Consider the following 576,716-nt stretch of genomic DNA (forward strand, 5'->3'; position numbering starts at 1 on the left):
CCAGACGACAAGACCCCCCTCTCGTCCTCACTTATTTGGCCCAAAGGAAAGCAGAGCAAGACGTTTAGCACCAGCCTGGCTGCAGGAGTTGCCGGAAAGAGGCATACAAAGCACCATCCAACCTACTTAGGGACTTAGGGTCTACTGCTCAGCCTTTTCCTCTCCTGAAGATGTCCCACAAGGCAGCAGGTACGGATTTTTCCTTGAGTATAGTTGCAAGGCAGTTGAGGTTTAGGATCAGAGTTTCCCCCCTACAGCATGTGCAGAAACCGCCTTCTTGACTATTAGACCTGTTTTTGGTCCTGTCCGCTCAATCTACCAGATCCTGTCTTTGCATGCAGGGGAAGTCCCTAACTCACCAAGGATTTGAGACCCACTGGCTATCCTCACCTGGTAGGCCTAGCTGGCCAGTCGAAGCCGTTTCCACAATGCCATGAGCTGACAGCTTGTTGAAGCCAAAGGTGAGGGCTGAGTGAAGGATGGGGGACCAAAGGTGGACAAACGAGCCCAGAAGGCATGTCCCCCACCAGGGGTACTACCCCTCCCTTGACACCCCAAACATCTCAACATAATTATCCATAATTACCCAGAAAGGGCACATTTCTCCATTGCCTTCCGAAACAGATGGTTTCTGTTATGTACTGAGTTGTATAGGATCCAAAAGGCAGCAGTCTGATTTGTCCTAGAACAATAGGATCCAGAATGCAGCAGTCTAATTGGTCCACAGGAGCCACCCAATCCAGCTCCAGGTGGAAGGGAATCCGCAACCTGATTGGCCTACAAGAGAATCCCGGAATTAGCCAATCACGAGGGGCCCATTGTGTAAATAATGTATATAAGGCAGACATTCTGGGGGAACTTCCATTCCTCCTCACCACCATGAGCTGAATAAAGAGCATGAAATCCACTATTGACTCCGAGTATATTTCAGTTTCCAACACAGGCAGTGGAGAAGAAAGTTTGAGGTTAAGGCAACAGATAAGTTGCAAGAGATTGTAACAACCTTGCTGAGTGTGTGTGTTTTAATACATCTTTGTGGATTGGTTGGTTGGTTGGTTGGTTGATTGATTGATTGATTGATTGATTGGTTGGTTATTTCTTTGGGTAGCCTTGGGCAAGATAAAGCTATTAACAAATGTAATTATTATTAATGATAATCCTTATGTTGTGGATAAGGTAGGTGGAGGAGCCTCAAGAGAGGCTTGTGATAAATCTTGCACTTTAATTCAGCATTATTTTCAAAGATGGTTACGCACTTTCATTTGTTGTTGGTTTTTTAACTGAATAAACTTCTTTGAGGTGGTGGTGGTTGTTTTTACAATCAAGCGGTGTGTAAAATGTTTATTAAATAAATAATCAGACGCCTACATAAATCACGTATCATTGCACATGGAGGTGAGTGACACTGAAAGGAAGTAACACAGAAAGCAGTGTTGCCCCATCTACGTCCACACAGATACATTGTGCTCTTGAGATGGAGATCTCATACATATTGGTTGGCAGGCATAATATGTATTGTTTTCTGCACACAGTTTTTCCAGTGTACCAGATTTGCACAAAAGTCAGTAGAGTGGTTGGACCTGCTGAAGTGTCCTCCTGCTCAAGGATGCTGAGGCAAGTCCTGTGACTACTTTTTCCTTCCTTTCAGACAGGCACCAAGCGGTATGGCCAGCTCGCCACTGATAAGAGTCTGTGCAACAGGGACTAGAAAGGGCCCATTACTTTACTGTACAACAAGTATCTATAGATGAAGTCCAACTCGCTCAGCAGATTTGTAGCTATCCTGTTGTCGTGGCCCTGATTGTCATTGTAGAGTCAACAGTGCTTACTTGTACAAGAAGTGCTCCGCTACACGCATTATTGAGCAAAAGCAAAGGCACAAACTGACAATTAAACTAGACGGCAACAGGAGTAATCACTTGGGAGAGGAGCTATACAAGGGCGTGCAGCTAACCTGGAGAGGGTCTCTATAGCAACAACAGTTTATTGAAAAGGAAGCTGCAAGGAAGGCAACATACTGAAAATTACATCATTCTACTGGGAAAGGAAAGCTATAATTTTGTTTTGGGCAATTTGAAATAAATAGCTTCCTGTTATTGGGCACAGTGGCGGCATCCTCTATTGAATCAGACCAAATCACAACTCAAGGGCAACAAAGGGTCAGCAGTATTTGTGCAGTGTGGCACCTGTCTTTTAAAAAAAACACACAAGAGTTGTCTTCTGTACAGTACAAGGAGAGGGATGTTACTTGTACAGAATGGATTGATTATAGACATTTATTTAAAGAAGAAGAAGAAGAAGAAGAAGAAGAAGAAGAAGAGGAGGAGGAGGAGGAGTTTGGATTTGATATCCCGCCTTTCACTCCCTTTAAGGAGTCTCAAAGCGGCTAACAATCTCCTTTCCCTTCCTCCCCCACAACAAACACTCTGTGAGGTGAGTGGGGCTGAGAGAAGTGTGACTGGCCCAAGGTCACCCAGCAGCTGCATGTGGAGGAGCGGAGACTCAAACCCGGTTCCCCAGATTACGAGACTACCGCTCTTAACCACTACACCACGCCGGCTCTCAAAGAAGAAGAAGAAGGAACGGGTTGTGGAAATTCTGGGTGTATAGAATTGTCTTCACAGAGTTGAAGGGAAGCTCATTTGCTCTGGCACAATATGCATCTGGCTTTCCGTGAATTATTTCTACACAACAATTTATCACACCCACCCGCCATTTAAAATGAATTTGCAGGGCAATCCTACAGTCTCTGTACACTTGCAGCTTAGGCCTATACAACAGAAAGATGATTCTACGTTCTCCCAGCAGTTGTCAGGGTTGTTTTTGGTGTTTCCTTAAAAAAAAAACCACACACACTAGAAGGGCTAACCATTTGGCTTCTGTGCCTTAAGTGACAAAATGTATCACCCCAGAATACATGTTAATTATTGCATGTGGAATTAATTACGGTATATTAATTTACAAAGACCTGAACAACTTTTGTCCAGGGTTCCTTAGGAACCACTTAAACCCTTACATCCCGATTTGATCACCGAGAGCATCTACAGGAGTATCCCTGGCCTCAGGTCTGCAGGCTCCAGAGAGCTGCAGAGCTGGCAGATTCGGCCTCCATGGAGTGCGCCACTCACAGCCTCCTGCCCCTGTCTTCTGAAACCATCACTGCACACCTGCCATGCATCCATCCCCAGAAATGCAGCAGAGCATGCAGAAGATGGCATTTTCTGTTTGGCCCCAGCAGCAAAAACGTCCAGGGCCAGCCTTGCTCCCTTGAATTGGCAATGCTCATTTGGTGTAATTCACTTATCTGAGTCTTTCTGTGCATGTTTTATGATGGAGGAGACTTCAAAGTATGCTGCTAGGTGGAATTCTGATTACCGTAAATACTCTATCCAGCTAATGGTTCATCTCCCATCCCTTAACCACAAATTCATGCCATAAACTTTCAAGCAAATGCTAAAAACCAAGGGTATAGTTCAGGCCCCTTGTCTGTATTTCTGTAGTCTCAGGAAATACCATAGCTCTGAGATATCTCCAGCTTCAAAGTCAGTAACAATACAGAAGGTAGTAGTGGTTAGTTTATTTAAAGGAATGCATCTCAGTAAAGAGTAGGGAAGAAGGAGAAATTCTATTCAGTTTGCACTTAAAGGAGAATCTACCCAATTTACATAGGAATTGAAACACAGCCATCCTTTTCAATTTGCACTTCTCTGGAATTTTACAGTGCAGTTCACCAAGGTAGGAAACACCCAGGTGTTTACCTGGGTTAAGTGTGCATGCATTAGTAAAAATAACATGCATGTTATTTTTACTAATGCATGCATAGTATTAGGCGGAAATGCTTTGCAAAAAATGATGTTTATATTAGGCCAAATTGCATGTTGTTGTTTAGTCGTTTAGTCGTGCCCGACTCTTCGTGACCCCATGGACCAGAGCATGCCAGGCATTCCTGTCTTCCACTGCCTCCTGCAGTTTGGTCAAAATCATGTTCGTAGCTTCGAGAACACTGTCCAACCATCTCGTCCTCTGTCATCCCCTTCTACTTGTGCCCTCCATCTTTCCCAACATCAGGGTCTTTTCCAGGGAGTCTTCTCTTCTCATGAGGTGGCCAAAGTATTGGAGCCTCAGCTTTATGATCTGTCCTTTCAGTGAGCACTCAGGGCTGATTTCCTTAAGAATGCATACAAATGTATATATTTAGTGTCTGGGGAAACCGAGCCAGATGGGCAGGGTATTAAATATTATTGTTGTTGTTGTTGTTGTTGTTGTTACTACTACTACTGAAATTGGCACTAAAAGGCTGGTGAATTTTCATTAGATTTTTTAAAATATGTAAACTGCTGTTGAAATGTTAAGAACTGAACTTAATATTGGCAAAATTGGATACGGAGAGAAACTAAATTGAACAAATTCATACATCCCCAACTGAGAGTGCTTACTTGTTTTTTATACAAGTTTTATACCACCTGGCTTTCTGCAGCCCCATGCATGCAGCAAAAACTAGATTTGTTGAACCTCTACACTAAACTGACAGTACAGTACATACTCTGATTTTTCGCATTTCTTCCAAAACTATTGCTTTGAAAAATACCAGGCAACAGGCAGTAGTAACCCAGATACAACTGGATCTTGTGCAGTTAACTTATATGCCAAAGCATTTTTCTCCCTTTTCTGTAATCAATCCCATGTACCTTTACAGGTACAAGGTCAAAACAACTGTATCGAAGGCCAAAACAAATAAATATAGAATGTTTAGAACAAGACCTAACAGCCATATTACCCAGTTCATAGAAAGCTAAACTTCTAATCTCAGACACTTTCTCTTTGATACCTCTTTTAAACCATCCACTGTGCTATAATAAATATAAATTTGAACAATTTAAAGACTGGGAGAAACAAGGACTTTATTCCTTTAAATATATTTTCTCTGGACGTAATCCCATATCAAATGCTGAAATGAAGGGAAAGCTAGGTTCCACTAGACATTCATGGTTACAAATACAACATTTTATTTCTATAAAAAGAGGTGACTAGACACTAGAGCATTTACATGTATTGAGAATTTAATTTCTCAAAGATCATTTACAGATAAAGAATTGTTATCAGAACTTTATAGCATATTATTATTAGAAATGAGAGGCTCCCTGTCTTGAATAAACCTTGGAACGTGACTTAAACATAACTATTGATCCAGCAAAATGAGGTGAAGTGTGGGAGAGGGTGCCCTTTCATTCAGTATTGACCAGGTTGAGGGATAACTTGTTTAAGCTGATCCACAGTTTGTATCTGACTCCCTACACTCTTAGCAAAATCACAGAAACCACCAGTTATCTATCCTGTAGACGGTACGGGGAGACAGGTATCTTCTATCCTATGTGGTGGACCTGCCCAGTGGTCCAGGATTTCTGGGCAATGATATTTCACAAAGCTGGTATAATAACAAGCCAAATAATAAAACCTAACCCCTTGATAGCACTCCTGTGTGTACATGAAGGGGACCTACTGACTATTTTGTGGCAGCAAGAATCATAATTGTGAAGCCTTGAGCAATGGCAAGCTTGAAAATGATTAATAACTGGTACAGCCAGGCCCTAATGGAAAAACTGACAAAACAGACTAGAAAAATAACAAATAGAAGTAGTATAGACACATTCAATGAACACTGGTGTAGGTTTTATTTCATATTTGTCCCAGCTATAACATGCCTGAAGTCAACCCTCAACATGCAGAAGATTTCGGAGGGATCCCTTGAGGTGACTTGTATACGGTAGTTATAAACTTATGTATACCATGCTTGGTACAGTGGTACCTCGGGTTACATATGCTTCAGGTTACATATGCTTCAGGTTACAGACTCCGCTAAGCCAGAAATAGTACCTCGGGTTAAGAACTTTGCTTCAGGATGAGAACAGAAATCGTGCTCCAACAGCACAGCAGCAGCAGGAGGCCCCATTAGCTAAAGTGGTGCTTCAGGTTAAGAACAGTTTCAGGTTAAGTACGGACCTCTGGAACGAATTAAGTACTTAACCCAAGGTACCACTGTACTTTATTTTTATTATTCTATATGATTGGGCCAACTATATGTGTAATTGATATTGATATGAATAGTATGATTGTTTTGTATTGAATTGTTGTATGACTATGTAATGATATTACATTAATGGTTCCTCGTGGGGAAAAGTGACAGGTGGCGTGCTGCAGGGTTCTGTCCTGGGCCTGTTGTTGTACAATGTCTTGGGTGAAGGGATTGAGGGAATACTCGTCAAATTTGCAGACGACACCAAACTGGGAGGGGTGGCTAATGCTGCAGAAGACAGAAGCAGAATTCAAAACGACCTTAATAGATTGGAGCACTGGGTGCAAGCTAACAAAATGAATTTCAAATAGGGACAAATGTAAGGTTCTACGCTTAGGAAGAACCAGATGCACAAATATAGGATGGGGGGCTCCTGGCTTACTAGCAGTACATGTGAAAAGGATCTAGGGGTCCTGGTGGACGACAAATTTAACACCAGTCAACAGTGTGGTGCAGCAGCAAAAAAAAGCTAGTGCTATTCTAGGCTGCATCAACAGAAGTAAAGTGTCCAGATCAAAGGAAGTAATAGTACCACTCTATTCTGTCTTAGTCAGACTTGGAATACTGTGTCCAGTTCTGGGCAGTTCTGGGCACCAAAATTAAAGAAGGATGCTGAGAAACTGGAACATTTGCAGAGGAGGGCGACCAAAATGATCAAGGGTCAGGAAACCAAGCCTTACGAGGAGCTCTTGAAGGAGCTGGGTATGTTTAGCCTGGAAAAGAGGAGACTGAGAGGAGATATGAAAGCCATCTTCAGATATCTTACAGGCTGTCACATGGAGGAGGGAGCATGCTTGTTTTCTCCTGCTCTGGAGGGCAGGATTCGAACCAATGGCTTCAAGTTGCAAGAAAAGAGTTTCCAACTAAACATTTGGAAAAACTTTCTGACAGTAAGATCTATTCAGCAGTGCAACAGACTCCCACAAGCGGTGTTGGACTCTCCTTCCTTGGAGGTTTTTAAGCAGAGTTTGGATGGCCATCTGTCATGGATGCTTTAGCTGAGATTCATGCATTGCAGGGGGTTGGACTAGATGACCCTTGGTGTCCCTTCAACTCTAAGATTCTATGATTTAAAAAATATGATTGTAATGTGATTGTCATTGTCCATTTCATCAACTGCTCTATCCATTTTTTATACATCTAGTCCAGCAGACCAGCTGGGCTCCAAATTGGGATCAGAGTTCTCTGTCCATTATGGCTGTTATGAAGGACATCTGGCAATACCCAGGGGATCCATCAGCATCTATCCCAAGGCAGCTGCTCCTCTCATGTATTCAAGCTCAGGCCTGCTTCTGGACATCCCTGATCTGCAATTCCCACTCTTATTTAATTTATTCCACCCAATAGGTTTTGCTCCTGTACCTTTCCCAATTTAAACAGTCAGTTCTCGCTCTCTCTTCCTCCATTTCTAAAAATTGCTACCAGCCTGACTCAGCCCCCTGAGAGCATCCCTCAGTGTGCACAGGGAATCACATTAATGTTTTATTTTTAAATGATGAGAAAATGATTAATTTGGTGTCCCATGGGATTTCCTGCATATGGATGCTACGTTTGCATAAGGCTTCTTTTTTCTTGCCCTAACAGCAGAATTAGACATAAATTAGTCTCTGTGCTGGTGTAATCTGTGATAAACTGTATTACCATATTCAGGTTTATACACAGTCACCTGCACAGTGTACAAAATGATGCTTACTCCCCTTCCCAATGACTTTTATGGCTTGTCATTTGACATATTAGGATTTCTTCATGCATTACAATTTGAAGATTTCAGGGCTGGTTCTGCTACCTTCGTTTGCGTACATACAAAAATATACTGTAAAATGCTGTATAAAGCAAAAAAGTAAAATCATAGTTGGGCTACACTAGATATAATCCTCAGAGCACACTGTGTTGTGGTCAAGCACAGTGAATTAACTAAGTTTCCTTAAGCATAATAATAATAATAATTCATTATTTATACCCTGCCCATCTGGCTGGGTTTCCCCAGCCACTCTGGGCGGCTTCCAACAAAACACTAAAATACAATAACCTATTAAACATTAAAAGCTTCCCTAAACAGGGCTGCCTTCAGATGTCTTCTAAAAGTTTGGTAGTTATTTTTCTCTTTGACATCTCTTTGACATCTGGTGGGAGGGCGTTCCACAGGGCAGGTGCCACTACCGAGAAGGCCCTCTACCTGGTTCCCTGTAACTTGGCTTCTCACAGCAAGGGAACCGCCAGAAGGCCCTCGGCGCTGGACCTCAGTGTCCGGGCAGAACAATGGAGGTCGAGACGCTCCTTCAGGTATACTTGACCGAGGCCATTTAGGGCTTTAAAGGTCAGCAACACTTCCACTCTCATTCCCTTTCTTCTCTTGGCCTAGGAAAAAAACCTGCTGTAGACCTGTGCTAAGGGCTCTTTCCAGAATCCTGCTTTCAGTACTATCTGCACCTGCAAATGTTTTGGAGTACAATCACTGAATGTCCCATAAATTCCTCCTGAAATCCTGTAACTTTGAACATCACAAATGGTCTGATTTATTTATTGTCCTGATTTTGTTGTGCAAGAGTCCGGAAAGCAACATTGGAGAAGCATTGCAGAGCTGCTACTAAAATGAAATGATATGTGGACAGTCTAATACAAATATACAAATTAATGCATTATAATTGCATTGATAATACGTTGCAGAATATACCCACAAAAATGACACTAACACAAAAAACAGTCAGGAGAGGCCAGGTTATTAAAACTAGATATGTTACTGATATCATGTGAAGCCTGAATTCAATAATCAAGGTATATCATCAGACAATACACACAGCAGAAGGGGAGGGGGGAATCCCATGTAAAAATATGTGTGTGTGTGTGTTTTCTCCTGCGGGTGAGAGAGACCCACTGTATGCAGCTGTCACACTGTTTCCTCATATAGCATAGTGGAGGCGTTGCCAATGTGAGGCTCTCCAGTTGTGGACTACAGCTTCCATCATCCCTACCCATTGACTATGCTGGCCAGGGCTAGTGGGAACTGGAGTCCATCAGCATCCTAAGGGCAACATATTGGCTGCCGTTGCCTGAACTGGGAATTTCCAGGTTCAGTTCTTACTTTTGCTATGAACTCATTAGGCAAGTCACTCTGCCCCAGCCTTCCTACCTGCATTATAGTGTGTGTGTGTGTGTGTGTGTGCGCGCGCGCATGTGTGTTGAGTGTGTGATCAACTTGATCTATGTTACAGGACTGCCCTTTTTGTGTATTTTATGTATTTTCAGGAATAATATCATTAGAGCACTGTTGTAAGGATTACACCAAGATAATATACGCAAAACACTTTAAATGCTCTACAATGTTCTGTGAACCACCCTGAGGTCTTATGATGAAGAGCAGTGTATAAATGAATGAATGAATGTTATATACATGCTAGCTATCATCATCAACATTTTCTTTCTACACAGAAGTGTTTTCTGTGCAGCAAGTTCATCACATTTGCAGTGGTCCATAGGATTTATGCCTTTTTGTTCCTGCAAGTTAACTACTGCATATATGAACTGTCCACCACACACAAGGTAAAAAAAAATATCCAAGCCTTAGCCAATGTCATTTTGTTGAAAGGAAGTACATTTTCCTGCACGCCTTCCCTTTTGCAAGAGGCTCATTTGGTCTGTTCTATGCAGTAGTGTGATTTGTGCTTATTTCATGAATCTTAAGAAAAGACTGAATTAGACCGATCCTGGTACATGTCTATCTTTGCCAGCAAACATGTGATGAAGATCCTGATCTCCCTAGGCATATCTCTCTCTCTCTCTCTCCATCCACGCACCCGCGCGTGCGTCCATGATCCCATTTGTGCTTTCCTCATTCTTCCCTGCCTCTTCCTAGCCATCAGCCTCGAGTGCCTAACCCACATCCATCCCTTTAATAGCAAAGGTGGTGCTGGGAGGCGGAGGAAGAGAGACGGGGTGGGGCGCGCGAGGGAGACGCTTGATGCCTCTGCCTAAGAAAAGGGAAGCGGGGGAAATGCATTCCGGGGCCCTGGGTCCAAAAGATCTCCTTGTGCAAGCCCGCTGCTGCCTGTTCTTCCCAGTCTTGCAACCTTAGGGTCCTCTTGGAACAGCTCTCTTATTCTTATTATCATCACTCCTACTAGGGATTTTGTAATCCAGGAAAGGTGGCGCCGGGCAGCCGGCTGAGTGGCACCAGGGTTCAGTGTGCCAAGAAGATTTGGGGGGCAGAAGGTTGAGGCCCCCGGCGCCTGTGCGCTTTGGGGAGGACCTGGCGAGGGGCGGGCCAGCGCGCTCAGGATGTGCCCAGCGCCGGCCAATGCCGAAGCCGGTGTAAGACCTACGAAGCCCGGCGGCGGCGGCGGCAGCCGGGAAGGATCCTGCGCGCAGTGGGAGTGGCACAGGCGCCGTGTCTGTGGCTGAGCTACATCTTGGGGGCGGTGTGGGGTGTGGGTAGGCGCTTTCCTCCTCTCTCCTCTCTTGGATGCTGTGTGGTCCTTTCGGTGGGAGATGCTTTGTTGGCTCAAAGAAGAAGAGATGTCGCATCAGGAGCTGAGCCAGCGGCTGGCTACGGTCATCACCCATGTGGGTAAGGAAAGCATCTCTTCCTCTCTCTCTGCCTGCTTTTTTCTTCGATCTCTCCATTATTATTATTATTATTATTATTATTATTATTATTTCTGTGGATGTGTTGGGATCTCCTCCCTGCAGGGCTGCGATGGTGCCATGCTGCTCACTCACAAAGGCTAGGAAGCGTTGGTGTGTCAGTGTTACACCTGGGGAGGGTGCGAGTGTGGCATCCTGGTACATCTGTGCATTGCCCAGAGGGAAGGCGGGGTGGTGCCTCCTCGTGCATCTTCTGTGCCTTGAGCTATCAAATATGGTCGGTGCCTTTCGCCAATTAGCCGGATACCTTTAACGTACAGCTCTGCCTGGCTAATTGTTGCAACTGATGCACTTAAGCGAGCCTGGTGTGATCTGTGTGGTTTTGGTTTGTAACTAAAGGTTCTGGAGGTTACCTTTCGTGCTAAATGTGGCTTCGTCCTACTGAGCTAAATTTGCAGAATGTGTGCAAAGGTTGCACATGCATGAATAATTATTGCAGATGAATTCTAGAAGGCGAAGCCATTTGGGAGCGGGGGGGGGGGGTGGTTGTTAAATGCAGCACGTCCGCGAGCGTCGTCTTGTCAAGCTGAAAAACTGCAACCGGTTGAAACGTTCAGAAGCGAAGCGCAGGTGCTCCCTCTCTCCCAGCCATCTGTGCCGCTTCAGCGGTTCTGGAATAAGGAAGCCGGAGGGTAGCCCCAGCCTTGAATTCTAGATGGATCATTTTCCTGCTCCCTCTTTTTCCCCCTGAATGAGGTTACCGCATGCACATCATCTTCTACAGCTCAGTAATGCCGTCGGCTCATTGGAAAGGGAGCCATGACGCCATGCTTGGCACATTTGACAAGAGAATGCAAAGGAAGAGATGTTCCACCCACAAGAGCCCATTTCGGATTAGAAGATGCAATGTGTTGTATGGCATGCCCATGTCATATAGAAGAAAACACAGCTTTTGCATCTATCGCTGGTTACCCATCTGTGGGCAAGAGGCAGGTGTGGTGTGTCAGAGTAGGACCTGAGAGACCAGGGTTCGAGTCCTCACTCGACTGGAGGGTGACCTTGGCCCACCTCTCAGTTTAACCTACCTCACAGGGATGCTCTGAGGATAGGGTGGAAAGGGCCATATACTCCGCCTTGAGCTTCTTGGAGAAAGGATGAGATATAAATGCAATATCAATTTAAATAAAAAAGTTGCTTTCCATGGGACCCTCCTCCTCTTCCTCCTCTTCCTCACCTTGGCTGCAGCTGTCAATTCAGCTGCTTCTCCTTTTGGACCACCTCCCAGAGGGAGAGGCAATGGATGTTGAAAACTGCTGCTCTTCCTCCATGTTCCTTTCACTGCTCATTTACTTGGAGAGGGAATGTGAGCAGGCAGCAGTGGTGCCAGGAGACTCCAGGGTTAAGCAGTGGAGTTGAATCCTTGAATCTTGGTGGGTTCTCAGCAGTGCCAACCCTCTGATGCCAGCCTTGCTCTGAGCAGGTATCTTCCTACCCCTTTCATTGATTTGCCTCTTTGTTTGCAAAGTCCTCAATGTTGTTAGGGCTTGTGCAAATTACTAAAAAGAAAAGCAGGCCCTGCCCAGAGATCTACAGTCTAATTACTCTTTTTACTAGTAGCTGATGGTGATGATTTCTGCTAGAAAGCAAAGGCACTGATTGGTAGTAGTTCTGTTTGTACAGGGCACTCGAGAAATAAAGGGTAATCTTATTAAATAAAAAATTAAAGGGTCTAGCCACACAAAGCCATTTGTGGAGTGGGTGGGTGTCCAAGCAGTACTTATTTTATATGAGGCTGTTTATCCAAAAATGATGATTATTACTTTTTTATTTATGTATTTCTACAAATTGGTATTCAAAGCAGCTTACAAAAGAAAGTACATCCAAAACATATGTACATTATACCATGCCTGTCCTCTGCCTCTCAGCCTAACCTCTCATGGGTTTTTGTTGTGTGTGGATGAATTGTAGTGATAGAGGACCTTGAGTTCCTTGAGGGAAAAGGTAGGATAAAATTGCAATTAAAATGAATAAAAATGCATTTAATACAAAAACTAAAATAAACCAAATACTTTTAAAAATGGCAACATTTAATACACACACACACACATGTATACAATCACTAAGCAGAACTACTGTATAAAATTGCATGGGATCGGGAGCTCATCTTGGGCAGAAATAAAATTTACCTCTAGTAACCAATGCTTTTGGATGGCAATAATGTCAAAGGGCTGGTTGTTGCAGAAATGCAGGGTCCACCAATTTACATCTCCATCCTGTAGCATTCAAAGAGAGGATACAAATAGGAGTCATCCCGCAGACCTAGTCAGTCATTTATTGAACCAATTGGTTGGAAGCAGTTAAACAAAGGGACATCTCCACAGATTCTCTCCCTGTCCATTTTATCTTAACTCCAAAACCCACATCTAGCTTCCTTTATAGGGCAAGTCTCAAGAACCTTATTTGGTTTTGAACTCTCTTGGGAAGATCCTTTCATTTTCCTTTGAGGACATAGCAATTTTCTTTTAGAATTATTTTGTACCTGCAGCAGGGGTAGTAGTAGCCGGTCCTGCCATAAGCACTCAAGAAGTCCTAATGGGAATGCTATTTGGGAAAGTCAGTGGGGTATACCTCCTCTCTCCTCACTCCAGTACTTGTGTGTGTGTTTGAGACCCACCAGTTTCAGCAGAACTAGACTCCTTCCTAAACAAGATGGAATAGATTATAGAGGACCTTGCAGTGTTTGAAGCACAGATAGTTATCTGCAAATGCATGGCCAACCTGTCTTTCAGATACAGTGGTCAAAATAAAAAAATTCCTTCCAGTAGCACCTTAAAGACCAACTAAGTTAGTTCTTGGTATGAGCTTTCGTGTGCATGCACACTTCTTCAGATACACTGAAACAGAAGTTGCCAGATCCTTCAGATCCCAGGACATTCTATACAAGATCTCAAAGTAGCTGTTTTACTACAAAGGAATTTCAGAAATAGACTGGAAAGAGAAGCTGCTGAATTGCAACTCATTACCAAACTTAAAACCATGGAGAGACCTGGTTTGAACAAAGACATTGGATTCTTATCTCATTATACATGACTAAGCCATTTCTCACCTTCTCACCCCTTGCCTTTTCCTGTAAGACCTATTACAGTCGTTAAGAGTCGTCAACAGGCTCATCTCAGCTATCTGCCAATCTCCCATTCCCACCACCCTTCTGAGTAATACCCCTCCCCACCTTCTCACTATATAGAAGGATCTGGCAACTTCTGTTTCAGTGTATCTGAAGAAGTGTGCATGCACACGAAAGCTCATACCAAGAACTAACTTAGTTGGTCTTTAAGGTGCTACTGGAAGGAATTTTTTTATTTTGACTATGGCAGACCAACACGGCTACCTATCTGTAACTAGATACAGTGGTGTTCATCCTTGAGCCACAAGGGATACACTGGCAGTGGGAGTTCACATAAATATAATGTAGTAATCACAAGATAACTGCAGCCTTGAGTGATATTTTTTAGTGGAGGTAGTCACATGTGTGCCTTGAGAGGTGGGGTTATTTGAGAAATGTGAATTTTGATTATATGCATACGTCATAACTGCATTTACATTACAGATGCAAAGGGAGGAATAGAAGTTTGAGAATGGGGGTGATGTCAAAGTTTGGGCAGCACTCCAAACTTGTTCAGCCAGGCTGTTGTGGCTTTTGTTAGCCTCCTCCATGAGCAGCAAGAGGTTATTTGTGTGGTGATTCCTTTCCATGTCTTTGCAAACCATGTCAGCACCACTGTTAACCTGGGACCTGTGGCACATTCAGGCACCTCTCTTTAATGCACTGCCTGCAGTTAAAGCTTGGCCTAATTATGTTAAATTAGGTTGCTTAGCTCTTTAAAAAAAAAAAAACTAAGCTAGAATCACCATGGAAGCAATTTTAATAGCTCCCAGTTCCATTTAAAGGGTTGTATGTAGTAAATTTGTCTTTGAACTTTGCCCACTCTGTCCTAGACATGCCTTACGTGTGATCTGTATATGCTGTGGGTTTTATTCTCTTGTTTCCAGATGATTTGCTATGGACAGCTTACATTTCACCACATCTGGATGTCGTTTGGCATGTCTCTTTCATTGGCTTTTAAAAATCAAAAAGTGGGCACAGAAGATGAAAGCAATTCATGGACTGCTGGTTGCATTACAGAATTCCTTTAAACAGGAGCTATCAGCTGGCTAAAGAATGAAAGAAAATCATCTGCAAATGGCTAATTTATTGACTAACTTAATTGGCTTTCGAAAGTGGCTTAACTTTAGGCTAATAAAAGCGAGCCAGGAAGGGCTGGGTGATGGGCTCTGCAGGGTGGTGAATGCTTCCCTCTGTGAGGGAGCCTTCCCAGACCTGCTGAAAGAGGCGGTCATTAAACCACTTCTTAAAAAAACATCTTTAGACCCAGCCAGTATGGCCAACTATCGCCCAGTCTCAAAACTTCCATTGTTGGGCAAGGTGATTGAGCGGGTGGTTGCTGCACGCCTGGAGGATGCGGACCATTTGGATCCCTTCCAATCGGGATTCAGGCCTCATCATGGGACTGAAACTGCCTTGGTCGCGCTGGTTGATGATCTCCAGTGGGCTAAGGACAAAGGTGAGAGCTGTTTCCTAGTTCTGCTGGATCTCTCAGCAGCCTTTGATACAATCGACCATAACATCCTTCTGGACCGTCTAGAGGGGTTGGGAGCTGGAGGCACTGTTATACAGTGGTTCCGCTCCTTCCTCCTGGGCCGTGTTCAGAAAGTGGTGGTGGGGGATGAGTGTTCAGACCCCTGGGCCCTCACTTGTGGGGTGCCTCAGGGTTCCGTCCTCTCCCCCATGCTTTTTAACATCTACATGAAGCCGCTGGGAGAGATCATCAGGAGGTTTGGGCTGGGTGTCCATTAATATGCAGATGATACCCAGCTCTACCTCTCTTTCAAATCAGAACCAGCAAAGGCGGTGAAGGTCCTGTGTGAGTGCCTGGAGGCAGTTGGAGGATGGATGGCGGCTAATGGATTGAGGTTGAATCATGACAAGACAGAAGTACTGTTCTTGGGGGACAGGGGGTGGGCAGGTGTGGAGGACTCCCTGATCCTGAATGGGGTAACTGGGCCCCTGAAGGACCAGGTGTGCAGCCTGGGAGTCATTTTGGACTCACAGCTGTCCATGGAGGTGCAGGTCAATTCTGTATCCAGGGCAGCTGTCTACCAGCTCCACCTGGTACGCAGGCTGAGACCCTCCCTGCCCGGGGACTGTCTCGCCAGAGTGGTGCACGCTCTAGTTATCTCCCACTTGGACTACTGCAATGCACTCTATGTGGGGCTACCTTTGAAGGTGACCCAGAAACTACAACTAATCCAGAATGCGGCAGCTAGACTGGTGACTGGGGGCGGCCGCCAAGACCACATAACACCGGTCTTGAAAGACCTACATTGGCTCCCAGTATGCTTCCGAGCACAATTCAATGTGCTGGTGTTGACCTTTAAAGCCCTAAATGGCCTCGGCCCAGTATACCTGAAGGAGCATCTCCACCCCCATCGTTCTGCCCGGATGCTGAGGTCCAGCGCCGAGGGCCTTCTGGCGGTTCCCTCATTGCGAGAAGCAAAGCTACAGGGAACCAGGCAGAGGGCCTTCTCGGTAGTGGCGCCCACCCTGTGGAACGCCCTCCGACCAGATGTCAAAGCGATAAACAACTACCTGACATTCAGAAGACATCTTAAGGCAGCCCTGTTCAGGGAAGTTTTTAATGTGTGACATTTTAATGTATTTTTAATCTTTGTTGGAAGCTGCCCATTACCTGATTTGTTTCCCCATGCCTGCAACCCCCCAAACTCCTGTGCAATGAAGCTATTGTCTGCACACACAAAACTGATGCCTAAAATGTGCAACCCTCAGCATCACTATTATGTTTCCAGATCAGATGAAAGGTAGCTTGAGGGAAAACACATCAGACAGCAGCATCTCTCAAGAAAAGACATGAAATGTATGGATTATAGAATCATAGAGTATGAAGGGTCATCTAGTCCAACCCCCTGCAATGCAGGAATCTCAACTAAATCAGGCTATAATATATTCAAAATACACAAGGAAGGGCAAAAGCTTGCACAGCTTTATGCCCAGTCATCAGGTGTTCCACTTTGCTTTTCAGTCTCTTGGCCACAGCAGATCTCTGAGGAATTAAGCCAGGCCTGGAAATAGTTGCCAGAGCAGACAGATGTTAAGTTGTGGGTGAACATATCAGACGACACAGCAGTTCTTCAAACAGCTCTTGTTTATTCACAGGCCAGAACTGAACTGAACTGAAGGGTTCAGCCAGCCTGCTTAAATAGAGGTCCACTACAACACAACTGTAACAACTTTCTGTAACTATCCAATCACTGAACTTCACTTTCAATCCCTTATTTGCATATGTGGACCTGAGTGAAAACTATCTATAGTATCCCCCTGCTGGCCCAGGGTGAGAACCTCAGTACATAACACACACCATGACTTTAAAGCACATAGCTTCCTCCCCAAAAAAGAATTGTGGGAACTACAGATTGCCCCTCACAGATAAAGGCAATAACGCCCTTAACAAACTACAGTTCCCAGGATTCTCTGGGGGAATTAGCTAATCAGATGCTGATGGAAAGCCCACAAGCAATATATGAGCACACAGTAGCCGATGTGAGATGCAGTCTGCCTTTCCCGCACAACCTATCCCACATTATTATCTATCAGCCACTAAAGTATTATTATTATCAGAAGGTCAGCGGTTCGAATCCCCGCGACGAGGTGAGCTCCCGTTGCTCGGTCCCTGCTTCTGCCAACCTAGCAGTTCGAAAGCATGTCAAAGTACAAGTAGATAAATAGGTACCGCTCCAGCGGGAAGGTAAACGGTGTTTCCGTGCGCTGCTCTGGTTTGCCAGAAGCGGCTTAGTCATGCTGGCCACATGACCCGGAAGCTGTATGTCGGCTCCCTCGGCCAATAAAGCGAGATGAGCGCCACAACCCCAGAGTCGGCCACGACTGGACCTAATGGTCAGGGGTCCCTTTATCTTTTTAGACAGTGAAAAGGCTGGGCCCATTTGCACTGCTGAGGCACTGCTTTTCTAATACAAGCTACTGTACAAGCAAAATCGAAATAGTGGTTCCAGACAACAATTAATATAGCCTCAAATTATCCAGCAATCCTCACCACTGACTTTTATACAGTGTTTACTCAGAGGTATATTATCATCATCATCATCATCATCATCATCATCATAGAAAGAGAGGAGTGCTGTTTGCAAGTGGACTAAACAGGATAAAAGGGTCTAACAACCTATATTCCCAACTCTCTACTGTTGCTTGACTTTTGTGAGTTTAAACTCTGCTACTGTGGTCTCTGTTGCTGGAGAATGAGTTCTGATCCACATTTTGAATCCAGGCAGCTTTTGTTATCCCCCCCCCCACATGGGTCATAGGAATACATATTTTCCTGCGACTTTAATTATAAGCTTCTTCCTTAGGCTTGTAAATGCATGGGGTTTGCAACTGCCTGCACTTATCTATAAAATCAACAGTTTATTTTTGTGATTTTTAAAAACACACATGAGTTATTGCCCTAGCGTGAACACTTTGCGTGGGGCAGTAGGCATGGAATAGCCCATTCTCGCACCCATCACAACTTAAATCATTGGATAGTGCACACTGGTGTTTTTCAATGTTATTGTTGTTGTTTAGTCGTGTCCGACTCTTTGTGACCCCATGGACCAGAGCACGCCAGGCACTCCTGTCTTCCACTGCCTCCCGCAGTTGGGTCAGACTCATGTTTGTAGCTTCGAGAACACTGTCCAACCATCTCGTCCTCTGTCGTCCCCTTCTCCTTGTGCCCTCCATCTTTCCCAACATCAGGGTCTTTTCCAGGGAGTCTTCTCTTCTCATGAGGTGGCCAAAGTATTGGAGCCTCAGCTTCAGGATCTGTCCTTCCAGTGAGCACTCAGGGCTGATTTCTTTAAGAATGGATAGATTTGTTCTTCTTGCAGTCCATGGGACTCTCAAGAGTCTCCTCCAGCACCATAATTCAAAAGCATCAATTCTTCAGTGATCAGCCTTCCTGATGGTCCAGCTCTCACTTCCACACATCACTACTGGGAAAACCAAGGCTTTAACTATACGGACCTTTGTTGGCAAGGTGATGTCTCTACTTTTTTTGTTTGTTTGTTTTTCAATAGACTTCCCCAAGTTGATGCCCAATGGGTATCTTACACTACATCTTCCATCAGCCACAGGCAGTATGGCTATTGGAGAAGACTGGTTTACAGGTTGTGCAAAACGCAATGTGAAAAGGTACACATCTTACGCAAAATTGGAAGGGACCTATTTTGTAAAGTCTCCTTATTTATTTTTTCTTTGTCTGGACCAGTCGCCTGTGTTTTAAATAGTATATCCTAGCGATATACTCCAGCCCAAATGACACAGTCAGCCATGAATCATGTTATAGCTGAATCAGCACCAGCTTATTAGAGGTCAGGAAAAAGAGCACCTTTTATGGTGGCTGATGTGATGTGTTTGAAAGGCAATTTCAGTGCAGCGGCAAGCACTATTTTACAAGAGCATATTTCATAAGGTGTGTTGCAGTCTCTGCTTCCCCCTCCCAGCAATTCCATAATTGCTTGAAACCAATTAATCCACAAAACTGTGATGGCCATCAGATCAGAGATGGAGCGGCTTCATTCCTGTCCTGTGTGGTACATACTCAGTGAAGGCATAAGTGATCTGTGTTAAGTAATTCTGAGTGTGTACTCTTCCTGGAGAATGTTAGAACGTTCATTTAAATAACCAGCATTGTCTAATCTCTCTGCAAACATGATGAATGTTTAGCAATTCACCTAGAAGCATTCTTGACCTGCTCTGCTCCAAGAAAGCAGTTCTTCTGCTCTCAATTAATCTGTGGAACTCATTGTCACAGGATGTTTTCTTTTCTGAGTAGGAGGATGGTGTGCTTTGGCTGCTCAGGTTTACGGCTCTGTGACTTTACAACCAATTCCACCCACCTTTGCACTGAAAACGAGAGTTCGAAAAGCGACTGGACTCAGCTATGTTAGTAAAGAAACAGTGATTTGAATATGCTATAAGACTCCCTGGAAAAGACCCTGATGTTGGGAAAGATGGAGGGCACAAGGAGAAGGGGACGACAGAGGACGAGATGGTTGGATAGTGTTCTCGAAGCCACCAGCATGAGTTTGACCAAACTGCAGGAGGCAGTGGAAGACAGAAGTGCCTGGCGCGCTCTGGTCCATGGGGTCACGAAGAGTCGGACACGACTAAACGACTAAACAACAACAACAAATAAGCATGCAACACCAGATGATGATAGAGAGCAGGACATTTTAAAAGACGATTTTCCATGGAGATTTCCCCCCTTTTGTTAAAACGATCTAATTTCTGACTTATATACAGCGGGTTTTTTCCTGTGTTTAGATCTGCCTTCTGCCAAACGTGGGAAAGTTCTGAACATTGATATGCAATGTTCTCAAGTCTTTGTCACAGGATAATTCCTGTTTTGTAATGAGACAAAGGTAGTAGGAAAACAAACAATAACTACAATGGCATCATAAAACTCTTAGCTCTGAGAATAGATCAAAAGTAAGGGTGGATCTACATATGATGGTACCTTGATTTGCATAGGTTTTGGATTACAAACACTTCAAAGCTGGAAGTGCGTGTCATGGTTTGCAACCTTTTTTGGTATTACAACCCATTTTTTTTTGGATTACGAACAAATTTTTTTTGGAAGCCCCATTGGCGAAAGCGCGCCTTGGGTTACAACCTGTTTTGGTTTACAAACAGATCTCTGGAACGGATTATGGTTGTAAACCAAGGTACCACTGTACACTTTTTGAGATCTACATCTTTTTACCTTTCAGGGCAGCAGGGGATATTTTTTAGCTCAGTGGCCACATTGCCTTCTTAGCAGGCTTCTGGGGACCACATGCCAGTGCTGGGTGTTATGTACTGAAGTTCTCACCCTAGGCCAGCAGGGGGACACTGTAGATAGTTTTCACTCAGGTCCACTTATGCAAATAAGGAATTGAAAGTGACGTTCATTGATTGGATAGTTACAGGAAATTGTTACTGTTGCGTTGTAGTGGAGCTCTATATAAGCAGGCTGGCTGAACCCTTCAGTTCAGTTCTGTTCTGGTGTGTGAATAAACAAGAGCTGTTTGAAGAATCGCTGTATCGTCTGATCTGTTCACCCACAACTTAACACTGGGCATGGCCAGAGTCAGAAGTGGCCAGAGCAAGGAATGGAAATTTTACCTTGGTACAGTAGGGTAGTGTCTACGCACTCTTCTCTTTCCTCCATCTAGGAAAACAAGAGTCGTTATCAGAATTCTAAGACACAGTAAGGTTTTATATATATATATACCCACTCAAGAATGGTGTGAACCAAAGCTAGTGAGAGGTGTGGCCTCATAAGAAGGTGTGGCCTGACTGGGAAATATCAAGGCCCAAATTGAGAGACCCGGAGGACTGCCGTACCCCTGTGGTAGGAAGAAAATCAGATGAGTATTTTGAATAGACCAATGGCTACAAAAGGAGAGCATTAGCCTTCCTCCCCTTCCACAACCCTCCACTCAAGCTATGCATACCCCATACTTTCAAAGCACATTCAAAGCACATATCATAGAGCGATGGAGTTGGCAGGTACCCAAACCGCCTGCAATCACTGCTAATTATTTCCCTCAAAGAATTCTGGGCACCGCAGTTTACACTGCACAGAGTTATAATTCCCAGCAATCCTTAACAACAAACGACAGTGGCCATAACTCTTCCTAGGTGGAGGATTTTGCAAGGCGTACAACTCCAAGCAACAGGCAAAATGACAAACCTGGCAGGCAAGCAAGGATCACACTCTAGGCATCTAGAGCATGGAGGAACATCTGTGAACAACTTTACTCCTTCTCAGTACGCATATAGCATTGTTAAAAATATCAAGGGTTTTTTTCCTCCTTGCCAGCATTCAGGAGAAATTGCTCACTTCATTTATTGGTGTTAATCACCCCCTTTTTATTTATATATCTCTTTGATGAATGGGTGGGAGTGAAGCTATTATTAAGGAAAAGCCAAGGCGGCTCCTTTTTGCATAAATGGGAAGAGCAAAATAACAGCATCGCTTGCAATTAATGCCTGGTGCTGTTTTCTACATTCATTTGCCCTTGGATGGTTGCACTTCAGCTTGTGTCCTTGGTTTCTTTTTATTAATGCTGGTCTTTCCAAGACTTTGCAGTGAGAAGAGAAGAATCTCCATTTGTGGCCATTAAGTGGGGATGGGCAAGTTTGTCAGTAAACGTACCAAAGTTGTTGTTGTTGTTGTTGTTTAGTCGTGTCCGACTCTTCGTGACCCCCTGGACCAGAGCACGCCAGGCACTCCTGTCTTCCACTGCCTCCTGCAGTTTGGTCAAACTCATGCTTTGAGAACACTGTCCAACCATCTGGTCCTCTGTCGTCCCCTTCTCCTTGTGCCCTCAATCTTTCCCAACATCAGGGTCTTTTCCAGGGAGTCTTCTCTTCTCATTGAGGTGGCCAAAGTATTGGAGCCTCAGCTTCACGATCTGTCCTTCCAGTGAGCATTCATTTCAGTGGGTTGGCTCCAAGCAGGGCTAGCTCTGGATACAGCATGTAGAATTTTTTTTGTATTTATACTTTGTGCATAAATCTTACTAAAATATTCACAAAAATAGTTGGAAGACTGATAGCTGGGTGGGGAGGAGTCAGGTTAATGACTTTACAGACGTTAGCCAATAGGTGCCCATCACAGCTGGCTTTTTCAGTGCATGATGCTGAAAACCTTGTATTCTGCACAGATTCTTTTTTCTGGGTTCATCTCAGGGCAGAAAAATGTGTGTGTGTTTGCAGCTTCTTGAGTGATAGCTTTGTTAGCTTGATGAAGCAAAAACAAAAACAAGGTCTACCAAATTTCTCACGTCATAAGCTTTGTTGTTCATGTGTTTGCACAGCAGTGACAGCACTATAAACAACTCTTCAATTCTCTTTCTATGTCACGTTTGTTGCTTGAAAGCTGCAGACTGTGCCTGAAAACTGGCTTTGTTTGCGATCCTTAATAGTCTTGTTTCATACAGCACTGTCGTTCCTTGCTGTGCCCCAGACAGCACAGCAAACAGAGTTCAAGCCAAGTTGCACCCTGTCACGCCTTTCCGCCTTTCCTCGATTAGCAGCTGTGCTTTACATTATCAATGTGAGCCTAAGCATTTTATTAATTGTGCTGCATTTGTGCACTGGCGGATGTGCTCAGGTCAGCTTGCATATTGTTCTATGCATCTGTGGTTTCCTCTTTTAGCCCTTAATCGGGGCCCTGTACTGTCGGCTCCAAGAGCAGCACCGAATTAAAGCTGGTGTTGAAGAGTAAACAATGATCTCAGTTAAGCCAGTTAAGTCACCCAGGAGCAGTGACTCACCACAGCAATGGATGTTGAGTCACCACCCATCCCATCCATGCTTATTTCTCAGGAGACAAGGGCACTTGTTGCAGAAGTGGGAGCTGGGTACCACTTTCCCCCTTTAACAGGCCCCAACACCTGTGCCTTCAACCGGCAGCCTGCTCTGTAGAAATCAACCTGGTGAACCTTTCCACAGCATACAAAGGAAATCACAGGAAAATCTTCGCTCACTTGATTTGGGCATTTGCTGTTTTAAAAGCACAGGGGCCGAGTCAGTAACAAAGACCAAAAAAAGAAAGAAAAAGGCAGGGGGAGAGAAAATAAGTGGTAATCCTACAAGAAGTAAGAACAGCTTAAGTGCTTCGTTTGCTTTGTCCTCGTTATGATAATTAGTTGCAGTGCCTCTGTGCCTTCCTAGAGGCAGGAAGACCAGGCAGGAGTGCTGCTGTCGAGGTTTTAATAGGAAGGAGTCAAGGAGATTTCAAGGACGGGGAGGGAAAATTAACAGCAAGGTTCCACCAGCGTCTTGTTCTTTTGGACACCTTCATGATTAAATTGCTCTTAACTGGAGGTATGGGTGCTACTAATGATTGCGCTCAAAATGCGATGAGCATTTGTTGTGGTTGCTCTAATAATAACTGGAGAGAGATGTGCTACTGCAGAAGAGACATCTGTGGTCTGAACCATACAGTGGTGGAAACTGACCCCCTCTCTAAATTGTGCATGTATTTATTCAATACATGTGAACCTTGGGGGATTCCCCAGAGAGGCTGTTTCAGTGCTTTCAGTCTCTTCAGGGCTCAGATAATACATCTGGCCCTCTAGATGTTTTTGGACTCCAACTCCCATCAGTCAGTCATCAGGGAATCTGGGAGTTGTAGTCCAGCAACATCTATAAGGCCATGGGAGACAATTTGCCCCCATCCCAAACACCTTCCTTCCCTGACCGCTTCATTCCAACCCCATCTAGGGTCCTTGAGCCATGCTTGCAAGAGAAACGGGGATTAATACGTACAAAGAGATTCCTCTGATTCTCAGGTGTGATTTGTCAAACCGAATAGCGCAGGATTTAATCTCCTACCTGACCAAATCACTTGGATGTTCCTTGCGTTACTGTGGCATCAGAAGGCTCAAACCCAGGGCTTTCCAAGTGCTGATCTGGGTTTTTGAAACCTTCTGACAAAGCCTTCCTTGGAACCGAGGGTGAGTTGTGTGGAGCAGGCAGTTGCCAAGGGAAACGGTACGCATCTGGGCTGCTTCTGCTGCTACTGCTGCCTACTACAACCGGGCTGCATGATTTTCCCATTTGCTGGGGGCGATGATGAGACCTTCGCAGCTACCCCTGCGTGCTGCAGCTATTTTTCTGGCAGAGAGAGAGGATGCACAAGACCTCTGGCGCGAATGTGGAAGAAGCCGCGGCAACAGCTTCCAGCTTGGGTAAGCTCTCCTTTGCCTTGCTGCATTGGGGGTACTGCAGGCAAAATGGAAAGGGGATCAGGACAGATCTAAGAAGATGAGAAGCATGGGTGCTTGCTGGGTTGGCGTTGGAGGTCAGCACTGAGGACCATACCCATTGCTGACCCTTCCAGAGACCCCCTTTGCCATGCTCCTCTTCCTCCTCCTCCTCCTCTTCCTTGCTGTTCTGGCTTGTTCACCTGCCTTCTGCAAGCAGAGGCGAGAGCAAGAAAAAGGAGCAGCTGCCTTCGCTCGCCTTGTCTTGTCTCCTTCTGGGCAGGGGGAGACAGCGGCAAGCAGGTGGCCCCAGTCAGGAAAGGGGCCCGCCGATGACAGCTTGCCCAAGGACCCCACAAAATCTGGAGCCAGCTCTGCCTGCATGTTTCCCACAACTGCCCTGTGAAAGTGCAAAAAATTGATAAGAGGCACAGAGCAGAATATCCTGGGTGTCTTCAGCTTTGATGGCTTGCTTGTTTCTCAGAGTTTATAGCTCTTAAGGATTCAGAGTTAGGCATCTTCTGGAACACCTCTCCCAGTAATAACTTACCTGGACCCTTAGATCATCATCTGGGGGGCTTCTCTGAGGGAGTCTTGGAGGAGGAGGACAAAGAAGAAGGCCTTTTCAGTTTGTGGCTCCCTGTCTGTAGAACACACTGTCCAGTGAGGGCTGCCTGGTGTGTTTGCCAACGTCTTTTCAGCGCCAGGTAAAATCCTACCTCTTTCCCCTGGTTGCTGATGGACTGTGGTGATGTTGTTCATTGTTAGCTGTGCATTTTGCTATTGGTTTGGGGGATAGCGTTGTGGATTTTTATGAATTGCACATGAATTCCATTTTTCCTTTGCTTAGGCAAAGATCTTAGATCTTCTTTTGAATAAGAAGCAGCTAACAAGCGATATTACGAATTATATCTTAATATCTAGGCAGTGGCCATCTCTGCCGGTGTAATAGTATATTAATAGTATGGAAAAATAGGCATGGTCATAGAGGGGTGAAGTAGTTGTCTAGTTCTTCAACTCAACATAGCTTTCTGATCCTCTCTCCATTATTAGGATCAGTAGGCTCAATTTATGCAAATTAAGAAAAACATGCAAATATTGCCAGCTTGCCTGAGCCATGCAAGCTTCACATTTCTTGGTACAGGATTTCGGAGCTCAGCTGAGGTTTTAAAGAGGGTGAGGTGAGATGGATGGGGGGGGGCATTATTATTTTTTTAACCTAAGGGGGAAAGGAAGCTAAGCAGGGCTTAGCAAACAGAAAGCAGGCACAAAACCTTTCCTTGGTTTCAGTATCAATAACTAAGAAGCTTTTCCGGCTGAAAATCTGAGAGAGGGGAAGATGGAATCTGAATTAACATCCACTGGGACTGTAATAACTTCAGCCGGGGAGTGGGGTGGGGGGATGTGGCTATTTCAAATATACCAAACCTTGATTGAGCAGAAGATAGTAAAAGAACTACCGTATTTTTCGGACTATTGGACGCACCGGTCCATAGGACGCACCTAGATTTGGGGGGGGGGGAATAAAGGCAAAAAAAATTTATCCCCCCCCCCCGCCAGGCGCGGGGCTGGGGCGGGGAAGCCCGAGCTTCCCCCTCCCCCAGAACGGGACCCAGAGCCATGCCGAAGCTGCACGCAGCTTTGGCATCGCTCTGGGAGCTTGCGGGGCTGGGGGAGGAGGAAGCCTTCCGCCAGCCTCCAAACCATGTCGGGAGACAGCGGGATGGCGCGCTGCGCCTCTCCCGCTGTCCCCCGAGTTTGCGGGGCTGGGCCAGCCTTCTAACCAAGTCGGGGGACAGCGGGAAGGGCGCGCTGCGCCCCTGCCGCTGTCTCCCGAGTTTGCGGGGCTGGCGACGGGGAGGAGCAGGCTTCTCCCCCCGCCAGCCTTCTAGCCAAGTCGGGGGACAGCGGGAAAGGCGCGCTGCGCCTCTCCCGCTGTCTCCCGAGTTTGCGGGGCTGGCGACGGGGAGGAGCAGGCTCCCCCCCCAGCCTTCTAACCAAGTCGAGGACAGCGGGAAGGGCGCGCTGCGCCTCTCCCGCTGTCCCCCGAGCTTGTGGGGCTGGCGGTGGGGCTCTCCTGAAGCCTGGAGGTTGTGGGGCTGGTGGGGGGGGGAGAAGCAGGCTTGCTTCTCCCACCCCCAGCCTCCAGATCAGGTCGGGGAATAGCGGGATGGCGGAGCGCTGCCATCCCGCTATTCCCCGACCTGATCTGGAGGTTGTGGGGATGGTGGGGGGGAGAAGCAGGCTTGCTTCTCCCACTCCCAGCCTCCAGATCAGGTCGGGGAATAGCGGGATGGCGGAGCACTGCCATCCCGCTATTCCCCGACCTGATCTGGAGGTTGTGGGGATGGTGGGGGGGGGGAGAAGCAGGCTTGCTTCTCCCACCCCCAGCCTCCAGATCAGGTCGGGGAATAGCGGGGTGGCGGCTCTGCGCCTCCCCGCTGTCCCCAGCTTTTGGGTGCAGGCTGCTGCCCGCAAGCCTTGCGAGCCCGCGGGACATCCCGCCGGGCTTGCAAGACTTGGGATAGCTTCCTGAAGCCTGGAGAGCGAGAGGGGTCGGTGCGCACGGACCCCTCTCGCTCTCCAGGCTTCAGCAAAAGCCTGCATTCGCACCATAGGACGCACACACATTTCCCCTTCATTTTTGGAGGGGAAAAAGTGCGTCCTATAGTGCGAAAAATACGGTAATTCCCAAAAAAAGATGGGGAAAGGGATGCTAGAGATAGAAATCTGGACATATTTTTTCTCTCTGATCGGCCAGTATTGCCTCCTAGTATTAACTTAAAATTATTTTAAGGTATTACATTGTTGGTATCTGACAAATTCTAGAGATGACTTAGTGTTACACGTGTGGTTTGTTTCTCCCAAACAAGCCCTGAGCTTGTAAGCTAGGAACAAACTCTGGTTTCCACTCATCGTTTGTTTGGAGACAGGCAAACCATAGTCTCTGATTCACAGTAACTCTAAGCTACAGTTTGGTAGGTTTCCTCTCTGCTCAGTAAATCATGGAATGATGTGTGTCTTTTAGGGTGAGGGATGGAGAGGGGAACAGAATGGAGGGCATGCCTGACAGGGACCCTGAAGACTCCACACTGCAACACTTTGCTGCTGTTCCAAATTACAATATCTATTTCTGTCCTTAGAATCCAGGTCTTTAAGCTTGTTGCTGACAGCTCACTACCTATTTCATAACATTAATGTTGCTTAAAATACACTTAACAACGTGTTGGCTCTGAAGTCAGCCTCTTAATGGGATTACTCTGGCTCCATTTACTGCTGCTCCTGGCCGATCAAAAACCTCCCTCCTATAACAACGGAGGAGGACTGTAAATATTTTCTTCCTGCACTTTTGAAGTTGAGACCTGCTACACTTCTTAATGCCACTGAAGCTTTACATGTCTGAAGGGAATCAATACTGGTGTTGCGACACAGGAGCTGTCAGCAAAGCACCGGAGTTATATATAAGAGCTGTCCTATTGATCTGTTATAAGGTGGAGAGAGAAAAAAGCTAGGAAAAAAATGACTTCGTTCCCTGTCTGTCATTGCAAGCTCACAAACTAATGACAGATTGCTCTGCAAGCTTGAGAAACTGGTCAGGTTTTAACCAATCTTTCCCACTATTTCATAATTTGCTTTGTGTTCCAGACACTTTCATCCAAAGTGCTATAAATTGGAAAGGGGATAAATAAGATAAGCTTTTCACGAAACAAGTTCTACAGAATTATTCCTTGTAGGATAAGCTTTGGTACTCCTTCGAGCCAGAACTTCTTGCATGAGATCAAGTACATCACCGCTGGCAGCTACGAAGTGCAATGTAACTTTTGCAAAAGATAAACTCGTAAATTCAAACCCTAATTATTTGTACTTTGGAAGGGCAAAATGTAGAGTGACTCCTGTGTCAGTCAGTTTAGTCAATATTGAGATAAGTGAGCTGTTGGCGTTACTTGGTATATTGTGTTCCCAGCTAATAATCTAAAGCTGTTCAAATCCCCGCAACGGGGTGAGCTCCCGTTGCTCGGTGCCTGCTCCTGCCAACCTAGCAGTTCGAAAGCACGTCAAGTGCAAGTAGATAAATAGGTACCGCTCTGGTGGGAAGGTAAACGGCGTTTCCGTGCGCTGCTCTGGTTCGCCAGAAGCAGCTTAGTCATGTTGGCCACATGACTCAGAAGCTGTATGCCGGCTCCCTCGGCCAATAAAGCGAGATGAGCGCCGCAACTCCAGAGTCAGCCATGACTGGACCTAATGGTCAGGGGTCCCTTTACCTTTACCTTTACCATGGCTTCTCATTTGGGGCCATAGAAAAGAAAAGCATATTTTATGCCAGATGATGAACTTTTGCCAAGGGTCCACCACCCCATTTTTTTACAATGCAACAGTAATGTAAAATTGCAGTTTTGAATGGGACTCTCTTTTACAAGGCTCATTATAGCTGCCTTCCTCTGCATCGTTTTGTATGGTGCTCTGCTTTGCATGAACCCAAATCGCAGTCCTGGGGGTTTGTCAGATGCTGTCAAATCCCATTACGGATTGCCTACAGATTCTTCATCCTTTAACAGAAAGTTCAGTTGCATCATGAACAGGGCGGCAAAAGAGGCCAGGGCACCTTTTGTAGAAGGTGGAATTTAAGCAGGCATGGTATGCATGGCAAGTCTGGATGAATTTCTGTCATCAGATTTTATGTTGTTAGCTGTCCTGGGCAGGATATAAACGGAAGAGATAGACAGATAAATAAGCAATTCAGTGGAGCTGAGTCCCAAGTATAATGTGCAATAGGGTTGCAACTTAACAACTTGTGCATATTTACATGGCAGTAAGAACATCTCGTCCAGCGTCCTGTTTTCACAGTGACCAGCCAGTTGCCTGTGGGAACCTGCAAGCAGGACTGGAGCAGAAGAGACCGCTCTCCTCTTCCATCAGATGGTATTCAGAAGCAGACTGAAAGTGCCACTGAACTTAAAATGTCATCAGATGCAAAGTTCAATAGCACTCCTAGTACAGTGGTACCTCGGGTTAAGAACTTAATTCGTTCTGGAGGTCTGTTCTTAACCTGAAACTGTTCTTAACCTGAAGCACCACTTTAGCTAATGGGGCATCCCGGTGCTGCTGTGCCGCTGCTGCACGATTTCTGTGCAAAGTTCTTAACCCGAGGTGCTATTTCTGGGTTAGCCGAGTTTGTAACCTGAAGCGTCTGTAACCCGAGGTACCACTGCAGTACATAGCTGTCAAGGTTTTCCTTTTTTTAAGGGAAATTCCCTTATTCCGAATAGGATTCCTCGCAAGAAAAGGGAAAATGTTGACAGCTATGCTGTAGTGGCTCTTCAGTCTGATAATTAATGGTGATGACGAAAAAAGAAAAGAAAAGAAAAATGCCCATCTTGACAGTGACAAAATCTCATTAAGCAAATCAGGCTAATGCTATTTTGGACACTGACATATGGTGTTAAATCAGAAGACAGTGCAGTAAAAGTCAATGCCAGCAGCTTTTGCTGGATGGATTCAACACAGGCACAACCCTCTTGTCAGCTGAGATGCCCAGCGACAGGGGTAGCACTGCTTAGTGAGCTGGGGGGGGGGTCTGTGGCAGAGAGAAGTCCAGAATCAGAGGCAGAGGCTGAAGCAGGGGGGTGGGAAGAGGGAGGCCAAGAGGCAGAGATGAGTCACGGGGTCTCCCCCTTCTACTGCAACAAGCTCCCCTCCCGCCTGGTCTCCCAGAAACAGAAGAGGCTTGAAAAAGGTGGATGAGAGGTTGACTTGATGCAGGCACAGTCTCCAGTTGCTTGGGAAAACCCTGGAGAGGAGGGGACTTAGATGGCTATGGGGAGGCGGGGACTTTTAGCCTCAGCAACTGACACATGGGGCAAGACCTACCAGGGATGAGCTGCTTTGCTCATTAGGCCTGACACTCTGCCAAGTCTGTGCAGATAGTTAATAAAGAGTTGACTTTTAACTCTTGCTAATAAAGAGTTAACTCCAACTTACATGGTGTGATTTACTGCCAGCTCACTCCTGACACTAAATAACCAGGAAAAGGTCTGTCAACATGCCAGGTGTGTGGTCTCAATGATGTGGTCTCTCATTCTCTGCACACCTGGGGGGGGGGATCCATGTCTGTAAAAGTGTCATCATCTGTCTAGGGTGGATGGGAAGCTTTCCCCCACAGGAATGAATGGCAGGGATGGGTCACTAAACTCTCTCCTTTGGCAACCCCAACAAGTCAAGCATCCTCCTATTTGCATAGCCCCACCTCTTCATCTACATATCCCCCTCCTGTTTTTCGGCTCCGGCACACTGGCCTGCTTTGTATAGATGCAGGTGTTCTTCCTCATATTATTGGAGGCTTATTGTCGTATGTGGCCAGAACAGAACGCAACGCCAAGACAAACACTGTAATGTCCTTGCGTGAAGAGCACAAGCTTTATGATGCATCATCAAGCAAGAGCGGGGTGGAGAGAAGATGTTCCAGGTAGAAATGATGCAAGGTCAGAGTCAATGGTCTCCTTTTTTGAGATGCACAGCGGTATTTGCATAGGCTCATTCTGAACTTAGCTGCAAGCCATAGCGATCAATGGATGATAAGGAGACCATGCTAGGAAGGAGCTGTACTCCAGGTTGCCACTCCCACACAGCCATCCCCTTCCGTCAATATGAAAGTACATGGATTTGATATTTAAAACAAATGAGAGGAAGTAAGTGCAGTCAATAAGCCTATCAAGGCCTTGGCCAATGGCATCGGGGAGATTTCTGCACGTTGAAACGACCTTGAATGAACTTAAGCTGGATAAGTCATCTGCAGGGATTGAAAGCTGGCATGAGTAAGAGCTGACGACTGTCAGGGAAGCATGGTAAGGGGGCGGGTGTCTGATAGCCAGTTTCGCGCTGGCTTGTTCAATGGCTTCTTGGTGTAACAGATGTAGGAAGCATGTGTGTGAAAACCCTCCTTTCTCCACCGTCCGGATAACAGAAGGAGAAATGCAGTCCTACTACAATTTCCTCCGGGAGTGCGCAAAACTGGAGAAAATGGCTTGTGCAGGTATGTTGATGCCTCTTTACTATAGGAACTCAAACAGCTTTGTTGAGATGTAAACACCAGAGAGTTCTGTGAGATTTATTCCGTAGTAAAAGCGCTCAGTTATGCCGTCTTTAGAAGGGAGGAGTGCTGTTGTATGATCCAAGTCCCTATTGATTTTGTGGCTGCATTTTATTGCATTTTAAATTATTTTCCTGTGGATTTTGAACTTCTGCTGCCCCTGAAGGCTGGTGGATAATATTTGGAAATGTCATGTGTGGTTTTGGGTAAATTTACTCAGAAGTAAGACTCACTGAGTTCATTGGGACTCCCTAGGAATTATGTTCAGGATTAAGGAGTGTTTGATATTAAGGGGTCTGGGCTTGAATGCCCACATCAAGGATAGACATTCGTAGTACAGCCTAGAGCAAGATATTCTCTCCAAGCCTCAGTCCTCCATTTGTAAAACTGAACTAAGAGTGGCCTGCCTTTCTGAGCTGTGAAGCCTATCATCATAATTGTTGTAAAGCACAGTGCAGAGATGAAAACGTCTCTCTCCCCCTCTTCTTATTAACATTTTATTATTGCTCTTTGTTATTGTATATTGCCATTGTGGCTTCTAAGCAGCTGACATGTATCAAGTCAACTGCAAAATAGAGACATGCAATAAAACAACTCCATCATAACATTTTTTAAAAAATGTCCGCAACTGAAATTGCGCAGTAAAACAATCCCATTGAAACAGCGCAACAGTTAACACAGCCATTTAAACAGGAGGTTCGGGTCTGGAGATAAGAGGATCTCCTTCAAGACCTGGTGGAATGCCAGTTTTGACACACAAGCTCCTTTCCATCGTTCTGTCACATGTGACTGTAACCAAGAAACAGAATTCAGGGTGGGGCCCAGCAATTAGAAGCTTGCTTGATTCCCTGTGACTTTGATCGCTGGAGTCACCAGGGCTAGGGAGCACGTTTAGCTTAGTATATCTATATTCCAAACCTCACCTCTCTTTGAATAGCCAAGATTCACTCCAAAGGACTGCTTGATAACATTCTGGCAACAAGGGCAAAGCCTGCCTTCTCTTTGACACTAGATCGCCCAGTTTTCACCGAAAGGGATTTTACTACTGAGACTGGGTTCGGCATTGCTCTGGGAGATAGGTGGGAACAGGTAAAACACCTTGAAGGCTTAGGCTTGCACACACCACCACCTCACTGTAACAGGTGGGGTCCAGAAAACAAGGTCAAGCAGATGAAATTGGGCAACAATCATAAACATAATCCAGGGTAGCAGCAGTAAAGAGGAGCCCAGGGGTAAGCAGGCAAGGCAGTGAAATTGTGTTGGTCCAGAAGCTGAATGCCACACATTGTTCCACCCAAGGCGGATATTGCTTGGCCTCCCAGACAACGCCCAATACCATTTCCAGTAGTGATGTATGGAAGTGAGAGCTGGACCATAAAGAAGGCTGATCGCCGAAGAATTGATGCTTTTTAATTATGGTGCTGGAGGAGACTCTTGAGAGTCCCATGGACTGCAAGAAGATCAAACGTCTCCATTCTTAAGGAAATCAGCCCTGAGTGCTCACTGGAAGGACAGATCGTGAAGCTGAGGCTCCAATACTTTGGCCACCTCATGAGAAGAGAAGACTCCCTGGAAAAGACCCTGATGTTGGAAAAGATGGAGGGCACAAGGAGAAGGGGACGACAGAGGACGAGATGGTTGGATGGTGTTCTTGAAGCTACCAGCATGAGTTTGATCAAACTGCCGGAGGCATTGGAGGACAGGAGTGCCTGGCGTGCTCTGGTCCATGGGGTCACGAAGAGTTGGACACGACTAAACAACTAAACAACAACAACAAAATATACTCTCAGAACCTTCCTCTTAAGGAGCACATTCATTGTACTATTGTCACCCCCTGCTAAAAATCTTTTTTTTAAAAATTTTTTTGATTTTCCAATAAAAAAACATCCAATTAATATAACCCATCATAATACTCCAATTAAAATAAAAAGACCAAATTATAGTCCAGATTATAATTATTAAATTTTCGGAGCTCCCCACGGTCTGGTTCTCTGGTTCTCCACATCTCAGTCCTGCCTCTCCTCGTTGTTTCCATGTTTTCCACATCTCGATTTTGATGCTTTACAATTCTCTGTCCCTGTCAAACATAATATACTTTCATCCGTCAAATACAGCTTTATTAGTATATATTTTTCCAACTGTCTTTTTATCAGCGCAGCTTCCTCTGGCTCCATTCCAATCCAGGATGTTGTCCAAATCTGTTAACTTCAAAAATCTTTTTGTTAATGTATGCTTACCTTTGAGAAATAATTAGATCCCCCCCCAAGCAGTAAAGAGATTGTTCTAAGTAGAAAAAGTATTGTCATAGATTGTGGGGGTGTAGGATTTTGATTAATTGGGATATAGATAAAAATACAAGCTGCTGAACTGTGCCAGGCAAGGAATCCCTGGGCTGGCTTATGCAAACCAACCTGGCCAGGCTAGTGAAGAACAAAGCCAAAATACATTGATAGCCCATCTTAGAGGAATCCGTTGGCCTGAGTAGACAGATATTGCCAAGGTGGTGGGGTATGTGTTTGAAGTGGCAGGAAAATGTGTGTTTTTTAGCAAGATGTTCTGGGAAGAAGGTGGAGAAGAAAGAATGGGATCCATCTTGGGCAGGTTGGCTGAAGGCTGGATGGGAGAGAGATGCCTTGGACTCCAGGGCTGCACTGCTGTGGGGAACAAGCCCCTCTTGAAATGACCATGCTGTAAGATCTGGACTCCCTCCATGCAGACTGTGGGTGTAAATAGGTGAATAAACCACATTTCTTAAAGCTACGACAATCTCTGCTGTGACTCAATTATCCAAAGCAGTGGTTCCCAGTTAGGGGTCCGGGGACCCCTGGGAGTCCACGGAACACACCCAGGGGGTCCGTGGCACCATCCCCTGCCAGGGACTCACTTATCTTGTTAATTACACAGAGAAAGCTACAGTGATGATACATGGCTCACCCAGCCTCTGCTCGTGACCAGGACCTGCTTGCTGGCAGGGGAAAACCTTGTGAAAGAGTTGCTGGATGGCAAGTGAGCTGGGATCGGGCTAAAACCCCAGACAGTTTCTTGAGGCTCTTGCAATTGGAGGGGGCAGAGAGAGAGAGCACGAGAGAGTGCAAATGGCTTGCTCCACAGGGTGGATTCACATGCTTATCATTTTTAAAATGTCTGTTTTGTTGTCTGTATTTTAGTATATCTAAAATCCTTTGCTTATTAGGGCCCCACATTTTCTTCAGAAAATTGCTTTGCACGGGTAACTACCATAGAATTATCAAAATTTTCAGAAGTAGGGGGTCCGTGGCTTGGCTTTTGAAAAATAAGGGATCCTCAGTAATTAACTAAATGGGAACCACTGCTCCAAAGGAATACACACCCTGGGTGAGTGCCTGGGACCCACTGAAATCTTGCTACCATTCAGTAGGGAGTGGGAGTGGCACCCAACTTTTGTAACATTATCATCATCATCATATTTTATTATTTACCTTCTATGCAAGTGTCTCAAGGCAATGTACAATCTGCAAAATCCAGGAAAAACATGGAGAAGGCCCGGCACATATATAGTGGTACCTCGAGTTGCGTTCCGATCTAGTTACGGAATTTCAGCTTACGAACCCGACCAGCCCGGAAGTGTTTTTACTTCCTGGTTCACCATGTGCGCATGCGCAGAAGCGATCTGCACTCTTTGCGCATGTGCAACAGCGATCTGCGTGCTTCGCACATGCGTGGAAGAGGCGCTCTAGTTGCGGACTTTTTGGGGTGCAAATTGCACCCTGAAACGGATTAAGTCCACAGCTAGAGGTACCACTGTATTTAAAATAAAATACAAAACAGAGACCTACTCATCCTGGTGGAGGTGTCTTCAATTGCAGCAATAAATAAATGTTAATTCAGGGAGCGTATGCGCCTATAGGAAGTCTTAAGCCTTGCACCAGGATGCTTTAAAGTACATGGGATATCCCTTAAGCCCTTTTGAGAGGATGCCCCCTGTGTCAAACCGCTTGCTAAGCCCAAATCCAGGGATTGTCCCTTGGAAGGGAGCACCGGCACTCTGCAGCCAGTGCATCCCTGCTGGAAGAAGAGAGGAAAGAGCGAGAGGCCAGCCCTCCCCACGCGAACAGCCTGCTTCCTCCGCCTCACCACCAGCGACACTCCAGCCAGCCAGCCAGACAAAACAAGGCAGGACCTGCCAGAGGCTGTGTGAGAAAAAGGCTGTCTAGAGGCACTTTTTAAAAACTGCTCTGTTTGTTTGGTTTTCTTAAATGGACCTTTTGCACTGAAGCGATGGTGGCGGCTTGGAAAAAACAGCAGGGAAGAGAGCTGGACCTCTTCAAGCTAACAGGTTGGCTTTTCGTGTGGCGGCGGGTGGGTGTGCACAAAATAAATAATGCCATTTGCAGCACCGAACTTTTAAAAGGCACTGCTGCATTGTGTAGTCTCTGCATGTTGCAGAGGGCAGGTTTTTTTTAAAAAATATATATATAAAGATATATTTCAGAAGCTGCTTGAAAACGCAATCCAGCCCTGCTGTTCGTCCCCTCCTTCTCCATCTCTCTCTCCCCACTGGTTCTGCTACAACTAACAACTTCCTTTATTTCTAGAGAATGCTTTATGGGGAACGATTGAGGTCATCCCAGCATGTTTGAGCCCTGAGAGGACACAATCCTACCTTTGCCATGCAGCCTGTTTCCGAGTGGGTGGGTGGGCTTTTAGGGGATTGATGGGCATAGATTGTGCTGTTTGCTTTGAATGACTTCATTGCCAGTGTAATAGGATCAAAGCAATGGGCATTGCTGTTTGGGGTTGCTTCCTGGCTTCTCAGAATGGACCGAACCCACTTAGTCCCTGTAAAGTTTTTGTAGTGGCAGAGAGAATCAGTTGAATGAGTGGAAGACCTGTGGCATCTCACCCTGTACGGAGCAGTGATCCTGATCAGATTTAAGCAGCAGTAAGTTCCATTTGAACTCCATGGGATTTAACTACAGAGTCTGAACCCACACATGGGATCAGGGTTTAATAACGTCCACAGTGTTAAGTGTAGCTGATAATAAGTCACAGATATGTCAGATCAGACCACTGGAGACTTCTATAGATTATTGTGAAATGAATTTTTCAATGGGAACATTGCCAAGGATTTTCTTTGTTCCTAGGTTTCAGGAAACTCCACATCCCTTCTATGCAAATGCAGAACAATTTGCAATTTTCTTTTATAAATATTTTGCAGCTCAGGCTATGATTCTGTATAAATAAAAAAATCATTTTAACAGAATAGAGGAGGAAAACTGCTGCGAGAAGAGTGTCATATCCTCTATTTCAACAAGGGAATTCTTGGAGGTTGTCCGGCAGCATTCTTGCACTGCAACAGTTGTCTGCAAGATGGTAAATTAATTTGTTCCCTTTCCCTCTCAGCAATGTGAAATAGTTCAGAACAGAATTATTATGGTTTTTACTTAAGGTAGGCAGGCAGGCAGGCAGATGCTGTGTTTTAATGCAGCCAATGGCAATATTGGAGTTTGTTCTCTTGCACAATCTTGCCCATGCAAAATATATATTTTCCCCCCAGTATGAAACATGGACTATCTCTCCATGTCTTTTGCGAGGCTGATGGCATTCATCTTTTCAAATGTGCTCTCATTTCAGTTCCAGCAGATAATGAATAGAGGCAGCGAGTTGGATACTACACATAGAGAAATATTCAGTATGCTCACAATGTGCGCTTTACGTATGCATCTCTTGTTGTGATGTATTTTGGGGGCTGCTTCATTATAAGGAACAGACGTACAGCTAGGGCATGGAGGGGAGGAATATGAGACTTATCTAGATAAGTCTGAGAAAGCTGTCAGTTCAAAAGTTATGATGAAGGCACTGTTCTCCCTAATTAGATTTGTGTGATTGCTTTGCAATATAGCAAACATTCAACCCTTCTCAAATAACATGAAAACACAAAATTTCCACTCATGTAAAAGAAAGAAAAAGAAGGAAAGAGAAAGAAAGAAAGAAAGAAAGAAAGAAAGAAAGAAAGAGAAAGATTTGAACCCTTATCTCAAATGCACTTACTTTCCACAGGCAGGGAGTAATTGACATACATGTTACCATGTGATTCTCCGCTTGCATTCTGAAATTGTGCACTCACAAGTGGCCTGTACCATGTGCTTTTCTCTGTGGATATCAGCACTCCATCAGTGTTTTATGCAGTGATGATGGCTGACTTCCTAACAGGGCTGGCCTATCCATGACATGAGGTTGACTGAGGCAGCCACCTCTGGTGGCAGAATCAAAGGGGTGCAAACCCCTCCCTAGCGCTAGAGAACTGAGGAGAAGTGACTGTGCCAATTTCCAGGTTCTGGCGAGTTCTGCAAACTGCTGACCTGGAGGCACCCACAAACGTTGTGAGATCAAGGTGCTAATGCTGTTGTCCTTCAAGGTTTCATGTTCTCAATGGGTCTCCTGGAGTTAAAGGAAACATAGGGAAATGGATGCAAGTCATCTCTAACGCACATGCATGTAAGTGTTTGCAGATGGAAGCTGAGGGGCCATGCAGTGCACAGCCTGTCATGTTAAAGCATTGCAGCTGCCAATGTATTTTTTGTACTATGGTCTAAACCGCTGAGCCTTGGGCTTGCCGATCACAAGGTTGGCGGTTCGAATCCCCGCAACAGGGTGAGCTCCTGTTGTTCAGTCCCAGCTCCTGCCAACCAAGCAGTTTGAAAGCACATCAAAGTGCAAGTAGATAAATAGGTACCACTCCGGTGGGAAGGTAAACGGCATTTCCATGCGCTGCTCTGGTTTCGCCAGAAGCGGCTTAGTCATGTTGGCCACATGACCAGGAAAAAATGTCTGCGGACAAATGTCAGCTCCCTCGGCCAGTAAAGCGAGATGAGCGCCACAACCCCAGAGTTGTTTGCGACTGGACTTAACTGTCAGGGGTCCTTTACCTTCATAATGTTATAGTAGGTCAGTTGTGTTTTTCTAGTTAGCATAAAAGGTAAAGGTAAAGGACCCCTGACAGTTAAGTCCAGTCGCAGACGACTCTGGGGTTGCAGTGTTCATCTTACTTTACAGGCCAAGGGAGCTCATGTTTGTCCGCAGACAGTTTTTCCGGGTCATGTGGCCAGCATGACTAAGCCGCTTCTGGCGCAACGGAACACTGAAACCAGAGCAGCGCACGGAAACGCCGCTTACCTTCCTGCCAGAGTGGTATCAATTTATCTACTTGCACTTTTGGGCGTGCTTTTGAACTGCTAGGTTGGCAGGAGCTGGGACTGAGCAACGGGAGCTCACTCCATCGCAGGGATTTGAACCGCTGACCTTCTGATCGGCAAGCCCAAGAGGCTCAGTGGTTAAGACCACAGCGCCACCCGCATCCTCTAGTTAGCATAACTTCAACCAAAACAACAAGAATCCTCTTGAGTTTTGAATGGGAGAAAGACAGGACTGTTGAAGGATAAATTCAGTATATAGGAGGCAGAGTAGAGCCTTTAGCAATATGAAGCACCTGGATATTTAATGAGGTAATATTGTATTGCAATTGTGGTATTTCACACATGTGTAAAATACTGAAGCACATGAAATTGGAATTGAAAATTTTATGTAAAATTGCTAAACATACATACATGAAAAAATGAGGGGAAGCATCACCTGCAATCCTAAATAAACTTGCCAGGGAGTAAGCCCCATTGAACTTAATGGGACTTACTCCTGAGGAAATCTATGTAGGCTTGCATAGTATTCCTGCTTTTCGTAGAAAATGAATTTTCTAATACACATGAACTCAGTCATTGGAAAACTCTCTCACCGGTTAGATTCGGAAAAAGTGACCAGAGCAGTTTTCTTCCCACAAAAGTATGAGCTAAGCTGAAACCGATTCAGCAGCTGGCATGGATTAGTAAAGCAAACCCTGAGCAGAACAGAGGGACAGCAGCAAATGAAGCCATATCTGTACGGCCAGCACCATAACCCAGCAAGGCTGGGCATTAGCCAGGACCCTGTGGTGGGCAAAGGGCCCACCCTGCTGATAACAATATATTCTTAGTTTGTGCCAGGAGCACATGAGAAGTTCAGAGGTCAATGTAAGACTCCTTCCCTACCCCAAATAACCCGCATGTCCCAAAGGGATTGGAAGGGGGCGTGCTTAATCTCTAACTTTGTGCGGGATATTCTCTTCAGTACTGTGGAGCACATCTGGATCTTAGTGAGATTCATGGGAGTCTGAGGGGACATTTCTGCTCCCTCCAGCACTCACACACACCCTGTATTGATTTATCAATCATATAATATGACTTCTGCTTTAATGGTGAGGTCTAATTTATTTTTTAGTTGTTGCTTTGTTGAAAGTGTTGTATAGATTGTAATTGTTTCACTGATGAGTTTTAAATTATTCTATTTGATTTATGCTGCGTTTGCATAGCTGTCAACGTTTCCCTTTTTTAAAGGGAAATTCCCTTGTTCCGAATAGGATTCCTCGCAAGAAAAGGGAAAAGTTGACAGCTATGTGCGTTTGTGGTGTTCTGTCATGTTATAATTACTTATTGTTTGGAAGTTGCTTTGGGATTCATTTGAATGAAAAGCGGCATAGAAATACAACCAACCAACCAATCCCGTGTTCTACCAAATTGACCTGTGAGGCTGTTTTCCCTAAAGCACGTGACAATCACAAATGACCAGATCTTTCTGTTATGTACTGAAGTTCTCACTGTGGGCCAGCAGGAGGATACTGTAGATAGTTTTCACTCAGGTCCGCATATGCAAATAAGGAATTGACAGTGACGTTCAGTGATTGGATAGTTACAGAAAGTTGTTACTGTTGCTTTGTAGTTGAGCTCTATATAAGCAGGTTGGCTGAACCCTTCAGCCCAGTTCTGTTCTGGCCTGTGAATAAACAAGAGCTGTCTGAAGAATCGCTGTGTTGTCTGATGTGTTCACCCACAACTTAACACTTTCCTTGCAGCAAAGAGCTTTGACAGCCCTTTGCTGAGCATAGGACAGGCAAAGCCCCTTGAGCTGTGGTCCCCAAGCACCCAAAATCCAGCTGGCTGCCAGATGCTGGGGAAATGCTGGGGAAGGGACTTTGGCAAGTGGATGAAGCCACTTGCTAATCAGTCAATCTGCTGATGCCATAATGATGTCATGTGATTGACAGGAGGATTGTCCCACCCACCTGTCAAAGTTCTCCTGCTGGGTTCCCACCCCGCAGTAATCTCTTTGCGATACCGCCATTACCCTTTGGAAGGCTGACATACAACAGGCACCTCTTTCATAATGTTGTATGCCACCCCAACCTCCAAGCCGTGTGAGATTCCAAAGGTGATTTCCCAGGGCTTGTGTTTTCCTTAGAATGAGAGACAGCAGAGACTGTGGTGTCTTTAGGATATATGGTTTATTTACACACACACACACACACACACACACACACAACCTGATCCCACGATGGAGGGCTGTACAGTATTAACACTCTCAGAGGGTCTTGCTTCCCCCATAGCCATAGCCTTGTATTGAAACAGAAATCAAGCATCACTCTGTCTCTCTGGCTTCCCAGCCTACTGCTTCCAGCTGCTAGCTGCTAGCTCACAAGACCCAACTCTCCTTTCCCCTCTCTGGCCTTTGTATTTCTAACTACCACCCATTTGCTGTCTGGCACAGATCCACTTCCTTCATTTCCTTAATGGCCTAGGCTATCACCCCAGGAGGAAGCCAGCCTTGTTATTCCAGAAATCCTTTCTTATATTTTAACACTTGCTGGATCCAGGGTCTCAGCATAACAGCCTTATCCCCCCCCCCCCCGCCGCCTTTTATGTGCTGGCATCCGTCTGTTTTGGGAGACAATGGAGGAGTACGTCTTTGGGGGTGAGGTGAAGCTGTTGGAAGGTTGCAGTCCGATCCATAGCAGTACTTTGAAATGAGTAATTCTCAGATTACTCATATTTCTGCAGTAGGCTCAGTAACAGCAATACCAATGAAAGCCTTTGTCTTGTTTGAGTATTCATCATACACAGATAGAGAGCAAACAGTATACTAAATCCTGCTAAAAGCTGTGGTTGGAATAATTACCCTCCTTTTCTTACTCCCTCTTCCCTACACTGCAAGGCTGGCTCAACCATTGGGCAGAGTGAGGCAGTCACTTTGGGCAGCTGGTTTGGGGTATCATGAAAGGGCAGCCTGCTCTTAGTTGTTTTAATTCATCATTATTGTGCTTTTACTCCCAGTGAGAGAGGCTTGTGGGATTTTCTGCCTCAGATGCCAAAATAGCTAGACCAGTCTTGGATGTGTCTATATGTCTTGGTAGGGAGTCATCGCTCACTATTCTGCAAATATCTTCTTGGCCGGCCGTATCACACAGACGGAATAGAAGCCGAAGCTCTGTGTTAGGAGGATGATCAGCTGAAACACTGATCCAGATTCAGCCTTACAGGCAGAGGATTTTCCTTGTGATTAAATGCAAAAAACCCACCCCCAACAGCCCTATCATTAGATACGGCTTCTGCCCGTGTATGCTAACTGGGTCACGGTTTTCTCCATCCGCCTGTCCCCACGCGGAGCTTTGCAGAATAAGCTGTGCTCATAACCTCTCCTCCCCTTGCAAGAGCAGCATTCGGATTCCCTGCTACCATCATGCAGATCTCGTGTCCAAGGCTGGGCAAGCTAAGCAGAAATAGCAATTACCATCAGCATCCCCCGGGCAGCTCCTGCGTCCTTTATTTTAACACCTCTGCAGTGCTTCTTTCACCACGACTTGGCCTTCAGAGGAAGAGTCACTGAGCCATGGTAATCTGCCTGCTGCAATTTGTGACTTGTTTCCACTAGAGCAAAGGGGGGCGGGTTGGGGGGGGGTCTGCCACTGACTGTACTTGTAGGGCAGAGATGGGGACATAGAAAGCCTGGGGCCAAGATGTGGCCCTCCAGGTCTTTCCATTTGGTCCTTGGGAATCTCCCCAAACTGTACCAACTCCCTGGGCTACATCCTTCTCTGGACCTTCTTTGCACTGTAAGAAGGTTAGAAGAAACTGCTGGATCAGGCCAATGGCCCATCCAGCCTAGCATAATAATAACAACAACAACAACAACAACAACAACAACAACAACAACAACAATTTATTATTTCTACCCCGCCCATCTGGCTGGGCTTCCCCAGCCACTCTGGGCGGCTTCTAAAAAAATTTAAAATACTCTAATACATCAAACATTAAAAGTTTCCCTAAAGAGGGCTGCCTTCAGATGTCTTCTAAAAGTCTGGTAGTTGTTGTTCTCTTTGACATCTGGTGGGAGGGCGTTCCACAGGGAGGGCACCACTACCGAGAAGGCCCTCTGCCTGATTCCCTGTAACTTGGCTTCTCGCAGTGAGGGAACCGCCAGAAGGCCCTCGGTGCTGGACCTCAGTGTCTGGGTAGAACGATGGGGGTGGAGACGCTCCTTCAGGTATACAGGACCGAGGCCGTTTAGGGCTTTAAAGGTCAGCACCAACACTTTGAATTGGGCTCGGAAACGTACTGGGAGCCAATGTAGGTCTTTTAAGACCGGTGTTATGTGGTCTCGGCGGCCGCTCCCAGTCACCAGTCTAGCTGCCGCATTCTGGATTAGTTGTAGTTTCCGGGTCACCTTCAAAGGTAGCCCCACGTAGAGCACATTGCAATAGTCCAAGCGAGCATGCACTAGAGCATGCACCACTCTGGCGAGACACTCCGCAGGCAGGTAGGGTCTCAGCCTGCATACCAGGTGGAGCTGGTAGATAGCCGCCCTGGACACAGAATTGACCTGTGCCTCCATGGACAGCTGTGAGTCCAAAATGACTCCCAGGCTGCGCACCTGGTTCTTCAGGGGCACAGTTACCCCATTCAGGACCAGGGAATCCTCCACACCTGCCGGCCTTCTGTCCCCCAAGAACAGTACTCATTCTCACACTGATCAACCACATGCCTGTGGGAAACCCAAGAAGATTTCCCCCTCCTGTGGTTTCCATCAACTGGCACTCAGAAGCATCGCTGTCTCCCATTTGTGGAGTCAGAGCGCATGGCTACTAGCCGCCCTTTAGTGTTTTTGCCTGGGGAGAGTGCTGTTGCACTTAGGTCATAGAATCAGAATCATAGAATTGTAGAGTTGGAAGGAACCCCAAAGGGTGATCTAGTCCAACCTCCTGCAGCGGAGGTCCCATAGGCATCAGGTTGGCCCTTGTGAGCAAGACATTTTGGCGCCTGAAGTGAACCACAAAATAGCACCCTCCCATCCCACCGCCAGGGAGGATGAGGTGAGTGAAGATCTACATCAGGAACCAAGAGGGAATAAATATCTACATTGGGAACAAAGGCGGGGGAATCAAATCAACCTTACCGGGTGGCTGACCTGGAAATCAAAGGCTGGCACAGGAGAATTGGGGCCCACTCTGAATCTGGAGCAGCAGGAACAGTAGGCAGGGAAGAAATAAGTCTGGAGGTCCTGCAGGATTGCCCAGTGGCATCTCTCAGCAACCAGTGACCCAGACTTGAGGAAGAGCAGTGGACCATGGATTTCTATAGCAGACACTGGGTGCCTGTTTTGGGAGCTACCTAATTCCAAGGACAATTCAAGGACCAGAGTTTTGGGTTCATATTCATGTGGCCAAATGCTTGCTGAATCAAGCTCACCATGCCCTCCTAATGCATCTCAGTCAAAATGTCTTGGAGGCCTATCCAAACCCAAGGAACTGCTCTCAAGTGGCTTCCAACGTCCACGGAGAGCCTCAACACAGACAAACGCATGATTCTGTGCTGCAAACCATTCCTCTCGCCGGCTCCTTGGGAATGAGTCACATAATCAGATTATTCCTGTTGATCTTATTAACAAGTTCATTGATCTGTTGTGTGTTTATTCTGAGTCAGTTAACTCTTCTTCTACTTGATTGTAATGACTAAGCTTAAGAGACCAGGCAAAAGATCCGTAACAGGGGTGTAGCACCATTTCCCGGCGCCTGGGCAGCTGTGCACACATATGGCAGGTGGTGGCAGAGGGTCTCATTCAGCCCAGGCTGGGAGAGGGCGCAGAGGGTGCTCTTCACCCCCCGCTCCCCAGCCCTCACCACCAACGGGCGGGTGCTTGCAAACCAGGTGGGGCACAGAGGGCGCATGCCAGAGATCTCTGCGGGTGATGCCTGGTTCACACACACCCCAGATTGTGCACCCAGGGCATCGCCCGCCCTGCCCTACCACGCTACGCCACTGATCCATGATTAGGAATATTTCGCCTCATTCACTTACCAGGGCAAGGATACTCCCATCAGTTGCCAGTGACATCATCGCTCCTGCTTTGAGCTTTTCTCCCACTGCATTACTTCTCCACCACACAACAGCTGGGCACTGTGGACAGCCAACGCATGCACTCATGTGCACACAGTGCACACAGCTACCAATAGGGAGAACGGGTTGCAGTGAAGCACAGAAAGGGAGCATAGGAAGTGGGTGATGAACCATCAGCCCATAGCTAGGCTGAGTCTCGTTCAGAACAAAGATGTCTCAGTGTTCTGCTGTGGCTCAGCTGGTCTTTAATTAAGCAATAAGGCATTGCCCTGTCAATTGGCTGCACACAGTTCGGTCTTTCTCTCCAGCTGGTCATCTTTCTGGCAGTCATTTGGAGGCCATTAACATATAAATGAGTTTGGTTATGTTGAGGAGCAGGAGGGGGCAGCAGGACAAGATGATATTCGCTGTCGTTCACTTGACTGGAGTTGCAGTGACCACATGTCCTGCTTCACAGAGGACAGTCGTCTGTTTGAAGGGCTGTTCAGTCTGAGTCTCATTTAGAAAGCTAAGAAGGGGCTTTGAAGATGCCCATCACCGGATAGTACCTAGATAGTAAGACTGAGCAGGCACACAGGTCATGTGGTCACAGCCTTCCCTACTATTTTGAGATCATTGTATTTTTATTTACATTATACTTTGCATTTCTAAATTTGCATCTGTACACAACTATACATCGGTACTTGGTTGACAGCTGGAAGAGAATGCAAGACTAGATGGGCTTTTGGTTTTATCCAGCACGTTTCTTATTATTTTTTGAAAAAATTACCATGGGCATATTCCATGGGAATCTCTTCTGCCCTCTTTTTTTGCTGACACTTTTCCCTTTTTCGGCTATGTGTATGTGGCCACCATAGTTGCAGCTTCTGCTCCTTGTACAGTGCTTGGGCTGCCCTACTGCCCTCAGGTGGCAGGTGCTGGGGAGCAGCAATGGCACACACACACACACATATGCACAGAGGCTGTTTTTCCTGAGCCCCCAGCCATTCCCCTCTGTTGGATGATAGAGCCTGCTGCATTCAGGTGTGGTGGAGGAGACATAAAGCAGCAAGCACATAGAGCTGAAGGAGGAAGTTGGAAGAGCGGCTCTCTTTCCCACTTCCTCTTTCGGTTCTTTGTGCTTTTCAAGGCTCAGATTAATTCTGCCATATTTGACTTTTACCTGGATTCCTTGGGAAAGTGAAGGGTGTTCACACATGTGCTCTCTCTCTTTCTGTTTCTGAGGGAGATGGAGGAAGGGGGACCAGAGAGGGTGTCGCCCACAGCACCTGCTCAGAAATCCAGATACGCTCACAGGCCTAAAATGGTCGGTGACCCCTTAGTTTATCAAAATGACCCTTGAGATCCCTTGAATAAATGCCTTCCATTGTCACTGAATTAACCTTCTTCCTCTTCCACTTCCAGCGTCTTCTTCAGAATTGGAAAAAAAAAAAACGATGGAAGGGGGAAATGAGTCTGTGCAAAATAAATTAAACGATAGCGTGCTTAACTTCATTTTAAGAAGGCAATTGGGAAGCTCAGCTGTATAACTCTTTGCTCCGGGGGATTAGATAGTTATCACTTATGCTTCTGAACTGGACAGAAGAGTACTATCAGCCAGATGGGACATGGTAATTGCTTCTTCCTTTTTCTTTAGTAGAAGCAACATTTTTTCCAGTGCCATAGCAAAGCAAGCATGCTAAAAGGTGCTTCACTTCATCTCTGCAAACCTGGTTTTGCAACTGAGCATGCGCTTTACAGGGAGCTACAGCTAATCTTTCACATGGGTTTTATTCAAGGCTGGAATCAGTATCTGGTACCATATGAGGAATAAATACATTCACCGATTTAAAAACAGCTCTCATTTGTGCAGCACGTTTCTTAGGTGCACATTTACAAGTTCTACAAATACACACCTTTGAAAAATATAAGACAGTATACAACTTGTCTCTCTGTTTATTCCATTTATGTTGCATCTCGAGGTTGATGAGAGATGTTGATCAGGGAGGTGTGTCTGAAGACGAAGGAACTTATATGCATTAGTGTCTAAGTGGTTATATTATGTATTTTTTGTAACTTTTGTTGTTTTAGTTGCACACTGCTTTGAGATATCTGTGTATATTTAGTGGTATAGAAAAACAGCCTAAATAAATATAGTAAAATAAATATTGCAGCTAGCATTCCAGTTTCCTTTCCATTTTTCTACTTGATGGTTATTTATGATGTCTTTTGTTTGTTTTTTAAGTTGTTGCTGTTTATCAGTTTTGTGCCTTTCACTGATGTAGCTGCTTCGAGCATCTTCTGGCAATACTCTGTGACCCCAAACACAATATCATAAATCACAGTTCCCGGCTCGCAACTCAGGCTAATTTTACTCTGCTGCTGCTTAAATGCACAGTCAGCAGCTTCCCTGAGCCCTTAATTCCACTGAGTAACTTTTCCATATTAATAAAACACACTATTGTGTATGTATGTGTGTGGCTGGCCTTGATATGTCACTCTTGACGGATTGCATTGAAACACTTAAGCTGTGACAACCCCCACATCGTCCCTCCCCTCCCTTGTATTAATTCTTGCACACATTATGATAATCCAGCATGCAGAAGGCGATTTGCTCGCTAAATGACCCAGATTTTCTCCGCGGTCGTATGGTGAGTGGGATAGTAGGACAAAGTAAGGACCTCCTGAACCCTTACATCCCAGCTTAATTGTTGAAATCATCTGGTGAAGCGCTGATAGTTGCCCCCCACGTTACGGAGGCCTGACCAACCTTAGCTAGAAGTCGGATGTTTGGTGTCACCAGCCCTGTGCTATGAAATACTCTTCCGGCCGAGATTAGACAGGCAGACTCTCTCTATTAACTTTCGGGTGTCTCTTAAGGATCTTTTTGATGCCCACAGGTCATCGGGGGGGGGGGGGGAATTGTCATCGCACCACTCCTTGGTGTGTGGAGTACCTCAGGGTGCGATACTCTCCCCGATGCTTTTCAACATCTTTATGCGCCCCCTCGCCCAGCTTGTTCGGAGTTTTGGGCTGGGTTGCCATCAGTATGCCGATGACACCCAACTCTATCTGTTGATGGATGGCCATCCTGACTCAGCCCCAGACACACTGACCAGATGTTTGGAAGCTGTGGCTGGATGGTTACGTGGGAGCCGGTTGAAGCTAAATCCTTCGAAGACAGAGGTCCTGTGGCTGGGACGGGGTGATATGGGATTGGGGGGGCAACTCCCATCTCTTGCGGGGGCGCAATTAGTGCCAGCACTGTCCGTTAAGAGTTTGGGTGTAATCTTCGACACCTCCCTTTCCATGGAGGCGCAGATTACAGCTATAACAAAGGCGGCATTTTTTCATCTCCGCCAAGCAAAGCAGTTGGCTCCTTACCTCTCTCGCCCGGACCTAGCCACTGTGATCCACGCGACGGTCACCTCCAGACTGGATTATTGTAACTCGCTCTACGTGGGGCTGCCCTTGAGACTGACCCAGAAACTCCAGCGGGTGCAGAATGCTGCAGCGAAACTCCTTACGAGGTCTTCGCTGCGAGATCACATTCACCCGGTGCTACACCAGCTGCACTGGCTCCCGGTGGAGTACAGGATCAGGTTTAAGGTGCTGGTTTTAACCTTTAAAGCCCTATACGGCCTAGGACCCTCGTACCTACGGGACTGCCTCTCTTGGTATGCCCCACAGAGAAACTTACGGTCTTCAAATAAAAACATCTTGAAGGTCCCAGGCCACAGAGAAGTTAGGCTGGCCTCAACTAGAGCCAGGGCTTTTTCAGCTGTGGCTCCGATCTGGTGGAACACTCTGTCACAAGAGACCAGGGCCCTGCGGGACTTGACATCTTTCCGCAGGGCCTGCAAGACAGAGCTGTTCCACCAGGCCTTTGGCCAGGGCACAGCCTGACTCCCTCCCTCGGCAATCTTCGCGGAGCTCTGGCCCAATGGTTGCCAGTGGCCTGAATTAATTAATTTTATAATGAATGATTTTAGAATGTTGTTTATGCTATACTTTTATACTGTTTTGTTGTTGTTAGCCGCCCTGAGCCCGGCTTCGGCTGGGGAGGGCGGGATATAAATAAAATTTATTATTATTATTATCTAGTCCAACCCTCTGCAGTGCAGGAGTGGCAGTGAAAGATTCCCTGAGGAATTTGCCAGGCGAACGGTGAGATCAGGGATGAATGAGTGTGCGAAGGATGGGGAGAGCAGGATGGGAAAGGCACCGTCAGGAGTCATGACACGCGTCAGCCTGACAAAGTGGGCAGATTACGGAACAGGGCTCTTTACCTGGCAGGCTCCAGTCCCCTAACCCCCACCTGAGAGCCCACCAGCACTGCCCCACATACCTGTTCGGCCTCTTGTCCTGGAAAGAAAAGAGCAGCGATTGGGAGAAAAGGAGCAGCAACAGCTATGACTTCAGTTTGGGGCTGCAGTTAGGAAGGCAGGAAGCTGCTCTATAAATGAGTCATATTCCTGGTCTATCTAGCTCAGTATTTGTTATGTACTGAAGTTCTCACCCTGGGCCAGCAGGGGGATACTGCAGATAGTTATGCAAATGAAGGATCGAAAGTGACATTCAGTGATTGGATAGTTTTAGAAAGTTGTTACAGTAACAAGGTACTGGAGCTCTATATAAGCAGGCTGACTGAGCCCTTCAGTTCAGTTCTGTTCTGGCCTCTGAATAAAGAAGAGCTGTTTGAAGAATCACTGTGTCGTCTGATATGTTCACCCACAACTTAACAGTATTGTCTACACAGACTGGCAGAGGCGCCAAAAGGTTTCGGACTGGGGATTTCTCCTAGCCCTACCTGGAAAGGCCGGGGATCGAACCTGAGGCATTCAGCATGCAAATTAGATGCTCTGCCACTGAGCCATGGCACCTTCCTCTATGCTGGATGTGTGAGAGAGAGAGGATGAGAGAGGGTGCTTTCAGTTTCTCAGTCTGTCTGGGTCTTCCTCTTCTCTCTGTATGTGTGTGATGGAGAGAGAAGGGGGTTGCATTGCCCACAGGCTCAGTTCCTTGAGAGAGTGCTTGTCTGCTGTGCTCAGTTCTGTCGCCACATTATTTGCTAGCTCGTTTTCTTATTTGAGAGATTTCTGTCCCATCCTTCAGGTAGAACCTTTCAGAGCAGCCAGCAAGGTAGAGTGCCTAGGGGTCTTCTTTTACAGGGAGCAACCCTGTAATTTGAAGGGCTGCCCGATTTAAGTCTGCTTTAAAGAGAGAGCAAGCAGCAATGTGTTATATTTCTGTTTAAATCATTCCACTTAAGAATTATTTCCAAACTTGCATCTGTGTGTATAAATTAGCACAACCAAATTTTATGTAGATTTGTGTCCTTTTTGTGGGGCCGCAATTCCTCTTTTTGGGCAATGTGCAAATCCCCTCCACCCCCACCCCCCCATAACAGGGTTAAGCATGGCAGCAAGATATACCATTAAGGCACCAAAAATGTTACTACGCATTGTTGTTGTTGTTTAGTCGTTTAGTCGTGTCCAACTCTTCGTGACCCCATGGACCAGAGCACGCCAGGCACTCCTGTCTTCCACTGCCTCCAGCAGTTTGGTCAAACTCATGTTCGTAGCTTCGAGAAGACTGTCCAACCATCTCGTCCTCTGTCGTCCCCTTCTCCTTGTGCCCTCCATCTTTCCCAACATCAGGGTCTTTTCCAGGGAGTCTTCTCTTCTCATGAGGTGGCCAAAGTATTGGAGTCTCAGCTTCAGGATCTGTCCTTCCAGTGAGCACTCAGGGCTGATTTCCTTAAGAATGGAGAGGTTTGATCTTCTTGCAGTCCATGGGACTCTCAAGAGTCTCCTCCAGCACCATAATTCAAAAGCATCAATTCTTTGGCAATCAGCCTTCTTGATGGTCCAGCTCTCACTTCCATACATCACTACTGGGAAAACCATAGCTTTTACTATACGGACCTTTGTTGGCAGGTCTACTTTGTTGGCCTACTAAGCGTTAGGAGACAACAAAGATGCAGGCAAATGAAAGATCTTCAGTTGGTGCCCAAAATATATCAGTCGTTATGCCCGTCAAGCCTCCCTGGGATGTTTGGGGTGCCACAACTGAAAAGGCTTTGGCACCCACTTTTCTTCTGAAGGGATCTTATTTTTTTAGTTTATTTTTTTAGTTATTGCTTTGCTAGCAGTGTTTTATAGATTGCGGTTGTTTCAGTGAAGACTACTCTGTATGATTTATGCTATATTTGTGATGTTCTATCACGTTCTATCATGCTATTGTTATTTATTGTTATGGTTTGGCATTCATTTGACTGAAACGCGGCATAGGAGTATAATAAATCAAATCTTCAATGCTCAGGCAGGTACATAATGCATGTGTGTAACATAACGTATATATATACCTTGCCCATCTGGGGAGCTCCGTGCTCTCATGCGGGTCACGGAAGACAAACGCCCCGGGTTTGGGCTGCAACATGTTGGAGGGTATGGATTTGTTTTCTGTTTTCTGACTGTGAAACAGCCATCGGCTGGATTGTGTTGTGGTTTGTCAGGAGCGGATATCTTGTCTGGTACTGATGTCGCTGATATTGCTTGGCGACAGTAATCTGCTTGTAAGCGCATGCAATTCTCGTACACCTAAGATGAACATAACATTTTCCCCGTTAGCTCTCCCCTTAGATGTGGAAAGGGCCTCACCCAGGGACCAGCATTTTTTTATTCCAAGAGCTGGCAACTCTAACTACTTCATCTTTTATCCTTTTCCTACAAAATTCCTTTGGTTAGGAGAGGAAAGCCTTCAATACCAGGGACTAGTCTATTTTTAGAAGCAACCTCATATGAAATATACGTACAGGAGAGTGGGGAGGGGGAACCCAAGCAAAACCACTCCCATTCCTCCAGCAAGCCTGTTAAGTGTTAGTAATAAAATTTCTCTTTCTTTCTTTCTTTCTTTCTTTCTTTCTTTCTTTCTTTCCATCAGGCAGATTCTCAGGCAACAGGCATGCAACTGGAATGGCCTTTGAGGCCATTACCATTTAAAAAATATAGCTTAAAGTCATTTCTTGTACTTTATGCCGTGTGTGTGTGTGTGTGTGTGTGTGTGTGTGTATTCACAATGCCTCCCACTTCCTCCTAGGTCGTGTACTCACTATATCTTTAAAGCACACTCAAAACACATCCTTACCCTCAAAGAATTCTGGGCACTGTAGTTTTCCCTGAGCAGAGCTGCAATACCTAGCATCCCTGAACAAAAATACAGTCCCCAAAATTCTGTGAGGGAAATAATGTGTTTCAAGTTACCGGTACTTTAAAGGTGTAGCGTGTGCACAGCCCCAGTGCCAATTACTGAGAGCATAAGCTGATGATTTTGTTTTATTTTTATTTTATTTTGGGGTGGAGGTGGGACATTGGTATAAACCCAAAATAAGCATGCAGGGCAGGTGTACACTCCTTCTCCTGGATTAATCAGGCTTGGGGAGAAGTTGAGCTTTCACCTCCATCAACTGTTGGCATCTCTATTGGCGAGGACTGTACCAGATTTTCAGAAGCCTGGCTGCAGTGGAAAAAGCAGAGAGGAGAGAAGAATTTGTTGGGATCATTGTGTGCTCTGCAACTTTTGAAGAATGAAGTGCTTGTTACTCAGATGGGGGGCAGGCCTGCTTTACCAGTATTTTGCTCAAAAATAGGCAGTGCTGTTTCAAAGGACTGAAAAGGGGCTTTATCTCACGCCTGGACTTAATATAGTCCATGAAGCTCATCGCCCTCAGCTACACTGCGATCAGCACTGGCAAAGGCTCAGTTTATGAAGAGCCCGTTTCTGCAAAACACAAGAGGACAAATGCTGAAAGCAATCAGCCTGGAGATGGGACTCTTCTGTCGATGGCACGCCACAAGTGTCTGTGCCGTCAAGAGTCATATGACCAAATGAAAGCCTATGGTCAAGTCGAAAAGGTATCTTTCTTTGCGTTGCTGTGGAGATCTGCAAGAGAGCTTCTTCCCAGTTAACTGACTGGAGGTTTCCCTCATTTCCACCACTCCCACTCACTCACTCTCGCTCTGTTTTTTGCGCAGATGAAATCATGCAACAGGAGATCAGGCCTCTCGTTGCTGTGGATATCATAGAACAGCTTCACCGGCAGTTTGCTATCCTGTCAGGTAAGGGTTGGGATTCATTTGTTTTATAGCTCTTGGTAGAACACACCCCTTTAATTGCCCGTTGACAGGAGAAGCTCTGTCGCAGCTGCTAGGTAGGGGCAGGGGCAAAATTGGGTTTGGTTTGCATTTCAATGCAAACCTACCTAATTCTGTACTTCCTGAAACAGCATTCAAATTCAGTTTGTCATAGGTGACCGGGATACATGAGCCGAAACACAGATATCAGTTGATGTTCAAGTGCCTCTGAATTTCATAATGCAGTTCCCCAACCCAAAAAATGTACCCAGAACAGCATATGTTTGGGGGTAAGCAGGTGTAAAAACCCACGCTGGTGAAAATAAAATAGAACAATGCATTATATTGGGGAAATTGCTTGTAAAAATATGTATATTCGGCAGAATTGCATTAATATGTGCATACTAGAAGAGAAGGACCCTAAAATGTTGATGAATTTTTGTGAGGCCCTTGTTTTAAAATATTATAAATTGATGCAATAATGTGGGTGGGGGAGGGAGGTTAATGGTTTGGTTTGTTATTGTTTTTATTATGTATCTGAGATCTACAGACGAAGGGCAGTAAAATAATAATAAATAATAATAATAATAATAATAATAATAATAATAATAATAATAATGCAGAAATGTGAAAAACTGTCCCTACAACCAAAGCCCTGGGTCTCTTGAGCCTCATACCCTAAAATTTAAGGAAAGGGCCTGGGAGGTCTGGAATGGGGAGAAGAACCCAGGTTTCCGCTGAGCAGGTGAGTTGTTGCTTCTTCTTCTTCTGTTTAACAGAAGAATTAGAGGTGAGGATGAGTTGCAGTGAGTGTGGTGTAAATGTGCCTCAACCTTTCCTCATAAGGCTCAGTTTCCAGACCCTTGATCATCTTGGTTGCCCTCCTCTGCTTACATCCCAGCCGGTCCATATCCTTCAGAAACTGTGGTGCCCAGAATTAATGTATTATTATATTAATATTTAAATGTATGTATGTATGTTTCTAATGTACATAAAGCCTCTGTGAAAAAGATGTATAGCTGGAAGTTAGAGTGAAGCTGTTGCTAAAGCCTTGGTAGATTTTATTGTTTTTATGCCAGGAGAAAAGGGGAATGGCAACCCACCCTCTTCCCATTTCAACATCTTGTAATAACAGCCTGGAATTATGTGCAGATGAGTCCAGTGTGCAGTCTGCACCTATGCGACTGATCCCATTATGCACACCAGGAGCTTCTGAGACAAACTGTCACCAAAGATATTAGAGGGGATTTCATTTCCTTGGCTAGCTTTCTTTCCTTTGTCTTGGAAGTCGGCTTAGTGCCCTGTTTTCCCCTTCAACGGAAAAAGGGAAAGCCATAGGAGTGTGGTGGAGTCTCCTTCTTTGGAGGTCTTTAAGCAGAGGCTTGACAACCATATGTCAGGAGTGCTCTGATGGTGTTTCCTGCTTGGCAGGGGGTTGGACTCGATGGCCCTTGTGGTCTCTTCCAACTCTATGATTCTATGATTCTATGAGTCTATATATATATATATATAGCCGGGATGAATGGATCTAGAGCTCGCTCTATCTGCTAAAACCCAGAACTGGAATGCCCAGAGCTCAAAAGCCTAAAAACCATGTTTACGCAAAGGATTTCCACATTTTAGCCCAAATCTGAAAGTGCAGGAAGCAGTGGTGGAATCAGAAAGGAAGGGACCAAGATGCATGTCCTTTCTTCTGTTCTGATGTACTCTTCTTGATGGTATACTCTTCCCTCACTTGAGAAGCAGTCAGTTCCAGGGGCAGCTGTAGAGGCTCAGCTTCCTTGTGAAAAAAGAATCCCAGAGACTTGGGACCGTGTCAGCAATATCTGCTTGCAGACCGGGCAAGTGCGAAGAAGTATGCCGACACACACACAAGCAGTGTTGGTCCTAGGTGTAAGCACACTGGAATATCCCTGCCAGGTTGTACCAAAAGCCTGTCTAGTCGAGCATCCTCTTTCCCATAGTGGTTAGCTGAATGCCCCTGGGAAGGCCACAAACAGGGCACCAGCGCAATAGCCATTCCCAGCACCTGGCATTGAGAGGCATGCTGCCACTAATCCTGGACTTCGTATTTGGCCATCATATCTAATAGAGCAATAGCACTGTAGAGTTGGTCATCCAGTCCAGCTCCCTGTAATGCAGGAATCACAGTTAAAGAATCCCTGGTGAATGGCCATCCAATCTCTGTTTGAAAACCTCCAATGAAGGAGAATCTACGGCCTTCCGAGAGAGTCTGTATTTTTGTTTCCTCTTCTGTTTGGAATGTTTCATACTTTTCTATTACTGAAAAGAGTCTGTTCCCTTGGAGCAACAGAAAGTAAGGGCCATAGTATTAATATTAATATTAATATTAGTATTAATAATATTACTATTACTATAATTTCTCAAAGGACCTGTTGATGGCATTTTACCATTGTACTGTTGAGAGTGTATTAACTTATGGTCTGTGTGTGTGGTTGGGGAGCTGCACGGTCAGGGGAAAAAACAATGCTGTCCAGGGTTGTAAAGACTGGATCAAATCTATGCTTCCAGGTGCCATAAGAAAGCTGCAGGATAGTGCTCACCCCGGAAATGATCTCTTTCAGCTTCTGCCTTCTGGAAGAAGGTACAGGGTTATAAAGACTCGGACTAGCCGCCAGAGAAACAGTTTCTATTCAAATGCAATCTTGGTTTTAAACGCAGTGTAAGGTAGTCTCTATGGAAGTATACTGTATTTAATTATGGGGTATCAGAGTTTTTAGGGGGCTAACCAGGCTGGGATAGCTGGGATAGCAGGCTAGTTGGTTTCTGAATGTCTGATGTAGATTTTTTCAATTTCATTGTTCTGTATGGGACAACGACAATAAAATTATCGTATCGTATCGTATCAACATTTGTATACCACCCTATACCTGCAGGTCTCAGGGTGGTTACAATATGAAAACACAAAATACACAATAAAAATAAAAAGAAGAACAACCCAATAATCACCCCACTCCTCAACACATTTTAAAAGGGCCTTGGATGTCAATCAGCCAAACGCCTGGTTAAAGAGGAACATTTTTGTGTGGTTCCTGAAGGTGTACAGCATTGTTTGTATGCAAGAGTGATTTGTGGGCATTGATAGCCTTATTCTCTTCAGAATTTGTCTGATCCTCCTGTAAAACCATCTAAGTTGCTGTGCCTCACTAATCTTGTGGGGGCAGTTTCAATAGTTTAGCTATGCACTGTGTGAAGAAGCCCCTACCTCCTTTAGCCTTCTGGCTCACCTGAGTTCCAGGGAGTGGGCAACTTTACTGTCCATGAATTTCTGAATGAGTCGTGAGACACAATGCTTATGGGTATAATTCATTTTGCCAGAGATTCCAGACCATTCCTCTTTTGCAGTTTCAGAGGAAAGGTGTCCCTTTTTTCATTTTAAGGCAGCGGTGGGGAACCTCAGGCCTGCAGACATAACTAGTGCCCGCCACACCTCCCTATTTCATCTGTAAGGCTGTTATAGCTAAGCCATGACAGCTTCCCCTTCCCCTGACATAATATATTTGCCAAATTGGAGTTTGCAGGCACCAGCAATCAGCTGATTGGCAGCACCTTCAAAGTCCCTTGCACAGCATTTTGCAAGCATGGACAAACAGCTGGTTTTTTGTACTTGTGTAGCCCTGTGGATGGTGCTTTGCAAGCCCCGGTGATCAGCAGATTGTCTGGGCTTGCAAAGCACCGTCCGCAGAGCTATAGAAGTCCTGCATTGGGGCACATGGTTTTAAACTGTGGAGACAAAAACAGGTTACCTGTCAGACTTGGCCTGTGAGCTCTGGTAAGGGAGATTAATTATCCTGATCCTCAGCCCTGGTGAAAGGGATCTGTACCTTTTATACATTTTACCCCCATAGCCATAACTCCCCTGGAATGTCCTTTTTAGTAAAATACATGGGAATCACTACTATAAGTAATCTACTGTTGATATTTGATATTTGAGCAGAGGAAATCAAATCCGTTTTTGTTTTTTTAAAGTGCATTATGCCTTTAGGAATCTAGAAAACAAAAGATGTAGACGACTGCAGGTTTCTGGCCGTTGAGAAATCTGCAGGAATTTGCATAATCTGAGCACAATAAGCACTGCAGCAAAGCTCGTTTTAATTCATTTCCCCCTAAGACAGGCAGAGAGAGACAAATGAGAGAAGATTGAGGTTTGACAGCTGCGTGATCTGCTTCCTCCATCAGCTATCGTTGATGGACATCTTTTGTTAACTGGCTAGATGCAGAGAGCGATCTGAGAAGCTGCTTTGCTAAATGGGTCAATTAAGCTCCGGGCCTTGGTCCTGGGTGCAAATGCCAGTTCAGCCTAGGTGATGGCTAAACTGTTTTGGCCAGCATGCCAAAGATAAATTCTGAAGTCTGAGCTGAGGTAATGCCACTGTGGAGCGGGCAAAAGACTCAGGCTTTGCCTGCATTGGTGACCCATGTAAAAAGGTAAAGGACCCCTGGATGGTTAAGTCCAGTCAAAGGCGACTATGGAGTTGCAACGCTCACCTCGCTTTCAGGAAGATGGAGCCAGTGTTTGTCCACAGACAGCTTTCTGGGTCATGTGGCCAGCATGACTAAACCGCTTCTGGCGCAATGGGACACTGTGACGGAAGCCAGAGCGCACGGAAACACCGTTTACCTTCCCACCACAGCGGTACCTATTCATCTACTTGCACTGGCATGCTTTTGAACTGCTAGGTTGGCAGGACAGAGCAATGGGAGCTCACCCTGTCACAGGGATTCGAACTGCTGACCTTCTGATTGGCAAGCCCAAGAGGCTCAGTGGTTTAGACCACAGCGTCACCCGTGTCCATATATATATGTCTGTGACCATGTAAGGGCTTATCCACTCTTACTATTTGACCCACTCTTTCCAGGCACAGGTCTGTGGTTTAAAGCTCCATGTCCAAGCATGTTTGGGGGTTATTTTTTGCCCCAGAGCCTTCCCTGAGAAAACCTGCTGTGACCCATCTCTGCCTCTTGGCCATCTTCCCCTCCAGCCTTGGAGTCTGAATTGCTCTCTGCCACAGCCTCTCTCCTGCTCACTAAGCCCTGGTACATCTTCAGATTCTGACACCTTCTCCTCCCAGTCCTTCTCCCTCTTCTCCCCATCACTTGCTGGGCTCCGAGCCTTCTTCCCTGGGGAGTTCCCCACCAGGTACCTCCCACCACTCCTTGGCCCCCAGCCATGACAACAAGGGCCCTAGGTAACTCAGAAGCTCAGCTTCTGCAGAATTTTTTCCTGTGTGCTAATCAAGAGATTAATATGTATGTGTTTGTAACAGTAAGAATGCTTTGTGAGAGAAAGTTAAGAAGAGCAGCAACAATAACTGTTGTTGTTGACATTGTTATTTTTCTCTCACCCTGAGGGGCCCATGGCAACAAACAACTAAACAGTGAAAGTAATACAATATTTTAAAAAATATTTTGAAATGGAGGAATCAAGTATATATTTGCGTGGCTCTTTCTAAACTGAACAGTTACAGGCGAGTAAGAGCAGCAAAACAAAGATGAAATTGATTTTTGGTAGAACACAAACCCTTTACTGGATTTTGGCAGAGCGTAGCTCTTGCTTCTGTCAATGTGCACATTTATTTAGGTTATTATAATGTTAAATTTATTGGGCTGTGTCCAGCATTAGCCATGTCAAGTCCATTGGAAATAGTGGTCATGGCCAACTTGGTGCCACTAATTTCAAGGGATCTGCTCTTGAGTACAATTTTGCATTTAGAACATTCCTTTTTAGTGTTATATAAAGGCACCTCTCTGCTTTGTAATTATCAAGGTGTGCGTGAATAACACAAGTATGATCCATTCCTGATCTTTTGCATTTCCCATTCCCCTCCCCCGGCCACAATATTACCTGTCTTCTCCACAAGGTGTCACTGATTCCCCTGCCTCTGAAGGTTTTTTGGCACCAAAGCCATTTCGCTGCCATATGTCTGCTCCACATATTACAATCTTCCCCATGTGAAAACACTCTCCTGCAAGAAATAGTGTCAAACCATTGTGCAGATGTGGGGTCTGCGCATTCATGTGTTTAACTGCAGGCACGCACGGCTATGCACGGCTAAGAAACTATGGCCAGTCATGCTTCCTCAGGGCATATGCTAAGTGTAAATATGTGAAATCTTCACATGGGGAGTATTAAGTAGTGGGTTGACATAGCAGCCGGCACAGCGATTTCTTCAAGTAGCTCTTTTATTAAGATAAGCTGGAATAGAACTGACTGCGAACAGCTCAGCCGGCCTGTATTTATAGGCAGCCGGCTGTCAACATTGTAACCACAACAGCTCAGAGTTCCCGCCTAAACTAACTGCTGCGGACCTGAGTGAAAACTACCTACAGACCTGAGTGAAAACTATATACAGTATCCCCCTGTTGGCCCAGGGTGAACTACACTACATAACACCCCTCCCCACCGAGATAAGGCGTTAGTTACAATCGTAATGGTTTCCTTATATACAGCACTACGCGTAATGGTTCAATTAGGCACAAAAGCATATCGGTTACATTTCTCATACTTAGACCAACAGTGATACCTGTCCAACAACGTAGTCCTTTAAATGAGTTGGGCGCTTGGAAACTCTGCCAGACCGCCGGGGACTGGTAGCCAAGTCCGGAGGGCCACACAGTTCTCGCTGAGGCTGTGGTGCGACCCTAGGTGGCGTTGGAACCAACTCCCCTGGATCCGCTGCTGTGGGTGGAGCCTCCGCAAGTGGAGTGGTCTGAGTCTGTTCTGAGACGGCTTGGTTCGGCTCCACGCTGGCAGTTTGCGAGGGAGGTGTAGGTGGGGCCTCGCCATCTGTACGTGTCTCTTCTGGAGCCGCAAGCGCAGTTGGGGGCACCTCGGTAGTGTCTAAGTCGCCAACCCTGCGCCTAAGCTGGTCTATGTGCCGTCGCCACAAACGTCCGTCTTCGAGTGCCACCTGGTACGAGCGAGGTCCAGTGACTCCCACTACTGTGGCTGGCACCCAAGGAATGTCCCCCACATAGTTCCGGGCAAAGACCTGGTTTCCTGGGACAAATGACCGTGGTGCGTTGGCACAGCCTGGGGGTTCAGCCACGGCAAAGTCTGGGTGTAGCCGGTCGAGCGGTGACCTGAGGCGGCGGCCCATAAGCAGTTCAGCAGGACTCCTCCCTGTGGCCGCATGAGGAGTGATGTGCTACACGAACAAGTATTCGGCGACCCGCTCATGCCAGTCTCCCCGGTCCAGGTGCGCCAGTGCCTCTTTTGTCGAGCGCACCATTCTTTCCGCTTGCCCGTTGCTGGATGGATGAAAAGGTGCCGTTAGGGCATGGCGGATGCCCAGTCCCAAAAGATACCGCTCAAACATGCCTGACGTGAACTGCGGTCCGTTGTCAGAGACAAGGACATCAGGACACCCATGCGTTGCAAACAGGCCTCGCAGCACCCGGATGACAGCTTCGGTAGTGGTGGAGGGCATCAGGGCGACCTCCAGCCATTTGGAATAGGCGTCCACCACTACCATAAAGGTCCGGCCGTGAAAGGGGCCAGCCAGATCAATGTGCACCCTCGACCAGGGTGTCTTTGGCGTCTCCCAGGTGTGTCCCTTAGCTGCCGGTGGTGCAGGCCTCGACTCTTGGCACGCTTGACAGGCGGATACCCAGGCAGTGATGGCATCGTCCATATTAGGCCACCAGACGTAACACCGAGCCAACGCCTTCATTTTGACAATTCCCGGGTGGCCAACGTGCAGAGCCTCCAGGACGCGCTGACGGAGTCCCTGGGGAATCACGACGCGGTCTCCCCACAGCAGACAGCCGCGATGAGCTGAGAGTTCATGTTGTCTGGTTGCGAAGGGCTGGAACTCCGATGCAAAAGGCCCTTGTGGCCACCCCCTCCACACCCAGTTGAGCACCCGGCTGATGGTGCGATCCTGGGCAGACGCGGAGGCCACAGTGGCAGCCGATACAGGCGCTGCCGGAAGATCCTCAATCAGGAGGAGCGATGAAGCTGGAGCCGGGTCTTCCACAAATGCTGGAAGAGGGCAACGGCTGAGGGCGTCGGCATGGCCCATCGATTTCCCCGGGCGATGGATGAGCCGGTAATGGTAGGCAGCCAGGAAAACAGTCCATCGCAGCATGCGTGGTGAGAGGACCGGTGGAGTTGGACGATCACCGGCGAGGAGGCCCAGGAGTGGCTTGTGGTCAGTGATGAGGTCAAAAGTCCTGCCATAGAGGTATTCATGGAACCTCTTCACTCCAGCCACAAGTGCCAATGCCTCCTTGTCGAGCTGGCTGTAATTCCGTTCCGTCGGAGATAGTGTCCTGGAAAAGTAGGCGAGCGGTGCTTCTCTTCCATCTGGGAAACGGTGACTAAGGACAGCACCGATGCCAAAAGGTGAGGCGTCGCAGGCAAGGACCAGCGGCCTGGATTCACTGTACTGTACCAGCACACTGTCTGAAGAAAGGAGAGCCTTGACCGCGTTGAAGGCCGCCGTCTCTCGATGACCCCAGGCCCAAGGCGTCTTACTGCTAAGGAGTCGGTGAAGAGGCTCAGCCACAGTGGCTTTGTGGGGCAGGAACATGTTATAAAAGTTCAGCAGCCCCAGGAATGCCTGCAACTCCGTTTTGTCCTTTGGGGTGGGGGCCTGCTGGATAGCGCGGATCTTGGATGTGGTTGGATGAAGGCCGGAGGCATCGATAAGATAGCCCAGGAACTCTACCTGTGGAACGGCAATCAGGCACTTCTCCCTCTTTACCTTGAGCCCGGCCTCCTGGAACCTGGTCAGCACGGCACGGAGGCGCTCGAACAGCTGCTGGTGTGATTCTGCAGACACCAAGACGTCATCAAAATATGGTACCACGCCCGGAAGCCCTTGCAGGAGACGCTCCATAAGGCTTTGGAAGATGCCAGGAGCCACACTCACCCCGAACTGCAACCGGCGGCAACGGAATGCCCCCCGGTGGGTGACGATCGTCTGGGCTTCAGCAGTGGCATCATCGACTGGCAGTTGTTGATAGGCTTGGGCAAGGTCCAGCTTAGCGAAGACCTTACCCTCACCCAGGGAGTGCAGCAGGTGTTGGACAACAGGAACCGGATAAGCGTGCTGCTGAAGTGCCTTGTTGATTGTGCACTTGTAGTCAGCGCAGATTCTCACCGACCCATCTGGCTTGACAGGCGTGACGATGGGGGTTTCCCACTTTGCGTGGTCAACGGGCTCCAAAACTCCTTGGGCGATCAGTTTGTCCAGTTGTTCGTCCACCTTAGCCTTGAGAGCAAAGGGAACCCGGCGTGGCTTAAGCTTGATGGGGGCGACTTGTGGATCAAGGCTAAAGGAGATGGGCGTACCAGTATATTGTCCCAAGGTGCCGTCAAAAACCTCGGCAAAGTCTTTGACCAGACCCTCAGTCTCTGCGTTAGAGATGCAGTTGATGCCGGTGACTTCCAGGCCGAGGGCATCAAACCAGTCTAGCCCTAGGAGGCTTGGCCGCTGACCTTCGACCACCACCAACCGGAGCAGGCCCGAAAAATCCTTGAAGGCGATCCGGAACCGGCCAACGCCTACCATGGGAATGTCGTTTCCCTGGTAGTCTCTCAGGTGTATGCGGTGAGAGTCGAGTTGCCTTTTGGATACTCTGGGTACCAGTCTTTTGATGGTGCTCCATGACACGACGGACAGGGCAGACCCGGTGTCGATCTCCATGTCACATGGAGCTCCTTCAATGAGCACCGTGACGTTCAGCTTGCGTCGCGTAGGCGAGTCGGTTTGGCCAATCGTGGTTCCAGACGGGCAGCGGCAGTTGGTGAGAGCGAAACAACTTTCCTTGGCAGACTGGAGTGAAGACTTGAACTTGCGAGTCGATGAAGGGGGGGTGTCAGACGGAGCCGATCGGCAGACCTTAGCGATGTGGCCCCTTCTGGAACACCTCCTACAGATGGCGTCTCTGAATCGACACTTGGCACGGGAATGGTCGCCTCCGCAGCCAGCACATTCCGGTTGGCCCTTGGACTTCTGTTGGAGCTTCCTGCGCTCCCGCTTTGTCTGGTGCACGTCATCGTCTTCACTGGAGGATGCCTCATCACTGCTGGCCTCTTCATGATGCACCGGAACTGGCCCCCTAGCAAGACGCGGGCTGCTGGACTTGCGGATCTCCTGGGCGGAGCGTTCAGCAGCTTCTGAGGCCACAGCCTCCTCAATGGCTTTCTGTAGCGTGAGGTCTGGCTTGGCTAGGAGACGCCGTTGCAGATGGATGTCCCGGACCCCGCAGACGATTTGATCCATCAGGGCATCGTCTAAGTCTCGGAACTCACAGTGCATTGCAGCCTGTCGCAGGGCGGTGGCGTAGTTGTTGATTGACTCCCCCTCTGCCTGGTTCCGGTGGTAGAACGCATGGCGGGCAGCAATCTTGGACGGCCTTGGTGCGTAGTGGTTGCGGAGCTTCTCTTGGATCGTGTCCCATGGTGTTGCCTGGACTGCTTCAGGCGCAACCAATGCTCGGGCCGTCTCAAACACCTCAGGCCCACAGAGGCTGAGGAATAGGCCCCGCTTCCGATCCACTGATACTGCTGTCAGCTCGTTGGCTTGGAGGTAGCAGTCGAACCGAGCGAGGTAGGAGTCCCATGACTCAGAGGCTGGCGCAAACGGCGGTAGAGGCACAAATGAAGCCATGATTCCGATGCCGGCGTGAAGGGCGATGGATGGAACACAGTGCTCTAGCCAGAACAGTCAGCTCTGAATTGGTTCTGCCCAGTGATTTCGCTCAGTGATTTCGCTCTGTGATTTCGCTCTGTGATTTAGCTCAGTTCAGAGGCTGGCCGCATCTGGGCTGTGCTCTGATGTCCATCCAATCCCATCCTCGTCACCAGTATTAAGTAGTGGGTTGACATAGCAGCCGGCACAGCGATTTCTTTAAGTAGCTCTTTTATTAAGATAAGCTGGAATAGAACTGACTGCGAACAGCTCAGCCGGCCTGTATTTATAGGCAGCCGGCTGTCAACATTGTAACCACAACAGCTCAGAGTTCCCGCCTAAACTAACTGCCGCGGACCTGAGTGAAAACTACCTACAGACCTGAGTGAAAACTATATACAGTATCCCCCTGTTGGCCCAGGGTGAACTACACTACATAACAGGGAGCATGTTCAAATGTACTGTATGATCCGATTTGAAGTCAGATCATCTTTGGCTGTTTTGTTGTTGTTTAGTCGTTTAGTCTGTAGCTTCTTGTCCCACATAGAGATTTCTCAGGAGACAGATGAGGTGATCAGGCACTCCCATTTCTGTAAGAACTTGCCATAGTTTACTGTGGTCGACACAGTCAAAGGCTTTTGCATAGTCAATGAAGCAGAAGTAGATGTCTTTCTGGAACTCTCTAGCTTTCTCCATAATCCAGCGCATGTTTGCAATTTGGTCTCTGGTTCCTCTGCCTCTTCTAAATCCAGCTTGCACTTCTGGGAGTTCTCGGTCCACATACTGCTTGAGCCTTCCTTCTAGAATTTTAAGCATAACCTTGCTAGTGTGTGAAATGAGTGAAATTGTGTGGTAGTTGGAGCATTCTTTGGCACTGCCCTTCTTTGGGATTGGGATGTAGACTGATCTTCTCCAGTCCTCTGGCCACTGCTGAGTTTTCCAAACTTGCTGGCATATTGAGTGTAGCACCTTAACAGCATCATCATTTAAAATTTTAAATAGTTCAGCTGGAATACCATCACTTCCACTGGCCTTGTTATTTGCAGTGCTTTCTAAGGCCCATTTGACTTCACTCTCCAGGATGTCTGGCTCAAGGTCAGCAACCACACTACCTGGGGTGTACGAGACATCCATATCTTTCTGGTATAATTCCTCTGTGTATTCTTGCCACCTCTTCTTGATGTCTTCTGCTTCTGTTAGGTCCCTACCACTTTTGTCCTTTATTATGGTAATCTTTGTACGAAATGTTCCTTTCATATTTCCGATTTTCTTGAACAGATCTCTGGTTCTTCCCATTCTGTTGTTTTCCTCTATTTCTTTGCATTGCTTTGGCTGTCAAATACAGGCAGAATTGGGGTGGGTGTTTCCTGTATTTGCATTTTTCATTTATGTCTATAGGTAGATGCATGGAATTTATATACCAGCTTAAGTGCCATGGCTTCCCTCCGCAAACCCTGGTAACTGTAGCTTGATAAGGAAACTGATCACTAGGGATGCAGGAGAAATTCAGTGTGTTTCGCATTCTGCGCCAACAAATGCCTCTACAGTCATACCTCGGGTTACAGACACTTCAGGTTGCGTTTTCCCGGGTTGTGGACCGCCGAAACCCGGAAGTACCAGAACGGGTTACTTCCAGGTTTCAGCGGTCACACATGCGCAGACACGCTAAATCACGCTTTGTGCATGCACAGACGTGCCGAATCGCAACCCGCGCTTGTGCAGACGCGATGCTGCGGGTTGCAAACATGCATCCCGCACGGATCACGTTCGCAACCCAAGCGTCCACTGTATACAAACAGAAACCTGATAGTTGTTACCCCGTCCCTTATAAAAATTGCTTTAGAAATGAGACATTTTGGAGTGGAGAAGTAGCAGGCGGGGCTTAATACTCCCCCCTCCCCCCAAAAAAATCCTCTACTCCAAATTGCCCCCCTCCAAAAATGGCTTTTGCTGAAGAATAGGAATGGGCTGTCAAGGTTCAGTTAAATGAGTTTCCATGTAAGGTGGGGGGGTGACTTCATGGGGATTCATTTTGTACAGGTGGCTGGGAGCGGGGGCGGGGAAGGGGTACAGAAAGAGATAGAAAAGGGATTAGGAGGGAGGGATTAGGAGAGAGTGGGGTGCTAAGAAATTTTTTGGCTCCAGCCTTGCCCACTGCCATTATCTGGCTCCTGGTAGATTATTTCTAAGGGAATGTGGCCCTTGACAGAAATAAAAGTTGTTCCAACGGTGAGGTGTGTATACGGTCATGATCCCTGTTCCCAGCTGAAACAGAACCTTAGTAGTGCACTTGACTGCATTTGCTTTCGTTGGTCTCTTACCATGCTTGCCCTCATCTCCTTCCCTGTAAGCATTTAGATTATACGTTCCTCAGGCAGGATAATTCACCCCAGGAGCAAATTTCCAGGGCACTGCAGTCGATTCATAAATAATAATCAGAAGAGTTATTGGCTAGTGGGAAAAGTTGATGTATGTTGTTTTTGTTTTGTGAATGACACCAATTTGATGAAACGCTGTTGGCAGGGGAGAATTGACCGCTGTGATCTGTATTTAGCCCACCGAGGTCCCCTCTCTCTTGCAGGAGGAAGAGGGAAAGATGGTGCACCCATCATCACCTTCCCCGAGTACGCAGGTTTCAGCGAGATCCCTGATGAAGATTTTCTGAACGTCGTGACGTATTTGACTAGCATCCCCAGGTAAGTCACCTTCTTGCACCTCCCATTTTGGCGTATTTCCCCTCTGACACCCAAAACCCACACAGCCTAGGGCAGGGGTCAGCAACCTTTTTCAGCCGTGGGCCGGTCCACCGTCCCTCAGACCATGGGGTAGGCCAGACGATATGTTGAAGGAAAAAAATGAACAAATTCCTATGCCCCACAAATAACCCAGAGGTGCATTCTAAATAAAAGGACACATTCTCCTCATGTAAAAGCATGCTGATTCCTGGACCATCCATGGGCCAGATTGAGAAGGTGATTGGGCCGCATCCAGCCCACTGGCCTTAGGTTGCCTACCCCTGGCCTAGGGTGCTGGCCTAGGAACTGGGAGACTAGGGCTCACATCCCCACGATGTTCACTGGGTGGCCGTTGGCCAGTCTCTGCCTCTCAGCCTAGCCCACCTCACAGGGCTGTTGTGAGGATACAAACGTATGCCCCCTGAACATGAGCTCCTTGGAGGAAAAGTGGGGTTTAAATATAAGACTAAATAAATGAAATAAAAGTAATTTTCATATGTGATTCCCCTTTGGGGAGCTTGGTTTATAGTGAGTAAAAAAACAACAACTATTGGGGTGACGTCTGCCTATATCTTTTGTGAGAGGAGAATTGTGTAATTGAACAAATGTCAGATTGAATATGGCATTTGTGTATAAATATATCCCCGTATACATATTTGGCAATGGAGTTGAGGAAGATAACCACCCAAGGAGCTTCATTTGAGGAAGAAGTGTTGTTGATGAGCTTTGCCTATAGCGTTTATAAAATCAAAATTCGGAAGAGGCTGAGTTTGTTGCTGGTGAATGTGGGAGCCGCCTGTGCAATTTCTGTGTTTACGTATTTGATAACACACTTTGGAGCTACGTTAACGGTTTCTGCAACTTTACCTGCTGTGGAGCTTTGGTGTGTTGTGCAATTTAATTTGCCCTGTAAGTGTAGCTGCGTGTTAATGCATGCAAGACGCGAGGCTGTCACCAAAAAATGTGTCTCCATGTTGAGTTATCCCTGGCAAATGTGTAGAATCACCTCATAGAATTGGAAGGGACCACGAGGGTCATCTAGTCCAGCCCCCTGACATGCAAGAATCTTTCACCCCACATGGGGCTCAAACCCACAAACCTGAATTTACCGTATTTTTCGCCCTATAGGACGCACTTTTTCCCCTCCAAAAATGAAGGGGAAATGTGGGTGCATCCTATGGGGCGAATGCAGGCTTTCACTGAAGCCTGGAGAGCGAGAGGGGTTGGTGCGCACCGACCCCTCTCGCTCTCCAGGATTCAGGAGAGCCCCAGCGCCAGCCCCACAAGGTCGGGGGACGGAGGGAGGCGGAACGCCGCCATCCCGCTGTCTCCCTAAGTGGTTTGGAGGCTGAGGGCGGGGAGAAGAGCGCTTCTCCCCGCTGCCTGCCCCACAAGCGCCTGGGGGGGGGAATAAATTTTTTTCCCTTTATTTCCCCCCAAAAAAACTTGATGCGTCCTATGGGCCAGTGCGTCCTATGGGGCGAAAAATACGGTAGGTCTCATGCTCTACCAACTGAGCTATCCCTGCTTTTGAGAGCTGGTATAGTGTAGTGGTTAGAGTGTGGGACTAGGACCTGGGAGACCAGGGTTCAAATCCTGACACAGATATGAAGCTCACTGGGTGACCTTAGGTGAGTCCCTGCCTCTTAGCCTAACCTATGTCACAGGGTTGATGCGGTGATTAAATGAGATGGGGAAGAGCCACGTACACCACCTCAAGCTCTTTGGAGGAAAAGGCGGGAAATAAATGAAACAAACAAATCATTACTTTGGTCTTTCCTTCCCTCCATCATCTTCATTATTAGCTTTTCATATGCCACTTTTCCAAATTAAATAAGTTGGAGTTCTTGTTATTAAATACACCAAGAAAAAAGCACTGACTATTGATTTGTGAGTAGGGACCACTCCCACTATTGAAACTTCCACTGGCCTGAGTTCTTGGTGTACTTTTCCAAATTATGCTCAAAGCATCTCAGAAGAACAGTAAACAAATAGGTGCAACAGAAACAACCATTCATAATATCATATTTAAATCCACATTTGGAAGCTAAAAAAAATGATTAAAAGTTTCCCCAAACTTCATGGGCTGCTGCTGGCAATGGCAGGAAAACTCAGTTTGAGCCCAGATGAGTAAGGGGGCTTTATGGCAGGGGCTTAATTTGGAAAAGAGTCGTTGAGATGTCACAGACAGGTCAGTGGCAGCAGGGCTTTTTCTTAATGTACTGTATTGAATTTCCCCCAGAAAGGGTAAATTGGATTAAACCAGGAAATAATATGGGCTGGCATGTTGATATAAACAATGTCATGTGGATGCTAGAAGAAACTTCCATGTGTGAGAAGCACCCATACCATAATAAGCACCCATCTGAAAGCAGCTGAGATAGGACAGAAAATTCGACATAGGATACTCTTTTCAGTGACAGCTCTGTGTCATGGGTAAGGTGCAGTTTTATATATATGTATCTTGACAGCTGTATGGATACATCACTAGCTCTTGGATTTGATTTTTTAAATACTGGTATCCTGACGTAACAGGAGTGTGTGGTTCGGCTTCGTGTGAAATTCTGCTAAGAGTCTCTATATAGTGAATAATGCCTGAGAGGTTTTAATGTGTTGACCACATTTTTAGTAGCTTGCACTGCAAGGGATACCCACATGACCTGAAGGTGCTGCTGTGCAATGCCAGGTCAATGATTCATAAGACCACTGCCATCCATGACTTGATCATGGATGGAGGACTTGACCTGGCATGTGTAACAGAGACTTGGTTGGATGAAGCAGATGGGCCTGTTCTTGCCGCTGCTTGTCCACCAGGTTTCTCTTACGCACAGCAACCCAGGCCTTGTGGGCGGGGAGGGGGGGTTGCAGTGATTTTTAGGAAGTCATTAGTTTGCACCAGGCGTCCTATTGGGAAGACCCAGTTTTCTGAGTGCATGTTCTGGAAGTTGGGCAATAGGGGCAGTACAGGATTCCTTTTGGTGTACCGACCTCCCCGCTGCACCAAGGATTCCCTGCCCGAGCTGCTTCAGGTCGTGGCGGATGTTCTCCTGGAGACACCTAGCTTGGTCGTCCTAGGGGATTTTAACATCCATGCCGACACGACCTTACAAGGGGCCGCTCGGGACTTCGTGGAAAGCATGGCCTCCATGGGGCTGTCCCTGAATAAGTCTGGCCCAACCCATAGCCGTGGACATGCCTTGGACCTGGTGTTTACCTCTATGGATGTTGGTGATCTGACACTAAGTAAAAGCGAAACGAAAGAAGTGCCATGGTCAGATCACTTCCTGGTGCAACTGGACTTCTCTGCGACCCATCCCCTCTGCAGGGAGGTGGGACCAATTCGGATGGTCCGCCCCCGCCACTTAATGGATCCAAATGGTTTCCAGAGAGTGGTAGGGGATGCTTTATCCCATGTTGATGGCCTTTCAGCTGATTCCCTGGTGGCCCGCTGGAATGTGGAGTTAACCAGGGCTATTGACTGTTTGGCTCCGAAGCGCCCTCTCCGACTGCATGGAGCCCAGACAGCCCCGTGGTTTTCCACGGATCTGAGGGCAATGAAACAATCGTTGAGACGGCTAGAGCGCCGGTGGCGGATAACTCATTCCGAATCTGACCGGACACAGGTTAGAGCTCAACGTCGAGCCTACCAAGTGGCGATAGCGACGGCGAAGAAGAATTTCTTCACCGCCTCTATTGCATCTGCAGAAAACAGCAGCAGGAGACTTTTTGAGGTGGTTCACAATTTAGCGGAACCACCTGCAACATCGGGGCCCAGTACGGGCCACATGTTCTCCTGCAATGATTTTGCAAAGTTTTTTGCAGATAAAATCGCTCAGATTCGGGAAGAAGTAGACTCCACCGTGGGAGCAGGGCCGGGGCGGGAGAGTGCTAGAGTTCTGTCTAGTCAAGTTGAGTGGGATCAATTCCAATCTGTTACCTCCGAGGTTGTGGACAGGCTGCTTGGACGAGTGAAACCAACCACCTGTCTCCTGGATCCTTGCCCATCTTGGCTTATAAAAGCTAGCCGGGAAGGACTGGGCAATGGGCTTCGTGGGGTGGTGAATGCTTCCCTCCGTGAGGGAGCCTTCCCAGACCCGCTGAAAGAGGCGGTTATTAAACCGCTTCTTAAAAAACCATCTTTAGATGCGGCCACGATGGCCAACTATCGCCCAGTCTCAAATCTTCCATTCCTGGGCAAGGTGATTGAGCGAGCGGTTGCCGAACAACTCCAGGCACGCCTGGAAGAAGCGGACCATTTGGATCCCTTCCAGTCGGGATTCAGGCCTCATCATGGGACTGAAACTGCCTTGGTCGCACTGGTTGATGATCTCCGGCGGGCTAGGGACAAAGGTGAGAGCTGTTTCCTAGTTCTGCTGGATCTCTCAGCGGCGTTTGATACCATCGACCATAGCATCCTTCTGGACCGTCTTGAGGGGCTGGGAGCTGGGGGCACTGTTATACAGTGGTTCCGCTCCTTCCTCCTGGGCCGTGTTCAGAAAGTGGTGGTGGGGGATGAGTGTTCAGACCCCTGGGCTCTCACTTGTGGGGTGCCTCAGGGTTCTGTCCTCTCCCCCATGCTTTTCAACATTTACATGCGGCCGCTGGGAGAGATCATCAGGAGGTTTGGGCTGGGTGTTCATCAGTATGCGGATGATACCCAGCTCTACCTCTCTTTTAAATCAGAACCAGTGAAGGCGGTGAAGGTCCTGTGTGAGTGCCTGGAGGCGGTTGGAGGATGGATGGCGGCTAACAGATTGAGGTTGAATCCTGACAAGACAGAAGTACTGTTTTTGGGGGACAGGAGGCGGGCAGGTGTGGAGGATTCCCTGGTCCTGAATGGGGTAACTGTGCCCCTGAAGGACCAGGTGCGCAGCCTGGGAGTCATTTTGGACTCACAGCTGTCCATGGAGGCACAGGTCAAATCTGTGTCCAGGGCAGCTGTTTACCAGCTCCATCTGGTACGGAGGCTGAGACCCTATCTGCCTGCGGACTGTCTCGCCAGAGTGGTGCATGCTCTGGTTATCTCCCGCTTGGACTACTTCAATGCACTCTACGTGGGGCTACCTTTGAAGGTGACTCGGAAGCTACAACTAATCCAGAATGCGGCAGCTAGACTGGTGACTGGGAGCGGCCGCCGAGACCATATAACACCGGTCTTGAAAGACCTGCATTGGCTCCCAGTACGTTTCCGAGCACAATTCAAAGTGTTGGTGCTGACCTTTAAAGCCCTAAACGGCCTCGGTCCAGTATACCTGAAGGAGCGTCTCCACCCCCATCATTCTGCCCGGACGCTGAGGTCCAGCGCCGAGGGCCTTCTGGCGGTTCCCTCATTGCAAGAAGCAAAGCTACAGGGAACCAGGCAGAGGGCCTTCTCGGTAGTGGCGCCCGCCCTGTGGAACGCCCTTCCAGCAGATGTCAAAGCGATAAACAACTACCTGACATTCAGGAGACATCTTAAGGCAGCCCTGTTCAGGGAAGTTTTTAACGTGTGATATTTTATTGTATTTTTGGTTTTTATGGAAGCCGCCCAGAGTGGCTGGGGAGGCCCAGCCAGATGGGTGGGGTATAAATAATAAATTATTATTATTATTATTATTATTATTATTATTATTATTATTATTATTATTATTGCACTGCTTCCATTTCCATTGTGGTTGGCAGATTGCCCACAGGCCGGCCTTACCATTAGACAGAGGGAGGTGGCTGCCTCAGGCGGCAGCTGCTGGATTGGTTTTGGAGGACAGAGCTGTGTGTAGGGGCCTGTCCTGTGCCTCCTAAAAAAGCTTGAGTCCTCGAGATATGGTGGAGGATAATGTAAGATTCAACTTCTGATCTGGTTGGGTTTTGTAGGGCAGCTGCCTCATACAGCAAAATGTCTTGACACAGCTCCGCTGGTTACAATTGTACATTTCCTCTGTGCCACATAGCTCCACTGGCAGAGCAAGAGGGGGACTGGGGGAGCGCATTGCCCCTGGCACCACGATCCCAGTGGGGTGCCATCGTGGCCCCCCCACACGCTGGGCTCCACACCATAGGACACGCACCACACCACTGCGGGCGGCGTGACCCCCCCAGGACATGCGCCAGTCATGCCCCCGCCTGCTCTCCGCCCCCGGTGCCGGAGCATGAAGCTCCACCACTGCATAGCTCAGTACCAAAAAAAGGATGGTTAGATGTCATCATGACATCACCACAGAAGGGAATTCCTGGGCCACCATATTTAATAGGATCTACTATTTATTCTGGAAAGTAGTTTGTCTCTTCACTATTCATTTGGACACTTCTTTAAGATATTATAACCAAATTTTGCATGATGGTTCCTGAGATCATCAACGAGCAGGATTTTATCTATGTTTGGATCCAATTGGATGCCCGGTTTGGGCAAAGGGTAGTTCTCTCTGCAGGCGTTGGGGGGATTTGCCTGACAGGTGGTGCAGCATGGCCCTGCTTGGCTCCAGTGGGGTGGGGTATCACTTCAGTGGCAGCAGCGGCAAGGACTGGGCTGGCAAGGCAGGCTCTATTCACCCTCTGTGACCTGCCTAGCGTGCCCTGGGCACTAGCAAACAATGCTACGCCACTGCCTAAGAGTCAAGAAGCAGGCGAGTGAGAGGTGGAGGAATTATTTCCCTGCCCATAGCTTTTCTTGCTCCAAATAACCCCATCAAAAGATTTGGTTTTTTTCTGCTGCAGGGTTAAATGCTCACACGTTTGATTTTGTTTTGAGCACTATGGTGGGAAAAAGTTGCTGGGGTCTGAAGAAGAGAAACATGAGAGCAGGGAATTTTGTTAGGCATCCCTTTCCCTCCCCTTTGCTTCTCCACTCTAAATGACTTCCCGGGGCACAAGCCATTGGTAGTCCTAGCCTGCCCAGACAACAAGACCCCCATCTTGGCCTCACTGATGTGGTCCAAAGGAAAGCAGAGTGATATGTTTGGCACCAGTTTGGCTGCAGGAGTTGCTGGAAGGGGGCGTAGAAGGCACCATCCAACCGTCTTAGGGTGGTTTACAGTATAAATATCAAAAAGAACCTAGTAGGCCCACAGGATATTGTGACATTCACTGCACTGTGGCTTTGAAGCATGCACAACAGTGACATTGATCAGATGGCTATATATACTTTAAAGAAGAGGCATAACCCCAAATGAGAGGGGGAGGGGTGTTCTAATGTGCATGGCTAGGGAAGGAGATATAGGGCTAGGACCAAAACCAGAGAGATGGGTAGAATTCTGCTTCTACCCCAGCTGGTGCCTTTATCATCCAGCTGTACCAATCTTCTCCAGTGTTTCTGTTGGGGATCGTCTTTAGCAGTGGCATAGCGTGGGTTGTCAGCACCCGGGGCAAGGCAAGTAATTTGCGCCCCCTAACCCTAACCCCCAGATGTTGCGCCCGGTGCGGCCGGCCCCCCCCTGCACCCCCCATGCTACGCCACTGGTCTTTAGTTCAGGGGAAATGCCTCCAGTTGCTAAATTAACTCCAAGTAGATGGGTTCCCCCCCCAATTAAATATTGCCCTCTCCTGGGGCCACCAAGCAATGTCATAGCTTTCTGCCCTGCTCAGTGGGCAGCTCTGACACATTTCAGCATGTGAGCACAATGTTGATCGGGACACAAAATCCAGTGTACGTAGGCCTGTGAGTAGTGGAATCTGTCTTACAGAGAAAGAACCCCAGGAAACAACCTGCAGTTTGGTCCTACATGTGTCAGATTTCACATGTGTACATCTTTTTCCAATGTTATACCGCCCCTTCATAGGTAGCTGCCAGCTTCGCAGGCATGGCAGCTGCATCGGGGGGGGGGGCAATGAGGAACGGGGTGGGGGGCATGGCTTCACACCTCTCCCCCCAGAGAGGGGAGAAGCTGGGGGTGAGGTTTATCTGAAACATTTCCAGGCTTTTTCCTCCCCACCAGCCCGAAGCATGTAGGTGATGGCGAATGGTTCACAGCGCTGCTGGTTGGGGAATCTGCAGCAAAGCAGCCCGAGCAATCGGATGAAATATTCATGTATTGTGCAAGCGGCTAACCTGATGCTGGGGCGGAAGAGGGGAAAGGGGGGAAAGGAAAGAAGGAAGGAAGGAGGAGGGGAAGTCACTTGCCTCTTCCTGCAAACACAGCTCCCGGTCTGGTTTGCTCACGCTGCTGCTGCTGCTGCCTACCTAGCCTGCTTGTTAATCATGAGCTCAGAGCGTGCCACGGAGCTTTTGCTGCAATACCATTGCTTGGAACGGGGCTGGCCCTGTGTAACCCCATATACCTGCTCTGGATATTTTGCAGTCTGGAGGCTGCCAGCATCGGGTTCATCATCATCATCGACAGACGGCGGGACAAATGGAGCGCAGTAAAGGCGTCCCTCACACGAATAGCAGTAAGTGCCTGGAATCCTTTATTTTCATTGCTGTTTTGCCTCCCGCAGATTGCAACTGCTACCCAGTTGTTTGCTGTTTACCTAGGCTGCGCTCCCTTGGTTGCTCGTGCGGCTGCATCTCCTTCGCTGCCCTACAGATTTCTGCCAACCTTGCATGCTGAGAAGCAGCGGAGAGTGCCAAGGCAGGACAGGCACATCTTGCCCTGTTTTCCTGCTGAATGAGAACGAGATCGTTCCAGCCCTGGGAAGAGAAAAGGGCTTGGCTATTTCTATAGCGTTCTGCTGCATGCAAGCTGCTTTACAGTCCTAATCTCATTAAGTGTAGTGGTCCAGGGGGTCAGGTGAGGGAGCCTCCTAGGTCAAGCCCTAGCTTAGGTGATTTGAGATGGCGGTGGAGCAGGGGCTTATGCAAGCATCTCTCTCTCTCTCTCTCTCTCTCTCTCTCTCTCTCTCTCTCTCTCTCTCTCTCCTCTCTCTCTCTCCCTCTCTCTCTCTCTCTCTCTCTCTCTCTCCTTCTGCTCTCTCTCCCCCACCTTCCCTCACACTTGCACCAGTACCTAGAGAACGGAGCTAAACACACTGGTTTATGAGCTTATTTGAAGGGTTTCGAACCTTGCTTTTCAGCTGAAAAAAGGCTCCCAGAGCAGAACAGCAATAATCAGGCTTTGCACAACACAGGAGGGTCACAGGAGGTCTAGCTCAGGCATCCCCAAACTCTGCCCTCCAGATGTTTTGGGACTACAACTCCCATCATCCCTAGCTCAAAGGACCAGTGGTCAGGGATGATGGGAATTGTAGTCCCGAAACATCTGGAGGGCCGAGTTTGGGGGTGCCTGAGCTAGCTGCATGTATACATAGACAATTCTATTAGTGTGCCGCCTTTCAACAGTTCAAACCATGCTCAAGGGGGCTCACAACATGGAAGGAATACACAATTGCAACATAACAAAAGTAGTGATAAATAAGGCGTGACAGAGGAGACATATGGAGTTCTTGCCCCTCCTCACGTCATTTTCCTAATCGAGAATCGCAGATGGGAAAAGCAGATTAGGAAGGGCAATTTCAATAGGGAAAATTTCATAGAAAGGGAATGGAAAGGGACCCTGAGGAATATGCAGCCGTCACTTAGGAGGATTGAAGCTGCAGCCTTAGCATAATCAGCACCAAGCAATAACCAAGCTCTAACCAATTGAACTATCGAATCAAATTTTATTATTTCGGTCACAGACCAGTTCCAGCCCACATACAATATCAAGGAAGTCATAAAACACGATAGGGATACATTTGAATTTGCAATTAGGTATAACAGGAACAATAGGGACGCGGGTGGCGCTGTGGGTAAAACCTCAGCGCCTAGGACTTGCCAATCTCATGGTCGGCGGTTCGAATCCCCGCAGCGGGGTGAGCTCCCGTCGTTCGGTCCCAGCTCCTGCCCACCTAGCAGTTCAAAAGCACCCCTAAGTGCAAGTAGATAAATAGGTACCGCTTTATAGCGGGAAGGTAAACGGCGTTTCCGTGTGCTGCGCTGGCTCGCCAGAGCAGCTTCGTCACGCTGGCCACGTGACCCAGAAGTGTCTGCGGACAGCGCTGGCTCCCGGCCTCTAGAGTGAGATGAGCGCACAACCCTAGAGTCTGTCAAGACTGGCCCGTACGGGCAGGTGTACCTTTACCTTTATAACAGGAACAATACAAATATTGTTTAGTCGTGTCTGACTCTTCGTGACCCCATGGACCAGAGCACGCCAGGCATTCCTGTCTTCCACTGACTCCCGCAATTTGGTCAGACTCATGATACAGATATAGCAACATAATACAGATATAGCAACAGTTAAAAAATATATAAATTAAAACTTAGTCACTAACATATGACCTAAAATTATCATTCAAGGCCTTAATCATTATGATAGCACAGCTATTGAACTATCCTGTATGTGTCCTGTGGGGATAGGTTCTGTCTTAGGTTCTGGCCCAATACAAATTTGGAGCTCGCTACAGCTTTTTTGTTGCTGTTTAGTTATTCAGTCGTGTCCGACTCTTCGGGCCAGAGCACGCCAGGCACTCCTGTCTTCCACTGCCTCCCGCAGTTTGGTCAGACTCATGTTTGTAGCTTCAAGAACACTGTCCAACCATCTCATCCTCTGTCGTCCCCTTCTCCTTGTACAGCTTTATTAAAGTAAAAGCAAAGAGAGCCATGGGTAGGCATAATGTTGGGCTCCCATGTTGCATTGTCCGTGGGACTCTAGCTGCCTCATTTTCCATTGCATTCTGCTGCGTGTGCAAACCAGACTTCAAGCATTAATGGTACAAGAGCAGAGGCAGAAATACAGAAATACAGCGAGGAGACCAGGGGAGAATTAGTTGTGGGATCCCAGAGCAGGTAATCTTCATAAAAGGGGAGGGGGAGGGAAGGAAGTGGAATAAAAGATCAGGCTAAGTTCAAATTGAAAGCCAGGCAGAATAGCTCTGTCTTACAGGCCCTGCGGAAGGAAGTTAAATTCTGCAGGGCCCTGGTCTTCTGGGACAGAGCATTTCACCAGGTCGGAGCCATCACTGAAAAGGCGCTGGCCCTGGTGGAGGATAATCTGACTTCCTTAGGGCCCGGGACCTCTAAACTATGATTATTCATGGACCTTAAGGTCCTCTGCGGGGCATACCAGGATATATTGGACTATTATTATTTATGTTTGCCGCTATTCAAATTTCTTAATTGTTTTACTCATAAATGTCGCTCAAATTGACTTACGTAACACAGTAGAAATACTAAAGCCTATTACAATAAATGCAATAAATAAAAATGTAAAAAAACAAGCAAGCACATCTATGCAAATAAAAGAGGGCTCTAGCAGATCCTGCGCCACCAAAAGAGGCCACAAAATCTTTTTTAAAAACCTTCAAATTAAGAAATTTGAGAACAGAGAACAGAGAAAAAGGAAGCTTTTTCCTGGTGTGTAAAACTAGAGGGTGCCAGGCAAGCCTCCCTGGGAAAAGCATTCCACAAATGAGGGGCCACCACTGAAAAGGTCCATTCTTCTGTTTCCATCCTCCAGGCCTCCCATGGAAGGGCCTCAAATGATGGTCACAAGCTCTTGGTCAGTTCATATGAGGAGATGCAGTCTTTGAGAGCTATAACACAATCTGGAAAGTGGCTGGGACCATCTAACCAGCCAGAATAGCAGTCTGGTGGCCATCTATACCTGGGGAAATGGTACAGCTATTCCATTCCATGGGGTTCCATCTGAGCTACAGAAAAGCAAACCAAGTGGAAGCTGAACAGAGGAAACATGAGAGGGAGATGTCCTATTAAAAATGAGGGAGCCAAATGTGTCTACTCTAAAGGAAATGCCCAGTGTGGAAGCAGCCTCAATCACTGACATGGATGGAATAAGGGGTAGGGGTGGTTCCTCAACGCCTTATATCTTGGGTCTCACCATTGACAAATCTGCTTTGACAGTTTTTCTGGATGGTTTTCTGGATTTTATATTCTGATACAAGCTGTCCTCTTCTGGACATCTGATTTGGTACAAATGCAGTGGATGGGCAGGCAAGAGCCCTCTTAAAATTCAGCTAAAAATGTGCATCCAGAACGCCATTTGGAAAGATGGTTCTATGCATAACGCTTATGGTTCTGTGTACTATTGATACAAACCGCTCTGGTTTTTTTAAAATGAATAGCAGCACATAAATATATTTGTATACATAATTAAAGACAGGGCAAAAAAGTGAGATATGAATATTTAAATTAATTAGTACATGAAACAATGCTGTAATTAAGACATATATAAACCAATAATTAAATCGGGAATGGGGAAGTTTAGTTTTTCCTATGGGGGTGAGCGGTGGGTGGAGCCAGAACAAAAATAGGAAGTACCATTGGCACTTCTAGTTTAGTATTGTCTACGCACTAACTGGCAGTGGCTCTCCTTGGTTTCAGGCAGAGAGTCTTTCCTACCGGGGCATAGCATGCGGGGGAGGCTACTAGCACGGTGGCCCTTGGTGCATTTTCCTGGGGGGGGGGGTACTGCTCATGCTGCCCTGCCAGCCCTGTGTTGCTTTGCAAGGCTGGCATCAGCCTTGCAAAGTGGCTCAGGGATGGCAGCACTACAGCAGCATCGGTGGCAAGAGCTGGGCTAACGTGGCAGGCTCCATTCAACTTCCACGTTCTGCCTCCCGGGTGCCAGTAAACCATGCTACACCACTGCTTTCCTACTTGGAGAGTCACTGAAGATTGAACCTGGGACATTCTTCATGCAGATAATAATAATAATAATAATAATAATAATAATAATAATAATAATAATAATAATAATAATATATTATTTATACTCTTCCCATCTGGCTGGCTTTCCCCAGCCACTTTGGGCGGCTTCCAACAAAATCTTAAAATACAGTAGTCTATTAAACGTTAAAGCTTCCCTAAACAGGGCTGCCTTCAGATGTCTTCTAAAAGTCTGGTAGTTGTTTTTCTCTTTGACATCTGGTGGGAGGGCATTCCACAGGGTGGGTACCACTACCGAGAAGGCCCTGTGCCTGGTTCCCTGTAACTTGGCTTCTTGCAGCGAGGGAACTGCCAGAAGGCCCTCAGCACTGGACCTCAGTGTCCGGGCAGAACGATGGGGGTGGAGATGCTCCTTCAGGTATACTGGACCGAGGCCATTTAGGGCTTTAAAGGTCAGCACCAACACTTTGAATTGTGCTTGGAAACGTACTGGGATCCAACGTAGGTCTTTCAAGACCGGTGTTATGTGATCTTGGAGGCTGCTCCCAGTCACCAGTCTAGCTGCCGCATTCTGGATTAGTTGTAGATTCCGGGTCACCTTCAAAGGTGCCCCACATAGAGTGCATTGCAGTAGTCCAAGTGAGAGATTACTAGAGCATGCACCACTCTGGCGAGACAGTCTGCTGGCAGGTAGGGTCTCAGCCTGTAGATGCTCTGCCACTGAGCTTACAGCATTGCAAGATTGCATGGCTCTTTTCCTCTCTGTGCTACTCCATCTTTTTGACTCTTGCACACACACCCCAGTATAGGAAGCGACTCCTCGAGGGGTGGTCTGGAGAGCGAGAGTTGGCCTGGGGGTTGATCATGCTGAGAACTGCATAACGCTAGGGCTCCTCCTCCCAGAATTCAATGAATAAAATAATTTCATACGGGGTTGTGATTTTGCCTGGGTTTCCAAAAGGGATTCTATAAAGAGATGCCCCAGAGAGCTCACAGACCTTCCATAGCAAAGTGGCTTCAGATGGATCTTGTCCCCAATTCATGTCCTCCTCGGCAGTTTCTATCCTCTTCACCACCTCACACTTCCATGCCTCTTCCAGGGCGCATTTCCAGGGAACCTGCAGTTGGTCTTCGTCCTGCGGCCGTCCCGTTTCATCCAAAGGGCAATCGCTGACATTGGCATCAAACTGTATCGCGATGACTTTAAAATGAAGGTACCGGTAAGCACTTCTCTTCCTTGCTGTCTTCTGCATCTTCTCTTTCTTAACTGTCAGCAGGATCCCTCTCTCTCCTCCTCTTCCCCCTGGAAATTGCAGCTTTGAGAGCGACATCATCCAGGGAACAGAGACAGGCTCCTGCGACGCTTATGCTTTGATCACGAAGCAAAGGGTTTGGTTGTTTGTTCCTCAGCTGCACTGAGGAGAGGGCTGCAAAGAACCCAGGTGCAGAATGACGTGACAGAATGAGGCAGTATAATTCTGGATTGTAGGAGGTGCTGTAATCTTCTCTTTCATGTCTAGTTTTTCCGCCTATTTTTCAACCTAACACAACTCACAGGTTGTTGTGGTGGCAAAGTGAAGTAGCCTCCATGGATGCCTCTCTGAGTAACTTAGAACAGGGGTGAGAAATGTAATAAACACAGAGTTTTCCTTCACTCCAGGTAAATTATGCAAAGAATGCAATTCATGTATTTCCGATTGTGGCGATCACACAGGGTCCCCGGACGTTTCACCGTCTATTGATCCCTGTGCCACCACTTTATTTCTCGCTGCCACCACCCAGGCCCTACCTGGTACAATACTGAGCCCAGTCAGGGTTAAATTGGAACATAAATTCTGTTTATCTATTGTAGTTTAACAAGCGTGTGGTTTCATAAACGGTATCGGTCAATTACAATCATGGGGTGCCTATCCAGACCTATAACCTCCGCTACCTGCTCTCACTCACTAAACCACCTCTCAGATATTTACTTGTCTTCCTAGCCCCTAACTGTTCCTGACTCAGCTTATTTTGCTACACTAACTCAACCTACCCACAAACTCTATCCCAATTCACTCCCACTCCAACCAACCACCCAACTCCCAACGAACTCCTCTTCGCCCCTCCTAGAGCTGGTTTTATAGTCCCTCTGACTCCACCCCCTGGGTTCTGATTGGGTAACTTGTTTAACTATTTCACCTCCAGCACTCTCATATGTTAACATCACACCGATATGCTTGCTCAGGTTTGATTCTGGACCAAATATTTTAACGTTTGCCAGATTTGGCCATTGTTGCAAGGCATGGTCAGATAGCAAAAGAAGAAGTAGGAGTAAAGGTGGAGGAGGAAAAATGAAGAGGATGAGCAACATGACATGGGGGATGTCAGGCGTGTGGTCAATAGAAAATCACCCAGGCAGCTGCTTACCCTGTGTATATTCAGATGCATACACTGAGCTCCATCAGTTGAATTAAGGAGTTTCGCATGTGTATCAGAGCTTCAAAGATCTGCCCACGAAGTTTAATAACATAATGCTAAATTGACAGAAAATAAAGGGATGCCACAAAACTGGGGTTAATGCACGGTGCTGCTAATGGTCTTTGTTTTGTTGGTGCAGATCATCATGTTAAATTCGGTTTCCGACCTACATGGTTACATCGACAAAAGTCAGCTTACCCGGGAGCTAGGGGGAACCTTGGAATATGGACACAGTCAGTGGATACATCATCGGACTGTAAGTTACACCTGTTTGGTTCCTCCATCTCTGATGGCTAAAAATGTAAATATGCAAATAGTTTTGTAAATGGTAAGGACTTGTTCCGGGTCCCCACACTCCTCATTTTTATTAAAGAAAGTGGTAGGTAAGTGAGTTGTAGCAGGTTATGAAACAAATAGTAACAAACTTGGGTCATCTTTATTGGGCTGACAAAAGTCAGACAATTTGTCTAAAATAAAATAAAATCCAGTTTTTGCTTTCCTTCTCTAAGAAACATATGTCTCTTTAATTGGGGCCATAGCCAACATTTTCAAAAAGTCATCTGCAGATGATTATTATGTTATTGTTAGAAATAACTTATACCAAAAATACAATTTCCATACACACTTTAAATTTGTTTGGAAGGTATTTAAAACTGCTCGATAACTCTTAAATGTCACATTTCATCAAAAATATCCTACAACTGGAAATGATTTTAGCTCTTTAAATGCAACTTTATTAAATTTAGGCAAGATATACATACATACATCATCATTTTATTTGTATTTCACCTTACCATAGTTAAAAGTATGCTCAAGGTGGCTTACAACGTGAAAAAATTACGTAACTACAAACATAACAAAAATTGTCATAAACAATCAATAAAACACGTCAGAAAGTGCACAATCAAGTCAACGATTTCCACATTAAATCAAAATAAGAACTAAAAATAAAGATACAAAAAACAGCAACAAGCCCTCTAAACAATCCCCCAGTTCAAGGGTCTGTTCAGCAGCCTCAGGTTTTGTACGTATTCAGTTGAATTTAGCAAGGTGATTCCTTTATTTATTTGTCACCTGACACTAGTAGGGTATCAAGGCAATATGCCTTAATCTAGGGCAACCTTCCCATTGGATCAAGAGAAAAGGAGATGTCAAGATGCATATATCTTTGATAGAATATTTTGTTCTGTCCTTTGTCATGGCAGCTGAATTTGATCAAAGATTCGTGACCTCTAAAAATAACATCTGAGCACTTTATTTAAGTAATCACGTTTATTTTCAAATTCTTCTGAAAGTACCCTTTTAATTCTGTCTTTACCCTGATGTGCACAAAATAAATTTCAGGGCTAAATTAGGCATGATAGGAGCAGTTCCCTTGGTTTGCTATCTGCTGCATTCAGCTTTAAAGCAGGGGATACTGGGGTCTAATTTTAACACGAAAAGGGTGCATGGATGCAGGGAACTGAACCTCTCCTACCTTCCTTTCCTGCGCTCTGCCGCTTCAGGCAGTTTTCTCCAACACTGTCTCACTTCTGGCACAGGAGCCAGTTCATTTAAGGAATCTCTAAGATGGTCAGATAGGACGCGGGTGGCGCTGTGGGTAAAACCTCAGCGCCTAGGACTTGCCGATCGTATGGTCGGCGGTTCGAATCCCCGCGGCGGGGTGCGCTCCCGTTGCTCGGTCCCAGCGCCTGCCAAGAATTCATTCAACTTGTGTTTATTATTGCATGTTAGCCGCCCTGAGCCCGGCCTTGGCTGGGGAAGGCGGGGTATAAATAAAAATAATTATTAATTATTATTATTATTATTAAAATCCTTCCAGGCCATTGAGAATTTCGCCATGACTGTGAAAACAATAGCGCAGATGTTGCAGACTTTTGGAACGGACTTGGCGGAGACGGAACTTCCCAACGATGTACAGTGTACGGAGGAGCTCCTGTCTTCGCACACAGAGCAGCACAACAAGCTGAAGGTGAGCATGCGCAGAGTTCCAGTGCCGGGAGAAAGGGGGCGTTCAGCGCATAAGGCCTGCCATTTCTGCACACCCCTCCAGTTCATCCTTAGATTTCTGGGATGGAGGTCAGGTCCAAAGGCTGGAGATAGAGATAGGTGAATCAGCTGCATCACTTTTGTGTGTGCTCGTTCCTAAGTCCGTTCTGTCTCATCACCACATTAATCTGCAAATTTAAAAACACACACATGGAAGTTCATATTTAAATAAAGCATTTTCTCACAAAATAAAATTCCTCTCAAAACAGCACATTTCCAGTTACAGGTAGATAGCCGTGTTGGTCTGACGTAGTCGAAACAAAATAAAGAAATAAAAAAATTCCTTCCTTAGAGACCAACTAAGTTTGTTCTTGGTATGAGCTTTCGTGTACATGCACACTTCTTCAGATACACTGAAACAGAAGTCACCAGACCTTTATATATAGTGAGAGGGTGGGGAGGGGTATTACTCAGAAGGGTGGTGGGAATGGGTGATTGGCTGATAGGTGTGGTAAGCCTGTTGACGACTGTTAACGACTGCAATTGGTCTTACAGGAAAAAGCACATTTCCAAATATTCAAGTCTTTCTTTATTGAATTTCTATCCCGTGCTTCCTCCCCAAGAAGCCAAGGGGGCCAAACTGATGCACAATTTAAAAACAAAAACAAGCAAAAAAAATCAGTATAAAAGAAGTAAAACATTATAAAAGCAATTACAATTGAAACACTCCTCCCAGATTGAACCTGGGACCTTTTGTATGTGGTATGTAATTCAGCATTCAGTTCTCCAGTAATCTTTTGCTTTCTTGGATGGCCTCGCAGAAGCTTCTTAAAGTGTTTCCGGATAATTATTGCACCCACTCACTGTTGCTCTTTTTAGCATTGTTAAAAATAATGCAATTAGTCAGTGCCGACACTTCGATCTAAAAACAACTTTTTCCCTTGTAGTGTCCTGTAAGGGAAGGGAGAATGGATGTATAGTCCTTGCATTAGGCTACACCATTGTTTGCCAACCTGGTGCCCTACAAGTACAACTCCCATCACCACATAAAGTCCTGCTGGCAGGGCAGGGCAAGAGTTGGATTGTGACCTAAAATGCATATTATTCATTGACTTAAATGCTCTTGCAAGTTTACTCAAAACACTTACACCAGTGTGAGATGGTAGATTTGCCTGCCTCAGGCATCTCACATGGACCCCTTGATCATATAGTCAGCTTATGGCTATTAATACAGTGTTACAGTCAGTGATGTTTTCTTTTAAGTAGGGAATAATTAGGCTGTCAGACTCAGAACAAAGTATTAATGTCATTAGTAGCTGGACTATGGCCCAGCCCAGGGGACCCAACTGATGCCAGAGAGATGGTGACAGCGGTGGGAACAAGCTGTGATGCACCAGGAAGCGAACCCCGCTTGGCTGCAGCCACCTACTGCCATTCTAATTCAAATCCCTTTCCCCAAAGCGAGGAATGTTGCAGTGAGCTGAGCCAGTCAAATGCTACCTTTGGGGAGATGGGGCCAATGAGGGCACTTTCCAGGTCAGGGAGAGCCAATAGCTGGTTTGGGTGGGTGGATCTTAATAAGGGACACCTAAGGAACATTTTTGAGGGATGCGGGTGGCGCTGTGGGTTAAACCACAGAGCCTAGGACTTGCTGATCAGAAGGTCGGCGGTTCGAATCCCCGTGACGGGGTGAGCTCCCGTTGCTCAGTCCCAGCTCCTGCCAACCTAGCAGTTTGAAAGCACATTAAAATGCAAGTAGATAAATAGGTACCGCTCCGGTGGGAAGGTAAACGGTGTTTACGTGCACTGCTCTGGTGTGCCAGAAGTGGCTTAGTCATGCTGGCCACATGACCTGGAAACTGTACGCCGGCTCCCTCGGCCAATAAAGTGAGATGAGCGCCGCAACCCCAGAGTCGGTCACGACTGGACCTAATGGTCAGGGGTCCCTTTACTTTTACCTTTAAGGAACATTTTGACCTGTGTTCTCAGTGACTTATTAGAAAGGGCAGCAGTCTACAGATCTGGTAGGCCTTAGGTCTAGCCCTAGCAGCTCCTGGTGATATTATGGGATATTCTGATGAAATGAGGACATTTCTTCTTTCCCCCGCCTCTCTCAACAGGATGAGCTGAAACTTGCGGTGAAACAAGGGGCCACGCTGCTGACTTGCATCAGAGAACCCGTCACCCGAAGTGCCACCAGCAAACTGAGCCCAGACGAGCTTGAAAACGTGGCAACCGTGGAAAGGTCGGAGAAGAGCTCAGCTTCTAGCCAGCTTTCTGATTAACCAATTGATTGATCATTATATTTGCATGCTGCCTTCCAAAGATGAAACCGTGCTCAAGGCGGCTTGCAACCATGCAGAAAATTACAAATGGAACATAAGTAGTCATAAACAATAAAAGCATCAAAACGTACACAGCCAAACTGAACCCTTTCCACATAAGTCATAAGATGATAAAATAAAGGTACAAACAATTAATATCAATAACAGCAACAACCCCCTCCTAAACAACCCCCCAGCCCAAGAGTCCGTTCAGCAGCCTCAGCTTTTGTAGCTGGAGTCAGTCCGGGCTCTGGCTTCCTAGGCCAGGTGAAAAAGGCCTGCAAAGCAGGGAGCAAGCCTTCAAGGACTCACAGCCAAGATGGTCTCTGGCATCTTCATTAACCTCAGCTTTTGTAGCTGGAGTCAGTCAGGGCCAGTCAGTCAGGGCTTCACCCTCCCAGGCCAGGTGGGGAAAGGCCTGCAAGGCAGAGAGCAGGTCTTCCAGAATTTCACAGCCAAGATGGTCTCCTTGAGACAGAGTGAATTTGTCTTCAATTTCAGTTTGCACTGTCGACAAGTCTGCATGTGTTGTTTCTTAGAGAACAGAAGAAGAGCCTGCCAGTGTCCTACCTATAGCATCCTGTCCTCACAGTGGCCAAACAGATGCCCGTGGGAAACCAGCAAGAGAAAGGCATGCCGTTTGTAGTTGGCCCTCTAGTTCCGTCATGTCCACACTGCCTGACAGTGTCTCTCCACGGTTTCAGACAAGGGTCTCTCCTATCTAAACTTGCATATTGCTGAAGATTGAACCTGGAAACTTCTGCATGCAAAGCAGATGTCCAACCTCTGAGCTACTGCTGCTCCCTCATCTGGTTCTGCTTGGTCTCATTGCTCTGAATTCGAGGGAAGCATTTGCCTACCCAAATCAAATGCCGTTCTCTAATTGCCTCAACAGGTTGCTAGCTCAGCTGGACGAAACAGAGAGAGCCTTTGATCAGTTCTGGTCCAAACACCACCTAAAACTTGAACAGTGCTTGCAGCTCCGACACTTTGAGCAGGATTTCAGAGAGGTATTTTTGATTTATCCCGCACAGTTTTTAGAATGGCTCTCCCTCGCCCCTTTCCCCCCTCCTAGTGAAATATCTGTTGAGGGTGATAAGCATTAATTAATACCACAATAAGGTATAAAAATGCAGCCTCCTTACAAGTGCTATACATAATGTTCATAACTGAGTTTGGACAGTTCTTTGGAAAGGAAGGTATATTCAGAGTCCCTTGAGCTGAAAGAAATTTTTCCTAAACATTTGCTGTTGGCCCAAGCAGTGGGTTCACCAGTCAGGTTTAGCATACTGTTGTGTGGCGAGTCTTGGTTCCAGTTAATATGTGCCTTGTATGAAATTCACAGACAAAGACACATGGAATCATGGGATTATAGAGCTGGAAGGGACCACAAGTGTCATCTAGTCCAACCCCCTGCAATGCAGGAATCTTTTGCCTAACATGGGGCTCGAACCCATGACCCCATGGGACATATGTCAAACAATTCACATTACATTGTGGAGGCATAATGCATAGGCAGTGACCCAGATTGTTTATCTCTGCCGCAGTCAGCTGTCTCAGCAGCAAGCCTGGATTTACTCTGCATTTGGAGAAATTTGTAAACTGCTTTGAGGTTTTCTAAAATCAAGTGGTATATAAATTTTGTGAAATAAATAAAAATAAATGTAGAGCTCTGCTCTCTCAAATACCTGCCTAGCTGTTAATATTTTGATGTTATGTTTAATGGTGCTGTTTTAGCATACCCAGATGCTATTTTAATAATTTGGAATTCTGTTTTATCACAATTGTGTTCTTTCATTTTTATTTGCTAACTGAGCCCATAACATGGTTCTTTGCGAGACCATATGGTTATTGTACAGGAAAGCCACCTTCCAAGGGTATATACTTTATTTTATTTTATTTTTAGTTATTAAATTTATATACCACCTTTCATCTGAGGATCACAGCGTGATTTACAGTATAAAACACAAAAATACATAACATAATAACAAACAAAACAGTAATACCCCCCCTCCAGTTTAAAAGGTCTTAGATTGTTTAATCAGCCAAAGGCCTGTTTATAAAGGAATGTTTCTGCCTGGCACCTAATGATATGTAATGAAGGCGCCAGGTGAGCCTCCCTGGGGAAAGCATTCCACAAATGGGGAGCCACCACAGAAAAGGCCCCACAGTTGCCACTCCCCAGACCTCATGAAGAAGGGTCTCAGATGATGATTGCACATACCATATGATGATCCTATATACATCCATCCTAAAATGTGGGGTAGAAACGTTTTGTATTGCTTTAAAATGTTTATTTTATACATTACATAGATAGATTTGTGCCATTTGCGGTATGGAAATTGAAGGAACAGGCAAATACATAGTAAACGATTAGCAGAAGAAGTGTCCTATTCCTATGGCCATTTCTAAATGGCCTTGATTATGACCATGTAACAGCCAGGACAGTGGCGTAGCGTGGGGGGTGCAGGGGGGGCCGGCCGCACCGGGCGCAACATCTGGGGGTTAGGGTTAGGGGGCGCAAATCCACGGGTTAGGGGGCGCAAATTACTTGCCTTGCCCCGGGTGCTGACAACCCACGCTACGCCAATGAGCAAGGAAGCTTGTTAATTTGTTCCATCTGTGTTGTTTTTTTGCAAATATTCTTCTATAGGTCAAACTGGCCCTGGACAACCTGATGGAAGTGCAGGCAGGTCTCACAGATATTGGAGACAGTGTCTCCCGCGTGGAGAACATTCTGAAGGAGCGGAAGCAATTAGAAGAGAGAGGACAGGTTTGCCTCCTTTAATTTTGTTTTATAGACCTTATAAAAGCAAAGCAAGCTACAGACCTTATAAGAGCGTATCACGGATATCAGAAACTGTTTGTTTACTTTAGCGTTGTAAAAGTACGGGGCACATTGCAGAGTTTCTCAAGCGAAAAAGAAAAAAAAAGGATAGGCCCCTGGCACAAAGCACTTACAGTCAGAAACTACAGAGGGGAGGTGTGAGAGGAAGAGACAGGGCAGCAAAGGCTGGTGGCGAGGAAATGCAGCTAGACTTACCGCATTTTTCGCTCCATAGGGCGCACCGGACCATAAGGTGCACCTAGTTTTTAGGGGGGGAAATCAAGAAAAAAAATCTTATCCCCCCCCCAGCCCCAAAGAGCAGCGGAGAGGCTTCTGGGGCTGTCAGGGGAAGCCAGGGTTCACTGTCTTGGCTCCAGCCGGGAGGGGCTACGTGCGGCTTTGGCAGAAGCCAAGGCAGTGAGCGGGATCCATCCTGCTCGCTGCCTTGGCTTCCTTTTTAGCCCGAGCTTCCCCCAATCCCAGCCCCCAGAACAGGAGCTTGCGGGGCTGACGGGGGAAGCCCGGGTCTCCCCCCCCCCCAGTCCCAGGGACCACACATTTGCTCCATAAGACGCACAGACATTTCCCCTTAGTTTTTAAGAGGAAAAAAGTGTGTCCTATGGAGCGAAAAATACGGTAGTTGCAGGACCAGCATCGAGAGCTAGAAAAGTTGGGCACCTGTCGAGAGCCTATACGCCAGTAGGGGGAGCACAGACAAAGAGGCCTTCCTCATCATTCATGGAGGAGAGGACTGTTGATGGCTGCTAGCCATGATGGCTTGGCTCTGCCTCCACAGCTGGAGGCAGCAATGCTTCTCTGAATACCAGCTGCTGGAAGCCACAGGAAGCGACGAGAGTGCTCTTGTCCTGTTTTGAGGGTTTCCCACAAGCATCTAGTTGGCCATACTGAGAACAGGGTGCAAGACTAGATGTGCCCCTGGCCCTTCTTCTGTTATCATTGAGAGTTGCTCGCCTGGAGGTGGTTGGAGGATGGATGGTGGCTAACAGTCCTGTCTTTGGGGGACAGGAGGTGGGCAGGTGTGGAGGACGCCCTGGTCCTGAATAGGGTAGCTGTGCCCCTGAAGAACCAGGTGCGCAGCCTGGGAGTCATTTTGGACTGACAATTTTCCATGGAGGTGCAGGTCAATTCTGTGTCCAGGGCAGCTGTCTACCAGCTCCATCTGGTACGCAGGCTAAGACCCTACCTGCCTGCAGACTGTCTCGCCAGAGTGGTTATCTCCCACTTGGACTACTGCCTTTGTGTCCACTTCACCTGAACCTTATATCATAATATCTTAAACCTTTAAAAATGCTTTTCATGTTACATTTTTCTTTTCACAGGAGCCATTGGAAAAAGCCCAGTCCTTAGCGCTCCATGGAGACCAGCTGATCCAAAACAACCATTATGCAATTGACTCCATTAGACCAAAGTGTGTTGAACTCAGGCGCATCTGCGATGATTTTGCCAACGAGACCAAGAAAAAATATGATATTTTAGGGAAGTCGCTGGAATTGCACAAACAATTAGATAAGGTAAGAAGTGTGGAACTAGCAGACACAAGGGCAGGGAATGTTGATTTTTCATAGTATTTAACTGAAGATGAACAGATTAACCTGACGGCAGCATGGAACAGGCAAGTGATGCACACCAAAGAGGCAGCCACACAAACAGGAAACACAAACCCACTATGGGAAACCAGCGTGTTTCACGACTTTCCTGGGAGAGAACCATTTCTTTGTGAAATCAGTGGCTTCCTGTTGAAGGCTTCTCTGTACTTTAGCATTCTGGCTGGGAGTTTTTGAAATATGGAATGCAGGCGTCATATTATGCAGGTGTACTTTGAGTGGGGGAAAGGATTGGTGCCTGTGGCGTTTGCCCTCCTAGGTGTGTGACATCATACTGGGTTCATAGGGAAAGGGTTAACTAATTGTAAAATGATTAACCAATGGGAACCTGGGGGCAGTTAACTGTGTATAAGGTTTAAGCACAGAGGGGTTTTTTTTGGGGGGGGGGAGTTATAGTTAGGGTGGAGAAGACAGATAAGGCTGTGGGTTGGGCTAGTCTGGTGTGAGAGAATTTGTTAAGAGGAGTCAGTCAAACAGTTGAGATAATCAGTCAGAAGGTATTAGGAAGGTATAGGCCGGTAAAGAAAAAGTACTGACAGGAATATTATCGGAGAAACCATAAACTTGTTAATGTTTGTAAAATAAACTTGGGGGTTTTTTTGTTCACTTTTAACAACTGCCTGGACTCAGTGTTTTACCAGAGAGTAACTGGTTGGTGGCAGCGGGGAAGCGAGCACAGTGGTGGCACAGGGATCAATAGACCGTTAAACGTCTGGGGACCCTGTGTGATCGCCACAGTGCCCATCGCCTATCATACCCATTGCACTTCTCAATGAAGCCTCAGGCCACCAAGCATTTTGTTTCCATGCCTACCTACCCCCCTCCACCATTATTATGGGATACTTCTTCTCAGTGCTCTTTTTCTAGAAAAAGAGGTGGCGGAACTCACCTTGAACGCCTCTCTTGTTCTCTTATAATGGGAATGGCGCCCATCTGAGTGGTGCCAGAACTGAGTTCTGGTGATCTCCAGCTGAAAAAAAAAGCCTTGCGTGTACTCTTAAATTTTTTTATACCAAGAGTCACTGGTTGTGTACACACCGTACATTTAAAGCAATCCCTTCCCCCCAAAAAAGAATCCAGGGAATTGTAATTTGTTAAGGGTGCTGGGAATTGTAGCTCTGAGTAAACTACAGTTCCCATGAGTCTTTGGGGAGCAGTGCTTTAGATGTATGGTTTGTATGCAGCCATTGTGTAGAACCAGTGAGTTGGCCCAACATGTAGGTCCTTCTGAGGAATAATGTGTGGAATCTGCAACACAGCAATGGTGTCGGATTGCCTCCCTGCTGCTCATGTGGGGTAGCCAAAGAGGACAAAGCTCCTGCACATTTAGTAGTTGCATTGAAGGTATGCACTTATTAAAGGTACAAGAGCTCTCTCCCCTTTTTTCACTGGGCTGCTCTTTGCCCAGACTAGAAAGACTGAAGACTCCTTAACATTAGACGTTTTTAACAGCACACTTTTTCCTCCTTTCAAGGCAAGCCAATGGTGTGAAGCTGGGATCTACCTCTTAGCTTCCCAAGCTGTAGACAAGTGTCAGTCGCAAGAGGGAGCTGAAACGGCACTTTGTGACATCGAGAGATTCCTGGAAACTGCCAAGGACCACCAGCTGTTGACAGCAAAGGAGTTCTACAATCAGTTTGATACGATTCTGACGCCAGAGATCAAGGTAAGGGCACTGGAAGAGCCTGGCTGCTGGATCAGACCAAAGGCCTTTCTGCTTAGGCCAGTATTCTGTTTCCCAGAGTGGCCAGCTAGATGCCTCTGGGAAGCCTGCAAGATGGACGTGAGGGCAACAGCACTTTCCCCCCTTGTGATTCTGGCATTCAGAGTCATAGGCTGCCTCCGGCCTGCCAGTATTTTGCAAGAGGGATTCAAGCACATTCCGGAAATTTAGGTTTCCCCCATTAAAGTGGGTTAAAGCTCTCTGGTGCAAGAAAGTCGGAATAGCGAGGGACTGCAGGGGTTCCAGTGTTTATCCAGGTTTGGTTTTCTTGGAGTAAAGGTCAATGTAGACTAAGGAGTCTTTAGGATTATTTACAAACCTGTGCAACCTGAGCATATGATGGAGGGGTTCACAGTCTAAACACCTCAACAGATCCTTCTTCCCCACTTGCTTTCCAGGGGAGCTGCAAGTCTAGCAAAGAGCAGACCAATAACTATCCATCTCTCACACACAACTCCCACATGCCCAATTCCCCTTGGCATATTGTTCTGCGTCCTAGAAGAGGTGAGAAAAGGCTCATCCATTTGTGTATATAGCCACAGAGCAGACTGTCTGTGCATATGGTAAACAGTAGTTCTTAACTGGCCAGCCAAAGCCATCAGTTTCACAGAGGAACTGGTTTGGTTGCTTTTGTCTTACAGTTTCAAAGCAGGCCTGGAAGGGGTTCAGGGTGTCATCCAGATTGACACACACACACCCTCCCCCAAACCCATAACAATACTCTGCACCTGTCTTCTTCCACCAGAGCAATGCCCAAAGAGTTCTACAAAAGCTGGAAGATGTGCAAGAAATGTTTGACAAGAGGCAAGTGAGCCTGAAGAAGCTGGCAGCCAAGCAGACCCGCCCAGTGCAGCCCGTTGCCCCACATCCCGAGTCGTCACCAAAGCGAGCGTCACCCAAAAGCATTCGGCCAGCCACATTAGGTAAGGCACTGGAAAGATTTAGCCAGGGCTCCCCTCTTAGCATGGCACGACAAAGGGTGGGAAAGAGCCCTGTTGGAAAAAGTTACCTGTGAATTAAGAGTTGCAAGAGAACCAAACAAAAGAAACCAATTCTTTGGAAGATGGTGTGGTTTTATTGAGTATGTAAAGGATGACTCGCACCATTTGAACCCGCACCCAGCGTTCAGAAGTCTGTGGTTGGTTTGATGAAATACATATGATGATCCTCCCTCTCCCTACACGCTGTCTCTCTATACCAGGGGTCTGCAACCCGCGGCTCCGGAGCCGCATGTGGCTCTTTTACACCTTTGCCGCGGCTCCGGGGCGGATACTAGCGAGGGGAGGAGGCGCATTGTGCGCCCCGACACTCCCCACTGTGGCGGGCACTGTACTGGCTGTGACGTTGCATGGGGGCAGTGTGTGCGTTAGTCACACACCGTCCCGATGTCACCTTCCCACGCCTGTAAGGGGCATGTACACTGGTCACTGCATTGAAAGGGGGCATGTACACTGGTCACTGTTTTGAAGGGGAGTGAAGAACACACACACACACGAAAAGGTAACTTGTTAATTTAACGTTTATTTCTATGAGAAGGAGTAATTCTGAGGGGTCAAACAAAGAAATAAGAAAAAGGGACAAAAAAGTTATTTTTAGAATGACGAGTTTTGTGGCTCCCAGTTTTTTTTTCTTCGGAAACAGGTCCAAGTGACTCTTTTTGTCTTAAAGGTTGCAGACCCCTGCTCTATACCAATGTGTAAACTCAAAACATGACTTTCCATTTTCTGTTTGTTAAGTAATGTTTAAATATGTGCCGAACAGTCCCTTTCCCCCGCTCCAATCCTGACCACTCCTTTGTTTATTGCTTATTTTTGTACTGCACATTTTTTAAACAAAATGCCTGATTAAGATTTGTACGATTATCCCAAATCTTTGCATTTTCTTAAAACCAATAAAAAATGCTTTTAATAATGTTAATAATAACAATAGACATTAGGTATGGCACAGAATGGGATGTTAAGTGAGCCTTCTGTCCAAGGCTTGAAAGACATGCCTGCTGGCATTTATAACTGATTGATTCCGCCTTTCTCCCGAGTATAGGACCCAAGGCGGCTCGCAGCATAAATTAAAATGGACAGAGCCAAAGTACACATTACAAATTTATATTTGTTGTATGTACTTTGGCTCTGTCCACTTTAATTTATGCTGCGAGCCGTCTTGGGTCCCTACACTCGGGAGAAAGGCAGAATCAATCAAGCCATTTAAAATCATAAGGGGAGGAAAAGTATAGCACCCACCCTCAGGAAACCCTACCAGAACAGCCAGTTAGTGGCCAAAGACCTGTTGGAACAAAGAAGTATTTGCCTGCTGGGGAAAGGATTGTAAAGGAGGAGCTGGCATAACCTGCAGCAACCTTGTTGATGGAGTGTGAGTCTAGATAGAATGGATCCATGCACCGATATGCTGAGGCCATCTTCTGCGCACCCAGTTTGCCCTTCGGCTACATTTACGATGCATGTGGAAGCAATGTCACAACTCCTTTAGCACGCCACAAACACCGCGCCTGTGTGCTCAAGTGCATATCCACAGATTTGTGTAGTTCAGCTGCACCAATCAGCTCCCGGAAGCTGACATAGCAGCTTCGTTTTGAAGGGAAACGCAGCTGGAGTCCGTCCAGTCCTTCTAAGCATAATAAAACCCGAAGCGAGTCATATCCCATGTCCAAATATCCGGCTGCCTGTTGGATCCATCATGGCATCCCACATTGTTGGTGGTGTGCGAAAAGGAAAGAAAATCGCTTAATGAAAAGCGTCTGGAGCAAAGATGAAAGTAGAGCGAGCCAGGGGGAGATTAGCTGACTCAGGAAATGCTACAGATGTGAATTCCATCGCTGTCTCTTGGGGAAGCCACTAGCTTCTTACAACCTTGAATGTTTATTTTAAAAATAGAAGTGAGGGAAAGACCTTCTCTTTCTTTTTTGGCTCCCTCTGTATAGGGAAGTTGTAACATATGTCAAAGTTAGGACGGGAGATTGAAACCCTGATCACCAAGGTTTCCTCTTACTCAGGGATGCTTTTATAGTATTAGTGGCCTCACTGGAGATTCCTCTCAAAATCAATAAAAAGAACAAAGCCCCTATCATTCCTGCCTCCAGGAATAGCTGAATTAGCTATTACAGTATAGTTTGTTTATATACTACTTTTTAGCCCAGAGGTTCCCAAAGGGTTGAACAGCATTAATATGTATTTGCCAAAATAAATATACAATAAAAGTACAATATATAAAATACGTCAATCAAAATAATATAAGACAGTGGCTGCATTTTCTGTGGTCAACATCATGAATGGCATTATTATGCTAAGTGCCTAACAGAATACAGTCTATACAGCTGCAGTGTTGTGAGTTTTGGTGGAGTTGTCAGGCACTGGCAGAATAATGTGAATGTTCCTTATTGGCTGTGAATGATCTCTAATACACTGGAAATCGAACTCCCCTTTCCTGTCTAAGCAGTAAAAACAGAGATTCACTGAGCCCTCAGAACATGGTTAGTGCCCTGGGATTGGCCCGGTTCAAAGCACTACTGCTCAAACCTTATTTCCATAAACCTTATAACAAATGTTTACAAGAAGTTGGTATGATCATTGCCTCATTGCAGGCTAATGCTGAGAGAAAGAGCAGCTTTCCTACGGCCATGCAATGAGCTCAGTGAGATATGAACCCATAGAGATTTGGGGGTCTGGTTCTTGGCCACACGACACCATCACTTTCCATTAAGCTGTGCAGATCTGCCAGTCTCATTAAGAGTCCTCATCCTATTGTTGCCTATTCCCGGCAGCAAGTTCTGGGGTTCTCATATGCATCTTAGTTGGCCCCCGTTGAGAACTGAGAGCTGCACTTAGATGGACCTTTGGCCTGACCCACTAGGCTTCTCTTATGATCTCAACTTCTGCAAACTTGGAGATTCGCTATGCTGGCCTTCTTCAACCTGGTGCCCTTCAGATGCTTTGGCTAACGAGTCCCATCACCCCCAGCCAGCATTGGAAGGTACCAGGTTGGTGGTGAAGGCTGCTTATGCAATCATGCTTATCCACCTGGTAATCAGCTAGCAAATGTTACAGCTACCCAATCTCCGACCTAAGAAGTGCAACACCATGTCCACATGATGGTCAGTGGCTACCTTTCCAACAAGATTTACCATATTTTTCGCTCTATAGGACGCACCGGACAATAGGAGGCACCTTGTTTTAGAGGGGGGAGAACAAGAAGAAAAAAATCTCCCCCCTCTGCCCAGCACCCCTTCAGCGAAGCAGCAGGAGGCGCTGCACAGAGAGGGGGAGAATTTTCCCCTCGTTTTCCCCCTCTAAAACAAGGTGCCGTTCAAGGTGCGTTCAGCCGCCTTCAGGCTGCTACCTTGGAAGCCTGGAGAGCGAGAGGAGTCGGTGTGCACTGACCCCTCTCGCTCTCCAGGCTTCAGGTTCCTTTCAACCTGCTCTTTGGGGCTGGCGGGGGGGAAGCCCACCACCAGCCCCAAAGAGCAGGTCGGGGAGCAGCGGAAAGGCGCGCAGCGGAGAGGCTCCTGCTATAGCCGTGCGTCACCTTTCCAGCCGGGAGAGGGTCGCGGGGCTATGGCTTCTTCGCTCCATAGGACGCACACACATTTCCCCTTCATTTTTGAAGGGGGAAAAGTGCGTCCTATAGAGTGAAAAATACGGTAGTCTGCAGCCCTATTCAGGGTTTTTTGTTGTTGTATTTAATGTATCAACCTGTGAAGGTAGTCCATCTAGGAGGAAAACTCTGACCCTAAGTTCCCACTGCCTTTTGTGGCATTTTGTGAAAGGAAATTTCATTAGTGCAAGCAGTTTCTGAGCTCTGGGCGCAGTAGTGCACCTAAGATTTCAGATTAAAACTGCAGAGTGGAAGGAAAGGAGGACTTTTTTTCTGCCTCCCCACTTCTGGCTACTCTCTGAAGACTGAAGAAAAGACCCTCTTAAGAATATTAGGGGGTGGGCAGGAAAAGGACTAGACCATGTGAAAAATGAACTTAATATTTTAGCTGCAGTTCATTTGTTTTCAGCTTTGTATTCTTGTTATAAAAAAGCGTGCCTAGGCATTCCATTGTTGCGCCCATAGCGTAGGTTTAAGCTGTCATTTAGCTCCTAGCTTTCATATCTCAGTTTCTAACACTGCTTGTGGGATAACTTCGGGAGAAGAAAAGACTAAGGAATAAACCAGGCATAAGCAAACTCCGGCCCTCCAGATGTTTGGGACTACAATTCCCATCATCCCTAGCTAACGGGACCAGTGGTCAAGGATGATGGGAAATGTAGTCCCAAACATCTGGAGGGCCGGAGTTTGCCTGTGCCTGGAATAAACCCTACACAAATCCAGAGTGGAGTCCTTAAGATGGTTGGATGAAGCTTTGTACGCCTCATTCTGGCAACTCCTGCAACCAAGCTGGTGCGAAATGTATTGCTCTGCATTCCTTTGGACCTCAGCAGTAAGGCCAAGGTCTTGTCTGGGCAGCCCAGGACCTCCATACACACTGCCCAGGCTTGCAGTTTGACGTCACACCCAAAGGCGCACTCCATTTTCTCTCAAGACAGATGGGTGCCAACAACAACCTATGTATCACAATGGTCATAGTCCAGGAGGAACCAACATGGAACCCCCAGAGATGTTGTTGAACTACAGCTCCTATCATCATCTTTTACCCATTGATCGTGCTGGTTGGGGATGATGGACATTGTAGTTGTACAACATATGAAGGATACCATGATAGCTACTCCTGCAATAATCAGATGTTTCAGATAAAAGAATACATATTCCATGCTGTCATGTTGGCACAGGTACAGGGAGGGGGAAACTGGAATGGAAGGGTGGGTGATTCACATGTGTGCTCTCAGTAGCAGGGTGCAAGGACGCACCTGAGTAAGGGAAAGGCGCCATATAAAAACCAAAATGTTCATATTACTTTGATGGGCAACCTTGAGGAAGGCAAACTGGTTTCTTTCTCACCAGCATTACTGGCTGTGAAGGAGGTTTTAATTAAGGGCAACTAGGACCTGTTCTCTCTCTCTCTCTCTCTCTCTCTCTCTCTCCTTCCTTCATTCCTTCTATGAACATCTTTTATGCTGCCATAAAAGGTTTGCACATTTGAGCTCAAAATGCAAAACCTAAACATTATAAATTGCTCTTCCATTCATCAAACCCTTCACTTCTAAGGCAGGGCAGTTTCTTCCAACTCCATCTGCAGACCTCTTCACTGTATTCCACCATAACCCATCCCCTAAGGGCTTCCCTGTTTTCAAGGGACAAGTGAAAGGAAGAGTGAACATGAACTCAGTTTTGTGCGCAAATGGGCTCAGATCCAAGTCAAACACTATATAGCTGTGTCCTCTCACCCCTTATCTGTTCAGGAATAACAATAGCTGGTTCATTTTTCTACTCTCATAGTAACTATGTTGTTTCATCCACATGCGGAACAGTTATTTCCCATGTTGTTTCTCTGTGGGTAATTTCAACCCTCCCTGCATCTCATTAATGAGAATGAGCCTCTCATACTTGGTTGGATTGAATACATGGGTGAAACAATATTTATTTAATGTGTTCCAAAATTACAGCAGCTTCTAAAAAGCTCCATTCTCACCAGCTGGGATGAATGACTGTTCAAATGGCAATATAAAATACAATGTAAGAAATAAAAGCAGCAATTAAATGCAATTAAAAATCAATAGTAATATTTAATCCTGCCCTGCCAGGGACCACCCAAATGAAGTTCACAGACTGCAGATTACAAACCCCTGCTCTGAAGTGACCCAACACTACGGTCTTGGTTTCATGGGGGGGGGGGATTTTCTGGTAGTGCTGCATTTTCTGATACTATATGGGGCTTTTTGTCTTATTTCAGCTGCCAACAGGAAATCAGTAGAAATTTCTAGTCCTCCCAAATCCATCTCTGAAGCAGACTTGTCGAAAAAGAAAAGTGTAAAGAAGATGAAAGGTGGAATTAAGGTAGGAAGGTAGTTTTTTTACTTTGGGTACGGTCTCCAAACGAGAAAAACCAAGCTACCACCACTATTTTTTGCTTAGTGCCTAGCTTTTTGATAAAAAGATTCATGGCAGAGTCTTAAACTCTGAAAATGTCCTAAGCTGCTTCCATCTCTCCTTGCCCCCATTCTGAGCATTAAAAGATTTTAATTTAAGGGGGCAATTTTTCAATATCACTGTCTCACAGTAAACAAAGAGGCAATTCACACTTAGACCCATAAATTATGAGAGTCTCCTGCTTTGTTTATCAGCTTCATTGTTCTAATCCACATGTTTCCTATCTGTGGCTTCTTCCACAGACTGTTGCTATTTTGCGAGTGGAATTCAGTTGACAAGGTCAATTCTAAAAGGTCGTTAAAAGTGTCTCCCAAGTGCCCTAAAATGGCACATGGTGCTCCTGCTGCTCTGCTCCACACAACAGCTGATGAGCGGGAAGTGCTCACTGCTTCCCTGATCTGCTTCCCTTGTTTGCAAGCTGCTTGAGGCAAGGGAACAGCAGCAAAAAACACAGTCTCTCTGGCTCAAAATAGGACGTGGGAAGGGAGCGGGAACAGGTGAAGAAAGAAAACCTTAGAAAGCAGGAAGTCCGCAGAAATAAATTCCAGGTGGAAAATGAAGAAAAGCTCTCAAACAAGTAACTGTAGAAATTAAAATTCCAAATCCAAGAAGAAAGTTTCTAAGATCTGTTAAAAAAACAACACTGAATTTATTCAGCACTTAGAATTGGGTCATTTAGCAGCCTATGGGAAGATGGTGACAGGTTTAACCACGTCTTTTTAGGCTATAATAAAAACTGCAACAGGGAAGGGGCCATAGCTCAGCCATAGAAAAAAACACTGACCAAGATCAATCTAGTGCAGAAAGGATCAAGAAACAGGTGGTGACTCTCCTCAAGATCCCAAAGAGCCACTGAGAGTTGTCAGAACAGGAACCAACAGTGTGACTTCATATAAAACCTCCTATGAGCTTACAGATACTAGAAATCCTTTCCACTAGAATTCTTCAGCACGAAAATCATTGTACACACAGCAACAAAAGTGTATTATCAGCATACATATGACTTCTTATTGATCTACATCATGAATAGGACATGCTACTAAGCAGGAATTTTGTAGCATGTGTGTCTCCAAGATACTGGCTGTTCTGGAGACAGACCACACTAACAAGCCACTACTGACAGCTATCTGGCTGCTATTATTATAGAGCAAAGTATTGTAGATGAAAAGAAGCCTTTAGTCAGACATCTCTGCTTTGTGTTCATTTTCCAGATTGAAGTAATGCATGAAGCAAGTCAGGGAGGTTCCAGCAGAGTCTTAGTGATGAGTGAAAGTGAAGAAAATCTTTCCACCAGGAGGAGGTAAGGATGAAACCAATTTCTACCAGAAGAAATAATTGGTTTAAAGAAAATACTTTTTTTTGCATCACAACCCATGTTTTGCTGATATACTGCATTTATATGCCACCTTTCTGCAAAGGCCCCCAAACAGGTGATTTACAATACAACAGAGTTATAACTTAGACCTGCTCTGCCAGCAGACATTTACGACCTTTTAATGAGTATTCACAAACTTTCTTAATGCCTTGAATAACAAGCTTCTGCGCTCAAAATAGGGTAACACTGTCCACCGTTTTCTAGAGTTAAGGCAGGGAGTTGAAAGCACCTGTAGAAGGAGCAAATGAAATGGACTGTATGCACTAGCTACATTTGCTTGTAATGGTAAACCATGGCTCGGTGCTACGTAGATGAGCCTGAACAAATTCCTGCAGAGTGGTGTTTTGCTCGTCTTCCCTCATCCTCTCTTGGGAGAGTTAAGTTTCACTTTTACTTAGCATGTAAGAAAATAGTAAAATAATAAAATCTGTCATAAACAAATATGAAATGGTTTTTCAAATGACGTTCCTCTGGTATTTGTGACATTTAGTATTGCACAAAGCACACTGCAAAAACTGATAATCCTCTTGCATGCAAGTAAGGGTGGGAGAGGTTTAATTTTGAAGTTTAACACATCTAGATTTGGTAAATTCTACACATTATTAGTAAAAAACATCTCTTTGCCTTTGCACAGCAGACTGGTAGTTTACACTGTAAAGGCGGTTAATGGTTAATTCCATTTGAGAGATGGAAACCAGATCTTTCTCCCACTACCATTCTGGAGTGCAATTTCCTAAACCAGGAAGTAAGATAATCTCTCACTAAAGGTCACATTTCTGCAACAGGACCAAGTGAAAGGGCCCAGACATTGTTTTGATATACACTTTCCAGTCTGCTGCAAAGTGTATATCCTGATACGTGAAGACTTCAGGGATGTGCACAATTCAGTGGAAGATTGGAACTTGACAGGGGGAAAGCAAGCCTTTAAATAGATTGAGTTACTCTACCTATGCCTTTAAACCAGCTTAACTTAAACTGTGTTCCCAACTTGTTGATTATGCTGAATGGCCTTAGGATCCCATCATTGCCATACCCCTTTTCAGGGCTTATGCTGGTTTAAAACAGGGGTCAGCAACCTAAGGCCCATGGGCCAGAAGCGGCCCACGGAGGTCGTTTGACCGGCCCACAAGCTGCCCCCGAACCGAGTTGCCCACTCACACACTGCGCTAAACTGGCGTGGCGCGGGGACTCGCTTCCGTGGCGCCAGAAGTCGCGTCTGCGCAGACACAGATGCTGAAAATCACGTCTGCACAGAGATAGATGCTGAAAATTGTGGGCACGCACGCGATCCGGCCCACGGAGGGATCTCCGTAGGACTGTTCTGGCCCAGGCAAGATAAACCTTGCCGACCCCTGGTTTAAAACGCTAGCTAATCTGGGACATACCCTAGCCTATCTTCTGCTAAACCAGGTTGTTGGAGTTGCCATAAGATGGTGACCTTCCAGGTGGGCCAGAGATCCGCTGGCTCCCAATTCTGCTCATCCCAGCAGATGGAGCCTTAAGATTGTATCCTCAGTGACTTCAGATATCAAAGTAGAACACATTTACAAAATAACACAAAATTGTTTATTGAAAACAAGTATTTTACAAAATGTGATACAGAGAAAAAGTGTCACGAATAAATAGTCATTTCTGTAATAAAAAAAAATCATATCAAATAGCTGCAAACCAAACAAGTAATTGCTTTAAATAAACACTTTTGTGCAACAGTGTCAAAACTAGTACCCGAAGTTACCATTCAGGCTGAAGCAATTTTACCTGTGAAGTGGAAAAATAAAAGTCTAACAACCTTGCGTCTGGAGCACTGGCAAACTCAAGAATTTCCAGTTTCAAATATATAAAGACAATCAATGTTCAGAACCCAGAAGGATAAGAAAATGTCGAGCTCTCTTTTCCTGGAAAGAGTGCCTTCATAACTTCTTTAAATTGTTAAACATTCTTCTGCAAGCTAAAGTAGTACGAAACCATCTCCATGTCCCTTTAAAGCTAGCTAATAAATACTTTTAAAAGCAGAACATACCTGCTGTAAAACACAAAACACATACAGCACTTCCAACAGTCAACATAAGTTTTAGGTGCTAGCTATACATTAGGCCTTAAATCTTGTGGTCACTTGAGCATTGCGGTCACTGGACTCGCACTTCAGACAAAGCAAAGGCCTGCTAACAAGACCCAAATTCTTAAGCATATTTCGACTGTTATTGGATGGCATTAAGCTAGCTGTCAATGGGATGTCTGTTTGAAACTGGTTATAGCAATATAGAAATTAAACACCAATAAAAATCCATGTTCCATTAGCCCTACATTGTATGCAATTTTGATTTTAAAGCAAAGCCAGTAGCCTGGGGGAACAGGGCAATGAGGAGAGACGGCCAAGATTCCCCCCTCCCCAAACTATGCAAACCCTTTTGCCTAGAACCTTATGCGGCATGGTAGGTGCAAGCAAATAAATTCAGTTCCAACCCACCCTGTAAAACAGCACTGGGAAACCTGTGCCCCTCCAGATGTTGTTGAACTACAACTTTCATCAGCTGTGTTCCAACTGGCATGGCCAATGGTTAGGGATGATGGGAGTTGTAGTCCCATATCTGGAGAGTCAGAGGTTCCCCATCCCTGCTGTAAAACAGGACAGCATACAACTAAGAAACAGCTTCCACTCCCTCTTCTTTCCCCATGTCCCCCAAATTTGCTCCAGAAGTTTGAGGGAACTCTTACAACATATTTAGGGGGCAGAGAGGAGAGGGAGGGGGAGTCCATTTCTGCGGGCAAAAGTTCTTGCACTAGCAGAACTTACGCATTTTCTATTTCGGATTCATAGATTGATTGCAAAGTCCCTTAAAACATGAATTGGTAGGGAATTTATTCATGTAAGTAGCTAACATGGATTGGTGTGTTTTACACCTTTCTGAACTTTAGAAGCCACTCTTGTGCTGTGTAATCCTACACTTTCAGATAAAACAGTGTCTCCTGCTGATTAAGTTTAACAGAAGTGAACAGGATGAAAATATATTTGCAGTGAAGACCAACTGGGAGGCGAAGAATAATTAAGTGTGATTTTTTTTTTGTTCAGTGCTTCGGTTGCAAGATTTTACATTTTTTTAAGTTGTTTTACAAAATTTTGAAATAGAGATGAAGTTTTTCAGGATTCATTTGAACCAGTGCTTGAAGCCAGCATGAGCACCACTTGTATAGGATCAAGGTTTGTAAAGTTAGGACTGAATTATCACTGTGATGGACTGTGATGTAGTGGTAATAGGCACAGTGCCATTGGATTGATAAGACATACAATCAACATGTGATTGTGCATTGGAGTGGGGGAGAAAACATTATTTAACTAGTACATCAATACTTTCATCATTGCATTTATCTGAGCTGCCTACTTTACCTGCTCTTTCCAAATCGTATTATAAACAGAAGATGTACATGGTTTTCAAATAATCTGATTTCCAAATTCAATTCCATATGGTAATTACAGCTAGTTTAGAATTGGAAGTGTAAACATACAGTTTTCAGTAATATCTAGCCAGTTCTTTAAGTCTCTTGGACAAATACACTCTAACATATGGGAGCAAATGGTTCAATAGAGCCAAGAAAACTTTGTTGAAGCCATTAGATTAGTGTGGGATATAGGCAAACATTCACATTTAAAGTTTTCACATAATATTTTATGTTCATTTTTCATGTGTCAAGGGAGAAAAGAGCTGGAGATTTCAGATTTTTGGCTCAACAAGTCTATTCAAGTATTAGGAAAATGCAGCAACACAGGGATATGTGTCCTGATAGACTAATCTGCAAAGAAGCATAACATTAACCATTCTACAATATATTTTACCCAAAACTCCAGAGGAAATGTTTTTCACTTTTGGATCCGTAGCCTGCTTCCAAAGGTAGCGAAGGTCTTCTACATGTCCATGAGAAGTCATCATTTTGTTGTAAATGCATGGGTGATATGGAGCCTTCCCTTCCCCAGAAAAAAAGGGATGGTGTTGTGGTTCAATTCCCATTTTGTTGGCACAGAGACCCATGAAAACATCATCGATGTAAAGGCTTGAATTAAGAGTCTGCGAGGCTGCATATACTTTAGCTGCTACGTCACTCGATATTACATACGCAGCTCCTGCTGTGTAATCCGGATACGCAGGCCAGGGATACATTTCATAGGGAACGTAGTATTTGCTTTTCTTGTCTCTTACGGGAGGTGCTCCACGATGGACACGCCCAATCCAAAAATTCTGAACACCAACTTGTGCTAGATTTTGGAGGTATGCAACAAGATTTGGCATGTGGATGAAAATGTCATCATCTGCTGACATAACAAACTTGGCGTGAGGACAGAACTTATTTACCCAGCTAAACTGCATGAGTAATTTGTGGGTAAGGTTGTAGAAAGTATCTAAGAAGTCTCCTTGAATCAGGTCGCCGTAAAACTTGTCTTCTGTTTGAAGCCTCATTTGCATATAGTCTCTGTCTGTAAGGTTTCTTGGCTGCCCCAACACAAACAGGGTCTTTATGTTGGCCTGAAGATAGTAACGGACGTACCTTTCATTACCCCATGTTTTCCGAATAGAGTCTCTCCGGTGACGGTTCTCAGGTGAAGACTTCACAAGCAGCAGCAGCAGCACATCTTGCTTTTGACATTTCTCCTTGTGGTTGATCAAGTATTGACAGCCTGCTACCCTATCCAAGTCCTTACTGATAGATAAGCTTTCATTCACAAAATCATAGCTATTTATGAGGTATCTATAAGAGTAAGACTTCATGTGGCTCACAATACTATTGTCAAGTGGTCCCCAAAAAACCATGAGAGACAGCACAAAACAAGTGGCAAATAGCTGTACAAATTGGCATTTTCTTACTCTTCTATGATTAATGTACATTCTGATGCACTCTTCTTATGTCCAACTACAGTTAAGGATCTTTATTTTTAAACAGAGTTCTTGTTTTCGCAAAAGAGTTCACAGTCTCTCCTTCAGGGGAAGTGTTCATCGTAGATGAATATTTATTTTGGACAGCAGCCTTAATAAAATCCTCATACGCCAACTTTTATAAGTCATCTTGCTTCAAAAGTTGTTTTGCTGGAATGGAAGGTGTGAAGTAGAGTCTGGACAACAGCACCTGCTGAATATAGTCTTTGCTCTGCTGCATTTTTAGCTGATCGAAGAATTACCTTGCATTTGTTCTCTTACGGCTTAAGACATCTGCAAAATATAGGAAAGAAAATACTTTAGCCAAATCTTATTACATTTTAAATCACAGTTATAATCCTATAGAAGACCCCTAAAAATACAAAAACACAACAGGTGAAGGATAATTACTCAAATTTTGGACTTATTTGTATCAAACAGACACTTCCACTTCCCCATGCATGGCTGGATTCCATGCCATTCCAGAAACCAGGGGTGGGGAACTTGTGGTCATCCAAATGTTGCTAGACTACAACTTACATCATACTTGACCGCTGGCCATGCTGGCTGGGGTTGATGGAAATTGGGGAGTCAAACATCAGACTGCTGCAGTCATAAGTTCTTGACTATCTGATATGCAGCAATCAAGTACACAGAATTTCATCGCACTACAGAACATTTATATTGAAGTTCAATGGTTCACTTCAGACAAATTCTCATTAATTCTTAATAGTTCTCCATGGCAAGTCAATTATTATCCCAATATTGCAGATAGGGGGAGCAGAACTAGCAGCTTGCCCAAGCTTATTCATTCTTTGCTAATTTACAAGACCAGTTTACACCACTTTCACGAAAAAGACATGTAGTATCCTTTTAAAATGATATTCTGACAATGTTGAGACAATGAAAAACGAGGTATTCCAGGTATGTACATTTCTTTGCCAGTATTCAGCCTTACATGGTGTTTTGAGTGTAGGGCTCGGCGATACCAGCTTTTTAACATCACCAGCCAAACATCGCAATCTGGCAATATACCAAATTTCTCCCTCTGCGCAGTATGAGGGCAGAGTGGGATGGCGGTTTCACCAGCGATATACAGCTGAGTGAAGCCAACATCGCTGTCTGCTCCTCATTCCAGTCCTGGGTGATAAAATATTGATGTATCATCCAGGCCTATTTGAGTGTATGTGTAATTTTAAGGGAAACCTGACAGCATGATGGAAAAATGCAAGTAGTATTTCTCTACCCGTGGACATATTAACAGGCACTCTAGAAATTAAAATATCCATGTGTCAGGTACTCTGCTATCCTATTCAGCATGCACCCATAAAAGCTTCTTCAGTACAGGACTTAAATCTGAGGAGGGGGCGGGAAGATGGCCTCAAGCAGATGTTTACAAGGAAAAGAAAGGAATAGCATCTTTCATAAGGCTGCATAAAAAAAATCTTCAATTGTCCCAATGTAATTCTACAGCGGTTGAGTCATTAAAACAAGATTTAGTAGATCCAGAACTTGCAGAAACCAGCAGAAGTACTTAGGTTTCTGGTCACGAAGCATTAAAAATGGCCTTGTACTGAGAAAGAACGTGGTTTTTGTTTGTGCCATAGTTTGCTGTTTAATTACAAACAACGTCTGTATGTTTGGATGCAATGGAGGTCATAAATGGAGCTAAACACCTGTGCTGTCTTCAGCCGGCCCTCTGCTCCCCAAAATCAGACGCCCTGTGCTTCAACAGGGGGCAACTGTCCCCCCAACTGTGACCTCCTAGGAAAATTCATCCCTTCCCAGGCCTATTAGGATCAAAATCTGTTGTGTGGAGTCCCAAATGGGTTGTCTAAAATGAATTTATCTGAAGGCAGCAGGGCTGTTAACCTGTGTGGGCAGGGATGCTTTTATTAATTTTTCCTCTTGGTTTTAATGTACTTATGTGTGTTGGGGGACGGGGTTGGGGGTTCTGTCTGTCTGGTTGCTTTGGGCTGTCTTGCGCAAGATTAACTAATTAAAAAACAGAATACCTAAAAGCAGAAAGCTCCGTGTGGTAAGCAAGGAACTCTTTCTTTGCGCAGGGTGTAGCTGTAAGATACTATTTGAAGCCAATGGCTAGCAGGAGATTTGGTTGTTTAAAAGGCACATATAAAAGCCAGCCTTCTGTGTGAGGACTGGGGACAGTGGCCTCAGGGGCGAAGAGGTGACAGCAATGCCCCCGTCTCTCCTAAATTTCCCTCAGGCTGCCTGAGGAGAGACGCACTTCAGTGAGGAGGGCTAGGCGGCCATGACGCTTTCTGAGGAGAAACAGTGGCCTGCCTGCTTCCATAAACAGTCCAAGGGGGGGAGGAGAAAGAAACGTGAAATTTGAATCTCAGGCCTTTCTTCCATCTCCACTGCACGCGCTAGCTCTTCAAAAAAAGCAGCATTTGTTCAGACACAGGAAGCATGTTCATAGCCACCACCGCTCACAAAAACAAGAGCCTTTTATTACCACACCTGAAGGTAATCACAAGGCAGGCAGACAAGCGTTTTCTTCACTCATTCTCCACAATGCAAGATCTGATCTCTATCACTACCCAGTTTTTCCCCCAATGAAGCGTAAAGCACTGTGCTGTGACGATTTGAAAAATAAAATCTATAAAGCACCATGCTAACTTTATTGCTAATCACCCTATCAGACTAGTCGCTACGTCACAAGGCCAGAAATTTAATAAAGCAGTCGCCTCTGAAATAGCAGTTTCACTATAATCTGTTTGCTAGGGTCCAGTTAAAGCTACTTTTGGTCTCCATTTGGGTCCATGAGAGGCCCTAACTACCATTTCAGATACAGATAGGTAGCCGTGTTGGTCTGCCATAGTCAAAATAAAAAAATTCCTTCCAGTAGCACCTTAAAGACCAACTAAGTTAGTTCTTGGTATGAGCTTTCGTATCTGAAGAAGTGTGCATGCACACGAAAGCTCATACCAAGAACTAACTTAGTTGGTCTTTAAGGTGCTACTGGAAGGAATTTTTTTATTTTACCATTTCAGAGTGAGTGTGCCTGTGTGTGAGATAGGCAAGATAGACAGGGGACTCTATTCCTCTGCCCTCTCAGTGTTTTAAACCACTTTGACTTTGAATATATCTCATGATCAGGACTCCGATCCCCCTGCCCAAAAAACCACAAAAGCCCCTTAACAAATATGAAAGCAGAAGTCATGCAAAACAGCATTGTACGAGTGTAACCACTGCCCCTTCAGTGATGCTCATGACTACCAACTGAAACAACCTGCAAGTCACTGACCGCACTGTGGCTTGGTAATGTGGTGAAGCAGGAATCCACACCTGTATTACTCTTCCCCAAAACCTGAGGCAATGTGAAAGAGCCCTTTGTGACAGGAGAAAGAAAACTAGAAAGAAATACAGGGGGAAAGCCTGTCTTCCTATAAGCCAAAGCTGCAGAACTCTCAGCCTCATGGTGGCTAGAAACACAATTTTGAATTTAAAAGCAATGCACAGCAACTACTGTATTTTGCATTAGAGTGCATATTCCATGTACAAACAGGGCAGGCTTAAAGCCAGGCATCTTTGGTTTCCAACTTTCTCTCTTTTTTTTGCCATGCCCCACCTAAGCATCTCTAAAATCCCCGTGACACATAATACTTAGTATTCAAAAAGTGAACTCCTGTTCACGTGGAGGAAGCCTAAAAGGCCATTAACTTGGTCTAACTCATTCACGAATTGCCCCCCTGTTGGGTGTGTGCCCAACGTTGGGAACCACAACTCTAGGCTAAATTAAAGAGTTCAGCTTGGTCTCCTCTCACAAGTAACTCACAAATTCCTGTAGTTGTTTGGAACGTTATCTGTGAAGTAGTTTAATTAAACCGTGGGTGGCCAACCCATAACAGACAAGCATTATATTCTAAATAATATTCATCACAGCTGTTATTTAACCATTCCTCAGTAGAGGTTTAGCAAGAAAGGGAATTGCTTGCAGAACTTGCAACAGCCTAAATGCCTTATAATTTCAGATTTATGGTAAGAGGAGTACAGGATCTTTGTCTCGGTTCAAAGAAATTCAGGCATCATGTGAGATGCAGCTGGCCTGAAGCAGTCTTGAGGTGCTCCAGCTGAACACAACCAGCACATGGTATTTACCCTCCTAGCGGAAAGGGAACCGCTTGGTGTTTTTTTCCTGGTAGATGGCCTGTGCTATGATTAACAACTTGGACAGACGTAGCCAAGGTTTGCAGCTTGTGGTGTGCAACAGGAGGGAGAAAAGCTGCAGAAGCAGTTTTTTTAAACACAGTTGAAATCAGCACTTTCCGCAGCACGAGTCAAGCTCTATTATTTTGGTTACATAAAATTACACAAACAAATGAAACACCCAGCAACTGCCTAGACAAGGCTCGTTTTAGCCTGCATGCTAAAAAAATAAATGCTAGAAAGCAGTCCTAAGTTATTGGGGGGCTGGGGTGGAAAGAGAAGCAACATTATTTTGCCCGATCTATCTGGATTGCCAGGGTAACTCTCTTCTTATCCCAGTTGCTAATTAATTAAACAAGTTCATCATCCACCCAATTTTTTCTGCCAACAAACCCCTTGCAGCTAACAGATTGAGATTGAATCCTGACAAGACAGAAGTACTGTTTCTGGGGGACAGGAGGCGGGCAGGTGTGGAGGATTCCCTGGTCCTGAATGGGGTAACTGTGCCCCTGAAGGACCAGGTGTGCAGCCTGGGAGTCATTTTGGACTCACAGCTGTCTATGGAGGCACAGGTCAAATCTGTGTCCAGGGCAGCTGTGTACCAGCTCCATCTGGTATGCAGGCTGAGACCCTATCTGCCTGTGGACTGCCTCGCCAGAGTGGTGCATGCTCTGGTTATCTCCCGCTTGGACTACTGCAACGCGCTCTACGTGGGGCTACCTTTGAAGGTGACCCAGAAACTACAACTAATCCAGAACGCAGCAGCCAGACTGGTGACTGGGAGCGGCCGCCGAGACCATATAACACCGGTCTTGAAAGACCTACATTGGCTCCCAGTACGTTTCTGAGCACAATTCAAAGTGTTGGTGCTGACCTTTAAAGCCCTAAACGGCCTTGGTCCAGTATACCTGAAGGAGGGTCTCCACCCCCATTGTTCTACCTGGACACTGAGGTCCAGCTCTGAGGGCCTTCTGGCGGTTCCCTCACTGTGAGAAGCCAAGTTACAGGGAACCAGGCAGAGGGCCTTCTCGGTAGTGGCGCCCTCCCTGTGGAACGCCCTCCCACCAGATGTCAAAGAGAACAACAACTACCAGACTTTTAGAAGACATCTGAAGGCAGCCCTCTTTAGGGAAGCTTTTAATGCTTGATGTATCACAGTATTTTAATATTCTTTTGGAAGCCGCCCAGAGTGGCTGGGGAAACCCAGCCAGATGGGCGGGGTATAAATAATAAATTATTATTATTATTATTATTATTATTATTATTATTATTATTATTATTGCAATTTTCAGAAGATTTAGGGGAATGTTGTGGGCTAGGGAGTATATTCAGTTCTTGTGGGGCACTGGCCAAGCCTTCAGGGCCTCAGATCTAGCACATCTCAGAACACTGTTTGAAAACCACTGTCAGGTTCCCTTCTTAACACAGCGCAGGCAAGTACCACTTATTTCAGCTGCATGCTACTGTTGTGGTATACTTCTACTCAAGCACTCATGGTTTTTACATCCTTCCCCAAAATGGCGCATCTCCACACTACAAGTCATGCTGATGACTAGTGCCAGCAAAGTAGGACATTAATAAGCACAAAATCCATTGTGATTTTACTCCTCATGCCCAATAACAATGCATCTTGGAAGGCCCAAATAATCCCAACACTGGGATCCCAGCAGCTCTCCAAATAACTCGTGATGGTATACCTAGGATTCTCCCATATTTATACTCGCAATGCAACAGGGGAGATTGGGCTGGAAGATAAGCTTTCTGACCATGAAACTTGTTGAGCGTAACTAAACGTGCATGGAGGGTTTGGGGGAACCAGGAGGCAGAGAAGGAAATGGAGAGGCGTGATGACAAAAGGTTTGCTCAGATTTTCTTCTGGCAATAAGTAAATAGTCTTTTTTTAAAATGTAAGAACTGCCCTACTAGATCAGACTAAAGATCTTACCTAATCCAGGATTCTCCCTCTAGGCACTCAAGGCAGCTTGCCCATTTATCCCCAGGAGAGGTATAAACGATTATACTTGCATCAATTCAAAACAAAGTTAGAAATGCTGGTACTTTTTAATCTCCACCATTCCTCCAAGGATGACACGAGTAGCAAACAGAGGGCTCTAATATTTAAAGTGTTCAGAATGCCATCCTAGTGGCATTTATTGGAGAACGCTCTTTTTCTTGCAGGAGTTGTATAAGCTGTTCTTTAAATAGAGAGAAAGAATAGTGAAAATGCTTAAATCAGAAATATGAAAGTTCTACAGGAATGCACATTCACTATTTCTTGTTAAAATATTTTCAGTGCTTACACTTAAGCGCATACTTTATTGCCAAAAACAAAGATTTTTTTCTCCCAGGTGTTCGGATTCCAGTTATAATTAAAGGGCTTTTTAATTAAATATGTACACACGCCCAGTTTCTAGTCCATTACAAACATCCCTTTGGTACAAGTTGTACTTCAATCACAAAAAAATACACCCTCTGATCAAAAGTACAATATTTCATTAAATATCGGGCTGAGCTTTGTAGCCTTTGCAAATGCACTGTGTCATGCAAGAGTTACACAAGTGTCAGGGCATGGAAAGCTTCTGTATGTAACAATTTCTGAAGCCTCTCTCAGACAGCGTGCCTTGCATCCAGGTGGATTAATGGAATAGTAATGTAATGACACATGAAAGAAACCATGAGAAAACTGTCAAGGTAGAAGTGGTTTTTAAAGTCTTTTAAAGCTTAAGTGTAGAAAGCCCAAAAGGCACACAATGTGCAATTCCAGGAAGCAATTACGATTTGAAAAGGCTTCACTTCCTCCCTTGCACTCCCTATAACCTTTAAAACTATCAGTTTTCATCCTCACACCCTTGACTGATGCATTTTTGTGCCCTCGATATGCAACCTTTTATACATCTTGGGGAATGGAATATTACCCACCCCCTATTTGACCTTTCTGGATGCTTCTCCCAATTTGCCCAAGCAGTCACCTACTGACTGTGTAACTGCGTACCTGAGTGGGGTTACCATGCAAGCTGGTTTGCATATTACTCTTGTATTAAAATGTGCAATGCAAGACTGGAAGCTAGACTTTGCCCCAGAGCGCAATCTGAAGGCAAATGAGGCAACCACCTTGCTAATGGTAAGCAGGTCCGAGTCTGGTCAGTGCCTGGATGGGAGACTGCCTGGATTACCACATGTGGTGTCTTGGGTTCCACAACAGAAGAAAGCCTGGATATAAATTTAAGAAATTAACCAATTCATGCTGAATGGTTTAACACAGAAAACTAGATTCCATAGTGTTTTATCTGACACCTTCACTTCAAAAGTGTCTTCAGACGAAAAAGGTTGCAATATACCGTATTTTTCGCTCTATAACACGCACCCAACCATAACACGCACGTAGTTTTTAGAGGAGGAAAATCCGTACGCATGCCACCCATAGGCATTCCCTCCATAACACGCACAGACATTTCCCCTTACTTTCTAGGAGGAAAAAAGTGAGTGTTATGGTGCAAAAAATACGGTAATTTATAGTTTTCAGGTTTCTAATGTCAGCAACCCCATCCCAGGGTCGTCTGTGTGTCTCACACACATTAGTTAAGCAAAAGACACCTCCCCATTCTGCTAGGGTAAGCAGCAGAAAGTATATATCCCCTCTATATACACTACACCGTTTGTACATGGATAGGATAGCATAGAAATGTGCTAACAGAAACAGGATGTGCACATGCATCTGGCTCCCCATAAAACCACTCAGCACACTGTGGTTTTCAGGCGGCTTCCAGCCTGTCACTGGTTGTTAAAAAAAGAATCATTTTATTTTACTCATTTATGAAATTTATTCCCTGGTTCAAAGGTGGGCTTCAAGTGAAACAGTTCCAAACGGAACAGGTTGGTACAGATTCAGCTAAAGGGGTGCGTCCCACAAAACAAAACACCTTAACTTTCAAAAGGCCAGGGTGAAGAGGTGCATTTCAGCATATGGTGAAAGCTGTGCAATGCAAAGATTCCTGCACCGAAGGGGGTTAGACTAGATGACCCTCTGGTTCCCTTCCAACTCTACAATTCCATGAAAATGCTAGATGCCCTCCACAATTGGGGGGTGAGGGGCACAAGGAAAGCCCCCTATGCAGACCTTAACCTCTGTGAAAATGGACAGGGAAAGTATTTCAGATATTTTGGACCTAAGTCATTTATTCAATTACCCTAGGTTTTTTTATACAGTGGTGCCTCGCAAGACGAAATTAATTCGTTCCGCAAGTCTCTTCGTCTTGCGGTTTTTTCGTCTTGCGATGCACGTTTTCCCATAGGAATGCATTGAAAATCAATTAATGCGTTCCTAGGGAAACCGCCTTCGGACCAGGTCCGGGGACAGTCTGCCCCCGGACCTCTTCTGAAGGCTGGGGGGGGGGGACAAGGGCTTTTCTTCCCACCCCCAGCATTTTAAAAAACCCTGGGACAGCGGAGGACTTCTCCGCTGTCCGGGGCGATCTTAAAATGCTGGCGGGCGGCATTTTAAAATCGCCCCGGACAGCGGAGGACTTCTCCGCTGTCCGGGGCGATTTAAAAGCCCCTGGGAAGGCAGGCAGGGGGGACAAAGACTTTCGCCCCCTGCCCGCCTTCAGAAGGTGTTCCCGCCCCCCGCCCCACTTCGGAACAGCTTTCCGAAGTGGGGCGGATGGGGCAGCTGTTCCCGCCCCCCCTCGCCCCTTCGGAACAGCGTTCCGAAGTGGGGCGGATGGGGCAGCTGTTCCCGCCCGCCCTCCCCCCTTCGGAGCAGCGTTCCGAAGTGGGGCGGATGGGGCAGCTGTTCCCGCCCCCCCTCCCCACTTCGGAACAGCGTTCCGAAGTGGGGCGGATGGGGCAGCTGTTCCCGCCCCCCTCCCCCCTTCGGAACAGCGTTCCAAAGTGGGGCGGGTGGGGCAGCTGTTCCCGCCCCCCCGCCCCCCTTCGGAACAGCTTTCCGAAGTGGGGCGGCGGCGGCAGGTGTCCCCACCCCCCCGCCCCACTTCGGAACAGCTTTCCGAAGTGGGGCGGCTGGGGCTGGTGTCCCCACCCCCCGCCCCACTTCGGAACAGCTTTCCGAAGTGGGGCGGCGGCGGCAGGTGTCCCCACCCCCCCGCCCCACTTCGGAACAGCTTTCCGAAGTGGGGCGGCTGGGGCAGGTGTCCCCACCCCCCCGCCCCACTTCAGAACAGCTTTCCGAAGTGGGGCGGCTGGGGCTGGTGTCCCCACCCCCCCGCCCCAATTCGGAACAGCTTTCCGAAGTGGGGCGGCTGGGGCAGGTGTCCCCACCCCCCCTTCGGAACAGCATTTTAAAATCTCCCCGTGTCCCGGGAAGATTTTAAAATGCTGGGGGTCGGGCTGCCGACCCCCAGCATTTTAAAACCTTCCCGGGACACGGGGAGATTTTAAAATGCTGGGGGTCGGCAGCGCTTCACTCCCGACCCCCAGCATTTTAAAACCTTCCCGGGACACGGGGAGATTTTAAAATGCTGGGGGTCGGCAGCTAACACTTCGCTCCCGACCCCCAGCATTTTAAAACATTCCCGGGACAGGGGGAGATTTTAAAATGCTGGGGGTCGGCAGCTAACGCTTCGCTCCCGACCCCCAGCATTTTAAAATCTCCCCGGGACAGAGACTTCTCTGCTGTCCCTTGGAGATTTTAAAATTCTGGGGGTCGGCAGCGAACGCTTCGCTCCCGACCCCCAGCATTTTAAGATCGCCCGGGGCAGGCGGGGGAAAGGCAGGCGGGGGGTGGGAGCAAAGACTTTTGCCCCCCGCCGGCCTTCAGAAGAGGTCCTCTTCTGAAGGCCGGCTGTGGGCGAAAGTCTTTGCTCCCGACCGCCAGCATTTCCCTATGGGCTTTCGTCTTGCGATGCAAGCCCATAGGGAAATTCGTCTTGCGAAGCGCCTCCAAAACAGAAAACCCTTTTGTCTTGCGGGTTTTCCGTCTTGCGAGGCATTCGTCTTGCGGGGTACCACTGTATATGCACACAGGATAAGAACAGAAAGAGCTGTCTTACATTGAATCAAGACCATCTGTCCTGCTAGTGCAGTATTGTCTACAGGGCTTCAGGCCACAGCAGATAATTCAGTTAAGATGTTGACCCTGTGTGCGTCAGTGTGAAAAAGGGCAAAATCCATGCTAGGGATCATTAGGATTTCTTATGCTGGGACCACACTCGGAATCCTGTGTGCCGTTCTAACTGTTTCACTACAAAAACGATACTGCAGACCTGGAAAAGGTTTAGAAAAGGGCAATCAAAATGATTGCTGTGGTCTGTAGCAACTCTTATGAGGAAAGGTTACAGTATTTGTGCCTTTTTCCATTTAGAGAAAAAGCAAGTGTTTAGCGAGGTATAAAATTACGCATGGTGTGCAAAAAAGCAGACAGAAAATATAATAATAATAATAGTAGTAAATAATTATAATGATAATAATAATAATGATGATAATAATAATAATAATAATAATAATAATAATAATAATAATAATAATAATAATAATAATAATTTATTATTTATACACCACCCATCTGGCTGGGTTTCCCCAGCCACTCTGGGCAGCTTCCAACAAAAGATTAAAAATACATTAAAACATCATTCATTAAAAACTTCTGTAAACAGGGCTGACTTCAGATGTCTTCTAAACCTCAGAGAGTTGTTTATTTCCTTGCCATCTGATGGGAGGACGTTTCACAGGCCGGGTGCCACCACCGAGAAGGCCCTCGGAGCTGGACCTCAGTGTCCGGGTTGAACGATGGGGGTGGAGACGCTCCTTCAGATATACTGGGCCAAGGCCATTTAGGGCTTTAAAGGTCAGCACCAACACTTTGAATTGTGCTCAGAAACGTACTGGGAGCCAATGTAGGTCTTTCAAGATCGGTGTTATGTGGTCTTGGCGGCCGCTCCCAGTCACCAGTCTAGCTGCCGCATTCTGGATTAATTGCAGTTTCCGAGTCACCTTCAAAGGTAGCCTCACACAGAGCACGTTGCAGTAGTCCCAAGCGGGAGATAACCAGAGCATGCACCACTCTGGTGAGACAGTTCATGGGCAGGTAGGGTCTCAGCCTGCATACCTGATGGAGCTGGTAGACAGCTGCCCTGGACACCAAAAAGTTTTCCTCCCTCTCCCCTAACACTAGAATTCAGGGCCATCTAGCGAAGCTGAATGTTGGAAGACTCAGGACTTCACAAGTGGAGAGAGAGCTGTTGCACTCAGTTCCTGCTTGGAGGCTTCCCATGGGCACCTGGCTTGGCCACTGTGAGAACAGGATGCTACTCTAGATGGAATGCTGGCTTAATCCAGAGCAAGCTCTGCCAATGTCCTTAACCTAGGGCGTCAAATTTTGTGGTGCCTTTTACCCAAGTGAAATAGCTTTCTCAAATCAATACACACACCCCCAAACAGTATGGATTATTCCATTTACCAAGATCAGTTATCACTGAGCCCTGGCTCGCTCTGTCCCCCTACCATGTTTAAGCGCAAAGCTTTAAGAGTACAGGCATACAACCCACAACAAAGGACCTTACAGGGTCAGAAATGGTTTCCTCAAGGCACAGAAAACCTATTTAGCCATCTATAGAAGCATTACTCAACCAGTCCTAGCTTCACTCCTCAGTACTTATTTTTACATGAGCATGTGATGGTCACAGGAAAAAGTTAGTCAGTGTTAACACCCATTATTACATACCAAGCTGCTCGCATAAACCCACTGCTGTGTGCGGAGCTCAGCTTTTACAGCACATTGAAACTTGCAAGCCCTCAACATCTTGGTCCCTTCAGATTATATTGATCCGGCCTTCACCTAGCTTGTGTCTTCTGGCCTACAGAGTACTTCACTGGTGCCTTAGCTCAGAACAAACTGCCTGTGGAAAACAGCAGATTCACACTCACCCTGGACATCAAATGAAGCTCAATGATACCAGCCAGTTACAGGCCTTGGGTCCCCCCTCCCCCCCCACCAGGGGCATTAAATGAAGGCTGCTGGCCAGACTTTTTCTTAGGACTACAGCTTTGGAACAAAAAGCACACGCGGCCAGTTAATTGACAAACAAAGCATGCTATGCGCCTCCCATAGCTCAGTTTTAGAGCTTTGCAAGCAGGGATGAAACACAGCACCTCCAGTTAGAAGGATCAGTTAGGTGTCAAGAAAGAGACAATATTGAACCACTAACGTCTCACATCAAACGAAACTGATCTGTAAAAAACACAACCTGGAAAAAGAGACAATGCACGTACAGTGGTACCTCTGGTTGCAAACGGGACCCGTTCCAGAGGCCCGTTCGCAACCTGAAAAGAACGCAACCCGCATCTGTGCGGGTCGCAATTTGCCGCTTCTGCGCATGATGTCATTTTGTGCGTCTGCACATGCACGAGTGGCAAAACCCGGAAGTAACCCTTTCCGGTACTTCCGGGCTGCAGCGGGACGCAACTTGAAGCAAATGTAACATGAGGTATGGCTGTACAAAAGTAAACTAAGAAATCTTTAATTAATAAAAAAAATCAAAAAAATAAATAAAGCCAATATTGGATGGAGCCAATAGCACATCTTGTCTGGCATCCTGTTCCATGGGTCTCCAAAAGCATTATTACTTCAAGCTGTGGAGGCAGAGCTTGGTAGACATGGTAGCCAACAGTCTTTGAGTGCCCTCTCCTCCATGAATTTGTCTAATCCTCTTTAAAGCCATTCAGGTTGGTGACTGCCTCTTGGGCGAAGGAGTTCCATAGTTTAACCATGCTCTGAATGGAGAAGTGCTTTCATGGACCTGTCCTGAATCATCCCAACATTCAGCTGCAACCCAAGAGTTGTTGCCAGTAGATACTACTGGACTGGTTGGACCAACAGACTGACTCAATGCAAAGCCTGAAAAACAAAACTACATTACAGTCAAACTTACACTAGGTAGCATTACTTGGCAAATAGCTTTTAGGTGTTTTAAAAACTCAAGACTGTTTAAAAACTTAGGTGTTTTAAAAACTCCAGAGCACACTATAGTGTATAGGCGCACAACTTGATATCTGGAGCTACTTGTACAACAATAGGCTTACTTTCGCTTGTGTCATTTGCTGCACTTAGAGCACGCATTCGTTTTTGTAAAGGTCATTCACTTATCCAGTTTGTAACTAGAACAGTTATCTAGGCCAGGAGAGGAGAATGGAGAATCTCTTAGTGCCTCAGGTTTCTCCCTGTTCCATAGCTCAGACAGACACAAGACTGAGTTCTCTGTAAATTGAAAATTTGGAGGATGGATTTGCGTGCCTTGCTGACCAAAGCAGAAGCAGACCTGCGAGTCTCTGTGGAGGCTGCAATTAAGAGACTGGTAACATTTGCGTATCACAGCAAGCCATGGTTAGTGGGCTGCCATGAATACACAGATTCCTTCAATCCTCCCTGCTAGCAAGAATGATCACCCAGCAACAATCCCTGGTTTACCTGTTATGTCCAAGCCAGGAATTGTGACCCGTTTCATTCAAACACACTGTCATTCCGATGAACAATTGGTAAGCCAAGAACAAACCTTGGCTTTAGGTCATGGTTTATTTAGAGTGAAGCATCATCTCTCCCCCCCCCCCCATTTGGACACAGGATCCAAGGATTGGGGTTTGTTGCATCTGCTTACAAGCAGGGAGGAGTCAGGTGTGAGCAATCTGTGCATTCTTAGTAAGCCATAAAACATGGCTTACCATGACATGCAAAAAGCAGCCAGCATGTAGGATGCAATGTCAGATAGCCATGCCAATATGAAGAATCCTCCAAAGACTGTTTCACACATGAGTTTCATCATATGCAGCAGTGTGTTCATGAGTAGGGAAGAGCAGGCTGGAATTATGTAGAAATTGTTGTGTGACCCGGCCTACAGGAAATATGCACACTGAAAACGATTGAACTGTAGATGCAGCATACCAAGCTGGCTTTAAGACAAGCCACCCAACAATTACTTAAGAGGCCTTTTTAGTTTGCAAACCTGTCCCAAAAGGGAATTCAGCCCAATTCCATTTGATAACAGAAAGTTGCCCAGCAACCAAGGTCAATTTTCATTGATTCATTTTCTAAGATTGTGGGGTGGGGAGCCTGATTATCCGTAGCTTTGGAATGCAAGGAACAGTTAATTATACCAAAAGTTTTCAATCCACAAAACAAGTGGCAGCTACCAATTACATAACTAGATAGTTCCTGATGCACCCAGCTCCATGCTGTTCATAACCCAATGTCAAGCATACAGTGCACCTTGAGACTTGCTTTCTTTTCCTTTCCAATACAGGCAGAAGAAAAAATATAATTACACACCACCCCAATCTCCACGAGCAGTGCGAGATTCCAGGGGTTGCAGGCATGCTTCCCAGGATTTGTGTTCCCTTTGGGGACAATGTGGCACTACAGAGACTATGGTTTCATATGGTTTTATTTACACATATATGCAACCTGCACCTGGGTGGAGGGATTGCGGAGCATTCACATCCTAAGAGGGTCTGGCTTCCCCCTTAACGGCAGCATTAAATCCAAAGGACAGCAAAAAGCCATCCTCTGTGTCTCTTAGTTCCAGCCTGTCATCCCACTAGTACCCAGTAAAGAAGGGCCCCGGGGCCCCAGTCACCCTTGCCTGGCAGTCTTGCCCTATGTTGATTTATTGTTGAACCCACACCCATCTGGCTGGGTTTCCCAAGCCACTCTGGGCGGCTCCCAACAGAATTAAAAGCATAGTAAAACATCAAACATTAAAAACTTCCCTAAACAGGGCTGCCTTCAGATGTCTTGTAAAAGTCAGAGAGTTGTTTATTTCCTTGACATCTGATGGGAGGGCGTTCCACAGGGCAGGTGCCACTACCAAGAAGGCCCTCTGCCTGCTTCCCTGTAGCTTCACTTCTCGCAGGGAGGGAACCATCTGAAGACCCTCAGAGCTGGACCTCAGTGTCTGGGCTGGTGGTTTCCTTGATGGACCATCACCTACTTTGTCCTCCACTAATGGCCCATCCACCTGACTCTGCCGAGGTGGCTTGGCTTCTCAGCATAACTAAATCCAGGGCTTTCCCAAAGTTTAATCAAACCTTGATTAATTTGAACTTTTACTAAATCCAGGAATTATGGGGTTACCCAACCAATTCATAGCAGTACCTTTCATCTCTATGATGGGGATTTCCTGCAAGGAAAGTCTGCAATCTCTCTTCCATGCCAATGCTCCTTACAGAGATGCAAAGTCCATCCCTTGCCACCCCATTAGGAGTGCACACTTTGCTTCCTCTTAACAGCTGCATGCAAGGAGGTCACTGCTAGACTCATGAAATCTATAATGATCTACAGCCTAGGAACAAATACTTAAAATCAAGGCGGCACATCCGTGGCCATGCAAGGACTGGATTCCAGATCGACTAAGCCAGGGATGAGGAACATGTGGTCCTCCAGATACTATTGGATTCCAGTTCATATCAGCCCCGAGCAGCATGGCCAATGATCAAGGAAGGATGAGAGCTGCAGTCTAGCAGCAGCTAGAGAGCCACAGGTTCCCACTCTGTGTTAAATGCAGTTGTTTAGCCAGTATCTTTTGTACTGGGAATGCAGAAGCATCTCCCAGGTTCCCTTTATCTTACTCAATAAGCAAGAGAGCTTCTTATTACCACACCACACCAAATCTCTTAATGAAGCTACAACGTAGGAGGATAGAGCAGAGAGATAATGGTATACGGGAAACATGTTTTGAAGGAGTAACTACATGGGACTCTTATCAAGACAAGATGTTCCCACTGCTATTATGCTTAAGCCAAAGCAAAGCTACACATAGACTTAAACTGATGCAACAGCTATTCTCTTCCCCAGAAAACTCATGGGAAATGTAGTTATGCAAGGGGAGAGGACTAATCTCAGCCGCGCCACCTCACCATACCATAATTCGAAGATTTTTTTGTGGGAATACCATGATAATTAAGTTGATATGAACATAGATGTGCTTTTAGTCAAGATAGCACAGTACTAAGCAGAACACACACACAAAGACTCACCCAAATAATCAGAATACAGTAATCTTTAATGCTATCAGCACCAATGAAATAAAGGGAGGATTGGAGATGGTGGGGGCAGGTGTCTGCAAAACAACAACATGAAGGCAGCCTCCATCTATGGGGTTATCTCTAACAATAAATGTTCCAAGACTGCACCTTTACATTTGACAAGTACCCAACACTGCAGCTGACACACAATATAATAGGAACTGTGTAGACCACGTACTTACAGCATTTTAGACAAAAGATCAGCGACCTTCACATTTTTTCCACGTTCTGCTCTCCCCTCAACCTTTGAGCTCTTTAACCATTCACGCTCACATCACTCAGTCGGCTAATTTAGTGAAAGATACATAAAGGAAGTTTAAGAGCAGGAAACACTGGTGGAGGGGAGGTGTCTGCGTCTGCCATAAACAGATGGCTACTATAGGAAATGAACTAATTTTGCAAGCAGTTATTACCACAAGCCCTAAGCTCTATATCCAACACCGTACAACAAAAGTCTTTAGCCGCGTTCTTAATAAAAGCAGCTGCTTAAATGTACACATTAGCTTGTTTCTTCTTACCAATAGCTGAGGCTAATTTTGTTGGCATGAGAAATATACAATGCTGAGAAACACAGAACTTTACTATGTTTTCATATGTGCTGTAAGCCGCCCAGAATGGCTGGGGAAACTCAGACAGACAGGCAGGGTACGTATAAAAAATTAACGCCACATGCAGAACATCTTTAGAACCCATCATATCCCATCAAATGCAGGGCAGCACAACAATATTTATCTTAGTCATCTCTTGAGTGATTTTTACTATACAGCTGTAACAACTGGGAATGGAAGCAACAGTGACTTAATAAAGAGACCTAACGAGAATTGGATTTGAATTCACATTTTGCCTTCTAAATACAGTGTCTACCCATTCATGGTACAGAGGCTGGATGTTGCCATAAACTGCTTTGTTACAACCTGTTCCAAGTATAATGCAAGTTATTTTGCACTTCTGCTATCATATCAGCATATATATCCCTGCTTATCACCACCTCAGGGAATTATTTGCACATATTCCATTTTGTATATACAATAAATACCCTTGCCTTTAGCAGTGTTAAGAATAGAGGTGGTTTTCTTAAACCACCATCCAGCAACAACTCTCCTAGCAAGGGGTCTTTCCCAGCCCTACCAGGCAATCCCTGGCATTGAACCGGGAACTTTATTTGCAAAACATGTACTCTACCAGAGAACTACAGCTCTTCCCTCTCATGCAGCCTTCTACAACTTGGTGCCCGCCCACCCACTGGTCATAGAACTGTAGTTGGAAAGCACCCAAGCGTTGTCTAGTCCACCCCCCTGCAATTCACGAATCTCAACACATCAAGTTTTTAAAAAATCATGTATTCTTATTTATTAAATTTGCATGCCACTCTATACCCGCAGGTCTCAGGGCAGTTACAACATATAAACCACAATACAAAAACACAAAATACATAATAAAAACAAAAATGAAGGCACGGTTTGAAACCATACCGGAGCCTGCTTAGCTTTGCAAATGTTGAGACTGCAGCTCCCATCAGTCCCAACCACAATAGCCAATGGTCAGGAGTGATGGGAGTTGTAGTCCAACATTATGGAGAGGACCAGTTTGAGGAAGGCTGCTGCAATGGTATAAACGCTGCCAGTGGTTCTCAAAGCCCAATGTCACCCTCTCCTTGGAGAGCCTCAGAGATATTCCTGGGCTTGCTCTACTGATGCCTTCACAGGCATGGAATGCAGAGGAACCACTCGCTTCCACCACCACTCCAGGAAGCTCTTCATGTTGTTCCACAAGCTGACTGTCAATAAATCAGCAAAGTACCTTTTTTTTTTTTAGCATAAACTTCCCTATGGGCCCTCAACCATATTAACACACACTATGGAAATTTTTGTTCTCAGGATGGGCACAAAATCATATTCCGAGTCATTGGCCTCCATTAGCAACAGGAGTGAGGGGAGGGAAGAGGCTTAATGGGTGTGTGTTTTTACAACTTGAGAAATGCCCGTGAAAACAAAAAAGAAAAGAAAAGAAAAGAAAAGGGCCTCTAGTAAATTCAGATTGACAAAGTTAGCAGAGGCTTACCAGCACTCAAAATGTTTTCCCCACCCCTCTCCTCACAGGTCCCGTAATTCACTCGCAAACAACAAATTGTAGACTTTCATGTACACTCCAGCCAATTAACTTTTCAATTACAGGTGTGGAAAACAGCAAAAAATAACAATAATAATGAAAGTAACAAATACCCAGCTGTATACTCCAGCCAATTAACTTTTCAATTACAGGTATGGGAGATAGCAAAGAGAAGTGAAAGAAAAAAAAGCCCTTAATTGAAACATCTCTTGTGTAAACAGCCTAAAGCAGAGCTAGGCAGGGCCTCGTCCCTTCTTCTCATCAGCTGCTACAACTAAAGGACAGGTGTTACCTACACTCCCCTAATTGCAAAGCTAAGTTAGAAGGATGGTTACCCATTTTTAGTCTGCAAGCCCTGAAGGAGCGTCTCCACCCCCATCGTTCAGCCTGGACACTGAGATCCAGCGCCGAGGGCCTTCTCGGTAGTGGCGCCCACCCTGTGGAACACCCTCCCTTCAGATGTGAAGGAAATAAGTAGCTATCCTATCTTTAAAAGACATCTGAAGGCAGCCTTGTTTAGGGAAGTTTTTAATATTTAACGCTGTATTGTTTTTAATACTTGATTGGGAGCTGCCCAGAGTGGCTGGGGAAACTCAGCCAGATGGGCAGGGTATACCATAAATAATAAATTATTATTATTATTATTAGCAGACAGACTGCAACCTGGCACCCTCCGGATGTATTGGGCTGCAGCTCCTATCAACCCCAAGCCGGTGGGAGTAGTAGGTTAGCATCCACCTGTCTCAGGAACCAATGAAGAGTGCACCTTTGGGGATGAAGTCGAAATGTTGGAAGGAATTGCAGTGTTGTTGCTCTTTAAAAAAACCGGCTTGGAGAGCCCCAAGGTGGGAGTGGATGTGCTACAGTAACCTCTTCATATGTTGCTGCAGAACATACAGGCTTCCTAGATCCTCTCTCAAGAGAGTCATAGAATTGTAGAGTTGGAAGAGACCATGGAGATAATACAGTCCAACCCCCTGCAATGCAGGAATTTCTCGCCCAAGGCGGGGCTCGAACCTCCGACTAAGATTAAAAGTCTCTGTGCAATTTAAAAGATTACAAGAGGGGGGAGGGTCATGCGATCCATTTGGGATCCCACCTGCAGGGGACAGCAGAGGCTGCCAAAGGAACCAGCAAATTCCATCCACCGTGCAAAGCAAAGGAGCAACTCCTCCTCCCAAACCAAACAAGACACTACTATGGAAACTCCACAGGTCGTCTTAAAAGACCAGCGATTTCTTTTTCTTTTTTTAATGGCGCTGTATGGGACTCTGGCTTACAAAAGCAGATGCCACAATGGACTCTGTTGCTTTCTCTCCAGTGCCCCAGGACTCTTGTCGATTTTGCTGCAAAGGATTAAAACTGTTACTGTGGGAACTCTCTTGTTTCTTTGCTCCCACTCCCATCCCACCTCCCCCCCAAAAATAAAATGCTAAACGAGGAAGGGGCGAAATCCCCCGCCCTGCCCTCTTAGTTGGGGGCGTGGGAGAAACTAGCCCGCTCCGGGTAGCTTGCAAAGCATAATAGCCCCAACGACGCAGAAATGAGAATGCGTCGGATTGCCTAAGCAAGGAAGCTTGAAAGCGCACTCGCCTTCCCATTACCGTAAGTGTTGGCGGGTAGGGAAAAAAAGCAAGATTTGCACAACAGGCAATTCAAATGAAAAGCAGAGGGCAGGGGGAGGGCCTTCTGCGGAGACCCGGCTGTGCAAAAGAGTTTCTTACTAACCCCCCATGCGGGGGGGGGGGGATCGGTCTCGTTCCCTAAGGCTGGAGGAAGAAGGAGGAGGCGGCGCCTCTCTTTGCCTTTGGGGTCGACGTTGCAATTTTCGCCAGAAGCCACAGGCAGCTAGATCGGCTCGTTTTTTGCCGGGAGGGAACACCCGCAACCACACAAAGCCGGGAGCGACTGGCGCGAGAATGTGCAAAACGAGGTGAAAGATCAGTCGTGGGTAGAGGTAAAAGTCCCTGCAGTTGCATTTAAGAGTTTTTTTGCGGGAGGTCTCTTCCTTTTCAAAACGGGAAGAGTAAGAGGAATGGCGATTGCAAAAGCAAACCCAGAAAGGCACTCGATTCAGCTGCGAATAACTCTTCCCGGAGCGAGCGAGTCAATTACCACACCTACTTTCGGGAATTTAAAAGTTAATGGTCCCGCGCATCCAAAGGAGAAGGGAGCCCAAACGAGGCCATAAAAGGGACCCTCTTTTTTCAAAGGCGTGAAAGGGGGAAAATCCTAGACAATAGGCTGGCCTCGTGAACTATTTGCAGCGTTTCAAGCTCCGTTAATAGTCACCCTTTCCGAAAAATTCATGGGGTGGGGCGGAGCGCAGGAACGTGCTCGGAAGTTTCGAAACAAAACTTTATATGAAGTTCCTATCGTGTTTTCCTGCTGCGATGTGAAAAACCCAGAAAAAAATTCCGATCAAGTTGCTGCCTTTTACGAAGGATCTCGGCAAAAGCTCCCCAGCCCCAGCCCATCTCCCGAAACGAAAAGCATTCTGTCCACACACAGTATTTTCAAAAATCGGATATGTAATTAATTGAATGGCTTACCCTCGCAAAGGCAGGAGAAAGCACCCGGCTGCCAAGGGGACGCTCCTTCGGCCTCTCTTTGGGAGCCCCAAAGCAAAGGCGCGCCTGCGAAGGACCACGCGCGGAGAGAGAGGAACCCCGGGGAAAACCCCGCATTCACGCTCCTCCTTCCTCCCGGCCGGGCGCGCCACTGAGATCCATTCGCTCCTGGGCAGGATTAGGCGAGCTCTGGGGAGGAAGCGGATTGGCCAGAATCACTTTGTAAAAGCGGAGGCAGTTCCCCCGCTTTATACAATTCGCATTCCGCCCTCTTGGAAACCGGCAGCCCTGGGCTGTGGACGCCTGGCTCAGGAGTCAGCCTCCCCGACTGGCACTTGCCTCCCCGAAAATGCGCCCCAGGACTTCACCCTCTCCAGCTGGATCTGTTTGCCCCGGACGCTGCTTGTCTCCTCGTTTTCTCACGCTGAGATAATCACCTGCCTTTGGGGAATGGCTTAGCTCGTTTTTGTTTTAAAGATGCTCGAGAAGTTAAATCTCAGAAGAGAATTAATTTGCAGTGTCTGTGCACGCCCAGGAACCGATACCAGGGCATGATTTGCAATTTCTCCCTCTGCAGTTGCTGAGGCACATTCTTAGCTGTTGGTCAACCTGTGTTATGTTTTTCTCTAGTATCTTTAACCGAGCAAGCACAACGTCTCCAACTCTTAATAAGTGGCAGTAAACTGAATGCAGGCAGCTGATTGTTCCAGAGACGTTTATTTCTGGGGAATATTCTAGGGACATTTATTTCTGGCATGTAGCTCACCTCAGATGCTCCCCATGCAAAAAGTCCCCAGATTCAATCCCTGGCATCTCCAGGTAGGGCTGGTTGAAGAAGAGTTTGGATTTGATATCACGCTTTATCACTATCCGAAGGAGTCTCAAAGCGGCTAACATTCTCCTTTCCCTTCCTCCCCCACAACAAACACTCTGTGAGGTGAGTGGGGCTGAGAGACTTCAAAGAAGTGTGACTAGCCCAAGGTCACCCAGCAGCTGCATGTGGAGGAGCAGGCAATCGAACCCGGTTCCCCAGAATACAAGTCTACCGCTCTTAACCACTACACCACACTGGCTCTTAGTGAGACTACTCTCTAAATCCCTCTTGAGACCTGCTGCCAGCCAGTGTAAGCAGTACTGAGCTAGATAGCCCTGTGCTCTTTTCGACAGCACAGATGCTAAAATTGGATAGCCCAGTGCTCTGACTTAGGTTGTGTACATGATGCCACCTTAAAACAAAGCCTGATCTTTCTTTTAGCCAGTGTAGATCAAAGCTGGAAAACGGTATTTAATAAGAAATGACAATATATGGATTGTCATCCCAGTGGTGGGATTGCACTGGATGCAGCTTAAGCACAGGTGGTTTCCTGTGTTTGAGTAGAACTTTTTGAGTGGCCTTCCAAATGTTGTTGGACTACAACTCCCATCCACCCACGGCTGGGAAGATGGAGGATTTCAACAGCATCCAGAGGGCTACAGGAAGGTGTGTACTGTTGGGAAAAGGTCGGTGATCTTTGCTTTGAGGCTGAGGTGTAACAAGTGCATCCCTAAATTCCGGTTCAGGCAGTTAAAAAATGATGGCCGATTTGATGTGGAGTTTGTCTTCCCAACTGGCAATTATAAACCCACACACACCTTTAGTTTGGGTTTATGTTGGCATACAAGTGTACAACCAATATACAGTGGCGTAGCGTGGGGGTGCGGGGGGGGGCTGGCTGCACCGGGCGCAACATCTGGGGGTTAGGGTTAGGGGGCGCAAATCCACGGGTTAGGGGGCGCAAATTACTTGCCTTGCCCCGGGTGCTGACAACCCACGCTACGCCACTGCCAATATAGCAATCAGTGTGCTATATATAAGTACTAAAACAATTTTGATAATGAGGAAATCGTTCAAAGCCCAATTAACAGTTTCATTTGTCATCCTCTTGCTAGTAGGTTTGTACCATTGTCCCACTCCAGGTATGTAGCACACAAACAAGGTCCACATTTGCATAGGTTCATCCTTAATAGGCTGACAATCACCGACATCATTTTCTATTGATGGTTAACTTGCATTCTGCCATTGTTTCGCCTTTTCCAGTCCCTTAGTCCTTCTGTCTCTTCTGCTTCTTTCAGTCTTGTCCTGGCTTTTCCTTCCCTCACACTCAGGCACTCAGCAGGCCACTTTTCTGGTTAGTTTTTCTCTCTGTGTGTCCTTCCTTCCTCTCCAGTTTAGCATGCCACAGGCTCTCTTTCTACTCAACTCCTGTTTTCCATCTCTCTGTAGTACCTATGTAGGGCACCTGGTGCTGTTAGGCTATATAGAACAGCGGGAGGGATTGTGGCGCCAAGGCCCATCTGAAAGTGGGTTGAGGTCCAGATGGAGAAACGCTGGCCTGGGACATAATGGAATTGCATCTTTTCCCTACCACGCACAAACCAGCACAAATAATAATCTGTTTTCCACAGGTGAGTGTGGGAAATTTTGCAGGCAGTTGTATTTGGTATGCTACTGCAAACAAGGATCTATAATCCCAAAAATAGCCATAGAAGATGAATGAAACGGGATTGTTCTCACCAGCTCCTGAAGTCAAGCATAAGGAAATGTTCCCAAAAGTTCCAGAAGCGGGCAGAATATTTACCAGCAATGACAAACCTAGACAGCATCTTAAAAAGCAGAGACATCACCTTGCCAACAAAGGTCTGTATAGTTAGAGCCATGGATTTCCCAGTAGTGATGTATGGAAGTGAGAGCTGGACCATAAAGAAGGCTGATCGCCGAAGAATTTATGGTTTTGAATTATGGTGCTGGAGGAGACTCTTGAGAGTCCCATGGACTGCAAGAAGATCAAACCTTTTTGGGAAAAGAGAGGACCCAAATAATTACCGCCCAGTCAGTCTGACATCAATACCAGGGAAGATTCTGGAGCAGATCATTAAACAAACAGTCTGTGAGCACCTAGAAAGGAATGCTGTGATCACAAATAGTCAGCATGGATTTCTGAAAAATAAGTCATGTCAGACTAAGCTGATCTCGTTTTTTGACAGAATTACAAGCCTAGTAGATGAAGGGAACGCAGTGGATGTAGCCTACCTTGATTTCAGCAAGGCATTTGACAAGGTGCCCCATGATATTCTTGTAAAGAAGCTGGTAAAATGCGGTCTTGACTATGCTACCACTCAGTGGATTTGTAACTGGCTGACTGACTGAACCCAAAGGGTGCTCATCAATGGTTCCTCTTCATCCTGAAGAAGAGTGACTAGTGGGGTGCCACAGGGTTCTGTCTTATTCAACATCTTTATCAACGACTTGGATGATGGACTCAAGGGCATCCTGATCAAATTTGCAGATGACACCAAACTGGGAGGGGTGGCTAACACCCCAGAGGACAGGATCACACTTCAAAACGACCTTGACAGATTAGAGAACTGGGCCAAAACAAACAAGATGAATTTTAACAGGGAGAAATGTAAAGTATTGCACTTGGGCAAAAAAAATGAGAGGCAGAAATACAAGATGGGTGACACATGGCTTGGGAGCAGTACATGTGAAAAGGGTCTAGGAGTCTTGGTTGACCACAAACTTGACATGAGCCAACAGTGTGATGTGGCAGCTAAAAAAGCCAATGCAATTCTGGGCTGCATCAATAGGAGTATAGCATCTAGATCAAGGGAAGTAATAGTGCCACTGTATTCTGCTCTGATCAGACCTCACCTGGAGTACTGTGTCCAGTTCTGGGCACCACAGTTCAAGAAGGACACTGACAAACTGGAACGTGTCCAGAGGAGGGCAACCAAAATGGTCAAAGGCCTGGAAACGATGCCTTATGAGGAACGGCTAAGGGAGCTGGGCATGTTTAGCCTGAAGAAGAGGAGGTTAAGGGGTGATATGATAGCCATGTTCAAATATATAAAAGGATGTCACATAGAGGAGGGAGAAAGGTTGTTTTCTGCTGCTCCAGAGAAGCGGACACGGAGCAATGGATCCAAACTACAAGAAAGAAGATTCCACCTAAACATTAGGAAGAACTTCCTGACAGTAAGAGCTGTTTGACAGTGGAATTTGCTGCCAAGGAGTGTGGTGGAGTCTCCTACTTTGGAGGTCTTTAAGCAGAGGCTTGACAACCATATGTCAGGAGTGCTCTGATGGTGTTTTCTGCTTGGCAGGGGGTTGGACTCGATGGCCCTTGTGGTCTCTTCCAACTCTATGATTCTATGATTCTATTCTATGATTCTAAACCTATCCATTCTTAAGGAAATCAGCCCTGAGTGCTCACTGGAAGGACAGATCGTGAAGCTGAGGCTCCAATACTTTGGCCACCTCATGAGAAGAGAAGACTCCCTGGAAAAGACCCTGATGTTGGGAAAGATGGGGGGCACAAGGAGAAGGGGACGACAGAGGACGAGATGGTTGGACAGTGTTCTCGAAGCTACAAACATGAGCCTGACCAAACTGCGGGAGGCAGTGGAAGACAGGAGTGCCTGGTGTGCTCTGGTCCATGGGGTCACGAAGAGTCGGACACGACTAAACGACTAAACAACAACAACTGACAGAATGGTTTGTCAACAGTCACAACAGAAAAGCTTTACAGTACTCCCCTTTCTAAATTAGGCTGTTGAGATGAAAAAAGGTTGGGAGGAGGAGATCTGAAGGGGATTTTGGTGTGACATTATTGTAAGCTCGGCTCTGATACTGATTCCTTGGCTGAGAATGTGCTGAGAGGGAACCTGTCCTTTAATTTGGTGTGCTCTTCCTTGCACTCCCCCCCACAAACCCATATTTTGCACCTGGCTCCAGTTAGTGAATCTTGAGGTTCTAGCCTGAGAGCTACAGGTCAGGGCATTTTGTTCTGAAATTAGCAAATACCATATTTGCCGAGTACCCCTAATGTAAAAGATGCAATCTTTGCCAGTTCTGGGCTACAGATATTCAAGATACCCATAGTGGCCATTCAGAACAGCAGTAACTGATGATGACACATTTAATTGGCTTTGCTGATGACATTAAAAAAATTAAAAATCCAGCTATCAACTAAGATAATTGTGTGTCTGATGAAGTGGACTGTACTCCACCCTTAGAGGTTTTTTTTAAAAACATACCACAATACTCTTTACTGTAGTGGACTTTCTTGATTCTGTATTTAGGACACTGCAGCTCTTTGTCCAGTCTCCCTTACCTCTTTCAATATCTCTCCTCACAGTTTTATCTGCTCAGACTTCCTCTTCTGTGCAGCTATTAAAAGTCCAGGAACCCAGCGCTTTTTTGCATACGGCCTCATTGACTGTGGGCACATCACTCTAAGTGACACTGCCAACTGACTGCATGGGACGAAAATGGATTACTTATCATATCCCTGCCAACTCTATGAGTCTATAAAGCAAACCTTCAGGTTTGGGGGTGGGCGGTGGATGGGGAAGAGATTTAGGGAAGGGCTGCATGCAAAAGGTCCCCGGTTCGATCCCTGGTGTCTCCAGGTAAAGCTGGAAATCATTCCTGCCTGAAACCTTGGTGGGTTGCTGCAAGTCAGTGTTGACAATTCTGAGCTAGTTGGACTAACTAGGTAAAAGGTAAAGGGACCATTAGGTCCAGTCGTGGCCGACTCTGGGGTTGCAGCGCTCATCTCGCTTTATTGGCCGAGGGAGCCGACGTACAGCTTCCAGGTCATGTGGCCAGCATGACTAAGCCGCTTCTGGCGAACCACAGCAGCGCATGGACACAATGTTTACCTATTTATCTACTTGCACTTTACCTTCTTGCCGGAGCGGTACCTATTTATCTACTTGCACTTTGATGTGCTTTCGAACTGCTAGGTTGGCAGGAGCAGGGACCGAGCAACGGGAGCTCACCCCATTGCGGGGATTCGAACCGCTGACCTTCTGATCGGCAAGTCCTAGGCTCTGTGGTTTAACCCACAGCGCCACCCACGTCCCTAACTAGGTATAAGGCTCCTCTAAAACTAGGGTCTGGTGTCTGAATGGTGCAGAAAGGCTTTTGAAAGTGCTCCCATTTAGAGGAGTGAGGCATTTGCAAGAATTTAACTACAATGGTATCTCCGGTTACGAACTTAATCCATTCTGGAGGTCCGTTCTTAAGCCGAAACTGTTCTTAACATGAGGTGCACTTTCGCTAATGGGGCCTCTTACTGCTGCCGTGTGACTTCCGCTCGCGTCCCGGGGCAAAGTTTGCAACAAGGAGCATCTACTTCCAGGTTAGCGGAGCTTGTTACCTGAAGCATTCGTAAGGAGGACAGTACATAACACGAGGTTCCACTGTAGTCCACTCCTTCTAAAGAGCAGGTGAAGCTCTTCATAGCAGGAGATGAGCATTATCCCCCTCCAAAAGTCTGCAGATGAAGCAGCTTTTAATGCTGACTGGGACTCTTTGGGCTCAGTTGGACTTGCATCCGAGTAGACCTGCAGAGGCTTGAGTTGCCCATAGGACAAACCTCAGGATTAATGAACCAATTACATTTCTATCCCACCAATTTCTCCAAGGAGTTCAGAACTGGTGTACATCCTTCTCCCCTTCCCCATTTTCTCCTCCTTGTCAGGTAGTAAGGTTAAGGTCACCCAAGGTCATGCAGTGAGCTTCATGACTGAGTGAGGATTTGAACCCTGGTAATCCGAGTCCTGCTCCAACACTCTAGCCACTACACCATGCTGGCTTTCCCCTGTAGATCAGCGCATGCACATCCTCGTTGTGATATGTGTAGAAGGACAACATTAAACTCTACTAACTTCAGCATTTGCAAACGCTACCAACTAAATTTGACCAAGCCCTCTCAAATATTTGCAAAGTAATATATTTGCATTTGGGTGTTGCTCAGTTTTGAAACCCAAATCCGTTTGCAAACTGACCCAGACTGATTTCCCTGCTTAGGGGATTTAAGGGTCAATACGTAACTCAGTTTGGGCTTTAAATACTGAGTTTCTCCTCCACAAAACTATTTTTGTTATTTTTGTGGTCAAGAGGAATGAATACCCAGACACTCTGAATCTTAAAGATGCAAATATAAGGCTGGTAGCCTTGTTATTGAAACCTACCATCAGCGTCATTTTGATGTTCCTGAAAATCTGAATAAGAGCCAATGGCCTTTATGCAACCCTGAGATTGCAGGTGCTCAATTTGGTTGCAAAAGGACAACCAGGGGATGGGGAGTACCCACCCCACAATTCCCATAGCCTCATCTTAAGAGTTTACACTTTTTCTGTGATTCTGAATGCTTGATCCTTATAAAGAACCCTGCAAGATACGTGAGTTTTATTAGTCCCATATTACAGATGAACTAAGGCCATTGAGTCAGCAGTGCACCTCTACAGCTGAAGTGAGATTTCAACCAACAACTTCCAGATAGGTTAGCCTGTTGGAAAAGGGAGAGGAATCCTGCACTACTAAAAAGGGGGATTTTAGCAGATGCACAGACTACACCAGCTGGAATTATCTTTGCTACACAACTCTTAAAAGAGCAGCAGCCTTGTCCTCTCTTGTATCTGCCCACCCTGCGATCACTTCCCCACTGCCTGTTTTGTTAAGCATTCATCCTGATTTGCTTGCACAAACCTTCACTGGAGGTTTTAAAACAGAGGTTGGATGGCCACCTGCCATGGATGCTTTAGTTGCAGTTCCTGAATTGCAGGGGGTTGGACTGGATGACCGTCGGGGGTCCCTTCCAACTCTATGATTTCATGATCTATTAACTGAGAATTTGTTCTGATTTGCTTGCAGGGAGGTTAGACAGAACTTCATCAAGCATTATCCCACATTTTTGCATTTCTTCCTCATTTTTGTAATCTCTAAAAGTATGCTTGGGGTGGGTGTTATTGCAAAGCAGCACCAATTCAGCTTTAACTCTGCAACCTGGATTTTGGGGTGTATGATTGAATGATGCCCAAAAGTACTTACAGACTAGAAATGACTTGTGCTTCCTTGCCCCTGCATTACAGCAGTCAGCCTCAGATTCTTAGTTAATTTCCACAGAAACTGTGTGGAAATTGCCTGTGTAATTGCCAACATTCGAACCATTTACACTAGAAAAGCCTCAGAGGTTTCACTGAGTGTACTCTGTCACACTTCATTTTGGGAAAGGGAAATTATATAGGTACCCCTTGCCTGAAATAAAACAATAGAAACAAAGAGAAACAGGATATGGAGAATGTTGCTGTGCCGTGTTCTTCTTCTGAGTCATTGATCATAATGTTACTGTCAACCCAGACGTCAAGAGTGGAAATTGCTAAATTTAGTGTGGGACCAGTTCCTGAAATCAAGATATCTTGTGACATCATCATTTACAGCTCAGAAGCTTATGGTTGGAACAGGCTGCAGTTGCAAACCACACTTTCCCAATCTGTCAGCTGTTAACTTGAAGAATCCCTCTCTGCTTTATTTTTAATTCATTTTTGATTTGTATGCTGCCTTAGAATATTGCTAGGCACACGGCAATTTACACGCTACTCAGAAAGAACAAAATGTGCAACAGAGATCACACATCCTGTCACAATCCAATCAAATGTGAATGTCTTAATGAAAAATGAGACTTTAAAATAAGCAACTTACATCAAATTAAGTAATTCAATAACTCGGTTAGAATATAATATTGTGCAATAATATTAACGGTCAAAATGCCAGCAAATAATAATTAAACAGAAATTCACTTTCAGCAATGACAACAAATCATTACTGCACCATGATCCGTAAAAATAACGGCAACGTCACAATTCATAAAATACCACAATACATAAAAGACCATGCAGAAATTTACAGCTCTTCCCTCTTCCTGTCTTTCCTGGATGGGGGTGGAGGAAAACACCATTTTGTGGTTCACTTCAGGTGCCAAAATGTCTTGGGTACAAATGTACACACACTGTTCTTGTTTCACACTAGGCTGTTATCTGCAGAAGATGACTGGCCCAACCCACTGGCTCTGCCCTCATCTTCATTCCTCAACACTCTCTTGTTGAACTTTCACCTGCCTTCCCCAGAAAAGACTTGCACGCCTTGCCAGATCCTGCTTCCTTCTACTGCTCACAGTATTTTAAAAATCCCATCTTCAGGCACCCAGTTCCCACAGGAGGGGCCTCACTGTCCATGAACCTTGACTTGTAACCGAAACATTATCTCCCTCGGAAGGTGATGGACTCTCCTTCCTTGGAGGTTTTTAAGCAGAGGTCGGATGGTCATCTGTCCTGGATGCTTTAGTTGCAGTTCTTGCATGGCAGGGCTTGGGACTTGATGACCTTTGTGGATACCTTCCAACTCTATGATTCGATGATCTATTAACTGAGTATTCATTCTGATTTGCTTGCAGGCAGGTTAGACAGAACTTCATCAAGCATTATCCCACATTTTTGCATTTCTTCTTCATTTTCGTAAACACTGAAATTATGCTTGGGGGTGGGTGTTACTGCAAAGCAGCACCAATTCAGCTTTAACTGTGTAACCTGGAATTTCGGGTGTATGACTGAATCATACCCAAAAGTACTTACAGACTAGAAATGCCTTGTGCATCCTTGCCCCTGCTTAGCCCCTATGTTACAGCAGTCAGCCTCAGATTCTTTGTCAATTTCCACAGAATCTTCTGCCTGTGTAATTGCCAACATTCAAACCATTTACGCTAGAAAAGCCTCCCAACTCTCCAATTCAATAATAATAAAATTTATTATTTCTACCCCGCCCATCTGGCTGGGTTTCCCCAGCCACTCTAGGCAGCTTCCAAGAAAAGATTAAAAATACATTAAAACGTTAGTCATTAAAAACTTCCCTAAGCAGGGCTGCCTTCAGATGTCTTCTAAAGGTCAGATAGTTGTTTATTTCTTTGACATCTTATGGGAGCGCATTCCACAGGGTGGGCGCTGTTAGGATCGTCCTACTCGCATGTAGGACCCTGGTAGAGACACATGCCCGACTGGCACGTTCTCTCCCTCTTGATCAGTCGTTCTAGAGCTTTAAAAGCTTTCTCCAGCCCGAACATCACAGCAACTGATACCAAGAGCCATCAGCACACTTACGGATCCTGCAGAGTATTAGCGGTTTGCGTAACAGAACTCAGTAGCACAGCATTTTGGCTGATCTACTTTATTTACATATCATACACTCGGAGCGTTCTGACATAGCTCCTTCCTCTTTCTCATCAGACAGCAAAGAGAAAGAACAAAAGACAGCAAAGAGAAAGAACAAAGGACGATAGTCCCACTTCACGGAACACAGTAACATAAATATCCTGTCTCCGTCACTTCCCACACTGTGGAATGAAAACATACACCTTCATGTGATAGACAACAATCCCATGACTGCAAAGAATCCTAACAGGCGCCACTCCCGATAAAAAGGTGAATCAGTTCCTGCACCACCCTGCTGCACTTACAGGCTAGTATGCACTGGGATTGGCTTTCGGGTGGATGTATGTGCCCATATCAGATACTTATTTACAAACACATGCTGCTTTCATTTTTAGGTGTATACTTAAAACATTAAGGAACATGGGTGGAGCTGTGGGTTAAACCACAGAGCCTAGGACTTGCCGATCAGAAGGTTGGCGGTTCAAATCCCTACGACGGGGTGAGCTCCCGTTGCTCAGTCTCTGCTCCTGCCAACCTAGCAGTTCGAAAGCACATCAAAGTGCAAGTAGATAAATAGGTACCGCTCCGGCAAGAAGGTAAACGGTGTTTCCGTGTGCTGCTCTGGTTCGCCAGAAGCGGCTTAGTCATGCTGTCCACATGACCCAGAAGCTGTATGCCGGCTCCCTCGGCCAATAAAGCGAGATGAGCGCCGCAACCCCAGAGTCGGTCACGACTGGACCTAACGGTCAGGGGTCCCTTTACCTTTACCTTTACCTAAAACATTATCATGTGAAGTGTCCCACATACACAAAGCCTCAAATTGTTTCTTCTTTAACCAAGGGAGCTTTGCAATGGAAAAATCTGAGAATCTGATGTAGTCAGTAGTACTCACAATAAGTAGATGCATGTTTGTTTTCTTGGGCATTTTCTTGAACCCTCCTTTGATACAGCAGGGCGGATCCTTTGCTGTATCTGTGGAATGCAGCTTTGCAAAGATAGTTTTTTTGTGAGGCTGTCGGACGAATCTGTTTGTTTGTGGGGGCTGCAGCAAGAGGCATTTGCCCCTTTGCCAGATACCCTTGGAATGTTTGTCTGCAAAGAAAACAGAAGGACCCAGAGTCATTGATCCTCTGATTTAGCCAATTGTGCATGGTATCAATAGCATGCTTACTGAACTTGAGAGCAAATCCTTCTACACATGGGGCACACTTAGCTGAGAGTTAAGCTACACTGGATATAGTGGGGCTTTCTTAGGGGTAAAGATCCGTAGGACTGGGCTGGATGTCTGATTGTTTCCAATAATCTGGATCCCAGGCACATGATCGCATAACTCAGGTGGAGTCGAACACTACCGATGTTATTATGTGAACATATAAATACTCCCAACACCAGTGATATATTGATCAACAGGTTTGTTTTTTTTAAACAACAGGAATTAAGTATATTAACCTCTTAGTCTCGCCTTTCCTCAATCTTTAGACCGAGCATCCGCCCTGATTTGTCTGAGGGGAGGTTATATGAGGTCGGCTGTTGATTGAGCATTCATTCTTATAAGGCCAAGTCAACCAGCTGTTATCCTATAATAATTTATAATAATAATAATTTATCACACACACACCCAATCTGGCTGTGCCTCCCCAGCCACTCTAGGCGGCTTCCAGCAAAATATTAAAATACAATAATTCATCAAATATTAAAAGCTTCCCTAAAGAGGGCTGCCTTCAGATCCTACATTTTCCAGTGCATTTTCTCAACACTTTCTGTACCGGGGGAAAAAGAAAGAGTGTGATTTTTAAAATGTGTTTGTTGCACTTTAATTGTGCAACCTGAATTTGCCATTGTGGAATTTAATCCCACCCAAAAAACAGTGAAAGTTGGGCAGGGGGGAGAGTACTGAAATAAGTGAAGACTGTAAGACGTCCAAAGGACAGGCTCCAGGAGCAAAAACAAACTGCCCACTCACAGTAATCTTAACCTTTGCACAGTTGCTTTCGGATATTCGGATATTCTGTTACACAAACTCCAAAAATATAACATGAGCTATACCTCAAGGAAAGCTTTGGAGCTGTTTATTTTTTTAAAAAAAGAAAAAGTGGAAGTTGGTTTTAGTGTTTGTGCCAGGGTTAAAGAGCCAGCTTTTTAAAAGAGTTACAAAACTTTTTGGAGATGGAGCCAAGACAGGTCCACAGGGAGGAGACAGAGGCAGAGCTTAATGAAGATGCTCAGCCAAGAGCAGGTTGTTCAAATTTCCCCCGAGGGTTTGGAGCCAGCACAGAAACAGATGGTTTGAAGGTGGAGCCTACGGAACTTGATGAAACACAGACAGAGAATGTTAGCTGTGGGGTGTGTTGTTCATAAGAGTAGCAGAGTAACTGAACAACAAAGGGAAAGCCCTGGCTCTTAATCCTCGTTGCCGTTGTTGCTGCTTTCAGTGAGGATTATGAACAATGGAATATATAGCACCATCTATGTCCGTCTTATCCAAAGACATGGGTGCAAATCCCTGCCCCAAAGCGTTTACAATCTAAAATCCAGTACAGTACAAGGTAGCCGAGGGAGATGAAGGCAGCGGAAAGACGAGGGTTGTATTCAAAGCAGCACTAGCAGAGTTACGCGGAAACTTCTGTTTTCTTCTCCCCTCTATCCTCCCCAACTTATCCAGAGGATCCCCAAACTTCCAGGGCTGGTTTTGAGGGTAGGTGGGGGCCTGCAGGGTTGAAGAGGGGGGAAAGTTCCATTCCACAAATCCACATACCTTGTACTGGCAGAATGGGAGTGCCAGAGACATTTTTTTCAACTATGTGTACTTAGGTTTATTTATGGCAGGTGACTGAAACCAAAGGATTGTACGAAAGGCTTTGAATATATATATATATATAGGGGGGTTAGAAATAAAACTTGAAAGCAGATGTTCTGGAAGGGTGTTCTGGGAAAAGCAGCAGCAAGGGACCGATGGCAGATTTGTTTAAGGGCTTAGTGTTAAATACCACAGAGCTCTGTTTTCCAAATATTGCTTTCTCAAAGTCAAACACTTGTGTCTCTTAATTGAAACTTTGCTATGATTGTAACTCAAATACTGCATAAGTTTCCCCTGCTGGAAAACAAGGCTCTGTAACAAAAGATTCGTGTATGGTTCTGTTCGTTTAAGCCGTCTGCTGGCAGGTGCCCTATCCCACCCTTATTTTATTTATTTCTATTGATTATTACATTTATATCCCATTTCTTTCTCCAAGGAGCTTAGGGTGGCGTACAAATTTCTCCCCCTCTCCTTCTTATCCTCCCAAGAACCCTGTGAGGTGGGTTAAGCAGAGAGATAGTGATAGGTCTCCCAGGGGGCTTCATGGCCAGTGGGGATTTGACCCCTAGCCCAGCACTAACCACTACGCCACACTGCCTCTCTTGGCAAACCTCCCCTACTGACCACATCCACTGGTTCTCTCAATTACCCATGCCATCATTTACCCCACCACGCAGCAACTTGCTAAAAGAAGCACCAGAGTTTGCCTACATTTCCATCAGGCTCAAAATAGAAAATCAACTTTCATGCAAAGCAGGCACGCATTGTTGAGTGTAGAAACACATTACGCAAAGCGCAATTTTTTTTCCTTTAGTCTGTCGCAAAGAGCTGTGACCCTGTTCATCCCACAGCGAGTGGCTGGAACTTTGATTGTCCTCCTTGCCAGTACTGCCCCTTGGACTTCAGGGTTGCTATTTACGTTGCCTCTGCCTGTGAAAACAACAACTAACTAAAGATGCTGTTGACTAACCCCGAGTTTTTCATGTGTTTGGGGCATTCGCGTCTTGTTTCCCTGGGGACTCCATATCAACCAGGTCTCTCTCCCCCCCCCCCATAGAGTCACAATAAAGTGTCAACTCAACAGGCTCGTAGTTTGATTTACAGAAGACACACAACAGCATTTACAGTTCTTAAGTGATGAAACGAGAGCTGGCAGCAGGCTCCAACGTGCTTAGGAAGTAGCCAAGATGATCCCAGAATAAATCTACAATACAATTTAATATTGTAGGGCACTTGTGTACGCACTGCATGATAATGCACAACCAGTCCTGGCGCCTTTTTTGAGGTGCTGCAGACACAACGTCATCCCCCCTGTTGTCCCCATTTATATAGAGAATTGGCTTATAAACATAGGCGGGTTGCGTGGAAATATTAACATTTGGACTCATATTTTTGACACACTAGAAGTTATTGTGATTTATTTCCTTTCTTGCTGTTGTTGTTTAGTCATTTAGTCGTGTCCGACTCTTCGTGACTGTGGGAAACACGTGACCCCATGGACCACAGCATGCCAGGCACTCCTGTCTTCCACTGCCTCCCGCAGTTTGGTCAGACTCATGTTTGTAGCTTCGAGAACACTATCCAACTATCTTGTCCTCTGCCATCCCCTTCTCCTTGTGCCCTCAATCTTTCCCAACATCAGGGTCTTTTCCAGGGAGCCTCAGCTTCACGATCTGTCCTTCCAGTGAGCACTCAGGGCTGATTTCCTTAAGAATGGATGCGTTTGATCTTCTTGCAGTCCATGGGACTCTCAAGAGTCTCCTCCAGGACCATAATTCAAAAGCATCAATTCTTCGGCTATCAGTCTTCTTTATGGTCCAGCTCTCACTTCCATACATCACTACCGGGAAAACCATGGTTTTAACTATACGGACCTTTGTTGGCAAGGTGATGTCTCTGCTTTTTAAGACGCTGTCTAGGTTTGCCATCGCCTTTCTCCCAAGGAGCAGGCATCTTTTAATTTCGTGACTGCTGTCACCATCTGCAGTGATCACGGAGCTGTCACGGAGCTGTCACCATCTGCAGTGATCACGGATCTGTCACTGCCTCCATTTCTTCCCCTTCTATTTGCCAGGAGGTGATGGGCCCAGTGGCCATGATCTTCGTTTTTTTGATGTTGAGCTTCAGACCATATTCTTTCTTATTTTAAGCTTCAGACCATTTCCTTTCTTATTTTGGTAATATCTTATTATATTTTATGTTATTAAACTTTATTAATAAATTCTAAATTCATAAATTAAATTTATTAAAGTTTCAAAAGTTTCACATATACACTCCTATACATAATAAGTTTTTCTTTTGCTTTGTCGACTTCCCACCCCGTTTTCCAAGGTGGTTTTTTTTATTTCTCCCCCTTTGCTGCACCCTATTTTCTATCTCTTATACCATATCAACAATACAATAATCTCTAATTCCTTCTGTTGCTTATCGTTCAATTCCTGCTCAACCAGTTCATCATCCTATAGTATTAGTTTAAGTAGTCTGCAAAAGGCTTCCATTCTTCCACAAAACAATCATCATTAGGTTCTCTTATTTTAGCTGTTAATTTTGCCAATTTTGCATAGTCCATATCTTTACTTACGGTTTATTTCCTTTCCGAATGGCTTCCCACGAGACATCGCAAAGTGGTTTACAATAGGATAACATATTAAACAGTTACATATGTAAAAGGAGGGTCTCCACCCCCATCGTTCAGTTCCTAGGTCCTTCTGGCCATTCACTCCCTGCAAGAAGAGAAGTTACAGGGAACCAGGCAGAGGGCCTCGGTAGTGGCACCTGCCCTGTGGAACGCCCTCCCTTCAGATGTCAAGGAGATAAACAACTATCTGACTTTTAGAAGACATCTGAAGACAGTCCTGTTTAGGGAAGGTTTCAATGTTTGATGTCATATCATGTTTTTAATATTCTATTGTGCGCACACACACACACAGAATCATAGAGTTGGAAGAGATCTTGAGGGTCATTAGTCCAAACCCCCTGCAATTCAGGAACCTTGACATGCCATCTCCCATCCACTTTGAAACCATACCGGGTCCTGCTTAGCTTTAGCAAATGTGCTGGCAGTTATATCGCTGCACCAGTTTAAAAACAACAACATAATGACTTTAGCAGGCTTGTGGCAAGAGGCACACGGTAACAAAGCTCCTGAAAATGCAGTAGAGAAGGTGACTGTCCGATATGTCAGAGACATTTTAATTCATTCAGCCTTAATCACTCCAGTATGTATTTAGAAGAAGAAGAGTTTGGATTTGATATCCCGCTTTATCACTACCCGAAGGAGTCTCAAAGCAGCTAACATTCTCCTTTCCCTCCCTCCCCCACAACAAACACTCTATGAGGTGAGTGGGGTTGAGAGACTTCAAAGAAGTGTGACTGGCGCAAGGTCACCCAGCAGCTGCATGTGGAGGAGCGGGGAAGCAAACCCGGTTCCCCAGATTACGAGTCTATCGCTCTTAACCACTACACCACACTGGCTCTTACTTTTACTTTTATAAGGAAGAAAGCACAACCAATAGGGCTGCCATAGAAAGGCTAGGGGGGCGTTGTTCTGTTTTCTGCAGTGGCACCTCGGGTTAAGAACTTAATTCGTTCCGGAGGTCCGTTCTTAACCTGAAACTGTTCTTAACCTGAGGTACCACTTTAGCTAATGGGGCCTCCCGCTGCCGCCGCCGCGCGATTTCTGTTCTCATCTTGAAGCAAAGTTCTTAACCCGAGGTAATATTTCTGTGTTAGCAGGGTCTGTAACCTGAAGCATCTGTAACCCGAAGTACCACTGTACAGGATTGCCTTCAGACGGCTTGGGGGTCAGATAACTCCATACCCTCCAACATTTCTCCAATGAAAATAGGGACATCCTAAGGAAAAGTGGGACATTCCGGGATCAAATCAGAAAGCGGGATGGCTTCTCCAAATCAGGGACATCCCTGGAAAATAGGGACACCTGGAGGGTCGGCATTGCATGTGTGTTGCGTGCATGATGTCACTCATGTGCAATGCGGCCAGGATGTCACGGGTGTGCACTGCACACTGGGCCCCCTCCTGGAGGGGCCTTCCTTCCTTCATTCCTCCCTCCCTCCCAGAAAACATCTCCATCACCCGGCCCCCTTTACCCAGCATGCAGTGAGTTGCTGGCATTGATCCAGCCAACCAGCTGTGGCACAGCTAGGGGGCAGGAAGCACTGGGCAGCCTGTGGCACTGAAGCTCACCTGAAAGTGTCCGAAGGTCCACCAGTGGATCTTGTCCCATTGTTCAAGTAGCACTGGTTTATACTGGCTCTCCAGGGTTTCTATCAGGGGTCTTTCCCAGCCCTAGCTAGAGATGCTAGAGTTTGACCCTGTGACCTTTTGCATGTAAAACATGGTCTGTACCACGGATAGGGCCTTGTGCACACTTGGGTTTGTTGCAGAGGGAGTCTTATTTCCACTCTTCCAGAGTCTTATCGTTGCTGTTCAGGGAAGATCTGCTACATTCTTTTCTCCTTCATTCCAGCCTCTGAAGCATCACCAAGCAAACTTGTGTTAAGGCTTGAGAAATGTTTGCATGGAGAATTAGTCCGATGCCTCCCCATTGCTTAAACATGAGTCAGCAGTGCTTGCTGCTACTGTTCATATGGACAGGACTTGGAGTTTAGGGCTTGGCAAATTTGGCAGAAAGGGATATTTCCTCATATTTTCTCTGCGTCTCTCTCTCTCTCTCTCTCTCTCTCTCTCTCTCTCTCTCTCTCTGTGTGTGTGTGTGTGTATTTACTCATCCATTTTCATATACTTCCTCCTCCCACACCACAACTTCTCCCTTTTCATTCCCTCATACAAACCCGCCCAGGTTTTGAGGTCTTCAGGAGAGGCACTTCTCTCAGTCCTGCCACCCTCACATGGGTGGTGTTATGTATCCAGTGGTCTGTGTTTGCCTGAGCTTGAGTCTGGACTAAGGATTCTGAGCTCCTATGTTCTGATTCGATACATGATGCCCAATCACAGAACATTTCAGGATTTGGACCTCTGCCATTGGCCCTTGAACTGGTCGTGATTCGCAGCTTGGGAGTTTTAGACAGCCAATCACGTTGGGAGTGGGAGTGGCCCAGACTTTCAGGAACGTATATAAGCAGTTGCTTTGCCCGTTTCCCAGTTACGCAGTTCAATAAAGGTTCTTGCTGTTATCATTGTGTCTTGCCTCGTGGGAACCCACCTACCCTTCAGGTGGGGACACGGAACTCCCTGCCTGGAGAAGTTAGACTGGCTTCTTCCTTGTAGTTCTTTCACCAGTGAAGACCTTGTTACAACAGGCTTTGGGGGACCAACTGCTTTTAACGAAAGAACAGGCGCCATGCTGTTCTTATTGTAATTATTTGTATGTTTTAAACAGATTTTATATACAGTTGTACCTTGGCTCCTGAATGATCAAAACCTGGAAGTGAGTGTTCCGGTTTTTGAACGATTTTCAGAAGCCGAACATCCAGCATGGCTTCCGATTGGCTGCAGGATGCTCCTGCAGCCAATCGGAAGCCATGCTTTGGTTTCTGAATGTTTTGGAAGTCAAACGGACTTCCGGAACAGATTCTGTTTGACTCTCAAGGTACGACTGTATGTTGTAATACTATTAATGTTTAATTGTTTTTTAACGATAGCCTTTTCTATGTTTTTAGTGATTCTTGTTTTTTGTTTGGTCTGTAAGTCACCTTGAGTTCCATCAAGGGCAAAGGCAGGGTATAAATAAATATATCATCATCATCATCATCATCATCATCATGCAGTTCACGTTGGGGCTTCATAAAGAAACAGGAACTCCACCTTACTTGCTAACTGTCCATACCTCCTGAGACCCCCCCCCAGGTATAGAGCGGTATGTATAAACAAACAAACAAACAAACAAACAAACAAACAAACAAATAAATAGAATCATAGAATCATAGAATCATAGAATCATAGAGTTGGAAGAGACCACAAGGGCCATCGAGTCCAACCCCCTGCCAAGCAGGAAACACCATCAGAGCACTCCTGACATATGGTTGTCAAGCCTCTGCTTAAAGACCTCCAAAGTAGGAGACTCCACCACACTCCTTGGCAGCAAATTCCACTGTCGAACAGCTCTTACTGTCAGGAAAATCTTCCTAATGTTTAGGTGGAATCTTCTTTCTTGTAGTTTGGATCCATTGCTCCGTGTCCGCTTCTCTGGAGCAGCAGAAAACAACCTTTCTCCCTCCTCTATGTGGCATCCTTTTATATATTTGAACATGGCTATCATATCACCCCTTAACCTCCTCTTCTCCAGGCTAAACATGCCCATCTCCCTTAGCCGTTCCTCATAAGGCATCGTTTCCAGGCCTTTGACCATTTTGGTTGCCCTCCTCTGGACATGTTCCAGTTTGTCAGTGTCCTTCTTGAACTGTGGTGCCCAGAACTGGACACAGTACTCCAGGTGAGGTCTGACCAGAGCAGAATACAGTGGCACTATTACTTCCCTTGATCTAGATGCTATACTCCTATTGATGCAGCCCAGAATTTCATTGGCTTTTTTAGCTGCCGCGTTGGTAAATACTGTTAATCTGTCACTGATGCTTTAGCTGAGATTTCTGCATTGCAGGGGGTTGGATTAGATGACCCTGAGGGTCCCTTCCAACTCTTAAGATTCTATGATTCTATGAAATGTGATTTATAAGAAAAACCCTCCTGGATGTTCCTCCTCTCCTCCTTGCCTCCAGTTCATGAATGGAGCGGTGAGCTTGCTGAGCTTGACCAACCCCCCTCTTCCCTCTGAGCGGGGACCTGTTCTGCTCATGCGGTGCAATTCCGGCATTCTGAGCCCATACCGTTCCCTAGCGTGGAACAGAACAGGGCAGCTGTTGTGCACAAAGAGGTCCACGTTTGCGCAGGAGGTCCAGAGAGCTTTGGGCTATGAGTGGTGTTGCTCCTGCATAATGAATCAGATGCAATTCTGTGCTCATGTTACGCCTGCATGAATGAGCTGCAATTTCCACAGTCTGTGTCACTTGCAGAATTTATTTCTATGCCTGGGATGCCAAAGTGCGCTTGTGTTTCTTGGACAGCAGAACCGCCCCCCTCCAAAAAAAACAACAACAACCAAAAGGCAAATTTGCTTGGGCAATTTGCTGAGATCATAGTTCCCTCAATACAGGCAGTGAGGTCATCTGCAGCAAGGAGCAGATCTCTCCCTCCCCACCCCCCACCCCGGAGTGGCCCCAGTGCAGTAAAATAACCTCCTTTGAAACGTAACATGAGGTATGACTGTACAAAAGTAAACTAAGAAATCTTTAATTTAAAAAAAGAAAGAAAAAGAAATAGAGCCAATATTGGATCAAGCCAATAGCACGTCTTGTCCAGCATCCTGTTCTCACGGTGCCTAACATATGCCTGTGGAAACCTGCAAGCAGGACTCAAACACAACACCACTCTCCCCCTCCAATGGTCTCCAAAAGCATTATTACTTCAAACTGTGGAGGCAGAGCTTGGTAGACATGGTAGCCAACAGCCTGAGTGCCCTCTCCTCCATGAATTTTTTAAAAAAGATTTAAAATTAATTTCCAATAAAAAAGAATTTTTAGTCATACATTTTCAGTACAATCACAAATACATATTTTTGACTTCCATCAGTTCATCCGTGAATCCTCCGTATTCTCGTCTTTATACTGCAAGTTCAAAATTTGTCATTGTCTTTTATCTTAAAATGCACCTACTCCCCTTCTTCCCTTTTTTACAATGTTTCTATACATATTTATTCACAAAGCTTCCTGTAAACCCACAAACGTTATTTGTTCATCACATATGCTTTTCATATAATCCACAAATTTACTCCAGTCCTCAGTGAACTTGTGATCTCGTTGGTTTCGGACTTTCCCTGTTAATTTATCTAGTTCTGCGTAGTCTGTTAATTTCATTCTCCACTCTTCTATAGATGGTAGTTCCTCCTGTTTCCATTTTTGGGCCAGTAGTATCCTTGCTGCCGTCACTGCATATAGAAATAATTTCTGATCTTTTCTATTTATTTCATTTCCAACCATTCCTAACAAAAAAGCTTCTGGTTTTTTAGCAAATGTATATTTCAACATCTTTTTCAACTCATTATATGTCTGTTCCCAGAATACTTTAACCTTATTACACTCCCACCACATATGATAAAACGTTCCTTCTTTTTCTTTACATTTCCAACATTTATTACTTACTTTATACATTTTTGCTAGTTTTACTGGAGTGATAGACCATCTATAAACCATCTTCATCACATTTTCTTTCAGTGCAGTACAGGCTGTAAATTTTATCCTTTCATTCCATAATTTATTCCACTCATCAAATTGTATATTATACTCAAAATCCCTGGCCCATTGAATCCTTACTGATTTTACCTCTTCATCTTTAGTATGCCATTCTAGCAACAATTTATACATTTTTGACTGGTTTTTAATTTCATTACTCACTATTTCTTTTTGAAACTTTGACTCTTTTTCCAAAAAGCCTCTCTCTTTTAACTCTTTTTTAAACATTTCATTAATCTGATAGTAATGCAACCAATCATTAACATATTCCTTGACTTCCTCATATGGTTTTAACTTCCATTTTCACTCTTCTTTAATAATCAAATCCCCGTAAGTTATCCACCCCCCTTTCATGTTAATTTTTTTCACACTCATAACTTCTAGAGGTGATAACCAATGGGGTATTTTTGCTTCTAATAGGTTTTTATCCCATACTTCTATCAGAGATCTTCGAAAAATGTGGCTTGCAAAACCTTTATGAACTTTTTTCTTATTATACCATAAATAAGCGTGCCATCCAAATCTATTATCAAATCCTTCCAAGTCCAACAATTCCGTATTTTCTAATTTCACCCACTCCTTTAACCAACAGAGGCAAGATGCTTCGTAATATAATTTCAAGTCTGGCAGGGCGAAGCCTCCTCTTTCTTTCGCATCTGTCAACAATTTAAATTTTATTCTAGGCTTCTTGCCCTGCCAGATATATCTTGAAATTATTTTTTGCCAATCCTTAAATATAGTTGCCCCTTTTATAACCGGAATTGTCTAGAATAAAAATAACATTTTCGGCAAAACACTCATCTTTATTGTTGACATTCTTCCTCAGAATGATAATTTCATCCTTCCCCACACCTCTAGATCTCTTTTAATTCCATTCCACATTGGTATATAATTATTTTGAAATAAATCAATATTTTTGAGGGTCACCCAAATTCCCAAGTATTTAATTTTTTTCACCACTTCAATCTCAGTCTGTTGTTGCATTATTTCTATCATATCTTGATCCATATTTTTAACAATCGTTTTCGTTTTCTTTCTATTCAAAATAAAACCTGCCATTTTACCAAACTGTTCTATTTCCTCTAATACTTTTTTGGTACTTTTTAACGGTTCCTCCACTGTTAAAACCAAATCATCAGCAAATGCTTTAACTTTGTATTCATTTCAACCAACTGTAACTCCCTTAATTTTTTCATTTTTCCTTACTGATCTTAGGAGAACCTCCAGTACCATGATGAAAAGTAACGGTGACAGAGGACAACCCTGTCTTGTGCCTTTAGCTATTTTAATCTTTTCTGTTAGTACATGATTTACTATCAACTTTGCTGTTTGTTCTGGATATATCACTTTGATACCATTGAAAATCCCTTGACCTAAGTCCGTCATCTCTAAATTCTTCAACATAAATTCCCAAGATATATTATCAAAGGCCTTTTCAGCGTCCACAAATATTAGCATAGCTTGTTTATCATTCCTGGCAGTTAGATATTCCACAATGTCTATTATATTTCTTATATTATCTTTCATCTGTCTGCCAGGTAGAAAACCCGCTTGATCTTTATGAATATAGTCTTGCAATGTTTTTTCCAACCTTTGCTGATTTGTGAGCCACCTGGAGATTTTCGGAGAGGTGGGAGCAAGAGGGGGAAACGCTCCAAGTCATAAACAACTTTTGCAGTCACCTTTTGTCCCCGCAAGCAGTGTTGACAGTGGTAATCAGCGGGTGAACAGGATCTCCTTTACAAGGAGCGTTGGGTTACACTCATTGCTCATCGCATTCAGGACAGAGGAAAAGTTCCACACACACACCCCAGCTGCGTGCCTAGCAAATGGGATGACGTGATGGCAGATGTGTTCTCAGGTGTCCCTCGGCCCTGGACATCCATTCTGCATTAATACACAGGCCTGCTTAGATGACGAGACCCCTTCTCCCCGATGGGCAGTTGGAGGGAAGCACCCTTTGAAATACTTCCCTGTGATTCTGCATGCTTTCATGTTGCTGTGGGGAGATCCTGTGAGTCAGAAGCGGAGCATGGAATGGGGGCTGTTTACAATACAACATTTCTATAGCACCACACCGTTTAAAAAATTCTGCGAAAGGTTGCACTTTTGCTTTGGAAGATCAGGTTCAGCAAGATTGGTAACCAGATTGGCTGGTGATGACGTTTGTCTTCTACCTTGATTTGTGTCGCAGTACAAATAAAGTCAGGGTCTAACCTACCTGTTATGTTAATGGTGTGATTTAGCAATCCAATTTTTTTTTAATACCAACCATGCTGGCGTGATTGGGGAGAAATTGTTCTTGCCAATTCAGAGTAGAGATGTAAGGTTTAAGGTTTCCTTTTCCGGCATGACAATTAGCATTAAAAAAGAGGGGGGAATCCCATTAGCCCCAATAGCAACTTTCCCCCCAAATGTTAATTGTCACATGGCAGGGCGGTTTTCAAGAAGGTGGAAAGCTTAAAAGCTTCAAGTTGTGTTTGTAGGGCCAATGATAATACAGTAGTACCTCAGGTTACATACGCTTCAGGTTACATACGCTTCAGGTTATACACTCTGCTAACCCAGAAATAGTGCTTCAGGTTAAGAACTTTGCTTCAGGATGAGAACAGAAATTGTGCTCCGGCAGCGGGGCGGCAGCAGGAGGCACCATTAGCTAAAGTGGTGCTTCAGGTTAAGAACAGTTTCAGGTTAAGTACGGACCTCTGGTACAAATTAAGTACTTAACCTGAGGTACCACTGTACACTCTTCAGAGACTCTTTAACTTTGGTTCCTTTTCTGCTTGGCACGGGTTGGAGAAAAGCAACTACCAGACTTTTAGAAGACATCTGAAGGCAGCCCTGTTTAGGGAAGCTTTTAATGTTTAATAGGTTATTGTATTTTAATATTCTGTTGGAAGCCGCCCAGAGTGACTGGGGAAACCCAGCCAGATGGGCAGGGTATAAATAATAAATTATTATTACAGATGACACTTGGGGTCCCTCCAAACTCTACATTTCTATTATTTTACTCCAATGCTTTCCGTTAGCAGGAACAAAAGTGCACCCTAATAGCAAAATAAATAAACGAATGGATTTCTCACTACCTTAAGAATATATATATGTTTTGAGATCCTCCTGGTTTTCAGAAAGAAAAGCAGCTCCAACCAACACACTAGCCCAAAACAGCTGGAGGACATGAGGCTGGGGAAGCCTGTGGGGTAGAAAAAGCTTTGGTTGTGTGCACGCCATTCATTTAAAACACGTTTAAAGCAATCCCCCCCAAATAATCATGGGAATTATAGTGTATCCTTCTCAGAACTACAGTTCCCAGCACCCTTAAGAAACTACAGTTCCCAGGATTCTTTTGCAAGTGTTTTAAATGTGTAATGCGCGGACAATTAACTTCCCATAAAACAAGCTTCCTTGCCTTTCTCTGTCAAACGTTAAGTTTCACCATATGCGAAGCAAGATCCAGTTATACTGGCTTTGGCAGGCCTAATTAGGGACTTGAAGCTGAAAAACCATATCATTATTATTTGTGGTATACCTGCCGGCTCACGCATATCTCGTGTGCCTATAAACAGTCAGATTAGCTCTAATTAAGAAATGCCGCAGTTCCTTTGAGCTTCCCTGTCAAGCGCATGTTGCCAAAACAGCAGTGCTGGGGTGGTTGGACAGTCATGGTTGTTGGATGAATGAGGAGGTTTCATAAAGAGCTTGGAGAAGAAAGAGAGCCAAAACAGACTTCTGACGACTATGAGCTTTTTTGGTGTGTGTTGTTTGGGTCAAATGTGTCCCCCCTGCCCAAACGCTCAGAGAAAAACAACCACACACCATTGCTGTAAGTGAGGGATAGCAGAGCAAGATGATGTTTGCGGAAGTGCACTTGGTTGGAATCGCAGTGGTCACATGGCTTCCTTTACAAGTCCTCTCTGAAGATGTAATAAGGGAGAGCAACAGGGCCTTTGAAATGGCCCATCAACAGCACCTGAATAAGCAGGCTGAGCATGAAGAAAAAGCTCACCTGGACACAACCTTCCTCCTCATAAGTCATTCATCCAAGAATCCAGGTCCCATAGGTAATGGTAAAGGGCCCCTGACCATTAGGTCCAATCATGGCCGACTCTGGGGTTGCGGCGCTCATCTCGCTTTATTGGCCAAGGGAGCCGGCATACAGCTTCCGGGTCATGTGGCCAGCATGACTAAGCCGCTTCTGGCGAACCAGAGCAGCACACAGAAACACCGTTTACCTTCCTGCCAGAGTGGTACCTATTTATCTACTTGAACTTTGACGTGCTTTCGAACTGCTAGGTTGGCAGGAGCAGGGACTGAGCAACGGGAGCTCACTCCGTCGCGGGGATTCGAACCGCTGACCACCTGATCGGCAAGTCCTAGGCTCTGTGGTTTAACCCACAGTGCCATCCGCGTCCCATGCTTTCCCCATAATAAGGACTGGTGGCGTGAGCTGTTCATTGAGGGCCGGAGAGCCCCTGCACTGTTGCCGCACAGGCAAAACCTCATCTCAAGAGCAGGCAGAAGCAACATTTGGGGAAAGGGAAATAGAGAACGCAGTTGCACACTCATTTCAAAACATGCCCACCCATGTGCACAAACAACATGGACCATAGCTTTCACTTTAGATCATTTTATCGCAAACCACTATGTACAGAAGCATGCTGTGAAACCACCCCACCCCCACCAGCTCCTGTGCAAGGGCAACGTGTTTGTACACACACAAGTAATGCCAGATAGCTATATTTAGGCAAATTTGAGTACAAAGTCAACATCCACAGCTCTATCCCTGCAGCAAGACAATAAAATGTTGCAATCGTTCGGTTGTGTTCTCTGATTTATCTCTTAAACAACAACAACCACCCAGCCTTTTGTTTTGCTGAGCAAGGGTTACTAAGAAACCAGGTGGCAAATGATGGGTTTTGTGCACCCTGGTTGTTATCAGCATTAGGCTATAAGGATGAGACACCATGGCATGTTAATCACATGCAGTTCCTCCCTGCTCAAACAACAGCTGCTCGGCATGTTCCTACAAGAGACTTCACCACCATTTCCCAATCTATTCCTGCTCTCCCACTTTGCAGCTACTTTTGAACCCACTGGGCTTTCTAGAAGCCCAGCACCCTGGTGCTTTCTGGCTGAGAGTCAGCCTGCTATTGCTGCTCACATTTACTGTGCCACTGAATGCCACTCCTAGAATCATATATAGAGTTGGAAGGGACCACAAGGGTTTTTGAATTCTGAATTTTTTGTTATTCACGTTTTATACTGTATTAATCCATATCTGCATAATCTTGTCTAAATGAAAAAGATTTAAGCAGGTGCTAAACAGAATAGACACAGCAAACTATGGCAAGTTCTTTAAAAAATGGGAGTGCCTGATCACCTCATCTGTCTCCTGAGAAATCTCTATGTGGGGCAAGAAGCTAGAGTTAGAACTGGATACGGAACAACTGATTGGTTCAAAATTGGGAAAGGAGTACGACAAGGATGTATATTGTCTCCCTACTTATTTAACTTACATGCAGAATTCATAATGCGAAAGGCTGGGCTGGATGAATCCCAAACCGGAATTAAGATTGCCAGAAGAAATATCAACAACCTCAGATATGCAGATGACACAACCTTGATGGCAGAAAGTGAGGAGGAATTAAAGAACCTTTTAATGAGGGTGAAAGAGGAGAGTGCAAAATATGGTCTGAAGCTCAGCATCAAAAAAACGAAGATCATGGCCACTGGTCCCATCACCTCCTGGCAAGTAGAAGGGGAAGAAATGGAGGCAGTGAGAGATTTTACTTTCTTGGGCTCCATGATCACTGCAGATGGTGACAGCAGCCACGAAATTAAAAGACGCCTGCTTCTTGGGAGGAAAGCAATGACAAACCTAGACAGCATCTTAAAAAGCAGAGACATCGCCTTGCCAACAAAGGTCCGTATAGTTAAAGCTACGGTTTTCCCAGTAGTGATGTATGGAAGTGAGAGCTGGACCATAAAGAAGGCTGATTGCCAAAGAATTGATGCTTTTGAATTATGGTGCTGGAGGAGACTCTTGAGAGTCTCATGGACTGCAAGAAGATCAAACCTATCCATTCTGAAGGAAATCAGCCCTGAGTGCTCACTGGAAGGACAGATCCTGAAGCTGAGGTTCCAATACTTTGGCCACCTCATGAGAAGAGAAGACTCCCTGGAAAAGACCCTGATGTTGGGAAAGATTGAGGGCACGAGGAGAAGGGGACGACAGAGGACGAGATGGTTGGACAGTGTTCTTGTAGCAACCAGCATGAGTTTGACCAAACTGCGGGAGGCAGTGGAAGACAGGAGTGCCTGGCGTGCTCTGGTCCATGGGGTCACGAAGAGTCGGAAACGACTAAACAACAAACAGAATAGAGCGATGAGCTTGCCTGATATCAAGAGGCAAGGAGTTTCAAAGTGTAGGTGCTGCGACACACACACAAAAAGATTTCTTACAAATGAGGAACAAGTATTAGGTGGCACCTCTTAAGTGCCGGTTCTGCTAATCAAAGCAGTTGAGTGGGAACACCTTGAACTGGTAGCAAACTGGTAGCAAATTAGCAACCAGTGCAGGTCTCTGAGCACAGGTATTGTATGTTGGCAGGATCTCACTGCTGTCAGTAATTGTGCTGCAGCATCCTGCGCTAATCCAACTCAATGCTCCTCCGTAAAAGGAAAGTGGGTCTCCAGGGCCCCAAACTCTCCTGCCCTTTTAACTTTGTCAGTTCTGCCTCCCTGCCTGTTCCCAGAACGTATTCTCCAACACTGCACAGACACTTGTGTGCTTGGGACACACATTCCAGAGGGGTAGCTGTTATTAGCCTTGTTACAACAAACAGAAGGATTGCTACGCCTTAAAGACAAACATATACATTCTCTCTTCTTATTCTTCTCTTGGTAGCAGCTTCCTTGGAATCAGAGCCTAATAGAAAAATAAAATTGTAGAGTTGAGAGGGATCTCAGGGGTCATGTAGCCCAACCCCCGCACTGCAGGAATCTCAACTAAAGCACCCATGACAGTTGGCCATCCATCTTCTGCTTGGAAACCTCCAAGGAAGGAGAGCCCACCACCTCTCGTGGAAGTCTGTTCCACTGCCAAACAGCTCAGAAAGTTCTTCCTGGTGTTTTAGTTGGAATCTCCTTTCTTGCAACTTGAATCCGAGTTGGGTCTTACCCTCCAGAGCAGGAGAAAAAGAGATTGCTCCATGTGACAGCCCTTAAGATATCTGAAGATGGCTGTCGTATCTCCTCTCAGTCTCCTCTTTCCCAGGCTAAACATACCCAGCTCCTTCAACTATTCCTCATCAGGCTTGGTTTAAAGACCCTTTAACATCTTGGCTGCACACACATTCCAGCTTGTTGTCTTTTTTTTAATTTCTTTTTATTGAGTTCTTTACAGCAAAAAACATAAAAGTATTAAGAAACAAGACAAAAAAGAATACAAACAAAAAAGAAAAAGAACCGAAGACAACACATATAGCAAAAAAAACAAACAGATCAACTCTAGAACACTAATTGACTTCCCTCCATCTCGGCTTGAGCTATACACACACCATACCTCTCTGCAGTTTTATTTAGCCAAATCTGTACGTCGCAAGTTTTATGTTTCACCTACTGCGATTTTAATATTTCCTAGATTTGCTTCAATGTATGTTACAAATTTGTTCCAGTCATTAATAAACTTTCTACTTTTTTGATGCCTGATTTTCTGTGTCATCTTTGCTAATTCTATATACTCAAATAATTTAATTTGCCATTCTCTGATGGTTGGGATATTAGGGGTTTTCCAGTTTTGCGCTAGCAATATCCTGGCGGCGACTGTTGCGTACTGAAATAATATTTGATCTTCTTTTTTAATCTCTCCAATCATTCCCAAGAGAAAAGCTTCGGGTTTTTTGGGAAAGGTGTATTTCAATATTTTTTTTAATTCATTGTAAATAAGTCCCCAAAACCTTTTCACCTCTTCACAGGTCCACCACACGTGGTGAAAATTACCCTCTTTGGTTTTGCATTTCCAGCATGTTTTGTCTCCTGTCTTGTACATTTTTTCCAATTTCACGGGTGTGATGTACCATCGATACATCATCTTTTCCATATTTTCTCGGAGTCCAACACATGCTGTTCCAGCTTGTTGTCAATATCCTTCTTAAATTGTGGTGGCCGGAATAGGAAACAGTACTCCAGGTGTGGTCTGACCAAAGTAGAATAGAGTGTACTATGACTTCCCTTGATTTGTACAATTTACTTCTGTTAATGCAGCCTAGAATAGCACTAGCTTTTTTTGCTGCTGCACCACATTGTTGACTCATGCTCTGAGTATAGAAACAGCTGAAACCACAAGTCTTTCCCTCCAGCTGCTTCCTTCTTGTAGTTTCCAGCCCTTTAGCAGGTTTCCGTAGCACCGCCTCCAGTTTCCTGTGCATCAATGAAGTGATTATCCCCAATACTAAGTAATATTGTCTCTCTCCCCACCAGGACTTAGTTTGAAGCTCTCCTGATCAGGTTCATGAGATTCTGAGGAAGCACATTCTTCCCAACTGTTGTGAGGTGCAACCCATCTATCCCCAAAGCCCTTCCTCAAAGAAGTAGAGACCATGGTCCCAGAAGCCAAAACTTTTATCACAATGGCACCTGTGCAGCCAGTGGTTTTACTTCCAGTATTTTCCTCTCTGTCCTGCGTCATGACCTTCAACAGGAAGGAGTGGTGAAAAAGGCCCTTCAGCTTCCTACCCAGAGTCTCTTAGTCCCTAAGACTAGATCAGATGCAAGATAAAGTATTGCCGAGGAAGTGAGCTCTTGGCAACAAAACCCCAAGACTATCATTGCCTCGCATCTTTGCAGCCTCTCCACCCCCTTATCAAAGATCGCTGCCTGCACCCATTTCCGCCCCTTGCTGCAAGCGCCTCTCCATTCATTTGCTCTGCAAACATCTCCCTGCATAGGCTTTTGAGGCAGGGCGTGCGAATAAACAATTTACCCAAACAGTTTGCTTATTTAAAAGAGCACACAAACATCGGTGTTCAAACAGAATGTCTAATCCCACAAGCCCTGTTCCCACATTCCCTTTGTACACCACCATCTCCTGACCCCAATGTCTGTGGGCCTAACCAGTTCCACCCCTCTGACCTTGGTGCATTCAGAGAAGGTCTGAAGCAGGAACTGGCCATACATGTATCGGACCCACCTCCATGTGAATCTGGAGCCCAAAGGCTCCACTATGAGGGCCAAATCCTACTTCTGGTCTATGCTGGGAGGTCAGAGGGGCAAGAGCCAGCTGGCTGTGCAAACATCTGGACACTAGGAAATGCAGCCCCTACAACTCCCTCAACGCATTAGCTTTATTATTATTATTATTGCATGGAGGGAATGCCTGCAAATGGGTGAAGCAGTGCACTGACATGAGGACGAGAATCGTGTCCACACCCTGGAGATTTAACAGGGCCGTTTTACAGTTCAGCCTAAAAGTGTCAGACCAACCAGCCTCCTCTTCCACAGCTCTTCCTTTAAACACACCTCTCCCTACCTCTAACCCACACTCCCCTTCTTTCATCCCCAACCCCCCTCTTGATCCTCCATAGCACCACAGATCCCACCTTTAACCCCAGCCACTTCCATCTGTCCCCTCCCCAATTCCTCCTCCTCTCTGGCTTCCCCACCCTCACTGGAGGCTTAAAACTGCCATGCTTAAAACCTCCCTCTCTCCGATATTGCCACTCATTCCGCCTTGACTCCCAGCCAGTTCCACCTGCCCCTCCCCAGTTCCTTCTCTTTTCCTCCCTGCCCACCAGAAGACTAAAACTGTTATATTTACCTGCCCTTGCTCACTTTCCTCCCCACCTCCCAGCATCACACTGTTTTTACAAGAGCAACCTTTCCCTTTCCCTGCCCCTGCCTTTATAACCTTGGGAAACAGCCAATGAAAACAGACTGATGAGGCATTGCAAATTTATTATACAGTAAGATAAATCATTTATGTGACAAAGTAGAGAGCCAGTCCAAGAAACAGAAAGCAGAATTGTTTATATTAAATTGTAGTGGTGTGTACCTGTCGCCAAATCATATCATATTGAAAACGATCACACGCACACATGCAGTTAAGTTAAACGTTGCTTATTTGTGGCACTTGTTAATGTTTCTTTGTTGTGAAGAGCGGTGTTGGGAGTCCTGGAAGTAATAATTAGTGCTGACAATGAATGGGGGTCCAGCTACTCATATAAAAAAATGTTTTAAGAAGGCAAACCCAAAATCCAGGCAAAACAGGGACAAAACTGAACAATGATTTGCCTGGGCCAGGTACAATCAGGACTGCAGAGGGAGATGACTGATGACATTTACCACCCCAAACCTTTTGTCCTTGATTCCCTATAATCCACAGGAGGTCTGGAGGGTTGCAACATGAGAACAGGCCATTTCAGTGGTGGTTCCCCACTTGTGGAATGCTCTCCTCAGGGAGACTCACCTGGCACCATCATTACATAAATTTAGATGTTTGTTTTCCACCAGGCCATTGGCTTTTAATTATCTGCGACCTCCTTCAGTGAGTGGGATTTTTTAATCCTGCTTTAAAGGGGGGGGGGGAGAACCTGTTTTAGATTTTTCTATGTTTTGCTTTATGCTGGTTTTAATGTATGCTCTTTAGTTATTGTTGTAAGATGCTTTGTGTTACATTGGTATTTTTTTTTTTAAGAAAAGGACCAATAAGTTTAATATAGATCAATTCATTGGATGTGGCATGGCAGAACAGGATCTAGAATTTATATCCCAATGTGAAAAGGGATCCTCTCTTTTCTTTGGCTACCCTACTTCCAAATCTGGAGTACTTTGCATCAACAGTGTGGTGTAGTGGTTAGTGTGTTGGACTGAGATTCGAGCTACCCATGGAGTGACTTTGGGCCACTCACTGACTCATAACCTCACCACTCAGGGTTGTTGTGAGGATAAAATGGAGAAGAGGCTTGGGTTCCTTGAAGTGGGAGGGGAAAGGCAGGATATCTGAGGCTTTGGGCTTGCCGATCACAAGGTCGGCGGTTCGAATCCCTACAACGGGGTGAGCTCCTGTTGCTCAGTCCCTACTCCTGCCAACCTAGCAGTTCGAAAGCATGCCAGTGCAAGTAGATAAATAGGTACTACTGTGGCGGGAAGGTAAGCGGCGTTTCCATGCGCTCTGGCTTCCATCATGGTGTTCTTTTATGCCAGAAGTGGTTTAGTCATGCTGGTCACATGACCCGGAAAGCTGTCTGTGGACAAATGCTGGCTCCCTTGGCCTGAAAGCGAAGTGAGCGAAGGAACACCATAGTCACTTTTGACTGGACTTAACCGTCCAGGGGTCCTTTACCTTTACGTTGTTGTTGTTGTTGTTGTTCAGTCGTTTAGTCGTGTCCGACTCTTTGTGACCCCATGGACCAGAGCACGCCAGGCACCCCTGTCTTCCACTGCCTCCCACAGTTTGGTCTGACTCATGTTTGTCGCTTCAAGAACACTGTCCAACCATCTCGTCCTCTGTTGTCCCCTTCTCCTTGTGTACCTTTACCTATAATGTTTTAAAAATACTGTGCAATGCTCAGCCTTGAATTTAAATTTATTACTTCACCTTCTGCAAAGCAACATGTATTTTAAAAGCACGGTTTAGCAGCAGAAACTACTATAAGTCTCTCTCTCTCTCATCTTTCTCTTTTCTTTAGCCATATAATAAATGAACTGATAGAAACAGAACGGGTTTATGCAGAGGAACTTCAAAGCATAATAGAGGTAAGTTGAGTATTTGCGGAAACTGAGGGTGAAGACTGATGGGAGGGAGCTTTCACATACCCTCCAACATTTCTCCGATGAAAATAGGGATGTACTATTCGATAATAGTAATAACAATATACTGTTATTACAGATTGGATTATTATAGATTGTGGGTGTGATGCTTTGCTCAGATTCATGGTTGAGCTTTATATGCAAACCATTGCTTTTCTTAATTGACAAAACAGCAGCAACTACAGCACCCTAACCTATATTTTTACCCTTTTGTTCTCACCATGTAACTCTTTCCCCCCTCTTATCTTAAACAGGGCTATGTATCTGAAATGGACAATCCTGATTTAATTCACTTGATCCCGACGGCGGTGTCAAACAAGAAAGAAGTTCTTTTTGGAAACCTCTCAGAGATTTATGAATTCCACAACAGGTTTGCACACTTCCTGACATGCTGTTCTGTTGGGACCACACATGGGTGCTTTAAAACAGCAGCCCACATGGACGCAGTGCCTTTTGTCTGCAGCCTTTGATATGTGATAATTTTGCCTTGCAAACAATCATCTTCCAGCACCAGTCCCCAGGGCTAACTTCTGATCATCCTTGGCTGAAGCTATAGACCATGGGTAGGCAAACTAAGGCCCGGGGGCCGGATCCGGCCCAATCGCCTTCTAAACCCGGCCCATGGACAGTCCGGGAATCAGCATGTTTTTACATGAGTAGAATGTGTCCTTTTATTTAAAGTGCATCTCTGGGTTATTTGTGGGGCCTGCCTGGTGTTTTTACATGAGCAGAATGTCTGTTTTTATTTAAAATGCACCTCTGGGTTATTTGTGGGGCATAGGAATTCGTTCATTTTTTGTTTCAGTCCGGCACCCTGCAAGGTCTGAGGGACAGTGGACCGGCCCCCAGCTGACCCCTGCTATAGACCAACCTGGCGCTCTCTGGATGTTTGAAACTACAATTCCCATCAGTTGTAGCCAGCAGGAGGGAGAGTAGCAGGATGGCCCCCAAACATGATGTGGAAGCCTTTACAGTATACACAATTGCCTTCTGGTAGATATTTCCCACCAGGCCTGGATCCAGATGGGGGTTTGACACACAAATGCAGAATGACATAACTTCTCCTCATGCCCCTTTTGCTTTTATCTCCATTCCAGAATCTTCCTCAAAGAGCTGGAAAACTGCATTGAAAACCCAGAGCTTCTCGGTCGGTGTTTTTTAAAAAGAGTAAGTGAATGTCAGCTGCTTGGTTAATCTGGTCTGTGAGGCAGGCGTGTGAATTAGGCTTCGGCAGCATTTGGTCACTCAGCAGACAGTGTCCATTAGCCAGATTGTCAGGGCTGGCACAAGTAATTATTTAAGTTATTGTTATTTAGTGATAGTATTCCGCAGGGCCTGTAAGACAGAGTTGTTCCGCCTGGCCTTTGGCTTGGAGCCAATTTGATTCCCTCCCCGTCTTTCTTTTTCCTTTTTCCTTTCTCCTCCTGTGATGAGGCTGCATTTTAATATTTTAATGTTTCAGTATTTTAATTGTTGTATTTTAATCTTGTTTTTAAGTTGTATTCATTCAACTTGTTTTTATTATTGCTTGTTAGCCGCCCTGAGCCTGGCCTTGGCTGGGGAGGGCGGGGTATAAATAAAAAATTATTATTATTAGTAAGGGTGGGCCCAGATGTTCTGAGGGGCCACTGGCTGCCCACCCATCCAGGACATCAACTGGATGCATGGGTGGCCGGCACCGTTGTTGCACCAGGACTTCGCTGTCCACCTGTCACCAGCACAGAGTACATCCTTCCAGGCAGGCCCCTGGAGCCCAGCGTTTCAAAAGGCAGCGTGAAAGCCCTGCCAGAGGTGTAGGAAAGTCAGGTGGTACCCAGTGCAGAAAATTTATTGCCCCCCCCCACATTGATTTTTTTTTTTGCCTGCAAAATTGGTTTTACATTATTTCATATTTTCTTACAAAGGAATAATTATAAGTAGTAATAATAATAAACTTTTGTTTATATCCAGCCCTCCCTGGCCGAAGTCGGGCTCAGGGAGGCTAACATCAGATACATAACATTGGTATAAAACCAAACAATAATTAAATTACCTCCTAAAAACATGTCAAAATCAAACTGAAGTCTAATTAGATGGCTTTCGGCAGGGTTAGGGTTGGGAACAATAAATGCTCCACTGAATTGAAATTTCAGCCTTCGTGACAGGAAAACGGCCAAGTAAAGAGGAGGGTCAAGATATTAACTGATATGCATGAAATTTCATATACAGCTATATAATCCCTAGTTTAGTAAGGTAAGACCTTTGGAGCAGGCATTTTCTAAAAAAGAAAGTTTTTTATGAACTGCCCTAGTAGGGCAGTAATTGTTCCTTGATAATTTGTCACCCCCCCCCACCCATGATGGAACCTGGGGTGGACCGCCCCCCCTTCCTACACCCCTGAGCCCCACACTGCTTTTTTTGTTGCTCCTACTGCATATGTTGGAGGGATTGTCTCTAATGCAGAACACTGATTGGCAGTAACATAGAAGCCTAGAATTGTCGAGTTGGAAGGGGCTCTGAGGGTCATCCAGTCCACCCCTGCAAGCATAACATGGCCAGGGCTTTGGTACACTGTATGCTTTAACACAGATGACACCAGTGCATTCCTTTTTCTGTGTGGAAAGCGTTATATGTTGACAATGTCTCTTGTTGCACTGGGCTGCAAGAAAGGTCTGTGGTCAGCTGTGTGACCTGCGTTTCGATTTCTGTTCTCAGTTCTTATGTTGAGGGGTCCCACTGCTTACACAAAAGCAGCATCAGACAATGTATAAATAGGACTCGCAGACTGTCTGTCTGGACTTCATATGCAATGTGCTAAAAGACAATCCTCACTTTTGCAGGGAGAAATTTGAGCATAGATGCATTTGTCATCTTGCATCTCCATAAAGGCTGTTTTGCACCATAAATGATTTAACCTAGCTTGTGAAATAAATACACTGAGGGACGGTTATCTGATCTCCACCACTCCAGCCTTCCACTCCCTGCACTGATCATGATCCTTTCATTTTATTGCAGCTTGATATAAACAGGTAGCTGGTGAAGCTTCTCCCACGATTCATCTTTCAGCCGGAAAAAGTTCCCCCACTTACATTCTTGTGTCAGGCAGCTGTTGAAATTACAGAGCCAGTTTTTAAAAATGCAAGTTGTCCAATATTAGGAATAAGTTTCATTTGTTGTTGTTTAGTCGTTTAGTCATGCCCGACTCTTAGTGACCCCCTGGACCAGAGCACGCCAGGCACTCCTGTCTTCCACTGCCTCCCGCAGTTTGGTCAAACTCATAGCTTCAAGAACACTGTCCTGCCATCTCGTCCTCTGTCGTCCCCTTCTCCTTGTGCCCTCCATCTTTCCCAACATCAGGGTCTTTTCTAGGGAGTCTTCTCTTCTCATGAGGTGGCCAAAGTATTGGAGTCTCAGCTTCAGGATCTGTCCTTCCAGTGAGCACTCAGGGCTGATTTCCTTCAGAATGGAGAGGTTTGATCTTCTTGCAGTCCATGGGACTCTCAAGAGTCTCCTCCAGCACCATAATTCAAAAGCATCAATTCTTCTGCGATCAGCCTTCTTTATGGTCCAGCTCTCGCTTCCGTACATCACTACTGGGAAAACCATAGCTTTAACTATATGGACCTTTGTTGGCAAGGCAATGTCTCTGCTTTTTAAGATGCTGTCTAGGTTTGTCATTGCTTTCCTCCCAAGAAGCAGGCGTCTTTTAATTTCGTGGCTGCTGTCACCATCTGCAGTGATCATGGAACCCAAGAAAGTAAAATCTCTCACTGCCTCCTTTACAGTGGCGTAGCGTGGGGGGTGCAGGGGGGCCCGGCTGCACCGGGTGCAACATCTGGGGGGGCGCAACATCACGGGTTAGGGGGCGCAACATCACGGGTTAGGGGGCGCAAATTACTTGCCTTGCCCCGGGTGCTGACAACCCACGCTACGCCACTGCTCCTTTATAAGTTCCATGGAACAGGATTATTGCTACATTGTTAGGTATGGTTCCAGTAATTACTACTGGTAGCAACTGCAGGAAACTGGGGGTGCCATATTGTAGCTGAGGGGAACCTTCTCGCCTTCCAAATGTTGCTGAACTGCAACTCCCACAATCCTTGGTCCTTGTCCTACTTGCTGGGGCTGATGGGAGTTTTAGTTCAGCAAATATCTGGCAGGCCAAACGTTCCCCACCTGCCATATTGCTGGTTTTAGGAGCAGGGCCAAGAGGGTTAAGGAGGGGAGGGAAAGGAGGGGAGAGGCCACGAGCCCCCAGAAACCTGGAGCCTGCCAGACATGTTTGGATAGCTCAGTTGGTCGAGCATGAGACTCTTTATCTCAGGGTTGTGGGTTCAAGTCCCACGTTGGGCAAAAGATTCCTGCATTGCAAGGGCTTGGACAAATGACCCTTCTAGTCCCTTCCAACTGTGATTCTATGACCACAAGAAGGATGGGGGGGGGTGATGAGAATAGCACCCTCTTTGTGCTAGTCCCAAGTATCAGGCAGTCTGCTGGCTTTCGCAGATCCAGAGGCTATTCCTTAGGCCTAGAACAACCTGCTCTTCCCACAGTGGTGGCACCCCATCTGTGCCGTTCCATCGTCAGAGAGAGGCCTGCCTGGCACCAACACTGTTTTCCTTTCAGTGCCAGGCAAAGGCATTTTTATTCTCCCATACTTTTCAACATATTTTAACGGTGCAGCCCTATCTATCTATCTATCTATCTATCTATCTATCTATCTATCTGGAAGTAAGACTCAATGAGTTCAATGGGACTTACTGTATCAGGTATGTGAGCATAAGATTGCATCCTCAATGTGTTTTTATTGTTTTGATATGCCACTTTTTAAGTGCGGGGTTTGTTTTGATTTTGTAAACCTCCACAGAAGTGTGGACATGATTTATTTTAAATTTTAAATGCATAAACAATTTGTTAAGTCCAAGGAGCAGACCATTCTGCTCTCCCCCAACTCTGATAAGTTGGCAACCGTATGGAATGATTTATCTCCTTATCATGTAGTCTGGATTCATTTATCTCCTTTTCTCTTTCTTTCTTTCTTTCTTTCTTTCTTTCTTTCTTTCTCTCTCTCTCTCTCTCTCTCTCTCTCTCTCTCTCTCTGTGTGTGTGTGTGAGAGAGAGAGAGAGGGAGAGATTTCTGAAAGACAAACCTTCCTTCCTTTTGTGCACAAACGGCAAAAAATAAATGCAGAGAATTGCCTGCAACTGTTGTTTCATTGAAGTGAGACAGTTCCAGTGTATTCCTGCTCATTCAGCAGAATATTGACATCCATCCTGCTGTGGATTTCCCCGTTCAACGTAGCCAGAGACAAGTGCTTTGCTAGAGACAGAGAAAGGAACAGCATGGGAGGGCTGGACAAAGGCTTGCTCAGACTGGGAACTCCCTCACTGCAAAACCATGTTGTCTAGGAAGAACAGCTTGCTTTTAAAAATAGGGCTCTGCTATCTTTAACTATATTGTGTCTATTTGTGCAGATGGAGACAAACCCTTTTATGATAGCGCAGGGGTGGGCAACCTCCGGCCTAGGGGGCTAATTAAGCCTGCCAGACCTCCCAGTTTCGGCTGAGGTAGACACTGCTGGGCCAAAGGGGGTTTGCAGGCACCTGCAAAACCCGTCTCCAGGGCTTGCCTGAAGCGTTAAGCATGCTCCCACAAAACAGGACACAGTGATAACAGCAAGAACTTTTATTGAACGAGCAGAACTGGACAACAGGGGCAAAGCAACTGCTTATATACATTTCCCAAGGCCTGGGCCACTCCCACTCTCAACGTGATTGGCTGTCTAAACTCCCAAGCTGCGAATCAGCCCAAATCCTGAAACATTCTGTGATTTGATATCATGTATTGAATCAGAACACAGGGGTTCAGATCCTTGGTCCAGACTCAAGCTTAGGCAAGCACAGTCCACTGGATACAGAGCAGTGCCTTTGCCCCTGACATCATTTTGACATCAGGTGCTGCATCAGGAAGATTTCGGGCATCACATGGCAGGACAGAGTTTCAAACAAAGCCCACCTTCCCAGCATGTTGATACTCCTGTCTCAGCGACGTCTACGCTGGCTTGGTCATGTGCACAGAACGGAAGATGGCAGGATCCCCAAGGATGTGCTCTATGTGGAGTAGGTTTTAGGCCTGTTGGCAGACCAAACCCGCATTACAAAGATGTCTGCATACACGACGTGAAGGCTGGCAGCATCAACCCTGCCATGTGGAAATCCCTTGCAGACGACTGCAGTGCCTGGAGACAGACAGTCAAGTCATGTATCCACAGCAGTGACCAGAGGAGGAAGGACCACTGGGAGGAGCACAGAGAGAAGAAACGCCATGCTGCATCTCTAACAGTGAAACCAGACGCCTTCATCTACCCCAGCTTCAAGAAAACATCTCTCTCCCTTATCATCCCCTGCAGCCACAGCAGGCGCTGTAATTCTCCAATGGTTTGACGTCACCCCCAAAGGGGCACTCCTCCATTGTCTCCTAAGACAGACGGATGCCAACAACAGATTGACATCAGTGTCAAACGTGATGCACAGGGTAGAGCAGACAAGGATCTGACGCGCTGGCTGAATCTAGCTCCCCATCCCTGTGATAGGGATGTTTTAACATGCTTATGGTTTTAGCAGTTCTTGTTTTTATCTGTGAGTTGCCTTGAATCCTGTCGGGCGAAAAGGTGTGGTATAAACAAACAAACAAACAAACAAACATTATTATTAGATTTTTACGATTGCATTTTTACTTTCGTTGTGAATCGCTTTGGGACTTTTTGCAGTGGGAATTAATATATAAATACAGTCATACCTCGGGTTACAGATGCTTCAGGTTGCGTTTTTTCAGGTTATGGACGCTCCGAAACCCGGAAGTACCGGAACGGGTTAGTTCCGGGTTTCGGAGGTTGAGCACGCGCAGAATCGCTAAATCGCACTTTGCGCATGCGCAGAAGCACCAAATCGCAACCCGCGCATGCGCAGACACACCACTGCGGGTTGTGAACGCTGCAGGTTGCAAACGTGCATCCCGCATGGATCACCTTTGCAACCCGAGCGTACACTGTACAGTGGTACGTCAGGTTAAGAACTTAATTCGTTCTGGAGGTCCGTTCTTAACCTGAGACTGTTCTTAACCTGAGCTACCACTTTAGCTAATGGGGCCTCCCACTGCCGCCGCACGATTTCTGTTCTCATCCTGAAGCAAAGTTCTTAACCCGAGGTACTATTTCTGGGTTAGCGGAGTCTGTAACCTGAAGCATCTGTAACCTGAAGCGTCTGTAACCCGAAGCGTCTGTAACCCGAGGTACCACTGTAGAGCTAAACCCAAACCTTATAATCATCTCCAAACCCCAAAACTTATAATCACCTCCAAGCTAAATGCCTGCTCAATCCTTTTACCTAGGGAAGGTTTCCTAGCCCTGGGTAGAGCTTCTTCCTGGTCCCATACTCACTTGGATTGTGTATGTACGTAAGTAAGTAAGTACATGTGGTGTTAACATGCACCTCATCTTTCTGAGTGGTGATAAGCTTCAGGGGGGCAGTGCTGGACATGGCTGGCTTAGAAGGTCTGTTGCTCAGTGAGTAGAGCATTTGTGTGGCACGCAGAAGATCCTTGGTCCAATCCGCAGCATCTTCAAGTAGGGTGGGAGAGACTCGCTGGCTGAAATCCTGGAGAGCCACTACCAATCCGTGTAGACCAGGGCTTTCCAAACTGGGGTCCAAAAGCTTCATTCAGTTGTTCCGTGGCATGTCTGTAATAATACAATTAAAAACCATACAGCATCTAGCACAGGGCATTGCAATGGCTGCAACAGGCAGAAAAATCATTTAGTGGCTCTCCAAGACTTCAGCCGTTTTCACGTGGTCCATGATGGGGGGAGAGGGATAGTTTGGGAACCACAGTGGTGAGGGCAAAACTGATCTAGATGGACTCAGTAGAAGACTGAGACTTCTTCCTGAAGGCCTTGTTCCAACAGGCTTTGGGGAATTGTCTGCTTTTAAGGAAATGGCTGCTTTAATTATAGCTATCTGTTTGCTTTTAATAGATTTTATCTATGGATATAGTTTTAATTCTGTCACTGTTTAAGTTTTTTAATAAATGATCCTCCCCATGTGTTTAGCAGTTCTTCTTTTTATCTGTAATCCACCCTGAGTTGTGAAGCACCCTGTGATCTTTGAATGAAGGGCAATATACAAATTAAACAAACAATCAGAGTTTCGTCAGGGAAAAAGTCAGAATATAAGTACATAAATAAAATAAAACAGTTCCCCATGTTCCTTCAGAAGGAGGAAACTGGAGACTTACTGGCATTTTGTAATGCTTGTCTTTACTTAAAAACAGGTTGAGCAGATCGTGTAACTTTTCCGGTGTCTGATCTCTTATCAGATCAACCAGCACCCGAAGATGTTTACAGGACCCAAATCTCTGTGTCTTTTCTCAGTCTCTATCAAAGCTGCAGCCTCTTGTTCCTCTTGCAGATACCTGGTTCTCCACATCCCTGCAAGGAAGAGGTGTTAGGGTGGCCAGGTGAAAAAGAGGGCTTGCCCCCTGTGCTTTTAACTGGGCAGAGGGCCTTCTTGGTGGTGGCGCCCATCCTGTGGAACGCCCTCCCATCAGATGTCAAGGAAATAAACGACTATCTGACTTCTAGATAACATCTGAAGGCAGCCCTGTTTAGGGAAGTTTTTAATGTTTGAAGTTTTATTCTGTTTTTAATGTTCTGTTGAAAGCTGCCCAGAGTGGCTGGGGAAACCCAGCCAGATGGGCGGGGTAGAAATAATAAAATTTTATTTTATTATTTTTGTGTAAAAAAATGAGTTTCATCTGGTGCAGCTGGGCACAACAAGTTCTACACTACCTGCCCTCCTTTCTGGTCCCTGCCATGTGGAGGGTGGATGAGAAAAATCATGTCCATTTTCCAAAATGGACCCCATCTTCTAAAACATTTTCAGCGTATTTGCGGACCATTTGCCTGTCATTTCCCCAACAAGTGAGATACTTGCTAGCTAGTAATCTTCAGTAATCCTATGGGCTCCATTAATCCTCTTTTGTGTGTATTAATATAACAAAGATGTTTGTTTGTTTGTTTGTTTTTAATCAAATGAATGCCGGTTGGGGGGGAAGCAGCATGTTTTTATGGTGCTGTTTTATTGGGGTCTTTACTTTCAGAGATTTTAAATATTAAGTGGTTTACAAATACATACAAATTAAATAAATACATACAACCATAGCTGTCAACCTTCCCTTTTTTGGCGGGAAATTCCCTTATTCCAGCGCCGTTTCCCGCTGCTTCCCACTGGTATCCCGGATTGTTAGATATCCCATAGACTGTCCCTGGGACAGGTGAGGCTGCTGATCCCTTATTTTCAAATCTGAAAGTTGACAGCTATTCATACAACTGATAACATGGCAAATAAAACAGGCCGTGCATACATTTTCAGCAAATACTAGACATATCCCTGTTCATTAAAGACTCAGGGAATTAAAAGGTCGTAACTAACCTAAACATTGACAATGAAGGAACTAGATGTGGGGAGAACAGACACTGTTTCCTGAAAAGGCTCTTTCCTCGGTCGACTGCCTGAGATCTTCAGATGAAGGGTGGTATACAAATTTATTAAATAATAAAAATAAACAATAATAGCCATGACACAAGCGTAGTGCTGGGGGTACATTTTACAGAGTCCCAGAGATTCCAAGGGGCCCAGCTCAGGATTCAATCATATTACTATGAGGAAAGAAACTGAGTCTACATTGTTGACCGTGCTTGACTATATTTACGGAAACTTATTTCCATGTAATCTGCTTTACAGATCTTGTTATATTTGCTGGAGTCAACCAGGAGTATTAGAGCAGAACAAGCAATGTTCTTTACATTGCTTGTCCCAAGCTGAAGACTCAGAGAATATGCCTGGGCGGTTTGAGATATACAGATTTGTGCTTTTCCTATGTGACATCATCTCTCAATGCCGCCAGCTCCAGCGTTCTTTGCACAGAGCCAGGAGAATCAGTCGAAGTGAGGGATAGGGCATCATAACAACCCAGGCAGACATTCCAGGGATGGAGCTTGTAGGATCTGCAGAACCCAAATATAAATCAGTAGATGTCTGTTTCAGAAACAAGCCAACGCTTCTTCAGAGAATTTTCCATGTGATATCTTGCACCTGAGAAAGAAATAAAAAACCTACTTCTGGAAAAGGAAATGAGCTATCTTCACTGGTGTTATTTATACATAAATAAACCCTGCGACTAACATACAAGGAAGTGTGCATAGCTCTATGGGGCAAGGATATTTTTTCCGTCGTGTGTACCTGCAAGAGAAATTAACATCAGGGAGATAATTCATGATTTTGCTAGAAAGAGCACCAGAAAAGCAAAGCTTTAAAGTTGATTATTTATCAAATGTTTGTACCTGCATTGGTCCAATAGCATTAAAAAAATAAAAAATGACAGGGCCATGCCTTTATTAGGACCAACTAAAAAGGTTGCAAAATAAATAGCAAGCTTGGTAGGGGCTTCTCTAAGCTGCTCCATAAGCAATAAGTGCCTTTGTGTTTCAGTCTAAAAAGCAGTTTGAAGGGAATTAGCACATTGATTTTATTCAATTGTATTTATCCGAGGGGACGTGGGTGGCACTGTGGTGTAAACCACTGAGCCTAGGACTTGCCAATCAGAAGGTTGGCGGTTTGAATCCCCGTGACGGGGTGAGCTCCCGTTGCTCAGTCCCAGCTCCTGCCAACCTAGCAGTTCGAAAGCACGTCAAAAGTGCAAGTAGATAAATAGGTACCACTCCGGTGGGAAGGTAAACAGCGTTTCCGTGCGCTGCTCTGGTTTCGCCAGAAGCGGCTTAGTCACGCTGGCCACATGACCCGGAAAAAGTGTCTGCGGACAAACGTCGGCTCCCTCAGCCAGTAAAGTGAGATGAGCGCCGCAACCGCAGAGTCGTTCGTGACTGGACTTGACTGTCAGGGGTCCTTTACCTTTACCATTTATCCAAGGAATGCATGCATTGCCTTCTGCTAATTTATTTATCTAGTTATTAAAAGTTGCACCCCACCCTTTCTCCAGGTAATCTCAAGGGTGCCAGTAGTAGATATGAAAAGGATCTTGGGGTCTTAATGGGCCACTACTTAATATGAGTCCACTGTGTGATAAAGCAGTAAAAAGAAAGAGAAAGAAAGAAAGAAAGAAAGAAAGAAAGAAAGAAAGAAAGAAAGAAAGAAAGAAAGAAGCTCAAGCTATTCTAGGCTGCATCAACAGAAGTATAATGTCCAGGGAAGTAATAGTAACTTTATTCTGCCTTGGTCAGACCGCACCAGGAAGGAGTACTATGTCCAGTTCTGGGCAGCACAATTTAAGAAGCACATGGACAAGCTGAAATGTGTGCAGAGAAGGGCGACCAGGAAGATCAAGGGTCTGGAAACCAAGCCTGATGAGGAACGGTCGAAGGAGCTGGGTATGTTTAGCCTGGAAAAGAGGAGACAGGGAGAAAATTTGATATGGAAGATGGAGCAAGCTTGTTTTCTCCTGCTCCGTAGGGCAGGACTCGAACCAATAGCTTCAGTTTAGAAGAAAGGAGATTCCGGCAAAACGTAAGGAAGAACTTTCTGACAGTAAGAGCCGTGTGACAGTGGAATAGTCTCCCTCGGGTGACTCTCCTTCCTTGGAGGTTTTGAAGCAGAGGTTGGATGGCTATCTGTCATGGATGCTTTAGTTGAGATTCATTGATTGCAGGGGGTTGGACTAGATGACCCTCGGAGCCCTTCTATGATTTTATCTGCAGAGGAACCAAACTCTCAGAAAAAACAAATCTAGCTGGAGACTTGCAAGCATCAGATCACAGATCACAGATCACAGACATGATCTGGTTCGCATTGCCTTTTGTGTTTGTGGAGCTCCTTGGTTTTATTTTCCTCGTTGCTTTGGTTACTTTTGTGGTCTGTCAGGCATGGAGAACACGATGAGTTATTTAGATTCCCGAAACAAATTTACTGTTTATTTTGCATTAAACCAGACCATTAATTTTGATGCGCTGTGTATTTAAAAGTCCTGTGCGCTGTCTTCGCCCAGCGAGCAGAAACTGTGCAGCTATTTTTCTCCACGGAGGGGAAAGAAAAATTAGGGTGTTGGGTTTGGGTTTTTTGTTGTGTTTTTTTTTTTAAAAAAAGCCGTTAACGTGGTCCCTCATAAATTGGGCCTCTTGCAGAGGCAATGAGAATTGCTCATTTGTGAAATCCTTGCAGTTCCTGTGAGGAATAGCCTTTTTTTGTTTCTGACCATCTTCTCTGAAGCATTAAAGCATTCCTGATTTAATGGCGAGGCTGAGGCACGGAGACACGGTCTGCGCCAGCCTTCGGCCACAATTCAAGCTTTGTTTCCAGGGAGTGAAGAGGGGCCTGGTGCTCATCCCAAAATGTAATTCTCTTGGATTCTCGCGCTCTCCCTGACACAGCACAAAAAATCCAAGCTGAGGGAGACATGTCCGCTCTTGAAAGATTCTTCTTTTCTTGAGGCAGTAGCTGGAAGAAAAGAGGAGGCTGGGTTCTGTCTATATGGTTCCTTTCCCAGAGTGTTTGTTGCTGCTTCTAACCAAGGTGGCCTTCTGTCTACTTTGGCACAGATAGTTCCCCATCTGTGGCTGTCTGTAATTTCAGACAGAAAATGAGCACCTCATTTTATCCTGAAGCATTCCCAGGGCTTTCTAGGTGTTCTTAAAGTTGGGCCGTACCTTGGTGTGATTCCGCCCTTTGCTGTGATGCAAAGTTTAAATATCCATCCTTTTGGTAGTATTATCGGACGAGCGCTTTTTAGCCATTTTCTCCTTTTTTTTTACTTACTTTTTCATGTGGTTTGGTTTTTAACTGCGTTGTATTTTATGGTACTGTAAGGACTCAACTACATTAGTCAAGAAACAGCTTTTTGAATGTTTTGTAAACATGCAATGCCGGGTGGCGCCAGAGAGCAAAAAATAAAATAAAATTCTAAGCTATTTTCCATAGCATTTTTTTCTTTTGTTATAGAATCATAGAATCATAGAATCATAGAGTTGGAAGAGACCACAAGGGCCATCGAGTCCAACCCCCTGCCAAGCAGGAAACACCATCAGAGCACTCCTGACATATGGTTGTCAAGCCTCTGCTTAAAGACCTCCAAAGTAGGAGACTCCACCACACTCCTTGGCAGCAAATTCCACTGTCGAACAGCTCTTACTGTCAGGAAGTTCTTCCGAATGTTTAGGTGGAATCTTCTTTCTTGTAGTTTGAATCCATTGCTCCGTGTCCGCTTCTCTGGAGCAGCAGAAAACAACCTTTCTCCCTCCTCTATGTGACATCCTTTTATATATTTGAACATGGCTATCATATCACCCCTTAACCTCCTCTTCTCCAGGCTAAACATGCCCAGCTCCCTTAGCCGTTCATCATAAGGCATCGTTTCCAGGCCTTTGACCATTTTGGTTGCCCTCCTCTGGACACGTTCCAGTTTGTCAGTGTCCTTCTTGAACTGTGGTGCCCAGAACTGGACACAGTACTCCAGGTGAGGTCTGACCAGAGCAGAATAAAGTGGCACTATTACTTCCCTTGATCTAGATGCTATACTCCTATTGATGCAGCCCAGAATTGCATTGGCTTTTTTAGCTGCCGCGTCACACTGTTGGCTCATGTCAAGTTTGTGGTCAACCAAGACTCCTAGATCCTTTTCACATGTACTGCTCTCAAGCCAGGTGTCCCCCATCTTGTATTTGTGCCTCTCATTTTTTTTGCCCAAGTGCAATACTTTACATTTCTCCCTGTTAAAATTCATCTTGTTTGTTTTGGCCCAGTTCTCTAATCTGTCAAGGTCGTTTTGAAGTGTGATCCTGTCCTCTGGGGTGTTAGCCACCGCTCCCAGTTTGGTGTCATCTGCAAATTTGATCAGGATGCCCTTGAGTCCATCATCCAAGTCGTTGATAAAGATGTTGAATAAGACCGGGCCCAAGACAGAACCCTGTGGCACCCCACTAGTCACTCTTCTCCAGGATGAAGAGGAACCATTGATGAGCACTCTTTGGGATCGGTCAGTCAGCCAGTTACAAATCCACTGAGTGGTAGCATAGTCAAGACCGCATTTTACCAGTTTCTTTACAAGAATATCCTGGGGCACCTTGTCAAATGCCTTGCTGAAATCAAGGTAGGCTACATCCACTGCGTTCCCTTCATCTACCAGGCTTGTAATTCTGTCAAAAAACGAGATCAGGTTAGTCTGACATGACTTATTTTTCAGAAATCCATGCTGACTATTGGTGATCACAGCATTCCTTTCTAGGTGCGCACAGACTGCTTGCTTAATGATCTGCTCCAGAATCTTCCCTGGTATTGATGTCAGGCTGACTGGGCGGTAATTATTTGGGTCCTCTCTTTTCCCCTTTTTGAAAATAGGGACAACATTTGCCCTCCTCCAGTCTGCCGGGACTTCACCTGTTCTCCAGGAATTCTCAAAGATGACTGCCAGTGGTTCTGAGATCACATCTGCCAATTCTTTTAATACTCTTGGATGCAGTTCATCTGGCCCTGGAGACTTGAATACATCTAAACTGGCCAAGTATTCTTGTACTATCTCCTTAGTTATTCTGGGCTGTGTTTCCTTTGCTGAATCATTTGCTCCAAATTCTTCAGGTCGGGCATTGTTTTCCTTATCGGAGAAGACTGAGGCAAAGAAGGCATTGAGAAGTTCAGCCCTTTCTGTGTCCCCTGTTTGCATTTCACCATCTTCTCCTCTGAGTGACCCCACTGTTTCTTTGTTCTTCCTTTTGCTACGAACATACCCATAGAAGCCTTTTTTGTTGCTTTTAACCTCTCTAGCAAGCCTGAGTTCATTCTGTGCTTTAGCTTTTCTGACTTTGTGTCTACACGTGCTGGCTATTTGTTTGAATTCCTCTTTGGTGGTTTCCCCCCTTTTCCATTTTTTGTACACATCCTTTTTTAATCTTAACTCAGTTAAAAGTTCTTGAGATAGCCACCCTGGCTTCTTTAGGCACCTTCCATGTTTCCGTCTCATTGGTATTGCCTGATGTTGTGCTTTTAGTATCTCCCTCTTAACAAACTCCCAGCCATCATGAACTCCCTTTCCTTTTAGTATTACTGTCCATGGGATCCCACCCAGCACTTCCCTAAGTTTTATGAAGTCAGCTTTCTTAAAGTCAAGAAATTGAGTCCTAGTATGCTTGGCTGCTCCTTTCCGCTGTATAGTAAACTTCAGAAGAGCATGATCACTCGCGCCTAATGATCCTTCCACTTCTACCCCACTAACCAGATCATCAACATTGGTTAGGACCAGATCTAAAATGGCTGTTCCTCTTGTTGCTTCTCCCACTTTCTGGACAATGAAGTTGTCTGCAAGGCCAGTGAGGAATCTGTTTGACCTTATGCTCTTGGCTGAGTTTGACATCCAACAAATATCCGGGTAATTGAAGTCCCCCATTACTACTATCTCCCTTCCTTTTGCATGCTTGGCCATCTGTTCCAGGAAGGCATCATCTATGTCCTCCGTTTGGTTTGGGGATCTATAGTAAACTCCCACAATGAGGTCCCTGTTATTCTTCTCTCCCTTAATTTTGACCCAAATGCTCTCACTTTGGCTTTGAGGTTCTGAATCTTGGATCTCTTCACAGGTATACACATCCCTGACATATAACGCCACTCCTCCTCCTTTCTTGTCTGGTCTGTTTCTCTGAAATAGATTGTATCCCCCCATTATTACATTCCAATCATGGGACTTATCCCACCAGGTTTCAGTGATGCCTATTATGTCATATTTAGTTTGCTGTACCAAGAGTTCAAGCTCATCTTGTTTATTTCCCATGCTTTGCGCATTAGTGTACAGACATTGAAGTCCATTAATCATTCCCCCGTGTCTCTTATTTAAGGATTTTTTCCTCCCACCACTAGGTCTGCGTGCTGTTTGCTCCATTTGGTCTATGACATTTGGATGATCATCTTCATCAATTGATAGGCTCCTACCTTCAGGAGCACTGTCTCCCTCCCCCACATTAGTCAGTTTAAAGCCCTCCTGATGAGGTTTCTGAGATTTTTGGCAAAAACATTTCTCCCAACCGTTGTGAGGTGCAGCCCATCGCTTGCCAGAAGTCCATCTTCAAGAAACTGCAGTCCGTGATCTAAGAATCCAAACCGTTCCTGTTTACACCATCTGCGAAGCCAGCTGTTCACTTCCACTATTTTTCCCTCTCTCCCTGGGCCACGTCGTTCAACTGGGAGGAGAGATGAGATGACAATTTGTGCATTTAGTTGCTTCAATTTCCTGCCGAGAGCCTCGTAGTCTCTTTTGATCTTCTGGAGGCTATTGCTTGCAGTGTCATTGGTTCCCACATGAACCAAGAGGAAGGGGTATTTGTCAGTGGGTTTTATGATTCCTTGCAGTCGTTCAGTTACATCTTGGATCTTAGCCCCGGGGAGACAGCACACTTCCCGAGACATCTTGTCAGGCCCACAAATCACTGCTTCTGTTCCCCTCAGTAGGGAATCCCCTATCACCACTACACGCCTCCTCTTAGGTTTGGTCGGGGTTCTTCCATGAGCTGTCCGTTCCAAGGTCGCCTGCACATTCCCTGAGGACTGACTATAACAATTTAATTTCTGAATTATTTATAGTTTTTTTCCCTCTGTGTGTAGATCCACCCTAAGTCACTTTGAGAGATTCCTTGTGTAAAGATTTTTAAATCAAATTTTTAAAATTCGAATTAAACTAAAAGAGAATTTAAAAAACAGTATATCCAACAGAAAAAACTATAGAAAAGAATACATTAATAAAAATCCTCATATGATTCTCATAAAACACAAAATTATAAATATGTCTATGTAGCACTCAGGCACCATTTTGTCTTAATATTCACACAAATGATTTTGTTGTTGTTGTTGATGATGATGATAGAATGATAGAATTATTATTTCATAGCGGCTGTTGGAGTAGGACCCCTCTCCCATGTTCCAGCAGCCTGTGGAGGCCAGAACAAAAACGACTGTCTTCATCACAGCGGCCGTTTCCTTTTGAGACCACATCCACACCACATGGCTAAAGTACTTCTATTTCTGCTTAACAGTCATGTCTTCCCCACTACGAATCCTGGGAACTGTAGCTTGTTAAGGATGCTTAGAGTTGTTAGGAGACCCCTATTTCCTGCACATAGATGTGATTTTCAGAGTTCCCAAGGAACAAGGATCGACTGTTAAACCCCTCTGGGTTTTGTTCTCTGTGAGGGGAATAGGGGTTTCCTAACAACTCTATACAGTGGTACCTCGGGTTACAGACACGTCAGGTTACAGACGCTTCAGGTTACAGACTCCGCTAACCTAGAAATACAGTGGTGCCTCGCAAGACGAAATTAATCCGTTCCGCGAGCCTCTTCGTCTAGCGGTTTTTTCGTCTTGCGAAGCAACCCTATTAGCGGCTTAGCGGATTAGCGCTATTAGCGGTTTAGCGGCTATTAAAGGCTTAGCGGCTATTAAAGGCTTAGCGGATTAGCGGTTAAAAGGCTATTAGCGGCTATTAAAGGCTTAGCGGATTAGCGGCTAAAAGGCTATTAGCGGCTTAGCGGCTTAGAAAAAGGGGGGGGAGCGGAAAAAAATCGGAACACTTGCAAGACGTTTTCGTCTTGCAAAGCAAGCCCATAGGGAAAATCGTCTTGCGAAGCAGCTCAAAAACGGAAAACCCTTTTGTCTAGCGGGATTTCCGTCTTACGAGGCATTCGTCTTGCGGGGCACCACTGTAGTACCTTGGGTTAAAAACTTTGCTTCAGGATGAGAACAGAAATCGTGCTCCGGCGGCGCGGCGGCAGCAGGAGGCCCCATTAGCTAAAGTGGTGCTTCAGGTTAAGAACAGTTTCAGGTTAAGAACGGACCTCCAGAACGAATAAAGTTCTTAACCTGAGGTACCACTGTAGCGCCAATGGCAAACTCTAGTTCCCATTTTGGCCGAAGAAATGACTGCTATAGTGGTGCTTTAAATGTGTCCTGCAAATGCAGGCTGATTAAGAATTATTTTGGGTGAACATGCCGGGAACATCACCACAAACCTGTTTGGTGTAGTTTGGAAAGTGGCATCTAGGCTAGCCAAGATTTCCCTTCAAGCAGGCTCTGAAATTGTGATATGAATGTGGTTCAGATCTGAATTAAGGGGAACCCTTAGCCGTGGTTAACACTGGACTTTATAAAGAGAGCTGAGGTCGGGGGAGAAGACATTATTCTGCTGGAGGGGCTGTGCAGAGGAAGCGTATATTCATCAGCCTGGTTTCCTATTTGTTAACCATGCTTAGAAGGCAGGCAGAAGTATGACACACGTTGGATACAACGTTTAAGTACAGAAACGCACAGAGAAACGCAAGAAAACTTGGATGCAATTATCTAAGACGCATGTCGAAAAAGAAACACAAAAGAATTAAATGATACAGACTTCCAACAGATTTATAGTCGTCAAAAAACCGAGCTGAAGAAGGCGTGTACTCTGAAACAGGGCCCTGTCCTGGTTACCACTACTGAGTCGTACATCTGATTCACACTCCAGATACTCCTTTTTGGCCCTATTTGATCCTTTATTCTTTATTCTTTATTCTGATTTTATATAATGTGGACTCTTTTTGACTGCTATTGAGACTTGTATAAAACAATTGTTGTGCTATATCACTGTATATTTGAAACTACATTATTTCTGTACTTAAACGTTGTATCCAAACTTACCATTACTTTAAAACTATCGTACTTACACGTTGTGTTTAAATTTACTACTAGCTTCAAACTGTTATTCTTAGCAGAATACACACGTTTTTCATTTCAACTCTTGAGTAGGAATTATTCCTTATATTGAAACTTTTGGCCAGAGTTCTTGATATATCCTTTTCAGTACACCCTCATTCCTTGCAGATTTCATTTGAAATATGAAGTGGTATACAAATCACCTAAATTAATAAATAATTTGGGAAAGAAGATGTTCGGTTGCTTATTTTTTGTTGTTTAACATTTGCTTTCTTTTTGATTCAGAAAGAAGATCTCCAAATATACGAGAAATATTGTCAAAACAAGCCACGGTCGGAAGCTCTCTGGAGACAATGTGGAGACAGCCTCTTCTTTCAGGTAGGGATTATTATTTAAATTTACTAGATGCTGCTTCTTGTTGCAGGCAACTCAGAGAGGCTTACAAACAACCATCCACCCACTAAAACCAAGAAGAAGAAAAATACATTAAAAGCACACACACAGGCAGTTAGATCCAGGCAGTCAAGCTCGCAAAGGCTTCTCCTATTTCTGTATTCATTAAGCTCATACTCTTGAACCAAGCGCTTATAAACCCTACAGAGGGAAAGAACTGCTGAGCGGGTTCATCTGTCCTTCCTAAGCTCACACTTTCCCTTTTCTCTTATGGAGGCTGCTGCCAAACGACATCTTTATTGATTTGTTTGCACAAAGTTTGCAAAGAGATTATATGACGTCTGCTGTTTATTGAGCATTCATTCTGATTTGTTTGCAAGCTTGCAGCAATAACTTGTTATCCCACACTTTTAAGTGCACTTTCCTGATCGCAAAAAGGTCTCCCCTTTTCTTTTTGGAAAGCAAGTTTCTTGCACAAGAGTGCTGAATCTAACTTAATAACACACCCTAAATGTGCTGGTTTGGGTTAAATCCCAGTTGCAAAATAGCCACAGTCTGGAAGAGGCCTGCGTGAAAGATGTCATCTCATCCTTGTTTGCTTCTTTGAACCTCTGTCCTTCCTACATAGGGACATACTTGGTTCCACAAGGCTTCTCAGGTCTCAGAAGGAATGTATAGACCCCCAAAGTGCACACACCTCAAAACACATTATTTGTCAGGGACTGTGCTGAAGAGGGCTGCACTGAGGAAGAAGGATGGGAGCCTCCCCCTCCCCCTGCTCCTGAATCTTCCCAGGAGCAGGAGGACACTATAGATTTGGAACAGTGGTTTGCAGAGGGGCCTAGTTCCGAAGGCAGAAGCTGGGAAATACTGGATGGGGAACAGCTAGCAAAAGAAACACTAGAAGAGAGAGAGATAATAATAATAATAATAATAATAATAATAATAATAATAATAATAATAATTGATGTCTTTTAAAGATAGGATAGCTGCTTATTTCCTTCACATCTGAAGGGAGGACATTCCACAGGGCGGGCGCCACTACCAAGAAGGCCCTCTGTCTGGTTCCCTGTAATGGAACTTCTAGCAATGAGGGAACTGTCAGAAGGCCCTTGGCGCTGGACCTCAGCGTCCAGGCTGAACGATGGGGGTGGAGATGCTCCTTCAGGAATACAGGACCGAGGCCGTTTAGGGCTTTAAAGGTCAGCACCAACACTTTGAATTGTGCTCAGAAACGTACTGGGAGCCAATGCAGATATCTCAGGACCGGTGTTATGTGGTCCCAGCAGCCACTCCCAGTCACCAGTCTAGCTGCCGCATTCTGGATTAATTGCAGTTTCCAGGTCACCTTCAAAGGTAGCCCCACGTAGAGCGCATTGCAGTAGTCCAAGCGGGAGATAACTAGAGCATGCATCACTCTGGTTAACAGATTCACAGTCTCTGTACAGCATTCACCCCCCTTCTCCAAAGGCACAGAGAGCTCAGAAAGTGTTAGAAGAGAAAGCGCAGAGGGTACAAGCTCAGATTACAAGACCTAGAAGTGACGTAGTTTAATAGGGACGGAGGAGGGAAGGACCACCATTTCTAGGAGATGTGTTCTTTGTTCTCTCGCTGTGATTATTAAAGATTATAAGTGGTAAGACGTTTCTTTCATTTGATCTTCTTATCTACTGCCATGGGGGTGGGGGGAAAGAAGTTGATTCCCCAAAGCTTAACAGTATTCCTTTTTTCCTCTCCCCCACCCTATATTTTCCACATAGGAATGATTTGTTTTCTACGACCATATGTCCCAGAAGTCCCAGAGTTATAAAGCCAGATATAAAAGCTATAAACAAAGCCATGTTTATCTTAAATGTCCAATGGAGGTTTAAGGAAAGCCCAACTTCTAGACTCCGACCTCCCTCATCCCTTACAGGATAGCCACCCTCTTTTGGAAAAGTATTTAGTAGATGGTGACTGCCCTTTTAACTTTTGTAGATGGTGACCCAGAGGGTTGATCCTTAGATGGCGAAGACATTGTTCAAAAAGGATAGTGTTGTAAAGGCAGTCCTTTTGATATCTGGAGCTGTTATCACGTTCCTTAGATACAGAGAGGTGGTACTTTTAGCTTGGGCTATTTATTCACTCTTCATCAACCTTACATTGTCACTGGAATAAGCCTTCCAGATGATAGTGGTCACCCAGTTCCTATCAGCCTTAGCCAATACAGCCAAAGGTTGTGCACAAAGAGAGTTATCCAGTTTTTTGGAGAAGGAAACAGAAAATCCACTCCAATTTTAGTGCAAGGATGGGGAGCCTTGCAGATTTTGCTAGAATACAGCTCTGCTCATTGGTGATGACCATTAGCCATTGTAGCAGGAACCCCCCCACCCCAATCATTCTGTTTGCACAAACTTCACACACACTCACACTCACACACTACATACGCCACATTTCTGTTATAAATTCATAGAAAATCAACCATACATCGGATTTGCACTGTTCCATTTTTTACTCCATGTGACAAAGACTATCAAAGGATCAAAGGGGGGTGCTTGGTTTCTGGTCAGCCATAATCTCTTCAGCATACCAGCACATCCACAGGAGCCCTGCCCAGTTGCTATGTCAACCCTGATAATCCCAGACAGAAGACAATCAAAATCACAAAGAACAGTGGATTCACCACGGGCTGAAACAAAGGACAATGATCAGATCTTCCCTCTGGGGGCAGGAAACTGCAAACTCCCCATTGTCACCTGGAAAGTACTCATGGGGAGGGGGAAAGGAGGAACCAGCCAGGTGACAGGACACTCAGGTTACCACCACAACTCCTCCCTCAACCCCTCCTTTCTGTAATGAATGCATGATGTCAACCCTTTCTGTAACGTATGCATGATGTCAACCCCTCCTTTCTGTAATGTATGCATGATGTTTCTGGGGGTGGGCTTGACCTAGAGGAGGGGAATTTCAAAAGTTTTTATAAGGTCTTGCGGCCCATTGTTCTGGGTCTTTCCTCTCTCCTGCAAGTGAGGGGAACACCCTGATGCATCAGTTCAATAAAGGCCAAGCCTACAGGCTGCTGTTTTGCTCCAAGTTATCCTGGTTGGTGTCTTTGTTTTGTCCAAGGGAGCCCTCAGATTTTTCCGTTAACAGTTGGCGACCGCGACTCAGGGACACTTGGTTCTCCTGTAAAGGTGAGAGGGGAGATAGAAGGGATCGGGCGCCACTGGGCAACCTTAGCCCAGGGATCCTTCTTCCTCTCCCTGCCTTTTCTTTGCGGGCGGTAATCAATCGTCACCAAAAGCTCAACCAGGGGAGCAAAGGCAAGGTCAAGCCGGCTAAAAAGAAAAGGATCCTGAGATTTGCGGGGGACATCTTCGAACGTGAGTATGGTTTGAAGTCAAATACATTGGGAGGGGGGTGGAAAAGTAACGTCCCCACGACAGCCAGACTTTCCTTCTTTCATTTCTGACGGTATCCTTCGGAGTCGGCCGGGTACGTTCTCTCTCTCTCTCTCTCCTTTTTTCCCCCGATTCTCCCCCTCGGAGGGTGGCCAGGGAAATCGCGGAACTTTTCTGTCTGACGTTATCTCTCGGGGTCGTCTAGGAACGTCAAATCCTTTCCCTTTCTCTTCCCCAATTCCTTACGCGGAATGTGACCGGGGAAATTGTGGTACTATTACTGTTTTCCGATGTTCCCCCTCGGGGTCGTCCAGGAACGTCTTAATCTCTCTCTCCTTTTCTCCCCCGTTTTCCGTCTTGGAATTGAGTCCGGGAAAGCGTGGCTCCTTTACTGTTTCTCTGACGTCTTCCCTCGGAGGCGTCCCTACAATTTGTTTTCTCGACCCCCGATCTGGCACTGCACTGCACAGGCGTCCAGTAGGGAGCCCGAACTTAGTCCAAAAGGCTAGGCAGGAGGCTGTTGTGGAGGGTAGAAGGTAGAAGTTTTCGGGCCAGGTGTCCCGAGGTAGAAGTTTTCGGGCCAGGTGTCCCGTGGTAGAAGTTTTCGGGCCAGGTGTCCCGAGGTAGAAGTTTTCGGGCCAGGTGTCCCGAGGTAGAAGTTTTCGGGCCAGGTGTCCCGAGGTAGAAGTTTTCGGGCCAGGTGTCCCGTGGTAGAAGTTTTCGGGCCAGGTGTCCCGAGGTAGAAGTTTTCAGGCCAGGTGTCCCGTGGATGAAGTTTAAGTTCATGTATAAGATTTATTGAAATGAGTTTGTAGCTTGAAGATAAGTAGGAATTGTGTTAGTCAATGGTACTTTGAGTACTGAAAGGATCTTCTATCTGTCCCCCCTTTCTTTCCCATTGCCTTTCCTCCCTTGTGTGTGTGTTTCCACTCTTTCTGTCTTTAGCGTACTTCGTTAACGAAAAAAGCCCAATAATAACATATGAGAGAATGGGAGCTCGCTAAACACCCTAGCTGGACTCCTCCTGGCAACAAAGCTTCCATGAAGCCTTTTTGCCCCAGAGAGGACTCTAATATGCCCCTCCAGCTTGTCATTTCCAATTAGAGAAAAATAGAAATAAAATAAAGGGGCAAAAATGGTTAAGTTTGTGTTGTTAAACTGTAGCCTAGAGCTGGAACATGAAACTGTAAACTTAATGGTGCTCAGAAGGCAGTAGATATAATAACAGCCCAGCATTAGAGATCTTAGTTTCTCTTAAAAAAAAAAAAGAAGAAGAATAAAATTAAAAAAAATGAATAAGAGATGTACTCAAAGATTTAGAAATATTTCAAGGGTTTGTATTTACATTGGCCTTGGCATCCACAGACTGTTCTTAAATGCACATAGTTTTAAACTGCAAGCTTGCTTCAAAATTTTAAATCTAAGAAAGCCATGTTGCGCCTTATCAATCTTAAAACAAAACAAAATGGAGAATGGAGTGTGCAAATGTTTGTTATTTGAGAGAGGCTCTAAAAGAGAGTTTCCCTCCCAAGTGGTGAAATCCTGTATACGTGCTACTTGTGTTCTGAAAGGGGGATTACCCCACCTCTTTCTTCTAGTTTTAAGTGAGGAGGGTGATTCTAAGTCTAATGGCAAATGATGTTTGTTGTAACTTTTGAGTTTGTGAGAAGGTGAAGTTAACCTAATGTTTCTGCTGCAAAAGCCTAGTTGAGCACAACTGCTCTCTCAAACTAAAATGCAGTGTATGTATTTCATTAAGCGTATGCCTATAAAAGTATGGTGTTCATTCTAAGAAAAAAAATATTTGAGTCCAGTTTTAACTTTGATTTGGTTGGACAGAAGAGTTATTGTAAGGCTCCTGATATCAGTCTCTATAAGGCTTCATGGCCTCTTTTGTTTGAAAATGCCCCCCCTCCCCCTTGTTTCACCCTGCCTATTTCAGTTGGTTTCTCCCTTCTTACTTCTGTGCTAGGTAAATTTACTCCCGAGTAAGCTTCCTTTAAAGGAAACTGCAAAGGGGGGAGGGGGCAACACTTGTGTATTCCCTTTAAAAAAAATCAAATCTAGGGCTGCTTTAACTGTGCTTTATAAGAGATCCTCTCCCTATCTTACGAAAACTGTTCACTTCTTCCTTAAATATCATTTCAAACTCACTCAAACTATCTCAAGATCTGCAAAAAGGGTTCTGTGTAAAGTTATGTACTTTTATTTTCCTCTTCCTTAGTACATGATATGAGCATAGATGTTTCCTTTCCCAGCTGGAAATCTGTACTTAAATGGTGTATGCCTCTTTGGTAGTACAAATCTTGCTGCGAAATCTTGCTGTGAACCCTATATTTTGGAGGGTTGGACTAGATGACCCCAGGGTCCCTTTCAACTCTCCCAATTTGTGGCTGTGTGGAAGACCATGTGTCTGCAAGCATTGGAGGGTAATTCTTAAATTCTGGTGTGGTAATGGAGTTGAAATTCAGCCTAGCTTTGCTTTTTAGTTTTAAAAGGTGCGAGATGAAGCCATGATGTTTTGAAGCACAACTGGTAACATCAAGCATTTGGGTGATTACAGTGTTTATCATTTTGTCTACTATTAAAAAATCAGACCTCAAAGTCAGCTCAATACATAGACGCCTTGACCATCCATCCTGTAAATAAAGGGCAGTAGAATTTGTCTGCAAATGGTAAGGCTGAAATGGCTGAGAATGTTAAAAAAAAAAAAAAATCCTATGAATTCTAACTCTGGCCATTTTTACTCATAAATAAGAGAGCGGTTGATTGTTCCGCGAATGGCCAGAAGGATATTAGCCCTTTCCTGTACATAAAGGAAGCAGTCTCTTGCTTGGGCTGAAATTGCTAGTTTTGGTGAATACTTAAATTGCTGAGTTCCTCTTTTTCGTTTAAAATCAAACCCTGTTTTCAAAATCTACTCCTTGCCCTTCCCTTCCCTTATTCAAATGGTAATTTAGCCAAAGGATGCAACATTTTCAATAGTATAAAAGGTTTGCTGAGACATGAACTCTGCACATGCACAGAGGCTAGATCAGCTAAAGAAGAGAGGGAGAGGAAGGGGGGAACTGTAAGGGGGGAGAGGAGGTTTCTTCCAAATGTAAAAGAAAACTCGGAACCATTGAGGAACCATTGAGGGAAATCACCCTTAATCTGTCTTTGCTCCAGGGGCTATTTAAGACAAAAGGCTAAAAAAACAAACAAAAAAAAAACAAAAAAAACTAGCCCATCAAAAAGTCAAGAGCTTTCCAGGTTCCAAATCTTAACATGCCAAATTCTTTTCACAGGTAAATATCAAAGCATTCCCCCCCTCAATGGGAATTTTAGGAACAGCATTTCCTGACAGACTTCTCACATGAAATAATTTTCCCTTTTAACAGGATATGTGAACCCCGATAACAAAGTGTTTGTCCCTTTTTCCTCCCACAGCAACTTTCTTTCTGTTCTGTGAAACAAGTCTGAATCCCTGCTACAGTTTGACTTCCATCTCTTTGTGGCTTTGACACTTTTTTTTAAAGTTACAAATAATCTGTTTTCATTTATTTAATCTGTCTCTCCATGATGTCTATGAAGTTAATCGAAGCACAACCAAACATTGTTTGTGGAATGGTATTTGTTTACCTTTTTGCCTGAGCATTTCTTATTAATTCTGTCATCTTGGCTAGTGCAAGGTACTTGCACAACTTTAAATTGCCATTCATTTTTTTTCCTTGGTATTAAGTCATTTTCCAGTATTGTCCTATAGCCGATGTTGTCACTTCAAGAAACACTCTTTTATTTTCATTGTTACTTCAGATTTCTTAAAATTGTGTGTCTTAGCATTTATTTATTTTTCGTTCCTCATAAGTCATTGTGTGTGTTTCATTATTATTTTAACCTTGTATTTTTTACAGTTCTCTTTCTCTCCAAAGTGAAGGAAAGCAAACGAACTTGGCAGATAATAACAGTAGTTATAGGAAAATGTGATAATAATATTGGAATGAATGAAACGCTTAATGTGCTAAGATTTTTTATTATTTGCAGCTTCCCATGAAAACTGGAGGACATCCTTCTTGTCTAACTGTGTTTTTAAGTCGCCCCAAAACCCTGCCCCTTACAGGATATCACTTCTACAGATGTGCAATGATGAAAAGCAGCAACAACCCAACCCCTTCGCCATCACAAGACCTGCAACGCCAGAGTTTTCAAAGTGCCCACAGCTATCTCTTTCAAAGGATATAGACTGATGGGGAGTGGGCCTGACAAAGGGGGGTGGAGTTGACTTGCAAGGACATCTTTTCACTTGAACCTCAAGCCTCTGTGCTCCAGGATTCAAAAGATACATGCGTAAAAGATCACAATTGTGTCAAGATATGCAACTGATATTTAATTAGTTTGTTTTGTATTAAGTGTTATTATGTAGGAATGTTGAAATGTGTCTGACAGTGTGTTACTTCCACAAGGGGGGTATTTTTGTGTGTAATTTTTATGTTTAATGTCTTATTGCTTGCACACCAATTCTCATGCATTTTATACTTTCTGATAGCTCACACTATTGTGTAGTCCAATGTTTAGATAACCACATTTCATTGTCCCACCTGGCACTCTGCCAACTTTCCCTATCCATTTTAAAATGTGCAAAAACTTGCTTTACCAAGGAGAAGCTTATAAGATACATGAAGGTGCACATGCTTTGGTTTAGCAGGAATGATCCCTTATAGAGTTAAATTGACTTATTTGGACAAAGTGCCCTTTTAAGAACGGTTTTCCTTTACAGACTGGTTTGAAAGGTTGAGAACCATGGGCACATAAATTCAAATTGGACTCAGTTTGAATTGGGCAAGTGTATCCAGGCTGCAATTAGCTTTTTGGTCCTTAAAGTGCAAGTGATCTGCGAGACCAGAGCCTGTAATAATAATAAGAAATCCCATGGATTTTGGCCAAGGCGAAGACATTTCTCTCAGGACGTGTCCGAAACCTGTGCCAGCTGTGGTGGGTGCCAGGCTACATGATGAATATGAAAGCCCTAAGTGGATTCACCAGGGATTGCCACTACTGCGACACCATGCCGATGTGAGACCACAGAAGAGCTACCTTGACACCTGAGAACACACAAATGGCGGGGGGGAAGCAAACTGCACTTTTCAGTCATTAGTGGACCTTCCTGCCTAAATGTAAAGCATAGATCACTATTGAGAAAATATTTCTTCCAAGGTGCTAGAATACCACAAGTAACTGAGCAGTGCACTGTTACACCATTATATTTCCATGCAAATATCCTTAAAGTAGCATGATATCCAAGTCCCTTTCAGGTTCACATGGACACACACATCTGGGACGGAGAATACCAGGTTATTATTTACCACCTTAAATTGTGCGGAGAAAAGGATTGCAAAGTAGCCACCTTTGCAATCTTATCTCCGAAGGGGGGAACTGTAGCAGGAACCCCCCCACCCCAATCATTCTGTTTGCACAAACTTCACACACACTCACACTCACACACTACATACGCCACATTTCTGTTATAAATTCATAGAAAATCAACCATACATCGGATTTGCACTGTTCCATTTTTTACTCCATGTGACAAAGACTATCAAAGGATCAAAGGGGGGTGCTTGGTTTCTGGTCAGCCATAATCTCTTCAGCATACCAGCACATCCACAGGAGCCCTGCCCAGTTGCTATGTCAACCCTGATAATCCCAGACAGAAGACAATCAAAATCACAAAGAACAGTGGATTCACCACGGGCTGAAACAAAGGACAATGATCAGATCTTCCCTCTGGGGGCAGGAAACTGCAAACTCCCCATTGTCACCTGGAAAGTACTCATGGGGAGGGGGAAAGGAGGAACCAGCCAGGTGACAGGACACTCAGGTTACCACCACAACTCCTCCCTCAACCCCTCCTTTCTGTAATGAATGCATGATGTCAACCCTTTCTGTAACGTATGCATGATGTCAACCCCTCCTTTCTGTAATGTATGCATGATGTTTCTGGGGGTGGGCTTGACCTAGAGGAGGGGAATTTCAAAAGTTTTTATAAGGTCTTGCGGCCCATTGTTCTGGGTCTTTCCTCTCTCCTGCAAGTGAGGGGAACACCCTGATGCATCAGTTCAATAAAGGCCAAGCCTACAGGCTGCTGTTTTGCTCCAAGTTATCCTGGTTGGTGTCTTTGTTTTGTCCAAGGGAGCCCTCAGATTTTTCCGTTAACACCATGTTGGCTAGGACTCATGAGAGTTGGATGCTGTTACCGGAAAAATCCGAGGGCTCCCTTGGACAAAAACAAAGACACCAACCAGGATAACTTGGAGCAAAACAGCAGCCTGTAGGCTTGGCCTTTATTAAACTGTTGCAACAGGGTGTTCCCCTCACTCGCAGGAGAGAGGAAAGACCCAGAAAGATGGTGTGCAAGACCTTATAAAAACTTTTGAAATTCCCATCCTCTAGGTCAAGCCCACCCCCAGAAACATCATGCATACATTACAGAAAGGAGGGGTTGAGGGAGGAGTTGTGGTGGTAACCTGAGTGTCCTGTCACCTGGCTGGTTCTTCCTTTCCCCCTGCCCATGAGTCACTTCCAGGAGACAAAGGGGAGTTTGCAGTTTCCTGCCCCCAGAGGGAAGATCTGATCATTGTCCTTTGTTTCAGTCCATGCTGAATCCACTCCCATATGCAAGTTCTTTGTGATCCTGATTGTCTTCTGTCTGGGACATAGGCGCCGACTCCATGGGGCTTGAGGGGGCCCGAGCCCCCTCAAAAATTCGTTTGGGGGGGCTCAGCCCCCCCAATAATCTCGGGCGGCGGTGGGCGCGTCCGCGGCTTTTATAGGGCGCCCGGCGCGCACCAGCTCGATAACGGGCACCGGCGCGGCGGGGGGCGCCGGGCCGGGGGAGGGGGGCGGCCGGCCTGTCTCCTTGGCAACCCCATTGAGCAGCGCCGACTCCCCCGGGAGGGCCATCCCCCCGCGCCGCCGATCGCCAACACCGCCGACGCTGTGGCTGCCCGAGCCCGAGCCAGAGCCTGAGCCCGAGCCCAAGCCAGCCAGTCAGTCAGGAAGGAAGGAAGGAAGGAAGGAAGGAGAAATGAGGAGGGAGACGAGGGAGGAAAATTGCGCGCAGGGTGAAGAAAGGAGAAGGGCGAACGAGACGAGCTTCCAACCCAAAAAAGGGCTGGAAGACTGGGAGGATGCAGGATCGGGAAAGAAAGCGACGCCTTCCCCGCCCGCGACGTCGCCCGCTTGTCATTGGCAGCGCAGCGGGCACCCAGAGGGGCTGGGCACCGGCGCAGGGCTGCTCCGCAGCCGCGGAGGACAGCTGCGCGGCTAGCAAGGTGTGCCGCGTAGAGCGCGGCCCTTGTGTGGCCCGGTGGCCAGGCAAGCTCGGGCGGGGACCCCCATGCGAATCTAAGACGGGAGAAGAGGGCAGAGCAAAGGGGGTCCCTTCCCCAACCTCCGGCTCTGAGACTTCCCTGAGCCCCAGAAAAGCGAAAGGATTTTCTCTTCTTTTTTTTTAATAAATATTTTATTAAGTTTTCAAATACAAAGTTAGAAACATACACTGAAGAAAAAAGTAAAAGAACAAGAAAAAGAAAAAAAGAAAAAGAAGAAAAGAAAACCAACCATTCAACACATTTTTTATATAACTAACTGGACTTCCTCGCATCTCCCTTACCCTGCATTCTTTATAATAAAGATATCAGCAAATTATTACCTTGTTTCGTACCTTATTTTGTACTTTTCAAATACTATACCTCTAAATTTAACATACTTTTCATCAGTTACTTATATCTTAAATTAAACATAGTATTACCTTAGATTTTGACCTTTTCTTACTTAAAATATAATTTCCTGTTTCCCAAATCTAATTGCTGAAGCTATAGTTTCCGAATCGTGTAAATTTTTAACATTCATACAACTTATATTGTTTTTGTAAATAGTCCTTAAATTTTTTCCAGTCCTCTTCCGTTGTTTCTTCTCCCAAATCTCGGATTCTGCCAGTCATTTCAGCCAGTTCCATGTAGTCCATCAATTGCGTCTGCCACTCTTTCAGTGTGGGCAAATCTTGTGTCTTCCAATATTTTGCGATAAGTATTCTTGCTGCTGTAGTTGCATACATAAAGAAAGTTCTATCCTTCTTTAACACTTTCTGGCCAACAATGCCCAAGAGGAAGGCCTCTGGTTTCTTGGGAAAGGTATACTTAAATACCTTTTTTAACTCATTATAGATCATTTCCCAGAAGGTCTTCACTTTTGGACAAGTCCACCAGAGGTGAAAGAATGTCCCTTCAGCCTCCTTACATTTCCAACATTTATTATCAGACAGGTGATATATTTTTCAAGCTTGACTGGGGTCATGTACCACCTATAAATCATTTTCATAATATTTTCCTTCAAGGCATTACATGCCGTGAATTTCATTCCGGTGGTCCATAACCTTTCCCAGTCCTCAAACATGATGTTATACCCAATATCCTGAGCCCATTTTATCATGGCTGATTTGACTGTCTCATCCTGAGTGATTTTCTCTTCAACCTGCCCTCCATCCTCTTGCAGAAAACTCTTTGCCTGCCCTGCCCGTATCTCGTTTTTGCTTTTTAATTCCACACACGCACCCTTCGGACTTCGTGGCAATCGGGCGCGCGGGTGCGTTTCCTAAGAGAGTGAGGACCCCCACCTCCTCCCCACCTGCTCCCTCGCCAGCCAGCCAGCCGCGCGCCCTAGCCGGAGAGCCCCGGCCGTCCCCGTCGCGCAATCGGCTGGATCTCCCTTCAGCAGGCCGTGCTCACAACTCGGCCCAGGGACCCCCAGCAGCGGATCTCCGGCTCAGCTGAAGAATCCGGCAACAAGCTCCCTCCTCCCCAATCGCTCCGCCGAAATACGCTCCAAAACCCCCCAGATAGGCCGCCGGCCGCCAAGTCTAGTGGCGCCCTGAGCGAGGGTCTCTCCCCAACACCGCCACCTCGAACTGCGTTCTCCCGGCTACCCGAGCGAACCAGCGGCAGGACCCCCCAATATTTTTTATAAGTCGGCGCCCCTGGTCTGGGATCATCAGGGTTGACATAGCAACTGGGCAGGGCTCCTGTGGATGTGCTGGTATGCTGAAGGGATTATGGCTGACCAGAACCAAGCCACCCCCCTTTGATAGTCCTTGTCATATGGAGTAAAATAAAAATGGAACAGTGCAAATCCGATGTATGGTTGATTTTCTATGAATTTATAACAGAAATGTGGCGTATGTAGTGTGTGAGTGTGTGTGTGAAGTTTGTACAAACAGAATGATTGGGGTGGGGTTCCTGCTACAATGCCACGGCGACTGGAAGGCCACAGGTTTTCCATCCCTGTTCTAGTGAATGATCTGAGGAGGACATCCATTTTTATTATGGCACCACCTATCTCTATAGGGCCAAACTCTGTTGAAGCCTAAAATGAGAATACGAACCCTTAGAAATAAGGGACATGATGTTTTCTGAATTGATCACGTTCTTTTCACAGGGTATCCACTAGCTCCTGATCTTTAAAATAGGCCATGGGCCTCTTCTCCATGTTCCCACCACCCTGATAATGGGTTCTGTGATAATGGATTCTGCGTCCCTGTGGAACGCCCTCCTGTCAGATGTCAAAGAAATTAACAACTATATGACATTTAGAAGACATCTGAAGGCAGCCCTGTTTAGGGAAGTTTTTAATGACTTATGTTTTAATGTATTTTTAATCTTTTGTTGGAAACCGCCCAGAGTGGCTGGGGAAACCCAGCCAGATGGGCTGGGTATAAATAATAAATTATTGTTATTATATTCTCTCAGTGGGTTCTGCTGGAATCATGAAAAACAGCGTAAATGAATCAGAGATCTTAACTAATCTGGGATAAATGATGAGGAACTTTGGAATAAGCCATTCTTGCTGTTAACCATGAGACGCTCTAAGCATCAGTCTTGGGACAGACAAGCATAGTCCTTACAGCCTGTGAAACAGGCATTTGGACACTGTTCCTAAAAGGGAATGATTGTCCTAATGGGCCCTTTAAGATATATTTACAAGATTCTAGTGTTGGCTAATGTAAATCTAGTTCCTAATTATGCTTCAAAGACACGGGGACATAATTTGAATTGTATTATTGCAAGCTGCATGAAACCTTATTTTGAAAGCTACCAAAGGACATCTGTGTTTGTGAACAGGAAAAGATGTTTACCTCATAAAAACAACAAGCTTCTCACTTATAGAAGCCATTAAACTGTAGTTCAGTCCTGACCGTTGTGTTTAGGGCTGCCATACGTTTAGGTTTTCCCAGAGCCGTCCGGGTATCGGGCAGCCATTTTGAGTCCGGGTGGATTTTCGGCAAATTGGCAAAACAACAAGAACAATCTGGCATCATTTCATCCCCACCTTTTGCTTTGTCTTTTCCAGGAGTGCCAGCGGAAACTGGACCAAAAACTCTCACTTGACGCTTATCTCTTGAAGCCAGTCCAGAGAATTACCAAGTACCAGCTGCTGTTGAAGGTATGTCTTCGGCTTGTCTTCAGGTACTCTGCAGCCAGCCCACAGAATCCTATGACTGCTCAACCTTGAAGGGGAGGGGAAAGCTGGTGTTAGATAATGGTACCCGAGAACACTGTGCAGTTCTGCGTGGGATTTTATGATGGACTTAGCACTGGTCACGCTTGCAGGTTTTGTGCATGATGTTGCCCTCGTCAAAATGCTCTTCTGTATTATTTCCCTTTTTAATTTGGATTTACTGCAGATTTGGAACACCTTAAGCATTGCGACCCCACAACTGAGGATTAGCATGTAGATTGTGTAGAAAGGCCTGGGATTTAGAATCATAGAATCATAGAATCATAGAGTTGGAAGAGACCACAAGGGCCATCGAGTCCAACCCCCTGCCAAGCAGGAAACACCATCAGAGCACTCCTGGCATATGGTTGTCAAGCCTCTGCTTAAAGACCTCCAAAGTAGGAGACTCCACCACACTCCTTGGCAGCAAATTCCACTGTCGAACAGCTCTTACTGTCAGGAAGTTCTTCCTAATGTTTAGGTGGAATCTTCTTTCTTGTAGTTTGGATCCATTGCTCCGTGTCCGCTTCTCTGGAGCAGCAGAAAACAACCTTTCTCCCTCCTCTATGTGACATCCTTTTATATATTTGAACATGGCTATCATATCACCCCTTAACCTCCTCTTCTCCAGGCTAAACATGCCCAGCTCCCTTAGCCGTTCCTCATAAGGCATCGTTTCCAGGCCTTTGACCATTTTGGTTGCCCTCCTCTGGACACGTTCCAGTTTGGTGTGTGTGAAAAAGGACTCGTGGCTTTAGAGCAAGAACCCCCAACCTTCGGCCCTCCAGATGTTTTGGACTACAATTCCCATCATTCCTGACCACTGGTCCTGTTAGCTAGGGATCATGGGAGTTGTAGGCCAAAACATCTGGAGGGCCGCAGGTTGGGGGTGCCTGCTTTAGAGGCTGAGCCGAAAGCACTTGCTGAGTAGCTAAAACCACCACTTTTCTTTCTAGCAATGCTATGTCACAGGTTATCGCTGCTTCTTCTAACAGACTGGTCCTTGCTGACCTTGGGTGGGTGCAAATACTTCCAGGACAGCTATGCCATGTTTGTTGTGAGATAGGGCTGCCCCACGCCTGGAATTTCCTGGACATAACCAGGATTTGTCCGTCGAAATTCGTCAACGTCAAAAATCGTTGAAAATGTCCGGGAAAATCTCAACAACTTTGCCAAAAAGTTGCCAATAAGCAGAGCCCTGGGTAGTGGATCTGGGGGTCTGCAGTACTTAGCTAATTGGAAACCACTGCTTTAAACCCTTGTTCATGGCCTCATCCTGACTCTGTATTCTCTTCCTCCTTTTCTCTATGGCAGTAAGCTTGCTTGCTCCTGCCTACAGAATTGCAGCAAGGTGAAGCCTTGGTCTCTGATGGCCGAGCTACAGATTACCTAGGGATGCAGTGAATTGTCTTCAAATACTGTACTTTTATCTTTCTTTTTTAAAACAAACTTCTTTTTTGGGCTTTATAAACAGGGATCGTAGAATGAGAAATGATACAAATAAATAGACCACATCTTCTTGTGCCATTTGTCTATCACAAAAACAACAAATTTGCACTACCGTATTTTTCGCTCTATAACACGCACCTGACCATAACACGCACGTAGTTTTTAAAGGAGGAAAACAAGAAAAAAATATTCTAAATGAAACAGTAGATGTATGATTTTTGTGGTTCATGCTGTGGCCACAGACATGTGATCTGATGGTGAGTTTGGGGTGACCCAGTGCAAAAATCCTGAGGATCCATGTGGATCCGTGCTTTGTAACCACGTTTTAAGTGGGGAGGGAAGGAAAAGCACTCAAGGGATAAGGAGCACGCGTGGGGTGGGTGGAGAAGCAGCTTTTCTGCGAGCTGAGCAGGGAGGGAAAGAGCACTGTTGCTTTAAAGGTATACTTAAGGTATTTGCCCTGTGCCTGGGGTTTTTTCCATTTAACAGTTTGCAGCCTTTTTCTTCGCTCCTTGTTTTGAGGCAGAATAGATTTGAGCAAGTGAGGAGGACTTGGATTGCAGGGGATTTGCTATTAGCTGTGTAAAAGCTCTCCTCCTTGCAGCCTTCTACTTTGTTTGTACAGGTGGCTACTGGTATCAGGTTCAGTTTGAGTGATAAGCAGCCACCAGCAGCAATACAATGGAGCACAAAAAGCAGTAGGGGCACTAGGACCCAGACAATGCTCAAATCTATCCTGCCTGAAAACAGCTGAGAAGCGGGGGGGGGGGGATAGCCTTTTCTTTTACTTCCTGGTTTTCACTGCGCTCGTGGCTCAGAGCTCCAGGTTGGTTTTGGGTTTTTTTTGCTGCTGGTTGCTTAAACTTTATCCTTCCTGATCCAAGCCCTCCTGTCCCTCTGCAGCCTCATTGCTCCATTTAGAGAGCGCTGGGACCTTTGCTAGCTGAGGCTGCAGCAGCTGTTACCGGCTACTTTAAAAGCGCCTGCTGGCTTTGAACTGCCTGCCTTCTCCCGGCTTGCTATGGCTCCCGTCTGTCCCTCCTTGCGTGTAAGCGGCTGCTGCCCGCTTTGCTGCCATGGCTCTCCTTCCCTCCCTCCTCCTCAGCTCCTCCCCCTCCTCCTGGCTGTAAAGCAAGCAAAGCTAGAGCCGTTCAAAGCCCTGCAAGCGGCTCCGCTTTGCTTGACTGACGGCAGCCATGGCTCCGGTCGAGTGCATTCGCTCCGTAACACGCACAGGCATTTTCCCTTACTTTCTAGGAGCAAAAAACTGCGTGTTATGGAGCGAAAATTACGGTAATCTCTACAACATATGGTTCATTATTTGTGGTCATTGCACAAGTTCTTGGTTCGTGGAGTGGTTTAAATAAAAACAATAACAGTAACAAAGGGGAAACAGAACAGAGTTAACATTCAACATTGCATAGCTAAAACACTTAATCAGGAGTCCTTGCGGTTGTGCTTACATTAAGTATGAGTAAATACTTTTATCTTTTTTAAACAAAGGATTGCTGCTGTGGGAGACGTATCTGTTTGAGCACAGGAATGGCAGTGGGGTTGGGGTATCTTTAGCCATTTCTCTTGGTTCTTCAGCATATACAGAGAGAGAGAGAAAATCAAATTTTCAACAAAAGCATTTGAAACTTTTATTTCCTGCCATCTGTTTGGGAACTAATGTTTGCTCACTAGAATATACAACTGAATCTGAATTTGATTAGTATGCTCAGTAGTGATAAGGAAACCTTCTGCCAATTCATCCCCCACTACTATCTTTTCCCTGTTTATCTATCACAGGGGGCAGCAAGGTTTATCTTGCCTGGGCCAGATCAGTCCCGTGGAGATCCCTCCGTGGGCCGGATCGTGTGAGAGAGAGAGAGCCTGCTTTTTTTGGCACCTGTGTCTGCGTTTAGCTCAGCGCGCAAGCAGGCGACTCAGTTCAGGGGTGGCTCGTGGGCCAGTCAAACGACCTCCGTGGGCTACTTCCAGCCCATGGGCCTAAGGTTGCTGACCCCTGATCTATCACAACACCTTTTTATCTTTGTTTTAACTGAGATCTTGTATCTTTTGTTCGGTGGCTTTTGTATACCTGCAAAGCAAATTATTTAAAAATGGAAAAGAAGAACCAGACATATGCACCCAAACTGCTTTTCTACCCATAAGGAAAAAGAGGAGGAAGCTTTCGTCTTTTCTTTCTTTCTTTGTTTGGGAGTGCATTTTTCATTATTTTGTATATATTAGTACTGTTAATTGTTTTAATTTTTTTTATGATGTATTTTGTGTTTTGTGAAACTTTGTGTTTTGAACTGCCCCAAGAGCTATGGGCGTAGGGTAGTATACAAATGAGTAAAATAAATCGTTTCAGCTCATACTACCTTCTAGTTCACCTCCTGAGTGTGAAAGATGTATTTAAGTTAGTCAGAATAATAGAATCGTAGAATTGGAAGGGACCCTGAGGACAATCTAGTCCAACCCCCTGCTGTGCAGGAATAAAATAGTTTTAGTACTATTGTGCTACACTAACCAGGCAAGCAGAGTCCCTGCTTATTTGCTAGCAGCGTGTTTGATATAAATATATATATTGGTTGTTATGGTGTTCTTTGTTTCATTTCCCCGAAGGCCATTTGTGCCTCTGTAGTGAAGCATGCATTGCAAATACCTTTCCTACTTAGGGGTATTGTGGTGCTTATAATATCCCATAGAGCAGCAAGCAGTGGGAAATGTGAGCAAACATAGACTTACTGAGCTGATGAAGGATGAGGCGCAAATGTCTTTGTCTTCTCACCTGGCAACCAGCAAATGTGGGCTTTTCGTAAACAGGTGAGCACCAGGGTCAGAAAAGGGAGTGGCCTGAACACCAACTTAAAGTGGCATAATAAATAATAGTTTGCTCTCTTGCCCTCGTTGGTGAAATGATGTCTTTTGCAGATATGAGCAGACAGAGGCATTTACAGCAATTTACAGGGGGTGCAGCAATTTCATGAGATTATAAGAAGGGTGGTGCTGGATCTGACTAAGTCTCCCTTTCTGGGGCTTCAGATGCAGCGCTAGCTGTGCCCATTCATCAGACGAGGGTTGGGTCTGTATCCTCAGTAATTTTTCTTGGAATATAATGTCAAGATGGCAGAAGATGTCCCTGACCCAAGTGGTCATTTATTTTAGCGTGCATATACCCTCTTGATTGTACCGGCTTGCTAAATGGCAAGGAGAATCTTAGCACTCATCTGCACCCCTGGATTTCTGATCCAGTGCAGAAACACGAGATTTTCCTCGCCGTTCAAGCTGGAAAATCAAACTTGACAAGCGGCTATACTAAGGTAAATTCCACTTCAGCGAGTGGTTGCTTTGAATGCACTCAACCTTCTGCCACAAATCTGTGCCTAAAGATGTTTCTGTGACGGGAAATGTTAAAGAGGTCCCCTCGGGCATAATCAGTCTGTCTTTTGTATCCATTTCAAAAACAGGAAATGTTGAAATGCAGCAAGAATTCAGAAGGCACAGCTGAACTGGAGGAAGCTCTAGCCACCGTGATTGATATCATCAAGTCGGCGAATGACTCCATGCATCAGATAGCAATTACAGGTTATGAGGTGTGTCTTTTAGCCAACGTAGAGTATCCTATAGATCAACGGCTTTCAAACCCTACTGTTCTTTGCAACCTTGTTGGTTTCCTCCATGGCAAGATAAATCTCTAGGGCCCCAGATCAGAGCTGCCTAACCTTTGACTCCAGACCCCAGATGTTGCTAGACTACAGCTGGTAGCATCCATGACTATTGATCAGACTATTGATCAGGCCCCTGGCAGTGCGATCCCAGTGGGGTGCCATCGTGGCTGCCCCCTGCCCCCAGGCGGCATGCCCCGCCCTAGGACGCTGGCAAGGCCCCTGTGGGCGGCACGCCAAGCCCCTGGGATGCGCACTAGCCCTGCCCCCACCTGTTCTTTGCCCCCCCCCCCTGGTGCTGAAGCATGAAGCTCCGCCACTGGTCGGAGGGCCACAACATCTGGAGGGCCAACTCTACCCTACCCTAAATAAGCTTGGAACAGGATATCTGAAATGCCACCTCGTCTCATACAAACTTTCATACCCTCTTAGGGCTTCATTAAATGCTCAGCATCCCAGCAACTTTGAGGATCAGGTGGGTGGATATACAGAACATGCCTTTTCTGTTGTCTCATCCAGACCTTGGCATTATTGTTTCAGGGTGCTTGCCTGCTTGCCTTCCAGAGGGCGCAAACATGAGAACGAGCCTTTTCTACAGGGGCTCCCCGTTTGTGGAATGCCCTCCTCCAGGAGGTTCGGCTGGCGCTTTCATTATACACCTTTAGGCACCAGCCAAACAGTTCCTCTTTAACCAGGCCTTTGGCTGCTCAACATCCTCCACCCCTTTTAAATGTGCTTGTGCGAGAGGGTTATAGGAGGGGGTTATTGATTTGTTTGTTGCTCTTATTTTTATCATGTATTTGGTGTTTTCATGTTGAATATTAGTGTTGTGAACTGCCCTGAGATTTTTGGATGAGGGTCAGTATACAAATTTTATAAATAATAACATAATAATAAAATAAATTAAAAAATTGTCCAGTAGCACCTTAGAGACCAACTAAGTTTGTTCTGGGTACAAGCTTTTGTGTGCATGCACTTTTTAATAATAATAAAATATTAAGGTATTTCCATTTTAAATAGCACAATTTGATTAAGCCAATCGTTTAATTTTAAGTCATTTGTATGATAGCTCTTTTACTTCTTTGGAAAGCAGACCCCCATCATTATTAAAAAGCTGCTGCCCTTTTGCTTTTTAACCTTTCCACCCAGTACAAGGCCAACCCAACTCAGTATGTTCTTCAAGCTATGCAGTATAAATTCCATGTTTGTAGGCAGTTGCCTAAGTGCCCCAGGTACTTTGATGTCAGCAGTGTGTCAAATCAACTCAACATTCCACTTATGCTGGCTGACAAAACAGGAAGTGATTTCCGTCAGAGGGATTATGACCCGGGGGATAATTAGAAAGTGGAACCTTTTTTCTTGGTGGTGGGGGTGTGCAGGGGTGGAGGAAGGGGTGTGTGGTGGGGACAGACCGCCCTGGGTGTCTTCGCTGAGGGGGGTGACATTTGGCAGTTGTGGGTGGGCAACACGCTGAATGTCCACCATCGGCGGCTCGTTACACCCCCGGCTGCAAAGCGCGTGCGCCACTCTGTGCACCCAAGCAGCTATCCCATGCCTGGGAGGGCACCCTCTGTGCCCCGCCCCTGCCCCCCTCGGGATCACGCCTGCCCTGGGCAGCTCGGGCATATGCTCTGCCACTGGGTGTGTGGAGTTTGAATATAAACAACAAAGACTCATCGGGCACCTCAGAAGCTAACAGATGTATTAAGGCATATGTTTTCATGGACTATAGCTATTTAGTCAACTGACTTATGGGTTAGCATCTTCCTTCGTACAATTCTTCCCTCTTTCAATAGGGAGATGTGCACGAGCTTGGGAAACTGCTCCTGCAAGGCTCCTTCAACGTTTGGACGGACCACAAGAAAGGTCACAGCAAAGTGAAAGATTTAGCCAGGTTCAAGCCCATGCAAAGGCACCTCTTTCTCTATGCAAAGATCCTGCTGTTCTGCAAGAAGCGCGAAGAGAATACCGATGGCCACGAGAAGTCTCCTTCGTACAGCTTCAAAAATTCTCTAAAGGTAAGTGGTTTGTCGTGGTTGAAAGCGGTGTGGAAATCTGCAAGCCACCAACTGTTTTAAAGCGCACATCTGGAATACCACTGGGATATCGGAAGCTGCGTTCTACCTTGGTTATTCTAATGGCATCACTGGCACTGATCAGCAGCAGCTCTTAAGGGTTTCAGACAGGGGTTAATTCCAGGGACTGCGGGGAGACAGCAGAGTTGAACCTGCAAAGTTCTGCATGCGAAACAGATGCACTACCACTGAGCCTACCAATATGGCCTGGAATAAACTTGTGCCTGCCTGCTGCCTGTAGAGAGCTGTAGATGGGAGGAATACTGTTATGTACTGAGCTTGGGTCCTAGAACAATAGGCAGGTAGGATCCTAGAATGCAACAACCGATTGGACTGCAGGAGCAGCCCAATCAGGCTCCAGTAGGGAAGCAGAATCAGCCAATCACACGAGACCTATTGTGTAAATAATGTATATAAAGCCAGTGGTTTGGGGGGGAAACTCATTCACTGTTCTGACGAGCTGCAATAAAGAGCATGAAATCACTACACGACTCTGAGTATATTTCAAATACCCTCATATTTTTTGGAGGAGGGTACTGGAGACTTGTTCCCCCACTTACATTCTTGTGTTAGGCAGCTGTTGAAAGAGCAGAGCCAGTTTTGAAAAATGCAAGTTGTCCAATATTAGGAAGTATTTTCATTTGTAGTTGTTTAGTCGTTTAGTCGTGTCCGACTCTTCGTGACCCCATGGACCAGAGCACGCCAGGCACTCCTGTCTTCCACTGCCTCCCGCAGTTTGGTCAAACCCATGCTGGTAGCTTCGAGAACACTGTCCAACCATCTCGTCCTCTGTCGTCCCCTTCTCCTTGTGCCCTCCATCTTTCCCAACATCAGGGTGTTTTCCAGGGAGTCTTCTCTTCTCATGAGGTGGCCAAAGTATTGGAGCCTCAGCTTCAGGATCTGTCCTTCCAGTGAGCACTCAGGGCTGATTTCCTTCAGAATGGATAGGTTTGATCTTCTTGCAGTCCATGCAGTCAAGAGTCTCCTCCAGCACCATAATTTGAAAGCCTCAATTCTTTGGCGATCAGCCTTCTTTATGGTCCAGCTCTCACTTCCATACATCACTACTGGGAAAACCATAGCTTTAACTATACGGACCTTTGTTGGCAAGGTGATGTCTCTGCTTTTTAAGATGATGTCTAGGTTTGTCATTGATGAGCCCCTTATCCTAAAAAGGGATGCCCCTAGGTTGCAACCTAATACCTCTGGGTCCCGAGAGGGCTTCTTCAGGAGGGGATGTACTACGTCTCCTTCAAAGCAGTTGGAACCATTCCCTCTCAGAATGCAGCAGTCATCCCTCCAGCCAACCTCCCTCTTCGAGATTATGCAAGCCAAGATGTGCAGGGGTTGGCAAGGTCTGTGGTCAGCTGAACCCTGCAAATATTCTGCCCGCATCAGCAGGCTATACGAGAACTCAAACTGATCCCACAAGATGTAACTAAACAGAACTCTAGGGATAGTGCCAGGATTTGCGTTAACTGCAGTGTCATTCATGCCAACCAAAGTGAAACTTTCTTTGCCCCGGGGCAAAAGAAAAGTCCTCATACATGGCACTTTAAATCATGGATGTGAGTCTAGAAATGCTGCACAAAAAAGTCTCTGGCAATAGGGCACACAGCTTGTGGGTGGGTGTGCAGGGCAAGTTGCCTGGCATAGACAGCTCTGTCCTTGAACACCTTGCCGTTCCTTTCTGCCGCCCAGCATCTTCCACCTGAGGCAGCTTTCTCACTCTGCCAAACAGTAGGACCGGCCCAGGGAGGGTCATTAGAGCCTTTGAGCTCCAGGGCTACTGAAGCCATACCTCTTTATACACGGGTGGCGCTATGGACTAAACCACAGAGCCTAGGGCTTGCCAATCAGAAGGCAGGCGGTTTGAATCCCTGCAACGGGGTGAGCTCACATTGCTCGGTCCCTGCTCCTGCCCACCTAGCAGTTCAAAAGCACGTCAAAGTGCAAATAGATAAATAGGTACCTTCCAGCGGGAAGGTAAACGGCGTTTCTGTGCGCTGCTCTGGTTTGCCAGAAGTAGCTTAGTCATGCTGGCCACATGACCCGGAAGCTGTACGCCGGCTCCCTTGGCCAATAAATTGAGATGAGTGCCACAACCCCAGAGTCATCCGCGACTGGACCTAACGGTCAGGGGTCCCTTTACCTTTTTACATCTTTAGGAACCACCCTTTTTATGATTATAAAGTGTTTAAAACTGTTTTTAATGTTGTGTTTTAATTGCTGTAACCCACCCCAAGAGCTTAGATTGAAGGGCAGGTAATACAATCAGTTAAAACAATAGCAACGGTGACAACTAAATTTGTCTTGCAAACTCTACATAGTCAAGGAGGATAATTCTGCATCTTTCTTGTTTTAGAACTGAGTTTAGCATTGTGCTTCCACGCTTGCCTTTGGGTTGCTGTTTTGTTTTTTTATCAGAGTGAGGGAAACTGTACAACTTCTGCCTTCACATCGAAGGAGAAGAGGGATTGTACACTGTAAACAAAGGAAGCAGCAATTTCAGCTTTGTTTTCACTGGTGCTTGTAGCATTTCAGCGTCACTTCTTGTGTAAGACTTTCGGTAATACAGCAGGCTCTGCCTGCTTTTGAAGTATTTTCTTGGCCCCAGGAGAAAAAATCCAGTTTCGTAAACAGTCTGACCTGCTAAGCTAAGATTTGAGGCATGATCCACCATGCACTTGCCTGTGATCAGACCTTTTGTAGATCCCCATCGTTCAACCCGGACACTGAGGTCCAGCGCCGAGGGCCTTCTGGCAGTTCCCTCACAGCGAGATGCGAGGTTACAGGAAACCAGGCAGAGGGCCTTCTCGGTAATGGCTCCCGCCCTGTGGAACGCCCTCCCATCAGATGTCAAAGAAATAAACAACTATCTGACATTTAGAAGACATCTGAAGGCAGCCCTGTTTAGGGAAGTTTTTAATGACGGATGTTTTAATGTATTTTTAATCTTTTGTTGGAAGCCGCCCAGAGTGGCTGGGAAAACCCAGCCAGATGGGTGGGGTATAAATAATAAATTATTATATCATGTTGATGATTATTTAGATTTATATACCACCTTTATCTTCCAAGGAGATCAAGATGGCGCACATGGTTCTCTTCCTCCCCATTTCATCCTCACAACAGTTTATATATAAACTGAGGCAATGATTCACAGTCTCTGTGTGAGTAGGCTTGGTTATCGTGGAGTCGAAAGGCCAGGCACGTTCATAGAACTGTAGAGCTGGAAGGGACCACAAGGTCCCGTCTAGTCCAGTCCCCTACAATGCAGGAATCGCTTTGCCCAACCCATGACCCTGAGATTAGAGCCTCCTGCTCTACCAGCTGAGCTATCCTATTTGCGCTCTTACCTTGCCTTTTTATCTTGTGAACTGCCCTCAGATCTTGTGATGAAGGGCAGTACAGTGCTACCTCGGGGTGCGAACGGGATCCGTTCCGGAGCCCCGTTCGCATCCTGAACAGAACGTAAGATGCGACAGTGCGTCTGCACGTGCGCGAGTCGCATTTCTCCGCTTTCGCGCATGACGCCGTTTTGACCGTGAGCGGCGAAACCTGGAAGTAACGTGCTCCGTTACATCCAGGTCGCCGTGGAGCGCAACCTGAAAATATTTATCCTGAAGCATATTTATCCCGAGGTATGACTGTATATAAATCTTAACAACAACAACAACAACAACAACAACAACAACAACAACAACAACAACAACAACAAATGCATGTTGTACTGGTTTCATGTGCTCTGTTATATGAACTAAAAAGGAAAAATTCCTTCCAGTAGCACCTGCACACTTCTTCAGATACACATCTGTGTATCTGAAGAAGTGTGCATGCACACGAAAGCTCATACCAAGAACTAACTTAGTTGGTCTTTAAGGTGCTACTGGAAGGAATTTTTTTATTTTGACTATGGCAGACCAACATGGCTACCTAACTGTAACTGAAACTAAAAAGGGTTAGGGAAGGCGATATCATTCTATACTGTGGAGGCAAAATATTGTGTTCTACATTCAACGTTCTCTTTTCAACAGATGAGCACAGTTGGTATTACTGAAAATGTCAAAGGCGATAACAAGAAATTTGAGATCTGGTACAATGGCAGAGAAGAAGTCTATATTATTCAGGTACTGTAAGCCATGCTTTTTCTGATCTCCCCCTGCCTTTCCTCTAATCTACTCCGAGATATTATTAATTCCACCGGTGTGATAGTTGGGCAGGTGTGGAGATGACAGAGGGAAAGAGAACCTGATGGGAGTCACACATGGCTCCCAAGACATAAGACATGTCTCAAAAGAGCATGAGCCGAGCTGTTGCTAGCTAAGATCTCCACAGCTGCAAATTCACTAGACAGTGTTAAGTAAGACACTATTCACTTAGGGTTAAATGGCACACTCCGTCCCCACCATATGCCTTTTAATTCATTTACTTATTTATTATTGCCTTTATATCCCACCTGTCCTCCAAGGAGCTAAAGGTGGTGAACAAAGCTCTCCTTATCATCACAACAACCTGCGAGGAAGCTAGGCCAGACTGAGAGACAGTTGCTGTCCCAGGATACCTCAGGGAACTTCAAGGCTGTGGACTCTTGTCTCCTAGGGCTCAGTCCAGCTTCCCCCTCACAAATTCTCCCTGCTCCACACACCAGTTGCCTTGCTCCTAGCTGTCTGTGATGGAACATGCTCATTTACCTCATGCTTCAGGTAGGCTTTAAAAAAAAAAAAAACATTCCCCAGGTGTCCAAATATTCATCCAGCCGGATTTTCATCCAGCACATTTTCTTTTTTTAAAAAACAGCAACACACAATATTCTCCTTCCTCACTGAAACACTGCTCCGAGCCAAAAGAGGGGTGGGGTTAGCTTCACCACCGAACCTTTTGCCTACAGAAATCATTTTTTGAGGACGGATGTCATCAACAGAAAGGGAAGGAATCGTATATCTGTGGGTGCAGATTTCCTGGTGGAGGAATACTCTCATGATCTGAAGGACGGCATATGGCAGCGCAGATGAATTCGCATGAACTATTCAAGGCTATTCAAGGTGACTGCCTGGATCACTTGTGATTTACATCTGTCCTTTTATTCTCCCCTAGGCTGCTTCCGTGGAGCTGAAGAACACCTGGGTTTCTGAGATTAGAAAGGTCCTGACAGGACAACTGGAAGCTTGCAGAGGTAGGGCACTGCGGAGAGAATGGTTTGATATGTGTGCGTCACAGCTGTATTCCCCATCCTTCCCTTTTCCGAGGGCTTAATATTTCCCAAACTGTGTGTCACAATTGTTCATGCAATGAACAATAAATTAATTATATTTTTATAGGTCCTTTTGAGCTCACAGATCCACCCACTGCTGTGCCTGCCCACTGTGTCTCTGTATGAGTCACTGTTCTGACCTTGCCTTCACCTAATCTGGCTCCTTGGGGAGGTTTGTTTTGCTGCAGCTCTGCCTCGATCAGCTCGTTTAATCTCTCCTGAATTTCCATCAATCTCAACCCATAGTTTTGCCTGGTGGGGCTGATGGGAGTTGTAGTCCGAAATGTCTGGAGGGCACCAAAGTTGGCGCAGGCTGGGTTAAAGCTGTGTGCTGGATGCTTCCTAGGAACGACACAGCTCTGACACTTGCTGTTGACATTATTGACACCTTCTGCATTTATACCATCATGAGTGTGCACACACTATGCATTTGAATCCTATGGCCTCCCCCTAAGAATCCTGGGAACTGTAGTAAACCCCCCAGGATTCTTTGGGAGAAGCAATAATGCTTCTCACATATGGTGTGTTTGGCATTACTGAAAATGTCAAAGGCGATAACAAGAAATTTGAGATCTGGTACAATGGCAGAGAAGAAGTCTATATTATTCAGATACTGTAAGCCATGCTTTTTCTGATCTCCACCTGCCTTTCCTCTAATCTACTCCCAGATATTATTAATTCCACTGGTTGGTCCTCAGCTATCAAAAGAGGAGGAAACATTGGCATTGTGGAAGGGGCTGTAAGTCGGGCTTTCTTGCAGAGCATCCCAGCTGTGCTTTGCTCCTGAGAAACCATTTTACAGTGGGTGGGAGGGGAAGCATGTGAGGACAAAGTGATTCCTGTCCCTCTCTTCTTGCGACAAATCACTCAACTGACATTGAGCCAGGTGACGTTGGAGGATACCTCTGCCAGATACAACTCATATGCCTGGAAGAGAGCATCCCTGTCCTTCAGGTACACCCGTCTTCTTTGTCACTGGATTTCCATCCAGGGTGTAACATTTGAATCCTGCCTATGCACATAAAATCCGGTACACAGAGATCTAGGCCACACAGTCATGAATGGAATCCAGCAATTGGCCACATGATCTGGGCCTACGCGTATTGTGTTGTACATGCGTAGGTAATATGAACTGTAACCTGCATTCGGCGTCTGAAGAATCCACAGGTAAGACAGGCATGTTCACAGATGAAAAAAGGAAGAGCTTATTCGCACATCGCATATTAAAACTATGTGATTCACACCATTCTGGTAGCCGCCAGGAAAGGGTGGCTTTAAAAGTGGGTTAGACAGATTCACGGTCATCAGCGGGACTCACCGTGATGGCTGTGCCTTTGCTGTAATTGTTGCATGTCGTATTCTCTAATGCAAACGAAGATATGTCTCAGTGCAACCATGTTAAGCGGTTTGAAGATGAAAGTGAATAAAAACAATGTTCCCAAAAACTTCAAACCTGCAGGCAAACAGGAAGGGGGGATTAAAAATACATTAAAGCATCGGTCATTAAAAACTTCCCTAAGCAGGGCTGCCTTCAGATGTCTTCTAAAAGTCAGGTAGTTGTTTATTTCCTTGACATCTGATGGGAGGGCAGACACTGCTACTGAGAAGGCCGTCTGGCTGGTTCCCTGTAACTTGGCTTCTCGCAGTGAGGGAACTGCCAGAAGGCCCTCGGCGCTGGACCTCAGTGTCCAGGCTGAACAATGGGGGAGGAGACGCTCCTTCAGGTATACTGGACCGAGGCTGTTTAAGGCTTTAAGGGTCAGCACCAACACTTTGAATTGTGCTTGGAAACGTACTGGGAGCCAGTGTAGGTCTTTCAAGACCGGTGTTATGTGGTCTCGGCGGCCGCTCCCAGTCACCAGTCTAGCTGCCGCATTCTGGATTAGTTGTAGTTTCCGGGTCACCTTCAAAGGTAGCCCCACGTAGAGCGCATTGCAGCAGTCCAAGCAAGAGATAACCAGAGCATGCACCACTCTAGCAAGATAGTCCAGCAAAATGCTTTTCATTTGGCAGATGGAGGGCACAGTCCCCTGCCCTTCTGCACCCACCACCTGAGGCACGTGGCCCAATGAGGTTCATGATTCATCCGGCCCTGTTAGCTCAAGAACCTGGGCATGGTGTTCATATCTGCCTGGTTCACACATACTACTAAAACTGTGGGCTATTGTTAAGTGTGAACCCTGCCCAATAGCTTAACTCTGGTTTCTTTACTCTCTGGTGATCTGAAGCTATGGGCTGTTTCTGGCTTAGAAACCTTGGTTTGTTTTAACCACGGCCTGATGTTGCATGTGAACACAGCACCCTTCATTAACCATGGTTTGCTTGGTCACCTGGCCATGAAGTCAGACCGGCTGGAAGACAAACTTTGGAAAGCTATGCTATGATTGGTTTGATTGCCTGTTGGGCAACTCATAGTTAACTTGTAGTATGTGTGATCTAGGTCACCCTCTTTATCCTTGTGCACAACAAATCACATAGGGCGGCACTTAATAATATTTTTTATTATTTATACCCTGCCCATCTGGTTGGTTTCCCCCAGTCACTCTGGGCGGCTTCCAGCACATATAAAATCATAGGAAAGCACATTTAAAACTTCCCATTACAGGGCTGCCTTCAGATGTCTTCTAAAAGTTGTGTATTTCCTCATCTCTTTGACATCTGATGGGAGGGCGTTCCACAGGGAGGGTACCACTCAGAGTGAACTTATTAAAATTAATAGACCTAACTTAGTCATGGTCATTAATTTCAGTGGGTCTATGCTGAGTAAAACTTCGTTGAAAACTGCACAAATCCAACCTTTCCTTGTTTTCTTTAACAGAGGCAAGCCAACTACACCAAAGAATCACCGAGAGTGTGTACCATGCACCCATGAATTCATTCAGCTCCTCCAGGTAATTGCTATCTAGGATGCTATTTTATAGTTCAGTGGTACCTTGGGTTACATACACTTCAGGTTACATACGCTTCAGGTTACAGACTCCGCTAACCCAGAAATAGTACCTCGGGTTAAGAACTTTGCTTCAGGATGAGAAAAGAAATCGTGTTCTAGCGGCGTGGCAGCAGAAGGCCCCATTAGCTAAAGTGGTGCTTCAGGTTAAGAACAGTTTCAGGTTAAGAACGGACCTCCAGAACGAATTAAGTACTTAACCCGAGGTACCACTGTATGCTGTTTCATTTTTGAAAGCACATGGGAGCCATACAATCCAGCTTCACTGCAGAGCATACCAGATATACATACATACATAATCTTAGGGTGGCGCTGTGGTCTAAACCAGTGTTTCCCAACCTTTTTTGGGCAAAGGCACACTTGTTTCATGAAAAAAATCTCGCGGCACACCACCATTAGAAAATGTTTAAAAAATTAACTCTGTGCCTATATTGACTATATATAAAGTAACTCTCTTTAATAGGAATCAAATAAACACAAAGAAAGTATTTTATAATTACTTTATTATGAAATAGTAAGTTGCAGAATTTATTCAGCACGCAGAAAATGGCCTTTTGGGGGGTGAATGTGGATGAAGCAGGAAGAGAACTTAAAAAAAAGGCATGCATGAAATCTAGCCCCAAACACACACACACACACTTTCCCCAAAGTGGTTGATGACGCAGGATATTTCCACATGCTTCTAAAATGCACATTAAATAAAACGAGAGAGAGAAGTGCACGCATTCACCTGCCAGCCTCGGAGCTGTGGAATGCAGCGACATGAAGCAATCTGTGTCCTTCCAGGCGCCAGCTCAGACCTGCCGTGCTGTTTCGTTCCCCCGGCGTCGCTGCCTTCATCCAGCCGGATGCCTCTCCTGCCCAAGGGACGTGTCAGCAGCCACCCGGCGTGGGGTAGAGGCAGGACGGCCCCACTTCCTGCTGCCCACAAGGCTTTGGGGTGAGAAACGCGGAGGGGCAGGAGAGTGGAGGTTGCCTTAATTGGAAAAAGCAGGGAGGTAGGCTGGTGTGCCGTGGGAGGGAGGCGGGCGAGTCGGGCGGCGAGCACACGCGGGGCGGCGAGCGAGCTCCCTCCCACATCCCATCGCCGCTGCTTCGGCCGGCCTACTGGGCTGTCGCAGGCGGAAGGCCTGCGCATGTGCGAGGTTTTCGCACCTTCCTCCAGTAGGCCGGCCGAAGTGAGCGGCGATGGGATGTGGGAGGGAGCTCGCTCGCCGCCCCGCGTGTGCTCGCCGCCGCCGCACCGCCTCTCGCTGCCCGACTCGCCCGCCTCCCTCCCACGGCACACCAGTCAACGTCTCGCGGCACACTAGTGTGCCGCGGAACACCGGTTGGGAAACACTGGTCTAAACCACCGAGCCTAGGGTTTGTCGATCAGAAGGTCGGCGGTTCGAATCCCCGTGACGGGGTGAGCTCCCATTGTTCAGTCCCTGCTCCTGCCAACCTAGCAGTTTGAAAGCACATCAAAGTTCAAGTAGATAATTAGGTACCGCTCCGGCGGGAAGGTAAATGGCGTTTCCGTGCGCTGCTCTGGTTTCGCCAGAAGCTGCTTAGTCATGCTGGACACATGACCCGGAAAAACTGTCTGCGGACAAACGTCACCTCCCTCGGCCAGTAAAGCGAAATGAGTGCCACAACCCCAGAGTCGTTCGCGACTGGACTTAACGGTCAAGGGTCCTTTACCTTTACATGCCACCTTTCCACAGTTCAAACCATGCTCCAGGCTGCTTACAACATGGGCGAGGAGGTTTATTGGTTTGTTGTTGTTTATATTATGTATTTTGTGGTTTTATATTGTATTTTAATGTTTTGGACCACCCAGAGATCTACAGATGAAGGGCCGTATACCAATTTAATAACAAATACATAAATATATAAATGCATAAATAAAAAAATACGGAACTGCAATGTGACAAAAAGTCATGCCGTAATAATAATAATATAAATAAATAAATAAATAAATAGTACACAAACTGAACAATTTTCACATAAATCACAAGAGCTGAAATACAGATACAAAAAACCACCAGCAGCAGCAGCCGCAACTCTCTCCGCAACAACACCCAAACAAAAGCATCTTTAGCAGCAGCCTCAGGTTTTGTAGGTGGAGTCAGTCCTTCCTCCCGAGCCAAGTGGAACAAGACCTGCAAGGCAAGGGATAGTTCTTCCAGGACTCACAGCCAAGACTACAGGAGAATAGCACCTTGGGTGGGGCCGCTTTGCATCTCAAATTGCTTCACACCTAGAGGCTCATGGAATATACTGAAAACCAGGAAGCCTGATTAAATTGATTAGCAACCTGGTGTGCTGTGGGAGCCTGTTGCCACCTCCTCGTCCTGCTTGCTCAATCCCATCTGCCCACTATTGCTAAACTGTTCCTCACACAGTGCAGGAACCTTTCCTCTGGTGCCTCTGGTGTTCCCTGCTTATTGCTCGATATATTCTGGAGTCGTTGCCTGATTCCTCCCTTCTTTGCTCATGTACAGTGGTACCTTGGTTTACGAACTTAATCCGTTCCGGAAGTCCGTTCTTAAACCAAAGCGTTCTTAAACCAAGCTCTGCTTTCCCATAGCAGCGAGGGATTCTATTTACAAATGGAACACACTCAACAGGAAGCGGAACATGTTCTGCTTCCAAGGCAAACCTACTTCCAGGTTTGCAGCGTTCTTAATCCAAGTTGTTCATAAACCAAGCTGTTCTTAAACCAAGGTACCACTGTATCTGCTCGGGGCTCTTTCAGAACGCCACCTATCTCAGCCTCCACTCGCTGCCCCTTTCCCCAGTAGTCACTTCTGTTAGATCCCAGTTAGTGGCTGTGCTGGAGCAGGTGGAGGGCAAGCTGCGTGCCCGTGTCCAGCACTCTGCGTGCGCGACCTGCCTGCCAACCTGGCCTCGGGCGATGAGCTGCAGCACCTGGGAGCTCCGCGGGGACAGGCCGATGGAGCAGCTGCTGCTTGTCAACAATGCCGGTGAGCGGGTGGTGATCCCACGATGTCTTGACTGGTTGTTTAAGGCCGGCCTGATCAAGCGTTGCTTCCTCTGGTTAGCCCCGCTGAAACTCAAGTTATTTCCAGACCCTGGAACCGATGGAGGACTGGTTATTCCTCCTGGCAAACTGCCTGGTGCGCGCTGGATAACCAATCCTTCCTCGCTTCCAGAATCTGGGTAACCAAAAGTCCCTTCGTGTGTGGTCGCCATCTGTTGTAAATAAAAATATGCCCTTTTCCCTTATGGGGTATCCAAGAGCCCATATAGAGTCCTTACATAGGTTCCCTATTGGTAGGAGAAAATAACAGAGGCCAACCAGAGAATATTGAGAAGCAAAGCAGCTAGTAAGCTTGATCTTTATTGATCTGTTGCAACAGGGTGCTCCCCTCACACGCAGGAGGATGGAGGAGGACCCAGAACAATGCTGTGCAATGGCTTTATAAAGACTTTTGAAATTCCCGTTCTCTAGATCAAGACCACCCCCAGAAACATTATGCATACATCACAGAAGGGGTGTAACCTAAGACCACCCCTCAGATACATCCCCCTACATCACAGAAATTTAAATGTTGTTTTTCTCCTGTCCCAGTTTATCTCCTGTCTGGCAAGTTACTTGATTGGATTGCCTGGGGAGCCTGGCCATTCTTTTGTAGTGGTAAAATACTTATTTCCTGGGCCAGGTCACAGGCTCACACCTTATTCAAACAGACATATCCTTGAGACAATGGGGAGGCTTTTCCAGGTTAACCTTGCAGAGATAGGATTTGGTCAGTTTAGGAATCAAAATGGTTCCAGGATGGTCTTCCTGTGTTGATCTATGTATGTGCAGTTATGAACATTACTATATATCTAAGACCATAAAATTCCTATTACAGTGCCAAGACGTGCTCCTGAGCGCGTGCAGAGTGCGTTCCTCCTCCAGGTCCAGAGGCAGCTGAGGGACCAGCTTGCAGAGCAGCTTCCTGCAGGGGCTGCTCTGCATCCTTGGAAAGGCCAGATCTCCCCGGAAAGGGCTAAGGCAGGGCTTTAGGAGGATATAACACTAGGGACATAAGCCACACATTAATAAATCTTTCTCCCAAGATCTGACAAAAGCTGCATCCTACAGATTTCTCTCCCTCCCCCCCCCCTTTCCCACCCACTTCTCCCTTTAATAGCTAAAACTTGGCATCTGCTATTTATAGTTATTTTTGCCCCAGTGCATCAGCTTGAAGCTGCCAGGTACTTAAATTCACTGTGTGCGTTTGTAAATTTATTTGGAAAGATAAAGTGTAATCAGTGGATGGTGGGATTTGGGGGGGAGGGGGTGATGGGATTTCTTTTCTTTCTTCCGGGAAAGAGATTTATTTGAACCAGGAGAAAGCCAGACGCCAGATTGTATTCTCCTCCCCTCCTCACACTTCCAAAATTGTAATTTTGATGGGTTCATTCTCTTTTGACCCCCCCCTTTCCCTCCCCAGTTGCTCTGATATAAGACCACTGTGCATTTTAAAGAATCCATATTTTTTATATCCTGATTATATTTTAGGTAAATCATATAGAGATTTATTTTGTATATAATTGTTTACAGATCTCTTTTTTACATTGAGACGTGTATTAATTATATAGATGAATATAAATTATATAGATAAATTCCATGCACGTGGGCACCCAGGGAGCATATGACCAACTAGGTGCAGTAGTAATAAGCTCATATACAATCCTGACACACCACCTCAGAAATGTACGGGTCTGAAGAGGTGTTTAAATGTACGCCATTCCTCTGAAATCATGCTCTTTGGGACCATATGATGTCTGGCACCAGTCATTTTATTGCTGCCATAAATTCTAACTGGGTAACATCTCTTCAGGGAAAGTGTCCTCGGGTTAGCAAGTTGGAAGAGCAATAAAGTATAATGAGAAGTAATCCCAGTTTGCTTGGACTTTGAATATATATTTATTTTGGCGTTGGTGTTTGCAAAGAAACTGAGGCAGGGAATCATAGAATCATAGAATCATAGAGTTGGAATAGACCACAAGGGCCATCGAGTCCAACCCCCTGCCAAGCAGGAAACACCATCAGAGCACTCCTGACATATGGTTGTCAAGCCTCTGACTCCTAGATCCTTTTCACATGTACTGCTCTCAAGCCAGGTGTCACCCATCTTGTATTTGTGCCTCTCATTTTTTTGCCCAAGTGCAATACTTTACATTTCTCCCTGTTAAAATTCATCTTGTTTGTTTTGGCCCAGTTCTCTAATCTGTCAAGGTCGTTTTGAAGTGTGATCCTGTCCTCTGGGGTGTTAGCCACCCCTCCCAGTTTGGTGTCATCTGCAAATTTGATCAGGATGCCCTTGAGTCCATCATCCAAGTCGTTGATAAAGATGTTGAATAAGACAGAACCCTGTGGCACCCCACTAGTCACTCTTCTCTAGGATGAAGAGGAACCATTGATGAGCACCCTTTGGGTTCGGTCAGTCAGCCAGTTACAAATCCACTGAGTGGTAGCATAGTCAAGACAGCATTTTACCAGCTTCTTTACAAGAATATCATGGGGCACCTTGTCAAATGCCTTGCTGAAATCAAGGTAGGCTACATCCACTGCGTTCCCTTCATCTACCAGGCTTGTAATTCTGTCAAAAAACGAGATCAGGTTAGTCTGACATGACTTATTTTTCAGAAATCCATGCTGACTATTGGTGATCACAGCATTCCTTTCTAGGTGCTCAAAGACTGTTTGCTTAATGATCTGCTCCAGAATCTTCTCTGGTATTGATGTTAGACTGACTGGGCGGTAATTATTTGGGTCCTCTCTTTCCCCCTTTTTGAAAATAGGGACAACATTTGCCCTCCTCCAGTCTGCCAGGAAATAGCATGTAAATAAACAGTCGGTCGAGGTGGCTCAGAGGCAATGGGTGGGACCAAAGACCAAAGTGGCCAAGGCAACCCCCACAGGGGGTTGGACTAGATGACCCCTGGGATCCCTTCCTTATTCAATGTCAAGCTGAATAACTGAGAAAGGGATTATGTGCTTGCACACAAAAAGGTCCCAGATCCAAACCTGGCATCTCATCCAGATAAGACTGGGTATACCCAGAACAAACTTAGTTGGTCTCTAAGGTGCCATTGGACAATTTTTGAATTTATTTTGAGTGCATCAGACCAACATGGGTACCTACCTGAATCTAGATAAGGCTGGGTAAGACTTCTGTCTGAAACCCTAGGCAGCCACTGTTGGTCAGTGTGCACACACTAGATGGACCACATCCATACGAGTTTGCAACCCACATTCCCATGCAGTTCGTGTGATCCACATTGTACATGGATCAGGCAGACCTGTGAGCCACAGGTGTAGTTCTCCCTGCAACGTCTGCTTTGCCCCTTAGTTACCTCTGGTGACTAACTGCAGAAAAGAGCAGGAAATTTTGCAGCAAGACACTTTCCCTTCCTACCTACCATTCCAGAGAGCAGCTATTGTGCTGGTGAGAGCAAGGTTTATGCAGCCTCTATGCAAACGAATTGGCCGTGAGTGAGCCAAACTGCCTGTGTGAGCAGTTCAGTAGTGGGGGTATTTTCCTTTGACTCCAAAGCAGTAACTGCTGTTGATTTGCGCATCCTGCACTCTGCTGAGAGCACCGCTGGCATTTGAGCCCTGCAGTTTGTAAAGCAGTATAATGGATGCATGTTCTAGAAGGCTGGCTGTGTTTCTGTTATCTCTGCACTATATGTTTAAATTATTTTAAACATTCATTCCCTTTCACGAGAGAATCATGCAGCCTGTAGTTCCCAGAGGGAGGCAATAGAGATGGGCAAATATGCCAATTTCAGTTTCTCTTGTTTCTCCAGATTTAAGTTCAGTTTGGCACATCAGTTAGCAATCGAGTTGCCATATTTCAAAAAGTAAAATTCCTGACACCCGCAAAGTTGTTGAGCTTTTTAAAGGAAACCTAACCCTAACAGCTTTTTGAGCTGTTTCCGCTGCTTTTCCCATCCGGTTTTTCCCTGCCGTACATTGGCATTTCCCCTGACATTTTGCTGATTCGACATATGGCAAACCTACTTAACAACTTAAAAAAAACAATTCTCATGAAAAATTGTCAGCATTTTCATGCATGTATCTCCTTGACTTCACATTTTTGCAAGCAATCTCCCTTATTTAATGCATTTGGGCATGTCATTTTCATTTATATGTGCATTTTTAAAGTCACACTTTCCTCTAATATATGCTTTTTTTGTACACATTATTGGTTGGATAAGTTTTGCATTGCGAGATTTGGAGAGGTGCAAATTTCAAAGGATAGCTTCATTCCAGTTTGTGTAATGTATCAAAAAAATGGGACTTAGGGAAGTTTGCATTAAAATCTGAACCAAACCTAAATTTCTTCCCCATCCGCTAGTGCAATCTGCTAATTTTGTGAATGGTTTCTTATCTAGTTGTTTGGTCCACAGATGACTGAGCCTGGCATGCTGCGCTTATTTATATTACCATGCTCATTATATGCCCAGCAAATTATCTTCCATCTCTCATTGTACATTTTTTTTATTTTTATTTTTTAAAAATGATATTTATTGAGAATTTTAAAGTTACAAAGAAAAAAGAAAGAAAAGACAAGAGAAGGAGAAAAAGAGAGAAAGAAGTAGATAAACATAACAATTAAACAATACAGATCAAAAAAACCAAAGTAAAAAAAATAATAATAACAAAACACACAATGCATCTAAATCAAAAAACAAAAATAAACAAATAATTAAAAAACAAGTCTAATATTCCCAAATCCTTAACTTTCATTAACTTATTTCAATGACCTCCTCACACCTCCCTTTTTTGTATTCTAGTTATTAATTATCTCAGCAAATCCTTTCCATCTTTCACAATATTCTGTCATTAAATTACCTTAATCTATTTTAACCTTATCTTACCCTAAAAAACCCTAAAAACTTAAATCTTATATATATCAAATTCTTTTAACCATAACATATTCTTACATAATTCTTTTTTGACATTTCTGCTAAAGCCAAATAATTTCATTCCAACATTTTTGTAATACTCATTAATTTTACGATACTTTTCTAAATAAATTTTTAAAACTTTCTTCCAATCTTCATCCCTCGTCTCTTCTTCTTGGTCTTGGGTTTTGTCAGTCCTTTCTCGTCCATCTAATCCATCTACCTAGTGCTCTTATGTCCGAGGCTCTTAAGTCTTTTCCATGCAGGTCTTCTTCTTGTTTATACCTGCCCTCTACTTTGTCTTTTGTTGATCTTTTTCTTATTTTCTTTCCTTTCTCATTGTGGGGTAGGTCTCGGGAGGACTCCAATCCAAAAATATCTCCATCTCTCCTCAGCAAATCAGCCCATTCCCCACATTCCCATTCCCCACAGTCAACACTGTAGTCCAGAAAGTATTTAAAAGCATGTTTCAAAGTCTTTCCAAAATTAAGAGCCCTCACAACTCCAGACCCCCCCCCCCCGGTCCACTCCAGATTCAAACTTCAAAAACAGCGGCTTATACTCCTGCAAGGCCTCGGATCTCTTCATTTGTGTTATTTGAGGTTCAACAGCAACCTCCTCCATTTTCTTTTGCACTTGCCCTATCAAAACAAATTCCTGGACTGGTTCCTGAATGGTTTCTATATGGGTATTCACCCTTTGTCCAAAGTGTTTAACTGCAACAGTCATCAAATCCATCTTCTCATGCATCTGCTCCAGCAAAGCACTTATCTTGCAAAAAGCAAGCACCAAGACTTCTTGTAAACACATTCCCCCCCCCCCCAAGGTTAGAGTCTGGTCTCACGATCCTAATCATACAGCTGTAAGGTCCCCAGATCAGCTCCGGCAACAAATTAACAAGCTCCCTCTAGAGGAGACAATTTCTATTTGTATCCATCTTTTGAAAGCAGGACCAACAACAACAAAAAAAAACTTTCACTTTTCAAATACTTTGTTTCTTTTGATTGCAAGAAGCAACATTGGAATCAATTTGTTTCTCTCTTCTTTTTTAACTATCTGTCAAAAGACGTTCCATTCACAGTCGATGAACTTCCCCATAAATTTCTGTCTCTGACACCCCGTTCCCAGGTTTGAGACGGTGGAAAATTTATCTTTCTTTACTCTCTCTCCTGCAGGCTTAAACAGTCAAAAATCCCCCTCTTTTCTCCTGCTTCCAAGAGGGGTTTTGGTGATGATGAATGGAGTTTAGAACTTTATATACGACTTTCCAGACTTTAGCTTACAAAGTTTTTGCTTCAATCTATTTACAAAAAAACGGGAGGCAGACTTCCTGTTTAGAACCTTCCCGTTTCGGTGCCAAATTAAAATATTTCTTAATCCAATTTTCCGTTCTACTCATGGGTACTTGTTTAGAGTCCAATTGTCCACAGGAAAAAGTCAGCGCTCTCCGGCAACGGCTGTGCGGCTTCACTCCGTAAAAGTAGCGGTTGATTCAAAACACCGCGCCACTCACCCCACGTCGCTTCGGACCCCCGAAAAAGGGTTTCCCTGCGAGTAGGGGAGGTGCTCCTGGTGTCAGCCAAATCCCACGTTCCCAGGCTTCCTCCACCTGGGATTTTTAAAGGTTCTCCGCCTTCGCCGCCGCGGCAGGACCCGATTTTCATGGAGCGGGTTCCTCTCACTCAGAGGAACTCCGCCATTGCTGATGGCGCTGACCGGAAGTCTCCTCTCATTGTACATTTTTACAGTCCAAAGCTCACTCTGACAGGAAGGTTTTTAACTGGGGTGACATATTCATGGTGAGATGGGGAAACTCTGCAACAAGAGGACCATTTCTGATGGTGCCACGAGGGCTGGGCTTTAGGGCAGAGAACCCGGGCTCCTCTCTTTAGGGCAGGAGGGCTCTTTAGGGTTTAGGGCAGAGGACCTGGGCAGGAGGGCCCCCAGATGTAACAGGGCATGTTGAAGCAAGTGGAATAACAGATACACAACGCTCTGGAAAGGACCCTCCCTATAAGAGCATGAAGTCCAAAGTCTAGAAATCGCCTCAATGCACCATTGCACATTGATGCCCTTTTAGTACCTATTTTAACAACGCTTGTTGCATTTCTTTTGTCTCTAAAGGTACGGCAGGAAATCCATGAGTTTGTGCGAGAACAAATCTGAGCTCTCAAGCCTGGAAATGTCCAACAACCGGGACAGGAACATCAGCCCCAACGCCAGACAAAAAAGAGGTAGGCAGTGCAGAGACGGAAGAACTCTAAGGCAGAAGCCTAGAGGAGATGGTGCGCATGCCGTTTCCCTCTGCAAATTTCTCCTTTCCCACACCAGCAGTTTGACAAGAGGGCAGGAATTTGGGCTTCAAAGTGACCTGCATGAACTGCCTTCTGGTCTTGATCCACACTTTGCAGGCACAACACACGCAGGGGTTTCTGGAAACACCTTTGAATGACAACACAGGGCTCGCCCTCACTTCTGCTTGTCCCATGCCTAGAAGGCACGGGTTCAAGTGGTTTTCCACTTGACCCGCTCCTTTCCCAGGGGAAACCCACTCTTTGGTGCTAAATCAGAGCAAGCATCAATCCAAAGGAAACTTGAATTGCCGATTGCTCTTGGGGGAAGGGGGAAGCTGCAGGACACGAAGTGTGAATCAGCCCTTACCGAACTTGCCTTGGCTGTTATCCAAAGTGCTGGGCCACTTCACACAAGAATGGACAGGACATCCTTTCATCTCTTATCACTTGATTGCATGATGCTTGGGACTTCTATCACTTGGAACATCAAGTGATGAGTGCAAAACCAAGTGATGGCTTGGGCACATAGTGCTGGACTTTCATGTCACATTGTATGCAGGCAGGCTTTCCCACTCAAGGCGCTTTTTAACTGGAGTTGCTGAGGATCAAACCTGTGGCCTTTTGTGCTCTGCTACTGAGCTAAAGCTACTCCCTGAATGGTTACGATTTTGACACAGGGGCCATACAAAGCTTTGACAGCAAGTCAGTCGACTGACGCTCTGTATTATCTCAACCACTATTGTCTCCCCTGACTAGCAGTGGTTCCTCAGGACCTCAGATAGAGGACTTCTGAAGCTAGTTGAGCGTCCTTTTAGCTGGAGGTGCCAAGGGAGCAGAATCTGAATTCAACTGGCAGCTCATTTGCATGGTGGAAAGTTTATATCAGGAAAACATTTCTCTAGTTTACAGCAACTTGTTTTGCAAACGCTGTTATGTGGGGAGAGGGCACAAGGCAAACCACTCACCGTGTGGTCGTGTGAATTCTTCATTCATTCTCCAGTGAAAAACATATACTGAAATTCCATTCATCTGAAGCATTCTGTAGATTTGGAGAGCAAGCGTGCTGTTACCTTAGGATTTTTCAAAATATGAGGCTACACATTATGCATTTAGTAAGCTAGCAGTTTCAGCCGTTTGAGGTTTGGTCAGTCTTGCCAAGTAGCAGAATTCCAGACAATTTGAATAGCAGGAGAGCTGCTCCACAGTGTTAACGTTATTTTTCAAACCACCCATCCAATAGTTTGGTGCACCCTCTGCTGGCTGAATTGGGATTTAATTTCATGTTCATGTCAGGGATCCTCAGTCATTTTGTGGCTGAAATTCCGCAAAAAGTCGTGAAAAGCTTGAACCTAGTTCACAGGTGTGTCATAAGGAAAAGCAATATGTTTCTTTAAAAAGGGGGGGGGTAAATTAGTGTGCAAACGATGGCACTCTGGCATGAGCTAACCTAGATGACTCATCTCTTGAAGAAAAACAAGGAGGGGCCATGGCGTTTTGGTTATAGTTGCTTTATGCCTCCCCAAGATAGTATTGCCAGGCAGTGCTGACTCCAGGATGTGGGGGGGGGGGCTTGGGGAAGACACCTTCAATGGACCCCACTTTTGCCCCTGGAATGCAGAACCTGTGACCCTTCCATCTCTCATCAGCCCCAGCCAGGATGAAAGCCAGAGTTCAACATCTGGGTGATGGGGGGAAGAGCACAGGTTCCTCATTCCTGTTCTGTCCCTTCATTGCCGGTGTTGTCTGTTGATGCTGCTCCTGTGCCTTGTGGTTGACCCTGCTGCTGGCAATGCCATTTCAGATTTCAAGGTAGAAAGCATTTCTGGGGGAGAGGAGAGTTAAAGATTAAATTTCACGGGGATCCCCACTACGACCCAGAAAACCCTGTGTCTCAAATGTATGAGCAAGTCAGGTTAGGCAGGACGGATCCTTGATCTTCTTTTGCCAGCAGTCAAAGGCAACCAGCCTCCCAATGGGAGCCAGCTAATGGAACACCCACCAGATGTCAAAGAGAAGAAAAACTACCAGACTTTTAGAAGACATCTGAAGGCAGCCCTGTTTAGGGAAGCTTTTCATGTTTAACAGACCACTGTGTTTTAATATTTGTTGGAAGCCGCCCAGAGTGGCTAGGGAAACCCAGCCAGATGGGTGGGGTATAAATAATAAATTATTATTATTATTATTATTATTATTATTATTATTATTATTATTATTATTATTATTATTATTAACACTCCTGCAGGCCCCACGGCCTCCTCCGGCACTGGAACAGCCACGCAGCATTCCTGGGAAGGGGTCCTGGTGTTCTGGGACTCACAGCTGCTGTCTTGTGAGCACCCGGTATACCAGAGTAAAAGCAGCGCAGACGGAGATGAGGTATCTGGGCATACCTACTTTATTTCTACTAATTACAGATTAAAGAACATAACAAACACGTGTGAGAGGAGCAGCCCTCGTACAGACATCCCATCTCGTCGCAAGACAGAGCAGAAAGAAAAAGTACAATAGTACCAGAGACAGAGGTCCCACAGATTGGCTTCCTTTCTCACGGAACAGAAAATAAACAAGAATCTGGTGATCCTTGCAATGGGAGGAGTGCAATGCTAACACCAGCGTGGTGTAGTGGTTAAGAGCAGTGGACTCCTAATCTGGTGAACCGTGTTCGCTTCCCCGCTCCTCCAAATGCAACTGCTGGGTGACATTGGGCTAGTCAGACTTCTCTGAAGTCTCTCAGCCCCACTCACCTCACAGAGTATTTGTTCTGGGGGAGGAAGGGAAAGGAGATTGTTAGCCGCTTAGAGACTCCTTAAGGGGAGTGAAAGGCGGGATATCAAGTCCAAACTCTTCTTCTTCTTCTTCTTCAACCTTTTCGTATGCAGAAGCGTACAACATGGACGCTGTGGTTATACAGATTTGTAGATATTTATCTTGATTTCAGTTGACAGAGTCTTCTTCTTCTTTTTTTTGGTATTGAGTTTTCCCCGTGATTTTTTCTTTCAGCACAATATTATTTTTTGTAAGTAGCATTGTGAAAAGTCACTCAAACATTTGTAAAAATAAATAATATTTTGGGAGGATTTGCTGCGACAGGGGCACCTGCAAGGAGATAGCTTTGCTTGGGGATGTCTGCTGGTGAGCGCATCATGAAGGAGGGCTTTCACCTTGATACATGCAGCACACTGGAAGCCCTATTTCAGAACAATCCCTGCATTGGGAATGGGGAACCTCAAGCCCTAAAGATTCTCCCCCTAGGCTACAACCCTCACCAACCCTACTCCTCAAGTGCCCTCCTCAAGTAACTGTGACTATGCCTGTTGCTTGCCTGGTTGGAGGATGGAGAGGTGTGATCATTTGCAGAAACCTCTGGCTTTAGCGTGGTCTACTGCACAAAGGTAAGAGCCACACCCATTGCTCCACCCACTTATGATTCTGGCTCCACCCACCCTGGATGGTTGCCGGCAAGGGAATGTGGCCTTGGTGCTTTAAAGGGTTTCACTCAATGGTCCATAATTCCGTGAGCAGCCTTGGGTGTTTTGTGGACACTAGAGTTTTTTTGGTCTTTTTTTAACTATTCGCTTTTCACTTACTTTCCTGCTGACTTGTCTTCCTTTTGGAACCGTGTGTTCCCTCCCTCCCCACAAAGCACCTTCCCGCCTTCTCCATTTTGCTCCCAAGTGAAACCTAGCTAGTCAAATCTATCCCTTGCATAACAAGAAGGATGTTTGGCTCAGCTAGTTTGCTTCCTTGTTTCCTTCCCAGCTAGTCACTTGCTGCGCAAGCTCACGGCTGGCCAAGCGTTCCAACTTTTTAATCACCTCCCCCTTTCTCTCCCCCCCACAAGCTCTTAACTTTGCTCTCTCCACAAGCTGCAAGGCTGACCCCCTGCCCTGCCTCACCTCTCTCTTCCCTCTGCCTCTTTCTCCTAGCTGATTATTCCACCAGCCTTAATCTTGAGCGCTCAGCTCTTGCTCGAAAGCGGTTCACATTGCAAGGTCTTTCCAACCGCAGAGCTCCACCCAAAGGTAAAACCGCCGCCACTCTCAGCGCTTGATCGCCAGCCACACGTCTCCCGAGCACGGTGTCCATCCCATAACGTCATCCATCGCACCCTGCAAGGGTGACCGCATCCCATCATAATGTCCTCGTCCGTTGCACCCATCCCCTAGCTTCACCCGGGCTGTGTTCACATGACCTGCTTAAAACACAGTGAGGCCATTTCCCCACGCTGCGTTTCAAACTGCATTTGCATGCTGTTGCACAAATCGGTACGGCAGGATACATTTCTCCCCAAATTGCCCACTTTTCTGTCTGTGCCACCAATGGGTGGAGAAGGGGTGCGGATGTCTTCAGAGGGCTTACGTCTCCAAATCGTATTGAAGCTAGTTTGCAGGGAAATGCATCAAAACGCAATATTTCTCAAGGAACTACAGGATAGATGTGGATTGCGGCTTCAAAGCAATGGGAGCACTCTGGATTCAGAGAGAACAGGGGTGTACACAGCCTCAGTGTTTTCTTCTTCTTGATAGCTACTAGGTGGTGTTTTCCAAAGGTAGCAGCTCTGCATTTAGTATGGTGCAGGTGGTTCCTCACCCCACACAGGGCCCTGAGACGAGAGGATGCAAAACTGAGAAGATCCAAAATTGAGATGATCCATTTGTGGGTGCCCATTTTTGGCCTCGCTCAGGGCGCCATATTACGAAGGATTGCCAAATCTGGGGGCACTCCCTGGTTTTACTCACCTGCCTCCGACATACACATTAACTTCGCCTTCTCAATTTCTGTTGTCAGGCTGCTGTTAAAGGCCTGTTAAGAGGAGCGGCAACCCAAGCTTTTAAACGAATTCCCTCCTTTTTTTAAGAGCTGGAAAGAGCAACCAAAATGATGGATGCCCCTATGAGGAAACGTTACAACTTTTGGGGACATTTTTAGTTAAAGAGGGGGGAGTAAGAGGAGACACCGTAGAGTTCTAGGAAACCGTGCATTGGGGGGGGGGGAAATGAATAGAAAAAAAGTTTTCCTTTGTCTCTCATAACACTATAGCCTAGAGCTGTCCAACGGAAGCGCTTCTTTACAAAGTGTGAAGTTAATCTATGGAATTTGCTCCCTCAAGAGGTTGTGATGGTAACCAACTCGGATGGTTTGAAAGGATGATTAGATGAATTTAGGAGGTGTAAGGCCTGTTGGGATGCTGCTGGGGAGACGGGGGCATCAGGCAGGCCTCCAGCTGGCTCCAGCCACTGGCCGGCAGCCGGGCGAACTCCGGTCTCCCTTGGAACAGCATCAATCAGCGACTCATAGCTTCAGAAGCCTTCAGAAACTTGAGCACGCTTTATCAGCAGAGTGAATAAATCTTCACAACGGAAGTGGCGGACAGAGACATGTGTAAGCATTATTTACAGGCGTTTATTCAGCATAGTTCAGGAACAAAGGGAAAAACATGTCTGCTTCCCTTCGTGTTCAAGCACACAGCAATAGAGCAAAAGCAATATACAAACGGAAGGTCCCAGCAAGCCTGTGCTGGAAGTAAACAGGCATGTGACACACAACAGTCATGCTTGTTCCTTTTAAGGTGGAATGGAACTATATCCCAACATCCACCCGTGACTGTGAGCCACGATAGTCATGTTCCACCTTCACTATCAGAGGCAATAAGCCTTTGAATACCTATAGCTGGAAATCGCGGGCGGAGTGTTATTGTGTTCAAGTCAGGTCCTACCTATGAGCTTCCCACAGGCACCTGGTGGACCACTGTGAGAACAGGATGCTGGGTCCAGCAGGGCTGTTCTTATGTCCTGGAGATGTTCTAGAAACGGTGCAGAAAAAACTGGAGCAACTGCTATATGAGTCAAGTCTAGAGCTTTTGTATTAGATCCACTTGCAAGCCGTACCGTATGTTATATTAGCTGTGTACCCTAAAGCCCCAATCCAGATTGGAACTCTGGCATGGGGGTAGTGGAGCTCTATGGAAAGGGCCTCAGTGGCAGAGCTTCGGATTTACATGCAGAAGTTCCCTAGGTTCAATTCCTGGCATCTCCAGGGAAACCACCCCGTCTGAAAGTCTGGAACATCACTGCCAATCAGGATGGACAATCCTGAGCCCAGGTGGACCACAGAATCTTAGAATTGTGGAGTTGGAAGGGATCCTGAGGAGCACCTAGTCCAACCCCCTGAAGTGTAGGAATCTCCATCCAACTTCTACGAATGGTCTTGGTCAGTGTGAAGATAGCTTCCTGTGTTCCTAGTCTGTATTGGGCCCCCTGTTTGCATAAGGAGGGGAAGCTCACATTGATGCAAATGAGAGTTCCCCTCCCAAATCACAAATATGCAGGGGGGCCACTGATCCAGATTGAGACCCCCCCTCCGTCTCCCAGCTACCCAGCTAATCTAGCACATCATTTGGCCCAGCCTCCATGGTGGCATTGCAAGGTACAATTGTGTGGCATTGTATGAGGTACACAACTTAGGGTCCATCTCAAGGGAGATGCAGGATCAGATCTCCCAACATACTTTTTTTTTAAAAGCTTTAAGAACACCATTTAAGACTTAAGAGCACCATAATCCAGAATGCAGCAGCGAGACTGGTGACTGGGGGCGGCCGCCGAGACCATATAACACCGGTCTTGAAAGACCTACATTGGCTCCCAGTACGTTTCCGAGCACAATTCAAAGTGTTGGTGTTGACCTTTAAAGCCCTAAACGGCCTCGGTCCAGGATACCTGAAGGAGCGTCTCCTCCCCCATCATTCTGCCCGGACGCTGAGGTCCAGCGCCGAGGGCCTTCTGGCGGTTCCCTCATTGCGAGAAGCAAAGCTACAGGGAACCAGGCAGAGGGCCTTCTCGGTAGTGGCACCCGCCCTGTGGAACGCCCTTCCAGCAGATGTCAAAGCGATAAACAACTACCTGACATTCAGAAGACATCTTAAGGCAGCCCTGTTCAGGGAAGTTTTTAACGTGTGATATTTTACTGTATTTTTGGTTTCTATGGAAGCCGCCCAGAGTGGCTGGGGAGGCCCAGCCAGATGGGCGGGGTATAAATAATAAATTATTATAAATTATTATAAGAGGGCCTTCTCGGTAGTGGCGGCCGCCCTGTGGAACGCCCTCCCATCAGATGTCAAGGAAATAAACAACTATCTGATGTTTAGAAGACATCTGAAGACAGCCCTGTTTAGGGAAGTTTTTAATGACGGATGTTTTAATGTATTTTTAATCTTTTGTTGGAAGCTGCCTGGAGTGGCTGGAAAACCCAGTCAGATGGGTGGGGTATTATTATTATTATTATTATTATTCCAACAGGAGGGGACAGAGACAGGCAGGCACAACACAGACATTTGCCTTCCTCTTATATGTGGCTATTAACAGCTTTTTGGGTGGGAGAGGGGTTGATTTCAGTCACAAAAAAAGTCACAGGGGGTAGGGAGAGAATTAACCTCCTCTCTCAGACCTCTGATCAAAATGGATTTATTTAGAGGTGTGCCTGCTGAGGCCAATGTGAGTTGTGGTCCAGCAACATCTGAAAAGCATCAGGCTGTTGAAGGCAGATTTAGGACACTTTTAGCTGGCTTTTCGTGAAAATAAATTCCAGAGTGGGGAAATAAACGTGTGGCTAAAAAGGCATTGAGAGATCTAAGCAAGGGGTCTCCTGTGCTAGGCAAAGTTTGCAGCTCAGATGCTTCAGTGCTTCACTGGTGGTAGTGCAGGATGCTACCCAAGATAAGAACTGAACCCCAGGCCCTCACTCTGTGGAACTTTGTCCAGCGTAGTTACCTTGGGAGGCAAAACATGGTGGGTTGGTGCTGGGAGCTCACTGGACAGTAGATAAACGCAGGGCTCAGTGAAGGAGGATGGAGGGGAGACAGAAATAACTTGGCCTACATATTTTATTTTCAGAACTCTTTCTTGCCAAAGGCCTGTAATAAACCCCGAGCCAATTTCTATTTGGCCTTTCCAACATTCCAAACAGATACTAAATCCAGACCACTAGGTATAAACATGCATGTGGAGTGTATTCAAGATCTTGCATAGATACTGGGCTGGCACAATAACTCTTTTTAAGTTGCCAGTAAATATGAATCCTCGCGGTGGTACTGTGAAGATGTTCGTTTGCTGTGCTGCACAAATCCCGCAGTTGATCAGCTTTTTCATGGAGCGCCTGTGGACTAGGCTGTGATCAGGCGACCTGTCATTTACACAGCAATAAAATACATTTCCTAGGGACGTGGGTGGTGCTGTGGGTTAAACCACAGAGCCTAGGACTTGCCAATCAGAAGGTCGGTGGTTCGAATCCCCGCGACGGGGTGAACTCCCATTGCTCGGTCCCTGCTCCTGCCAATCTAGCAGTTTGAAAGCACGTCAAAGTGCAAGTAGATAAATAGGTACAACTCCAGTGGGAAGGTAAACGGCGTTTCCGTGTGCTGCTCTGGTTCACCAGAAGCGGCTTAGTCATGCTGGCCACAAGACCCGGAAGCTGTACGCCAGCTCCCTCAGCCAATAAAGCGAGATGAGTGCTGCAACCCCAGAGTCGGTCACGAATGGACCTAATGGTCAGGGGTCCCTTTACCTTTTTAAAATACATTTCACCCTGGAGAAGGTTGTCACCAGGTGAACTGAGTGCCTGCTCCATCTGCTGTCCATGTACTAACTATTGATGAGCAATTTCAAGGCACCATTGTTCAAGGCATCCTTAGGGGTCTTTACCTATAAACTGGACTGGACTGGCCAGCCCTTCTGGATTGGCCAGCCCTTCAAACCAAGAACTGTAAAGTAGGACAAATGGCCATTGAGGCTGACATTTCAGTGACACAAAAGGTCCTTCACCAGCAGAGATCAGCTGGGCTGAGTGGAGGGATACCTTTGTATCATCCAAACCACGTCCAGGATTGCTCTGCCCAAACTTCTGGGAAACCACAACAACTAAACTGGCATGAAACTGATACAGATCTGTAGTATAGGTAGGCCTGATTTTGCTGATCACATTGATTTTGGGGAAAAAATGCTGATCACCCTCTAAAGATCCTGCTCAGAACTGATTTTGCAGGCTTACTGCTTTCAGACGTTCATTTTCTCTCTCACACATGCATGCACAAATAAATCATTAGAGTTTTCAGTACAGGCTTCTGCGCCTGCTAGATTTCCAAACTCACAGCTCAGTGTGTTACAGCATAAAATTTGATAGTATCTTAATGCTCATGAGAAAATGGCTTGTTTAGAAACTTTAGATGTTTGAAGGTGGTAACAGGATCACCTGCAATCACATTGCATCCGATTGTCTTGTTAGTTTGTGCTTCATCAGCTTTGAAAGGCCAGAAAGCAAACATTCCCGCTGGCAAATTTTGAAACCTGCATGCAGCTGTGTTACAACATGTATCATCTTGGCTGTCATGCTCATCTTCCTGTATTTAATAGGGCTTCACCCATGTTTAACACAAAGTACTGCCTGCTGTGATCTCCTTTCAAATTGACCGTGCCTATGCAGATGGCACAAGTGCTGACTGTTTTCGGAAGTAATCTTTTACTGTGATCGCTACTCCTAGCACTCGTTTACATGGTCAGTTATTCTGAGAGATGAACCCAGCTCACTTCGATTGCAAAGCAAGGGCCATATCAGAGTTCGGAGATGGTTGTACGTGTAAAACAGAGCTCCGGATCATTGTGAGCACTCCTGGTTGTGAAAAATGAGAGGAATTCGGGATTCAGTGACCTGTTAATGACTTGGCATTGTATGAAACCTGGAACCATTTACCCAAATGGCCCAGATGTTGTTGGGTTACAATTCCCATCATCCACTGACCATGCGGATTGGAATGGGGACTCCAACAAAACATCTGGAGAAGCCCAGGTTCCCCTTCCCTGCCCTACATGAACTGAAATGCAACTCACCTACAAAACATGGGCACCTCCAACTTTTGTGAAGCAGTTCTCCAACCCCCAAAATAGGTATGGAAAGTCATATATGAGGGGGAAAGATGTACGTTAGTGAAAGTTAGAGGTTGTGTTCAAAGTAGCGCTAAGGAGATTGTTCTGTTGGCCCAAGTGTCTCCGCTTGCCCAGTGGAATAATCTCCCCTCTCCTCATAATAACAGCTGCATCAGGCCAGGGCCCATCTAGTCCAGCGTCCTCTTCTCACAATAGCCAACCAGATGCCTGTCGGAAACCACAAAGCAGAACATAAACACAATGGCCCTCTCCCTTCCTGTGATTTCCAGAAACTGGTATTTGGAAGCACTGCTGCCTCCAACTGGGGAAACAGAGCAGAGCCATCATGGCTGCTTGCTATGAAAGCCCTTTCCTCTTCCACGAATTTGTCTAATCCTTTTTAAAAACTAAAATATACTCAGAGTTGAGAGTGGATTTCATGCTCTTTATTCAGCTCATAGTGGTGAGGAGGAATGGAAGTTCCCCCAGAATATCTGCTTTATAGACATTATTTACACAGTGGGCCCCACATGATTGGCTAATTCTGGGATTCTCCTGTAGGCCAATCAGGTTGCGGATTCACTTCCACCTGGAGCTGGATTGGGTGGCTCCTGTGGACCAATCAGACTGCTGCATTCTGAATCCTATTGTTCTAGGACCAATCAGACTGCTGCATTCTGAATCCTATTGTTCTAGGACCAATCAGACTGCTGCATTCTGAATCCTATTGTTCTAGGACCAATCAGACTGCTGCATTTTGGATCCTATTCAACTCCGTACATAACACAAACCATCCAAGTTGATGGTCATCACTGCCTCTTGTAAGAGCAAGTTTCATAGCATGACTGTGCGCTGGGCAAAGAAGTACTAAATCTGCCCTAAATCTTTCAACCTGGATTTCTACGAGTTCTAGCGTTTCGAGAGAGGGAGCAAACCTTTTCCTCTATCTACTTTCTCCGTGCCAGGCGTAATTTCATACAGTCATGTCACCTCTTCCTCGCCTTTTCTATAAACTGAAAAGTCACAATCGCTGCCGCCTTTCTTCCTAGGGGAGTTCTCCCATCCCTCTGGAACAGATTTGGGGAGGGTGTTTAGGGCACATGCAGGGCTAGGAGAGGGACAAGTCCCTTTGGGAAACAGGAGTCATTCCGCTTGCTCCCACCTGCTGAAATATTCAGTTGAATATGACCCAGTGTGTGTATAAAAGCCTTGTATTCAGGAACGATGCTTGCAAAACTGCGAATATCAAGACAAAGTTGCAAACGAAAATGTATATGCACACAAAACTGCACTCAGAGTTTTGTTTGGACTTTTCCTTTTTTACTGGAAAATTATGCGGAAATGGGTCAAACTGAAGGATGGAAAAATTAGAAAACGAAAGAAACCAAAACAGACAGATTCATTCATCTCCGTACATGCTGTGTGTGCCAGTAATTGCGCGAGAAAATGTCGTTTCTGTTATCCTAGTGGATAGGAATTTACACACCCAGCCACTTTAACACCTCATTAGCAATCTCAGGAAAGGAAAGAGTTGCAACATTTAGCAGGGCAGCTGATCAGTTTACCAAATGACCACAAGCAAATGGTGGTAAGTTACCAGTTGGTAAATAGCTGCAGGGAATCATTCTGTATCTGGTCATTCATAGGCCATTGATGACCTCCTGCATCCCTCCACGGCAAACCAGGTGGTGGGCTTAGATCCCCCAGGGACTCCTTGGCCACGCAGACAATGCATGTTTTAATACAACAAGCCCTGAACAGAACTGTGATACGGTTTGCTGCAGTTTTCCATGGAAACAAGCTACCTTTCTCCAGCCTTCTCCTAGTTGTTGTTGTTCTCCTCCTTCCTCCTCGTTTGCTTGCTTGCTTGCTCACTTCTAACCCTTCCTTGACCTGACTCTATCTGTCCTCCCAGATCCAGAATCTAAAGAGAGAGATGTAACCCGCCGCTTTTCCCTAGCTTCCTCCATCAGCACCACAACTAACACATCTGCTCTAACCAAAGGTACAGTCCCATTAACACTTCGCCGCCTTCCTTCCTCTGCTGACGTTGGTGCAAATGTGGCGGCGCTTGGAAACCCTTGCAAGCCTGAACCTGTGGTGTGCTCTGCAAGGCAAAGAGCAGAAAGGGCCAGGTGCACGACCCCCTCCAAACATTGTGCGCTATGGAGTTGCACCACTAGGATGCGAAGCAAGCCAGAACGGTTCAGTCTCTGGGTGCAACCAGACAGGCATAATTTCAAAGCCTGCCTGGTGCAGAAATGCACTCAACTGTGCTTCTGAGAGAAGGGCTATCGTCTCACCTGGACTGAGCTCTTGGGGGGGGGACCCCTTTTCTGGTTTGGAGCAGAAAGTGAATGTGAACACTGCTGATTAGTCAGCTTTTGGGTCAATCATGAAGTGACCCTCCTTTCAGATAGGGCTTTGCTCAGCACTGACTGACTGTCTCCTGAGTCCCTATGACGACTTATAACTGTGTTTCAAAGGGGGTGGGTGGGAGATTAATGATAACAATAACAATAATATAATAGAGAAGGGGGGGCAAAGGTTATGTTCTTTTGCTTCTCACTATGGAATGCTTTTTGGTTATTGCAGCATATCAGATGTTATTTTGGGATCGATTTCCATAAAGTTATTTCAAGATAGAAAATAGTAGTTACGTGTATGTGAAATCAACACTGAACAAACCTGAGTAGATAAAAATAATATTACGGTGGGGAAATGTAACATTTGTCAACTTGAGTTCTTTTCAAAACCATAGCAGACACCCTTGCTGGGTTGTTGCCTATGGTCAGAGAGAATGATTTGTAATCATTCTCAGATAGGTGCATATAGTTTTCACGTTAACACAAACTCATCTCTGTGGGCATCATCTATGTATTAGGAATGGTAATACAAGTCCATTATTGGACTCTCTGCTTTCCTTCAGAATCACAGTTATTATTTTAAAAAGCAAGGTTTTTGGTGCTTTTGTTGCAAGTATGTTCCCCCACCACCACCTCTCGACAAGCTGACTTTAAAAAACATTATGATTGTGTTGTATGCTAAGATAAGCTAACCATTGCCCTCTGCCGCAAATCCTATTCTTTTCCATGCGAAGAGAGCCGGACGAACCTCTAACTATATTTCGATTCTTGTTATCTGCAAACTCCACACAGGTCCCCTTGTTCCTGCAGTTAAAGTCAAGAGGCATGAAATTAAAAGCGATCCAACTCCTCTGGGTTTCGAAGGTACATGATGCATGGACCATTTGGTGACAGTCCCTTGATTATCCTTCATGGAATGCCTATACTTTCATCATCACCGGCATATGACATATGAGAGAGTTTGTAAGGACTCTCGAGTCAGCATATCAGCCCATTTTCTGGTTTCGGAATTAATCATCCTTTCCTGTATGCATATGTCTGACCTGCCTGCCAAGTTCCAGATAGGGCATATTGGAGGCTGAAACGAAGAGAATGAGAAAGCCAACTCGACACGCTCTCTTCCCTCTCAGACACGCAATGCTTCCGATGGCTATTGGGATATTTAATCATAATAAAAATAAAAAATTATTTATACCCTGCCCATCTGGCTGGGTTTCCCCAGCCACTCTGGGCGGCTTGAATATTAAAATGATTCATCCAGTATTAAAAGCTCCCCTAAACAGGGCTGCCTTCAGATGTTTCCCACGAACCACAGGATTGCAGGGTTAAACCACTGTTTTCCATTTCCCTTCTTATGCAGATTGAGTGTGGAAGCTCAAGAGACCCAGATGTACATTTGATTTTAAAACTGGCCCCTTTCTGTACTATATATTCACAACGGTCCCAATCCTGCTAAACAGTACCGTATTTTTCACCCTATAAGACGCACTTTTTCCCCTCCAAAAATGAAGGGGAAATGTGTGTGCGTCCTATGGGGCGAATGCAGGCTTTCACTGAAGCCTAGAGAGCGAGGGGGGTCGGTGCGCACCGACCCCTCTCGCTCTCCAGGCTTCAGGAAGCTATCCGCTAGCCGTGGGAGACCCAGCTCTGCCAGAGCTTGCCTGCACCCAGAAGCTTGGGGCGCGCTGAGCTCCGCACGCCCCAAGCTTCAGGATTAGCGCAGCGCTCCGCTAGCCCTGGGAGAGCCACGCGGCTCTCCCACGGCTAGCGGAGACCTTGCCAGCACCCAGAAGCTTGGGGTGCGCTGAGCTCCGCACGCCCCAAGCTTCGGGATTAGCGCAGCGCTCCGCTAGCCCTGGGAGAGCCGCGCGGCTCTCCCATGGCTAGCGGAGACCTTGCCGGCACCCAGAAGCTTGGGGCGCGCTGAGCTCTGCATGCCCCAAGCTTCGGGATTAGCGCAGCGCTCCGCTAGCCCTGGGAGAGCCGCGCGGCTCTCCCACGGCTAGTGGAGACCTTGCCGGCACCCAGAAGCTTGGGGCGCGCTGAGCTCCGCACGCCCCAAGCTTCGGGCTTAGCACAGCGCACCTGGGGGGGGGGAATAAATTTTTCCCCCTTTATTTCCCCCCAAAAAAACTAGGTGCGTCCTATGGGCCGGTGCGCCCTATGGGGCGAAAAATATGGTACTCATAGCATCATTGGTGAAAACAACAGCTGTGGGCTTGGCGCAGTCCGTTTACGGCCATTTCTTCATTGCTGCATCAGTTTCTTCTGTGCCATTATTTCTCTCTTGAAAGCATGTCCCGCAGTTGTCTCGTGAGTTTGCTGTTGGTCGTGTTTAGATGCTTCCTGTGTCCTTTGCTGCATGCCGGTGTAAGCTAGACCTCTTTTTCACCTCAACCTTCTTTACTTTATTAAACGGCTCTAAAATGAGCATCACTCTGGTATCAATGGTACTCTGCATGCACCCTCCATCACGTAACATCGATGAATGGTCTCCTCGTATACTTGGCCTACCCCTTTTATGCCAGGGGAGGCAAAAGCAGTGGGCACCCTTCTTTCAGCGCATGCCATGTAGGTAATTAATCCAAACCTGAGATGAGGAATCTGGACTACCATTCCCATCAGCCCCAGGCCAGGAGTTGTAGTTAACCTCTGGAGGACCAAAGGTTCCATACCCCTATCCAGGTCAAACGGGGTTAAAGTTTTCTCTTCCCTTGGGAAAGAGGGGTGGGGTTCTCCCATTGCATTGGGCTAACGTCATGGGCAGCCAGGCTCCCACTGTGAGGTTTTAGGCAAATCTGGGGCGCCCTATTTTCTTTCTGGATCATGCCCTCTGTTAGCATGGTGAGCTGGCCATGAAAGAAGGCCTAGTTACTTTGGGATTCCCAAAGTTGCAGAAATCCATCCGATTGCACCACCATAGGCAGATACTTAGGGCAAAGGCAGGCACATAATATTATGAATGGTGGAGGTAGCTTGTAAGTGCTGTTACTGCCATCTAAACCCAGGCATATTTGTTTCTGTCTTGTGGCAAGCTCTGAAGAGACCTGTCTGAACCAGGGAAAAGCTGGGTGTGGTGAGCTCTAACTGGTTAGCGCCAATGATACCATCAACACCCACTGCAGCAGTCTTGCAAGCGATGTTTAAATGCTTGTAATTTTGTTTTAATTAGGCAACGAATGAATGTATCTATGAGCAGAGACACATGCAAATTAAAAATGCAAATTAAAAGGTTTGCAGGCTTATCTGATGCACATCTGGTTCTCCTTGCCGTAATTTGCCAATCCGCTTTGTTGGTGAGGTATTCCTGCAGCACAAGTTGCAAAATCAGGTTCACACCGTAAGTGAAGAACCTGGTAGGAAGTTGCCTTACAGTGAGTCAGACCATTGGTTCACGTAGCTCAGTAATGTCTACACAGACTGGCAGTGGCTCTTCAAGTTTTCAGGCAGGGGTCTCTTTCTGAATCCTACCTGGAGATGCCAGGGACTGTCTGCCCCTCAGCTATGGCCCATCCTTGTGGTTTCATCCTTCGAACGCTGCATCCGCCTTCATCCTCAGCAGCAAAATCTTGCGTATGTCTAGCCAGAGTAAATGTGTATGAGTGCAGGCCTTTATAGGAGAGTTGGTCCCAATTTCAGGTTAATCCAAAGGGACGATCTTGCGTACGTAGCGTCGATCGCATTACTAGCAAGGAAAACCTTCTGGGTGGGGTTGCATGTTCGACCTGACATTTTTGAGATCCCAGCTAGCACCCAAACAAACAAACAAACACCCTACTTCCTGTCACAGATGCCTTTGAATGCAACCTCTTGGCTCAAGCTAAATGCAGCGCTGTTCGCTCTACGAGGCCAGTCCCTAGATCTGCTTCACAGACAGGTAAATAGGAATCAAAATGTGTTTTGAGATGCAAAGCCTGTGCTGCTCAGAGCATATCTGAAGGCAAAGGGCGCTACTAGTATGCACTGTGGGTTTTTCCTGTGCACAGCTCTGCCAAAATGAATGGGAGCCTGTTGCTCAATGAATGGGAGCTTACACAGTCTAGCGTGATGCCCAAGCATTTCGCTGAGGCTTCCTGATGTGTTGTGCCTGAAATGGTTGTTTTTTTTAATTAAAAAAATACTTGCTTCCAGCTGAGAGTGGAATTCTTTGCTCCATCTCATTAGTTTTATTTTGCTTCTACTTATCCTTTGTTCACCCTTGTACCTCCCTCTTTCTGCTCTCTTTCCCCCCTTGTTGTTGGCATCCGTTTGTCTTGAGAGAAAATGGGGGTGAAGTCTACACACATCTCAATGTAGGTTGTAAATCGCCTCACCCCCTCCATACCCAGCTGATCACTGCATCCCACAGGAGAGGGCACTCTGCAGGTACCATCCTATCATGAAGTGTGCTTGTTACATTGTCAGAATTGAGCCATTAGTGTGGCTTCACCTACCCTGTGGAACTACCCACCACTGCATATCAGACAGGCACCTTATCTGATGTCTTCCTAGCAGCTGCAGAAGATGCTCATCTTTCATCAAGCCTCATAAAATCTCTGCCTCATGTTTCTTTCTTGGATAGAGGTTGATTGTATGCATGCGCTGCTATCGTTAAACATTGTTTTTCTATATGCAGTTGTTTTAACTGTTTTTTAATATATGTAACTGTTTTATATACAGCAGGCCCAAAACTTGTACGCTGTTTACTTACATGATATCAGCCTTGTGCACTTCGTAGAAAAATAAAGTAATAAACAGAAAGAGGCTGGGGGAAAACCCATCAGAGGGGGCTATGCCCGATAAGTGAGGTGGAGGATTTTAAAACTTTCTGCAGCAGGAAAACCCAGTGCGGAAAGAGCTTTTAAGCCCTCTGCCTTGCTTACTGGCCTTATTTGCCTTCGGACAGATAAGGATGGTTGCACAAATGTCTGAGTGATTGCAGGGGGTCTTCCTGACTTTGTGCAATTTTGCCTTTGTGAGTGGACCTCCAGAACATAACCTCTGGGTGAGTTTCAGGCCTACTGTATATTATTGCAAATGGCTTTCAGGTGCCTTATAGGAAGCAATTTATAAATGACGTTTAATGATGCTGATGCTGATGCTGATGTCTTCTTCAGAGGAGGGAGCTATATAGTGAAGGCTGGTCCTCCTTCGTTTTTCCAACTAGTCCAGAGTGTGACCATGGCTGTCAGTTTCATCCTCTGTAGCATCAGTGTTGCCAGGGGTGGACTTTGGTAATCTTTTGTTGCAATATGGCACCCTGTGCTAAGTCAAAATTTGGTGCCCCCAAATGGATCTTCTCCCACTATGGATCTTCTAAATTTTGCACCCCCTCAGCTTGGCACCTGCACCGCCCTAAATCTGATGCTGGTGTTGCTACTGCAGAACTCTGCAGGGAGGAGGGTGGAAGCAAAATTAGAATTACAAGGCTCTGCCTAACATGGACTCTGGCTCCACCTACTGGTGGGTTCCCTGCTTCCCACCCTATCAGCCACCATAGGTCACTTACGTTCCTCTGTAAGACAGTATGCTCCTCATGATGCTAGCTAAATTATCATGAAAATGAACTTTCATGATTTGCTCTGCTGGAAAAATGTAAATCCACAGGGCTGGGTCTTACCAAGCTTGGAAACCAGCATATAATTTGATCCTGAAACGTTGTGAGACAGATTTTAGAGATGTATGTTGAAATGCAGATTTTGAAGGCAAGTTCCCACTCGCTTTTTAGGTGGGGTGTTGTTGTTTTGAACTGAATTGTTTTAAGCATCTGCACCACTCCAATCAGTTCCACCACTTAGCTTTGCTTCTCTGAGGGCCAAATTTCACACGCTGCTCCTGTCAGGATGGGGAGCAGGGAGATAGAAATCCGATTCAGTGCTCATTTAAGGGCAAAATTACCTAAGTCATACAGTCCCCCCAAAATGCATGAACCAAAACTCAATACATGAGCCTTTGAATTCACATTTCTCCGAACTTCACAGCACAGTTCTTCAGCTAAATAAAGTATATATTAGGGTAAAATGTGTGTAAAATGCATATAATAGTGAAAAGAACATACAAAAATCACCATGCTTCACTTCCAATAACCCTTTGCATCCACTTGGCCTCCCTTGCAGGTTAGTTTTGAAGCTGTGCTGATGCTCCAAGCAAGCTTCTTGGAGGAAGGGATGTGATGCAGATGCAATAAATTAACCTCTTTGAGTGGGTCTCCTCCAGTAGAGCTGCTCATTTGTTTTTTAAAAGGCTGGATTTTCATGCTGTGCAGTGCCATCAATATTCTGTCTAAAGTATGCCAGCTGCTGATTCCAAACGCTCTCCTTCTTTGCAAAGGTTGGCCCAGCAGGCAGATGCCGTCGCTTGATACGTTTGAGGATTTTGAAGCCATCCCATCCAGCGCTGAGGAACTCTCCAACTCTTCGGATATGGAGGAAGAAAGCCAGCCTAACAACGTAGATAACACCTTTTTGTAATGCTGTAGGTTAAGCTTAGCTCAAGCTGGGCGCAAATGCAGCAGGAAATGCAGTTTTGCATTTCCCTCAAACTATGAGAATGTTTCAGAACAAGAAAAGGGACAGTCTCCAAGTAGCCCTTTGTAAACATCCTATCAGTGCAAGGATTCCTGATTGCACAAGGAAACATTTACCCCCCTCTCCTCCCTTTGCACCCCACTAAATCTGTTCTAGACATTCCCCCAACCATCTAGATCAGGCATAGGCAACCCTGGCCCTCCAGATGTTTTGGGACTACAACTCCCATGATCCCAAACTAACAGGACCAGTGGTCAAGGATCATGGGAATTGTAGTCCCAAAACATATGGAGGGCCAGGGTTGCCTATACCTGATCTAGAGATTTGGGGAGGGTATGGGGCACATGAAGGGTGGGGGAATTCCTGTCCTGCAAACAGAAATCCTTATGCCAATGGGACATGTTAGTTGAATACCACCCATGGCATTGGGTTGGGTGGGTTCTTCGGGTACCACCAATATTTTGCTATCAACTTGTGCAGTTTTCTTAAATCCTCCCTATAGTAGTTGTTTCTCAGGCTGGGCAATAGGTGAGGAGATAACGTGAGTTCTGTCTATCTAATTACTTTGATTTATAACTTGTTCCACATTGAGGGATCAGCGTGCGGACCGGCTTTGCATGTTCTGCAGCTGCACCACACAAGTGGAGAAATACTAAAGTTAGCATTCAGCACCCTCAGGTCCTCTGATTCTTGTTAGTTAAAAACCCACAATGTTTCTAATCTACAAGGCCTAGGTCAGCTTTTTCTGACCTGATGCCCTCCAGATGTTTTAGACTACAATTCCTATCAGCCCCAGCTGACATGCCCCAGTTCTTATACAGTGTCTGCCACCCAGCAACAACCTTTTTGCCTACCAAAGCACTGGCCACACTCTGTTGGACAAAGCTCCTTTGCTTTTGTTTGTGCCACTGTATCTGGTTTTAATCTAGTTTTGGAAAGAAAGAAAAAGAAAGAAAGAAAGAAAGAAAGAAAGAAAGAAAGATCATGATGGTTTGATATTTTGCTTTGAGCACTTTGTGTTTCTGGGAAAGCAGTTCAGGATTTAAAAAAATAAATTGGTAAGATTTCAAAGATGAACTTTTCAGTGCAGTCCTGTATTTAGAGGTAAACCCCACCCAATGCAGTGGGGCTTCTCTCCAGGCAATTATAATTGGGGTTGCATGTGAGCTTTTCATGTGAAAAAGACTATAGACGTGCTTTTTAAAAACAGTGAAAGCAAATGATTTTGCGTTGCCCAGTCCTTTGCATGATTACTTTTGCAGAGCTCTGCACACCCCATACCTTTAAAGCACATTTAGAGCACACACATCCCCCCCCCACAAAGAACAAGAGGAAATGTAGTTTACCCCTCATGTAACTACAATTCACAGCACCCCTAACTGCAGTTCTCATGAGTCTTCGGAGAGATGGGCTTTAAATGTATGGTGTGCGCACAGAACATTAGGAAAATTAGAGTGTTTGAAAACCACAGCAGGTGCTCCTTTTCTGGATACATTTGTCACTCTGAATGTCTGAAAGGCATCCCTTGGGCCTTGTAGTAGACTATATTTCTGTCTTATCTCTGCTCATAATCTTTCCTTCTGCAATAACATCACGTACCACCTTGTTTTATTTGTTTTAGGGATCCAACCTTTACCGGGTAGAAGGCAGTTTTGACACTTGTTTCCCAGATTCCCTCACTCTAGAGGATGGAGATTTAGTGCAGTTTATACAGGAAGGCGAGGATGGACAATGGTAAGTATAGCTGCCAGAGAGAAAGGCTACAGTGGTACCATTTTCCAGCTGTTAGTTGAGTATTGAAACAAACCTTGATAAACAACAGCCAGAAGAGAATAGGGTGTGTCAATTTTTATGTGAACTCCATTAGTACACAAGCTAGTTTTGCTTTTATTATTTGCTGCAGAGATAAATTTATGTTGGGTGAGTTCAGAAACATATCCATAAAGCTTAGGGGAAGACTCTCCTCCCTTCTTCCCAACATGTGTTGAAAGCAATCTTTCTCAGTCCAGCATCCTCCAGCTGTTTTGGACCACAATTTCCATCAGTTGATAAATTTCCGTGAGGGCTTTTAAAAAAAATTAAAAAAGAATAAACTTCCACAAACTGAAACGGAAAGGTGGAGTTCTGAACTTATGATGGGAAGAGCGAAAAACTGAGAGAAGTTGAAATGGACAGATTCATCCATTCCTAGTGCCTGCATAGAGTTCCCCAGGACACCCCTTGCCTCTGCTCTCAACAAGCAAATCAGTCAAAATGAAACATCCTTCTCTTATGTGAAACAGCTTTTCCATGTGGGAAAAGCACATGATTTGAATGAAAGAGATGGGAGCATTGTGGAAAAGGCTGTACAGTGGAACCTTGGTTCTCGAACAGCTTAGTTGATGAACAAATCAACTCCTGAACGCTGAAAACCCGGAAGTAAGTGTTCTGGTTTTTGAATGTTTTTCGGAAGCATAACGTCCAATGTGGCTGTCAGCTATTGTTTCTGGGGTGCCTGCACCATACCTTGGTTTACGAACATTTCTGGAGTCGAATGAACTTCTGGAACAGATCAAGAACCAAGGTTCCACTGTATATCCCTTCTCCCCAGATGATGATGATGATGATAATTTGTTATTTCTATCTCGCCCATCTGGCTGGGTTTCCTCAGAGAACTCAAGATACACAAATTCCTCCAGAAACAAACTGGTGAAGGAAGAACAATTAGGAAAATGGGGATGGGGGAGACCTTCCTTTTATGTTCTTAACAGGTTTTTTTTAAAAAAAATGATGATTTAAAAATTTATTGTAAACACTTCGAGGTTTTACTACAATCAAGGGGTATATACTGTATTTTTCGCTCTATAACACGCACCCGACCATAACACGCACGTAGTTTTTAGAGGAGGAAAATCCGTAGGCATGCCACCCGTAGGCATTTCCTCCATAACACGCACGGACATTTCCCCTTATTTTCTAGGAGGGAAAAAGTGAGTGTTATGGTGCAAAAAATACGGTATATTTAGTTTAATAAATGTCAAGGATAATTTCTTTCCTCCCCCAACCCCACAAACTGGCATTGCACACTTTTTGCAAAAGTAGACAGGTGGGTTTCACAATGCAGATTTGAAACCAAAGGCACGCCTCCAAGCAGTACAATGCAAAGCCAGGTCAGTGTTGTGAGGATAAACATGTACTGCGCTGCTATGCAACATCACCCTGTTGCAGTACACCTGTTTGTGTACATCGCCACGTCTCCTTCATAAGTCTATAAGACCCTACAGTGCTACACCTGCCCTAGAAGTGAGTAGCAATTTTCCATGGGTGTTCGGCCATCACATGGATTGCATCACCAGATAGCATCCAAGGGAAGAAAAACCGTTGAGTGTGCATGTGCTCCCAGTTTCAACCCATTTCCTGCCTTTGCCCAGGACAGATGCATTTGAGCTTAGCTCCCAGATAGCTTGTGTTTTGTGTCCGTGGCCCTTGGGTTTTCAACCTAGCGGGAGGAGAAATGGAAGCAGGAGGGCATTTCACACTTTTTAGTTTTAGGTGTACACAGGGCACACTTCTGAACGTTACGTGCGTGTATAATAAAAACCATGTAGAGACATGTAGCAGATTCGAGTTGACTAATAAATGTGTTAGCCTGTTGAAGTTTTAAACTATATGGATAGCGTTTTTGGAGATCTAGACAGGCTATAGTTCCATGCCAAATATATACCATCTCACACTTTTGCTGCCGCATTGTGTGTAAAGTGGGCCATGGACTTTTACGGTTCTTTTCAGCAACTGGTTTTACTGGCAGGACAGTTTTACTAGGGGGTGAGGGGTGCTGAGCCAATAAATCTTTGTTGACAAACTGACCACCGGGGACACGCGGTGGAATCTAACATAGTACTAAGTCTCTCATTCAGTTGTCGCAAATATATATCTCCTCGGCGCAAGATAACTTCCCCTCCGCCAGCACACCCTTTAAAACTGTTCTAGGGGTTTTCCCCTACCCTCTGCAGCAAGTTTGGTGAGGGCACGAGGTCCGCTTGGGGAAGAAAGGAAAATCCATTTGCAAAAAAGGAAATCCTTACACTAATGAGATGTGGAGGTTGAATACCACCCACTGGGGAACAGGTAACATATCTCAGAGTGCTGGATATGGCAAAAGGGTGTCTAGAAGTTGATCCCCTACCCCTGGGGTCCTCAACATGGTACCTTCCTTTGTGCTTATCAAGCCTCACTGCCCTTTCCAATTTTATTTAGAATTGAGGGGTTTGGGCTTTTTCTTTCTGGTTGAGTGTGGAGTTGTGGCGAGTGTTGCTTGCTCCCCCCACCCCCAATAAATAAATAAAAATAGTATATGCACAAGCCCTCCAATTATTTTCACGGAGAATTCTTGATAGGGGGTTGTGAAACCAAACTTGCAAAATGTCACAATTGGGGGCATGTTTCCGAATGCATGAAAAACGACTGATCAGATTTGCCCTGTTTTTGTCCTCCAACGCCTCTCTGTAACAAGCTTCGTTGTCCAAATCCGGGGATATTGTAGGAATTTCCTTGGAGGCTACAGCAGTAGCGGCATTACTGAGGGGAAAAAGATGGTGATTCTATATATTTCCTTTGAACGTTCAGGTTAGTGAAGAAGTTGGTTTCTGAGAAAACAGACTGGGTCCCTTCCAGTCTGCTGCAGCCGGCAGATGGCGACACCAGCAACATCCGCAACATCAGCAACGCAGGTAACCAACATTTCACAGTGTTTGGAAAGCTCTGTGCTGTTCCCTTTCTTAACAATCACTGCTTTTAACTCTGAAGATTATTGTGCAGCAGGAATTTGTAGACCTTTAAGAGCTCTGTTTCTCAGCTAGGAGAGAGATCTGTAGTCTTATGGTTTTGTTTGTTCAGGCATGGCCAAACTTGGCTCTCCAGCTGCTTTGGGACTACAATTCCCATCATCCCGGACCACTAGTCCTGTTAGCTAGGGATGATGGGAGTTGTAGTCCCAAAAACAGCTGGAGGGCCAAGTTTGGCCATGACTGTGTTTATTGGATTTCTTACCCACACTTTACCATAAAGTCCAAAGATGGGTTACAGCAATATAAAAGTAAATCAGCTATATCAGAAAAATTGAGTGGATGCTAAAAATAAATCCCAGGTTGTTGTTTTATGCATAGAAAGCTAACTAAATAAATATTATAAAAGAAAAAAGCAACCAACAACAATAATCAGGTGTCAAAGGGCAGGATAAAAAACTGTGTCTTCAGCATATGCAGTGAAAGCGATGAAGATGCTAGACACACCTCTTTGGAGAGGAAATTCCACAGCTTAGAGCAGACGTCAGCAAACTTTTAAAGCAGGGGGCCGGTCCACTGTCCCTCAGACCTTGTGGGGGGCCAGACTATATTGGAGGGAGGAATGAACGAATTCCTATGCCCCACAAATAACCCAGAGATGCATTTTAAATAAAAGCACACATTCTACTCATGTAAAAACACGCTGATTCCTGGACTGGGCCAAATTTAGAAGGCGATTGGGCTAGATCCGGCCCCTGGGCCTTAGTTTGCCTACCCATGGCTTAGACTTAGAGGCTGCCTCAAAGAATGCCTTTTCCCAAGCCACCACCACTTGAACTTCTGAGGGCAGTGACAATACCAAGAGATACCAAGAGGGAAATAGGTAAAGGGACCCCTGACCTTTAGGTCCAGTTGTGACCGACTCTGGGGTTGCGGTGCTCATCTTGCTTTATTGGCCAAGGGAGCTGGCGTACAGCTTCCGGGTCACATGGCCAGTGGGACTAAGCCGCTTCTGGCGAACCAGAGCAGCGCACGGAAACGCCGTTTACCTTCCCACCGGAGCGGTACCTATTTATCTACTTGCACTTTGACGTGCTTTTGAACTGCTAGGTTGGCAGGAGCAGGGACCGAGCAACGGGAGCTCACCCCGTCGCGGGGATTCAAACCGCCGACCTTCTGATTGGCAAGTCCTAGGCTCTGTGGTTTAACCCACAGCGCCACCCACATCCCAAGAGGGAAATAGAGTGATGTTAATCAGAAAATGCAGAATCTAGAACTTAGATTCAGCTGCAGATGGGGTCTGAGATGGTTGCAGTGGCCTTATCTTTCATGAAACTTGGGATCCATTTGGTGGGTGGAAAATCGTTATGCGAATATGCACACACCATACCCAGCATCTCTGCAAGAGAGTTCCTCATTACCAATAGAGATGTGTTCCTCTTTCAGATGTCTACGGTGGTACCTGCAGCACAGCACCCACAAATTCAGAAATGAAGGAGAGCGAGCTGACAAGAAGCTTAACAGCTGAACAGAAGGCTGGGAGTTGAACACACCTTGACGCATTTCCTCAGGACTCCATCTTCTTCTCTACTTACTGGTGGACGCTGGACCAAATCGCCTTTCCCACAAGCTCTGAACTTAAGAATTCTGTGAAATTTCATCAGCATGGAACATATTTTTTAAAAATTAAAAAAAAAACTCAACAACTCGCTAATCTAGGAAATATGGAGGATAATGGAAACTTCAGAGGTATCTTAGAACTTGACAAATGAATCGACAGTATGCTTTTTTATACTGCATTTTTGGAACCCTTGAAAAGGGTGTTGCCTAAATTAGGCTGACAGCATTGAAGGCCTTCAGCTTTGTGGCTATGTTGGTTAAATACTGGACTATTTAAAGAAAGGTCTGCAGATTCCACAGGAGATATTCTGTTGCAGAGGCCATCTCAAATTCCTCCATCCATTCAGATCAGCTGTTCAGCCTCTCCTCAACCGCAGGCTTGATTTCCTCAAGACAATCATGGTCGGCAAGAACAACGGAAATAGGTTGCGTGAAGAAAATACCGTTCCTGAACCTGAGCCAACTAGGACGCCTTTGCACAACAGCAAAGGATGCAACCTGCTTTGGGATACGATCTTCTGTCCACAGAATGTTTTGAGTGGTGGCTGGGAAAAGATGGGCATCTTGTGACGTGTTAGGCAAAAGCAAGGAACGGTGACTGTGAAGGCAGTTATGGGGTTTGTCTGTCGTTTCAAGAGGGTGCCTTTGTTTCCCCCAGTTTGTGATTGAGGGAACATATCCTCTGCATTTGGTGCTGACAATTCTGTCTGATGCTGCCGTTCAGGGCTCCACACTTCATTTTGGAACATTGTCATATGCTGGGCTCTTGAACAGGATACATTCACACACCCCCCCAAAAAAATGCTTCCCCCATGTGATGTCCTCTACTTGTTTAGGTGCTTGCAAATGGACCTACGGCTGACGAGAACGTGTGGTCATCTTAAAGGTCTGTTGCCATGCCATCTTATTTCGAGGAAGACTGTGCCACCCCTCTGCTGCAATGGACAATGTCTCAATTTTCCCCTTCCCTCCGCTTTCAAATCCCTGAAACAGAAGGCACTTCCAGAAATATATAAAGGTGTTTTTGCATGAAGGCATATTGATGGTGATTGGGAAGCGTAGGTCCCACAAAGCTGCTATAGTAGTGTGATGTTTGAAATGAATTTTGGTCTAGGAATAGGGCTACTTGATGGATGCTGTATGTAAGGCTGGTAAACAGAGAAAAAACCATATAAAGTCACCTCCACTTGGCATCTGGTCAGTCCCCCTTGCAGCTGCTTGTGCAGTTGGGCTGGCTCTGGCTGTGCTGTGGGGGAGCAGCCCAGAATTTATGTGAGCGTTAAACCGGCAGGAGGGCTTTGCAGAAAGGCTTCTTTGCATTGCAGTACTGTGACTGAAATTTTAGGCCATTTCCACAGAAAATTCCTCAGCAACATAATTCCAATTTAAAGTGTCTGTTCTGCTCCCACTTCTGAGCAATTTTCAGTATGCAGATTGAATATCTGATATGCAGCCCTCAACCAGTGGAAGTGGTACACTCCAGCACACATTTTTTTAAAAATCAGAAACAAAGATGGAGGAGCAAATTAGCCTCCTGCTGGTGAGATCTGGCATGGGTTTGGATAATGCAATTCGGCCACCTTTGGATTTCCTTGCATGTAAACACAAGCATGTAAACACAACAGGGGACACGGGGCGCTGTGGGTTAAACCACAGAGCCTAGGACTTGCCAATCAGAAGGTCAGCAGTTCGAATCCCTGTGACAGGAGTGCAAGTAGATAAATAGGCACCGCCCCGGGGGGAAGATAAACAGTGTTTCTGTGCACTGCTCTGGTTCACCAGAAGCGGCTTAGTCATGCTGGCCACATGACTCGGAAGCTGTACGCCGGTTCCCTCGGCCAATAAAGCGAGATGAGCAACGCAACCCCAGAGTCGGTCATGACTGGACCTAATGGTCAGGGGTCCCTTTACCTTTTAAACACAAGCCTAAAGATGACACAGTTAAGAGCTGGTTTCCACATGTTGCAGCAGCAGCAGCAGCAGCGAATGCCCTAAAAACTTGCCCATGATGCCCACATTCTCATGGCGAGAGCAGCCTGCAAACAACTGGAGTTACACAGATATCCAGCTGCGTGCCATTGCTGCGATTGCAATAGCCTGTTTTTCGGAGGCTGTAACAGCAGGACTTGCATGCAAACAGGTATATCTGTTGCTTTCGGTTCACACAGCACTTCACCCATGCAGATGTGAGGCCACAAATTATTTGTGCAGCAAAGTCCATCAAATGGCCATATTTAATAAAGTAGTGCTCCTGCAAAATTGCAGTCGCTGATTGGGAGATGTTTATGATCATCAACATACCGCAGCCCCAGACTTCTAGAAATTCCATTGAGGTGTCTTCTAATTTCTGACCCTTTAGTTGAAAACATTATTGGCCCCCACCATGTTTTCCCTCTTAGCTGAAGGAGTCTCAAAATATGAAGCTTGATTGTTGAAGTGGAGACAGGTTTTCAAAAATGCAAGAAAGCTACCAACTTCTGCGTATTTTCTACAATGCTCCATAAAGCCATATTACATGATTAATTGCACATCATAGCAGCGGTTCATACTCCTGATCCCCCCTGCTGTCAGGGGACATATGTATACAAATTTGGTGCCCCAATTGCTTTAAAAAGAAACTTCCCATAAATTGCTCCCTCTTCCCTACATAAAGGAAAGTGTGTGTGTTTGTACTGGGGGTGATATGGAGACATCTGGTGTCCATATCTGATGTTAAGGATGGGTTTAGACTAAATCAGAGTTGCTTTTCATTGGGATTCTAATACATGCACACAGACACAGGTGCCAATAGAATTTCAACAGGGTCTTCAAACAGTTCTATGCTGTTGCTTCCTATCCCTGCCCCTCCTCTATGAAGTGCAGCCATTTCATTTGCAGCTGGGATTCTCCATGCACAGCCAAACGAACTATAGACAATCTTTCTTTCTGAACACCGTAAGCTACTATATATTACGCCAATTGTGTGTGTGTGTGAGTACTTTATTTTGCAAATAAATTATACGTCCTTTTCTGTTTTTATAATGTACGAGAATAATACTGGGATGTATTGAAAAGGGGGAAATATCTACCCACAGAGAGAGATCTGTGTGCAAGAGCAGGCTTTTGTACACACAGCCAATGCCACCCACATCATTCTCATTATTTGAGTCTCAGTGAATGGGTTAGGTAGAACTTTTCGTGTGTCCTTGTTGCACACAGCTAGTTGTACATGACTCGAGCTGGATTGCAACCTGGAACTTTATGGTTTGGGCTCATTATTATTATTTTTAAAAGAAAACGATCAGAATTTTTTTATATTAAAAAAAATCATGTTCTAGATTTGCCATATGTGCTGCTGATAAATGCTTGGGGAGGGACATAAGCAGCCCACAGTTCCTATACCACTTGCAACATCAACCTTGGTGGTTTGCCAGCAATATAAGGAATTTGTTCCACTACAAATGCTAAATGTCAGGTTAACATAATCAAAACACTTAATTAACACTTAGCACAAGATACCTTTTCCAGTTTTATTGAGGGTGTGTATGGAATAGGCACAGAAGCCTTTTCCAAAGCAAGAAAAATATGTGACATCACTCTTGCTAGGGCACTTCCAGTCTAAAGATATTATGTGCATTACCCCAGGGAGTCTACGTAAAAATGAAAAATAATATTAAATACGGTTGGGAGGAAATATGCACGTTTGATTTTTACTTTTGAAATAGCATGGAGAAAATGATGTAATATGTAGATTGATTAAAACCAGCATACTTACATGCACTAGTTTTAATGAGTCTACTCTTAAGTATGATTTACTTGCCCTCTTTTGGAAAAGACAGGTTTGTAGAATGTGGTTTAACAGACTCCTAAAGCAGAGGTTCTTGGACTTTCTAGTAGCTTCAGGAAGCCTTTAATTTACCAGCTAGAATGCCATGGGGAGGCATGTTTGAAAGCAGGGGTAGAGGACATGTGGCCCTCTGAATGTTGCTAGACTACAACTCCCATCATTCCCTGACCATTTCTGCCGGGGCGGATGGGAATTAGAGTTCAACATCGACTGGACGGCCACAGGTTTCCCACCTTTATTCTAAAAGATTCTCCTGGGAGATGCTCTAGGCCACACACTCGTGGAATCATAGAATTGTAGAGTTGGAAGGGACCACAAGAGTCATGTAATCCAATCCCCACCAATGCAGGAATCCTTTGCCCACTGTGGGGCTTGAACCCGCAAACCTGAGATTAGGAGTCTCATGCTCTACCAAGTGAGCTATCCTGTTGCGTCTCACCATCATCCTGCACAAACTGGGACTGGAGCCTTGACCACACCACTTTCCAGTAAATGCACATTGCTCTGAACAGGGTCTGCTGGCAAACATTTGCCATAATTGATGTTCTGACCAAGAAAGAAAAACCCCACAGTTCCTCAGAACACAATCCGATAACCACTGCTCCAAGGCATGACACCATGTTATGGATCCTCAGAAACGGCATTCCCGTTTGTTTCTCTAGGAAAGGCAAGCAGAAGTAGGAAGGAATGTCTCTACTGGGTTTCGCAAGAGTCCAAAAAACAACGAGACCCCAAATCTCTTAATCTCTTTACACCAGTTGTATGGTGCAGAACCACTGAACAAGAGGGTCAAAAACACTGGGAGATGTGGGGTTGAGGTGGCTGCCCCCATCATCACACCTCTCACTAAGCATAAGATTTGTGTGTTTCATTTCGAACTGATTCAGGGCATTAAACACACACACATACACACAGCATTTCCTTAGGTATACCTAAGAACTGTGAAAGACATCTGGAAGCTTGAACAATCTCATGAGTTGGTTTAAGATTGTGGTGTTTCAAATAATCCTGTGCTGTATTTCGTACAGCAGAAAGATATTGTACTGGAACCGCTGCTAAAAAAACAAAAAACTTTCTTTTGCAACTGCTACTTGGTCTGAGACGTGTAAGTTACCCCTTTTCCACATTGAGGGTAATGATGTTATTTGTAGTTTGTGGTTGCTGGAAGAGAGGCCGGTGGCGAATCACAGAAACTGCTCTTCTCTCTTTCCTACTTTCTTGTATCAGGACCGAATGTATGAATGTACTACAGAATATGTATGTTTGTGTGTGAAGCTGGACTTTCTGTAAATAGACCATTACGAACTGTGTAAAACCAACCCTTTGTTTGAACTTTATAAGAATTATAAATACTGTATTACAAAATTGCCTGCAAAACGGGTTTTTCAGCCTTATTCTGATTATTACTTGTTTTTAAATGCGTAACAATAAGGAGTGCAAGTTTTCACATGAGACTAGACGGGATATTAACAGTGTAGATGCAATTCTTGGTTAATTAAATTGCAGGTGGGAAGCCTTAGCAACCTTTGGAGTATGGGAGTCAGATGGGGACGGGAAGTTTAACACTTTCATGGTCATGATTCTGACAAAATCTCCTCTCTGATGCTGCTAGTTGCTTTTTAATGGAAACCCTCAATGCATGTGCAGAAGCGGCCGAATCACGACCCGCACGTGCGCAGACGCGGCGGATCACGTTCACGGATCACGTTCACAACCTGAGGTTCCACTGTATTAAAATCGCCAGGACACTAGAAGATCGCAGAGCAACATGGATATCTTAGGAACTGGGATAACAGAGAGATGGTGCAAATATAAAGCACCCATACAATAAAAATGAAACACCAGCACAGAACTTGATAATATGGAGACTTACAAGTTCTGGTCAGCTCATCTTGAAAAGGGATATTGGAGAGCTGCAAAAGGTTTAGAAAGGGGGATCCAAAATGGCCAAAAGGTTTAGCAACTCCCGTGTAATAAAAGGACATTTGGATCTTTTTACTTTCAGGCTGGGGGGAAGGCAAGTAAGAGGGAACATGACAGAGGTATAAAATTATGCTTTGTGTCGAGAAAACGGACAGGGAGAGATCCCACCTTGCCAAAAATACTAGAAACCTGGGCCATCTGTAGAAGCTGAAAGTTGGAAGATTCAGGACAGACAAAATTAATAAATAACTATTTGCATGCATTCATTTACACATGCAAAAGGTTATTTATTGTTGTTGATGATGATTTATTAAATTTGTATACCGCCGTTCATCCATAGATCTCAGGGCATTTCACAACATAAAATACAAAATAAAAACACAAAATACATGATAAAAACAAGAACAAAAAACACAAACCAATAAACCTCTCTCCTCCCCACCCCTGAACCCATTTAAAAGGGGTCTGTGAGGTTAATCAGCCAAGGCCTAGTTGAATGTTTTCCCCTGGTGCCTAAAGGTGTCTAATGAATGTGCTAGCCGAACCTCCTTGGGAGAGCATTCCACAAACGGGAAGCCACTGCAGAAAATAGTTAAAACTATGGCATTTGCTTCCGCAAGGTGTAGTGATGGCTGCTAACTTGGATGGCTTTAACAGAGGATTAGACAAATCTATGGGGAATAATATCTGCAGTCCACTCTGGCTATGCTCTGCCTCTACAGTTGGAGGCAATAGGATAGGTTACTGGAAATCACAGACAGTAGGAGCTGTTGTTGCACCCAGACATGGGCATAGCCAGGATTTTTGTTAGGGAGGGGAGCCCTTTTGCGGGGGTGTGTGTGTGCAGAACCTCAGTTAGCTATGTATTTTTACTGATTTTTTATTGTATTTTTTATTGATTTGGGGGAGGGCAGCTGCCTCTCTCTGCCCCGCCCCCTTGATGTTGCTGCTTACTATATGTGCCAGATTTACTGTAAGGAACAGGCTACAAAAGCAGGAGAATTAAGGTGTGTTGAGCATTTATCCCTTTTTGTCTGCACAAAATTTGCAGGGAGGTTATACAAAACCTGCTGTTTATTGAGCACATATTCCGATTTGTTGGGGGGCAGGGAGTATTAAATGAAGTTGTGTTAAGTACCGTATTTTTCGGCCCATAGGGCGCACCTAGGGTTTTTGGGGGGGGGGAATAAAGAAAAAAAAATATTCCCCCCCCTCAGGCGTGGGGCTGGGGCAGGGGAAGCCCAAGCTTCCCCCGACCCCAGCCCCCAGAACAGGCTGCTATCTGCAAGCCTAGGGAGCCCGGCGGGAAGTCGCGCCGGTCTCCCCAGGCTTGCAGATATCTGCCCATGCTGAGCACGCCCCAAGCTTCGGGATGCAGGCAGCTCTCCGCAAGCCGCGGGAGAGCTGCGCGACTTAGCGCAGCTCTCCCACGGCTTGCGGAGAGCTGTGCGAAGCCCGAAGCCTGGGGCGTACTGAGCTCAGCGCGCCCCAGGCTTCGGGATGCAGGCAGCTCTCCGCAAGCCGTGGGAGAGCTGCGCAACTTCACGCCGGGCTCCCACGGCTTGCGGGGAGCTTCCTGAAGCCTGCATTCGCCCCATAGGACGCACACACATTTCCCCTTCATTTTTGGAGGGGGGAAAGTGCGTCCTATAAGGCGGAAAATATGGTAGTTGTCATCGCATACTTTAAAATGCATTGTCCCATCACTTTCCTTTCTGTCATGTTTGGGGTACAAGCAGGTTTGTTGTGCAAGAGCACCAAATCCAGTATGGTGAACCCCATCTGCAAAATAGCGACAGCCTGGAAGTGTGGATTTCTATGACTGTCGGAGATACAAAACTTTGTCCACTAGGGGGCTACAGAGTTCTTAGGAAATATCTTGTCTTTGTCAACAGGAGGGCTTAAATAAGAAATCTGTTTCTACCTCTCAAAATGCCCTTTGCCTCCTGTGCTAAATTCCGGCAAAAAGAGATTTCCGGACCACAAGCAAGGTAGCCGGTTGTGGCAGTTGTACTGCAACTTGTCTCTCTTTTTTAAGCAACAACAACAATGATATCTCATTTCTTTTCCAATTTCTGAAAATCCCTGCCTTCCAGGACTTCTGGTTATAGAAGAATAACAGGTCAGTATGATTCCAGTCTGAAAACTCATAAAATCCTTAAAGGGTCATTAAAATGGAGAAAGAGACTGATAATAACTTGAAGCGAGATACTTATGAACTGCATCACATATTCTCCAATTGCCGCTATCTACCAGAGATAAGGGAAGGGGGAGAATTTTGATTCAATTTACATTCAAAGGTGAACTTACCAAATCCACATTTTCTGAAGCCATATGTCAGTCATCCTTCAAAATTTGCACTTTTTCTAATTTTGCAGTATAGTTCTTCAGCTAAGCAATGTTTCCGGAAATGTTTATCTGGGCAAAGTGAGCACATTAATGCATATATTGGTGAAAACATCAAACAAAAATGCATTGTATTCGGGGAAATTGCTTACAAAAATGTGTACATTTGTCAAAACGGTCTTTTATTCAGAGGAATTCACACTAAAACATTGAAGAATTTTCCTCTGTTTTTTAAATTTTATTGCAGATTGCTGCAGAAGTGTAGAGAAGCGAATTTAAAACTGCAAAAATAAGAAACTAAGAGAACTGTAAATTGACACCATTTGTCCCTATTTTTTCTTTTGGGGAGATCTTGCTCAAACTTGTCCGCACGAATGTGTGTACACCAGAGTTGTTCAGTTTTCAAGTCTCCTTCTTTGGGTCTCTAGAAATTACATCTCCAGGGAAGGGGAAGATGAGCTGTGGCTCTAGTGCACATGCATGGGAACCAGGGATTGGGATCCTCTGGCTCACGTGCCAGAAGTGGCCCATAGATGTCCCTCCTCTGCATACCAGCCTGGCTTGGAAACAGCCTGCATTTTTATAGCAGAAGTACGCATATAAAGATGCCTGCATGATCAGGCCAAAGATGCATTAACTCTCGCATTCAGTTCCCCTCATTTGCTAGCCAGATGCCTCCAGGGAGCTCAAAAACAGAGCAAGGTGGCAAAGTGTGTTGAGCATGCTGGCATTCAGTGGCATCCTCTGAACCTTGAGGTTGCTGTTGTTAGCATCTGTCTGTCTCAGGAGGCAATGGAGGAGTGTGCCTTCAGGGGCAAAGTGAAACTGCTGGAGAGTTACAGCGCCTGCTGTGGCTGTAGAGACCGATACAGGGGAGACATGTTTTGTTGCAGCCGGGGCAGATGAAGGTGTCCAGTTGTGCTGCTGCAGATGCACCATGGCATTTCTTCTCTCTGCACTCCTCCATCATTCCTCCTCTCGTCACTGCTAGGGGATGCATAACCTGTCTGTCTCCAGGCACTGCAGTCGTCTGCAGGGGATTCCCATATAGTGGGATTAATGCTGCCCACATTCATGTCACATTTGCAGGCATCTTTGTGTCACAGAGTTTGTAACTTGGAGTGCCATGTAGTTATCATGACTTAGGGTGCTTCCAGATGACCTGTTTATTGAGAATTTTTCCTGCTTTGTTTAGTGGGAGATTAGGCAATATTGGCTATTTAATTAGCATTCATTCTCACTGTTTGCAAGGAGGTTAGATGATGTCACTTCAAAACAAGTGTTGCCCCCAATTTTCCCAGTGCATTTTCCCAACTCCTTATCACAAAAGGCCCAGTGTTTGGGGGGAAGTTTGTTGTGCGAAACCTCCCAGTCAATTATCATTGCACAACCTGAATTTGCCAGTATGTGATTGAGTCCCGCCCCAAAATAGCTACAGGCCTGATGCTTCCCTTCTTCCACTCCATCCCTGATGACCTCCTCCAGATTGAAAAAGTTGCTGAATATAAAGTGTGCAATACCACTTTAAACAATCATGCTTTCCCCCAAAGAATTATGGGAGTTGTAGTTCATTAAGTGTGCTAAGAGCTGTGAGGAGACCCCGCTATTCCCCTCACAGAGCTACAACTGATTGCAGTCAATCCCTCTTCCCATGGGAGTCTGGGAACTGTAGTTCTGTGGGTGGAAAAGGGGTCTTCTAACAAACAACTCTCAGCACTCCTAGTGAACTACAGCTCCCATGATTCTTCTAGGTAGATCAGGACTGTTTAAAGTGCTATCACAGTGTTTTAAATGCATGATGTGAATGCAGCCCAAGGCACGTCAGGGAGAATTAAAATGCACTGGGTGGAGAACAATGCTAATCTTGCTTCCACTTTCAGCTCCACCAATCTTCTTCAAGCACTTTCTCAATGGTTCAAGGATGCTTCCCCACAATCCATTCTTGCTTTGCATGTAACATTCCAGTTCTTGTGCTGGACTTCCCCTTTGCTCGGAGCTCTTTGCAAGAGAACAGCAAACCTCTTGTCTCCCAGAGGAGGAGGCATGCTAGGCTGGTTGTAGGGAAGAAGAAGAAAGAAGCAACGCGTACAAAGGTTCCTTGGGGCATCTGATCCGTGAATATTACTCTTTAATTCCTTCACCATGAGCTGGGAGAAGAACCTGTTTGTAGAACTCCTCCTGGTTGCAGCTGGCGGTGAGTAGATCAGTATACTCACACTGTATTGTGTGTTGCTTTGTAAGGATACAGAGATGCAACAGACTCTCTAGCTTTTCTTTGCCTGTGTTAAAAGAGATAGTATTTTCTACAGGTTTGTTGTTTAGTCGTTTAGTCATGTCCAACTTTTAGTGACCCCATGGATCAGAGCACGCCAGGCACGTCTGTCTTCCACTGCCTCCCGCAGTTTGGTCAAACTCATGCTGGTAGCTTCAAGAACACTATCCAACCATCTCGTCCTCTGTCGTCCCCTTCTCCTTGTGCCCTCCATCTTTCCCAACATCAGGGTCTTTTCCAGGGAGTCTTCTCTTCTCATGCGGTGGCCAAAGTATTGGAGCCTCAGCTTCACGATCTGTCCTTCCAGTGAGCACTCAGGGCTGATTTCCTTAAGAAATCAGCGGTACAGCTTGTTAAGAAATCCTTAAGAAATCTACAGGTACAGCTTGTTAAAAGCTGTGTTAAAAGAGATAGTGTTTTCTACAGGTACAGCTTGTTATGCAGGAGTAGGGAAAGCCTGTACAGGATCATCTGGTGACAAGATCCACTCCCCACAACCACCTTTGAGCTTTTTCCTGAAGAGCTTTGCTGCCATTAACCTTCCTTGCGGCCCTGAATCAGGTGTGACAAAGCTTTGACTCTCCAGATGTTGTTGGACTGTAACTTCCATAATCTTTGGCTATGCTGGCTAGGGTTGGTGGGAGTTGTAGTTCAGAAACATCAGGAAGGACCAAAGTTCCCCAGCCCTGCCCTAAACAAGGCATGTGCAAAGAGGCTTTAGAGAGTACCTGCATGGGGTTGTTTACTGCAGTGTTTTTGATAGAAAATCTAAGTTTCTGGGTGGTTTGGTCTACTAAAGAAGCCTAAATATGAGGACACCTCAGTTGTGTTTTCTGTTTTGTACCAAATACACATGTTAAAGATAAATACGGAGAGAGCATCAGGCTACTGCAAGGTTACAAAATACTGTGGAAATATCCCAAGAAATCAAATGTAGAAGAATGGATGCATGGGATTTGCAAGGCAATCTTGCCCATTTTGTCAAACTCCCTGACAAAGGTTCCATGGGAAAAGAATACTGTAGTTCTTTTTAGATCTAACTGGCAATTTTATTCTACTTAAACATTGGAAATGCAGAGGTGTTTATGGTCCTGAGTTCAATCAGCAGAACGTTGTTGATAAAAATGCTTGATCCAACCTAAGCTAACCACTTTCCGGTCCTATTGATTTTAGTGAAAGAGTTAAGTACTGTACATGTGTAGCTTTTGCCTCCTGGAGTCAGTTTTCTTCTACCTATCAGCAGATCCTTTGCAGGGCTGCAAGTTCCTTAAGTGGGGAGTGATATTAGGTTTATTAGATAAATGTGTCCCAGGAGGTCTTATTCACTTGAGACAGACAGGACTCATACATACTTCTGCTTGCCCCATTGCTTTCTCCTGGGGAAACCTGCTGTTTACCGTTCCATTGGAACAAACATCAATGGCTTTATCTGCAGATTGGTGGGACAAATAAAGAACCACTCAGACCCATGCCTAGAAAGAGGGAAACCTATTGGACTTTCTAGTCACAGGGCAAGTGGGAAATGTGGATGAGTCCTAAGAGCAACACATTTGAGGAGGAAAGGTGTACAAGTCATCACTGCTAGGTCTGGGCGATATCTGGTTTTCAACATCACAATAAGTCAGCTAAACATTGCAATATACTGATATATCACAAAGTCTGAAATAAGGATGGAACTATGTAGAGGCGAACAGTTGGGCAGGGCGATATCTGGTTTTCAACTTCATGATATATCACCAGCTAAACATTGCAATGTACTGATATAGCACAACGTCTGAAGTAAAGATAGAGCTGCTTTTCAATTTTGTGATGTATTACCAGCTATATATCACAATGTCTGAAATAAGGATGAAGCTATGCAAAGGCATTGGCTGGCTTCACGGTTTTTCCCACGTGGTGATTGTTGCATAGCACATGTGCACAAACATACATCATAATTTGCAATATATTGCCAGGTCAAAAATTTTGAAACCGATATCATGATATGGACTTGAGCCAGGTTTTGGAAGATATATCGCTCAGCCCTACTCACTTCCCATGTCTCCGTCTTTGCAGAGACATGACTCGAGCTGAGAGATGCTTAGAATGGAAGGGATTTTTGGAAACGAGATTAAACTTACTCTCTGCTTGTTTGCAGCTATTTTATCCTGCAGTGGAGAGGTGCAGGTTGAAGCAACTCCACAGCCCATTTCAGTCTTGCAGAGAGCCAATCAAACGATCACGACTCTTCCATATGGTCATTCAGAAGTTTCAGTCACACAGATAGGCAAGCAATCTGTACAAGAGGCTACCCAGAGAACCCAGTCAGTGTCAACATTACCTGAAGATGCTAAGATGGTAAAAGCAGATTCTATACCACCAGCCAAACAAGTTTCAGTCCACAAACAGGCAAACACAGCAGCCACTCCTCTAGAAACATCTGCAAACCCCACAAGTCCAACCAGTCAAGCTGCAAGTCGCAGAGTGATTAAAACTACAGTTGTTGCCAGGAGCACAGCCGTACAATCTGAAACACAAACTGATGAAGCTGGAATCCACGGAGCCATAAAAACGACAGCGGCTGCTCAGAGGACAGCTTCACAACCTGCAGCCCCAAACAGCTGGAACACTGCAGCGCCTGCCTTGCCAGCGAAGGCAGGAAATGCAAAGAAGACTGTAGCTGGAACAAGCGACAAGTGCATCACACAACATGTGCCAGCCGGAACGCCAAGCGCAAACAGTACAGCCCACAGCAAGATGCCACCTGGGCATAAAGCCACTGTTCCTGAGCCAACAGCCCCAGTTGGGCCAACCCTCACACCCAAACCATCGCCAGCTGCAACGGGGGCTTATAGTGTTTCTAATGGAACTGCTGAGTGTATTAAAGCATCAGTTGGCTTGACAATGATAGCTAAAAATGGAAAAACAGTAAGCTGCAGCTTCCCCCTTTTCCATTATCCCCCCCCATTTTTTTTGTTCAAAATATCAAAACAATCAGTTAATTCCAGGAACTGTGATTCTGGGTTCCAAAAGCTATTTCAGAAAAGCCTTAGGTTTGCATCTATAGCATGGGTAGTATCTGATGCCGCCATGCAGTCAGCGCAAAGATTTCTGTTCATGCAATGGAACCTCTCCCTTCTCCTTAACAACAACTACTACTACTTTCTTATTTGTACCCTGCCCATCTGACTGGTTTGCCCCAGCCACTCTGGGCAGCTTCCAAGATATATAAAAACATAATAAAACATTAAACATGAAAAAGCTTACCTATACAGGGCTGCCTTCAGATGTCTTCTAAAGGTTATTTAATTACTCATCTCCTTGACATCTGATGGGAGGGCATGAACCCCCAGAGCAGATTCAGGGGTTGAGCCAGGGGAGAGATGGAGGAGATTCATTGCAAGAACCCTTGCGCTAATGGAACAAGTGACTTAGTGCTACTTAGTGATACATGCCTTCCTCCCCACCCCCCAAAAAATAACAGGAACTGTAGTTTACACCTCACAGCACTACAATTCCCAAGCACCCAGGACTCTTTTGGAGGAAGCTATGTGCTTTAAATGTATTTGAATTGATTCAGTTCATACCCCAGGAGCCCAGGGCAGCAAACAAACAATTAAAAGATCTTAAAATTCCAGTGCAGATGCAGACTGGGAAAGATCTCAACTTAAAAAAGCTTGGTGAAAGAGGAAGGACAACAAAGACAGTGCCTAATATTCAAGGGGAGGGGATTCCATAGGATAGATGCCACAACTTTGAAGGGATGGTTCCTATATTGTGTGCATTGGACCTCCTGGCAAGAGGGTATCTTCAAGGTGCCCTCACCTGTAGAGTGCAGAGACCAGGTATATAACTAGGTACCTGAGGGGTGAGACAACCTTTCAGGTGTTCTGGTGCCAGTCTGTATTGGGTTTCATATACCAAAAGAAGTATCTTGAATTAAGCTCCATAGCTGATTGGCAGCCAATGAATGCTGTGGATGTGACCAAACTGTGACGTAAGTTATTGGTCGGACATAGCACCAAATCAGGATAAGGGAGGTATGTGGAGGAGGTATTGGGAAAGGTGTGTGTGTGTGAACCTGTAGCTCACCCATTAACAACCGGCAGTGCTAGCCCACTCAGATGGGGAGTGTCAAGAAGGGACTGTGCAAGAACCATTCTGACCTGAGCTATGTGATGGGTATAAGAAAAGGCTCCCAGAGGTGCTGCTGGAAGCAAGTGTTGTTGAAATAGATGGGACTTCTAATAGTTAGCAAGGGACTATAACTCTCATCATCCCTGACCATTGGCTGTGATGGGTGGGACTGATGGGACTTGGGAGCCCCCCAACATTTGAGTGGGTGGGCAGGTGCACAGGTTAGCCACCCCTGTTTTAGAAAGAAAGCATGTGTCAGGCTGTGTTGGGATTCATGCGCCGTTTCCCTTTTACAGAACAACCTGGAATACTTCAATATCAACCCAAACACCACGCGTACAGTTGGAATGTGTGGGGTTTGGGTGTCAACTCTGAGAATCTCATTTGAAGGTGGCTTCATACGTTTTACTTTCACCAAGGTAAGCATTTTACCAGATGTTGTTTTGGGGGGAGTGAGGAGGGGATCCCAGAACGTTGGGAATTTTCCTTGAAGAGAGTGATTTGACATTTGGCTTTGGCTCGGTTTCAGTGGTCGAGCGTGAATTTTACCTTAGTTCAGTAGGCTAGTTTCTACACATGCTCACCCCTATCTTTTCAGGAGGTTTTTAACGTTGGCCTACTAATAACTTCTGGTTTGTGCATTTAAAGTGGATTAAAAAGCTTTCTCTGCCACACTGGAGCAGCAAATCCACTTCAAAAGCAAAACAAAGAAATGGAAATGCGGCTTAAGTAGGAAAATGCATTGAGAAATATGGGGTAAGCAAATGATTCACGAGAAGCTATGTAAACACCCTGCAGGCAAATTAGGATGAAAGAAGCAAGAGGGATGTTTATTGTTGTACAACTGCCCGTTAAACATGTCAGGGGATGTGTGCGCTCTGTTTTCTCAACAGGGGACATGTGAGAACTCCTCGTTTGAAAGGGCCCCTTGCCAAACCAAAGCAACACCCTAGTTGTCAAACAAAGACCCAATTATAAGTGTTTGCTCCGGCTGCTCTTAAGAGAGCGGTGTTGTTTAACTGAAGTAAGAGGCTTAGAAACTGTTGTGTCGTTGAGAGCCACATCACAGAGTGGCTTCAGTGAAGATGCCGAGGTAAAATTTTGAGTTGGCCACCCCAAGCAACACCCTCCAGAAGCAACGCAACTATTGGTGCAGCATTGCACAATCCAGCCTCCTCTTTAAGATAAGCATTCAGAGGCTGTTGAGTTTGAACCTGCTCTTTGAAATATATGCAGGCATGAATTCGGCTGCCAGATTGCCAGTGTGTGTGTGTTTGCCTTTCAGAAACTATTACAGAGGCCTTATTCTGATCAGTTAGATGTGATTTTGTACAGAGTGTGCCTTCCATTAATATGACGCATGCATAACCTGAGATCAGGTGTTGTGTGCTACAAAAATTGGATTGTGAAGTGTGTGGGAGGGAGAAGCTGCGTACTTGCTATACCTTTAAAGCATATTTGAAGCACATTTCCCCCCTCAGGTTTGTCAAGTGTTCTTGGGAACTGTAACTCTATGAGGGGAAAACTCATGCTGCCCAACTTTTTCAGATCAAAAACCAGGATGCACGTCTTCCAGGGCACATTCCAAGGGAGCTACGTAAGCTGTGTGGCAATCTCACCCTGAAAAAAACACTTTTGGGGGTGTCATCTTGCAAGGTGCCCCAAAGGCCCTTTTGGGGGGGACAAGAACACATGAGGTCACTTTGGCTGGGGAAACCCAGATGGGTGGAGTATAAATAAAAATAAAAACTTTTTCCGGGACACTTGGTGGGTATGAAAACAGCAGCGCTTAGAATTCTTTGAGGTAAAGAACGTGCTTCAAATGTGTTTTAAAGATACAGTGTAGACACAGCCAGAGAGAAAAAATGAAAGTGGCAAGCCTGCTTTGGGGCCACTCAGAAATGGCTTTCAGGAAGCTTCCAGAAAAGGAATGGGGAACTTCAGGCCTGGGAACCAAATACATCCAGCCTTCCAGTGCTCTGTTGGGCTCTTGGGACTTTCCCCGGGTCACAGCCCTCACCAGCCATGCCCACATGACAGCATGTGGTAGAAAGGTCAGGCTTTTCTGTGGCTCAGAGTAGCCTACTGCACATAGGTTAAGAGTCATATCCGTTGCCTCTGGCCTCACCCGCCACTGAAATGTCGCCCTCAGAAGATTCCCCATAAGAAAGGTTGCATCATTTGGCCTTGGTAATATACATTGCTAAATGAAAAATATTCTGATGTACCCCGGAGTCCTCAGGAGAGTGCTTACCCCTCTTGCACCCTGGCACCTCTTGGATGTCACAAGAAATACCAAATTCGCTGGGTGTCTGAAGCATTTCCCCTTGCTTTACCTAATGGTAGGGCCAGCACTGACTTGGAGGCTTTGTTATTATATGGGCAAAGGTTCCAGTTCTAAATGTTTTGCTCTAAAGCGCCCGAGGAGCATGGCTACATCCCTGCTGCAGGTACCATGTGGACCAAGGAACTGCTTTTACAGACATGCACATCATACTTCCCAACTACAGAGCATGAGTTGAACACTCCAGTCCTCTATGAAGGGCAAATACCCTTCACAAGCAGCTAGCACAAAAGAAAGCTCCCTTCTGTTGTATTAGAGGAGGATATGTGGCCTGAAATAATAGGAAAAGGTTTAAGTTGGTTTCCACTGAACTCCCTCTATCTGCCCTTGGTCATGAACCTTCTATGCATCTTCTTGTGTTTTCTAAATTGTAAGCAGTGATATTGGATAAAGCTATGCTTGCTTCCTTCCTCCCCCGCCTTTTTTTCCCCCTTCCCCAGAGTGGAGAAGTGTACTATGTCAGTGTGATTGAAGCTTCTTTAACTGTACCATCTGAGGGTAAGTGACATGGTGATTCTTCCCCTGCCTTTGAACAGTTAACAATTACGAAATCTTGAAGCTTCTCTTAAGAGTCAAGGCACTGGGTCACAAAACTCATAGCTGGCATTTGAGTAGCATGTAAAGGAAGTTGTCTTTTTCAGCGTGCATTGATTTAAGATGTGTTGGGGATGAATCAAGCTTTCCGTTTCATTTTCTCTCAGCTTCTATTTTCTCTAGCTTTCAGTTTGACCTGTTTCCAAATCAATTTGCATTTAAAAAAATAATCATGAAAATTTGCATGCATTTTGCTTACATTTCTCTTAATATACACATTTTTGTGCACCAAACTGAACACATATTTCCAAGCAATTTTCCGTAATATTATGCTCCCCCCCCCAAAAAAAAAATTATATTAGGTGGTATTCAGCTAAATTTTATCCAGCTGCTGACATGCATCTTTCTTGAGAGACAATGGAATGTGCCTCTGGGGGTGAAGTTAAACCACCAGAGGATCACAGCGCCTGCTGTGGCTCAGGAGCATAGCATGGGCAGTGGCTGCCAGGGTGATGGCCCTGAGCGCATTTTTCTGGGGGGCGCTGCTCACGCCACCCTACCAGCCCTGTGCCACTTTGCAAGGCTAGGATCAAAGAGTGCATGGCTGCTGTGTCCTTCGTAAGCCACCCTCCCCAAGCCACTTTGCAAGGCTGAGATGATACGGTGGGAGCTGGGCTGGCAAGACAGGATCCCTTGGCCCTCTGTGCCCTGCCCACCCGCCCCAGGTAAACATGCTCCACCACTGCTGGGGCTGCAGAGACTGGTAACTTCTAACTACTGCCTCCTGCATTATTTCTGCTGTGTGGGTCATTCCATGTCAGTTCAACGTGGTCATGCCACCCACCATCTCGGATTTTGATGAAACATGGTGTACACCCTTCCCCTATGGTTGAAAGAAGCCCCCTTATTTTTTCCCCCTCTATCACAAACGGTTTTGATTTTATAGCACTTCAAAGTTTCGTGAAATATGTGTTTCTGTCCCTTTTGAGATCCTCGGCCTTGTGTACATTTTATTTTATTTTTCCTCCATAACCAATGATCAGATCTCTGAAATTTTACAGAGCTCAATAGCATGATGAGGATTTCAGAAAAAAAATACACCAGCACTCAAAAGATTTTATAAATGCCTAAAAAATGTATAAATGTAGTTTTTTTGGCGGAGATAAGAGGCAAGACGGTGGAGGGGGCTGAAGCTGCTTGCCTTGCATTATGTATGTAATGAGTTTGTGGGAGAAGTGAGATTGCATTTAAGGATTCCTGGGTCAAGACTTTCCTTCTTGCCACCACACTGCACTTTTTCTGGATTGCACTTCTGAGGCTTATTTTATGAGGATAAAAAAAATGCACTCATGGTCACCTTTGGTGTACTCAAAATCAGTGGAACTTGAGCATACATTTCGAGTACTTCTTAAAGTACTGACTTCAAAGAAGCCGACTCTCTGCAGAATTTAGAATTGTAGCAGGCTGTTCTTTTCCTGAATAATCATCCACTAAGAGTCAGTTGAATAATAGCAACACATGAAACCCCCCTCCAATCCTGGGAACTGTAGTATACCCCTCACAAAGCTATAATCCCCAGTACCCTTAAGAAACCAGTTCTCAGAAGTCATGTGCTTTAAATGTGTAGTGTGTGCGCAGAGCTAGTTTAACCCTAGTTCTTCATAAATTTGCACAAATGTCTAATGACCAGGTGGAACACTGTAAGAGACAGCTCCAGAAGAGGAGCCAAGAGAAAGCTGGTCTTAGCAGAGCTGGTGGAGGATCCTCACTGTCTTGTCTGCTGTGGTCAGGTGGAACTAGTGCTATGGAAAGACAGTTCTGAGATTGGAGGAAATGGATGAACGTGTAGCTTGCCGTATGTGGAACATATTTGCCTTCCACCGCCAGGCACCCAGTTCTAAGTATAAAGGGGTGGCAGACTGGCCGGCCAGTTGGCAGGTAAACGGTCTTGTGATAATGAGGATTTGTATGGTGGCTTTGGGCTGCTCTTGGGGGTTATCTCACCCCCTGAACAGATCTGAGGTCTTAGTGTTTGCATTTGAACTGCCTGCAATCCATCCTCTAAGCAGCAGACCTAACAGCAAACCGAACAGGGGAACGTGCTTGATCTATAGCGGGGTTTCCCAAACTTAAGTCAACAGCTGGTTTTGGACTACAACTCCCAACATTCCTAGCTAGTAGGAGCAGTGGTTGGGGATGATGTGAATTGTAGTCCAAAACCAGCTGGAGACCCAAGTTTGGGAAATCCTGAGTTATAAGATCTTAGCTCAAGCTATGCAGCGCCTACTGCACATCAGTTGCTGACCCTTCATTCAAGGAAAGATTTTGCCTCCAACAACACCATTTGTCGTTTCTTTTTATTTCTGTATTCTTCAGGTGTGCTGTACAGTGGAATTAAAAGCGACCAGCTCTTTTCAGTGCCTTTAGGGAATTGCTTCAAGTGTCTCAGCATGCAAACCATAGAGATGTCCGACAACCTTCAACTCCTGCTTTCCAGCTCTCAACTTCAAGCCTTTAATATCGTTGGCAACCAGTTTGGGAAAGGTTGGTAGCAGTGCTTGTCACTGGACCTATGTTAAAGCACTCCTTCTCATTCAGTTGATTTAAACACACCACTGTGAGCAAGTCCAGGCCAGTAGCCTGTTTTTAAACAGCTAGACACTCCTGTTGCAATCAAAACTGTGTGAAGCATGGTTCAGTTTCAAGTTATTATCAAGGACTTTCCCTCAAAAAACATATGAAATGCAGGCTCAGGTAGTATTCCTTGCTTTCATTTGTAGCTTAACTGGAATAGCTAGTTTGTTCATTTCACCAGCAAGCACATAGCAACCCGTGTGACTGTGGCAGATGGCAGCTCCTTTCCCACGGCAATTGACAATTGCATGGGGATCGCAGGTAACCTGAATGCATGAAAGGGGATTCCACTTGCTATCCCCAGCCAACGTGCCTTCGGCCAATGGTCTGAACAAAACCAGTATGCATGCAACTGTGGGTGCAATCTGTGACCCTGCCATTTATTTGCAGGATTCCCAGCTGCACAGAGAGATGTGCCATTCACATGTTGCAATTTATAAGCATAACCCACACCTTCAGTTGAACAAGTGAGGACCAAGAAGGTGGGATACCCATGCAATGGCTGATAGGCAATGTTCGGTTCACATTTCTGCACTGAGCTTGTAAATTTCCGTTTAGTCCTCCTGAAAATTCGTCAACATTCTAGCGTGCGTATCTCGGCACATTCACACTTCTACGCAGCTTTGCCCAATATACACCCTTGCAATTCATGTAATGAATTGTGTTTGTTATTTTCACATACTTGTGCATTTTTCTCAGGGCTGTGATGTGGGGGTGGATAGTTCTTTGGGGATGTGCAGGCTCAGAGGTGACTGACTCATGAGATTTCAATTCTGTGATCACAAGCTCTAGCTCAGGTCCGACCATGATCCTGGAGTCTTGGCCTGCACCGAACACCTCCGCCTCCAATACTGTTGGTCCAGCTACCTCAATGATCGTACCTTGTTGCAGTCAGAGTTCAGGCTGTTGCTCAGGGTGGGGTTCATGGCACAATATTGTAGACATGTGAAGACTTGGCAGAGGAGTTTCAGTCCGAAGAGTCTTCCCCTCCACTCTTGCTTACTGACATCCTTTTAACTGGGGATGCCAGGGATTGAACCCAGAAAGGTCAACCCCTGGGCCATAGCTTCTCCCAAATGGATTGGGGAGCGACTGTCAATTAAAGTATTTAGTAGCAGATAAGAGGAACCAATATGTAAGGCATTCATGCAAAGGACAGGTAGAGGGAAACCATACATCTAGATGTGCAGAGAGAGACCCAAGCAGTCTCCCCACACTGACAAGATTCAGGGGCAGACTTTGGTAATCTTTCATAATATAGTGCCCTGTGTGAGGCCAAAATCTGGCGTCCCCCAATGGATCTTCTCAGTTATGGATCTTCTCAATTTTGCGCTCCCTCGGCTCAGCGCCCTGTGCAAAGGAACTGCCCATGCTCCCTAAATCCGGCCCTGCCAGACTGAAGGAAGTTTTAAAGCTCTCCATTGAACCAGACTGGTCTGCCAGCATCATCTGACTTCCCAGGCCAAGAGGATTCTGGGTCTCTTGTAAATTCCTAGCCAAAATGAACTGTAATTCCCAGTGCCTGATCCACAGAATCCCCAGTTTGCAGCCCTGCCATGCCCAATATAATGGTTTGAAATGGACTATAGATGGATGGCTCAATCCCTGATTAAAGCTAGGAAAAGTTCCAACCTACCTCACAACAATTAACTTTTTAAAAAAACTTGCCTTCCATGAGCACTGGGGAGAGGATATGCTATGCATCAAGAAATTAAAACTGACCAAAATGGCAGCTCTACAGACAGTGCTCATGGGTTTTTGTATAATTATCAGTAGCTGTATTTTACTGAGCAAGAAACTGATGAAAGCACATGATAATTGTGTAATACGCCATAACATTCTGATTTTTATTGCAGAGGAAGAATGTGCTCTTGACAGAAACAAGAGATTAATTCCAGTTACCGTGGGCCTCAGTCTCGCAGGATTATTTGTCATTGTCTTTGCCACCTGTGCGATTTACAGAAGAAAGCGCACCTCAAGCTATGAACGAATCTAAACCACTTCATTAAAGATCTGTGCAGCAGCGAGTGAAAAGGTTGTAGATAATGGAACGCTCTGCTTCTGCCTCCTTATTTGATTGTGGCAACTACAATTGTAAACTGTTTGTGTTGTGTATTTACTTGTGTGCACTTGAAAATTATCACTATTATGTTGTTATTTCTATATTCATAACTTGCCTTTCTGCTTAGACAAGAGCAGATATATATATATATCTATATATCTATCTAGGGCTATGACCTTTAAGGAGGACGCAGCAGATTTTTACAATTTTTTTCAGGTTTCCATCTTCAAAAAAGCATTTCCCCTTCTCTCATACAACAGGGAATGCTTCCATTCTATCTTGTCTCATCTATAAACTAAGGGTGTATGCTTTTTGCTTCAAACTATGGTTGTTTTTACTCATATGCAAATATAATTAAATTAATAAATTAACCAACTAAAATTTCTTTAATTGTGTCCTATCCCTAATAATAATAATCTCTTTTTCCTCTATCTTTCACACATACAGAAACATATACACATCTCACCCACATCTCTGTCTTAGGCCAGAGCAGATCTGGGAGAGCCAGAACAGAAAATGGTCCAAGGAGCCCAGTTTTTACACCCTTCTGGACAAAAGCCTCAAAAGAAAATACCAGCACAGCTTTGATTAAGGAGGTGCCACTCCCCATGTCCTAAATGTAGTATGGACTCATGTAGCCAGAGTGATGGGAATTTGTTTTTTGGGATGCAGGTGGTAGCATTTATTATTCAGATAGTTTGATTAGATCTAGATTTGAGCAATGTAAAGATATGCAACTATTTTTGGAATGCAATGACTGCATTGTGAAATCCTGTGCATATGACTTGCAACATCACTTACATTGCAGTGACTCATTTAACACTTTCCCATCAGGTCTCCTGAAGCCTCTTTACCAAGAGAACCAAACAAAAGCCATTCTTATAATCATACATGCAAGACATAGTAGAGTGGAGTGTCTCCCAGGTTCATAAGTCCCCCAGCATTACATGGAGCCACTGGCAGAGGAACAGGAGTGTGGAGGGAGCGGACTGCCCCCGGCAGCACTATTCCAGTAGGGTGGCATTGTGGCGGTCCCCCTGGACACACGCCGCCTACCCCCTTCACACACCAGGTGCCACGCCCCCACAGGCAGCCCGTCACGCCCCCAGAACGTGCGCCACACCCTTGCAGGAGGCATAGCACGCCCCCTGGGGGCGCCAGTCACGCCCCCACCTGCTCTTCACCCCCGGCAGTGGAGCATGCAGCTTTGCCACTGCTTGGAGCTTCCCAAAATGGTACATGGAGACTCCTCAGCTTTCTTTGGCCCTGGGAGCAGATCCTGTCTCCAGGCAACTGTAGGGGTTTGTCAGGGGTCACGTCATTTGGGCCCCAAAAAAGGCACACCAGGTGCAAGCAACCTTGCCAAAGAGTTCCCTCCCACCCCTAAAAGTGTTTGATAGATATGATTTCCACAGAGGAAAAAACAATTACTGCTACTTGTGAAGAGTGGCATAGTATCTGCTTTACTATTACAGGAGTTGTGAAAGTGCTATAAAATGTTACCATTGTGGGGAGGGGCATAATGACAAGAATATATTTTTAAAAATAATGGAAGTCATTAGGGCTTAATTGATGCCTCAACGCCTTCCACATGTGCTGTGTCAGGAAGATTTTGGGTGTCACATGGCAAAATAGCCTGTGCTTTCCCAAGCTCACATTCCCTGCACGTTTGCACACCTGTCTCAGCGACGTCTACGTTGGCTTGGTCGTGTCCGCAGAATAAAGATGGCACGATCCCCAAGGATGTGCTCTAGGGGGAGCTGGCTTCAGGCACCAGACCAGCTCCGCACTACAAATATGTAAATGCGGCATGAAGGCTGCCAACATCAACCTCGCTGTGTGGGAAACCCTTTCGGAGGACCACAGTGCCTGGAGTCAGACAGTCAGGTTGTGGATCCACAGCAGCGACCACAGGAGGAATGACCACTTGAAGGAGTGCAGAGAGAAGAAATGCCATGGTATACCCGCATCAGCAGAACTGTGCGCCTTCATCTGCCCCAGCTGCAACAAAACATGTCCCTCCCATATCGGTCTCTACAGCCACAGCAGGCGCTGCAACCTTCCAACAGTTTGACTTCATTCCCAAATGTGCACTCCTCCATTGTCTCCAGAGACAGGCGAATGTAAACAACTGACGTTATGTAACCCTATTTATATAAAAGGTCATTGGGGTTTTGTTTTTTAGGGTTGCGAGGATCTCATCAACTGGGACATTCCTAATTTCTTCACAGCTTTCCCTGCCCTCAGCTGTTTATAGTGTCATCTTGTTTGGAATCTTGGCTTCCACATGATCATATGTCTCACAAGGGATGAATTTTCTATGGTGCTTGCCTCAAATGCAAACCATCAGTTTATGAAGAAGCCCTGCTGATAACTAAACAATTTCAGAAGAAGGAATGATAGGGGAATTAACCTTACTAGATATTGTAGGCAAGCTGTATGTAAAATGTGAAAATGCCTCCCTCATGTGCCTAATTAAGATGGCACCACCAGTGTATTCATTACATTACCACCAGTGTATTCAATACATTTAATGTATTTTTAATCTTTGTTGGAAGCCGCCCAGAGTGGCTGGAGAAACCCAGCCAGATGGGTGGGGTACAAATAATAAAGTATTATTATTATTATTATTATTATTATTATTATTATTATTATTATTATTATTATTATTTATTACAGAGTAACAAGCAAAAAGAACAGGTCTCCGCCCTGAGAAGATTACAATCTAAAATTCAGGAGAGTGGCTATTTACAATTACAGGTGCCACATAGTACTCATTCCACAGGGGTAAGAAATTGATACTTTAGTGTGGCAGCAGCTGCTCTTTGGAACTCCCTGCCTCCTGACATTGCCATCAAGTGCTCCTACGGAAGGAAGGGTAGGATGTAAATTCAATAAAAGCTGAGGCTTTTGCTCCTTAGCTGTGAAGATACATGGCAAAATTGCATGTCACAGTACTTAATCAATTATCACTTAAGTGTATGGTACAGAAGGCAGTGTCCTGTGACTCTTGTCTGACTGAAGCATAATAAATGCATTATACAGTTCATTTCTGATTTTGGGTTAAGTAGCAGAGCCAATAATTTTGACAAAAACATGATTCAGAGGTCATCCTTGAAACGTTGTTCTTTGTTTATAAGAGAAATCCTTACCAAAATTGGTGGAGTCCTTTTCCTTCTCTGAAGGTAGAATATTCTCCATTCCTGTAGCAATATGTCAAATTTATTTTGGCATTAGAGACATTTTACATGCATGCAAATATTCAGCCCCATGAACAGGGCTACTAATTCCCATAGATAGGGAGAGAAAATAGTTTCCTAATCACACTAAAATATGTGTCCTCCTAATGTCAGTAAAAACTCCTATGTATTGGCTCATTAAAAACAACAACACTCTCTTGTGTTTTTTTTTTAATTAAAGCTTAATGAGAACAAATTCTTGTGATGATTCACATTATTAAGCTGCATGTTGTTATTTTCTAATCTAAATAGACAAGTAACTTCTACACACGTTAAATGCTATTTAGCAACCTCTTTTTCAGCAAAATTGCTTTCCAAGACTGCTAAATGATTACATAGGTTGCCACCTAGTGTACAGAAGCACATATTACCCAGTCACCAAAGAGCAATATTGAACTTGATCTGTTCTCTTTGGAACAATCCATGAACACTCAGTCACACCTACAGAATGGGGATAACTGACAAGGTTTTCGTTGGTTTGCATTTTGGGCAAACCTTGTCTAGTACGGTGCTTTCCTGTTTCTGCAATACTCTCCCCAGAGAGGCTCATCTGGCGCCTTCGTTGCATATATTTAGGTGCCAGGCAAAAACATTCCTATACTCCTGTATATCTCCAATATAAGTAGAAGCAGAGATTTCTTTTCACCCAAAATAAAAAAAATATGCACAGGTTGCCTCAAATAAATATTTTATATTTATATTTTATATACTATATTTTAATTCTCTTTCTTTTTCTTTCAAGTGCTGTGTTTCTGCCCATTGTCCTGTTGCCTTTGCATTTCTTTGCTTCTGGGGAATCAAGTAGATTAACGGCCTGCCCTTTTAAAAATTTATTTTTTAAAATATTAAATGTATACACTGCCCTCCATCCAAAGATTGCGGGAATTGTACTCTTCGCAAATGATACAACAGGGTACGTACTTGGTTTTGACTGATAAACTTGTACAAGGCTGGGATGTGTGGGGAAACCAGGAAACATAGTTTGATGCTGACTAGCTCATAGTATTTTTCTTTTGTTAACAATCACTGGAAGGAACCCCCACCCTGCCCTGTAACTCATCTTTTCAGCTTGGTTATTTAACATGCTATTATTTTCTGCTTTATACGCGTCATGACAATCTATCTAGCTATGCTGCCTTATTTTCTGCCTTATACACATTATGTCTATATATATATATATATATATGCGCGATTTTAGCTGTTCTTATTTTCATCTGTGAGCTGTCTTGAGTCCCCGACAAGTATTTATGTGTGTTATAAATACATATAGAATAATTATCATCATCTTCATTTGGCTTTGTACCTGGTGACCAAGACCCATTATTTGTTGTTTTGCGTTGTTTCATATTATTCTTACTATAACTTCTATATAGAAGGCTCGCTAGTAGATATATATTTCTCTTTTTTATTTTTATTTTTAAAAAACACCACTTGCAGACAAATAACAAGTGTTCGTGTTTCTGAGGTGGCCACACGTAGCTCTCTGCTTTTCCCTCAGAGAGGCGACAACCCTTCGCCTTCGCCGCCTCAACCTGAGGCGGGAACGGAAGAATTCGTTCCCTCGGCCGGGAGAAGGGCGCTCCCACTTCCCGCGTCGTCGTCCTCCTCCTGGGGCCGCCCATGCCCTGCCTCCTCCCGGGCCCTCCTGATAGGCCCCTCCGCCGCCGCGGCCCAGCCTCCCGTTCCCGCCCAGCCCACCTCCCTCTCAGCAGCCATGGCGGCCTCTGCTCTGGCGGCGGCGGAGTGGCGTCTCCAGGCCCTGCGGGGGCTGCAGTGCCCGTGAGTGCGGCTGGGCCCCGGCAGGGAGGACGGGGCGCGGAGCGGGAGACGAAGAAGGGAGGCCCTGCAGGAATGGACGGGCAAGGCCGACGCCTCGGGGCCTCGTCGTGGGGGCGGGGAGGGGGGGAAGCTGAGTCGCAGCATCCCTCCCCCTCCCCGCTTTTCCTTCATCCGGAGGGGGAAAGGGACTCGGCGGCCCCAGAGAAGAGGGCGCCTCTGAGCACGTGCAGAGTGCATTTTTATTCCACCCTCCAGTCCGCAATAACAAGCAGGACACTCCCACATGTCTTTCGTCCGAGGCAGAGTAGAGCAGGGATACTTCCACTGTTAATTTCCACAAAATTGCTGGGTTGGTATGGGGGGTGGGTTATGTTTGTGTGCGAGGGGAATGGGAACTCTTCTTCTTAATAATAATAATAATAATAATAATAATAATAATAATAATAATAATAATTCACTATTTATACGCTGCCCATCTGGCTGGGTTTCCCCAGCCACTCTGGGCAGCTTCCAGCAAAATATTAAAATACAATAATTCATCAAATAGTCTAAAAACAGTGCTCGCATTTAATAAGAAGCAGCTCTGGCTCCTTCGGATCTTCCAGATGCCTCTTGAAATAAATAAATACAGGTGTGCCAGGGCCAGATATCACCTGACCAGCTGGCAGCTTGAAAGGGCATTGGAGGAATGTGTGTATGTTGTCCGGGAGGAAGCAAGATCTGTTTTTCTCAGGCAAAGTGTTACTCAAGAGGTATCAGAAGGAAATGTTTGAAAACTGATGAATGACTGTTATAGATAGAGAGAAGAGGATTTACCCTACTTGACTATTTTGTGGACGGGTTATAACAGGCATAGGCAAACTCAGCCCTCCAGATGTTTTCGGATTACAACTTCCATCATCCTTAGCTAACAGGACCAGTGGTCAGGGATGATGGGAATTGTAGTCTCAAAACATCTGGAGGGCTGAGTTTGCCTATGCCTGGGTTATAACAATGTATAAAAGCCATAGCAGAAATTGGTAATTGAATAGGTGATGTGTAGGGGGTGGAAAAGAGATGAATGTATTTTGAAATGATAGTTGGAAAAGTTATTTTACTGGGAGCAGCAAAGGAAGGGGGAAAATAAATTATGGAAGATCAATAAAAATAATTGGCAAAAAAATGAAAGGGCATTGCTTCGTGGCGACAGTGTTACTATAAGCGGTTTGCGTGTGGAAAACCATAGGGTCCCGGTGATGCTACAAAGCATTGCTGCCAACAAGTGGGTTAGGTTTTTGTGTTTTTGTCTGCAGAGGTTGGCTTGCATGGCAAACACAAGGATGGCATGGCTGCGTGGAGCAGCTGGAAGAAGGGTGGTGGTGTTTGGGCGAAATGGAGCTTAGGGCTGTATTCTTATGTCGCTGGATCGGCATGGGTAAACAGTTCCCGTCATCTGTAAAGAGAGCCAAGCAAATTCCTGCATTGCAGGGGGCTGGACTACAGGACCCTCCGGGGTCCCTTCCCACTCTACAATTCCATGATTCCATATACTTTTCTAGGACACAATGGAGGAGCTCTTGTGGGATCAGGCCAGAGGCCCATCCAGTCCCACCATTGTGTCCTCACAGTAGCCAGACAGTTGCCTCTGGGAAGCCCACAAGCAACATGAGCACAACAGCGCTCTTCACACCTGCCATTCCCAGCAATCGGTTAGAGGTTTACTGCCTCCAACAGTGGCTAATATATTGTGGCTAATAGCCACTTATAACCTAATCCTCTGTGAATTGGTCTGAACTTCTTTTAAAGCTACCTGTTTGCTGGAAGGAACCAGACACCCCGAATGGCTCGTCCTTGTGGAAATTGTTGAATGGGTTTAGGATTTTGCCCTGGGATGGCCAGTCCAGTAACATATGAATTCAAAACAACTAGGCAGGGGTGTAGTAGGACCCAAGCAGCTGCACCCTATAGGTGAGACAATATTGCAACCAAGCTTGGTGGGATGAGCCCCATCACTGGCTTTCAGACATCTGATAAGGCAGCTTTCTGTGCTCCTAATTGAAATCATTAAAGACCGGGCATACTTTTTGAGATGGCATAAACAGTATTTCCAAATTTGGCCTCACCACAGAAAAGGCAATGCAACATTGATTGTCTTGTTCTCTGTCCTGGGGAAACCCAGCCAGATAAGCGGAGTATAAACATCATTATTATTATTATTATTATTATTATTATTATTATTATTATTATTATTATTATTATTATTATTATTATTTGCCTCCTAGCCTGGAATTTCATACTTGATGCTGTATACTGAGCTGCCATTTCTGTTGACTCCCAAGATTTCTCTTTCGGTTAGTTACCATCAGTTCAGACAACCCCATCAGCACATTGGTGAAGTTAGGGTTGTCCCTATGTGCATTACTTTACACTTAACTTACATGAAACCACACCTGACTCTGTCTTGTTCTCAGCCACGTAGATATGACCAAGTGTACATTTTAAGTGCTGCATTCACACAGCTATGTTCTTCAGATCTGTTCTTACCATGTAGTAGCTCAACTGCAAAAGGAATTGTTAAAGATCAGTCAGGTTTTTTCTTTCTTATTGGCTTCCTCTACCCTTAACAATTGTACCCAGCATTTTATTTCCACCCCAGGAATAGCTCTATCGGCTAAATTTCTACTTTTGTTTTATACTATGCTGTTTCCCTCTTACAGAAAATGGATCTGGACAGCAAGAGTCAGAAAATACTCTTCTGCAAAAGGTGAACTGTTTGGATTATTGTATTTACAGGGGGGGGGGGAGTGTATTTAATGTTAACATTTTTGTAGCATCAGCTCTGCTTTTTTAAAAAATTAAACGCTCACCCTGGGTGCTTGCATCTGAATGTTTTATTTGCAAAGAGCTTGCTGAAGTTTGGCAAGCAGGTAGATGGCAACAGTGTTTCTTTACGTATTGAGCTTTCCTCTAGAAAAGGTAAGTCCAGATTAAATGGGAGAAATACACAAGCTGACATTTCGATGGTAACCATACAGTGGTACCTCAGGTTAAGTATTTAATTCATTCCAGAGGTCTGTTCTTAACCTGAAACTGTTCTTAACCTGAAGCACCACTTTAGCTAATGGGGCCTACTGCTGCTGCTGCGCCGCCAGAGCACGATTTCTGTTCTCATCCTGAAGCAAAGTTCTTAACCTGAAGCACTTGCATGCACGAGGAGCACCCATCTCACACAAAAACCCCCACCTCTGCAAGCACCCACTTCCTTAAGCGAAGAAGCTTTTATTCATGATGTGGAAGACATGTTAAAAATAATAATAGTAATGAAGTTGTGCTACTGTTAGCAGTAACAATCATGGTTTAACACTTTTGAAACTTATTTTCTCCTTTTCTAAAACAAACAAACAGGACAAAGGAATATTGAGAAAGTCCTTGTGGCAAATAGAGGTGAAATAGCATGCCGAGTGATGCGGACTGCCAGAAAGATGGGAGTGAAGTCTGTGGCCATTTACAGTGATGCTGATAGGAATTCAATGCATGTAGCAATGGTAAAACACACATTCGTTAAAACATATAAGGGGCCAACCCTAAAAACAATTGTGAAGAAGCGGAATTAAGTTGAACGTGCAAAGCTGATTTAAACTGAGTCAGATTGTTGTTCCATATGAAACTGGGTTGTCTGCTCTGCCTTCTCCCCTCCATGTGGCTGATTTGTTCCCCAGAGTTTGTAGACGTCAGCTTTCCAATTGTAAATTGAAGTGACATCTTTTCTTTTAAAAGAAAGGGACAACTGAACTTGGATGAAACAGAAAATGCTTGTACAGCCATACCTTGGTTTTCAAACAACTTAGTTCTCAAACCTTTTGGCTCCTGAATGCCACAAACCTGGAAGTGAGTGTTCCAGTTTGCAAACTATTTTTGGAAGCTGAACATCCAATGGGGCTTCTGCAGCTTCCAATTGGCTGCAGGAGCTTCCTGCATCCAATCAGAATCTGCGCTTTGGTTTCCGAACATTTTTGGAAGTCGAATGGACTTCCGGAATGGATTCCGTTCAACTTCCAAGGTACGACTGTAGTAATTAATGCAAACATTTCCACATCTGGAAACTAATGACTCAGTCCTGCTTTATTTGTATCTAGCCTTATTCCAGTTCCCTGGAATATGTTGGAAAGCCAATATACAGATTTATTCTTAATTATATTGCAGACTCAAGTTAAGGGCTCTTTCTTTTAAATTTTCAGACCTACACAGTTTCTTATGTATAAGTCTCTGTATACTCAGTGGAACTCAAAGTAGTCTATAAATTCTGATTCAATTGCGGTTCTGCTGTTTAAGGTCCCCCCCCCCCCAAAAAAAGGTGTCTTGGAATGTAGCTCTAAAATTAGCTGTTCTGCAATTGTCTGAAATGTAGCCAAATAATAATGTAAACACAGGTCCCTTTATTTCATTACAGGCAGATGAAGCGTATTTTATTGGCCCAGCACCATCTCAACAAAGTTACCTGTCCATGGAAAAGATAATGCAGGTGGCCAAAAAGTCAGCAGCGCACGTATGTATTATAACTCGCTTCTTCATTCAACCTGCTTATACATGTATTTTTAAATAGATGCTATTCAGTATTGAGTTTTACGGGGGCAGCCAAGGCCTTAGGAGCAAGTTAGCACAGAGTTCTGTAGTTCCACAATTGAAGAGATTCTCAACATGGTAAATGTGAAGTCCTACATGCATCATTTTAACAGTTAGAAAGACATGAACTTCACTTTAAATCAGATAATTTTCCTTGGATCCCCCACAAGACATTAGGGGTTGCCTTCCTGTTCACTTTTGCCTTTCTCCACTAAAGCTACTTGTGTGGCTCATCTGAATTTTACGGGGAGTGTGTTTTCTCATGTGCTCCTCCCTGTGCACCTAAATCAGCAGCTGAGGGGAAGTTGGTGAGGATATGGGATGGGACTTTATTCGTGATGGAATTGACTCACTCACACCAGAAGCCAAGGATATCTTAGAATAATAGAATCCCAGAATCATAAAACTGTAGAGTTGGAAGGGACCCCAAGGGTCATCTAATCCAACCTCCTGCAATGCAGGAATATTTTGCCCAACGTGAGGCTGGAATCCACAATCCTGAGATTTTGAGTCTCATCCTCTAATCTTAATCATGAGCTTTCCCATTCAGCTAAAACATTGCTATTTTCTTTTGACTCTGATATTCCATTTGGTTTTGTTTGTTTATACATTTGCTGGTATTTTAGCTTTCATTTTAAGTTTGTAAGGTTGTATGTCTAGCTTTTAAAAAAAGAAAACAGAAAACATGGGTTGTGTGTTTATTTCATAGGTTTGTTGTTTTATTTTGCTGCTTTGAATGCCCGTTTGGTGGAGAATGCTGTAAACAAATGGTTCAAATTAATTATTAGGGCTTTAGCTACATAGGGATCTGCTTTATACCAGATCAGATTTCTCAGCATCGTCTGCTTTGACCAGCAGCATCTCTCCAGGCAGAGGACTTTCCTACCACCTTCTAATGAGAGATGCCAGGAATTGAACCTAAGTTATTCCACATGCATTGAGCTGTGGTCATTTCCCATAAAGATGAGCTAGGGAAGGCTGTGTTCTTGCAGCACTGCTGATGCTCCTGCGGTGTTCTGCGCTTGGGCAGAGCTTAGTAGTTGCATCCAGCGTCCTGGTCACACTTCAATGACGCAACATGTGCTAACAAGCAAATGAAAATTTGTGCATTAGATATAATAGTATAGAACTTCGTGTGCCATAAGCCACAGGCATAGGCAAACTCGGCCCTCCAGATGTTTTGGGACTACAACTCCCATCATCCCTAGCTAATAGGACCAGCGGTCAGGGATGATGGGAGTTGTAGCCCCAAAACATCTGGAGGGTTGAGTTTGCCTGTGCCTGCCATAAGCAGTTAATAAAATGGTATTTCCAGTATCCAAGCCTAGAACTTGATTCTACGTTCCTCACTGACTTTCAAAGAAAGCTACAAGAAGCCAAGGCAGACTGTGGAGCATCAGAATGTCCTTCTGATGAACAATATACTTCAGATATTAGGTCATTGCATTTGGGGCTCTGTGCAGCTTCTGAAATAGTTAATTGAGGGAAAGCTCATGCAGGGCACTGTGAGACCTGCCAGTCTCATACAATATGCCCTTGATACTTCCTGTTTTAGGCTATCCATCCAGGCTATGGCTTCCTGTCAGAAAACACAGAGTTTGCAGAGCTCTGCAACAAAGAAGGAATCATTTTTATAGGTCCTCCTTCATCTGCCATCAGAGATATGGGCATTAAGAGGTACTCTGTTTTGCTTCACGGCTAAACCTTTTTGTACAGGGATGTTTACTATAATGGTTAAGATGGTTTTGGGTCTGACTGTGATGGTGCTTTACCAACCTAGTGCTCGCCAGAAGTTTTGGACTACAATTCCCATCAGCCCCAGGTGCTGCAGCTGATGGGAGTTGTAGTCCAGAGTGTCTGGAGGTTACCCAGTTTGGGCAAGGCTGTTAATATAGCCTTGTGTTTGGGCTCCCCCATCCCCTCTTCTGTATGTGCAATGAATTAAGCCTACAGCGTTGTCACTGGTCTGTGGGAATGACCACAAAGTGATATGGTGAACCTCAGCATGGAAGGAAATCTGACTGTGTACAAGGCTGTAGAGCAAGACTAGAATCAAGTTTCAGAGCGTGACATGGCACTTTTCTTACGCAAGCATAAAATTTGCGCTTTTTGAATTTAGCCTTCATAGAGTTGTGGGAAGAACTCTATAAAGAAAAATAAAACAAACAGGAATTTCCCATGTGCTAAAACTGTTTTAAATCTCATGGGCTGATCAGATAAGCATTTTATATGCTGCATGTTCGCATACCGGCGAGTTCTAGTTTGCCCCCTTGTGGCTTCCCAGCATGCATACATGGCAAAGGATACAGTTCCTTTCTGTATGAGAAAATTGTAATGTTGGTAGCAGTCCTAGATTGTGGGAATAAAATGCAGACGATGAGATGTGTAACAATAAGCCCTCACTGACATTGCCACTGAGTATCGAAAAATATTCTTTTGAAGCACTTCCAAAGCTATCATGTCTGCTGCCGGGGTTCCTGTTGTCGAAGGTTACCATGGTGAAGATCAGTCTGACAATTGCTTGGAAGAGCAAGCCGGAAGAATAGGGTATCCAGTCATGATCAAAGCAGTTCGTGGAGGTGGAGGAAAGGTAAGGGCAAAGGAATTTGATCCTCAGCTGATCTACTGTACAAACAGAACAGAGCAAAGATCTTCAGCTCCAGTAAATGAATGCTTAAGGTGTAATGTGCCAATCACTGTGCCAGCGTGACATCTTGGACCCTGGTCACGCTACAAAGTTATCCTATATGCCAAGGGTGGCTAATCTGTGGTCCTCCAGATGTTGCTACACCACAACTCCCACCAGCTTCAGCTGGCATGGTCAATGGTTAAGGATGATGGGAGCAGTTTTAGCCACATCTGGAGGACCACAGAATAGTCAGTCCTGCTGTGCAGTGAACTCAACCTCTTTGTGAGAATCTATGTATTCAAACAGCACCATTCATATTCAGGTTTGCAGGAATACAAAAATAAAATAAAAATAAAACCCTCATTGGGGGGAACCTAAAGGGACACGGGTGGCGCTGTGGGTTAAACCACAGAGCCTAAGGCTTGCCAATCAGAAGGTCGGCGGTTCAAATCCCCTCGATGTGGTGAGCTCCCATTGCTCGGTCCCTGCTCCTGCTAACCTAGCAGTTCGAAAGCACATCAAAGTGCAAGTAGATAAATAGGTATCGCTCTGGCGGGAAGGTAAACGGCATTTCCGTGTGCTGCTCTGGTTCGCCAGAAGCGTCTTAGTCATGCTGGCCACATGACCCGGAAGCTGTATGCCGGCTCCCTCGGCCAATAAAGCGAGATGAGCGCCGCAACCCCAGAGTTGGCCACGACTGGACCTAAGGGTCAGGGGTCCCTTTACCTTTAAAGGGTTTGGGGGCAGGGGCAAACATGCAACAGAAGCTGCCTAATAAGGACTGTGGCTGCTCAGTGGGCACAGAATGCTGACAGGGGGAACAGAAACAGAAAACCAGGGAGGCGCAGGAATGGCGTGTCCTGGAAAAGACATGATGACTAGCTGACTGGTGGAAGCATGAGCCAGAGCACTCTATGTTGCAACATTTGCATGTGGGCCTCAGCTGTCTTTTATCCTTATTTGAATTGCTAGCTGTCACCTCTCCATTAGCACCAGGGCTTGTTGTTGTTGTTTAGTCGTTTAGTCATGTCCGACTTCGTGACCCCATGGACTGGAGCACGCCAGGCACTCCTGTCTTCCACTGCCTCCTGCAGTTTGGTCAAACTCATGTTCGTAGCTTCGAGAACACTGTCCAACCATCTCATCCTCTGTTGTCCCCTTCTTCTTGTGCCCTCCATCTTTCCCAACATCAGGGTCTTTTCCAGGGAGTCTTCTCTTCTCATGAGGTGGCCAAAGTATTGGAGCCTCAGCTTCAGGATCTGTACTTCCAGTGAGCACTCAGGGCTGATTTCCTTAAGAATGGATAGGTTTGATCTTCTTGCAGTCTATGGGACTCTCAAGAGTCTCCTCCAGCACCATAATTCAAAAGCATCAGTTCTTTGGCAATCAACCTTCTCCAAGGCTGAATTACTTGGTTTCATACAACTTCGCCATAATGCATGTTTTGACCATGGCTGTAATGTACCTAACAGGAAAGCGTGAGACAGTGGTTGCCAGTTTGGTCCCTCCTCAAAGTTATTACAACTATATGTTATGTACTCAGTGGCACCTGAACAGTAGCTGATTCAAAGTTAGTACTTTCGTGAGTGATTCATCCATATTGTAAACCAACCTAGCAAAAAAGGATTTGGGAAATCCTATTGTTTTGCACTCACTAATTTTTGCTCAATATTATTCTAATATACTGGTTTTTATCACCGTAGGGCATGAGAATTGCTCTTTCCAAAAAGGAGTTTAAGGAACAATTGGAATCAGCCAGGAGAGAAGCCAAGAAGTCTTTCAACGACGATGCCATGCTGATAGAGAAATTTGTAGATAATCCACGGTAACCAAACCATCTATCTGCTTGTAATCTCTTTAATGAGTTTGTAGAACGAAAGTAGGAGAATTGATGGGGGTGTCTCTGAGTGTGTGTCCTACGGCAGGTGAAGCATCAGCAGCGAATTTGCCCCCCCCCCATCTCAGAAAAGCATGTTCGGGACATTTGGTAGGTGCACAGCACTCCTGCTGCCCTGGAAAATCCAGCCATGGCTGGAGGGAGGTCAAAGCTTGGGTGGCTGTTGGGGTGTTGAGCAAGGGAAACTGAAGATGCCTGATAGACGATTTCCCTAGAGCTCTTGGGACATGGCACCCCAAGGTTGCTGTTTTTGCTGGGTGAGGAATTTATGATAGTAAGAGATGCAGCTATCTCACCCCCCCCAAAAAACCCCTTTTTCTCTTATCACTTTTTCCCACTTCAAGATACTTGCAGACCACAATGTATAGTACTATATATTTTAATAGTAGCAATGAACTATCTATTTAGAAGGCATATGCTGGGTTGTATGGTACATGCTACAGTAGACTACAGTATAAAATATTTCAGGGTTATAGTGATCTTTCTAATCCGTGTTAACAATTGTGAAGCCCCCTTAAAGTAATTGCAAATCACAGGTCCTTCAAGATGACAGTTGTGAGAACAAAACTTACATACACTGAGAAAGCAGGCAATAATAGTTTATTTATATGTGTATACTTTGTTATCTGGTAGCCTCGTGACACATAATGTGTGAAAATGCATTCTGAAGTGTGGAATATTGATTCCAATATATTAGTGATAATTATTCTGGAATATGCTCTGGCCCTATAGACATATATAGTTGTGACAGTGCAAAGTGTAGCTTGCTATCAAAACCTCCTAAATGGGGCACTTTAAGTTCCAGGATAACAGTTCACTACAATGCAGATCACATGCTTGGTTGTCTTTCTGATCCTTCCGTTCATTTAGGGTTTTTAGCACAAGGTAACGAGTCAAGACCTAGTATGTGATATTGCAAACATCAGACACATTGACCTTGTTCTGAATTGCTGTTGGAATTCTAGATCTCTCTGATAACTTACTACTGTTTGAAAACAAAAGTGTGCTTTTGATAAATGTTTGCTTAAGTGCACAGACCTGATGTTAGAGATCAGCATGTTTAAAGTTCTTTTAAGTATGATGAAGGGTAGAAGAAAACACTGATCTTCCTGAAGTTTAACATTGTTTCCAATTCTGAAAAATAAGATTATCTTTAATATATGATAGGTTGTGCTAGTTGTCTTGAAGTGGCACAGACTACCGTGATGGAATAATGCACTTTGCTCTTTAAAAAAATGGCACTAATGCTTCATTGGCACTGATGGACATGAACCTTTATTCATTAATATTTACATCTGAACCTTTATTTGTTAATTTTTTTTAATATGATATTTATTAAAGTTTCAAAGAAAAGATTACATAAATAAAAAGAGAAAAAAAGAAAAGAAAGAAATAAAAAAAAATAAAAATACAAAATACAGAAAAAAGATAATAAACATTAAAAAAAACACATCAATCTTTCCATACCTTACATTTCATTTCCTTACTTCCCTGACCACCTCACACCTCCCTTTTTTGTATTCCAGTTATATTAATTAATTCAGCAATTCCTTTCTCTCTTTGTTTTTATCTTAATCCTTTAACTTAATAAATTATGACTTTGGATTTTCATCTGTTAACAATCCATTTTTACATACACCTTAATAACATTGCTGCTAAAACCACTTAACTTCATTCAAACATCATTCTAACATTCATTAATTTTGCAATATTTCTGTAAATAGTCTTTAAATTTCTTCCAATCTTCTTCCACCGACTCTTCTCCCTGGTCTCGGATTCTGCCAGTCATTTCCGCCAATTCCATATAGTCCATCACCTTCATCTGCCATTCTTCCAGAGTGGGTAAATCTTGTGTCTTCCAATACTTTGCAATAAGTATTCTTTCTGCTGTTGTTGCATACATAAAAAAAGTTCTGTCCTTCTTTGGCACCAATTGGCCGACCATGCCCAGGAGAAAGGCCTCTGGTTTCTTCAGGAAGGTATATTTATATACCTTTTTCATTTCATTATAGATCATCTCCCAGAAAGCCTTAATCCTTGGGCATGTCCACCAAAGGTGAAAGAATGTACCTTCAGTTTCTTTACATTTCCAACATTTATTATCGGGCAAATGATAGATTTTTGCAAGCTTGACTGGTGTCATGTACCACCTGTATATCATTTTCATAATATTCTCTCTTAAGGCATTACATGCCGTAAATTTCATACCTGTGGTCCATAACTGTTCCCAGTCAGCCATCATTACTTTATTTGTTAATTTTTACACCCGAAACAGGCATGTAGAAGTTCAGGTATTTGGAGACCAGCATGGCAATGCAGTTTATCTGTTTGAAAGAGATTGTAGTGTACAGAGAAGACATCAGAAAATTATTGAAGAAGCTCCAGGGGTGAGTGACTAGTTTCTGAAAAGGTGATTGAAATAGATGTAAGTGCCTTTTTTGGTTTACTTTATTAACATATTTTGTGTTTTTCACATGTGATACCAATGGATTCTTGGTATATATTATTATTTTTTGCAGAATATAATACTAGTTTCAGAGACACCCAAACACTTCTAACATGGGATTTTGTGTGTGGTTTTGTTTTTTGTTGTTGTTTTTTTAACCACATTGAGTTTGGAAATCATGATTGCTACCCCAGTATCCTGTTGCTAAACTGTATAGCACATGCACACACTTCTGAAACTACTAGAGAAGCTACTTTTTCTGGAATGTTCTGTTAGTTTATCTGGGGTATATTGAGCTACCTAAGCTATTCCTGAAATGTGTTTTATACCGGTGATGCCTCATTGATTCGACCATGTCTCTATTATGTTCAGCTTACTGATGACTTTGTAACTTATAAAGTAGCACTCAGTGCGTTGGCAGCTAAGAAGATCAGGAGGAAAGAACTAGATAAAATAGCGGTCAACTGCAAAGGGGATTCGGATACAGTATTTAATTTGGCACATTTTACTAGAGAATCTTCTGCTATTCTGCTTTATGCAACAAACAATCTTAGTAGTTGTGACCGTGGTTTATATTGTATGTGTGGTGCCTGATGATTTTTATGGTTATTGCTGTTTTTCCTGAATGATGCCATGGCGTATGGCTAACGCAATATAAGTCTATGATGGTGATGATGATGATTATGTTCAGCATGTGGTTCTAGCAGACTTTATTTATTTAAGCCTTCCGTCAACATGCTTATATTTAAAGGGGCTGGATATTTTTCTTTACAGGTTTTTTAAATCATAAGAGTACAGTTAGGTGATCTGTTCTGGTACACCTTCTCTGTAAGGTTCATTTTATATAGATGAAATGTGGCTTGAATAACTGCATGTGAAAAGAAGAGGGGTTTTTTTAAAAAAATCTGTTTTTCCCCAGATAGATGATACCTGCATACAAGCACATAAATGTGGTATAAATGTAGTAACATCATTTCAACCTTTTTCTTAGCCAGGAATTAAGCCTGAAGTAAGAAGGAAACTTGGAGAGGCAGCTGTCAGGGCAGCTAAAGCTGTGAACTATGTTGGAGCAGGTATTGCAAACTTAACTTCCTTTTAGTGCTGTATTTAGTTTCACATATACTTCACATATGTACCCATAGTTTCACATATGTACCCATATGGGAGGCATGTTTAGAGGAAGGTTGCTTTAAGTAGAACGGTAGAGTTTATAAAGTGATTCTAGCTCTAACTTGGGTGGTTAAAATTCTAAACTGCAAAGGAAGGATTAGAAAAACACCACCCAGAATAATATTGTCTGTACATTTATTTATTTTTTCAATCTTGATGTGAAGTCTGTAGCCACAGATTTAGCTAGCTATTTTAAGTGAACATGTAAAGGTCACTCATCTTTATCTTTGTGGCTCTTGGCCGTGTGTTCCCTTTCTCTCTGCCCTTTCATTCCTTGTTGCCTTTCCCCTCTCAGTCTCCTGTCTTTTGGTTTTCTTTTCATGCCCTTCATAATTCCCTGCACCTTGTACTTTTATTTTCCTGGGATGTTCAGCCCGGACACTGAGATCCAGCACCGAGGGCCTTCTGGTGGTTCCCTCACTGCGAGAAGTGAGGTTACAGGGAACCAGTCAGAGGGCCTTCTCAGTGGTGGCGCCCGCGCTGTGGAACGCCCTCCCATCAGATGTCAAGGGAAATAAGCAACTATCCTACTTTTAAAAGACATCTGAAGGCAGCCCTGTTTAGGGAAATTTTTAATGTTTAATGCTGCATTGTGTTTTTAATATTTGATTGGGAGCCGCCCAGAGTGGCTGGGGAAATATTATTATTATTATTATTATTATTATTATTATTATTATTATTATTATTATTATTATTATTATTATTATCTGCCTCACTGCTTCTGTCCAGAATAAGGGAAGCTCAGACAGCCACTGGCCCAATTGCACACCATTCTAAGCCAAAGCATGACTTAGCACAAATGTGCTGCCTTTCAAGGAGGATATCACAACTACTTTGCTTTCCCAGGGGTTTTTAAGTCAGTGCAGTGCAGCAGCGAAGCCCAGGTTTGACTTAGTGTGTCATTCAAAGCCAGGCTCGTGGGTGAGATCTCTTCTCCTTAACCACGATCTGTAGCTAAAGCTTGTCCTATGGTTTGTCCTATGGTTGCAGGTTATGGTTTGAAAGGCATGCTGTGCCAAACTTTGGCTGTCCTGCACTGTCCCCAAAAGCCCAGGGAGGGGCAAAATGACTGCAAGCTTCTCTTCTGAAGCCAGTGTGTTTGTGTGGTCACAGTAAGCCAGAATCTGAATAGGTTTAAGACTGCATTTGACTGAGAAATATTTCCACTGGATTAGGGTGTTATACTTCCTGGAGGGTTTCCAAGCTGTGGTTTTGGATCAGGTTTTTAAAAATATAGTTAAGATGCTTCATATTGACAACAGACAGCAAACTCTGCGGACAGTGGCGTTATGCTGGGATCAGTGGGACTTTGTTTAGAGAAAGCATTTCCACCACTATTAAATGTACCAATCTTAAATATTTCAGGAACAGTGGAGTTTATTATGGATAGAGAGCATAATTTCTATTTCATGGAGATGAACACCAGGCTGCAAGTGGAGCACCCAGTTACTGAGATGATCACTGGGACAGACTTGGTAGAGTGGCAACTTAAGGTAAGGGCTTATGAGGGCAGCATCCATAGGAACATAGGAAGCTGACTCATACTGAGCCAGACCCTTGGTCCTTCTGATTCAGAATTGTCAGTGCTTATTGGCGGAAGCTCTCTATAGAGTTTCAGACTGTGGGCATTCCCAACCCTACCTGAAGGTGGTGGGGATTGAACCAGAGACTTTGTGCATGCCAGTAAGATGCTCTGCCTGTGCCTCCATTTGAAGCCAAGCATTGTGTCAGGGAACTGACATCAGAGTGAAAGGAGAAGGAGAGGCTCCCCGATTCTGCAGGAGAAGGTACCAGCACCAGGGGGAGACGCAGCTTGGTAGAGGGGGAAGGAAATCGGCGTAACACCAAGGATCCAGGAGGGCAAATGGGGGAAGCGGGGGAAGAGCTCTGGGATTCTTCCCTGGACATCAGTGAGGAGAGCACTGGTCCTCCACTACCCACGCCCTCCCGGCGCAGAAGACTCCCGCGCAGTGAGAGGCAGAGACGACTGGGAGTCAAACAGCTTTTATGCTGGAAAAGGTTTAAGAAACGCCCACAGACAGATACTGCTAGCGACTGAGGCAGCCACGCTGAGATGGGCTGCGCAGTCAGGACGGTTTAACCCAGGCAATTAAGCTCCCTAACGGGGACAGTTTACGCACGAGTAACTCAAACCCATTACACATTGCTTTTTACCACCAGTGTGGGAAGGTTTCTCCTTGGGACAGTGAATTCTCACTCTTTCTGTCTGGGCTGATGCTAAATTGGGCATTGAATGAGAGTATGTAAATGCAGTAATATTAGAAGTTAAGGATGCATCGAGAACGGCAGGCGGGAAGTCACTTGAACAAAATTGTATTAATTGGGAAATATTTTGTATAATTAGGTTGAGATCTGGAAAATCAATAAAAATAATTGGCAAAAACGTGAACGAGGATCTGGAATAGACTTGCTTCAAGTTATTCCACTGTGTGAGTGCTTTCCCACACAACGTTTGCTACAGTCTGACATGAGAATTAAAAATGGGAAGGATTAGCTAGTTGCAGGTATTATAGAATTCAATCTTTTGCTCTGTAGATGGTTTGTGAATGAGAGTTTAAAGCAGGAATTGCCAACCTTCTTTTCTGTCTGCTGTACAGCTGTCAAAGGCACAAAAACCCTCTTTTTTGTGTGCAGTGTAAACCCTAAACCTCAAATACCTCAAGGATTTCTACTACTCAAATTTTGCTGCACGGTTTTTCTGTGATTCCTTGATACCCTCACAGTCCAAAGACACTATTCTCAATCCTGTAGAAAAAAGCAAAACTCTTTTTCTTTACAGGTTGCTTCAGGGGAGAAGATTCCTTTGACTCAGGAAGAGATCTCTCTTAATGGACATGCTTTTGAAGCTAGGATCTATGCCGAAGATCCCAACAACAACTTCATGCCGGGGGCTGGACCCTTATTGCATTTGTCTACACCACCCTCTGACAGTTGCACCAGGATAGAAACCGGGGTAAGACAAGGTAAACTGAACCTCCTTGCTGCAAATTAGTGTCAGGGACATTCTTTTCGCTTTAAGGGGGCGATCGTAGTTTCAAAAGCAAAGGTTTACTAGTCTACCCTTTGCCTTGACCAGGTTTTCCATACCTGACTAAAGGAAGTAACAGGGTACGAACTGACTCCTTTTTAAGTTACTCATTCTGGCAAATTGCTACCCCAACTCTTCCTATTTCAGGGGATGAGGTTTCTATATACTATGACCCAATGATTGCCAAGTTAGTCGTTTGGGCAGAGGATCGTCAAGCAGCGTTAAGGAAATTAAGATACTGCCTTCGGCAATATAATGTAAGTACAGGCGACATTATGATTTATAAAGTTTGGGTCCTATCCAGTGCTTTTCCTCTGGGGGGACGCAGGGGTACGTGTACCCCTAAACATTTTGTGCTGCCCTGACCAACAGACCAGCTGTCTCTGCAATAGCAGCACGGACTGGACATTTGTCATTCTCCCTGCTGGTGCCCAGGGAGGGGAGTCTGGGGCAGCCGTGGTGGAGGCGAGGGCAGCCGTCCTCCTCCTCCTCCTGCCGGGCTAGAGCCAGCTAGTGAGTGCTTGTCCCTCCTTGTTCAAGCCAACCCCGCCATCGCCATCGTTCAAGCTCCGCCACCTTGAGTCCCTCGTCTGGGGGTAGGGGGAAGAAGAGGGGGAGCAGCCAAAATGAGAGTACCCCTAAACATTTTTAAAGAAAAAAAGCACTGGTCCTCTCTGATAAAGTAGGGGAGGGAGACCTGTGGCCTTCCAGGTGTTTTTGGACCTCATCTCCCATCATCTGTGACTATGCCTGTTGGCGCACGTGACTGCGGCAAATGGCTTGCCTTCACCTGGTGTGCTTTCTTTGTTCCCTTTCCCTCGGCAGATTATAGGGCTAAGCACCAATGTTGATTTCTTGCTGGACCTCTCAGGCCACCCGGAGTTTGAGGCTGGAAATGTTCACACCAATTTTATTCCACAACATTACGATGAGCTATTTCCACCCAAAGAGGCAATATCTGAAGTGGCCTTATGCCAGGCAGCGCTTGGACTCATACTGAGGGAGAAAATTGTGACCAACACTTTCAGAATGCAATCAGGAGGTAGGCTTGAGGCATCTTTGGCTTTTTAGAATCCTTTCTTTTACAGGGAAGAATGTTCCATGTGTGTCTACTCTCCCTCTCTCCCCCCTCTCTCTTTCTTTTATTTATTTGTTTCACATTCATAAGCAACAATTTTCCAGATCCTATAATTGCTTATAAGCAGAATTCTCTGCTTGAAAGAGCTCCCCCATTCATTTCATCGGAGCATTAACTGAATCTTTCTCCCTCCATTTTTTATATTCCAGATAAGTTCTCTCCATTTGCATCCAGCAGTGGAAGAAGAATAAATATACCTTACGTTAGAAACCTGACTCTTTTAGATGGTGAAAATAGTAAGTGACTTAGTTCTGAATGCCAAGAATTTGAGTGGCAATCTTTATTCTATAGCTGAGGAGGACAAAGAGACATACAAGAGTACAATAATTCAAAATGCCGTTCTTTTTATGATTTATATAGATCACTTGGCATGTACTTAAACTGCAAGCATGGCTTTTTGTTTTCTTTGTTACTTTCATCAGAGCTGCCCCATATTGCCTGGTTGTTTTTGCAAAGACCTGTTTTGTTCATGCTGTTCAACATTCTCAAAACTTCGGGAAGCAGGCCTTGCCACTACTGCATGCTTACATAGGATTAGATGTGCCCTAGGTATAATACTGAGGGATTTTAGTATTTTGTGGGAGCACTCAGGGCTGATTTCCTTCAGAATGGATAGGTTTGTGGGAGACCTTTTTTGTGCTAAGGGCTGCTTCACCCTGCTGGAAAGCTGTTGGGAGGCTACATATCTGTTTCAGTGTTGTATGTGCAGTCACACACCCTTAACACATGCAAAGACAGGCACATAGTCATATATGCACAGAAAGCTATTTCCCATGAAAACTCTACTCAAGTTCCACATTCTGTTTTCTCTAAAGTTTCTGAAAAGAAAGGAAGTACTCCAACACCCTTCCCTGCCCTGACATGCAAAAAGAACTCAGTTGTCTAAGCAGCACATCTGAACCACGACCCCTCTCTTAAAACAATACATTTCAGGGTGCAGTTGCATCCTAAAAATTGATGGCATGCAGTTGCTTTTTTGCACACTTGCAAGGGGCCACAATTCGAGACCGAGCCCTAGAAGGCCTGCTTCTGCATTGACACCAAGTGGTCATCCGCAACTGGCAGTGCCTTCTCAGAAGTTCTTAAAGATCAGCTTGGCCTGTATTGGGGAAGTTGGTCTGCTAGGTAGCCTAGTCCTAAGATGTTTAGGGCTTTAACTGCTAACAACAAAACATTGAACATGGCTCAGTAGCTGACAGGTAGCCAGTGCATATCTACTAAAGTGGTACCTCTAGTTAGGAACGTAATTCATTACGGAGGTCTGTTCTTAACCTGAAACTGTTCTTAACTAGAGGTGTGCTTTCCTAATGGGGCCTCTTGCTGCCACTGCGCCGCCGGCACACGATTTCCATTCTCATTCTGGGGCAAAGTTCTCAACTCGATTTAACTCTTCTAGGTTAGCAGAGTTTGTAACCTGAAGCGTTTGTAACTCGAGGTACCACTGTACGTGTAAAGCTGTGTCTCCCACCTAGCAGCTACATTTTGTACTTTTCAGCCGCTTCTGAACCAGGTGCAAGGGCAGCCTCACATTAGTTTAATTGTGAATCACTGTAGAGGCACAGTATGGCAGAAGGTGGAAGATGATGAAGGGAACAAGGAGCCCACTCTTGTGGAGAATGGGGAGAGAGAGTGGAGGTGAAACTACTTAGATCTTTCAACAGATAAGTGGCATACAAATTTTAAAAATAAAGATAAATGGAGAGGAGTTGAGCGACCTCAAAGTGGTGCAGCTCAATTGGATCTGCATTATTTTTGGGTTTTAATTCCTCCTCTCCCCTAAAAAAAAAAAACGCACACACACACACACACAAAAAAAACCCCACTTGGAAGTAATTTAAATCTTTATTTTCTAACAGAAGTGAATATGACCGTAACCTACAATCATGATGGATCATATGACATGCAGGTAAACATCCTCTATGTAATTTGAGTTACTTTTTCTGTGTAGTTTTTTGCAAATCCTTTGTGGCCTATATGTATTTGACCCAATCCCATCTCTGTGGACTGAGACAAATAGGATAGAGTTTCTAAGGGGCATATGGGTGCCTTTTTTCATATTGGTGAGCCTTAAAGTTTCTCCTCTCATTGTCTGATGCTATGTAATTGTATTTCAGATACAGAATAAATCTTTCCATGTTTCTGGAAATCTTTCGAGTGATGGTGATTTGGATTGCATAAGATGTTCAGTAAACGGAGTTGTTCATAAATCCAAGGTGGTGATTTTGGGCGATGCCATTCACCTCTTCTCACCGGTAATATTTTCTACTTAATTTATCTGGAGAATAAATTCACAGCCTGGGAAATGAGTGGTTTTTGTTTGTTTTTTTAAAAAAGGGAAACAATTACAGATCTGGATACATCTATTTACATTTGGGAGAACAGAGACTGAATGTGTGGCTCTAAACCTTTATGTAAGCAGCCCATAATATTCTTGTGACACTTGAAAATTCATAGCTTTAATTAGTAGCTAAGGCTAATTAGTCGATACTGAACTGTTCAATGAATATATTGGCTTGTAAAGCTAAATGCCTCACATCTTTAAGTCATAAGGATGGGGAGTTGGGGCATGGATCTTAAAATTTAAAAGAATATCCTAAATGACTAGATGTCTGTGTAAGCTCCTGTGAATCAGGGCTGCAATATTTGAAATGTATTCATGAGGAATTACACATTTTTAATCCAGCCCATTCATATTCATGCTTTATATCATTTCCAAAATATGTGTTGGCTTAGACTCGCATCCTTTTCATACATTATTGTTATTGCTACATCTTGGAAGTAAGTTAAGTCTAAGTAGGCTTGGGAAGTAAATTCAAAATAAGGTAACAAATTACCTTGGTGTTTTCTGAATTACATTCACAACCTCCTTTATAAGAAGGAATATTCTGTTGGTGGTCTCAGAAGGCTGCTTTTTCAGTAAAAAGTGATTAAAGGGAATTAAAATGGTTCTCTTAGTGAACATCATGTAAACTCCTTGTCAATAAATCAAGTGTTTAATGTCCATCCTAGTTACACCTGTCATTTCAGGATGTGGAAAATATAGGTTTGTACCAGCTGTAAAAAGTATTGTTGCGCTCATCTGTTCTTGGTGTATTTTTATTTTCTCCAGGAAGGTAGTGAGCAGATTGGTCTTCCTGTGCCAAAGTATTTATCCGGAGTGGGTTCAGTTGGAGATCAGGGCGGGGCTGTGGCCCCCATGACGGGGACAATAGAAAAGGTAATTCTGGAGGGATCTGTGTGTGGGTGTGGCAGAGCTTTTTCTCTTTGTAAACTGCTTCACAGGTTTTTAAAAACAATTGGCATATGAATTTTATGAAATAAATAAATATATGAGGTTCATTGCCCTTTTGTACCAAAGGTGATGCATTGATGTGTCCTACGGATTTCACTCCTAGTTACTTATCATCCTTCCTTACTGTAGAGTGTGGTTGCCTTCAGTAGATTGCTACTTACTTTGCAACTAGCCGCTTCCTTTAAGCTCCTCTGCTGAAGAATCTTGAGGAATTGCAGCAAATTCTGGAGCATGTTCTCACTTCATGCAAGGCAATTAGCAGGTCTTTTGAGTCTCCTCCCCCCCTCCCCCATGTGAACTGAGAATATGGCCAGGAACACGTAGGGGAATTGAAGACAATATTACGTTCAAGGAAGCTTGTCCATTGCGATGGATCTTCTCACTGAAGCTCATTGAGTTAGAATCATAGAATCATAGAATCATAGAGTTGGAAGAGACCACAAGGGCCATCTAGTCCAACCCCCTGCCAAGCAGGAAACAACATCAGAGCACTCCTGACATATGGTTGTCAAGCCTCTGCTTAAAGACCTGCAAAGAAGGAGACTCCACCACACTCCTTGGCAGCAAATTCCACTGTCGAACAGCTCTTACTGTCAGGAAGTTCTTCCTAATGTTTAGGTGGAATCTTCTTTCTTGCAGTTTGGATCCATTGCTCCATGTCCGCTTCTCTGGAGCAGCAGAAAACAACCTTTCTCCCTCCTCTATGTGACATCCTTTTATATATTTGAACATGGCTATCATATCACCCCTTAACCTCCTCTTCTCCAGGCTAAACATGCCCAGCTCCCTTAGCCGTTCCTCATAAGGCATCGTTTCCAGGCCTTTGACCATTTTGGTTGCCCTCCTCTGGACACGTTCCAGTTTGTCAGTGTCCTTCTTGAACTGTGGTGCCCAGAACTGGACACAGTACTCCAGGTGAGGTCTGACCAGAGCAGAATACAGTGGCACTATTACTTCCCTTGATCTAGATGCTATACTCCTATTGATGCAGCCCAGAATTGCATTGGCTTTTTTAGCTGCCGCGTCACACTGTTGGCTCATGTCAAGTTTGTGGTCAACCAGAACTCCTAGATCCTTTTCACATGTACTGCTCTCAAGCCAGGTGTCACCCATCTTGTATTTGTGCCTCTCATTTTTTTTGCCCAAGTGCAATACTTTACATTTCTCCCTGTTAAAATTCATCTTGGAGTTCCTCAAGTAAATTTCCTGGGACTCCCTTGAAAAGGATTTCTCAGCTGTCTTCCTTCTTCATTGCCATCTGACTGTAATCTCTTTGTCCTCACAACTAGCTGTTGGTTCACATCACCTGCTGTCAAACATTATAAACCCTCTAGGCTGCATTGCTGCTCTGTGCTGCTGCTTTGTTCATCAGTTTGCTTTGTGGCTTTACTTTATGATATTATTATTATTATTATTTGTACTTGTTTTAATAGTGGCATTTTTGTAACTTGCCCTGGGACTATTCCATGAAGGGCCAGGCATTAAGTACGACTCATAAACAAAGATGGCAGGTGATTTCATGTTCTCTAATTCTTACAGCCCGTTTACTCATGGTGTGGATTTACTTGCAACTGGGGGCTCCTCTGGGTTTTTTTTTTTAATTGCACATGCATGATGATATGCACTCACGATGCTGTCAGGGTGGTCATACATGATCCCAATTTTCAATATTTTAGGATGCTCATACAGCTTCATGTCCAGTCAGTGCATATACTGTAGTGTCCTGCTGAAATCCTGTAACCACAAATATTCCGGGGGTGTTTTTTTTGGTCCCACTTTCATTGCACTATTGCCTGTCCGGACAGCGATGATGTGGTCGCATTGGCGAAGCAAAGCAGAACAACTAAAGCAGAATAAATCCATCATTAATACACTCTTACTATGTCAAGAATATATTGCAGAACACACCTGCAATAAAACACCAGTCTGGAACATACATATAGCAAGAGCCATGACCAGTCATCCCTCCCTAGAGCATATGCCTCTATAATACATACATGGTGATAAATGTTCACATGAACAAATTATATTTTTGGGTGCACATTTTCATAGGTGCACTTTTAAAAAGTCACTGTGTTGGAGAAACCAGCTGCAAAGGTAAACTTAGAAAAAGATTGCCATTCTTCATCCTCACACAAGGAATCTTTTGTGCTCTTTATTGCTTTCTGTAAACTTGGAGAGAAACTCTATATTTGTATAGGAGGAACGTGACACCTGGTTTCTCACTCGCTTTTCAATTTGTTAGGTGTTTGTGAAAGCTGGTGATAAAGTCCAAGTCGGAGACCCGCTGATGGTTATGATAGCTATGAAAATGGAGGTGAGTATCATAACATTTTAATCATGGAGAAGACAAGAGGGATTTGGTTTTGGTTTATTAGCACATCATATAAAGTGTGCCTTAAATGTTGCAGGCATAGTATGTTAACTGACTAGTTGTTTAAGGATTGTGCTGGTTTTATTGGCATGACTGATTTCTAGCTGTAACAAACTGTCCTAATGTTTCCCAGGAGCAAATCTTCCATTGCGTTTGCATGCTGGAATATTCTGTATAGTTTAGAAAAATGATCCCTTGCCCCCCCCCCCGTCATTTAAGCATTTCTATTCTATCCAAGGCTTGGTGCTATACAAATTCCAACAAGCAAAGAATCTCTCTTAAAAACCACTGCATTTTTTCTTCATAATGCTCCTAGTAATTAATCTAAACCGTTGCAGGGTATGCATTTATAACTGTGTTTTGGCCTTGCTGGGTTCCTTAATAATAACCTCAAACAAACTGGCTCAGTTTGCCTTATTAATTGGATTCCACCTTGCGCACTGAACTATTGTTAGGCACTGTTGTAGAGCAGTGTGTAAACAAAAGTGGTGCCGTGTCAGAAATGGTAGAAATCGTAACTTGATGCTAAGTGACCCTTTTCCTCAAGCATTATATCATGTGCGAGCTTTTGACCCATCATTTTGATATAGCCTTGCATGACACACACTTAATTTCTAAAGCCAAAACCCAAAAATATCCTCTTAAGCACTCAGTCTAGCCTTAAAGGTTTAGAGCAGGGGAGAAAAAGACAAAATCTAGGGCAGGTAGATGCAGCTACTGGAGGGCCAGGTGATAGAACCTTCAGCATCCTACCAGAACTTTGGCCAATGTCCCAGCCACCTCTGCCAAAGTAATTAAAATGTGGTCTTCAATAGAATATAATTTGTAATATGCTTTTACAGGTATAAATCTGTGAAATTTGTAGGACAGCGATCAGTGCTGTGATAAAAGTGCCCTGGGAGCAGTGCTATCATGGCACCGGTCTGTTTGGGAGGAACGAGAACCTCGGCTGAGTCTGGGTACCACTTCCTCCCCAGCAGACAGTGTGATCACCTGATTGGCTGATGGGAGGATGCCCCATAGCTCTGATGTGCAATAGATAACCATCGTTCGCACAGAAAGGGTTAACTTCCCACTCTGCCCCATCCTACTCTGCAGATAATTGTTGCTGTGATTGTTGTTGTTTAGTGGTTTGGTCATGTCTGACTCTTCATGACCCCATGGACCAGAGCATGCCAGGACTCCTGTCTTCCGCTGCCTCCCGCAGTTTGGTCAGACTCATGCTGGTAGCTTTGAGATCACTGTCCAACCATCTCATCCTCTGTCGTCCCCTTCTCCTTGTGCCCTCAATCTTTCCCAACATCAGGGTCTTTTCCAGGGAGTCTTCTCTTCTCATGAGGTGGCCAAAGTATTGGAGCCTCAGCTTCACGATCTGTCCTTCCAGTGAGCACTCAGGGCTGATTTCCTTCAGAATGGATAGGTTTGATCTTTCAAGAGTCTCCTCCAGCACCATAATTCAAAAGCATCAATTTTTCAGCGATCAGCCTTCTTTATGGTCCATCTCTCACTTCCATACATTACTACTGGGAAAGCTTTAACTGTTGCTGTGATAAGGTTACCTAAAAGCAAAGTGATATGTTCTTATCTGTTGGGATGGAATAGAGGAATCCAATACTGACGCTAGGTAGCTCTCCCTGCCCCCCTACCTTAACATTTCTGCATCCATTGTTGTACTTGGATATTTATCTGTATCAATAAAAATTAAAATTTCTGTTCAGTAAATCAGCATTCTTTCGTTTGAGCCCTGAACCATGGGTTTTGGGTATAATGTCTGCACAGGAATCCTGTACAGTGGTACCTCAGGTTACATACGCTTCAGGTTACATACGCTTCAGGTTACAGACTCCGCTAACCCAGAAATAGTACCTTGGGTTAAGAACTTTGCTTCAGGATGAGAACAGAAATCGTGCTCCGGCGGCGCGGCAGCAGCAGGAGGCACCATTATCTAAAGTGGTGCTTCAGGTTAAGAACAGTTTCAGGTTAAAACAGACCTCCAGAACGAATTAAGTACATAACCAGAGATACCACTGTATTGGCTTATAGATGATCTGCATATTTTAAATGAGGTGCCCTAATATATTGCTCTTATTTGTACAACTGATGGTGCCAACTTGAAGTTTTAAATAGAGAAACAGTGATTGTTTAGCTAATGTATACTTCTTTCTCTGCAGCATACCATACGGGCTCCAAAGGCGGGAATAATTAAGAAGGTTCATTACCAGGAAGGATCACAGGCCAACAGACATGCTCCACTAGTTGAGTTAGTGGAAGAAGACTCTGAATCTGAATAATCCCTGGTGAATGTCGGTGATGCCTTTTGATTTTTTTCCTGATTCTTTTTTATTCCTCAAGAAAACATCTTTATATTTTATTAATTTAATTATTACTAATAAAATGCTATTATAATAATTTGAATAGTTTCTCATCACAACTTTAGACTGCCTCCAAATTCTGTGCTTCACTTGATTACTCAACAACTGATGCAAAAACGGCAGAGTTTTGCGGCCCCTTAAAGACTTAACACATTTATCACTTTCATGGGCTGCAGCCCATTTCACCAGGCACAGGAAGCGTTATTCTGAGTTGTGGGATGGAATCATAAGCAGTGAGGCCACTAAATTGGAGAGAAGTACAGACAGTGATGATTACCAGCCAGATAGGCGGGGTATAAATAATAATTATATAAATTATTATTGCATATTTAACCGTGGTCATTCAGACACACACACACAGTTGGAGTGATTACACACCTGAAGGGGGGCAGAACTACTTCCAAGTTGACAATGGGTGATGTGAAAGTTCTGGCTGTTGAAGGAATTTGTAATGGCTCATTCAGATGAGCAAGGCATCACAGGATGCTGTAGTCAATGAGTGGTAAGGATGCATCATTGGGAGATTGTGGACTTCATTGGAGGTTTTAAAGCAGAGGTTAGATGACCATCTGCCATGGATGCTTAAGTTGAGATTCCTTCATTGCTGGGGGTTGGACTGGATGATCCTCGGGGTCCCTGCCAACTCTACGATTTTATGATTCCATGGTACATGCCACGTAATGGCTAGCTGGTTGTGATGTACACTGACAGAGCACTCCGAACACATAGGCCGAAAGAAAGACACTTGTTAGTAAAAGTGCAGTCTCTTCACTGTTTGCACAGCTGAATGTGTTCCATGTAAATGCAGTTTAATTTAGCTAGGCTAGTTTGTACAAAACTTCTGTTATAGGAAGGTTTCATTTTGGGCAGTTGGCCAAGTGTGCTCCATCAGTTCCAAAGTGCACTTAGTACAGAATGCTCCACTCCATCAGAAGGCAGCCCTGAATTGGGAAGCTTTTAATGTTTGATGCTTTATTATGTTTTATATACTCTGTAAGCCACCCGGGAAACCCAGCCAGATGGGTGGGGTATAAAATAGTAGTAGTAGTAGTAATAATAATAATAATAATAATAATAATAATAATAATAATAATAATTGTAAAAGTTGCTCCAGCTTACAGTTGCACTATTCAGTTTCTTTTCTGAACTCAGTGTTTAGAAAATGCAAGTAGAAAGACGTAGGTTGAAGTTGGCCTGTATCAAAAGGGGTTCTGATGCTTCTCCAGTGCATTGAAAAATGCATAGAAGGGGCTCTGTGAGCTGCCATATCCTCCTCACAGTTGGATCAACTTATGTACTAAAATACAGTATGCACCTAGAGCTCTTCCAAGGAGTCTTTCCTTGTTTGAATCTCTTAGCACATTATTATGATTCTGTATTTATTTCTACTCAATCTTTCCCCGTTGGGACTCAAGGCAGCTTGCATATAAAAATGAGAAGATGGCGATGATAAATAGAAAGATAGTTGATAGTGTCTGTTAAAACCATACAAATAATTACAATAGAAGCAGCACGACACCAGCCCTTTCATTAAAAGCAGTCAATTCCCAAAAGCCTGTTGCAACAAAAAAAAAAGTCTTCCCCCACTGGCGTAAAGAGGAGGAGCGAGCCAGTCTAGCTTCTCTAGGGAGGGAGTTCCACAGTCTGGGAGCAGCTGCTAAGAAGGCCCACATGGAGCCCCTTAATCCACCAATCACATGTGGAGCGTAGTTAGCACCCCACAACAAACCATAGTTAAGATTGATCACAATTTGTTGGGTTGACTGTCCAACAAGCTGTGCTTAAATCAAAAATGGAAGTGAATGCTTCCATAGGTCTCGTGGCAATGTGGGAGTAAGAGAGGGGAGTGTGTGATGGTAACATAATTTATTCTCATCATGCCAAACTTGTTCAGCACAGGCGGGAATCTATGGCCCTCCAGATGTGGCCAGACTGGTTACTACCAGGACCAACCCTTATAGCCAATGATCAGGGGTGATGGGAGTTGTTCAGCTACAGCTGGAGGACCAAAGGTTCCCCAGCCCTGTTTTAGTGTGAACGGGCCACTGCCTCTGCCTCTGTTTACACCTGAAGGATAATTAGGTAGCAATGCCTTGAAGCAATCGGGAAGAATAATTGGGTCAGAGATTCAGGCCACACAGCTGGGACACCCTTGACCTGTAACCTCAAAACCCTGATATGTGTAAACTAATTGCCACTTCAAAGTCGTCATACTATTAGGAGTAAACAGGAAGAGAAAAGTTGCATCAGCATTTTCCTACATTGTTTTGTAGGTTTGTAAGCTTTGAACAATTTAATTATCCATCAACTGAAGCTGCAATTGTAGATTTGCCGTATGATGAATCGGTGAACCAGTGAAACTCGGAAGCAGGGCTTGAAGGTTAGCAGTGTTTTCTGCTGCCCCTCTTTGGCAAGTGGTACCCAGCTGCGCATTGCCTCTGAACTTGTCACTTCTGTATTGCCGTTGTGGCTAATAGCCACTGACAGAACTATCATGCGTGAATTTGTCTCATGCCTTTTCCAGGCCAGTGGGTGAATTTCGCGAATTAATTGCACGTTGTGGGAAGAAGTACTTTATTTGGCTTCTACCCAAATCTATTCCCAATCAATTTCATAGCACAACCACCCTGAGTTCCAGTTACCTTTGTCTGCTTTCTCAACACATTGGAGACTGTGCCTTGGAAGGATAAATCAGATCAAAAAACAAACAAAACAATTTTGCGTGCTGAGTAGTTTATCAGAAATGACAATTTACAGTAATGCCAGGCAGGGGACTGGCAAGATCAGGGAAAGCTTCAATGAAGTCTTGATTAAGTATAGTAGTAGGTTCTGCACTAATTGTTCTTGTTTATTGAGTCATAGAGGTACCAGGAACCACACACATCCAAGCCAAGATCCTTCAGGCTCCCCAGTAGCTGACACAATCCACATTGTGTCACAAGCAGGACTTGCCAGGAAAAATAGGGCATTAATCCAGACTTATTGCCTGATCGTGTGTAATGTTAGGTGTGCCTTGTTAAAAAAGCTGCAGTAGCATCTCTCCATGCTGGCTGCATAGCTGGAGGAATCTCACTCACAACCAATACGGAAGTGCAAGGTACTAGCCCCTTAGCAGGTTTATAAATATATACCATATTTTTTGCACCATAACACTCACTTTTTTCCTCCTAGAAAGTAAGGGGAAATGTCTGTGCGTGTTATGGAGGGAATGCGTACGGGTGGCATGCCTACGGATTTTGCTCCTCTAAAAACTATGCGCGTGTTATGGTCGGGTGCGTGTTATAGAGCGAAAAATACGGTATATATGGATAGGCCCATCAGTCACCTGTGTGAAATTCCTAGTTGCAAGATGGTGAGTTGTTAAATACAATCTAGCCGAAGCTCATTGAAAACCGCAAAGGATTGGGCTGCATGATGCTTCCAGAGTAGAAACTATTTCTCTTTCCTAGTTGCCTGGTCAGTCCTGCATCTTTTCCCCTCCCTGGCTTTTGGGAAATATGAAAATATGCAAATAGCCATGTTGGTTCATAGGAAAAGAAAACACATTCCAAAATATAGGGTATCACCTTTGTTAGAATTAACATTTGTGATTGTTTTTGAAAGCTTGGCCACTATTTGAGGGGAAATAGAGGCTTTGAACTGAAACACCTTGGAGGAGTTGGGAGACAAAGTTGGGAGTATGTATAAATAATTCTTTTCTCTTGCTTTGGAGCTCCCATATCGCACTCTTGAGCAAAAGGAGATGGATACAAGAGGTGGGAAGAGCTGGACTTGCCAGGAAAAACAGGGCACTAATCCAGATAGTTGGATTTAGGAATTATCACCCCAACATAATATACATGTATTTTTGAAAGATCATCAAATAAAGAGAATTGGAAAGGGTCTCAGGGGACACCAAACAACAGCATACATCATTTTGCAAATGTTGGGAGATTATAGCATTGTGAGCAACCTACAACTTCAAGGATGATGATGGTGATGATGATAATACAGTGGTACCTCGCAAGACGAATGCCTCTCAAGACGAAAAACTCGCAAGATGAAAGAGTTTTTCGTTTTTTGAGTTGCTTCGCGAGACGAATTTCCCTGTGGGCTTGCTTCGCAAGACGGAAACGTCTTTCAAGTTTGTTTCCTTTTTCTTAAAACCGTTACAGTAATACAGGGTGCATTGCTTGAAGAGGTGCAGTTGCGACTTGACTTTGGGGAGCAACTCATAGCACGCGGTGTGGTAGCCTTTTTTGAGGTTTTTGAAGATGATTTTGAAAAAATTGAAACCGTGCTTCGCAAGACGAAAAAACTCGCAAGACGAAAAAACTCGCAGAACGAATTAATTTCGTCTTGCGAGGCACCACTGTAATAATAATAATTTATTATTTATATCCTGCCCATCTGGCTGGGTTTCCCCAGCCACTCTGGGCGGCTTCCAACCGAATATTAAAAACAATACATCATCAAACATTTAAAACTTCCCTAAACAGGGCCACCTTCAGTTGTCTTTTAAAAGTAAAATAGTTGCTTATTGCCTTGACGTCTGCTAGGAGGGCGTTCCACAGGGCAGGCGCCACTATGGAGAAGGTCTCTTTCCCAGTAGGTGGTCAGTCACAGTGAACTGTGTGATTCTGTTGTTTACCCAATCCCCTTCTCTCTGCCCACTGGAGTTTGTGTGTGAAAGGCAATTGCAATTTTAGTCAATCTGGAGGGAGAGGAAGGTGAGATTTCCCCCCAGTACTATCTTCCCCATGGGACATTCCTCCCCCCCCCCCCACTGCTTTCTTCACACAATATAGGTGTTTTCACTCCCATCAAACCAGAATCTGCTGTGATCACTGCCATCACAGATCTATCCCAACCTTGGGAATTGTGGGGTGGGGGTACATTGGGGTTGCCCTGTTTTCTCTCCACGATGACCCTGTGATGTGGGTTAGGTGGGGCATATGCAACTATAGCCCAATACCATCTAGTGAGTTTCATGGCTAAGCAGGGATTTGATCCTGGATCTCCTGAGCCAAAGTCCAAAGCTCTCCTGCGTCCAAGGTTCTCCTCCTATTTCACCATGCTGGCTCTCTGGCGTTTATAAAAATCCTGTTTCGGCCACACCAAACAGGCGCACACCATACAAGCATATACACAAGGATACCAGTTTTCTTCCTTTTCCTTATGAACCACCTCATTAAAGCCCAAGTGTCTCAGTGCTCCCTACGGCAGGGGTAGGCAACCTAAGGCCCGTGGGCCGGATGCGGCCCAATCACTTTCTCACTCTGGCTTGCAGATGGTCCGGGAATCAGCGTGTGTTTACATGAGTAGAATATGTCCTTTTATTTAAGACGCATCTCTGGGTTATTTGAGGGACGGTGGACCTGCCCACGACTGAAAAAGGTTGCAGACCCCTGCTCTACAAGATCATGATCCTCATTCACAGGTCAGGGAAGGCATCATTAGCTAGAAGAGGGGTGTGAAGGAGTGACCCTGCTCACCTTTGCCCCTTAGGGGGTCTCCATCTCAGGTGTGGCCCATCCGAAGGAGGGGGAGGAAAAGGACCAAATCTCTCTCCCCCCCTTAAAGAGCCCCTGTGATAAGAGGCAAGACTCAAATTGGCTTGGGGGTTTTGCAGGGGCGTAGCCAAGATTTTTGTTAAGGGGGAGGCAGCCAAAGCTGCTGCTTTTTTTGAGGGGGGGGGGTTATTCTTTATAATCACACTTTCCTCCAGGGACATTGAATAATTTACAAAAAGAAAATTAAGTGAAAATCTAACTATAAGATACATCAAAATCCTCCTATTAGTTATGCACAACAGTATATTCTTTTATCTATCCTAATTTTCTTTTGTCCCTACTTTCCTATTTCCCCCCCTTCCTCCCTCCCCTTTAACTCCTCCCCCCCAAAATTGTTCTCTCTTGAAATCTTTAACCATGTGCACAGATTATTCTTTCTAATTTGGATGCTTGGGTTGGCTTCCCCCTTTTTTGGGGGGGGAGATTGCCCCCTAAAGTTGTTGAACTTTTTTTTGGGGGGGGGGAGAAATCACAGGTAAAAATACCCCCCCCAAAAAGAGGCCATTATGGGGAGCAAGCTTTCGTGGGGGTTTACTTTCGATGTTTTTCGATCATTTTGAAAATGCTCCCCCCCCCATTGGGATTCGCCCGCCCCCCGAAGACAGAGGGGCGAGCAGCTCCATCAGGCCTCCCTCTGCCCTTTCCCCACATAGGTCACCCCACTGAGCTCTCGCTGTCACCCCGGGAGACCCCAAACTCCGCCCACCTTATTTCAGGCCCCTAAATGTATGGGGTGGGGGTGTCATGATCTCTTGCCCCCCCAAAAAAGAGCCTCCCTCAGAGGCGCCTCAGAGGCTTCCTCGCGCGTGAGGAGAAGAAGCCCCCACGGCCTATCCCCCCCCCCTCGCGCCTCGCCTCGCCGGATCCCCGGCCGGCCGGGCGCCGTTCTCGCTCTCCTCACACCGGTCGGTCTCGGCCCGGGGCGGCCCCGCCGCAGTGCGCATGAGCGGGTCGGCGGCGGAAGGCAGGGCCCGCGAGGAGGAGCCCCGGGAGCCGCCGCCGCCGCCGCCGCCACCGACCCTCCTCCCGCCTCCTCAGTGTCCGCCTCAGCCGGCCCGGGAGGGGAGAGAGGCCCGCGCGCAGCCCCCACCATGGTGAGGCCCTTCGGCCCCGGCAGGGAGGGAGAGCGGGCGGAGGGAGGAAGCGCCGCCATCGCCTGGCAACGCGGGGCCTAGTCGGGGGTGGGGGGGGGGGAGAGAGAGAGAGACAGTCGGGGGGGGGGTGCAAGGGTTGGGGGGGCGGCCTCGGCGCCGGTGAGAAGCAGCCCGGCCCTCACCCAGTTCCCACAAGCCGCCTATGCTGAGAGGGTGGGGGGCTTTGAGATATAGAGGCTGGGGGTGGGCCCTTGTGTGGAAATCCACCCCCCACCCCCCTCAGGGAGCTGAAGTGGGGGTGGGTGGGGGGATTTGGGGGTGCCCCGTTGGGGTGTATGGAGGGGCTCCAAAGGGTTTGCGTGTGGCTGGGCTTCAGGGGTTTCTGTATATGATGTGTCAGGAAGGTTTAGGGTTATTTTTCTCTTCTCCCCCCCCCCAAAAAAAAACACCTTGGAGGACTAGTGGGGTAACTGGTAGGGGGAGAAAAAAACCCCTGGGCATATGGGTGCTGCTTGATCTTGGGTGCCTGGGCCTCCTCTTCCTTGTTTCGTTTTTTTCTTTTTCCTTTTCCCTCTATCTCTCTCTCCAACCTGGGGGAAGCATCTCTCTCTCCCTCTCTCTTTGCATGCTGCACCTATCTCTGTTTGCAGTTGCGTTTTGTGCAGACACCTCTTTTGTTGTGGTGTGTGTGTGTGCACGTGTGCATGCAAGCAGGCGGGTACTCCAGAGAGGGTTAGCTGGGGTTAGCCTGGTTTCAGCAGAAGCTCCCCCCAAGTGCCTCGTGGCGCCTCAAAAGACAGTTTTAAACCCTGCGAAAGCGTCCGTGGGCAGCAGCAGCAGCTGCATGGTGGCTGTCCTTAACTGGCAGTAGGGGTGGCATCCTGGCACTTTGTCCTCCAGCTCTGCCTTGTGGCAGGCATTGTTAAATCTGCAGCACGCCATGAGGCTGGTGCCCAGGAGTTGCCGCTCACTACAGGACAGGACCTGGAAGAGAAAGTGGAGGAAATGTGCATGTTGCCCTCTGCGACCCCCAGCCAAAAACTGCTTCAGAGTGACATAAATGACCTATGGAAAGGCCCATTTTGCCAATGGACAGCTCCATAACCCAGCGGTTGCTCGCTTGCAACAACTGGGCCGCCTGATAGAAGCTCAGACAAAGGGGCTGAGCCCTGCTATGAACCCAGATGCCAACTCTGCTCCTGTATTGTGTCAGGACCTAGCGCCAGTAATTCCCCTTAGGGGCTTGGTTGCTTGCTTGCTCATCCTGTGATGTGAATGTGCCATCACCTCTCATTAATGCCTTTTTGTTATTCACGTCAAAGAAACAGGTAGATGCCAAAAAAAGGGGAAAATAGAGACAGAAGGAAAAACGATACTGAAAAATGGAAGTGTTCAGAAAGTAGTGGGAGAGAATCTATTGCTCACCTCAAAATCGCCACATTTCAACAGAAGACTCCAAAGTGAGGCTCCGGTTTGAAATTGATGCACTACAGTTTATGAGCAAATTCGGTTCAGGTTGATTTAAGCTTGACTGGACTACAGTTTTTCTTCCCACTCCAGATGTTAAATTAGCATAGTGCACCTCGAAAGATATTGAATAGTACCACCACTGACTGCTGTTGTGAACAGTTTGCAAACCTGTTGCTATGCTGTCACTTGGATAGCATGACTTTTGGACGTGTGTGTGTGTGTTTGTGTGTGTGTGTGTGTGTGTGTGTGTGTGTGTGTGTGGATGATTGCATCCCATGCTGTCCTTCTGTTCTTTACAGTCCCCCTGTGCCAGTGTTCATGCTATTTAGAGGAGTGGGATATGCAGAGGCAGCACAGGGAAGGGGGGATTCCCCCCCCAATGCCTTCTTACCTCTTTCATTCACACATTTACTGAATCAAAAAGCTTTCCATGAATTGAAGGGCAACATTGGATACATACTATATAATATATATATCTGAGGAATAATCTCAGGTAACTGCTGAGTAATCTTTTATGCATCTGTTGGAATGAGATCCAGTTCACAAAAGCTTAAGACCATAGAAATCTGTTAGTCTTTAAAATGCCACAAGACTGCTTGTGAATGCATATTTCATTTATGTTTCTCTGTGTTACACATTTTTTCTTGCTTATGAGGCAAGGAAACCATATCAACCATATTTATTCAGATGTAATCCCCTCTTATTTCATGGGGAAAGCATTTTAAGATGACAATCATATGCACACTTACTTTAGGAGTCTGTCTCATTTAGATTGGTAGCTCTTACTTCCAGGTTGTTGTTGTTGTTGCTGCTATTACTTATTAAATTTAAATACTGCCGTTCATCCGAGGATCACAGGGCAGCTTCAGATCTGTTTGTTAAAATAGGGTTGTAAGGTGCAGTCATCCGTACATCCGTATTTACCTTTTAGGCTAGATTTTAAACATCATGCTGAAAGGCTTCAGTTTCCATACCTTTTTTTTTTTGCCATTAGAAATCCTTACTAAAAGGCAAGCAGAAGAGGAATAGATTTTAAAAAATGATTTTCTAGGTAAATTTTTTTTCCAATTCTTTTTCAAGTTAATGGGATTGTTCCATAGTAAGTTGCTTGAAAATTGTAGCCACGGTAATTTAGTTTACATAAATTTAGTTGATTAGTGGGCTTCTGGGGTTCTTTCAGGTACTTTAGCCTGTTAAGCGGTTTGAGAACTTCTAACTACTGGCATTGCACAGGCTTCAGGAAAACATCATGCAAGATTCTTCAGGAAATACAGTGAGTGTACCGAGGCTCCTGAACTACTCAAGGTGCTTTGAGTGCATTTAACTTTGGCCTCACAGCACACACACCCAGGATGTTTTCTCCTTAAAACTAATTTATTGCCTTTGCACAAATCAACACCCAACTTCCTGTGAGGAGACTCACACAATGGAGCACTTATCCAGTCTAAATATAAGCTGTGCAAGGCATATTTATACTGTAATAAGTTTCTCAAGAGGTGTGGGACACCTTCCTCTCTCTATAAATAGTTGGGCTAAAGAACTAGAAAATGATTAGATATGTCATCTGGACTTGAAATGTTTGGATATATAATTAGGTTCCAAGTTTGTTCTTGCTATCATAAGTTGGTGTTCTTCAGTAAATGTGGGTCAGTAAATTGAAGCTGAATCTTGAAAAAATAGAGGTGCTGTTCTGCGTTCCGAGTTCTTGAGTGTGGAAGATGGAAATATGGCCTATTTTTGATGGGATTGCAGTCATCTGAAAGGTGCAGATCTGTAGCTTGGGGGTGTTCCTGGATCTAACACTGCCACAGGAGGCTCAGATGTGCCTTTTTCCAACTCTGACTCTTTTGCCCCTCATGGATAGAGATGACTTGGCCACTCTATTGCACCTTCTGGTAACCTCTGGATTATACTGTTGCAATGCATTTTACTTCAGGCAGCCCTTGAAAACAATTTAGAAACTTTAGCTGGTTCAAAATGTGGCAACCAGATTACTGGCCAGGGTTCCTCTTAGATGTCATATAAACCCTATTTTAAAACAGCTGCACTGGTTGCCAGTGTGTGAATTAGGCCCCAGATATATGAATGAGAATACACACACACACACACACACACACACACACACACACATACATATACATATATCTATACACACACACACACAGTCATACCTCGGGATAAATACGCTTCAGGATAAGTATTTTCGGGTCGCGCTCCATGGCGACCCGGAAGTAACAGAGTACGTTACTTCCGGGTTTCGCCACTCGCGCATGCACAGATGGTCAAAATGATGTCACGCATGCGCAGAAGTGGCGACACGCGCAGACACGCTGTCGCGTCTTACGTTCCGTTCGGGATGCGAATGGGGCTCTGGAACAGATCCCGTTTGCATCCCAAGGTACCACTGTGTATGTGTGTGTGTGTATGTGTGTGTGTGTGTGTGTACACACATTTCTCTGCCTGCGCTCCACCCCTTAAATGACAGGGTTGGGAAATACACAACACAGTGACATCACAACATGGCTAAGTGCTGATGAACACTATTGTGGGGAGTGGAGCGGAGAGACTTTAACAGGGAGGTTCTTTCTTTCTTCCTTCCTTTTTTCTTTTTTTAACAGCAACACACCTGTTATATGTAGTTCCACTCCAAGAAGTTTCCTTTAGCGTGTTGAGGTAGCACGCCAAAATGTCACTTCCTTAAAGCTGTGCTAAGGTGCCTTACGCCCATTGTTGAGGGCTGAGTTCCCAGCCTCACTGAACAGCCAGCAAGTGGGTTGTGCTCCTTTATCTTATCACATGTTTGTCAAAGGGAAAAAGTAAACAACCTGCCATTTTTAAAATTTGTGTAGACAGAATTATGGAATTGTATTTTTCAACTTCCTTTGTTTAAATTTGCTGTGGCTGGGATGCAAAGCTTGTTTGTTTGTTTATTAAACTTGTATACTTTGTTGTATGCATGTTTGTCTTGTTAGCCACCTTGAATATTTATTGATAAAAAGCAAGGGAGAATCTCTTCAAATAAACAAACAATACAAGATAGAAACACTGTAATTGTTTTTTATGTACAGAAGCAATTAAAATAGGAATGCCTATAAATAAACTTGTAATATAGCATCTTTGTATAAGCTGAGAGACATGAATAGAAATTCAGTGAAGCTATATTCTGTTTGTACCATTTGTGGCTTTTATACTTGCCTTCTTAAGCCAGGGGGAAATAGGTAACCATAGATAGATGTGGATTCTTATCACAGTCGTAATGTCTGAAACCACTTGCTTTATCATGTGACTGTTTGGTGTAGTTTCTCCATCAGATGATGCTATCGTATGGCCTTGTTTACTGGCTATGAATCTCCATTAGTCAGGAAGCCAAATTAATTGTTGTGTGATAATGGAGCAAATACACCAACAATTTGCAATACTGAAGATTGTGGCAGGCTGTTAGCAATAAGGCTTCAGGGAAGGTATAGGCTGTGATCTAAAGGGACATACGCATATGCCTCCTGCATGCTCCTGCATTTTTGCATTTTCATTGCAACCTCACATAGCTCTTATACAACACTTCTTCCCCAAGTTCAGCCAGTAGTTTGGGGGATTTGGTGTGAGAACAGTTTATAGGAAACCTGCCAGTAGTGTCTGTGTAGTGCTGAAACCTGTTGTGCAGGTTTCCCTTCTAACCGCTCTCCTGGAAACTGACATATTTGGATGCATGTGTGTCTCTTTGTGTCACAGCTGTTGTCCCCTCCTAAGCCCTGTAATGTGCTTTCTGTGGAACATTTAGAGCCGTGGTTCTCAACCTGTGGGTCCCCTGATGTTGTCAGACTACAACTCCCATCATTCCTAGCCAGCATGACCAGTGGTCAGGGATTATGGGAGTTGTAGTCCAACAACATCAGGAGACCCACAGGTTGAGAACCACTGGTTTAAAGGATCTGCCATGAGTGTTTCTGTGGCTGCTACATCCTCCCTATCACAAAAGAGCGGGACACATCCATGAGCCAAGTTGCTGGTTGTCTCAAGTAGAAAGGAGAGCCATCACACAATGTTTTATCCTTGATTCTGTTGCATAGCTTGTTTGTTGAACTTGTGAGCTGCTTTGGGCACCATTCAGCTTGGAATTAAATTCTTAATTAGAAGGAGTTGAACACTACAGGTAGACTTTCTGTATGGCCACCTTAATTCTCTATTCACTTGAGGAAAGTGGCCCTTTTGAGCTACAGGTTGAAGTTGGATATTCCTCCTCAGGTAAGCACACGGGAGATCTCACTGTTCTTGTGTTTTCTGATACTTTTCTAGAACAAGCTGAAGTCATCACAGAAAGATAAAGTTCGACAGTTTATGATCTTCACACAGTCCAGCGAAAAGACCGCAGTGAACTGCCTGTCTCAGAATGACTGGAAGCTAGATGTTGCAACAGATAACTTTTTCCAAAATCCTGAACTGTATATACGAGAAAATGTTAAAGGATCATTGGACAGAAAGAAGTTAGAACAGCTATATAATAGATATAAAGGTAAGTACAGTGCAGTTTTTCTTTTTCTTTTAAAAAGGTGTGTTAAATGCATCATTTTGCTGGCAATAGATTCCATTTGGAATCCAGGCCAGAAACTTGAGTTTCAGCTGTGGCCAGAACAGACCAAGAACGCAGTGCCCTACAAGCATTACAACAAAGGCTATCCTTTATTTATGATATTTTTATCCTACCCTTCCTCTAGGCAGCTCAGGGTGGGAAACATTCCCCCACCATCCTACATTGTATCCTTGCAACAACCATGTGAGGTGGGTTAGACTGATAGATGGTTAAAGGGTCTTAAGGTGAGCGTCATGGCTGAAAGTAGATCTGGACCTGGGTCTTCCTTCCGATTGCTACACAGATGCTTGTTCTTGCCGTCATGCTGCTAGACTTACTGGCAGAGCATCTGGGTTGCCCAGTTTGTTCTCATCCTCCCAGGCAATCATTTGTCAAGCCATCTCATCAACCCTGAGACACAGGAAAGCCTTCCTTTTCCTTCTCCCGAGAATCTTTTGTCCTGGACTGCATTTTAACTCCTCTTCACAGAGGTAAAATCCAGTCCTTCAGGGAGCACATTGAGTTGAGTCATGCTCTCTTTCTTGAAATGGGAATAAGTGACCCACCTTCCAATGCAATTGTGATTGCAGGTAAGATGAGGTTTGCAGAGGGAACACACTTAAAACAGCGCATAAAAGTGAATGCTATGTAGCAGCTGACAGCATTTAATGGCCTTAGGAAGCAGTTCTTGAACGAGTGCTTGGCCGCCATACCTTTTATTAGAAATGGTTTCAAAAAGACGGAGACTTCCATTCATTTTATTTTGTTTCTCTCTTATACTCCAAGATCCTCAAGATGAGAATAAAATTGGCATAGATGGCATACAGCAGTTTTGTGATGACCTTGCGCTTGACCCTGCCAGTATTAGTGTATTGATCATTGCCTGGAAGTTCAGAGCTGCGACGCAATGTGAATTTTTAAAAACGGAATTCATGGATGGGATGACAGAACTAGGGTAAGTGCTCAACAACTCTATGAAAGTAGGCGGGCCATGCTATTCTGTGCATGGAAAGGTTTGTACTTCCATGCTTGAAGCAGAATCTTACATAACTCGGGAAGAGCCATTCAAACTCTTATCTGGTGGAGGAATGTGTATTATGTATTTGTGTCTCTGAATGAACACAATTTATTTCACACACACACACTTGATTTCCCAGTGCCAGCCTCAGGTGCAGCTTTGCCATAGCATCTCTGGGCTCCTTTCAATGCCATGCAAAGGGCTCCTGGCAGCTCCCTCAGTCCCCATGAAGCTCCTAGGAAATCATACATACAGCTACTTTCAACTCAGTAACAATATAGGTCAGGGCCATACGCTGAAATTTAAAACAAAATGCTCCATGCAAATTTCAGCTACAAGGCATTCAGACTATCTGATACATACATTTGCTCAGTGTTTTGTCTTCTAAATGCCAATAAGCATGTCGATGCAAGGTTCGATTGAGGTATGAGGGAGCACAGATGGTGTATTTGAGCATGGAATTCTTTGCGCTCATGATCATGCATTTCTTTGAGACCTTGCCTGTTCACAAGAACAACTCACCATCTGCCAGATTGTTGAGATTAAACAGCCTGTTTTCAAATGTTGCCTCTTCCCAGCTGTGGTATTTTGCTTAATTCTTCTTTGATGGTGTTTGCCGCTGTAATCGTATCCATAGATTTGAACAGAAGAGGAGCTGGTGCCCAAAGGGGGTTTCTTGTATTTCTTGGAGAGGTGGCCCCAGCCTCTGCCTCCCAGGAAAGTTCCACAAATGTGTTGGTGATAATGTATTTTCAGCACCGCTTAATAGAAAAGAGAGCTTCAGGAATGATCGGACTATATATATATGTGACATTACTTTTTTTGTGTTAAAGCAACTATTTAGTAATGCCATTTTACAAAGTATTTAGAACATGATCCTAAACTAATGCACAGATAAACTTTTGTGTTTGTTTGTTTTTTAAACCAAACCAATAAACCCAACAACAGATGTGACAGCATAGAAAAACTAAAGGCCCAGCTTCCAAAAATGGAACAAGAATTGAAAGAGCCAGGAAGATTTAAGGATTTTTATCAGTTTACCTTCAACTTCGCAAAGAATCCGGGACAAAAAGGTTTAGGTATGTATGCCAATATTTCATTGTACAGAAGTGAGTGATCCAAGTCAGGGTCCATATTGGGCTACAGCTGATTGTGATGAGAGAAAACACCCCTTGCCTCCAAAGTGGTGTTTACACATTGAGATTACCACAGTACGCTTCCCTAAGCAAACGTATCTTCTTGGAAAAGTGTCCTGATACTTTGGCATGCTTGCGCACTGGAGGACTGCCGATAAGTTTGGTGCGTTCAGTCGTGTTTCTAAGTTCTCTTTTCCCAAAAGCATTTTCAATTGACAGGGAATTGTAAGAATTATAACAAATAAGCTGTATTTGAAACTTGGTATAGTTCAGGAGGGACGCAGGTGGCGCTGTGGGTTAAACCACAGAGCCTAGGACTTGCTGATCAGAAGGTCGGCGGTTCGAATCCCCGTGACGGGGTGAGCTCCCATTGCTCAGTCCCTGCTCCTGCCAACCTAGCAGTTCGAAAGAACGTCAAAGTGCAAGTAGATAAATAGGTACTGCTCTGGCGGGAAGGTAAACGGCGCTTCCGTGCGCTGCTCTGGTTCGCCAGAAGCGGCTTTGTCATGCTGGCCACATAACCCGGAAGCTGTATGTTGGCTCCCTCAGCCAATAAAGCGCGATGAGCGCCGCAACCCCAGAGTCGGTCATGGCTGGACCTAATGGTCAGGGGTCCCTTTACCCTTTATAGTTTAGGAAGCAATCTTTGTCACAGCGTGCAAAGCTGCCCAGGGGGAGGGAGGGAGAAGGTGATGCCGCATTGAACATGGGCAAACTCCTGCCTGCACGCTGCCTTTAATATCTTGAGGAAAGTGCGGATACCCAGGATCATGACTGGGAAGCCTTGGGCCTTCCGGATGTGGCTGGACTACGACTTCCATCATCCCTGACCATTGGCCAGGCTGGCTGGGACAAACAGGAATTGGAGCCCAACCACATCTGGAGAACCACTCATTCCCCAGCCCAAGATCCCGAAACACTCTTAAGTGTTACTGTACTAAGAGAGTGTTCTTTGCAACCCTCACTTTTACTGTGCAGTTCCCGAACAGGTGTGTCTGGACAAGCGGGGAGGGGGAAAGCCTCAATTACTCATTTAATTACCCGTTTTCTTTAATGTTGCAGACTTAGAAATGGCCATCGCCTACTGGAATTTAGTACTTCATGGACGATTTAAATTCCTAGACTTGTGGAACAAATTTTTATTGGTAAGCGCAAGTATGGATTGCCTCATTAGTAATGACTAAGTGCCGAGTTCTGGGAGGTTCTGCAGCCTGACTCTTCCCTACGGGACCCAGATCAACAATCTTTGCCACACGTGGCATTGGTCAGCAGCTAGTGGCCCACATCCCAAATCCACACTGTAGATAACCGGCAGCTTTCCTTGCCCCAAAACCTTTTTTGATTTTAAAACTCGAAGAAAGAGGGTGTTGGGATGACAACCAAAAGCAGAGATCCCAAATGGCATTCTTTTAAAAAAGGATTATTTTGGATATCTCTTACAGAATTATTTTGGGGGTTCCCCCCCGACCCATCATGGTTCTAAAGCCTGTGGGACTTGCAGCTGTGTAAGGCACCTGACTGGCTTTGCTGCAAAAACAGGCCTGGTTGGTGGGCTGTGTTTGACTTCACAGGTCATATGTGAACATGCAGTGGTGCTGCAGGTTTTGTATCTTGAGCCACTAGCCCAGTCTGTTCTTATTGGCAGTAGCTCCCTATGAACAGGATTCATAGCCAGTCCTAAGGGCCTCTCAGCTGGAGATTGAAGCTGGGACATTCTGCACGCTCTTGCATTAGACAAAGCCTTTCCTCTGGCCCTTCCAGGGTTGTCATGTGTAGCTAATGCTTTTCACACTCTGATTTCCCTCAAAACAGGAACATCATAAAAGATCTATACCAAAGGACACTTGGAACCTTCTTCTAGACTTCAGCGCGATGATCGCAGATGATATGTCGAATTATGACGAGGAAGGTAAAGTTGCTGTTTGTTCCTCTTGGGGCACTTTGGCCTGTGTGGAGTGCTCTGTCCCCAAGAAGCTTCTCTCCCTAAGTGATCCTGCTTTTGCCCTGGACCTTCTGTATTTTCCTGTTGGCTTCCCCTCCTACTATAATTTTCAATTTGTTGGAAATCCCTGATATCACAAGGGGCACAGTGGGTATTAAAACAGTTTCTGGAAAAGTAAAGCCGCTCATTTCTTGCGTATACCGAGCTGAATCCAGGACTTGAAGAACTCTAGTCATTGTCATCCTCATAGTGACCACGCAAGCCAGCCTCTCCACAGCAAGGAACACCTGTTGTTGTTTCCACTATTGAGTTGCTTCTCCTCTTACGCTGCTCAGTTGGGTTGCCAGGTTGGCCCCCGCACCACTCAATCTGCCACACCTCCGTGTCTGATTGGCTGAAGTAGCAACCATGTGTGACTTCCCTTTCTGCCTGCCCTCGAATGTTTTGCTCAGCTCCCCAGACTCGCTCTCTTCACGTCCCTTGGGTGCGAACGAGGAGCTGCCTGTTTCTGCATGAGGGAAAAACCAAGATGGCGGGGCGAAAGACAGTTCTTAGCTGTGTACAGCAGGGGTGGGGGATCTTGTTCAGTTTGAGGGCTGCCTTTCCTTCTTAGCCACCTTCCTTCCAGGGGCCATTTGGCAGTAGTGGGTGGGACCAGATGTAGATGCAGATGGAACAATGAAGGTGAACTGTACCTTCATATAGTGGGCAAGCTCCTGCACATGCTCTCCCCTCTGGCCAGGCAAACGTGGCATTTTCAGAACACAATCCAGCCACGAGTAACACCCCATGAAAGAAGCAAAGTAGGACAATGGGTGGTGGTTTGGAGAGACTCTCATGGATCAGATAGAGAGGCTTGGAGCATCTCTATAAAGAGGAGTGCAGAAAACAAGGGGGGAACAAGCCTTGTAAACTTCTCTTTTGTGCTGTGCAGGGGTAAGGCTGCACTTGCATGGCGGGGAGCAAAAGGCACTCTGCCCACATTTCAAAGCTTTTTAAATATAACCCTGCTGGCCCATTGCTTGATCCAAAGATCTCCTTCTGCAGCAGGGTGCTGCTGTGTGTGGCTCTGTGAATACTAATCTTTCTTTTCTTTTTTAAATTGTATAAAAAAAATCCCAAAATTAGCATATCCAAGAAAAAAACTTAGCATTCCATCTTATAGAACCTTGTATAAAGTTTTCTGACTAATTGCTCTCACTTTTTAAAAAGTTTGTGTCCAAAGAGTGGCTGTCCCAGGATTAAAAAAATTAAGATTCTTTAATTATTATTAAATGATGAAAATAAAAATTCTGGCCAAAATTGAAGGGCTGTTCTGAGGTCACAATGCACGTGAAGAGCTTGGAACGCATAAAGTGCTAAATATTTTCTGGTGACATTTTCTTGTAGCAGCTAGGGGGGCAAATTATAGTCCCCAACTCTTCAGATAAGGCATTCTGCAAGCTTAATAATTCCACCCCTCTCCCTCTTTCCTTCCAGGGGCATGGCCTGTTCTTATTGACGACTTCGTGGAATTTGCACGCCCTCAAATTGCTGGAATAAAAAGTACGACAGTGTAGTGCTAAATGAACCTTCTAGAATGTACATAGTCTGTACAAAATAAACAACATGGGGGAAAATTGCACAGTCAATTTCTGCTGACTGACTGAACAGGACTGAAGACCAATCCTCAAGAAATAAAGGCTGGGGGTTGAGTCAAACCTTTAAGGATCTACTTTGGACCATATCAGACGATGGGTGGTTTGGGCTTCTCATCTAGCCTGGGCCAGCCTTGCCCACTTGAAAACTCCAGCATTGTGGATATCATTCTTTTTCTTTTTTAAAAAATGAAGCACCCTAATCCTTTCCATAAATCTTAAAATGCTTTTTGGATTTTTTTTTTTAATTTCTTGTTCCTCCTAAAGGCACATGCTGTCCTCACCAAGCAAAATCTTTTGACGTAATAATTTCACAGATCAGCATCGCAGTCTGTTTCAGAAAAGCTTCAAGCAGCACATCTTTGGGCTAGCTGCAAAGACTTTGCTGAGAATATCCTAAAAGAGTGATTCGTTGGATCTGGTTCCGTACGGTCCGTTCACAGCTATTGTCTATGTGAGTGGCAAGGGGTTTCTTTGCTTTGTTCTAAAGCAAATGTCAAAGATACCCTGGCAAAAGGTCTGGGCTTTTCTGCCCGCCAATATCGGGCTATCCATCTATGTAGGTGCTTGACTGAAGTTCCGTTGTGTGTAACAGTGAACGCTGCTGAAACGCAGGACAGATACGGCGCTCAACAGTATCCATATTTTAATAATCTAGTCGGAAACACTGGGTGCCTAATGTTGAAAGGTGAACCATCCTTTAGGGCCCCGATCCTCAGTAGCTGGGCCATGTGAATCTTGCTAAGTCTCTGCCTCTTCTTGCTGTCCCCCCTGCCAACACTTGGTGGCTTCCCTTGTCTGCCAGCACTCCAGCCTTGACCACCGCGTTTCTTTGCAATGCCATGCATGCAGAGAGAAAGAGGTAGGACCTGGAATACCTGTGCCCACCTAAATTAGTGATACCCTCTCCACCACCACGCCCTCAGTAGACTGTCTTGCAGCTAACTTGGATGACACCATTCCAGGGCGGCAGGGGTGTCCACCTTCTTCAGGGAATTGGGGCACTTACCATTACCCCTCAATCCTTGGGGCGAAGTATCATGGGTCATGTTATTTCTAACTTCCAAGAGGGGGGTCGGGTTTTCCGATAGAAAGACCAGCAGGATTCATCCTAGAATGTGGGTGATAAGTTGCTCACAACTGCTCTTAGTTACCCAATAATTTTTTTTGTAGCATCTCTTTGTCCAGGAAATCTTTCCCGCCCCCATTAACTTCTACTGAAATGTTAAAACTTGAATACAGTACTGAATTTATAATGTTTGCTACACAATACATAGAGTCCTTGATTAGGGCCAACAGAGGTTTTTGATCGTGGGTATAACAATGAGTGTGATACGCATTTTCTTCTATACTTGATGGTTTGAGCCATTAATACAAAATTTTTATGATGTTAGCGGTACTGACATTATGGTCCACGTCCTTCATCGGTGACAGGCAACTTACCGTATTAACCGCAAATCGCTGTGGTTGTCAAAACAGAGGGATCCCTACTCCGAGCAAAAGTTCTGCCAGGCTCTAGCACATAGACACCTTGAGCAAGCAGGAACGCCTCAATTCATTTTTGCAATCGTGGCCACAGAAATCCCTGCGCGAGGTTATTGCTTCTCCTGCTTAAGTGAAGCCTTTGTGTGAGCTCCAGACTTGCTGGGTTCACAAGTTTATCTTTCCCAAGCAAGTACATAGTATAACTAGCATAATCCGGCCATATGGGTTAAGCACTATTAGTGGGAGAGTCTTAAGTGTATCGTTGACTCTTTAGTGGTGCTTAACTTTGGCTGGGTCAGGCGAAAGAAATGTTTTGCTTAACCATGGTGGAGAAACTGGGAGTGCGCTTTGGGCTCATGAACCCCTCTTCGCTTTTAGCCGTGTGTAGCAATCCCATCTCCCCAATGCTTTTAAGATAGAGTTTGAAACTTAAGTGAAGGAGTTAGTTTGCATACCTTGGTTAAAGTTGACTACAGTATTGATCTTGGTTCAAGTGCCACACTAAACACGGTTAATAAAAGGAATGGGGAGAGATCTGGCATGGGAGAGAGTTAGTGGGCGCCCCTGGGACCTTTCCACTGCACTTCATCTGCTTCTACACTTGTGTCCAGTTCACAGAGTTTGGCTTTTCCTTTTGAGCCACGGCTTTAGTCCTTGTGTTTTTACATGGCAAAAGCAGCACTTGAAACGCCTTCTGGCTATAATGTCATGTAACTTCATGAGCGATACTAAGCTGTTTTCTGGAAATCATTTCGCAGAGGAAACATGAGTTGTTTTCCCATCCGATATTAGAAGTCCTTTTCTAACCTTTAAAAAAGGAAAAGTTCAAGCTTGCCATATTGTGTCCTGTCTCATTTATCCATAAAATTAGAAAGAAAACACGTATGCACATGCTAAATAATTTTAGGGAAAATACTTGAGTATTAAATTGCTTTATCTTTTTTAAAACCTGTATGATGTTGTGAGAAAGGGGCTTCCCTTTTTCCCAGCTGTGCCCTTTTGGTAAAGCTCAGTCTTGTGTTAATTTAAGAAAACCATTAGATAAAAATTGGGAATCCCTTCTTCAGAAGCCAGAGTTGGCAAAGTCAAATATATTGCTTTACTGCTTGCATTCTTTCTTTTCTCTCTCTCGTGTAAATATCAGTGGAGACTTGAATTATGAAAACTACAAGGTGTGTGTGCTGTTTTCGGTCTTAAGAAAATTTGGGTACAGTTTTTTCAGAATGAGTCATTGATGTATGTATGCTGTGTATTTTTTGTGTTTTGGTGTTCTTTTTTTTCTTCAAATGAGATGTACTTAACTCTGTCCCTGTGGAGAAGGTTGGGGCATAAATGCTGTGCTGTTTTTTGTTTCTTTTTAAAGATAATTCCTTTTGCAATGTTAAGGCCTTTTCAACAAAATGGATTTTGCCATCAGTTTGGTACTACACAATTTATAATTACTGTGTAATTATAAAACTGCATTACATAAAGCATTGCTGTCTTAAGTAGCAGAGAAACTAAGGTTATTTGTGTGATCGCCTCTCTGAATTTTAAGAAGAGTGTTCAGTTCAACAGGCACAAACTGGTCAAATTTTCTTTTCAGTGGGAAGTGTGCTATCAAATCAGCGCTTGGTTGGATTGTGTCCAGTGGCAAGAGATGTTTGGCTTATTGTTGGCTTGCTTCTGAATGTAAATGCCCAGCTCTTCGAGAGAATGAAAAATGCCCAAACTTTATGCCCATTTGTATGTGTGTGTTGATTTTTTTTTTTAAATTAAAAGTTGTGAACCTTTTTGGGTTGATAGTATTCATAAAATCAACCCACTCTTCAACTTGGCAGTAATCGTCCCCTTCACAAATCACTTTCTTTTGCCAAATATTAGAAAAAGTGAATGCTTAAACAAAATTCAAACCCTCATATTTGATTTTTATATATATATATATATACCAATATGTAGAATTAGAAATACCTTGCTACATGAAAATATTTGGGAATCAAGGCTTTTATTTCAGTCACGTGATCAGAATCTGTAAGTTAAATTGTAACTACCTAGAAAAATCCCTCCAACAGACCAGAGGCAATAAAGTTCCGGCCCAGTTGTCATGGTGAAACTTTCTCATGAATTATTTTGTTTAAAAACAATCCCAAACTTGATGCACTCTAAAAAATTTTTTTAAAGCAAAAGCAACTCATGGCAAGGAATGAGAAAGCAGAACCTTGCTAACAGCCATGACATGCCATGACTTTCTGGTTGCACAGTGGAGGGGTTTTTATTCCCAGCCGTGGCACATTGCTTTGAGATTACTTGGGGCGGGTGGGGGAGAGAGACTGAGGAACCTCCATGTTTAATGTGGTTGGTCCAAAAGCTACAGCATTTGTCTCTTGAACAACCTGTTAAATAAAGTAACTTATTTCTTAAAACTGTTCTCTGATGAAAATCCATTTGAGTAAGTTAAAAGACGATTCATATAGCTTTAAAAGCTTTAAGGTAACTTTTCTCACAGGTCTTGTTTTCAAGATCATAGAGTTGGAAGAGACCACAAGGGCCGAGTCAAACCCCCTGCCAAGCAGGAAACACCATCAGAGCACTCCTGACATATGGTTGTCAAGCATCTGCTTAAAGACCTCCAAAGAAGGAGACTCCACCACACTCCTTGGCAGCAAATTCCACTGTCGAACAGCTCTTACTGTCAGGAAGTTCTTCCTAATGTTTAGGTGGAATCTTCTTTCTTGTAGTTTGGATCCATTGCTCCGTGTCCGCTTCTCTGGAGCAGCAAGATGTGACAGGAATTTCCAGAGGGCTCTTGAGCAAGAGGAGCAGGTTAACTTAGGAACGTTTTACACATTACACAGAGGCAGATCTCGATTTTGCTCTCGATTGTGCCGCGAGTGTAAACTCTACATGGCTTCTTAATGAATGTACCTACGTGCTACATGCATTTATATTTATATTTTGGGTGTACACCTAGAATTGACGTGGAGGTAAGGTTTCCACCCTATGCACCAAACTCCATACCTCTGAATAAACACTTGTAGGAGTTGTTAAGATTCTTTACACGTTGTCCTCGCTGGAATCTAGTGAAAAATTGAGGTCCAGATCTCATCTGGGGGGAAAACCGTTTATCAGCAGTGTAATGTTACAAAATCAGCAGCCCCAAAGTATGGTACACAAAGTTTCGATTTCTTGGCTTCCCCCAATTTGTGATTGCTATAATGATGTTTAGGTGCTTGTGAGCCAACTCTCCATTCACTAGATATTTAGAACACACACACCCCACCCTAATTTCATGTGGGTGGCAAGGAAGGGGGAAATGGAGACTGCATTGCAGAGCCCTAACCACTACCAGCTTTGTATTAAACCACAGAGCCTAGGACTTGCCAGAAGGTTGGCGGTTCGAATCCCCGTGACGGGGTGAGCTCCCGTTGCTCGGTCCCTGCTCCTGCCAACCTAGCAGTTTGAAAGCACGTCAAAGTGCAAGTAGATAAATAGGTACCACTCCGGTGGGAAGGTAAACGGCGTTTCCGTGCGCTGTTCTGGTTCGCCAGAAGCAGCTTAGTCATGCTGGTCACATGACCCAGAAGCTCCCTCGGCCAATAAAGTGAGATGAGCGCCACAGCCCCAGAGTCGGCCACAACTGGACCTAATGGTCAGGGGTCCCTTTACCTTTTACCCGCTGCCAGCTTTGTGTGCCAGCCACCAGCACTTGGCCCAAGAGCTTCCCTTGGAGGAAACGAAGGTTTTTATCCCTGCGCTTGAATATCCCAAGAGGTCACCTCAATCTCTTCCTAGCGCAGCGTGACGGCGGGTGCTCAGGAGTCCAAACTGAGTAATTCAAGAGCATCATTTGCAATCCTTGCTACACCTGCAGCTGCCTTTGTGGTTGTATAGCAATTTCTGATTTGGGCAGGCAGGTTGGTGTGTACTGGCCCTATTTTTCTTCCTCGATGAAAAGCACAACATGAGCCATGGCTATTTGCTGTGGTGGATTATTCGTGTAAATATAAAGCACTGTATAACAGGTTTAGGTTTTGTTTTTTTTTAGCTTGATATTTTAACTGTAGACCCGACAGTGTAGGGTAACAAACAAGAGATACTGGATTATTGTTCTATGGGTGAATGAGTGCGTGTTAACACTAGCTGCTATTGTGATGCATCCTAAAGAAAGCTTGCAAGTATTGCAGCTCTGCTTTTAATGGGACTAAACAAGAATCTAAACCAATGCATTAAAATCTGCAGAGTAAGGATGGGGAGCTGTGGCCCTCCAGGTGTTAGAATCAAAAAGTTTGAAGGGCCCTTGGATTCAAGTGAGAGGCTACTGAAGCCTCATCCCTACTGTGGAAGCGCAATGAAACACACAAAACACTGGAAAAAGCTGCCACCTTCTATTTGAACTCCTTGCTTGCTTTTTTTTAAAAAAAGGCAGATGGATAGCAGAGTTGCTGAGCTGCAAACCTTTTTCCTTCCTCTACCTGTGCACAGACAATTTGCAGAATGCACTAAAACATGCAATTCCTCACCCTCAAATCCTTAAGCACCCATTCTTAAGCAGTGAAGACAAGACAAGTGGCATAAAAGTCAAAAGATTTATTCAATAAATATAATTTCCATAAACTTTTGTAGAACAACCTATTGACATAGCAGTACGGTCAGCACGCTATATTAAACTCTGTTTCCACAGAGGATCTAAAAACGATGGTAGAGGTGGCCACAGTGCCCGGGGTCAAGATTCCTTGGTACCTATTATTGCTCTGGTTCCCAACAGGCAATGCTGCTTTAATGTCCCTCTTGCACAGTTTCAAACAGCTAAGGTGGGGCTGCATTCGGTGCTCCTTCCAACGGCACCATGCAGGGGCCTTTTCAAACCCTGAGAGCAGTGCACCCCACCAGGCCTGTCCACAACTGAGAATCAAGAGGGCTTGCTGTTTCTTCATGAAGGAGGACCAATTTGCAGGACCTTGAATCAAGCATGTTTGATGAAGCACAGTCTTTGGCATAGTAAGAATAATGTCTCATACCTGAAACCACCCTCGTTTTAAAAATAAAGTATTTCCCAGCTTCTTTAAAAAAACACAAGTCAGTAAATATTTAATCCTGCAGCTAAGTAACAAAATAGGCTTTCTCTGAAATGGCAATTCCTGTTGAAAATGGTGAGTACACACACAACAAGCACTATCTGTCACATGGGATCTCATTGAAACCTAAATTCTGCCCCAAGACGGAGATTATGAGCTGTGCTTTACCCGACCCCCCCCCCCATTGATTTTAGTGAGACCGAATTACAGCACAATCCTATCCAAGTTCACTCTGCTACAAAAGTCCACCATGCACAGTGGAGCTAAGAGACAGGAGGTTTGAGCATGATCAGCCATCCCTTTGCAGTGATTTTTCTCCAACTTGGTGGCCTCCAGCCACTGCATGTGGTACTTCAACAAGAGGACGCCAAGTGAAGGAAAGCACAGCCTGAATACTTCCTAATATGTCTCTGAGCCCTTCTCAGTCACTTATCATTCTACTGTCCATCAGCTGTTCCAGAGGTTCAATGCATTTACATGACACACGGCAAAAAGGATAAAGATGGCCATAGTTGTGTCTGCCACCAAATTATTGTTGGCATTGCTCCATAATAAGCACACAGGCTCTACTTGTAGTCAGTCCTTCAACATTTCCAGGGTCCAGCGTTAGTCACATTTCTCAATGTGGGGCCCGGGTTTAACACAAACGTCCCTCCTCAAGCCAGTCTACACTGCAGAAGTTTGGGTTTGCATTCCTTATCCCTGGGGAACCCTGGAAGTTCTGTAAGTGTTGGCAAATGTGTAGTACCTGCACCCAATTGCAATCCCTGGGATTTTAGGGAGCGGAGCCACAGCAGGTTTCCGCAGCATCCTTATGACAATGGGTATGTGTTACAGGAAGCTACTATGCATCAACTTCCTAGCCCATCTAGCTCAGTAGTCTACATTGGTTGGCAGCTCTTCGGGGTTCAGTCCAAAGTGTTTCAAAGCCAGTTGATGCCAGGGCCTAAACTTAGAACCTTCTGCGTTCAAAACAAGGTCTCTACACTTGAGCTACCTGAACTCCAGCTCCTGGCTGCTTTCCCCCAGCTTTTCCTATTGAGCATTTAAGTCATTCCAGCATGATATATATAGAGATTTCAATAAACAGTGGTGCCTCGCAAGACGAAATTAATTCGTTCCGCGAGTTTTTTCGTCTAGCGAATTTTTCGTCTTGCGAAGCACGGTGTCGGAAAAGTTTTGGAAAAGCTTCAAAAATCGCCACAAACCTCAAAAAAGGCTACCACACCGCGTTCTATGAGTTGCTCCTCGAAGTCAAGTCACAACTGTATTAAGGGTGTTAAGAAAAATGAAACAAACTTGCAAAAAACGCAAGACGTTTTCGTCTTGCGAAGCAAGCCCATAGGGAAATTCGTGTTGCGAAGCAGCTCAAAAACCGCAAAACCCTTTCGTCTAGCGAGTTTTTCGTCTTGCGAGGCATTCGTCTTGCGGGGCACCACTGTACAAATGTTCTACTGATTGCATGTTAGATACACTTGGAAAGTGAAGTTCACAAAGCAATCAAATTTGGAATATTAAATTTTAAAGAAAGATTCTATTCAGCCTTAAAAACTTGGGGGGGGGGCAGGTCAAAAGAATGTTTCAGACTACCTTCTTTCAGGGACGCAGGTGGTCCTGTGGGTAAAACCTCAGCGCCTAGGACTTGCCGATCGCATGGTCGGCGGTTCGAATCCCCGCGGCGGGGTGCGCTCCCGTCGTTCAGTCCCAGTGCCTGCCAACCTAGCAGTTCGAAAGCACCCCCGGGTGCAAGTAGATAAATAGGGGCCGCTTACCAGCGGGAAGGCAAACGGCGTTCCGTGTGCTGCGCTGGCTCGCCAGATGCAGCTTGTCACGCTGGCCACGTGACCCGGAAGTGTCTGCGGACAGCGCAGGCTCCCGGCCTATAGAGTGAGATGAGCGCACAACCCTAGAGTCTGGCAAGACTGGCCCGTACGGGCAGGGGTACCTTTACCTCACCTTTTTTCAATGGCTGAGCAATGTTTAGCACTACAAAATGCAGCTTCACACAGGGCGATACCGGTGAAACTTTACATGGGCAGAGGTTGTGCAGGCCCACTGAAGGCAACGGGACTTTGCAGGGAGTGTTTTTGGTACGATGCCCCCTCCTGCAAATCTCCAAACATCCTTAAATATGCATAGCATGTTTTAAGCAGACAAAACTCTATAGTATTTGGAAATAAGTAGACTCCTTGGGACTCTGCAGATACCCCCAAACTATTGCAAATAGAGCTGCATGTAGGAGATGCCTGACCCACTGAGTCCCTGAGTCCCAAGCTTATTTCTTGTCTGTTGTCATTAGGAGTTTCTTTCTCCCAGCAGCTGAACTTCTGAGGATGGCCAAGTCCCCTTTTGTGGAAAAAATCTGTAAAGTCTGAACTGGTTCTAAACAAGGGGACCTAAACACCTGATTTCCATGGGCATTTAAGTCTCCTCTCCACATTGTACTCTCCAAGCCATGGGTGAAGAACTCATGGCCTGCCCCATGTTAGTGAACTACAACCGCCATCATTCCAGACCACTGGCCATTTTGTATTGGGCTCGAGGGAGCTGGACGTTCCTTACGCCTGTTCTCATGATAAACAAGGCCCAATTGTCAAAGGTTACTGTGAGAGGAGGATTCTCTTCTGTCCCTGTTGAGCCAGATACATCCCAATATTTTCTGTTGAGGGTAACATTTGGGGCAGCAGCAGAAAGCTTGTCAGCAATGCCAAAATACAACAGATGCAAGTTGCAAAAAGACAGCCGCAAAACTCTTCCCAGAACCACTCCCACACCAACACCAACGTGGAGAGCAGGGAACATGCTCCACAATCAAGGTGTGGCATTCAGAAAAGGCACACCCCACTATGAATGGGGATGCCACAAACCTGGCCATGTGCAGACTGGGGTTGGAAGAAAGAACGGACTTGGCCAACGAAGCAACGCACAGAGCTGCCCGTAAGGTGGACAGTCCATGTTGGCTTGTTCTGGGCACGACTGTGCCAGACAGCATGAGGCTATATGCACAATGTCACACTCTGTAAGAGAGATGGCTTTCTGAGTCACTTGAGTACCTCCAGAAGCCCCATCTAGAAATCCTAAGGAGCAAAGTCAAGGGTTTCATGCAGATGCAGTTCTCCGTTGCCAACGTTTTTGCAGAGCTCCTACCGTGGTGAAGGCTTCCACAGTGATATGAATGAAGAAGGCCCTGTTCGTACATCATGCCTCTTCGCAGGGTTTCAGACTGGGAATCTTGTATGAACATTTGACTGCTGAACTGCAATTTTGCAGTTCAGATTCGTCCAGGGAATCGGCAATACGCAACGCTAATTTGACACTAGGTTTCCTTGTGTGTATTCCGTGAACTAGAGAGACTTAACAGAACTTACCCCTTACCTAAAATCAGTAAAGCAGGAAAATGGGCCCACTCTACTTTTCCTGGCTGGTCTTAACAGGTACAAATATGTTATAATTCATGAATTTCACACTTGATTCATTTTGTTCGGCCTATGGCTGAACCTAGAACTAATCAGACCAAGAAACCAAAATGCACAAACATTATTTTTTTTTTAAAAAAAAGATAAAATTATAAAAGCATCTGTGGTCCAATACAAAATATATTAGCTCTGCTTCCATTTGCCCCAGGTCCTGTTTATCATGCACAAAACAAATGGTACAATGAAATAAATCTTCTCTGACTTTGCTTTTTCCCCTCAGAAAGAGAATTATACCTGGGCTTGGACAGATGGACTCTTATACGCTTCCTGAATTTGTTTAAATACATGCTTCTTCTGCGCCCTTACATACACTGAGGAGGGGAGGAGAGAGAGAGGAGGGAGAAATGGGAAGTTTTGAAAAAATGAAGTCAATCACTTCAAATTGCGCAACTGTGTACAAAAGTATTTAAAAATCTAACTCTTCAAACACTCTTTTTTTTAAAACTTAAGTTATACACTTCAATAAATGCTTGGAGCTGGATTATTTGTCAAGCCTGATGCCTTTTCTAACCTTTTGCCTGAAAAGATGAAATGAGAAGATGAAATGAAAAACCAGGAGGGCAACAGAATGTATGAATTAGTGGTTTATGTCACTGAGAAAATGGACTGAATAAGGAGAAAAAATGGAGACAAAATCATTTATGCAAACAGCAGCTATCTGATCACAAGGGGTGTCATCCACCGGGAACGCCTGCCTTCCTTTGCGCATCTAAACTGAAATGCACGGGAGCTGTGCCAGAGTGCTGCTGGCGTCTACTGAATACCCCGCCTTTCTAAGGAAAACATGAACTTGTGGCAAAAAAACACTTGCAGACATTCCTAGAAATGACAGTACCTGCAAGCAGAGGACCCAACCCAGAGGTCAATGCAATGAGATCCAAACACGGAACGGGGTTCTTTGAGGCTTGCTGCATTTTTGGAAGCAGCCACCGACGCAGTTAGTTAAGGCTGCCTTCAAATCAGCGTGGTGGGAAAAGCAATGACACTTCCAAAGTGGACATTTATAGGGGCACGTGGCTGGTGAGAGCAGCAACCCCACTGGTGCCTGGCAAAAGATGAAGGGTGTCATGAGCTCATCGCACTCAATGCAGTTGAGCCCCGATACGGAAGCGAAACACAATGGCCTCATTTTACGCATTTTTTTTTCTTCCCACCACCAGGAAGATGATGCTCTTCTCAGTGTCGCTCATTACCTGTTTGGCTCAAAAAGGAAACTGCAGTGAACATGCGAGCAATTTGCACAGGGGTGGCATTTTGAAATGTGAACTCCTGCACAGGGATGATACGGGATTCATAAAAGGGCTGCCACTAAGTCTGCAGTCCCTGCAAAAACCAGGAGAATAATTAACTGCTTAAAAGTGCTCTCCTATTAAGAGGATAATATTACTAAATAAATATATGGAGGGGGGGGAATGTGTACAAAAAAGCAGCCCCCTGATCATGCATGCCTGGGGAACAAAACGATTATTCATTCAACAACACTTTGCTGTGATTTTCCATGTTCAAAACTTCCAGGTAGTCTAACAAGTGTATGACAAATATTGAGTTCTCAATTTGTGGAGATGTTGGAGCTACCACATTAATAGTGCTAGCAACGTCCTATCTTGATTATCTTCTTAAGATTACGGATCTCTGGACAGCAAATCAAACTACATCTTTCCTTTTAAAGTAATTCCAACATATTGTTGTTGATTGACTCGATCATGGAAAACCAAGAGTATCCATCTGAAGAATGCCAATAGGCTTCAGCTCCATTAAATGGCATTTTCAACATGGTTCGTTGCAAATGATAATCTGGAACCTTCAAAATCAATATTCTTATAGTAGGACAACCCATAACTGCTTTCCAGCGACATTCAAATGAAATACAAACTATTCCACCCAGGCTGTTTGGAATGGAACCCAGAGGAAAATCTCCTTAAATCTTCTGCAACAATTTGGGGGGAAATAAAGAGACATTCCAGGACAAAAATACTTTTCTTTAAAAAAAAATTGGGGGTGAGGGGTGGGTAGCAGATTTACTAAACCAGTGGTATACTACTGAATCTGTAAGCTAGCAAACTTATGGATTTCCAAAAGACACTGAGAAAAGTCTCAACATATGATTGAGTCCATTGTGGACAACGTCAAGATGCTTCGGTCGTTGGTATAGAAGGGTTCCGTAGAGCTCCATGATCTAAAGTAACAATAAGAAAGAAGTTTTGCTGACTGGAAATGTGAATTTCTGTTTGGAAAAAAGTGGGGAGGGGGATTTTAAAAGAATTAAAAAAAATAAAAGCAAACGGAAGCGAGTCAAGGGTCTATGTTTCCCCCTCTGGTGTGAATAGTTTAAAAGCAGGGAGGCCTTCCAGAAGTTGCTGGACTCCAACTCCCATGAGCTCCAGCCAGCACGGCCAATGACCAGGGATGATCATGGGCATCATCTGGAAGGGTCCTGGGTTTCAAATCTGGGCTTTGTAACATTTTGAATGCGATCAACAGAGATGCAGAACATTCCCCCAGAAAAATGGAGAAAAGCTTCATGTTAGAAGCACCCCTATTACTAGCTCATAATTCTGTAAACAATTATGCCCCTTTACACATATGGGGCTTGTTTTCATGTAGTGGCCATGATTCGGAACCCAACTCCTGTGGAGGATTCTCAAGATTGTCTACAGGAGAATTGCTGCTTATCATGCACTAGAGGTGGCTAACCTGTGGCCCCCCAGAACAATATCCACCATCCCTGACAATTGGCCACGCTTGATGGGGCCAATGAGAATTGCAAGTCAACATATGGAAGGGGCCATAGGTTAGTCACTCGTGGCATGCAGTGAAGAGCAGGATCGTCTAGCCATTGTGGAATATTTTCCTCTCATTGAAACAAGCGTGAAACCTTTGTTAAAGATGCGTATTAGTGGCATGCAATTGTGCCACTCGTATTTCGGGAGAAAGGTGTAAATGAGCACAGGTACTTGATTGGGAAGTTAAAAAAAACCACACACACATTCGGAACAAAAACCAAAAATAAATAATAATGGAAACATCCATCTCCATCCCAGCTATCTGAAATATCTTGAGGAAGTAGCTGTGAACATGTATCATTAATAAAACCACACGATTCAGTATTAGCACTTGAGTGACTAATGCAATGACGAACAGTTTGATTGATGGAAGACAGACGAGCAACATATTTTGGCAACTTAGAAAAGTCATGCACAAATTCTTGTTTTGAAAAATCAATGAAAGCTCAGAATAGAAATCATATTTTAATTTTAAAGCATTAAAAGAGGATTTCATGTGCTGTACCCATTTCCCCTTCACTCCAAGCATTTAACAGCATTAGATGAAACAAAAGCATTCCCATTCAGAATGTCACCAGGTACTGATTTCACATTCCAGTTCTCTTATTTGACAGAATATTCAGTGCTGGTAATCATGGGTGTCACACAATGTCTTCGAGCCAATAAACCAGGTAAATTGTTAGCATGGGTAAGTCAAGAGACTTGATGGATACTGTTGGCCATGTGGAAAAATCGTAATACTGGAAGTGGATAACTGAAATGGCTGAAACAGACGTTCTACCTATACTACCAATCATATGGAAAACAGAGCCTGAAGACGTGTGTTTCATCTGACAACAGACAATCCTGGGACAGATAACTAGAAAGTTCTCAGCTCACACCCAAAGTGTTATCAGTCATAAGCACATGGCGAGTCTACTGTCACTAAGCTTACTTATTTCACCCTGGTCCAATGACTCAGGACAGACACTGAGGCCCCCCTGCTAAGAACAGGTTCCCCATTCATTCCCAGTGCAGCAGCTGATCTGAATACATGCTCTGCAGCCTTTCATGAAAGTGAATGAGGACTTCAGGTGCCCAAGAGTTTATTCTGGGTGCACATCTCAGTGCTCCGATAGATTCGGGGAAGAAATACTGAAGACTGATACTGTCCTGTCTGTCTCAGATCACAGTGATTTGGGCAACATCTACTCCATGTCTAGAGCACAACTGCTCTAAATCCATGATTTTAGGGAATCAACTTTTACTCTACAATTGCTGCATTATAATCTTGACAAAGAGACAAGCTACAATTCCAAACTGTCTGAGGAATGGTGCTGTGCAATTTACAAAGTAAAACTGGGCCAGGAAAATTATTAAGTCTCTTTCAAGTGATGATCTAAAGCAGCGGTTCCCAACTTGTGGGTCCCCGGATGTTGTTGGACTACAACTCCCATCATCCCTGAGCTCTGGCCTTGCTAGCTAGGGTTGATGGGAGTTGTAGTCCAACAACATCCGGGGACCCACAAGTTGAGAAAGGCTGATCTAAAGGGAAACCAAATTATTTCAGCAGAATTTAAAACCAAAACAGAAAATGCTGCGGGGTGCGCTGCGATGCTGCCAAGTCATGTTCTCGGATTGCTTTTTAAGATGCATGGTAAGTTCGAGAGGGTACTATTCTGTCAAATAGGAGACTTTAGTCACACCATGCTGGCCATACACTTATAGATGATGCAGAAACAAAAGCAAAAACCATCAGAATTGTTAGCCAAAGTTGAAGATGAAGCAGATTATACCTACCTTTTGTGAACATCATGCATAGCCAGAACCTTTGTGATATTGGCCTGGTTTGCATATAACACTAAACCCAACGATGGCTTAGCAAGAACAAGAAAGCTTCGCTCCACCCCCCAGTCTTGCTGCTGCTGCTACTCAGAGCTAAACCACGGCTGCACACTCTTGCCTTGCATAGGAATCTGTGCTCATGGTTTGTCTCACTTCCAGAAAACCATGAGCTGCAACAGGCAATTTTCCCCCCCTTGAGTAGCCGCTCGTGGCATGTTGGCACGCGAGCCAGATTTGCACGTAACTCTAGGTCTATCCATGGTTTAGCTCCGAGTAGTACGGTGGCCGCAGGGCCGGAGAGGGAGTGAAGTGGCTATGATTTTCCAGAACGTGGTTATCAATCGGAGGTGTTAGGAGAAACTCAGCTGCAACAGGTGATTTTCTACCCCACAAATATCTCTCTGTGTTTGTGTCACGCTGTTTCCTCCCGGCTACCCTAGTTTCAGCAGAAGGACGAAGTTGCAGACAAATTCTGCAGATTCTAAAATTTGCTGTTTTAAAACGGTTCCAAACATAATAGTGCTCGTCAAGGATATTTATATGGGCTCTATTGGATATACTGCTTTTTTTAAATAATAAAAAATAGGTATCTACAACTGAAAGAACATTTAGCACTGATTTCTGAATGGCATGTATTGCAGATAGAAGTAGAAAAGTCCCAAAAATTTTAAAACTGTTATATTGAGCTGCTTTGGCTCCGTCAAGTTTTGCTATTCAGTTGTACGTATATAAAACTCCTGTTCCATATTGTTTTAAAAGTAGTTTTTTTTAAAAAACAAAACACTGCCAATGAACAAATAAAAGCCCCAAAATAAAATAACACCCTCCTCAAAGCGTTCCTTTTACATTTGCAGAGGAAGTTATATTTCAGGGGAGAAAATGCAACCTTTGTATAACTAGAATCAGACACTGCAATATATGACTAGTGAGCAGACAGACACTGAACAAACAAGGGATTGCACAAACCGTTTTCTAATTTGCGAACACAAGGAAGAGCTAAATCAGGGGAATAAATCAGGACAGTGATCAGATTTTGAGGAAACGGAAATACAAGGCAAGAGAAGAGGGGGGAAATCACATTGATATATGCACACAAGAAAAGGAGAAGCCAAAAACGGAGCTTTTTTTGGACTGCGGCACACGCACAAAGCTTGGCATGAGCAGAAGCTACTCTCTTCTGCTCCCTGGCAAATGCACTCGGATCACTTGTTGGTATTGCAGAGAGCAGGGGAGCCCCGGCTCATGTGCAGCTTCATGCGTATGTCAAAGCCGCTCTAGGCACACTGAAGCTGCTGGATCGGACGACGTCGCGGGAAAAATTCAGGAAGTTTTCGGAACAAAATACCAATACAAAGGCAGCTTCCTTTCTTGCACTCCACTGAAAGGGCTTACAGGAGAAGCAGAAACACTGATCTTTTGAGATCCAAAAATAAAAAAGGGGGGTGGGCCCTATGAGGAGCGCCGCCTGCCTTTCCTTAGACATCTACAGCTGCCGGCTCGTCGTGCTCCAGTTTATAAGAGAACCGTCGGCAGCAAAGGCAATTGAGAGAAATTCCACACCTGTTGATTCGCGTCGGGCTGCAGCTCCCCATCATTCGCTCCAGCATTCTTCTAAGAGGCGCACATGCTGTTTCTCCATCTGAGAAGCAGCACATGGAGTCCAAGCAGTTGATACCTGCACTTGTCTCAGTAAGCTGAGGGGGTGGGGAAGACAAAGGAGAGATCAGCGTATCAGATTCCTTTTCTTATTTCCTTTCTTTGCTATTACAGGTCACAAACCTCTTTAGAGAAAACAGGGGGGGGGGAGCAACACAAATCTTAGGAGCATGAACGCAATACGTATGAGCTAGCCTACATGCCTCCTTCTTGCAGATCCTGTAAACTTATGTTGGGCAATTCAGTATAATGGAGGTGCAGCAGTGATGGGACACCATTTAAAACAGGGGTAGGCAACCTAAGGCCCGGGGGCCAGATGCGGCCCAATCACCTTCTCAATCCAGCCTGCGGATGGTCCGGGAATCAGCGTGTTTTTACATGAGTAGAATGTGGCCTTTTATTTAAAATACATCTCTGGGTTATTTGTGGAGCCTGCCTGGTGTTTTTACATGAGTAGAATGTGTGCTTTTATTGAAAATGCATCCTCTGGGTTATTTGTGGGGCATAGGAATTCGTTTATTTATTTATTTTCAAAATATAGTCCGGCCCACCACATGGTCTGAGGGATGGTGGACCGGCCCACAGCTGAAAAAGGTTGCTGACCCCTGATTTAAAACCTGGACACCTTGCCATTAACGAGAGCACTTTCTTTTGCACTAGATCCAAAATGGGAAACCAAAACAACAACATTAGCTACGAGGTCTGGGACCCAGGATACTCACCCCTCATCCCTGGCCCATGGTGCCCCACTAGCTATTTCTTCTTTCTGTTTAGGTCTCATTGGCCTAACCCAGACCATACTTTTGCCCCTGTTGTTATTTTCCCCACTTTCCAGCAGTGCCCACAAGGTCAAAAGCAGCTTTGACTCAGCAACCTACAGACAAAGTCTCATTGACCTGCTGGGTTTGAACTCAACAAGTGGGAATCACTTCTGTGGCTGCGTAAATGGAGAGAAATAAAAGGAAACGACGAGGAAACCATTTTGAATTGGCATATGCCCGACATCCTGCCAACAGCTGCTGCTGCTGCTACCGTGACAGCAGGGATGATTTTTATCGAGAAACAAACGAAGGGACATCCGTTTTCTTATGTGGCGTCAAGGTGCTAAACCTGAGAAGGCAGGTGATTGGAGCTCCTTGGAGGAAGTGTGTGGTACAAATACCAATCAATAAAATTATTTCCACTTGAATTAGGGAGTTTGGGGAGACAGAGCTGGGCAAAGGAGGGGGAAAAACATGTTTAAAGTAGTAACATTAACAACCACCAATAGCACAAAGGGTAAACAAGCAGCAGGGCATTCAAGCTGAAATGAACAACAAAAAAGTAGGCTTGTCTTATTAGTTAGTATGAAACCGGCTAGCGGAAAGAAAGGCACTGAGGACCCCCCCCCCAAAAAAAAAACCCCCAAATGGTTAGTGAGGGGAAAAGCAACAATTACATACACGCTTGAACATCTTAGCTGAAACCCATGTCAGAAGTGTCACAACTTTTTGTACAACCTCAAAACCACATTTCAGAAATCTCACAAACGCTGCAATTGTCAACTGAATTGAAGCTTATCGCTGGCACTTAAACAGCCATTTTCTACTGTAAGACTCATAAGCCTAATGTCTGCACACCCCTGCCCTAAATGGCCTCAGCCCAGTATAGCTGAAGAAGCGTCTACACCCCCATCATTCAGCCCGGACACTGAGGTCCAGCTCCAAGGGCCTTCTGGTGGTTCCCTTCCTGTGAGGTTACAGGGAACCAGGCAGAGGGCCTTCTCGGTAGTGGCACCCGCCCTGTGGAACGCCCTCCCATCAGATTGTCAAGGAAATAAACAACTCTCTAACTTTTAGAAGACATCTGAAGGCAGCCCTGTTTAGGGAACCTTTTAATGTTTGACGCTTTATCGTGTTTCTAATTTTCTGTTGGGAGCCACCCAGAGTGGCTGGGGAAGCCCAGCCAGATGGGCGGGGTATAAATAATAAAATTATTATTATTATTAGACAGCTTAATGCCCTTCTCTCCTCTTTCTTCCATTCACTCCCACATCACCACAGTCCTGCTGAAATAAAACCAATCTTCTCCCAACTTCGACTTACCAAGACATATTTGACTACATTTGAGAACAGTGCCCCTGGACGCTTCAGGTTCCTTGAACATACCCACCCATCCACCTCTCTGGTGGGTCTCCAACCCTCCAGTGGTGCTCAGAGAGGTCCAAGAGACTACAGGAAGAAGAGAAAACTAATGGGCCCTCCTACAGACAGATCTCTTTGGGTCCTACCCAGGAAGTCCTTTCCCAGAAAGGGGAAAATGTTCTATGGACACCAAGCAACAGACCAGACTACAGGCTACAAAAATAAGAGGAACTAGCTGAAGTCTGCTACATTTCCGAGAAGGATAACCAACAAGTGGCCTTCCCATCATTTTTGAACACTGACCATATTACTTGGGGCTGATGGGACTTGGGAGTTCAAAAACACCCAGGAGGACTAGCCATCCCTACTTTAAATATAATCAGTGCTCTTAAAACGCTTTTTAAAAGACTGCAATGCAGCGCGTCCCACCCCACCCTATTAGTTCTTAATGGAATTAAGAAACCAAATTAAATCAATGTGACAATATTAGTGATCAAGTTTGTTAGGAAAAAACACAAAACCAGAGGCATGCCAAGATGTCAAAAGTGCTTCATGGTGAAAAGTGCAGGGCACAGGGCACCACAGATGAATTGATTCATGATGAGCTAGATTAGGATATAGAACTCGGGTACTACCTAGGGCACACGGTCACTCTCGCTGCCTAAGGGCATCTGCTAGCAGTTGCCTGCTGTCCTCCCCTCTGTGCCTGCCTTCAGTAAAATCACATGCTGGGGTGACTGAACCCCTTTCTTCTTCCATCTAAAAAAGGACACAAAAAGCAACAGACCTTATAAAGCACCCAGCCGCTCTACAGAAATAAAGACAGCCGTTACACTCAAGTAAACGAGGCGCTCAGGGCAACATTCTCGGTGCTAGTGTACGCAATTTGCTTACCCGCAAGCTGAAATGCCAGCAAACAGAAAACAAAAATTAAACAGAGAAGATGCAAATGTTTAATCAGCAATCTGTCGTGAGTGTTTTCTGAAGAGAGCTGGTTCTATCCTTGAGCAATGCAGCAATTGTGGCACTTTAATCCACTGGGGGACGTAACCTGCAAAGCAGGGTGTCTTGAGTGTTCTGTATAGCACCTTGCACAATAATGGCAAGTAACATGAAAAAGGCTACAGACGTTTGCTTTATTGGACCCAAGAGAAGCATACTGGCCCTTGAGCATGGCTGGTCTTACAGTTTCCACAGCTGGTGGCTGTATAAATTGTGGTAAATTGCGGGGGGAGATGCGTCAAAGGCTAATGGCTTAAGCAGCACACCCTGGTAGCTGAACTAGACCCAGGGACAGTGGCTAATTTAAGACAAAAAGATGTAGAAACTCAAGCCTGTGATTAGTGTCAAGGTATAGTGATTAGTCTCGAGACAACGACTTGGGAGACCAGGTTTCAAGCCCCAGTCATCCATGAAGCTCACTGGGTGACCTTGGGCCAGTCACTGCCTCTCAGTCCAATCTACCGCACAGGGTTGTAGGGATTAAGTGAGGAGGGGAAGAACAATGCTTCCCATCTTGAGCTCTCTGGGGGGAAATGCAGGATATAAATGCAATTAATAATAATGATAATACAATCAACCTTTCCCCCCTGCTCCTACAACTTGCTCTGAGAACAGAATGAAAAATTCCAGGAGTTCTCTTGGTTTGCCAAGGTATCTCTGATGACCACAGAGGGAGTGGCTACCTTTTCTCTTCTCTCTCTCTCTCTCTACAGCAGCTTGCAGTGACTTATGGTCAAGTTGCCAGAACGCTCCTGGATCCACCCCCTGCCTCAGTTGTGATTTCACAGAATATGCTCTTCCTTGCAGGGTAAATACGGACCTGAGCATTACTGAAGACAGCTGCTTTTCAGTAATGCAAGTGAGCTTCGTTGAGAAAAGATGAAATGGGCGGGGATGAATTTTCATATCTTGTAAATATAATGCAAGAAATCCAATTCATGACGTACATAAACAAATTAGGGCTTTAAAACAAAATAAGGGGACCACTGGTCTGCTGTTCTGCATGTGCTTCTGCTAGAAAGGAGTTAATTCCTAAAAGCTGCTTCAGCATCCCTTTTCAATGTACTTCATGTACAATATCTAATAGCACTATTCTATCAACTGTTATAACTTTTACTAAAAGCATATTTAAACCACCTTACTATTGCTTTGGGTCAACATGCTCCTGGTTCCTGCCTGATTTACTTCACAACTTCAGAATGAGCAATGAGGGATTCATTCCTGGGGAAATAATGTCATTTACATGAGATATTGTCCAAGATTAGATCTGGATGCTCTGATGGCAAGAAGTTGCACAATAATTATTTTATATTGGTAAAAACAAAAAGCATGAGATCTAAACCAGGGTTTCCCAAAATTGTGTCTCCAACTGTTTTCGGACTACAGTTGCCAACATTCCTGACCCCTGGTCTTGCTAGCTAGGGACGATGGGAGTTTGTCCAAAACCAGCTGGAGACCCAAGTGCGGGAAACACTGATCTAAACAAATCTAAAGGTAATTACTATGCTCATTGTTTTTCAGTACAGTACTGATTTGCAATGGGCTTTGATAATTGGTATTTATTTTGCATTTGACAAGATTCACATACTACTTGATCAGTAAAAACCTCCAAGGGCTTTTTAAAGTAGCATACTCCCAACTCAGCTTTCCATAAAAACTAGCAATTCATTTTTAACTGCAGTATCTGCAAGCTTCAAAATTAGAACTTCAGATTTCAGAGCGTCTTTTGTGAAGGCACTCTGGCCAATGCCCCGGGCTTGGAACACAACTGTCTCCTGGAAACAGGGAATTAGGCAGAATAGCTTTAAATATGAGGGGGCTTGCAGCCTGATCCTCAGAAGTAAATGCCACCAAGTCCAATGGTATTTACTCTCACGTGTGCAGCCTTAGTCTTGTAAGCTCAGTGGAACTACAGTCTATCAGACATTTATCCATTAAAGAGATCCATATCCTGCTTTACAAATTTGTTCACAAGCTTTAAAGATAGAAAGTCGTTGAGTTCAAGGCTTTATGCTTCTGTGGGCTCTGTAATATGGTGGCATGCTCATTCCTGCACCTCCAGGCAAGGAAGAACTGATATGACCTTAAACACTACACTGGTCCAATTGAGTTTTTAGCATATCAACTCTTCCAGCAGTGGATAGTTAACAAAATAGCCAAACCACATGTCCTAGGCTCAATACATTTACCGATGAAGCTACAGTGCCATGTGGAGTCCTTTTTGGCCTTCCTTGTAAATGGTAATTAACATTTTACCTGGGAGGGGTCATTTATCAGTAAACCTGAAGAACTGTTAAAGCAGGCTGCCTCAAACTTGGCCCTCCAGATGTTTTTGGCCTACAACTCCCATGATCCTTACCTAACAGGACCAGTGGTCAGGGATGATGGGAACTGTAGTCTCAAAACATCTGGAGGGCCAAGTTTGAGGAAGCCTGCGTTAAAAATGGGAGGTCATAAGCTAAATACTTTATCTTTTGCAGATTTAGCAAGGTATGCTGGGAAACACCCACAATTATGAGGTGCTGAATTAATATTTCTGTCAAGTCTTAACTCCGTTCACAATCAACATTATCCTTAATATTTCTGTGACTTGAAAGCTGCTATTCTGATGAAAGGTGCAGAAATGCTTGAGAGTTTATTGACAACAGAAGAAAAGCAGCATATAAACGGAGATACAGGGACCCATTTATTCATGTCTGCAAAACTAATGTCCGGAATGACTTACTCATGTCTGGAAAACAGCAGAATCCACCACTGCTTCCAGACTAAGGTTTTCTTCATTTCTATTGCTAATACATCATTATAATTTGTTATTGTTGTTGAAGATCAAAAGAGAGATACTGGGTCATTGATTGCAGCAACCATGGAATCGGGTTTTTGATTCTGACATTCAGTAGCCGCCAGCGACTGACTAGGAAAGGGATTTTGGATCATAGTTGATAGCTCAATGTAAAAGTTGCCCCTGCATGTGGTTGCTGAGAACGGGGCAAATTCCACGGAAAGAACCCAAAAAATAAAACCGGCAACATCATAATGTCTGTATATAAATTTATGGTCTGATGGCACTTGGAATAACATGTATGATTCTGGTTGCTGTACCCCATTATATTATTGCCAGCAAAGCTGAAGAAAAGGGAAACCAAAATCATGAAGTGGTTGGAACAAGTGCCCTATGAGCAAAGGCTAAAATGTTTTGGAGAAAAACGTGAGGAGGAGGAAACAAAAGAGAGGTATGTAAAATTATGCACGGTATGGGGACGGTGCAGAGATGTTTCTCCCTCTATCATAATGCCAGAACCTGAGACCATCTATTGCAAGATGGATGGCTGAGGATTCAGGACAGACAGAAGGAAGCACTTCACACACTGAATAGCCAGACCAGGGTTTCCTGAATGTGGGTCTCCAGCTTTGTCGGACTACAACTCCCATCATCCCTAGCTGGCAGGACCAGTTGTCAGGGATGATGGGAGCTGTAGTCCAAAAACAGCTGGGGACCCAAGTCTGGGAAACCCTGAGCTAGTTTATGGGATTTGCTGGCTAAAGCTGTACTACTACCAACTTCAAGAGGTTTAATAGGTTAACCATATTAATGGAGATTAAGGCTGTCAGCTTACCAGCCACAGTGACTAGTAACCACTGTTGGAGGCAGTGTGGTTCTAAATACCTGCTTTTGGGGACCGCTATGGCATGTAAATCCTGGCTTGTGGGCATCCCATAGGAAACAGGATGCTGGGCTAGAACACGCCTTTATCAGATGGAGCAGAGTTCTTCTTGTGAGATTTAATGCCTTGGGAAACATCAATATTTACTATTAAATGACAAAAATCAAGCTGAAACTCAAGTCATTCTGCAAAAGCACTCGGATGGTTTGTGTTTTCACTGTTCTGTGTCAGCTTTCTGACCTTTCCCACTACACTTCCACACCACCACCATAGCAGAAAGGCTGCTTACGACTTTTGAAAAGAAAGATAAACGGAATGAGCCACTTGTATGGTGTGGTATGGCTAGAAGAAGCACAAGTACTTCAGTGGCCAAGTTTCATGTCTCCCAGTTTCCTGCCTTCGAGCAACAGGTGATGCTAAACCCACTTGGGGGCATCAACACCCAAGGCAGAAAGCAGAGGGCTGCCCACACAAAAAAATGCGGGAGTAGTCAATCACGGTAAGATATGCTATCGGCTTAAAACTATGCGAACGGGGGAAATGTGCTTTGGATAGGCTGAAAACCACAAAAGCCTGTGTGATGCCCCAAGAGTACCTAAGACATCATTTGAGTACTTCCAAATATCCAAGTCAATGCTGACACATTATTAGTACTTATTGTGATGACATTCTACCCGCCAGGGACAAGAAGTCTCGACCGTTCAAATTTTTGACAGGTCAGATCGGAACGTGTTTGCTTACATACTGCCAAGGAAACATCTGTATTGACTCCGCTGCAAAACCAATTCGGTTTTTTTTCTCTTGTGCTGTCACACACCAGCCCAGTTCGGAGAAATGTATATTGACTTAATTCACTAAGGTATGCACGAGCCTTGTGTGCACATGCTCTGACCTTGAACTGCCCCTTTCTCGGCCCATCATGAAAGAATACTTCCAAGTTTAATTGACTGCAGCTCTCCATTATGTCTGAGCTGAAAAACTACAGTTACCACAGCCAGAACAGACCAGGACCTTAAAAGCAACTTCCAACTGTGTTTTAAAATTCCCCGATTCAGAAGCAACCTGGAACTATGGCAGATTGATCCAGGAAGTGAATCCAAAAGGCAGGAAAGGGCCAATACGAGGGCAGAGCACATGGGCAGAAGCACATGGGTACATATCTTGGCATGTTAAGCTCAGAAAGGTAGGCATGTCTGAATTTGTAATTCACAGTTTAATTCAAGATGTCAGTTTTAAACCTTGGATGAGAAACACCACCTTATAACATGGATGAAGAGCAGAGCTGGAGGCCTAGAGGCCTTTAAACTGGGCCTTTATTTTTGTGCAAATTTCTCCTTTATTTGCTCTCTTTAAATCCCTGTAGATTATCACCTGCTGTTCAAGTGAAGTATGTTTCGGCTGGTAATGCATTCACTCAGTCTAATCAACACCGTCCCATCAACGGCTTGCTTACAATAAACACATCCATAGGGCATTCCGGTGCAAGACACAATATAAAGCTGCACAAAATTTACACATATATACACAAACCACAAGGAAGTTGCCCATCACTTGTGCTTTTTTTGTTTTTTTAAATCAAATTAGCAAAAGTCAAAGTAGTCAAGAATGAACAGTTATGTTTGCTGCAGCTGAAACTGTCCGACATGCAAAAAGCAGTTAACATCATGGATGGTTAAGTTAAGCAGAAGCGCTGGGACCATGCTTGAAGGATTTTAGTTATTTTATAGAACAGAGCGGGGAGTAGACTTGGGATTCTGAACATTGATTGTCATGCTTGCAACCTCTCCCCCACCCGCCCAAGCCCCCCAAGAAGAACTATTTATGTTTTTAAAATGCATGCTGCGTTTGGGTCTGCAAACACAGAGCGAAGCTAAGGGCTGTGTGGGAGACAGGAAGGCACGAATGTGCGCTGCCACTACTGCGCTCTCAGTCCACACCACTGTCCATGCCTCTTGCCCCTTTCTCTCTCTCATTGCTGGTTAGCTGGCCTTCAGCATGCATAAAAGTGGGGAAGGAGCTGCTCCTCCTACTCTACCTAATTTTGCTCAGCTGACTCGGAGCCCTGGACAATGGCTGCAGTGCGATGCATTCCTCGCTTAAAGCAACTCTGCTGGAGTACATCTACAGGTGGACAAAGAAGGGATGGAACACACAGGTCAGTGAGAAGCAGTCACCTTTATATATATATAAAAAGACAGACACAGGACAGGATCTTTAAAGGCAAAGATCTTTTTTTCAAAACGCAGGGACTAATCTCGTAGGCAGAGCACATAAGCGCAGGGACACTGGTTTCCGAATGGTTAACACGCGTCACCTAGCCCAATGTGGGCTGTACGTATTGGTTTGATAAAGGAAGAGGAAAAGCTTATGTTCGCAGTAAATTAAGAATGCACTGCGCTGAATTAACACACGGCTGTGTCAGTTATGGGGAACATATGCTCAGTGTGGCTTCCTGGCTGCGTTTGTCTTTTTGCATTTGTTGCAAACCAGTGTTCCTCCACACAGGGGATTTAATACAAGCAGGTCAATTTCTAACACCATCCATGTCATTTGGCCTTTGCCATCCCATTTTCTGATTCCCGTCATGTGGGTGGGGTGTGGAAAATAGGGATAGGCGAACCAAAAACCTGACTTACATCCCATCGTTTGTACCAATATTTTTAATTAAGAGGTTTCCTCCGTGGGTCATTTCTTCCCACAAAGTTTTACATAAGCTCTGGTACAAAAGCCAAGAGAAGGAGGTTGCACAGCAACCATGGACTGGTTTGCACATCATGGTAAGCCAAAATACAGTTTACTGTGACCACACAAATGCACTCTCTCTCTCTCTCCCTCCTGGAGGGGAGCTTGAATCCACTTTGCTCCTCCTTGGGGTTTTTCCGGCAAGTGTGGGATGGCAGCTAAGCAAAGGTTTGACTCAGCGTGTCGTCCAAACCAGGGATCATGGTTAAGGCACCTCTGTCTCCTTGACCATGATTTGTAATCAAAGGACAAACCTTGGCTACAGAACATGGTTAAGGAGGAGTGACTTTAAGCACAATCTTAGGTTCGGACAACATGTTAAGTCAAACTATGGCTTAGCTACAAGGTCAAGAAAGCCAGGGAAGGAGCCAGTGGGCTCATGCTAAGCCACAGTTTGGCTTAATGACAACTGCAAACTTGGCCGCTCTGAACTGAAGCTGCGGCTTTGAGCCAAAAAGGAACATTTTACAGGCACACAAAACGGGGGGGGGGGGGAGCACACCCTTAGCAGACTCCCCACGAACTATTCTTCATTAATAGGAACTGGAGCACATAATTTTAATTTAAGGCTTTTTCAAATGCCATTGTTGATGAGTGTTTCTATTAGTACGTTAACAATGCACACTGTAAATGAGGGGACCTGTCTCTACAGAGGATGGATTTGAAGCCATTTATGATTAATGGAGCTACTATTTATTTCATATTTTCATCAGTTATTGGCATCGCTCACGCACAGCAAATCAACACTAAACACATTTAATGCTTTATTACTTAAGCATGAAAGCTGCAAGCTATAAAAATCGTTAGGGGGTGTGTGGTTCAAGTACTCTTGTTGTGGCACAAGACTAATTGTATAGTTAAATCACACAAGCAGCTGAACAGTAAACATTCACTTCAGCTGTTTTAGTGTCACTTCGGAACAGCTAGATGTCTACTTTCAACTTTGACTCCCTAGCCATAAACTGACATGAAATTCATAATTTTTTTTTGAAAAATACACAATGTGGGTCTCATTGCATTCTCCTTTACAGCTAAATGCTCAGTGCTCAGTTCCAAATATATTTTTTCTCCTTTTCTGAACTGAAAATAGCATCTTAAATGCCAGCTTTAGTCAGGTAAAATAAATCTAGCTTAACAACTGGTGAACTTAAACAGGAATTTCAGATAATGCATTAAGTGGTGTGAATATCAGCAGAGAATTCTCTAATCTGCTCTCAAATGCAGGACTAGTTGTCACTTGAGTTATCAACTGTGTCTGGGCTATACCAATTCAGAAAACAGGTGGGGGCTGAGGTGATGTATATGCAAGATATTTATATGGAAGACGGCTCAGACTAGCACATCAAACAGGAGGATTCTAGCCTAGCTGTCTTCTCCCTGATGTGTCAGTTTTCTAGGAATAGGGGTAAACCCCAGTCTAATGTGGTGTAGTCCAGATACAGGATTGTTGCCTCTGTGAGAGGCCCACTGTTGTCCATTCTGACCACAACGTTTGGATACTTTTTGTAGAAAGGTCATTTAGAAAATTTAACAATAAAGTTCAATAAAAACAATAAATAAAGATCAATTAAACTGAGATGTAACGAGTCACTTGCATGATGAGTTAAGTGGGGCCATGAAGTATGGCAGGCGTAAGACTGCCAGGAGAAACAGAAGTACTGCCCTAAAGTGACCATGTTTGATTTTCACTTCCTGAGAAAATATTTTGTATTAGAGGGTTGCCTGCAAAAAAGTAGTTAGAGATACAATCCAAATGCATGGAATGAATTTTGCATCCCTTGCGCTTAACTAAACTCACATTTATAACTGTTTTAAACATGTCTTAAGGCATGACTCAGTATGGTTGGGAAGGATGAGACTGATTTCAATAGGCTGTATGCAAACAACAAGGAAATATGACTGGTGTTTTCAGATGCAGCTCAAATGAGACATTCCATTAATGCACAAAATACAGATCACATTTTCTTAACTGCACATCACAAATTGCTGGAGGACCATTAAATGTCTTGAAAGACCACTGATAATTATATGCAGATATTAGCTGCTGTGTTGGCAGTCGTGTTTAAGAAATACATAGAACTGGACTTTCCTAGCAACTGCCCCTTGTACAGCATCACAGGTGGTTAATGGACCGCCTACCAAGTTTAAGCTGAGGAAAATAAACATCTAAATGGAACTGAATTCCTAAAGCACAAAACAATGATTCACACACCCTGGGCTGGATCCAGGCTTCCTGTGAACTGAGTTCTGCTTGTAGGGAATACCTGCTGGAGAAAAGCAATTTTCGCCAATTCTTCTTTCCTCCTGTAGCCCTGTGTCCTATGAAAAGCGGCCCCAGAGGGTTGGGAACTCCCCCACAAACAACATGGAAGATGGTGCAGAGAGCTGCAGAGTGAACTGGGGTCTCCCTGCTTTTCCTACACTGGGTCTCCAGCTGTTTGGGGACTACAATTCCCATCGTCCCTGACTACTGGTCTTGCTAGCTAGGGGTGATGGGCTATGTAGTTGGAGACCCACGTTTGGGAAACACTGCTCTACGGGATCCAAGCCAATGATTCCCCCCCCTGCTAGTTGCATATGGAGTCTACTTCCAAGACAAATAAGAAATGAATTACAGATATTGGAAGTGCTGGAGGAGGCTTCCTGTGGCTTACAGACCTACAATTCAAAGCAATAAACAAGTCACTCTGATTGGACAGAGTGTTATTCTGTGCCACAACATGCTCCGGTCTTAAGGCATTGTTTATAATGGGCTGTATTGTGGAAGTCAGAGTTGTTAAGTACAGATTCTGAATAGCCACTGGCGCAGTTTGAGACTTTGTGGCATCCTGAATGTAAGAAGAGGATTGTTCTGTTTATCAAATAATCACACACACAAAAACCAGGGATGGGGAAATACCAGCAGGAGACCAACCTTCACAAGCCTCACCCTAATACGAATCACCATGATGCTTCTCCATGCGTCATGTCTAGCAGGAGTAGTTTGTAAGAGGCCGAGGCAGGGCTCAAGGAGACTGCCAAGCACAGAGTATTACAGCAGGAGATTTACTGCCTGCGCAAGGAGGAAGGAGCTACTGGGAAGGGATTCTCTCATGTAACTCACTAAAAGACAGGACCTTCTACTGTTTGGCGGCACACAGAGGAAGTGCTGCCTCTACATCATCTTCTCATACTTGGCTCTGCTTGTCTGGGAAAGGAAGAATCTACTGTGCATTCAGCTGCCATCCGCTGAATGCAGAATAGTGCATCTGTATAGTTAACGCAGTGGCGTAGCGTGGGTTGTCAGCACCCGGGGCAAGGCAAGTAATTTGCGCCCCCTAACCCGTGGATTTGCGCCCCCTAACCCGTGGATTTGCGCCCCCTAACCCTAACCCCCAGATCTTGCGCCCGGTGCGGCCGGCCCCCCTGCACCCCCCACGCTACGCCACTGAGTTAACGGGCAATATTAGCACACACATGTGTGTGTATATATAGAAACGGCACATTTGTTGCCCAAATGGCTCCGGCCAAGAAGTTCCCTGAGCTTGAACCGAGACTCAGAATGCTTAGGATGCACATTTATAAGACATGCTACCATGTCAACAATGGCTGATCTCCCACTAGGACTTAAATGCCGGAATCCACGGAACATGACCCAGGAACTAGTGGCTACCGACAGCACTGAAACACAGCCCCAAAAAGACAGGAGCACTACAGGGGAGGCCGTTACAGAGTACTTTGGGCTGCCAAGGATCAAGAGGAAACCTGGTGTAGTATCTGGTGATCTGACAAATGCAGAGGGTTGGGTTCACAAACCAAATTTTAGACATTTTCCTATCTCCCCAGATCCATTGCAGATTATAGAGCTCAGGCTTCCCGGGGTCTGGCCTCATCCAAAACAGATCCATAATTGCCTCGGCTCTGTCATGGTGTTACTTGAGGAATTAAAATCACATACACATGCCCTTTCTGGACAACGTCCTAGAGGCAAGGGGAAAATAATGGGGGCAGATCCAGGCACAGGAATTATGATCCAAGGTGCTGTGCATGCAAGAGAAGCTGAGAACTGTGGGGAGAGTAGCTCCCCTGATGCTGTAATCATGTGGATTATCAAATCATCATCAGTGAGTAGTTGCAGTGATCCACTTGTGACTAAAAGTAAAGTGAGCTAGACTGTACCTGGAAGAATTCGTAAGATCTTAAGCAAGAATATTTATCACTGAAAATTTCCATCCCTGGCAATAGCCACACTCTCACTTCCATTCTAGTCAAGAGACTAACAAAAGAAAAAAAGCCATTTACAATCTTCCATTTCTATTTTACGCTCAGCAGCATCACAGTAATTCATCCAAGAACTGCAGGAAAGGTTTCATATGCAGAGAAAGGTTCATCAGACTTGCAGGGGGTCTCCCTGGTAAAGTCTCCTCCTTTAATGTTAGAAAAACCACATGTAGGTGCAAGTTACCTGGGCTTTTTCTGTACTTGTGGGCTGCAGGTGTCTGTACAGTACTTTTTTCACAATATCGAAAAACAAACAAGTGACAACTATGATGATTATGGCAAACCAAGCAGAGCCACTGGAGAGCAACTGGACAAATACGAAGTACATGTCTTGGGTGTGCAAAAATGGCCTGGAATAGTAAGAACAAGTTACAGGAAAACAGATGAATGAACAAGAACAAATCAATTTTTACCACTGGCTAAAACAGAAAAGCATGCAGAATCCCACACCCCACACCCCAGCTGCCCAGCAAGGCACCAGTAGCGGAAGACTCACATTTTATACTATTTTCTAGGGGTAGCTTAAAATTTCTGGTACCAGTCATCACTCCTTTTTTTGTCTTTTGAGCAGATTTTGGGAATGGCTATTTAACACACTGTTGGGATGTATGCATGTTCACTGACTCAAGTCCTGGGATGCTCCTTGGTTCTAGAGCATCTAGATCAGAGGTTCTCAACCTGTGGGTTCCCGGATGTTGTTGGACTACAACTCCCATCATCCCTGAGCTCTGGCCTTGCTAGCTAGGGGTGATGGGAGTTGTAGTTCAACAACATCTGGGGACCCACAGGTTGAGAAAGGCTGATCTAGATGATATACCACTGAAATACTACCTACCATTTTTTGATCCATGGGGCTGTGACTTGCCTGCTCAGGGGAGTACTTGAAAGAGCCAGTAACAGCAATCCAAGTTTCTTGGGCACATGCATATGTACGGTTATCCTGCATTCTGCTCACTGACCTTTTAAAACCTGTCACTTAACTTATTCCCATCAATCCACTTCACTGCATTCATGGCAAACGTTCCCCTCCCACCCCCTGCACATAGTACAGACCACAAGATACTGACTCTTCTGTTGGCACGCAAACACACACACTTACCAGATAATTCCCCCATAGAACAAGGAAAAGACAAAGTAAAAGACAATGGAACCCCAGGTAACAAAATGGTTTATCCAGGTCCAGAAATGAGTCTCTAAAGCCATCTGAAAGCAAAAGAACACAACAAAGTTGGCAACAAAAAAAATCACCAAATAGAAAATACATTTAATTAGTATAAAAGTGGTCCCCACTCTTTAGTGGGGGTTCACCATAAGGCTGTGGAGTTGTTGGAAAAAAGCAACGCTGGGATTCTTTCAGCGTTGACACCTTTTGGCCTAGACTGGTGGCAGAACAAGTTCCCTTTAAAGAAGCCTTCCAGTACTTCCTCTTAGGGTTCACTGGGAACTACACCATTTTCCCAACTGGTGTATTCTTTTAAAGTTTGCCTGAGAACTCCAAAGCCAAGGAGATCCCTTTGAAACAACCCAAATCCAAAAATGTATTTGACACAGGATGCCTACTTTCTCGGCCTCACTGAAAGGTGAAATTTTCAATGTGAAAGTGAAAAATGATGAAAAGTTAGATGACTAATTCAGTTCAGCCCTAGTTTACATCTAAATCTGGTCGTTCTTGAACAGTCAAGAAAAAGCTAGAAAAGGAGCGTGAAAGCCTTGCTTTCTAAACCGTTAGGGAAATCTAAGACAATTAAACATGCACAGCAAAGTCACAACTGTGTTACTATACCTTCATTGTCACTGTTATAACCATAACCGTGAAAACCAGAGTACCAAATGTCCAGTTTCCAAACATCTGTGAAAGGAGAAAGAACAAGATCCAGTGTGTTTAAAGCAGATGAAAGTTACTTTAACTCCCCCCCCCCCCTGTCCCCCGTCCCCATGAATGCAGCTACAAGTGATGCAACTACACTGGTCAAACTAATTCTACTGAAAGCACAGAAATGCAAAATGCTAACTATTTAGTAAGGCAAGAGGGGAAAGTGCAAAGCAAAACAGGGAAGAGGAGTATGAGTTACAACATTCAGATCCCCACCAGACAGCCAATTATACGTAAACACCCGACTACTGAAAAATTCTACAGCGGTGGGAAAGCAAGTAGCCTTGAATTACTGGGGTTGGGATATTTTCCTTTCAATGCAGCATCACATTTAGATTTTGCAAACCAGAGCCTGCAAAACTCAAAAATAATGGTGGGCACTTATTTCAAGGATCAACTGTACAACAATTTAGAGCAAGGTGTGAACTAAGAGAATTCAGGCACATGTCCATCAGTTGTGGTATTTGTATTCCTGCTACAATAAATGCAAACACTCCAAGTATGTACCGTATTTTTCGCCCTATAGGACGCACTTTTTCCCCTTCAAAAATGAAGTACTATGGGGCGAATACAGGCTTTCGTTGAATATAATAATAATAATAATTTATTATTTGTACCCCGCCCATCTGGCTGGGTTTCCCCAGCCACTCGGCGGCTTCCATAGAAACCAAAAATACAGTAAAATATCACAGATTAAAAACTTCCCTGAACAGGGCTGCCTTAAGATGTCTTCTAAATGTCAGGTAGTTATTTATCGCTTTGACATCTGATGGGAGGGCGTCCCACAGGGCGGGTGCCACTACCGAGAAGGCCCTCTGCCTGGTTCCCTGTAGCTTTGCTTCTCGCAATGAGGGAACTGCCAGAAGGCCCTCGGCGCTGGACCTCAGCGTCTGGGCAGAACGATGGGGGTGGAGACGCTCCTTCAGGTATACTGGGCCGAGGCTGAAGCCTGGAAAGCGAGAGGGGTCGGTGCGCACCGACCCCTCTTGCTCTCCAGGCTTCACGAGGCCCTGCGCAACCCTAGGCAGACCAGCGCGGCTCCCTAGGCTTGCGGTTAGCAGGCTGTTCTGGGGGCTGGGGTCGGGGGAAGCTCGGGCTTCCCCCGCGCCAGCCTTGTGCCTGGGGGGGGGGGAAATATATTTTTTTTCTTTATTCCCCCCCCCCAAAAAAAACTAGGTGCGTCCTATGGGGCGGTGCGTCCTATGGGGCAAAAAATACGGTAATCATTCACATCCTCCCATCTTAAATCTGATCCAGATAGTTTTGTTGATGTTTTCGTCAGAATTTGGGATATACTCCCTGGACTCTGCTATCAAAATCTGACCACATATTTTTAACTGCTACCCTTAATGACCATGACGTCTTAAAATATTGCTGTGTAGATTAGATGAAGGTGTGAAAAGATGCATTTCATCTCACGGGTCATTCCGAGGACTACCAGAATAGAGACAATGAAAGACTCTAGCCAGAAATGTACAAGGAAGGAAAGAATATTCTACTAAATTGTATTCAATGGAAACCTATAGAGGAGGAAGGGATCTTCACTTCACCCCTTAGCCACACACTGGAGGAAACCAAGTACATGAAAGTTGCTGGCTGGGCATCTTCAGCCCCAACACAATAGCTGCTTTAAAGAAAGAAACACACGGCAACTCTGAGGCCTATTTGTTGAGATGCTCAATATGAAGACACCATAGTCTCCTAAAGAGGAAATTTATCCCACACCCCATTTCTTGGTTTGCTCTTCCAATTTCTCCCTAAGAATTGTACAGCAAACCCTCTTGAGAGCTACCAAAAACTGAAAACCAGGAGCACTGCTGGGCTCACTTAAAGTGTGGCCTGTGTCCTGCCCTCACCCAAAAACCACTTAATGGACGACTTGTCCACAAAGACTCCCCCTAGCAAGCAAGCAAGCAGGAGGCACTTCTGACCAACAGCTTGTGGCTATGGTGATACTCTTCCACGGAGAAGCGCTAAATGACGGTAAACATCCAAAATCAGCAACAATTTTTTTGGATGGGGGAGATGAAGAGAAGCAGCCCACACTTGTGCAAGCAGTTATGCTCATCTGCTCTGTGCTCAGCATTGTAAGAAATACACTGTCAGTATGTTTACACAGATAGTCCTTTAATACTGGGTTTAGTACAAGGGTTTCTTCATCTATTCCAGGATTATAATATAGAAGTACTTCTAGAGGAAAATTACACTTAACACATAAAGTGCCTATCCATCACACGGTGTCGCTGTCACCTGAAGTGAGACACAGACAGACAACTTCTTGCCACCATATATTTTTGAATGTATTCATGGAGGATACATGCTGCATTCTTCACCACAGATACAAAGACACTGTATCTGCTGATTTCTGTATCGCTCTTCCTACAACACAGACTCTTACCATTTGCCTGTTAGATTTCAATATCTGATGACATGCACAGCGTGAAAAAAGGGAGGAAAAGAAAACTAAAAGATCAAATTGAAGTACAGTATGACAGAGTAAGGCTATGAATTAGAAAGAGAGACAGAGGAGATAGGGGAGAGAGCGAGAGAGAGGCAGAGACATTCACAGAAAAAACATTCTCTCTTAGCTTCAACCGTGACAAAATTCTTGGTTGAAACCACTGTGTCCCATTCTGCCGCAGATTTCAGGTTGGTTAAAAGGATCTCATGGGGAGGGAAAAGAAACTCTGCCTGCGGTGCAACTATGACTGATAACAAATAAGCATTTAGCCACAGCTGATGCATGGCCAAACTGCTCCTTATCGCTTGACAGGGTGAAGCCAAGCTGTACCCTGGAGTGAATTTTTATTGTGGCAGACCTGGACCATCAAAACCCTCAGTCTCACTTTCAATGTGGACAGGCTACGAACGGCCTAGGAAGCAACCGAAAAAGGAGAGCCTGGAGGCTCAAACTGTCTACTGAATTAGTTCAGCTATGGTACCAAGGTTGCTGGCAACTGCCAGCAATAGGTGAATTTTGCTGCAGTGACATGGATAGCACAGAACCAAGTTGCTGAATTCTGTTGTGGGACGCCACCACTAATTGCCACTCCCCAATCCTATGCATGCACAGACAAGGAGGAAAGCAGACACAATCCTCCTTCACTGCTAAATGGAATAAATGTTGTGACTAAGTTATAAACCCAGAAGTCCTTGTTCTGATGGCATTTCCCCCATAAACTTGCCAGGTAGCCTTAATGTAATTCCCAACCTCTCAACCCGCCTACATCCAATTTGCAATACAGGAAAGAGTAATGCAATCACCCCGTAAGGATTAGAGAGAACATCAATCAATTTCTTTATTCGACCGATAGTCAGAATTAAAACATTACACAATAATTATAAACTATAACATCATAGGAGATACATAGGTAAGGTAGGGCCACAGAAATAGACCTCTCACAGATAACCCACATCAAAGCATTCAGTTATACGTTTCCGACGCTTGAGTGCCAGGAAAAGAAATTTAGCCACTGACAAGGTTGTTTTCCCAGAAGACTTATTTAGCAGATATGCTGTCTGGATTCCTCTTTGTCGGGAACTGAGCTGGGGTAAGTATGGAGTTATAAGATACTGTCTTAAATCGTTGTAGAAGGGACAGCTCAATAAAATGTGCTCTGTGGATTCTACCTCACCCAATGCACAGTGGCATAATCTCTGGTCATATGGAACTCCTCCATATCTTCCCTTCAGGACCGCCGAGTCAAGAACATTCAGCCTAGCCGCAGTAAATAGTCTGCGGTATTCCACGTAGTGGATATCCGCCAGGTAGCGAGCTGGGGCAGCCCGATACAACTGCTCCCCCAGAAACAACCCAGGTTTCACACGGGCTATGTCCTCCTGTCTGGCAATATCCCTTAATCTTTGCGCGATCACCGCCTTTGCGTGGCTATACGTCATGGACTCTATATAAAGGGAGGACAACCCACACTTCTGCACTTCCTCCACTATCTCCCCTTCCCATGGAGATTTAAAGTTATCCCTCAGAATCAAGGGGGCCAAACCCACCGGTCTGAAACAGAGCTTGAGCCATAGCCATAGCTTCGCTTTCAGGGCCACATACCTAAAGGCTTGGCAACCGGTTTCCAATCTCATGATCGCGCCTGCCACGGAGGGGGGGATCCTGAGTATGGCCCTGAGGAATTGGGTTTGGATAGATTCCAATTTTTCAAAATCCCTACGTGAGCCCAAGACAATGCCCACCAGCAGAAGAGGGAGGACTTTCATTTTAAAGAGACGTAAGGCAACATTGACAGTCTGTGCCTGTTTCTTGGAGTACAGGGTTCTAATCGCCAGGGCTGCTTTGGATGCGTTCGAGGCTATGTATTCTCTGTGCGCCAGGAAGGACCTATTTGATCTTACAACCTGACCCAGGTATTTGAAGCAACTGACCTGCTCTAAAGGAATACCATTAATTGACCATAAATTAGGTTTCGGTCGAGCAGCAAAGACCATTATTTTGGTCTTGGCATAATTTAATTGGAGCTCGTGTTGGGTCTCATATTCATGAAGAGCTCGAAGCATCCTCCTTAATCCGATGGGGGAGGTAGCTAATAGGGCGGCATCGTCCGCATACAGTAGGACATTTAAGGCTCGTCCTGCCAGTTTTGGTGGATGGAAATCAGCATTTGCCATATGCACCACTAGCGAATTAATATAGAAGTTAAACAGAGCAGGGGCAAGCAAACAGCCCTGTCTTACCCCCCTAGTGGTGGCAACCGGATTGGAGACTAGCCCCTTACTATCTATCCTAATCCTCAAGAGGGTATTTGTATGCAAATTAATAATCAGCAAGAGAAGGCGGCGGTCGATAGATGTCGCTGCCAATTTTGTCCATAGCTGGTTCCTGGGAATTAGATCAAAGGCCTGCTTAAAGTCTATAAAGGCGACGTGGAGCGCTTTTAGGCCATTGCCAGCGTACTTGGTGGCCAAGTGATTTAGGATTAAGATTTGGTCTGTTGTTGATCTTCCGGGGCGGAAACCCGCCTGCTCCTCTGCGATGATATTGTTGCTTTCCATCCAGGTCGTTAATTTGTTAAGTAGAAATCTTGAATAGATCTTCCCAATAACATTTAGCAGGCTAATTGGTCTAAAATTGGCCGGGTCTGTGCGCGGCCCTTTCTTGTGAATTAACACAATCAGTGCAGAGTTCCAGCTTGGAGGAAATTGTGCTGCTTTGTTTATATAAGTAAAAAGAGCTGCTAGAGGTGGACACCACCAATCCTTATTGGCTTTAATAACATCTATGGAAATAAGATCGTCTCCGGGTGCCTTGCCCGCCTCAAATTGGCCTATAAGTGTTTCCACTTCAGAGCAGGTAACAGGATCCCACTCTGGCAAGGGGGCCAAATCTAACCTTCCTCCGCTGGGTGCGTGAGCTGCATATAAATCGGAGAAGAAGCTTTCCCAGGTGTCAGCTGAAATTTGAGGTTCTATCCTTGACAACGGTCTACCCAGGTATTTGGAAATTTGGTGCCAAAAGGAGGAGGGATTTCTATTTTCTGCAGCTTTTAGAAGGTTCTTCCAATCATTTCTTTCTGCCGCAAGCTTCTTTTCCTTTAATAGTGCTTTATACCTTCTCTTGAGGTTCATAAGGTGACTGCTAGGTGCGGGGTCATTTGATGCCCTATATGCCAAGAATTCGTTATATAGGTTGTTCTTGAAGAGTCTACATTCCTCGTCAAACCACTTTTTATGAGAGAAATGGTTACTATTCATTACCGGGGTCTTAGCCAACGAAGGTTTTAGCAGTTCTACTAAATTGTCATATATTGGCAGTGGCTCAACTGCCTGGATAAGGGAGTCCCTTGTCTCTTGCAGTTGGTCAGACCAAAGGAGTTCATTTATCCGTTGAGCCATATTGTCGGTCCATTTTAGGGCAGTGGGCCTCATCTGAAGCTGGTTATTTGTAATAGGCACACAGGAATAGGTAGCCAATTCTCCATCCAGGGTCAGAGAAAGTTCTAATGGAAAATGGTCACTTTCCAGCCTCGTTACCACCCTAAAGTTGGAAATTTTGGGAATTAGGTCTACTGATGTCCAAATAAAGTCTATGGTAGAGGCTCGGGAGCCTGACCAGAAAGTAAATTCGGCAGGGTAATCAGAACTGAGAGCTCCGTTTAAAAGGTGAAAATTAAGAGCCATCAAGGTTTGTCTACATTTAAAACCTGCATATGTAGCAACACTGTCTTTAAAATTCCTAGGTAAAAGGTCTGAAGTTAAAATGGGTAGTGAGGGGTATTTATTATACTTAGCAAATAATGATTTATCAGAGTGAGACAATCGGCCATTGAAATCTCCTGCAACTAGGAAGGTGGCTTCAGGATATTTCTCTAGGAGAGTTTCAAGAGTCTGTTGAATTTCCCTCCATCTTTGGTCCACCAGGTTTTTCTTATAGATTGGGTGCAAATAAACATTAATCACCACAAACACTTCCTCCGCTGTTTGTAGCTTTACACCCAGCATGGATGACGACTGGATGTCGATTTGTTCCACCTGCAGGTTTAAGGCCAAAGAAACTAGGGTAGCCAACCCACCTTGTGGTCTGCCAGATGATAGTAAATTCTGTTGTGCATTCAGGTAGAAGCCCTTATACCCTGATAGGGAGAAGCCCTCACAAGCCCAGGTCTCTTGCAGCAAAAGAATATGACTGCCTTTTATGTAGGTGACAAAGGATGGATCCATCAGCTTAGGTTTAATGCCAGCTACATTCCAGGATAAGAAAGTAAGTAATCTCCTGGTCACCCCTTCGAGTCATGCTGGGCCTTGCGGAACCAGCACGGCAGAATCCACCTGGGAATGCACGCGGCGAGGGGGGACAATAGGCTGGAAGAAGGAAGTAATTGTAGCTTGCTTACCAGGCAATTTCCGAGCACCACTTACCGCAGCAGCAGCCATGGTTTGAGGCTTAATTATTGGTAGCTGCAGGGATGGATTCTGGTGCACAGGAGTATCACTTAACGACAGGTCCATAGACTCTACATTTAAAGTATGCTCTAAGATTGAGGGGGGTGGGCCTTTTGGATCTGCGGATGCTGTAGGGAAGATGCAGTGTAAGGCAGGTGGAAGGCATCCTTTTCGGTTTGCCTCCAAAAGAGCATCCAGTCTTGCCACAGCTTCCGAGTTTGACCAGAGGGTTGTCAAATCTTCCACTGTATCCTGCCCGGGCTTGACATCCCGAGGCCGTGTACAGCCAGGTTGCAGATCAAAGGTCGTTAAAGCAGGTACCACTTGGGCTTGTGTAGACTGATCTACAATTGGTGAGGAATTCATCTTATTTACATGAGCATGATCTTCTGAGTTACGGAGACAGAGTAGCAACTCATCCAATCTGTCTGTTATCTCTGTCCGCTCCAGTTTTGGCAATTGGGAGAAGGATAGAAGTAACTCACGCTCTGTAGAATTCTCCAGATGTATAGCCTTTGTCAGTGGAGGCAGGGGGGCGTCAATCCAGCTGATTAGATCTGCGGCCAGGGGAGTTGGGGTCGTGGCAATTGGCGGACCCTCAGACTTATCTGCTTTCTTTTTGAACAAGCAGTTTGGTAAGAGGGGGCAGATCTTGGTATTGGTAAAGACTCTTGTAGCAAGGATTCCATAGTTAATTAGAAGGCTTCTTGAGGACATAATAAGTGCAGGGAGCTTTTTGGTTTTAAAGGAGAGCAGCACTCTCTGCCTCTGAGGTCTGCTGCTAATATGATCAATATGTCTCAGGTCAATAGAGCTTGGGATTACCCTCAGAAGCTCCGCTAGGTGTCTCCTTATATCACTCTTATAATGCCAGTTTATTACCTTGCCTCTAAAGGGGCAAACCGTTAGGCAGATTTTGGTAGCTTGCAGCAGCAGTTTGTGAGGAGGTGCAGACTGTTGTTCCTTCTTATTTTGCTCACCTTGCTCACTTTTCTGATTGCCAGCAGCTTGAGGAATTATACAGGAGGTATGAGGTAAAACGGGTGCTCTGGGCATTTGTAAGGGCTTCATCTCAGGTGGTACATCAGGGGAACTGTCTTTACCTGTTAGGGATACAAGCGAGATAATCTTCTCCAAGGATCCTCGGATGTCTTTTATGTATTTAAAGATATAGTCCACTGTTCTAGCAACCAGGTCTAAAGTAGATGAGTGTTCAAATAGTATCTCATCAATGCAGCCCCCACGGGCTCCAGTGCAAACACTCGAGTGGATGCCAGCATCACCACCGCTTGAAGGTCTAGTAGGCAGGTCATCAAAAGGTTCCTTCACACTGGTTTCCCCGTCATTCATCTCCGCCAGCAGTGCGAAAGAGTTTGAAACCGGGACATTAAAAACATCCTTTGTACCTTCAGATTCGCTAATTTTTGATTGTTTAGCAAGAGGCAGGCATCTCAGTTCCTCTGTGTCGTCTATATCTCTGGAATCTCTGGTACGTTTCCCAGTTCCTCTCCCACAAGCAGGGCTGTATAGTTGCTTAGTCATTTCTCTCTTCATGCAACCACCCCAGTTTCAAGGTTAATGGTTGTCTCCCCGATAGAAAAAGGCGTCCTCCTACTCACTAATTTAAAACTAAGACTAAAAACTAAAAACTAAAAACTAAAGTTAAAAGTTAAAAGGTTAAAAGGTTTCTATGCTCATTAAAACAATGTTAAAAGATAAATCAGGGAGCTCACACTCACGCTGACTAAGTGCCGTTCGCACTTGGAGAGAACATATGTCAGCCCAATTAACACAGTTAAGTGCTCTGTAAAAATATTTTGAGTTATTCGCCACCATATCAAGGCACTGAGTGCATTGACATAGTGATCCTCAAGTTGGGTAAGCCAACAGCATTTTTAACATTTCCAAACAGCTGGAATTAAGAGACTGGACTAACCACCACATGATAAACACAAAGACCATTATGCTCTGCTATGATCTGGGCAGGCCAAGAACAAGATCTCTGCGTTATCCACGTGGAGGTACCCTCACATTATTCTTGTTTAGAAGGCCACCATATGCTTTTGCACACTTATAACAATGGTTGCATGAGAGGTCAAAGCCTACAGAAAATCATATTTAAATAGCTTAAGACACCCATGGTTTAAATATGCCTATGTGTGATTTTGCAGTCGGTGGAACATAAACTTCCCAGGAGCGTTACAGGTGATTGTGATTTCTCTATCGTAAGTGTGCATTCTACCTTACCTGGCCATTTCCCAGCAATGAAGTGTCTTCTCCCATCAGAATATATGAGCCAAAGAAGAAAACAAAAGCATGAACGAATCCCAGGAAGGTCCAGTAAAGGAAAGGCTTAAAGCCCAAGTGGGAATTTTTACTGATGTCTCTGTAAAGGGAAAAGGATACAAGGCCTTTACTGCTACTTTCCAATTAACAGAAAGCCCATTTTACGTAATTTTGGATGCACTTGAGATACAATCACCATTGCATCAGAGAGCACCTCTTCTCGTAAAACCATAAAAACGTTCTCTAGCCACCTGAGATGCAATAGGATAAACATCTGATAGCGTCGCTGCAAAATTAAATGATGTACTGACCTTGCGGCCTCCAGGAACATTCCCCAATGAGCCAGTTTCCCCCATTTGTCAAAATACAATTGGCTTGATTGATGAATTTATGGGAGCCAGGACTTAAACAGATAAACTGACCTTTTAACAGATCAAGCAGTACATTTCAAGCTTCGAAACCAGAGGGCTTCACAGGTTCTTAGCTTTTGCAGCTCTGTGGTGATGTGGTTCAGCCCAGTCTCTCAAAAAAAAATCTCTTGGCATTCTCTAGCAAAATTCTTAAATTAACAAAACCTAGGATTCAAATGTTAAGGGTAGTGTCTCTGTAGTTTTCGGAGTGGAATGGAAACATCTGTGACTGACCTCCCTCAACAAATGAAGGCAGCCAGCTATCCATCCTGACATTTGATTTTGAAGTTTTACTCCGTACCCGATTTGAAGAATGAAAAGTACCATGACAGGTTCAATAGTTTTCCAAGCAAAGAAAACTATTTTGCGTATTCTGAGTGTCATTCTGTCAAACAGATGAGAAGATGTTCTGTCATACTATCAGAGAAGGGAGAGGAGAGGACAGCTTTTTGGTGTTCCCTGCACCGACACAAACGTTCCTGAACGTTATTAAAAACTGACCTTGTGAACATGTGATTGCCTTATAGCAGGGGGTGGGGAACCTGTGGCTCTTCCAGATGTTGCTGAAACTACAAATCCCATCATCTCTCACGGTTGGGACCAAGCTGATGCGGATGGGAGTTGCAGTCCAGCAATATCTGGAGGGCCAGGGCTCCCTAGCCTCAGAGTTACAGCCTGACCCTTGGACTCATTTAGCCTAGTGTTGCCTCCCTTTCTTTGCAACAGTCTCAGCCCAGTCCTGCTGTCGTAAACGGGAGATGGCTAGACTGAGCAAGGAATCTTCCATGTGCAAACTATATACAGTGGTACCTCGGGTTACAAACTTAATTCGTTCCGGAGGTCCGTTCTTAAGCTGAAACCATTCTTAACCTGAGGTACCACTTTAGCTAATGGGACCTCTGGCGCGTGATTTCCGTTCACATCCTGGGGCAAAGTTCACAACCAGGAGCAGCTAATTCGGAGTTAGCGGGTCTCATAACCTGAAGCGTTCATAACCAGAGGTACCACTGTATTTGCTTTGACGACTGACTATGGCTCATCTACTTTTCAGTTATTCAGTGTTCACAAGAAGAATATCTGCCAGTTACATGGAAACAAGCAGGCTGGGATCATCTAGTACTGGTGCTTTTAACAGCTTCTGGTGCCACTGTTTTTCTACCACTTGAGGTGGTGGTGGTGGGGAATGCCCCATTACTCATTTATTAATCACAGCCCTCCACCCAGCAGAGCATGCTTACCGATACAGCGTTGGCTTGCTGTGTAATACATGGGGATGCACGTGCTGTTCAAAAAGACTGTACATGAGGACTGGCAGGGAGGTGAAACAAATGTTGTACAAAGTCAGGTACACACTGTCGTACAGAGTCTGAAAAGCAGGAAAGGAGGGGAATTAGTGGTTCTGAAATGCAGAAACAGGAGACAGGACTTACAAGTCAAAAGTGCTCAGTTGCGAGCAATTCAAAAGCCAGGTTTTATTTCTATAAAACCAAAAGGCATCCAGTTCTATAACGCCAAAGATACACCACAAAACCAATATGCCCCCATTCCCTCACTGCAGCTTACTTACAGTGATGCTTCAAACCACAAGAACTAGTGAATGTTACGAGTTCATCATGCTCTAAATGTGTTTTCAGCTTCCTAGCACAAGGCTACCTCTTTTGAAGTTTCTCGTGGACCCTAACACCTCAGAGAAAGGGAAAAGGTTGGCACCCAACCAACTGGTACAAAGATGGGTATCACTTCACTTTGTGCATCTCTCATTCTGCAGGGCAAAGTCTTTAAATGACCCTTGAGGCTATTTTCACATTGAAAATAAAAATCTTCCCCACAGACACGGAAGAGTTCTTGCATATTTCTACGACTTTACAAATGATAATTTTAAAGGAAGATAGACAAAAAGGGGGGGGGGGCTAGAGAAGTGATACCAAGATGTTAAAGGTAAAGGACCCCTGACAGTTAAGTCCAGTCGCGAATGACTCTGGGGTTGAGGCGCTCATCTCGCTTTACTGGCTGAGGGAGCCGGCGTTTGTCTGCAGACAGTTTTTCCATGTCATGTGGCCAGCATGACTAAGCCACTTCTGGCGAAACCAGAGCAGCGCACAGAAACGTTGTTTACCTTCCCACCAGAGTGGTACCTATTTATCTACTTGCACTTTGACATGCTTTTGAACTGCTAGGTTGGCAGGAGCTGGGACCGTGCAACGGGAGCTCACCCCGTCAGGGACCAAGATGATACTTAAGGGTTATTTGGCTGTAGGAACAGTCATTCTGTTTTAGCTATCGTATAATATAAAATATTCTATTTTTCTTTCTCTCACTTCTCTATATCCACCCATAAATGCATTGCGGTGGGGTGAGGAACTGGAAGAAACATTCAAATGAATACTTACTTGTTGTGAAAACAAGCAAAAGAATTGATATAAAAACTGTGGTGTAATAAAGCACACATTCTGGAAAACAAAAAGTGGAGAAGAACCAGTTAAGCGACATCAGGCAAGTACAGCATATCATGGATATTAAAATGGGTCTAAGTTTATATAGGCCACTAGCCATAATATTTAATTAGGAATCCTAGGAGGAACAGAGCAAATCCCAACCTTACACAGATTTTTAATCCTGGGCACTATCAAATTCAGGATCAGGGTAATAAGATACAGCTAGCTAGGACACACTGGCTGGACTAAAAAGGAAAGTTCTAATGTGGGTAATATTCATGATACACTAAAATGCTCTCCTGTATCTCAGATACCATCGTTTCCATTACCAAATAAAGAATCTCAGGTCCTAAGTTTACACTAGAGTGAAGACTTAACAGCTCTGATAATTATGGTTTACAAATAGAGAACATGTGGACCCTGCCTCCCCCCCCGAGGGATCTCTCCTTCCTTGTCTATTGACCATGGTTTTTCATTATGTGTTCATCACATGGAAGCCACAGTTACCTTATAAAACTAGGTAAAGTATGATCACATCTTGTGCACAATGAACTTGCACAATTTCAACCTTGTGTGGTTGAAGGCTGGCTGGCTCAAATCCTAAAAATTAATTGCACATAAGGCAGAGAGCTAAAAAGCTCCTTTTGCACTGGGTTTTCCCAGCATGGAAAGAGATGTTAAGCTCTCATACTTACTTCCTGGGCTCCAGGGTGCTCTTGTGAGATTTTACAGGAACTCAGATGGCCCTGTGAGATCTTGCAAGAGCATCCCAGAGCCTGGAAAGCAAGCTGGCAAGCTCTCTGCCTTGCTTGGAAGGTAAGGTTCACCATATGGGGGTGGTTCAAGTATATACCGTATTTTTCGCCCCATAAGACGCACTTTTTCCCCTCCAAAAATGAAGGGGAAATCGGGGTGCGTCTTATGGGGCGAATGCCTGCAATCCTCACGCGCCCGGCAGGAGGTCCCACCGGGTGCGCAAGGCTTGGGGCGGCAGCCTGTCGCCCGAAGCACGGGGAGCCCTCCGGAGGGCTCTCCCTGCTTCGGGCGAATGCCTGCAAGCCTCGCGCACCCGGCAGGAGGTCCCGCCCGGTGCGCGAGGCTTGGGGCGGCAGCCCGTCGCCCGAAGCACGGGGAGCCCTCCGGAGGGCTCTCCCTGCTTCGGGCGAATGCCTGCAAGCCTCGCACGCCCGGCAGGAGGTCCCGCCCGGTGCGCGAGGCTTGGGGCGGCAGCCTGTCGCCCGAAGCACGGGGAGCCCTCCGGAGGGCTCTCCCTGCTTCGGGCGAGTGTCTGCAAGCCTCGCGCACCCGGCAGGAGGTCCCGCCCGGTGCGCGAGGCTTGGGGAGGCAGCCCGTCGCCCGAAGCACGGGGAGCCCTCCGGAGGGCTCTCCCTGCTTCGGGCGAGTGTCTGCAAGCCTCGCGCACCCGGCAGGAGGTCCCGCCCGGTGCGCGAGGCTTGGGGCGGCAGCCCGTCGCCCGAAGCACGGGGAGCCCTCCGGAGGGCTCTCCCTGCTTCGGGCGAATGCCTGCAAGCCTCGCGCGCCCGGCAGGAGGTCCCGCCCGGTGCGCGAGGCTTGGGGCGGCAGCCCGTCGCCCGAAGCACGGGGAGCCCTCCGGAGGGCTCTCCCTGCTTCGGGCGAGTGTCTGCAAGCCTCGCGCACCCGGCAGGAGGTCCCGCCCGGTGCGCGAGGCTTGGGGCGGCAGCCTGTCGCCCGAAGCACGGGGAGCCCTCCGGAGGGCTCTCCCTGCTTCGGGCGAGTGTCTGCAAGCCTCGCGCACCCGGCAGGAGGTCCCGCCCGGTGCGCGAGGCTTGGGGAGGCAGCCTGTCGCCCGAAGCACGGGGAGCCCTCCGGAGGGCTCTCCCTGCTTCGGGCGAGTGTCTGCAAGCCTCGCGCACCCGGCAGGAGGTCCCACCGGGTGCGCGAGGCTTAGGGCGGCAGCGGACTGCTTGCGCGCACCTAGAAGCTTGGGGCGCACTGAGATCAGCACGCCCCAAGCTCCTGGTGTAGCGCAGCGATCCGCTAGCCCTGGGAGAGCCCCGCGGCTATCCCAAGGATAGCGGACTGCTTGCGCGCACGCAGAAGCTTGGGGCGCGCTGAGCTCAGCACGCCCCAAGCTCCTGGTGTAGCGCAGCGATCCGCTAGCCCTGGGAGAGCCCCGCGGCTATCCCAAGGATAGCGGACTGCTTGCGCGCACGCAGAAGCTTGGGGCGCGCTGACCTCAGCTCGTCCCAAGCTTCTGGATTAGCGCAGGGGTCCGCTAGCCCTGGGAGAGGCGCCCAGCTCTCCCACGCTAGCGGAGACCTTGCCTGCACGCAGAAGCTTGGGGCGCGCTGAGCTCCGCACGCCCCAAGCTCCTGGTGTAGCGCAGCGCACCTGGGGGGGAAATAAAAAATTTTTCCTTTATTTCCCCCCCAAAAAACTAGGTGCGTCTTATGGGCCGGTGCGTCTTATGGGGCGAAAAATATTTTTTGCGTAGATGTGCCATCCCTGGAATGTAACCCCTGACCCATGTACTGAAACTACCTGGTTTGCAAACCATGCCGTTTAAATGACAATCATTTTCAGCTTGAATCCCAAGTTAAGGGAAGGGAAGTTACCATACTCTTATCCCATCTGCAAACCCCAAAAGGCCTATCTGGAAGACCAGAGGGTGTTCTTGAGGAATGCAGGATGGAGCAAAAGAAGAAGAAGAAACAGGAAAATTTCCTTCTCTAATGTAAGAAAGTTCCAGACTGAGTCAGTTAAAGGTATCTCAGCTCTGCCAATAAATATTAAGAATGCAAAGTACCATGCTGAAGACAATTCCATATTATAGCTTTGAATGATGTGTGTGGCAATGCAGAGTCCTTAAAAGGCCAGCAGTGGATAACTTCTGAAGTTATGTGTTTGGTTAACTGAGGTCCTGTTTAGGCATTTCTGAATGTTCTTCCACCTGGTGCAGTTAACCTTAAGGAACTACCATCAGAACAAAATGTTTCTAGCAACAGAAAGATGCAGTCATGATCTGCAGGAACTTACCTTGTAAAAAAAGTACTGTACAAGGGTTGCTATTCTAATATAATAAAGGTGGCCATGGACCAAAAGTAATTTGGAAAGAAATTTAAATCTTGCAATTGCATAGTCACTGTTTCTTACAGCTTGTCTTCCTTCTTTACCCATAATACCTGTAATATATGGAGAAGAAAAGAAAAATTAAGGTGAATTTATCACTTGCCCCCAAGGCATGCAAAAATCAAAGGCATTGGCCTGAAACACAGTAAAACTAACACAAGCAACTGGAAAAAATGACTAGAAGAGAGGTCTTGCACGTGTAAGGCTGTGTTGTTGTTGTTGTTGTCTAGTCTGGGGCTTTTAATAACAACAACAAGCCCAATAATGCTCAGTTCCGTACTGCAGGAATGAACTCAATTTATGTAGCACAAGTTTCTAAAAAAAATCACTTGCCTGTTGGTTTGGATTAGAAATAAAAAGGCCACATGTAATTAGCATCACTGTGTGAGAGCAAGTAGGTGAATAAAAATTAAGGCTTCTAATTTTTGCAAGAAAATACTGGCGTTGTATTTTCCCTGTGTAAATGGTCTTCTAGAACAGATTCTGCCCAACTCTATGCACTCTTACAGATGCTGTAGTGCTACAGAAAAGGGCTGGTGCTCAGCACCTCCTTCTGGCATTCTGAATTGTTGCGAGTGTGTATTGAATTGTATTAATTCATCAATGGGTTTTTTTTGTTGCTTTATTTGTATGCTACTGCATTTTTGATACTATTATAGGGATTGTGATGTTTGCTAATTTTCAGTGTCATTTCCATTATTGTGAGCTGCTTTGAGCACAATACAAAGGTTAAATCAATGGAGTGGAAAGCAAGCTAAGCGTCTACAAAGTAAGGACACACAAACTCAAGTCCCACGTATGCTCCCCCCCCCCCCGCTTCTTTACATAGGTATTTCCCCTATTTTCTTTTTGGCGCCAGGAACTTGGAAGGTCAATGGAAGGGCTGCTTCTGCAGACTGGCATTTTCACCATCTGCTAGCGCCTTCCGTCATGTCCCTCTGGGAGAACCTGGACTGGGTCATATATTCCCGGGGGTCAGAAGACACTGCCTCCCCCCCCCCCAAGCATATCCTCCTTCTTCAGTTGGGCGCCCTCTGGATGTTTTGCGCTACAACTCCCATCAGCCCAAGCCAGGCACCAGGCTGAGGAAGGCTGTTCTAAACTATATCATACCTTTGCTTTAAAAATTGTAAGCCTCTTTAGAAGAAAACCTTGGCTAAAAGGGAGCTATAAATACATTTTTATATGTCATCCGTGTGCAGACAGAGTCTCTTGTTTATCCCCCAGGTCTTTCGTGCACAGAGCAGATACGTATCATAACTCTGCTTACTGAATGCAAGGAGACTCTGAAGACTCCAAAACAAAAAACCTAGATAGAACTGCACAACAAGAAGGCTCTTACCTATCCCAACATGAGCTTCCTGTATCATGCTCACATCATTAGCTCCATCTCCTATAGCTAACGTGATAGGCTTCTCTGGAGAGGTTTTCAACAGCCGCACAACCTGTACAGAAAAAAAGGGTTTTAAAAAATGGAACCCCAAGTACTGCCTTTTGGGGTTGTTGTTTTTTTGGAGCTGCTCAAATACAAAATGCCATTAGCAATGTCAGTACGCAGGACAGTGATTAAGAATCCACCAAAGCTTGCATACATTAAAAAAATAAACACTTTAAGCTTCTTGGGGTAAGGACCTACCACCTCTGTTCTCCAGACGCAGATTAAGGGAGTAATGTATTCTTGGATGGTAGCTGGAAGTCAAATTTTTGATGCCTAGAGTAAGAATGTGGACTGTAATGTTTTCGCATGTTTCAGGCTTGCTCTATAACCATTCAAGTGCGAGAGACTACATCAGTATAGAGTACTTGAATGGGAGATAGGAAGGGCGTGGCTATGCTGCTGTTTGGCTCTCAACCAGTCCATTAAAGGTAAAGGGACCCCTGACCATTAGGTCCAGTCGTGACCGACTCTGGGGTTGTGGCGCTCATCTCGCTTTATTGGCCGAGGGAGCCGGCATACAGCTTCCGGGTCATGTGGCTAGCATGACTAAGCTGCTTCTGGCGAACCAGAGCAGCACACGGAAATGCTGTTTACTTTCCCTCCAGAGCTGTACCTATTTATCTACTTGCACTTTGTGCTTTCGAACTGCTAGGTTGGCAGGAGCAGGGTCTGAGCAACGGGAGCTCACCCCGTTGCGGGGATTCGAACCGCCGACCTTCTGATCAGCAAGTCCTAGGCTCTGTGGTTTAACCCACAGCGCCACCCGCGTTCCCGAACCAGTCCATTAGCAAGGCATTAAATAAATAACAGGGGATGCTACAAGTGTTGAGGGCGCCTCCACAGCAGATCGTGGCCGCTAGATGACCCTGCAACCTGAGCAAATTACCTTTGCTTTCTGCAGAGGCGCCATGCGGCAGCACAGGACGGCAGAGCAATTTCTGCAGACTTCCATGAAGAGCTTCTCGTGCTGCCTGAGTGCGAGGGAGAGGCTTGTCCCGTCCACCACCAGCCCATGCTGGATTACATGGTCCTCCTCTATTCTAACAAGGGAAGGAGGAAATGTTACTGCTTGCACTCCATTCCTAACCCCCACCCCTTTTTGCTGAAGACCAAATCCTCAAAAGAACCCGAAGGACAAAGATTCCCTCTCCCTTCCCAAAGCAACAGGCTTGGTAGCATCAGGTGAAGAGTCATGCCGGAAAGATAGGAGATGCAAAGCGACTGGCTTATTTATGTATCGGGAGAGTTCTGCATTAAGAGCTGTTAACGTTATCCACCCAGACACAGCACAACCTTTTACCTTCTGGCTAGCTGCCTCAGCTGCTCTGCACATGTACTGTCTGATTTGTGTTGCACAAGTTCCAGGATGTTCATGGTTCTATGGAAGTGTCCGCAAGATAAACTGACACTGACAGCGGTTTCGTGCTTGTCGCCAGTGAGCACCCACACTTTAATACCTGCCAGTCGGAGCGCTTCTATGGTTTCCTGGACTTTGTCTTGGAGTCTGAAAGTAAAACAAGCCATTCTCGTCAACAATGCTACAACTGATTTGTTTATGATTACAATGTGTCTCCCTGTGCTTGATTTAGTCTGGTTTTGCTAAAGAAGCCCTGTTCTCGAATCACCGGAAGAGTTACAGTGGTGCCCCGCAAGACGAATGCCTCGCAAGACGAAAAACTCGCTAGACGAAAGGGCTTTTTGGTTTTTGCATTGCTTCGCTAGACGAATTTCCCTATGGGCTTGCTTCGCAAGACGAAAACGTCTTGCGAGTTTGTTCGCTTTTTTCTTAAAGCCGCTTGAAGAGGCGCAGTTGCGATGGACCGTGCTTCGCAAGATGAAAAACATCGCAAGACAAAAAGACTCGTGGAACGAATTAATTTCGTCTTGCGAGGCACCACTGTATTCTAGAAATGCTCTGGCTTCTGAGATTATCCTATCTGCAGTCCGCACGCTCTCAAGCATGCCTTTTCCAACCACAAATGTTTAAAAACCCTCCACAAATTCTCATTACGCTGAATTCCAGTTTTAATACCAAGTTCAGTGTTTTGTTTCAGGCCCCAGTAGAGTGCAGGTGGCGCTGTGGTGTAAACCACTGAGCCTTGGGCTTGCCGATCGGAAGGTTGGCGGTTTGAATCCCCATGAAGGAGTGAGCTCCCATTGCTCGGTCCCAGCTCCTGCCAACCTAGCAGTTCGAAGGCACATCAAAGTGCAAATAGATAAATAGGTACCGCTCCGGCGGGAAGGTAAGCGGCGTTTCCGTGGGCTGCTCTGGTTTCGCCAGAAGCGGCTTAGTCATGCTGGCCACATGACCCGGAAAAACTGTCTGTGGACAAACGCCGGCTCCCTCGGCCAGTAAACGAGATGAGTGCCGCAACCCCAGAGTCGTTTCCAACTGGATTTAACTGTCAGGGGTCCTTTACCTTTCACCGGTAGAGCTTATAATGCATATTATGTATGTATATTATGTATATAATACCTGCACTAGCTTCAAGAGGCACCCATTATCTTAAGCTACTACACCAAGCCTTTACACACCTCACTTTTAAACATTTGTATTTGGTAACATACTTCACCAAATTCAATGAATACTCATGCCTGCTACCGAAGTGGTCAGAGGACAATCCCAAGGAGGACTATTGCCAGGCGTTTTTTCTAGTGTCAGGCTGGCTGGCATAAGATATATAGCACAGCCACACAATTACGATTTTCCAGCCACTGAACACCCAAGGTTTTGATGCCGAGAGCATTGATTTCAGCCCAATACGTAGAAACTGCATGCTGCCTATTCACTTCCCATGATAGTATGGAGTTCAGAGCGAAGTTACTGCACTTGCAACTACAGGTGCAATGGCCCTGACTGTACTCTCTTGCATTCTGAGAGGGTGAGAAGCATCACAGACTCTGGCTACTTCCACACAGCTTATCATGTGATTGAGGGGTGGGATATATGCTCAGATCACCCCCACAGGAAGGGAACCAATTCCCAATTTGCATGGAACAGATTAATTTGCAAGCTGCCCTGCAGTGGGCAGAAGTCCCACATCCGAATAATTAGTTCAGGTAGTACATACTTGTCTTCCACTCCTGTAGCTCCAAGTAGTTCCAGGTCATTTTCTATAAAGTTATACACCTCCGATAATCGCTCTTCCCGCTGTTGTAAAGCGGTTTTTGCCTCAAAAAGGCGTTTTTCGACTTCCTGATACTCCTTAGCGGTGAATTTTCTGTAAGCTACACACAGAGTTCTTAATCCTTTCTGTGAAAAGCAAAAAGGGTTACTTCAGCATTAGATAGGTTCAGCTGACATCCATCAGATTTCTAAATGATTTACTGTTTATTTACAAGCTGGGTGGTGACCCATTCTCCACTTTACTCTCTTTCATGTATTTTGCTTTAGTTCCGTTTGCCATGTGGTGTTAAATGAGATCTTGTACGTGGCATATTTTTTATATGCGTTTGTGGTACAGAAATAAATAAATCACTGACACCCAGAGGCCTGTTGTTGCCCCATATCTTGCAATAAACAAAATGAAGAGAAAGGGTAGGAAGAGCACCTGAAGGACAAAAGCAACGCAAAAACCAATTCCACAATACAACTGGTTGACCATAATCTGCAGGTGCTCAGGACAAGGCAGCTTTCATTCTATTATTATTCAGATTCAAAAAAGGGATAGCCCCCATCTCACTGCTCTGGCCTCTCAAGGCGTTCACATCACGGGAATGACAGTGGCCATAGAAGCCTATCAGCAGGGAGTAGCTGACACAAATTCAACTTTTACTCAACCCTGCCTGGGTGTCTGAGCTGACAAGCCCCTGAAGGAGACAGCAAGGGGCGGGGAATCCCCCATGTATGAATCAAGTTACAGGGAACCAGGCAGAGGGCCTTCTCGGTAGTGGCGCCCTCCCTGTGGAATGCCCTCCCACCAGATGTCAAAGAGAACAACAACTACCAGCCTTTTAGAAGACATCTGAAGGCAGCCCTGTTTAGGGAAGCTTTTAATGTTTGATGTATTACAGTATTTTAATATTTTTTTGGAAGCCGCCCAGAGTGGCTGGGGAAGCCCAGCCAGATGGGCGGGGTGTAAATAAATAAATAAATAAATTATTATTATTATTATTATTATTATTATTATTATTATTATTATTATTATTATTATTATTATTATTATTATTATTATTATCAGCTCTTAGACCCACATTGAACAGTCATCAATCTTCTGTATCCATAAGTCATCTGTGTCAACCACAGCACTAACTGGTTCTCAACTTTGGCAGAAGTTTTACGTAGATCTACTAGCAAATTTGAAAGAAAAGCAAAAAAACCCCACTTCTACATACCAAAGCAAATTCATCCACATGAATTCTGGTTTTTTCTACCTCTCCACTTGTACTGCGAGGAAGAATAACGGATTCTGCACCTTTGGTGAATAAGAGCTTCTCACCTGCAAAGGATTTAAGTGTAGATCATGTTTACAGTTCATAGTAACCTGTTCAGCATCCAGAAGAGTCCCCAACAAGGAAGCTGATGCAGGATTTTTTGGTTTAAGAAGCAAGGTAAGGAGCAATAAATATGCATGATGTTTCTTACCTGATGGGCTTTCTACAATTACGCTCATTCTTCTGCGATTTGCATCAAACTCCAAAACATGTAGTAATTTGTACCTTCAAAAGGGAAAGATCATGTTTACAGTATGTATTAAAAAACTGAAGGCAAAAATATCAAAACAGTATTACTTGTAAAACCTAACGAAGAGTCTTGTAGCACCTTAAAGACTTAACAAATCTATTATGGCACAAGTTTTTGCGGACCGTACCATAATAAGTTTGTTAGTTACTTAAGGTACTCAAGACTCTTGCTGTTTGCTGCCCAAAACTAAGGCAGCTACTCCTCTAGAAATTGTTGAATCTAAAGAACCACAAGAGAGCTACAGAAAACTACATGCCTGCTGCTGTACTGATGAGGCTGGAGAAAAGAAGCAGCATTCTCCCAGCTCAGACACTGGGTGGCTGCAGGAACAGGGAGCAGCTTTTAACCGAGACTCAAGGGGCATCTGAGACTCAAGTGGCAGGTGGAGAAAAAGGGAATACGTGTACAGAAACAAGCATGTTTCTAGATATAATCCTTCTACCAAAGCTCTTCCATTTATCTAGTCTACGTTCCTTGTGTTTTCAGAATTCCTTTCCTTTGGAGGAACTCAATTTAGGACCACACACTTCTCTTCATTGTATATTAGAATATACACTTTGAACAAACAGAATGCTCGCTACATATTTATCCGAACGTGTTTTAAAACACTAGAATGTTTTAAAGCTGTGACCTGCCAAGCGACAGTTAAAAGCAACAAGCTTCTCGTTCGTGGCTTATGAAGAGCCACTGCCAATCAGACAAGAATGTATCTGTGACCGACATACAGCTATCATATTTTCAAGCAAACATATTATATAATTGGCATTTCCCCCCCACCTCATGCAGTTGCAATGTATCATAGATAATGGCTAAATAAGCTAACTATGGTGTAGATATTGCAATCAAATCTGCCTTCAGGCCTGCCTCCATTTGTCATTTATGAATAATATGACATAACTGGACAAACTGATCAATAGGCATAATAAGTCCAACCAACGGCTCATCTAACTAAGTCTTGTTTAACCTCCACCCTAATATATAAGAATCTATAACTGGAAATGCCAGAGACTGAACTTAGGAGCCCAATGAGTTTCCAGTTAAACTTGAAAATGGAAAGCGTATTGCTGGTGGTCAACAAAGACTCTCTCAAGGCAAATTTTTAAAAAATGTAATATAAACATTGTCAACTGGGAAACACTGGCCTGCAAGCTCTCCAGTTGGAGAACAGCCTTTACCAAAGGTGTCATGGGCTTTGAAGATGCTCAAACTCAGGAAAGGGAGAAATGTGCTAAGAAGACGGCACGCTTGGCAAACCCTCACTGTGATCAACTCCCACCTGGAAACCTATGTCCCCACTGTGGAAGGATGTGTGGATCCAGAACTGGCCTCCACAGTCACTTACGGAATCACTGTTAAAACCGTGTTTATGGAAGACAATCTTACTCAGCTTCGAGTGATTGCCAAAGAGAGTTCTCCTCTGAGATTGAAGGCAAGCCAATTAAACTGCTTTTTGCTAGGAGGGCATAATGCAGATTGGTTTGATGTATCAACACTGATTGAGACACCTTACAGAATCTTAGCAGTCTGAGAAACTTTATTACTGCTTAATTACTAACCTTTCTGGCTTTCCGCAGCTTTTAAGCTCCATACTTTCTGCGCTTGCTCCAGTAAACACAACACCAACCCTTAAAAATTTGGAAGAAAGAAGTCAGTTTAAAAAAGTGTCCCCATGAAAACAATTTGCTTGGATAATACCAAAAAGCATACTGCCCCGCTCCAGCAGGAAGAATTATCTTAGAAATAAAACAATATTTTAAAGAAGAATTAAAGTCATTGTACAAGCAATCGTGATTCCAGACATAGAGCTAATCGGTAATACTTCTTAATTTCCCCTTCTGTGTCACTGGCCACTAATCAAGCTCAGAGATCACTGAGCTGTTTGGGGTTGGTATTCTTTTTCTAACATTTCCCCCACAAATCTTTTGGTTCCTCTAAATATCATGGTACGTCTATTTCATTACCCAGGAGCTACATTTTGACTAAAAGCTGTAAGCTGCAATTTTTTTGTATTGGAAAATTATTGTTTTATTAAGTTTTATATTATTTCAATACAGTCCTTTGTCCTATCAATGAAATAGTCCGTGTAATAATTTAAAACCTCTAACAATAACCCCCTCTGTATATATTTGTATATACATCATACAAAAACAGTACTGGCGGCTGACGTTCCAGCTGACCTTGTCTCAAAAGCACCTTTTCATTAAAGGAAAGTTACCAGTGAGGAAGGGATATAGCTTGAAGAGGAAAGGAAGGGGCTAAAAGTCACTGCTACCCTCCTGCCAGAGATCTGGCCTTGTGCAAAGTTCCTCTGGATGACGACCTTGAGTCACTACTTCATTATGCATAGCTGCTCCAGGGGCCCCATGAGATGTTAAAGAAAGTTATACTCTGACTGACTGGCACTCCAATAGCTACGCTTGCTTTATGAGCTAAATCAAGGAAAGGCAAAAAGCTTGTTTCATCACTCTCCTTGCTCTTCTGGGCTCAACGGGACAAACAATGCAAGTTTCAACTTCTCCAGCGTTGCCATTTTTGCCTGCTAAATAATGCACAGAACCTTGGCTTCTAATCCTCACCTGCGGGCAGCTTCGACTAAAGCCTTTTCATCTGGGGAGGAGGCATAGTATTCCAGCTGAGAGGATATGCCATTGCTACGCCAAGGACTGTCACAAATGCCGTCAGTTTGGTCATTATTAATTTGTACCGTGTGACAGAGGCAAACAGCTTTCAGGAAGATTTCTTCCTCTTCCGTCTGTTTTTAAAACATGAAGGCAAAACATGGTATTAATACAAGTTAACACAAAATTGACAAGCAATTCTTTTTATTCTTCTCTAAAGAAAGGAGTTACTAAAACCTGCGGAACTTTCAGACCAAAAGGGAAGAGAGGCAGCTTCTCAGCAAACAACATAATCACTTTCTTCTCCTGAACCCTAAGACTGTGACACTTGTCTACTGCCAAACCTTGGAAATATCCAACCTGGCATCATAAAATATCCTAAGTGCTGCAGGGTTATAGTAGATCCGCATCTTACAGCAAACGTGGTGCTACCAATCCTTTGCAGCAGTGGTATTGTGAGCTTGGGCAATACACAAGGCAACATTTCACAAAATCTAGAAGTCTCTCTCACACAAAAATGAGCCAAGAGGATGCACAACATATATAGTCGCTCTTGCTAAGGGTTGCACTCCTATGCAGCACTCACTTGGGGTAAAGCCCCACTGCAAGAAATCAGATTTGCTTCCAAGCAAGAACATGGATAGGCTCAAGATGCATGACTGCAATCCAATGAAAGTTAACTTGGAAAATGTCCCATGGAACACTGTTCGAAGTAAGCATGCACATCATCTGGCGGTTCTCTCCATATAAACAATTCACTGTCCCTCAAAAAAAAAGCACCTAAACCTCTGCTCAACGATCATTCAGTTCTCCTACTGAACACTTTTGCAACACAATCTTGAGGAGTGTTAAGCTACTTAACCGGAATATTACATGAGACATTAATCAATTGAAACTGGGAGAAAATCTTACCAGTCTAGGCTGTATTCCATCTGGAACATCCTCAATCAGTCCTTCTGGAACCAGTTTGCCATTGATCTCTTGGTACTTTATACCATTAATGGAACATTCCCGAAACTGCATCACATTTTCAGTTAATGTACCAGTTTTATCTGTAAACACATACTCCACCTATGGTAAGTTGAGAAGAGAGATAAGAAAAATGAGTTTAGAAGCAGTGAAACCAACTTTGCCTGTTCCCCCACCTGCACACAAAATGTTGATGTGATCTGTAGGACACAAGGCTGAACCGAGAGCGGTACTCATATCCCATTACATAGCAAAACACTGGGGGAAAGCCACTCTCTCACCTTCAGTGCATAAAAGTACTTTCTTTTGTCTATCATGAATCGCTCAACACTGTTGACCTAACACACAAACACGCATCAAGATAACACAATTCTCTGGTTTCTGCAACCTGCATTATGGAAAGTTAGCATAAGTTTTGAATGTACAAAACTGTTTTACTCTGTGCTATACAATTTGTTCTACCGTCAGTGAGTAATAAAAAGGATCAAGGCACTATTGCATCGCATTGAAGCCCCAACCCACAGCAACTAAAAAGCCCATTGAATTCTCTCTGGTCTCAGAGATTTCTACACATTTTCTAAGGGGTAGTAAACGGCTTTTTAAAACTAAAGTTCTCAAGATAATGAATGTCAGTTCAAAATTCTGCAACTTTCCCATGCTTGTGTGAATTGTGCATCACTCTGCTTATAGGTAATGCAAAGTACCGTATTTTTCGCTCTATAACACGCACCAGACCATAACACGCACGTAGTTTTTAGAGGAGGAAAACAAGAAAAAAAATATTCTAAACAAAATAGGGGATATATGATTTTTGTGGTTCATGCTGTGGCCACAGACATGTGATCTGATAGTGAGTTTTGAGTAGCCCAATGCAAAAATCCTGAGGATCCATGTGGATCCATGCTTTGTAACCATGGAGGAGGGAAGGAAGGGGAACCAGGGATCCTCTGCTCACGACTGCAGCAGATCCCCCCCACCCGCAGGCATTCGCTCCATAACACGCACAGACATTTCCACTTACTTTCTAGGAGGAAAAAAGTGAGTGTTATGGTGCAAAAAATACGGTAAGTACACAAAATCACTGATCAATAACAACTTTAGAATAAATTCAGCAGATACTGGAATTATAGACTGTTCTGAACCTGGGTGGGGGAAATCATATTGAAACATCCATTCTATACCTGTCCCAGCTCTTCATTGAGGTCTGAAGTATTCACTTGGGCCTTCTCATTTGTTTCTTCATGATAGAGGTCAAGATCCCAACCAATAAAAAAAGATCCTAGAAATTTCTGCATCTCAACAGTCACGTACAGTGAAATGGGAATAATGAAGTTGTAAAGGACCAGGAAAGCAAGGAAGTCTGAAATAAATCTCAGAATCTGAATGAGAAAGAAAGAGAAATATTATTCACCAGACTGAAAGTGAAACATATTTATTTAAGAAGAAATAAAAATCATTGCAAAATGCCCCACTGTCCTTTAGTCACTTGTTATCAAATGGACACTGCAACACCTCCTTCAAAAAGCTAACCTTTCTGTTTGGGTTTATATAAAAGCTTTGAACTGGGATGATTATTTTGTTTTTATTTTATTTAGGTTATAGTTGCATCCCACCTTCAGACAGCTTTGAGCGGCATCCATGGTTGCTCCCCCCCCCCACTGCCATATTTTATCCACAAAGCAACCCTGTGAGGTCAGTTAGTCTGAGAGACAGCGACAGAACCAAGATGACCCAGTATGCTTTGTTGTGGTTCAGTCAGGAACAGAACTCAACTCTCTGCAATGTAAGCCTAACCACCGTGCCACATCTTAAAATACACCTTTGCTATGAAATACTGGACCCTTTGCAAAGTGCCACCTAGGATGCAGTGCACCATTTTCCTAGGAAATCCTTTTGCAGTACTAACTTCATAGGCTAATATGCCTCTGTAGACTTGGCTAGTGCACGCACAAACCAATGCCAGTATCAGTTACGCAATGTGCAAAATAGCTTGTAACAATGGGATGTCTCTCAAACTTGGGAAACTTACTTTCTTGCACTGCTCCCTAGAAGTGAAGAGAAGGAATCTCTAAGCAAGTAACTGTCTAACCAGTGTGACTACATCCCTCTAGTACTAGGCAAGGCAGCATGGGGGGGGGGGCGGAAATCACCTAGAATGTGCACATAATTTTAAACTGTACCTTGCTGCTGTTTCTTTCACGATCAGTTTGCTGGTTATACCAAGGCTCATGCCACTTTTCTTCAGACTGCCAGGCATATTTCAATATTGTACTCAAGATTGCTTCAAAGAGGAGGATTATTAGATAGATAATCAAAAAGGAATTCATAGACCTAAGGAAACAAAATTGGTGGGTGCCCATTTAATGCACAAATATCCACAGGATGGCAATAACCCTGTGAAAAAAGCTTCATTAGCAAGCATGGAAGACTGGGCACAATTCAAACACAACCATACATTGCTGCAAAAACACATCCTCATGCATGTTTGTGGATGGAGATAAAAGCAACTCCAGTTAAAAAATAAGAGGGTGATTTGGTCTTTGTGTGAATATGACTTTCTAGTTAGTAGCCAGAGGTCAAAATTGCCCACAGTAGAGGAAGATTATCTTGCTCAGGACAGAAGAAAGGAAGAACTGTTCAGTCTTATGTTCCCCTCCTGTTTCTAACCATCTCTGGTTGCGCAAGAAGAATGCTGCGCTTCCCTATGAGGAACAGGGAATGCAAAGTCAGGAGGAGAAATCCTCTGTTCCCAACCTAGGGAGAAAAGGGACTGGAAAGACAATATGGCTATGGGGGAGTTTGGAAGGACAGGCTCATTAAGCAGAAAGTGCAGCAAAGCAAATCCTTGGAGAGTGAAGGGCAAGTAGACACGGCTGATCAGTCCTAAAATACTCTGGACTACGTCAAATATTGTTGTTGTTTTTGTTGTTGTTTAGTTGTGTCCGACTCTTCTTGACCCCATGGACCAGAGCAGGCCAGGCACTCCTGTCTTCACATCAAATATAGAAGGCCCAATTCTCATGTGATTTTCCAGCACAACACCTCAGTTCTCTTCAAAAACATAAGAGATTACAATAGGATTCTTTTTCCATTCCCCCGAAAATTAGCACTTAAAACTTCCAGTTTTGCAGCTTACAATACCCTATGAGAACTTCTAAAGCATTACAATTTTCCAGTCAGTGAAAATCTGCAGGACACATACTTTTCTACTGCTGATCGTTTCTGTGATTTACTCTTGTAATTTAATGCCATCTTCGTCTCCATTCCTGTATACACTGCAACACCTACAACAAACAAAATCGATGTTTAGACTTGGTATCTGCAGCATGAGCTGATTAAAAAAGAAAAAAGCAGAGTGCTATTTTTATCGTTGTGACTGCAAAGCCATACAAGAAACATTAGATTTGTAGCAATACTCTGTTATGAGAAACTGTGGGCTTGTTCAGATACAAAGCTAAATCCCAGCTTAGCGTCATGAGAACTAGCTGCAGTGCACACTCCCTGCCACCACCGCTGCCTCCGGCAACAGCTGTAAGGAGGCGTCTGAGAGTTGTTCCTTCTGTTTTAATTTAACTGCAGCTTGTTTTGCCCTCCCAAACTATGGACTAACTGTCGCTCACTATGGTTAGGGGAAAACCAACTGCTAACCATTGTTTATAAAGCTGTTTTATTTCAACTAATTGTTGTTAATCTTAACTATAATCTGGATTAACCATTGCTTATGCTGAACTGTGATGCATCTAAATGGAGGAAGCAGCCTCTTCTCTTCTCATGGTCATGCCAGAAGGGGGAAACAGGCCTGCCTTGTACAAAGTTATGTCCAAACACAGCCAATTTAAGTCCTATTGTGAGCTTGTTCTGAAGTCTGTGCTAATAGCCATTATACAAGGGGTATGTGAAACCCGTCAGCCATAAAGTTTTCATTTGTGGAATTTCCTCCCCGAAGAGTTGTGTCTAGCATTTTCATTAAGCAGTTTGCGTTGCACACTGAAGATGGACTTCTTTACTCAGGCTTTTGACCCCAGGGAGAGAGATTTTTAGGACCCAGACTACTCTTGTGACTGCCATTTGTTTTCAATTGTTTTTAATATTGTATTTTAAATTGCTGCAACCCACCCCAAGACCTTACGGTGAAGGGCAGGCAATACATCAAAGTATTAATTATCATTATTATTACTACATTTCATCTAATATACTGCAGTTGCACATGAAATTTGCTTTGAAAGTAATAGCCACCCAAGTCAAATGCTCCACAAAACTGCATCAGCTTTTTCACTCTTTGAAATATGCTTGGGAAACAGCTGGTCAAGCATATAACCACCAGGGTATTAATTAAGGCATTCCAAATGTAGATATGCTGGTTTTGCAACATCTTCATTGACTTTCAGTTGGTTTCAGAGTCCAATTCAAAGTGCTGCTTTTGCCCTTTAAAAGCCCTGTATTGTTTGTGTCCAGAATATGGCAAACACTTATCTTTTCCTAAGGGGCTCTGCTCTGTGTTCACCCAGAATCAAAGTATGATTGGCAGAACGGTGGTACCTGGGACAAGGCCATCTCTGGAATGGCAGGAAGTCGGTGGAACTCCTTTCCCAAGGGACCAACTCCAACCTTTCTGTTAGTTTTTAGAAGCCAGACAGACATTTTATTCTAAAAGGAGGCTTTGCGGGGCTGGTAACTGCATTTCTGGTTGATGGGTCTGTTGGGTTTCTGCAGCACATTTAGTCTGTGACTATTTTAGCAGTCTGCAGAAACTGTACATTAATAATTATGGGTGTGGGCCCTTAAGCCACCCTGATTACTCAGGCTATGCTGGCGAATGGCAATGCCAGTGGCCTAGTCAAAGGGAGAGTGGGAAGATGATTCAAGGTACACCAAAGTGTTCCCCTCTGACTGATGCTCAAGAGATAACTACATTCTGGGGAGCCTGCCTCAAGAATCTTTGAGCAATTTGTGAAATACTTATATGGTTACAAACCAAAAATTTCTTTGGTGTTTTTCAATCTTGCTCCACGAAGTAAGAGACTTTCAGGTCCAAGAGGTCTGAAAAAGAAAGAGCTCAATTTTTATGTTGACAGAACACAGTATATCAACAGCCATTTGCTTAGATGTCCACTCCACCAATTCCAAAATGCAACTTGCACCAAATGAGAATAAACAACAGGGATAAAACTAAGGTTCATTCAAGGTGAAGAAAGCTATGCGTAACATTTCATCCTTGGTAACAGTCAAGAGCCAAACAGAAGAAGTAACATTCCTATTTTGCCTAAAGTAACTCAAAACAGAAGATGAAATGGGGAGGGAGGGGAAGGAGGTATACACTGCAGTTAAGATAGCTTGTTCATAAAAGGGGCTACGACAAGTTAATGGAAGACTGCCCTTGATAGACGTCTTAACACTATATGGACTCTCTCTGGTGTGGAGGCTACTAAATACCAGCTGATAGGGGTGGCAGTCTCCTACTGCTGTTGATCCTCAAATCTAGTTTCTGAGTATCCTGCAGGCATCTGACTGGCCACTGGAGGAAAAAAATGCTAAACTAAAATGGACTTATGGCATGATCCCAAAGGACTTTTAATTCTCCTGTGCACGTCTAAGAACTAAAGAACATTTGGTTTCAATAAATTCATCCAACATTAATTAGCTGCACATTTCAAAAATTCCTGCAGTAACTCCAGGATTATTTGTACCTGTAGCAAGTGTAGCATCTGCATGTAATGCTCGCAGCACTGAACAGTGGCTGTATTAGCTTGTGTTTCTTTTAGAACGTCATTATTATCCTACCATTTAACAAGACGCAAACCTTGGGCTACTCACAATTTCATTTCCCTTTGCAAACAGGAGGTTGAACTTGTAAAATTACAGTTCTGTGTTATTTTTTACTGCAAGGACAAGAGTAACCACTCCAACTCCTGCAGTTACTCTTAACAGATACCCCTGGGGTGCTTGAAACTCCTGCTGTTCCAGTAACTACTGTACCAGTATCTAAGGACGTGTTTATGACTCCAGGAGAGTTAAGTCAGTAAATGGAGGCCCTCGGTCAAATAAGGCCGCTACCCAGATGAGTGCTGTCAGTCTCTTTCCCACAGCTATCACGCCAGAGAGGAAAGATATGGGGAATGTTGGTGCAATGACTTGTTTGTAAGCTGCTTTAGGAGAGAAGCATGGTGCACACCAGAAACTTCTCTGATTGACCGTCCACAGAAACCAAGTCGTTTAGGCATAAATGGGGGAACAATCATCAATTGCATTAGGTCACATTTCATCTAGTGGTGGGGCAGTCCACTTAGGGAAAAACAGTTTCTATAAGACATCTGTAAATTCAGGATTAGTATATATGTGAGAGATACATCTTCTTAAAGGATTGACATGATTAATGGATTTTATCAGCAAGAAATAAAAACTGGCTTTGCAAGTTAGTTCACTCCAAACTGGTCAAGCTGGGATGCAGCAGTTCATGGCATTGCTAAGTGCAGAAAGAATTCACAACCTGTAGCCACCTCTTCACAGTTTCTGCCACAAAGAAAGCCTAATTAGCTGTCCAAGATTATGTAAGAAGCACTGGAACTGAAGTTGGCACACTCCCTAAAAGTATTTATGTGCTAGCAAAACAAGCTCTGGAATAAGGAAGCAAATTCTTTACTAACTACCTGAACGTTCTCTGCTACACAATTAAGATGGTCATTTTCTCATAAAAATGCTATCAAAATATTGAGGAAGTAGGATGCTAGACTAAAATAGACCTACGGCCTGATCCAGCAGAGTTTATGTGGGTTTTAATTCTGTTATGAATACCTGTCAAAGAAGATTGGTGGTTTCAATAAATACACAAATTTTTCAAGTAGCACAAAAGAAGGAAATTAGGGGGCAATCCTAAATGTGGGAAGCCAGCATAAGTTACAATGGGTTAAATAATGCTAGCGTAAAGTATGCCAGAGCCAATCTCCATTCAGGAGTTTGGCCTAAGTCCGGAAGAGGAAAAACAAGTCTTTAAAACAGAGTTGCAACACACTTTTTGCAAGCTTAACTTACACGAGATTGCCAGGTCATGTAATCAAACTGAATGGGCTTAGCATAAATTAGAGGGTCGTTTTTGTTTTTTTTAATTTAACTCAGTTAAGGAACTGCAGCTCATGCCTCCATGATCCAGCAGCCACACCTATGTCTGATCTGGGCAGTCCCAGGCAGGCAGCAAAAACACAAAATTGTCCCATACAGAGCCAGGTCCTTGGCTCATTTTGCACAGTATTTTGTACTGGCAGCATTTCACCAAGGCTTCAGGAAGATGCCTTTACAAAGCATTTCTATGAACTGGAGATGCGAGGCACTGAATCTGGAAAAGTCTTATGTGCAAATTATGTGCTCTATCACTGAGCTTCAAGCCATTTACTGAGTCCCTGGCGGCTGATGGATTGCCCCCAGCTTGGTGGTTCACAAGCTGTGGAGCCCTGCTGTAAACACATGCTGTTTAAATTCAAGGCAAATCACATGACCTTTACCAACGCTTGGCTTACCGTACTATTTCCTCAATTTGTTGACTTATTGTTATTCGTCCAACAAATCTGCAAAAGAGATTAATGTGTCAGAAAGACATATTTCTTCTATTCCAGCTCTCCGAGTTAGCAAAAACTATGCAATAGAAGGAAGAGAATGTTTATTTATTTATAAAATTTGTCTACCACCCTTCATCCGAAGATCATAGGGCAGCTGACCAAAAAAGAAAATAAATACGAAACGAAAACACAAAATACATAATAAAACAAAAGCAAAACAAACCAATAAACCCCCTCCTGTGATCTGACAAAGAAATCCTCCTGGTTTGTGAAGGATTCTAGAATGTTGCAGAGATCTGTTCCAAATGCTGAAGAAACTACACAGATCTCCAGAGTTTTTGAAAATTATGGGACAGTTGTTCTCATTCTGCAGCTGCTCAGAGTGATGCAGATGAATGTTCAAATCAATTGACCCATTAAGTCAGGCATTGTCAACCTGGTCCCTACCGTCCACTAGTGGGCGTTTCAGGATTCTAGATGGGCGGGAGGGGGTTCTGCGGCACAAGCTGAATCCTCCTTCCATCGAGGACTGGTGGGCGGTAAGGAAATTTTACCATCTAGAAAGATGCATTAGTGGGCAGTAGGTATAAAAATATTGACTACCCCCCACATTAAGTAATCTGGTCCTTGCCTGGCCTTGCAACCAGGTTTATCATTTAAAAAGTGGATGTTTAAGTCAGGAATGTTATGTATGCACTGTCACTGCAAGATTCTCTGCTAGTACTTACAGATTTAAGTAGCTCATGCATTCACATAAAGATGAGAATTTCTAGAAGTGTTTCCTGCAAAATCATCTAATCCTTAGAACACTATAAACATTGCTTTCCAAATCCTCTTTGGGGGAAAAAATATATTATAAAAAATGACACCTGTATAGATCTGCTTCTGGTTGCTGACATTCTATAACAGCTACAAGTTTGTCCAGATTGGCAACTGACTGCAATACTGCTGTTTCGGGGACTGCGACATGCGTCTGAAATAAAAAGAAATAACCACTCAGGTTCCATTAGGCAACAATGAGCAGCACATTGTGCAAATGCTATAAAGACATAGGCTTGCAACTTACACACACATATATACACACATTAAACAGAGCTGTCTGGTTAAGATACCAACTAAGCCTCCAAACCGCATCTTAAATTTTCCAGTACACCATCAGCTCCCAAAGCAACACTGAGTGAACATAAACACCGATTTGTCAAGTGCTAACTTGCCAAAATGTGCATATTACCTTTTGAAAAATCAGTCAGCTGTACTGTGCTGCATCTGTTCAGAAATCCAAAGTGTTTAGATTTCTCATCATTTAGCAGAGCAATGCAGATGACAGGCTTATCAGGTGATTTACATGCACACCACTTGATAAAACTGTTGGAGGCTTCTGACTGATTAGCAAACACGGAATATCAATCTTGGGTGGGGCAGCCATCCCCTGAAGTTACTGACCCCTATGCATACAGAATGCACACATCACCACATGCACATAAGCCTTGCATCTCTGGTACGCCAGTAGTACACACACAGTTTTGTTCATAGCACAGCACATGCTTTTCTTATAGATTCTTCTATCTATAGAGAGTTATAAAATTATTTTCAAGGGCAGACGGTAGTAGCTATTTCAGAATCAGAATACCGTAAACACATACATCAACTGCAGTTCTGTCACTTGCTATTTTAACTGTGTACAGGTATAACTGAAATTAGGTTCATTTTTCTCCAGGTCATGTCACTACTGATGCAGACCTTGGTTTGAACAACATGCTTTGTGATTCTGATATTCTGAGGTGCACCCAGGGGAATTCAACATTCTCCTTTTCTGTAAGAGGGATTTGGAATATATCAATCTTGGTTATCAGGAAACAAAACCTAAATCTAACTTAAGGTATACAAAAGGTGATGAAAACAGACCTTAAGATTGGTTTCTCCATCCAAGCTTGCAGTAGTAACGTAGCAAGAGCCATCTGCTCTGTCAGATGACAGAAGTACGAGATCAACAGGGAAAGTTTCATCTTTGGCTACTCTGACAATATCTCCCACCTGAGAAGACAGGCAAAAAAATCTGTTCAAATACACCTTCACAAAAATATTTTTGTAACTTTCATTAACACACGCTATGTAAAGCAACGGCCCTTTAAATTGCCTTTTTAATTTGCATGTATATACACACAAAAACACACACACATATATAAACATACATGCACACTTTTGAAATGTTCAAAATCATTTTGCACCACTCACACACATACCCGAATGTTCTTTGATCTTGTTTTTACAAGGCCACCACTGCGAACAACATACACTGGAGCTCCATTCACTTCATTGTCTGCTTTATGGCGTAACCAATCTTCATAGCCCTGGAAAAGATGCAAAGAAGCATTTTTGGGGGGAGGGGAAAGCCAACAATACACATAACTGCCTAAGAAAAAGCACTTATGCAACCAATTTGCTGATAACTACAGGCAACTCCCAATTCATGCACATTCTATTTGCTCGCAACCGTGCACACGAGCAGTGCTGGGGAACTGAAAATGGGGAGCATCCTAGAGAGTCTGCCTGGCTGGCTCACAAACAGACCCTCCCCGAAGAGGATGTCCTCTCTGGGCTCCAGGCAGGTTATCCTCACAAGCTGGAGAGGCAGCAGGGCTGTATTGAGCTGCTCAGCCTAAGAGCTGACATCTGGGGTAGTGCAGCAACAGCCGTGGCTTCCCTATGTGTCAGTTGAGAAGTCCCGCTGCCCCTCCAAGATCACAAGGAGGCTGTCACCAGAGCCCAAAGAGGAGCTCCTCTTCAGACTCTGGGGAGTGAGCCAGAGGCTTGTTGAGGTTGCTCAGCTGATGTGCGCAGGAAAGTTTCTTTCCTGCACATCAGCTAGGCTGGTTGACAAAGCTCTGCTGTCCCTCTGGCTCACGTGAGATGAACTGTGGCGCTTGTTTGTGCAATATGGAGGGGCAGCGGTGCTTGGTTGACCAGTCCAGCTAACGCACGGCGAAGGTTCCTGCACATCAGCTGAGCGAGCTGGGATGGGGAAGCAGGGCTTCCTCAGCTGACACGCAGGAAAGCTGCTGCTGCTGCTGCTATTGCACTTCCCTGCACATCAGCTGTAAGGCAGGGAGGCTGAGCAGTTCAACAAAGCCCCACTGTCCCTCCTTGAAGACTCTTCCAGGGGTGCTCCCCATTTTACGCAATTTTATGCACACAGGAGTCCAGACTGTAACCCCCACATAAATGGGGAGTCACCTGTATAACATTATCAAGTCAAGAACAAGGATCAGCAACTGGCAGCCCAGTTGGCTCTAGGTAGGGTGCTGCTTCCACTTTAAATTGTGTTCCATGACCAGAAATGTAACTTTTTAGATGGCTTTGTGATAGTTGGGCTGAGAAAAAAATGACTTAGGATAGAAAAAGAAGGGGAAAATAAGCAGTATTTTGTATTGTTGATATGCAACTCAAATTCACTAGGCAAGAGGTGACACAGATAGCCTCAGAAACTTATTAGAATTTCCATCACAGCACCTGCCTGCAGACATGCTATGACACATGTCCTCTACAAATGGGACAGGTCAGGTCCACTAATGGGATAATCTGCTAGGTGTTGCAGTTCAGCTCATGTGGAATCTCCCACTACATTGTCAAATACAGTTAATGCCGCCTTCAAGACACACTCAAGTGATTTTGCCTTATTTATGGCCAGCATGTGTATTACAGAAATGTTCCCAAAGAAGACAGAGCTGGTGTGAGAAATTCTGTAGGCATGCCTGGAGAAGGGTCATGAGAGTCTAGAGGAAGCCACAGATGTCTGGTCTTCCCTTAGTTACCACTAACTTGACTGAATGCAAGGCAGTGACAGGCTGTGACAAGGCAATTACAATAGGCCTGGAGACTGGGAAGAACAAAAACAAAAACAAAATGTGTACAGCTTTCAAATACAGCATAGCCTCTCTCAGTACATAAGCTATTGTTATGCAAGAACTTACTCCTCTGGGTAAGTGTGAGGCTGCTGGAAATAAGAATTTATGATGCATACTGACATACAAAGTCCTCGCACAAAAACTGGGGGTGAGTCTGTCACTGCCCACTTAGGGGTGTTGCTATGAGTCACTGACTGCATGGCAGCGAGACAAAAATAACCCTAGGCTGACCTGCTTGATAGGCAACATAAAACATATTTACTTGTTTTCAGCTAGAAGCTAAGAGTCTAGTAGAATGCTGCTCAAATTTCATGAAGGTCCAAACAGATTCAACAGCAGCAGACATGCCCAGAATTTGGCTGGCCGAGCTCCATTGCATACAAACCATCTCCCATTCTATCTCAGATGAACTGACAAATCCATAGAACATGTACGACAAACTCATATCTGGACTCTGCTCCACAACTGTCCATTTCTGCCCAAGATTCTCCATTCACTGGTGCATAGAAATAATGAATTTGACATGTTTCAGGTCATAATTGTAGGTCACATAAGCCATTCTTGTAGCAAGTTTATCCTCTGCAACATACAGGATTACACAGGGAGGCATCATGGCATCATGTTAAGCACTGCTTTGCAGTGTGATGATGCCACAACACAAGGGAAGCAGCCCTACACATTCTGGAAGACAGGGAAGTAACCTGAACACAGGGATGTTCTGTTCTGTATTACACAAAGCATGTCCATCTGCCCTAAGCGAGTACCTTCTAAAGCACCTGTGTTTCCTTACCTGCTTTATGGCAGTCACAGTTATTACAAAAAACAATGGCAATCCACTGGTTATTGGACTTGTAGGTGTATCTATCATAAGCTGGAGAGGAAAACAAAGATGAAGACAGCGTCAGCACATGCCACGATAGTACACTGAATGCAGGGCTCTACAAGTCTTAGCTGGGCTTGGTAGCTAGCCAATGTTTGTGGCTGGCACTGACTCTGCCCCATCCCCAACTCTTCTCCTCTACCACATGAACTTTTGGGAATGGTATGCTGGTTCCAAGTGGCTGCAAAGCCTGGTTGAACGTTAGGCATGTACCAATCAAAATGCAGGGCTCATCCCCAATGTCATGTTGGGCTTTAGAAGCATTTAGGACAACAGCAAGTGAGAATGAAGAAAACGTGGTGTCCATCAGTCTAGGTTGAGCACAAGGAGTGGACACAGGTCTGAAAAGTGGCTCCCTAGATTTCCACTCTCAGCACAGAGAGGACTGCTCACAGAGCTGCTGGGAGAAGGGCACATGTGAAACAAGATTTCAGCATGACAGAGAGACTGAAGTTGCACAATGCCTAGCAATGTACCTTAATCCTAACTAACAGGTTCCCTTTGCTCTTATTGCAAAATAGGCAATCACAACCTGCCCTATTAACACTGTTGTGCTAACTGCAGCAGAAAATATCAACAAACTCTGCTTTTATTGCTTTCATGCTGGAAAGAAAACGCCATCTTGCAGGATATGCTGCATGTGTTCAGGAAAATAAATGAACGGAACAGCAATTATTCAGAAACTAACATTAATCCAAGAGACTTCCTGCCTCTAAGGAGGATTTACCGTATTTTTCGCCCCATAAGACGCACCGGCCCATAAGACGCACCTAGATTTTAGGGGGGGAAATAAAGGGAAAAAAAATTATTTCCCCCCCAGGTGCGCTGCGCTAATCCAGAAGCTTGGGGCAAGCTGAGGTCAGCGCGCCCCAAGCTTCTGCGTGCCGGCAAGCAGTCCGCTGCCGCCCCAAGCCTCCCGCACCCGGCAGGAGGTCCCGCTGGGTGCGCAAGGCTTGGGGCGGCAGCGGACTGCTTGCGCGCACCTAGAAGCTTGGGGCGTGCTGAGCTCAGCACGCCCCAAGCTTCTGCATGCCGGCAAGCAGTCCGCTGCCGCCCCAAGCCTCCTGCACCCGGCAGGAGGTCCCGCCGGGTGCGCGAGGCTTGGGGCGGCAGCGGACTGCTTGCGCGCACCTAGAAGCTTGGGGCGGGCTGAGCTCAGCTGGCCCCAAGCTTCTAGGTGCGCGCAAGCAGTCCGCTGCCGCCCCAAGCCTCGCGCACCCGGCGGGACCTCCTGCCGGGTGTGGGAGGCTTGGGGCGGCAGCGGACTGCTTGCCGGCATGCAGAAGCTTGGGGCGTGCTGAGCTCAGCACGCCCCAAGCTTCTAGGTGCGCGCAAGCAGTCCGCTGCCGCCCCAAGCCTTGCGCACCCAGCGGGACCTCCTGCCGGGTGCGGGAGGCTTGGGGCGGCAGCGGACTGCTTGCCGGCACGCAGAAGCTTGGGGCCAGCTGAGCTCAGCCCGCCCCAAGCTTCTAGGTGCGCGCAAGCAGTCCGCTGCCGCCCCAAGCCTCGCGCACCCAGCGGGACCTCCTGCCGGGTGCGGGAGGCTTGGGGCGGCAGCGGACTGCTTGCGCGCACCGAGAAGCTTGGGGCCAGCTGAGCTCAGCACGCCCCAAGCTTCTAGGTGCGCGCAAGCAGTCCGCTGCCGCCCCAAGCCTCGCGCACCCGGCAGGAGGTCCCACCGGGTGCGCGAGGCTTGGGGCGGCAGCGGACTGCTTGCGCGCACCGAGAAGCTTGGGGCGGGCTGAGCTCAGCTGGCCCCAAGCTTCTCGGTGCGCGCAAACAGTCCGCTGCCGCCCCAAGCCTCGCGCACCCGGTGGGACCTCCTGCCGGGTGCGCGAGGCTTGCAGACACTCGCCCGAAGCAGGGGGAGCCCTCCAGAGGGCTCCCCGTGCTTCGGGCGACAGGCTGCCGCCCCAAGCCTCGCGCACCCGGTCGGACCTCCTGCCGGGCGCGCGAGGCTTGCAGGCATTCGCCCCATAAGACGCACCCCGATTTCCCCTTCATTTTTGGAGGGGAAAAAGTGCGTCTTATGGGGCGAAAAATACGGTAACACATCTCTAGGAAGCTAGAATAAGAGATTTTATGCAAACAATCACGAAGGAATTTCAAGGATTAGCATCCTATATAGCCAATCTTTATTGAAAAACAGTTAGGGCAACGTAGTGACAATCTGTCATCCACTTTGAACACTGAAGTTTCACTTAAAGGAGCCAATATGTGTGTGTGGGGGGGGGGGTTAGTAGTCCAAATTGCTTTGTTTGTAGAGAACTAGTTTTAAGGCTTGCCTACTTATTAGGTATCAGTTTGCAGCTAAGTACCACTTGGTATTTGTTTTGACAACAAGCTTAGTCACACTTTCATGCAGCGGCATGGGAGGTGCTGCCTTGTGGTCAATCTAAACCATCTGGAAGACTGTGTGGTGCATGCAGCAGATAATGTTAGCAAGTGAGTGAAGTAACCACACAGTGACACCAGTTAAGTTCTTTCCCACCCACTCACTGAGGCAAATGGCACCGACCAATTCAAGCATACACCTAAGTAGTATGGCACTGAACAAGAGGCAAGCATAACCCTGTGTAGGAGAGAATACAGTGAACACAGAAACAGGGCTTACACAGCACAGATTTGACTAATGGCTTGTAGCTTTTTACAATCCCAGGTGCTTACGCTAACCACCATAAGCACAGCACCACAAACATGCGGGAAAGGATATCTTTGAAACTGTTGGCTAGCAATGCATTTATCAGGACATGTTGTTTCCAACTCTACACCAAGAGTCCTAGATTCTGCACCCCTGAGTTACAAATTCATTTACATCCATTTTGCATGCTCCAAAGGCACCTTTTCCAGCATCCTTTATGTTCCATAAGGACTTGTATTTTTTAAATTTGTAAGTAGCATTTGACATCAAAAGGCATCGAAGGCATCTCTAATGAAAACAAAGGCTATACCAACAGCCAGGTTGAAAGAGCCTGGGCTGCAGATTCCAGTGTGCATGATAAGCCATGAAACCTGTATGCTATCTACAGAGCTCTAAAGCTCTACAAAGAGTGAAATGTCTCCAGTTCTCATAAACTGCAGCCAGTATGTCCAGTAATCAGGGATGGGAGCTGTAGTCCTGCAACATGTGGAAAGCCACACAGTCTGCCTTTTCCAAGTTTAGCATCATGCATGAATGTGGCCTATGGGACTTCACTTTTGCAACCATGAAGTCAGTCAGTAGTCTACTGGAATGAGGTACAATCGTTTGAAGAGCATTTAGGTCGGTCTTTTGTTTCCTGGGTTTTGTTTGTTAACTGTATGCTAGATGGCTTCTTGCTTTGTTTTGTGTTTTCATTGTAAATCCAGTCTGAACTCCTTTGTGGAAGAGGTATAAAAAAATGAAATATGCTAGTTCAAGCCAATTTCATTGGGGGCGGGGTGAGGAGTGTGAGTGTGTGCGTGTGTGTGTGTGCGTGTGTGTGTGTGTGTGTATGTGTATGCATGCACTGAAATCCGTTAATATTATCCCAGTACTGATTCTAACCTTATTTGCAAACAGAACAAGTGTTGCAAATGAAATTGCATTTTTCAATTTGTCTCCCTGACAGAAATTGAAAGCATTCAAGTACCAGTTAAAAAATTTTGGGATTCCATCTACAATGAACTAAAGAAAATACTTAAATACACCTTTGTTAAAAAGCCTGAAGCCTTCCTTTTGGGAATGATCGGAGAGGAGATTAAGAAAGAAGATTATGTAATGTTTCAGTATGCGACTGTAGCTGCCAGGATTCTATTAGCGCAAAATTGGAAAACCCCAAATATCCCGACTATCAAAGATTGGCAAATTAAACTATTTGAGTATATGGAGTTAGCAAAAATGATGCAGAATATTAGACAGCAAAAAGGTAGAAAGTTTACTGATGAATGGTCTAAATTTATAACATATATAGAAACAAATTCTAGAGATATAAAAATCACAGTAGGCGTAATATAACTCTTGCGATGTGCTGACGTTATATATTGAAAAACTGCAAGATAGGTTTTAATATTCACATAACCCAAGACCGAGATGGAGGGAAGTCAAATGTTATTTATTGTAATGTCTGTTTGTTGGTTGGTTAAGGTGTTTTTGATTTGGCTGATGTTTCCTTTTGTTTTTCTTTGGTATGTGTTTGTTATTGTTTCTTTTTTGTTGTTGTTGTTTGGTAACAGAAAATGAATAAAAAGAAGTTAAAAAAAAGAAAGAAAAAAAAGAAAGCATTCAAGTACCAACTAGGAAATACACCAGTACAGGAAAGTGAGACAAATGAGCCAAAGTAGTTCATATTGGCAATGCAATTCAATAGAACTCGCTGCTCAAACATTAACATTTGTGTGTTTTCTTATGAACCAGCTTTTCCTGGATGTCAGGATTCCTTTCTTTCTCAGATCTATTTTTAGAGGGGCAGAGGCTTCAACAGAACTTGTGAAATAAGCTGTAAAAAGTGTAAAGGAAAGCCTGTTCCCAATGACTCACAACTAGATGACATCACTATATGCCAACCTGCACAGACAGGATGAATGACTACCCAGAAGAGAGAAAAGAACCTTTAAACACATTTATTGAGAACCTGATTTTCCAGGTGCTTTTAGAGGTTTCATGGTTTCCCACCCTCTTTGCCCTCACTTTAAATTTTTTTATTAAATGGCTACAAATGGATTTTTAATGTACTATTTTTATGCAGAAATCCCAGCGAGTATTCTGAAATCACCCAGTATAGAACTGACCAATGATACAAAATGAAACAAACAAATGAAACCAAACAGGGTGTGCATGTGCACAAGATGGAACCAAAGGTTGTGTCAACACTTGTGTCCTGTTGTTAGGGGCCAGTTACTGCTACCACACAGCTCATGCTGCACTGAATCCAACAGGCTGGTCCTAGTTGTTCCTGGTTGTGACACATCAAGGGGACAAGTTTAGTGCCAGGCTGAAGCTGAAGAGCCCATGCCATGAGGAAGTACTTTTGTTAAGACCCTCCTAACACAGTTGGGGCAAGGAAGCATGTCTAATACCTTTAGAAATGGTTGCCTTGTCATGGACTACAATGACAATATCATGACCCAATATTACAACTGGAGGAAAGGTGCATTAAACCAAAGGTAGAAGGGGTGGGTTGAGGTTTACACTGCACATTTATTATCTATCACTGAGAGACATCAAGGTTGTGAAGGAACACTTCAGTAATGCTCTCTTAGGAAATTATGCTCTCTCATATACATTTCATAGAATCATAGAATCATAGAATCATAGAATCATAGAGTTGGAAGAGACCACAAGGGCCATCGAGTCCAACCCCCTGCCAAGCAGGAAACACCATCAGAGCACTCCTGACATATGGTTGTCAAGCCTCTGCTTAAAGACCTCCAAAGTAGGAGACTCCACCACACTCCTTGGCAGCAAATTCCACTGTCAAACAGCTCTTACTGTCAGGAAGTTCTTCCTAATGTTTAGGTGGAATCTTCTTTCTTGTAGTTTGGATCCATTGCTCCGTGTCCGCTTCTCTGGAGCAGCAGAAAACAACCTTTCTCCCTCCTCTATGTGACATCCTTTTATATATTTGAACATGGCTATCATATCGCCCCTTAACCTCCTCTTCTCCAGGCTAAACATGCCCAGCTCCCTTAGCCGTTCCTCATAAGGCATCGTTTCCAGGCCTTTGACCATTTTGGTTGCCCTCCTCTGGACACGTTCCAGTTTGTCAGTGTCCTTCTTGAACTGTGGTGCCCAGAACTGGACACAGTACTCCAGGTGAGGTCTGACCAGAGCAGAATACAGTGGCACTATTACTTCCCTTGATCTAGATGCTATACTCCTATTGATGCAGCCCAGAATTGCATTGGCTTTTTTAGCTGCTGCGTCACACTGTTGGCTCATGTCAAGTTTGTGGTCAACCAAGACTCCTAGATCCTTTTCACATTTCTAGAAGGGTGCTTTATGACTTTGCAGTCTAAAGTGCGCTTTGAAATTACTTAGCAGTTTTGGACAATATTCAAACTTTAGGTTGCCTGATAGGTGTTGCACCTGTTATTACAAAGCAATTTAGAGGCATTTTAATACTCTGCTACAGCACTGCAGCAAAACAGCCAATATAAGCACAGCCAGTCCAAAGGCCAGCTCAACCGAGTAAGAGGGCTGATCAGGCCGCCAGGGAGAAATCTACCCTGCCATCTGACTGGTTATTAAATAAATAGCAGAGGAGAAAGAGATGATTTAACTCTCACGCTCTCCTTCATATGTTATAGAGGATGCTCCTTATTGACAGGGGTTTGAGAAACTCCTTATCAGATTACCAAAACAAGGAAAAAGGATGTCCTTTCTTATTTTGACAGTGATGGAATACATGTCACCATGCATTTATGCTCCAAAGCTAATGCCTGAGTATTCTAACTTTCCTGAATTCTTTTCTATTCATGGTAGGTGGGTAGTGAGAATATGCAAAGTGTATCACATCAAGCAAGTTACCTGGTCATTTTCTGGCTTAGCGAGAAATGAATAGAGATTACCTCTCCCACTCCACCTCAGAGCAAATCCATTACTACTGACTATCTCACACTTACCAGCAACATTTGACTATAAATTTCTTTCAAGGTTTTAACTCTTCCTTCTAAATTATTCAGGTAGGTAGCCATGTTGGTCCTACGAAGTTGGTCTCTAAGGTGCTACTGGAGAATTTTTTTATTCTAAATTATTGTATTAAAAATCAAATTCACTGGAAACCAACCCCTCATATTTGCAAAATGTCAAGGCTTAATTCTATGCATTAAGAGTTACTAAACCAAACCCTCATACACTAGCATCCTTATATTCAACAATCAACAACCATAACAATCAATTCCCGTATGTGAGAGTCCACATCTGTTATATATCCTAAAGCAATGCTAGATTATCCAATCACTTAGAAGCCTATAAATTACTTAAAGCTTATTTTGGTATTAAGCGGAATATAAATTACTTACCTGAACCAAAAATATAATAAGAAAATAAAAGTTGGCTACCCTTCTGAACTGCTCAAATAAATTTTTGGGAACAAAATTCCATACAGTATACTGTAAGAGAAAGAAATATCAACAGTTACAAGCAGAGTCACAAGCCACACTGCAGAAGATAAAACAATTTTCAGCTTTAAATATTAGGGAGTTTCCCCAAGAAATTTATTAAGTGGATCTAAAATAAGATAACCCTCTTCCCAAAATCTCATGTCAAAAATATTTTTACCATTAGTTTAACACCACACCAAGGAAAAGACTTGAGAGATAGCAATTAGTGACTGAAAAACTTATTTTCCAAGTTCAGCTTTTGACCACCTAAAATCTGGCAGAGGGATGGCAACCTCCAGTCCAGAGACCTAATTTGGCCTGGTTTGGATTCTACTTTGGACCATAAAATCATTTTCCCCAAATCACAGTCACCTTCCCCACACTTGACATCACATGCGGTGCGTCTTATACATGGAAAAATACGGTAGATTATATTATACCTAATAAAGGATTTACATGTTTCTGAACTTACACCAATGCATTATAAATGTACTTTCCCCCCAACAAAATGGCCATAAAATTGTTTGACCTCTCTGACTTTGAATACATTACTCACTTTGATTGTTTATACGTTTTACGAAGTCAAACTGGACTGGATAAAATGTCTTTCTTTTTTTCTTTTTTTACAATCCTCTATAGAATTGAACTTTTGGGGTTAGCTTTTCAGACATGGCCAGCAACCAGACTTTATCATACCAAGTTTACATCGTGGCTTTTCCCTATTATTTCCAAATGCATGTGATGGGCAGTCTTGCTGTAACCTGTAAATAACCAGTTAACCCCCCCCCCCCTTTACAAAACACATATACACAATATAATACACAGAGTGGGAACTGGAGATACTACATCTCCAGTACCTCTGAGAAAATGATGGTGAGGTGGAAGGCAATTTAATAGGCATGAAGTGCCAACAGAAAATGTTTTTATGCATTGCTTGCTTTCCTTACATTGACACAGAATGCACTGACTTCTTACTCCATAATTTTGTCCATGCAGCGTTGCCTATTGCAACTATTGCCTATTTTCGTATTGCAAAGCATAAGGTCCCATTCCCAACATTCTTTTAGCCTTTGCAGCGTTCTCATTTCTAAAAAGTTATCTAAAAGAATAAACTGACAGCGAGTTTTAGAAACCTGCCCTGTAGAATATACGGTTGCCGCCAGCACCATTCATTTAAATTCCACTCAGATTTCTCACCAGCCAAGTTTCACCAAAATATTGTGCTAATAGCCATTCACACTCTGCTATTCTTTTTCAGCATCCACTGTCATGACATCTGGCCAGCACTTGGGGGAGTTTAACTTCTTATTCTTTTATGGACACAGACACGGTCCCTAACAAATTCTCTTTTAAGCAGTGAGCAGAAAATCAGTGTACTGACCAAGAATAGGCAGTTTGGGGAATATACTGTACTTTGGTTTAATGGATTAATTGGAAAGGTCAATCATACATTAAGTATTAATTTTAAAGAAGCCCCGATCTCTATGCGGGATGGCTTTGTAAACATTTCCTACTTAATCATCCTCACACCCTAGATGTGCTGGTGTATGTCAAACCATGCCCCAAAACTCAGAATTAGGACCAACCCAATGATTTTCTTGTACATGATACAAATGGAGACATCAACGCATATTCAGCAGGTGGATGAACGGTTTTGCGTTATTTGATAATGCTGTAACAGCAGTTTTAGACTTTATAGGAAAACAAGGCATTCAGAAGTTAAGTGTGCTACAATCAATGTGAAAATACACTAATATGTAGGTACATATTATTGCTGGTATGAAATCTGAGCTTTTGGACATATGTTTTTGAGTTGGGCTGCTGGTTGGTTATTTTTTGTATTCTGGCATGACCTGAATAGACAAAGTCAAAACCTACCTTTATCCAGCATGCGGGACAAAGCAAAAATTCAGGTAGGCAAAGGTTTCCCTTACCTTAGAGGAGATTATTCTGTTTTCTGCAAACTTCTGAGGAACATAATGACCATGCTGAGGAAAACGATTGGCTATATAAATAGTTCGGTTATCACTCTGATGTGGTGGGTCAAAACCCTGAAAGAAGAAAAGTGATTCCACTTATATCCACAAATAATTTCTACAGCATTTACAATACTTGATATCAAGTAAGCCTGGATTTTATCCTCAGACGATAGTGGGTGGTACTCAGCTAAGTTTTACTCAGAGTAGATCCATTGAAATTAATTATCCTAACTATGTTATGGCACTATCTTCAATAGAACTACTCCAATACCACCAAATGACTCCTTGCCCAAGGACAACCAGTTGACCTCAGTGATAAGCATGCACTGCAACTAGCATTCAACATCTAACCCAAAGATTATGTTTACTGCTATAGAAATCCCCAACAGTTTAAACAATTAATTTCCACAATTAAAAAACCTCTGCTGAATTCAACATATGGTAGAAAGAAAGAACATCTGCTATTCATTCCTGAAATGCTCTTTAATATAATTTAAATACATTGATTAATGGTATTATTTTAACCTCTGTAGTGTTTCCCAAGAGTTTTGGACAAGAGCCATGAAAACAAGTATGAATTTAGGCAAGTGTCAAAAAGTATACAAGTGTCAGAAGAAATTAGCACCTGCAGGTAGTGCAAGTTAAGGGAAAATTACTGGTTTTCTGCCAGAGCACATAAAAAGAAGGAACTGGGGTGATGGTGCAGAATGAATACATCAAAGCGAAGTGGAAACAGATACCAAAAGGCAGAAGACATTTGTACAGAAAGTAGCAAGTGAGGTGGCAAAGGTTTGCTACAGAGCAAAACCCACAAGAGTTAGTCACTGAATAGGAGACCCACACATCTGTTGCCCGGATTTCACACTCTGAGAAGTGGGGGAGGGAGGGAGGGAGGGAAGGAGGGAGGGAGAAGAGCACCCACCCCACCCTTTGCCTCTCCCAGCCATTGTTCATGAACGCAAAACTAAGCACATATCTCCTCACCCTACAGAGAGGAAGGAAATACAGGCACTTGGCCATGCAGCAGAACTAGCTACTGACCAGGGATGTGAAGACTACCTCCTCCTCTTCCCCAAGTCCTCTGACTTGTACAGAGAAACCTGTGGGACTGGCATATCACTTTGCTGGAACACACTCTCAAGTGGCAAGAGTCAGAGAATTTAGGGCAGGCACAAGCAAACTCGGCCCTGTAGATGTTTTTGGGACTACAACTCCCATCATCCCTGACCACTGGTCCTGTTAGCTAAGGATGATGGGAGTTGTAGTCCCAAAACATCTGGAGGGCTGAGTTTGCATATGCCTGATTTAGAGGAATGTGAGGACATTCTCTCACTTCCTGCTAAGCTTTGGAATCTCACTATTTCTGACTTTCCCTGAAGCATGGAGCCAGGACGACTCCTCCCACTGGACCTGCAAGTGAAGACCAGCCTACCTTTTAGAGCTGCACAGTCACAATCCGACAGTGGACCAAAGACTTCCCTTATCCTGCCCAGCCTTTCCCACTGAGAGCTGGTGATGGTGCAGGGAGAGAGAAGATTGCATTTCAGAACCTGTTTCACATCCTGTCTCACTCAATTTCCCTTCCTGAACCTCAGCTGCTAAGACCAGACTACTGCCAAGTGAGCAAGAAGAAGCTATACTTCTCCAGCCCTGTTCCAGAGTTCAGGATTCCACCTCAGGCCCCATTGCTACCATGCAATTTCCTTCCCAATTTCAGCCTTGGCTGCTTTGAAAAGGCACAAACTGGCAAAGGCGCTTTCTAAATTGAGGATCAAGCTGGACTACAACTCCCATTATCCTTGGCCATTGGCCATACTGGGTTGAGCTGATGGGAGCTGGAATCCAACTACATCTGGAAAACACGACTTTTCTTTCAAGGATGGAAACTGGGTCTGGAGCCCCAGCTGGTAGAAGAGTGGCAGATGGGGCTGCAAAGTGGGGTTCAAAGCCTACAGCCCCTCTCCTGCAGTTTTCCCCTGCAGATGCCACCACACATGACTTTCTCTGGCTGGGATGTGTCCTTGAACAGTGATAATGTCTCATGTTTGGGTGGATGAAGTGTGTATGAGGAAACCACTGGCTTTTGTGTAGCCTACTGGACGAAGGTGAAGGTCACCCCTATTATCTTGCTCACTTTAGCCTGTAGCCCCCCACACCACCACCAATCTTCCCATCAGGGAAAGTGCCCCTTATGACTGAAAAAGGTTCCCCAACCCCAGCCTTTATCAAGACTGAGAGGCTGAAAAAGTAAGTGATTATGCACTGGCATCAACCTGCATGAATTACTATATAGAACTTCTGCACAAATTTGGGTTCAGTACTTCCAGGCTAGGGGATTCTCCTCAAATTAGCTTAAAGGGGTAGGACTTCCTTTCACTGATGGGCATTTCAGACTGGAAAGCAAACACACCAACTATCCATCATTTCAAGAGGTATTATACCAAAGGCTATACCCCTTTCTAAAAAGTCTACAGAAGTAGAGACAGAAAACATTTAGAACTCACTTGTAAATACAGGTTTAACTGTGGGCCAACATCACTAAGTCTGAAGCATCTGGCCATTAAACAAAATTTCCTCTAATGGTTCATCCCATTCCCTAGTAAGCATTATAAAGCCAAAATAGAGCAAGAAAACTCATCAATACAGAGAACAGAAAAAAAACACTACTTGCAATCAAAATGACGTATAAAGGACAAGAAGTAGAGTAACATGTGCAACTGAAGGTCAATAGAGAATTAAAACCATCTGACCTGAAAGATAAATGTGTGTGGTGCCAAACTATGGTCTGGGTCCAAAAAGTGATTTTGTGCCATGACCAAGGAATTGACTGTGACCAGTGGCTTTCTTTTTAACAAAGTTCTGATATTTTTATATATTAAAAGCAGTTTAAAGCCTTTATAAACAATAAACTGTATTTTAAAACTCCCCTGGGCTTCAAAGATGTTTGTTATGGGGCAAAATGAACTGAAGATCCCTTGGGCCTGTGGTTTTATGAGCCAGATTTGGGAATTAGAAGATTTTATACCTTTTCTGAATATCCTATACAACTCAGCAGTTATTAAACAAATTGTAGTTGCAACACTGGCAAGTTATTAGGCAGGACGGACCTGAAAAAAGTTGGAAACTATCTTTTCAGTCAAAATTACTTAAGATGCAAAATTCTTTGCCAATGTTCCACACAGCACTGGCAAAATACCATGTTATTATCTGAACTGGAAGGGGTAAGTCCATTACTAGCTGTTTTATTACGTAAGAATGAGTCAGTGGCAATGAGTTTCAGATTTTAAAAAAAATTGCCGGTGCACAAGAATTTTGCAAAGTTCTTTTTCCTGCTATATTTTCCTCTCCAAATGCACTAATTCAACGGCTGGTATCTGGTCCTGTGTAGATAAAATGTTTGTTGTCAAATTTTTCAACTGAAGGCCATGGCCAACTGCTCCTAGTTAGAAAGACTTGGAACTGGACTTTCCTGATGTGGGAAATTGCTACGAAGAGCCTTCAACTGTTCAGTTTCAATCAGCCTTCTCCAGAGCATTTGGAGAGCACGATTTCCATCTTTCCTACCTACACATTGGCCATGTGACTGAGGCTGATGGTTGCTGCAGACCGAAATAGTAGAGAACACCAAGCACATGAAGGCCAGTTTAGACAGGTTCTTACACTCAGAAGCAATTATTGTCCCCTGAACTGTTCATTATTAAGATAATTTCTCCCATATCTTACATCAGCTCACACATGCTGTGACCTAGTAGACCAGGCATAGGCAGACTCGGCCCTCCAGATGTTTTGGGACTACAACTCCCACCATCCCTAGCTAACTGGACCAGTGTTCATGAATGATGGGAACTGTGGTCCCAAAACATCTGGAGGGCCGAGTTTGCCTATGCTTGTAGTAGACGAAACTAGAACACATGATCAGCTAAGAGGAAGTAGGACAACCTCAAAGGTAAATCAAGTTATGAAGAAGCAATGTAAGTTGTCTCTGAAGAGGTTTGTTCAAGATCACGGAATGCCATTTTCTTCTCTCAGCTGCTGTATCTTCCAAAAACAAAAGCAAAACACCCCCTCTCTTTTGTTAATAAACAGCAGCAATAAATAAAAAGTATTATTAAAAGAAAACTGTGTACATCTCATTCACTAGTACAAAGACAAGAATGCTTGTCATCCATAGGTAGATCAGGTTATAGCCAAGTACGCTCCTCACTGAAATCAATGTACTTAAATTATTCACCCACTGATTTTAATAGGTCTACTCTAAGTAGCTCAATTGGCTACAACTAATCGTAACCAAACCCTTTCCCTGATGTATTTTGCATGTTAATTACAAGACAGAGACTAATTGTTGGGAGCTTGTTCGCATTACGAACAGACTCCATGACAAAATGTTTCATGTAAACAAGCCATCAAGTGACAAAAATGTCATCTGGCTCTTATCTAACAGAGGCATATTTTTGAACATTACTTATTAAAATTCAGCTCTCTCATATCCTCTAAGGATCTCAAGGCAGTGTAGACGGTCTCCCCTTCTCAATTTATCCTCACAGCCATCCTGTGATGTAGGTGAGGCTGAGGCACAGTTACACTCTGCTATACCAACACTGGCTCCCAGAATGTAAGTTTTTCCATTCTTTTAAGCAGGGCAGTCAGTTCACTGCAGCCTGATGCTTACTCTACAGCAATGCTTCTGCATAAAAACTGCAGTGTTTAATATTTCAGTTTCCAAGCCATAAAGTAAACGGAGCCGTTCCCCGTTTCCTAAGTTTCAGCATGAAAACATTGCCACTATGGCACATAAATCCTCCTCAGAGCCCCTGAATTCTGTAATATAGAAAGTTCTGTAATATAGTTCTATAATAAAGTTCTATAATCTAGAAAGCTCTCGCTGAATTGCTGCATTTCAAAAATCTGAAAAGGCTGTGGGTTTTAATTAGGTTTAGACTGGGATTCATGCTTCCATTCCTTTTTCAAGCATAAACGCATTTCATTTACTAAATTGTTTCTCTCCAAAATCTTTTCACAGGGAAGGAGACATTTACATAAAATAGAGCTTAGCTGCAATCGTGCCACCTGCATTCTGCCAGGCAGAGATGACCTTGTGTTTCAGGAAGTGCTTTGTCAGATCAAATCCAGCTACTGATATTTGCTGGCTCTCAAAACTTTCATGCAAGCAATTAAAAGGCTCTTGTGCTTTTTTTCCTAAAAGGCATGGCTACAGAAGGAGGGTTAGAAGGAGTTGTGAGTGCTGGGCCATAAGCTACAGGGGACCATTGAAAATCAGGTCAATGAAGTAACTACTGAACACTACAGACAAGATGCTATGCTTTTAAATGAACTTTTTTTTTTTAAAAAAAGCAATTCTATTCCTCCTCCAGGCTTGTGGGGTCAGCATCCTCCTCCCAGCCAAAACAGAGATAAAAGGTTAGCAAACACAATTTCTAACTGCAAGCACAATCAAGGAGTGGAACAAAGGATGTTTTATTGTTAACTTACTAGAAACCTTCCAAAGCACTTTTCAGCAACATTCAGTTTCTTGCTAAGAGCTCTCACATCCTCTGGTTTCATTTTAATTATAGTCCTAACCCTTATTGATTGAAGAGATGTGTTCGTAAACAGGATAGTAAAGCTGCAGAACTGCTAACAAGAATAGAACCAGGCGTGCTTCCACTACTTGAGAGAACTAGATAAAATCAATATTGTAGCATGTGAAAAGTGTGTTGTTTATGATTATTTATTGCATTTATATACCACTTTTCTGCCAAAGCTCCCAAGGTGGTTTACAATTTTAAATATTATTACAATCTCCTTAAAGAGAGAAATAGTTCACGTTCAATAAAGATTTGGTACATAGAACTGTAGAGATGGAGGTGACCCCAAGTCCAGTCCTCTGCAATGTAGCAATCACAGCTAAATAATCCCTGATGGATGTCTACATGGAAATCCATCAAGGAACAGTGTATGAGCTGCTCAGTGCGCAAGGACAGTGTATGTCCACTGAGAATAGTATATAAGCAGAAGCAGAGCAGTGTTAGAAACTGGGATAGAAAAGCTAGGAGTCAAATGGCTTCTGGGACCTGGTCTCAGGCACCAAAACAGAATACCTAGTGACCAGGGTGTGTGTGTCCAGCAACACTTTTTATTTCTTATTTTGATAAGCATGAATTAATACACAATTCACATAAGTGACACATTATTAATATCACATTTTTAGCAGAAATTGTTAATGCATGTTTAATTTTGTGTTTACAATAAAAATATTGCTACCATACTTGCTTTCAAAACACTCTACTCTTTATTGTTAAACTCTTTAACATATTGTCTATCTTTAACATATACTTTGAAGCTTCAAAGCGCATATGCATTTCAGTAATCCTTGAGTGTCAGCCAGGCACAAAAAATGGCATCCGGACTTTTTGAGGTGCTCGCAAATGGAGAATCTTTACATGTAAAATGCGCCTGGTGCCCTGCTAATTTTGAGCCCTGAGAAGCAGGTGTATATACCGTATTTTTCGTCCTATAGGGCGCACCGGCCCATAGGACTCACCTCGTTTTTTGGGGGGGGGGAATGAATTTAAAAAAATTTATTCCCCTCCCCAGCCGCGGCTGCCGCCCCAAGCCTGACGCGCCCGGTGGGACTGCCTGCCGGGCGCGCGCGGCTTGCGGACACCCGCCCAAAGCACGGGGCGCCCTTCAGGCTGCAGGCTGCTGCCCGCAAGCCATGTGAGCCCGTGGGAACTCCCGCCGGGCTTGCGGATAGCTTCCTGAAGCCTGGAGAGCGAGAGGGGTCGGTGCACACCAATGCTTCTCGTTCTCCAGGCTTCAGCGAAAGCCTGCATTCGCCCCATAGGACGCACAAACATTTCCCCTTCATTTTTGGAGGGGGAAAAGTGTGTCCTATGGGGCGAAAAATACGGTAGTTCCCCTAAAGTCAGTCAATCTTGTCAGCTTTTATTACAAATTTTTATCTTATGAAGAGGGGAAAGTAAACCCCACCCACAAAAAACAAGTTTACTGAACTTAGGGGGTGGGGAGAGAGGGAGTTGGGATTTTGTTTTAGTATTCTTTCTTTTTTTTGTAATTGTTATATATTGGAAATCTACCTATCTATCTGAACTTTGCATGGCTATAGCAAAATGATCCGCCAAGTGTATATGCAAAACTATTGGTCTGCCATCCACACCAAGGGAGCCCCATTAGTGCAAACATTCCTGGATCAGAGCCACCACCAGTCCATAGTTAACTGTGATACGAAAGAAAACAATTCCATAACTAACAAATATAAGCACTGATCTTTAAGCTTTGCTCCACCTTAAACAGAGTTATGATTCCATAATAGTCACTCACACCCTGAAGTGACCTTACAAATGTGCTGGGCCATGTTTAGAAAGAAAGACACATTTTGGGGGGAAAAGTTTAAGCAGTAATTGTCTGCGGCCCACAGGACTCTTTGATTGCACACTGCTTGAGGTGAACACTTTGTCCTTCAATTTGATTGATAAAAAATGTAAACTGTGCACTTGGCAAGATGAGCTGGCATATCACACACAAGCATACAGATGGGGCAGGGTGGGCAGCACAGGATCTTGGAAATTACTCTTATGCAGACGTTCCTGAGAAATATTCCTGCACTCCCAAGTATGTAGCACTGGACAGCACTGGCTGACAGTATTCATATTGCAGGTGGAAACTCTATGCACATGGAAGTTTCCAAAAGGTTCAGGAGACACTTTCACAAATCCTAGATGGAATAGTTAAGTCCCATGGAGAGAACTGGGCCTACTCAATAGTTCATTTGCAAAGTTGCATTCATATAGTGAAAGATTCAAAATACCATTGTAAATAATCTAGGCTACAGAAACTGGGCAGGTATCAAATCAAATATCTTTATAGCGGTCCATAGACCCACAAAACAGTTTCCAAACAAAATACAGTTAAAACAACCAAACAACAGGCGAAAGAGACCAAGGTAGTCATTTTGTTATGTCTAGAGCATGATGGTCTTTTGTTTATTGTGACCTCCGAAAGAAACTTTGCCACGGTCAGTGTATTATCATTTGACCTAAAGGTATTTAATATGGGAGACTTCAGATTTCCCTGGCAAATTTGCTAGTAAGGGTATCTGAAAGCCTTCCTATTTGCCCAGACATTTCAGAATATAGATGATTCTCCTTGGAATTGTTTTATATTGTTCTTAGCTTTTAATTTTTTTGGTCTGGTTGCATTTTTATTTGTTAAGTTTTAAACTGTATATAAACGCTGCCTTGAATATTTTAATGAAAAACAGCTAAGAATTTTTTAAAAATATACACAATGAATAAATCATCACCAATGGGAGAATTTTGCAGGTACCATACATAGACGTTGTGAACATCCCTTTCAAATGTAGCACACTCTCTGAGTCAAACTAATTTTCATGACGATGTGGGATAAACAAGTTGATATCTGTATTGAATTTTAAGTTATTTTCACATTCTGTGTGTGCACACATTGTTTTTCATATTGGTTATATATGAACTGCATTTAAACATGCAGATGTTTTAGCTGCTTTCATATATTTAAGTGTTCTCTCTCTCTCTCTGTGTGTGTGTGTGTGTGTATAAATAAATAATGGTATCTGAAAAAGTGTGCATGCACACGAAAGCTCATACAAAGAACAAACTTAGTTGGTCTCTAAGGTGCTACTGGATAACCGTTTTTTGTTATTATTTTTATATATATTTCTACCACGTCAGACCAACACAGCTACCTACCTGTATGTTTTTACTTCAGGATGCCTCATGGGAAACAATTTATTCATTAAATAATTAATAAAAGTAACTTTTTAAGGAACATTTGCAGTAATCTCTGCATATCCATATGCACTGCCAACTCACCCCTGCAAAGGCTGCCCAGTTGTTTGTGCCAGCATGGCGAAAGATACAAATAACAAGTTGGCTATATTGAAAATTGGCACACAAAAGAGGTTTGAGTGCAGAAAAGCAGCTGGCTGACAAATAACACTTGGAAAATTCTCAGCTGTATCTGTTCCCAGATGCAGCCTAAGTGATGCTTATTTTATAAATTTATTTTCCAAATGTATGCCTAGTCTTGTGGAACAAGCAGGACTATCTGACCTGCACATTGCTACTGTGTGGCAGGAAGGTAAACAGTGTTTCCATGTGCTCCGGCTTCCATCACAGTGTTCTACTGCGCCAGAAGCGGCATAGTCATGCTGGCCACATGACCCGGAAAGCTTTCTGTGGACAAATGCCGGCTCCCTTGGCCTGAAGCGAGATGAGCGCTGCAACCCCATAGTCACCTTTGACTGGACTTAACCATCCAGGAGTCCTTTAGCTTTTACCTTACTGCTTTTTTAAAGGGGAGTTTTTACATTAAACAGGAAGCCAACGAAAGGCAAGCTAAATGTTTCTAGAACAGAGTGTCCGCTTCAGGGAGAAAGACAACAGCAGTAGCTGGGACCAATAACAAAAGGACAAGTAAAATGAGAAGAGATTTATGAATGGAACATCTGTAAAATGATTACAGCAAAGGCAATGCTTGTGCGCAATATCAGAGGGGAAAAACAGCTTCTCCATCCTTCATGACACAAATGAAGACACTTGTTCTTATACACACAGAGTCAACTCAGTACAGGATGAGTGTGAAGCACGGCAATACGTTTCAGGTGTTGTTATAAACCAGACTGATTCTCAAATGACTCTAGCTTTATGTGATGCTCCAATTACATGTTATTGTGAAGCTCAAGGGACCACAGACCACTGAGAATTCATGGAGCCAAGCCAGGGATATCCTTTATTCAGCCACTGTCGCCGCCAGAACCCTCACCATCTGTTCCACATAAATGATGTAACAATGCCAGAATCCCCAACAGAAAGGCTGACCTATTAGGATTACTGCAGGAACTAGCTAGTTGCTTCAAAAGGAAGCTCAATAGCAGTTTAAAAATCCACCCTTCTTTCAGACTCAGAGATGCCTTCGGTTAGGTTAAGTTAAATCAAGCTTCAGGGGATGCTCAGACGTAAGTGCTTCTAAATGCTTTCCCTTGCAAGTGCAGCGAGTTCTGTCTCCTTCAGGCTACTTTTAACAGCTGCAACCTGTGATCTCTGTATTTAATTCAGTTCAACACCTGGCTCAGGGCTTATCTGCACTTACCTTTTGCCTTGTGCTTTCTAAGCCCAGATTTGCACTCTCCTGGTCAATGTCCAAGCACTTTCGGTTTTGATTTTTTTTTGCCCCACTGCTTACCACTTTCCACACGAAAACCCACTCTTTACTGCTGAATTAGAGCAAAAGTCAATTCAGGTTTTCTGCAGATTGCTGTTTGCTCCGATTCAGTGGTAAAGAATGGGTTTTCATGGGGAAAGAGCCAGTGCAAACCACCACCACCATACCTGGACCTGGAAAGCTCAGACATGTGCCTAGAAATGCAGAGCAAAGGTAAGTGTGGCTTTCCCCATTCTCCAGGCTGCATGGAGGCAGCTATTTCCCCAGCTTTGCCTTAAGCTTAAGGAAAGCTGGAGAACTAAAGCAGATGCCCAATCAACAGCCAGCGATGAGCCAGGCTCTCTCCACCCGGGGTCAATTAAAGTTCACTTTTAAAATAATAATAATAATAATAATAATAGTAATATGAGATTTCAATAAGGCTAAGCCTTACTTAAACCACATTAAGACCATATCCTTAGAACACGAAAACCCTCTCTTCCTCATACACACATTTAAAATTAAAGGCTGCTTTTCTATGGAAACACCCATAAAGAAACAGACATGAAGTACTCTTGAATGACACAATAAATTGCAGGTTGTTTTTATACTGGGCTTCCTAATGAACTTGTTGAATAGCAAGTTAGCACAGGTGATTTCACCAGGATCATACAGAGCAGGTGTCATCAAGCTCTTCAGACCCAGGACAAACATTCCTTTGGGTACCAATACTTTAAACTTTTACCATATAATGGCATGGACCAGGCCACAACCCACTAGTGGGTCCTAAGCTCTGGCCCACCAGCTGAAACTAGTGTTCTAGAGAACTTCTAGAGATGGAATTTTGTACTCATTCCATGTCCTTCCAAACACCTCTGCAATCTATTCAGTTCTCAAATTTGTGGATATTTACAACGCTCCCAAACACGCTCTTGGATTATACAAATGCTCAATTTAGCTCCTAACCAATATGCTTTTTGTTATAGCAACTAGTTAAAATGCATGCCTGCTCAAGAAATATAAGAATTTCAAAATGGGTAAAACTTGGTTGCCTTAAGGAATCCACCCTTTCTCCACCACTTTGCTTCCAATGTCCCGCACAACACTGCAGGAGCTTATCTAGGGCTCATGCTTCAAAACCAATGTCTATTAAAGGTAAAGGTACCCCTGCCCGTACGGGCCAGTCTTGACAGACTCTAGGGTTGTGCGTTCATCTCACTCTAGAGGCCGGGAGCCAGCGCTGTCCGCAGACACTTCCGGGTCACGTGGCCAGCATGACGAAGCTGCTCCGGCGAACCGGCACCAGAGCAGCACACGGAACGCCGTTTACCTTCCCGCTACAAAGCGGTCCCTATTTATCTACTTGCATCCGGGGGTGCTTTCGAACTGCTAGATTGGCAGGCGCTGGGACCGAGCAACGGGAGCGCACCCCACCGCGGGGATTCGAACTGCCGACCATGCGATTGGCAAGTCCTAGGCGCTGAGGTTTTACCCACAGCGCCACCCGCGTCCCTACCAATGTCTATTAACACAGTATTTATTACTGAATCAGTGCAGCTGGCTTGCTAACTGCTTCTTTCCAATTTGGCTGGGCTTTTCTGTACAAATAGCTGCACCTAGCATGTTATGCAACTTTTCACAAATTCACTCAGGCTAGAGAAGGTTACTGGCTCCTTCACTGCTGATAAGCAGCACTGAATTTCATTTACATAGCACTCCTTATCTCTTCGTACTCCTCACAATAGTCCAGTTAAGTCACTATTATTCCTACTGGGAAAAGGTGAACTATGGCCGAGACTTTCTTATCTGTATTCACCGCAAAGGAAGCATGTGAAACCAAGAACCTGAAGCCCATGCCTAGCATTCCATTTACTGCATCCATATCAGCTTTCAGAAAGGTTTCTCCCAGTGACAGCAACGTTTTTACAATATCCAAAATCTTTTTTACCACAAGGTCTGTTTGCAATATAAGAATAACCCAGCTGGCTCACTCCTAGCCATTCTACTAATACTTCAGTGCTAGAATCATAGAGTTGGAAGAGACCACAAGGGCCATCGAGTCCAACCCCCTGCCAAGCAGGAAACACCATCAGAGCACTCCTGACATATGGTTGTCAAGCCTCTGCTTAAAGACCTCCACAGGAGACTCCACCACACTCCTTGGCAGCAAATTCCACTGTCGAACAGCTCTCACTGTCAGGAAGTTCTTCCTAATGTTTAGGTGGAATCTTCTTTCTTGTAGTTTGGATCCATTGCTCCGTGTCCGCTTCTCTGGAGCAGCAGAAAACAACCTTTCTCCCTCCTCTATATGACATCCTTTTATATATTTGAACATGGCTATCATATCACCCCTTAACCTCCTCTTCTCCAGGCTAAACATGCCCAGCTCCCTTAGCCGTTCCTCATAAGGCATCGTTTCCAGGCCTTTGACCATTTTGGTTGCCCTCCTCTGGACACGTTCCAGTTTGTCAGTGTCCTTCTTGAACTGTGGTGCCCAGAACTGGACACAGTACTCCAGGTGAGGTCTGACCAGAGCAGAATACAGTGGCACTATTACTTCCCTTGATCTAGATGCTATACTCCTATTGATGCAGCCCAGAATTGCATTGGCTTTTTTAGCTGCAGCGTCACACTGTTGGCTCATGTCAAGTTTGTGGTCAACCAAGACTCCTAGACCCTTTTCACATGTACTGCTCTCAAGCCAGGTGTCACCCATCTTGTATTTGTGCCTCTCATTTTTTTTGCCCAAGTGCAATACTTTACATTTCTCCCTGTTAAAATTCATCTTGTTTGTTTTTGCCCAGTTCTCTCATCTGTCAAGGTCGTTTTGAAGTGTGATCCTGTCCTCTGGGGTGTTAGCCACCCCTCCCAGTTTGGTGTCATCTGCAAATTTGATCAGGATGCCCTTGAGTCCATCATCCAAGTCGTTGATAAAGATGTTGAATAAGACCGGGCCCAAGACAGAATCCTGTGGCACCCCACTAGTCACTCTTCTAATGGGACTTGAAATGGGACTTGAAATGACTCCAACAACTGCTGTAGGATCTTGAACTTCTGGAATTCATCTTATTTATTTCCTCCTTTCCTTATTCTAGTACCAGCTCTGTAATCTCTATTACAATATTAGATTTTTTAAATTCCATTACGTTGCTCTTATGTACTGCGTTATTTTTTTCTAAACTGTCACAGAATCAGTTTAAATGAAAAGTAATACAAAAATATTTTGAAAAAGTAATGCCTACAGATACTTCTGCTTTTTGATGATTAGAATTATAGAGCAAAGATTAATCCTGGCAAAAAGTAGATTTAGACTCATATAGTGACAAATTTGTTTGTATCCTGATGTTTTCTCTCAAATTTCTACACATAACATGAGGATGTGAAAAGTTTTCTCACTGTATAACTGAATAATGCCATTTTGGACCAGACAGATTTGGTGGTGGTGGTGGTGGTGGGGACTTAATCCAAATGAGATGGAGGTACTGTTGACTGGGAAATATGATGACCCCTGGAGTGGTGTTCAACTTGTCCTGATTGGGGTTATATTTCCTCTAAAGTAAGAGATTTGCCATTTCAGAGTACTCCTAGATACTCAGGTGTGGGGTAGAATTGTCTCTAATCAGGTTGATCTGGAAAGACAGCTGCATGCTTCTGAGCAGGAACCAAACTTAGTTTAGTCATTCATTCATTCATTCATACTCTAGTCTCCTCCAAGTTGGACTACTGTAACATGCTCCCCATGGGGTTCCCAGGGTTTGGGAAGGGACTATGAGATCAGAGCATATTTCTCCAATCCTTTACTAACTGCGCTGACAGCCAATTTGTTCCTGGACTGGATTTAAGGCACTAGCTTTGACCTTTAAATCAACTAACTGTCTGAGGCCAGGGCATCCCTGAATCGTCTCCTTGCATATGAACAAGCCTGAGAACTCTGCCCCTCTACGGAGAGTGTCCTCTGTGTGCCCTTGCCATCTGAGATGTTATGGATGGGCAGAAAGGAGGGGCCTTCCCAGTTGTGGCAGCCATGTACACTTGGCCCCTGTCACTGCATGCCACAGTGTTATATTATCATTTTGCTATACCAGTCCTTTTTTATATAGTGAGATGCCTCATGTACACTTGGTGGAGAAAGGCAGGATATACAGTAAACATATGTAAGGAACACATAGAATCAAAAAAATCATAGACACAAGATTAAACTGTGTATATAGAAACTGTAGTGCTCATTGCCATATAGAAGTGCTAGATGTAGGCGTTTAACAGCTGTACAATAAATTGTGATTATCATTCTCCTTTATTATATAAATTAGGAGGAGTAAAAGAACACTGTAAAGAAAAACTCCTACTTCCTAACCGAACTCTATAGCAAAGCATTTGCAGATCTTGGTGCCTGTTTGCAAAGCTGTGCAATTGTTATTCTGTTTGGACATTCTGACACCACGGTTGTACATGTTTATGCATTATAATAAAAGCAAACAACTCTTTCAATTATTATTTCAGAGAACAGTGAGACACTAGAATTGGCTTCTTTGCAAGACAGTAAATGCTAATAAGCCAGCGGTACATGATATAACACTCTGGCAAAAATCAGTGACCATTTTCCTTGGAAAATAAAATAATTTTGGGATTCTATATCCTTCCAAGTTGCTTGGGAAGGTGCTTTTGACCCCTGATTTTCCTCACCCCAATCATAAGTGTTCTGTAGCTGGAATCTCATTCATAATAATACAAGTGGGACCAGCAACAAATGTTAGGAGTTCTGTTGTTCAGGGTTCCAACCAACCTTGTTCTCCACTAGGAGACTCAATTCCACCCCACCTGCTTTTCAATTCCCCTCCTCCCCCCCAACAAACATACAATATGCTTATTACACAGTACTTTGCTGGGCATGCTCAGTCCTCATTGGGCTCTTAAGGTGGGTATGGGTTTTTTAATATATTTTTAATGTACTTTTTGTAACTATCAGGTTTCCCACAAGAATGAAGATTTTTTCCCTTCTGGCTTCTCAGTGACCCCATTTTGGCTCCATTTTATGGTATTCACCATCAGAGTTCAGAATTAAAAGGGAGCAATAGGAAAGAACCACCATTCCACTTCTCAAGGAATGCAAATGCAAATAGGTAAATGGTATTATCTGGATGCTACAAAAACAATCCGGTTAAATAAATGAAATAATTAAGTTATCAAACCTTCCTCTTTGCTATGGTTGCTCAAAATTTTATTCATGCTCTCATCACTGAATCTGACCTAACTTCTACACTCTTGGCAACTGCATTAAGTCTTGGATTTTAATCCAATTTCAGAACAATCGACTGTGCCGACTCTTCTACTTTGCACTGCAGATAGCCAATCTTTGGCAAGTGCACACACACAAGCTCCCTATATAGCCATTGCAAGTGCTATTGTGACAAGCTGGAGGAGTGGAACAGCTATTGGTTTCAACGGGGCACACTGATCTTACAATTCAAGACCCTATGCCATGAAGTATCCCATCCATCACATTAAATTGTTCACCATGTGGGGTCTAGTCTGGACCCCAGGGATGTCTGAAGTTCGATGAGGCTAAAGGAACTAATTGCCTTTAACTTGTCTACTGACAGGTATCTCTTCCCTATTCAAGGAACATTCATCTCCACAGCTTGATGAGTTATTCTTCTTCCCTGCTATTCAGCAGCAACCCACAACAACAACAAAAACAGAGGAAGAGAACAACCTGGCTTTGAAGGAATAGCCCTGTGGGATATCACAGGTAATAAGTGCTGCAATGTGAAAGCTAAGAAAATTGACTATCCTAACAAAGGAGCTCTCCCATGAGGGTAGAGGTCTGCAAAAAAAACCCAAGTCAATCAAACATGCATTTATTACATGAAAACCCCCAGCTTTTGAGCTTGCAGATAAAGCATTCTCTCAGCACCACATTTAGCTTATTATACAGTGGTACCTCGGGTTACATACGCTTCAGGTTACAGACTCCGCTAACCCAGAAATTTTACCTCGGGTTAAGAACTTTGCTTCAGGATGAGAACAGAAATCGTGCTCCGGCAGTGCAGCGGCAGCTGGAGGCCCCATTAGCTAAAGTGGTGCTTCAGGTTAAGAACAGTTTCAGGTTAAGAACGGACCTCCAGAACAAATTAAGTACTTAACCCGAGGTACCACTGTAGTATCTGGTAATATCATAATAATGAATGAATAAAGTTAGCCCCATGTAAAAATTACTCATTGTAATGTTAAAAGGAAAAGATATCTGGTTGTTCATATGCAAGTGACCAAAATGCACAACCAAAGATTTGTTTGTTTTTTAAAAAAGGCAAAAGTTAAAAACCAAGTTCCCTCCACCAAACACACATAAAACTTTTGGTCATAAAATTGACATAGTACAGTTAAATATAATGGCCAGGGGGCCAAAATGTGAACTATTAGAATGTAACTAAAAATAATTATCTTTCTCTACTCCCTGTTTAGAGCAGGGTTCCCACTGCTGAGATGTACAACTTTATGCCTGCCTTTCCACAGAGAGCGCCCAGTGTAGCTAATATTTAAAACTCAGGGTTTGCTTTTCTGAATTAAAATGAGAGACACACTGCACTCAGATGCAAAAAAGCTTAAACTGAGTTACACTAGAGGAGTCTAACACATTTTTTCTAAGAGGGTCACTGTTCTGAGCATGACAGCTGACTTGAAAGAAGGAAAAGCCAGAGGAGTGAACTGTACAGTACAGAGAAGCATCTGGTTGGGTGCTTTCGACTCACATGAGTCTTTAAGCTATTTCTCACAGCCCATTAGCAGATCTATCATAGCATGCTAGTGCCACCCTACACACATACAATAGTTTCAAGATTGCTGTGTTAGGAAGCTATTAGTTAGCTGAACCCATAAATAAAAACAGCTATATGTAAGTGAAATACAAGACCAAGTATCAGTCATATCTAAAATATTAAGGCAGCCAAGATAAACCAAAAAATCTGAAAAACCTTTCCCAACAGCTGTAGTATAATAAAAACGAATCCATCCTAGACAACAGATTAGCAAACTGCACAGGGACAAAAATAACCCTTTCATAAAGAATTGTTCCTAGTATCGTCTCAATGCGATAAAGTATCATTGGAGTGACAACCAATATAAACTGAAGCTCCAACTGAAAATGCATCACTATATGGGCAGTTTGCAAAAAGCTGCCTCTCTCAAATTCTTTTAGAACAATTATAAAGATTCCTAGGATATTTATAAATAAACCACCACATGCTACTTTAAGCATGGTATAAAAGCTAAGGCATGCAGTAAATGCAAATATAATCAATTGCAAAACAAACAGGATCTAAGCAAATATAAGATACTGTACTTGAAACGTTTTTATTCATTTAGTATAGTGTTCTACAAATTTAAGTACATTGTTGTGGTTTACTTCCTAGATGACTTATATGAGCAGACAGCTGATATCAATAGTTGTTTCTTCCCTTGTAAACAAGCTGCAGATTTACTGTCTGTTACCATATCACGTCACTGTTGTGTAGGCGTGTAACGCATTAGGACGCAACTCCCCTTAAGTCATTACTATCAATCCAACACTTTGTTCCAAAAAGCAGGAAGTTGTTGCATTTTGAATTACATTTATTACTTTACTTATTTTGTTGTAACACTTTTCAAGAGCCTGAGTATTGAGAAATGAAGCTGAAGCGGCTGTTAGAAGATAATCTTCTCTCTCTCTTATTCTAGGGAAGTTTTTAATGTTTGATGTTTTATTCTGTTTTTAATCTGTTGGGAGTCGCCCAGAGTGGTTGGGGGAAAACCAGCCAGGTGGGCGGGGTATAAATAATAAAATTCTTCTTCTTCTAAGAGGGAAATAGGCAAGAGGCAACAGTCCTGGCCCTCTGCACCAGAGCTTTCTAAAACTTTTTGAAGTTAGCTTGCAGCCTGTAGCAGCCAAAAGAATCTTATTCAAATACAGTATTTACAAACTTCCAATAGGCTTAAACTTTTGCCATTGCACAAAAGTGATCCTAATCCCTGGTCAAGCAATCAGGGAAGGCTCCAACAATGACTTCCCGGTCAAATATCACTGCCATTTATCATAGTTGCATTCTTGGATCAGATACAAATTATTTTGAATCGTAACATCTTGGTTAAAAAGCCAGAACTTGCTGGCAATTGCAAGCTGTTATCATCAGCCCAAGAACTGCAGACCTCACCCCATGATTCATTCAAGAAACAACGGGATCCTAACTGTCTACTCTCTAGAAGGAATAATGGAAAATAAAATATTACATTTAATATTAAATAAAGTTATAGGTCCCGTTGTAGAGTAAAAATCTTGCCCCCACAAACACCTTCAGGCTTGTGAGTACCCCCAGGCTACTTCCTTCTCCACCTGGCCCCCAACCTAACTTTCCTCATATCTGTTTCCCTCACCTACTGCTACTAAACTGACTCAACCAAAATGCTTAAATTTGAAAGTAGGAAATTGCACCTGTGGGGAGACAACAGCGAGCAGAAAGAGAAAAAAGAAGATTCAGCCGCCACAAACCACAAGGAAGCATTTTTTAACACACTAGGCTGGGCAAACTCAGATTTGTCACTGAGCAGGAAGCTAGCTACAAGATGTCCCACATCTCCCCAGAGAGCACACATGCATGTGCAAACTGGCGCACCCTTAAGAAAAGCCATTTCAGGCTTCGTCCTAAAAACTTAAAGGGAACAGGGAGCAAAAAGCTGGGTGAGGTGGGCGGAAAGAGGACCCACTTAGCAGGTGCTGAAGTTGAAAGCAGGCAGGTTTTATTGGGGGGGGGAGTAGTTAGCCCCGCCCCCCCATTCACCACTGGAAAAGTAACAAGTCGGGCGGGGAGAGAAAGAAAGCAAGAAACTAATGGAGGCAGGAAGGAGGGGGGAGAGAATACAGTATATTATTTGAGGAGGGGGAGTGAGAAGACACCCCCCCCCCAAAAAAAGAGGACGGGAACGGGACCAGGTGTGACACCCGCCTCAGAAAAAGAGGGAGGGGGCGAAGTAAGAGAGAAAGTTGCAGGGAACCCCCCCCCCCACAAAAAAGGTTGGGAACGGGGCCAGGTGTGACACAGAAAAAGAGGGAGGGGCGAAGTAAGAGAGAAGAGAAAGTTGAAGAGGACCCCCCTATACACACTTTCCTCAGGGAGGGGCAAAAGCGAGCCCCCTTTTCCTGAGGAGAGACCCCCTCCCCACCCCAACGCCCCACCTACCAGCTGCTGCCGGATCCACCGCCACATCCCCTCGACGGGCCTCTTCGGTGGCTCCCAGCCCCCGCTTCTCCGCGGGCGAGGCTTCCCCTCCCGAACCCCCCCCCCCACCCGCTTAAAATACAAAAACGGAAGCCGCCGCCCCTCAGTCCGGCACTGGCGGTGCTGCTGCTGCTGCTGCTGCTGCTGCTGCTACGGCTCGTGCTGCTGCTGCTGCTGCTGCTGCTGCGGTCGCCTCCTCCTCCACCTCCTCCGCCGTCGTCGTCTTTTTCTTCGTCTTCTTTCGCAACCGCCGCTCCCGCTCCCCATCAGCGCAGGGGCCGGGCGCTTCCCTTCAGCGGCAAGGCGGAAGCCCGGCGGCCGCCGCCGGCAGCAGCGGGGGCCCGGAGGAGGTGCGCGAGGCGCAGGTGCCGCTGCCGACGCCGCGGCCCCATCCCGGCCGCCATCCCCGAGCACCCGCTCGACGCCGCCTTGCGCCCGTCACCAAAAAGGGTCTCCCCGCGCGCCGGGACCCGCCTCGCGGAAGTGACGGCGCGCCGGGGGAAACGGGGCGGGGCCCGGCCGAGCGCGCGGCGGGGAGAGAGGCCCGGTCGGGAGAGAAGCGGCTGAGGTAAATTCCAGTCCCTTCCAAGCGCCGCCTTTTCAAACTCCTCGCAGGCGTGTTTTTAAAAGTAAGGTTGTGGGCTTTCCTCACGCCCCGTCGTTTTGTTTTTCTGTAAAAATGGTAATGGTGATGATAGTTTTTGTTATTATTATTTTAAATATATAATATAAAAATAATAAGTTTTGTTTTCTGTAGAAATAATAAAGATAATTGTTGTTATTTTAAAGATCTAATATAATAAGTTTTTCTGTAAAAATGGTAATGATAATGTGTTATTATTTTAAAAATATAAAATAATAAGTCTTTTTTCTGTAAAAATAATAGTGATAATGATAAGCGTATAAGACTCCCCCATGTAAAAGACGGCCCCCTATTTTGGGGGACTCCAAGTTAAGAAAACACACCTCAGCACTACACATGTATAAGACAACCCCCAGTTTTAAACCTAATTTTTGGGTAAAAAAACCCTAGTCTTATACACGGGAAAATACGGTAAGTGGTGTTGTTATTTTAAAAAATCTTGTGTGAGTTGGAAATGTTTTGTTGACTTTTAATTATTATTAAACAGCACCATGATCAGTAGCCTCCAACCTTTCCTCTGATGAAAATAGGGACGTCCTACTCAATAATAATAATATTTTTACTATTTATAAACCCTCCCATCTGACTGGGTTGCCCCAGCCACTCTTGGCAGCTTCAAACACATATAAAACATAATAAAATATCAAACATTAAAAAGTTCCCCAAATAATAATAATAATAATCGCAAACCACTTTGAGGTGTGTACAGTGGTGCCTCGCAAGACGAAATTAATCCGTTCCATGAGTCTCTTCGTCTTGCGGTTTTTTCGTCTTGCGAAGCACGGCTATTAGCGGCTATTAACGGCTTAGCGGCTTTAAGAAAAAGGAAACAAACTCGCAAGACGTTTCGTCTTGCGAAGCAAGCCCATAGGGAAATTCGTCTTGCGGAACGACTCAAAAAACGGAAAACTCTTTCGTCTTGCGCGTTTTTCGTCTTGCGAGGCATTCGTCTTGCGAGGTACCACTGTATTTGCTTTTTTAATAGTCAAGGGGTGCACAATTTTTAATGAAACAGAGCAATGAATGAGACAAAATTAGGCAGCTGCTCTATGCCAAGTCAGGTTTGCCTAGCTCAGGGCTGCCTACACTGACTGGCAGCGGCTCTCCAGGGTTTGTTTGTTTTTAAGGCGGAGGAGTGGGGCGTTCCTTTCCCTGTCTTACTTGGAGATGCCCTCCAAGGGATTAAACCTGGGACCTTCAGCTATGTAAGGTTTTGCCACTTAGTGGAAAGTTGCCTGGCTCACAAATATGTGGTAGAATTATTAGTATTATTGCACACAGGGTCTGCTCTCTGGACACAGTGTGTTCCTAGGAAATTGTTTGCTGGGCGATTGTTCGCATGATGAGTCTAGGTTTCCCAATGATTCCTATGGGGAAATTTCTAATGCGTTCCCAACCATGGGATTTTGAGACATACACACACACCCCAGAATGATGAGAAAACCCAGGAAAACCCTTCGAAACCTTGCAAAAGGAAAACAAGGGAAAAATTGCTCTCTTATTTGTCCGATCTCTTCCCTCCTTCCCACATGGATCCTAGCAAAATGGCTACAGCGGACTAGGAAAACTCACAAAAAAGCAATGCTTTTTAAAGGTTGCTTACTTGTTTACAGTGCTACACTCAGGTCTGTGGAGTGTATAGTGAGGTTTGGGTACTAATTCATTGTGTTTGGGTAAGTGAAATTTTCATGTAACGAGCTTTTGGAACATGGGGTCTGCTTGTCTTATTCTTTATTGAGTTTGTTAGTCACTTTATCTTGCCCAGCGCAACCCACAGCAATTTACGACCAGACAAACAAACAGACAGTAGAACCCAACCCAACACAGATAAATTAAAACCAAGAGGAGAGAGAATTCCTGCCCACTTCTAAAGGTCTCAGATAGTTACGAGATTAAAGGCCTGGTTATAGAGGAATGTTTTTGCCAGGCACATAAAGATATGCAATAATGGTGCCAGCTGAGCCTTCCTGGGGTGAGCATTCCACAAATGAGGAACCACTGTGTTTTACATACAGAAGGGGGGGGGCAGAAACTTATGGGCCCTCCAGAAGATGTCGTACTACAACTCCCATCAGCCCCCTGCCCCAGCTTGTAAGGCCAGTGCTGGAGGATGATAGGATTTGTAGTCCAACAACATCTGGAGGGCCACTGGTTCCCCTTTCCTTCTGTATGTAGTATTTCAGGCAGCAGTTTAGGAGGTGGTGTTGTATTTGAATGCCCCTACCTGCCAATGAAGAAAGTAGGAAAAACCACTGGACAGGTAAGATACAATCTAAACCAAATCCCTTATGAATACACAGTGGAAGTGAGGAACAGGTTTAAGGATTTAGATTTGCTGGACAGAGTGCCTGAAGAACTATGGGTGGAGGCTCGCAACATTATACAGGAGGCAGCAACTAAAACCATCCCAATGAAAAAGAAATGCAAGAAAGCAAAGTGGCTGTCCAATGAGGCCTTACAAATAGCGGGGGAGAGAAGGCAAGCAAAATGCGAGGGAGATAGTGAAAGATACAGGAAATTGAATGCAGATTTCCAAAGAATAGCAAGGAGAGACAAGAAGGCCTACTTAAACGAGCAATGCAAAGAAATAGAGGAAAACAACAGAATGGGAAGAACCAGAGATCTGTTCAAGAAAATCGGAAATATGAAAGGAACATTTCGTACAAAGATTACCATAATAAAGGACAAAAGTGGTAAAGACCTAACTGAAGCAGAAGACATCAAGAAGAGGTGGCAAGAATACACAGAGGAATTATACCAGAAAGATATGGATGTCTCGTACACCCCAGGTAGTGTGGTTGCTGACCTTGAGCCAGACATCCTGGAGAGTGAAGTCAAATGGGCCTTAGAAAGCACTGCAAATAACAAGGCCAGTGGAAGTGATGGTATTCCAGCTGAACTGTTTAAAATTTTAAAAGATGATGCTGTTAAGGTGCTACACTCAATATGCCAGCAAGTTTGGAAAACTCAGCAGTGGCCAGAGGATTGGAGAAGATCAGTCTACATCCCAATCCCAAGGAAGGGCAGTGCCAAAGAATGCTCCAACTACCGCACAATTTCACTCATTTCACATGCTAGCAAGGTTATGCTTAAAATTCTACAAGGAAGGCTCAAGCAGTATGTGGACCGAGAACTCCCAGAAGTGCAAGCTGGATTTAGAAGAGGCAGAGGAACCAGAGACCAAATTGCAAACATGCGCTGGATTATGGAGAAAGCTAGAGAGTTCCAGAAAGACATCTACTTCTGCTTCATTGACTATGCAAAAGCCTTTGACTGTGTTGACCACAGCAAACTATGGCAAGCTCTTAAAGAAATGGGAGTGCCTGATCACCTCATCTGTCTCCTGAGAAATCTCTATGTGGGACAAGAAGCTACAGTTAGAACTGGATATGGAACAACTGATTGGTTCAAAATTGGGAAAGGAGTACGGCAAGGCTGTATATTGTCTCCCTGCTTATTTAACATATGCAGAATTCATCATGCGAAAGGCTGGGCTGGATGAATCCCAAGCCGGAATTAAGATTGCCGGAAGAAATATCAACAACCTCAGATATGCAGATGACACAACCTTGATGGCAGAAAGTGAAGAGGAATTAAAGAACCTTTTAATGAGGGTGAAAGAGGAGAGCGCAAAATATGGTCTGAAGCTCAACATCAAAAAAACGAAGATCATGGCCACTGGGCCCATCACCTCCTGGCAAATAGAAGGGGAAGAAATGGAGGCAGTGAGAGATTTTACTTTCTTGGGCTCCATGATCAGTGCAGATGGTGACAGCAGTCACGAAATTAAAAGACGCCTGCTCCTTGGGAGAAAGGCGATGGCAAACCTAGACAACATCTTAAAAAGCAGAGACATCACCTTGCCAACAAAGGTCCGTATAGTAAAAGCCATGGTTTTCCCAGTAGTGATGTATGGAAGTGAGAGCTGGACCATAAAGAAGGCTGATCGCCGAAGAATTGATGCTTTTGAATTATGGTGCTGGAGGAGACTCTTGAGAGTCCCATGGACTGCAAGGAGATCAAACCTCTCCATTCTGAAGGAAATCAGCCCTGAGCGCTCACTGGAAGGACAGATCGTGAAGCTGAGGCTCCAATACTTTGGCCACCTCATGAGAAGAGAAGACTCCCTGGAAAAGACCCTGATGTTGGGAAAGATGGAGGGCACAAGGAGAAGGGGACGACAGAGAATGAGATGGTTGGATGGTGTTCTTGAAGCTACCAGCATGAGTTTGATCAAACTGCGGGAGGCAGTGGAGGACAGGAGTGCCTGGCGTGCTCTGGTCCATGGGGTCACGAAGAGTCGGACACGACTAAACGACTAAACAACAACAACCTGCCAATGTGTAAAAAACAATTTTAAAATAACATCCTGCAAGTAAAATATTAACATTTCAGAGCAAGAGCTCTACCCCACCCCGTTCTTTGCTAGTTTTCTGCCTATAGGGAGTTGTAGGTTTTGTTCTGTTTTACTTTGGTGAGCACTCAGCAATTAAACACTGGGAAAGATTTCTGACAGTTGGTGAGTTAGGAATCAGTGCAGCTTTGAAAGGTTTAGTCATTCATCTTGATTCAAAATGGCATTTAATTGCAGCCAAAGCAAAACCTGCATCTCTATGTCAGGAACCACCATGCAAATTTTTGTGACAATATCTTAAGAAGCACCCATACCTGTTCAGTTTTGAAAGGTTCAGTCTGCTCTCTTGAGTCAACATGTCTTTCAGTTATAGGGAAACATAAACTTACTTCTTGATCTTGGGAACCATAATGCAAAATTTGGTAAGAGGTGTCCAAATGCATGCAATTTGGAATGACTTAGTCCACCACACTGATTCCAAATGACATTCAGTGGTGTTCAAACATAGTAAAAAAAACCCTCAGTTTCAGGAACCATCATATTTTATGAGGTGTCCAATGTATGGAGAACAGATGGAAAGCGAACAACTTTCCAAAATATAAATATAGTATATGTACTGGAAAATGTTTTCTTTATGCTACGGTTGCAGCAAGAATACTTATTATGACAAATTGGAAAAGTGCTAAAGTCCCTTCTAGATTAGAGTGGAATTACGGTAGATAATTTATCAGAAAGAATAAAAAATAAATAAAAGGAAGTATTTATCTCAAAATGGAAGTTTTTAAACTTTATTTGAAAAACAGTAAATAAAGTTTAAAGTCTGTAGCAGCATTTGAATAACTTCAGTAGGAGTTTTAAGTTTGTTTTATATTTCTTTTTTGTGATGTATTAAAGTGAAACAATTATAATAAAAAAAGAAAGAAAATGTTTCTGTGTCATGCCAATGAATCTATGCTTGTGAGACTTGGAGTGAGACAATCACTACGGACTTGCATTGAGTACATTTCCTATTTTTCAAAAATGTTGTTTTGAGCAGTATTTTGAACATTAGAGAAAAATACTTTATCTCTGTGTGACCTGGGTCATGCCTTAATCTCAGTTCAATTTATTTTATCATAGTCAAAGCATCAAACTGAGTAAACCCTAAATCCCTATTCAGATGACCTGTTCAAACAAGTAGTAATTCCTGTTTAAAATCTACTTTCCAGGGACTAGTTTTGAAGCTATGGGAGACCAGTGCCATTACAAACTTGAAGTTAGCATACTACTGTGATGAGTACCTTAATTTTAGAACAGAGGTGGTTGGTGGAGGAGAAAGTGTTTTAACTGCAGTGGGAGAAACATCTGAAACATCTTAAAAACTATTGAGTTGTGTGTGTAGAGAGGGGGGTAATTACAAGTTGTACCTTTTTAAAATTTATATTCCAGTCCATTAAATTTATCTCTCGTGCTTAAGTTACATCCCTGAAGTACAGTCCTAATGCCATAGCTGTAACGCTACACTGATTTGGGTCCATTATCTTAGGGATATAGAGCATGACACAGCAGCCCACAAACCTGCACCAATTAGGCCTAGTTCACCCAGAATATTTCTGAGCTGCACCACTTCGTTCTTCAGGTGTGGAAAATCACATGACCTAAATGCTCTTTCCTATTAACACATACAAAAATGTAGAAAAGTAGACACTGGGGATGTGAATTTCTAGCCTGTACTTCTGAACTGATATATGAACATTTGGGATTCAGCCATGCATTTCCAGAATTTACCACCTTTAAACAGGACCTTAGTTCCTTCGGCGTCCCATTAAAGGTAATGGAATTGGAGAGTATTGGTGCTTTGACTAACTTGAGACCCGCTGATTTGATTTTAGAGGGAGGGGCACTGTCCAATTGGACTTGGGCTGCAATCCCTTAGTGAGGTTTAAAGGTAAAGGGACCCCTTACCATTAGGTCCAGTCACGGATGACTCTGGGGTTGCGGTGCTCATCTCGCTCTATTGGCCGAGGGAGCCGGCGTACAGCTTCCAGGTCATGTGGCCAGCATGACTAAGCCACTTCTGGCGAACCAGAGTAGTGCACAGAAACACTGTTTACCTCCCCATCTATTTATCTACTTGCACTTTGACGTGCTTTCAAACTGCTAGTTTGGCTGCTGAGTAAATCATACCATAGGATTAGGCTGCACAGTTTCCAGACTAAGCAGACTTGCTAGTAGTAAATACAGGATTCTTCTAGACAATGTTTATTGAGCATTCATCCTGCAGCAACTGATGTGAGGCAAAGGTTGAGGAATCTGACACAATAAATAGCAAACTGCTCTGACTCAGTGTAAAGTGGAGATATAAAATTAGAAAGGGCACACAACATAAGCATGTGTGTGTGCTGTCCAGCACTGGATATCATTTTTAAATCAGCATAAAAAGGGCTACCCAAACCTCAGTGTGATACCTTTCTCAGAATATATCATTAACCAATAAGTAAGCATCCTTATATGGATATTACTGTGTGAAAGCAAGCCTGTGGTTGCCCTGTGTTTATCATAAAACATTGGACAATGAACCTGAAATAAAATGCACAAATTAAAATGCTCTATTTGGCAATTAAATAAGCTGCACTGAGCCATTGTGGAATTTACTTGGAAGTTTATGCAGCAAAGGTGGCCGGACTGCTGTCAAAAAAGAAACACACGCCACACACGTGGCCAGACCATCCATGTAAAAAGGTAAAGGGACGCCTGACCGTTAGGTCCAGTCGTGACCGACTCTGGGGTTGCAGTGCTCATCTCACTTTATTGGCCGAGGGAGCCGGCGTACAGCTTCCGGGTCATGTGGCCAGCATGACTAAGCCGCTTCTGGTGAACCAGAGCAGCTCACGGAAACGCTGTTTACCTTCCCGCTGGAGCAGTACCTATTTATCTACTTGCACTTTGACGTGCTTTCGAACTTCTAGGTTGGCAGGAGCAGGGACCAAGCAATGGGAGCTCACCCCGTCGCAGGGATTTGAACCACCGACCTTCTGATCAGCAAGTCCTAGGCTCTGTGGTTTAACCCACAGCGCCACCCATGTCCCTTTAGACCATCCATGTAGCCCAGTCTTATATATGCTTGACAGGCAGAAGCCCTCCTGTGTCTCAGGTAGAGGGTCTTTCCCCATCCTTTTTAATTGGAAGTGACCTTCTTTGAATTTTAGATCTATTGTGCCTTGGATATGAAGTGGGGTTGGGGGAGAAATTTGGTTTCGTTCACATTTTAGTACAAACCTGCCTAATTTGCACTTCCCAAAGCAATATGTGAACCGAATTGCAGCAGTGTTTCGAAATCCACGCTTCTCCCTATTTTGTGATGTAGTTCTGCAGCCAAAGAATGTGTCTGCTAAGGGGAAAGTGTGCATGTATTTGTAGAAAGAACATAGTATCATTATAGTAGGGGAAATTACTTGTGCAAATGTGCACTGAAATTGTGGGACATTTTCATAAGTACATCCCCAACCCCCCAGTGCAAACTGATGTGGAAAGGTGGCTAACTGACCTTAAGACTGGAAAAATGAGAAGAAGAAGAAAAAAGACTTTGTCCATCCCTAATGGAGAGTAGTAGTGGTAGTGGTGGGTTTGGGGAGATGGGAAGTCCAGATAATGACCTATGAGAAACCATCCAGTTTTGTGATTCAAAGGCATAAATATGAAAAAAGGCTTTGATTGAGATTTTATTTATTTAAGAATGTGGATCCTTTGTCCTTCTAATAAATATTTACTGATTTTTTAAATTAATTTTTAAAGGGTGCTTTTATTGCTTCTATTGTGTATATACTGCCTGGATTTACACTGCTTCAATATATTTTATGGAAATGTGGATTGTGGATATTTCAATACATAAATAAATAATGAAACACTCAGGTAGGCCAACTCTAAGCTAAAAACAAACATTAACAGACTAGTTATTATTATTAAAAAACCAACACTATAGCAATTCATGGTTGGGTGGTAAACCAAATAAAGAGCACCTAAAAACTGCAAAGCAATTTCTGGAGAGAGCAAAATGCAAAGTTACGGCTGGTTAAGACAGAAGAGCGTAAAAAGGTGGCAGTACATTGACAAAGAAGGGGCAAGCAAGTCTGATTTCTAGGGCAGTGAATCCCACATCCATGATCAGTTATGCTCTTTCCTTTGTTCCCACGTGATGCTACTTCTGATAGTGATGGGAAATGTGTCCGAGCCTTTCTGATCACAGTGGACAAGAAGGTTCATATGGGAGAGATGGTCCTTTAGGTATTCTGGACCTTAGCCATGTAGAGCAGTCAGTGCAATTGGTGTAAGAGAGGAGTCACATACTGGCATCCAGCACAGACTAAGATTATTACTGCAAAACACACCCACACAAAATCCTGTCCCCCTCCAACCCCATATTTCACTATATGACAATGTGATGTGCCTTTTATCTTTACGTTGCCTCACTACCAGGATGTGATTTACAGTTGGGAGGGGGCAGCAAAGAAATTTCAGTAGTTGTGGCAAGGACTTTGCTTTAATACAGCAAAGGCTATATTAAAAGAGTTAAATAAAAATTCAGCATTCTGTTCTAAGAGCATTTGCTGTGATAACTTTTTATTCCTAACTGATTGCCTTATCTGGCAACTGTTTGAAATCTTCAGGATATGACCATTGTTGGCCTAAGAGTGGGTCATGTCCGGGGCTGCAGCACAGTTCGTAGCAACTGCTGCAGAACATCCTTCCGGATCAGCCATGGCAAACGCCACTAGAGCTGACAATCTAAAGCTATAAGGAAGAGGGTGAACCATACAGAACTGTTGGTAGGCATGTTTAATGTTTGTGCTTTGGGGAGCGGCAACTTCTCCTAGCACATTGCAAGATTTAATATGCTATTTGCCCAAGATTTCCAGCATGTTTTATGCCTGGCTTTAGTATTGCTTTATAGCTCTGCTGGATTTTATAGTTGATTTTTGGCTCCTCCCCCTCCTCCTTTTGATGTTTTATATGGCATTTCTATTCTATTTCTCATTTTTTAATTTGATAGTGCCCTATAAATTTGTCAGGGAATGAAAGGTCTTAGGCAAGCTGAACTGAAAAATAAAATTTAAGGAATATTACAAGACAGACCGGAAAGGTTTGTGGTTGCAAACTGGAAAGTTAATAGATGCACATTTAATAAAATCATCATCATCATAACTACTATTTAATATTTATTAAGGGCCTGTACATAGAACAATGATGATACTGTTCCTGCCTTTACACTGGGATGGGAAACCTGTGCCCCTTCACCTTCTGTTGGGCTATCATCATCCCTGACATTTCACCATTCTGGCCAGGCCTGATGGGAGCTATAGTCTAAAGCAGGGATGGGGAACCTATGAGCTTCTGGGTGTTGCTGGAATAAAACTACCATCATCTTTGGCCATTGGCAACACTAGCTGGAGCAGATGGGGGCTGGAGTCTAAACAACATTTGGAGGACTATGGGTTTCCCAACCCTGGTCTGCATGCATGAACCCTGAGGACAGTAATGAAGGTAAGGAGATGGAAATTGGAAATGGGAGATGGGAGGCTAAGCTAAAGTAGGGAGGAGACAAGGATAGGCGGGTAGGGAAACCCAGCCAGATGGGTGGGGTATAAATAATAAATTATTATTATTAAAGAAAAGTCAAGTTTTAAAGATTTTGAATATTGTAAGCTGAAGTGCCCTTAGGAGCAATGGTTGAATTCTAATTTGGTTTGCAGTAGTGGCACTGCATTGTCTTGTTTGTGCTTCTAGTATGGATTTTTCACACACAATACAGGATAAATCTGGCTATCCCACTGAGAATGCAGTAGACACAGAGCTGCAGCCAGTGTTGGCTTCATGATGATGTTTTCGTTCGTGAATTTTTATCCATGTTCACATTTCTTCAAGTGTGCACTTAAAATGCCTTAAGTGTGTACCTTAAAAAAAAAACCTAATATGTAAATCAGACAGACCTAAAAGTGGCCATGCAAGTATTAGCTGCCCTGGGCTTTATAGCCCTTGAAGAGAAGTTTGGCTGATGCTTTAATTATTGAAGTTTAAGCAATAAGAATTGAAGACTATACTAGGTACATACAGGGCATAACCCATCTGTTATTTATCTCAATAGCAAAGTCCTCCAGTCCAGTGCATCAGAATTACATCCACTGTGTACATGTGTAGCAAAATGAAATAAAGTTTAAACTCGCACGTTTTATTGTTTTAAAATAACTTTTACCTAAGCAAACAGTAATTGCCATCTTTGGGACACATTTATGTTTGTAGAAGGCAACATTTCATTTTGCTCACAACATGCTGCAGAGTTGAATTTCAGATGGTATTACAATCAGAACTATTGATCCTGGGAGATCAGTCAACTTCTAAAACATCAGAATGACTTCATAGCAGTGGCACTTTGCCCAGACACGCAACCTTTGGAAAAATTCCTGGCCAAAGATTTTAACCGATCCGATCAGCATTCTTATGCTTGCCTTTCAGATACAATGGAATCTGAGGCAGAAGTCAGGCTCTCTCCCAATAGGACAACCATTGCTTCTTATACTTTGGCCATAAAAGCTGCATTCTGTCAGCCTGGCTAAAGAAGTCTCCCTGCCACACCCATCTGCAGATGTTCATTGTAATGTATTGTGAATGAAAGCACCTTATAAACATCAAAAATAAGATTTGCAAAACTATTTTTAAAGGTTTTATTTGGTAAGCAGTGCTAGGATCAAATAAAGTTAATGGCTTCATTGTAAGTTGAGGGCAGTGGCCAGGATAGTCCAGGCGTGCCCAAGGGCATGGACATGCTTAGGGGTTTTCCTGACTTTTTATCTTTAACACCAATTCCATATGACAAACTACTTAACTTGAAGGTCCCCTCAAGTCACTTCCAGGACACCTGGACGGTTAAGTCCAGTCAAAGGCAACTGTGGGGTATGGCGCTCATCTCACTTTTCAGGCCAAAGGAGCCTGCGTTTGTCCACAGACAGCTTTTTCGGATCATGTGTCCGCATGACTAGACTGCTTCTGGCACAATATAACATTGTGACGAATGCCAGTGTGCACGGATATGCCATTTACCTTCCTCACCACCTATTTATCTACTTGCACTGGTGTGCTTTCGAACAGCTATGTTGGCAGAAGCTGGGACAGAGCAAAGGGAGCTCACTCCATTGCACAGATTCGAACCTCCGACCTTCTGATTGGCAAGCCCAAACGGCTCAGTGGTTTAGACCACAGCGCCAGCTGTGTCCCTTCTGGAGGAATATGCTTTGCATGAGAGGATAACTGCTCATCACCCAAGGAATGGGCCCCTTCTAAGGGATCACTTCCCCCTTCCTCAGAGTGACCACCTCATTCCCTGCTTTAACCCCCATTTGCCATGACAGCAAGGAGTGGAACACACAGCTATAACATCCCTGAAGTCCTCATCCACCAACCACTCTTCCTTGCTCAGCTTCTCCAGGTTGACCACCATGGCTTCAATGGACGAACATCTCCACTCAGGGCCAGAAGGTCATTGTATCCAAGTGTCACATCCCGGTTCACGGGCGATCAAATTCCCGGCAGGGGACGTCAGGACCGGGGGTAAGATGGCAGGGTGGGAGCAGGAACGGGGGTCCAGAAGCCAGGAGTCAGGAGCCAAGAGTCTGAGGGTCAGAGAGCCGGGAGTCAAGAAGCCAAGGGTCCGAGGAAGCAAGGAGTCACGAAGTCAAGGGTCCGAGGATCAAGAAGCAAGGAGTCAAGAAGCTGAGGTTCAAGGATCAGGAAGCAAGAAGCCAAACACAGCAAGGCAGGAAGTGTGTTGCTGTGGCAAAGAGCCGAAGGGAAATGCTGACCTTATATCCCTTCCCAGCTCTTGCCATCAGATGCTGTGAGTTACCAATTGGCCTCACCTGTGAGGCCGTGCCTTGCCTCTTCAGAACAAACTTAGGAAGGTCCCAGTCCTGCAAAGTCCTATTGGTCACAGGGCCTGGCTCCTGCACACACACAGACCTGACACCAAGATACACCCACAACTTTTGTCCAGAAAGCAGATACTTGTACGTGTGACAGACAGTGCAAAACACTGGAAAGCGCTTTCTACCTGCATAACTTTTTTTCTTTTCTTTATTGAGGAACTTAGGTTGTGTTTAGGCCAAAGAGCAAAGAGGCTTCCTCGCTCTGCTGCTTAACTTGCCTTGACTCTTTTAGCTGGGGTAGAGAGACCCTTCATCAGCTGGGGCTCCCTGTCGCTCATGGAGCTGATTGCTGATGGGTTCTGGCTCCTTCTCAGGACTAGTGTGACAAAGGCCTGGAAACGATGCCTTATGAGGAACGGCTAAGGGAGCTGGGCATGTTTAGCCTGGAGAAGAGGAGGTTAAGGGGTGATATGATAGCCATGTTCAAATATATAAAAGGATGTCACATAGAGGAGGGAGAAAGGTTGATTTCTGCTGCTCCAGAGAAGCGGACACGGAGCAATGGATCCAAACTACAAGAAAGAAGATTCCACCTAAACATTAGGAAGAACTTCCTGACAGTAAGAGCTGTTCGACAGTAGAATTTGCTGCCAAGGAGTGTGGTGGAGTCTCCTACTTTGGAGGTCTTTAAGCAGAGGCTTGACAACCATATGTCAGGAGTGCTCTGATGGTGTTTCCTGCTTGGCAGGGGGTTGGACTCGATGGCCCTTGTGGTCTCTTCCAACTCTATGATTCTATGATTCTATATAGCTACTTCAGTGGCGTAGCGTGGGGGGTGCCAGGGGGGCAAGCCGCACCGGGCGCAACATCTGGGGGGGGGGGCGCGCTCGCTGCCTCCGGAGTCGCCGAAGAGCCTCGGGCGCAGGCTGTAGCAGAGCCGCATGTCTCGCGGAACCGACGAGCTGTGCGCGAGTCCCGGCTGAAGGCGCCCGGCAGGCAGCGGCTCTCAGCGCTCGCCGCGGAGGACGCGCCAGGCAGCCCCTCCTCACAGCCCCGCCTCCGCCGCTGCTGCTGCAGCTGCTGGGCCGTTGCATTTTCCTCGCCTCTCTGCCCCCCTCCTCCTCCGGGCAAGCGGCGTCGTTTGGGCGGCAGCGCCAGCGGCAACTCGCAGGTTAGGGGTTAGGGGGGGCGCAAATTACGTGCCTTGCCCCGGGTTAGGGGGCGCAAATTACTTGCGTTGCCCCGGGTGCTGACAACTCACGCTACGCCGCTGAGCTACTTGAGACTACACAGGCTCTCAAATATCTGATTGGGACGATGCATCTTAACTCTGGTAGCGTACCTCTAGATAAAGCCATATGCATCAACACTAAGGCAGTGTGTGTGTGTGTGTGCCTTTAAAATGGCTTTTTAATGAATGGAGACTCAGATGTAGTTAGAGTAAATGCAGCAGCTGAAAAAGAGGCTCCAAGTACTGGTGACAGAAAAACTCACAATTTTTTGTTGCAGGAAGAGAGACATCAGAAGCATGGTCTTCTCTTCCCCCATAAAATGATTGGTGTGTGTTTTTTGCTATATGTCATATGATTTCAGAAAAAAAGAAGAACTTGGTTGTATTTGTAATAATCCAGAATATGATGCTCATGCGACCAGAGGGGAGATGTATGCAGTTACTGTCTTGCTGCAGTGGAAACGTTTGTTGAATAGACATGCTTTTGTAAGCTCAAGGAATTAACTGAGAAAAAGTTGAAATATGGGTCTTATTTTGAGGTTACTTTAAACTGCCTGTAGGTAGGTAACATAGGAACAGAGGAAGCCTTATACTGAGTCCAAATACCTGAGTAATGTCTACACTGACTGGCAGCCGCTCTTCAGGGAGCTTTCTCAGCCCTTTTGGGAGACACCAGGGATTGGACCTCTGGACTATTTGCATGTAAAGTTTGTGCCCCTCCACTGAATTATGGCCCTCTCCAAATGTACCTACTCATCCAGCCTTCTTTACACAAGAAGTTACTTTCTTCAAAAAATGAAATTCAAAGTGACTTACACAAATTAGTAGTCTGTAGCTTTTCCAGACATAACGTAAGTTAGCCTTCGTAATTGTGACCTGCATTGGACGACATGGATGATATAACTGTAACTTTATTTGTAATCATAATGAAAACTGTTGCTTTTTTTTTAAAAAAAAGTCTCATATAAACTAATAATAATAATAAATAAATTATTATTTATACCCCACCCATCTGGCTGGGTTTCCCCAGCCACTCTGGGTGGCTTCCAACAGAACACTAAAATACTATTAAACATTAAAAGTTTCCCTAAACAGGGCTGTCTTCAGATGTCTTCTAAAAGTCAGATAGTTGTTTTTCTCTTTGACATCTGGTGGAAGGGCGTTCCACAGGGCGGGTGCCACTACCAAGAAGGCCTTCTGCCTGGTTCCCTGTAACTTGGCTTCTCGCAGTGAGGGAACCACCAGAAGGCCCTCGGCGCTGGACCTCAGTGTCCAGGTAGAATGATGGGGGTGGAGACGCTCCTTCAGGTATACTGGACCGAGGCCGTTTAAAGGTCAGCGCCAACACTTTGAATTGTGCTCGGAAATGTACTGGGAGCCAATGTAGGTCTTTCAAGACCGGTGGTTATATGGTCTCAGTGGCCGCTCCCAGTCCCCAGTCTAGCTGCCGCATTCTGGATTAGTTGTAGTTTCCGGGTCACCTTCAAAGGTAACCCCACATAGAGCACATTGCAGTAGTCCAAGCAAGAGATAACTAGAGCATGCACCACTCTGGCGAGGCAGTCTGCGGGCAGGTAGGGTCTCAGCCTGTGTACCAGATGGAGCTGATGTATATGAGATGCGGGCAATGACTGTTTTGCGCGTGTTCAATATGTAAACAACTGCACACACGCACATTGCCGCAACCTAGAAGTGGCTGGAAAAGGGGGGGGGGCAGGCTTATGTGCACTCTTCCAACGGGCCTGGGTGTCAGGAATGTAACCCCCACGCAAAACAGTTGTTGGCTCTATAGAAAAATAGTGATGGTATTATGAGATATGCGTGAAAAAGTTCACCCAAGAGATACAGTCTTAATGCATTCTTGTTCCCCAGGCATCCAATTACTGAACAGGAGCATCAATTACATGGAAAATAAGCAGCTGGTTTCCCATCACAAGACCCAGTGTTTACACAGGCCAGACCTGTCTAACTTGTGATCCACCAGTTCTTGCTCAACCCTCTAGCCATACATTCTGACTTTCCTAGAACTGAATGAACCTCCTGTTTGTACCATCTACCAGGAACTGTTCAAGAGGATCAGAATTGCGCAGGTCTATTTATCTCTCATTTGGACAAAGGCTTGCTTGCAAGATTCTATGACCTTCGGCTAAACTTGGATCAGAACCAGGATACATATATGAGAAAATGGGTGCGAGAAGTGGGTGGCGGAAGCATATCTCCTACTATATTTGAATGGATCGAGATAATTAGGTCCAGGGCTTTTTTTAAAGCCGATAGTCACCGGAACTCAGTTCCAGTACCTCTCAAGTGGGCGCCATTGCCATTATAAGAAAACAAGGGAGGTGATCAGGGTGAATTCTGGCACATCTTTTTCTAGAAAAAGAGCACTGATCGTAACTACGATTCAGCTTACTTATTATAAAGTAATATATATAAATCAGCTTAACAGGTTTATTGAAAAATATGTATTTCTTACAACATTTTAGAACAGCAAGTTCAGTGATAATGGACAGCCTTACACTGCTTTCAACCTGCGGTAACGGTATTTCTTTATGCTCTTTTTTCTTTCGTTTCTTTTGTTTATTGATAAAATATAATTATTTGTTTTTTTAAAAAAATAGTACAGGTCTGAGTCAGATCGCCCAATTTCATTCTGTTTTGACAATCCTAGAACGTCTTGTGGATGTTCAAAAATTCAGAGGTACTGGGAAGTATGACAGTCACAAAAGGTAGCTCTGTCGATCCATCCTTCCATCCATCCAGATATTCATAAAAAGTTAACTAGACAACCTTTCTGGTGTAAATATCAACATTCATGAAACTTTGGATATTCACTATAGCAGTAACTCATTGCCAGACTTTTAGTGTGTTTGCCCCTGTTCTGTGGAACAGTATTTCTGTCGAGATTCAACAAGTGCCCACTATCTACACTTTCCAGAAACAACTGAAAACATTTTTGTTCCAAAGAGCTTTCCCAGTTGGAAGGTATTTGCTGTGGGCGTCTACCTTGCAGTGTTTCAAAATTTATCTGCTGTTGATGGCTGTGTTGTTGTCAACTGTTTCTTTTAGCTTTATTGTATATGGTACATCACCAGATAACAACTTCAGGCACCTCTACCTGAATAGAAGCTGTGTCACCAATACATAGCCACATAATGTACCTGAAGTTTTTATTTAAAAAAATAAGAAGAAAGGTTGTTACAGAAATTTTACAATATACACATAAGTTTATGGAACAGAAGTTCAGTCATGTTCCATAAACATCTAGCTTTTTCCCTAAGTAATCAATAGTAGACATAATTCCCCCCCCCAAAAAAAAATGATACTGTTACAGGTTTTGAGTACCAGTCTGTCAGTGCAGGTCACCCATAAATAATAAAAAATATAATTATTATTAACACCAAACCCTGGTTAAGTGCTAAGAACACTAATAATAATAATAATAATAATAATAATAATAATAATAATAATAATAATAATAATAAATTAATTATTATGAACCCTTGACACTTGTGCACCACTCGGCAGAGACTAGGGTGGCCAGTAACATTGCATATACTGATTGGCACTTTCCTCCCCATGTGTACAGCAAGTCGTGAGACTCCTGGACCAGACTTGAGTCTACAGTGGGGACAGGCCCTCCCCATTGTCTGGATTCAGATGAGCTCTGGTGCTTGCTTTTTACTATATCAAAAGGTTCAGGGGAATGCTGATTGCATTAATGATGTTACATGAAAATTGGCGCACACAGCGAAGACTGGTATGCACTGTGTACCCATTTAAAAGGTAGCACGGGAAGTATTCCTCGCAGCCACTCAAGCTAGTCCCATTCTGTTTTCATGGCTTCAGATCCCAGATAACAGAGTCCTAATGTTTTGTCCTCCTAAATCATTTTTGTTTACTGCAGGCAACATTGAACTAGACAAACCATTCTTCTTTTTAAGCACTCCACTCATTATCTCAGAGTTTACTTTTGCTTTTCCTCTAAATACTGAAAGCTCTGAGTCATAATCAACATGTATATTTAGATACTGGGCCTTATGATGGGAAATCAGCTGTTGACTCTGTGTAACCGGTGTTCCTGCCTAGTAATTGAATATCTGGGGAATAAGAATGCCTTAAGTTAACTATTTATATCTTAAGCAAACATTCATTTATGGGTCTTGGCAGGCCAATCATTAGTTTCCTATAGATGAACAAACACAGAAAATATATTATCATTTCCTTCTTTGGCGATCACTCATAGCCAAGATTGTCTTCCATGAATATGGTCTTAACAGTTGTGTCTGTAAGTGACTGTGGAGGCCAATTTTGGATCCCCACATCCTTCCACAGTGGGGACATAGGTTTCTGGGCAGGAGTTGATCACGGTGAGGATTTGCAAAACGTGCCTTCCTCTTAGCTCGTTTCTCCCTTTTGTCCTGAGTTTGAACGTCTTCAAAGTCCATGATGCCTTTGGTAAGGCTGTTCTCCAGTCGGAGCACTCACAGGCCAATCAGTTGGAGCGCTCATCTTGGCAGGCCAATCATTAGTTTCCTGTGGATGAACACAGCCACATGGAACCCTGGTTACCAGTAAAAAAATTCCGAAGGGATGAGTTGAACCATACCTCTGCCAAAAATTACCATATTTTTCGCTCTATAAGACGCACCAGACCACAAGACGCACCTAGTTTTTGGAGGAGGAAAACAAGAAAAAAATATATTCTGAATCTCAGAAGCCTGAACAGCAAAAGGGATCGCTGCGCAGTGAAAGCAGCAATCCCTCTTGCTGTTCTGGCTTCTGGGACAGCTGCACAGCCTGCATTCACTCCATAAGACGCACACACATTTCCCCTTACTTTTTAGGAGGGGAAAAGTGAGTCTTATAGAGCAAAAAATACGGTATTTTTTAAAAATTGAGGGAACCAAAGAAGGGGAAGTGCTTGAGGGAATGTGGTGCCCACAGGTGCCACATTGACGATCCCAGCTTTGGACCATGTTCTGAGATCAAATCTTATATGGGGTATCCATCGACTGACACCACCAATTCTATACAGTTGAAAAATTCAATCTGTTTAAAGGTAAAGGTACCCCTGCCTGTACGGGCCAGTCTTGCCAGACTCTAGGGTTGTGCGCTCATCTCACTCTATAGGCCGGGAGCCAGCGCTGTCCGCAGACACTTCTGGGTCACGTGGCCAGCGTGACAAGCTGCATCTGGCGAGCCAGCGCAGCACACGAAAACGCCGCGTTTACCTTCCCGCTGGTAAGCGGTCCCTATTTATCTACTTGCACCCGGGGGTGCTTTCGAACTGCTAGGTTGGCAGGCGCTGGGACCGAACGACGGGAGCGCACCCCGCCGCAGGGATTCGAACCGCCGACCATGCGATCGGCAAGTCCTAGGCGCTGAGGTTTTACCCACAGTGCCACCCGTGTCCCGTTCAATCTGTTTACCTACACACAAAGGAATAGTCGCTTGAGTGGAACAGACAAGGTAATGAAATATATGCTTCGCAGGAAGAGAGGCCATTCCTAGACGAGAGGGTAGTAAGCCTTACATCGCTTCATTTGCTTCATTGCATGATGATCGCTTTGTGCGGCGCTTAATTAAAATGTGTGCCATTTGTAGCTATTAAGATCGATTTTCCTCCTCTGTGATTGCAGCTGCATTGTGCTCATTGACCTGTTCGCTGAGTGGGTTGTTTGTGTTGTTTTTGTGAGCCAGCCCGATGCCAATGCATTGCTGCTAATGTGCTGTTTAATTTCGCCCTGCATCAATCATGCACATTGTCTCTTTTGTTTTTGACGTTTCAAAGCCAATAAAGAAAGCCAATTCTGATTAATGGGGCCCAGAAATCTTGACAGTGGTTGTTTATTTGTTGAGGAGAAAGCATAGGCAAAAGATTTTCGTGTAGAGAAAGTGGATAGAAAAAAGTTTTTCTCCCTCTCTCTAGAACTCGAACTCAGGAGACCTGATGAAGCTGGATGTTGGAAGATTCAATACAGACACACACACACACACACACACACACACACACACACCTTCTCCATTACTCTGCGCTACAAACGTGACATGAAGGCTGGCAACGTCCAACACCCATCCTTGCAGACGACTGCAGTGCCTGGAGACAGACAGTCAGGCCCTGCATGTATAGCAGAGACCAGAGGAGGAATGACTGCTTGGGACGCCAAAATCCAGCACCCCTCCACTTCTCACGCTCCTTTCTATTATGTAATCATTTTTATTGGTTTTACAAATACAAAGTACAAATAAACACAAGCGAGTAAAAACATATTGACAACATTTTGGAGGTCCCAAGTCACAAGGTGGTTAGGTTGGTCTTAACTTGGGCCAGGGCCTTTTCAGTACTGGCCCCAACTTGGTGGAACGCTCTGTCACAAGAGACTAGGGCTCTGTGGGACTTGACATCTTTCTGCAGGGCCTGCAAAACAGAGCTGTTCTGCCTGGCCTTTGGTCTGACCCTTATGTTTCCCTCGCCTTTATGGTTTTGACTTTTAAAATGAGGCTGCATTTTAAATTGCATTTAACTTGTATTTTAAATTGTTCTTTTTATTTTTTATTTTTATGTTTTTACTGAAATTTTATTGGTGTTAGCCGCCCTGAACTGGGCAGGGCGGGGTATAAAGAAAAATTATTATTATTATTATTATTATTATTATTATTATTATTATTATTATTATTATTATTATATCGGTATACAGAGATTCTCCAAATCTCAAGACATCCCCTCCACGGGGTCTCATTTTAAACATCTACAACTGCATATTCATCCGTACTCCGTTTTTTATATCAAACCATATTGTCCATAATAATTTTTACACTACAAGTGAGTCAAAATCCTGCCCTTGTTTCCATCTGCTTACAGTGGTCTCCTAAATATGTAACCTTTCCCCCATTCTTTTATAAAGTATCCTCTTGGTTTTTGAGTCCTTTCTAAATCACAGTTGGGGCTTCCCTGAGGCTCCCTGCTCAGTGTAGCCGAAGCAGACTCACTCCTATAAATCCGCCTCTGCTGGGTGGAGAGCAGTGAGAAGAAACACCATGGCGCATTTGCAGCAGGACAACCAGATGCCTTTGTCTGCCCCAGCTGCAACAAAACATGTCTCTCCCATATCGCTCTCTCCAGCCACTGCAGGCGCTTCCAACAGTTTGACTTCATCCCCAAAAGGTGCGGTCCTCCATTGTCTCCGGTTGTCAACGAACCAACCACACCACTTTGACAGTTGTTGCTTCCCCCACCAAAATCATGGGAACTGTAGGTCGTTAAGGATTCTGAGAGTTGTCAGGAGACGCCACTCATAGAACTACAATTCCCAACATCCTTTGCAAACAACGGTTCCCAAGATTCTTTTGGAGGGGGGAGCCATGACTGTTAAAGTGATATAAGAGTGCTTTAAATATGTGGTGTGACTCTTGATATTAGTGGCATCGTACGCTGCAGAGTTTCACACACAGCAATTGAAGTTCTAGCTGAAAGGTGTGGAGAAGTTCATTTGAGCATCACTGAAATGTGGGTTCAACATTAGGTTTTCTGCAACAGGTTCACCCGGGAGGAAGAGGTCTCCATCTCATGTCATGCAGCAGAACAGCTCCAAGTGAAAGCGCCCTGCTCTCTCCCCTCCAACCTCCCCCCCCCTCAACCTCCGCGTGACATCTGTACAAGCTTTAAATGAACAAAGAGAGCATTAACAGCAGTTACAAAAGCCAATTCTGGGCTAATTTTTAGCACCGACATAACTACGTTCCTCCCAGAAACACAAACGGACCTCTTGAGGGCGGGGCGGCGGAAGTATCCGATTTCTGCAAATATTGCCCTGCAGCAATTGCTGTGGCCGCACATGCTGGATAATGAATTGGTGTTGCTCGGAAGTCAAATTTAGGCCAAATATTACATAAGTGCATAAGCAATGCTAATCTTAATCCCTTCCCAGGCATCTCCCTTGCTCCATCTAGGCCTGCTGCTGCTGCTGCTCTTAAGCTAAAAAGCTCTTCTCCCATTTGTGAATTGCCCAGGGCACTTTCATTTCCATGGCCAGATTTGTTTCTTGGGGGGCAGAGGGGGTGGGGGATTTGTGGGTGTTAGAGGGAGAAGCCACCAGGGCATTGCTAAAGACAGATAATTGCTAGATAAATGTCTGCAGTCGGGACGTGTGAGCCATGTGCAGAATGCAGAGGAGAAGGATCTGTATATTGCAGAGACCCTTGGATGGGGACCAATGGCACCGTGGGCAATTCTGGAGTGTCGGCACTCTTAATCTTTTTTTTTTAAAAAGATATTTATTAAAGTTTCCAATTTTTAACAAACAAAAAGAAAAAACAAACATAAAAATATTAAAAACACATAAGTTTCACAACTTATTTTCTTGTAACTTATTTCCCCGACCTCCTCGTACCTCCCCTTCTTGTATACCCAGTTTGAGTTGTTTATACAGCAAATCCTTATCTCAACCTCTTAAATTGTTGTAGCTTTAAATTCTTACTTACAAAAAGAAAGTCATTTTATCATAATTACAGCTTGAAACCCCTTAAGTTCAATCCAACATCATTCAACATTCCTTAATTTTACAATATTTTTGTAGATAGTCCTTAAATTTTTTCCAGTCTTCTTCTGCCGACTCTTCTCCCTGGTCACGGATTCTGCCAGTCATTTCTGCCAGTCCCATACAGTCAATCAGCTTCATCTGCCATTCTTCCAAAGTGGGTAGGTCTTGTGTCTTCCAATACTTTGCAATAAGTATTCTTGCTGCTGTTGTAGCGTACATAAAAAAAGTTCTATCCTTCTTTAGCACCAATTGGCCGACCATGCCCAGGAGAATCTTAATCTATTCATTATTAAATTTATATCCTGCCTTTCCTCCCAAAGGAGCCCAAGACAGCAAGACAGCAAGACAGCAGCCCATCCATCCCACCATGTACCCCACTACTGCCACCACATATTGTTTGGCTAAACTGTATTATTATTATTATTATTATTATTATTATTATTATTAGTACCCCGCCCACTGGCTGGGTTTCCCCAGCCACTCTGGGTGGCTTCCACAGAGTCCAAAAATACACTAAAATGTCACACATTAAAACTTCCCTAAACAGGTCTGCCTTCAGATGTCTTCTGAATGTCAGGTAGTTGTTTATCACTTTGACATCTGATGGGAGGGAGTTCCACAGGGCGAGCACCACTACTGTACTTCTTGAGACTTTTTTTTTTTTTGCCAAAAAACAAACAAACCAGCCATATTCCTTCTCAGGCTATACAGCAAAATGATTTATTATTATTTTTTGACCCACACAGACCTGACGGCTTCAACACATTGCCTAACACTGCTTCAATACTCAGTCTAAACCAGCCTGCTTGCTATTTTGTGACATTTTACTTGGTCATAATAGAGGATCCACCAGTGCTGGGCCCGGGGGTAACCCGTGAAACACGTTCCAGGTCCGGTCCAGAATCCAAAGGTTCCACTGGGAGTCAGTCCGACAGGGCCAAGGAAGGACATGAGGCAGGAAACCAGGCAAGGACAGGTACGGGATCTCAGGCAGGATCTAGCATATAGCAATGTTGCTCCCGCAACCTGGAGCGGGGTTCGACAGCCTTTTATCTTTGTCGGGGTAGCGGCCGGTCCTGATCCCCCAGAGACTCACCTCCCTGTTTTGCCCAAAGGCGAGCACTCCCCCTGCGAGTACCCAGGTCTCTCCTTCTCTCAGGCCTTAGTCTTTGCAGCTCCGGAGATGTCGGTGGGTTACTAGACCCAGAGGCCGCCTCAGCCTCCCCTGACCAAACCGGTAGTGGAGCAGCTGTAAGTGAAGGCCCAGCTGAAGGCAACAAGGTAATCCCCGCATCTGGAGCCAGGGCAGGCTCAGGCCCCTGACTCGGCCCAGCTGGTGCTTGTTGCAGGGGAACCTGTGCAGACTGGGACTCTTCAGGATCAGACCATAGACCTAGTTCAGATGCCACCTGAGGCAAAGGATCCAGTGCAGACTGGGTCTCCTCTGGTTCAGAGTCTGAGTCCGAGTCCCAGGTCATCACACCCCCCAAAAATAATGGCAGCCATGCATACTACCCATTCCTTTGCTTAGTATATACAGTGTGTTCCCCTCTGAGAAAACTCATTACAGTACAGTAATTGGGTATGTGGAGGATTGACAAACTGCATCCCAAGAAATGACATCATTCGCCTTTCTGTGATCAGGGCCATCTTTATCTGGGGGTGCAAGGGGTGCGGGCACCCAGGCACCGAATTCTGGGGGGCACCAAATGTATACCTACTGTATACCGGTCCCTCTCGATTGGCGGCAGTGAAAAGCAATGGATTGAAAGTCCCCGCCCACCACCACCATCGCTCTGTTACTCCGTAGCATCAAATATTCCTACCGAGTCAGGAAACAAAAATAAAAATCGTCGTTGTTACAGGTGAGTGATTCCCCCCAAAAAAAAAAAGCTCAACAACTTTGGCTTCCCCCCCACAAAAAAGCTCAATAAAAGTTAATTTTGGGGCGGCTAAACTAAATTTGGGGGCACTGGGTGGATCTTTGCACATATGCTAAAGACGGCCGTGTCTGTGATATAAGCATTCGTGCTTTGTCCCTGGAGTGTTTCTGCTTCACTACACGACTGGAAGCTATGTAGTCATCCACTATGTTTCTGTGCAGAGTAGGAATGCACCCATTTTGGTTCTCTCCATTTCCCAGTTCTCCGTATTTTGCAGCAACTTATGGAGGTGTTTTTTTAAAAAAATCCTCATGAAAACTCATCAGCATGTTAGTGTGAACTTTTCCCAATGAACACTTTTATACACAGCTTTGACTAATGTACACATTCTTGCAAACGACTTCCCCTTTTTACAATGCATTCCTATATGCCGTTTTCACTAAAATCTTCACTCTTATGCACCCTTTCCCCCCAACATTTGCATTTTTGTAAACATTGGTTGGAGAACTGCGTTGCAAAATTTGGATAGATACGGATAGCTGTGTTTTGGTTTGCATAGTGTTTTGGAATGTGCAAATTGGCAAGATTCGGCTTTAAATGAATAGAGTTTTTCCTGCATCCCTAGTGCAGAGACATGGTGCTGTTAGATATGGAGCTCTTGCATTGGAGGCTGGGTCACCAAGGGATCTCAGGAAGATCAAAGCTTGCCTGGATGACTTGTGTCCACTTCTGGACATAGCTGTCGACTTACAGATTTGAAAATAAGGGACCAGCAGCCTCGAAAATAAGGGATCAGCAGCCAAAATAAGGGATTTTCCAGGCACAGGTATGTTCAACTTCTAAGCCCCTCTGAGCCAAAGGCAGAAAGCCCAGCCAGCAGCCAAATGAAGCCTCAAGCGGTAGTTCCCACAGTGCCGCAACCCGGCAAAGGGGATGCAGCAAGGAAAACTAATGTCACCTCTCCGCTGGGAAGCACTGAGCAAATGCGAGTCCCCAGGCAATGTGGCCGATTTGATCAGCACAAGGCATGCAAGCTCCACCCCCCAGTCGTTCTTAGACTCCTTATTGGGTGAGCAACGCAGCCAAGCAACACAGTTGGAGCCTCCCTCCTCCCTGGCCAGCAGGGAGGGAGGGAGAGGAGCTGCTTCCTTTGAAACCCGGGAAATTTAAGGGACATCATCAATAAGGGACAGCAGCAGGACACAGCGCTGGGATAAGGGACTTAACTGCCAAATAAAGGACGGTTGACAGCTATGCTTCTGGATGATGCAGTTTTTTAAAAAAATAATATTTATTAAAAGTTTAAGAATTAAAGAAAAAAAGTAAAAAGGAAGAGAAAAAATAAACAGTACAAATCAACACATTACAATACATATATAAAAAACAAAAAAGATACATCAAAACAAAAACAAAAGCAAAAACAGTTAAAAACATATCCAATATTTCCATATCTTTATCTTTCCTTAGCTTGTTTCATCGACCTCCTCACACCTCCCTTTTTGTGTTCTAGTTGTTAATTGTTTCAGCAAATCCTGTCATTTTTCTGTCATTTGATTATCTTAATTTATTTTAACCTTATCTTACCATTAAAACCCTAAAACTTATTTATACTTAACTCCTTATAACATATAACCATATAATTTCATTCCAACATTTTTCTATCACTCATTAATTTTGCAATATTTCTCTAAATATTTTTTTAAAAAAACTTTTCCCCCCAATCTTCTTCCACCGTCTCTTCTCCCTGGTCTCGGATTCTGTCAGTCCTTTCTATCAATACCATATAGTCCATTAACCTGGTGACCTTCTGTCCAAGGCTCTTAACTATCTTCCATGTCCCTTCTGCAGATCTTCTTCATATATATCCATGCACATTACTTTGTCTTCTGCTGATCTTGTTCTTAATTTCCTTCCTTTGGCACTGAGGAGTAGATCTCGGGGGAGCTCCAACCTAGCAATGTCTTTATTCCTTCTCAACAGGTCAGCCCATTCTCCATAGTCAGAACTAAAGTCCAAAAGATATTTCAGAGCGCCACTCTCCCCCTGACCCAAATCCAGATCCCAAAGGCCAGAGCATCCCTGCATAGGAGGATCTATCCAACTTTCCTTCTCCAATCCAAGCAGGGCTCCATCCCACCAAATCTGGCTTTCTCTAGATTCAATCATAAAGGGCAACAGCTTATGTTCATCAAATTGCCTCTGGGAGGCCGGGGCTCTCTCCACTTGAATTACTTGAGGTTCAACAACAACTTTCTCCTTCGTCTTCTCCACAGCTTGCCATGTCAAAACAGATTCCTGGGTCAATTCCTGAGTAATTTCTGTATAGGTATTCCCTTTTTGTCCCAACTCGGTCATTTTTTGTCCCAAATTGTCAATTTTAATAATCCTCACATCCATCTTCTCATGAAGCTGTTCCAGTAAAGCACTTGTCTTGCAAAATGCAATCACTAGGGCTTCTTCTGTCAACATTCTTGTCCAAGGTCAAACTCTGATTCTCACGCTCTTTAATCTCTGCAGCTGGAAAATTCCCCAGCTCCACTCCTGCAACAGTTCCAAAAGCTCCCTCTAGGGGAAACAATTTCTATTTGTATCCATCCTTTTAAACACAGATCCAGCAACAGAGCTAGTTTCGATTTTCAGTTACTTTTTCCCCTCCTTTTAAAGTGTAAAAGGAAACAATGGAAACAATGTATTACTCTTATTTAACTATCTGTCAACATCGTTTTATTCACAGTCAATGAACTTTCCCAAAACGTCAATCTTACTGGCAGTCCGTTCCCAGGTTCGAAATGGTGGTGATTTAGCTTTCTTCACTCTCTCTCCTGCAGGCTTAAATGATAGAATTTCCCCCCTCTTCTCCTGCTTCCAAAGGGGGTTTAGTTATTTTAACCGATGGAGATTTAATCCTTAACAAAAGACTTTCCAGGCTTTAGCTTGCAACGTCTTTGCTTCACTCTATTTACAAAAGAGGAAGGCGGACTTCCTGTTTGAAACCTTCCCGTTTCGATGCCAAATTAAGAAGTTTAGAAATCCAATTTTCCGTTCTACTCACGGGTAGTTGTTTAGAGTCCAATTGTCCACAGGAAAAAGTCAGCGCTCTCCGGCAACAGCAATGCGGCTTCACTCCATGAAAGAAGCAGTCGATTTGAAGCACCGCGCCGCTCACGCCATGTCGCTCCGGATCCCCGAAACCGGGTTTCCCTGCGAGTAGGGGAGGCGCAAAAGGTGCCAGCCGAATCCCACATCCACAGGCTTCTCCCGCCTGTGGTTTTTAGTGGGTCTCCGCCTCGCCGTGGCGGTCAGACCCTGATTTCCACAGAGCGGATTCCTCCCGATCAGAGGAAATCCACCATTGCCAGAGGCACTAACCCGGAAGTCCTGGATGATGCAGTTTAAGGAGGATCTCAAGAAACGAATGCTTCCGGAGAAGTGTGATAATGATGACGAGGGGCCTGGAGTCAAACTCCTATGAGGAAAAATTGAAGAAGTTGAGTATGTTTACTGTGGGGACAAGAGACAATTAAGATGACATATGAAAGCTAACTTTGAATATATGAAGGGCTGTCATACAGAAGATGGAGCAGACTTGCCCTCTGTTGCTCCAGAGGGTAGGACCTGAACCAGCAAGTTCAAATTAAAAGGGTGTAGAGCATGGGTAGGCAAACTAAGGCCTGGGGGCCGGATCCGGCCTGATCTCCTTCTAAATCCGGCCCGCGGGCGGTCCAGGAATCAGCATGTTTTTACATGAGTAGAATGTGTGCTTTTATTTAAAATGCATCTCTGGGTTATTGGGGGGCATAGGAATTCGTTCATTTCCACACACCCCAAAACAATATAGTCTGGCCCCCCACAAAGACTGAGGGACAGTGGACCCTGCTGAAAAAGTTTGCAGACTAAACAAGACTAAACAAGAGGAAGAACTTCTTGGTGGTGTGAGCTGTGGAACAGGCAAGCTCTGACGTAGCCTCCAAGTCAAAGCTTGCATTGCTCTGGGAAGAGATCAACTGATGTGGTCAAATCCAGTTCCAACCCAAAGATCACTCCTGAAATTGGCCCACTCTGACTTGAACCAACTAGAAAGCAATGACCATATTTCCTTTTATGCTTCAGTATTGAGCTCTATTAAGTTCTTGCTGTTAGCACAGGGCTGTTAGCTTAAATTTTGTAGCTTCTGGCTGTCCACAAATTGAATTCTCAGGGTAAAGGAAGAATCTTAGGCAGAAGATACAAACAGCTGCTTTTATCACTGAACTGTGTCAGCCCTTTGGAGCACGGCTGGAAATGTTCCATCTGAAACTAATGGCACTTGAAACTGATACAGTCAAAATGCATTCTTTGACTTGCATATATTTTTAATGAGGTGCTTTCAGCTTTCAATTAGGTGGTGCCTGCAGAGGTAGCCCTTATTCAAATATCCCCCCACCCCAGTACCTTGGGGTGACCTGTGGTGTACATAAACTGCTGCCCAAAACTTTTAGGTTGCATATACCATGGCAGAGATTTGAATCAATGTAATTAAAAGGTTTCTCTCTAAATAGATCTGGGTTTTCCCTTTTTTCCGGCTCATTGTTTTATTTCAGCGAGAACCACAAAGCTCAACAGCATATGTCACGTCTCCTTAGATATGGTTTTGATGTGCTGTTTGATTAACTTGTTTCCTAAGAATGTAAGAAAAGTCCTGTTGGATCAGAACATTGGCCCATTTCATTCAGCAGCCTGCCCCTGGGAAGCCCACAAACAACACCCAGGTCTCTGCTGGCGTTCTCTTACCAAAGAGTACCTGCCCCAAACCTGGCTCTTAGCATCTAGGAATTCTCCTTTCTGTGGGGGATTTTTTCCCCCACTAACACAAAGCAGGTGGGAGGAGGCAGGCTGAGAGTAAGTGTGCTATTGTGTTAATTCACAAAACCTGGGCCTGAATTACCTTAAAGGCCACCTGATTCATATCTTTCTCCTTGGTCACTGAGGTCTTCTGATGGGGAATGGTGGCCTCACATGCCCCTGAGGTTCAACCAGCCTTTACCAGGGACTAAGGCTTTAGTGTGACAGGCCCTATCCTTTGGAACTCCTTGGCAGTAGAAGTCCGGCAGGAGACATCCTTGCTCACTTTTAAAACTTGTAGATCCTGAAGCTGAGGCTCCAATACTTTGGCCACCTCATAAGAAGAGAAAACTCCCTGGAAAAGACCCTGATGTTGGGAAAGATGGAGGGCACAAGGAGAAGGGGACGACAGAGGATGAGATGGTTGGACAGTGTTCTCGAAGCTACCAGCATGAGTTTGACCAAATTGCGGGAGGCAGCGGAAGACAGGAGTGCCTGGCGTGCTCTGGTCCATGGGGTCATGAAGAGTCTGACACGACTAAACAACAATTATTCAGACAGGTTCTTCAAACTTGTTAGGCTTTGCCACCTAGCCTTGACTGACGTGTTTGACATTTTTAAATTCTTTTTACTGTATTACTGTGTCTTTGTTTGTTTGTACACCACCTTGTGATATTTTTACATGAAAGTGAAGTTTAGAAATGCCTAAACAAATAAAACATGCTGCATTTTGATTTAATGCAATTACTGCTAACACTGAATCTATACATATAAATTAAAAAGGTAAAGATAAAGGATCCCTGACAGTTAAGTCCAGTCGTGAACGACTCTGGGGTTGCGGCGCTCATCTCACTTTACTGGCCGAGGGCGCTAGCGTTTGTCCGCAGTTTTCCTGGATCATGTGGCCAGCATGACTAAGCCGCTTCTGGCAAAACCAGAGCAGCGCACGGAAACGCTGTTTACCTTACCGCTGGAGTGGTACCTATTTATCTACTTGCACTGGCATGCTCTTAAACTGCTAGGTTGGCAGGAGCTGGAACCGAGCAACGGGAGCTCACCCCGTTGCGGGGGTTCGAACCATGACCTTCTGATCAGCAAGCCCAAGAGGCTCAGTGGTTTCGATCACAGCGCCACCCGCATCACACATATAAAATAGGACCTGCAAATTTCATGTATACTTGTGCCCTTTTCAGTGGGGATGCATTTATGTGTTTTCCTTTTGGAGATAGTCACCTTTTTTATAATAAGCTCAATAGCCCCTACTGTTCAGCATAAGACGGGTTGTGGGAGGCAAGTTGTCTTCCAGAAAACCTGCCTGCCGTGACTCATCTCCTTACTGATGAACCTTTTCTAAGCTTGGGGGGAAGCTTAAGGGTCCTTCGAACATTGTTTGAAAATGTCTGTCTTTGATATAACACCCATCCTTCAAGCTGATGAAGTTGCATTGGAAGTGAAGCTTCAGAATTTGCCTGCATTGTAACACATGATTGACGTTTATTGCCATAGAAGATGCATTTTTTAAAAGTTGTTAGTGGCTGTTTTTTTAAAAAATGTTGCTGAGATTGGGAAAGGTAAAACTGCTGCTTAGACTTTAATTTGGCTCTCAGGTTTACTGCCTCTCTCTCAATGCCAAAATATATTATATTTCAGCGTTCTAGTGTTGACTACCAACCTATTTAAATATTCACCAGGAGCCCATTGCCAAGATAGATTAATTCATGGCATCGTGTCCTAGGCAAGCTGTCAAATTGTCAGAATTATTTGAATTGTCAGTGCCCTTTGTGACAATGTCGTAGGGGAAGAAGCAAAGACTCTCTTGCAGTTTGATGCATCTCCAGGAATATATTTGCCCCTTGTTTATTTAGCATCCCCAACCCCTGACTCAAAAGAAAACTGAATGTGTTAAGTGATGCCACGAAAAGGTCAAAGCATACTCTGAGTTGAAGCCTATTTACAAACATCCCTACAAGTAGAGGTGTTGATGGATACTTAAAATCCACAGCGCACAGGCCCATGGCACAAGTTTGCATAAAATCAGCCTTCTGAGCAGATTAAGACAGTGAGGCTGAGGTCTCACCTGCACTGCGCTCTGCAGTCTTGTGTTAAGTCAGCAGGTCGAGAGACTGTTCTTAGCTATGGCCCCACCGATCAATTTGAAATAGGTCCCTAGAGAAAAATGAGTTTGAAGGGATGCGTTCCCCACTCCCCTTTTAGCGTTATTCTTAGAGGCGGCATGCTCAGATTTCTAGCATTTGTAGAAATGAATTGTAAACAGGCGAGTTGGTGACGGGGGAAACATGAGGCCACCTTTTGAAGGGTAGATTATATTTCAACACAGGCTCACACTTTCAGTAAAGAAACAGTAGCATTTTGCATCTCATTTCTTCTGTTGAGAAGTATTTCCCCTGATGGGCCCGACTTTTGCATTCATCTTAAGCAGACTTCTCAATGAAAGATCATTATCCCTCTTTCTTTCTTTCTTTCTTTCTTTCTTTCTTTCTTTCTTTCTTTCTTTCTTTCTCCTTCCCACTTCTCTCTCTCCCCCCCCCAACCTCACAATGCATATGGCAGCAAAGTCTCACATTGAATGTGCTGACATGTAGAAAGGACTGTGAACTGAAAACGTTGATACCCTCCAACATTTCTCCAATGAAACTAGGGGCGTCCTAAGGAAAAGCGGGACATTCCAGGATCAAATCAGAAACTAGGACGGCTTCTGTAAATATGGGACTCTCCCTGGAAAATATGGACACTGGGAGGGTCTGGACTTTATATGTACCTTTGTCATCCATGAAAATCTTTTTTAAAAAAGAAAGAAAAACAACAAGCCTTAGGAGTGCAAAGACACCATTTGAACTGCGTACAAATGAAGTTCCTTGCCACCTCCTCACCTTTCTCCCATTAGAGTTAATTGCTTAACATCTTCAGGTGATTAGCACCTCCTCAAGGGGGTTATATGAAAGAGACCATGGAGACAAGAGTGGGATGGATCTCTTAGGGAAGCAGGATAGCTAGAGATGGTTAAAGGTAAAGGGACCCCTGACCATTAGGTCCAGTCGTGACCGACTCTGGGGTTGCGGTGCGCATCTTGCTTTATTGGCCGAGGGAGCTGGCGTACAGCTTCTGGGTCATGTGGCCAGCATGACTAAGCGAACCAGAGCAGCGCACGGAAACGCCGGTTACCTTCCCGCCGGAGCGGTACCTATTTATTTACTTGTACTTTGACGTGCTTTCGAACTGCTAGGTTGGCAGGAGCAGGGACTGGGCAATGGGAGCTCACCCCGTCGCGGGGATTCGAACAGCCGACCTTCTGATTGGCAAGTCCTAGGCTCTGTGGTTTAACCCACAGCACCACCCGTGTCCCTAGGATAGCTAGAGATGGTTAGGCCAGGTCAAACACTGAGTCTTGAATCATTTCCTGGGGTATCAGGTGGTGGTTGACTTGCCCACATCTCCAGAGGCATTCTATGTTGCTGTGTTGAAAGCAACCATCTTACTTGGTACTGGAGCTTGAAGTGAAAAGAAATTTAGCAATAAAATAAAATCAGAATTTAGCTGTTGGGGATCAGGAGTCGGATTTCTCTTCAGCAGGTGATAGAGGTGAGGGCTCCACACCTGAGGGGGAAAGGGCACTATCCTCTGGCTCGCAGGTCTCTGCTTGCAATGTTCTCTGTTTAATGATGATCAGGTCAGAGAAGTTGAACATAAATAGTTTTATTAAATAACTATGTACATCTTGCCTTTTCTCCCTCAGCTACCGTACTTTCTTCTCTGCTTCCCACCCTGCCCCTTGCTTCGGTCTAACTTCTTGAACTAACTCATCCCCTCCCACACTTTGAAGCCAAAATCTAGGACGCCATCTTTCCAGATGCCATCTTCCATGCCACGCCCCCCCCAGCGTTTTCTTTGGGTACGGTGTGCAAAACGTGTGTTTTGTGGCACCGCATGAGATTGCGGCCCTGAAAAAGTGCTTTTTCCATTGGGAAATTACACTGTGAAATCGCACAAGATCACAGCAACAAAAATGGCTGCCATTCTCTCACAAAAAAAGAGATGTCCTGGAAAAAACCTTGCAGGATATGCTAACTAAGTGAGATGCCCCTAAAGGTATAAACTGCTGCAGAAGACCTGAGGGTTCTTCTCGGCAACATTCAAGAAAAAACACCATAAAGCCTTAAAAGATATTTTTGTGTCATGCACTGTTAATGAAATACACCTGTTTGTGTATTAAATTTGCTTACTAATTAGATATATTAAATCTATTTTTAAAATTATATTCTACTAAGTTTCAATCTTTTTAACATATACAATCAAAACATATAAATACATTAAATCTCTTAATGGTGCGTTTAACAATATATATTAAATATATCATTTGTGTATATGAAATAATAGTAAATATATTTCAAACACTTTACAATATGGAAATTCAGTTCAGTGTGTGGCCCGCAGGTTCTTTGGTGAAGTACTCTTGCAGCCCACTTGGCATGAAAAACATTGGACTGCCCTGTAACATCTTACAGCTCAGGTGATTTTAACCATCAGCCTGCACCTGCTGCTATTACTATGTAAGGTCTCAGTTTCAGCTTGCTTCTTGCTAGAGCAGCTTCAGATGCCTGTGATTCCTACAGGACAGCCTTAACCTCACCTGGTCCTGTGCCTCAGTTGAGGCTTGCCACAGAACAGCACATCAGCCCGATTCAGAATTTCATCCTTCTGACTTTTGACTATGAAATCCTGAATTTGAAATTCAAGGTGGCTGGGGCTGGTGGGAGTTATTGTGTGGAACATCTGGAGAACGCCAGGCTGACTGCCTTAGACCAGGCTTCCTCAACCTCGGCCCTCCAGATGTTTTGAGACTACAATTCCCATCATCCCTGACCACTGGTCCTGCTAGCTAGGGATCATGGGAGTTGTAGGCCAAAAACATATGGAGGGTCGAGGTTGAGGAAGCCTGCCTTAGACCTTCTGTTACACTTGGTTTTTAGTGTGGTTATTTTGCACTAGTTTTAGGACAGTTTGTTCTGTTTGAAATGTAATGAAATAACCAGTTTTGTTGCAGTATTATTATTGATTTGTTGATATATATTGTTGTAAAGTGCTTTGGGAAATACACATCTGGAAAGCAGTCTATATAAATTACTTAATTTTTATTTATTTTTAAGAATGTGAAATTTTGTCCCAAAAGATCAGTGTCTTTGACTTTGTTGTTCTGCATTTGGCAGGGAATCTCATGAACTGTCACTTGTCAGATACTGTCAAATATTGAAATCAACTCTCTACCACAGCTCCCAGACTGTTGCTATATTTTGGGGTGGGATTTGGTCACATACCAGCAAATTCAGGTTGTGCAATTGAAGTTCCTTTGACACTCTTGTACAGCAAACTGACACACACACACACACACACACACACAGAGAGAGAGAGAGAGAGAGAGAGAGAGAGAGAGAGAGAGAGAGAGATACTTCCCTTGGCCCAACATCATCTAACCTCCCTGCAGACAAATCAGAATGAATGCTGAATAAATAGCTGTCATCATCTAAGCTCCCTGCAAACTTTGTGCAAGCGAATAAGGGTGAATGCTTAATAAGCAGGTTGTCTGGAAGTGACCTAAATTACTGGTTTATTTTCTTCCTTACCAAGGGGATGGGTAAAGATATAGCTGGGGAATGAAGCAAGGAAGGGAAAAAATACAGAAATGCAGTGAAAACCCTCTGGCTGCATGAATCTCTGCCCTGTTTATGTCAGTAGCTGCACCAAATTAAGGCTATAATCATTCATTCCTGTTATATTGCCCCAGTTTTATCACCTGGCATTTTCTTCTTAGGTAACCCTACTAAACCGGTTTTGCATTAAAACTCTGCTTCTTTGTGATAACTTCCATCACTATAAGGCTCTCTAGCAACAAAATCTAAACCTGAACGATGTTATTTACCATCCTAAAGAAAGCATTTTATTTATTTGTTTCACTTATACTTCACTTTTCCTCTAAGAAACTCATAAGGCATGAGGCAAATCTCCAAGTAAGTTGTTCTCAGAGTAAACCCATTGATTTTAGTGGTTCTACTCTGAATATGGCTAACATTGAATCTCACCCAAGGTGGTCCCTGCTCCAAGTGGATTATAGAGCCAGATCTCCTTAGCATCTTGATATGCACATGTTTAAAGAAGATGAGCACATTTTGGGGATGGGATTCACAGGTCAGCAGAGGCAAATTAGGCCACTCACTTTTAAAGAACTGGGGTTTGGATAAGGGCTAGCAAGCTAAATGGACCAGTGGCCTGGCTCCAATATTCGGGACCGGCAACCATGGCAGTGATTTTTTAAATTATAAAAGCTATTGCCTTCCTTTGTCCCTTACCCTTCTTCCCTCAGGACCCTTGTTATTCTAACAACAGCTATTTAAAATGGTTGCTTTTGTGATTGCTATTAGCACTTCAGACTTGCAGGTCTTGAGTCCTTGTATTAGTTTCTGAACCGGTTACAGGTTTGGAAGCTGAATCAGGACTCGGATCTTGGCTTGTTCCTCTTTCGTGATGGAATAACGCTGCCCACGAAAGCCCACTTTGCTGAGTTCCTGAGGTGGTCTGCATCTCTCCCTCCTGAAACTAGATTGATTCTGCAACGCCTGAAATAGCGAACTTGCATTTGTCAGCAATGGCGAGAAGCTAGGGCACTTGGAGATCAGATCTCTTTGCTAAGGAGGAATGATTTTTGAACAGGCACTTTTCCCATCTGGCAGGAGCAACCTCCCTTCTTCTTCCCGCCGCCCTCCCAGATCGCAATTCTCCCCTGCCCTGTTTTGCATCTCAAGTGCCATAATGCAGAAGAATGCATCTGAAAGTGACAAGGGAGCCTGTATGCTGGAACGCCGCCTTCCATGCAAGGAATCTATTATAAATGGCCTGCAGTGACTCTAAATGGATTACGGAGCCCACTTCCAAAGCGCCGAGCTGTCCCGCAAGCTGCTCTTGCGCTATTGCATATGATGTTACTTTTATGGATTACACTGTGTAATTGCTCATCTGATTGAATTACTTTTATCAAAGCACTCTGTGCCGAACAATGCGGCTAGGTCAGGGGAGGCTAAAAATAGATTGGGAGAGCAGAGAGTTAATTAGATTCTATGAATGCGAGAAGAAGGGAGTCAATCCTACAGCCTTTAAGGCAGGGGTAGGCAACCTAAGGCCCGGGGGCCGGATGCGGCCCAATCACCTCAGTCCGGCCCACGGGCGGTCCAGGAATCAGTGTGTTTTTACATGAGTAGAATGTGTGCTTTTATTTAAAATGCATCTCTGGGTTATTTATGGGACATAGGATTTCGTTCATTTCCCCCCCCCCCCAAAATATAGTCTGGCCCACCACATGGTCCGAGGGACAGTGGCCCACAGCTGAAAAAAGTTGCTGACCCCTGCTTTAAGGGGAAGGCCGTGGCTCAGTGGCAGAGCAGAAGACCCTAGGTTCAATCCCTGCCATTTCCAGTTAAAAAGGGACCCCTGACCATTAGGTCCAGTCGTGACTGACTCTGGGGTTGCGGCGCTCATCTCGCTTTATTGGCCGAGGGAGCCAGCGTACAGCTTCCGGGTCATGTGGCCAGCATGACTAAGCCGCTTCTGGCAAACCAGAGCAGCACACGGAAACGCCGTTTACCTTCCCACCAGAGTGGTACCTATTTATCTACTTGCACTTTGACGTGCTTTCGAACTGCTAGGTGGGCAGGAGCAGGGACCGAGCAACGGGAGCTCACCCCAGCGCGGGGATTCGAACTGCCGACCTTCTGATCGGCAAGTCCTAGGCTCTGTGGTTTAACCCACAGCGCCACCCGCGTCATTTCCAGTTAGGGTTGGGAAAAATTTCTGCCTGAAACCCTGGATAGTTGCTATATTGAACTATCACTGTAAGCTATACTGAGCTTGATGAATCAATGGTCCATCTCAGCAGAAGGCAGCTTCCTATATTCCTTTGTTAGTACAGTGGTACCCCGGGTCACATATGCTTCAGGTTACAGACGCTTCAGGTTACAGACTCCGCTAACCCAGAAATAGTACCTTGGGTTAAGAACTTTGCTTCAGGATGAGAACAGAAATCATGCAGCAGCGGCGCGGCGGCAGCAGGAGGCCCCATTAGCTAAAGTGGTGTTTCAGGTTAAGAACAGTTTCAAGTTAAGAACGGATCTCTGGAATGAATTAAGTAGTTAACCCGAGGTACTACTGAACCTCATGAAGATGCCATAGAAATAGCCACAGAGCAGATGGGAGCCTATACTCTGAATGATGTGGTGGTTACACTACGGTTGTCACCTCATGAAAGAAATGTTGGTCTGTTCATCGATTTTGCTGTAATCAAAATCCACACACATTCAAATGTCTCAACCTACAGTTTTGAAGGGAAACTGAATCTTTCTTGTAAATGGTTAAAGTTGTTGGGTATCCTCTCTGTGTGAGAGAGAATCATTTGTTTCAGAAACGGAGAAGAACAGAGAAGAAGTTCCAAGAAGCAGCAGAAGGCTGAGATTGTTTTGTCTATGCAAGGATGTTTTTTGTGGGAACCATTCTTTGGACATGGTCAGTGTGACAGGAAGTACTGATAACAATGTGATAACTTGTGAGTCTCTTGCTTGTGCCTTGCTGTGAGAGAAGCAGAGTCTTGGACTCTAAGCAATGCTTTGACCACGGCAGTGGTGAATGTCTGCATATATTTGCTATCAATATGCTTTTATGCCTGTCAAGTCAGCTTCTACGCTTGACTGAATCGTTATGGCGTCCAGGAGTGTTTATTGCATACTGTGTGTACCTTCAACCCTGAAGACACTCCCAAGGAAGGAGCTGCGTTGAGATGTAACTCTGCTGAGTATGGATACTGGCACACACACACAGCGAAAGTGATGCTGGACCCAATCCTTCTAAATCATCCATCAGAGGTTGATGGATTGATCCAGCACAAGTTTGGGGCAGCGGATGCCATCTTAGAATAGCCCGTTCTTCTTGTGTGAGAGAATGAAAGCAAGGCAGCACGTGGGGATTCCTCTTCTAAAATGGTGGCTGTCACCTGCAGTTTCTAGAAGTGCTTTTATGAGAAGTAATTTCTGGGTGGTTTCTTTCTTCTTTCTTCTTTCTTTTACAAACCAGGTTGCCCCATACAGGTACCTCAGGTTAAGTACTTAATTCGTTCCAGAGATCCGTTCTTAACCTGAAACTGTTCTTAACCTGAGGTACCACTTTAGCTAATGGGGCCTCCCGCTGCCGCCGCACGATTTCTGTTCTCATCCTGAAGCAAAGTTCTTAACCCGAGGTACTATTTCTGGGTTAGTGGAGTCTGTAACCTGAAGCGTCTGTAACCTGAAGCATCTGTAACCCAAGGTACCACTGTATATGCATTCCTTTTCTGTGCTGTTAAATTTACACACTTTACAGTCATACCTCGTTTTACGTTTGCTTCATGTTGCAGCTTTTCAGGTTACAAATGTGGCAAACCCAGAAGTGTTTACTTCTGGATTCGCCGCATGCAAAGAAGCGCTCTTTCGCGCTTCACGCATGCACAGTAGCGGCACTTTACTTATGGACTTTTCGGGGTGCAAATGGCACCCCGAAACGGATTGCATTCATAAGTAGAGGCACCACATAAACAGAACCAGGAGATGGAAATGCGCACAATCCTAATTGTCATCATTATGTAATTCTCATTATTATAATTGCATTTATAGAATTGCTTTGATTTTTCTGTTATATAGATATTCTGCTATGGAGTAGCATTTGTGTTCTAAGTTGCAAACCACCCTGTGATCTTTTGACAAAGGAGTTCTGAGCCAATTCTGAGGTGGTTGTGGCATCTATCCAGCTGTCAGCACAATAAGGATGGTGTCAGCCTTTGCACTGAGCTTCCTTTGCCACTTTGGTTCATGACCTGAGTGTTACTTAAACTTGAGAAGTGAAGCTATTACCAGGCTCTGTAAGGTAAGCCAAGGAGACAGTGTGCATTACCCCCTAATATTTAATGAAGTCTCAGTCCGTTTACATCCCACACCTGCTATATCCTTCTTTGTCAGTTTAACCATTATGGCCTCCATGTCGGCAGGTACCCCATTAGGCACATAAATTTCCACACCTCCTCTCCTGACTCGTATTGGTCCTCCCCACCCAACTCTCATGATAAGCCAGTGTATCAACCTGCCTGTTAATTACTATCAACAGACGAGGCCCTCTTGATGGTCCCTGCTCTGAGTGAGGTGTGCAGTGTGAGGGACCTATAGAAGAGTCTTTTCAGTGTTGGCCCCACAGCTGTGGAACAATCTCCCCACTGACATGGACCCTGTTTCTATAGTGTATTTGTTTTGGCACCAAGTGAATATTGCAGATATTAATATTGTGCAGCTCGAACCAATAAGATGAATTAAAACTGACTCCTCTTGGAATAAAAATGGTCCAGACCCATAAATATGATTCAAAAGCTTTACTAACACAACTTGTTCCAAAAACAGATACAAAAAGAAATAATGACACATCTACCTATTTATATAATGTCATGTGCATGTCCAGCAGTTTCATCTTCTTACAAATTTGAAGTAACTCCTAGCAGACCTAAAATTAGAGGCCTCTCTCTCCCCACAGCCTCCATTAACCTGGAACTATTATCTCTCCAGGAGAGACCTCATTACCACATCCTTTGTTCTCTGTAGCTTCCAGAGAAAAAAAGGCAACTCCCTTCAAAATGATGATTTGAAACTGAATAACCCTCTCACATGATCTAAAGTTAAACACCATGTGAGACAGCAGAGAACATCAACCGCTAATTATCAACCAGTCAGGTGCCCAGAGAGCTCATGTTAGTTTTAGTATAGCCCAATTGAATTTACCATGGCAAACCTTCAGCAACACTTATTCAAACACACACAGGGTTATTTGCCATTTCATTGTCAATTAAACAATTATACTTAACAGTGAAGACACACCTCTCTCACCAATTAGCAGTGGAAAGGTGTGATGGGTGAAGTCAGTTTTAAGTATGACGCTGCTACTTTAATAGTTATGGAGGTATTTTATGTGACTCTGTTCTAACAATTGTATTATGCATTGTATTTTGTTGCATTTACTTTACAGTGCTTTGCGGCTCCTGTTGTGAAAAGCAATATAAAATATCAGAATAAATAAATGTTGTACTTTCCACCCCCCACAAATATCTACAATTCACTGTCATAACACATCAGTTGAAGTCATTTGGATCAGTTTTCCATATGAAGATCACCACCATCCTTCTTAGACTTATTAAATTACAGTAATCATTACTGTTTTTGAATTGGCATAGGCAAATTTTATGCAAATCTCTGCCAACTTTTTTTCTGCTGACCTGTTAAGTGGGCACCCTGTATGCAATCATACCCATGTCTACTCAGAAGTAAGATAGAGTAGGTCAGGCCTTGCTACCCTGGTACTGGTCCATGCAGCTGGAATAACACTGCAATGAAATGCTCTGATGCCAATTTTTGTTAAATGTATGCTTTGAAAAAAAAGTTCACTGGTGTCAGGGAACTGACATCGGAGCGAGAGGCGAAGGGGAGGTTCCCAGATGATCCTGGCGAAGGACCCAGCAGCAGGGGGAGAAACAGCTCAGTAGAGGGGGAAGCCAATCGGCGCAACACCAGGGATAAAGGGGGGCCGACGGGGGAATTGGAGAGAGGGCTCCAGGACTCTTCACTGGACATCAGTGAGGAGAGCCCAGGTCCTCCGCTACCCACGCCTTCCCTGCGCAGAAGACTCCCGCGCAGTGAGAGGAGGAGGAGACTGGGTGTCAAACAACTTTTATGTTGGAAGAGGTTCAAGAAACGCCCACTGACGGATTCTGCCAGTGACTGAGGCAGCCACGATGAGAAGGGGCTGTGCAGTCAGAAAGGTTTAACAAGGCAAACTAACTGAGAAAGGCACCAGTTTACGCACGAGTAACTCATACCTATTACAACTGGTAAGATATATACTTTCTTCTATTTCTTAGGCATATAATCAACTCCCTCTCTATTTAGAGCATCCAGTTATAAAATGCTCTTATTTTAGTATTTTAGATCTCTTTTCCAGATGTTCTGTTTTATTGACGCAACTTTCAGCCATAGTTCCAGTTACAGATAGGTAGCCGTGTTGGTCTGCCATAGTCAAAATAAAAAAAATCCCTTCCAGTAGCACCTTAAAGACCAACTAAGTTAGTTCTTGGTATGAGCTTTCGTGTGCATGCACACGAAAGCTCATACCAAGAACTAAGTTAGTTGGTCTTTAAGGTGCTACTGGAAGGGATTTTTTTTATTTCAGCCATAGAACAGGGTCTTGGATCCAGAGGAGCTTGTGTGCATGTCAGGGACTGATCAGAGGAGACCACATCCCCAGCCTGACCCTTCTGGAGAAGAAGAAGACGACAGTTCAGAATTACAACAGGGGTTTGAGGGAGGTCACAGCTCAGAGGCAGAAGAGGGAAAAGCTGGGAAATAATGGGAGAAGAGGAATCACTAGGAGTGCAACAGCCGACAGACACAGTGTCTTTAGAAAGCATTCCAGACCCCCCTCCTCCCAGAACCCGGAGAGCCTTGAAAGTAGTAGAGCATAGAGCTCAGAAGCCGAGGGCCCTCAGCGTCACCTGTAGGGGAGATGATGACAAATGAAGACGTGGGAGAAAACGGGGCTGGAGAGTCACCCGGGACAACGCCGTTCTCCCAAGAGGCTGAGTTCCAAGCCTCTCTCTGTAAATATTGAATGAAAAGCAGATGGAAAGAACTTTTCCTTGTATTGTATGTTCCCGGCACCCAGCCGTGGGAGTTGCTTACTGTCGCCTGACAATGCATGTGCGAAGTGCTGTTGGCCAGTTTTACCACATGAGGTCCTGTTCCAGAGGGCCTTGAATCTTTGGGGGAAGACTTTCCATGGGGCTGCCGCTAGAAGTTAAAATCTGAAAAGCTTCCATATACCAGCAGAAGTAACCTTGTGTTTTTCTGGAACTAAATCAGCATTTCCAGCTGTGAGATTTTAAAAAACAGCAGCTACGAAGCAGCGAGGCATTCAGCGACATATATGCTACCTTTGGGAAGAGCTGACCTACATCAGAGGAGGACCTTGCATCTGAGCCGTAAAGCTGCTAAGCCGCATTCTGTTCTAAGACGCACATTTAATAGTCTTGGCAGTGACCTTGCCGCAGGACGATGGCTAGTTCCGATATTTTCTCACTGCCATCCTCAAAAAGCACAGTTGCCTTTGCTTAGTTTGCTTTTGCAAAATTGCAAATCCACCCCACTAGGCTACCAGCAAATAGGGCACTTTCCCCCTGCATATGGTGTCATTGTGGCAAATTGTTCAGTGCCAAGTCGGTTTGCTTATTTATTTTTAAATTTATATCCCACCCTTTCTCAAAAGACCACAGGGTGGTTTGCAACACAGAACACAAATGCCACTATATAGCATCATATCTATATAACATGGAAACCATGCACTGGAGAAGGTGAAATTCCCAAATAAAGTAACAAGCTTTCTGCTATGGAAAGGCTATGTAAGTAAAGTGGTTTGTATATATATCCCTTTCAAGGTTGAAACAGTGATACGTTTGTGTCATCTCCTTCGTACAGCGCTTTTTCCGGCGTATGAGCTGACTCCTCAATAACTTTGTTCTGGGCACAATCCAATCATTGGTCAGATCATTACAGTGGCTTCAACCTCCAAATCCAGTCCTCTACTGAATGGGCACAGTGTTCCCGTCGAAAACTAGATTGCTTGCCTTTCAAGGAAACCAAAGTGTAAATGGGATTTGCCCTCTTTTGAGACCCCTAGGCGAAATTCACTGGCCAAATTAAAAACTGAAGATCAGGCCAGCATGGCCCTCATTTGGGCCCCCAAGGCTGTTCCACCCCCCCAACCCCCCACCCACCCACCTGTATCATACTTGACATCATATTGGCTACAAAGGACCAACTGGGAACTTAAAGTGAGCCCCAAGTTGTTCCGATCAGCGAACCCCACTGGGACTGGCTGCACTAAGGAGTTCCCCATGGGAAACTCCCTGTTGCAGCTGAAAGAGTTGCCTGTTAATGCTGATCTGCTGATTGGTGCTGTCACCAAGCCTTCCTTTGTCCATTTACAGGTATGGTTGGAATTCAAACTGCACCTGCAAATGGACTTCAGGACAGCTCACTGTGACTCTCAGTAGGCAAAAACATCTGGAGGGCCGTGGTTGAGGAAGCCTGGGCTAGACATCCCGTCCAACTCTAAAACTCTTAAGATGAAAAGCAGTGCACATGCAGGGAAGTGTAGCAGCGCTTTCAGACTCCGAAGGGTTCTTGCGGTTTTAAGGATTGTGTGTGTGTTTGTTGCACATTTCATGCACAGTGGTACCTCGGGTTACAAACGCTTCAGGTTACAGATGCTTCAGGTTACAGACTGCGCTAACCTCAGGTTACCAGATGTCCCCATTTCCCGAGGACAGTCCCTGGATTTACAAATCAGTCCCCATACAAAATCCATTGAAGTTGAAAAGTGTCCCCGGATTCATTGAAAAAATCTGGTAACCTTACACTAACTCAGAAATAATACTTCGGGTTAAGAACTTTGCTTCAGGATGAGAACAGAAATCGCACGGCAGCGGGAGGCCCCATTAGCTAAAGTGGTACCTCAGGTTAAGAACAGTTTCAGGCTAAGAACGGACCTCCAGAACGAATTAAGTTCTTAACCTGAGGTTATAATTATATAATTATAACCTGTTTCCCATTTCTGACCTGCTAACGGCAACCGTTGCATGCTTGGAGATCTCCTTTTGGATTTCTCTTCAGAGCTTTTAAAATGAAGATTGAAATTGCAGTGCCACCTTGTGGAAAGCAGTGCAAGGCAAGTGGTCCTTGCTGCAGCGAAATTGCTTTGCTTCCTTGGTCCTTGTGTTAACTCCTAAACTTTGCCCCCCTCCCCAATCCCTGGCCATTAGCTATGCTGGCCAGGGTTGATGGGATCTGGTGTCCAGCAACTACCAGCTAGGGAACTACAGGTTTCCATTTCTGCTCTTGTAAAGCTGCTTCAGTTTTTGGAGACATGATAACACAAAGGTAATTCTTTTGCTCGGAGTGGAGAATATAGACATTTGCTTTCCAAGTTACACTACTGGAAAAACCCCATTTTCTGTTACTTGCCCTAGATCAGTGGTTCTCAAACTGTTTCCTCTGGGCCACACTTTCAGAATAACAATTTACTCACACCACACCATTTCTTGTTTTGTTTTATTGGTAAGAAATACATTGGAAAACAAAAAGAAACAACTTTTGCCAGTGCTTGAATTGTAACACAGAACATAGAATATGATCATGGGACATCAAGGCAGTATAAAACAATGTCGCTATATAAGAACACGAATCATTCCCGAAATATAATTATAAACGAGTCTCTTACGTATGTACCTTAAGTATGCATGCAGACTCAGTGAGAGGTGTGAGCTTGCTTTTGCTGGGTAATCTCATTTATATGGGGTCTAATTTGAGACAGACAAACTCTCATCTCCTCATCAACAAAAAGAAACCTTTCTCTTTCCTGAGAAATTCATTTTTGTCAGAGTTGACAATCATTGATCACAACAATACAGTGGTACCTCAGGTTACAGATGCTTCAGGTTGCAGACTCCGCTAACCTAAGGATGAGAACAGAAATCGCACGGCGGCGGCAGTGGGAGACCCCATTAGCTAAAGTGGTACCTCAGGTTAAGAACAGTTTCAGGTTAAGAACGGACCTCCAGAACGAATTAAGTTCTTAAACCGAGGTACCACTGTATGTCATAGAGAACTGCAGAAGAATAGCAAATGCTCTTGAATATCTATCCATATTCAGCAAGTAAATAAATAAAATACTTTGATACTATACCAGGGGCCAGCAACATTTTTCAGCCGTGGGCGGTCCACCGTCCCTCAGACCTTTTGGTGGGCCGGACTATATTTTTTGGGGGTGAAATGAACAAATTCCTATGCCCCACAAATAACCGAGAGATGCACTTTAAATAAAAGCACATATTCTACTCATGCAAAAACACCAGGCAGGCCCCACAAATAACCCAGAGATGCATTTTAAATAAAAGGACACATTCTACTCATGTAAAAACACGCTGATTCCCGGACCGTCCGTGGGCTGGAATGAGAAGGCGACTGAGCTGGATCCGGCCCCCAGGCCTTAGGTTGCTTACCCTTGTACTATACTATACCATACAATACAATATTAAAAGTTGCTTTGATTGTCCTTGAATTTTCCTGCCACACCAATGTAGCATGCCTGCTCAATTTTTTTTTGATGTTAGGGATGGGGGGTGAAATTTGATTCAGTTTGCGCCTAAAAGCAAACCTATCTAATTCACGTTTTCTGAAACAATACTAGAACTGAAACACAGCCATCCTGGGCAGTTCTCTGAATTTTGCAGTGCAGTTCTCCAGGCAAGTAACGTGTGCAAAAATGCACACAGGAAGGAGGGTAAAGTGTGAGGGGGGGGGGGCGGCAGCATACAAACATGGATTATATTAAGGTAAATTGGATTTCAAAAACATTTGTGTTAGGCAATTTGCATACAAATGTGTTTATATTACGAGAAATTTGCACTCAAATGCTGATGAGTTTCCAATAATAACAACCTGAAAACTGGTGTGGGAATGATGTGAAGCTAAGATTGGAAAAAAGAGAAACTGAGAAAAACTGAAACGAACAGGTTTCCCTATCCCTAGTTGATAGTAAATTTTGTGTAAAAAGGAAAAGGAATTAATCTATTTGGGTCAGAATATTGGGGAAATATCGCTTAACGGAAAGTAGATCAGTTGGGTGTCGTTCCAGAGTGAGTATTTTGAATAATTTCTTTTGTGTAACTGACAGAAAATCAGAAGTCCTTTTTATTTTTCTTCTCTTTTCTTCTACTTTTCTGATTTGCCTTTGGTGCTTTCTCTTTCTCTCTTTCTGTATATCAGGCTTCTGTTAAAAGCACAGGAGCAGAGGCAGCTAAAGAAGAAAGAAAGGTGGCAATGGCAGGCTAATCAGAGTGCAGCCATGTGCTATCAAGTGCATAGCCTGGTGCCATGGAAGAGTCAGCACCCGTGCTTTATTGAGGAACATCTACATCTCTTATGCCTTTGCTTTTCCATCACCTATAATTCTCTAAAGAGAACTGCAGGCTGGCGCATGGCCTGTGGTTTGAGCCAAGGTGAACAGAGAGAAATCAAGCATTTCATAGATTAGGTGGTACAGTTTCAAAGCTGTTTAGGGAGCTGCTGTGGATTTTACAAGGAGGTTGCCCCTGTTCCTCTGGAACTTTCTGATTTTTTGACAACTTCCCTATAGCAACAAAGGGCTCACCCACACTTCCACTTGTCCCACGCTTTCTAGTTTTTCTTTTGTCCTACCACTTAACCCTGGAAAACCCGCTGTTTACCTCTGAATCATAAACATCAGTTGGGTTTTCTGCCGATTGACGTTTGTTCTGATTCAGTGGCAAATGGCGTGTTTCCCTGGAGAACGCAGCAGAGCAGAAAAAAAACCTCTCCGACCCATGCCTAGAAAACACAGGACACTTGGAAGAAAACATGGGACAAAAAGAATTGTGGATGAGTCTAAGGCAGGGGTCGGCAAGTTTACCTCACCTGGGCCAGTTCACTCCAGCGGAGATCCCTCCGTGGGCCAGAGCACGCGTGCGTGTGAGTGCGCACGAGTGTGATTTCTGGCATCTGCGTCTGCGCAGACACAATTTCCAGAGCCATGGAAGTGAGTCCCCATGCCATGCCGGTTTAGCGCAGCGCGCAGGGACTCACCAAGTGGGCAGCTTGGTTGGGGGGCGGCTCATGGGCTGCTTGTGGCCCATGGGCCTTAGGTTGCTGACCCCTGGTCTAAGGTAAGGTTACCAGACGTCCCTGTTTCCCGGGGAGAGTCCCCAGATTTACAAATCTGTCCCCTGACAAAATCCACTGAATTCGACTGAAGTTGAAAAGTATCCCCGGATTCATTGGAAAAAAATCTGGTAACCTTAGTCTAAGGAATATCCTGCTTTACAGCAAAGCGGTATGAAAACTGGCAGGAAGGTTGCCACATCTTATATGCCCAGAAGTGCAAAACACAAACCCCAAACCCAAAGTGCTGTGAATCAGATTTCCTAAAGTTATTCATGTGTTAACGCTCCACTTGGAGGGCTAATGTACGGTGGGGAGAGTGGGACTGTGTCTCCTGGCCTCACCCCTGATGCCAAGTGTCCCTCTACCCACACCCCAATTTCCATACCCCCTCCCTGCTCCACCGTGTGACCGCCATGATTGGCAAAAGCACGTAGGGCAGGTTGGCTCTATTCATTAAGTTTCCTCCACATGTTCTGGAGACCCTGCCATGCCTCAGCCGAAGGATTCCTCATCAGGGGACAACCTGTAGCCCCTGCTACATAGTGAAGCCACAGACACAAGTTGATCTGGCGATAAGGATGAGTTGGGACTCTCAAACCAGCTTGCCAGGCAGTTGTTGGTGCAGCCAGAGAGTTCAACATGGGCCCTGAGCCAGTGTGAGCAACAGCACCTTAAATGGCAGGTGGAAACCTGCCCCATGAGGAGAAGGTCAAGACTTTAAGGAATGACTCATAGTTGGAAGGAATCCTAAGGGAATCTCAACTAAAGCATCCAAGACAGATGGCCATCCAACCTCTGCTTAAATTCCTTGAGAGTCAAGGTCCTCCTCGTGTGTAAGGTCCTCCTTTTTGACAATTTTGTTGTTGTTGTTTAGTCATTTAGTTGTGACCCAATGGACCAGAGCATGCCAGGCACTCCTGTCTTCCACTGTCTCCCGCAGTTTGGTCAAACTCATGCTGGTAGCTTCGTGAACACTGTCCAAGCATCTCATCCTCTGTCGTCCCCTTCTCCTTGTGCCCTCCATCTTTCCCAACATCAGGGTCTTCTCCAGGGAGTCTTCTCTTCTCATGAGGTGGCCAAAGTCTTGGAGCCTCAGCTTCAGGACCTGTCCTTCCAGTGAGCACTCAGGACTGATTTCCTTAAGAATGGATCCATTTGATCTTCTTGCAGTCCATAGCTGATGGAATTCAGGTGGACCCTGGGTGGGGTTCCAAACTTTTTTTTTTTAGTTCTGTCAAGCACGCATTTTCACAGCTGAGGCCAATTTCTAATGAGCAGGCTCTGACTCTGACCTTGAGCACCCAAGAGAACACAGGTATTGGTTCTTGTGATCTCATCCCTGCTTGAAGAGAAAGAATATTTTCTCAGAGGCCTAACTTTTGTGCCTGAGTTGGGAAACTATTTTCTAGCACACACAAAAACCACTTTTCTTTCAAATAAGATTTTGTTAAAGCTTTTTCATAATACAGTAAGTTAAAAGAAACTAATATAAACAAAAATAAAAACGGGGGGAGAGAGAGAGAGAGAGAGAGAGAGAGAGAGAGAGAGAGAGAGAGAGATAAAAGAAAAAACAGGGTCCTCTCTCAAACATAACTTGTCTCACACAGGAAGTGGTGGATCCAACTCTCACCTGTGAATTTTCCTTTATTCTCCCAGTCTCTCACCTTGGGAGGTCTTCCGTGTGTGTGTGTGTGTGTGTGTGTGTGTGTGTGTGTAATACTTGCACCCCTAAAACGGCCCAGAGCAGAGGACACCAAAAGAAAAAAAAAGGGGGGGCAGAAATTAAAGAGAAAAGAAGAAAAATAAAAAGGATTTTTTGTCTGTCAGTTACTTAAAAGAAATTGCTCCAAATATTCACTCTAGAATTACATCCAGCAGATCTACTTTTTGTTAGGCAATATTTTCCCAGTCTTCTGACCCAAATGTCTCAGATTAAATCATTTTTCTTTTCATGCAAAAAGTCCAAAAGGGGTTCTCTAATTCTTGTCATTAATAAATGCCACCAATGGTTTCTTTCTAGCTTTCTTGAACAATGCATTAAAAAAATTATAATATGCCTTCTGCCTCATCCTCTGCTTGCCTGGAATTTATGTGCCTTTTTATCGGGGTCCATAGCTTCCCATTAGATTCTCCAAGGTGTTTGCGACCCAAAAAATGTTGAAACACCCACTTGTCCTAATCCAACAGGGACAGCTTTTCTACCCTGACTTTTCTTCATGGTTTTTCAGAGCTGAAGTGTCAAGATTTCAGCTTACTATTCCAAGCATCTATCGGCTGAAAATTCAAAATGTTTGCCATTTTTGGTGAGGTATTTACATTTCCGTGTGCTTTGACAGGAACCTCTTTCAACAAAGAAATAAAAGTTCACACTTCATTGCGGATTCCATGAACTGGCAGAATACTGCTGGCTGCGGGTTGGGGTTTGTGTCAGGTGTCAAAGTGCTGTGAAGCTGGCGAAGTGTTTCAGTCCATAATTATAAGGTTCTGAAAAAGAGCGGGGGAACTGCAAAAATTGTGTGAAAAGAGCGGGAAAACGACTAGCAATCCCAGGAGTCTTTGCAACTACAGTTCCACAGCCTAGAACTTTGGAGTACCAGGCATGCCGGTCTGGTAAGTGCTGCTGGTTTTTAAAAAGGGTTTTCCTGGATTTTCCAGAGGGTATTTGCAGGCTTTTATATGGTTTTCCCCATTATGCATGACTTCCCATGTATGCACGGTAACCTCCAAATATGTGGGGAGATGCCTGTATTAATAATAATAATAATAATAATAATAATAATAATAATAATAATAAACATTATTTATACCCAGCCCATCTGGCTGGGCATCCCCAGCCACTCTGGGTGGCTTTCCAACAAAATATTAAAATACAGTAATGCATCAAATATTAAAAGCTTCCCTAAACAGGGCTGCCTTCAGATGTCTTCTAAAAGTCTGGTAGTTGTTCTCTTTGACATCTGGTGGGAGGGTGTTCCACAGGGTACCACTACCGAGAAGGCCCTCTGCCTGGTTCCCTGTAACCTGGCTTCTTGCAGTGAGGAAACTGTCAGAAGGCCCTCGGCGCTGGACCTCAGTTTCCGGGCAAAATGATGGGGGTGGAGACACTCCTTCAGGTATACTAGGCCGAGGCAGAGGCAAAACAAGGCAGAGACCCAGTTATCCAGCTAGAAAAGCCTATTGGAACAAAAATGTCTTCAGTTGGTTCTGGGGAAAATGTGGATATTGTAGAGGGGCTTGGAAGGGTAGAATTGATCCCTGGACTTGAGGTTCTTTGTCCCTGCCTTACAGGGTCACTGTAGGAGTACAGCTGCAATAATATATGTGAAGTTTTCGACAGCACAATATAAATGTCAAATATTATTTAAACCTGAAGAACGGCTTTCCCCCTCCCCTCGATGCACCAAGCAACCACCATCTAAACTTTAGGAAGGCCAATTGGTGTTCAGAATTGTGGGATCAGCTGGCAACTCATTTCTCCACCTAGGCTATTTGCATGCCAATGAGATACTTGACAAACAGACAAAAGTATGTATAACTCAACGGTAGCTATGAACGAGGGGCTACCTTTAAAGGAGGAAGGAGAGGAGGAGGAGGGAGGGAGGAAAGATACCATCTCAGCAATATTGGTACTTTTGATAAACTTGTTTTATTTAATTCCACAGTCTGAACATATGTTCTATCAGCCCTTCGCGAGCGTCGAAATTGCATTTTTCACAGCGATGCTAAGGGGTGCGTGATTAATGCAGGATGTGGGAGGTGTGCTCACAAATCCTGTTATCAGATAATGGGATTAGCACGCATACCTCCCGAGCGCTGCTGCCGCTTTGAAAAATTTATTTCCGAATCTACATATTCAGCTACACAGAACCAGCCACATTATGGGCATAACAAATAAAAGTGCTGGGGATGCAGTTTGAAGAGCCTCTATCGTGATTACGTTTGCCGCCGCGGCAGCAGCAATGAAAGACTAAAATCGGAGGCTAGACACAGCACTGTCTCTCTTTCTCTTTTAGGGCTGCTTCATGTTATTGCTAATGCAGAAGACAAGTTTGCCAATTGTCTGCGATACCTTGCCTTGCGAATACCATAGGGTTGGAAGGGGCGGGTGGGGTGGAATGTGCATCCAAACTCCAAAAACAAACAGCAGACACACACCAGAGAATTCAGAGCAGGGCATCGCTGCCTGTTTTGGTCATGGCTCAGTAGAATAGAGCTCTCAGCCTCCTTCATATTCCTCCAAGAAGCTTGGGGGGTTTGTGCATCATTCTCCTACTCGCCACTTTGTCCTCAAAATAAAGTAGGATAGGCACAGTGACAGACACAAAGTCACCCAGGCCACGTTCGCACCGTACATTTAAAGTGCTGTGATACCACTTTAAACAGTTGTAAAGGTAAAGGGACCCCTGACCGTTAGGTAAAGTCGTGGCCGTCTCTGAGGTTGCAGCGCTCATCTTGCCTTACTGGCCGAGGGAGTCGGCATACAGCTCATGTGGCCAGCATGACTAAGCCGCTTCTGGCAAACCAGAGCAGCGCACAGAAACGCCGTTTACCTTCCTGCCGGAGTGGTACCTATTTATCTACGTGCACTTTGACGTGCTTTCAAACTGCTAGGTTGGCAGGAGCAGGGACGGAGCAACGGGAGCTCACCCCGTCACGGGGATTTGAACCGCCGACCTTCTGATCGGCAAGTCCTAGGCTCTGTGGTTTAACCCACAGCACCACCCGCGTCCCCTTTAAACAGTTGTGGCTTCCCTCAAAGAATTCTGGGATCTGTAGTTTATTAAGGGTGCGGATGGTTGTTAGAAGACCTCTCTCCCTCCCAGAATTACAGTTTGCAGAGTGGTTTAAGCAGGAAGGCAAGGTGTGGAAGGGTTGCCAGAAAGTAAAGTGAGGCATTGCCATCCAAAGGTTCAGGCTGCAATCCTATATACCAGTGGTTCCCAATTAGCTAAGTGCTATAGACCCCTGTTTTTCAAAGCCAAGCCAGAGACCCTCTACTTTTGAAATAATAATAATAATAATAATAATAATAATAATAATAATAATAATAATAAATTTTTATACCCCGCCCTTCCAGGTTCAAAAACTGGGCTTAGGGAAGCTAACAACAAATTTAAAACACTTAATTGTAAAAGCAGCATAAAATACAGTATAAAAACATGAATAACAATAAAATTCAAAATTCAGAAATCAGTTTAGGGGAAATAAGCATTAGATAATCCCCAGGGCTGGCTGGCTGAATTGGTCCTACTTGGGCCAGCGAGGAGGCCAGGGGAGAATTAGCTGTGGGGTCTCAGAGCAGGTAATCTTCATAAAAGGGGAGGGGGAGGGAAGGGGAGGGAAATAAAAGAAGATATATTTGTGGTAGTTTTTGCTGTGTGCCACGGACCCCTGGGTGGACCCCCCAAGGGGTCCATGGACCACCAATTGTGGGCAATGGCTATATTCTTTTGCATGCCACCTTGATTTCCAGGCTGTATGAGCTTCCAGGGGTTTCAGGTGCTCATGCAGGGTTTAGTTTCCTTGCAAATAGGGACAGCAGTGACTGTGATGCCTTTATGATACAGCATACAGGTGGTGACCATTTCAGGCGTGTCAAATTGTGTGATGCTCCAGTGTGATAACTGCCAAGAAAACTTTTTTGTTTTGTTTGAATCTGTATGTTAAAATGAGTTTAGAGACTAAGGGAGCTTCCAGGCTATTGCATACCCCACAACTGTCCTGTTTTAAGTGGGACACCCCCAATCACAGAAGTCCATCCCGGCTTCTGTTTGGATCCCAGAATGTCCCATTTAAGACAGGCACCCTGGCGTGACCCAGGTGATGAGCGCCAGGGCGCCTTCCAGGATCGCTTTGGCAACTGTGAAAGGGTCACGCCAAAGCACCTCTGGGAGGCTGCAGGCTTGGGGGGGGGAGGTGGGGGGAGGGGCGAGAGAGAGAGAGAGCAGGCAAGGGAGTAGGTGAGTTCGTAGGTGGCAGTGACGAGTGTGAGCAGGAGAACGGCAATAGGATGGTGTGTGTGTGTGTGTGTGTTTGTGTGTCCCGATTTGCCCTCACTAAATGTTGGGAATTGGGGTGTGGGATTCAATCACATACTGGAACATTCAGGCTGCACAATTAAACCTGATGTGGAGCTCTTGTGCAACAAACCAAAATACCGGTCTGTTTGCAGGGAAAATGCACCAGAAAGTACAAGATAGATTGATGCTATGTTGTCTAACCTCTCCAGAAACAAATCAGATTGTAAATAGCTGGTGTCACCACATCTCTCTGCAAACAAGCCAGAATGAGTGCTCCATAAAGAGCAGGGGTCAGCGAACTTTTTCAACAGGGGGCCGGTCCACTGTCCCTCAGACCTTGTGGGGGGCCGGACTATATTTTGAAAAAGAAATATGAACGAATTCCTTTGCCCCACAAATAACCCGGAGGATGCATTTTAAATAAAAGGACACATTCTACTCATGTAAAAACACACTGATTCCCGGACCGTCTGCGGGCCGGATTTAGAAGGCGATTGGGCTGGATCCGGCCCCCAGGCCTTAGTTTGCCTACCCATGATATAGAGGCTGTATGGAAGTCACCTCACAACTGGGCCTTGAGAAGGAGATGGCTTCTATAATTTTTGCTACCATAGCTTTTCTTTTGGGCTAGCTTCTGTAGGCTAAAGATGTACTGAATATTTACCTCCACTAAGAGGAGCCCTAGGCCTGGAACTCAACCTTCTCTTCGTCCTTTTAAATAGAAGACAGTAGGGCAGATGGAAGTGGAAGAAGCCCCTTTTTAATTTTCCGACTGCAGCATAAATAGAATTAATGAGTTGCTTGTGAGTGCAAGTTTTTTTGCATGCTTTTTTTTTTTTTTTACAGGGGCTTGCGGTGTGGCCATGAAGAGTGCCTGGGCACTTAAAGGCAGAGGAAAGATATAGAAGCAAATGCAATTTTGAATCTTACTAGCAAATGTAATTGGACATCTTCCTAGCTTTGGTACTCAGCGAAGCCTGTTTTCAGAAAGGCTCTTCTGTACTCAGTCTTAGATGAAAGGAAAGACAGACAGGCCTGAACTATCTAAAATATTATCTGCAAACGGAATGTAGACTTCCAGACAATAGATTTCACCAAGAACTTGTTGACATGAGAAAATATTGGTCTGCAATTTATTTTGAAAGTTGCTCTTAGTAACAGGGTGGAAATAGCTAATGGAAAGTACAAACAAGCCTGAGCTTATAAACTTTGGTATACTTCTGCATTGTAATTTTTGTCTGTTAAAACTGAATAATGTGCCCCTTATAGTAGGTGGAAGGGCACTCTAGCCAATTCTGGGATTCCAAACATTTTGTCTCTCCCCGTATCACTGAAATGTCCCACCCATTGAGACTGAGATCAGGATGATAGAAGCTCTGCAAAGGGAAATGGGAGGGATTCACCAGCAAAATTTTCTGCTCTGTTACCATCCTTTTCTGCCTTTCCTCCCCAAACTTCACCCCTGTTGCCGTCTTTCTGATTGCTCCCAAGCTCAGACCTTATGCCTATTGTAGATATTAATATTGTGCAGTTTCAAGCAACTGGAATCAAAAGAACTGACTCCTCCTTCTGGAATAAATCATTGTCCAGTCCCATAAAAAATATTCAAACTTTTACTTGCAGAACTCTTCAAAAACAGAACATAAGCATCAAAGATGCATCCAAAATGTCCCTACAATGTCTTCTGCTGTCCAGCAGAGGCTCCACATCTTAGAAAATATGAAGTAATTCAAACAGACCTCAAGAAGCAGAGGCCTGTCTCTCCCCACAACATCCATTTTCCCTGGATCTGTTTTCTCTCACACTCATAGAGGGTCATTTACATGTCCTTACTTCCACAGAGTTTGGGACAAAATACTTAAAGGCAACTCCCTGCAAAATGGATACTTGCAACTCAATACCTTTGTCACTTGATCTAAGGTTACAACACTCACCTGTTAGCCAGCAGAAAACAACAGTTAGTTAATTATCAACTCAGCGAGAGCTCAGAGTCCACTTAGAAAACTACTGTGGAAAAACCCTAATATTGGCAATACACATTTAGCCATTTTCCTTTTTAAACCTTCATTAATATACAGGCATTATTATTTCAGTGTCAATTAAATCAACTAATAGTTAACAATGCCCAGCACAGATTTATTTAAGAGCCAGTTTACAAAGTCATAGGTCCAAGTACATTGATAAACAAGTAACTTAATGCTCCCAGTTAGGTCAGCTCCTGCCTTGCAGTTGTCTGTTTTATCAATGTACTTGGACTGACCTGAAGAACGGAGACAAATCAGAGATTTTACCCAGATGTCTCACTGTCTGAGTCCTCCTCAAACACAGCTTCTTATCTACAAGATTTAGCACAGAGAATCTGCACTCTGGCCTTCAGTACATTGCAGCTGAACCCTTGAACCCGATGACATTGAACAATAATTTGTACTATTGTATATCTCTTTATTTGAGACTGCGTATATACACGACTTCTGATTGGCTGCGGGAGTTTTCTGCAGCCAATCAGAAGCCATGATTTGGTTTTGGAAGTCGAACAGACTTTTGGAACGGATTTCGTTTGACTTCCAAGGTACGACTGTACAGTGGTACCTCAGGTTACAAATACCTCAGGTTACAAACACTTCGGGTTACAGACTCCGCTAACCCAGAAGTAGTACCTCGGGTTAAGAACTTTGCCCCAGGATGAGAACAGAAATCACACGGTGGCAGCGAGTGGCCCTGTTAGCTAAAGTGGTACCTTGTGTTAAGAACAGTTTCAGGTTAAGAACGGACCTCCGGAATGAATTAAGTTCATAACCAGAGGTACAACTGTATATTCTTTGAGCCTGCATTATTTTGAGTTTTACCACATGTTGCATTAAGGTATTTAGTTGACAATGTACTCTTATTCTGCATACAGAGTTGTGCTTGATGAGATTCTACTTTCTGCATTCCTTCTTTATTTGATACTGAACTTGTGCATAGCTAGTGCAGCCAGCCAAGTGCCCGATAACCAGGTAAACAGTAAAAGCAGGGGAGGTTTGCCTGCTGCTTAGTGATCTGCCTACCCTGGTCGAATGGCCTGCAGCTGCGTGTCAGCTTGGCGGGTTGCACGATTTTCCAGGCCTGGGACGGAGAGCTTTTACATTTGCATCTGCAGAACTGACCTCTTTCCTTCCAATTCTATGATTCTATATGCATAGCTGTCAACTATCCCTTATTTGGCGGGAAAGTCCCTTATTCCAGCGCCGTGTCCCGCTGCTGTCCCTAATTGATGATGTCCTTTAAATTTCCCGGGTTTCAAAGGAAGCAGCTCCTCTCCCTCCCTCCCTGCCGGCCAGGGAGAAGGGAGGCTCCAACTGTATTGCTTGGCTGTGTTGCTCACCCAATAAGGAGTCTAAGAACGACTGGGGGGTGGAGCTTGCATGCCTTGTGCCGATCAAATCAGCCACATTGCCCGGGGACTCGCCTTTGCTCAGCACTTCTCAGCGGAGAGGTGATGGTGGTTTTCCTTGCTGCATCCCCTGTGCTGGTTTGCTGCGCTGTGGGAACCACCACATGAGGCTTCGTTTGGCTGCTGGCTGGGCTTTCTGCCTTTGGCTCAGGAGCTGGTTGACTAAAATCCCTTATTTTGGCTGCTGGTCCCTTATTTTCAAATCTGTAAGTTGACAGCTATGTCTATATGTATGGTCTAGTTGAGATTCCTGCGTGGCCAAGCGTTCGACTAGAAGCTCATTGGGTAATCTTGGACCAGTCACTGCCTCTCAACCTAGCCTACTTCCCAGGGTTGTTGTCCATATAAATTGGAGGGGTAGGGAACAAAGTACACCGCCTTGTGGTCCTTGGAGGAGAGGTGGGATAAAAAATGATGAATAAAGTTCAGATTCAAACTGAGTCATTGTGTGACCGCCATTTTCCCATCCCCAAAACAGGAATTAAGTCATGTATATAGAAGACATTTCTCTAAGCTGCGCACTGCACATCCTTTGTGATAGCTTTTCTTCTTGTTGTTGTTTAGTCATTTAGTCGTGTCCGACTCTCCGTGACCCATGGACCAGAGCACGCCAGGCACTCCTGTCTTCCACTGCCTCCCGCAGTTTGGTCAGACTCATGTTTGTGGCTTCGAGAACACTGTCCAACCACCTCGTCCTCTGTCGTCCCCTTCTCCTTGTGCCCTCCATCTTTCCCAACATCAGGGTCTTTTCCAGGGAGTCTTCTCTTCTCATGAGGTGGCCAAAGTCTTGGAGCCTCAGCTTCAGGATCTGTCCTTCCAGTGAGCACTCAGGGCTGATTTCCTTCAGAATGGATAGGTTTGATCTTCTTGCAGTCCATGGGACTCTCAAGAGTCTCCTCCAGCACCATAATTCAAAAGCATCAATTCTTCAGCGATCAGCCTTCTTTATGGTCCAGCTCTCACTTCCATACATCACTACTGGGAAAACCATAGCTTTTACTATACGGACCTTTGTTGGCAAAGGAATGTCTCTGATAGCTTTTCTACTAGCTCAGAATTACATTATTGAAGGCCCTTTGTGTCTCTAGATGGCCACTAGAGGGCAGGGTTGAATTTGGATAAGGAAAGAAAGAAATAAGACTGTAGAAAGAACGAGTATTGAGTATTAGAGAATCCTGCTTGACCAGGAAGATAGAAATAAAAGCTCTAATTGATTTTCAACAGGTAAATTCTCTAGAAAGCAGCTGTCTGTGATAAAAGGCAGGTAGAACCTGTGGCTTTCTGTGTTCTCGGCATATCCAGTGAAGTTCTGGATCGCAGATCTGTTGCTGGGTGAGCCATCAGTTATGATCTGGGCTATAGCACCATTGGATATAACAGAGGCAGAGCTTGAGTCCGGTTTACAATGTGGTGCACGTTGTGAACAAAGAGGAGGCAGTCTTGATTCCAAGCCGAAATGAACTTTAAAGGCAAATTTCTATTTTTCCACGTAGAAATCCAGTTTTTTAAAATTCAGAATCTCAACTTATCAGATACTGAAATTTAAATTCGGAATTCTGAGTACATGAATGGATGCATTTGTGTGGATGGCTATATATCAGTGGCAAATGGCATACGTTTTCGGGTGCTCAATTTTGATTCGTCTGACCATGTGAAACCACACTTTCAAATGTTGAAAATGGGGGGGGGGGGAGGGAGCCTATGCTGCAATCCTAAAGACATTTTCCCAGGATTAAAACCCAGCGAATTCAATGGTCTTGTTTCCAAGTAAACATGAAATTGTGTCCATTGATGTCAGTAGCTCTACTCTGAGTATGGCTGCTACCACCCATAATTTATGAAACAAAAAATAATATAATAAATATGATTTAGTGACATTTGGAGGGCTGAAGGTTCCCCTAATAATTGATCTTCCATTGTAAACTTTATCTTTGACTTCATTTAGTAATGTTTTATTTTGATATCTTTAATATAATACTTCATTTTGCTGTTAATTATGTTGCTTTCTATTTGACCTCCTTCTACAATGTTTTATTTTGGATTGTTTTATTTGATGTTTTAATGTAGGCTAAGGTAACCAGATGTCCCCGTTTCCCAGGAACAATCCCTGGATTTACAAATCAGTCCCCATACAAAATCCTATCATTCCTACTGAAGTTGAAAAGTGTCCCCGGATTCATTGAAAAAAATCTGGGAACCTTAATGTAGGCTGTAAAACATTTTGAGCCCCCCCCCCCTTAAAAATATGAAGCAGTATAAGAATGAAATGGATAAATGAAAAATGAATGCAATGTGCTCAAAACTATTACGTCAACGTACTAACTGTATTTACACAAATAAGTAAATAGTAATTAGGACGGGGATTCTTAACGGGTGCATCCATATCACAGTGTATTGTGAATTCAGTGCTGCCCATGCCTGCATGAATGTTGGTGGTTCAATCCCATCCAGGGACAGCTGTGGGCAAGATTTCTGAATTGCAGGGGGTTGGACTAGATCAGTGTTTCCCAAACGTTTTTGGGCAACGGCACACCTGTGAGCCGGAAAAAAATCTCGCGGCACACCACCATTTAAGCCCCGCCCCGTGACGTCAGCGCGCAGCGTCACGCCGGGAGGGACGCACAAAAGCGAAAGTTTTTTCCCTCCCCCTTGCCGGGGTGGGAGGAGGCAGCAGAGCGAGGGCAGCTGAGGCGGCGGCGGCTGTTGTGGTGGTGGCGGCGATAGCGGGCGGAGGAGGGGGCGGCAGCGGGAGTTGCTGCTGCTGTTGTTGCTGCTGCTGCCCGGACATGCCGGCCTCCTCCTCCTCCGCTGTCTCGCGATCCTCCCTTTTGCGCGCGCTGCCCCGCCGCTCGGCACCACCACCGCGGAGCCGCCCCCGGCTCGACGCGGATCCTCGCCGCCGCCGCCGCCTCTCACCGCCCGACTCGCCCGCCTTCCTCCCACGGCACACCAGCCGATGTCTCACGGCACACTAGTGTGCCGCGGAACACCGGTTGGGAAACACTGGACTAGATGACCCTTGGGTCGCTTCCAACTCTACAATTCTATGCAGTGGCGTAGCGTGGGGGGTGCAGGGGGGCCGGCCGCACCGGCTGCACCATCTGGGGGTTAGGGTTAGGGGGCGCAAATCCACGGGTTAGGGGGCACAAATCCACGGGTTAGGGGGCGCAAATCCACGGGTTAGGGGCCGCAAATTACTTGCCTTGCCCCGGGTGCTGACAACCCACGCTACGCCACTGATTCTATGAGTCTATGTTTTTCCTCAGCCTCTATGCAACGTCCTCATCAAAATGCCGTTCCACATCGCTCCTCCCTAGTTTAACTCAGATTTACTGCTTCAACATTATTATTTTTTTACTTACTGGATTTTCAGCAGAAGCTCTAAATCCGGATTAAAATGGGGAAATGATACAGGCATTTGGTTGAGGACAACAATGTGTGGATGCTCCATAAACCTTGAATGCATGAGCAGGCGGCACCACGTCCGCAATAAATTGCCTTCCGGAAGTACCCCAAAACTGCAGGGCGAGAGGACTATTTCCTACCCTACCCAGAAAAATACTCTAATCATAACCCCCAAAAGTCTAGACGAATGAGTCTTTGCTAGGTGCTGAAATGACAAAAAGTGTCATTGTGGCTTCTGTAATTTCCACGGCGGAATTTCTTCCTCGGTGAAAGCTGTTAAATTTCACCACCCATTTTTCCCCCAGCTTCAAGGACCACAGACAACAGTGTGGCCTTGCTGTGTGTAATTGCCTGTAATTGCATTGAAGGCACTGAACATTACAGTCTCGGAAACTCAGGCGTATCTGTTGTTATTGACACATATTGATCGCATGGGCTGGAGCCCCGCAGGCTGCTGGGAGGGGGGGGCGGTCTCTTAACTCTGCTCTGTTGCCTACACACCTCACACACCTCAGGCCTACTTTGACAATTTGCAGAGACCGCGGCAAGCCACATATGCTGCTCCCCGGGGATTTCCATCTCTTGCGCAGCAGTTGCGAATACTTTACAGTGTCGCGCAGTCTCCATTTCCCCCAAACGGTGAGAAATTTTCAGGGGTGGTGTTACTCAGGTTTCCTTTCCTGTGAATATGAGAGAGAGAGTGCACAAGGATCATGTCGTTTTTGTAGAATTTATTTATTCACAACTATAAACGAGAATAAAGATGTTTGGTGAGCATTCATACTGATTTGTTTTCAGCGAGGTTAGACGACACTTGCTGCTCACTTGAGTGTTCATTCAGATTTAAAAGCAGGGAGGTTATATGACAATGGGGTAAGCAATTGTTACCTCTTGCTTTCTAGTGCATTTTCACATCACTTTCCTGAATTGCAAAAAGTCTTATCTTTGGGGGGAGGTGGGTTTGCTGCCCAAGACGTACCCATAAACTGTAATGGCACAACCTGAACTTGCCAGTATGTGACTGAATGCCACCTGAAAACAGCGGCAGTCTGTTGTTGTTGTTAAAATATGTATACCACTGTTCATCTGAAGATCATAGGGTGCTTCACAACATAAAAATACAAAATGAGAACACAAAATACATAAAAACAAAACAAAAGCATAACACCCCTTCCCACATACAATTAGCATATGCAGATGAGACACAAATCTTATCCTCTTTATTGAGGGACACAGTTCCTCTTTTTCTTGCAGCTGTTTCAAGTGGCTATCCTTCTGCAGTCCACTGAGCATTTTCATAACACTGTAGTCGTAAATTCCCTGCTAAGAATTTTTTTTTGCCACATTTTGCATCTTTCAGCGAGTCATCAAGGGGAGCATTTGTTGTTGTTGTTTAGTCGTTTAGTCGTGTCCGACTCTTCGTGACCCCATGGACCAGAGCATGCCAGGCACTCCTGTCTTCCACTGCCTCCCACAGTTTGGTCAAACTCATGCTGGTAGCTTCGAGAACACTATCCACACATCTCGTCCTCTGTCGTCCCCTTCTCCTTGTGCCCTCCATCTTTCCCAACATCAAGGTCTTTTCCAGGGAGTCTTCTCTTCTCATGAGGTGGCCAAAGTATTGGAGCCTCAACTTCAGGATCTGTCCTTCCAGTGAGCACTCAGGGCTGATTTCCTTCAGAATTGATAGGTTTGATCTTCTTGCAGTCCATGGGACTCTCAAGAGTCTCCTCCAGCACCAGAATTCAAAAGCATCAATTCTTCGGCGATCAGCCTTCTTGATGGTCCAGCTCTCACTTCCATACATCACTACTGGGAAAACCATAGCTTTAACTATACAGGCCTTTGTTGGCAAGATGCTGTCTAGGTTTGTCATTGAGGGGAGCATTAGGGAAGTATATATTGCAGAGCTGTAGGCATCATGACCCTGGAATCAGATTCTTCATCTTCAAGGGACTCTGAAGCAGAAACATGCCCACCGGAGGAGCCATCAGTGCTTGTGTCCTGGGTCTGATGGTACAGCAGTTTAATCCTCAGACTTTGGACTCAGCTACATCACTCAGTCAGTTATAAATGTGTTATAATACCATGGCACCAGATGGCGCTGCAGAGCTGAAATTGCAAGTCAATGATATTTTCCATTGTGAGCTTTACAATGGTTTTTTCTCAGAGTGCTTTTAAAGCATCTTTTTTCTAGCTGTGTAGATCTAGCCTTAGAAGACTCCAGTGCCAAAGGCCCAGTCAGACCAGAGTTTCTCCTGCCCCGTAGGTGATAGGACCCTAAGTTGGGGACAAACAGCAGACATTCTTACAAAGCAGCAGGAATACATATGATGGCTCCGGACAGAGGATGTAGCTCAGTGGTGGAGCATCTGAAAACAGGTGTGGTGAAATCGAGAATGTCCCCATCAGCTTTCTTTCTTTTTTTAAAAAAATGATATTTATTAGGAGTTTGAAAGTTACAGAAAGAGAAAAAGAACAATAGAAAATTAAACAAAAGAAAACAATACCTTACAATACATAAAAAAACAAAAAAAAACAATACAATAAAACAACGAAAAAACAGAACAAAAACATTTAAAAACTCATGTCTTTACCTTTCATATACTTGTTTCATCGACCTCCTCACACCTCCCTTTTTTGTATTCTAGTTCAATTAGCTATTTCAGCAAGTCCTTTCCATCTTTCTCAATTTTCGTTCTAAAATTTAACTTAAGACACTCTAACCTTAAATTTTCCACTTTGGTCCATTAACAATCTATTTTTACTTAATTCTTTATAACATTTCTGCTAAAGCCATATAACTTTGTTCCAGCATCCTTCTAACATTCATTAATTTTGCAATATTTCTGTAAAAATACTTGAATTTTTTTTCCAATTTTCTTCCACCGACTCTTCTCCCTGGTCTCGGATTCTGCCAGTCATTTCCGCCAGTTCCATGTAGTCCATCAGCTTCATCTGCCATTCTTCCCTGGTGGGTAGATCTTGTGTCTTCCAGTGCTTTGCGATAAGTATTCTTGCTGCTGTTGTGGCATACATGAAAAAAGTTCTATCCTTCTTTGGCACCAATTGGCCGACTGTCCCCATCAGCTTTCATTGCCATATTTCCATCTCTAGGTCACTGTGGTCCTGGGAAAAGATATCTGCTTGAATTCAAACATGAAACATAAAATTGCATGTTAAATATACACACAAACACACGATATTCCATGTTTCTTTTTTAAAAATAAAATAATTTATCAAATTTCAGAAACATAGAAACACAGGAAAACCTCTTTGAAGGCAAAACACAAAATGTATAAAAGGGCACCCATGTAGAGAGAAGGGATGGGGACAAAGGGAACACCAGGCACATATATTTTATGGTCTGCATGGACTTATTAACATCTTCCTTTCCTTTTCCTTTTTTAACAGCGGAACTACCATATCCCATGCTTCTGATACCTCACTGCAAAAGAGAAATTTCAAACAAACAAATTTGTAAATGGAGAATGCCAAACCATTGAGTTAAACCAAAGGCCTCGTTTAGCTTGGCCAAAATATCTCCAGGGTGTTCACAACACATAGAAGTATCTTGATTGGGGAAGGGATAGTCGAGGATCTCTAGAGAAACTGCCATGTCAACAGCTCCTCCTGCTTCTCCCTCTCCTCCTTCCAGCACCATCCTGGCATTCGTGGCACAAACTACAGATTCCTGCAGGCTGTTGCAGAGAACCCTGAAATCCACCCAGAGACTTCTGCTGATATGGAGCAAGGTCAGGACAAGAAATGGCACCCCTGATTTGCACTGAGCTTCCACACACCCAAAATTCTGCTGAGCATCACATAGGGAGTTGCTTCTGCCCTTGCAAAACCTTCCATACTTTCACTTCTGGTTCTGCACAAAACTTCATCCAGGCCTCAACTCCCAAAGTTCATAAAAAATGGCATCTTCTTAGCAGGTGGACAAATACAGTCAGAGATGCAGGTAAGGACTGTCAGTAAGAAACCCTTTAGATAAGCAAAAGAGACGTTTTCTAAATACTTAAATCTGCTGCCTTGGGTATTCCAGAAACCTTTGATAAATATTGTTGTTCATGTGGGCAAAAAAAGAGAGAAAAAAGAAGAGCAAAATCATTTTTTTTTCCATTTTGTATCTCAGACATCCGTGCTGAGTGCTACATAATCTTTGGATTCATGTGTCGGACAATTACTGTCTAATTAATTAATCATCTGATAATTAAAATGACCTCCTTTGGGCTGATACCCGATCTGCGCGAGGTTCAAAGGAAACTTGACACATCGTGTTGTGTCCTGTTCCAGCATGACCTACAGGCATGTTATCGTGTTATGTCAAATCTGGTTTCCCACAAGGAAAGCAAGCCAAGGTACAAATTAAAGGAGGCAGGGGAGGAAGGGCACAGCTGCACGGGATTAGAAACTCTGTAACTGGTCCTTCTACCTGGCAGAACGCATACATCAGGAAACTCCCAAGAGCAACCGTGCACAAAGCGTGGGATGGTAACGGCTGAGAGTGTTTGTTATGCTACGGCTATTGTACCATTGTAGGTAAAGTAGATTTTGCATGCCAATTAAATTAGCTAAGCCACTGTTATGGACTACAGCCACCATAGGTGGTGTTTCAATGGGGCAAGTGGAAGTTGCAGATTGTTGGCGCTTGCAAAGGCAAAGAGGGAGCATCACACAGGTGTTTGCGAGAGCCACAGGTGATGCCCAGCCACATCTTTACTTGCCCTGTGCCTGACGTCAAATATGACATCAGAGGTGGGTTGTGGGCCAAATGGAAAGGAAAACCCAGGATTATTAGGCTCACAGGTTGACTTAGGCCAATAGTCTTCAGCTTTCCCAGATCCACCTTCGACTTTGACCGATAAGGGACTAACTTCTAATTCACATCACCTACACATTTTAACCCTATATCTGGGCTCCTCCCATCCTTCCATATGGTTCTAATGCAAACTACTTGAGGTTGGTTCAAACCAGGCAAAGACAATCTCGACCCTCCAGATGTTTTGGGACTACAACTCCCATCATCCCTGACCACTGGTCCTGTTAGCTAGGGATGATGGGAGTTGTAGTCCCAAAACATCTGGAGGGCCGAGTTTGCCTATGCTTGGTTCAGACCATTGTAAATCTCAGCTCCCTGGGAGACATGTGCTGAGGGTTGCCATATTTCAAAAAGTAAAAACCAGGACAACCCTAAAGTTGCTGGGTTGGTTTTTTTTTAAAAAAACCGAAAGTTGATGAGCTTTCTTTTAGACAAACCCCAAAGCACTGCCTTTTGGAAACCCCCCCCCCCGCGTCAATTCTGTCTTTGAAATCCCAGTAATGTGCTGTCATGTGTTGATAGAATACAACAGTCTTCCCCAAGCAGGTGCCCTGAAGATATTTTTTGGGAATAATAATAATAATAATAATAATAATAATAATAATAATAATAATAATTTTATTTATATCCCGCCCTCCCCAGCCGAAGCCGGGCTCAGAGTGGCTAACAACATTAAAATGATACAACATTCTAAAATAATTTCATTATAGAATCAATTCAAATCAGATTAACGGCAACCATTGGGCTAGAGTCCTGTGAGGATTGCCAAGGAGGGAATCAGGCTGTGCCCTGGCCAAAGGCCTGGTGGAACAGCTCTGTCTTGCAGGCCCTGCGGAAAGATGTCAAGTCCCTCAGGGCTCTAGTCTCTTGTGACAGAGCGTTCCACCAGATCGGAGCCACAGCTGAAAAAGCCCTGGCTCTGGTTGAGGCCAGCCTAACCTCTCTGTGGCCCGGGACCTCCAAGATGTTTTTGTTTGAAGACCGTAAGGTCCTCCGTAGGACATACCAGGAGAGGCGGTCCCATGGGTACGAGGGTCCTAGGCCGTATAGGGCTTTAAAGGTTAAAACCAGCACCTTAAACCTGATCCTGTACTCCACCAGGAGCTGGTATAGCACTGGGTGAATGTGATCCCACGGCGAGGACCTCGTAAGGAGTCTCGCCACGGCATTCTGCACCCGCTGGAGTTTCTGGGTCAGTCTCAAGGGCAGCCCCACGTAGAGTAAGTTACAATAATCCAGTCTGGAGGTGACCGTCGTGTGGATCACAGTGGCTAGGTCAGGGTGAGAGAGGTAAGGAGTCAACTGCTTACCTTGAAGCTCCCATCACTCTTGACCATTGGCCACGCTGACTGGGGCTGATGGGATTAGCAGTGCAAAACATCTGAAGTGCACCACATTGGAAACAGTTGCTCCAGGAAGCCAACCAATCAACGTTTACAGAGAGGCATGATTAGAGTGGAACTGCGGATGGGATGGACATTTGCACTTCCAGCCCATACCAGCTGAATATAGGTGGAGACCACAAACCTCAACTCACCATGTCAGCACTGAGGTTTTGTTCTGTGCAGCCAAGGTTTTGTTCGGCTTTTTGATTTTTGCAAGGCAAAACTGAATCTTTTTGGAGCTAAGGTGCTAAAAAGACACATCAAACTCTGCTCTCCTGCTGGCAAGATAGTAGCTAAGAGACTGAGCTGTGAATCCAGGAGTCTCCAGTTTAAAAAATCCCCAGTCTTGTCACTAACTCGTTTGGCAGTCTTGGGGACCTTCAGAATCTTTTGAACCTTTCTGCTGACTGTATTGCAGATATCAATAAGGTATTTTTGCTTTGGCTAAGAGAGTCAGTTCAGGGAAGGCAATTGCTGTGAAGACAACTAAGACAAAGAATTTTAGGCATTTCACAAATTTTAGAAGTGTCATATAAATCATAGGTGATAACCTTTCTTAGAGTTATGCAGACATGGGGAGAGAAAAAAGATGAATTCTTTAAAAATGTATTTGCAAAAACAGAATAGTTGCTCTACAGGTAGAGAGACTAATTTACAATCCTTGTATTTGGAGCCATCAGTTTTTTGGACTATTTTCAAACTATTTGGGAAAATTTCTATTTGAGACTATTTGTATATTTTCTGCAGATCCCATTTTGAATATTAGTGTGCCTTGAGCTTACAAGCTATTTCCTTAGAACAGGGTTTACCTTATTATACGGCTCCTGTTTCCTTTTCTCTTTCATTGTTTTGTACTTTAAATATATAGATTCCGAAATAGGCTTCCGTACAAAATGTGCACATGTTTTGGGTGGTTGTATTGAATTCTTGCGACCAGCGTTGATGATCTGACCTTTGAAACCCTGGAAACAAAACCGAGAAATGGATTTGCAAGAAAGCCGAGCTGTTCCAGTTTAGCGGCAACGGATTTGCCCAACTACATCAGATATTCTGACTCTTTCAGAAGTTGTGGGTGATGCTGGCCTCATCTCCAGGGGATATTAGTTTTCTGTATATAATTAATAACAAGAAAACTGTATCCTGACTTGAGGGCCTGCATGAGCATACTGGAACAAAAAGGGCCATAAATTAACATCAATTATGTATTAAAGTTCCAATTAACCTGGCTGATACTGATATACTTTAACAAGGTACACTTAGATAAAAGAAGCCAACTCTCTAATTACTTGGAATGGGACCTTCTGACCCCCTCCTCCCTTTTATGCCAACACCACCCTAATGAGGAAGGAAGTGAGAGGTAGGGGACCCTTACAGAAGGTGAGGTTCTGAGCACCACCAGATGCCCCCCTGGGACATGCCTCTACCTTCTTCTTAAAACTGTCAATGATGAATATTTCATTGCTCTCGAAGCCTTTTAACCCTTGGAGGAGGCAGATGGTTCAAGCTCAAAGGGGCTAGGAGCATCCTTCAAGCGCTGAACGTTGAGCGCTCCATCTACTTTACATATTCACTTCCCCAACCTTTTATGAGCTTCCTCATTCTCTACTCATAAGACGTACGTGTTGGATTTGTTTCTAAACTTCACCGCTGTTTTGCTATTTGGATATCTTTTCTGCCTTAACCCAAGAACGGGTCAGTGTGACCCATTCCAGCAAGTATCATCTACTAACTTAGCTCCTGTCTCTTCCTCTCCTTTCTCTTTGTCCCCACCTCTCCTCTCTTTTCATCATCATCATCAATCATCATCAATCTTTATTATGGTCCAGAGACCCAACAAATCGTTACAAAGCAATACACAATTCATACAGCCTACCTCCAGGTTAAACAAGCATTTTGTTCAGAATATAGGGATCATTGGTTCTTACAACCACCGATAAAAACTTGGCCACTGCTAATGTTCTAGCGTTTGTCCGATCTTCCAATAGGAACCTGACATAGTGAGCCTCTGATTTTCCCGGGAAAGGTACCAGCAAGGGTAATATCAGTTCAGCCCTGACTTGCTTATATTTTGCACAGTGCAACAAAATATGTTTTATGGAATCGATGTCTTGAGCACACGAGCAAAGTCTGTCCTGGTAGGGAACCCATCCCAACCTGCCATCCAACACTGCAGAAAGAAAGACGTTTAGTCTGGCTTTGGTGACTCTTTTCAAAAGATGGTCCTAGTGCCACTGACATAACCTACCTTAGCTAACACGGTCTACGTGAAGACCAGGGAGTCACAGCCAGTTTTTAACCTCTCGGGATCCCTGTGAAGACGATTTAAGGATGCTTCCAATTGGGCGCTTCCATGGCAACAGGTCATTGAGATGTTGCAAAATGGGTCATTGGTAACAGCTATATTTTTATTTTATCAAATCTCCCCAGAATTAAATGGGGGAAAATACTGGCTGGCATTTTTATGCTAGTGATGTCATGTGGACACTGAAAAGAAGAACACAACTTGCATGCGTGAGGAGCGCCTTTGGAAGTATCCAAATTCCTCAATACTACACGCACTTCTGCAATCCTATGCAAATTGGCGTAAACCCCACTGAAAACAGTAGGATTTACCTCTGAGTAAAAGGCAAGTTGAGAGAGGTGGTAGCATGAATTTCTTTGGATCGCTCATGAATAACAGGGCTCCCTTGAATAACAGGACTCCCTGCAAATAGAAAACTAGCTCAGTGGAACAAAGTTTCAGCTACGGTCTTCTTTTTTACTGATGCGTAAATTTTATATTTGCAAATGTTGTTGTTTACATAGGGGAGCATCCAAACATCTCTGTGTGCATAGGGTTCCTCTACGCAAGTCCCCCCTCCTCCATGCTTAGAGAAGTTCCACCTCCTAACTCTCCAAGTGTCTCTCAGAAAGATGGCTATAAAAACTCCCTACATCTTTGTGTGAGAAGAGAGTGTGGTGTAGCGTAGTGGTTAAGAGCGGTAGACTCATAATCTGGGGAACCGGGTTCGCGTCTCCGCTCCTCCACATGCAGCTGCTGGGTGACCTTGGGCCAGTCACACTTCTTTGACGTCTCTCAGCCCCACTCACCTTACAGAGTGTTTGTTGTGGGGGAGGAAGGGAAAGGAGAATGTTAGTCGCTTTGAGACTCCTTCGGGTAGTGATAAAGAGGGATATCAAATCCAAACTCTTCTTCTCCTCCTCTTCTACTTGCTGTTTGGTAGGTGGACCATTATAGGGGCAGGAGGAAAGACCTGTAAAGTTGATGGGGTTGCAGGGAGAGAGGCAGGACCATTGAATTCTTACCTGAAATGCTCTTGGTTGGTATCCTGTCCCGCCCCAGTTTCAAAGCTCTGCTTTCAAAGTGGTATTGCAGAGTTTGTGTGATTTTTTAAATAACTCTGACCCAGTCTTCAAAGTAATATTTTTAACTACTTAGAGTTGTGGGTGCGGGGGGGGGGGAGAAGAAAGATAAAATATAAGCACTTTGACACAGAATTTCCTGTTATCTGGCTACATGGGGGCCTTTCCAGATCTATGATGTGTTGCCCACATACTTCTCCTTTTCACCAGGAATAAATTTATAAATAATCTTGCCCACTCAGGAAGCCCCATTCTCTTTAGAAAGACCAGGGATTTGGCCAGAAAGAGGATTATTGATAACACGGAATATCTTTATTATAGTGGTGTCCGCAAGCATGGCTGTACTTAAAGGTCTGTCAGCATTTTGATTTTATATATATTTCTTCAGAGGTTTATAAACTCGCACGCAGGGGAGAAAAATTAAATGCAAAAAAAGTACTCAACCCTAAAACTTGGCATGCAAAGGATTTAGCTGCCAGAAAGTTGGGTTTTATCAGTGTTATTTTTATTTTCAATTAAAACGAAATTGGGTTTGCCATGACTTATCGCAGATTAAATAACTAGCTCTGCCTATTGAGCTGCATAGCTTAACCCCTTTGCTCCTGCTGAGTCTGGACTGAAGAAGTGGCAGAAATGTGTGTACAACGTCTCCTGACCGTGCTGGGACCTCTCACAACAGCCCTGTAAGGAAGAGCAGATGATGTGCCTCAGACGGGCAATGGCTAGGACACCATTTAGGGAAGGAAGGAGAAAGGGTGCCCTTGATTCCCTGATGTTTCACATGAGAAGCAATGCAGTACAGTGGTGTGAAAAAATATATCAGCTTCCTTCCTCTTTTTGGGCTTCTGCAACCTATTTGATTTGCTTCCACCAAGGCTAAAGGTAAAGGTAAAGGGACCCCTGACCATTAGGTCCAGTCGTGGCCGACTCTGGGGTTGTGGCGCTCATCTCACTTTATTGGACAAGGGAGCCGGCGTACAGCTTCCGGGTCATGTGGCCAGCATGACTAAGCCGCTTCTGGCGAACCAGAGCAGCGCACGGAAACGCCGTTTACCTTCCCGCTGGAGCGGTACCTATTTATCTACTTGCACTTTTGACGTGCTTTCAAACTGCTAGGTTGGCAGGAGTAGGGACTGAGCAACGGGAGCTAACCCCTTCGCGGGGATTCGAACCGCCGACCTTCTGATCGGCAAGTCCTAGGCTCAGTGGTTTAACCCACAGCGGCGTCCACCAAGGTTAGATTAGCTTTATTGAGAATTCGTTCTGTTGTTGCTATTTTTGTGGGAAAGCTATATGACAACAAGCATCCACACTGCATCCGGATGTGGGTGTGGGGTGTTTATGCATCCTCCCATCAATCATTTGTCCGTTCCACGCATATTACTTTCTTAACTCCCAACTATTCCATTTTTAAAAAAATACAATAAAAAGGTTGCTTCGTCGTGCTACTGCTTTATCTGTTTTAATTGTGCAAATGCAAATTGCCTAGTGCATTGCTTGAATTCATCCTGCAAAATGCTGACTGCATGGGGGTTCCCTTTGATAACACCTTACATGAGACCTCTCTGGACAAAGTTTTGCCCAGCTATCTGTGGGCACTAAAATCTGCATTGTTCCACATCTACAGATAATTTCCCTGCTTCATCCTGCCCTCCTAACTGCATGGCTCACCAAAATGCTAATTGAGGTACTTGCAGGAAACTCCTGAAAGATGCACATTTGCTTTCTGCTACCCTATTGGACTCCTGCTAACCTAGTAGTTCGAAAGCACGTCAAAGTGCAAGTAGATAAATAGGTACCGCTCCGGCGGGAAGGTAAACGGCATTTCCGTGCACTGTTCTGGTTCGCCAGAAGCGGCTTAGTCATGCTGGCCACATGACCCAGAAGCTGTACGCCGGCTCTCTCGGCCAATAAAGCGAGATGAGCGCTGCAACCCCAGAGTTGGTCACGACTGGACCTAATGGTCAGGGGTACCTTTACCTTTACCTTTACCCTATTGGAGCCCTTGAAATCCCTACCCTTCTTGGCGAGTTTCCTGCCCCCCCATAAACAAGCATCTTTGCCTGGTTTTCTTTGCTCTTCACTCTCATGGCTAGGAGTCAAGTTCCTGACTCCTCAGCCCCAGGAGCTCAGGTGAGTTTCTTTGCCTCCTGCCTATAAGCTGGTTTAGAAACACGAGTTGCTCCATTTAAAGTTTGCTGTTATTGCAAGTGTAGAATATCCCCGAGTTAAGAATCAGGAAGATGTTCCTGGCTTGAATTTTGCACCTGCTATCAATTTATTATGTGCTTGCTTGCTTGTTTTTTTACTTTTATGCTGCCTTTCCTCAATGAGCTGGGCCCAAAGCAAATTACAACAAACATTCAAAACATTAAAACAGAGAACACTGGAAGTAAAAATATACAAAATGCAGAACGTGTAAGCAAGTTCAAAATAACAAAAGCTAACAATTTAGCAAACACAGAATGAGCTCAATCAAAGAATCACAGAATTGGAAGGGACTCTGGGGGCCATCTAGTCCAACCCCCTGCAATGCAAGGATCTCAACTAAAGCATCAATGACAAATGACCACCCAACCTCTGCTTAAAAACCTCCAAGGAATCTTGTAACTTGAATCCATTGGTTTGCATCCTAGCCTCCGGAGTAGGAGTAAACAAGCTTGCTCCATCTTCCATGTATCAGCACTTTAGATGTTTTGAAGATGGCTGTCCTATCTCCTCTTGGTCTCCTCTTTTCCAGGATAAACATACCCAACTGTCTCAACCATTCCTCATAAGGTTTGGTTTCCAGACCCTTTATCATCATGTTAACCAACCAACCAACCAACAAATCTAGGATCTAGAAGCCTGGCTTAGATACATTTCAGATTATGTTCAGCTGGCGCTCACATCTCTCCTCCAGAGAAGGCGGACAGGGGCAAAATGCAAATGTCAGGGAAAGCGATGATGGCAAGACTCTTCCACAGCCTCCTGGAAGTACCAGCTGCTGGTGCAGGTCTTATTGGCCTAATCCAAGTCACTCTACTCCATTCTCCCCATCTGTAGACTGAAGGTAACAATACCATTCCATACCTCGCAAGTGTCCTAGAAAAAACGGGGCATTCTGTTTTTTCTCGTGAGAGAACAGCGGCTCTTTTGGACACTGTGATCTTGCACAATTTTGCACTGAGATCCCCCCCCAAAAAAACACTTTTTCTGGGGCCACAATCTCACTCAAAATGCACAGAGGGTAGGAATTAGGGCTGCTGAGATGGGTCCCAAAGGGCCGCATTTGACTCCTGGAACTGAGTCTACATAGCCCAGCTATATTGGGACAAAATAGCATTTCTTCTTGGGTGGTGAGATGCTGCTCTTATACAACAGAGATTATATGCATACACACCATGATAGGGTGGCACAGTTAAAAAACGCCATTGCCATCCTGCTTTCCTCTTGACGGCTAGAGCAAATACCCATATCATGTTCGCCAAACATACACAGGGTTTTTTTATGTGCTTTAAGCACAGTTAAGTTATTTAAAGCCCTTTCTTCTCACTGTACAATTTATTCTTTCCTTCATGTCTCTCAGCATTTCCTATTTGTGGTCAGCGGAATTGTATCTTTCCTGTACTGAATCGTACACAAAGGATAATACTGTTCTGTTTTGTCTGTTGACAAGATCTTCAAATCCTACTGCCCCACGGACGCATAATCGAAATTTAAAGGAAAATGTTTCCATCTATTTCCCCACCACCACCACCCCAATATATACACATATATATGTAGGGATTTAGCTAAGACTTTGACACCATGGAAACTAGGCCCTAGGCGATGATCCTGTTCCTTCGAAATATTATCCCCTGACTTTCAATTTTGCTTGAGGTGTGTGTGTGTGTGATGAAAGAGCTCTTTCACAGAAACTTACTTTGCCCTTTAGCTCACATGCTCCCCAAACATCTAACTGCAGCCGATGTGTTGGTGCCTATGTACAAACGTTGGTATTCATTTAGAGCACAAGCCATAAGGGCATCGTTTTGACATGTGAGATGTTTGTGAAGGGAAGGCGTTCACTGCAAGGACTCCCATGCTGCATGTATGCACACTCACATGTACACGCATACTTGGGATCCTGTCAAAGACAACTGGGGCACCTAGCGTCAGAGGTGATAGGTAGCATCTGCTCTTGTCTTGTGCTGTGTACTGTTCAGGACCCCGATGGCCCTGCAGTGTATGGGGAGTTCAGCATTAGAAATAAACTCCCCCTTAGCTCCAATGATAGTCTCCGCCAGTAACATACCCTCCAACATCTCTCCAATGAAAATAGGGACATCCTGTTCCATAACGATAATTTTACTGTTTATACCCCACACATCTTACTGGGTTGCCCCAGCCACTCTGGGCAGCTTCCAACACATATAAAAACATTGGGGGGGGGACCCCTGACCATTAGGTCCAGTCGTGACCGACTCTGGGGTTGCGGCACTCATCTTGCTTTATTGGCCGAGGGAGCTGGCATACAGCTTCCGGGTCATGTGGCCAGCATGACTAAGCCGCTTCTGGCGAACCAGAGCAGCACATGGAAACGCCGTTTACCTTCCCGCAGGAGTGGTACCTGTTTATCTACTTGCACTTTGACGTGCTTTCGAACTGCTAGGTTAGCAGGAGCAGGGACCGAGCAACGGGAGCTTACCCCGTCGTGGGGATTCGAACTGCCGACCTTCTGATCGGCAAGTTCTAGGCTCTGTGGTTTAACCCGCATCCAATAAAAACATAACAAAACATTAAACATTTTTTAAAAAACCCTTCCTTATACAGGATTGCCTTGGAGCGGATAACTCCATATCTCCAACATTTCTCCATTGAAAATAGGGGCATTCTAAGGGAAAGTGGGACATTCCAGGATCAAATCAGAAACAGGGATGGCTTCCCTGGAACGTCCCTGGAATAAGGGACATCCCTGGAAAATAGGAGCACTTGGAGGGTGTTGCTGGAGTGTATTTTTACTGAGTTTGCAGCTGTGGAAGGCGTACATCTCCTCACCCTGTGAAGCCCTCTTCCCTCTCTCTCTCTCACACACACCTTGTGACTTTAAATTTTTTAAAAACCTACATGATCGGTCCTTAAGAGGAGATTTGTTATGTCTGAACAAAACGTGAAGCATTTGTTTCCATTGCTCACATCTCACATAATGTATGTTGGTGGAATGTCTGCACCCTTAGTGGGTAAGATGAACAATGATTGCCATTCTTCTTTCTTTCGGAAATCGTCGTCAGTATTTTGAATCATTTTTGGGGGGAACGCTTGGCATTTTAACCTTCTCTTATCCCAATCACATTATTTCTCTCTCTTTCTCCCAAGTGTGCTCTGATCTTTCTTCTCCTTCTGCAAACCTGTTTTCTGGCAGCAACCTTATCAGACCTAAGGCCTACCTTTAATCCAAGGGGGCAGCATGGGAACCCAATTTAAATTGTCCATCTTTCTCCGTCTCCCTCTTTAGGATGGCCAGATGTGACAGATGCTGGCAAGGCTCTTGCACCATTAATACTTGCACAGAAGAAGGAATTTTAGCAAGAGCAGTTTCACATGGAGAGTTGAGAAAAGGGACACATCCTGGAATCACCTATGCTACCCAATTATTGGAGTCACAGGAATCCACATCCTCCTTTGTTTAAATCTGGCAAGTTTCTTTCTCTTGTTTATATTTTTTTTAAGCTAAGTTGCATTGAAAATAAAAAAGATGCTGATTCTGCTAGTAAGACCCATGAAGTTAGGTTGTGACCCACTTGTGTCCCCAGCTGTAGACCACTGCTATATAGAATGAAAGTGATGCATATTTTCACTGGATCAGTGTATGAACATGATATTTGAGAGTATGGAACCTTAAAAGGTTGTCTTGAAAATGATTGTCCATGTTACATGCCATTCCATTCAATGTTGCATTATTCTGTTCAATTATTAAATGAACGGAACTGGAGAAGGGAAGGGTTGACTCATACCGGTGTAGGGATGAAATGTGAATATTCACAAAGTTTCTACATTTTGTCCACATTCTGAAGAAAAACAAAGCCCTTTCTTCCATCTCCTCCTGCCTCACATCTGATGGGGGGCAGCCTGAGAAATGGGGGGCAGCCTGAGAAGAGCTCTAGACCCTCTAGAAGGACTCTAGAGGGTCTGCTCTGGAGAGCCCCATACTATCTGATTGTGGGAGCTGGAGGGGACAGGAGTGGAAGAGGAAGCTCTGTTGCACACACGGTAGTTGGCTGCACCAGCGCAGCTGCAACCTTGGAGACAACCCATATTTCCGAACGTCTTTCCTTTCAAAATACGCATTTCTAAACATACTGGGTGATATTCAGCTGGGTCATATTAGAGGCCCATTAGAAGTCTTGGATTTAAGTCACTTAAGTCCATTGGTTTCAATGGGTCTGCTCTATGACTGTTGGATAGCTCCCATTTTCTCTCGAAATAGCATTTGCCACTTATCTTGAGCTGGAAACTCAACGTTCGATCGGCGGCTACATTTCAACCCACACGTTAATCTTGAAGGTGCGGATCAGGTGAGTCAGCACTGGAACCCACAAAGATGGATTTCCCCAAACACAAACCCTGGAGGCTCAAATGAAGAAGGAAGGAAAGACGACCTCAGGACACTTATATTTCTCTCCCTTCATACATTATTCTCTCTCCTAGACACAGGAGGAGAACAAGAGAGTCACCTTCCTCCGCATGGGTCAGCTTGCTAATTCTAACCAGCTTGTTTTTATTTTTAAGTGCCAATCAACGAGAGTTATTTCTTGCCTGCTCAAGACAACAGAGTTTAAAGCTTAACGAAGAAAAGAGGAGACACACAGGAGGGTCTGGTGCTAATGTCCTCTGTTCTCTGAACCTGTCTGTTCTACCAGTGACCCATAGAGGAGCTGTGTCAGCTTATCAGTTAACCAGCCATTGCTGACAGACAAATACCTTAAGACCGAGGTTGGGCAAAACTGCTACAAATGTGCCAACCATTTCAGAGCCGGCAAAAACCCCTTCATTCAGGCTTTTCAACCATGGCTAGAGATAACCACATCTGCAATAATAGGCGACATGCTTTCAGGAGTATTAGACTCAATTTTTTAAACCATGAGATGGGCTTTGTATTATTTTTATTTATTTTTTGTTTTGTTGTGGTATTGATGGCACTGAAATCACAATGGGAGGTTTCCATTTCATGGTTTCAATTAAAATGATGAATAGTGATATGCCTTTCCAAGCCCGAGAGTCGTATGGGTTTAAGCAGGCCTCAATTCAGTTTGCCTACCTAGTCTGAGCATTCCAAAACTACTTCAACCAAGACGCAGCCATCCTTCCAAATGCACACTTTTCCAGATTTTGTGAGGGAGTCCTCCAGCCCAAGTAATGTGCACAGAAATGCATTCAATAGGTTAAAGTGTAAAATATTACTGAAAATACAATACAAAAATGCATTGCATTAGGGGAAATTGCTTTTTGAACAAGAAGTTTGCATTAGATGAATTTTCAGGAGGACTTAAATTGCAAACGTGTGGGAATGTGGAGAACTGAACTTAATATTGGGAAAACGGCCTAGAGAAACAAAAAGTGACAGATGAGCCTCTGTTTGGATCTGCCCCCATAATCTGCTGGTGTCTGGCTGATCATGGGGGCAGGGCTGGGTTGCAGGGTCCTGGACTTTGGATTTTGGGGTCCAGCCATCTCTGCATTGTATGTGCAATTCAGCTCCTTCACTGCACAAAAGATGCCTTTTTAAAATTAGGCCAATCATCCCTTCATTATCTAGCTATCTAGGTGCCAGATTTTTTTTCCCTGAGCCAAATGTCTTGTCTTGTTTTTTTTTTTTTTAATTATTCGGCAACCCAGGGGGTACAGTTTTTAGGCTCTAGGCATTACTGAGCACCTGGATTTCTGTACCCCAGAATATATTTAGACTGAGCCATCTTTTAAATATATAGAGCAGACATCACTTGGACAGGAGTTCCATACATGGGTGCCAACACTGAAAAAGCCCTGCTTTGCATTCCAAATGTCATTCATAGGAATGATCCATGTTTTTTCATGCGTGTCTGCCTTTCCTTACATAATTTTTACAATGACCCTCATTTCAGATGACGTCCACACTTAAAACTACGGTGTTAAAAAATAAAAATCCTTTGCACTAATAATATCTCAGTCCCCACTCCACAGATGCTTTATAGTTTTAAGAGAAAAATGCAAGGGCACTGCGAAGAAAGGAAGGAGGAGGGAGAAAGGTTGTACGGCTGAAGTGTGCTCAGAGAAAGCTGATCTCATAGTTGGAAATGCCAGCGGGTTCCTAGTCCTGAAACCCAAATGCTTGTTGATTTTGGCTGAATGCATCTGTTGAGTACCGAGTGACATTTACCTGTGCAGGCAGCATCTTGGATTTCAACACAAACTAATCTAGCCATCCTTTTGGCATCCATCATTCCCAGTGACCCAAGCTAAAGAGCTGCATGCAACACCTTGTATGCTCTTGCTTTCAGGCGGGGTATCAGCTAGCAATTATGGCTAGCCATTTGTCCAAGCGCTTTTGGAGGAAAGGGGTGACCTGCTAGGGTCTGCAGGTATTGTCAAACAAAGAGAGGCTTGGATCATGACAAGAATGCCTTCGCAAGTTCCCACCCAGCCAGCAATCAAGTTCTATCTTGAAAAAATAACAGGGAAGGCAGAACACACAACCTTATCTCCCTTTCCTATCCATTTGTCCATTTTTGCATCACTTAAGAAAACACATTTGGTATGGGGTCTGGCTTCTTAATGTGACAAGCTGGCTTTTTTTTGCAGGGAGGGGTTCATATTAACAGCCAGCTGATGGCAGTAGACGCGGAGGCTGAATGACAGGACCCATGCCAAGGGGAGAGGAGACAAAGGGTTTCTTCCTGAAAGAGAGTGAGTGTGTGCAACAGAACGCATCTCCCCCCCAAATACCTTTGTTTTGCTGTTCTGCTTTCCTAGAATATCTAGATTCGGTTAAGTATGCAAGTAGAAGACACCGTTGTTTTTACTTTAGGAGTGACGCAGGAATTCCCATTAGGACAGCATAACATTGCTAACTTTCAATCTGTGGCAACATGGAGGCAGCCCCAGAAAATGGAAAAAAGCAAACAGAGAGATTGGTACCGTGCTGAAAGGTTTAGTCATGCAAATAAAATAAAGTCATATCAACCCCAAACGCATGCTGAATGCAACCTTTCTCAATGACAAAAGAGCCTATTGTTCCTATGGAAGTTAGATTGGCTTCAACCAGAGCCAGGGCCTTTTCAACGCTGGCTCCGGCCTGGTGGAACACTCTGCCTCATGAGACCAGGGCCCTGCAGGATCTGATTTCTTTCCGCAGGGCCTGTAAGGCAGAGTTGTTCCGCCTGGCCTTTGCCTTGGAATCAACTTGATCCCTTCCCCCTCTTTCCTTTTTCCTTTCTCCTCCTGTGATGAGACTGCATTTTAATATTTTAATGTTCCATTATTTTAATGTTGTATTATACTTTTGTTTTTTGTTTTTTTAATCTTGTTTTTAAGTTGTAATCATTCTTGTTTTTATTATTGCTTGTAAGCCACTCTGACCCCGGCCTTGGCTGGGGAGGGCGGGGTATAAATAAAAAATTATTATTATTATTATTTCTTTTCTCAATCAGAGTTCCCTTGGGAGCCTTTTTTCTAGAAGGATGCCTAGATCACTCGAGAGAGGTCCCCTGCTCTTCATATATCTAGAAAGCCTCTAGGAATGCAGAACCTGTTACTCTCCAGAGGTTATGAAACTTCCAATGACTGCCAACCCTGGCCAGCATGAATCATAGAATCATAGAATCATATAGAATCATAGAATCATAGAGTTGGAAGAGACCACAAGGGCCATCGAGTCCAACCCCCTGCCAAGCAGGAAACACCATCAGAGCACTCCTGTCATATGGTTGTCAAGCCTCTGCTTGGCTAGTGGTCAAGGAAGATGAAGGACACTGTCCATCTAGAGAGCCACAGTTCCCCCAGCCCTGTTCTAAAATCTAAAGTGAGGATGGCTTTCCAGGTATTGTTTGACTCCAGCATCCATCAATCCCAGCCAGCTTCAGGCCCATCACTGTTCATCCTTGGTTAGGTATGATATTGACTAAACATCAATATCTTATGGCGAGAGCTACTTGACAGTGGAACAGACTCCCTCGGGAGGTGGTGGACTCTGCTTCTTTGGAGGTTTGAAAGCAGAGGTTGGATGGCCATCTGTCATGGATACTTTAGTTGAGATTCCTACATTGCAGCAGGCTGGACTAGATCATCCCTCGGGATCCCTTCCAACTCTACAGTTCTGTGATGGGAACTATAACCCTCATCTCTCACCTGGAGCAAGATTGCACACTCTATAAAATGCAGCATGGGAGCTATCTAATGTGCCTATGACTGTATTTCAGTTGGTTTTTATAGTTGTAAGGTGCCCCGAGAACTTGCTTATAGGATGGCAAAGGAATGCTTAATAAAACAGAACATCCAAAACAGTTGCATCTATATTTAATCACTTGATGTGTGTCTGCTTCTAGCTCTTTATCATCCAAATCCCCTTTGTTCTGTTCTGTTTGTTTTTGGTTGTTTAATTACCTATTACACATGAATATCCCTTTTGTTCTTTATGGGGCACTGTATTGTTCTAAGTAATTGTTATATAAATGAAAATTTCTTGAAATAAAGGGTATGTACTTAAAACAAACAAGGAAATGACTGCCTCACCAAAACAAACTCACACGCATCTGTTGCAGCTCTCCCGGCCATGCTTTTGGGTGAGAGCCCTGCAAAGCTATTGCTGTTCTTAGAACAGTGGTTTTTAGATTTTGAGAGCCAGCATGTTGGCATCCATCTCTCTCAAGAGGCAATGGAGTGCGCCTCCAGAGGTGAAGTCAAACCGCTGGAGCTCACGCCGCCTGCTGTGACTGCAGAATCCAAAGCCATAACTATGGGGGAAGCAAGACCCTCTTGGGGTGTTTATGCTGTGAATCCCTTCATCGTAAGGTTCAGATTGTATATCTGTGTAAGTAAACACAGGCTGAATCCTGACAAGACAGAAGTACTGTTTTGGGGGGACAGGAGGCGGGCAGGTGTGGAGGACTCCCTGGTCCTGAACTGGGTAACTGTGCCCCTGAAGGACCAGGTGCACAGCCTGGGAGTCATTTTGGACTCACAGCTGTCCATGGAGGTACAGGTCAATTCTGTGTCCAGGGCAGCTGTTTACCAGCTCCACCTGGTACGCAGGCTGAGACTCTACCTGCCCGCGGACTGTCTCGCCAGAGTGGTGCATGCTCTAGTTATCCACAGCTTGGACTACTGCAATGCGCTCTACGTGGGGCTACCTTTGAAGGTGACCCAGAAACTACAACTAATCCAGAACGCGGCAGCTAGAATGGTGACTGGGAGCAGCCACCGAGACCACATAACACTGGTCTTGAAAGACCTACATTGGCCCCCAGTACGTTTCCAAGCACAATTCAAAGTGTTGGTGCTGACCTTCAAAGTCCTAAATGGCCTCGGCCCAGTATTCCTGAAGGAGCGTCTCCACCCCCATCACTCTGCCCGGACACTGAGGTCCAGCGCCAAGGGCCTTCTGGTGGTTCCCTCACTGCGAGAAGCAAAGCTACAGGGAACCAGGCAGAGGACCTTCTCGGTAGTGGCGCCCGCCCTGTGGAACGCCCTCCCATCAGATGTCAAGGAAATAAACAACTACCTGACATTTAGAATCATAGAATCATAGAGTTGGAAGAGACCACAAGGGCCAGAAGACATCTGAAGGCAGCCCTGTTCAGGAAAGTTTTTAATGTGTGACGTTTTAATGTACTTTTAATCTTTGTTGGAAGCTGCCCAGAGTGGCTGGGGAAACCCAGCCACATGGGCAAGGTACAAATAATAAATTATTATTATTAATATATTCTAAAGGAAACACGAACCCTGGGTGAACTGCTGGAATCTTGCACCGCTTGAATATTGGGTTGGCGTACAACAATGTGTAATGCATTTTCCATCCTCCAGAAAACTTTCCATGATGACTTGAATGTGTTGCAGATGATTATTGCAGATGATCAAGGGCCAGGCATCAGCCATGCCTATTGAGGGCATGACTTGGAACATATCCCACAGGCTGCTATGGCTGCACATTGCTGAGGCACATTGCAGAAGAAGACTGGTGGTGATGGACGAACTGTCATTCAGGGAAGCTTGTTTCACCAATCCTTTCAATGAGGACACCCCTTTCCCAATAAACCTCTAGGGAACAACGTTCTAGGGAAGGTATTGCCTGAAAAGAGACGGACCTAGAAACCTGTAATGGAAGCACTTTATGAACGCAGGGAAAGAAGACCCCACCATCTGATGTTTAGCAGCAAGGAGGCCTCAGTCCATTGCTACTTCCAGCTTCTTCATCTGTTGTCGTCACATATATCGCCATGATGAATCTAGGTACTAACATGTCCCTGAAATGGAGCAAATGGTTTTGACTCAGGCTTCTTATGTGAATTTATGATGGCTTAAAGAAGAGACGGTGGTCCTAATAATCCAGGATTAGAAACAGAAAATGTAGAAAACCATGGGGTCGCAACTGGAAGGAAGATCATTCATTTCAGTTCAAGACAGGGAATAAATGCAAAAGACTTCGTTTTCTTGTGTATGGAAAGCAGGCCTCAGATAAACAACGTAGTCCAGAAAACGCACGTTTGTGTGCTAACTCTGTTACACACACAGAGCTCGAGGCGAGACGCGTCTATAAATAAAAAACGCCCCACCCACCCTTCGTCGAAATCTGTGGGGAATTTAGTGAGTGTGTGTTTTTGTAAGATATTTCTGTTCAATTAGGCCACACCGTACAGTGGCTTTATATGAAAGGCGACCTAGAGACAGAGCGAGCGCAGGGTGGCTCTGTGGAAGTGCGAGTACATTGTAATGATAGCAGCCGTGCTCGGGTTGCGAGTGTCATTCACCTCTTATTCTTAATCAAAAGGCTTCCAATCCCTTCTTGAGGCACGTCCTCTGGAAATGAAGGGACTGCCAGAGGAATCATTTGAATGTGGCAGCCCTTGATAATGATGAAATGAATAAAAGGTTCACTTTTTTATTTTATTTTATTTTATTTGGTTTGGGTGAGGAGGAATTCAGCTCACGGCTCATGAAAAGGCCGCGGTTTAATAGCGGCTGACGGCAGCCGCCAGGGCTTCTAGTTATCTGCCGTGCGGCCTCCTTTGCAGAGATAATGGCTGCAACAAGGGCTTCCCCTCAGCCTACTCTTAAGGCCTGACGGAGCAGAGGGAAGCAGCCTGAGAGGAATGGAGAGCCTGGTTCACACAATCGCTCCTTGGAAATGTGCGCCATGTCATACCCGTGAGAGCATGGCAGCCATTTTGGGCGCCGTGCTCTCGTGTGTGTGTGTGTTGTTTTTTTGGGGGGTGAGATCTTGTGATCTGATTAGTGTTGGGCAGCCCCTAGTGGAAACTGCCATTTAAATTTCCCACAATGCCTCAGTGCAACTCCATATTATGGGCATCCTAAGAAATGGTGGCTAGGCAAAAACAACAGCAACAACCATTTTGCGGATTGGGTGTTGGGCAGGTAATTGCAGGTATCTCTGCTGGTCTCTGAGAGCATGCTGGGATCCTGATAGCTTCCTGAGGCTGCTGAGTGCAGATGTCAGGCCAGCCTGGTCCTAAATTGCCCTAATAGTTATACAGTGGACCCTCGGGTTATGTTACCTTCGGGTAACGTAACTTTCGGGTTGCGAACGCGGCAAACCCGGAAGTGTATACTTCCGGGTTTCACCACGCGTGCATGCGCAGAAGCGCTGTGCACACCACACACATGCGCAGAAGCGTTCTATCGCGCTGTGTGTGCGTGCACAGAAGCAGCACCTCTAGATGCAGATTTTTCGGGGAATGTACGCAGTGGCGTAGCGTGGGGGGTGCAGGGGGGCCGGCCGCACCGGGCGCAACATCTGGGGGTTAGGGTTAGGGGGCGCAAATCCACGGGTTAGGGGGCGCAAATTACTTGCCTTGCCCCGGGTGCTGACAACCCACGCTACGCCACTGAATGTACGGACCCCCGGAACGAATTAAGTTTGTATCCGGAGGGTCCACTGTAGTAGGGTTTGGTGTTGCCAATTTGATGCAATCTGAAGTGTTGTTCAGTCTCTCTCTCTCTCTCTCTCTCTCTCTCTCTCTCTCTCTCTCTCTCTCTCTCTTTGTGTGTGCGTGTGTGTGTGTGTGTGCACGTATGCAATACAATATTTGTGAAAATTGTGTGTTTGCACGTGTATATTTATTTATAACATCACTGGGTATACGCCTATGAATAACTTCAGGGCGGGGTACTTGCATGTTTTCCTTTGCAGAGCTCAACATTCTATTTGAAATGGCATCAAAGGACAGCCCTTTCTTTGCAGGAGTCCCCTTAGGAAAGTCCCCTTCTGGTCCAAGTCAAAAAGGGAGAGCAGGAGGGGCGCCTGGGTAGCAGATGGAGCAGACACACACCTGGCCACAGCCTTTCCTGTTATGGTGAGATGTACTGTCGTTCTCTTTAAATAGTTGTCATTAATAATAAATGTGCCCACGTTTATACAGAAATTAGCACAGGCAAATTTCACACAAACCTGTATCCTTTTTTCTCCTCGTTTTTATGATGCCTAAGTTGCCGCCTTACAGCAGGGTCTAGCTAAACTAATAAAAACTTTTGGCAACTGACTTAAGAGCTGCCCCTCACTCCACTGCCCCCTTCAGACTGTCTAAAGTAATTTGATATCTCCAGGTTGATTGTACGTCTCAGATGCACAGAAATAGGAATTCATGACACAGTTGTGTACAAAGGAGATCTTTTTTTTTAAACAGTTTACTTGTTTATAACATCTATCGGTTTCACTCTCAGTCCTAAGGCACACATTTTAAAGATATGAAATGATAATCTTGTGTACTGTTATTTCTTTTGTAGGGCTGGCAATTAGGGGGTTTGGAGACTCAATTTAGCAGCCAAGATTGACACACACACACCCTGTCTCCAACAGGACCATCCTAAAGATGCCCCTCAGCTGCTTGGTATTAATTAATTAGTCAATTAAAATAATGTAAATTCCTATTTAAAAGATAACTAAGTTTCAAAGCAGCTCGCAACTGAACTTAGAGAATAAAACAGAACACAACAAAATAGCAAAATAATGACAAGCAAAGGTCAAATGCAAATCACACACACACGTTTGGAAAATAGAATATTCTCTTGAACATGAAGACATCGCAGAGAAAAATCAAATGCAAAAATATAGCAAAACTTCACAAAACAGCATCATTAGCTGAGATAGAAGCTGCACCCCCACTTCCCCCCATAGCAACCTGTCCCAGATACATTCCTAGCAGTCTTCCCCATACAAAATTCTCTCTTTAGCATTCCCACCAGCCACACAGCTAACACAGATAATCCCCAGCCAACCGCTTGTTACAAGGCTAACGTCTGGACTACAAAAAAATACCTGGCAGCTTTGAGCATAATTTGCAGCCAGCTCATTCACCCAGCTCCATCTAGGGCAATACAGACCCACCACGCCCTCCTTGTCTGCCACCCAGGTGGGGCCATACTCCCTACCGGTTCAGTCTTTCACACTGAGCAGTATTAAGCAACTTTGAAACGCACAAAAACATTGTGAGCCAGACCCTTTTGTGCAAGCTGAGACACAGTTTGCAGAGGTTTTTTCCCCCCCAGAGTTAAGTTACTGGAAAAGAATTCTGGTGATCAGTCCAAAGGTCCGTCTAGAATTCTGCATTCTTGTTTCTCCCAATCTGATGCCTCTAGGCTGTGAATGTGCAGTTGTTCCTTATGCTGTGATCCTTTCTAACAACTGATATTCACTGGCACGCTGACACTGTGGGATAGTGGTTAGAGCAGTGTTTCTCAAACATGGGTCTGCAGCTGTTGTTGGACTACAACTCCCATCATCCTTGACCATACCAGTTAGGGATGATGGGAGTTGTAGTCCAACAACAGCTTCAGACCCATGTTTGAGAAACACTGGGTTAGCATATCAAACTAGGACCTGGGAGACCAGGTTCAAATTCCCACTTGGCCATGAAACTCACTGGGTGACCTTGGGCCAGTCACCAACTTTGAGGCCATCCTACCTCCCAGGAATGTTGTGACAGTAATGTGGAGAGGCAGGGAGTCCAATACCTTGAGCTTCTTGGGTGGAAGGTGGGACATGAACGTAATAATAAATACTGCACCCAAAAGCGTTTTACAGTAGAACAACACATATAAAACAGTTAAAAGCAATATTAAAAAATGCATTTTTTTAAAACAACAACAACAGTGCATACTTGATATCAATGCCTCTAAAGCCAAAACCTATTAATTACTACAATCACAATAACAGGAAAAGCAAAATGGCAGGACTGAAAGAAGAAAAACAGCCGATATCATTGAACAATGTAGGGTCAGACCAGAATAATCCATTAAGGAGGATGTTTGTTAAAAGTTTACTTAACTCTTCCATATATTGAGAAGGTTTCTAGTCCTCACGGGAAAGGCTGAAAAGCCTTGAGGTGAAATTTAATTTATCTAACTCCATTTAATTCATCTGACTCAATAGTTATTGTAACGAACAAACGATATTCACTCAATATAATGTCAATTTCAACTCCAGTTTTTAATACCTAATGTCATTGCCTTCGAATTCATCAAGAGGACAAGATTTAGAGTGCTGCTTGCTGCTTCTTCTTTTTAAGGATCCATCCAAGTCAAATGTCAAGAGCAGAACTGGAATAGTTTCAACATTCTTCCCCACGGAAGCCTGCCAATGCGTTGAGTAATGAACTGGGAGCAGCAGGCAACAGGAAGTGGGTGCTCATGAGTCAAACGCAGAGTCTGCAGGGCCTAGGAAATCCCCCAAAGAATACAGATGCTATTCCCACAAGAGCCAGGGCTCGACTGAGACTTAAGTATCAGCACACACTGGATACTGGTCGGTCGTCTTCTGACTACCGTTGATGGTGGGAGAAGAACAGTTGTGGGTCTAGGATAGCAAACTTACTTTTTGCATCAGGAAGAAGGCAGTTGCCTCTGAATAGCAATTGCAGGGAATTGCAAGTGGGAAGAGGGCTGTTGGACCCAGGTCTTACTTGCAGGCACCCTATGGACACCTGGTAGGTTACTATGAGAACAGATATGCTGGATTTGATGGGCTTTTGGCCTGATCCAGCAGGACACTCAGGTTCTCATTCGTATAGCATCCTCCCTGTCACTTGGTTCCTGCTTTTATGACGGACACTTCTCAGACGCCTTTAGACATTTTTTTGTGTGGATTATCAGGATCCCTCCTAATCTCGTGATGTGGAACAGCACTTAGATTGAAGAATGTCACACCTAATGCCTTAAATAAATAACCTTGGACAGCGTGTCAGAAATTTAGCTGCTGAGATCCTTCATTCTTGCTTGCCCTTCCCCTCAATGTCCCCCCCTTTCTGCTGCGTGCCAAACCTGTTTGCCAAGTACGGCCATTTTGCTAGGTCACAAAATTCTTTGCGACTGCAAAGGAAGGTGATTTGCTTTGGGCAATCGGATGTCTTAAGAAGATTAGGACAAAGGAAGAGCGGAATGAAATTAATGGAGTACTAGGGTGGCGCTGTGGGTTAAACCACAGAGCCTAGTACTTGCCGATCAGAAGGTTGGCGGTTCGAATCCCTGCAATGGGGCGAGCTCCTGCCAACCTAGCAGTTCGAAAGCACGTCAAAGTGCAAGTAGATAAATAGGTACCACTCCGGTGGGAAGGTAAACGGCATCTCCGTGCGCTGCTCTGGTTCGCCAGAAGCGGCTTAGTCATGCTGGCCACATGACCCGGAAGCTGTACGCTGGCTCCCTCGGCCAATAAAGCGAGATGAGTGCCGCAACCCCAGAGTCAGTCATGACTGGACCCAATGGTCAGGGGTCCCTTTACCTTTACCTAGGCAAGACCAAGGGGGCAAAGACTGGAAATAGAGAGAGAAGCAGAGGGTGGTTAGATGGTTGGTTGGTTGGTTGGTTGGTTAGTAGGTTAGTTGCGTCAGCTGGGGAAACTGATGGTGCTAGAGATAACTGGGAGGAGGAAGTTGACAAAAATTAAGATAGGAGCAAGATTTAAAGGCTGGAGGTAGGGATACGGAAGGAATTTGATTCATTTAAAGGAGAACCTATCTAATTTGCACTTCCTGGGGAAAAAACAATTAAATGAAACACAGCCAGTGTTTGAAATAATTGCTTCTCCAAATTTTGCAAAGCGGTTCTCCAGACAAGTAATGTTTGCAAAAATGCATATATTCGGCTAAAGGGTGCATAAAAACCACAAACGGATGTGCAAATGTGGGAAACCGGAATTAAGATTGGAAAAAGAGGAACGCCTTTCCCTAGGTGGAGGTGGCCCAGGCAGGTTAGAAGACAATGTAGTTCAGGGCCAGATTGGCTGACTGACAGTTGGAAGGGGATGCAGCCGAGCTGGATGTCGTGGACAGCAGTAACAATAGTGGTTCGCAGTTGTTGCAACCTACGGCTAGAACAGTCGACGCCTCTTCCAAGCGTTATTGTGTCTTGACACAATATGGTGATACAGGGGGAGTTTCTGTAGGAAGGAAGCTCTCAGCTACCAGAGGACCACCGTCACTAGGCTCAACGAAGCAGGTAACAAGGAAAGTGTGAAAAGGGGTGTATAGTTTTACTCTCGGCTGGAAGTTCTCAGAGAACATTCGACCTAAGGTGCGCAGCCTGGGAGTCATTCTGGACTCACAGCTGTCCATGGAGGCACAGGTCAATTTTGTGTCCAGGGCAGCTGTTTATCAGCTCCATCTGGTACGCAGGCTGAGACCCTACCTGCCCTGGACTGTCTCGCCAGAGTGGTGCTTGCTCTGGTTATCTCCCGCTTGGATTACTGCAATGCGCTCTACGTGGGGCTACCTTTGAAGGTGACCCAGAAACTACAACTAATCCAGAATGCGCCAGCTAGACTGGTGACTGGGAGCGGCCACCAAGACCGTATAACACCGGTCTTGAAAGACCTACACTGGCTCCCAGTACGTTTCTGAGCACAACTCAAAGTGTTGACCTTTAAAGCCCTAAACGGCATCAGTCCAGTATACCTGAAGGAGCGTCTCCACCTCCATCGTTCTGCCTGGACACTGAGGTCCAGCGCTGAGGGCCTTCTGGTGGTTCCCTCGCTGCGAGAAGCCAAGTTACAGGGAACCAGGCAGAGGGCCTTCTCTCTAATGAGAGCCAGTGTGGTGTAGTGGTTAAGAGCGGTAGTCTCGTAATCTGGGGAATCGGGTTCGAGTCTCCGCTCCTCCACATGCAACTGCTGGGTGACCTTGGGCCAGTCACACTTCTTTGAAGTCTCTCAGCCCCACTCACCTCACAGAGTGTTTGTTGTGGGGGAGGAAGGGAAAGGAGAATGTTAGCTGCTTTGAGACTCCATATCAAGTCCAAACTCTTCTTCTTCTTCGGTAGTGGCGCCCACCCTGTGGAACGCTCTCCCACCAGATGTCAAAGAGAAAAATAACTACCAAACTTTTAGAAGACATCTAAAGGCAGCCCTGTTTAAAGGTAAAGGTAAAGGCACCCCTGACCATTAGGTCCAGTTGTGACCGACTCTGGGGTTGCGGCGCTCATCTTGCTTTATTGGCCGAGGGAGCCGGCGTACAGCTTCCGAGTCATGTGGCCAGCATGACAAAGCTGCTTCTGGCGAACCAGAGCAGTGCATGGAAATGCCATTTACCTTTCCGCTGGAGCAGTACCTATTTATCTACTTGCACTTTGACGTGCTTTTGAACTGCTAGGTTGGCAGGAGCAGGGACCGAGCAGCGGGAGCTCACCCCGTCGAGGCTATCCGAACTGCTGATCTTCTGATCGGCAAGTCCTAGGCTCTGTGGTTTAACCCACAGCGCCACCCGCGTCCCTGCAGCCCTGTTTAGGGAAGCTTTTAATGTTTAATAGGTTATTGCATTTTAGTGTTTTGTTGGAAACCGCCCAGAGTGGCTGGGGGGACCCAGCCAGATGGGCGGGGTATAAATTATTATTATTATTATTATTATTATTATTATTATTATTATTATTATTGTTATTATTATTAGAGTGGGATGACTGTATTCTCACATGGCGAAACTCTGAATTACAGGCACTGAAAATGATAAAGGTGTTAAAAAGGATGGTTGCACCTTTCTTTCACCACTTGGGGGCGCACTTGCACAACCATTAACGATGGAAGACTAGCAGGTTTTTCTGACCTCATAGTTTCGAAAACCTGCGAAAAACACACACGGGGGGGGGGGACAAACAATATGTAAAGCTCACCCTTTCTCACGCAGATTTCAAAACCCTGCTATTCAGCTTGAGCAACTGAAGAAAGGGTAAATTTAGCTGAGGAAATAGTTTTTGTCATGCTTGCGCATAGTGTAATTAGCTTAATAAGAGAAGCTATTTTTAAACGTTTGCTCCGGTGAAGTGGTCTTGGCTTCTCTCCATGCACGTTAATTCACACGGCGAAAGGGTACCAGCCCAGTAGGTCTGGTTAGGCCTGTGGCTCCAGCCTGGAAGACAGAAGAGGGTCCCATCAGAACTGTCACTCACTTTGACAACTTGCTTTGCCACACAGCATTCGATGCCATGGCAACAGGAAAATCCCAAATTGAGCAATGATTTGCCGAACATTACAGGCAAGGAAGGGGCTCGCCAATTCTACTTTACAAAAACAGATCTCAGAGTTACTAAGATTGAAAAAAAGAAATACGTGCTTCGGGATGCGAGTTTCACGATAAAAATAGCATCACGAACCAAAGCTACAGCACACCCATTTGCAGTTGCCCCTTCTGCTTCTGGCCCGCCGTTTAAAAATAAAATAAAATCCAGACTTCATTTCTTCTTCTCTGGCTATATGCAAGTACCTCAAAAAAAAAACATTTTGGATTTTAGCCTCCAACTCTGACAAGTTCCTGTGACATATGCTTCAGCTTTAAAGAACATTAAATTCATGGCTCTGAAATCTGCACCTTTCGCTAGGGAACTATAGAGAAGCCTTCAGGAACTACAATATCTTGACTTTGAAAAGTGAAGAGTACAGCCCTGGACACCCTTGTGAGGAAGGACGGGTTATAAATTGAACAACAACAACAGCAACAACAATTTATGGCTGCAATCATGGCAAGATTCAGATAAGCCCTTCACATGCTCAAAGATGGAATAATCTAAGCTCTGCCACCTACTCTGTGTGTCTCATGACTAGGTTGCAGATTTGAACCCAAGTCTCCCAGGTCAACGTTTGACATTCTAAGCACCACAACACTCTGGCTCTCCCTAATGAGAGTAATGTGCCCCCAAGACATTTCAACTGGAGATACCACCCCTACTGATAATGCTGGCATCCTCCTGAAACTTCATCTTATATGAATGCACACCCCCACCATCAACTCTTGACATAGCCAATGTTAGTCAGAGTCCCTGGCACCTGGATCTCCCCTCCACCTTTGAAGATGGAGACAACATTTGCCCTCCTCCAGTCTGCAGGGACCTCACCTGTTCTTCAAGATTTCTCAAAGATTATAGACAGAGGCTCTGAGATCACACCTGCAAGCTCCTTTAGTACCCTTGGGTGCAGCTAATCAGGCCCTGAAGATTTGAATTCATTTAAAGTAGCTAGGTTGGGCAATGCATTACAGTGACAAAGTAGGTGTTGAACTGTTCCACCTTCCCTCTGCACCCAATAGCACTTCTCCATCTTCTCCACATAGAGAACCTACTATTTGCGTGTTCTTCTTCTCAACCCACCAGGTTTCAGTAATGCCTAATAGGTCATATTTGCCATCCTGTATTAAAAGCTCCAATTCGTTTTGCTTGTTTCCCATACTCTGTGCATTAGTATAGAGACAGCTTAAACCATGAGCCATTTCATCCAGCTGCTTCCTTCTTGTAGTTTCCTGCCCTTTAGCAAGTTTGTTTATTCATCTCAAGTTTGGAACAGAACTCAATCCAGTGAATTAGCATTTGCAGTTGTTGCTTTCGGTCTATAAATGATACATTTCCCCTGGATTTGCATTGTGTTTCCTATGCCTTGAAACGAATGGATCAGAATAACATAACAACCATGTAACTTACTGACATAATTTCTCTACAGCAGCCAGTGAGGCAAATAATGTAATTTTTGATGGAAGGAGAGATGCAGTGGAATAGAAACAACGCTGTATGCAACTAGTAGATGGCGGGATGGAACGATGCCTTCTTACATCCCTCCTTCCCAGTAACTCTTATCTATTTCATTGCAAGTATATTGTAAGCAGCCTCAATAACTAGTAGGTGGGATGTAAATACTAATTAATAAATATTGCTTTGGAGATCCCTTCCCTTTTCTGCTTGAAAGGACGCCAGAAACTTTCTAATCTCTTGCATGTTTGTTCTGCCCACACACCTTCATCATATAACCTTAAAGGAGGGGGGGGGGAAAGCCAAGTGCATATGAGGCTGCTTGTGTGCTTTCTGTGGCATTAGCATCTGCCGGGGTGCTGCAAGTCCCTGTAAGAGAAATCCTCCCCGCGGGATTTGCTTAGTGCGAGAGAATGATTAGCAATTGCTAGCGATTAGTAATTTTCTCCCACAGATGGCTTTTCTGCATTCCTGTAGAGCTCCACATACACGGTGGCTCTGCCAATGCCCTGCAAAAGCAGAAAACACTATGTGGCAGGAAAGGAAGAAATATCTGGCAGGCTTCTCCCCCCCTCCCTTTTGTGTTATTGTTATAAACAAGCAGCCTAATCACACTGGCAAATAAGCAAGAAGGGGAACAAATGAGCTGGGTTCTGAATTATTTTGTACACATGGGGTGAGAATCATTCCATGTAAATCAAAGTTCTCCAGGGGATCAGGGCTACATTAAAGTGCATGTTGGGGTGGGGGGAGGTAGACACCCAGTGAACCAGGCAGCTTAGAGGTTGAACTGCACACTTCCCATAAGGTTAGGAATCTATCGTTCTACCAAAATAATAATAATAATAATAATAATAATAATAATAATAATAATAATAATATATTTATACCCCGCCCTCCCCGGCCAGAGCCAGGCTCAGGGCGGCTAACACCAATAAAATTACAATAAAATATAACAGGGGAAACAAACAAAAACAAAACCAATTTATTAAAATACGGGTTAAAATACAATTTAAAATGCAGCCTCATTTTCATAGCAGCCCATAAATCAAAACCATAAGGGGAGGGAAACATAAGGGTCAGACTGAGTCCAAACCAAAGGCCAGGCGGAACAGCTCTGTCTTGCAGGTCCTGCAGAAAGATGTCAAATCCTGCAGGGCCCTAGTCTCTTGTGGCAGAGCGTTCCACCAAGTCGGGGCCAGTACTGAAAAGGCCCTGGCCCTAGTTGAGACCAATGTAACCACATTGCGGCTTGGGACCTCCAAAATGTTCTCATTTGTGGACCTTGAGGTCATCCACGGGGCATACCAGGAGAGGCAGTCCCGTAGGTACACTCTCCCCAAATCTGCTCCTGAGGCTTAGGGAAAACCCTAAAACAGATTTAGGGAGGTGCAGGGGAGGAGAGGCAGAAAGTTCCAATGTGTGCTTTGGCTATACCCCCACATGTCTTAGTTTTAACCTGGGCCTAATCCTGCGGCCACCACCACATCTGGTAGCAATGAGTTCCAAAGGATAAGTGCACAAAGTGTGTAGAGAGGAAAGGACTTCCTTTTTGTCAGGCCTTAAGCTCTTGTCTTACTCATTATTTTTTGTTTGCATATTTTGCAAAGAGCGTTTATTAAGCCAACAGTTTTAAGGCCAGAAGCAGCAGCCACAACAAAAAGGATTGTCATCGTATCCCTTAGAGACGGTGGATGATTCAGGAAAAGACTTGCCAAGGCCACACAGGTAGACATTCTCCCGTCTAAACAGGTGTAATGACTGAGGGGACGGAGAAAAGGAGAGAAAGTAAGAGATTTTTTCACAGTACAGGAAAAAGAGTGATTCCAAGTAAAATGAATACTTGGTGGAACTCCTCCACCTGAATGGGACTGAAATATACTCAGAGTCGAGAGTGGATTTCATGCTCTTTATTCAGCTCATAGTGGTGAGGAGGAATGAAAGTTCCTCCAGAATGCATGCTTTATATACATTATTTACACAATGGGCCCCACGTGATTGGCTAATTCCGGGATTCTCCTGTAGGCCAATCAGGTTGCGGATTCACTTACACCTGGAGCTGGATTGGGTGGCTCCTGTGGACCAATCAGACTGCTGCATTCTGGATCCTATTGTTCTAGGACCAATCAGACTGCTGCATTCTGGATCCTATTGTTCTAGGACCAATCAGACTGCTGCATTCTGAATCCTATTGTTCTAGACCAATCAGACTGCTGTATTTTGGATCCAATTCAACTCAGTACATAACAGGGATGTTTCCATTAACAAATATGGCCTTCATGTTGTTTACTTTTGAGAGTGTGTGCGTAGGGGGGAGATTAATACATCCCTGCAGCTTGAGCTACTGGGGATTTAATTAAAACCACCTCTAACCCACATTTAAAAAGTCTTTTGATTTTGCTCTGTACAATGAGATGGACGTTAGAAACAAACCACAGTGAAATAATTTCCACGTGCGCAGTGAGTTGCGAGATGGGGAGGGGGGCGAAATTGCACAGGCTTCACCCAGAGTCTTCGTTGATCTCTGCTGTGGGCAGAAAGGGCCTTCAGCATTTCTCTGAGGACAAAATGTTGGAGGGCAGCTTGAGCTCTTGCTGCGATAGCCTTGCTATCCACCTTTCTGCCTTAGCTCCAATGGGAGCTGCATGCAACATTTATCGGTTAGTTGCTCACCTGGTGCCCCTCCAGATGTTGGGGTGACTACTCCCATCATCCCCAAGCAATGTGCATGTTATTTCTGTTGCTGCTGTTCATCAATGTACATGTTATTTCACAGAGTCAACTAATGTGCAGTAGGGGAATAGCATAGGACTAGGACCAGGCAGACCAGGGTTCAAATTCCCACTTCAACGGGTGACCTTGGGCCTGTCACATAGAAGATGGACCAAGCTTATCGGCCATGATCAAATGGGCACAAGATATAGGACAATTTGAGGACTGGGAAAAATTGTGGAAAGCAAAATTGAAATTTACAGACTGTTCTCTTTTGAAAGAAAATTATACGGAAATGATGTATAGATGGTATATTACACCAGTACAGATAGCAAAAATGTATAAAACCAGGTCAAACATATGTTGGAAATGTAAAGAAAAAGAAGGGACTTTTTTCATATGTGGTGGGAATGTAGAGAAATTATTTTTTTTTGGGAAAAGATATACAATGAATTGAAAAAAATGTTTAAAATGACATTTGTAAAAAAAAACAGAAGCATTTTATTAGGGATTGTAGGACAAGACCTGCCAAGAAAAACAAAGAACTTATTTATGTATGCTACAACAGCAGCAAGAGTCTTGATAGCACAAGGATGGAAGAATGAGGAAATCCCAACGAAAGAACAGTGGCAAGAAAAATTGATGAGTTATGCAGAACTGGTTAAATTGACATACAAACTGTGGGACAAGGACAACTGTGACTTTAAGGAAGAATGGGAGCTTTTTTACAAATTATCTAAAAAGACAACAAAATGAACTGGACTCCTTGGCAGGTTTTGAATAAACATACACAAATTTATTGGTTGACAACATGACAGATAGACAATGCAAGGACATGTATAATTCTATAACATGCAGAGAATAATATGTGCAGAGAAATCACAGAGAGGAACTGAGTGAAGTCCCTTGTGCGGGAGGAAGGGAGTGATGGAAGGGGTGAGGTGGGGGAAAAATAATGTATGTGATTATACGGTTTGATAATTTGTTATGTTGAAATTGCTCAATAAAAATATTTTTTAAAAAGAAGAAGATGGAGCAAGCTTGCTTTCTCCTGCTCTGGAGGGTAGGACTCCAACCAATGGCTTCAAGTTACAAGAAAGGAGATTCCAACTAAAAGGAAGAACTTTCTGAGAGCAAGAGCTGCTTAATAGTGGAAAGGACCCCCTCAGGAGGTGGTGGACCCTTGGAGTTTTTAAGCAGAGGTTGGATGGCCATCTGTCATGGCTGCTTTCATTGCATTGCTGGGGGTTGGACTAGATGCAGGTATAAATGCAGGAATCTTTGTGCGAATTAATAGAAGCATGGTGTTCAGATCGTGAGAAGCATAGTATCTCTAGCACTGCTATACTTCCCATCACTTGATGTGGAAAACTGTTATGGTTCCTGGTCGGGTGAGTGGCGTATATGGACAAAACTCAGTAGACGTTGGGTGTGTGTGGTTTTGGTGGTGGTGGTGGTGGTGGTGGGGAATAGGTCATTCTCTCCTAACTCTGGCAAGTGACAAGTTGACATGCCTGCTTAGGTGATGCATTGGCTTGCAGTGCACAGCAGAATCTCATGTTAAAGTCTGCACAGACTGCATGTAGGAGATGTCGTCTCCCTTGCAATGCTCCCCTTTTGAAAATTAGCATGCCAGAGAGAATGAATCCCAAACTGCGGTCCACAGACCATCTGTGAACCTGGATGTTCATGCAGGTGGTCTGTAAAGACAGAAATAAAAATGAGGCAGCGTCTAGGATAGCACTTTACAATAGCGACAAGTGGCAGAAAAAACACACATTAAGGAGTCCTCGAGAACCACTGGCCTAGCCTTTGCCCTGTTGTGCTGTTTTTCTACATGCAAGGGGATTTTTCTGTGCATTAAACACAACACAACACAACACAACACAACACAACACCAAATCAAATCAAATCAAATCAAACCAAACCAAACCAAACCAAACCAAACCAAACCAAACCAAACCAAACCAAACAAAACAAAACAAAACCACAAAACAAAACACCCTCCTTGTGCAGCCTGTAGTGGTATAGACTGAGGAAAAGTTTACCATTTCCCTGCTGGTTGTATAACCTGGCCCAGAGTATCCAGTCCTTACACTGCCTCCTGAAGCCTAAATGTGAAAATGGACCCTCTGTGCTCAGCACAGGCCCTGGCATGTGGAACTGAGAGACCAGGGTTCAAATCCCCAACAGTGGGTGACCTTGGGCCAGTCATTGCCTCGGTTTACCTCACAGGGTTGTTGCGAGGATAAAATGAGGTGGAGCTATGTGTCAGGGAACTGCCATCAGAGCATCAGGTGGTGGAGGGACTCAGGCAGGATGAAAGAGACTCAACTGCTGAAGCAGGGACCAGCAGGGGGAGGAGTGGGTCTCTGAGGGAATGCGAGCAGGAGGGAGGGCTCAGGGAGGCTTCCAGCGAGAACAGTGGGGAGGTATCGGAGTCTCCCATAGGGAGACCCATACCTCGCAGGAAACTGTCACGCCGTGAGTCCAGGAGACGCGTTTCCGTTAAGGAACTTCTTTGTTGGAAACGCTTCCGCAGACAGCCACTGTCGGACTCTACTAGTGACTAGAGCAGACATGTCTGAGGAGCTCCGTCACACACGGAGGTTTGTGGGGGCGCACAAACTCTGAGGGAGCACGTTTTCACGCACAAGCAGCTAATCAAACCCTCACAGCAGTCCGACAGTCTTTGTACGCTGCCTGTGCAAGAGAAGGCATCATGAGCGAACCAACCGGAACCGGAGGAGCAGGGGCTGGAGCTGGTCCAAGCTTGGAAGATAGATACCGAGCGTTGGAGGTTCAACTGGCCCTGCAGACGGCGAGGCTGGAGGAGAGAAGGGCTCAGGATGCAGACAAGAAGGGGAGAGCCACTCAATTCCCCAGAAAGGTACCAGGATTGGTGCAGAAATTTGGGGGGGACCCCAAGGACTACCATGCTTTTAGGACAGAGATGCAATATGCCCTTAATGTGCAGTTCGATGAGTTCCCTGATGAGGAATCGCGAGTTGCTTTTGTAATTGGGCATCTTGAGAAAGGGGCTAGAGACTGGGTGCGACCCCTAATGGCAACGCACAATGACATACTAAAGGACACAATGAAGTTCTTTCGTGCAATGGATATCATGTTTTCCAGCGATATTGAGGAAGGGGTGGTGCGCAGACAGCTAATGGCTTGTAAGCAGGGGAGTCGATCTGTCCGTGAATATTGGACTGAGTTTACCATGCTGATTCACAGACTGAGTTGGGATTTATCGGCGGCACCCGTTCAAATGCTATTTGAAGAAGGTCTTTCTTCGGGGGTGAAAGACGAGCTGGCACGGAGCCCCAGGGCGGAGTCTATGGATCAGCTGACCAAATCTGCGCTGACCATAGGAGCGCGGCAGGAGGCAAGAGCCTTGGAGAGGCGGGAAGGGAGAGGGGAACGTTGGAAGGAGTTCCGCATTCCAGACATTCCTGAGCCAGCTTTCCCGCCGGCAGAGCCGATGGAAATCGGAACAGCGCGCGCGCGCGCATTTTCAAAAACCAGCGAGGGAGCTAAGAAGGAGGGAAAGGGCCCCCGGAAATGCTATCTCTGCCAACAGCCAGGCCACTTTGCCAGAGTCTGCCCCCAGAGGAAGGAATGGCAAGGGATGGTGGGAGCTGTTGAGGGGGGAGAAGAAGGGGGAGCGGAGCAGGTAAAAGCCAACGCCTGGTTGCCACAATTGGGGCACTGCAGCCAGGCCAAAGAGCAGTGAAAGTGCCCGTGCCAGAAGCTCCTCGACCTGCTCTAGTGATTGAAGTGTCGCTAGAGCTGCAGAATGGGCACCCCCTAAAAATAAAGGCGCTATTGGACTCAGGCAGCTCCTGCAATTTTATGAGCAAGGAGTTTGCTGCTGAACACCAGATACAGACCATCCCTTTAAGCAACCCCCTGCAGGTGACCACGATTGATGGCAGGGAGTTGTTGGGAGGAGGAGTCCGCTTGCAGACTGTCCCAATGATAATGAGGGTGGCAAGGCACACAGAACTGATAGCGTTTAATGTGGCCACCCTGGGAGGCGCTCCCATTATTTTGGGAATGAGCTGGCTAGCTCTACATGATCCGCTGGTTGGCTGGCATCAAAGAGTGGTGTCCTTTGGTTCAGCACATTGCCTAGAACACTGCAAAGGGGAGAAGGGTTCAGTAGGGGCCCAAGCCACCCTAGCAGGGACTGAAGTAATGGGGAAGGTGAAGGTACCACCACAGTATGCAGATCTCAGCGACGTGTTCAGCGAGAAGGAAGCTGACCAACTACCACCTCATAGACCCTTTGATTGTCAGATCAATTTACTCCCTGGAGCACAGCTTCCCGTGGGCAAGTTGTATGCCATGTCAGACAGGGAAATGCAGGAGTTGCGAGGGTTCATTGACAAGAACCTGAAGAGAGGCTTCATCAGAGAGTCCAAAGCAGCAGGGGGGAGCCCAGTGTTCTTTGTGGACAAAAAAAATGCGGACAAGCCGAGACTTGTATGTGATTTTAGGCGGCTGAATGCAGTGACTGAACCGGTGGCGTTCCCTATGCCCAGAATTGATGATATTTTGACCATGGTGAGGAAGGGAAAGATTTTCACAAAGCTGGATCTAAGGGGGGCGTACAACCTGATACGCATAAGGAAAGGGGATGAATGGAAAACCACCATGTTTACCCCTTTGGGGGCGTTTGAATACCTCGTTATGCCATTTGGATTACAAGCAGGCTCCGCGTGTTTTCAATCTTTTATGAACCACGTGCTGGGCCCTTTGCTCTACAAGAATTGCGTTGCCTTTCTAGATGATGTGTTGGTGTATTCTGAGAATGAGGAGCAACATGTGAGAGACGTCAGAGAAGTGTTGAGCAGACTGCAAGCCAACAGGCTGTGGGTCAAACTGGAGAAGTGTCGGTTCCATACCAAGGAGGTGGAATTCCTGGGGTACCGCCTGTCAGACAAGGGATTGGCCATGGATCCCGGCAAGGTACAGGCAGTGCTGGAATGGAAAACACCCAAAACCAAGAAGGATGTGCAGAGGTTCCTAGGGTTTGGAAACTTTTATCGTAAGTTCATCCGCAACTTCGCCCATCTGACGGCGCCCATCACTGACTGTCTCAGCAGTAAGAAGAAGTTTGTATGGACGGCGGAGGCGGGGCGAGCGTTTGAGGAACTGAAAAGGGCCTTCGCCTCTGAAGAACAACTTCTGCATGTGGATTTACGAAAGAAGCTAAGGGTTGAAACAGACGCATCTGACAGAGCCATAGGGGCGGTGCTTCTTCTGCAGCCGGGGAAGGAGGAGTCGGAGTGGCGTCCGTGTGCCTTCTTCTCGCGGAAGCTGAACAAATCCGAGAGGAACTACACGGTGTACGACCGAGAACTGCTTGCTATTCATGAGGCGTTCCGGAGATGGAGGCATCTGCTAGTTGGTGCACAACATAAAGTGCAAGTGTGCACGGACCATAAAAATCTAGAGTACTGGAGAACGGCGCGAGTGCTCAACCAAAGGCAGTTGAGATGGGCCCAAGAGTTCTCCAAATTTAACTTTGAGATTTGTTATGTGCCAGGCCCAGAGAATGTTAGGGCGGACGCTCTCTCACGCAAGCCTGAATATTTGGAGGGGGAGGGAGCACCCGAAGAAACCCATATCATTCCAGAGGACCGCTGGGTGTGTGGGGCGACTTTGGTGGGGCAAAGGGAATTGGTAGAGGGTACGGTGCAGGATGCATACGCCCAGGGGAAACTCAGGGATCTCAGAGGGGAGGAAGACAAACCCGGTGGTTTTGAGGAGAGAAATGGGGCATTGTATTATAAGGGAGCGTTATATATACCTGAAGGGGAATTGAGGGAGAAAGTACTCAAGCAGCTGCACGATAGCCCCACAGCAGGGCACTTTGGGCAACACAAAACCATGTGGCTGGTTACCAGGGAATTTTGGTGGCCCAAGGTCAGGGAAGATGTGCGGGAGTATGTGAGAGGGTGTGAACAATGCCAAAGAGCCAAGGGGGAGAGGCAGGCGCCGGCTGGTTTATTAGAACCACTGCCCACACCTGAGAGACCGTGGGAAGCAGTGGCAATAGATTTCATGACTGATCTGCCAAGGTCTAGAGGGAAAACAGCCATCATGGTTGTAGTAGACCTGTTAACTAAAATGGCCCACTTCATAGCCTGCTCACATGCGGTTACAGCAGAAGAAACCGCCAAATTGTTTGTAGAGAATGTGTTTAGGTTGCATGGCGCCCCCTTGAGGGTGGTTTCAGACCGAGGGAAACAATTTACTTCCAGGTTCTGGAGGAAGCTCATGAGCTTACTGCATGTAGAGGTTAATTTCTCGACGGCCCGTCATCCTGAAACCAACGGGCAGGCGGAAAGAGCAAATGGGGTTCTCCAACAATATTTGAGGTGTTATGTTAATGACAGAGAGAATGATTGGGTGGAGAAGCTGGCGTTGGCAGAATTTGCCTACAACAATGCAGAGAACGTGTCCACGGGGATGAGCCCCTTTTTGGCTAATCACGGGTGCCATCCCAGAGCCTTCCCAGGGGGGGAGGGGGAGAACTGGAGCGTTCCAGCTGCAGAACAGTTCGTGGAAGAAATGGAAGCGATCCATCGCCAGCTCCAACTCAACTTAAACAGGGCTAAGGAGGAATATAAGAGGCAAGCAGACAAAAACAGAAGGGAAGGTGAAAGCATCAGGGTGGGGGACCAGGTGTGGCTGTCAACCCAAGGGTTGCCATTCAAAGGAGGTTGTAAGAAATTAAGACCCAAAAGGCTGGGTCCGTTTGAAGTCATACAGCAGGTCAATCCAGTGGCTTTCAGGCTCCGGTTACCGAACCACATGAAGCTGCACCCAGTTTTTCACAGGTCGTTGCTGTCACCGTATAGAGGAGACAGTGAGGGGAGGGTCACTAGGGGACCAGCAATGGAGGAGAAGGAACACAGCTACCATGTAGCGGAGATCCTCGATTCCAGGTGGAAGGGAGATCAAGTAGAGTATTTGGTAATGTGGGAAGGGGAACCGGAGTCGGAAAACACCTGGGTTAGGGCAGAGGATGTCAATGACGAGGTTTTAATAGAGACTTTTCATCAGAGGTTCCCACGTAAACCTCAGCCTGTAGCGAGGTTCCGAAGGGAATACTTTGCCACCACCGACGAGGAAGAGGAGTTGGAGGGGTTCCCAGATTCTGAAGAGGAGGAGGATTCAGCTGGCCAGGACGACGATCGATGGAGAGAATTGTTCGAGACGTCAGAAGATGAGGAAGATTCGTTTCGGGGTTTTAGCCCTTCACCTCCCAGGGGGGAGGAATTGGGAGGGGGTGAGGGGGGCCCTGGAGGGGAGGTGGATGTCAGGGAACTGCCATCAGAGCATCAGGTGGTGGAGGGACTCAGGCAGGATGAAAGAGACTCAACTGCTGAAGCAGGGACCAGCAGGGGGAGGAGTGGGTCTCTGAGGGAATGCGAGCAGGAGGGAGGGCTCAGGGAGGCTTCCAGCGAGAACAGTGGGGAGGTATCGGAGTCTCCCATAGGGAGACCCATACCTCGCAGGAAACTGTCACGCCGTGAGTCCAGGAGACGCGTTTCCGTTAAGGAACTTCTTTGTTGGAAACGCTTCCGCAGACAGCCACTGTCGGACTCTACTAGTGACTAGAGCAGACATGTCTGAGGAGCTCCGTCACACACGGAGGTTTGTGGGGGCGCACAAACTCTGAGGGAGCACGTTTTCACGCACAAGCAGCTAATCAAACCCTCACACTATGTATACTAGTTGAGCTCCTCATAGGAAGCGTGAGGTATAAATCTAACAACAGCATAGAACAAAGGTACATCTTTGGTACGCAAACTCTGCTGAGGACGAGAATTTCTCCAACATCAGGTTTTCTTGAACTGGGAAGCATGTTTCTCAGCCCTGCCTGCCTGTTCACTCCTGTCAGACATTCCTGGGTTGAGTTGAGGGCCAAAACTGAAGGACCGACCAGCTGTGTTTGTTCTCCTTAATCCTCTGTACAACTACAATCAGGTGCCAGGTGACGGGCATCTCCCCCCGCTTTCTGCCAAGGCTTATTTCCACATGCGTTTTTATATTTACCTCATTCGGGGTGGGGGGGGGAGAAGTCAAGGGGAGAGAACTGGAAATCCTAGTTTATTTTGGGACTTTTGTAAAGTCCACAAAACAGGCATTTGGGGGCAAAGTCCTGACAAGGGGTGGAAATGAGACTGAAGCCATGTTTAAAAAGGTAAAGGGACCCCTGACCTTTAGGTCCAGTCGTGGCCGACTCTGGGGTTGTGGCGCTCATCTCGCTTTATTGGCCGAGGGAGCCGGCGTACAGCTTCCGGGTCATGTGGCCAGCATGACTAAGCCGCTTCTGGCGAACCAGAGCAGCGCATGGAAACGCCGTTTACCTTCCCGCCGGAGCGGTACCTATTTATCTACTTGCCCTTTGACGTGCTTTCAAACTGCTAGGTTGGCAGGAGCAGGGACCGAGCAATGGGATCTCACCCCGTTGCGGGGATTCAAACCGCCGACCTTCTGATCGGCAAGTCCTGGGCTCTGTGGTTTAACCCACAGCACCACCTGCGTCCCTCTAAAACCATGTTTAGAGAAGCCCTATTGAAATTAAGTTACTATACTTAACATCATGACTCTAGGCCCAATGGCTCCCGACTTTGGCCTTCCCCTCATTCTTCATACTGTAACCGTCTGCGTGGCCCTTGCAAGGATTTCAGCTGCTCAGCCCCATGGCTGGAGGAGACATTTAGTTTGAGGACTGCTAAGCCGCTGGTGTCTAGAGGACTTCCTGGCCGCACAGAGCACCTCAGGCAGCAAAGCTACCCCTCGTCAGGTGCTTTGTCACCATCACAAACAAAATCCCTTGTGTTCAATGGGGCGCATAGCGTGCATAGGACTGCAGCCTCGGTGCATGGCAATGTGTGGCTTGATAAGGGCCTACAATAACCATTACACCATTAGCGATCTGTTACAACCTGTGGTGTTGCAAGAAGCCCTTTGGTGCTGTATTAATTTTGCTCCACCAGTGCTGAATGGTTGAGCTTGTTCATAATTCAACAGCTTACAAAGGGCTGTTTTAATGCTTAATCTGCTGGTAGTCGGCAACCCTAAAATTTACTACCAAGGCAACGTGATTTGGTTTGCAGCCTCAGCCTCCCCTTTGCAAGATCTCCTTTCCCCAAAGAGCAGGTACAGCCTTGCATCTCGGGAGCCGGGCATTTCTTTTTTTAAAAAACCAACACTTCCGATTTCTTTCTCCTTTGTAGCCTGGCCCGCGGCTGTTGTCTTTCAGAGTGCCCTCTTTGTTCCTCAGGCCTGCTGTCCTTAAACAGAGAAGTGGCTATTTAAGGAAGAATGCAAAATGCTTTAAAATAAAAATATTCACACACACCCTTAGAACTCCCCCCTCCTAGGGTATGGGGTAAATCAGCAACAACAACAACTAAAAGATGTGGATAAGGCTTGGCCTATATTTCCAGCCCCCCCCCCACATGAAGTAAAATGTTGGCCACCTGGTGCCGCTGTTTACTTATGTATTGACTGGATTTTGGAGGCTTGAGCCGTTCTGTTTGACACTTAGAAAAGAGCCAGAAACAGAGAAGCTGTGAGTTTGAACTGAATTGCAATTGGCAAAGCTTTGAGGTTCAGCTAAGGATAAATTTGTCACCTAGGGCCTCTCTGGAGCACCCTAACTTTGTGTGCAAAGAAGATAACAATTGAACATCTTCTTGACCCTCAAACAGCAATATGCATTTGCAGGGGAAAGCAATTCTCTGCTCTGGCCCCCCAGCTAGAAATCCACTGCAATTTTGAGTCCAGCGTGGAATGTACAAGCGCGAGAGTTACTGGATATGTGTGCGTCTATGAATGTAAGAAGGCACAGAACTCTTCGCATGCAGAGCTATTTCTGTTCCGCTGCAGATTGGCTTCCCACGAAAAGCAGTACTTGCCTCGCTGTCTGCTCTGGTGGAATTTTACAAGATTAATTACATTACTCCACACCATTCATTTCAGTGCAAAGGAAACACAATGGTGGGTGGGAAGTAATCAATTACGTATTGTCTGCGGACAGAGAATAGCAACAGGGCAGACCCACTGTATTCGCTGGATTGATTTCCGTTCTAGTCATGGAACGGATATGTGGGCACCGGCAGCTTCTGCTCCCATTTCCATCAGAATTCTCCAAAAGCCCTTAGTATTACTATTATTTACCTGGCCTTCACCCTAAAGTCCCTGGGTGGGCATAGTATTAAAAGCAGAGTATTAAAAGCAGTTTTAAATGACTTAGAACCTTAGAAATAAGTTGGGTCCTAAAAGAGTACAAATGTCGAAAGCCAGGATAAAGAGGTACACCTCCTATATTTGCCGAAAGCTGTATAATATGAATCATAGAAATGTAGAGTTGGAAGGGATCCCTGAGGGTCATCTAGTCCAACCCCCTGCATTGATGGAATCTCAGCTAAAGCCTCCATGACAGACGGCCATCCAACCTCTGCTTGGAAACCTCCAAGGAAGGAGAGCTCACCACCTCCCGAGGGAGACTATTTCACCGTCAAGCAGCTCTTGCTCCCTTAAAGTTCTTCCTGATGTTTAGTCGGAATCCCCTTTCTTGTTACTTGAAGCGGTTGGCGGAGTGTAGCCATCATGTTTAGTAGGCATGGATAGCCCCAATGAAGGTGTGTCAGATGCACATCTAAGCAGGAGGGAGAGGCATGGAGAATGCCCACTCCTAGGCCACCCTGCGTGGTGGAATAACCAACACCCAAGAGGATCTGTAAGGAAGGAGGCAGTCTTACAGGTATTTGAGACCCAGGTTGTTTAGGGTAGTGCTGTGGTCTAAACCAGTGTTCCCCAACCTTGGGCCTACAGCTGTTTTTTTTTTTTTTTAAATAATCTTTATTAAGTTTTCAAAAGGACGAGTCACCATGTCCACGGGCTCCGTGCCCGTGGTTTTTAAGGGTCCCTGTGTCGCCGGCATGGCAAGACCCAGCCCCCTGTCAAGCCGATTCCCTCCGGAGCTCGGAGGGAATCCGCCATTAGTCGATCGCGCCAACCCGGAAGTGGGGGCCTACAGCTGTTTTTGGACTACAGTTCCCATCATCCTTGACCACTGGTCTTGCTAGCGAGGGATGATGGGAGTTGTAGTCCAAAAACAGCTGGAGGCCCAAGGTTGGGGAACACTGGTCTAAACCACAGAGCCTAGGGCTTTGTCAATCAGAAGGTCAGCGGTTCGAATCCCCGCGACGGGGTGAGATCCCGTTGCCTGGTCCCAGCTCCTGCCAACCTAACAGTTTGAAAGCACATCAAAATGCAAGAACAGTGGTACCGCGGGTTACAGACACTTCAGGTTACAGACTCTGCTAACCCAGAAATAGTACCTCAGGTTAAGAACTTTGCTTCAGGATGAGAACAGAAATCGTGCTCTGGTGGCGCGGCAGCAGCAGGAGGCCCCATTTGCTAAAGTGGTATCTCAGGTTAAGAACAGTTTCAGGTTAAGAATGGACCTCCAGAACGAATTAAGTTCTTAATCCGAGGTACTACTGTAGATAGATAGGCACCATTCCAGCGGGATGGTAAACGGCGTTTCCATGCGCTGCTCTGGTTCGCCAGAAGCAGCTTAGTCATGCTGGCCACATGACCTGGAAAAACTGTTTGCGGACAAACGCCGGCTCCCTCGGCCAGTAAAGCGAGATGAGCGCCACAACCCCAGAATCATCTGTGACTGGACTTAACGGTCACGGGTGCTTTTACCTTTACCTTAATTTGGCCTGGAAATGAATGGGCAGCCAGTTGTAGCAGACCGTGTCCACTAGTGATGGGCAATGTGCCTTTTCTGCTCTGACATTTTGTGTGTTTTTATTTTATATATATTATTATTTTATTAATTTTTCTGTTTTGCAATTTAAAATACTCATTTTACATCCTTAAGAAATCAACGACTTCCCTTCTTCTCTTTCCATGGTTCATTTTACATATCATAAATCCCTGCATATTTCACAAAAAAATGTACCATTCAGTATTCCATTATTGCATCCATCAAAACTTATTCACACTGTTGAATTTATCTGAATGCTGCCAGCGTTTTCAGCGGTACACAATTATTTCCCATATATTCAATAAAAGTTTTCCAATCTTCTTTAAACGTATGTTCTTATTCTCTTATTCTATATGTTAAGTCTATATGGTTGTGTGTTTTTAAAGCCCCCCGTGTCCTACACTTAGATACAGTGAATTAACTGTGCTGATCCAATCTCTAGCCTTCTCTCCCCTCCACTTTCCTCTCTTCCCTTGGCCTGGGCAAAACTCTGTCCAGACTTGTGTTAACAGCTCTGTATGTGACCCTAGTTGATAAACCGACAAAATTAGCAGCACCTACGCAGAGCCTGAACCCCAAAGTCAAGATTCAACAGGCAACGAGGACCCAAGCTTTGCAGTGCAAATGTCTGGATGTTTCTTCAGAAATAAATCCCATTGATTTCAATCAGTAGGACTTATTTCCCCAGTAAGTGCAGGCTTATTTGGTAGGCCAATAGACTAAAGCTTGAAATAATTTATTGCATAAAATGTATACGCCACTTGATTATTATTTTTTTAAAAAACCTTCAAAGTGGTTTACAAAAAGAATACAACAAAATTATCACGAAAAACAGCTAAAAACCTACTTAAAACATTTTTTTTTAAAGTGATAAACTAAAAATCACACTGGCATTCTACATAAACATGGACTCAGCCATACAGCTGCAAATATAACATTTTAAGCGAGTTTTAAGTGCATTATACAAATGTGGCACTAGATGGCAATGGTGAGCTAATGGCAAATTCAATATATATTTTAAAACTTTTTTAACAAGTATTTTCACTGGGTTGTTTTTTTTAATATGCTTGTATTCAGCCACGTTCTATGTTAATTCATGATAATATTCTTGGTTTTCTTCCCCATAGTCATTGAGGGTCCATTTTAATATGAGTCGCTGCAGCAATCTTGCTTGAGGCTGGAATCTTAATCCCATTTATGTGAGAGTAAGCCCCACTGAATTCACTCGAACTGACTTCTGAGTAGACATGGTTAGGATTGCACTGTGAAGCCACATTTGATAATGATCTCTTCAGCTGAAACTTTTGAGGCATTTTGAGGGAAGCCAAAAAGGCACTTCGGATAAGTGTGGTGAAATCCGCCAATTTCGTTTGGCTGCTGGTTGCCTAAAGCAAAATTTGAAGCAATTGGGGGGGGGGGGGTTGGTCACAGAGGGAAGCCAAAGGATTTTGAGAAGACTAAAGAGGTTTCTCAAAGGGTGCATGCATCTTGAAAATCCCTAGTTTTTCATGACGGGGCCTGAACTTAACAACCCACCTTAATCTTTTTAAGACTGATTTGGTGCTGATCTGTTAATGAACGGTAGATTTTGTTCATTGAATTAGAATTCATCCATAACTTCCACCAGTGCTTCATAAATATTGATGTTTTATCAAATGCACATTGTAATTCATTGATTGGTTGGTTGAAAGGCAGATGGGTTAATCGAATAAGAATTCTTGAATCATTTGGTGGCTCTGCTATTTTGTTTATTAAAATGATGTCATTTTATTGGGGCACGATCCAGTCAAAGGTAAGCAAATCCAAGTCCCCTTGAGCTCAGTGGGAAAATTAATTGGGCCTACATAGAAATCAGTTTAATTGCATCAAACAGCTTCCAAGGCTGTGCACTCCCCATCTCTATGGTTGGATAAAATATCTGATGATATATATTTTTTAAAATTGCAAGCAGTCTCCACAAAACTACCCCATACCACCTGACTTTTGCGGTGGTTCCTGTTTGACCCTCGAAGCTCCCTTCCAGTCCTATAATTCTATGATTAAAAAGGCAAAGGGACCCCTGACTGTTAAGTCCAGTCACAGATGACTCTGGGGTTGCGCGCTCATCTCGCTCTATAGGCCGAGGGAGCGGACTTCCGGGTTGGCGCCATCGCCGAATGGCGGACTCCCTCCTAGCTCCGGAGGGAGTCTGCTCGACAGGGGCTGGGTCCTACCGCGCCGGCGACGCGGGGACCCTCAAAAACCACGGGCACGGAGCCCGTGGACATGGGGACTCGGCTGGTACCGTCAGCGCCCTCCCGACTTGTGAAGGAGCCTTTTTAAAGGCTACGGATCGGGTGCCGGGGAGCGGCGTGGTACTGTGAGTCTATCGCTTCCCCTGCCGAGCGCAGCCGCATGCCATTCGTCGGAGAGCGCTGGCTTCTTCCATTGGAAATTCGGACATTTAACAACAACCTGTGAGTAATTGGGTAACCGGGTTTAAAAGGAGAAAAAAAGGAATTTTTTTCGGATTCGGCACGAGCGGGGGGGATCTAAAAAGGAAGTCAATCCCCTCCCTGATTGTAAACATGCTAAAACAAGGACTGAGAAACCAAGATCGATTCAGAAGCTTATTGCTGACAAAAAATATCAATTCCACGATGGGATACTACAAGAATTGTGCTGGAGGAGAAAAGTCGAGGGTGAGAGGGAAAAGGCAACCCCCCCCTGGGAACCGGGGCGATTCGGAGAACCTGGCGGAGAGAGATGGAGAGTTTGACAGCTGTCAAAGTAGTTGTCAAATCTTGAGAATACAAAGAGGACTTTGTTACAAGTATTTTGCTGGTTAATTTTGTTACAATTGGATATAAATATGGATACAAAATGTCGGGGGGAAAAAGAAACAACAACTTGACTTTTGGATTAGAGGACACAAAGTTACTGCAACCCCCCTAGAGGGGCTTTGGGACATTACAAGTGGCGTATGTGGAAAACTACTCCGGGATGTGTACTGGTCTTAGCTCCTGGGAAAGTAGCAAAACTGAAATATTGTTTTGTCTACAGAGGTGACAACACAATAGAATCTTTCTATTGAAGTAAGGTAGGAACTGGACGTAAGTTTTTGTTCCTGAATAACAAACCTCTGTAGAGATACTAGATTTCAGAATAAGAATGGTTTTGCAGCTGAACAAGACAGAAACCTGAGAAAGTAAGAAACAAAAGAGCAAAGGACCAACTACGCCACGGAAAGAACATTGGGAGGAGCAACAATGACCAAGGGAAATTAAAGGCCTCTATTAGACTGGATTTTTGAAATTAAACATTATCAAAACAAGCAAATTTAAAGAAAACCGGCAAGATGGATTGAGGAAAATTTGGCTGTGGACTTGAGACCTCCAGGCCGACAACATACAGACTGATGGACATGGGGAATCCAAACCGGGGAAGGGAGGGGGAATTCTAGAATCCAAAGGCTATGTAACCAACTTTTGGAATCTTCTTCTATCTTCTATCTTTTATCTTTCTATATAACTTTGGTATTTTGATTTAACATGTTTTGGAAAAAAGGGGGGAATTCGTGGAAGGAAACGGGGCAGATCTTGGGGGAAAAATCTTTGTTCTATTTTGTTAAAGATGAGGAGTGATGTTAAGATTGTAATTTAAATTGGCTAATAGGTACAACATATTAGGTTTAAATTGGGAATGAGAATTTGTGGAACCAACGTAGAGAAAGGGGAATACAGTCGGGAGGGGAAGGAGGGAGTCCCAGAAAGAAGGCTATGAAAATAAGGGTTTAAAATTGGTCTTTCTTTTTCTTTCTTTTCTTTATCTTTTCTATTTTTTCTATCCTGTTATTATTGGAAATTTTAATAAGTATGATTATAAAAAAAAATATAGGCCGAGGGAGCCGGCGTTTGTCTGCAGACAGCTTCTGGGTCACGTGGCCAGCATGACTAAGCTGCTTCTGGCGAACCAGAGAAGCGCACGGAAACGCCGTTTACCTTCCCCCTGGAGTGGTACCTATTTATCTACTTGCACTTTGACGTGCTTTCAAACTGCTAGGTTGGCAGGAGCAGGGACTGAGCAATGGGCGCTCACCCTGTCGTGGGGATTCGAACCGCCGACCTTCTGATCGGGAAGCCCTAGGCTCCGTGGTTTAACCCACAGCGCCACCCACGTCCCTATAATTCTATGATTACTGTGCTGGTCCCGGGGGGAGGTTACCGTGAGGCGTGGTCAGAGTTCGGTCCTGGGTCAAGGGTCTGGAGACTGTCCACCAAGGGTGAAGCGGGGTCCAAAGCGAGAAGCCGGGCGTGGTTGGGAACTCTGGAGGAACAGGTCTGGGTGCTGGCAGAAACAGGTTTCCAACGACGTTGCTCCCACAACCTGGGACTGGGCTGACTGGCCTTTATTTCCTCTGAGGCCAGGGGAGGTCCTGGCCCACAGGTGACCCGCCTCTCCTGGCCTTAAGGCGAGCACTCCTCATGAGAGAACTTAGTTCCCTCCGCCTCTCTGCCCTGAGCCTCTGCAGCTCAGGAGAGGCTGGAGGGTTACTGGACCCAGGGGGATGCTCACCTTCCCCTGACAGGGCTGGGAGAGGCGCACCTGTAGACAATGGGCCCTCAATCACCTCCGGAGCCAGAGTGGATACATCTGGTGTCTGCTCCTGAGGATCCAGCACAGGTGCGGGCCCTTCAGATTCAAGCCCCTGCCCCAGCTCAGCCGGCCCTGGAGGCGGGGACTCCTGTGCAGGCTGGGACTCCTCAGGTTCAGCTTCTGAATCAGACTCCCAGGCCATCACAATTACATGGTTTTAAATTGCATGCTGGGTGAAGCATTGCATTAGATCGGGGCAAGCATCAGTAAAGCTGTATAAAACAAAACTGGGTTTTTAATTTTGTCATCTGGAAAAGTCCAAGTACCAAGAGGACCTGAATGCTTAGTATCAGCTGTTCTAAACAGAAGCATGAGGGAGTTTCATACACTATTATAATATTATTGTTTTACTGCATGGATTTGGCAACTTCCACACAAATGGCTTACAAAAATAATATGAGTTATATCAAACCAAACCAATAAAATCCACATCACGTCTGCATAGAGAAAATACAGGCCTTACAGATCCTACCCCACTAAAAGAGGCCACAAACGACTGAAACTCTTCAAATTAAGGACCAAAAGCCTGGGTTAAAAAAAAAAGTGTTTGCCTGGCACCTAAAAATAGATAAGGATGGGGCTGGGCATGCCTCCTTGGGGAGACCATCCCACAAGTAGGGAGCCAACACTGAAAAGGCCCTGTCTCATGCTACTTTCCAAACCTCTCCTGGAGGAGAACACATGGAGAAGGGCCTCAGGTGATGATTGCAGGATGTTGGTTGGTTCATGTGGGAAAAGGCCCTTGAGGTATTGAGTTCCTCAGCCTCATAATGCTTTCTTTTGATAATAATTTTTATTAGTTTTCAATTACAATCTAATAATATCCTCATTATATTAATACCAATTTATAATACAGTTATTAATACCAACCGTTCAAATACCGAATTATATAATTTAGATAAGGTGGGGGGCCCCCACGTGCTAGAATTGATGGCTTCAATATTTGCTTTATTTCTGCGTTCTAAAATCTTACTAATTTCCATTGAATTCCGTTCATAATAATAATAATCCCTTATACAACAAATGCAGTATTAATAACTTCTATTCATGTTGACACATTAAATGATTTATAAAACTACAAGTGAGGCACTCAAACTATATCCTTGTTCTTCCTGTGTGTGGCAATTATTCTGTCCGTGGTGTTTCTTTCTGTCCTTGTAAGATGTTATGTCTTTCTTTCCCCCGGTTGTTGCTGTTATCCATCATGGCCTTGGGTGTAGCTGATATCCCATTGTTGTTCCATAAGCTTCTCCATTGCTCTGTCCCGTGCTTCGTTATTTTGCAACTTTAACAACAGCTGCAAAAATCACTCTGTCCCAATAAATAACCTGTTTTCACAATTTTTCCTCTCATCCTGGGAAGAAGAGTGGTCTGTCGAACTGCAGATGACTCAGTAATGAACCTTATCAGTTCCTTGGCAAGTTCATAGACTCCTTTCATCCTTCCGTCCAACAGAAAAAAAATGTGCAATTATACTTCCAATTAAATTAAATTCCAAGTCCTCTTAGTGTTATTCCGTTCACTCCGTAAATAATAAAGGATGGGGGAAAGTCAGCTCTAAGTTTCCAATGTAAACCTTTTGCAAAATAGAGCTTCCCTCCCATTTTCCTATTTTTTTTTACACACACACAGTTCCACTTAATATTATATTCCATATCTATAATCCAATTTCTTCCGTCCTCACTTGCATAAATATAATTACTTTGAACTATCATTCAGAGGAGGCTTGCCGAAACACAAATGTAGAGAAGAAAACTTTAAATAAAGAAACCGTAGGCTCCCCTCCCCTTCCACCGTCCTTTGCAGCAAATCAAATCTTATCTCAACTTCAAAACCTTAAAGTCCTTTCAGTTGTCATTGTTCCAGTCTGTGATCTCATCTTTTCTACCATGCACCTGCACTTTAGTCCAATTAAACTCTAATTAACAGGAGAACCTCTGCTTCTTAATGGCGGCGTTGGAGGGTTTTCGGCAGGCAAAGTGCTTTTGCACTCAGTGCCTCCCTGCCTCCTGCAATCCATGCCAGAGCGAGACCCAGGTACCGAGACGAACTGCGAGTGAATCCCATTCCCCCCTGTCCCTGGGGGGACTTTGCAAGGAAAATCACCCTCAATCATCCTTGTTTTTCCTTCGCCAATGAACTCCCGCTGTCATGGGAGCTGCCTCCGGAACCGGAAGCTGACTCATAACGCTTTCTAGGTCAAACCAGCACTTTGAATTGAGCCTAGAAACTAACTCACAGCCAGTGCACCTTCGTTGAACAAGTACATTATGCTGTTGATGTTCCTGTGTGCACAAAGATTTGAGGCCTACACTTGTACAGTTATTCACAGGTAATGTTTGACAAATGCACAGTCCACGTACCTGCGTACACAATAGTTGAACTGTACAAATAGACAAGGATATACAAACACTTGTACGTGTTATAGAGATAGCTTGTGACTGTGCTCAGTGTCACATGCCAATAAGCCTAAGGAGTCAGTGGACACATTTAATCACTGGTGCCAACTCTAGAGGGCCCGGGGGGCCTGGGCACCCACCAAAATTGTTGTGGGTGTTCAGTACCCACACCATGAGGCCTCTGACGCGATGTCTGGTGCCTCGAGAAGCAGCAGAAGCAACGCCTGAGGCCCCGCAAGGCTTCTGACACGACTCCCGGTGTCTTGCAAAATACAGGAATTTTTGTGGGTGCTTGGCACCTGCCCCCCAGTGCTTCTGATGTGACTTCCGGTGCTTCGCGAGGCCCTGGAAGTTGAATCTGAGGCCTTGTAGGGCCTTGAAGGTCACTTGGAGGCCTCCAATGCGGTGTCTGAGGCCCTGCGAGACCTCGGACACAACCTCGGAAGGCACATCTGAGGCCTTGTGGGCACTTCCAGTGCTCCCAGGTCATGCAATGTAACACGACGTCATGTCACATTACGTTGCGGGTGCCGTTGGGCACCCACAATCTGGGGCCCAAGTTGGTGCCCCTGCATTAAATATTTAAAAATATACACAATGCTTTCTCTGGAAATGGTTTGTTAGGTGAGTATTCGCATAATGAGCCCACAATTTCCATTGATTTCTATGGAAACCTTTCTAATCCAGGATTTTCCCAGTCTCTCCCTCCTTTTTCCTTCAATGGGTTGTTCCTGAAATGACTGCAGCCAACCAGCAAAAGAGAGACACGGCAAACTTATTTGTCCAATCTTTCTCGCTCCCTGATTTGTCCGATCTCACTTGGTTTCTGCATGTTTTGTGCCTGAAAATGTCTGCTACCTACCAGCAAAGCTTGAACAAGCAAGGAATTATCTAGACCCATTTCAATCTGGTTTCAGGCCTGGCCACAGTGATCCATGTGACGGTCACCTCCAGGCTTGATCATTGTAACTCGCTCTACGCGGGGCTGCCCTTAAAGCTGACCCAGAAACTCCAGTGGGTGCAGAGTGCTGCGGCAAGGCTCCTTTAGGGGTCCTTGCCACGGGATCACATTCATCCAGTGCTTTACCAACTGCACTGGCTCCCAGTGAAGTACAGGATCAGGTTTAAGGTGCTGGCTTTCACCTTTAAAGCCCTATGCGGCCTAGGACCCACGTACCTACGGGACTGCCTCTCCTAGTATGCCCCACGGAGGACCTTAAGGTCCACAAATGACAACATTTTGGAGGTCCCAAATCACAAGGTGGTTAGATTGGTCTCAACTAAGGCCAGGGGCTTTTCAGTACTGGCCCCAACTTGGTGGAATGCTCTGTCACAAGAGACTAGGGCCCTGCGGGACTTGACATCTTTCCGCATGGCTGCAAGACAGAGCTGTTCCGCCTGGCCTTTGGTTTGGACTCAGTCTGACCCTTATGTTTCCCTCCCCTTATGGTTTTGATCTATGGGCTACTATTAAAATGAGGCTGCATTTTAAATTGTATTTTAACCTGTATTTTAAATTGGGGTCCCCCCCATTATGTTTTTATTGTACTTTTACTGGTGTTAGCTGCCTTGAGCCCGGCTCTGTTGAATGGTTTCTTTAAATGTAAAGGGTCATCATTGTTCCACCCGATGTGTATGTCTTTAAGGGGCCAGAGCAAGGGCCAGAGCAAGATAACGAGACCCAGCTTTACAGCTGTGAAACATAGCAGGTGCTGCTGAGTTGTACTGATTAAACTGTGTCAGCATCTGGGTGTAGTATATAAGGAGCAGCACCTAGCTCTCCCATTACCCTGGGGGATGGGTTGGTGGTTGGGTCTGGTTTGTTTGTTGACGTATTAGTGTAAATGGAGTTTTTGTTTTTCTTATTAAAACCTTGTTTAAGTTATTTTTGAGTCCCTTTTTAATGTATGGTCTCCCCAGCAAGCTCTCTGCAGCGTTACTATACTGCAAATAGCCAACAGGCTCTAGCCAGAGAGGGTGGGGTAGAAATAAATTATTATTATTATTATTATTATTATTATTATTATTATTATTATTATTATTAGACTGAAGCAGTTTTGTTCACCTTGGGGGGGATGATTTACACCAGGAATTGGACAGGGGAAGTGTGTCCCTGTTGGTTCTGCTGGACGTCTTGGCAGCTTTCACCACTGTCCACCACGGTATCCCTTCTGTGCTGTCTTCCTGGGATGGGACTTTGAGGCACTGTTTTACTGAGGCTCTGTTCCTTCTTGGGGGGACGAACCCAGAAGGTGGTGCTGGGTGTTTACAGTCTGGGCTCCCCAGCACACGGCATCAGCAGGGGTTGCTAATGCCAGCCTTGCTCCTGTGGTTTCTTCCTAAAGATCTTACTGGAGAAGTATGAAATCCAGCCACATATGCAAGTCCCTGCCCTTTTTGGGCCATCCTCTCTCTGCCTGCCTCCCTGCTTTCCTAGTCCTGGGCAGACCTCCTGCAAGATTGCCCTCCCTGGGCTCCTTTGGCAGAAAGGGAAGAATACTGTATAAGTTTAATAGATGAATTAAAAGATAGATAAATAAATAAATAAGATCTGCCAGTGCATTTCGTTTCAAATGACTGGGATTCCTGCCTTTAGCACCTTCTATGGGTGGCTGCCGGAATCCCACCAACTGGGGATCACTCAGGGCTGGCACAGCCACTAGACAGAGTGAGGCCATATCCTCAGGTGGTTTCACCCCCTGGCAGCACACACACAAGCACCCTGCCTGCACTGCCACCTCCACTGCCAGCATGGCGCTGATTTTGGGCGAGACTGTGATGGTTTGGGGCGTGGTCTTGCCAAAATGGTGCAAGCTACTGTCACAGCGCCTGAGATCTCATGCGATTTTGGCGCTATCTCACCTGGAATCGGCGCGATCTCGCCCAAAATCAGCGCCAATGCCAGCAGCATTCCTCCCCCCGACGGCAGAGGTGGTAGAGTGGGCAGTACAGCCAATGGCAGTGGCTGCTGGGAGCACCGCCCCTTGAGCCACTAAATAGGGGAAGGAGCCTTTCCAGGTCACTCTGGCCATCGTTGTCCTAGGCTTACAAGAGCCCTTAAGTTTCAGTGGCAGAGCACATACTTTTCAGGCAGCAAACCTCAGTCCTCCCAATTGGGAAAAGCTGTTGTCTGGAATTCTGGAGAGCTGGTACCAGTCTTTGCAGACAATGTTGAGCTGCAGAGAGCAAAGGTAGCTCCACATGTTGGCTACGTCGCGCCATTTCTGAAGTAAAATGTGCCAGGGAGCATCCCTGCAGAGAGAACTACCTCTTATCAGGAGACCACTGGGTAATCTAATTATCAGCGGAAGCACGAACCACACCTCCTCTCCCCATCCCTGCAGATGTTTCCACCATGTTTTCCTCAAGGCCCAGTTTTGTTTTAAGTAATAAAGGAATGAATGACTACCAGCAGACGTATTATTCAATATTGAGCATTCTTCTTTGAAATGTGGCCTCTCTGTGTTTCACATTCTGTGGGTTGCGCTTTTTTTTTTTATAAAAAAAAATCCACACAGCATAATTGATAATTGCATGAAAAGCTTTGGGAGGTTGGACAAGATAATAGCAGTTTTGCAAGAACCCAGGAGACACTGCAAACTTTTGCAGGATTTTCTTTTTAAATGTATAATTATTATTTTCTCCCCATTTCCCCCCCTCATACTTAACAGTTGTTCCTGGCATAGTTTTAAATGGTTGGGTGGACAGTGTGTTTAATGTGGTACTTCTGTAAGATGGATTTGGGTTCTGCCTCTGAAGTGTGGGATATACCATGAACCCGCCCCTATATGAAAAAGGGGTGGTTACCGATAACTGGTCTTGTAGCAAAGTACTGAATGGTGTTTAAACCGCAGCCATGAATTAAGATGACAAACCTGCTGTCGACCAATATCTAACTGAAATGAATGTAATAATTGCAGCATTAGACCAAACTCAGCTTCAGAATGAATCACTCTGCCGTATCTCGAACATTTTGTCTGAGAACTGCAATACTATACGGTATGTAGCAGTCAGAGCTGGTGGTCACAAGGCAAAGAAGAACCGAAGAGACAGTGTGACTTAGTGGTTAGATTGTTGGACTAGGACCTGGGATACCAGGGTTCGAATCCCCACTCAGCCAGGAAGCTCACTGGGATGACCTTGGGCCAGTTACCATCTCCCAGCCTAATAGGGTAGAAATCTTGACTTTCATGTAAAGAAAAAGAAGGAACATTTTATCATATGTGGTGGGAATGCAAAAAGGTGAAAAACTTCTGGGAGATGATATATAATGAGATGAAAAAAAATGTTGAAATATACATTTATAAAGAAACCAGAAGGATTTTTACTGGGCATTTTTGGAAGTGATATAAATAGAAAGGAATGTAAGCTCTTTTTATATGCAACAATGGCAGCAAGAATATTACTGGCCCAAAAATGGGAGCAAGAAGAATTACCGACAAAAGAAGAATGGAGGACGAAACTAATGGACTATGCAGAACTGGATAAACTAACAGGAAGGATTCGAAATCGGCGGGACCAGAAATTCACAGAAGGCTGGAGTAAATTTACAGATTATTTGAAAAGTATTTATGAAGATCAGACGACGTTTGTAGGTTTGCAAGACGTTTTGTGAGGAGTATTATTGGAATTATTGCTAAAATTGATAGGGGGAGGATGATAAGTTAAGATATTTAAAGGTAATATAAATTTAAGAAATGCATAAGAAGTGGTTAAAACGGTGGATCATCAGAGGTGCTGATGGAAGTCAAAAAGATTGTATAAGTGATAAAGTTTTGCGGTACGTATTATAATTTATATGTTAAAATTAATAAAAAATTATTATTATATAAAAAAATCTTGACTTTCACTTAAACTGCTTAACTGAGGAGCAGTGTTCATAGATTACCAGATTTCCCTTCAGATTGCGCAAGAAACTTCCTCCAGATTTAAGCTAAGGTTAACTTAACACACACCTGCATGAGGTGGGATATTTTAAATTTCTCTACACCACTCCCCAGCATTTTGGATGAAAAAAAAATTAAATGTCCAATTTGGACTTAGCTTAGTTAATGTTGATACTTTGGACTTTGACTATGGAAAGTGTTCCATATGCATTATGTCAGCGGTTCGTACAACAACCCTGTAAGGCGGGAGAGCATCATTACGCCCAAACTGCAGGTGGGGAAAGAAACTGAGGCAGAGAGATTGTTAGCTGACAAAATGTCCACATATCTCCCCCTGCTTGCCCTCTGCACCACTATAATTATTTATATAATATATATTTATTATACTGTCCTCCTGACTTGAGCTCTGGGGAAATTATTTATGAAGTGTGTTGTCTGCCAACCTTCAAGCAAAGCGTGTGTGTGTGTGTGTGTGTGTGTGTGTGTGTGTAGATTATGGTGTCTGAAATCCTATCTATTTTCTTTTATCTTAGTAAACTTCTTCTAGATTCTTGAAGAAGAAGAAGAAGAAATATCCAGACATATTATTAGCAATAAAATGACTTGTTGGTGTTTTTTTTTTTTAAGGGCTAACACCGTTCTTCACGAAAACAGTATTTCTCATTACATTAATCTACAGCCTTTCAGGAAAGCTACTGTTGTAGCAGCCCATTATGTCCTGCTGTGATGACGCCACGGGTTTCTCTTTCTTTTTTTTAAAGACAAAGATTTCAGGGCCTTATTTCTCTCTCTCGCTCTCTCTTTCCCACTCCCCCCCCCTTTTCTTCCTTTAAAGAAGGAAGCTCCAGCACAGCACACTGAACACAGAAAATGTTACCCTGCCAAAGCTCTTTTGGGGAGAGGCTTTCATCTCCACCCTCTGCTTCCTCCTCATATTGTAAAGTGTGGTGTAAATTCCTTTTGTGTTCCTTATTCCTCATTTCTTATATCCTTGCCAAACCATGGAGGTCTTTGTGGGAGTCACTGGAGTGACCTTCCATGGCTGGGAGGAATGTCAAATTGCCAGGTCTCTCCAGGTGATGTCCGGGGGAGGGGGGCAAGGCCTAGTGATGTCACAGGGGACCGACTCTGGTGATGTCATTACTCACGACACATTGAGATGACTGAGAGCATGCCATTCAAATAATAATAAAACCCCCACAAAGTCTAACAAACGACCAAATGTGTCACCGGTTGGAAATTAAGAGAGATGCCACAGAATAGTTGGATGCAGAAGAAATGTGGGAGGCACCAGTTGGGGAACCACCAAGGGAAGAAGTCCTGGGAGTGGTGGTGGGACAATGGTGAGTGGTCCGGGGGAGAAGACTGCGAAGAGGAGGTGTCGGAAACTGAAGAGGTATCAGGGCTCAGTGAGCAGGGGGAGTCTGTGGCCGAGAGAAGTCCAGAATCGGGTGCAGAAGCTGAAGCAGGCAAGTGGGAGGAGGCAGAGATAAGTCAGGGGACGAGTCACAGGGGTTTCTCCTTCCTACTGTGACAAGTTCCCCTCCCTAAACCCAGAAGAGGGCTGAAAAGGGCGGAGCAGCACCAGGCCACACGCAGGCACAGTCTCCGATTACTTGAAAAAGGCCCTGGAGAGGAACGGACTTAGACGGTTGTGGGGACTTTCAGTCTCGGCAACTGATCCACGGGGGAAGACCTACATGTGCAGGTTGTGTTTTAGCCAGGGGCGCTGACTTGGGCCCCAGATTGTGGGTTCCCAGTGGTGTGCAACACCACACAAGGCCTCAGACTTGAGTTCTGTCTCACAGTGCCTCAGACTGTTCAGTTTCGGTTTCAGTTTCTGTTAATTGGTTCTCGTGGGAAACTTGCAGATTCTAGCTTCACCAATTAACTCAAGCTGGTGTCAATTTACCCTTGGCAGAAAGCCCAGGTCTGCTTGACCTAGAAACTACTCACTCTGATTGGTTAACGAGCAGCACTCAACTCTGTTATCTAGGGATTCCTAGCACAGTTTGATGTGAGGTGTGTTAGGAGTTAGAAGTGCTGTGTATGGTTTTGAGAGAGAGAAAGAGAGGGTTTATTTTGCTTTTATTTGTATGCAGAAACTCTGCTGGTTTTATTTTCTCCTTTTAATAAATCCTGTAAATAGTTCTTCTGAGTCTAGCTGACTAGTCATCACTGCCGCAACTAGCTTCTTCGCTGTGCAGGAAAACTCTGCTACGTTTGGGCTAAAGCCAATAGGGCTATGCCTGACACTCCAAAGTTCCATGAGGTTATGGGCATTGTACTGCCAGCCTGAGTTGCGGTGGTGTCAGCATCAACGGCGTTGGTTCCAGTAGTTCCAGAAGTTGTTGTTCTCTGGCTGGTTCCTGACCGTGGTGAGCTGGTGACGCAGCGGACACAAGGACAACAGCTGCAGCGTGTGAGTGCTGGGTGCTGTGGTTCCTGTTTTCTCTCTCGGTGGCCGTGAGTAGCTGGTTCCGGGTTCCAGGGACATCGCTCTCAAGATGGCCTCACAACCAGGTCAGATGGCTTTTGAGCGTCTGAATGACTCCAATTACTTGCTGTGGTCGGAACGCATGCAGGCAGTGCTGCAGAGGGATCGTCTCTGGCAAGTGGTGAGTAAGTTTCCTGCGAAGCCTGATGATGAAGACCTCGATAAAGACCAAAGAGCAAGGGCCACAATTGTCTTGGGGCTGGAAGATTCCCAGTTGCCGTATGTGAGGGGAATCAAGACAGCTAGAGGTGTGTGGCAAGCACTTAAAGAACTCCATGTGCGTGAGACAGCGGTTTCCAAGCTGTTCATTCGCAAGGCATTGTACAAGGCAATGTTACAGCCTGGGGTTACAATGCAGGAACACCTACACAGTTTACAGTTAAAGTTTGTTGCGCTCCAGGAAAGAGACTGTGCATTAGACCAGCAGGAGAAGGTGGCTATTATTTTGAGTTCTCTCCCGGAAAGCTGGGATAATTTAGTTTTGTCTCTAGAAGGCATACAGGAGCATGATTTATCAGTCAGTTACGTTACTGGGCGTTTGATTGAAGAATGGCAGAAGAGGCAAGAAAGGTCGTTGGCTGCAGAGGCTTCTACAGGTGGGCTGTTTGGAAGGAGTTCTCATGCCGTGCCAGAGGTGAAGCAAAAGCAGCGTACTGGTGAGGAGTCAGCGTTTGCTGTTAGGCGTTGTTTCCGATGTGGGTCTTCAGCGCATCTAAAACGACAATGTCCGGAGTTGGTCAAGTCTCAGTTGCCGGTGCAGGAGCAGAGACGAGATCAGCAGCAGCAGCAGCGTAAAAGGAAATTCTTCAAACGAAAACAGTCGGCTCAGCTGGTGACCGGCGAGGTCAAGATTGCTGATGAGAAACAAGCGGTCTGGGTGGTCGATTCGGGAGCGTCTCGCCACATCGTGAATTCAGATGAATTGTTTGTTTCCAAGAACTCAGCACAGCGCAGCCAGGTGGCTCTAGCAGACGGAAGTACATCCGAAGTGATTTCGGGGGGTGCAGTTTTTGTTCCTTGTCTTCGTGAATGCCTGCAAAATGTACTTTGTGTGCCGTCATTAAGGAGCAATCTGATGTCTGTAGATTGTTTGCTAAAAGCTGGGTTTAAAGTGTATTTTGAAGGAGACAGTTGCATTATTAAGAAGGCTGGTGAGATTTTAGGCACTGCTAAGTCAGAGGGAGGCTTGTTTTGGCTTAAAGCAGGATCTCAAGTTGCAGCAGTAGTCAGTAAATCTCAGCCTGCAGTGAATAACAAAGCTATACATGACAACTGTGTGCACTTATTGCATAGGAAAATGGGGCATGCTTGCTGGAAAAGTGTACTAAAAATGTCTGAATTGGCTGATGGGGGTAATTTAAAGAGTTGTAACAAGTACCTTGATTGTAATGTGTGTAAAAAGGTTAAAACCCACAGAGTCTCTTACCCCAGAAGTGACAGAGTTAGTGAGGCACCGCTACAGCTGGTTCACATGGACGTAATTGGTCCATTTGCTGTAAGCAGGGGTGGATCGCGCTTTTCACTAACAATTGTGGATGACGCCACGCGTTATTCTTGGGTTTTTCCCATGAAAAATAAGGGTGACGTGTTCACTAAGTTTAAAGGCTGGGTGACATCTGTGGAAAGATTTCTGTCTGTTAAACTCAAAAGGATTCAGACGGACAGAGGTGGCGAATTTATGTCAAATGCTTTTAAAGATTGGTTACAAAAGCGTGGCATTGGGCATAGAAAAACGAACGTTTTTTCCCCAGAGGAGAATGGCGTTGCGGAGCGAAAAAACAGATCTTTACAAGATATGATGTTTGCCATGCTTGATGATGCTGATTTGCCCATGTCTTATTGGGGGGAGAGCATGCTCACCGCGTGTTATCTCCAAAATAGGCTCTTTCACCAAACAATAGGTACAACCCCGTACTTTAAATTGTTTCAGAAAAAACCCAAAATTGACCATTTGCATGTGTTTGGATCAAAAGCCTGGGTATTAATTCCGAAACAAATGAGAAAGAAGGGAGATCCTAAGACCAAACAGCTAGTGTTTGTGGGTTACCAGGAGCTGGGAAAAGGTTTCCGCTTTGCTGAAGGGACGAATGGCATTGTGATCTCCAGGAATGCCAGTTTTTGTGAACATAGTGGCTGGGAGAGACTACATGCCAATACTGAGGTTTGGTTTGAACCTTCCCAGGAGCTTCATGACTCTGAAGGTAGACACAGGGAGTCAGAGTCTGAGGGGGAGGAAAGTTCAGATAAGAGCTCTCAAGAAAGTGGAAGACCAGTTGCTAAGCAACAAAAGAGAGGTCATAGTTCTGAGGAGGAAAGTGGGTCAGAAGAAAAATTTTCTCCCAGAAGATCTAAAAGACAAAACAAAGGAGTGCCTCCAGTGCGTTTTTCCCCAGATACTGCAAATGTGTTTAGTGTAAGTGCAGAACCCAAGAGTTTTCAGGAGGTGTTAAAGTTACCAAAAGAGGAGGCAGAGCGCTGGAAACAGGCAATGGAGGAAGAGATGTCCTCTCTGAATGAGCACAAGGTTTTTACACCAGTAGCAGCGCCTGGGGGGGCAAAGATTGTAGGCTGCAGGTGGGTGTACAAACTTAAACCTCTGGTGACAGGAGAGTACAAATACAAAGCTCGTTTAGTTGCTCAAGGATATTCTCAGAGGCCTGGAAAAGATTATGACGAGACTTTTTCCCCTACTGCTAAGGGGGACAGTGTAAGGCTGATTCTAACGCTTGGAGCAAAGAGAAAACTCCTGTTAAACCATTTTGATATCCAGACTGCATATTTACATGCACCAATATCAGAAGACCTGTATCTAGCTGAACCGCCTGGTTATGAGACAGGTTCCAATAGAGTGTTGAAATTAAACAAAGCTCTATACGGTCTCAAACAGGCTGCAAGATCTTGGAACAAATGTTTCCATGAGGCCTTAGTGTCATTTGGTTTCAAGCAGAGTACAGCTGACAATTGTGTTTATGTACGTGGTACAGGCAGTGATCAAGAGTTTTGTCTGATTTATGTAGATGATGTATTGTATGCCTGCAAAACAGATAAACAAACTAAAAGGTTTGCCAAGCAATTGTCCAGTAAGTTCAAAGTGAAGGACTTAGGCCCGGTTAGGACATATCTAGGGTTGGAAGTGTGCTGGGCCCAAGATGGCAGCTGTCTAATTAGTCAGCAGAACAAAGTTAAGCAACTACTGACTACATACAGGATGCAGGATTGCAAAGGGGCAGCGGTGCCTATGGATCCAGGTTTCATAAAAACACTTCACATAGATGAGAGTCCTGAATTTGAACACCCTGATGTATATCATTCTGTAATTGGAAGTTTATTGTATATAGCACAGTGGTCCAGACCTGATATTAGCTATGCAGTAGGCATATTAAGTAGATTGGTCTCAAAACCCACACTAAATGCCTGGAAAGGGGTAAAACAAGTTCTGAGGTATCTCAAACAGACAATTGGCTATATGTTACAATTAAATTCTTCAGAGGATGAAATGTTGAGTTGCTACTGTGATAGTGACTGGGGAAATTTGCCAGATAGAAAATCTGTCACAGGACTAGTCATAATGGTCGGTGGAGCTTTAATCAGCTGGCGGTCACGCAAGCAAGACGTAGTAAGTGTGTCATCAACGGAATCAGAGTACGCCGCATTGAGTGAATTGTGCAACGAGGTGATTTATTTCAAGCATTTGATGGCAGATTTAAATGTGAATTGTGGAGAACCAGTACAAGTTTACATTGATAATCAAGCTTGTATAACATTAAGTAAAACAGAGGGTTTCAAATCGCGTTCCAAACATATCTCTGTAAAATACCAAAATGTACGTTGCTGTGTACAAGACAATGTAATCACCTGTACTTATGTGTCAAGTGAAGAAAATGTAGCAGATGTGTTAACTAAACCATTGGCAAAGGTAAAGAACAAGCGAATGTGCAAGGGTTTAGGTTTGCTGGAAAAATAATCTCCTACATAGGTGTATTTGGTGTTAATTGTTCAGCAGAATCTGTGAGGGGGTGTTCAGTTTCGGTTTCAGTTTCTGTTAATTGGTTCTCGTGGGAAACTTGCAGATTCTAGCTTCACCAATTAACTCAAGCTGGTGTCAATTTACCCTTGGCAGAAAGCCCAGGTCTGCTTGACCTAGAAACTACTCACTCTGATTGGTTAACGAGCAGCACTCAACTCTGTTATCTAGGGATTCCTAGCACAGTTTGATGTGAGGTGTGTTAGGAGTTAGAAGTGCTGTGTATGGTTTTGAGAGAGAGAAAGAGAGGGTTTATTTTGCTTTTATTTGTATGCAGAAACTCTGCTGGTTTTATTTTCTCCTTTTAATAAATCCTGTAAATAGTTCTTCTGAGTCTAGCTGACTAGTCATCACTGCCGCAACTAGCTTCTTCGCTGTGCAGGAAAACTCTGCTACGTTTGGGCTAAAGCCAATAGGGCTATGCCTGACACACCCTCTGAGGCCTTCCAAGGCTTCAGCCTCCACCTCCAATTCCCCTCGAGGTCTCAGACGTGACTTCCTGTGGTTTGTGAGACACTGGAAATTGTGCCAGAAGCCTTGCGAGGCCTCGGACGTGACTTTCACTCCTTCTTGAGGCACCAGAAAAACGTGTCGGAGGTTGAATCCTGACAAGAGAGAAGTACTGTTTTGGGGGACAGGAGGTGGGTGGGTGTGGAGGACTCCCTGGTCCTGAAGGGGGTAACTGTGCCCCTGAAGGACCAGGTGTGCAGCCTGGGAGTCATTCTGGACTCACAGCTGTCCATGGAGGCGCAGGTCAATTCTGTGTCCAGGGCAGCTGTTTACCAGCTCCACCTGGTACACAGGCTGAGACCCTATCTGCCCACGGACTGTCTTGCCAGAGTGGTGCATGCTCTGGTTATCTCCCGCTTGGACTACTGCAATGCACTCTACGTGGGGCTACCTTTGAAGGTGACCTGGAATCTACAACTAATCCAGAATGCGGCAGCTAGACTGGTGACTGGGAGCGGCCACCGAAACAACATAACACCAGTCTTGAAAGACCTACATTGGCTTCCAGTACGTTTCTGAGCACAATTCAAAGTGTTGTGCTGACCTTTAAAGCCCTAAACGGCCTCGGCCCAGTATACCTGAAGGAGCGTCTCCACCCCCATCGTTCTACCCGGACACTGAGGTCCAGCACCGAGGGCCTTCTGGCGGTTCCCTCATTGCGAGAAGCCAAGTTACAGGGAACCAGGCAGAGGGCCTTCTCGGTAGTGGCGCCCTCCCTGTGGAACGCCCTCCCACCAGATGTCAAAGAGAACAACAACTACCAGACTTTTAGAAGACATCTGAAGGCAGCCCTCTTTAGGGAAGCTTTTAATGTTTGATGTATCACAGTATTTTAATATTCTTTTGGAAGTCGCCCAGAGTGGCTGGGGAAACCCAGCCCAGATGGGCGGGGTATAATAATAATAATAATAATAATAATAATAATAATAATAATTCTTCACGGTGTGGGTACTGAGCACCTGCAACAATATTTTTTGGGTGCTCAGGACCCCAGGGCCCCCTATAGTTGGCACCAGTGGTTTTTGCCAATAGTTAACTCAAACTTTGAATGGTGTGATTTGCTTCTGGTTCGCTCTGTGACAATAGAAGACTTTGATAAAGGGTGTATTCTAGCTGAAGTCAGGGGATCTTGCCTTTTCACCTGGGGAGAGTCCTGAGAGCCACACAGAGAGTTTTGGGCGCCCATATTTGATTTCTGGACCTGAGGTTCCCTGCTCCTGTTCTGAAACATGCTAGAATTGATGCATCACAGATCACAAAGAAAAGAGTGTTGGTGTGGCAGAATATATGCTGCCCTGTCACTAGCTGCAAAGTGAGATTCAGCTGTCAGTCCTGTTGGCTTCTGTACGAGGAATGAGAGGGACGGGAGATGCCATTTTATTGTGTGCCTCAGGCAGCACAGTGTATTGGGGTGCTAAACTTCTCCCTACATATCTTCTCCCCACAGTGTGCTGACCAGGCAGAGCCTGAGAGGCAAAATAATCCAACTTTTTTAAATAAACAACTACCTGACATTCAGAAGACATCTTAAGGCAGCCCTGTTCAGGGAAGTTTTTAATGTGTGACATTTTAGTGTATTTTTTGTCTCTGTGGAAGCCGCCCAGAGTGGTTGGAGAAAGCCAGCCAGATGGGTGGGGTACAAATAAATAATAATAATAATAATAATAATAATAATATCTTAAGAAACATTGCAAAATTAATGAATGTTAGAATGATGCTGGTTTAGAAATTAAGTGGATTACAGTTGTAAGGATTAAGTTAAGAGAAAAGAAAGGTTAAAATTAGATAAATTTAAGGGTGAGGATTTGCTAAATTAAAGTTTGAAATTGGAATGCAGAAAGGGGAGGTATGAGGAGGTCGGAGAAGTAAGTTATAAGAAAATAAGGGTTTGAAATTATACTTGTTCTTTTTTGTTTGTGTTTGTTTGTATTGTTGTGTTTGTCTGTATAATTTGTGAAACTTTAATAAATATTTTATAAAATAATAATAATAATAATAATAATAATAATAATAATAATAATAATAATTTATTTTATAGAGAAATCAGCAGAAGGCCAATGAATGCCTTTCAGATCATGAAAGATATGAGCATAATAATAACAAACGGAAGTCATCAGCACTTTATACACAAATGACTCTTGAGGAAAGGAGAAATAAGGAACAGCGTATACAAATAATGATTATATGGAAAAGGACATCTCTCTCCGCTCGTCATTTCTTCCCAGGTGATCTACAAGTTCAAAAATGATCCACATAAGAGGCGGGGCTTGTGCAGGAAAATCCTTAGCAGGCAAGAGAAAGGTTAAGCCCCCCACCTCTCACCTCTTAGGAAAGCTCTCATGTTACCATTACTTGGCAAGCATGGATTTGGGAATGCGTACCTGCTGCTTAATATGCAGCTGCAGCCAGAGACTTCACCTGCCCCATGAAAAAAGCTTTTTTCAATTGCGTCGTTCCACGTAGCAATATGGAGACATGCACTCCTATTCCATAGTTGTTTCTCACCGTTTAAACAAGATTTCCCCCCTCCCTCTTTTGTTTCCCCGCAACCGAGTTAATAGATTTATTCATCAAGTTCTCTAAATTTAGACATCAAACTGATGTCTTTCTCCCACTGTTAATTTTATTCTTAGCAGCTCTTTACTTAAATAGTTCGAAAGAAGCAGGAAGCTGGAGTGGCTTGGGAAAGGTTAGCAGCAGCAGCAGCAATAACCGAGGAAGGGCCAGTAGCAGAGTCTCTCTGCCTTGCAAGCAGAAGGTCCTAGGTGCAGCCGCTGGAATCTCATCTAGTTGAAATTCCTGAATTGCAGGGGGTTGGACTAGATGACCACTGGGCTCCCCTCCCAACTCTACAATTCTGTGATTCTGTATGATGCTATAATGCAGATGGGGTCCTTCATCTCTCTCAGTCTCATTTTATATACCTTCAATCAATGCACGCAGTGCTGAACACATTTTGCTGGGATTCCGTTTCGTACGTCAATGAGGGAGGATAATAGCTATCCTGTGTACAGTGGTACCTCGGGTTACAGACGCTTCAGGTTACAGACGCTTCAGGTTACAGACTCCGCTAACCCAGAAATAGTACCTCGGGTTAAGAACTTTGTCCCAGGATGAGAACAGAAATTGTGCTCCGGCGGCGCGGCAGCAGCAGGAGGCCCCATTAGCTAAAGTGGTGCTTCAGGTTAAGAACAGTTTCAGGTTAAGAACGGACCTCCAGAACAAATTAAGTTCTTAACCTGAGGTATCACTGTATATATTTGGAACCCATTCAGTATAAATTCTTCAGGTTTGTTTTTTTAAAAAAGAAGATTGTTTCCTCCTGCGGATAGGACAACTAATGACTCCCCCCCCTTAAACTTGTCTCTTCCATTTAGCTTAATTATTTGAGCCTCCAGCATCCCTGAAGCCCGTGGTCAAAGGGCTCCTTTCTCTTCCTGGTACATGGATGTCATAGCCATTAGTATCAATGGGAGTCAAGTATGCGCCCCGCCAAAGAGCATAGAGGGAAAGACTGGCAGAGACAGGAAGAAGAGGAACGGAGGGCCAGTTAGCTAGCAAGTAAGTGTAGTCTGCTCTTTTCCTACGCCAAATAATATTTTAAGATAAACTAGACCCATTGCGATTTATTGGTCCAGACTATTGTTTCATGAGGGACGCGGGTGGCGCTGTGGGTTAAAGCCTCAGCGCCTAGGGCTTGCCGATCGAAAGGTCGGCGGTTCGAATCCCCGCGGCGGGGTGCGCTCCCGCTGCTCGGTCCCAGCGCCTGCCAACCTAGCAGTTCGAAAGCACCCCCGGGTGCAAGTAGATAAATAGGTACCGCTTACCAGCGGGAAGGTAAACGGCGTTCCGTGTGCTGCGCTGGCTCGCCAGATGCAGCTTTGTCACGCTGGCCACGTGACCCGGAAGTGTCTCCGGACAGCGCTGGCCCCCGGCCAATAGATGTGAGATGGGCGCACAAACCCCAGAGTCTGTCAAGACTGGCCCGTTCGGGCAGGGGTACCTTTACCTTTACCTTTATTGTTTCATAAGGCACTGCTAGGTGCATGATCAGCACATGCGTGGCTTTGTAAAATTAACCTTGCTCCTTCATTCTTTTTTCTTAACTGGCCTCTGTCCAACGTGGCAGAAAAATAACCTGAGGCCCATTCCAGAACGCGGGGAAAGATTGTGCTAACCAGATGGTGGTCACTCCAAAGTAAACTGGAATTGAATTGGCAAAGAAGCCTTCAGGAAGTTCACATTTGTACAGGACGGGGCTGCCATAGATGCTTTAGTTGAGATTCCTGCATTGCAGGGGGTTGGACTAGATGACCTCTGGGGTACCTTCCAACTCTACAGTTCTACGATTCTTTGTTTAGTCGTGTCCGACTCTTTGTGACCCCCTGGACCAGAGCACGCCAGGCACTCCTGTCTTCCACTGCCTCCCACAGTTTGGTCAAACTCATGTTGGTAGCTTCGAAAACACTGTTCAACCATCTTGTCCTCTGTCGTCCCCTTTTCCTTGTGCCCTCCATCTTTCCCAACATCAGGGTCTTTTCCAGGGAGTCTTCTCTTCTCATGAGGTGGCCAAAGTACTGGAGCCTCAGCTTCACGATCTGTCCTTCCAGTGAGCACTCAGGGCTGATTTCCTTAAGAATGGAGAGGTTTGATCTTCTTGCAGTCCATGGGACTCTCAAGAGTCTCCTCCAGCACCATAATTCAAAAGCATCAATTCTTCGGCGATCAGCCTTCTTTATGGTCCAGCTCTCACTTCCATACATCACTACTGGGAAAACCATAGCTTGAACTATACAGACCTTTGTCGGCAAGGTGATGTCTCTGCTTTTTAAGATGCTGTCTAGGTTTGTTATTGCTTTTCTCCCAAGAAGTGGTCGTCTTTTAATTTTGTAACTGCTGTCACCATCTGCAGTGATCATGGAGCCCAAGAAAGTAAAATCCCTCACTGCCTCCATTTCTTCCCCTTCTATTTGCCAGGAGGTGATGGGCCCAGTGGCCATGATCTTCGTTTTTTTGACGTTGAGCTTCAGACCATATTTTGTGCTCTCCTCTTTCACCCTCATTAAAAGGTTCTTTAATTCGTCCTCACTTTCTATGATTCTATATCCCACCATTTGTTTTTTTTCTCTCCTAGGAACTCAGAGTGGGGCACATGGCTTTCGCTGTCCTCATTTAATCCCCACAAAAACCCTGTGATGTAGGTTTGGCTAGGAGGCATGACTGACCCAAGGTCAACCAGTGAGCCTCACGGCTAAGTGGGAATTTGAACCCTGCCCTCCCAGGTCCTAGTCCAGCCCTCTAACCAGGGGGTCACACTGCCTCTCACACTGGCTATATCAGATCGGTGGCCCATCTAGTCCTATTCCCACAGTGGCCAATCAAATGCCTTTTTTTTTTTTACCTTATCGACACCCACACTACACCAGTGTGGTGTAGTGGTTAAGAGCGGTAGACTTGTAATCTGGTGAACCAGGTTCGCTTCCCCGCTCCTCCACATGCAGCTGCTGGGTGACTGTGGGCTAGTCACACTTTTCTGAAGTCTCTCAGCCCCACTCACCTCACAGAATGTTTGTTGTGGGGGAGGAAGGGAAGGGAGAATGTTAGCCGCTTTGAGACTCCTTCAGGTAGTGATAAAGCGGGATATCAAATCCAAACTCTTCTTCTTCTTCTTCTTATCCCCCATAAGTCATGCATTTATCAGTTGACCAACCATTCACCCATCAAGGTGAACTAAGATCTAATGGAGAGAATGCACAGCATCTCAGGAAGCTACATAGCCCAGAATTCTTGAAGTGGTGGTGCTGATGGCATGATAATTAAAATGGTGTGAAGCCAGTTTGCCCCACTTCAGTCCAAAGGGTCGTTTAGTAAAAAACTTCTTCTTTTTTACAACTTCCGAATTTATGCAAAGCACCTGCAGATACATTTCTACGAGCTGCCTGAAAAAGTTTGAGCCCAATCCACCACAGTCTACCAAACCTCTTTTTTTTGGAGGGGGTGGTAAAACAATTATGTGAAAAAACAATGGGGAATGTGAGTCTTTCGAACAATATGTGATGTTCATAGTTTTGACTTTCTCTCTCTCCCCCCCCGGCTCTCTTTTGTTCTAGCTTACTTTGAATATTTAATAATAAGATCAAGATATTGAAGATAAGAATAATCAATCACAGTGGGGAAACTGATGTGAACGAGAAGCCTGCACAACGTGACACGGGGCTGATCAGGCATATTTATTTGGTTGCTGAGGAACATTTAACAACACACACACACACACACAAACACCAATCTAAGACAGACACCCGAACTCCCCCCAATACATGCATCCTTTATTTACAGCTGTTCACTTAGTTCTAGATGAACACAGCCGACTCACTAGTCATGTGCACTCTCTCTCTCTCTCTCTCTCTCTCTCTCTCTCTCTCTCACACACACACACACACACACACACACACACACACACACATCCTTCCCTCTCCCCCTCTTGTGTTGTAGCTTTATATGCGGCTAATGGAGCAAGGCAATGCTCAAACGTCAAATTAAACTGCACAGCTCTGTAATCACTCAGACTGACATGCCATAAAAGGATAATTAGTAGTTCATTACATGGGACATTGTTTGTTCAGCTAAATTGATTTCTCTCAGCTGCCCATGTTTTCTGTTTATTTAGCGAGCGCTCCGCTGCACATTTTTTATTTGTGAACTAGGAAATCCCTTCTCCTGAAAGTTAAAAAAAAAGTAACCCACCACACCAAACCATTCCCTGAACTTAAAAAGATAAAATAAAAATAAAATAGAAAATCAGTTGCTTGAGGTAGGTGAACTACCAAAGCAGGTGTACCAGGAACAATCACCGGTGTAGAGTGATGTACTCTAAAAACTGAGCTCTGTGGTTAAGGAGGCTTGTTGGATGAGCCCACAGAAAGGCCCAGCACACCCAGTTGGTTTTGTGTGCGAAAATTCCTTGCTTGGCTTCTCTCTCTCTCTTTCCAGTTAGAGGGAACCTTCCCTTTCTTGTTTGGTCTCACGAACGGGCACAGAAACAAAAGCAGAACCCACATAATCCCCCTGCACTCAGGGGCGGAAATTTTACAACAAAGTCTTCTGACAAGCCTCTCTTTTGCCCCGCGAGGCCTAGAGAAAAGAGAAAGGTGGGTTGTTGTTTTAAGCAGGCTGTTCGTTCCAAGTCCCAACACAAACACCTGACTTCAAAGCGTTCCAGCTTTGCTACTTCATTATTTCGTGGAAGCAGGTAGCTTTCACATCGAGTGTGACAACGAGAAGGGTCCAAAACACACCTGAACTTTGCAGGGAGGTAGTCCCACTAAACAAGGTGGCTCCTGTGAAAGGTGAGAAGAACATCTTTAAGGAAAAAGTATTCCTCTCCCTAGAGCATCTTCCCCCAGCTGTGAGGGTCAGCCCAGGCTTGTAATGACAGACAAAGAGGACTAGACTATGGTTGTCATTGAGGGCCTTGAATCCATGTCTGGACTGGGTCATTTTAGACCTCAGTGTGGGAGCTCACTGATGCTCCTTCACATGAAAACGTTCCTTCTGCATGGAAACCAAGCATCATCAAGGGATGTGGAACCCTGACATGCATGCTAACTTTCTACGGGTTGGGAGGGTTCATTGCTGTTGTTTTATATGGAAGAAGAAGAGTTTGGGTTTGATATCCCACTTTATCACTACCCGAAGGAGTATCAAAGCGGCTAACATTCTCCTTTCCCTTCCTCCCCCACAACAAACACTCTGTGTGGTGAGTGGGGCTGAGAGACTTCAGAGAAGTGTGACTAGCCCAAGGTCACCCAGGGGCTGCATGTGGAGAAGCGGAGACGTGAACCCGATTCACCAGATTACGAGTCCACCGCTCTTAACCACTACACCGCATAAGCTTTCTTCAGCCCGAACATCACAAAGACCGATGCCAACAGACATCGGCACACTTAGGGATCCGCAGAGTTTTGCAGCTTGCGTAACAAACCTCAGCAACTCAGCATTTTGGCTCTAAGAGGAACATCTATTCATGTGAGGCCTCATCTACGATCTGAAGTGGAACTGGACAGACATAATTTAACCACTCCAGGGAATAGAGTGTATATATAATACTTCTGTAACACATTTCCAGTTGAACATTAGACTGCACAGAAAGTCCCATATCCATCCTTACCTGTTGCACATATACATATTTTTATTCTGTTCCTTAGGCCAAGAATATTTGAAATGTCTTGCACTGCTCTCTTGGTCTTAGGAGCCGCTGTAGTGTGTTGAGAATGGAATCTGATGTCAGCATTAAAAACAACAAGAGCCACAGGGATTTGTGTTCATTTGAGGTAAAGGTAAAGGGTAAAGAGACCCCTGACCCTTAGGTCCAGTCGAGACCGACTCCGGGGTTGTGGCGCTCATCTCGCTTTATTGGCCGAGGGAGCCAGCGTACAGCTTCCGGGTCATGTGGTCAGCATGACTAAGCCGCTTCTGGCGAACCAGAGCAGCACACAGAAACGCCATTTACCTTCCCGCCGGAGCGGTACCTATTTATCTACTTGCACTTTGAAGTGCTTTCGAACTGCTAGGTTGGCAGGAGCTGGGACCGAGCAACGGGAGCTCACCCCATCGCGGGGATTTGAACCACCGACCTTCTGATTGGCAAGTCCTAGGCTCTGTGGTTTAACCCACAGCACCACCCATGTCCCTTTTCATTTGAGGTAAAAATGGCCAATTTATTGTCAGTTTCAATCCTTTTTTTCAGAGTATTTCTGAACCGTGCATGCATTATTTCATCTCTTGTTCTGCTATATATTTGCCCTTTATAAACCTCCTGCAAAGCTCTGCAACTCAAACTTTAGAAGCAATGACGGGTCTTAACTGTGCATGATTTAAAGATTAGAAACCATTTTACAAAGGGAACTTGTTAAATACACCCTTATGGTAACGCCCTATGGCACGTCTAGTTGTTGGTAAATCACATCTACAAAAGGTTAAAAATGTCATGTGGGATGGGGGTGGCAGCTTCTAAGTAGGGGAGGAGCTCAGCACACCCAACTGGTCATGTGGACCAGCCCCATGATTTTGCCGTATTAAAATGTGTTTACGTACAGGTCTCTTAAACTCCATGCATTTTAAACACATTCAAAGCACACAATTTCCCCCAAATAAAGTTTGTTAAGGATGCTCCAGGCACGCCTGGAAGAAGCGGACCATTTGGATCCCTTCCAATCGGGATTCAGGCCTCATCGCGGGACTGAAACTGCCTTGGTCGCACTGGTTGATGATCTCCGGCGGGCTAGGGACAAAGGTGAGAGCTGTTACCTAGTTCTGCTGGATCTCTCAGCGGCGTTTGATACCATCGACCATAACATCCTTCTGGACCGTCTTGAGGGGCTGGGAGCTGGGGGCACTGTCATACAGTGGTTCCGCTCCTTCCTCCTGGGCCGTGTTCAGAAAGTGGTGGTGGGGGATGAGTGTTCAGACCCCTGGGCTCTCACTTGTGGGGTGCCTCAGGGTTCTGTCCTCTCCCCCATGCTTTTCAACATCTACATGCAGCCGCTGGGAGAGATCATCAGGGGTTTGGGCTGGGTGTTCATCAGTATGCAGATGATACCCAGCTCTACCTTTCTTTCAAATCAGAACCAGTGAAGGCGGTGACAGTCCTGTGTGAGTGTCTGGAGGCGGTTGGAGGATGGATGGCGGCAAACAGATTGAGATTGAATCCTGACAAGACAGAAGTACTGTTTCTAGGGGACAGGAGGCGGGCAGGTGTGGGGGATTCCCTGGTCCTGAATGGGGTAATCGTGCCCCTGAAGGACCAGGTGCGCAGCCTGGGAGTCATTTTGGACTCACAGCTGTCCATGGAGGCACAGGTTAAATCCGTGTCCAGGGCAGCTGTGTACCAGCTCCATCTGGTACGTAGGCTGAGACCCTATCTGCCCGCGGACTGCCTCGCCAGAGTGGTGCATGCTCTGGTTATCTCCAGCTTGGACTACTGCAATGCGCTCTACGTGGGGCTACCTTTGAAGGTGACCCGGAAACTACAACTAATCCAGAATGCAGCAGCCAGACTGGTGACTGGGAACGGCCGCCGAGACCATATAACACCGGTCTTGAAAGACCTACATTGGGTCCCAGTACGTTTCCGAGCACAATTCAAAGTGTTGGTGCTGACCTTTAAAGCCCTAAATGGCCTCGGTCCAGTATACCTGAAGGAGCGTCTCCACCCCCATCGTTCCACCTGGACACTGAGGTCCAGCGCTGAGGGCCTTCTGGCGGTTCCCTCACTGCGAGAAGCCAAGTTACAGGGAACCAGGCAGAGGGCCTTCTCGGTAGTGGCGCCCTCCCTGTGGAACGCCCTCCCACCAGATGTCAAAGAGAACAACAACTACGAGACTTTTAGAAGACATCTGAAGGCAGCCCTCATTAGGGAAGCTTTTAATGTTTGATGTATCATAGTATTTTAATATTCTTTTGGAAGCCGCCCAGAGTGGCTGGGGAAACCCAGCCAGATGGGCGGGGTATAAATAATAAATTATTATTATTATTATTATTATTATTATTATTATTATGCTGGAAACTGTAGTTCTGTGAAGGTAACTATAGTTGGCTGGATTTGGGGATGGGGGAGCGATATGTCTTTAATATATGGTGTGTTTGTGGCCACCATTAGCAGCAGCAGCAGCACCCCCAATATCAATGCCTGTGTATTTCCTGCATTTCTGGGTGGGTCAGAATCATGTCCCACTGCAGATGACATAAACTAGTCTGAACACTAGCTGTGCCTGTGAATACTTTCTTTATCCTGAGCAAACTATTCTGTATGATTGGGTAAGGTATAGTATGAGGCTGCTATTTTCTAATTTTTATGGTTTACCACACATTGTAATTGGCGTGCTGTTTTGTATCATGCAGCTTTTCGGACTGATGAAGCTTGTAGCGAAACCTGTAATATATCCGGAGAACAGGTCTCCTTTTGCCCGCTTGTGTTATTCTCACCAGGGTGGTGGCTTTGATTTGCCTTCCCATGATCGATCCATGCATACGGCTTTGTGTTTCCAACTCAAGACCCATTGAAGAACATCTCATCCAGTTCAATCTTTGAAAAACAGCTTTGAAAAACTTTTCCATATTCTCCAGTGTGCTACCCTTGCCATTGTGGCGGCACGGGGTTGCCGTTCCGTGATTGGACTGACGCTACTTGTTGAAAGGTTCATTTATCCAGTCTGTATAACGTTTACTGTACATGTAACTTGTTAAGATAGGAGTTGTACATTTATCCACTCCATGTTTACAGTATCTCCAGGCTTTGTCTTGCACATGGCACCTTGGTATGTTTGTTGTTTGAATGGTTATAAGTCTATTTCTATTCTAGCTATTGTTCTAGTAAATTTGGTTTTATATTTATAAGCCAGTTTGTGGTGTTGTTGCTTTGTTGTATAAACTACCCACCAACATTCCCATTCCATGCTGGCACCTAGGCTGAAATATGTCTCCCCCCCCCCCCCGATATCAAACCTAACCATGGGATGACATCAGTGTCCCACCCCCTTGGCCTAAGTTTGGAAACCAGGAATTAACTCATTTGTGCTTCCATCCACGAAATTAAAAGACGCCTGCTTCTTGGGAGAAAAGCAATGACAAACCTAGACAGCATCTTAAAAAGCAGAGACATCACCTTGCCAACAAAGGTCCGTATAGTTAAAGCTATGGTTTTCCTAGTAGTGATGTATGGAAGTGAAAGCTGGACCATAAAGAAGGCTGATCATCGAAGAATTGATGCTTTTGAATTATGGTGCTGGAGGAGACTCTTGAGAGTCCCATGGACTGCAAGAAGATCAAATCTCTCCATTCTGAAGGAAATCAGCCCTGAGTGCTCACTGGAAGGACAGATCGTGAAGCTGAGACTCCAATACTTTGGCCACCTCATGAGAAGAGAATGTCAGTGTTTGTAAAAAAGCAAAAAAAAGAAGGAAAGGGTTCTGACCTCCCTTTGTCTCCTCAGCCTGGTCCTCGGACCCTTGTCGGCACAAAAGAGTCCACGAGAATATCCTTGCAGAGTTTTATTCTTAAAAGTCCTTGTGCAAAACACGACTGAATAACTATACACACCAGCACCAACCAACCCAAACACCAGCCACAGTACAAACTAACATTTCTCACTTATATATACAACTTGGTACAAACCGCTGAGTCATGCTGACCCAGCTTTATTCGCATTAAAGAAACAGCGGCCATTTTAGCGGTGACAGAGAAGACTCCCCGGAAAAGACCCTGATGCTGGGAAAGATGGAGGGCACAAGGAGAAGAGGACTTCCGGTGAAGCGCGGAACCCGCTACAGGCGAGGGTTTTTTCCGGTGGGAAAGCCCTGGCTTTTTTAGCCGCAAAAGGAGGTTTTTAGGGTGCAAAAACCTCTGGTTGTACCTCTGGAGGGTGTCTAGGGGTCCAGGTTCCCGGCGGTGCCTAAAAAACTGCCCGTCCAGACACCAGGTAGCCTCCGTAAAAAGAGGTGAAGAGCGCGGCGGAACGAGCAGCAGGCGATCGGGCGGCCATAGCAGCGGCTAATAAGCGAAGCCCCGAGCCTGGGGGGGATAGCGCTTCGCTCTCAAAACAAAGAAATTCGGATGCGGAACACCCAAAAATTGTTGAACTGACGAGCAGTAAGAGCAAGGAAGTCTCCGAATTAAAAAGAGAAGAGCTCGAGTTCAGCGGACGTCTGGCTTCATCCAAAGACACAGGCTGTATGCAGAGCCTAAAAATGAAAGTAAGTTGCCGCTAGCGGTTACTATTACGGTCTCCCCTGTAACAACATAGTCTACGTGAGCTACGGCAAGGAGAAAGTAACTCTCTTCACAAGAAAGAAGAGAAGGGAGGACTCTAAAGGGGAGCGGGGAATTTTTGTGAATGAAGTGTGATCCCAGCGTCAGTGAAACATTGGAAAAGATAAGAGGACTACTTTTTTATATCTCTGCGACTCTGTGAATGCACTGCCATGCTAAGAAAACGCTAAGAAAACCTCTGACGCCATATTAGGCTAAGAAGGATTCTCGATGTTAGACCAAGCAACTGTATAAGATATTTGGTTTTGCCTCCTTTTCTTTTGAAGAAGGTGGTCTCTGGCGGTTTGTTCAACATCTTCTACATTTAACATCTTCTACATTTGTTCCCCTGTCTCTGTCTGGAACTTTAAATTAGTGAAAACTGGACTTTAAAGAGAACTGTTGGAGTAGGGGAACCACTTAAGAACTTTTCTCCAAATTTGGTAGGGTTGTACTCCCTCTAGCGGCTAGAACTAAGCATTATTATTTAAAGTAGGAAACCTCTGTGGGGGTATCTCAAGACTGTGAAACAAAAGAAAATCGTTTTTAAGAAACCTCTCCAATACCTAACGGAAAATCCCTCCGGAATTATTTACTATAGGAACCTACCCCTAAGGGACAAATTCGCTTCTAAGGGATAAACTAAATAAAATATAGATAATTACAGATAGGTTGAAATTTGGAATTTGGAATTCGGAACTTGAACATATTTGACTTTATATTCACTATCTCTGTCTTCTGGAGCTTTGACTTTATACTCTTTACCCTTGTCCTCTGGAGGACTTTCGGACTATTAAATTGGAGGACAATTGATTTTTGGTGCTCTTTTGGACCTATAAATCAGAGATAGTTTAATCAACGCCACGATTGGATTAGCCCGAATGGGGGCAAGAAGAATATGGATTGACAACTAATTTCCTTCAACTTATAGTGGAGGACGCGACAAAAATTTAATATATGATTTTGAGGGTGGACTGTTAAAAAATTGTAAATCATAACCCTTCTTTTTTTGAGTTTAAATTGTCAGTTTTTGACGGATATTTCAATAACATCTAACGATAATAGCAACTGTTATTAATTAGGAATTGTTTAGAAATTGTATAGTTTAACTTTTTGATATTTGATATTTGATATTTAAGGAAATGTCGCATACACAAAAAAGGGGGCAGAGGGGGGGACCCCAACAGATAGAAGAGCCTCAAAACAGGAAGCAGACTTTAGAGCGGAAATATTGAAGATGTTTGCAGAAATTAAACAGAGTGAAAAAAATTTGGAGACAAAATTAGAACAGGTTGATGACAAAATTGGGAAAATGGATAAAAAGATTGAAGAGACTGTTAGTGAATTAAAAGGGCAGATTAAAGAGGTCTCAAAGAGAGTGGATGAGGGACTAAAGAAGACAAAACATGAAATGAAAGATGAAACGGGAAGAAGAGAAGATGAAAAATGAGATTGCAGATTTAAACAAAATACAGGAAGAAATAAAGGATTCTATCGCAATGAATGAATTAAAACAGAGAGAAGTGAATTTGAGACTGAGGCAAGTACCCGAAATACAAAATGAAAACATAAAAGAAAGACTGGTGAAAGAAAATGCGCAGTGGATGGAGTTATCGGAGGAAGAAGTGGCAAAAACAATACAAAATGCATTCAGAATGAAAATAAGATCAAGTAAAGTAAAGAAATTCCCAGGTGACTGCTTAATAACATTCAAAGATAGAGAGATGAGAAATCAAATTTTGCAAAGGAATAGGGAGAAGAGATTATACATTGATGGAAATTATATAATTATATTTAAAGATATTCCAATAAGGTTGTTGAAACGAAGAGAAGCCTATAAACCATTGGTGCAACTGCTTAAGAAAAATAAGATCGATTTTAGATGGGAATTTCCGGAAGGAGTCTCGTTTCTTTACAAAGGGGTAAAAAGAAGATTGACTAGTCCGGAGGAAATTGGGAAATTTACAAGGAGATATAAAGAACTCCAAGTGGGAGAGGAAGAGGTTAAAGGGGCAGAAGGAGGATCAAACCCAAGGGAGGAATTCGAATCAAGAGAAGAAGAAGAACAAGTTGGAAGGGAATCAGAAGAAGAGGAAGAAGACGAAGAAGGAGAAGAGATAGAAAGAATATAAGGTAAACTTAAATTTAAACAGTGATAAAAAGAATGACGTTAAAACTATGGAACTGGAATGTGAATGGGATGAATGATAAGAAAAAACGAAACAAGATCGAACACATGTTAAAAAAGAAAAATTTGGACATCATATGTCTACAAGAAACGCACGTGATTAAAAAACATAGGAAAATTTTGATAAATAAAAGGTTAGGGAATGAATTTATATCCTCAGACAAAGAGAAAAAAAGAGGTGTTGTACTATATGTTAAAAATAAAATTGAATCCCACCAATTATATAAGGATGAAGAAGGTAGAGTTATAATGGTTCAAATTAAGTGGCAAGGTGAGAAACTGATAATTGTGGGGATCTACTCACCAAACGGGAACAAGACGGAATTTTTTAGATTATTAGAGGAGAAACTATTAAAAAATTATAATAATAGGAGATATGAACGGTGTAGTTTCGATAGAAATGGATAGATTGAGAAAAACGAAGAATAAAGAAGGGAAACTACCTAAAACATTCTTTTCGATGACGAAGAATTGTAACTTAGTAGATATTTGGAGGCTCAGACACCCTCTAGAGAAGCAATTCACATACCACTCAGAATCGAACCAATCAATGTCAAGAATAGACCAAATATGGGTATCAAATGAGTTAACTCCAAGAATTCAAAAAATTGAAATACAGGCCAAGGTGATTTCAGACCATAACCCAATAGAAATGGAGCTAAAAGGTTTTGAAGAGCGAACTTTTAGGTGGAGGTTGAATGACAACATATGGGATGACCAAAAGTTCGTTGAAAAAGCACAAAAAAATCTATCTAATTATTTTAGGGATAATATGGGTAAAGGGACAAAAATGAGTGTGGTGTGGGATGCAAGTAAGGCTGTGATGAGGGGCCTCTTTATTCAGCAGAATGTATGGAAAAGAAACAACAAAGAAAAAAAGACAAAAGAGATCTTAGAACAGATTATGAACAAAGAACAAAAACTGATTAAAAAACCTAATAACGAGAAGATATTACAGGAAATAAAGATCCTCCAAACTCAATTCACGATGTTAATAAATAAAGAGGTTGAATGGAACATCAAAAGGCTAAGACAAAAAAATTTTTAGTTTGCCAATAAATCAGGAAAATGGTTGGCCTGGCAGGCTAAGAGAAGGAAGGAACAAAGCACAATTAATAAAATTGAGGTAAATGGAGAAGAAATAACTGATCCGAAAGAAATTAGGAAAAGATTTTTAGATTTTTACAGGCAATTATATAGGAATAAAGAAAGGAATAACAAGAAGAAAATAGAAAGATACCTGAAAGAGAAGATGGTGAGAAAGATCCCGACAGACCAAAAGGAACAACTGAATGCCCCAATATGCAAAGAGGAAGTAGAAGAAGTTATAAAAGAATTAAAAAGAGGGAAAGCACCAGGTCCGGATGGACTTACATCTAGTTACTATAAAGAGATGAGAGATACATTGATGGCCCCGTTGGTAGAAGTAATGAATAACATCTTAAAAGAAAAGGACATTCCAGGAACATGGAAAGAGGCATTTATTACAATAATACCAAAACAAGATTCGGACCTAACCCAAATTAAGAACTACAGACCTATCTCGCTACTGAATACAGATTATAAGATCTTTACAGGAATTTTAGCTAAGAGACTAAAAAGGATATTAGTAAAAATTATACATAAAGACCAAGAAGGTTTCCTACCGGGCAGACAATTAAGAAATAATATAAGAAACATAGTCAATGTTATTGAATACTTGTCCGATAGGTGTGATAAACCAGCAAGTTTAATATTCATAGACGCGGAGAAAGCTTTCGATAATGTGATTTGGGAATTTATGTTGAAAAATTTGGAGGTTATGGAAGTGGGTCATGAATTTTTTAATGGTATTGAAGCAATCTATACAGAACAGAAAGCAAGGTTAATTATAAATAACATCATTACGGAAGATATTAAAATATCTAAAGGAACAAGGCAGGGCTGTCCGCTTTCGCCATTGCTATTCATAGTGGTTCTGGAAGTTCTACTAAACGCAATAAGACAAAATAAGCAAATTAAAGGGGTGACATTAGGTACAAATGAATATAAAATTAAGGCCTTCGCGGACGACGTGGTGGTGACTTTGGAAGAACCTATAGAAAGTACAAAAGAAATTCTGGAAGAGATGGAACAATTTGGAAAACTGGCAGGATTCAGACTAAATAAGAGGAAGACCAAAATGATAGTCAAAAATATGGACCAAGATAAAATTGAATTATTAAAACAACAAACGGAGATTGAGGTAGTTAAAAAGGTTAAATATTTGGGAATTTGGCTCTCGGATAAGAATATAGATTTATACCAATATAATTATATTCCGATGTGGAAAGGAGTAAAGAGGGATTTGGAGGTTTGGAACAGATTGAAACTATCTCTATGGGGAAGGATTTCAATGATAAAAATGATGGTGCTTCCTAAGTTGTTATTCTTATTTCAAACTATACCCATATTAAAAGGTACAAAAATTTTCGGGGAATGGCAGAAGGCGATCTCAAGATATGTCTGGGAAGGCAAGAAGCCTAGAATTAAATTTAAGCTATTGACGGACGCAAAAGAGAGAGGAGGCTTCGCCCTACCAGACATGAGATTGTATTATGAGGCAGCATGCCTGTGCTGGTTAAAAGAATGGGTAAAATTGGAAAACAAAGAATTATTAGATTTGGAAGGGTTCAATAATAAATTTGGGTGGCACGCATACTTGTGGTGTGACAAAAAGAGGGTACATAAGGGATTCGGAAATCACATTTTTAGAGGAGCACTAATAGAGGTTTGGGATAGATACAAAAATATACTAGAACTAAAATTCCACATTGGCTATCTCCGTTAGAAATAATGTGTGTCAAAACAATTAATATGAGAGAAAGGTGGGGAACATACGGAGAAATGGTTACCAACGAAGGAGGGAAGTGGAAAATAAAACCATACGACCAAGTCAAAGTATTAACATATGATTGGTTAAGTTACTTTCAGATAAATGAGATGTTTAAAAAAGAGCTGAAGGAAAGGGAGTATGCAGAAAAAGAATCAACCTTCCAAAAGGAGATAATAAACAATGAATTCAAAAATCTATCAAAGATGTATAAAATAATGTTAGAGTGGTACACGAAGGACGAGGAGGTGAAGTCAGTGATGGTACAGTGGGCAAGGGACTTAGGGTACAATATCCAATTGGAGGATTGGGAAAAGTTGTGGAAAGAGAATATAAAATTTACGGCCTGCACGTTATTGAAGGAAAATATGATGAAAATGCTCTACAGATGGTACCTGTCACCTGTAAAATTGGGAAAGATGTATAAAGTAGACAACAAATGCTGGAAATGTAAACACAAAGAAGGGACGTTTTTCCACCAGTGGTGGGAATGTAAGAAAGTTAAAAGCTTCTGGGACGAAATCTATAATGAGATGAAAAAGGTGTTAAGGTATACCTTTGTGAAAAGGCCAGAGGCTTTTCTATTAGGTGTTATAGGGAAGGATATCAGAAGAAAAGATTGTAAACTTTTCCAGTATGCGGTGACAGCTGCCAGAATGGTACTGGCTCAGAGGTGGAAGCAGGAGGAAATCCCAAGGGTAGAAGACTGGAGAGCAAAATTAATAGAATATGCGGAATTAGACAAATTAACAGGGAAAATCAGATATACTAAAGACCAAAAATTTATAAAGGACTGGGAGAAATTTGTGTGTTATCTGGAAAATAACTATGATGTAAATATAACGTTGGCGGGGTTTAAAGAGGCTTTGTAAAGAATTTATGAATATTGTTTAATAGAAATAATGAGGGAAAGGAGGTGTAAATGGCAATATGAAAGAATGGAATGTGTACTAAAGGGATAACTAGGAAAGAATGTCAGTGACGTTGAAGGAAGTCTAAAACGGATAAGATTTGTTGTTCAACGGATAAAATGTATAATGAGTTGGAATTCAATAAAATTATAAAAGCAAAAAAAAAAGAAAAAAAAAAAAAAAGAGAAGGGGACGACAGAGGACGAGATGGTTGGATAGTGTTCTCGAAGCTACCAGCATGAGTTTGACCAAACTGCGGGAGGCAGTGGAAGACAGGAGTGCCTGGCGTGCTCTGGTCCATGGGGTCATGAAGAGTCGGACATGACTAAACGACTAAGCAACAACAAAGCTTCCATCTGATTTCACAGCACTTCACCTCTAGAAGGGTTTCTCATGAATCACGGACATAACAGGCCTCAGACGGGGGACCTGAGGGCTTTCCCCGAGGAGGTCCTGCCGCTTGGCAGGTGAAGAAGCCACCGCCAAGGGCTGCTGCAGCAACGTCCTCAGGTGCAAGGTCTGTTGAAGACTAAGGAGCCATTCCCATGAGCTTTCCGCCTATGGCTTCCTGAGCTGGGTCCATATAGCCAGCCACTCGTGTCTGTCGCTTGCTCTTGCATTTTTATCATTTCCCATTCACATTTATATCCCATCTTTCATCTATCGGCATACATTTATTTATCATCATTTATAAACCGCTAAATATTTTTTTAAATCTCTAAACAATACAAAAAACCGCACCCCAAATTAAAACAAATATACAACCTAAACCCAGTGAAACAGCTGCATAGAAATATGTAAACGCATATCAAAGACAAAAGAACAAAGCCCCAGCAGTTTCAAGCACTTAAAACAGCATCCAATCTTATGAGTTAGGCAAAACCTGAGCAAGATATGTCCTTTGAAGACATCTGAAGCAAATGGTGGTTGCTGCATCACCACCACCACCATCATCAACTACCTGTTGATGATCAACTACCTGTTAAACTACCTGACATTCAGAAGACATCTTAAGGCAGCCCTGTTCAGGGAAGTTTTTAATGTGTGACATTTTAGTGTATTTTTGATCTCTGTGGAAGCCGCCCAGAGTGGCTGGGGAAACCCAGCCAGATGGGCGGGGTACAAATAATATATTATTATTATTATTATTATTATTATTATTATTATTATTATTATTATTATTATTATTATTATTATTATCAGCAGCACCATCATTATTATTATTTACATTTATATACCACCTTTATCTTCCAAGGATGTCCAAGTGGTGAACATGGTTCTCCTCCCCATTTCATCCTCACAACAACTCTGTGTATCTGAAGAAGTGTGCATGCACACGAAAGCGCATACCAAGAACTAACTTAGTTGGTCTTTAAGGTGCTACTGGAAGGAATTTTTTTATCTGTGAGCTAGGTTAGGCTAAGAGATGTTGACTGGCCCCAGGTCACCCAGTGAACTTCATGGCTGAGTGGGGATTCGAACCCTGATCTCCCAGTTCCTAGCCCAACACTCTAACCATTATGCCACACCGGCTCTATGTATGGCAGAGGGAAGGACCTTCCATAGCATATGTGCAACAGCAGAAGGTGCCTGGTTTTCATGTTCCCAAACAGTGCCCGTCTAGACCTATTATTTTATGTACAGTGGCTTGCCATTGTTTTATTGATTATATAGTTTAGAAATTATTTATTGTAACTGTTGAGTGGATTTCTGTTTATCTTTTATATGTTGTTGTTGTTGTTGTTGTTGTTGTTGTTGTTGTTGTTGTTATTGTTATTATTGTTATTATTATTATTATTATTATTATTATTAAATACTATTCTAATGATTGTTGACTGTGACTGTTTTGATGTAGGTTGCCTATTTTAAAGCTATGTTTTATTATCACATTTTTGTATTGCATTAGATTGTCATGAGATGTACATTTTTTGTTTCTTCAGCTTGTAAACCGCCTTGAGTATTGCAAGATAGAAAGATGGTATACAAATTAAAAATGATGATGATGACCTAGACCTGCTCAGCCTCGGCTACACGGTGACCTCATATGTCTTCAGACCACACCCTGTGACTGGCAGATGTTGGGGATTGACTAAGAGGGGAAGCTATTTCCATTGCTTTGGAACTTCTTCTGGAAGAATCCCAGTAGGAATTCTACAAGCCACCTCCTTCTCCTCCGCCTTTCCCCTCTAAGGACTCGGCTGGGGACCACAGTAGATTGCTGGATGCATTGCAATATGCCTTTCTGATAACATGGGACCCTTTGCCTCATGTATAGCTCACAATCTTTCTTGATCTGCTCTCTGGAGAGCTGGAATGCAGATGACTTGAGGATACCCTTCCATTTTTTTAATTTTACATATATATATTTAAAATAATTTAATATACTTTTTTTAAAAAAACACAAGTTATCTGCAGGTATAGCAAAGTTTCCAAGTGATTGCCTAGCAACAAAGCCCACAAATCCATTTGCAAAACATTTTTGCATTCTTCTTCTGACAGATGTAGATTCAACATACCTTACTGATGGAGGCTGCTTTTTCGGTGCCAGTGTGTGTGTGTGTGTGTGTGTGTGTGTGTGTGTGTGTGTAGAGAGGAGAAGAGACATGCTTCTTTCCCATGGCCATTTCCTTGACATTTCGCTAACCATCAATTTCTGCATTATATTTGGGTTTTTGCACAAAGTCAAAGTCACTTCTGGAAATTTAGTGGGATATGGTGGAAATTTATTGCTTATTTCCCTGCTAATGGCTTCCAGAAAAAAAAAATCCTTCTGCAACCCCATTAACCCGGCAGAGTGATGAAATTTGGGGTGATTTACTGACATATGTTTTTTCCTGCCGTTTTCAAGTTGCGGGAAGGGTATGGGAGCAACAACATTGTCTGATAGGTAAAGGTAAAGGGACCCCTGACCATTAGGTCCAGTCGTGACCGACTCTGGGGTTGCGGCGCTCATCTCGCTTTATTGGCCGAGGGAGCCGGCGTACAGCTTCCAGGTCATGTGGCCAGCATGACCAAGCCGCTTCTGGAGAACCAGAGCAGCGCACGGAAACACTGTTTACCTTCCCGCCGGAGTGGTACCTATTTATCTACTTGCACTTTGACGTGCTTTCGAACTGCTAGGTTGGCAGGAGCAGGGACCGAGCAATGGGAGCTCACCCCCGTCACGGGGATTTGAACGGCCAACCTTCTGATCAGCAAGTCCTAGGCTCTGTGGTTTAACCCACAGCACCACCCGCTTCCCTACGTTGTCTGATGGTTTGTGTCAAATCCCACCCACTGGTGAAATTAAGTGTGACAGGCATGTATATTGGTCAAAAACCATTGACGTGACATAATGCAACATAGCGTCTCAGAGCTATATATCACAGTATGGTATATATCTCTATATAATGATAAAATAATAGATATCAACCAATTGTACACGTGGAACATTCACATATGTACAAATAATTTCAAATACCAACTTGGAAGGCTTGTTGAAAGAGGAACATTTCCAACAGGCACCGGACAAAAGAGAAGTGGTACCTGACTGACATGCTGATTTCTGCAAAATAGAATATTCACAAATATTTGACATTCGTTAAATTTTCTAGTTTTGTGAAATTGTGGATTCAGCATCTAAACTTTGGGTGCCTTAGGCTGCTGGCTGCAATTCTAAACACACTTAGAATAGTAGAATGGTAGAGTTGGAAGGGACCTTGAGGGTCATCTAGTCCAACCCCCTGCAATGGAGGAATTTCCACTAAAGCATCCATGACAGATGGCCATCCAATCTCTGCTTTAAAATATCCAAGGAAGGAGTCTGTTCTACCGTCAAACAGCTCTCACTGTCAGAAAATTCTTCCTGATGCTCTGGCAGATTCTCCTTCCTTGTAACTTGTAGCCATGGGTTCGAGTCCTACCCTCCAAGGCAGGAGAAAACAAGCTTGTTCCCTCTTCCATGTGACAGTCCTTGAGATATTTAAAGATGACTCTCAGTCTCCTCTTTTCCAGGCAAAACATACCCAGCTCCTTCAACCATTCCTCATAAGGCATGGTTTCCAAACCCTTTGATCATCTTGGTTGCCCTCCTCTCCACACCTTCCAGCTTGTCAGCATCCTTCTTAATATGTGGTGCCCAGAACTGGACACGCTACTTGGGAGTAAGCCCTGCTGGCCCCAAGTTATTCTAACAAACAGGACCAGGCTTGCTTCCTCAGTGTTATCGAGTTGGGGAACGGGGTGACACAATGCTTCTCTGGTGACATCTTTTCATTTACATGTAAAATATGGTGTTGGGAAACTGAAAATTAATGCCTAGGGACGGAAGAGAAATCTGGTTTGATTCAGATTTCAGTGTGAACCAACCTAAGTTGAACTTCCTCAGAACAATGCGCAAACCGAAACACAGCTACGCTTCAAAATTCGCACGTCTCTGAATTTTGTGATGCAGTTCTCCAAGCAAATAATTTGCACAAATGTGCGTGTGTTAGGGGAATGTGTACATACAAATGCATATATTAGAGAGCATAACCTAAAAATGCATTGTAATGGAAACTTGTTGGCCAAATTGTTTATCGGGGGGGGGGATACAAAAATATGTATACAGTTATACCTCAGGATGAATACGCTTCAGGTTGAGCATTTTCGGGTTGAGCTACGCGGCGACCTGGAAGTAACGGAACGCATTACTTCCGGGTTTCACCGCTCGCGCGTGCGCAGACACTCAAAATGACATCACGCGCGTGCACGGAAGCGGTGAAACACGACCTGCGCACACGCAGACACACAGTCGTGTCTTACATTCACTTCAGGATGCGAACGGGGCTCCGGAATGGATCCCGTTCGCATCCAGAGGTACCACTGTATTAGGGAAAATTGCACTAAAATGCTAGTGAATTTTCTTGAATCACAGACTGGTGAAGAAATGTGGAGAGCTGAACTCGAGACTCGAAAATGAGACCAGGGATTTCCAAACCTGTGGTCTGTGAACTACCACTACCCAGAGAACACTACCCAGCACTGAGGCTCCACGATTCAGCATAGGAGAATGGACACTGTAGGTCACATAGGAAGGTTCTATGGGCTACATATGTCTGTGGGTCTGCATTTCTCCATTGCTGGGGCCAGGAGCACCAAGTGGGGGACCAGGGCACCCCCAAAATTTCAAATCAAAGGGCTGGGGCCGCCCAAACTTGGATAGTGTTCTTGAAGCTACCAGCATGAGTTTGACCAAACTGCGGGAGGCAGTGGAAGACAGGAGTGCCTTGCGTGCTCTGGTCCATGGGGTCACGAAGAGTCGACTAAACAACAACAACAATGTATTTGCAATGGACATACAGGGTTCCTTCTTCCCTCTCTCTTTCCCCCTCCATTTAATTACATTATAGATGTTGGAGTGGGCTGTTGGTACAAAAATAAAAAATTCATTGCATTATCCTTTTTTAAAACAAACCAGGCAAGGTTATTGTTTCGTCTCAGTGTATCGCAGTGAAGGGGAAATGATGACCTAAATATCCTCTTGTGCTGGTGGGGAGGGCGGAACTGTGGCACTCAATCTGTTTGAAACGAGTGCTTCTTAGGAATTTAGAATTTTCAAGTAAGCATGGCAGAGCTTTGTAGTTCTCTGTAAAGGAGATGATGTGCTTCAAATACCACAGCACATCTTTGTAATTAGTTTTAGAGTCACAAAGAAGTGAAGCAGATTTTCGACAATTACTCATTTTTTTAAATTAAAAAACCCCACAAGATAAAAAAAAACCCAAAGGTTAATGGTATGAATTTTGTTTCTCCCACAGACAGCTTTATATAACCGCTGTACAAAATGGAGTAATTCAACCACCAACATAATGGCATATCTTAAATGCAAAATTGCTTTCGAAGGGTTGACGCAACGGCCTCCCCTCTCCATTTTACCTTGGACTCTCTTTAAAAAGGCCCTCAAAGCAAGGCTTGCTATCCCACCTAAGGCTGAGTACTCTGTTGTATTGCATATTGATCCTGGCTGCTTCCAGACAGGTGGCTCCTAACTCTCGTAATAATTGCTACTCCACTGTAAGCAGCAAAAAGAATTGCCATTGATTTCCCACGCATTCAGTTTTTCCCAGCTATGCAAAGTCACTAAAGGAGGGTACAGAGCAGGATGAGTGAGGGGCGTGGCCTCAATAGGGGCGTGGCCACAGGCTTAGGCTTGTGCTTCCCCACCCCTGGAAAAAAATTGGGACAAGTGCAACTCTTTGTTAGCAAAAACGGAATCTGCACAGGAGTGTCAGGCTTTAGGAGCACAGAAACACGTCTCCAGCAGATCTTCTCCCCATGAAGCAGTTGCTGGCGAAGTGGGGAGCAGAGGGGGCGGGGCGCCCCGGGTGCCACTCGGGGGGGTGGCAAGATGACCCCTGCCTCCCCCAGCTGTAGAGCTCTTGCATGCCATGTCCATACATACTATTGCATACTATGTCCATACTGGCATCCGTACGGGCTGCCTCTTGCACGGCAACTGTACAGGCTGCCGCGCGTGCGCACTGCATACGGGATGCCACACATGTGCACTCCATACGGGCTGCCCCGCCCCAGGTGCCGGAGAGGGTTCCTTCACCACTGGTTGCTGGGACTGAAGGTTCCTACCTCCCCACAGCTGCCTAAGTCCCCTCTTCTCCATGGTTCCCCCCCCCCAAGCAATTGGAGACTGTTTTCATGCCTCTTCTGGTTCTGGTAGACAAGCAGGAAAGGGAGCTTGTCACAACAGGAAGGGGAGACACCTGTGCTTCTTCACCAGCCTGACTCATCTCTGCCTCTTGGCCTCCCTCTTCCCACCCTCCTGCTCCAGCTTCTGCCTCTGATTCTGGACTCCTCTCTGCCACAGACTCTCCCAGCTCACTAAGCCCTGTTAGCTCCTGACACCTCCTCCTCCCAGTCTTCTCCCTCTGACCACTCATCATCGCTCACCACCACTCCCCAGGCTCTGAACCTTCTTCCCTTCCCTCAGCTGGTTCCTCCCACCATTCCTCGGCGTCCAGCCAGTCTATGGGAGCATGTGTACATATCTGTGAAATATACAGAATTTTTTTTGGGGGGGCAGGTTTAGCTGTGCAGTGTTGTTGTTGTTTAGTCGTTTAGTCGTGTCCGACTCTTCGTGACCCCCTGGACCAGAGCACGCCAGGCTCTCCTGTCTTCCACTGCCTCCCGCAGTTTGGTCAAACTCATGCTGGTAGCTTCAAGAACACTGTCCAACCATCTTGTCCTCTGTCGTCCCCTTCTCCATGTGCCCTCCATCTTTCTCAACATCAGGGTCTTTTCCAGGGAGTCTTCTCTTCTCATGAGGTGGCCAAAGTATTGGAGCCTCAGCTTCAGGAACTGTCCTTCCAGTGAGCACTCAGGGCTGATTTCCTTCAGAATGGATAGGTTTGATCTTCTTGCAGTCCATGGGACCCTCAAGAGTCTCCTCCAGCACCATAATTCAAAAGCATCAATTCTTTGGTGATCAGCCTTATTTATGGTCCAGCTCTCACTTCCATACATCACTACTGGGAAAACCATAGCTTTAACTATACGGACCTTTGTCGGCAAGGTGATGTCTCTGCTTTTTAAGATGCTGTCTAGGTTTGTCATTGCTTTTCTCCCAAGATAGCTGTGCAGCAGTCACCTCTAAATCTGTCAGTCACTTCCCTTTAGAAGCCCACATTGTTGCCCTTTCTTTGGGAGGCCCAATCTCCTCCTTCCTGCTAGTCTTATCTGAAAAGCCCCGTTGGCTGCATGTCGAGAAGAACGCTCTCAGAAGTCATTTAAGGCTCTCCCAACTCTTGAAACCATAACAAGATTCAGATGGAAGGGACTGGGATGAGAAAGGTCTGAGCTCAGGCATCTGTGGCTCTTGGAGGAGATGTGAAAACCAATGCTTTAAACACAAATTTCTCCTTCCTGAGCTCTGGGTGCCGCTGATTTCTGCTCAAGTTCAGCTTGTTATCATCAAGATGCTGACTTTCAGCTGACTTCTTGCAGGGATGCTCTCTCTAACATCGCAGATCCTGCCCAGACAAAGAAATGCTTCCAAAGACTTGTCATTTGCCTATTAAAAAATAAATAAATTACTAACAGAGGCTGTCATTCAAAGTCTTCTCTTAGTTTTAGACTGGACAGCTCTTCTGTTTTAAAAGTAAAGAATCCTAAGAAGGGCAAACGAGACATCTTACTAGAGACCCATTAAGCCTCTTGCTTATCAATACTTTTAAGATAATGGTCTTTAAAATGATTGCAGCCATCAATGAGGCAGAAGTTGAGATTCACGATAAAGCAATCAAGCCCCTGTTCAACTCCTATCAGACAAAGGTATGGTTCTATGGGGTTTTTAACTGCAGCAATTTGTATTTTACAGCATCAGAACTTTATCTGTATTAAGGGATTTCCTTTCAAGTTTTTTTTTTAACTAAAGGACAACAACATACATTGTTCTTCCAGTGAAGGCTGGAAATTGCACAGCAATTTTGAGGATGTGGATTCAGATGCATATTGGCCATGATTTATTGGCTGTAGATTCAGATATTGCCCTACCGTGTGTTGTGTGTATGAATTGTGTACAATTCTTTGCAAATAGGAATGTAGATTTCATAGTGCTTTATTATATCGGCCAGGGCTATACTGAATGCCATTGTACATTAAGCAGAGGAGTTCTCTACAGCTCGGGCCACAGACACACACATATGGCCAATGTTAGCTATGGGGCCAGGCATTTGCCCAGGTACAGTTGCCAGGCCTGTATTAGGGAGGGTATGTGAAAGTGTCAGTACCATAACAAACAAAAAAAGTCCATGTGTGTCTGTTCCTCTACCTGTCTGCATCAGAGAAAGATGACAGTGAGACCTTCCCCCTCTTGGCTGAGCTGGGCAAACCTGTTGATTTCAGTTTCTCCCTTTTCCAATCAGTTATGAGAAGAAAAATACCAATGAAAATTCACCTGCACTTTATTGAGAATTTATCTTGATGCATTTATTTATGTTTGCTATTTTCCTTAAAGGAACCTATTTTTGCACGTTGTTTTCACCAACACACATGCACACTTTACCTGCAAATTTGCACTTTTGTCTGCATCGCTTGCCCTGGAGAACCGCATTGCAAAATTCGGAGAAGGGAGGATTTTGAGAGGCGGCTGCGTTTCGGTTTGCCTGTCCTTTTGGAAAGCGTGGATTGAGCAGGTTCTCCTTTAAACATGAGCTGGACCGAATATCTCCCCCCCTCCCCAATTCAGAATCGAAAAGCTGAAATAGGGCTGGGGAGGGAGGGATATGTCTGCAATGGAACAAATGACCCCAAGGCAGGGGGAGGAGATGGCCTGGATGGAGATATGATGTCACAGATCCCTTGGTGTATGTATCCCTTTATCTGCCAATTAGATTAATCCCTCCCGAGTGCAATTTGTTGCTGAGGGGGCATTGGGTTTCATGCAACAAGGCCGATGACTTTCCTTTTTTGTTGGCCTCGGAACATACAGTATCCCTATCTGGAGATCAAAGCCCCCTGGAAAGTTGGTAAATAGAATATTCTACCTTTGATGCGTGCATAACTTTCCTTGAACACATACACCTCCAGAGGACAACGTATCCTTTCGGCGACACAGTAATGTACGCCCAGCTCTGTCCACTTAACAGTTGCTGGCAAAGAGGAACAGATTTCAGGGAAGACTTAACAAAAATATTTCCCCTTTGTTCTTTCTTGGAGCTATTACAGTGCCTTTTCTGTGGGTGATGAAGGATCTCTGCTCCCCCCTCCCCCCGCACCCTCGGCATCTTCTAAACCAGCTCAATAGCTTTCCAGAGCAGGTAATATATAACCAGGTTCATTGTGATGCTAAAGAGTTCTATTTAGCTGTATTTAAACTGGATATCATGACTCCACACGATGACCTTTCACTCCTGGGAAGTAGTTTTAAATTCAATCCGCGATAAAGGGAAAAATCCTTCCAATTCATTGGCTCTCAAAGGTCACAAGTGAACTGTGTTTTGATGCTATCTGCTGCTTTGTGGCTTCGGTTCTCAATATACATGAGCATCGCAGCGGCTTGAATTGCCTCTTTGTCTCGCTGGACGGAGCTGCAAGGAGCCTGAGAAAACACGGAGCCAGGGCAAGGATACCTGGCGAAAAGGGCCAAGCTGGAGGGGCCAGAGCTGAACTGGGCCCAGCACGTGCCCCTAGGAGGTCTTGGGTTCAACAAAGGACAGCCCATTAAGAAGGATTTGGTGTTACTGCGCTGGGAAAGTCCATTTTGAAGTTTGGGAGTTTGTGATAGTAGCCAAAACCCCTAGAAGGATCTATAGCAGGAGCAAGTAGTGGGGTTGGAGAGCTGAAAGTAATTTCACATCTGGCAACCAATGTGCCTCTTGGGTTTCAGATAATACATGGGTAGACAAGTCTAAAAAGCCTGGGACACAAATTTTCACAGCCCTCTAGCGGCTATGGTGGGTCATTTACCATAAGTAATGTATTTAGTGTTAATTCTGAAAGTGTATATTAGATTCTGACCAAACTAAACTTCCTGATGTATATTGTGCTTTACTTTGGTCAGAATTGAGTTCACTCTTCCAGAGTTAACACTAAATGCATTACTTCTGGTAAATGTAAATAGAACCTTAGCCACTAGAGGGCCATGAAAATTTGTGTCCCAGACTTTTTAAACTCGTCTACCCATGTTCTATCTGAAACCAAAGGGGCACATTGGTTGCCAGATGTGAAATATATTGGCATTATTTTCAGCTCTCCACCACCACTAAATGGACCATTCCACAGCCCAAGGGCCACATTCCCTTCTGAGTAAGCTTCTGAGGGCCAAATGCTGGTGATGTGCGGCTCCAGAGGCAAAAGTTGCTGCAGCAAGAAATGTGAATTTTACCTTTGCACCGTAGACTAGTTTCTACACACCCAGCCCTCCAGCCTCCATCCAGGGTCATCACCAGCGTTGAAGGATGCATTCTAGTCAGGGACGGGCAATTGTCAATTTTCCTTTCGAAAAGGCCTGCATGGCAACCACTATTGTTTTCATTTCTTGGGGAGTCCCAGGGTGCCGGGAGGCCTGCTTTACAGAAAACCTGGCCTTGTGCACAGCCTTGCCTTTTGTAAACTTTTGGGGTCCTTCCAGTTCCTGAGACTAGTGTCGAGAGCAGGGATAGCCAATATAGAGTCCTCCAAATGTCTGCTGACGGACAGCTCCCATTACCCCTGACTATTGCCTGTCAGGGCTGGATCAGCAGTAAAGAGGCAAGCAGTAAAGTCGATTCCTTATTCAAGGAAACAGAATACAAGCAGGGGAAACCCCTGGAGAGACTGGCCGCTGGTAAAGCAGTTGCCAGAACCGACACATTGGGCCTCCTACTTCTCCTTGTCTCCCCATCCAGCTGTTTCCCCATAGAACCAGCAGGCTCCTGTGAATCTGTTCCAGCCCCAGCTCCCACCTCTTTCTCAGCTGCCTGTCCTGCGTCTGCAGTCTTTTCTGCCTCTTCTTCCTCTCTCTCACCCAAGCCTGCCGCTTGTTCATCATCCAACCACTTTGCCCCTCCTTCATCCTCTGACCCGTCTTTCACGTCCCATCCCACCCACCCGGCTCGGAGTCTTCCTCCTCTGAAGTTCCCCTAGGGGGTTCTATAGCTGGAACCTTCGACCATTCCTCATAGTCCAGCCAGTCCGTGACATTGCCCATGTTGGCTGAGGCTAATGGGGCTGGGGCTAAGGGAGCTAATGGCTAATGGAGTTGAACAATGTCCAGAGGACACCACACTAGTCCAGAAAATAGAGAGCATCTCAGAATGGCAGAAGTGGGCCATCCCTGTTGTGTAACATCTCAGACGCCTGCTTCCCTGCCCCCAATTTGGTTCCATTGGCCCTACGGAGCAGAAAATATAGTGTCAGAAATTCCCATGTCCACTCTGTAGAAGGTCAGGTCAGAAGGTCATTGCTTGAGTAGGAGATGGCGAGCCAATTTCACCCTATGGGATATCCCACGATTCCATGTAAATTCCTTTTGCGCTCCACACTGACATAAAGATCACCCTTGTAAGCCCACCATGCTCAGCGAGGGTCTCGGACGATGGCTGCCTGCGGCTAGTTTAAACTTGTGCATTCAAAGTCAAGACTAAATAAATGGTACTGTAAGTTTAGCATTCATAAATTAACGTTCCCTTTGGTTTTCCTCCTCTGCCCTTCGTGACTTCTGCCCTCCTCTCCCAGATACCCGAAGAAAGTCCCATTGTGTTTAAAAATAATGCCTGACACTCCACATAGATTAACTAGAAATGACACTTCCAGACACTTACAGGCTAACACTCTGTTATATGTCAAAAGTACGCAGGCAAATCTCTTTAGCTCGCAACATGAACAAGTCTCCTTACATACCAAGTCCCACAAAAAGCAGCGGCAGCCTCTTTTGAGGTTTGGGTTTCCTCCAGTCTTGGGGTGCAATAGGTTGAAAAACTATAAATGGTTATGCTTTAGTGTGTTTACGTCCTCCATTTTCTCAAAGGAGCTCAAGATGGAGGCTATCCCACTTGACTGTCACAAGAACTCTGTGAGGTGGGTTTAGCTGAGGGAGGGTGGTAGGTCTCAAGTTGCCCCATGAGCTTAATAACTGTATGGAGATCTGAACAGGAGCTTCTCCGTCCTAGTCCAACATGCTCATAACCACAGCAAACCGGCTCTCCAAATGGTTACAGGTGCAAGTCTTCTCATTGTCCCCCTCATTAGTTCTCATTTTGCAATAGATTTAATAGTATTGGTTTCCCTCTCGGTTTCTTTTTTTAAAAAAACACACAGTTTATTTCATCATTATTTCATTAATTAATATGTTCATACAAATAACACTTGATTTCTCCCACACATGACACTGGATTCTTAGTAGCTGGATGTGTGAGCTGGAAAAACATTACAGGGAACAACCAATTTGCACGTGCCCAGTTGACTTCAAAAATGGCCCTGAAAGAGCTCAGAAATGGCAAAAAGTGTGAAAACAGCGGCTAGCAATCCCAGGAGCCCTTGCACTGACCATTGAAGCCTGTGGAGAGTTGGTGTTTGAGCAAGAAGGATTGAAGGGAGTAATTGCATAGACATCTCACTCTTTGGGCTCCTCCAAACTCTCTCTCTCTATATATATATATTTTTAAACGTGCCATTGATGTCATAATAGTGCAGTTGTGGTGGATTTATACTGGACTGTCCACACATCATCCCGCTTTAGTCATTGTTCTGCAATGCTCCCCCAGTGTCAATGCGTGAGTGTGATTGTCTGGAGGCAGTTGGAGGATGGATGGCGGCTAACAGATTGAGGCTGAATCCTGACAAGACAGAAGTACTGTTTTTGGGGGACAGGAGGCAGGCAGGTGTGGAGGACTCCCTGGTTCTGAATGGGGTAACTGTGCCCCTGAAGGAGCAGGTGTGCAGCCTGGGAGTCATTTTGGACTCCCAGCTGTCCATGGCGGTGCAGGTCAATTCTGTGTCCAGGGCAGCTGTTTACCAGCTCCATCTGGTGCACAGGCTGAGACCCTACCTGCCCGTGGACTGTCTCGCCAGAGTGATGCATACTCTGGTCATCTCTCGCTTGGACTACTGCAACGCGCTCTATGTGGGGCTACCTTTGAAGGTGACCCGGAAACTACAACTAATCCAGAATGCGGCAGTTAGACTGGTGACTGGGAGCAGCCGCCGAGACTACATAACACCGCTCTTGAGAGACCTACATTGGCTCCCAGTACATTTCCGAGCACAATTCAAAGTGTTGGTGCTGACCTTTAAAGCCCTAAATGGCCTCGGTCCAGTATATCTGAAGGAGCGTCTCCACCCCCATAGTTCAGCCCGGACACTGAGATCCAGTGCTGAGGGCCTTCTGGCAGTTCCCTCACTGCGAGAAGCAAAGCTGCAGGGAACCAGGCAGAGGGCCTTCTTGGTAGTGGCACCTGCCCTGTGGAACACCCTCCCACCAGATGTCAAAGAGAACAACTACCAGACTTTTAGAAGACATCTGAAGGCAGCCCTGTTTAGGGAAGCTTTTAATGTTTGATGCATTACTGTATTTTAATATTTTAATATTTTGTTGGAAGCCGCCCAGAGTGACTGGGGAAACTCAGCCAGATGGGCAGGGTATAAATGATAAATTATTATATATTATTATTATTATTATTATTATTATTATTATTATTATTATTATTATTATTATTATTATTTTACTGCATTATTGCCATCTGGAGAGACACTCTGACGCTATAGCACAACAAAAGTGGACCAAAAAAAAGAAACAAATAAACCGGATCATTTGTGGTCTGAAAAGTTACAGGATTTCAGCAGGAAATTACAGGACAGGCAGTGATTGGAAACAAAGCAGTATATTTGTCCTGAAACTTTCATCCATCTTTGTAACAAGAGCAGCACCAAGAAAAGAACCAGAGGACCTCTGTAACCTTATGCACTCACTCATAGACTCCAAGATTTGACGGGTGATGCTTGTGCATTTGTTACTGGGGCTACGCAAAAACTATTCACTTCTTTGCAGAAACAGAGGTTTGGGGGGTTTTTTGCACTGTCAATTTCCCCCAGCCTTTTTGAAGATTGATTGGCCATGCCTATGAAGTATTCACCTGTTTATTTGCATCGCCTTCTCTTGCTGTGTCTCCCCACTGGTTTTGTTTGCTTTCAGTGATGTCATCACATAGCACAATCTGATTGTGCAGCGCTGTCATTACAATGGTGCCTTGGTTCTCAAACTTAATCCGTTCCGAAAGTCTTTTCCAAAACCAAAGCGTTCCAAAACCAAGGCGTGCTTTCCCATAGAAAGTAATGCAAAATGGATTAATCCATTCCAGACTTTTAAAAACAATGCCTAAAACAGCTACCTAATGAGACCATTGGTCCATAAAATGAAAGCAATAATCAGTGTACTGTACTATAAAATATATAAGACAGTGTTGTAGAGGATAAAAATTAGCATCCACACAGTCACAAAAACAAATTAACCGAAAAAGCCTCAAAAACAAAAACGCAAAATAAACAGCAAAAACAAAAGTACCAAACTTAATCCATTCCGGAAGTCCGTTTGACTTCTGAAATGTTTGAAAACCAAAGCGCAGCTTCTAATTGGTACAGGCGCCCCGGAAACAATAGCCGACAACCGTATCGGACATTCAGTTTCCGAAAAACGTTCGAAAACTGGAACACGTCCGGGTTTTTGGCGTTTGGGAACCAAGGCGTTTGAGAACCAAGGTACCACTGTACATTTGTTGCGTGGTTGCTGATTGGTGAGTATCAACCTTGTGACTAATGTGGCCTAACTTACTTTACTCGCCCTCTTCCGAAGCTATCCTTCTCTCTGTGATCTCTGATTGCTGGGGATCATTCACGCGACTAATTCAGGAAGAAACAAAGAGCACCAGCAATGAGGTGGCAGCGGTGGAAGAGTCACAGAACCGCCATCGCCAGGTTGCAGGAGAAACAACAGCACACCTGTACGAGCTACATTCATTTACTCAGCAATACCGTAACTTGTACTGCTTTAAAAGCAACGTGGGTGTTTGTTATTTTAGTTAAATCTGCCGGAATAACATAATTGTGTTATAATGTGTTGTCAGCAGTTGCGTGGTATGAATGGCTGGCTGTGCACTGCATGGTGGCTAAATATCATGTGAATGTGCTAATCTGCATGTGTACTATAGACATGTCTTCCCTGTGCACAGTAACTTACAGAGATCTAGGAGAGGTGGCTAAAAATCAGAAAAACGACAATTATAGCAAGGAGTAGGTCAGAGTAACTCTGTTTTTAAGGCACCCCTTGCTCAAATCTCCCCCAAATACACAAAACTGGGAAAGCAAGTTAGAGATACACCAAAAATAATCAGCATCGTTCCTGACCGTTAGAGTGTATACAAACCACTTTCTAAGCAGCCAAGACTATCTTCTTCTTCTTTCAACTTTTATTTAACACGTGGACGTCCTCCTCAGAATTTGTGGCTATGTGTTTTTAATACTGTCAATAAATGTCTTTCCTGGAGACTCACGATGGCAATAATGGAAGCTGTTAACAAAGTGTGAAAGGCAGAGGGCCAGCAAAGGTTAATCATATGGCTGTCCGCTAATGACCTCTCCAGCCCCTGGTTTTAAACCCTCCGCTACTTGTAAAGACCAATCACGTGAGCAATTTCCTGTCTGAGGTTGCCTTTATGGAGAAGAATAAAAGGCTGGTTTTATTGTGAAAAAAGAGAGCTCCCAGCAGGGGTGGAGGTTATTATTTTTAAGCTGATCTAAACACCTGGGCTTCCCAGTAGAGCCTATTAAACGTCCTCCATTATGTCTAAATATTTCACTAATTCCCAACCCCATAGTAGATTAGAGTATTATTGCTTAAAGCAGAGAAGGCACAGAGATTCTGGATACATGGGGCAAAAGGTTGTACCCTGCATAAGCCAACGGCGGGAGGCAGCTGAGATAGCATTGGGCATTTCATTTTGTTCACGTGAATGTGCAATAGACAGTTGTGAATTCTTATTCAGCTGGCAGCCAGCAGGGAAATTATTGGGTTTTAAGGGTGGGGAGTTCAGACCCCACCTCTGCCTTGTCCTCACCCTGTTGGCCTCAGTCAGTCACTTATCACTGCCAGAGGACCATGGGAACCCCACAAACTGGACATGAGTGCAACACCACACTTCTGACCATGACCTCCGGTAACTGGTGTTCAGAGATACGAATGTACGAAGAGCCCTGCTGGATCAGGCCAGCAGAAAATCTTTGTCCACTGGCACCAATTATAGGGTGCCCCTGATGCCCAAGCATCCACAAAAAATCGTTGTGGGGACTCAGCACCCACACTGCAGGGTGAAGCACCGACACCGGAAGTCATGTCTGAGACCTCACAGGGTCTCAGAGGTGGTGTCCGAGGCCTCACGGGGCCTCGGACATGACTTCCAGGGACTCCAGGTGCTGCTGCAGGGCACGCAACGTCAAGACCTCACGTAATTATTATTATTATTATTATTATTATTATTATTATTATTATTATTATTATTATTATTTATACCCTGCCCATCTGGCTGGGTTTCCCTAGCCACTCTGGGAGGCTTCCAACCGAATATTAAAAACAATACACATCAGACATTAAAAACTTCCCTAAACAGGGCCACCTTCAGTTGTCTTTTAAAAATAAAATAGTTGTTTATTGCCTTGACATCTGCTGGGAGGCATTCCACAGGGCAGGCACCACTACCGAGAAGGCCCTCTGCCTGGTTCCCTGTAACCTCACTTCTCGCAGGGAGGGAACCGCCAGAAGGCCCTCAGAGCTGGACCTCATTGTACACCACTGGTCACCCACAACCTGGGGCCCTGTCCACTGGTGGAGGAAGAGGAGTGCGGGGGGAGTGCACTGCCCCCGGCAAAGCGATCCTGGTGGGGTTCCATCGCAGCTGCCCCCCTGCCCGCGCTGGGCGCCACACCCCAGGACATGTGCCATACCCCTGCAGGTGGCACGCCACCCCCCAGGATGCGCGCCACGCCCCTGGGACATGCACCAGCCCCGCCCCCACCTGTTCTTCGCCCCCTCCTCGGTGCCGGAGCACGAAGCTCTGCCACTGGCCCTGTCTTGGATGGAGGGGAAGTTGTAGTCTCTGCCTGCCCTTCCAAAAGAGGGCAGTCAAGAGATGGTGAGGGTGCGGCTGCAGAGCCTAGTCATGTAACTGTTCATTTGTTCCTGCTCGTTGCTTCCTGCTACTTAACCATTTCCTGGCCCACGAGACCACCTCTCCTGCTAAGCTTACTCAGCAGTCTTTGGTGGGGTACCTTGCTGAAAGCTTTTTGGAAGTCCAAGCACATTATGTCACCCCTAACTACATGCTTGTTGACATCCACGAAGACCTGCAATAGGTTTGTGAGACAGGAGTTGCTCATGTTGACTTTACTTTAGCAAGGCATGTTCTTCTATTCTTATGGGAAGCCCATGAACAGGACATGAGCTGGAAAGTCTTCTCCTCCTTGTGTTCCCCAAAGGCAGAGCCTTGTTGTCCGCGGACTTATCTAATCCAGTTTTCTAAATTGGTGGCTGCCACCACATCTTGAAACAGCAAATTCCATAGTTTAACTGCGTGCTGGTTGCCAACCAATTATGGATTGTCTGGAACAGTTCAGAAATTGGACCATGCTGTTGACAAAACATTCGGCCTTTCTAGCGGATGTCCAATGTCTAGAATGTAGCACAACAATATGACGCTAAATATATTTTCGCTTTTAATGTAGGAACAGATTGTGAGAGGCTGGCTTTGCGTTGCACACTTGTAACTATGGCTGCCACCGTTTAACCTGATAAATTGCGGACAAACCTGATGTATGCCCTATCTGTGGGGCAAAATGAACGTGACATCAAGGGCCTTAATGAGGACATGGTATAATCATTGGCATCTAGTCACATTGTTTTAATTATTTTAATTGTTAAGCCCAGAGTGGGAAATCAGGTTCCTAATGCCTAATGATCATTATATAGCCTCTTATTATCCTACACAGCAATTTCCGTCGCTATTTTTTCAGAGCAGGTCTAGCATACAAAATAACACTATTATGCATTATTTTCTTACAGAAACAACTCACAGTAGTTGTTGTTTTTTTAAAGAAGAAAACTTATCTTTTGTTGCTCTTAGAATCATAGAATCATAGAGTTGGAATAGACCACAAGGGCCATCGAGTCCAACCCCCTGCCAAGCAGGAAACACCATCAGAGCACTCCTGACATATGGTTGTCAAGCCTCTGCTTAAAGACCTCCAAAGTAGGAGACTCCACCACACTCCTTGGCAGCAAATTCCACTGTCGAACAGCTCTCACTGTCAGGAAGTTCTTCCTAATGTTTAGGTGGAATCTTCTTTCTTGTAGTTTGGATCCATTGCTCTTGAAGTTACATCTTTGTTTCAGGTATGGATACAATGTGTTTTTATTGCATGTTAATGAAAATGAGCTCCAGCATTTCAACCTTCTAATGCCTGCTCAGAAGTAAGCCCCATTCAGTTCAATGGGACTTACTTCCAGGTGAGGATTTTGGCAAATGGCACAGCCTGCCAGTTCAGACCTGCAGCCATGCACATCTCTACTGAACAGCAGTTAGCCTATTTTAGGCGCATGAAGTTTTTTCAAATATCTGTTTCACCAGAAGAAGATGCACCCTTCCGACTTTCAGTTTGAAGGAAGAGGAGCAATTGCAGAGTAAATGAATGGAGAACGGGTCTTTCAAGGTGACTGGGGGCTTCGGCAGTGGTCTAGGGTTATAAGAAATGTATTTCTGTTTTGAACTGCAAAAATTTGAGGGTGCAAATGCACCCACCCACCCAGAATTATAGCATTTCTTACTGGCATAGCTGGCAACCTTAGAATATACTTTTCTCAATTTTACTCCATAGAAGGATCCTGGTGAAGTACACTCTTCAATTAATAATAATAATAATAATAATAATAATAATAATAATAATAATAATAATAATAATAGTTTATTTATACCCTGCCCATCTGGTTGGGTTTCCCCAGCCACTCTGGGCAGCCCAAAAGAATACTAAAAACATGATAAAACTTCAAACATTAAAAACTGCCCTAAACAGGGCTGCCTTCAGATGTCTTCTAAATGTCAGATAGTTGTTTATTTCCTTGACATCTGATAGGAGGGCATTCCACAGGGCGGACACCAATACCAGGAAGGCCCTCTGCCTGGTTCCCTGTAACTTCGCTTCTCGCTGTGAGGGAACCGCCAGAAGGCCCTTGGTGCTGGACTGCAGCGTTCAGTTTGAATGATGGGGGTGGAGACGCTCCTTCAGGTTTACTGGGTTGAGGCCATTTAGGGCTTTAAAGGTCATCAACAACACTTTGAATTGTGCTCAGAAACATACTGGGAGTCAATGTAGGTCTTTCAGGACCGGTGTTATATGGTCTCAGCAGCAATCAACTCCATCACATATATAGATAACCTGCTATTGCATCTACTTAATAGTTACAGCTACAAACCGTATAACCACCTTCAAAGCCCTCTTCTTAAGCCACTACATACTTTGTCTTAAGAATATGTAATTTTCTTAATTTCCATATATAATTTAGAGGTAAATTGCATACGTCGCCTGGCTTGGCACATTCTAGCGGTGCACCATGTGCTTTAGAGACGTGTAGTTTATGAGCATGTTCAAGAGAAAGTCAGAACCGGTTTTTTAGTTTCTCCCTTTCCGAACCATTCCGCACCTAGCTTAGACCAAAGGCACCTATCGTTATTATTATTTTTTTTAACTGCTTGCAATTGGACTAATTAAAAACTCTCATTGGTCTCTCCCAACCCTGTACTTATTCCCTGCCCACTTTAATTGAGGTCCTACTTTTGCAGGCTAGCGGAGATGCAAGAAAGGTTTCTGCATCTTCAAACAAGTTTTTTTTAAGTGTGTTTTGATTGTTGTGGGAGCCTCATTGCTATTCCCAGAATGTCGAGTTGAGCTTATGCTGATCGGCAGGATTTAGAAGCGTGAAACAGAAAAAAAAGGAGAGGGAAAAAGGGTCCTTTCTTCTTCTCTTCTCACTCCTTCATGGTTCCCCCTCCCCCCTTCCCCATTTACATTGAAAGTTGGCCAAGATCAGATCACGCTCTGTCTGTGGCCTCTGAATTAAAATGGGGCTAGTTGCCCCCCCCTTAACTTTATAGTTCCTGCAGAACTTCTTCTTGAGTTTAGTCCTTCTTGAGAGAAGTGTTCTTCTCCACCCCACCCCCTTCAAATGAACTTCTTTTGCTTTTTTATTATTATTTAAAGAGGTTGGAGTTTGGGTTTTGTTTTTTAAACTCCCCCTTTTTTCTGTCCCCAGATCGAGAGTTTGCATTAAAAGAAGGGAGGGAAAAGAAAGAATGCACTGTTTGCGTCTCGAGGTAAAAAACAGTCTGCTCACCAGCAGGTGCAGGGGTCCACAAACAGCTGTTTTACTGCTCTTGAGTTGAAGCCTATCACGTCCCCCCCTCCAAGCCAAGAGCTCTTCATTTAATCCTCTCCTGCAATTCACACTGTAATTGCCGGAGATCCAGACAGCCGGGGTGGGGTGGGGGGCCTCGTTTTATTAGTTGTATTCCACCCCCTCTCCACAAATAACAAGATCCTTAGCAAATAAGGGACAAGGCCTTTTAATTAGTTTTCGAGACTTTGAGCACAATCCCGTGGGGGTGTCCGCAGTGCGGGCTTTGTTGACAATGAACGGGAGTTTGCACACGCCCAGTTCAGCAGGGCTGGGGCAAGAGACGTACCTCGTGGATTGTGGCCCTGGGCAACTGTAGCCAAAGTAAGCCACATGAAGCCAAATGGGCATCCCAATATCTTGTTGTTGTTTAGTCGTTTAGTCATGTCCGACTCTTTGTGACCCCATGGACCAGAGCATGCCAGGCACTCCTGTCTTCCACTGCCTCCCGCAGTTTGGTCAAACTCATGCTGGTAGCTTCGAGAACACTGTCCAACCATCTCCGCCTCTGTTGTCCCCTTCTCCTTGTGCCCTCTATCTTTCCCAGTGTCAGGGTCTTTTCCAGGGAGTCTTCTCTTCTCATGAGGTGGCCAAAGTACTGGAGCCTCAGCTTCAGGATCTGTCCTTCCAGTGAGCACTCAGGGCTGATTTCTTTAAGAATGGAGAGGTTTGATCTTCTTGCAGTCCATGGGACTCTCAAGAGTCTCCTCCAGCACCATAATTCAAAAGCATCAATTCTTCAGCGATCAGCCTTCTTTATGGTCCAGCTCTCACTTCCATAAATCAATACTGGGAAAACCATAGCTTTAACTATACAGACCTTTGTTGGCAAGGTGATGTCTCTGCTTTTTAAGATGCTGTCTAGG

General features: G+C 44.8%; 6 protein-coding genes and 3 long non-coding RNA genes across 28 annotated transcripts; 6 read left to right on the plus strand and 3 right to left on the minus strand.

The window, feature by feature from the left end:
* The first annotated feature begins 10,477 nt into the window (after positions 1 to 10,477).
* MCF2L2 (MCF.2 cell line derived transforming sequence-like 2) lies at positions 10,478 to 245,784 on the plus strand. 8 transcript variants are annotated; one of them, XM_081190000.1, is made up of 35 exons: positions 24,492 to 24,526; positions 25,104 to 25,248; positions 52,879 to 52,962; positions 66,220 to 66,334; positions 74,644 to 74,734; positions 80,051 to 80,170; positions 81,547 to 81,663; positions 83,230 to 83,379; positions 85,517 to 85,641; positions 86,616 to 86,730; positions 88,374 to 88,493; positions 89,888 to 90,079; positions 91,647 to 91,838; positions 92,641 to 92,818; positions 98,743 to 98,846; positions 100,151 to 100,239; positions 158,884 to 158,950; positions 159,259 to 159,374; positions 160,102 to 160,171; positions 177,998 to 178,090; positions 191,869 to 191,961; positions 196,923 to 197,048; positions 198,917 to 199,138; positions 203,230 to 203,322; positions 204,290 to 204,368; positions 207,265 to 207,337; positions 217,432 to 217,541; positions 221,528 to 221,623; positions 229,431 to 229,520; positions 230,674 to 230,745; positions 233,672 to 233,758; positions 236,191 to 236,309; positions 238,009 to 238,121; positions 240,993 to 241,096; positions 242,597 to 245,784. In XM_081190000.1, the coding sequence occupies exons 3-35, from the start codon at positions 52,887 to 52,889 to the stop codon at positions 242,695 to 242,697; spliced, it is 3,708 nt and encodes a 1,235-aa protein (XP_081046126.1). In that variant the 5' UTR covers positions 24,492 to 24,526; positions 25,104 to 25,248; positions 52,879 to 52,886; the 3' UTR covers positions 242,698 to 245,784. The 8 variants fall into 8 exon arrangements, with proteins under 8 accessions (XP_081046122.1, XP_081046123.1, XP_081046128.1 ...); XM_081189996.1 differs by lacking the exons at positions 24,492 to 24,526; positions 25,104 to 25,248 and adding an exon at positions 10,478 to 10,637; XM_081189997.1 differs by lacking the exons at positions 24,492 to 24,526; positions 25,104 to 25,248 and adding an exon at positions 10,478 to 10,637 and having other exon boundaries at positions 80,051 to 80,164.
* On the minus strand, positions 101,858 to 126,396 carry B3GNT5 (UDP-GlcNAc:betaGal beta-1,3-N-acetylglucosaminyltransferase 5). Of its 4 annotated transcripts, none has more exons than XM_081190555.1 (2): positions 126,083 to 126,396; positions 101,858 to 105,512 (listed from the first exon to the last, which is right to left on the minus strand). In XM_081190555.1, exon 2 carries the CDS (start codon positions 105,189 to 105,191, stop codon positions 104,058 to 104,060), a length of 1,134 nt encoding a protein of 377 aa, XP_081046681.1. In that variant the 5' UTR covers positions 105,192 to 105,512; positions 126,083 to 126,396; the 3' UTR covers positions 101,858 to 104,057. The 4 variants fall into 4 exon arrangements, with proteins under 4 accessions (XP_081046681.1, XP_081046684.1, XP_081046683.1 ...); XM_081190558.1 differs by lacking the exon at positions 126,083 to 126,396 and adding an exon at positions 121,604 to 121,701; XM_081190557.1 differs by lacking the exon at positions 126,083 to 126,396 and adding an exon at positions 107,703 to 108,025.
* LOC308585189 lies at positions 191,888 to 268,805 on the minus strand. The gene is made up of 3 exons (XR_014007131.1): positions 267,980 to 268,805; positions 218,567 to 218,640; positions 191,888 to 192,025 (listed from the first exon to the last, which is right to left on the minus strand). It is a non-coding gene; the product is annotated as an uncharacterized lncRNA (long non-coding RNA).
* On the plus strand, positions 252,721 to 265,212 carry LAMP3 (lysosomal associated membrane protein 3). The gene is made up of 6 exons (XM_081190468.1): positions 252,721 to 253,059; positions 255,275 to 256,044; positions 257,550 to 257,672; positions 260,038 to 260,095; positions 262,508 to 262,675; positions 264,622 to 265,212. The coding sequence occupies exons 1-6, from the start codon at positions 253,008 to 253,010 to the stop codon at positions 264,759 to 264,761; spliced, it is 1,311 nt and encodes a 436-aa protein (XP_081046594.1). The 5' UTR covers positions 252,721 to 253,007; the 3' UTR covers positions 264,762 to 265,212.
* Positions 268,806 to 269,626: 821 nt separating the features above from the next.
* On the plus strand, positions 269,627 to 294,851 carry MCCC1 (methylcrotonyl-CoA carboxylase subunit 1). The gene is made up of 19 exons (XM_081190208.1): positions 269,627 to 269,845; positions 272,542 to 272,588; positions 273,230 to 273,369; positions 274,275 to 274,370; positions 276,003 to 276,124; positions 276,890 to 277,037; positions 278,780 to 278,901; positions 281,249 to 281,360; positions 282,411 to 282,492; positions 283,955 to 284,082; positions 285,390 to 285,573; positions 285,786 to 285,895; positions 286,464 to 286,680; positions 286,926 to 287,012; positions 288,633 to 288,682; positions 288,891 to 289,028; positions 289,886 to 289,993; positions 292,314 to 292,385; positions 294,614 to 294,851. The coding sequence occupies exons 1-19, from the start codon at positions 269,781 to 269,783 to the stop codon at positions 294,731 to 294,733; spliced, it is 2,148 nt and encodes a 715-aa protein (XP_081046334.1). The 5' UTR covers positions 269,627 to 269,780; the 3' UTR covers positions 294,734 to 294,851.
* A 6,442-nt stretch (positions 294,852 to 301,293) lies between these two features.
* Positions 301,294 to 316,807, plus strand: DCUN1D1 (defective in cullin neddylation 1 domain containing 1). The gene is given in 9 exon segments (XM_081191087.1): positions 301,294 to 301,383; positions 301,385 to 301,437; positions 301,439 to 301,460; positions 307,224 to 307,440; positions 308,284 to 308,452; positions 309,464 to 309,594; positions 310,714 to 310,796; positions 311,464 to 311,560; positions 313,073 to 316,807. Coding segments are annotated over 9 exon segments (927 nt in total). The 5' UTR covers positions 301,294 to 301,308; the 3' UTR covers positions 313,153 to 316,807.
* A 4,427-nt stretch (positions 316,808 to 321,234) lies between these two features.
* On the minus strand, positions 321,235 to 410,968 carry ATP11B (ATPase phospholipid transporting 11B (putative)). 10 transcript variants are annotated; one of them, XM_081190029.1, is made up of 31 exons: positions 410,813 to 410,968; positions 391,359 to 391,475; positions 389,344 to 389,433; positions 382,273 to 382,353; positions 379,821 to 379,928; positions 379,483 to 379,611; positions 378,447 to 378,550; positions 377,539 to 377,586; positions 375,003 to 375,067; positions 373,230 to 373,311; positions 372,208 to 372,358; positions 371,209 to 371,406; positions 369,971 to 370,129; positions 369,017 to 369,192; positions 367,997 to 368,065; positions 366,342 to 366,415; positions 366,092 to 366,195; positions 364,828 to 365,009; positions 363,057 to 363,260; positions 362,643 to 362,796; positions 361,661 to 361,763; positions 360,226 to 360,371; positions 357,163 to 357,222; positions 356,011 to 356,138; positions 354,324 to 354,462; positions 345,081 to 345,146; positions 344,397 to 344,500; positions 343,482 to 343,647; positions 338,331 to 338,416; positions 329,413 to 329,546; positions 321,235 to 323,556 (listed from the first exon to the last, which is right to left on the minus strand). In XM_081190029.1, the coding sequence occupies exons 1-30, from the start codon at positions 410,837 to 410,839 to the stop codon at positions 329,444 to 329,446; spliced, it is 3,423 nt and encodes a 1,140-aa protein (XP_081046155.1). In that variant the 5' UTR covers positions 410,840 to 410,968; the 3' UTR covers positions 321,235 to 323,556; positions 329,413 to 329,443. The 10 variants fall into 10 exon arrangements, with proteins under 10 accessions (XP_081046155.1, XP_081046157.1, XP_081046154.1 ...); XM_081190028.1 differs by lacking the exon at positions 321,235 to 323,556 and adding an exon at positions 323,815 to 325,421; XM_081190030.1 differs by lacking the exon at positions 321,235 to 323,556 and adding an exon at positions 332,267 to 332,390 and having other exon boundaries at positions 329,408 to 329,546.
* A 389-nt stretch (positions 410,969 to 411,357) lies between these two features.
* On the plus strand, positions 411,358 to 451,593 carry LOC308585227. The gene is made up of 3 exons (XR_014007172.1): positions 411,358 to 411,419; positions 449,953 to 450,175; positions 451,319 to 451,593. It is a non-coding gene; the product is annotated as an uncharacterized lncRNA (long non-coding RNA).
* A 622-nt stretch (positions 451,594 to 452,215) lies between these two features.
* On the plus strand, positions 452,216 to 454,014 carry LOC308584664. Its single transcript, XR_014006970.1, has 3 exons — positions 452,216 to 452,327; positions 452,527 to 453,049; positions 453,090 to 454,014. It is a non-coding gene; the product is annotated as an uncharacterized lncRNA (long non-coding RNA).
* Positions 454,015 to 576,716: the final 122,702 nt, after the last annotated feature.

This window comes from Podarcis bocagei (genome assembly GCF_964188305.1).
Source record: "Podarcis bocagei genome assembly, chromosome: 4".
Classification (NCBI taxonomy): domain Eukaryota; kingdom Metazoa; phylum Chordata; class Lepidosauria; order Squamata; family Lacertidae; genus Podarcis; species Podarcis bocagei.

Excerpts from the sequence above, each read along its gene's own strand:
- LAMP3 (XM_081190468.1), top strand. The coding sequence starts at position 253,008 with ATGAGCTGGGAGAAGAACCTGTTTGTAGAACTCCTCCTGGTTGCAGCT. Across the intron at positions 260,096-262,507 it reads TTTAACTGTACCATCTGAGG|GTGTGCTGTACAGTGGAATT; the intron begins GTAAGTGACATG and ends TGTATTCTTCAG. Across the intron at positions 262,676-264,621 it reads TGGCAACCAGTTTGGGAAAG|AGGAAGAATGTGCTCTTGAC; the intron begins GTTGGTAGCAGT and ends TTTTTATTGCAG.
- MCF2L2 (XM_081189996.1), top strand. The coding sequence starts at position 10,559 with ATGCTTTGTTGGCTCAAAGAAGAAGAGATGTCGCATCAGGAGCTGAGC. Across the intron at positions 91,839-92,640 it reads TTCTGACGCCAGAGATCAAG|AGCAATGCCCAAAGAGTTCT; the intron begins GTAAGGGCACTG and ends TTCTTCCACCAG. Across the intron at positions 238,122-240,992 it reads GAAGGCGAGGATGGACAATG|GTTAGTGAAGAAGTTGGTTT; the intron begins GTAAGTATAGCT and ends TTGAACGTTCAG.
- MCCC1 (XM_081190208.1), top strand. The coding sequence starts at position 269,781 with ATGGCGGCCTCTGCTCTGGCGGCGGCGGAGTGGCGTCTCCAGGCCCTG. Across the intron at positions 285,574-285,785 it reads AGAAACCGGGGTAAGACAAG|GGGATGAGGTTTCTATATAC; the intron begins GTAAACTGAACC and ends TTCCTATTTCAG. Across the intron at positions 286,681-286,925 it reads TTTCAGAATGCAATCAGGAG|ATAAGTTCTCTCCATTTGCA; the intron begins GTAGGCTTGAGG and ends TTTATATTCCAG.
- ATP11B (XM_081190027.1), bottom strand. The coding sequence starts at position 410,839 with ATGTGGCGGTGGATCCGGCAGCAGCTG. Across the intron at positions 382,354-389,343 it reads TTATTATATTTTTGGTTCAG|CTTATGATAGATACACCTAC; the intron begins GTAAGTAATTTA and ends TTTCCTCTCCAG. Across the intron at positions 329,547-343,481 it reads CAAGTACAGAAAAAGCCCAG|CTTACTGAGACAAGTGCAGG; the intron begins GTAACTTGCACC and ends CCACCCCCTCAG.
- B3GNT5 (XM_081190555.1), bottom strand. The coding sequence starts at position 105,191 with ATGTACATTAATCATAGAAGAGTAAGAAAATGCCAATTTGTACAGCTA.